General features: G+C 48.8%; 25 protein-coding genes, 1 long non-coding RNA gene and 6 other non-coding genes across 54 annotated transcripts; 19 read left to right on the top strand and 13 right to left on the bottom strand.

Annotated features, from left to right (window-relative positions):
• The first annotated feature begins 1,244 nt into the window (after window positions 1-1,244).
• Window positions 1,245-36,663, top strand: CASKIN2 (CASK interacting protein 2). 4 transcript variants are annotated; one of them, XM_042802392.1, is made up of 21 exons: window positions 1,245-1,428; window positions 3,715-4,427; window positions 23,466-23,517; window positions 25,510-25,607; window positions 25,731-25,876; window positions 26,014-26,109; window positions 26,998-27,128; window positions 27,335-27,443; window positions 27,569-27,677; window positions 27,986-28,071; window positions 28,153-28,270; window positions 28,517-28,699; window positions 29,138-29,259; window positions 29,722-29,803; window positions 29,924-30,018; window positions 30,239-30,349; window positions 30,468-30,569; window positions 30,812-30,950; window positions 31,292-33,454; window positions 33,576-33,894; window positions 34,120-36,663. In XM_042802392.1, exons 2-21 carry the CDS (start codon window positions 4,334-4,336, stop codon window positions 34,214-34,216), a joined length of 4,452 nt encoding a protein of 1,483 aa, XP_042658326.1. In that variant the 5' UTR covers window positions 1,245-1,428; window positions 3,715-4,333; the 3' UTR covers window positions 34,217-36,663. The 4 variants fall into 4 exon arrangements, with proteins under 4 accessions (XP_042658326.1, XP_042658324.1, XP_042658327.1 ...); XM_042802390.1 differs by having other exon boundaries at window positions 27,977-28,071; XM_042802393.1 differs by lacking the exon at window positions 28,517-28,699 and having other exon boundaries at window positions 27,977-28,071.
• A 3,308-nt stretch (window positions 36,664-39,971) lies between these two features.
• On the bottom strand, window positions 39,972-89,831 carry TMEM94 (transmembrane protein 94). Of its 4 annotated transcripts, XM_033002336.2 has the most exons (32): window positions 89,706-89,831; window positions 81,418-81,544; window positions 69,255-69,374; window positions 68,443-68,570; window positions 67,703-67,839; window positions 66,828-67,024; window positions 65,912-66,063; window positions 65,185-65,287; window positions 64,785-64,871; window positions 64,147-64,263; window positions 60,329-60,385; window positions 58,378-58,482; window positions 57,601-57,765; window positions 57,148-57,357; window positions 56,661-56,976; window positions 55,734-55,907; window positions 52,383-52,485; window positions 50,979-51,196; window positions 49,573-49,754; window positions 49,259-49,397; window positions 48,513-48,628; window positions 47,551-47,650; window positions 45,977-46,085; window positions 45,244-45,433; window positions 44,625-44,702; window positions 44,161-44,246; window positions 43,511-43,592; window positions 43,034-43,188; window positions 42,617-42,711; window positions 41,368-41,461; window positions 40,944-41,114; window positions 39,972-40,099 (listed from the first exon to the last, which is right to left on the bottom strand). In XM_033002336.2, exons 2-32 carry the CDS (start codon window positions 81,439-81,441, stop codon window positions 40,027-40,029), a joined length of 4,083 nt encoding a protein of 1,360 aa, XP_032858227.2. In that variant the 5' UTR covers window positions 81,442-81,544; window positions 89,706-89,831; the 3' UTR covers window positions 39,972-40,026. The 4 variants fall into 4 exon arrangements, with proteins under 4 accessions (XP_032858227.2, XP_032858225.2, XP_032858226.2 ...); XM_033002334.2 differs by lacking the exons at window positions 81,418-81,544; window positions 89,706-89,831 and adding an exon at window positions 76,238-76,397; XM_033002335.2 differs by lacking the exons at window positions 81,418-81,544; window positions 89,706-89,831 and adding an exon at window positions 76,238-76,397 and having other exon boundaries at window positions 49,573-49,751.
• Window positions 89,832-90,101: 270 nt separating this feature from the next.
• Window positions 90,102-151,937, top strand: GRB2 (growth factor receptor bound protein 2). Of its 2 annotated transcripts, none has more exons than XM_042802412.1 (6): window positions 90,102-90,367; window positions 104,156-104,370; window positions 139,888-139,985; window positions 145,689-145,811; window positions 148,321-148,489; window positions 149,624-151,937. In XM_042802412.1, the coding sequence occupies exons 2-6, from the start codon at window positions 104,293-104,295 to the stop codon at window positions 149,807-149,809; spliced, it is 654 nt and encodes a 217-aa protein (XP_042658346.1). In that variant the 5' UTR covers window positions 90,102-90,367; window positions 104,156-104,292; the 3' UTR covers window positions 149,810-151,937. The 2 variants fall into 2 exon arrangements, with proteins under 2 accessions (XP_042658346.1, XP_042658347.1); XM_042802413.1 differs by lacking the exon at window positions 90,102-90,367 and adding an exon at window positions 98,893-99,020.
• A 968-nt stretch (window positions 151,938-152,905) lies between these two features.
• On the top strand, window positions 152,906-162,779 carry SLC25A19 (solute carrier family 25 member 19). 2 transcript variants are annotated; one of them, XM_042802408.1, is made up of 7 exons: window positions 152,906-152,936; window positions 153,549-153,696; window positions 154,209-154,364; window positions 155,097-155,267; window positions 156,231-156,414; window positions 157,559-157,689; window positions 158,922-162,779. In XM_042802408.1, exons 2-7 carry the CDS (start codon window positions 153,571-153,573, stop codon window positions 159,120-159,122), a joined length of 969 nt encoding a protein of 322 aa, XP_042658342.1. In that variant the 5' UTR covers window positions 152,906-152,936; window positions 153,549-153,570; the 3' UTR covers window positions 159,123-162,779. The 2 variants fall into 2 exon arrangements, with proteins under 2 accessions (XP_042658342.1, XP_032858252.2); XM_033002361.2 differs by lacking the exon at window positions 152,906-152,936 and adding an exon at window positions 153,226-153,316.
• A 684-nt stretch (window positions 162,780-163,463) lies between these two features.
• On the top strand, window positions 163,464-170,561 carry MIF4GD (MIF4G domain containing). Of its 3 annotated transcripts, none has more exons than XM_033002365.2 (6): window positions 163,464-163,625; window positions 166,065-166,201; window positions 166,980-167,089; window positions 167,379-167,534; window positions 168,279-168,371; window positions 169,575-170,561. In XM_033002365.2, exons 2-6 carry the CDS (start codon window positions 166,120-166,122, stop codon window positions 169,800-169,802), a joined length of 669 nt encoding a protein of 222 aa, XP_032858256.1. In that variant the 5' UTR covers window positions 163,464-163,625; window positions 166,065-166,119; the 3' UTR covers window positions 169,803-170,561. The 3 variants fall into 3 exon arrangements, with proteins under 3 accessions (XP_032858256.1, XP_032858255.1, XP_032858257.1); XM_033002364.2 differs by lacking the exon at window positions 163,464-163,625 and adding an exon at window positions 163,674-163,969; XM_033002366.2 differs by lacking the exon at window positions 163,464-163,625 and adding an exon at window positions 164,508-164,966.
• Window positions 170,562-170,742: 181 nt separating this feature from the next.
• Window positions 170,743-174,362, bottom strand: MRPS7 (mitochondrial ribosomal protein S7). Of its 2 annotated transcripts, none has more exons than XM_033002363.2 (5): window positions 174,281-174,362; window positions 173,491-173,682; window positions 173,115-173,178; window positions 172,081-172,248; window positions 170,743-171,523 (listed from the first exon to the last, which is right to left on the bottom strand). In XM_033002363.2, exons 1-5 carry the CDS (start codon window positions 174,334-174,336, stop codon window positions 171,302-171,304), a joined length of 702 nt encoding a protein of 233 aa, XP_032858254.2. In that variant the 5' UTR covers window positions 174,337-174,362; the 3' UTR covers window positions 170,743-171,301. The 2 variants fall into 2 exon arrangements, with proteins under 2 accessions (XP_032858254.2, XP_042658344.1); XM_042802410.1 differs by lacking the exon at window positions 174,281-174,362 and adding an exon at window positions 174,090-174,195.
• A 72-nt stretch (window positions 174,363-174,434) lies between these two features.
• On the top strand, window positions 174,435-195,367 carry GGA3 (golgi associated, gamma adaptin ear containing, ARF binding protein 3). Of its 2 annotated transcripts, XM_042802399.1 has the most exons (18): window positions 174,459-174,510; window positions 176,708-176,838; window positions 180,083-180,167; window positions 180,909-180,984; window positions 181,493-181,591; window positions 182,400-182,523; window positions 183,477-183,580; window positions 184,123-184,203; window positions 185,398-185,535; window positions 186,548-186,629; window positions 187,127-187,243; window positions 188,194-188,457; window positions 189,103-189,170; window positions 189,582-189,904; window positions 190,425-190,690; window positions 190,876-191,045; window positions 191,765-191,875; window positions 192,997-195,367. In XM_042802399.1, exons 2-18 carry the CDS (start codon window positions 176,829-176,831, stop codon window positions 193,105-193,107), a joined length of 2,229 nt encoding a protein of 742 aa, XP_042658333.1. In that variant the 5' UTR covers window positions 174,459-174,510; window positions 176,708-176,828; the 3' UTR covers window positions 193,108-195,367. The 2 variants fall into 2 exon arrangements, with proteins under 2 accessions (XP_042658334.1, XP_042658333.1); XM_042802400.1 differs by lacking the exon at window positions 176,708-176,838 and having other exon boundaries at window positions 174,435-174,510.
• A 369-nt stretch (window positions 195,368-195,736) lies between these two features.
• Window positions 195,737-208,055, bottom strand: NUP85 (nucleoporin 85). Of its 2 annotated transcripts, XM_042802396.1 has the most exons (19): window positions 207,928-208,054; window positions 207,760-207,853; window positions 207,525-207,687; window positions 207,172-207,242; window positions 206,601-206,644; window positions 205,782-205,851; window positions 204,756-204,877; window positions 204,251-204,385; window positions 203,547-203,669; window positions 203,041-203,172; window positions 202,538-202,644; window positions 202,153-202,236; window positions 201,463-201,528; window positions 200,825-200,976; window positions 200,601-200,718; window positions 199,143-199,243; window positions 197,245-197,396; window positions 196,520-196,606; window positions 195,737-195,926 (listed from the first exon to the last, which is right to left on the bottom strand). In XM_042802396.1, the coding sequence occupies exons 1-19, from the start codon at window positions 207,958-207,960 to the stop codon at window positions 195,825-195,827; spliced, it is 1,956 nt and encodes a 651-aa protein (XP_042658330.1). In that variant the 5' UTR covers window positions 207,961-208,054; the 3' UTR covers window positions 195,737-195,824. The 2 variants fall into 2 exon arrangements, with proteins under 2 accessions (XP_042658330.1, XP_042658329.1); XM_042802395.1 differs by having other exon boundaries at window positions 207,525-207,853; window positions 207,928-208,055.
• Window positions 208,056-208,146: 91 nt separating this feature from the next.
• LOC116964049 lies at window positions 208,147-211,647 on the top strand. Its single transcript, XR_004408521.2, has 2 exons — window positions 208,147-209,907; window positions 211,361-211,647. It is a non-coding gene; the product is annotated as an uncharacterized LOC116964049 (long non-coding RNA).
• A 2,088-nt stretch (window positions 211,648-213,735) lies between these two features.
• On the top strand, window positions 213,736-221,244 carry SUMO2 (small ubiquitin like modifier 2). Its single transcript, XM_042802417.1, has 4 exons — window positions 213,736-213,961; window positions 215,710-215,841; window positions 218,958-219,029; window positions 220,569-221,244. The coding sequence occupies exons 1-4, from the start codon at window positions 213,941-213,943 to the stop codon at window positions 220,629-220,631; spliced, it is 288 nt and encodes a 95-aa protein (XP_042658351.1). The 5' UTR covers window positions 213,736-213,940; the 3' UTR covers window positions 220,632-221,244.
• A 26-nt stretch (window positions 221,245-221,270) lies between these two features.
• JPT1 (Jupiter microtubule associated homolog 1) lies at window positions 221,271-240,057 on the top strand. 2 transcript variants are annotated; one of them, XM_042802415.1, is made up of 5 exons: window positions 221,271-221,341; window positions 231,983-232,125; window positions 232,738-232,835; window positions 234,795-234,822; window positions 239,090-240,057. In XM_042802415.1, the coding sequence occupies exons 2-5, from the start codon at window positions 232,065-232,067 to the stop codon at window positions 239,236-239,238; spliced, it is 336 nt and encodes a 111-aa protein (XP_042658349.1). In that variant the 5' UTR covers window positions 221,271-221,341; window positions 231,983-232,064; the 3' UTR covers window positions 239,239-240,057. The 2 variants fall into 2 exon arrangements, with proteins under 2 accessions (XP_042658349.1, XP_032858261.1); XM_033002370.2 differs by lacking the exon at window positions 221,271-221,341 and adding an exon at window positions 228,638-228,850.
• Window positions 240,058-240,812: 755 nt separating this feature from the next.
• Window positions 240,813-247,574, top strand: NT5C (5', 3'-nucleotidase, cytosolic). The gene is made up of 5 exons (XM_042802416.1): window positions 240,813-241,283; window positions 245,901-246,001; window positions 246,079-246,139; window positions 246,935-247,049; window positions 247,141-247,574. The coding sequence occupies exons 1-5, from the start codon at window positions 241,101-241,103 to the stop codon at window positions 247,281-247,283; spliced, it is 603 nt and encodes a 200-aa protein (XP_042658350.1). The 5' UTR covers window positions 240,813-241,100; the 3' UTR covers window positions 247,284-247,574.
• A 352-nt stretch (window positions 247,575-247,926) lies between these two features.
• ARMC7 (armadillo repeat containing 7) lies at window positions 247,927-250,433 on the bottom strand. The gene is made up of 3 exons (XM_033002367.2): window positions 250,121-250,433; window positions 249,888-250,031; window positions 247,927-248,960 (listed from the first exon to the last, which is right to left on the bottom strand). Exons 1-3 carry the CDS (start codon window positions 250,185-250,187, stop codon window positions 248,623-248,625), a joined length of 549 nt encoding a protein of 182 aa, XP_032858258.1. The 5' UTR covers window positions 250,188-250,433; the 3' UTR covers window positions 247,927-248,622.
• Window positions 250,434-254,384: 3,951 nt separating this feature from the next.
• Window positions 254,385-265,405, bottom strand: SLC16A5 (solute carrier family 16 member 5). Its single transcript, XM_033002355.2, has 5 exons — window positions 265,319-265,405; window positions 264,145-264,445; window positions 260,063-260,206; window positions 258,216-259,082; window positions 254,385-256,556 (listed from the first exon to the last, which is right to left on the bottom strand). The coding sequence occupies exons 2-5, from the start codon at window positions 264,362-264,364 to the stop codon at window positions 256,315-256,317; spliced, it is 1,473 nt and encodes a 490-aa protein (XP_032858246.1). The 5' UTR covers window positions 264,365-264,445; window positions 265,319-265,405; the 3' UTR covers window positions 254,385-256,314.
• Window positions 265,406-273,683: 8,278 nt separating this feature from the next.
• Window positions 273,684-284,129, bottom strand: KCTD2 (potassium channel tetramerization domain containing 2). Its single transcript, XM_042802409.1, has 6 exons — window positions 283,768-284,129; window positions 282,307-282,415; window positions 281,580-281,671; window positions 280,775-280,870; window positions 277,708-277,833; window positions 273,684-277,119 (listed from the first exon to the last, which is right to left on the bottom strand). The coding sequence occupies exons 1-6, from the start codon at window positions 284,059-284,061 to the stop codon at window positions 277,090-277,092; spliced, it is 747 nt and encodes a 248-aa protein (XP_042658343.1). The 5' UTR covers window positions 284,062-284,129; the 3' UTR covers window positions 273,684-277,089.
• A 43-nt stretch (window positions 284,130-284,172) lies between these two features.
• Window positions 284,173-287,170, top strand: ATP5PD (ATP synthase peripheral stalk subunit d). Of its 2 annotated transcripts, none has more exons than XM_033002368.2 (6): window positions 284,173-284,247; window positions 284,579-284,709; window positions 285,449-285,545; window positions 286,402-286,473; window positions 286,770-286,832; window positions 286,967-287,170. In XM_033002368.2, exons 2-6 carry the CDS (start codon window positions 284,588-284,590, stop codon window positions 287,096-287,098), a joined length of 486 nt encoding a protein of 161 aa, XP_032858259.1. In that variant the 5' UTR covers window positions 284,173-284,247; window positions 284,579-284,587; the 3' UTR covers window positions 287,099-287,170. The 2 variants fall into 2 exon arrangements, with proteins under 2 accessions (XP_032858259.1, XP_032858260.1); XM_033002369.2 differs by having other exon boundaries at window positions 284,201-284,247; window positions 284,546-284,709.
• Window positions 287,171-287,914: 744 nt separating this feature from the next.
• On the bottom strand, window positions 287,915-292,187 carry LOC116964048 (5-hydroxytryptamine receptor 3A-like). The gene is made up of 8 exons (XM_033002362.2): window positions 292,088-292,187; window positions 291,730-291,890; window positions 291,202-291,246; window positions 291,015-291,124; window positions 289,292-289,452; window positions 288,929-289,139; window positions 288,581-288,700; window positions 287,915-288,413 (listed from the first exon to the last, which is right to left on the bottom strand). Exons 5-8 carry the CDS (start codon window positions 289,436-289,438, stop codon window positions 288,169-288,171), a joined length of 723 nt encoding a protein of 240 aa, XP_032858253.1. The 5' UTR covers window positions 289,439-289,452; window positions 291,015-291,124; window positions 291,202-291,246; window positions 291,730-291,890; window positions 292,088-292,187; the 3' UTR covers window positions 287,915-288,168.
• Window positions 292,188-293,727: 1,540 nt separating this feature from the next.
• Window positions 293,728-293,800, top strand: TRNAR-UCG. Its single transcript has one exon. It is a non-coding gene; the product is annotated as a tRNA-Arg (tRNA).
• A 238-nt stretch (window positions 293,801-294,038) lies between these two features.
• TRNAR-CCU lies at window positions 294,039-294,111 on the top strand. Its single transcript has one exon. It is a non-coding gene; the product is annotated as a tRNA-Arg (tRNA).
• A 3,675-nt stretch (window positions 294,112-297,786) lies between these two features.
• TRNAR-UCG lies at window positions 297,787-297,859 on the top strand. Its single transcript has one exon. It is a non-coding gene; the product is annotated as a tRNA-Arg (tRNA).
• Window positions 297,860-298,306: 447 nt separating this feature from the next.
• On the bottom strand, window positions 298,307-298,379 carry TRNAR-CCU. The gene has a single exon. It is a non-coding gene; the product is annotated as a tRNA-Arg (tRNA).
• Window positions 298,380-298,884: 505 nt separating this feature from the next.
• On the top strand, window positions 298,885-298,957 carry TRNAR-CCU. Its single transcript has one exon. It is a non-coding gene; the product is annotated as a tRNA-Arg (tRNA).
• Window positions 298,958-299,787: 830 nt separating this feature from the next.
• TRNAR-UCU lies at window positions 299,788-299,860 on the bottom strand. The gene has a single exon. It is a non-coding gene; the product is annotated as a tRNA-Arg (tRNA).
• A 638-nt stretch (window positions 299,861-300,498) lies between these two features.
• MRPL58 (mitochondrial ribosomal protein L58) lies at window positions 300,499-303,562 on the bottom strand. The gene is made up of 6 exons (XM_042802414.1): window positions 303,355-303,562; window positions 302,901-302,937; window positions 302,011-302,070; window positions 301,283-301,365; window positions 301,011-301,180; window positions 300,499-300,707 (listed from the first exon to the last, which is right to left on the bottom strand). The coding sequence occupies exons 1-6, from the start codon at window positions 303,514-303,516 to the stop codon at window positions 300,623-300,625; spliced, it is 597 nt and encodes a 198-aa protein (XP_042658348.1). The 5' UTR covers window positions 303,517-303,562; the 3' UTR covers window positions 300,499-300,622.
• Window positions 303,563-306,911: 3,349 nt separating this feature from the next.
• On the bottom strand, window positions 306,912-327,327 carry CDR2L (cerebellar degeneration related protein 2 like). Its single transcript, XM_033002357.2, has 5 exons — window positions 326,801-327,327; window positions 314,126-314,238; window positions 312,667-312,815; window positions 311,544-311,708; window positions 306,912-309,705 (listed from the first exon to the last, which is right to left on the bottom strand). The coding sequence occupies exons 1-5, from the start codon at window positions 326,877-326,879 to the stop codon at window positions 308,820-308,822; spliced, it is 1,392 nt and encodes a 463-aa protein (XP_032858248.1). The 5' UTR covers window positions 326,880-327,327; the 3' UTR covers window positions 306,912-308,819.
• A 2,830-nt stretch (window positions 327,328-330,157) lies between these two features.
• Window positions 330,158-362,089, top strand: HID1 (HID1 domain containing). 2 transcript variants are annotated; one of them, XM_042802397.1, is made up of 20 exons: window positions 330,158-330,419; window positions 339,012-339,161; window positions 341,450-341,620; window positions 344,356-344,469; window positions 347,281-347,387; window positions 347,966-348,082; window positions 348,835-349,057; window positions 349,465-349,521; window positions 349,618-349,758; window positions 350,166-350,256; window positions 350,932-351,083; window positions 352,383-352,461; window positions 353,094-353,258; window positions 354,436-354,663; window positions 355,151-355,284; window positions 357,071-357,118; window positions 358,385-358,465; window positions 358,852-358,943; window positions 359,276-359,434; window positions 359,903-362,089. In XM_042802397.1, the coding sequence occupies exons 1-20, from the start codon at window positions 330,354-330,356 to the stop codon at window positions 359,964-359,966; spliced, it is 2,439 nt and encodes an 812-aa protein (XP_042658331.1). In that variant the 5' UTR covers window positions 330,158-330,353; the 3' UTR covers window positions 359,967-362,089. The 2 variants fall into 2 exon arrangements, with proteins under 2 accessions (XP_042658331.1, XP_042658332.1); XM_042802398.1 differs by lacking the exon at window positions 357,071-357,118 and having other exon boundaries at window positions 330,159-330,419.
• Window positions 362,090-364,883: 2,794 nt separating this feature from the next.
• Window positions 364,884-370,574, bottom strand: OTOP3 (otopetrin 3). Its single transcript, XM_009975326.3, has 6 exons — window positions 370,184-370,574; window positions 368,946-369,082; window positions 368,142-368,200; window positions 367,364-367,482; window positions 365,794-366,725; window positions 364,884-365,054 (listed from the first exon to the last, which is right to left on the bottom strand). Exons 1-6 carry the CDS (start codon window positions 370,572-370,574, stop codon window positions 364,884-364,886), a joined length of 1,809 nt encoding a protein of 602 aa, XP_009973628.3.
• A 6,558-nt stretch (window positions 370,575-377,132) lies between these two features.
• Window positions 377,133-404,913, bottom strand: OTOP2 (otopetrin 2). 2 transcript variants are annotated; one of them, XM_033002347.2, is made up of 8 exons: window positions 404,709-404,913; window positions 384,284-384,471; window positions 383,237-383,789; window positions 382,616-382,752; window positions 381,910-381,968; window positions 381,108-381,241; window positions 379,761-380,650; window positions 377,133-378,638 (listed from the first exon to the last, which is right to left on the bottom strand). In XM_033002347.2, exons 3-8 carry the CDS (start codon window positions 383,640-383,642, stop codon window positions 378,468-378,470), a joined length of 1,797 nt encoding a protein of 598 aa, XP_032858238.2. In that variant the 5' UTR covers window positions 383,643-383,789; window positions 384,284-384,471; window positions 404,709-404,913; the 3' UTR covers window positions 377,133-378,467. The 2 variants fall into 2 exon arrangements, with proteins under 2 accessions (XP_032858238.2, XP_032858237.2); XM_033002346.2 differs by having other exon boundaries at window positions 383,237-383,672.
• USH1G (USH1 protein network component sans) lies at window positions 386,498-397,792 on the top strand. Of its 2 annotated transcripts, XM_033002356.2 has the most exons (4): window positions 386,499-386,594; window positions 387,004-387,820; window positions 395,413-396,654; window positions 397,374-397,792. In XM_033002356.2, the coding sequence occupies exons 2-4, from the start codon at window positions 387,657-387,659 to the stop codon at window positions 397,375-397,377; spliced, it is 1,410 nt and encodes a 469-aa protein (XP_032858247.1). In that variant the 5' UTR covers window positions 386,499-386,594; window positions 387,004-387,656; the 3' UTR covers window positions 397,378-397,792. The 2 variants fall into 2 exon arrangements, with proteins under 2 accessions (XP_009973630.1, XP_032858247.1); XM_009975328.3 differs by lacking the exon at window positions 397,374-397,792 and having other exon boundaries at window positions 386,498-386,594; window positions 395,413-396,658.
• Window positions 404,914-415,604: 10,691 nt separating the features above from the next.
• On the top strand, window positions 415,605-421,418 carry FADS6 (fatty acid desaturase 6). 2 transcript variants are annotated; one of them, XM_033002359.2, is made up of 7 exons: window positions 415,605-415,740; window positions 415,977-416,299; window positions 417,049-417,215; window positions 417,713-417,893; window positions 418,776-418,963; window positions 419,549-419,728; window positions 420,724-421,418. In XM_033002359.2, exons 2-7 carry the CDS (start codon window positions 415,981-415,983, stop codon window positions 420,871-420,873), a joined length of 1,185 nt encoding a protein of 394 aa, XP_032858250.1. In that variant the 5' UTR covers window positions 415,605-415,740; window positions 415,977-415,980; the 3' UTR covers window positions 420,874-421,418. The 2 variants fall into 2 exon arrangements, with proteins under 2 accessions (XP_032858250.1, XP_032858249.1); XM_033002358.2 differs by having other exon boundaries at window positions 415,606-415,740; window positions 415,974-416,299.
• A 2,597-nt stretch (window positions 421,419-424,015) lies between these two features.
• Window positions 424,016-434,938, top strand: FDXR (ferredoxin reductase). Of its 4 annotated transcripts, XR_006166269.1 has the most exons (13): window positions 424,016-424,113; window positions 424,922-425,019; window positions 426,135-426,230; window positions 427,479-427,601; window positions 428,170-428,283; window positions 428,805-428,906; window positions 430,253-430,360; window positions 430,586-430,670; window positions 431,299-431,498; window positions 431,805-431,976; window positions 432,449-432,622; window positions 433,104-433,283; window positions 433,935-434,938. XR_006166269.1 is itself a non-coding variant. In XM_042802406.1 (12 exons), the coding sequence occupies exons 1-12, from the start codon at window positions 424,068-424,070 to the stop codon at window positions 433,465-433,467; spliced, it is 1,449 nt and encodes a 482-aa protein (XP_042658340.1). In that variant the 5' UTR covers window positions 424,016-424,067; the 3' UTR covers window positions 433,468-434,938. The 4 variants fall into 4 exon arrangements, 3 of the variants coding, with proteins under 3 accessions (XP_042658340.1, XP_042658341.1, XP_032858242.1); XM_042802406.1 differs by lacking the exon at window positions 433,104-433,283 and having other exon boundaries at window positions 433,337-434,938; XM_042802407.1 differs by lacking the exon at window positions 433,935-434,938 and having other exon boundaries at window positions 433,104-433,451.
• A 6,771-nt stretch (window positions 434,939-441,709) lies between these two features.
• Window positions 441,710-457,097, top strand: GRIN2C (glutamate ionotropic receptor NMDA type subunit 2C). The gene is made up of 13 exons (XM_042802394.1): window positions 441,710-442,228; window positions 446,325-446,748; window positions 448,426-449,024; window positions 449,551-449,665; window positions 450,259-450,470; window positions 450,597-450,765; window positions 451,132-451,285; window positions 452,586-452,711; window positions 452,801-453,030; window positions 453,259-453,419; window positions 453,985-454,172; window positions 454,735-454,967; window positions 455,366-457,097. The coding sequence occupies exons 2-13, from the start codon at window positions 446,341-446,343 to the stop codon at window positions 456,770-456,772; spliced, it is 4,002 nt and encodes a 1,333-aa protein (XP_042658328.1). The 5' UTR covers window positions 441,710-442,228; window positions 446,325-446,340; the 3' UTR covers window positions 456,773-457,097.
• The last annotated feature ends 2,693 nt before the right edge of the window (window positions 457,098-459,790 follow it).

The following is a 459,790-nucleotide window of genomic DNA, read 5'->3' as shown; positions in this document are numbered from 1 at the left end:
CCCTGCCTGGAACAGGATGTACAGTTTGTACAAAGTAGTGCCTGGGCTCCTCTTTTGCAACGCGGGTTTAGTCTGTGCTCAGGGAGCTGCGAAGCTTAATTAAGATCCTTAAAAGGACAAAAGGTACTACATAAATTCAGGGGATTATTATAAATGTCACTGCGCTTTACAAGCTCTGGAAAAACTAGCAGGAAGAATAACAAGACATTTAACTTCACAGCCCTTCCTAGCAGGGCTTCTTACAGCTTCATGCTTCAACATCGCAGCTGTAAAATGTTGACATTTATAATTAGATGTGCATAATAATCTCTTTATTCCTGAACTGAAAAGACAGGGTGTGTCTTGAAACGTCAGTTCCTCCTCCTTGCTGAGGATCCCTCTTATTGGGATTGCTCACGAAACCATCATTTGGCAAAATGTCTCGGGGCCTGGTTTGAAGAGGTACTGGATTTTTACAACTCCCCCCAGGAGCTGTGGGCTGGGCACTTAGTGAATAAAATCAAAGCCTCTGTGTGTTTTAATCTGATTAGTTGATGATAATCCAGGGGTATCATGCAGCAAAAGCTGTCCAGCTTTACTAGGCAAACTCTTGTTTTAAGAGAAGTGTGCTGGGGGGAGCACTTGGCTCTTTGTGTTTCTGTTGAGGACTGACAGAAATGGGTGGTTTTTGGTGGTTTTACTGCTTTGTGAGAGTAGGATTAATCTGGGCTTTGGACACCTGGGGATCGGTGGATTTTGGTCCCGTGGGTGCCATCATCAGCTTTGTGCAGCCCCTCTGCCAGGGTGGTCGGTGGTGGGAGGGGGCAAAGGGCTGACCCGGGTTGGAATGGGGCTGAAGGTGGGGGATCGCCCCCTCCCCCCCCCCCCCCCGGGGTTGGTCCTGGACCACCGGCTTGAAGATGGGGGGGCCGGTCCCGGGCCGAGGAGGGGGCGGGGGGGATCGCCCCCCCCCCGGGGCTGGCCGCGTACCATGCCCGTCCCGCTCCCCCCGGAGCCGGTCCCGGCCCGCTTCGGCTTTCCAGCCGCGCCCCGTTCAAATCGAACCGCTTGCCCGGGAGCCCCAGGGGCATCCCCCGGGGCGGGAGCGGTGCCGGTGCGGCGGGCTGCCGCGGCCCTGCCCCTTACCCAAATCTGCCGGCGCATCACGGTGAGTGACAGCAGCCCCGGCCCTGCCCAGCCCGCACAACCCGCCGGGCTTTTCCAATCAGGCCGGGCCGGGGAGGGATTTCCTGCCGGGACGGGGCCAGCCCGAGCGGGACTTTGCCGAGCGCCGCGCCGCCCTGCGAGCCGGGCAGCCGGGACCGCGCCGCCGGTGCCGGTTCTGCTCCGCTCCGCGCGGCTCGGCTCGGCTCGGCTCTGCCCTCCTCGGTGTGGCCGGGTCCGGAGCGGAGCCGCACGGTCCTGTCCGGTTCGCCCCAGCGCGGCCAGGTGAGTGGGGCGGGGGGGGCGGGGGGGCGCCCGGCTCGGGCCGCTCGCAAAACTAGCGGAGCGACTCGTTTCGGGGGGGGGGTGGAAAAACAACCAACCAAACAAAAACAACAAACAAACAACAAAACATCCCCCCCCCACCAAGGAGGGAGCAGCCCAGCCCGGGGGTCTCGGGGAGAGGGGCGCGGAGGCGCCACCCGTGCCCTCCCCTCGCTGCCTGCCCGCCCGCCCCCCCACGCGGCGGGCAGCGTGGGGCTTCCCGGGGGAGGCGAGCTTCCCTGCCCGCCCCCCCCCGGGACCCGGTCTGGGTGCCTACTGCTCTTTCGCATCTTTCCTTCTCCACTTACGTAATTAGTTTGTTTTTGTTTTTGTTTTTATCTTTCTCTTTTCCCTCCTTTTTTTTTTTTTTTTCCCCGGCGCTGCCGTTGGCTGCGGGAATGTTTGGGATACTTTGGTTCTCCAGGTGGATTCCTGGGCTGGAGGCTTGGCTCTGCTCGAGGGTGGGAGGGATGTTTGCTGTTGCTTTTCCAGCTTTTTGCACTTCTCGACTTTTACCTTCTCTGCTGCTCCTCTCTCGAGAGGTTGAAGAGGTGGAGATTGGTATTTGGAGCTCTCTGTACCTCTGAGTTACTCGCTGAGCCTCACATGCTCTGGAAGAGATAGGGCAGCAGCACGGGGCTGTTTTCTAAGTGAGGCCGTGCAGATTTTTTAAAAATAAACGAGTAAATAGTCTCAGCACCATCACACTCACTTTTTGTGAGCACTTTTGAAGAGCAGCAGAGAGTTGGATGCAGTGGACAGGGTTAAATGAAATAGTTTTGAAGACCAGTGTAAGGCAGGAGGTTTCAGGAGGGGATTTGCTTGTGGCAAGGGGTTAGTCTGAATCAAGCGGCTGGAACTTTGCTGTAACATAGATAAGCTGGTGCAGGCACCCCAGGATGCAGGGAGGTGACAAGTGACATCGGTGCCTGGTAGCGAGCCCCCACGCAGCCCTGGTGTTGAGAGGCTCATCAGGGGGATGAACTGTGAGCCTCAGGGGAGCGATGATGGGGGGAGACGCCCCCCTCCTCCCAACCTGGTGTGGGAATCTCAGCATCCCCTTGTTGCAGAAGCTGAGCCAGCACTGGAGCATCGCCTCCCCGGCTGCCCTGAACGCCGCTGCACCCTGGGGGGGGCTGGAGCCCTGGGGGGGTCTGTGCTCGTGGGGCAGCGGCAGCTTCCAGCTTTGCCATGGGTGTGCTGAGCAGTGCTGTGCCATGGGGCACCCCTTCTGTTTTTGCTCCCCACCCCCCCAACCCAGGCAGGATGCCTCTTCCCGCTGTTGCTTTCTGTGGTTTCCATCCCCAAAACAGTGACCTCGATCTCTCGGAGGAAGCGACACCCGCTGTTACATAAACGGCTGAGGGTGAGCGCTCTGTGAAGGGAGATGGCATGCCTGAGCCATGGCTGGGGGAACCGGGGCAGGTTCCCATCCGGCACAGATCAGCACAGGGGGAGTTGCGGGGTGATCTGGCGATGGCCTTGGAGCTGGCACGGCGTGTGCTCCCTGCCCTCCTGCGCTCACGCTCCTCCCCAGGCGTCAGAGCAGCCTGCCAGATGCACGGCCCTGAACCAGGAGGGATTTTCTTGCCACCCAGTTTGGGCAGCCCGAGCATGGTGGGAGAGCATGGGCTGGGAGGTGTGGACCACTGCCGTGGGACCCTGTGGCCTCTCCAGGGTACCCCAGCTGGCCAGGACGTGGGCTTGATCTTCTTCTGAATGTGGTTGTGCTGCTGAATTACACCCAGCTCTTTACTCGGGCCAGAGAACGCTCATGTACTGGTTAAAGAGTGTCTTGGGTCCAGGGCACTGCGCTTCACGGGTAATTTGGAGTGTGAGGGGAAGAATGCCAGGCAGACTGACCCGCTCCCGTGGGCTACAGAGTATTTGGGCTAAACCTCCCCAGCTCTGTCCCTTGTGTGCTGCCACTGGGAAAGGAGAGGGGAGACACTGCGGTGCCCCGAGCCCCATGTGCTGCCTTTAGGGGAGGGGATGGTGGTGTGGTCCCAGGGGGGGACAGGGAAGGAGCTGTGCCACTGTTCCTCTCCTCGGCCACCCCCCGACAGCACCCTCGGGAGTTTTCCTCTGCAGGTTCTTCCCTTTCTGTTTAACACGGGGACGAGCCAAGTCCTGCCAGGACTAAATATAGTCAAAGTATTCGTTCTTCGGCGCGGATACAAAAGCTGTCGCGACGGAGCTGGGAGGTAAATGACTTTCGAGGGCTGACTCTGCTCTTCCCCTCCACAGGTCCCGAGCTGCCGTGCCGGGGCTCGGCCGTGCATGGGGCTCCCCAGCGTGGCTGCAGCGCCGTCGCTGAGAGGAATGCCAAAACGAAGGGGCTAATGAGCACCAGAGAGGGAGGATCTATAACTTCCAGATGGCGACGAGCCCATAATCCCTTTGGGAAGAATTAGGGACTCATCAGCGTAGCAGAGCCTGGCGAGGGGGGCGAAGCACGACACCTCCGGCTCTGGGAGTGCTGTGAGAGGCCGAGGACATCCCGATGGCAACTGCGCTGGCCGCCCTGCCCCGAGCCGCCTGGCTTTGTCTCACAGAGCCCTGGTGCTGCCAGGAGCCCGTCCCTGAGTGCTGAACTATTTCTCATTTTAATTGATCGCATGTTCTCCAACCAAACCCGTCCAGGTTGTGCTCCTCCCGACTCAGAAAGGGACTTCTGCCCTTAACAGAGAGATTTCTTCCTTCTGGTTTTTATGTCCCGTGAGATTGTAAAGCGTCTTTCTTGCTGGATTTCATCTCCCATCAAAGTGTGTTTTGAGGAATTACGGTCTTATTCCTATGGCTTTATAATCCACCGTGATCTGAGGGTCTCTGCCTTCCGTGCTGCTGCCGCTCCCACCTGTCTGCGATGGGGCGAGAGCAGGAGCTGATCCAGGCCGTGAAGAACGGGGACGTACCCGGCGTGCAGAAACTGGTGGCCAAGATCAAGGCATCCAAGAGCAGTGAGTACCTGGGCGCAGAGCTGCAGGCTCCCTCTGCCCAGCCGGGCACCACTGCCTGTCCTGGGGTGCGAGTCCTGGCAGCGGGCTCGGTGCCCCCCAAGCCAAGTGCTGGCTCTGAACCCCAGCACATGAGTTAAGCCGCGGCTGGAGGCGGGAGAGCGAGCTCAGCCCGTGCGTGCGGATGAATGACTGGCTGTAAGTGAGCCTCCCGGCAGGGCTGGGGTTGCCCTCGGGCTCGGGGCCAGGGGCCACTGAGCAGGGCTGGGCAAAGGGAAACGGCAGCGGCGGCAGGGGGAAGTGAAGCCGTTTGAGTGGGGGGGGACGCTGCTACAAAGGGTCTTTAGCGATTACCACTCGCTCCTGGCTGTATTTATCTTGCGAAAAATTATCATCCCAGCCAGTCGACTGGAACCAATCGTCAAGCCTTGAATTTCAGTCTGGTAATGTTTAACCCTTCAGCAGGGCTGTTTTCTTGCATGTGTTCTCGAAAAGGTCATCGGCAAGCATGACTCAGAGCAAACATCGGGCTCGTGGGGTTCCCCGAGGGCACAGGGGTCCTGCAGGCACTGCACGGCACCTGGAGGAGATGGGGAGGGTGGAAAGGTGGAGGAGCAGATCATGGCTGGTGCCACGGTGCCCTTGTAGAGAGCTGAGCTGAGCTCCTGGTCACTTCTTGTGACCTACCAAGAGAAGGAAACTGGGAAAAGTAAATAAAAGGGCTCTGGGTGCAGTGTGTGGTTGGGGGAAGGTGCACGGCGCCCGCCTGGGCTGCGGGAGCTTGCTATGGGCTGGAGGGTGTGGGGCCCTCTGCCAGGGCTGTTCATTGTGGGGGGATCTTGTGGATGTGTATGGGAAAGCTGGAGGGGGGAAAAATTGTCCTGGGGAGGGAGAGGGGAAACTTGGGCAGAAGAAGCTTTAAGGCTTCTCAGGAGCGGCTCAGGGCAGAGAGACTGGTGCTGAGAAATGTGAGGCTGAGGATTATAAACGTGAGAAGGGGATCAACTCCCCTGGGTCGGCTACTGGAAAGCTCTGATTGCGGCCAAAACTTTGTAAATCCAAACTGCTGGGCCTGCAGGAGGGCTGGGGGCTACCTCCTCCCCAGAACAGGGAGTGCCTGGTGCCCCCTTTCTGGGTGAAGGGACCGGGTGCCATTGCCTCTGCTTGCAGCTCAGGGACTGCGCCTGTACGGGGTCCCTGAACTGGAACGAGAGGTTTACCTGCGCAGGCGGGTTGAAGGACACCCCCAAGGCAATAAATAACGTCAGGACATGAGCGTCCTGCCGGCTGACACAGCCCCGTTCCCCTGAGCTGGTGTCCCATGGCTGGGCGGTGTGGGCAGGCTGGGCTGCCTGTGGCTCTCCTCCTCCTGCGCACCCAGAGGGGTGAACTTACACTTGTTTCCTCCAGTAACTCTCTCCCGGTTAAACCCCATCTGCATTTTCTCTCTGGCATCTTCCCCTCCCTCCAGCCGTGGGGCACCCACGTGAACATGTGTGTTTAACTCCCCCGCTGCAGTGGTGTCAGCAACTCCCTCTGTTTATTTTCATTTTATTTCTATAAAGAGGCGGGGTGTGTGTGTGTTAGGAAAAGCCCAGACCCCTTCAAGGCCACTGCTGCAAGCCCCTGGGGGGGCTCCTGTGCTGGACCTGCTGTGGGGGCTTGCCTGGTCCCAGGGGCTCATCCCCAGCATGGAGGGCATCGCCACTCCCCATCCCTTACAGTTCCCTCTCCCTCCTCTCGCTAACGCCATGTGAGCCGAGCATTTGCTGCCTTTGCTGCTCATTAAAGCGCCTTTTCCATGTGACAGGCTGAGATGCTGATGTTTTTTTTTTTATTTTTGTTGTTTTTAATTTTTTTTTTAAAAATCTCTCTAAGAGTCCTTCTACTGTCTCAGTGGATTGGGAGTTTGGTCGCTGTGATCAGCCCTCTGGGGCTTCCTGTACCTAAAAAAGTCATTGCACGTAAGCAAAAATCAAGCGCCAGTCCCGGCAGCGGGAACTTCAGGGACACGTTGTTTAATATTCACTGTGCACAGCCCTCCTCCCCGCGCAAGCGCTGCCGTACAAGTGGGTCACAGCACCTATTATTATAAGGCGGTGGGACGGGCAGGGAGAAAGTTTTGGGAGCAGGAGCGGGGAGGGGAAGGGCAGGCGAGGGCGGGCGTCCTGCCTGCGGGAAGGGGACGTTGGGACGATGCCGTGGTCACTCCTGCAGCCAGGGAGAGGGTCTCCTCTGGGAGAGCCGGGCTGCTCCTGCCGAGCCGGCCACACTTTGCTGAGGTTCCCCGGCACAGCAATAGAAATGTCCCGCTTTTTAATTTCCTTCCCCCCCTCCCCTCCCCTCCGTGTCGGAGTGCTGCAGAGTTTAATTGAAATTGTTAAACGACCCGTCACGGCTTTGGCCTTTCTCCCTGGCGATCAATCACATCCCCGGGCTGGCTGCGTTCGCCAACAATGCGCCAGTTGGCTGGGGCGGCCGCTGCGGTATCGAGGGGCTGGGGCTCCCCGGGGGAGGTGAGAGGCAGAGCACCCCCGGCTGGGGCTCTTGTCCCTGGGGAGGGGTGACGGCTCCTGGAGCTGGATGGTGCCCAGCAAGGTTTGGGTGTCCCCATCCCTGGACATGCAGGGCTAAGGGGCAGGAGATGGGGGGATGCTGGGGTGACACTGGGGGGGGGGTGTGTGATGCCCCTGTGATAGCCAGAGGCTGGAGTAGCCGTGGAGGGTGGCGGGAGCTGGCCTCACTGTTTGTCTTCCTCAAGGGAGTGGTGAAGGTTTTTGTTTAAACGTGCGTGAAGTGCAAAGAAAGGGCGGCAGCTGAGCAAACTGGTGTTAAACTCTCAAGGGCAGGGAGCGAAGCCCTGCTGGGGTTCAGCTGCTGCCTCACAGGGGTTCAGCTGGCTTCGGCCAACCAATTGCCCCATTTCACCAGCTACGTTGGGGCTTTCCAGACCTTGGATATATCAAGGACAGGGGTGGGCACTTGGGATTCTGCTGTGTCTGAGCTGTGACCTAGCAAGTTGTTAAACTCTATCAAAGCTTGCAGGGGATCTTGGCTTTATCCTCACGCTTGGGTTGGTGCCCCTCATTGGTGCATCCTGGCAGCACAGAGCAGAGCAAGGTTTTCCCAAGAGTGGTGCTGACCCTCGGATGCCACTGTTGCCTGTCCAGCTGGACAGGAGAGGGACAATATTCCTCCACGTTCTGCAAGAGTGCAGCAGGCAGATGTGGGATAACTCCCTCCCTCCCCCTTAAATTTCCTCCTAATCCCTAGTAGCTATATCAGCTTAAACCCTGAAGCGAGAGGTTTAATACCTCTCCTGTGATTTGTTAGCCTTTGCCGCTGGCGCTCTGTGTCCCCGTCCTCTGCAGAAACACCCGCCCTCCTTTCGTGTTCTGCCAGGCTTTTCCCTTCTCTCAGCAGCAGCGAGTCCGTAAGTGTTGGAGGAAAAAGTTGCTCCTTTTTGCAGCTTGGGGGTTATTTTGCAATAATGTTGGATGCACCTTTGTACCAGCCAGCAAGCCCAGCGTGCCATCCCCCCTTACCAAGGAGGACTGTTCTCTTCGCTGCTGCTCACAGGGGATGTTTGTCTCAAGCCCTGGTTGCTCTGGCTGCTCTACATGGTCTGGCTGTGGGGAGGAGCCAGGTCCAGCCTTGGGCAGGATCCTTATCATTTCGGGCTCTGTTACAGCCAATGGTTTTCCCTGCTGGCAGTGGCACAAGGATGTCTGGGCACTCTGCACTCTTCGGTCCTACCCCCGGCAGTGCAGGCAGCTGGACCTGGCTCTGCCACCGAGCCCAAGTTTGGCCCTGGCCACATCCCTTGAAGCCCAAGTTTTGAGGATGAGTTCCCAAGTGTCCTTGGCCATGTCATCCCCTCCTCTCCCCGCGTGCTGTAGGTCTGACGGGCTGGACCGGCTCCGCAGCCGCACGCCGGCTTGGAAAGGCCGTGGGCACGCCTGCGGAGAGACGCCGAGAAACTCTGCCGAAACGGGCAAAACTCCCTCTTCCGCCAAGACCGAGCCAGGAGTGGGGTGAGGCACCGTGCCCAGGGGAGCCTGGCTGGTGGTGGCCCCATGCCGGGGACCCCACCACCCTGCAGCCTGCCAAAACCTGCTTTTGAACCAGCCCACGGTGGGTGGGTGGGTGGGTGGGAGGGGAAGAACAGAAGCTTCAAAGGCTCCGACGAGCTCAGCGGCTGTGGGGATGGATGGTGGCAGGGCTGCAGCTGTGCAGCACAGGGGGGTCCATCCTTCCTTCCTCCTCCTGCAGCTCCTGGCCTCCCTGGGATGAAGGTCTTCTCTGGTAGCCTGGTGTTTGCTTGGTGGGTTTTCCCATCCGCGTCCTAGTTGTCCCAGCTCATGGTGGGGTTTAGCCCCTTTTTTCTGCCTCTCTCCCCGGGAAGGAGAAGCCCTACCCAGGCAGCAGTGGTGAAAGGAGTGAACTGGCGGTTGCTTTTCAAAGCTGATCTCTAACTGGTGTTGTGTTTGGAAAGGGGCCCAGCTGCCACCGGTGTGCCCGGAGCTGGGGAAAGCGTCACCATGCTGAGCGCGGGGGATAAGGCACGAGCAAACAGCGTCTCACAGGGTGAAGGAGGCATGGGCTCCTTGGGGCACCCAGCCCCGTGCCCCTCTGCACCCCATCTCCACGTGTTCATAGGTCCACATCTTCCCCTGTCCCAGGTCTCTTATTTCCATCCCCAGCCTTTGAAAACCCCTTGGCAGTGGCTCCTTGCTGTCACGCTGGGCCACTTGCAGCTGCCTTTTCCCTGCCTGGGTAAAAGAGTGGGGGGAAAAAGGGCTGATTTGGGGGAAGGGGATGAGTGTGGGGTCTGTTGGGGCTGCTCTGGGCCACGCTGCCTTCCCTTGGGGATGGCCGGGCAGCACTGGGGTATCCCAGGGACTTGCTGGTCTCTCGGGGGGATGCAGAGATCCCTCAGGGCTGTGGATGGAGCCAGGCTGGCAGCCATCCCCGGTGTCACAGGCAGGAGGGGGATTTCCATCCTTTGGGCACTTCCCGGTGACTCAGCCCGGACTGGGGGGAGGCTCAGCTCCCCACTTCCCAAGAGCTGCGGAGGCCGTTTGGGCTGTCTGACCCAGAAACACGGGACGATTTGGATGACGACAGCTCGAAGGCAGCCACGGGACGGTGTGTGCCCGGCTGCCAGCGGCACACGGGCACCGTAATGGGGACGATGCTCCCCAGGGCAGGAGGGGGACGCGACAAGGACACTGTCGGCACAGATGTCCCGTCTGCTGGCTGGGGCTGGGAACGTGCTGGGGGCACGGGGCTGGTTACAGGCAGGAGGGAGCTGGTGGATAAAGACTTTCCAGGTGGCAGCGACCCGTGCAAAAAGGGTCCCCACGGGTTTGGGAACGCTGTGTGCGTTGCCGGCACTCCCCGGCTTTCTACTATGTGGGAGAGGAGCTGCTTTTAGGTGAAAACATCATCGTGCTCTTCCTCCTCCTCCTTTCCCCACGGGGCTGCTGGGTCCAAATATCTTGGCTGCGACCTAGAAAGGGGGGTTGCAGCATTGTTCCTGTTTAGGACAAGTGGGTCCCTGTGGGCCACGACAGCGTCACCAGCATCGCTCCTACCACCTCTTCTTCGGGATTCTGGTGCTGCAGGAAGGTTTTCCTGTGAAGGGGGTGAGTGAATTATCGGATCTCAGTGGCTATCAACAACACCCCCCGTGGAAGATGGTTTCCAGCCAGCTGGGAGCGCGCTGCTGCGCGCTCCCGGCCGGCTGGAAACCATCTTCCACGCAGCATCGTCCCGGCAAGAGTTAAAAGAGGGGCTGGATGCTGTGCGTGTGTGTGTGCATGCACGCGCCCTGCTTTGTTTTTAAAAGCGCCTCGGCTGGCCTGGCCCCCCGCCAGACCCGGGGCCCGCCGCTGGCAAAAACTCCGGCAAAGGAGTATGAAAGGGGCAGAAACTAAATAACAATAAACCACCTTTTTTTCTGGCTGCTCTAACAAGCGAGGGGGGTGGGGAGGAGCTGCGAACACTCTGGCTCCCCCAAATCTCATCCTGGCTTCCCCCAAAAAATTGTGCCCGGGATGAAAAGGGAGGGACTCGCTTGAATCTTGGGGCTGCAACATCGCCCGGGCCTTGCCGAGGTGTCCTGGTGAGTCACAGACCTGTCTGGAGATGCCCAAACTGCTTGGAAATGGCTCTGTCAGGATAATCTTTACTCTCCCGGGGAAGGGCTGGACATCCTCACCCATCCCTCGCTCCTGCGGGATGCCCGGGGCCACGGCAGCCTGTGCCTGGGGGGGGGTAGGTATGCAGGCACCCCAAGCTGTTGGCAATCCCCGGGGAGAAAGGCCGGAGCTGCAACTGAGCAACAGCTCCGATGGCGAGATAAGGGAGCAGGGGAAGACCTGCGCGCGCAGCAGGTATGCAGCTCCCGCAGCATCCCAGGCCTGGTGCAACACGTCCGGCTGCGCTTCCGCCAAGCCCTGCCAGCACCGGCGAGCCGCTCCCGCGGTGGGCCCCAGCCAAGGCTGTGCAGAGAGCGCAGCCCCCGGCGCTGCCGCCGTGCCCGGACCCCCGCCCCGGCCTCCCCCACCTGCCATCCCGGGAGCCGGAGCTTGTATCGACCGACACCGGTGGGCGACTGTGCCGTGAGGGGTGAAAACTCCCCGGGTTTCGTAACGCCGGCCGCGGGCACGGCAGGTTGTGTAAGGTGCCCTGTCTGCTTGAGAAGGGAGTTGGTGAGCATGGCGGGGGTGTTGGGCGCCTGGCGCAGAGGTGCTGCCAGCAGCAGGGCTGGCTCAGGGTCTCCCCCTCGCTTTGCAGATGCCTTTTGCCCCCTTGGAGCATCAGTCCCAGGGTCTGGCTGGCTCCTGGCCCTTGTTCCTCACACCTCAAGCAGCTCGTCTTAGGGCATCATCTTGTTTCTTTGCCAGGATGGGCATGGATAAGCCTGAAGGGGGGTTTGTGGCTGGACCCAAATTGGGTGCAAAGAGGAATAAGGAGGTGTGGATCAGGACCCACATGGACCTTCCCATGGGTGTTCTCTCTCCCTGGACACTCATCTCACAACCTGTGTGACCCCTCGGGGATCTCCTTGGATGTGTCCCCGCCATGGTGAGGCCACGTGAGCACCGCTTGCCTTGTCAGCCTCCAAAAAAGGGCCAGAGTCCTCCCCGACAGCTAATCATTGCCGATGAGGGTACATGGTGAGCCTGGCTGGCACAGCCACGGCAGTGGGGTTTGCTCTGGGCTGCAGCCCAGGCTGCTCTGGTTGGCCTGATGCACCTTGGGTTTGGTTTTGTTGGGCTGACGCAGGTGGGAAGGGGTGCGTGAACCCTCTTGGCTTCCCTGAACAAGTACCCACTAATCCTGCTGGGTTACAAAGGACGGATAATGTTCTTCCTTGCAGGGGAAGAGGCTCCGGCACAGACAGAGGAGCTGCCTCTGACCCTGCTCTGTGTCTCCAAACCCCGAGGGCTGCTCAAGCCTTGGGGGAGCCCTCAGCTTCCTCCTGGGCAGTGCTGGGGCACAGGCAGCTCCCTGTCTCGGAGCATCTGTCCCACTGGTTATATTTAGCAGCACGTGCTGGGCTGCATATGGACGTCCTGGAGCTGCTTGTCCATTCCCTCCACCCCAAACCTGGTGTGGCCATGGGAGGGTCCAGCTCTGAGCCCCCAAAGTCATGGTGCTGCTCTGTCCCGCTGCAGCGCTCTCTGAACGCCTGTAGGCTTTGCGGACCTGAATTCACACCTGGTGTCAGTGTCACCTGTGAGTATTGTCCTGGATAAACATCTCCTCCCAGGAGCAGTGCAGGTGGGTGCCTCTGCTCAGCCCCCCCAGGGACAACCTGAGCACTGGGATGAGGACCAGTGTGTGGCCACCAGCCCCCTGAGCCCCCACACGTGGCCGGCTGTGTGATGGCAAAGCCAGCACCTCCTTGGCTGGGAAGGGACATGCAACTTCCAGGGCTGGTTTGCTCTCCCAGTGCTTTCCCAGCAGGGTTGGTGTGGCTCAGAAAGCCGTTTGCCAGTGGGGCCTGGGGATGAGGAAACCTGCTGTGAATTTCCTGGCCAGGGTGGGAGAACGTGGGGTGCTGCAGGAGGGGTGACACTGTGCAAGAAAGGGTGCCTTTTCCTATGAACAGGAGCCGAAGGAGTTTGGAGGACCCTTTTTCCCCACTGTTCACCCCCTTCTTTCTCCCCACCACCACCCCGGGATGCTGCAAGGCGTCAGGCGGGGGTTTCTGCGCTCAGCTCCCACGTCCTGCCTCCGCCGCCAACTCGGGCTTGCCGGGGCCGTTCCCGACACGCACCCGCCGTGCTGGAAAGGCGTAAACAGATCGGGTTGCCGGCAGGGGTCCAGGGAGCGGGCAGGCCTTGGCTTGCATCCCACCACCGCTCAGTCGGGCTGGGGTGTGGGGAGCACCGAGGCAGGGGGACGCGATGCAGGGGACCAACCTGATGGTGGGGTCCCCACAAGTGGCAGGGTCCCTGTGGGAAACTGGCCACAGGCTTGGTTTGGTGAGAGGTTGAGGATGCTGCCCCTGCCTCAGTTTACCTCTGGTGCTAAGGTGGGCCTGCTCTTTAGGGGTTTGGAGGTGTTGATGTGCTGCCCCCAAGCCCATCTGTGTGGGAAGCTGCCAACTGGAATGCAGCTGAGGACTGGGGGTCCTCAGATCCAACCCCTCCTTATCCATGGCCGTTGTATTGGGATGCCTTTGGCCTTGCTGTAAATCAGCCCTTGTCCCTCTCATGGTATGTGGGGGGACAGGGCTGTGCCGTGTCGCCCTTGTCCCCAGCTGGTCCCCGAGCAACTGCTGGCTGGCTCCGGCGTCTGGGTTGGGTGATGGGAGGAACCCGCTGCCCTCCCTGCCGGCCCCAGAGCAGCTGGGACGAGGGGAGGGGGGCAGGAACGTGGTGCCTGGAATAACTCAGCGGCCACCAAGGCCCACATGGGGATGGCGAGATGGGTGCGGGGTCCTGGTGCAGGTTCCTGCTTCCACCGTGGGGACAGGGAGATGCCTCTCCTGGGACGTACAGTGTCACTGGCTGCTCAGTGCGTTTATCAGCGATCGCTGCTTCTAGCTGGGGACAGGCAGGGTGGTGTGGGGCACCGTGGTGATATAGCTGTCGTGTCCCTCTCCTGTCCCCTGCAGATGGGATCCCGCTGCAGGCCGGGGTCCTGGGGGAATCCTTCGTTGCCGCAGCTGGGCACAAACATCCCGCTCCAGCCAAGGCAGGAGAAAAGCGCCACCGGCCAGATGCTCAGCTGGATTTTGGCGACGGCTTCTCCCACTTCACGGCATTGCCCAGCAAGCTGGAAACCTGGGCGGGCAGCCGGCGGGTCTGACCTGGCTGGCAGAGAGCCCTCGCACTGGGCACAGGCAAAGCCTCGCCGCCCTCCCCAGCCTTGGCAGGGAACCGAGAGTGCAGCGGCAGGGTCGTGTCGCTCGGGCTGCTTGTCCCAGGCTGGAGGGAGCACGGCCTGTGCCTGCTGGGGACGGCGCCGTCCCTCTCCCCGCCGGCAGCAGCCGGGCAGTTCCCGCTTGCTTTGGTAGGTGACCTTGTGCAGGGGATGGGAGCGTCAAGGAGAGGTGGGTGCCCGCTGCGCCCTCGCCATCACCCCAGAGGGAATTTGGAAAGGGATCCCTCCCATCCCTCGTGGTGTGGGAGCATCGAGAAGCTGCTGCTGGGTGAGATCCTCTTGCTTTTCCCCGATGCAAATGTCACAAATGGCTGCGGTGCCACAGCATCTGCGGGAGCAGTGGCCCATCCAACATCCTTTGGGACCAGTGGGAGCTGGAAGCCACATTTCAGCTCTGTCCAGGAGAGAAGGAAACTGTTTGCTCAAGCTGCTTGGATCCCAGTTGCAGTTCCTGTGGAGCCGGATAGCCCATGCGCTGTTTGCTGGAAGATGGCTGTAGGAAGCCAAGAGCCTCTCGTTTCAGTTTGGCAATAGAGGGTAGAGGCAGCAGCACCTCCAGAAGTGGAAGTCCTTGGTTCAGAGGGAGGAAAACCCAGTCCCCAGGCAGCGTCTGCCCTGTCCCCGCACAGATCAGGCTGTGTGCATCCCAGGGGACCCCGCCGGCACGGCTCTGAGCGGGGCTGGCAGCAGCACCAGCTCGCAGGGTCAGAGTTGAGGAAAGGCATCCGCAAGGTATTTTTAACTGCCTGTGACTCCAAACCCTGGCTGTGCAGCCACTGGCAGCGGTCTGAGGTTAGTCCTCGGCTGCCGATGGTTGATTTCCCACGGGCTGGTGGTGGGGGCAAGGCGGGGGCTTTGGGGAAAATTCAGTTCCTGGTCACTGGGGCCTCGGGAAGGAGTGACGGCACTTGAACCGTCGACCTTCTGCGTGACCTCGAGCGAACGACTTCACCTCCCGCTGCCTCCCCTCCCATCCTGTGTGTGTCTTGCCTAGATTAGAGCATCCAGGGTGGGGACACCCGCCCTGGCCGCCCCAGCAGCGCCTGCTCGGGGCACGCAGCAACTTCCCTGGGGCCAGAGGGGGAGGATGTCGCAGGATTTCCAGCCACCGCATCGTCGTGTGCTTCAAGTACCGGCTCCACCGGCTGGAGCAGCTCCCAGGTGCCGGCTGCCACGTGCGGGTACCAGGCTGGCGGTGACAGGGACAGCGCTGGAGGGCCATGGCAGCCCCGGACCCCAGCCTCCACCTTCGCCGCCACCCCCGGGAGCTGCGTGATTTGCTGCAGCCCTCCGACAAGCTGCAGAGGAGGGCTGAATCCTCGTTTCGCTTCCTTGAGCTCGTGGGGTTTTGCTGGCCACTCTTGGCTGCTCTAGTTTTTATCTGGGACTCATTGTTAGAACCATAAAATAAATAGCTACGTGCTCCTCTTGAGCGTCAAAACCCTCCAGGTGTAGGTGGGTTGCTGCGTCCCTGCCCGCCCTCCCTAATTAACTGTTGCTCAGCAAATCCAGACTTACTGACCTGCCCTAATCTTCCCATGCAAGGCAAGCCCTTCAGCTGCTGGCTCCTGCCGCTCACCTCTCGTGTCCCAAGCCTCTCCTGTCCCCCATGAGCCCGTATCATGTTCACAGCCCTGGCCACGCGATGGAAGATGGTACCCCGGGAAGCGGCATCGCCCTGTGCAGGGCTGCCGAGATTGCTTTCCTCACCAGCAGCTCCCTCCGTGCTCACACTCATGCTGCTCTCACCGTCCCCCCGCATCCTGCTTCCCCTCTTTCTTCCTCCCATTGACTGTCTGCCGGTTGGATTATTTTTCCCCAGATGCTGCAGTCTGCAATTTTCCCAGGTTGAATCTGCCTGGGTTTGTTCTCCTAATCTCTCTAAGTCTCTTTTGTGTTATTTCTGCCCTCATCAATCTGTTGAGCATCCTCCGCAGATTATATTAATGCACTATTTGCTTGGTATCGCATTAATGAGAGCGCTAAGGGTGTCTGTGGGTGCAGCCCCTTTGCCTGGGTACCTGGGGGGCACCAGAACCCTGCAGCCCCTTCCTCGGCTCCCAAGAGCACCAGTTGGGACCAGCATGGAACCAGCTGAACGGGAGCCGAGATGCGTTGTTACTACTGGACCAGATGCTCTGCTGGTCCCTAGCCCCTGCAGCCCACGGGTGGCTCTTGGCCCCACGGCGTGCCCGGTGATGCCCTGCGGGTGCAGGCAGAGCTCACCACGCTTGGCCGCCGGCCCCCGCCGCTATCGCCCCATCTCTTCCCGCTCGGGAGGCGTCCTGTCCTTTCGGAAGGATGGGGGAAATGGAAAAGGCTCCACCTCTTCCCTGGGCAAATACAGCTCCTCTGAGTTCATATCCTGGAGAGCGGAATAGCCAGGTCCCAGCAGGGACGGTGACTTCACCTCCCGGTAACGCGTTTCCCTGGCCAGCTGGGAAAGGAGCCCTTGTATCTCTGAAGGAGCCGCCTGGCTTCCCCCACCCAAAGCCTTTCCCAGCTGTTTCCATTCTGGCTGGGGCTGGGGGATGCGATTTTGGCTCTGTGGGGTGTTAACATTCCCCCTTGCTGGTGGAGCCAGGCTGGGCTGCATTGCTTTGGGGAGGGCAGCCGGTGTGAACCCCCACATTATTGTGGGGAAGGGGAGCTAGCACTGTTCATTCCACCACACAGCTGAGATCCTTCTGGGGGCCTTAAAACTCAAAGCAGGAGCACATGTTTGGCTTTTGCAAGGGGTGAATCCAGCCCCAAAGGACTCCTGTGATGCTCTTTGCCCCCTCCATCCCCGCTGCGACCATCAAACCTTGGGGGTGAGAGCTGCACCTTCTTCCCAGCTGTGTGGACGGGGACAGGGTTTCCGACTCTGCTTTTCCTTTCATTGTTCTGGGAGCCTTTGCATTGAACAGGCTGCCTGTTTTTTCCTGCTTTGCTTGTGGGGGGGAAGCAGCAGGGGGAAATTGGGGTTCTAACCAGGGGTCCCGGTGCGGCTGGGCTGGGGGTGAGCAATCAATGTCTGTGCTGTGCAGGGATGCTGCCCCTGCTTCCTCCTGCTGACAACCTATTTTAAAAAACTTAATTGTTGGGTTTTCCCTGGGAAAAAGGCTCCCAGACTTTCCCAAAGAAGTGAAAAGGCTCCCAGTTGACTCCATGGTTCTGCTGCCATGTCCCCAAACCCTCCCCTTTGCTTGTCGTGGGTCCCCAGCCCAGGGAGGAAGGCAAATTTCTTGGACCTCCCAAACTCCTCTGTCTTTGCCATCACCTGCCTTCGCCATCATCCACCGTCATATCTGAACATGTTGTAGGACAGGAGAGCTTAGAGAAGGAGAAAGCACAGATGAGGGAGGCAGAGCTGCCAGAGGAGGCTCAGACATGCCATCGGCAGAGACAACTTGGTGTCAGGGACAACTTGGGCTCTGCGTAGGTGTAAGCCCTACGCTTTGGGGCTCAAGCCAGAGGTAAATGGTGGAGGCTGTTGTTAGAGACAAGCAGTCTGTGTTTGGTGTGGGGATGCTCACAGCGCAGGAGTGCTGTGTCCAGCCCTTAGGATGCTGTGAGGAATCACTGGGAGGTCAGCTCTGGGCAGGTTGCTGCGTTTGCTGGGGTCATTCCAGGGGCACCCGGGCTGCCGAAACCAGGAGCAGGGCTCGGGTGCGACATCCATCGCGCAGCCTGTGCAGCGTCAAAGCGGGCAGGGCCCTGGCCAAGTCTGATGTGTCTCGCACCCGGGTTTGGTAGGCTTCTCAAGGGCTGAAGACACCAATCATTCTCAAGGAGTTGCCAGATGCTGGGGTAGGGAAAGATAAGGGGCTCCCTGCCATGTCACGTTCTCTCATTGCTGTCGTTTGCCTTGTGTTGATGGGAATCCGCCTTCCTGATTGCAGCCACCCCATCCCATCCCTGCCAGTTAACCCGGTGGCTTTGCCCCGGTTGGACCCACCCCACGGTGCCTGGCTTGGTGGAGGACCTGTTTGTCGGTGTTGGCAGGGGGCCCGTTCACAACCATGCTGCGAAGCCTCAAACCCTGGCACACGCCATTTGCGGGCAGGAAAGCACCCGTGGCACTTGGACGCAGGGATGGGTGCTTAGCTGGATATCTCAGGCAGCAGCACCCTGGCAGCCAAATTCACCCACCATAACCACGGGGGAAGTAGAGGGGTTCCTCTCTGCCCGGGGAGCGGGGCCCAGTGCTGGGCTCGGTGTTTGGGGTGCGGGCCGGTGGCTACGGCAGGCAGCCAGGGTCAGGAGCCCTTGGCTCTCACCCAGCCTCCATCCCAAGCTTGCTGGGCAACTTTGGTTGAGTTTCTTAATGTGTCTGCGGCCAAGCTCTTTCCCTATCGAAGCGGGCAAATTTCTTCTGAACCTATTGGGAAACTGCACCTGAAGCAGCCGGTTTGCCGGGAGGAGCTGGGTGCTGGTGGCCACAGCGGACGTGCCTGTGGACAGAGGAGCGACAGGGAAGGGTGATTCCTGCGGAAGAGGGATGGACGTCACCTCTGTGGGTCTCAATTTTGGGCGAGGCACTGAGTGTCTCCTGAGGCCTGGCAGGAGCCCACCGTATGCCGAGGCCACTTCAGGCCGTCAGCGCAGGTCAAGGCTGGGCAGGGCAGGTTGGGGGAAGCTGCCACCACCATCAGAGATGGCTGGTGCTCTGCAGGATCGCAGCTGATTAGCTCCTCCAGCTGGTTTATTGGCTTAGTGGTGACAGTCCCCAGGTGGATTTTATTTTCCCAAGAGGGTATGTGCATGTATTCGGTGTGTCCGGAGCACACTGTCCTTCTCCCACTGCCCGGGGCAGCAGGATGCTGTACCTGCAGTGCCCAGACAGAGCATCGCTGCGTGCAGGGTACTCATGGCTGGCAGTGCAGGGATGCTCAGGGATGCTCGTGGTGCAGGGACGCTCGGGCTGGATGGTGAGGGATGCTCGTGGCTGGCAGTACAGGGATGCTCATAATACAGGGATGCTCAGACCTGCAGCAGGGGGAGGCTCATGGCACAGGGATACTTGCAGCCAACGGTGTGAGGATGCGATTTCCCAGGGCAAGGGGAAGGGACGAGTGTCTAACGCAGGGCCAGCAGAAGGGTGTGTTTTTTAAGGCATCTCTGGCAAGGAGGTGGGTCTCTAGTTATAGGTCTGTCTGTTCTGCACAGAGACAAAGGCTTGCAGTGGAGAAGCTCTGCTGTGGCCACACTGCGTGGACAAAATTGAGAGGGCTTATAGCAAAATCAGTTTTCTGGAGCCTACTCCATGTGACAGCCAGGGCAGAGTCTCCAAGGGGCACCTCGAGGGGGACACAGGATATTTGGGCATTTCCTTCCCCGGCCAAACCCAGGCAAGCATGTGTCGCTCCTTTCCGGTGAGTGGTTCAGCATTTCGGAGGGATTGTGTCCATCTCCGAGACCTTGGGGTGAAGGCCAGGGGTGTCCCCGCAGAGATGAGGTCTCTGGTGAAGGGCACGGGGTGACGCTGGGTGCCCGGCGTGCTGGCACAGGGGGTACCAGCCGGGCCGGGCGAGGGCACGCCTGGCTCCACACAGCCGGCGCCAGGCGAGTGCCCGGGGAGGGTAAATATGGGTTTGTGCTGGGACGGCTGCCAGCGGTGCAGGTGAGGCGCCCGCCTTGGCCAGCTGCTCTCCGGGTACCCCCCTGCACCCCACGGGGAGCTCAGCCCAGTCTGGCATCCCCCTCCTTGGGGGTGCAGCCCAGCCCCACGGGGAAACCAAAGCACGGGGTACAGCACACCCGAGGGGGCTGCTTGGTTGGGGGAGCTGGTTGGAAACACACCACCAGCGCTTCCCCCTGGCCGGGGCCGGAGCCAGAGCGAGCCGTGGACAAGGGTCTCAGCTGTGGACGAGGGTCTCAGCCCCATCTGGCGAGCAGGCGGCTGCGCTGCCTTTGCCGGCGTCCGGCGGAGCGCGCGGGCCCTACATTTGTAAGCAATTTGCCGGAGCACTCCGGAGGTGCTTCCCGCCTGCCGTTTGGCAGCCAGACGCCGCACAGAAGCTCACTGGTTCCCTCGAGGCCTCGCTCAGCCCCGGCCCCACGCTGCCGAGCTTCATCCTGCCCAGGCAGGCGCCGGCGAACACGCCGGAGAGAGGCGGGGGCAGAGTGGGGTGGGAGCCCCGGCGGGACCCCTTGGAGGGGTTGTGTTGGGGTGCGGGAGAACCCATGGCAGGAGTTTAACCCTCAGGGTGCACCAAGCTGGGTTTTCCCGTAGAAATATCCCCTTCGGGGCTTTTTGCATTTTTTTTTTTTTCTGGGTTCATCTTCCCAGGATGTGAGTGCACGCCCGGCAGGGAGCAGGGGGTGCAGATCAAGCCCACGGGTGCTCCCACCCTGGTGCAAACCCAAAGAAGGTGACGATGCAGCTGGGAAGGGTCCAGCCACCCCCATCCCAGTGCCGCGGCTGGATCAACCCCGACCCCGCAGCCCTTTTCCAGCCAAGCTCCGTGGTCTGCTGGCCAGAGCCACACCTCCGAACCAGCCGGTCTGGGAGGGCTGTGGGATTTGGAACAGCTTGGCCTGGCCTCTGCCGAGCCCCAGAATGTCTGGGTGGGAAAGGCCAGGGAGCCTGGAGCTACCAGGGCACCGACAGGGAGAGAGGGGGCTGAAAAAATAGGAAGAAAATTGGTGTCAAAAGGAGCTTAAACGAGGAAGAGGGGTGCAGGGAAGCATCCTGTCACCTGCCTTCCTGTCACTGTGTCCCCCAGGAGCATGACAGGGGTTGGTGGCACCCCCTTGGCAGCCCTCATGCTGCTCCACTGCTTCACCCCATCCCGACGCTGGCTCCCCGCTGAGGCAGAGTTGCCTTTGGGGTTGCTTTGCTGGCCCCGTGTGCCATACGGTGCAGAGGTTTGCAAGCAAGACAGCGCTGGCGAAGGGGTCCCAGCTGCCTGGCTGGGCTCTGCTCTCCCCTCCATCCCTCTGCTCTTCTTCTCTTTGCTCATGCCTTTGTGCCTACGGTGCCAGGGTGCCTGTCCCCTTTCCTACCCACACTTCACCTTCCAGCCTGGCTGTAGACCCTCCAGCTCTCTAAACAGCAATTTACCCAGCTACAAACCAGGGATGAACTCTTTTCCCTTCCTGCCGGAGGTGGATATGAATGAGGTGCTGCTCCCAACTCCACTTTTTGGGACCTGCTGCTTTCCCAGCCACCCACACCACATCTGTATGGTCCTGCCCGGCATCGTGACCTCGCTGGGCTGCCGGAGCAGGGAACTAATTTGAGGAATGTTGCCTGAGGAGAGGAGCAAAGACTCAGGCATTTTGCTGTGTGGATCCTGGCAGCTGCCTCCTGGAGCCGGGGAGCGAGCAGGGACCCCACTGTGTCCTGGGGCACCCACCACATCCCAGCCCTGCTTACTTGACCCCACCAGCCAGCCCAGTCCTCTTGTAGGAGGGGGTCATGGATGGGATTTTGGGGTGAGCTCTCCCTCTTCAAATAATGGCCATCACTTAACTCCAGGACCAGCCCCCAGGGGCTGTGGGATGTTTCTGCCTCTTTCGGATGTGCTCGTGTTCTGGGCGTCTCCATCCAGCCCTTCTCTTCCCAGCATCACCTCCCTGGCTCCGCTCTGCTGCCTGGCATGCAGGGTTCAGGCTCCTGCCCTGGGTAAGGACGACTCCTCCTCCTCCCCAACCTTTCTCAGCAACAAAACCCCATAGAAATTTTCAGCTGCAGCTGATGGGAGCAAATCTGCATTGGCCTTTGGTTCCCACTGCACAGAGCATCATTTAGAAACACCTATTTATAAACCCCGATTAAAAGGCAGGGGGGCTGGGAATTGCTTGGGGAGCAGGGGGTGATGCCTTCATGGGCATTGACTGTGGCTTAGTGGAACCCTTTATTTATTATTAATTTTATCCCGATTGAGGCCTTTGGAAATCCCCCAGCAGCAAATGCTTTCCAGCCCTTCCTGCTCCCTGCTTGTAGAATCTGTCCCAAGACTTTTGGAGGGGCAGGGTGAGACCTTTGCCCACCACAGCCAACCCCTTTGCTGGCTCTGCCGTACGCCCCAAGTGCAATCCTGACTCCCTGGAAGTGGCACCGTGGGGCTCAGTGGATATGGTCGCTCCGTGACTTGGATCAGAAGTGGCCAGTTTACAAGTGAAATATTTTTTCCCGGCTGGTGGGGCTGAGGGAAGGAACTTATACTTGATGGAGACCCCAGATCCTGGGCTCTCAGGCAATATGGTGCTGGGAGGGAAAAGTGGGAGCTCAGCGGGGCGATGGTTTTGGGAGCCGGTTCCTTTGGGAAGGGCTTTCGGGTTGGTGGAGCCACTTGCTGCCACTCTGAAGACGAACAACCCCTGGAAGAGGTAATTAGGGTGATCCCATCTTGATCCCCTCAGCTGTGGCAACGAGTCACGAGTCCTTCACCAGCAGCCACTGCAAGCCCATTTTGCGTTAATTAGGCTGTTTACAAAACACTGTAAATTGCAGTAATGAACCCACCATTCCTTGGTTTCCTTTAATTATCCATTTGCATGATGAATGAGCTGGCCCCCCTCTTCAGCCCTCCAGTGGAGGGGCCATGAAGCAGAGAATGGCTTTGTATGGGACTGGCCATGCAAGGTGGGCAGAGACCTTGGGAGAGGAGGAAAAGAGAAGGGAATTGAGGAGGAGGAGGAGGGAGGAGGAGGAGAAGAGGGAGCTGCAGCCCTGGAAATCTGCCTGTCTGAGAGGGAGGGGGCTCCTTCCCCAGGACCCCACCACATTTCAGTGGGGTTTGAGCAGCTGTTTCACCCTTGGCTTGGAGCCCAACTCTTGGACTTTGATTTTCCATAGGAAACGGCACAGAAATCTTTCAAAGCATTTAATCCTCCCCGGCTCAATGATGAGGCTGTTTGGAAAGGCAGAGGAGGAGCGGCGGCATTTCTTGCCCCCCGCATACCTTCCCCTTTCTTTCCCTTTTGACTTGGCGGACGAATTCCAGAGATGTTAATCCGTTCTCAACCCCTTGGTGAAGAATAAAACGTCCTCTCTGTGTGGGAGGAAGGAATTCATTCGAATTAATTGCGGGAAGGAGCGGGCAGCCGGGGGCGCGCGTGAGGCTGTGCCGAGGGTGGGGTGAGCATCCTCCACTGCTCAGTGGTCCCCGAAGGGGAGGGAGGGACACATGGGGGGACGGGGATATCTGAGGTGGCACAATCCTTGCATTCATGGCCAGAGGCTTCAGCCTCTGCCCCGGCTGTAAAAATGCCAACCATGTGGTCTGTGGGCCAGGGCTCAGCAGCAGTGGTGAGCAGAGGGAGTGAGTGGGGGGCAAAACAGCCCTGCTCAGCGGTTTTGGGGTGTTGCTGCCTATAAAGGGGAGGGAAGCACTGTCCCGCCAAGTTGGGGTGACAGGAGCAGTGGGGTCTGACCCATCCCGGGGGCGCACAGAGATGGGGCAGGAGGGACGAAGGGAGGAAAGGGTCTGAGCTCGAGCTGGGTCAGCCCGTTGAGGGTTTGTGGAGGTGAACATGGAGTGAGAGGAGAGGAAAGGAGAGGAGAGGCCGCCGGGATGGGCCAGGCACTGTTCTGCGCGCTGGGAGGTCGGTGTGGCTGCGGGACTTGGTTCATGCGGGGTCCCGGGGGCTGTGCGGGGCCGTGCGGGCTCTGCCTCCTGCCCTGACCTTGGCCTCTTCTCTCTGCAGAGCTCCTGGGATCTGCCAAGCGCCTGAACGTGAACTACCAGGATGCGGACGGGTGAGTGCTCCCCTGGCAGGGTGCTGGGTGCTGCTGCTGCCAGCCTGGGTGGGCTTGCTCTCCGCAATATCCAGTCGGTTCTGCAGCTCTGGGTATCACAAAGCTTTCTAGGGCAGGTGCTGAGCCCCAAAGAACACAACAGCATCCCGAAGTCAGGGCAAGCCCTGCCGAGGCAGAGCCAACGCCTGCCTGCATCTGAGCTGAGGGCTGCGCTCAATCCATCCTCCAAAATCCTTCATAAAGCTCTTCTGCATCCCCCTCCGTAGGGCTGGGGGTGAAAAGGGATCGCAGCGTGTCCAGCCGGTGCCCCATGTCCCGAGTGCTGGTTGAAGGATGGAGGAGCACCGGGCTGGCCCTCGCACCTGCATGTGCTTGTGCCTGTGTTTAATATCACGAGAGCAAAATCTCCTTCATTTGGGGGGAATTTAGAGAAAGAAAAGATGAGGTTGCCAAGTGACCACAGCATATTTGTGTAGCTCATCACTTCCAAAATCCAAGCACTTAATAAGCTGGGTACTGAGAGTTAAAGAAACCACAGAGGCCCATAAAATAAATAAGCACGTTATTCTTATTGAATTAACTCTGACCTATGAGTTATTAGCATTGTTTTATGTACTGTTGTTGTACCTAATTTCTACATGTTTTCTTTTTGAGGACTCTGTAGGAGGAGGTGTCCGTGATGAGTCCTAACAGGCCAGCGGGGGGTTGAAAATGTGCAGGATGGCTCTGTCTTAAAATAATAATGTGCAGATGGAGCTTAATAGAAAAAAAATGTAATAATAGAGCAGTGATCTGATTCTGATAAGGCACAGGGCTTGTGCTCGGGCAGCTCCAGGAGGGCTGCTGATGGGAACGAGGGTAAAGGGTTCGTTCCCCATCAGAAGGCTGTGTGCAGGGTGTTAACAGTGCAGGGGGTGTGTTGGGTTTTGCTGGGGTGCAGGAAGGGGCCAGCGGGGAGGTGAGACCTGCGAGTGGGGACAGCAGTGTGCAGCCTCCGGGGGAGCCGTGCCCCTGGCCATGTCCTCAGCGTCACCCTGCTCACGACTTGGAGACGAGGAGGGTTTGTGCAGCCACCTCCAGGGCAGAGCTGGCCCCGCAGAGATCCCCACAGGGTTGGCACAGGGCGGATTTTGGTACCCCCTGCATTCTTGCTTCGAGGAAGAGGTTTTGGCGGGGGCTCAGGAACACGGTGGCTGCATTGAAGGAGGGAACAGCCCTCTCTGCTGGGGTTAGTGTCCCTCCTGCAACACGCAGAGGCTCTGCACAGGGTTTTGGGGGTGCTCCAGGATTGACTGCAGACTGGGAGGAGAGCCACACTGGCTGAGCTGCATCCCCAGCACGGGACTGGGATGCTGCTGAGCCTGTTGGAGACCTGGGCCAGCGCTGTCCGGAGCCCCCCACGCCCCTTGGAGCAGCACACGGGCTAATCCCCAGCGGCACAGGGACCTCTTGCTTGGCCGTGGCCCTTCACGTGACAGCACGGGGGGAGCGCCGGGCAGACAGGCCGCTTTCACAGCCCCGAGACACAGGGTTCTTTCATTACCCGCGGCCTCCCACACTGTGCCGTGGGCTCCCAGCATCCCTGCTGGCATGGGGAGGGGGTGGCTGGCAGAGGGGCCAGGAGTAGCCGCTGGGCCAGTGCTTTTGCTGTGAGCAGCGTGGCTTCGGGCTGCCTGGCTGCACTGTGGAGAGGGGAGATGCATCTCTCCCCAACCTGCCTGCTTGCCCCCTGCACAGGGCAGGGGGGGTGAGGGACCCATCTCGCAACGAGGGTCTCTGCATCCCTCACTGAGCCCTGGGGCGTGGACAGCATGGAGGGATTTATCTCTTCTTTGCTATGGGGAAACTGAGGCACTGGGAGCGGGGAATCGAAAGGGACATAGCCGTGAACAGCCGGTCACCAGCCCGGCCCTCGTGTCCCTGTGCAGGCGGGGGCTGTAGGGACAGCACGGCAGGGACCGGGGCCAGGCTGAGCCCTGCCTTGTGTTGCAGATTCTCAGCGCTGCACCACGCAGCCCTGGGCGGCAGCCTGGACCTCATCTCGCTGCTGCTGGAGGCACAGGCCACCGTTGACATCAAGGACAGCAACGGTAAGGGGTGATCCCCCCCCCTGCCCCGGGCACGGCCCCGTGCCTCCAGCATCTGGCTCAGCTCTCCGAGTGAAGCCGGGGGCCACATCCAGCCCTGCTGAGCCCCGTTCCCCCCCCTCCCAGGGATGCGCCCCTTGCACTACGCGGCCTGGCAGGGGCGTGTGGAGCCGGTGCGGGTGCTGCTGCGTGCTGCTGCCTCCGTCAACATGGCCTCGCTGGACGGGCAGATCCCGCTGCACCTCTCGGCGCAGTACGGCCACTACGAGGTGGTAAGTGAGAGCCCCGTTCCACCCACACGCCCGCCCCGGGTCTCTGTGGGGGGCGAACCCCATCGTGCCGGGAGGGAGGGAAGCAGGCAGGCGTGCGGGATGATGCTGAGCCCTGGTACCACGTTGTTCCCCCGCAGTCGGAGATGCTGCTCCAGCACCAGTCCAACCCCTGCCTCATCAACAAGGCGAAGAAAACCCCCCTGGATCTGGCCTGCGAGTTCGGGCGGCTGAAGGTGAGCGCTGTGGGGCTCTGTCCTGCTCCGGGCACTTCTCAGGGACGGCTCTGGAGCCATCTGGCTCTTCCAGGAGCAAAGTGCTGGGGCCGGCTGTGACTGCTCCCCCACTGCCACAAGCCTCGGAGCCCGGCAGGCAGCACACACCTCCTCCCGCCGCCGGGCAAGGCCAGATCCTGAACCTGGGTGCTGCAGGTTTCGCTCCTGACCTCACAGCGGGGCAGCGTCAGGCTGGGAGAGGAGCCAGGAGTCCTCGCTCCCGGTTCCCCCCCCCAGTCTCCCTGCTGCCGACCCCAGCTTTGCTCCTGTTTAAGCACAGATAGACCGAGTTTGCTAATCCCTGCAAGCCCTGAGTGCTGGCCCTGCTCGGCTGCTGGATGTCCCCAACGTGGCTCATGGGGACAGGGCCACCCTGTGCTCTGGGAGACCCCAGCCCAGCCAGCATCACACCGCTGGGCTGGGCTGGAGTCCGGCCAGCCAGACCATCCCGTGCCCCACTGGGGAGGGGACCGGGGGTTATTTCCATTTTTGGAGTATCTATAATGTCTGCAGCTATAAACAGGGCAGTAAAAATAACTCCTCTGTGCCTCTGGGCTGCCCTGAGATGCCGAGAGTCGCTCTGGGCTTGAAGAGACTGGAGATTTTTAGGGCTTGGTCTGAAAAACTTGATTATGGGAAGATTATTTCTGGCTGTTGTGACCTTTTACGGCCCCTCGCGACAGTGTGGCCGTGCCAAGCACCAGCCAGCTCCAGCCAAGCCCTGGGGCTGCAGATGGAGGGGAGCGGTGGGATGGGGAGCAGAGGGCCGGCCCCGAGGGCGAGCCTCTTGCTGGGAGGGTGCAGGTGGGAGTACCAGCACCCCACTGCTCACCCCTGTGCCCCATGCAGGTGGCCCAGTTGCTGCTGAACAGCCATCTGTGCGTTGCCCTCCTGGAGGGACAGTCCAAGGATGCCACCGACCCCAACTACACCACCCCACTGCACCTGGCAGCCAAGAACGGGCACAAGGAGATTATCAGGTAACGTCCTGCCAGCCTGGGGCCCTGCCCTGTCCCAGAAAAACCCATCACGGCTTCAGTCCCGCTTCCTTCCGAGCCCACCTCCCTGCTGCTGGCTTCGGTCCCTTGTCCCCAAAGCCTCAGCAGTGCAAGGGGTTGTCCCCTGCTGACGGCCCGGCTCTGGTGTCCCTGTCCTGATGTTCATGCCTCTCCCTCCTTCCTACCAGGCAGCTGCTGAAGGCCGGGATCGAGATCAACAAGCAGACGAAGACGGGCACAGCCCTGCACGAGGCTGCGCTCTACGGCAAAACGGAGGTGGTGCGGCTGCTGCTGGAGGTGAGCGCAGGGGGGACAAGCCCCTGGGGATCAGCCATCACCCCCTTTCCCTCGGCCCCTCCGTCTCCCCGTGGGTCCGGCGGTAGGTGCGGGGTCTGGCCGTGACCGCGTCCCCTCCCGGGCAGGGCGGCGTCGATGTGAACATCAGGAACACCTACAACCAGACGGCGCTGGACATCGTGAACCAGTTCACCACCTCTCACGCCAGCAAGGACATCAAGCAGCTGCTGAGAGGTGAGGTGGGGCCAGCACACAGCCGGGCGCTGCCTGGCACTGAGAGGGGCTTCTTCCCCCTGGGACCTGCCTGGGGCTCCCAGTGCTCCTCCCGAACAGCCTCCCAGCATCAGCATCCCAGTCCCATCATACGTGCTCCCATCCTCTGTGTGGGCAATGCCCAGGGACTTCCTGCAGTATTAATGTTTTTTCTTCTCCCCTCTCCTCACTCTTGTTTTCTCCCTCTGCCTTCCCTGAACCGCTCTCTTTCCTCCCTGCACTCTGGCACCTTCTTTCTTCCCTCTGTCCCTTGCCTTCAGAGGCATCAGGAATCCTGAAGGTCCGAGCTTTGAAGGATTTTTGGAACCTCCACGACCCGACTGCTCTCAACGTCCGGGCAGGAGACGTCATCACGGTGAGGCTGCTCCCTGCTCCCTGTCCTTCTGCCCCGTCACAGCCCCAGGTACCAACCCCGTCCCTCTCGTCCCTGCGGCAGGTGCTGGAGCAGCATCCAGACGGGCGATGGAAGGGGCACATCCACGACACCCAGAAAGGCACCGATCGGGTCGGGTATTTCCCCCCTTCCATTGCTGAAGTCATCAGCAAGCGAACAGGTCAGCGGGCATGCTGGGGACAGTCCCCTGTGTGAAACCATCCCGGCCTCCCCAGCACCTCCTGTAGGACAGGCCCCTGCAGCCCTGGCTAGCTAGGGGGGGGGGAAGAGAAGAACTCGGGTGGGTGCAAGGGGTTGTGCCATCAGTGGGGTGGTAATTTGGGGGTTGGGGCTCAGATGTTCCCCCCCTCCCCGGTGCCGCCTCCCGCACGAGCTCTGACCACGCGTGTTTTGTCTTTGAATGCAGGCATGGTTGTCCCCCGCGTGGCACCCGCGCACCAGCGCCAGGGTCCCCCCGGGGCCCTCCCGGCCCCCCCCGGCGGGCTGCAGCACCTCCCTGACGAGTGTCCTCACCAGGCAGCCCCGAGCGTCCCAGCGGCCTATGGCCACCTCACCCTAACCCGGACGGCCCCGGGCCCTGACAGCTCAGGTCAGGGGTGCAGCTGGGGAGGGAGAGGGGCTGGGGGCCTTCCTTTGTTCCCAGCCCTGCCCGTGCAGGGGGGTACGGGGGGAGACTCTCCTTCCACCTCCCAGTGGGGAAGCAACCAGACGAGAGGGAGCAGGCGCAGGGAAAGGGAGTTTAGGGGAGCCCATAGAGCAGCCCCTTCCCTCCCCGTGTCCTCGGCCAGGCTGCCTCCCTCTGTCCCCTTCGTGCGTCCCTTGCCAGCCCAGGTCACCCTGTCTGTGTTGTGCGTGCCGGGAGGCGGGAGGGACCGGAGCATCATCTGTGGCTGGAGGGATCTTGTGGGAAGCTGTTTTTTACTGGCATCTCTGGGTCGGCACACGGGTCCCTGCCGAGGACCTCTGTGCCCTGTGTCAGCCCTGATCCCGGGGCGCTGCTGATGTCCTCCCCGCCTGCCCCGAGCAGCAGGAGACAGGAACAGCGTGGGCAGCGAGGGCAGCATCGGGAGCATCCGCAGCGCCGGCAGCGGCCAGAGCACCGAGGGCACCAACGGGCAGAGCACCAGCATCCTCATCGAGAACGCCAGGGTAGGTGCCAGCTCCCGCTCCCCCCGTGCTGCTCCCCCAGGCCTGCCCCGGGCTGGAGATGGAGCCTCAGCACCTTCCCTGTCAACCCTGCACCTCCTAGTGAAGGAGGAGCCGCAGGGGCTGAGCATCCTCCACCAAACACCTACTTACTGCCAGAATTCAGCAGGGAGGTGCTCCTGGGGGGCTCCAGTTGTCCCCTATAGCACAGCTGGCCTTTTTGGGTGGAGCTGGAGGCTGTGGTTGGTACCACATAGCGTCTCCATCGTGTCCTGCGTCATCTGAGAGGAGAAAAAGGGCAGTGGGCCAAATCCTGCCCAGACCTCTTGCTAGGGGCCAGCCCTTCACTGGGTGAAGCTGTGCCCAGCAGCCCAGCACAGGGACCCCCAATCCGCTCCTGGGGGTGTGATGGGGCTTGTCTCTGCAGTTGGGGGGGTCTCTCCTCTACTCACTCCTCTCCCCCAGCCGCTGCCCTCCGCCGGTGACGATCTCCAGCAACACCTTTTGGGATCGGAGCCACGCAACGGGCAGTTGACCTCCACGGCAGGTGAGGGACGTCCCGACGTCCCAACTCCATGGGGCCTTGGGGACACCTCTCCCCCTGGCCCTGGGGGCTGCTCACTGCTCAAGTGCCCCCATGACAGTTCTCCTCTGTCCTCTCTGCCAGGGCCACCAAGCCACCAGGCCCCAGGCAGCTGCCCCCCTGGAGACAGGGTCTTCTCCCACCAGTTCTTGCGGCCTGAGCAGCTCCTCGAGGGGAAGGTAACTGGGGCAACTGGGAACGTGGTGTGCTGGGCGAGAGGGCCGTGTTTAGGGCTCTCAGCCCGGCTCTTGCTGCACTGGGGATACAGGGGACTGAGTCTTGAGGACACTGGGGACAGGTGGGCCCAAGGAGATCCTGTCATCTTGCCTGGAACAGCCAGGTCCTTCCAGCCCCCGTAGCCACTGTCACAGGCTGGTCTTTGCCCCGTCCTCTCCCCAGGACGCAGAAGCCATTTACAACTGGCTGAGTGAGTTCCAGCTGGAGTCGTACACCTCCAACTTCCTCAACGCCGGCTACGACGTCCCCACCATCAGCCGTATGACCCCGGAGGTGAGGCAGGTCCTTCCCCCACCCTGGCCAGCATCCCCTTGAGTTGCTGGCAGCGGGTACCCGCTGCCCCCCGCTCCCTGTCCCACTGCTGACTACAGCCCCGTTCTGCTCACGTTAGGATCTCACAGCCATCGGCGTGACCAAGCCGGGCCACAGGAAAAAGATCTCCACCGAGATCGGGCAGCTCAGCATCGCCGAGTGGCTGCCCAACTACATCCCGGTGAGTCCCTGACACTGGGGGCTTTGGTCCAGCACCCTCTTTTCCCCAGGTTTTTTCTCAGGGTTGTCTTACCCCAGGACAGGACAGGAGCGGGGTCTGCAAGTAAATATATGCTGTAATGGCCTGCATTAATGCAGTTAGAGAGAGCCCAAAAATACAGTCTCCTGGCCAGGGGCAGGGCGGGGATGGATGAAGGTGCTGTCGTGCCTCGGTGCTCACGGCAGCGTCTCTGCTCTTCGCAGGCTGACCTGATGGACTGGCTCAGTGCCATCGGGTTGCCCCAGTACCACAAAAAGCTGGTGAACAACGGCTACGACTCCATCACCATCGTGACAGACCTGACGTGGGAGGATCTGCAAGAGATAGGCATCAACAAGCTGGGTGAGTCCCTGCAGCCGTGCTGGGGTGACCCAGGGCAGCCAAGTTTCCCACCCAGGTCCCCACGCCCCGTTCTCCCTCAGGCTGGGAGGTGCAGGCATGTCCTGAGCACCTGGAAAGGGCAGTTCGTGGCTGTCCCTAAGGGCTCCCTTTGGCAGGCTGGAGCTGCGCTGAGCCGGGTGGATGCCGGCCATAGTTTTCCTCCTCCCACAGGCAGGGTTTGGATAACCCGGAGGCCTTTGCCCCGGTTGGTGATGTGACCGTGACTCTTCTTGGCCAGGAAACAAAGGCCTTGGGGGCCGGAGCTGACCTAACACCCCTTTCCTGTTGTAACCTTCCTGCAGGCCACCAGAAGAAGATCATGTTGGCTGTCAAGAAGCTCAGAGACCTCCGCAAAAGCCTCAACCAAGCAGAAGCAACTCTGGCAAGACGCAAAGTCCCCGGTGCCCTGGACATCGTCACCATCGAGTCATTGGAGAACGGGGAGTGCCAGTCCCCACACACCCCCAAAATGATGACCTTCCAAGACAGCGAGCTCAGCTACGAGCTCCAGACGGCCATGTCCAACAGCTGCCACGAGACACTTGGCATCAAGAGCAGCCAGGGGATGTCGCGAAGCCAGGAGAGCATCGGGGTGCGGTCCCGGGGCTCGGGGCACTCGCAGGACAACGTGCTGTCCCGGCACCTCTCCAGCCCCTCGCAGGAGAGCCTGGGCAGCGGGGAGAGCAGCAGCAGCAGCGGGCAGTCCTGCGCGCCGCCCCGCAGCAAGGAGAGCCCGGCCAGCCTGCCGGGACGGCCCAGTCCCGAGCCCTACGGGAAGCTCGTCTCCCCCGAGGGGCTGAACGGCTGTGCCAATGGTGGTGGGGGCAGCCCTCTCAAGGAGAGGAACCTGCCCGAAGGCACGGATCAGTACGCCCGGCCAGTGGCTCAGAAAGGTGCTGGGACGCCGGCGGTCACCCCCTGTACTCCACCCCAGACCCCCAGCAAGGCGACGGCCCCGTACGTCTTCATGTACCCGCACGTCTCCTTGAAATCTCCGACGGTCCCTTCTCTCCTGGGAGCAGAGCAGCCCAAGACCCTGGCGCACCCGTACCCCTCCATCTCCTCCGGGCAGAAGAGCAGCCTGCAGACGTCGGCCCAAAAAACCTTCTCCTACCTGCACAGCCAGTGTGGCCCTGCGGAGCCGCCTGCCATGCCACCCGCAGCTGGGGCGGCCCCGGGCGCCTGGCCGGCCGGGGAGCAACACAACGGGGGCGAAGGCTTCAAGTACAAGAAGCGTTCACACAGCCTGAACCGCTACGCACTGTCAGACGGGGAGCACGAGGAGGAGGAGGGGGCACCCACCAGCACCCTGAGCTCCTACGCCACGCTGACGCGGCGGCCTGGCCGCAGCCAGATGCCGCGGGCCTGTCTGCAGGCGGATGCCAAGGTGACCCGCAGCCAGTCCTTCGCCATCCGGGCCAAGCGCAAGGGCCCTCCGCCGCCGCCTCCCAAGCGCCTCAGCTCTGTCTCCAGCACCCTCACAGCTGAGGCAGATGGCGAGCAGCCCCCCGAGCCCGAGCGGCAGCCCGCAGCCCCCCAGGACATGGCCAACGCGGGTGCCAGCTCCGGTGACGCCAGGACAGTGAAGAGCCTGGCGGCCGCGCTGGAGGGGACACCGGGGGCGAGTCCGCCCAAGCCCCTCCTGGCCCCGAAGCCGTCGCTCGTAGCTCAGGACTGTCACCCCGGGGCAGATGTGGATAATGAGTCCTACAACGGCGGTGACACCAGCAGCACCGCGCTTCCTGATGCCGGCAGGGACCCCTTTGAGAGCAGCAAGCCACGGAGACGGACATTTAGCGAGCCCAGTGCTCCCATGACAGAGGTGGCTGCGCAGGGCGGGCGGGAGGATGCCTGCTCGGACACAGAGGAGGAGGCCAAGCCGGGGGTCTCCTCCTCATCCTCCCAGAACAGCTCCAGCGAGTGCATCCCCTTTGCAGAGGAAGGCAACTTAACCATCAAACAGCGGCCAAAACCCACCGGGCACCCCAAGGCCGACGCAGCCGTGCTGGAGGCAGAGCCCAGTTCCCAACCGGCAGAGCCCCCCTGCTCTGCTGGGAAGGAGCCGGCGCTGCCCGCTGCTGCCAAGGAGCCGCCTGTGCTGGAGTTCAACCTCACCGAGTCGGACACGGTGAAGCGCCGGCCCCGCTTCAGGGAGCGGGAGCCGCTGCAGGCGGTGCTGAAGGCCTTCAGCACGGCGGGGCAGGATGAGGCAGCGGCCAGCCCAGCGCCCCAGTATGCCCAGGCCCAGGCAGTGAGCATCACGGGGCCCGCCGTGCCGGCACCGGCACCACGGGCTGGGATGGCCGGGGATGCCTTTGACGACGACAGCGTGGAGTTCAGGATTGCCGAGATAGAGAAAAGCATCTTGTCGCTGGAGAAGGGGATCAAGAAGACACCGAGCCCCACCAAAGCCCCCAGCCCCACGGAGCTGCTCGGCACCAGCGTGGTGAGGACGCCCATTCCAGGTACGTGGGGTTGTGGGGGTGTCTCCAGGGTGGTGGAGGGGCCTGAGGCTCCCTCCTGGGTTGGTATGGGCGGCGAGGAGGACGTGTGCCACTGCGTGCCATGAGTCCCCTTCCTTTGCAGATGTCCCTGCCAAGCACACCTCTGTGGCATCCACCAAGCTGGTCTTCTCCGGGCCCAAGACCATCTACCAGCAGGTCCTGCAGCCCTCGCGCCACACCGTTGCTTCCTGGGCGGCCGCCGAGGCGGTGCCAGATGTGATCGGGCCCCTGGCCGGTCCCGGCTCACTGACACTGGAGGCGGGCGGCAAGGTGTCGGCGAAGCCTTTGGCAACAGCCCCGGGGGCTGCCCTGGCCCAGCAGCGGCTGGAACAGACCAACTCCAGCCTGGCCGCCGCGCTGCAGGCGGCCGAGAAGAAGATGACGGTGAAGGAGACGGAGAGGTGAGGCAGCACTGGGGGCAAGGGAGACGCTGGGGCTGGGCCCCTCGAGATGGAATTGGGGAGTCCCCAGTGAGGGCAGGAGAAGGGCTGGGCAGGGACACGTGCCTTATGTCACACCAGATCACCCGTGCTCGAGTCTGGCTGCGTGCTGAGCTCCAGCGGGGTTGGGTCCAGCACCTGAAGCCTTCGGGCGGTATGTTGACCGTCTCTCTCTTTCCTCCCCAGCCGCCCCGGGGCCGTGCACTCCGCCAAGAACATCCTGGAAGACATCAGCAACATGTTCGACGACCTGGCCGACCAGCTGGACGCGATGCTGGACTGAGCCGTGCTCCCTCCGGCTGCTCCGCCGGTGCCCCTCGTGATGGGGGGAGGGCGGGTCCGGCACTGCGCGGTGCCCCCAGGTCTCCCCTCCCCGCGCTTTGCACTGCGGCTGGGAACGCAGCTGCCCCTCCTCGCTCGGCCCTGGCTCCGTGTCACACGTGCCGGCGCGGCCGCGGGCTGCTTTCCGAGGGGGTCAGACATTTCCCACCAGACTGGCGGCAGGAGGAGAGCCCAGAGGGGCTGCACACGCGGTCCTGGAGGCCACGGAGGAGCCCTCGCTCCCTTGCACAGAGCCGAGGAGCCTCCACAAGGGACCTTTCTCTTTCCCCACTGCATTGCTGAGTCCTGCCTCTCATTATTGATCCCCTGCCAACAATGTGTCAAAGGAGAGACCTCCCCGGGCAGCCGCCACCGAGCTGGCTATTTACTGAGCCGATCCCAGCCCCGGCAAGGCCTGACAGCAGCTAAAAGAAGACAGGGCTTGTCGCAGTTTGGCAGCCTGTGGAGCGAGAGGGAACCTTTCTGCTTTATTTGTTGCTTTTCCAAACGCGTCAGCATCAGGCAGCGTGTAATCCAAGTGGACTGAAATCCTTCCGGTAGGACCCACAAACCCCCCGAGATGGGGCTGGCACAGCCTGCGAAGCAGCGGATGCTCCGCCACGGCCCTGCCAGACATGGAGGTCTACCTGCCCCCTCCCCGGAGGGATGAGGATGGTGATGGCAGCGCCGAAGGCCTGTGCGTTTGTGCCAGTCCGACTGGATTGTGCTGCTAAATGGACGCTGCCCTCTGCCAACACCGTGCCTGTGCAAACCCCACCCTGGTGCTTCCAGGGTGAAGCAGCAGCATGGTTAATGCTTTTTCCTTTTTTTTTTTTTTTTTTTTTTTAACTCTATCCCTTTTTGGGGGAGAAAACGGTCCCTTTTCCCACTCCCCCCTCCCTGCAGGGAGCTGCTGGCACAAACTCTGCTGCGAGCGTTGTTGAACAGTAGCAGCCTTTGGGACTCTGCGAGATGCCTCCTCGCAGCGCTGGAACCCAGCGGGAGCGGTGACCCCGCCTGCTCTGGGTGAGTTCAGCTCGGCAGCAGCCACCGTGCCCCCGGGCTGGATGCGGCCGCAGCCCCGCGGCTGCAGCCGGGGAACAGCGGCGGTGGCCCCGTCGCATCCAAGCGGTAGGAACGGCTGCGTAGCTTGAAGACAGATTTCTCTAGCAGGATCTGTTTGGTAGTGCATGTCTAAATATGTCCAAAAGCCCCAAACTTGGCTTGCACTCGGCATGCCAAGCAAATGAAAGCATCAAAGCACCAGAAGGGAACCTAAGATTGTACTAACGTGCCATTTGCTACAAAAATTCCAAACAAAGGGAAAAAAGAATTCCACATCTCCCCACTTTTAAAAAAACACCAACACGAAACCAAACTGGAAAGGGAGAAGGTGGCTGAAGAGGTAGGTGCTTCCGAATCTTTTTGGGTGTTTGTGACTGAACTGGATTGTTTGCAGCCCCTCGTCCCCCTGCATGGGAAGGGGAGCAGCCCTGTGAGCAGAGCCCACCTGGACCTTCGCGAGGGTCTCTGCTCACGAGCAGCATTGTGCCACGGGCCAGGCAGGTGGGGGGTGCCAGCCTGGCTTCCAGGCTGAGGAACAAAGATGAAAAAGCCCTGGGAAAAAAAAAAAAAAAAATCCTCATGGTGTTGGCGGGGACTTGAGGTCAGTTTGAGGCGGTTAAGACACTTCTCTCCTGGCGAATTGGTTGCTCTGATTTATGTATCACATTGCGTGTATTTAAATGACCATGTCTGACAGGCAAGTGCTACGTCACAGACCCGATTGTTTTTAAATAGCTACAACCAGTGGCACTTTATCAAAAGGTTTGCAGAAACCTTTTAAAACTGATTTTTACTCTCACAAGTCAACCTGGGACAAGCCCAGTTATTTTTTTTCCAATGTTGATAAACTGTAAATGTTTTTTTGGTTTTTTTTTTTTTTTTTTAAAGGCCAATGTATATATTTTAAATGTGATTTATTATATATATTTACTAACCAGAACTGCAAGTCTTGTACTCTGGGGTCAGGGATAAGAGGACACTGGGGTGGAGCTGTCGCTGTCTGAGCCACCTGAGGGCAGCACCACGCTGCTCTCATTGTCAATAAGGGAATTAAACATTTGATTTTGCAGAAGAATGCCTATTTTTTAAGCTCTAGATCTCTATTTTGAAGCTACTGTATGGTGTGTAAGTTATGTACACTGCAACTGGGACTAACTGATCCCAGCTGCACCTGCTCCGTGCAGCAAGACAGTGAGGGGAAAAAAATAGCCCATGTAATCACCAGACTGACAACAGATTTTAAACCATCTGCTCTGTTTGTGTTAATCATGTGTTTTGTTTTCCACTAACATCCATTAAGACTAAATTCTATTAAACAGTGGGGCATATTTTACCCTTTTGATAGTTTTGCCTAGTTGTGTCTTTCGTGACAACTATCGCACAAGCTTGTCTCCTACTCCGAAGCTGAGGATCAGCTTTATCCTGCCCCTCGAGTGCTTAAGATCTGGGCTCCTCAGATAATCTCCCCTGGCGAGAGTCCCGCTGTCACCTCCAGCGAGGTTAATGTTCAGTTTGGGTCGTACCACCCTGGCAGTAACGTGGCGAGAGTGCTGGGGACCAACACTTACCTTCCAGCGCCCCGCTGCCCACTAGCCCTGCCTGCCAGGCAAAGAATCTCCGTCCTCCTGGGTGATGGGAGCGCGGCCGCAGTGACACCAGGTCCTGCTTTGCTCAGCAGCAGCAGCCCAGGCTTCCAGCTCGCCCCGGGGCTTCAACCCGCGCCGCCAGCCAGGACCGGAGCAGCGCCTGAACAACCCCGTGTGCCGTGCCTGGGACCCAGACCACCACCAGGTAAGCGGACTGTGACTCCGTAGGAAGAGGCATTCAGAGCTGGACAGATTTGCCCAAAGCTGAGCAGAATGTGGGGAAGAAATTTCAGGATCAGGTCCCAGGAGCACCAAGCTCTCGGGCTGTGCCCCTACAACAGGTGAACCAGGTGGCTCAGGCCCTACGGCGGGAGCAGCCGAACACGCCTCCACCCCCTCACTTTGCTGGGTGCAAACTCCCTCCCACTCCGTGTGTGTGGACAATCATTTATTGCCGTTCATACACTGGATGCGTGTGGGTCTGGGTTTGTTTCCTTTTTTTTTTTTTTATACAATTTACAAGTTTTAATACAAATCAAATATTTTTACATACATCCCAAAAATTTAATATAAAATATACACCATTTAAAAACATCTTGATGTAGGAAATTTCTTTCTGAAGCCGTGCGCCCTGACCCTCGGACACCTCAGTGGCCGAGGGAAGGGTGGTATTGGCAGGACCATCCAAAAGGCTCCATTCACACGCCTCGGCTCCCTCCAAGTCTAGCAGGGGAAGGAGGGTGCAGGAAAATAAACATTTGTGATTACCCAGAGAAGGAAACCTTGGAGGTGCCTCCTCTAAAGGAAGGTGGGGCCAGCAGGAAGCCCCAGTGTCTGCTGCCTTTTATCACCTACAACAGTTAGTGGGACAGGGCAAGAGCTAATGTCTGGGGCGGGGGAGAGGTTGCTCTGCAGGAATAGCAGTAAGCAGCTCCGTGCTGCCTCTGACTCCAGCTCAGCTCAGCCACAGAGGAGGCCACATCCCACCTCTAGCCGACCCTGGCATCAGAAAGAAAAGCTGATTTCTCACGTGCCAGGGCTAACAGGTCTGGAGCTGGCAGTTAGTGAATTAAGTGAGACTGAGAAAGATGCAGCTTGTTCTCCCTGAGCCAGGCAGCAATGCAGGCCCGAGAGGAGTGAAGGCAAAGCTCAGCCTAGCTGGCAGTGGTGAGCAGACCCGCTCTGCAAGCAGGAGTGGCCTGGTACTGCTGCTCTGCAGGAGAGCAGCCCTGTGTTTCCCCAGTGAGCTGCTGGCTCCCTGTCCCATGCGACCCTGCCAGCAGCACGGAATCTAAACGTGCGCTCTGTAGCTGTAGGAACAGGGTCCAGGCCTCTGAACACCCCAGCTGCCCCCTCCAGCATCCTCCATCTGTCCCCAGAGCTCAGAGGCTGGCTGGACCCCTGCTTTGCTGTCTTACAAGACCCACAGCAGGGAGAAGGGTATTGCTTAGACACACAGTGCATGCTCTCTGGTTATGCTGAAATGTAAGGAAGACAAAGTGGAGCAGCAGGGCAGAGCTTGGGGGTTCCCAGCCAGCTCCCTGCCCGCCAGGGAAGGACCAGCAACCATTTGTTAGTCTTGGGTACCAAAGGGGAAGTAACAGCTGTCTACTGTAGTGTTAATATTGGGAGAAATCAGTGCCAGGATTTACCAGCTTTAGCCAGTTTTTAGAGCTAGGAAGGGACTCAACATCTCCATGAGCTGCCACTATTCCAGTAGCCAAGCCTGGGTGCTGCTGTGTGGCCCTCAACTGTCCAGCCCACAACAGAACCAGTGCTCCCAGTACAGCTGGGGTCTATTCAGAGCTCAAGAGCACGTGTGCTGCACTGGGGCAAATCATGGTTTGCAGCTGCCCTCAGGGGAAGGTTTCCCCCAGTCAAATGAAGAAGAGACCTCCAGAAAAACAGGGAACAGATGTGAGGGCAGCAGCATGGTGGGGAAGAGACTTCCAAACACGACCAAAGAAAGACACGATGAGGGTGGTTTCTCTGTTCCTTGGAGACCAAGTACCAGATGCAGCACAGTCCCAGGACTGGAAAGGAACCGTGCACGAGCTCTGCGTTAGTCACAATTGCAAGATACAGATATTCTGCCTGGAAGGACATCCCCTTCCCTCCACAGCAGGATAGGCAGGTCTCAGGTTTTATCTCTAGCTAGGGCTCTCTCAAGCAGGTATTTCACTGAAGCAGAAAGGCAATTCCAATCACAAAACTGAGGACAGTTATAAACCTCTCCGGGAGTTGTTAAAGCAGGTAAGAGCTGGTTCAACAGGGCTGGAGGAAGCTGAGCCCTGCTGACTCCCTGCGGGCAGGCAGAGCTGCCCTCCTGACTCCCTCTGCACCAGATCACTAGGGTCAAATGCAGACAGCTTTTCTTAAAGCCTTATCTCATCCCTCTTCTCTCAAAGCACTTAACAGCCAGCATATGACTACAGCAATAACGCTAGAGGGCAGGCCTGGCACAGCCTGGCCATCGCCGGGGCTTTCTCAGCACCCTGCCAGAGACCCTTCCCCCTGTCCCCTCGGGAATGTGAGTTCCAGTCCTCACCTGGCACCCAGCACTCCTGGAGCTGTGAGAGAGATGGCTCCTTTGCCCCAGGACCCAGGGACAGGGAGGTGGGTGAGGGCAGGCACAGGCATGCACATACACGCATCACCCAGGAGAGCACGTACAGATGGAAAAACAAAATGGTTTTCAATAGAGATCTCTTGCTTCAGTAGCCCTATGTCTCACGTGCTGGCCCCAGGTTCTCCTGCCAGGTCCAGGAAACCCATCTGCTCACATCAAGGGAAGGAGTCACTTCATTTCAGCGTCACCATGATATTAACAAAAACCTCTAGTAATAAATAAATAAAGGAAGAGCAGCCTGAGCAGCCACCTGAGCTTGCAGGTGCCTTTGAGGGTACTCTAGCAGGCTGGGGAGAGGCTGCACACCTGCTGGGGGATCCTGATAGCAGTGCCCTGCCCGGGGCCCCCTGGAAGGTGCTGATGTAGTTTTGCAAGGAGGCTGCCTGGTTTGCATGTGTGAGGGAAAACTCCCCGAGCCTTTGGTGCAGCCACTCTCTCAGTGCAGGATGCGGCTGTGTGGCCCTGGCTCCAGGGAACTTGAGCTGGGAGTGCTTAAAATGGCGAATTCATCCCCAGCTTTGTTTCAAACTGCAACTTCTGCCTCTTTTGGTAACGGACCCGGACCCTGGAGAAGGCAGAAGGAAGAAGAGAGTCAGTATGTGGAGGGGTGAAAAGCAAGCAAGGCTGCCCCACTGCAATTCCAGAGCTGCACAGCTCCAAGAAGCAGAGAAGCCCCTGGCCTGGGCCCTGTTCTAGCCTGGGTGGGGAATCGAATCCAGAGAGGAACCCATGGTCCCAGTCCTACCCCCTCCAGCCAAGCCTCATCTCCAGGGCCACGAGACAGCAAGGAGAGGTCCAGAAATCCTTCCCAGGAACAGAGCAGCGGCTCTGTCCCCATCAGGGTCCTCTGTATTCCCCGCTGCTTTTCCTCACCAACCCATTTCCTGAATCAGTGCTCATTAGCGTTAACTCCCAGCTCCGGCTGCTCCCTGTGCTAGGAAGAACAGCCAGTCACTTTGCCTGCTACTAATTCTTGGCTTCAGTTGCTTCCCGTGAAAATGAGTCCCACAGTCCAGGCACTGTGTGAAGACGTATTTCCTCTGCTGTGATTCAATGCCTCTCTGTCCTCATGGGATGAGATGGAGAGAACAGCCCTCTCCAATTCCACACTGGTATTTCATAGACTTTGGCTGTCTCCCTCTCATTGGTTTGAGATAAGGAAATTTTGGTCTCCCTTCCTGCTCCCAATCACTGCCACTGCCCTTTCCTGACCCTCTTTCCTCCCCTGCGCTTCCTCCCTGAGAGGTGGAACATGGCTTGCACACAATAGCCAGGTGATTTACACAATGCAATCATCTTTTCCTTTTTATTCCCCACCCTGTTCCCTGTGCATCATTTTTCTGCAGCTCAAGGCCAGGCTGGAGCAAGGCACCAGCCCTTTTTCCCCATTTTCCCTACTACCCCCATACCTGATTTCATGCAGCTTGACAATCTCATTGATGATAACTACAAGGACCAAGGAAAGGAAACCCAGGAGCCATGAGACCGGGGAGATGGAAACATGGTTAAAGGTCAATGAAGAACTGAGGTTTTCCCAGAGTTTCAGGTCCAGCACAGTCTGTGCCACTTGCCCCAGCAATCTAAGATCATAAACAGAGACAACAAATCTCAGCAGAGCTCATAAGCTTCCCAGGATCTGCAGATCAGGGTTCAGGCCTAGATGTAACACTCCTGGGTTCACAACAGAGACCCTTTACCAACTGAGCAGTGGAGAACAATTGCCAGGTACTATAATTCTCCTTTATAGGAAAACTGGTGCAGGAGCAGGTCTAGAGCCCTCCTTCCCTGCCTCCAGCATTCTGGAGTGCTTCACTGGGGACTAGGGATACTCACACAACAGCCACAGTGAGCGTCCACCACCGGTTGGAGAGGGGGCTCTTCTTCCACAATGGCTTGGTGCGATGGACGTGGGTGATGGATATGAACACTATGGGGACAGATGGAAGACGGGGTTATTTAGCATCACACACAGATACAACACTTTACAGTGTATATCAACAGCTATTACTCCAAAGGATATGGGGTTTGTGTCCCTGAAACCAACCTTTCATTCAAAGTCCTTTCAGAACGGGGTCCCCACAGTAATTCCAAGTCCTCAAATATGCAGGGCAGGGGGGAGCGCAGTAGCAGTACTGCACAGGATTACTCACTGTGGGGATGCCAAGGTTGGTTCACAGCCTGGCATGCTAAAACAGATCAGGCAAAGGACCAGAAATAGGGAGTGGAAGGTGAGCGGGGTTGCCCTTGTATTTGGGTCACCGCAGGCCTGCACCAATGGAAAGCTTCAGCTCAGAGAAAGAAAGATATTTAGCCAGAGACCCTGAGCTGTCTGCACAGGACAGAGCATTTACTCAGCTTTTGCTTGGGCTCTTCAAAACAGAATTTCTCACCTGACAGACAGAGCATTCCTGCCCAGCCTCAGTGGTCTGAAGGACATAAAACAGTAATGCACACTACCTGTCTTCAGAGTGGGCCTGCCTCTCAGATCAGGAAGTATTTCTGTTGGCCTGGACACCCTGTACATCTCAGCATTCAATGCTCTGCCTGGCACCAAGGCACAGCCCACACGACATGGTGGAAAGACAGCAGAGACCCAGCAGAGAGCAGCTGGACCTACTCTGCCAAGCAATCACATGCAGGTGATGAGTGTCAGCCAGGAGAGAGCTCTCCACCCCTCCAGAGGGTTTAAAAAGGCTTCCAGCTCTCAGGGAGTCATAGCTGCACCAGTGCTGTTTGGGGAAAGTAAGTGGTGTGCTTCACAGAATGGCAGCAGGCACATAAGGACTTCTGAGGACGGGGACAGTTTTGGAGAGCTGCAGGATGCTGTTCTTCTGGTAAGACTGGAAAGGAATCGGCACTTCACCAGGCTGGTAGGAAGCAGAATCAGCTCTGAAGGTGCTGCCTTTAATCAGTTAGGTCAATGTTTAGTAAGACAAGGGGCTTTATGCCTGTGCTGAGAGCCCACTGCAGTGTCTGCTTCTACCAGGGAGTTTGTGTTCTGGTACAGAGGGTAAAAAAAGAGGTAAAGGGTGCAGGTTTTCCCTCAGGGTGGGGAATTGGGGGTCTGGGAACAGGAACTTACCTGTGTGTAAAACAATCAGGCCAGCTGTGAGCTTCTGGGCTACAAGAAGGGCATTGGAAAATGTTCCAAACCAGTCAGGAGCACCATCAGTATTGCTAGTAAAGGAGATGACACAGGAAAAAGTCAACAGTGGGGACTTACTGCCTGACCTGTTCCCACCAGGGCCATGTCCTCCTCTGACAGCTGGGAGAACTAAGTGTGAGCTTGGAGCCAGGCTGTCCTAGTACCAGGAGGCAACAGTGAGCAAAGATGCAATTGTCAAGGCTGTGGGGAGAGCACCCAGCCCTCTGCATAGCTATTACAGCTGATCATGCAAGAGTCTGAAGCTTGTTAGAGGGGAATCAGTTCTACCTGGGAAGGGGAAGAGCAACAGGCCCTGCAGGGTGAGGGTAGGGTATGCCAGGCTCAGTTCCTCACCTGTGCAGCATGATGGAGGAGCAGGCTGTGAGATTGAGGCTGGTAGTGTTCACCTCTTTGCAGGACTCATGCAGCGTGAACCCGAAGCAGATGAGACAGGAGCAGATGGTCAGGCTGAATTTCAGCAGGAAGCAGAACAGGAAGTAGTGCTGAGTCTGTGAATAAGGGAGAGGCAGGAGGATGACATGGGCATGTCACTGGCCCAACTTCCCCCTGCATGAACCAGCAGGGAATCAGTGGCTGCAGAAGACAAGCTGTAGTACAGATGAGATGCTGCACTGTGGATCTGCCCTGGAGGCATGCTAGCACTAAGGGATTCCCTTTCTGTCCATGCCAGGCTTTTGGATAGCATGGCTCATGCCATGGATCAATTTATGAAGCAAGCTGGGAAGGCACAGGGCCTCAGCTATGGACCAACACTGGGATAAAGTAGAAGAGAAAAATGTGTGAACAATTTTAGTCTGATGTGCCACCTACCTTCTTAGGAATGGAAGTCAAGTTTTTTCCTGTTGCCATGGACATGATGGAGCTGTGGGGAGGCTTGCCCAGGAGTGAGATGCTGGAGAAAGGTAAGTTAGTCTCTCAGTAGCAAGTTCGGGCACCAGAACTATTACTTTTTCATCTGTGTCTAACATTTGAATGCAAATAACTTTCTTGGACTGCTTGGAGCATTGTCACTTATCTGGCCACTGCCTTAAGCGTATGCTGTAAAAGGTGTCACTCATGGCAGGTACAGACAGGGAGAGAGGTGACCTCCAAATATGTGATGGGGAAGTGTACCCTACCCACCCGTGGTAACCTGGCCTTGTCAAAACACCCTAGGCTCTCCGTCACACTCCAGGCACTGCAACAGTATCAGGATTAAAGATGATTTTCAGCTGGAGGTTCAAGGTACAAGATAATAGCAACTATTCAACAGCTGGCAGGGCTAACACAGCAGCACACAAATGCTTCTATCAGTGTTTCTAAGCAGCTTGACAAAGCAGGTGCTTGGAAGAATCCTTGCTGCCTTCTTAGCATGCTGTGGGTGATGTTAGCTCTCAACATGGACACTACGAGGCTGGGGGACTGGTCTGTGCATCCTGTGGGTGGGAGGCAGGAGATTCTACCCTGTCTGAGAGACTCACCTGAGCAGTGGGTAGCAGAAACAGGAGAGCCACACGATGTCTGTGGTGCTGAGGATGGGGGGCAGCTGCACCAGACAGGAGAGGAACTAGACAGGAACAATCCAGAGTGAAGAGCATGAGCAGTGTTCGACTGTCTTGTTAACTAAGATGCCACTGTCCTCCCCCAAAACACTGGGATGAGCTGGTAACTAGGCTGCCACTGCACAGTCCCGCCACGTGTTCCAGGCTGCTGAGGCAGGTGCTGCAGGGGACGCTTTCCTCCAGGGGAAAAAGGGTTTGAAGGGAAAGCCCTGTAGAAGTGTCAGGGAGAAGGGGCAACGCAGGCTGAGATCAGAGTTTCCATCTGTAAACCTGACTGAAGGCTGCCTTCCTCTCACAAGGCTGCCCCACTGCAGTCACCCATATCCACGCTAGCACTCCTGTCCTCTGAGCTAAATGCTGTCCCTGGCCAGGCCAGGACTCACCTGAATGACAACCAAGGTCAGCTGGCACTGCAGCAGGAAGAGGAAACACTTGCGGATCCCATACGTTGCATGCCTGGCCTGGAAGGAAGCACAAGCCCTCAGCCCTTGCTGCGATGGGAGCAGTTATCAGCCAAGAGCAATTATTGGCAGGCAGGGGCAAAACATGTGGCCTGCAGGGGAAGTGGGAGGGGAGAGGATCTGGACACACTGTAAGCAAAAGGGGAAGGTCTCTGGCCTAGATGTAGAAATTGCAAAGGAAGGGCAGAATTTAGCCAAGGGCTAAGTTTGCTTAAACCTCCTGGCTTTTCTGGGGTAACACTTCTCCTTAGCACTGCACTGTTGCCTGGCTAGGGATCTCTGCTAGTTTATACTTTATCCAGTTGAACGATATCTGTGTTCTGTTGCCACAAGGCACCGTTCCCAAACCATCCCCTTACACCTTGGATAGGTAGGGCTGGGCAGGAAGAGTATCTCTGTTGTGCTTCCTGAACAAAGGACAGGAGACATGAGCAAAGCTAATGCTGGCAGCTTACTGTGGACAACTCAACAAGAATGCTCACAAGAGCTTCTAGCTTTGCTCTTTGTGAGCTGTAGGCAGAGAGGGATATGCCTGGCTTACCTGTTCTATAAGCCTGATGATGCTGGTACTCTCTTCTTGGCGGAAGGACATGGAGCAAGGCAGACTGTTGAGCTGCCCTGAGAGCTGCAGTGGGGTGAGCTCATCAGAGACATGAGTCATGGTGGTGCTGGTGGCATAGCCAAAAGTCTCCCAGGAGCAGCGAGATGGGTAGAGAGGGTCCAGTGCTATACTGCAAGGAGAACACCGAAGCATTAGTAAGAGTCCTCATCCCAGAGGAGAAACTGTTTCACTGCAGTCCCGCTTGTAAAGTTGTGCTGTGCAATGTCACCTCTATCTACCTCACTTGTAGAGAAGTCCTGAGCTGTGACATGAATTTAGGATGAATCGTTCTAGACTGTCAGTTATTCCCAGAGAAACAATGAGTATATTTTGTTCATTGGTTTGTGGCTCAAGGTCAACAAATTGGCTGATCCAGAGGCGCACTTCCACTTTTTAACCCAATGAGAAGCGTCTATAATGCCAGTTGGTGCACGATAGTTCAGCATGAAAGAGTAGCATCTTCCTTTCAGAGATGGAGAGAAATATCTCTAGGTGTCAAGGGATATAGGTAAGTCATCCCATCCATTACCACCCTTATGGAGACAAATGCAGCTAGTAATGGGCAGAACAACTGTGAGCATCCTCCTGCACCAGCCACAGGTCTGGTGAGACCATGGCTGGGCTCTTGCTATGCTTAAGGCAAAGGCAGCTGGAGGAGTCTATCTTGGCCCACCTGATATCGCTTTGCAGGAAGAGGCAGCTATTCCGCAGGTTGGCAGAGCTTCCCAGACAGCAAGTCACCTCCCCGTACTCCTGCATGATTTTGATCATCTCACACATGGCTGCAGAGGGACAGAAGGAGAAAGACAGTGCATTAATCTCATTATGCACACAAAGATGCAGTACTTCACATACCCTTTCCAGTGTGGACAACAAGCTGTCAGATCTTTTAAAATTGCCCCAACTGCTATTCATCAGTCATGTATATAGTGCATCCAAAGTCAAAGTACACAATTAGACACCTAATTAATTGCAGTTTAAGTGTCTTGTAAACCTGCCTCCTGCAGGAACTGAGCTATGATTCACAGAATTGTAACCTAGAGATTTGCACCTCCAGCACATCTCTTTCAGACAAGAGCTGTAGGTATAGCCTAGGTATATAATACAGATGGCTTCAGCATCAAATGGCCTTGCTATAAAACAGCAGAAATTAGATAAACCTAAATACAAACCTAAAATTAATACACAGTTTTAAATTCTGCTCAGCAGCACATCACTACTGTTTCAAGTCTAAAGGAACAGAGGGAATGTAACAAACCACTCCAAAAGCAGTGCCACACTTAGCCATACTGTTCCTGTACTCCCACCACTACATCTAAACATCTAACCTTCATTAATCTTATCAACACTGTCCTGAGGCCTCTAAATCAAAGCTGCTGTTTGATCAGATTTTTCTTCTGTAGCTCTATGCACAGTGCTTTGTGTGTATATGAATTTTCTAGAATGCTCCAGGAAAAAAAAAAAAAAAAAAAAAAAACCAAAAAAAACACCCTCTGCAGATTCCTGTGTAAACAAGTTACCTAAGTGACTGGTGCACCCAGATCTGTAGCACCGCAAGGGCTTAGATCAAGTGGGGAACTGCCACCTCTCTTGGAAATAAAGAGGAAATCTACTGGACATTGACTGCTTGGGCAGACTGGGCTGTAACTTATTCTCACTGGCACTCTGTGAACTGTGCCCAGAGGTACCTAAAATGCCAAATCATAACGCTTAGCACTTTTACTGTAGACTAGACAGATATTAGCCAGCTGAGCACTCGGCTCCTTTCTTAGATAAAATAGTATATCTCAAAAGAAAGAAATTTTGTCCTTTCTGGTCTCTGCAATCAAAAACTCTGCAAAGCAGCCGAAGGTGTTAACAGCAACAGCTAGAACAAAATTCTTCTGGGAAGTGATTTATGACTTACATAAGGCAGAGAGAGTTTTGAGCAGAGATCAAAGTCTCCCAGCACACCGATAATGCTTATTTAATGAAAGGCAGTAGCATTTTGGATGTTTGCTTTTGTGTCTCTTCTAAATGCAAATTGAAAGGAGTGGTTCTTAGCCCAATTCTGTAGCTAGGGAACAGTTGCATTAAAATGAAGTTAGCGCCTGGCTTCCCACAGGTAGCAGCAGAGGATCATTAATATCAAAATGCCCTTTTAGATTTCTGGACTGTATCCCCTTCACCCATGTCCACACCCAGGTGGGCCAGAGCAAGTAGATGGGGAAGGTATTCATGGGCAGACCTAGGCTCTGTGCCACTTACTCTCTGGGGTGCAGTCTGTGAAGAGGGGCACCAGCAAAGGCACATTGTCTATGTTCTGCAGGTGAGGTCTCACCTGGTGGATCCCCCGTGGGAGTTTGGCCTGAAAAAGAGAATGAAGAGACTAAGCAGGGGAGCACGTGTGTGGGAGAGGCATTTCAGAGGAAACTGCTGAAATTAGAATTAGGATTCCCAGAATTATGCAACTTCAAGATCAGATACAAATTCCCAGAATTATGCAACTTCAAGATCAGACACAAATCGATGTCCCTGCAAACAGTCCCAAGCCACTGTAAAAAGTTTCCTGCTGAAGTTCTACACTGACAGCCAGGCTGTCTGTGCTTGCCCTCAGGGTTTGTAAGATCAGCATGATAAACCTGTGCTCAAGGATTTCTAAGGACTTTTCACCTGTGTGGAGAATCTAGTCAGAGACTAAGTGCTGTCTCCCAGCAACCAGATCTATTTTAATTGCAGCCACATCAACACAGCAAGGGAACAGTTCTTGCTTTCTAAAACCAGGCCTAGTAGATTTTCTTACTTATTTTTTAAATCTGCATCTATCTCATAGGCCTGTAACCTCTGAGAATGTCTGAGTTCTTTATGAGGCAGGAGGAGAGATAGAATTTCTTCTGTTTGCATGGAATGTGGGGATGTTCCCACTCCCTGCCCCACACATGGGAAGGGGACCCAGATGGACTGAGATGTAGCTTTCAAGGCTACCCCATGTGTGGTCATCTCCATTCCTAAACTCCAAAGAAAGGCCTGTTCAGCAAAAGGGATTAACTGAGAGAATCCCAAACTTCCCAGGCTCTAGACACCAAGTTGGAAGAGGGTGGGGGAAATCAGGAGTCCCAATGCAAACCAGTCAGTCAATCTGCTTAAAAAAGGAATTCCCTCTGGGAGTGAAGAGGTGATACTGCTGACCATGACAACAGCACAAGGTGTGTAGGAAAAGGGGGCCTCACCCTGTTGCAGTCCTCCAGGAAGCTGGGGATGTCGCTGTCTGTTGGCTGAAAGCTGATGAGATCCGAGTGCCCTTCCTCCTCCATCAGCAGAAGTCCCTCCACATCATCTCGAGAAACTGGAGCAGAGAGAAGCAGCAAAACAATAAGCACAAATCTGCCTCTGCCACCCCTGTGCCACCCACATGGTATATTCACGTGGTGCTGCAGAAGCCAGGAAACGTGAGGCCTGATTTTCTAGGTTAGCAACACTTAGATCCCACTCAGTCATCTAAAATGCAGTATTTTTAGATGACTAATCTGCTCAGAGGTATATATGTGAGCCTAGTCTCTGCCCTTTTGAGGCACGATGGTTTAGCTGTTCTGCTCTCCTTTAAGGGGAAGAAGAGAGTAAAGAAATCCCACCTGAAGTAAGAAAAAAGAGTAATGCACAGGCAAGAGACTCTCAGTGGCTTGACCAGGGGCCCCAGCAAGAACCAAAAGCACTAATGAGCAGTTGTAAAATCATAGCAGCTGGTGCACAGAAGGATGTTTGTTTCCAACAACTGTGGTGCTGACTGGGTACAAAGGCTATAAATGTAAGGTGCTCTCACTCACACACACACACACACCTCAGGCCCATCCAGTTTTGTGCTCAAAGCTCTGAAGGATCAGGTATCTGGTGAGGACACAGGAACCTATGAATGGGTTTAAAAGAACCATCCAGGAAACAAGTGGCATTCAAAGTGGCTTAGGCGCAGTTCTCTCACCCTGATGTAGGTCATCGTGCAGAGAGCCAGCATGGCTGGGGCTAGAGGGAGGGATCTCTGAGCCAGGCACATCACCATTAGGCGTTAGAGATATGTGGCAATTCCAGCCCGTCTCTAGACCCATCTTCTCAGCAAACACCTGTAGGTGAGCAGATGAAAGATTTCAGTGTAGCTGCCCAGGCTGGAGTATTGTATACCAATGCCATCAGGTAGTGGAATCAGATTAACCTTATATTGCATTGGAGCTAAACTCTCCAGTCAGTCAGACAACCAGGGGACGTGCAAGTTCAGGGGGTTTTGCAAAGACAGCTTACCTTGCTTTTGAGCTCATCTTCCAGGGAGAAGTAGACAAAACGAATGCAGGCATTGACCAATCCATCAATGAGGCGGACAATGTCAAGACGGGCCTGATACTGAGACGAGACCATTCCCATGAAGATCTGTCCACTCAGAGCCTGGATACAGTCTTCCTTCTCCATCACTTCCCCAATCCCTTCTTCAGGCATGCAAACAACACGCAATCACATTGAGACACAAGGGGCCACGCATGCATCGGGCAAAGTACACATGGTGGGAGAGGCCACCAAGATAACATCCAAGGACACAGCACCCAGATACACAGAAACATGCAGGTACACACGCACACATATAAAGGAGGAAAGATGAAGAGATATTCATTTGTCCCAGCATACCCAGTCACAGAAGCGGTTTCAGGACATCCCCACATATGCGACCAAGAATACAAGCGTGAAACAGTGAGCATGGAAAGGAAAAAAGACAAAATAGAAGACAAGGATCAGTCACAAGAAACTGAGGCAGAAAGGTACAGGATGTATGCTGCATAATGTTCACATGTGCATTTTAAACACGCCATACTGTGCTTAAACAACACAGCAAGTCTAGCTGAGGCATAGTGGCATCGGAGGAGGGGCTGATGCAAAGGAACTGGATCATGTTCCCTCCAGTGACATTGCAGATACTCCCAAAGAGCCTGAAAAGGCTCTCTGACAGGGTTCCTTCATCATCACCAGATCAGCCTGTGGTGAATGGGAGCTGGATGCAGCATGAGGAACAAAATAATAAAGCACTTGACACAGTTGCAAAGCTTGCCATGGGTGGGACTGAAAGCTGTTTTGAAAACACTGGCACAACTGCCTCCCAGCTGTTGGAAACCCCATTATTCACATTTTACAGAATGGGAGACCAAAGCAAAAAGTGATTAAGACTGCTTTTCCAAAAGAGCCTCTTGAACTTATGTAATAGTATGTGCTTATTTCTCAGTTTACATTGCTGTTCTGGAGATGTACAATTCATCTAGTGGGAATCAGTTCCTTCAGTACAGCAACAAAATCCATCAAGGGAGAATAGTTGCATACCACCATACATTTAATTCTTTTGAAAAACTCAACATATGTGATTTCCATAAAGTTAGACAAATAGCAAATACCCAGAAGTCTTGACTCTCGGTTGCCTGATTTAAGAAACAGACTTCCCACTAGTAAAAGAATTTCTCCACAAGCTTCAATAGCTTAACTAGAAACATACCTACCAGCTGCTACATCATTACTTCCTCTGGAAATGCATTTACTTCAGAAACCCTTAGTTCTCAAGTTCCATCTGCTACTCTGAATAATAACGTTCTTACAGCTCTAGACTGATCAGAAAGCAAGCACCTGGCCCAGCAACAGACTTTATTATAGACAGCAGAGAAGACATATACCATCTGAGCTCCAGCTATTCCTCCGACTGTTCTGTTTGATGGGGGTTGTCCCAGGAAGATCACAGCATGTGAAGATTGCGCTCTGCCCAGGGACTTGCACCAGTTCTATGCACTTGCCATTGAGCTGGGAGGACAAGGCACAATGCATTGGCTTGTACGCAAAGGCAGAACAGTACCCTGAGAGGCAGGCTCGCTGGTAGAAATCTAACACCTTCTTCCTATGTAGAAGAGACAAAAAATAGACAAAGTTAACAGAAATGTGCTGCATTTCTGGCAACGTACACTGTAGTTTAATGTAGAAATCACCAGCTGGGTATCTGGAAAAATGTATTCTATGAGGAGCGGTCACATACTCTGAAAAAGCCTTTCCTTACTGTTTCTGCATTTTCTTATCTACTGGCACTACAGGGCAACAAAAACACCTTTTCCAACAGGAGCAGTGGTGAACATTTCTGTTTGCTCACCAGATTGATGAGTATGAACACAGTACTCTTTGAATGCACTTATTAATATAATATGCCCTATATGGCTACCAGATGACTCCAAATAAGTTCACTGCATGACAGCAGAAGCTTAATCCGTCAGAGAGAATTTATCTGCAGGGAGATAAACACCAAGGAAGGAACTACAACTCTGGCAGCAGTATCTATGGCAGAGATAGTTACAGTAGTTTTCTCCTATCCACTTGCAGGGTTTGGGTCCCAGGAGCTGTATGTGAAGTCTCCATTTAGTCAATATTCTGTCACTGGAATAGTGTAAAGTTCCTTCTCTATGCTGAACTCACAAAGGTAACAAATTAGACTATACATGGGATTTTTCAATGGCTTCTAGGATGATAAGTATTCCAAAAAGGACCAGTGGGGGTTTTCTTACACCTGATGATAAGCAGGCTTAGAAGAACAATGTGCTGCTAGTCAGTGAAACTAAACATTACTGGTCTGCTCTGATAGCAGGAACAGAGATTTAGCCTGTAGATGAAAACGCAACACTGTCAGGTAGTGCAGCAGGACTAAAAGGGTGTGATGCATTGTGGTGGACTGATTTGAAGCGGTCAACAGCAGGTAGAATTGATCACTTTGCATTTCATGTAAGACAAAAAAAAAAATTCTCTGCCACCAGCATACGATCTGATTATAATTTCCAGTCCTACTACATAGTAGAGTCAGATTCCACTTATAAGGGGCTAATATGTTAACAAATACAGGAAGAAGTAGCTTAGTCTTACATTCCACAATCATGTAACAATTAATTATAAGCAGAGATGACTCATGTTCATAACCTACTTGAAGCTTCTATTAAATAGCTTAACAAGCATCAGTAAAGGGAATTTTAACAAAGAGTAACCAGGTTCCTGCAGCAATTTAACTGCAGCTCCTCAATGCACCAAATGACAAAGCTGCTCACCTGTCAGAGCCAGAAAGGGGGTAGATATCGGTACCATCCCAAAAGTCTGTGCAGGCCTCGAGGATGATGTCAGCTGTCCCATGAGAAAACATCTGCTCAGTGCCTGAAATGTAGGAGAACAATGAGTCAGCATCAAACATACAGGCTCCCAGGAAAGGGATATCATATCAACTGTTCCCTTATTTGTTAAAAGCAAGTGTTCCCACAATCTGCCTTGATGTACTCCGGATATCCCCTTTCCTCTGTTGAAAGTCTTCAGTCTCCATCGAGAAATTATTCAAGACTGGATGATATGTATTCAGCTGCTATTTGTCGAACTGTGAGTTCAAACAAGGCTGTAATAAAATGTGAGCCACATAGTCAGTTCCTATTCTCCCCTTACACTGTGTAACAATCCTGCTTCTACAAAAGGTGGGATAATATCTTGTTCCTGTATCCAACAGAGCAGAAGAAAAAGATATTTCTGTGTGCCTCTTCTCATGAGAGTACAAGCACCAGTGATGAGCCTGGGGGGATCAAAGTCTGCCTGCACTGGAAAGTGCATTCAATTTTAGGCCAGGTGTGGATTTAGAGGGTAAGAGTTATTCTTGAATATCTTCCATTCAAGTAACAGAAGATAATTTAACAGTGTGACCCATTAGATAGCAGCCTGTTTCACAAAAGGTCCTGAAAATGTGTTAAATCAGGATGGGTCAAAAGTTCAACATAACAGACTCTAAAAAAGTAACTCATGTTGTGATCAGGGAAGAATTGAAAATCAATGGACACCACAGCCTGTCCTGTTTTTTTCTTCCACTACTTTACTCTTTAATACAGACTTAAAATCTTTTATTCCCTTTTGTAGACATAGGCATTATAAAGTGTGTGATATCACTTGTCTGATGCAGGTCTCAGGCACAGGACACAAGTTAAAGGATGCAGGGCTGCCTCCCCCTCCATGCTTCCTGCTTCCTTTCATTTGCACCAAGAGATTAACATTGCACACACGTAGACCTCTCTGTCTAGGTTCCCTCCTCCAGCTGCTCTGTGACTTTGCCCCCAACAGCTTCAAAGCTGATCTAATGAAAAAAACATTACTGCCAAGAAAAATGAGCCCAAAGGCTTCTTGCAGGCATTGTTGCTAACTGCAAATGCTACACTAGCTGGTGAAATCAAGAGCCAAGAATATCCATATGCACAAACCAAGCAGGGACCTTCAGGAACATCAGAGGATTTTCCAAAACATAGCAGCTCTCTGCTTTCTGCTATAAATAGTCATCACACGCCAAGTTTATCAGCATAACAAACCTCCAAGACGAATAGAAGCTGTGTGTGAAAGAGGGAGCCTGTCTCAGGAACACAAAGGAGTACTTGTGCAGAACTCTGGTTAATTTTATTGTATAAACACCTAATCCTTCCCACCTTGCTCCTCCAGTCGGATAGTCCTGGCTAGGAAACAGGGAGCAAGAGATGTTTATTGATTCATGCAAAACCATGTCCTGGACACGGAGCAAGAGCCTGCAGATGACCACACGCACAGACGTACCTATGTTTATGCCTGACAAAACTGCAATTCATTTCCCATTCAGTATCATCAGCATCCTACAGGACAATCTTTCCAAGGGGTAAATGACAGTGACAGCACACACTATAAACTGGAAGGAGTTCATTCAGCTGTCATTGCCAGTAAAGTGAGGTCAGCCTCTTCCCTTCCTAAATCATGAACTTGGAAGGCCAGGATTTCCCTGGCACAAGGGAGAAAACTGATGAATAGGACAGGGAGTATGACTAGCCATTCATGACTGCTGGAACTCATTAGGAAGAACCAAGCTGCTACAGCCAAGCCAGTGAGACAGAGAAAAAGGAATCAAAGAGTGCAGCTATAGCAAAGGAAGACAGAGGTGGTACCAAGTCATTTTACTCTGCTGAAGATGTCGGTGAGCCTCTCATTTCCATGTGGTTACTATGGATTTGGGATGAACACTGCCAGATGGTGAGACACATATTTCAACGGAATAGCAAGAGAACATACAGATAAGCTACCTCCTATTTCTGCGACAGCTGTGGAATTTATTATGTATCTCCCTTTGACTTCAGCACGTCATGGAAGTGGGTGGATTCAAAGATTTATGCACAAATAATGTATCGAGAGAGATTAGTTATGATCACCTGGTCTGACTCATCTGCATAAACAGAGACAATTTACCTCAATTAACCCAATATTATCTGCATAATCCATTATTTCTGATTGTATGCATTTAAGAAAGTTTCAAGGGACAAGACTATCAAGTGAGAGGTGTTCCAATAGTTAACTAACCCCTGCTGGCAAAATTCCTTAGAATTTTCTCTAGACAGCATAATCCAGATCACACATGTATTCGTCTGAGCTCCGGGTTTTTAAACTAAACCATTTAAAAATGAGGATAAGGAGTTGAAATGAGGCAATGTTAACGGTTTTTCCCTACACTAAGAATCTCAGTATCAGAAAAATTCTTGCTCTCAAAGGCAAGATAGCAGCAACCAGGGCAAATGAAAAAGCTCCTCCCCAGATTAAGGTACAGATTTAAGAAGAATTGGGCAAGAGAATACAGTTTACCTAGTAAATCTCTGGTCATCATAATAATCATATTTCAGATTCAATATTGAACATATGTCAACTCCAGAGAGCCAAGTTCAGCCAATTTAAGGTATTATGAAGAGGCTAAGAGCTCTGACAGGCAAGCCATTAAATCTTGCTAAGGTGCTTTAAGACCTCACAGTGCCCAGCTATATGTCCTTTCCATCCCAGCTCATTCCTATTAGAATAGGAAGGAGTAGGCATGGAGAAGTCAGCATGGCTTCAGGTGTTGTATTCATGGTCACCATGAGTTTGCACTGGATTTCTGTGCTTTCTTATCAGTATGCAATATAGAAATAGAGTGTGCAATATACTAGACAACTCACAAAGATAATGATTTATGATTTGGGTTATCAGAAGAATGAGCATCCCTAGCTAAAACCCTGAGTAGTATTCAATCCAGTGCAGTATCAGTTTCACTACCATAATGAAGTCTATTCAAAACGCAATAAAACTCCCACCTTGCTCTGCACTGCCATTTGGCCCCAGAAAATAGGTTTACTATGTGTTATCTAAGATCATTTAAAAAAATGATTTATGATCCTGGAGTGAGCCAGAGCTGGGAAGAACCCCTCCCTCAGTATGCCACAGCACTGATCACTAAGGTTTGTTGAGCATATCTACACTGGCCGTGGGCAGAGCAATGCTATCACCCCACAGGAACTCCAGACTATTCCAGTCTGATGTTTTCTCAGGTCTCTGCAGAAAAGGTCCTCCTGTACCAAGCAGATGCTCAAAGAAACAGGCAGCCTTACTGGTAGTGGTGTCCTTCACAAAAAGGTTAATCATGTGGCTCAGGGGTGGTCTTCTCTTGGTGATCGATGAAAGCTTCCCCAGGATTGTTTCTTTAACCATCTCATCGCTTGGCAAGCGGTACAAGGCCAAATAGTTCTCCTGCTTGAAAAGATCTTTAGCACCTGGAGTGAAACCTGAAATGTAAACACAAGGAAGTGAAAAATTAGGCTCTAACCAAAGCAAAAGAAAGGGACTCTCTCCTGCTTTTGTCCCACTCGCTTTGCCTGCGCTCATTCTGACATGTCCCCAGCAACAGGTAGGTGCTCACTTTGCATCTATACCAAGATAGCTCAAGATCTATGATCTATGATGAAAAACATTCAGAAGAACTAGATGTTATTAGTAATTACAGCTTTCATGCTTCTGGTTCATTAAAGAGAGGAACTGTGACACTGAAGGACAGACACAGAAGTGGGTTCAAGAGCTTCCAGGTTTTAACCCTAGTGTTACCTCTAACCTCTTATCTCCCCTATGCCTTGGTTTTCCCATCTATAAAATGAGCTGAGGTACCTCACATCTCAAATCATATATTCCAACTCCTGTTAAAGCATTACTGTAAAGACAGGGCAGTTATCTATCCATTAGCAGGTATTCTTTGTCTCCTGATGAGATTGGCAGACTCAAGCCAGAGAATACCAAGCTTAGCCAGGGCTGGCTGGAAATATCCTTGATGACATTTGTTCCTTTGATAGTGTCTACAATGTCAGAACTTGCCAAAAGCAATCTCTTTAATAGACTCTTTTGGCAACTGAACAACAGTGTCAGCTCTGTAATTCCACCTTCTCAGCAACCAGGCCTGGGGAAGTATTTCTCTTGTGCTCTCTAAGGATTAAGTGTCTATTGACAGCTCTGATTTCTCTGTGTCCGCTCATCCAATTTCTCCTTACCTATTAGCCTGGCAAGCTCACAGAGGCCCCAGGGCACATGGACAGGCAGCACAGCATTGTGAGTTTCCTGGAGGGCAATGTTGCAGAGGTGGTCAGAGAAGCGGCACAGACGCTCTGTCACACTGGCATTGCAGAGATTGAGCAGCACATTCAGGCCCAGAGGTTTGAGGGAATTCAAGTGCATATGCCAGTTGGAGTCATCAAACTGGATGCAGGAGGGGTTCTGCTGGTCTTGGGACAGGCTAAGCATCTCAAGGTGGTAGTCACACACAAAGTCTTCAGCCTCACAAGCCAACACCTCACTGTCACCAACAACCTGGTCCAACAGACAGGAAAATTCTAGTTGGTTACAATGATTACAGCTTCAGCCTAGAATCCTGCAGGGAATTCCCAATTAAATTCCCTAACGGGGGGGACTCTACAGGCTTAAATCTGTCATATAGCTCCAAAAAAAAGATTACTTGCATGCCCCTTCAGGATGTCTTACCTGATTATGTTCCTCCTCTCCACCCTCCGTGTCCTTGCTAAAACTCACATTGGACCCAGAGGGATGCTTGCTTCTGCTGTTTGGCTTTCGGTGGGCATGGGCATCAGGAGCCTTTGGAGGGTCACTAGACCAGTTGCTCCTCTCTTGCTCATTGGTTATGTGGACTGTGTCTGCCAGGGGGCCAGAGAGCAAAGCATCTCTTTCATGGGGCTGCAAGAGACCAACAAAATGAACAGTGGTGATTCAGTGGTTGAACGTGAGCCACTACTGATTCACCTGGTGCTGTAGGACTTGTGTAGAAGAGAATCTTATCCTCACTGCTTCTTTATCTTTTAAGTAAAGAATTACAGCACAGGACTTCTCTACAAGCAAAGGGCCCCCTCTATAATACCACGTTGTGCCTGTCAGTCAAACTATAATTAAAGCCAACATACTACATTACATATCACTCACCTCGTCTTCCATCTCAGGATGGCAGAAGGACCGTGTAGAGAGCTCATCAGTCAGATCTTCATGGCTATCATGAGGTGGTTCTACCTTTCCACTGAAGAACAGAACAGTCTCTGGGCTGGGGTTTGGCCAGGAAAGAATCCCCTGCTTGTCTACACAGCAGAGCACCTAGAACGTCCCACAACACCCCCAAGAAAGCAAAATCTCAGCGAAAACATGTCTCAGTGTTCATGCATAGTTGTAAATATTGCAAGTTTAATAAACACATGGGAGGACAGACAAGTATCTCCGACAACCTTCTGTCTTAAGAAACTGCACCTAATAACCCTCTAAGAAATCCAAGAATTCATCACTCTAGCAGGATTAATGGGTTGTTTAACACCAATTGTATCTCAGGATATTGCAAAACTAGGCAGGAAGACCACGGGAAGGAAGCAACTACTCAACCTGTTTCACCAGCTAGTACTTTAGCAGGACCTGAACCAGCTGGTTCTTGAACAGGAGTCAAAAGGGTTATGGGACCAGAACCAGAGCTGGAAATACAGACATCCTGTTAGATGCCACAGAGTATCTCTAACCATTGTTTTAGCCTGTAAATGTGCTGCTTGGACAAGACAAGACAGTTAGAAACTCTTCCACAAAGACAGGTGCTTGAAGGGTTTCTAATTCCAGCACAGTGAACTGATTACTAACAGTCTATGCTCAGGGAAGGATGACATGAACAATGCAAATGAAGCATCTACATAGGGCTCCTCCTTCTGACAACCCAGCAACACTCACAGTGACAGATCCCAGACTATGGAGCAAGCTGGAAGTGAAGCTCAGAGTTGGGGATTTGCCTTTTAAAACACAGAGGAAGTGGCTCCAGATACAGCGTATCATTTCCTGCCGAGGGAAGCAGAGGACATCAGCCAATTAAAAACTTATGCAGTGAAAGATCAGGGGAGAGAAGGAAAATAGGGAGTATGACATTACCTGCTTTCAGGTTCAACACAGTGATACACTGTAAGATAAACACCAGTCTCCATGGGAACCTGTTAACTGATACAGTGCTGATGTTCTCAAGGGAAGGGCATTTCTTTGCCCTTCCAGAGGATGCTAACAGACAGTCTGATTGTTGAATCAAGAATTAACTGAATCTACCTTTGTCTATCCAAAAACACAGGAAAGAATTCTGAAGGGATTTCATTTGGGGTGAATCCGTTGTTAACTCTTAGTATTTCTTCCTAAACTAACTCTCATCCCCTTGCATTACAGAGTTTGAGACCTTACACTTACACTCACCAAGCTGTAAATCGGGTAAATGAAGTCACTGTGGTGAGGTGACTTGACCAAGGCTGCTTACTGAGGCAGTGACAATGTTGGAAATAAAGCCAAGGTGTCCTGACCACTCCACCATTACAAATTAATTGTAATCAACATGGTAATAAACTGAAAGGGGATATTTTGCAAAATTAAAATGTCAAGTTGGCATCCTTCATCTTCCACATGAAAATGTTTCAGAGGGAGTCTAGACGGCAGCATACCAACCCAAGCACCAGAGCTGTGTTTTTCTCTGTGCACTCCTAAAGCCAACAAAACCAAGTTTGCATTGCAGTGTTATTTTACTGCTTTTTAGCTGTTGTTCTGGAATGCTGTCACTGCAGAGTACTTCCCCTAAAGCTCCTTAGATCAAGTTCCTTAGGGTTAGTAAAGCCATAAGCTCAAATGCAAAACAAGCATGAGCTATCACCAGGAAGAAAAAAAAGCTCTTATTTAAACCAGTTTCTCACAAGCAAAAACGTTACATAGGTACAAAAGGAAAGAAGCAGATCTCTTCAACAAGGAAGGTCAGCTCAAATCATTTAACACCTGAAAAACATCTCAGCTAAATGATGAACTGGCACAGAAAAAACAACAAAATATTCAGCAAAGGAAGCGTCTGTGTGTGTGTGTGTTCATGTGCATTCCTCTGTGTGGCTAGGAATGAGGAGATATGAATTGATTCTTATAGTATCTAGCGATTTTTAATCACTCCTGGAGTCCATCTGCCTCCTTATGGGAAGGGGAATCTTAATGACAGATTAGACAGAAAAGTGTCTTTCCTCTACCCACCAGTTTAATCTGGATGATGCAATTTATGGAGTGGCCAGATGCAGTTGCTCCCTCAGAAAAAGGTCTTCTGAATGTTTATTTCCCCAGCTTTGGAATCACTAGTAATGTGCTTAAGCTTGTTAAGGAGCACATGAAACAGGATCAGAGTTTTTAAAAGCCTGAACATCAAAAGGTCCCCTCTACACGTTTGTTCTTAGTGCTGACCACCATCCCCTCTGTTCTTTAGTTTTGGCTTGAAGAAGGAAGTTTTTCTGGTACAATAAGAATGTTTCCCTTCTTTCTGGCACACACCATAAAAAGTTTATTTTACTCCTGGAACGGAAGGGCTTGAAAGAGGTACTTTCTTCAGGACAGAAAAAGTTGATTTCAAATCATTTGCAATATTCAGAAAAGCACAACTGGACACAGTATCAAAGTCACCTCAATGTCTGGTCAGCAGAGCAGCATTTACGTGGGAAGGTGTAGGGAAAGACATGCAACCTCCATGCATAGCAAATTAAAGCAGCAAATGAGTGACAGTGGACAACTGAGACAAGTAAAAAGGGTCTAGGAACAAGCAGGAGATCAGAGAAGAAGGGAAAGGATATCATGAAGTTCTGCAATGAAGATGGAAGAAAACAATTCATAATAATAGTACCTGAGAAGATACCATCTCTGTGTAGCTGCTGAGAGTGTCCTCTGAAAACTTAGCAAGCTGCAGCAAGAGAAGAGACCAGTTACTATAATCGTGCTCAGAAATGTGTCATGAGGAACATCCTTCCCTAAATCCTGTGCCTTCAGAGAGAAGAAAGCAGCAGTCCTGCTCTGTGGGAATCGCTATACAAAGGCAGACCAATAATTCATCCAAACAATTAAGCTTTAATGGACTATGTCTTTATCTACTTGCAAAGCACAGTCGAAGCGCTTGGTGCTGTACATCACGGAAGAACACACAGTCATTACCTAAATGTCTACAGAGAAAATAATAGCAATTAGACCCAGAGGAGGCTCCTTCTGGATGGTTATTTTTAGACAGAAAGAGCCAGGATTGACTGATCTGGTTTTAAGCAATATGGGGCAGTTAAAAGAAGGGAACTAGAAGAGCGGTTGTACAAGCAGGTGCCTGGAACACAGTGAACACAGAGGAATGAGGTGATATGAATGGGATGTGGATAGGAAATGAAAAGAAATTATAGCAGGACACTACCATGGGGCTCTTGGAATTACACCGAGAAATTTACTAACTCAAAGTTTGTGCATCCAGCACAAGAGAATTCCACAGTAGATGTAATTTTGAAAAACAGTTTAAATTTAAGCATATTCATAAGCATAAGTGAATATGGAAATTACATTTGTATGTAAATAAAATGACACCCCAAATAAGAATGCATATATCTGGCACTTTAGAAAGGATCAGCTAGAAAAAAAAAGCTGAAAAAAAAAAAAATTGTCAGAAATAATTTAAACTGAGAACTATGAAGGATAATTAGGAACTGTTTAACAATATTTTATTAATATTTTAAAGAGCAACAATCCATAGTAAAAGTAAAAAAGTCCAGTTTTGAGTGGAAGTGAAAATAGAAGCAAAAATTAACATAAAAATAAGAAAAAGTATACCAATAGCCAACTAAAACCACTGCTTGTTGAAGACAGTGAAATTGTAAATGATATTGCAGGCAAGGCCGATGCGTTAAATAAATATTGCTATTCCTTATTCAGTGATATAATCATACCATATGATAACTATGAAATATTTTCCATTCTAACACTAGCTACTGAAAGTAAATATGTTTAAATTAGCAGGTCTGGACAACTTTCTGACTGTTACTGCTGATTTGGAAGAAATGCTGAATGGAAGAAAGCTAATATGGTGCCAACGCCTAAAAAAGGTAAGGAGAACAAATCAAGTTACCACAGGACCCCAGACAGACTTTGATTTCAGGCAGAATAACAGAGTTACTAATATGAGACTCCGGTAAAAGAAAATAAGTGGAATAATAAAACCAGTGCCAAACATCACAAGTATATGAGCAATAAATCTCATCATACTATTGTGATATCTTTTTTGACAAAATTACAAATTTGACTGATAAAAGTAATGCTTTTGACGTAAACTGCTTGGTACTTTGACTTGATACAAAATGCTTTACTGGTTTTCTAACAAAAACTAGAGTAATACTGGAGGAATAGGGCCCATATTAAGTATATTAGATATAGTGTATTTCAAAATGGAACAGAAACTGAGGAATTATTTGCAATAGAATGTTACTAGCTCAAGCAGGGGCAAATTCTGGATATTTTGTTAGTAGCCTGAAAGAAAACTTAAAAAACATTAGTGATAGAGACTGTAAACTATGGAAAGTTTGGGGCAAGGTCCAATAATAAAGAGAACAGACCAGTTACAGAACAATATGAATTGCTTGGTAAATAAGCAAAAACATGCATACCAACAGGCACAAAACCAAGGCTGCATACCTAGGAGCAAAAATGAAGGTTGGACTTATAGGATGAGGACTCTATATTAGAAAGCAGTAACTGTAAATTATCAGCTAAACAAAGCCTGGCCATTCAAAGCAGTGGCTGAGAGATCTAATATGATCCTTTGCTGCACTAACAGGGGAACATAGAGTAGGAAGTCCAAATTATTCTGAAATCTAACATAAGCACAACTGTTACTGGAATATTTTGTGGGTTTTGGAGATGAATAATTCTACAGTGATCGTGAAGCACTGGAGAAAGCAAAGAGGAAAGCCGAGAGAAAGATCAAAGGGTTGGAAAATATGCTTATAGTGACTCAAGGTGCTTAAACTGTTTGCTTAACCAAAGAGACAGTAAAAGTGAATGTGAGTAGCTACAACAGACCAGAAATTTGACTGACGTGCTCTTAAATCTAGGAGACAAAAGATGTAAATGTTCCAAGGGCTGGAAATCAGATACTACAAAAATTCCCACTAACATAGAATGCCCATTTTTAGCAGTAAAGGTAAATAATTACTGAAACAACCTATCAAAGGCAGTACAAATGTTTTCAAACCAACATCAAATTCCTTTCTAAAAGGAACACTGATGTACTCCAACAATAGTAATGCAACTTGAGGCAGGGGCTCATTTGTGGGGGGCAATAGTCTGTGTCCTGCAGGATGTCTGACTAGCCAGTCATGAGAGACACCTATGGCTTTGAAAAACTGGGAATCAGACAGCTTGAACATGATGGGAGGGGGCAGAAGGTGGAGAAGAGCATCACACAGGCCAAGTGATTGGAGAGGAAGAGGGTCTTACCTGCTACATTTTGAACAGAGTAGAGAGAAGGAAGGAGTGAAATAGAGAGGCCAAAAGAAGGCTGCCCTAGTCAAAGAGGAGAAAGATCAAGGCACATCACAACAGTTGTTCTGCAGCAGCAAAGATGGAGGATCATGTCTGAGATGTCACAAAAAGAGCGGCTGGACAGAGTGAGTTGCCTGGACAAGAAGAAGGAGAAGACAGGAAAGAACACAAGGAAGGTGCAAGTATGAGTGACAGGGAAAATGGGTATGTTGAGAATGACAAAGCAGGGAAGCCAAGGAGCTCTGGCTTTTCCCAGCAAAATAGCAAGGTGTAAAGGGAAAAAGGGAGGTTCCAAAGACAGAAACCAAGTGATGCTGAGAATGAGTGGGAAAGGTAAAGTGGAGGAAACATTGAAAAGACATGGTAAAGGTGCAAAAGCCACTGAGGGAGGTAATATGTATCCCCCCCTCCCAGGACACAGGCAGCTTAGTGTCATGTACAACCTATAGACAAAATAAGAGAAAACACAGACCCAGGGCCACAGAGGCCAAGGAAGGACAAGAAGGAGAAACTCTGTCCAAGTGCAGGCATAACAGAATTCAGTACATAAGACAAACGTAGCACAGTGCATCTCACCAACACTGCCACCAGGAGAGAACAAGAGACACCCATCAGCGCACCCAGTTCAGGATCACACACCCATCAGGCTACCAAACTCCACTCCCCAGACCAGCACAACCACCAGAAACTCCTCTTACTCCCTGATCCACTGCCAAGGCCATGCCTGCAAGCGAAGCCTCAGAGCCTCAGCCCACATGTTAAAACTGGAGGTTGCAGAGGATCTCATGTATCCCATTCCTTCTCAGTGGCTAAACATTCTCTACTTATAGTCACCACAGGGTATTTATTTCCATGTTGGCCCCTCTGAAAGCTTATATTTAACTAATATAAAGCACATGCCTTGAAGAGATTTATGGAATCACTGGAAGTTCCTATCACCTTGGGATATCTGTAGACAGGTTGAAAAAATCAAAACATCTGTTCAAGCAGCCACACTGTGCTCCAGGGAGAGGGCATAGCTAGGACAACCAAAGATCCAAAGCTTTTACAGTTATGTAGACACATCTGCTGAATTCACTGTGCTCACTTCACAGAGTCCTTCTCATCTCTTGCCCTTTTCTCTGCAATGGTTTGATGTGGAAAGATACCTACCAGTGAGGTGGATGAGGCCTTGCTCATCTGAGCCAAAACTCTGGCTTCTCCAAAGGCTGTAGCAAGAACCCACAGGACAGGAAAGAGCAATGGAAGGATGGGTAGGACACCATTCACCTGAAAAAAAGTTGTAATCACCAGCAAGCACGGAGACAACAAGAAGTCAGACCTCTCACATGACATCTTTTCCACCACAGTGAGAGGATGGGTAAAAGGCAGTGGCAGGAAGACAGACGACTGCTTGCACTGGAAGCAGTGCAATACAAGGAGAAGCACAGGAGGGGAGACACACACACCCTTAGGAGTTTGTAATGAAGGAGGCTGTGAATAAATCACACCAACTTGCAGCTGGTTTTTCTGCTGGATTTGACATAAACCTTACAAGTTTAAAGGCAAAGGATACTATATACATATATATATACGCACATGGATACATGGCAAGTGAGAGAGAGCAAACAACGTACAGGGCATTCTAGGAGGAATGGCCAGGGCAGAGCTGTTGTCCTGCTCCACTGAGAGCTCCTGGATCCAGCACGCACATGGGCACGCATAGGATGAAGCAAGTCGCTTCAGGGAGGGAACTGGTCTCAGTGATGCTCTGGGGAGGAGGTGGAGTGGAGCTCAAAACTCTCCTTTACCTGTAGCTGAAGAAGAGTGTACTGCCAAGAAGCAATCCCAGGGGCTTTGAAAATGAAGCGCACAGCATTGGTGATCAGGAAGCCAGCCTGCAATCCAAACAGAAAGGACATTGTCAGCTAACTACTAATACTTGTAAGGAAGGAGTTTTCACAGCCTCGTAATATTCTCAGCCCTGGGAAAATCTGGAAGATACAGTTGGTCTGCTGCTGCTGTTCTTCCCTCCACTGTCACAGCTAAATGGCTCAGCATCTTTGCTTCTCTGAACTACCCAAGGTACACACAGAGTCAGCTGCATGAGTTAGGGCCTGGCCACAGTTTCCTGTTAACAGCTGCAAATTCTTCACCTTTATTGACAAAACATGGCTATATTCAACAACAAAGGCTTGAAATGAGACCTACCAGTACAATAGGGACAGCATATTTCAGCATCACTGACTGTACGGTGAATCTCTCATTATCCAGGGCTGTCACAGGACGTGACAAAGCCATTTCCAGACACCACCTAAAAAATGGAAACCAGCTTGAGATTTCAGCAACCAAGATCCTAACCTTGCACTTTCCTCAGATACAAACCTCCTAGCAGACCTGATCAGAACACAGTGTTCACCCTGTGCTATGAGGGCTGACCTTCAAAAGAGAAGCCAAGTTCTACAATAACAGTGTTGTACTTGCCACGGTAAATTTACAGTGCTGTTGAGCAAACTTCCCAGGTCTCCTCACCCACTTAACGGGAAGGCTCCATCGCCCCAACATGTACTGAAACTCTAACAGGACATTCAGATCTCTGTATCTCCAGTTGACCAAAGGGTGTCACATTGCTGGTTATATCAAATGCATGAAATTTGCAATCTCCCTGCATTATTCAAATTTAGTTGGAAAGTAATGAGCTGAACAGTAATACTTAGTATATACGTGGTTTTATATATTAGCCTAACCTACCAGTTAAGGAGGACTATTGAAGGCAGACAGTAAGAGACTTACAGAATTCCCAAGTAATAAAGAAAACACAGCACAGAATATTTGAAAATTCCTGTCCTGGACTGTTAAGCCTCATTCTTTGCCAATACAAGGCAGCAACAAGGACACAGACAAACTGTGCAAGCACTGTGCACTGTATTTAACTCACCTGACATTATCAATTATTGGGGTCTTCAAGACACGGAAGAGACGATACAGCTGAGGGTTCTGAGGTCCCTTCTTCACTTCTCCCCTTGGGGAGGGCGGAGGTGAGAAAGGTGGAAACAAATCTCCTGGCTCCAGAACTATGTGCTCATCATCCTAGAAAAGAAGCCAGAGAGCCCAAAGGCTGCACAGCTGGGGCCTCAGTGGAATCCTGCTGTGAGGGACTGGAGGTTTAATCCAGCAGGATTCCTCCCACTGCAAATTATTTGTCACAGTTCCCGCTCTCAGCTCTCAAAAATTCATTAGCTTCAAACCTGAAGCAAAATGAAATCCTTGTGTTCAAGCACATCTGGTTACTTCATGAAAACTGGCATTTGGAGTGAACGTTACGATAAAAACCAACAAAGGTGAATTTCAAGCTTTGAACTTTTTCCAATCTTCTTCAAGCAGAAAAATCTTTGCATAGCTCCTGTAATTGATTTGTTAATCTATTACTACCCCAGGTATTTTATATTATCTTCTTTTATAATGAATTGGTAGTAAGAAGGTCAAAGCAAACAAACTTTATTTCTCCACATATCAGGATAAAGTAGGGGGTTTGTATATCATATCATCCTACTGGATAGATTCACTCCATCTATATTTAGCAGCACATTACAATTTCCCCTTGACCTGGAAGAGATGGAAATATGGTGCTTTGGTATCACATTAGTGTCTCCTGTCCACTGGGTTTGGGAGTTCATAAGAGAAGTTGCAGTCTAATGAGGCACTGTCCTTGAGCGAACTGGAATTTCAAGCTACTTTCAAGGTCAGAAGAAATCAAACACTCCAGTTATCTGTACACTGGGAACTAGAGTATTAGCAAGAAAATCCTGGGCAATACATTGTTACAGGCCAAGGAAATAAGACAAGCAAGTTACCTTAATCCCTCTCAGAGAAGCAAATGACTCCTGGCCTGGCCTCAAAGCAATGACATCTCCTTCTACTAACAGGCTCACAGGCAGGTTGACAAGATGACCATCTCTGTAGGCCCAATGAAGGGACCAGGATGGGGCATAAGGCATGTGAAGGTCAGGGTACATGGAGTCTGGCCATTTCACCTCTTTGCCAAGTGTATCTGAAAGCACAAAGTGTGAAAGAATTAAGTGATAACAATTCTGGAGGGGCCAATATACATCAATGTACACCCTGTAGTGGCTATAGGTCCTCCAGTGCTAAGCTCAGTCCATTCCCATGATCTTTTATCTTCTCTCTCTTTCTTCTTGATGGCTTTTTCCCTCTCTCTCCACACAATATTAACAACTAAACATAGTCATTTTATAACCTTAAATACATACTTGTACAGTGGAAAAACTAAAGGCTGTCCTTAAAACTGCTGCACAGAAATAAACTGCCTCCTCAGGTTCAAAAGCCCTTGCTGAGACGATGCTCATGCACGGAAATTTATTTCCTTCTGTTCTATGTTGTGGTACAACCCCACATATTTTTCCCTCATCATCTGCTGCAAGGCAGATATTTTTGTAAGATACTGAGGATTCAAATCACTCCAAAGCACAGACATAACAGACGCCTACCTGATAACACACAGATTGGAAGCACGTGGCCACATGACAGCTCAAAATAACTATTCTACAGGACAGGCATGAGTAGGACACAATTCTCACAGCCTGCTTCTGTGTAACACAGGGGAAGGCTTAGTATGATCAATTAGTAACATTAAGTGATCAGGTTTGAAGAAAAATCCAATGGGAGGAAAACACAAATTCAAATGAGAGACAGATAAATGAGACCTCACCATTTATCTTATCAATGATTGTCTGAAGTCTCCTCTCCACCTCTCTGCACTTCAGCCTCTCTTGACGCCCAATCATGAAGAGATCCAAGAGGAGAAGGAGGAAGAGTGCCAGTGCATTAACTATCTCAGCACCTTGGCTTTGCACAGCAAAACAGAAGAAAGCAGAAAGCAGATGAGGTTTGAGTAAATGAGCAGAATACACTGCCAGCCACCCACAGAGATAAATGCACACCTGCTCAGTTGTTTATTCCTACATCCCACAGACTTATGGCTAAAAAAGAAAAGCAGGAGAGCTATGAACACACTTCTTTAGAATAATGCCACCAGAGAAGTCTGAAAGGACCTGTGTCAACTAAAAAATGCCCTTACAAATACTGTCAATGTGTGTTATGGTACATGTGACAGCACAGTCACTTCTCCTATGAGCCACTAATTTCTTCAGTTTCAAAATCCTTCCTAACTATGGTAACGCCTTGGGATTTTTCAAGATCTGCAAGTGCTGTAGAAAAAAAATCTCAATCTCTCCAAAGGACACTCTATGGGTCTTTTAGAAGTAGAATTAAGTTGGCTGAAGTTTTGTGAAAGGAACTGATAGGGATAGAATTACCAGTGTGAGTATGCGCATGTATAGATGTCTAGACAGACTGAGGGACAGCTCTCTCATGTCAGCCACAAACAGTGTCAAGACGATATAAAACTACCACCTCACTTCAGTTAGCCAGCATAGGATGTTTGCTTACCTCCCCTGTGGCTGGCTCCCATAGCAGCACAGCAGCAACAGCACTGCCAGAAGCATCAGGGATGCACCAGGCCAGTGGAAACAGGAGCAACGGTTACCATGGTAGAGAAAACTGTTCCTCCACACCTCCTACGAAAGGAGAGCAGCAGACAGTCAGCATTCATGAAATACAGAGAGAGACGTTTGAAAAAGCAGAGTGAGAAAGGGTGAGGGCAGCAGCTGACATTCCAGGGTGAACTCAGCTTTGTAAAACCCCTGAAAATGATACAGAGCATCCCAGATCAATTATGTGAATGCTACAGCAGTAACGGTTACTCAGCTGGCAAGTCTGGGTGGACACTCTCTGCTTTACTCTTGCTTGGAAGAATGAAAAGGCTTCTGTGCCAGTCTGCCCCATTGTCACTAACAAAGTGAGGAACACTTTTAAGCACTGTGCATAAACACTAGCACTTTGTACTGCACACACACACCAGATAAACATGGTGGACAAGGGGAAACTGTTACGCATCACAGCTCTTCCCACCTGATACCAAACCCAACAGACACACAGCCAGTCGTGGCTCTTGAAGCACTTTGATCCTTCACAGGTGAAGCTAAGCTCCCACAGAGCTCCAGCATCCAGGAGAGAAGTGCTGAGAGAAACATACCCCTAGGTAGATTCCTTGCTATGTTCCCAAGGACTTTAGCCGTTCTACACCAAGACACTCTGCAGCAGCAGCCTGGGAGGAAATGCAGCCAATTTCTGTTTAATCTTCAGCTTTACTTTGAGACGGGGAGACTGAGTGCCCAGCCTTCTGCTGTCTGGTGCCTCACCTTCCATGAAGTCACTTTTTTCCGTTCCTTCTGATGCCCCTCCAGAAGTGCTGACAACTGGTCTCTCAGGATCGTGAGGGCTTTCTTTGTGGTAAGGCCCAAACTTGAGGTCATCTCATCCTAAGGTGCCAGAAAAACAAACTGTTTATTGCTTTACTGTTTTCTTTTTAGGCTTTTTACTAGTGGCTGACTGAGCACCCTACTGTAAATGCCCTGCATTCATCACCACTAGTCTGATTCTCCATTTTCCTGAAATCATCTTCCCTCCTGTGAACTTTAGACTGCTGGCTGGAGTTAGAGCACTTAGATAATATCAGGTAAACAAACCCGTCCTGACTGTGCTGGATAAATACTTTATCAAAGCACAATAGCAAGTCATTTCTGCGAAACAAGATTCTAATCAGCAGAGGCTGAGGACAATACAAAGGGAGGCTGCTCAGCTCTGAGGTTACACAGGCTTGAACCGGTATCAGCTTGTGGAGACAAGAGAACACAGGCAGTTATGGTAGAAATTTAATGATACAGGATGGATTTTGCTAACAGTAGTAGAATACCTGCAATTCTAAATAAGAGCAGTCCCATTTCCACAACCGCTCATGATGAATTTTTCGTTATGAATCCTGCCCCTGTGGCTACTTTGACACAGAAGGCCCAGATTTAAGTGCTAGGCCATGGATCAGTTCCGGAGGAGACATGACTGCAGCATCAACTCCTCCTTTTACAAGAGAAAGAACTAGAGTTTTAAGTGCTGAACTGTACAAACATACAAGGGAGGTATTTGGACTTGAAGGAAGCACACAAAGTCCAGAACATTGCTCCCTCACTGGTCAGCAAAGAGGCAGCAGCCTGAAAAGATGCAACCCAAGAGCATGTCATCTGGAAAACACTGCCATAAGATGCCATAAGATGCTGATAACAAGAAATTGGGGTAAATGCTTGCATTTCTGGGGCAAGAACACAAGCACTTTCTTTACAATCCCAGAGAAGCTGTGCGGTCCTGTGGGTACCAGATCACTGAAAGTGAATCCACAAGGAAAAGCGGGCAGGTGTCCATGAGAGGGCTACAGCAGACATCATGGAATTGGTCAGTAAAAGTTCTCATTTGCATTTCATGTTTAAATACAAACACCCTGAGGGTGCACACCACATAGGATATCCTGCGCATTGGAAATGCTCAGGTGTATCATGCTGTTTACAGAGTATAGAACTACTGAACACAAAGCAGGAAGGAAGCTTCCCCCTCCGGTCCCCACCAGTGTGACACTGCCCAGCAAATACAGCTCAGGCAGGAGCTGCAACTTTTCCTGCTACTGCAGCCACCAGCTTTCCCCAGCCCTGCCAAATACACCATGGCCTCAAACTGCAGCAGCTCTGCTCTTCTGGAGCTGCATGCGCGTACCCAGCTCTGCAAGTGTAGCTCAGCTGTGATCTGCACTTTTCTTCCTGTTCCTTAACTGAGTGGTTTTGTGATGAACATTTACAGGAAACTAATCTCGGACTTCAGACATATTTGCATCAACGGTCCAATCCAAAACTGTAACATAAGCATCAACAAATAGCAGATAGACGGTCTTTAAACTTCCATCTACCACACACACACACACACTCCCCACCTATCATGGACAATTTGAAACAGCAAATTCTGGCCAGGCAGAGCCTAGCAATGCTGCTTTAGCTGCACTTTTACAGAACTAAAAATAATCCTGCTGTGGTTTTCATTCTGTGTCAGTTTTAGGAATAGAGGAAGCAGTTCTGTGTTGTTCTTGGAAGCAGCCCAGGTAACATCAGCACAGGACTAAACATAGGAGTCTCTCAAAGACTCCCAGAGGAGAAGATGGCAGGCAGCGTAGCTGGCAACAGATGCGCCGCTGCACCACGGGAGTGCTGCAAACAGGAGTGCCTGAGAGCAACACGGAGCAAGTGACAATAAGGTTCCTCTCTCTCTGCTGTATGCTGGCTGTTTGGGGCATAGCAAAGCACCCACAAAACCACTAATCCTCTCCAACACTGGGAAAGCAGACAGATAAATAAAAGACACAAAATGAAAGGCAGCAATATTAAGAGGGACTTTGAAAAGCAAAGTCTGCTTGGACACTGAGTTGATTCGAATGGCTACATCAGGAGCTACAGAGGAAATGAGAGGGAAGCTGCACTTAATGCCAACATCTAGTGCAGTCACACACTGTCTGGGAAGAGAAACTGCCACATCACAGCAGGCAGCCAGCAGAAAAAGGCACCAAATCCAGAGGTAATCAAAAAGGCTCCTGAAATACTTGCACACCTGCTCCAGTCTTTATGCAGCAGTTACTGTTTTGCTGTAGTATCAGTCAAGGTAAGGGCAGCCACAAAGGAAGGTGGCTGTAGGGTGAGAAAGGACAAGTACAGAGTGTGGCAGGGCTGGGGAAGAAGGATGGCAGGCAGGGAAGGGACTGTTAAAACACCTGTCCTGACACTTGGAGTATTTGGCAAAGCAGGCAGAGCCAGCTTGGGAAACACTGTAATAATGTGAGTGAGAGGCTGCCTGCGGTGACTCAGATAAGCCACTGCTGGTGAGCATCAAGAGAAAGCGCTGGGAACCAAGGAATGAAAGGGACGGGGGAGAAGAGCCACCCTGAGCTCCTGGCAAGGGGCAGCTCTAGATTTTCGAAACAAGAGCTACCCTGCTATGTCATCAACTGCTAATGAGGCATTTTTCAAATGCCCTGAAGTAAACCTTTGTATATGGCAAACCTAGGCGCTCTTAAACTGTCCCAGAGGGATCTTTCCAGCCTTTCATCAGCTGCAAGTGCTCTTCCTGCTACAAAAGAGGAGGTGAGCACCCCAGGGTGAAGAAGCCATTCACAGGAGGTGTCAGTTCATTAACAAAAACCTCAACATTCACATCTTTGCTTTGAAAAGTTGCATTCAAAGAGTAATCTGCTAATTTTCAGGTCAAAACAAAAACAGTGAGACATCTTCCCATCCAGCTGCCTTAGCATAGGATTTCCAGTGAAGAACCAAAAAAAAAAAAAAAAAAAGAAAAAGACAGTAAATTCCATGTTACAGTGAAAGCAAACCCCTGATGGGTATCAGGAGGCATTTTAAAAAGCTCTACTTTCCTTCTGCCCATGCCTAAAGAGAAAAAGTCCTGAGGAGAAAATAAGCAGTTGCTTCCTCCTTTGCCCCGGGGAGGCTGCAGAGCACAGGAGTCTCTAAGTGCACTTACAGCTCCTCTGGAGCTGACCCCTGCCCTGGCTCTCCCAGCCTTACTCCTAGAGGCACGAACGAAGCCAGGTAAACACAGGATGATTGCAGCCCTGTGCCTTGTGGATGATAGCGCAGCTCTAAAGAGTTGTAATCTGCAGCATGGCTGTTAAGGAAAAACACACAGTGCAGATTTTTTTGTGCATGTGATTTTGTTTTCTAGAGGGAATGAATGTGCTGAAGTGTGGAGTGGACAGGAAGATGAAAAGATGTGTGAATTTCTCCATGTTAGGTAAATATCCTACATGTTAAATTACTGCTTAGCTTGCCTGCAAACATTAGGGAAAGAGAACCTGATCTAGAGCTAGCAAATGCACACGTTTAGGAGGTGGTTTGCCTCTTCAAGGAGACAATAGGAGATAGGGAGCCACAGAATCTGTAGACTTTTCTTTTGCCTTCTCTCAGTTGACTCTCCAGAGTTTGACAGGGGATATTAGTTGGCAAATACCCCATTATCCAGGAGCTTGTTTAAATCTGTAGCCTTGCCTGGCTCACAGCAAAAAGGTTTCCTTTGCCTTCCTCGTGTGTTGTAGGAGCATTTTCAGACTGATAGGCAGGGAAAGAGTGGTTATCTTCCAATTCTTCCTCCCACAATGTGAAGTTGTTCCTGAGCGTCACCACCCACTCATGCCTGCTTCCCACAGCTCACCTTCATCCTCACACAAAATCACCGTTAGTTCCTGATCTCTCTTCCTAAAATTCCCATCCCATTCTTTTACACATAGAATGATTCAAGAATATCTTAAAAGTATCCGCTATTCTCACACTCTCTGCTATCTGATGAAAGACAGAGGTCTTGCTCTGTCTTTCAAGAGGAACAAATGAGCAGAGGTCAGAATGTATACATGTGAGAAATGGACACAAAATATTAGTATAATTAAGTCCTCATATTTTCATACAGCCATTACAGAGCCATAGTAACAGATTTGTTTGTTGTACCAGTAAATGTTGATATAATATGTGGTGTTGTATCGCATGTGCCAAAGATTTTTTAAAATAATACTGCAGCACAAATATATTCTTTGCTTTACTAGCAAAGTGGGTTGAATCATCCTCTGTCCTCTGTGGATTCATTCTCTTGCAGAATAAGGGTTTCTCACCAAGACTGTTGTACACTTGAATGTAACTGCCTTTACAAAGATTGTTTAAACAAATAAGGGAATAGAAAACAGAAGACTTGCTAGAAGCTTCAACTTTCATAGACTGCAGATCCATCCCTCTGATTCAGAGTGGTATGGAAACACCCTACAAGGCAGCTGTCAGATTGTTTCCCTCTTTCCAGGCTGCACACACTAGGCCCCTTTTTTTAACACTTCTACTCAGTTGCTTTTCAGATTTAAACAGTTGGAGGCGGGAAACCGGGCAGCAGAACATTCTTCCTTTTTCTGAGAGCTATTTTGTATTCCTTAGCAGAAAAAGAAGGCAGTTTTTAATTTAACAATGACATTTTGCAGGCTATTAATCTACTTCAGGGATTACACCTCCTGAAATGTAAGCATTATTTACAGTTTCAAAAACACATGAGAAGGAGTAGCTCCATCCAATATATTTGCATTTAGTACTGTAAGTCAGATTCTTGCTTAGGATAAGTCACAATGTGACACAGTGGGTTTTTTTGCATCTCATCAGAGAGGATGGCAAACATGAGACATGCAACAGCATGCAATTTCTTCGGGCAACATTTCTTACAGCAAGCTAATGCTAGACAGGGATTTATTCTTGTTCTAAAGCAAATCATACATCAGTATGCTACAGCTCTGTCCAACTACAGCTGCTGAGTTAGTGCTCAGACTGCCTGAAATGGCAGATCTGTGCTGCGGAATGATACAGATGTAGCCAGCAAAGCCAGTGTACAGCCAATCTGGGCAAAAGTTTCCCCTTACTACCTACATCCTTGGTCCCTATTTGCTTTTTGTATTTCTTAGTACTCACCTGGTTACTTTTGAAAAGAGGTCTGATCCCTGACTCCTAGCAAGACTGCTTCTCTAGTGACTCAGGCTACATGAAGCCTCCACCCTGACACATTCCTCCTCCACAGGATGATCTTTTGATTAAGACTCTGGACTAACTCTCAGGACAGCTGGATTCTGTTCTTTCTTCTGCCACAGATTTCTGCATGACAGTGTGAAAATCTCTATAATGGGACTATCAACTCCCTACCAATGTAGTCATGAAGATTTTAATATTCACCAGCTCACCTGAACACTACCAGAAAGCACAGAAAAAAGAAATATGTGTTGATACCTGCACAATTCAGGAAGTTCCATCAAGCAGGTCATGGCTCTGTGGGGACCAGTGCCTTTAGAACTGGACATGCCGGGACAGGTACCAGAAGGCACAATAAACACAGCTATTAAACTTGGTTTAAATGCCACCTGACACGAGCTTGGCAGACACAGCTTAGCTGTTGGTGGTCTCTAATCAAGTGAAACAAGCAGTCTTCAGCACAGCAGTGCCCAAATTAATGGGCAGAGCAATAGTCAACAACTGTCTTCTTCCTCCATCTGCAACAACACTGTGAAAGGCAGCCCCAGACCTCCCCCTGCCCCTGGACAAAAGAGCCCCCACAGTTTGGTGACTGCGTGTCTGCGGGGACTCGTGTGGATGTTGGCTTGAGGCTCCCCACAGCTCATCACTAACAGGGCCTGCAGACTTACACTGCAAAGAGACACAGCTGCAGAAGCACAGATCTCTCAGAAATCTGGCCAAAGCAATGCTAATCAGCCATCTGAATCACCACCGCATTTTGGTGTGAACAGAGTCCATTTTAATCCAGACAACAACATTCACATTTTATGCCCTCCGTAAAGCACAGAGTAAGAAGCCAACAGGCACAATCAACCTTTCTACACGGGTAATGCAAAGCTCAGCGCTTTGCTTCTCCCTCAGCTGGTAGCACCTCAACAGCAGAGAAACAGTTGACCACTCCCCAGGTAACAGCTCAGTTTTGAATTGTACACTCCTCGATCTGTCTCTTTGGTCCTGTTTGCAGCAGCGAATCCCCAACCATAGTTACCTGCCCCACCAGGCTTCTGGCAGGATGAGGCAGTGTTTATGCAGTGCTTTGAAGCTCACCTGTACTATGCAATATGCTTTAATTACTGTAATTTATCCAGTTACATTATTTCTCCAAATTCAGAGAGCAGTTAGGGGGTCTGTATTTATGTTGGCTTCAACACATTGCATACTGTTTTATGCCAATGCAGAGCTTACTCCAGAGGATGCTAATCCCCTCCCAGAGGCCAGCAATACTCAGAAATCCACAGAACTTCACGATATCTTCCATTCCCCCATTAGCTTCCTTCCCATCCCCATTTCTTTAGCAGAAGACTTTGGGGACTGGAACTACAATACAGCCTAGCAGGTACACTGTGAGATATATTTTAAAGGGATAAGGTGGTTCACCAACTACAGGTCAAACCCCATAGAAGAAACAAACAAATTTAAGTCATGAGACAGAGAGGCAGCAAAGCAGGAGTCAGCAGCTAAAATTATGTTTGGCCCCTCCTGTTGGTTCTAGGGTTAAATCTGCAGTTTAGAACACAGGTTCTTTCCCCATCACCTCCAACACCAAGCCATTCCCTAACTAAAATCATCATTCACTGCTTCATGTCCTGCCATAACCTTTTCCCCCAAAACCTCAAAGCTCTTCACACACCATCGCATCAGGCAGGATGCAGGCTGGGGAGGGAGACAGGGAAAGCCATTTTGAATTTAAATCTTAAGGGAGAGAAACTTACTTTGTGGCATTTGCCTTGGCGGGGGATCCAGAGATCAGCCTGCTTGAAGAGCATCTGGGCTAAATTCCTGTGCCACTTCCCCAGCAACTTGCACTGCTGCTGCCCTCCGAAAATGAGAGAGCAAAGAGGGAGAGAGAGCAAGACTGTGCAGAGCCCAGCGCTGCAGAGAATGAGACAGAAGCAGCAGAGTGAAGCACCAGTCTGCTGATTAATTCAGCCTGTTTCCAGTCACGCTGCAGATCCAGCAAGGAGGCGGTGGATGGGGGTGGGGGGGTGAGGGAGAGAAAGGGGCAAAAAAAAGGCCAAGAGAGAAAAAAGTTTGCCCAGGATAGCACCAGATGTCTGTGAGAATGGTTCATTCATCAGATGGAGCCGACACAGACAGAATCTCTGGGTTCCCTGCCTGTAGAGATGCATATGCATGCACAGTAAGGGTTGATGCTGACAGACAGGGGTCTGTGGAAAAGCAGATGGCAAATTAGACAGGACAAAGTGCTATAAAATATACTACAGGGGAAGGAACACCTGAGCAGGCAAGGAAAAAGACTAGGTTGAGACAGAGAGACCCAGGAATACTAACTCTGCTACATAAATCTAGGAGAGTCTTCCAGTATTTAAACAGTCTTCTTGTATTTAAACAAGCTGAGATGGTTACAAGCCCAGTCTGAAGTATTCCATCCCTCTTCTCTCATCAATAGAAAAAGCAGCAAAAGCCTCTCTCAGCATCCAGTATTCACACATCCTGAGCCACACAATCTAAACCAAAAGGTGCACGTAAATTCTTCGTAGCCATGCGCCATGCCTGGGGCTCCCCATTTACTGACACATGGGCAGTGGCACAGAGAAGGCAAAGGATTAGTGTAGACAGGGAAGGGCTGAGTAGAACAACAGGTAATGGTATAAAAGACCTTTGGAGGTAAAGGAGGAATGAGCCTTTTCTCTCATTATCTTTTACAGGAATGCTTCCTTCTCACTGTTGGAGGGAAGCATCTTTATGAGCATTTTTTTATACAGCTCCTACTTCAGTGCTGTCCTAATTCTGTCTGGGCCTTCCCAGTTCTGCAGAGCAATCACTAAACCAATTACTTGCATTCCACACAGAAAGGGGTAAAGAACTGGCCCAGCCAAGAACCATATCAACAGCTTTCCAAGGATGACAGCTGGCCGGTACTGAATGGAACAGACAGGCACTGCAAAAGCTTCCAGTCTCAGCAGATCATGTAGCTTTGAAGACCATGTACAGCTGTCAGGATTCGCCCAACCTCCCTGGCCAAGCTCTTCACTGCCTTTCCTTCCCTGAGATTCAAATGCCTAAATAGGCACAGCTCATATTCTGTGTTTAAAGCCAGAAGTGCAGAGATTAAGAGGTCTCAATATTTACAAATAAAACCAAGGCAGGGTCTAGTTATCACCTCTGTGTTGGCACTGAGTTATGCATCAGTACATAATCTCACAAAGCTCTTAAAGCCAAAGTTGAAGGGAAGCAGACACTGCATTTAATGTAACTTCAGGAGAAAGCAAGGGGAGAAAGAGGCAAGACATCCTTCATCCTTCTGTAGGGCACTTTGTTTCCTAGACAACAATTTTAAACCGCAGAGAGGAACAAAATGTCCTAATGGCACAATTTTTCCTTCCTTCCTCTTTTCCTGCTAAGAAACTCCTCACCTACTCACTTCAACACAAAAAAGTAAGGAGAAAAAATAAAGGATCAACAACATCGGGTAAGAATGGACAAACCCTCACACAACATACATATAACACCTCCCTCTTATCATAGTGCTTGCTGATCTATTTCCCATGGCTCTGCACCTTCTGGAGACTCAAATGAATGTGAATAAAGCAAATTGTCAGTGACAGTACAATACCAGGAATAACCCTTGTGCTTCAGACAGTTAAGAGGTCCCAACATAACTTTCTTCCAGCTCAAACACTCCAGCTTTGGTCATAAACACAAATGGAAATGGATCAAATTGCCTCTTCTTGTTTAGCCCACTGTTGAGAGACCTTGCTCTAAAGTGTTTTGTGTAGGGCAGTAATTTGTACTATGTAGCTTCCTTCTGATACCAGCTGGTATCATCAATTGCATCTGGACATGCATTTGTGCATTAAATAACAGAATGAAAGAGCAGAAACTGTAAAATTCAGATCTGAAGATAAAACTGTGGCTTGAAATAAAAGGCTGAGTATAAAAGCAGGGACTGAGACCCATATGAAAACTGCAGCATAGATGAGAGATGCCTGTGGAAAACAGATCAGTTTGTGAAAAAGCCCTTGGAAGAAGAGCTGAGATTTTACAGAAGAAGAAGGAATAAAAACAGGGATACAGTTACTGGCAAAGGGAGAAGAAGCAAAAGACATGGGCTACTTTTCAGTCCAAAGGTAGGACTTAAGCTCTTGCTAGGTGTCCTGGAACAAGATAGCTCAGGACCAACGGTGCTATAGCTGGAGCAATGTGGAGTACAGCACAGGCTCCCTGAACACGTTTCCAGGCTCTGGCCAGGAGGCACGGTGCTGTAACGAGGCTGCAGCAATCACACTGGGATAATACAGCTCAGTTGTTATTGGTAACTGGGAATGGATGATGTCAATAATTTTTAATAGTTGTGTTGCTGCAAATACAGCCTACATCTAAAGTAACTCGAACTCATGAGCGTCACACTGTCCTATGGTGATCAGTGCTGCTGTCTGTTTTCGTATATGCTGAGTGGGTCTTGTGGCAGAGATTCTGGCACCTTTCACAAGTATTAAATTCACTTCAGAAATACACAGAAAATTAAAAAGTCAGGAGAAGAGAGGAAAGAACAAGATATCAGCAATTTAATTTAAGAAGGTTTTGGCACTGCTCCTAAAATACTCTCTGCCTTTTGCTGAAGTGACTGGCTTCTGGCAAAAATGGGAAGACAGCCTACATTACACCTGACAGACTCTGATCCTCAGCCATTTCTGACAGCAGAACTGTATTAGCTGACTGGAGCCAAAGGAAAAGTCTCTCATCTTCTGAGTGACATATGTCTGTGCTGCAGCAGTGCTCTGAGCACGTCGTCTGTTCCAGGAGTGCTAACTCTTCATCACACACATATATTAGAGCAAAGAGATTGCTTTCAACTAGATTTGGGACTGATGTTTTCACTTGGGTCCATTTTATTTTTAGCATTTTAAAATAAACCTAGCGCATCAAATTTACTACTGAGGTTACATAGCAGGTTAATTTGTTCCCATATCAGCATATATGTGTCCAAGTTCTTCACTTTGGAAAGGAAGATGGACTCCACCTAACGGGGATGAAACAAGGATCTGCAGTGTTGAAAAAAAAGAAAAAAAAAAAAAAGCAAACTCCTTAACACCAAATAATATACAGCTAACAAGAATAAAACCATGTTCTTTCCTCTGAATCCAAAGTAAGTTGTAAAATGCAGTTGTATGTATCAATGTAGTTTTTTTAATTCCTATTGAAAATAATGTGATCATCTCGCCTTGGAAAAAACTCCAGTAAGTCAGGAAAGGAGACTAGGACTTCAGAACACCATGATTGTCCCTGTAATCTCCTTGTGCAGGACACTTTCCTAATAGGCCTTTTAACAATCTATTACAATATTCTCCATGCTGCTGCCTGTCCAGCAATTTGACACGCTCTTCCAGTGTTGTACAATGAAGAATGTCATACGAGAAAGAGATGAACCAAAGATAGTGACCTACAGTGAAATTGTCCCTGCTGTGCTCTGCCACAGCCTCAGCAATGCCCGTGTTGGTGCTCTCAGATCCTAAACAGAACACACTCCTGTACAGAATGGTAATTGCGTCATCTCTTAAAATGATCAATACCAGATTAGCCCATGATGTCATTAATAAGAGAATAAATAGATAATTATCTTCATTGGAATGCTACCTCCATAGTAATACATCAATTTGAGATAAAACAACATAGTTCTAACACATCCTTTGAGCATACCAGCAAGGGCTTCAGGCATTAGTAAGCCCAGGCCTCCCTGTTCTAGCACACTACAGGGCAGAAAACCCAGCAAATAAGAAGACTAGCAGGCAAGTGCAAGAGCTGATGTGAAAAACTGAGTACCTTTTAAGTCACTTACACTGCTGTAGTAATCTGTTAGAGCAGATCTGAATCTAGGTGATTATCTAACAGGTACTTTCCCACTAGTGAAAAAGAACAGTTCTTGATGCTGGAAGCACTGTAAATAAAACAGCAAGAAAGGGATGCACACAGAGTAACAGAGAGAGAGCAAACATGATCTGGCAGACAAAGTATGCAGTGTGCTGGAGAGACGGACACCAAAAAGGAAAGCCAAGAATGTTCTCTTACCAGAGCCAGCTGAGAACTTGGCGTGTATAATGTTCTCCACTGGTCTCAAACTACCTGTCCCATTTCTGACTGGGATCCAGAATAAGAACCAGTTCATTTTTTTGAGTGAAAAATACATTTAATACTCAAGTGGTTGCTGAAGTATGGCTATAACGTAAGTGATCATCAGATTATTCACTAAAGTGATCAAAATCATTTTACCTTTGGGAAGTAGTAACATGTGCCAGGTTTACAGTCTCCTGTCAGCCACAGCAGATATGTCTTTTTAGCTTCTATAGCTGCTATTCATGAAGATCTCTCTCTCTCCTTTTTCCTTTGAAGCTCAAAGCATGGCAAGATAGCAAAAGACAGATTGCTCCTCCATACAGTATCTAGACTTATCCGGCACTTTCTAAAACAGATCTAGAAATACCATCCTGCAGCACTCCCTAGAAAGACATGAAATTGCCCTAGAAATACATACTTATCATCAGGAAAATTGGGCTCAGATTATTTCATTCCCTTAGTTTATTTAAAAAATCTTCTCAGTGAATTCAGCCTCTCAAATGAAGCCAAGCTAATTGTCCAGGGGACCGAAGCCCTACCTTAACCTCAAGAAAGACACAGCATATGTTATAGCATATACTTCACCTATGTTGTTCCACCATGGTGCCTCAGTCCCAACCTGCAAAGGATTCACCTACTGATACACATATGTACATCCCTAGCAATGTGAAGGTGACAGAACTCTCAAATTTGATACTAACCATGGATTATACCATCACATAATAACACCAAATGGTGAGTCTTGACCCAAAATAATGAAAGACAATTAAAAGGACTCAACATTTAAGGTGGACATCACCCTTATCAGGAAGCCTACCTGACACTTCTCCTTGAGGTCCATGGCTATGCAGTTCTGTAAGCATGTCCAGCAAAAGGGGATTGCTCTTCAGGGGAGAATGTCTCCTAGGCAGAGACGAGCTTGGCTACACTTATCACATCACCATCTGTGGAAACAAGAAGGAGAAGCAGTCAATCTCCCCATATCACTCCCTTTAGGACAAGAAAGTGATGATATTCACAAAATTTAAATTACAGGATTGGTCTTTAAAAGAAGAACTGGGGAGCTGAAAGTGCTTCTAATAGTCCATCAACCCTCCCCCTCCCTCAGAACTGATCCCATTAGCTTAAGTCCCCCCAAAAACTGGCAGCAGATGAATTAAGTTCCCTGCAGCTCAGAGTAAGAGTAATCATTGCAGCCCTGACACACTTTTGGGCAAGCCTCCAAAAAAAGCTGACAAAGCACTGGATTCCACCAGGTGTTAGAGCATGCTGTCACCCAGAGCTATTTGTCTTGCTATTCTTATCTACCAGGAGCTTTGTCCAGCTAATCTCTAACAGAGCCTGCAGTAATGATTCTTCCATTTGTTGAACAACACATCCAATCTTTGACAAAGCTACGCTGCTGGGCTGAACATGTATCTGACCACCATTAAGTAGGCCAGAAGTTATAAAAACAATTCCAGATTACCAGGGAACTAGGCCTTTTTTTTTTTCTTTTTATCAAAACTGGGACTCTAATAGAATTGAGGTAAGAAGCAGCTCTGGAACTCACACCCTTCTTCTAGCCCATCTCCCCCTTGATCTCCCATGGTACAAATTCATTCTCCTTCCACATATGCAAAATGTCTTTTCTGGTCAAAACAGAGGATCTGTGTACATTGCTCCAGAGGATTCTCTTATATATAAACACAACAAGATATTATAAGATTATGCTATGATTGGTTTTGGGAAAGTCTTTTTGTTGGTTGGTAACTCCTGAATCTATTTTTTAATATCACACACAAATTCACGGCTTGGATGTATACTTCTCATAAATCCAAACAAACAATGAAGCAGCTAGATCTGCAAATCAAGCCAAACCACCTACACATTTCCTAGATACAACAGCACTGGCTTCTGCCAGCTGGGATTACTACCCTGATCTATACCATACTGCCTTCTTCAAAGAAGGATTCTGGAGATCCCATCCTTCTGGCAGTCACCTACAGCTCTACTCTCCATGATGCTCTATCATTCCAAGGAAAACAAAAGGTATCCAAAGCTTACTCAGGAAGCCACTGCTGCCCCATGCGGAAGAGTTAGATGTTTTTCCTCTCATGTGGACAACTGCACCTGCACTCCAGGAAGCAGCATTCAGTATTCAGACTGCTGGTTTTCAAAGGACTGCTTGCAGTACAGCATCCAGCACCTGCAAGTGCCATTTTTTGGCTGCCGGCTGGCTGGCATGAGCCACAAGTCTGGACTCTGCCCTACTTTTCTGTTCTGTGACCCTTGTCAATGTGCACACACCAAGGGAATGAAGCTATTTTCAGTCACTTCATATCCCTGCCAGGCCAATTAGCAATTGCAAAGAGAGGATCAGACAAAGTTACTGGAGCAAAGCTGACAAAGAGGGCTGGGAGTGGGAAGGAGGAAAACGTACTTTTGTATGCTTGCACACAGCAGCTTAGAGCCTCAGTATCTTGCTTTTAACTCGCAAGTGACTTCAATATAAGGGAAGGCAAGAGGAGATGATTTTAAGGAGAAAATGGTCACTAACAATAAAAGGGCTAAGAAATAAATTCATGATTCTTCTTTTTACTCCTCTCCAACAGAAGATTTATTAGTAGATCTACTGAAGGATTTATGCACTGTGCTCTCACTCATTCAAACAAAAGTTAAGTGCCTGAATTTCTCTCTGGAGGTAGACTTCAGAAGCATAATTATCCGTGACACAGCTGGGTAACTGGGAAGCCAAAGTCACAAAAGCAGAACAAGAGAAAACATCCTGGACTGTTTGTGCTAATCCCATGGAGCCCCTCTCATTAGCAGCGGTGGGTGGCTCTGGCTGGAGGGCAGGGGGCCGTGTGGGGAGGCAGCTGGGCAGGAGGCAGGATTTGCTGCACTGCCGTGGGTGACATTCTGTTTTAGGCAGCAAACTGAAATGTGATACTGAATGCAAAACACACCATTCCTTAAAGTTCAAGGCACATCATCCTCATGCTTAGGAACACCACCCTGAAGTCCTTGAGTGCTAGGAAGCAGGATACACAACAAGCGTATTACAAATATTAAATACTGGTTGGAAAGAGTGAATACTCCCCATCTAGAGAAATTCAAAAGCTATTATATTGAACAATGTAACAACAGCTTGCAAAAGTAATCAGTGGTGCAAGAAGTGCTGCTTCATCATCCTACATGCTCAAGGCTTCTCCAAAATTTGAAAAACTGCCCTGCAACCCACAAGCAGTTCAGTTCCTCTCATGTCCCCAGTTTAAGGGGCCAACAATGGTCAGATTGTGAACATTTCAAACAGAGAAAGCAAAGAAAGCAATTATTTCCTGTGCCAATCTGGATATACAAAACAGGCAGAATGTTTCATTTTTCAAAGTGGACCTACACTTTAACAAGAATTTTCATTTAGAACCAAGAATTCCAAACACAGATAATTCTAGATAGGTTAGAATATCTTAGTATTAGGAAAACTGAAGTCAAAAGCAAAGACAGGCTACAATGATAAACCATCTTCCTTCTGTTTCTGCAACAGGATTGGCACTGGAGCCATGTAAAACGTGATTTGCGTGCTTTCTTTCAAGTGCATAATTTATGAAAATAACAAGCCTGCAAGCATATTTGCAAGAATTATGTCATACTAACTAAAAACCTCATATGCATTACAGAGGTCTTGCAAACACTCAAAAAGCAGCTTCACACAATGAAGCTGAAGCAGTTCATGAATTCTGTAGGCAACATGCTGATGCACAGAGATATTCATTCATCTACTCCATGACCCACATGGTCCTTGTGTGCTGCCCTCCCAGACTCATCTCTTTCAGGGACTCCTGTAGTTCCCACCACCAGACATGTCCCTCCATCACCCTTACCCAACAGCAGGGTCTCACCACAATCTGGACCCATGCTAGGAGTTTTGTGCAGTACTATTACTTCCACATTAGAGTATCTGCTTTCCTCTGTCCTCCCTCTTCTTACCTCTCTTCTGCCTGCCCAGGCAATTAGTCACTCATAACACTGACATGTGAAACTGCCAGACAGCAGGACAGAAATGAAGTGGGACTGCTTTGCTGGAACATGTTTCTGGGCATCAAGTATTCTGCCACAGACAATCAGAGATGCCTGAAGCTGTGGTTGCTCTAATCTGACACCAGAGGCTCAAACTGCAGCCAGTTTACCCCTTTCACTTTACCAGCACACTCCATACTCCTCAGGTTTCTCATGCCTAGGGCAGTTCATTAAACTTGGAAATGGCTGGATGTGGCATTCAAGTGTCATCACGCTGCATTCAGCCTGAGAAATACTTCCAAATTGTTAGGTAGAGTGAAACCCAACATAGCGTCCACTAAATAACTCAATCCAATGCATATATCACTAACAGCAAGCTAACTCTCTGGAAATCCCGTATGCTGAACTTGGCCAATAGTTAGCCCATAGCTATGTGGAGAGGTTTGCAATGCATGTTAGAATATCTTCATAAGAATGAATAAGTTCAGTATTCATGTGTATCTGATACCCAAACCTTTTCAGATCTGAAAAATACATTCTCGTCACCCCAAAACTCACTTCTGTTTGGAAGTGCCCTGAGCAAATAGTAAGTCTCCTAGCTTCATCTGAGTATCAACAAGTGTTTGAAACATCCTTCTGAACAGCAAAAGCAGAGTTTTACAAGGGTCCATTCAAACTTTTTGTTTACCTAATCATCTTTCAAATAACACTAGGTAATAAACCTAGGTGCTATCAGATCCTCCTGTGAAATGCAAGGATTTCAAAGCACAACTTAACCAAACCTCACACCAGTATGAGGTATCAGTGTTGAAATTTGTTAAGAAACTATACAGCATGATAATTACTTAGAGAACGTATAAAATAACTAGCAAACAGAAAGATCAGAAAACTATACAACCTATAGACACTTGGAAAGAAAAACGTGTTTCAGAAACTGCAAGTCTTTAGGGAGAAAAATAAATCAACCTAATACTGTTTTCCCTGAAGTGTTCAATCACTGATGTTTTCATGTTATTTACTGAAAATTCCTGACATAGATTAGTCTATGAAAAATGATGGAGAGTCTGAACATTTCTTGCTGCCAAAAGTGAATTCCTCAAGAACTGATCTGTCACTGAGAATAGAAACACGGGGGAACAGATAATAACCAAAAAAGCAGCTGCCTTGGAGAAAAATGGCTTAGATTAGAGCTGATTGTTTTGATATCAGCAAAACCATACGGTCTTCCTACTCATGAGTAACTGATGTCTGCCTGATAATTTGCAACATGGGCACATTTGCTGATACATGTGCTTTCAAAGGTGCATCAAGTGATACTGTCAATTGCTTTAAAACCCCTTGAGAGCACAGCATAATTACAGCAAGGGAGCTGGCAGCCACACTTCTTGGCTTCAGTATCTGCTTGTGAAAAAACTTGTCAAAATTTGGGCCAGCTAAACATTCTCTGCCTCAGTAACCCTAGATTATAGATAGGGATATGCATATCTGCTTCAGTGAAAGACTGTGAAATAAATGTATTTGTACCTGTGAAGTAAGTGAGATCTTCTGAATAAGTGTGGTATACGTGCTAAGTATTATCAACTTGGCAGTGGTCAAATATCTCATTCGTGCACGGTTGTGAAGAATCAGGAGTTGATTTCTTTGCTTCCCTCACTAAATGACAGGAATTAGAGTGAGATCTATTTTACCTTGAATCAGGAATAGGATTGAACTTGAAATTAACTTAAATTTTGTCTTCCAGCTGACAAGTGTGCCTTTTGGAGGTAAAATTAGTTCCTGTTTAAATCTCACTTGCTGAGAGTTTTCCAGTAAAAAATAGCTCTGTCTCTTCTTCTTTCTTCAGCACTGGACTTGCACATTAGATTTGTTTTAAAGAACAGCAGTGGCTTAAAACAAAAACTGAGCAACAAGGAGGGAGAAGGGCAGTAGGAAGTAGTTTTGGCATGCTTGTAAGAGTCAGACTATTGGTTTACTTGCAAGATAAAAATTGGTAAAACAAGATGCTACACTATCGAAAACACATTTATTTTTGTTTTAATTTTGTTCTGTTGAGAAGTAATTGATGGATACGATCAAAAGAATCATCAAACTAGTTTAGTCTACCTTACTGTTTCCACAAGGGCTGATACTGTTTCAAATTAAGGTATAGTAAATCTGAAATATCTTTGCTGTGTTCATTTTTTCTCTACTTGGTTAAAAAAAAAACAGAGTGTTTGCGAATTAAAGGGTTGCTTTATCTTTTCTGCTTCAGGTACTCTAAGCCTGCCACAGAAAGACACAGCATGTGTACAGTCTGGATCAAAGTGAAAAATGCACCAAAAGGCACAACTCTGAAAGTTGTAAGGGCCCCTCCAGCTTCTGCAGAGCGATGAGACATCATCTGCTTTGTGGCACGATGCCTTGAATGACAACTAAAATATTTTACAGCAAAGGTATGGAAGAATTCACTGCTAAAGTGACAGCTGTCATTCATCATCATGATAATAGTTATTACAGAAACCAGGACTGTATAACTAATTCCAATTAAAAAAAAAATAACTCTGAAATGCTAAAAAAAAAAAAAAAACACAAAAAGGCAGCAGCACAAAATAAAATGAAAAAGCCTGTGCTATATTTATAGGACCTTCTAGCAAATCAATTTTTGCTGACGTACACTGACTCACAGATAAAAGCATAGCTTTTTCTCTTAATTCCAGTTTATAAATAAGGGTGTTATATGCACAGCTTATAGTAAATCTAGGCAAAAACCAGTGTTTGCCATTTGGAGATACTTAATAAATACCATGCTGATAGGAAGGTGTTTTCTGGGCATTCCCCAAAGCAGGCCCAGCACCTGAAGGCCATTAACAAGATCAAGTTCACATTCATTCAAAGCAAAGCACAGCCCTTATCTAGAAGACAGTGATCAGTTCAGTAGATGGTGTATTCTGCTATTCTCACAACAAGCTCAATGAAAGTTTTATGATGAACATTTGTATGATGAACTGTGTCTAGAAATAGGGCAGTGAGCTGACTCACGCTACTGTGAAAGGAAAACAGAGGAGCTCTCTGCAGCTCCTTAAGAACTTCTCTCCACTATTCATTCAAGAGCATTCTGGACAAAGATCCAAAGTGCCCTATTTAGTGTACAAATGGTCCCACTCATAATCACAGATATTAACTCAAGCAACCCAAAGTAAATCCTGCTCCCTGCAGGAGCTGCCCGAGCCCTGGCAGGACTCTTTTTGGCCAACCCTACAGGACCTTTTTTTTGGACAATCCCCTGTGGCCCCTGGCCAGTCCCACCCAGCCACAGGGGTATATAAACCCTCACAACCTGCACCTGCTTCAGGACTGTCTTTCTGCGTGGAGTAGTTTGGTGTCTGGAGTACTTGCTGTGGCTTCTAGCTTGGTTAGGACTTTAACAGAAGCAAGGGTGGCCTCAAAGATACAGAAACTTAGAGCTGTAATATGAAGATCAGAGGAAGGAGGTTTGTTTTCTTGGTTCCACTTGCAGTAGTAATAGTGATTTGTTTTGTGACCTAGGCTCAAAGCACTAATATCTTAATTCTCTCATCAGATAAAAAATGTTGGCAACATGTTTATTTAAAAGGTCATGGTTAAGAATATTATGTAATGTGCTTTAATGTGCTTGAGTAAAAGACAACAAAGAAATATAAAGCACTATTCTGAAGAAAAAAAGATACCTTGCATAAAACTGGCATAACATTTATATTCATGCCTGTATTAAGCAGGCTTCTTAAAAAGTAAATCTAGTTTGCTTGCTATGTTATTCAAATTTTGCTATATTTGAGCAAGCCCTGTAGTTTAATGCAGTATAGCAGCTGTTAAGTAACAGTGTGTTTATATAGAAGTTTGCATTTCTAAGGAACCTACAGTGTTTCATAGAGATCATGCACTACTATACCATTGTATCACATGGTGTATAAGCTCTTTGTTCAAATAGGAACTTTATTCTACAATTGCTGGGGGAAATAATAAGATTTTATACAACCATGCCATAATGGCTTCCTCTTCTCAGAAAGTGTGAAAATATGCACTACTTGGTAGCTGCTTCAGGGAGATGGACTGGTGCTTATGCTCATCTGCTGCTATCTTAGTCACTTTTAAGACTGATAAGACTAATTCAAAGGAACTCTTCTGTGGCACAAGCTGTCCTGTGAAAACTCAGGGAGTCGTAACTAAAACACTATCTGCTCCTGCCTGTGGGTCTCCCCTTCCCCTCTAGCTATCTTTTGGGTAGATAGTATAATCTAAAACAAACTTCTCATGCTTTATGTAATGGATTTTTAACTGGGATTTTTAGGCCTCTTCTTATCAATAATGGCCTGTGTTATCCTGATAGGAGAAAGCTCCCGAACTATGAACAAACAGCAGTAATGTAATCCAAGAACTACGTGGATCACAGCTTTTGGAAATAAAACAAGTGGACATCTGAGGCAAAATTAAGTGTGCTATCAACTGCTGATCCAAGACTGCAACGAGGTAGGGGCAGGAGTGAAGCAAAATGAAACAACTGCCTGAGTCGAAGCTGCTATCTAGGCGTGTAAGGGATCTAGGCAAACTAGTGAAGGCGTTTTGGTCAGAATTCGGGACATCCCCAAGACCCTTAAGCAGCGTACAAAACCACAGCTGCCGGAGCACCCCGCTTTGGTCTGCGCTGCTGGGGGCTCGGCCCGGGCCCCCCGCCTCGCTCGGGGCTGAGGGCAGGGTGGCGAGGCCGGTGACCGGCGGGGGATGCTGCGAGGCGGAGTCTGTCCCTCAGCGGTGGGAGATGTCCCGCCGAGTCGCTAACACGTGTGAGAGCGCCTTTTCTGGGTCTTATTTTAATGATTTCCTGTCCCTCATACGCCACCAAGTAACGCTCCGGCCAAGTGCCAAGGGAGGGTGTGTGAGGGGAATGGCGCTGCGCGGCAGCTTCGGCCCGAAGGACGGAGGGCAGCGCGGCGGGATCGCCGCCGGTTCTGCCTCGGGCCTCCCCCGCTATGGCGGGCAGCCTCCAGCCGAGGTGGGGACCCCGCTGAGGGAGCGGCCGGGCCCCCCCGGCCCCGCTCCCCGACGGGACGGAGCCCGGCCGCGCCCCGCCGCCGCTCAGCCCGTACTCACCAGCCGCGCCGGGCAATCTCGGCGGCGGAGCCGCTCGCCCGCCGGGCCTCCCTCCGCGCCGCCGGGGCCGCCATCAGAGTCACTGGCAAGCGGGACGCCACGGCGGTGGGGACCCGCGGTGGCGCTTCGGGGCGGCCTCAAGAAGCCGGTGTCTGGTTGGTGAGATCCCGCACGACCGCCCGTATGCCGCGCGGTGATTGGCTCGGCCAGGGTGGCGCGCGAAGCCGAGCATCCGCCCTGGCGGCAGGTCGGGGCTAGCCCTGAGGGGAGCCTGAGCGGGCTGCGCTGAGAGGGGCGGTCGGCAGGGCGGCCATCCCCCTGGCCCCGCGGCTGCAGTCGGAGGTACGGTGCCGAGGGGCGGTGGAAGCGGCTCGGGCGTGAAGGGCACGTCCGCGTGGATGGAGAGAGCCCGCGAGCGGCCGGTCGCCCTGAGGCTCCAGCCCCTTGGCAAAGGCAGGCCGTGGTGGGTGCCCCAGCCAAGGAGGGGTGTCCCTTTGGCAGGGCTGTGCCTCTGCGAGAGGAGGGTGACACCTGCAGCTCTCCCTCTGAAAAGCCGTCTTTCCCGTAGAGTAACCAACTGAGCGGGAGTCTCCAAGGAGCGCGCTGGCTGCCAGATGCACAGGAAGCCGTGGCGGGAAGGAGCACACAAACGTACCGAGCCGGTAATCTAACGGGAAATCTAAACCAACGCAGAATCTGGAAAGGAAATCAGAGGTGTGAGGCAGAGATGGCCCGCTTGTGTGCCTCTGTATAGAGATTTGCGTTTTGTTTTCTGAATTCATAGTGGACTGTCTAAATTGAAAAGATGCATATCCCTTAGTTTTAAGCCCTTTCCTGTGTCTGTAATTCATTGCAGAGCTGCTGTTATCCCTGGCTATGATGCGACAGTTCCCACCTGAGATTTTTCTTTACAAAACTGATGCTCATTAGTGTGCTGAATTACAGATGCCAAAGCCTGGTGCAGTTGTTTGCAATTTTATGGCAATAAATTGTACGAAGAGCTTAATTAAGCTCTGCAATGTTTTCCCTGCAGATGCAGTTTTGGATGAGAATGTAGTATTCTGGGAGTATACTTGATACTCCTTTGAGACAGTCTACTTTCACAGTGCCTGGATACATACAGAGTGCATGATTCTACAAGTGTAATTTCAACTCTTTTTAAGTGCAATTTAAATTTTAGTGAAGAGAACGAAGGCCACAAAACTCTTGATTTTCCTGAGCTTGTTGTTACCTAGAACAATTCCCTAGAGTCAGTTAAAAAAACCCCCACAACTCTAACACCCTTGAGTGACACTGTAAGTGGTTTTGGTATCTCAGAAGGAAATAAAATGGCAGATCTGGGGAATTTTACTGTGTAATTTAGAGACAGTACAAGGAAGGGGAAAAGGATAAATGTGTTACTGGAATTGTAATCACGTAAGATCATGAGTTGTGCTTAGTGCTACATAAGCATCTTGTTAATTTCTCTTTAGATTTTTCCCACCCCCCAATAAAATCTACTTAATTAGAAGGTTTTAAATAAAAGGTCAGAGTAAAGGTACATCTTGAGCAGAGATCCGGAGTCTGGATTATTTTGCCTCTGACACTGATTCCCTGTGGGTCTTGAACAAGCCACTAATAAAACCTGTTTTCACTCACAAATATGCTGCGTATAGAATTTCTGTCAATGAAACATGCAGTTACAGGGGCTGATAGAGTGGACCTTAAAACTATTTGTGCCTTTATTTCCTCCTTGGTAAATCTGATCTAACTGTTCACCCTGGAGTGATTTAAGGACCGAGTGCTTGTAGAGCATGTTGAGATTAAGTGAAAAACATTATCAAAATGCATTATTACAAGGCTGGTTGGAAGAGTAGAAACACCCTTGAATTGGACAATGTTGCTATAGATTCAGAAACAGGACAGGTATCCAGAGAGCACTTTTCCCATGTATTCTAGTACTAGATGACAAAGGGAAAACTCAAGGCAAAGGCTGTGAAGTACTCAAGAGGCACTAAACTGGTATGATTTTTGGATCTAAGAACTTTGGCATAATGACATGTTCTACAAGGAAGTGCTCTGTCTTATGTTAAGTCACCATCCTCTCTGTTTTTTAATATTGCAGAATTGTGAATGAATGGTCTAAAGGTAAACAAGATAATGTTACTTCTGGATGTTTATAGTAATATAATATTCTGGTATGGAAAACTCTGATCAGTCAATTTTGCCTGCAAATTAAGATCACTTCCCATACTTGTTTCAAAATACCTATTAAAACTATTCCTTGGGTGCTTTTTTCCACCTCCTTGTACTTCTTGGATTTGCTTCACTGTGTAAAGGCCTCCTATATCATCTTGGTAGGAAGTGAGTTTACAGAAATGAAGCAGCTACTGCAAACCTATGTGTATAGTCTGAAAATGCTTAATTTCATGCTCACCATGTCTTCAGCGCAGGGATATACTGTCTCCTCTTGGGACCACAACATATGGGCAGAGGCATGGCTCATGGCTCAGTTTGCAGTATGCTTCCGCCTCTGAATGGCTTGCAGTGCCTGACAGATCCAAGGGAACTATTTGACCTCCCTGCATGTGCCTTTCAGTCAGTCCTCATCAGTGTGCTGCTGCGGGTAGAGCAGACATGAAAATTTGAGTAGGACCACTTTAAATCAGGTATTGTATGCAAAAAAATATTTTTTTGCCTTTTTTATTATTAGTTAAGCTCTCTGGCAAGATGTTCAAGTTGCATTTTAATCATTATTTGATGAGTAGCATATCTGAACAGTGGTGGAAAATAATTTAAAAATCAATTAAATTGGTGAGAAAATTTTGTATTGTTTAGAAAAGGCAATTGCTGTATGTTTGATTCCCCCACCCCTTTGCACATTTCATGACAGATACTAAGAATTGACCATATTTCTAGTATGTGTGTAGTGATAGGAGGAATTAAAAGGGGAAGATTGATACAATAGCTGTCTGAGTCTTAAAAATTAAAAGCAGTAGTTGAGTTGACCAACACCCCTACCAAAGCTGTAGGGAAGGTAGTATTTCATTTTAGCTGAATGATATTACTTCCCAGCTCCTGTGTATTGTTTAATAAATAAGGGAGATGATCATAATTCAATGTCTAATTATAAAAAATGAGATGATATATTCCTCAAAAGAGAGAGATTCTGCCTTTTAGTAAAAAACAGCATCTGCTTTGTTTTTCTCCAAACTGAAAGGTAATTGAACTGACAATCCCAAGCTGTCCTGAAAATGACAGATGACTGAATTGGGAGTAGGAAGAAAGCAGAAGCCCTTTTGTACTGAAGAAAGGGGAGATGGCACACTATAGTTGGATCTGGCTCCCTTTTACAGATTCCTTTCAGAGCTTAAGCAGCTCTGGGTGACCCTAGCCAACTCATTTTATTGTTTAATTTCTTAATGTCAGCAATGGCTATTACAGTTCCCAGGTAGAACAGCGTTCCCTACGTTGTCATTTTTATTGCAATCTTGTCCTTTCTTCTCTGTGTGACCATAGAAACACATGTGGTGTGGAAGAGAATCTGCTTTTATTGCATTCTTCCAAGCTCACTCAGCTCTACTGTAAGACTCATGGGTGGTTTTGTTTTGGACCTTTTTTCTTCTAGTGTTGAGGCTAAGCTAACTTTTCTTGTCTTCTGGTCTATAAAAGTCAGAACAGTCCCTGTTTGTCTCATGTGGTGATTAAGCTGCTTTACAAGTGCTCTTGAGATCTGTAATAACTAAAATTGTGAAGCTGTTTCAGCAGATCAGCTGTTCTGTCTGGGTCACAAGCACCAACACTTATTTACTGCACTTGGACAGATTCACAGAAACAGACAGTTGTGATAACATTTCAATACGTATGTGAGAGCCAGAGCAGAGCATTAGGAGGGTTTCTGAACAGGGAGAACTGGCTGATGGTTACAGCAAGACTCAGAAGTCAAGAACTATGGATTCTGTTCCTAATGCTGTTGAACGTTGCGGTGTTAGTTTATGGTATGGCTTTGGGCAAGCCCTCTATGTATCTGTTTCCCTGTTTGCAGAATATGGAAATTTATATTGTGTATATGTGTATACATCTATTATCCCTTTGATATTGTTGCCTTTATCACTAAGGCAAAGCTGCAAACTAAAGTGAAACAAGTCAAAATATAGCAAAGGAGTTACCCAATCCATTCACTATCTTGGTCTCTAAAGAATAGACACAGAAAACACATTTGGACAGGGTTTTTTTCCTCAGCTTTGCTGTCTGATTAGCAGTCACACAATGTTCCAGATACAGGCATGTGGGGAGATCCTATACCAGAAACCTAGATCTTGAATTAAGGTTTCAGAGAAACTCTACTAATACCAGTTAAGTCTTGTAGACTCCATCAATGGGCCAAGCTCGTTTGGTGACCATTTTAATACTTAATTATGAATGAAGGGGATTTGTTGCCTTTTCTGTCTGTCAGTAGTATCTGCAGGTCTGTTGCACATGACTTGACTTTAAGACTAGCACCTAGATGCTACATTTTCTCAATGTGTTTAGCATCTTCCTTAAGCAGGTCATATTAATTGCTCTTCTGTTGCATCAGGCATGTCTGATGAAGCCACTTCTCCAAGACAGACTCAAATATCTAGTAAATGGAATAGTTTTGGACTTTATGGCTAATGCCCCTGGCTTGATTATTACACGGAGGCCAACATGGGTTGATGTGAGAAACCAAAGGCAGGAAGGTAATGTTCATGCAACAAACATCAACAGCCCCATTCCCAGCATTCCCTCCTTGCTGTGCCTACATTCCTGGCATTCTCCTATTTGCCGCACCCACTTTATTTCTGCGCATCTCAGACAGAGGTATATAGTTAAGTCAGTTCCTTTACAGCTGTCAGAACAGTCATAGCATTAAATGTTCAGCCTGCAAGAAAATTGATCAGGGCTATCTTGAGTTATCTACTTCTATTCTACATTCCCCATAGCAGATTGTCTGAATTGTTCTCTATAGGAGGAAGCTTTCTGTCTTGGTTCATACATCAGGTTGCTTATGTACAACTCAGATGACACATACAGTGTTACGCTATGTGAACTGCAGCAACATAATGCAGAATCACAATGTGAAATTTTGAGCAGTCAGGGATTTAAAAAAAAAAATCACTACAATTATTTGAAATCAGGAAATGCATCAGAGGAAGAAGGGTGCATATTAGCAATGTATTTTATTATAATTATTGTGCCATATGTCATTAAAAAAACCTCATTGCCACAGACACAAAGTTTCTTAAACTGGAAACTGTGTATTGTAGTTCATGGTGATTGCAGATCCTCATGTCTGAGGAGAATAGGCTTAGGAACAATTGTAAAGACTGCAGAAAGGATGAAGTGAGACATATTGGAGAGCTCTAGCAGAAAAGCTCCCTCTGGTTCAGCAGACACAGAGGCTGAAGCACATGGAACACAGGGTTAAGCCACATTGTTTTAAAGCAATTGCTTACGTTTCAGAAGTTTGTCAAGAAGGTGATCTGCCTGTGAAACACCAGTGCTGGTGAAGCAAGGACTTACTCAAGGCCAGAGGTTCCTTCTGTTAGAGCTGGGACGTGATGTCAGATTTCAGCAACCACCAACCAGTTCCTACTCATGCGCAAGGGAATTACACCCACCCGGTTTTATTTTTGATACTGACAGTATCTCAAGTAATCGGATGTTAGATTTTTCCTCTTCATTAACTAGAAGCCTTAAAGAATTTGGCTTCATGCAACTTTGTATCAAGTTAACATCTACAAATCAAGGAACCACAAATTAAGGATCACTTTTGTTCTCCACTCAAGCTTGGATTTTTCTTGTGGCAGCTTCTGTCCCACCTGAGAGATATGATAATTTTCTGGGTGCTTTGTGTCTTCATTATCAACAGAAAGATTCTGCTGTAGTTAAATTTGCTCACAGTGTACGCAGAACACAGAGACCACACTAGCTCATTCTTTCATTACTGTGTCAGTTCACAAGCTTTTAACTTGTGTTTGCCAATAGAGAAAACAGATATGAATCAAAGCTAGAGCAAATATTTTCTGACTATGAACCCTCTCTAAGTTCAATAGCTCTCCCAATAGTTCCTAGCTGCTCTTTTGTTTGAGGCAGAGGCCCCTGGGCTCCAATTTAAGCTCTTATGCTTAGTTTTCAAAACCACCTTTGAAGTTGCATGTGTTGATGCTCTCAGCAAGTGGGAGCAAGAGGTCACTTTATTGCCTTGAATGAAAAGAAACAGTCTAGAATATCTCCTGGCTAGCATTTAGCTTCTTGCATCAGCCCTACAAGGAAGTACATTTACTGCATACAGTAGCACTAAGATTGTGACAAAAATTAGGAACATGTACATAGCATCTCTTAATACATGCCAGAGTTGCTCAGCTGGGGAAGCAATACATTAGGACAACATACACTCAGTTCATGCATTTGCTGTGACAACACTAGAAAAGGTTAATCTTTAGATGACATATGGTGGGAGTTCTGAGTCCTAATAATATAAAATTTTCCACAATAATTAAATTCCATTGCAAGGACACAGACACTAATGGAGCGTAGTTTAAAGACCATGTCAAGATAAAGCACATATTATCACTATGGTTTGCCTTCAGTAACATTTGCACTAACATAATTGCTGTTACTAATGTTAAACATCATGTCATCAGTAACTATCATCTTGAGTCAGTAACATGGTATTAAGATGAATATTCCAAGCAGCAATCTTAAACTGAGTGGCTGCTTACACAAAAATACAGTTTTTAACAAATATTTCTCTGATCTATTGATAGCAAAACCCATACATTTATTTCCCCAGACTGCTCTGAAGTTTAAAAAGGTATCCAAAAGAAATGTCAAACACCAAGATTTTCTTCCCCTTAGTACTTCTTAAAATACTCAGAGCTAATCTTAGATTATATTTTATCACCATGAACTGTCATAGAAAATTCAAGCTATTCCTAGACTACAAGAAACATTTGAAATTGATCCTCTAGCAAAACAATGCCTCTGTTGCCTTTTTCACCCTTGCTTACCTACACCAGGATCACAGCTTTTGCTGTGGTGAAGCTGCACTGTATTTGCACAGTAAGTTGTATATTTTTCTAAAGCATTAACTTGTTTGCAAGCTGGAGGAACATTCTACATTAATTGGTTTGCAAGCAATTATATCTCAGCAACTGCTTTATCAGGAATATCCTTCTATAACACTTTGATCTCTGCTATTTCTAAAATTTGTTGCTTGTTTGACTTTCTAGGACTGCCCTTTTAAAGTCGGGCAGCTGCAGCCTCTTAAAGTAGCTATCATTCAACTGGCAGCTGTTAGCCATATCTGGCTTTTCAAGTCCAGCTAAAAGTAGCTGCTATAACTTTTCTGAGATGTTATTTAACTTATAGAAGGCTTACTAAGAACTTCTAAATCCTCATTTTGAGGTCATACATGAAACCAGAGATTCTGTAAACCTGTTCTGGGAACAAGTACTGGGGACTTGAGGGATCTTGGAATCTAGCTCCAATTTCATAAATCCTTGTCATCCTAGATAAATCACTTCTGCATCCTCAGAAAGAATGTCTGAAACATTTGTAACATCTTCAACTCCTATAGCTCCTTTTCTCCACCCTTTCCAATTTTTGAATGAAGTATTGGGAGAATTCATACCTTCCAACACCCAAATCTGGTAATAAGATAAAACCCCCTAGGTACAGTGCTATTAGGATGAAAAAATAATCTTGCTGAGGGTTTAAACCAGAAATTTCATCTAAAAATAACCTCTCTGGAATCTTTATCAAGCTGCTTAAGCATTTAGAATGAGAATGCAAACATTGCCTGCTGACAGAACATGGTTTGTAAGCCAAATTGTATTGAGGTAGCAATATATAGTCTGATGTTATTCTGATCTTGGTATGGATGAAACCATGAAACCCCCCTGGTAGAGTACAGCCAGGGAGATCAACCAGTGTGGTGGTTTACTTAAAAGTGGGTTTAATTGGCGGCTAAAAATACACATCTGTTATAAAACAAAATATCAATTATCTATGCCTAAATTAGATGTAGTCTTGAACCGAGACCTTGATCCAGAATAATCCTGAATTTACATGAGCTCAGATGTGAACTCTGCAGCTTAGGTCTCAATGTGGTGGTACATGCTGTGCTTAGACCCCACATTCCAAATCTCAGCATCTTTTTGGGGGTGCGGGAGTGGGGAGCAACCTAGACAACCAAAAAAAAAGACAAAAAAGTAACCCCCTATAGTTGGCTCATCCTTTCAGAGGAGTGGGAGTAGAGTTGTAGGAAGCCTCTAGTTCAGAAACCAGCTTTCCTCTCCAGAGCCAAAGGAAAGCATTTTTATTCAGTGGCTTTATCAAGGAATGGAGGCCTGATGTTTACCTGAGCAACTGTTTCACTGTATGTTGTAATTAGTCTTTTCAAGCTAAAAGAATGTTAGGAGGGTCATATATTTAAACCCCGGAATTAGTCGCCTGCGCAATCTGAATTGTGCCCTCCGTGCATACTTTAATTGCAATGTGTGATCACACTGTTGTCTGTTTTTCCTACAGCACGGGTGCCTTAGTGCTCGGCAGGGACGGGAGCTGCCACGTAACGGCTCTGCCAGGTGTAGCCTCTGCTGTCCAAGCTGGGGGAGCAGTTCTGCGCCCCGCTGCTTGCACAAGCTCGGCTTTAACGCCGAGTTTTCCCTGGGAGTTACAGGTAGCTTCTAAATTAATTTCTCTTTCCTAGCTCCGCGGTGTGGTAGACTGCCCTGTCTCTCAGACAAGCGGAGCCGCAGATAAATCAGGCAAATACTTTGCACAAACCCTGAGCCGTTTCACCTCCGGAAACCTGTACTCAGGGCCTCCTCTCCCGGGGATTAATACACTCAGATAGTGCGCGGCCCGTACCGCTCCGATCCTCGGGAGGGCTCTGTACCTCGACTGCTGCCTTTCCACGCAAATCCCGCGGCGTGGCCGGCCGTGTGCCGAGCTGCGCGGCAACCGCGGGCACAGCAGCTCCAGCCCCGGCCCGCGCACCGAGCGCTCCCCGCTGCGCATGCGCAGTGCCCGCCCGCCGCTCCGGGAGGCGCCCGCACAGGCGCGGCTCCCGCACTGGGCGGGGCGCGATGGTGAAGGGCGGCTGACAGGGCCGCTCTCGCGAGAATTGCTGCGGGAACGGCGGCAGCGGAGCAGGAGGCGGCGGGCGGGGGGGGGGGGGGCGGCGGCAGCGGGACGGGGCCGTAGCGGCAGCCGAGGCGGCGCTGGAGGGGCGGCCGGGCCGCGTGGGGCCGGGCGGGCGGCGAGGACCCTCGGTCGGGGCGGCGCCGCGCCCCGCAGCGCTGCGCGGTGAGTCAAGGGGGTGTGTGTGGAGGGCGGGCGGCGGGCCGCCGACCCCCCTCCCGCCCCGGTGCGGCGCGGGGAAGGCCCTTCCTGGCGGGTTCCCCGCTCCGCTGCCCACCGCGGGCCTCGCCGGGGCGGGGGGAGAAGGGGGACGGACACACGCTGAGCCCCGGCGGCGGCGGGCGTCCCCCGGTGCCGCGGCCTGGGCCCCCCGGGGGGGTGGGGGGGTGGGGTGGTGTTCCGCCTCTCCCCGCCGTGGAGCCGCCTCCGCGCTGCCCCTGCGCCCCGCGGCCGTGGGGCTGCGCCCCGCTGGGCCCCAACCTTCGTGGGGCGCTGGGCGCGTCCCGGGGGTGCGGGCTGTGCGGCGCGGGGCTGGCCGCGCCGCGGGTGGGGGTTGGAGTAAGCTCCTGGGCTGTAGAGGCTTTATCTGCCGGGCGGGACGCCCTCGCTCTCCGCACTTGCGGCCCCCGGACGGGTTTCAGTCTTGGGACACGTTCCGCTTTGCCGTCGTCTGTGAACTGGTGGCTGGTGGTAGTTCTTGGGGCTTATTTTTCATATTCCCCAGAAGAGTTCCGTAACTTCAGGCCGCTTCCAAAGGTTAAAAGGTTGTGAATACCCTGTAGGCAGGTTAACATCCATACCTTTCTTTCTCCGAAGACCTTTTGAGTCATGCTTCAAACTTGAGTTTCTGTGACAGAGACAGACATTTTTCTCTTAGCCTCTTCTTTCTCTTCTGAACTTCCTGCTTGAGATTCAGTGTTGGTTTTGTGGGATAAAGTTGAACTTGCCAATATAGTTTCAAATCATTTATAGAAGACAAGGATGCAGTCTTGTTAACTCCTACATCTGTCTCGGACTTCTATGTTTCTCTTTAGGTTATAAAACATTCTGTAGTGCAGTTAATAACCAGGAGAGTAATTCATAGATAAATGTAGTGTTTAGGGAAGTTCATTCCTTGTCTTAAAAATTATTAAATGCCTGTGGTCAAGGGCCAAAATTTGAACGGTTGTAGATTGTTAATCTTCTTCAGACACAGTGTTGTTTACAATCCATTTCTGTGCAAACTTTGGATATTGAGAATTTGTGCCAAAAAAAGACCTTTCGGTTATTATCATCTTTTACAATGACTAAGTCATGTAGTGTTTTAAGTATTTCATAATACTAGGCAAGCTTGTAACATTTAAAGCTCCTTTATACAGTTTAAAAGAAGGGGAAAAAAAAAAAGCGGCAATGAATAAATTTTGGCAGAGGTGAAGTTTTCTATTACCTGATAAAGTGATTTGATCTGATAAGTATTATCAGTGCTTTGTGCTGTAGCTTATTTTTGTAAGTGTTCTCTGACAAGATGTGCCTAAGGAAGTTGAAACATACTAAGCTGGTAGATTTTGAGTGTCATTTATGACACTGAATGTTCTGGTTTTTATATGTTGATAATTTAATTTATATTTTTCCTCACTCATTTATTATGTTACACTTCCTTATTTGGCTATTTTGAATTAGTGCTCTGCCCTTATGATTCTTTCTTTCTATTCTTTTGTCTAGAGCCTGGCACTTAACATTTCTGCATGTCTTCCAGATGATGTATCCACACATTTTGTCTTCCACCACCCTCAGTAATGTTTTGTCCTATAACAGCTGATGAAGCTTAGGATCCGGTTCTTTGTGAAATCTTCCAGTGAATGTATCTTCTTTCTTCCCTTGCTTTGGGTGTTCTAAGCTGTCTGTTCTATTCCTGCCCATATCACTTTCCAGAAGAACAGTAAAACAGTGGAAAGAGAACAGTGAGAAAGCTCTCACTTGCTAGAAAAAATGCTGTTTGTAAGAGCAGTATGAAAAACCTACCTTTGCCTGTGTGGTTTTTGAAATAATCTGTTGAAAAGAATGTGAGAATTGTTTCCTAGTGGCTACAACAGGGAGAGTTGTATTTATAATTACTTATATTCCATCCTGAGCTGTAGCACTGTATTGGTAGTAAGAATTCAGTGTTAGCTGCATGTGCTGCCTTTTCTTCCTCTCCCCATCCCAGATTTTTTAAGAGCAAGAAAAGTATCTTGCCCCAAATCACCAGAAGGCATGGAAAAACTGATATTCTGAGAAATCTTAGTCATTTCTCTAGTAAGATCATCTGATAAATCTTATAGTGTGTATTCATTGTATTAATATTTTGATTGCTATTCATTCATACCTATCTTATTTCATGTGAAGTCTGTGGAGCTGTGGTACACTATAGTATTTACGTGTCCTGTTTCAGTGCTGTCTGCCTAAAGTGAATACCTACAGCTGTGCTCTCAGTGGGCAGAGACCTAACATGAGCTGCTTCTCCAATAGGCTTATTTTTTCCATTGTTGTGCAGTTGGTTTGTTTGTATTTTAATAATTATGTGGCTGACTGTCTATAAGAACTTATTTAATAAGATTAGTGAACAGCAAATGATTTCTAAATGACTTAAGGGAATTGATGTTCTAAGTTTACCTTTTCTAACATTTGCTGTGTATCTTGATTTAATATTTCGAAAGCTTTTGCCTAATTTACATGTAACTTTCGTGCCTACACTTTTGCCTAAAGTCATAATGGTTGTGCTCTACACTGCAACTGTTGTTAGTATTGTTACCTAGAAACATCACTGCTTTATATGCTGACAATATATATGATGGTGGTAGTAATATGAATGCATGTTTAAAGAAAATTGCGTGATGAATCTCTTTCATCTTGAATTGTGCTGGAAAATTTCCCAGCATTGTACTATTGCTAAGCTCAGGGAAATGCCAGTATAGTTCTTGGAAATGCTGCATCAGTTTCTCTAAGAAAGTTGTGTATTAACTCCTTCAGTTAAAAAAAAAAAAAATTCTTAGATGCTAGTGCAGTAGTAGGTAGCAGTACTTGTGTACCCCAAGTAAAGGAACACTTATCAACTGGCAGTAATTTCTTTCTTTAAATGTGTCTTGAGCCTGTAATGTATTGTTAAAGTTGTGGAACTTGCTGTTACATTATTAGGTTTGGAACTTCGTGTTTTCAAGCAGTGTTCCCTTAGCTGATGGTGTTTGCATGCCCATATAATGGTATGCATCTTCAAATGTAGCTTTGTGCTGTTTGAAACATCCAAAGGTTGCTGCCAGTATTATTTTTCATTTAAGAAGCCATAGAAATTGATGATGTTTACCATGAACTGTACAGGACATGTAGACTGAATGCTTGAACAAATGTTCGCATTTTCCAGTGCTTCATATGCAGCCATTCATGTTGCTTCTTAATATTCCTACAATAGCAGAAAAATATAAATACCATCAGTTAAAAAAAAAAAGATGCCAGTTTAGAAAGATGAGGAGATGGTGAACTGAACACGATGGAGTCTGGCAAGGGGAAAATGTTCCCAGCGAAGGGAAGTTATTGTTGCTGTTTGCATGAGTATGTTAATACAGTGTGGAAGACTGACATCAGACAGATACTTTTTCGTCAGCGTTAAAACTAAAGTGTTTTACAATCATCAAAATAGCTAAGATGATACATCTTTTGATTTAAATTACGTGTGTTGGTCAAAGCTTGGATCCAGTATATTTATTTCCAATAGCTGCAGTATCACAGGCAGATTGTTCAGTTGCAAGCTTCATGGCTGTTGACAGCTTTGTCAGTCTTACTGACATTTCAGTAGTGCTGTGTAGGAGTACCAAAGAAAACCCCGAGCCCTCTCCATGTGGGGACTTAGCTAAGCTGGTCTTTTTTTGACCAGGGTGAATCCCGTAAATACCTCTTCTCATCCTGCCAGTTTCCTGTGATGGAAATCTCATTTCTGGTGTTTGCCTTGAGCTTCGTTATTCTTTATGGGGAGCTGAAGGTTGGGCAAACATGGGACTCATGGAATATAAGCATGTTAATTGCTGAACTGCATTTATGTAAGGCAAGTTTTTCTCTGAAATGAGAAAATACTATTGCCATCTGCTGCCTTTGCGTATAGCAGGGCTCTTTCTGGGCCATAACCACAGAGACTGAATTAGCAGGTGCGTGGGTTCACTGGTGTTTGTCAGATCTCTTCTCTCTTGAATTGTCATTGACAAGTACAAGCTCTCTGCTGGTTCTTCAGAGCAGTATTCAGGATGATTTTTAACTTGCAGACTATCTTACTTGATTTTTTCCTGATCCTTTACCTTCTCTGCTATCAGATATAGCTGGAGTTAGATTAAATCCTTCCTATTCTAACCCGAGATCAAGATCTAAGCCTTTTCAGTGGTTTCAGTGGGTCTATATATGCCTTGCCATGTTTGATGTAATTTCTTCTCTGGGCCCATAAGAGATACGCGAACTGGCTGATTTTTCGTGCTGTGCTTATGAAGCTTTTTTGTAACATGTTCTGTTGCTCGGGACGCTGGAATTTCAGGACATTTGCTTTTACGTTAGAGTGGGCCCAAACTTTTGTCTCTGTAATATTATTTGAGGACACTTTGATAGGCTTTTCAATTCCAAGAAAGTCCTGTTATAGAGGATCCACGGAAGTATTCTCTGCTTTGTCTAACTCGCTGTCTTTACATTGATATGAGCTGTATGAATGAAAAAAAACCCCCAAATTATTGGTGTAAGCTGCACGTCTCCCACCGGGAGTGACCGGTCTGGAGAGGAGCGCGTCGCCCTGCCACCGCCGCCTGTCTCCGTGGTGGGCTGGAGCTGGTGGGGTTCAGTTCTGTGCGCCCTGAGCGGTGCCGAGCCCCGGCTCTGCTCCTCCCGCCTGTCCCGTCCCGTCCCGTCCCGCTGTGCGGAGACCCGCGGGGAGCGGGCGGCTTCCCGGGAGAGGCGGTGCCGCTGCCAGGCGGGCGAGCGCAGGACCTGCCCTCCCGGGGCCGGGCGCGGTGGAGCGGCGCCGGCGGCGGGTGCTGCCCGCCCGGCTCCCGCCGCCCCGGGGCGAAGGGCAGCTCCTCCCGGCGGGCCGGTACCGGCCGCGGTGCCGCCTCCCGCCCCCCCCCCCCCCTCGGGGCGGCCATTGGCCGCGGGACGTGTCACTCGGGCGAGCCGGGCCTGGGCGAGCGGCGGCGGGAGGAAGCGGCGGCCGCGCCGCGCCGGGCGGAGGGAGCGGCTCTGGGCGCGGCCCCGGCCATCGATCCGTGCCACTTCCCCTAATGGCCCGTCTCTTCCTCCTCCTCCCCCTCCCCTAGGGCGGATCGTCCCCCGGCCTCCCTGTATGTGAGAGACGGGGCCGGCGCCTCGGACGGAGCCGGGCCGCGGGAGGAGCGGAGGCTTCGGGGAGCGCTTCCTTCCCACCGCCCGCACCGCCGTGCGCGGCAGCCCCAGCATGGAAGCCATCGCCAAGTACGACTTCAAAGCCACCGCGGATGACGAGCTGAGCTTCAAACGGGGGGATATCCTTAAGGTAAGTGGAGGGTAAGGGCCCCGGAGTTCCCCCTTTCGCCCTGGGCTTTTCGGCTTCTCTTGTGAGGCTCTTCCTGTCCGACAGACCTGACCCTCCTTTGCGTCCCCAGCAAACGCCATCTCCTTTGGACAGGGTACCTCAAGATTTCCTCAATCCCAGTCTGACTTCTTTAAGAGTGGGAAAGTGTTGACCATGCATCCCGAAGTCTCATATTTCTCTCTTCCAAGAATGGAATATTTGAAAACTTGGTTGTAAACACGGTAGCAAATAAGCAGAAGTGCAAGATAATCTGTACACTGAATTCACTTCTGCAAGAGGAAACCCCTTAAAGTAAACAAGATCAGTTTGGTATTCCTTTCCTTTGGCTCCTGCCAAGGATTCCACTATCAAAGAACAGTGATTAGATTATTTCTCAGCAGATAATCTTTTAGCATCAGGCTGACAAATATTGGTGCTGAGTTTTGTCTTCGGTCCTGATGAACTTGAGTGATAATCTTGTGGCTGAATATTTAATGGATCTGTGCAGATATAAGTGTATGCTGGAGTGCATTAGAGGAATTCTGGTCTGTAGTTCTTTCATTATATCAAGGGCTTTTTAGGCTTCATCTTGGCTATATTAAAAAAATTTGAAAAATATTTGAATTTCTAAAACTTTATTTAAAAAGCTGGACACAAAGAGCAAGTCCAAAATTTTATTTTGGGGGGAAGTAAAATATATAAATCCATAGTGATTTGTCCTCAGTGAGGCATACCTCTGAGCTTTGTCGCTTCCAAGTAATAAAAACCATATTGCAGAATGTTTTAATGGAGTTTCATTCAGGGCCAGTATTTCTCCATAAACGTGTAAGATGGGCTTTAACTTCCTAGTGTGATGTATTTAGTATTAAAGTATTTTAAGCTGCTTCTTTCTAAAATGCTTTGAGTAGAAACTGGTTTGAGAGGTGCCTATCCTGTAGATGTAAGGCTGTAACTTTGTGTATGCTGACAAATCAAGTCCTGCAGACCTCAATGGGATTACTCATCTGCTCAAAATTTTTGCCAGTGAAGGGCTTGATTTTAACAACTCTTTCAAGAGAAGTTGAAAAAAACAACCTCTACATGTAAATTTAATATGCATCTTTTAGAATTGGTATTTCAATAACATAACTGTATCTTTGTTAAAAGTTCAGTAATAGTGTGGCCATCAACAGATAAAGGTTGCAAAAATGTATCCTGCTTTGAGATTGTTAATTTTTTAAAAATAATTGCATCTGTATATATCCTATACATCCCTGGCCCATAATTGGCCTAAAAATGCCTGTTAAACTCCTACACTTCAATTCCAGTGTTTATGTAAAAATACCAGAATAATCCCTTTAGCTGTGTTTAAACACTTGGGACTGTCAGAATTTTAGAAGTCTTCTGTGATAATCTCGCATTTATTTTTCTTAACCAGAGCTGTATTCTTCTATTTTGGGTTATTGCTAGCTACCCTCGGCTTTTATAGTGTATTTGAAGTAGAGCACAGCTGAAGTCAGTTTGTAAAAAATGCTGAACAGGAAGGAAAAAATCAGTATAATGAAGTAGATTTTATTTTAACGTGTATTCTTAATTATTTTCATCTAGTTTAGTATAGAAGCTTGCTGAAGTACATGAGAAAAGGTCTTGTAAAATTTGCATTAATTTAAAGATATTTTCTTCTCTAAGAATGAAAGGAGAAATTACTTTTTTAAGTCTTCTAAAAATTTAGTCTGTGCTAAAACTTACAGCTGCGTACCGTGGCTGATAGTAAGATGTTCTTGCGTTCTAGCTACTTGATGTCATCCCACAGATACAGATTTTGCCACAATAATAGAAACATGGTGGTATGTATGCTGTTACACTACATTAATCCTTGTATTTTTCCTAGAATTCAGAGAGGGATTTTCCTACTCTACACAAAACCTAGGCTGAACACTTCCTCAAAGTGTTGATGAACACTTTTTCAAACTGTATTTTCTTTCAGCTCATATTCTGAAAATGCTTACAAATTTTACATATTTACTTCATAGACGAGCAAACTGAGTCATAGAGATGGTAAACTGTTCAAGGTCATCACTAAAGTTAGTGAAAACTCCAAGAGTTTCAGGAATCCTTGTTCAGCACATAGTTCTATGCAGCATGGTGAGGTTCACTGTCTAAAGCTGGCAAATTTCAGACAAATAAGCCAAAACCAGGTAGAATTGCTACAGTTCACTTTTCAAACTGACAAACTTGGTGGCTCTTTGTCATTTTGAAAATCTGGTTCACTTCAAATGTGTTTCAGGTTGTGGAAATTAATTTCTGCCAGACGTGCCAGATCTGTTTTGTTAGTACTTTGCTCATGACTGAGAAATCTCAGGGTATCCCATTCATGTGCCTCATGTAATCTGTTTTATTAATAAAGTCAATCCTGCTGCCCTCGAATGAACTGGGAAGAGAAAGACACTTGTAACATGTTGAATACACCTGCACACTTTGCTCTTTAGACATTCCTTGCCGAGGCACACACGTAGCGACACTTAGCGAAGACTTTAAATCTAGCTATTAGACACCTCGAGAAAGTTGAGTTTGATGTCATATATGATGATGGCAAAGGATTGTTTTATAGTGAAATGTTATGTCTTGGCCACACTAAGGAAAGAACAAAATCTCTAACACTGCATTTCCCACTCCTTGAAAGTTCATGTTTCTCTTTGTGGGAAGAAAAGGCAAAGATGCAAACTGTCTGATTCCCTCTGATTTCAGCAGATAACTTGCCTATGATGTCATGGTGCCATTACTGCTGCATACCCACATATTAGTGACTTGATTGAATAGCATTTGAACTGTAGCCATTAAGCTGGTTGTTAGTAATCTTGTGGCTGGTTTCCAAAAGTGAGTGAAGATAGTTGACCTTTGGCTTGCAGTTGTAAAACAGCTGAGTGAAGAGGAAAAGAGCTTGGCCTTTCTTTTGTGGGCACTATATGGTAAAAGTTGCTTCTATGATTTTTGTAACCCTGACAGTACACTTGGATCCCTTACCCTTTGTCTAGTGGTTCTGCAGCAGTGTGTGGTATTGCCATTCAGGAGATGCAATCTGACACCTTTCTTGAAACTTTAAATATGCTAAATACTACGTGCTGGGCCTTTTCCAGAGAAAGGAAAGGTTGCTGCTTCCTTCTGTGTCTTCTGCTTACGGTACAGTGCTGCAGCTCTTAAGATCACCATTCTTTTCATGTACTGATGGTTGCTTCACAAAAACTCGTTGGTGACTGGCATCCTATTGGGAGTGTGAAGATAGCACGTCCTGTTATTTTAAAAAGTAAAAAAAGGAAACTGAGGGATTCCTGCTTGAAATTTTGTTTTACTGTTTTTGACTTTGAATAGTTGGCAGTTGCCATGATGCTTTTTCAGTCTCTTCCACTTTCACTTGCTGTATTTACTGAAATAGGGAGTAGTTAACTTCAGTCTCTATTTGTTGCTCAGGTTTTATGTCTCCAAAAACTATTGTATTTCTAGCAGCTTCTGGTTTTGTTGGCCTTTGTGCTAACTGGCAAATATCCAGACCTGAAGCGTACTAATACTTGCTGGTGGTTTGGCAGGAGCCAAGGGAGAGGAGGAGAGAAGAAAAATCATTATTTTTCTCATCTCATCGTCATTTCTTTTCTCTATTCCTCCTACACCTAATCTGAAGTGTACAATTAATACCATGGTGCTCTGATAACTGTTTCTGCATGGTTAATACAGAAGCAGTAAGCACATTCATTAATATCTTGAACATTAGAATTGTGGGTTTTTTTAAAAACTACAGACCACTGCTTCATTTCCTCTTTCTCCTTCTTCTGTCATAGGGTTGGGGCATAGCTGGAAAGTGATCTTCTAAGTTCCTGTTCCCAGTATTTGTCAGCGTAATTGATTCAGGGGCACTTACAGATTTTTTTTTAATGAGTAAAATTATTCAGGTGGTGTTTTAAATAGAGGGCCATCATCTTTAATTTTGTGGTTTTCACTGTTGTGTGACACGCAAACCAGCTTCCCTATATGCTAAATGAAGGAATTCCTCAATAGGATTTTGATCATTTGACAATTTTGTTCAGCAAAGTCAATAATTTTTTTTCTCCTACTCTGATCATACACTTGACAGTCACTTCAAGTTCTGTTCATGTGACTGTTTGTCACCAGACTTATTTTCTTTCAGTCAGCCTTTAAGACCATTGAGTGTTTGCAAACAGTTGATGCTGAGATGGCATTTTCAGTTCCTGCACGAAAACCATTTTTCTGTATCTGGATACAGCGAAACAATTTTGAAGAGAGAGAGGAGTATGATAAACGAGGGGAGCATAAATGAGTCTCCCTTTTTTTCCTCATCCCATGTCTTTTGACCTCACCTGCATCAGCTATTACATCATGGTGTCTGTGCTAGAGAACAGAAATTCATGGCTTGCTGAAGAGTAGTGCAAAGACTTTTCCTATGTTTTGGGTGAAATTGTCTTCACTCTCATCCTTCCTCTCCCATCCTTACAAACCTCCTTCATCTTTCCCCATTTCTTGTAAGGAGACTCAGTGTGGTCTTGATTTTAATATGAGAAACAGTTTTCTGAATTAATGATTGAAGAAAATTGCAAGCACTGCATGCTTTATAGTGAAATAGGTCAAATATTAGAACAGGTCGCCCAGAGAAGTTGTGGAATCCCCATCCATGGAGATATTCAGACAAGTCCCTGAGTGCTCTAATCTAATTAGACTTGTTTTGAGCAGGAGGGTAGATTGGGTGACTTCCAGAGACTCTTCTAACCTATGTTATTCTGTGACTTAACAGTGAGTGGCAGCTCTGTTGTATGTGATGGTTGATTTGTAAAGGTGCCCTTATGTCATATTCCTTGGCTGGCAGCCTTGAACGAAGATGATATTTGTCATCAATATGTGATCAATATTGCAGTCTGAGAAGACAAAACTGTCAGAAAATTAGAGAGACTCATAAAGACAAGTTCAGTTACCTTAAATGTAGTTGATTTGGCATCCTGACAGTCAGAGATCTGTGTTAAAAAAAGATGTTGCTGTAAGAGGTTGCATTCTTCTGGTCTACCCAACTACTCAATGTCTGTGTTTTTAGTGCAAACTTCTCAAATCTTGTTCCTCTTATATAACCTGAAGGTGGGATGTGTTTTATTAGCCAACTTCTTTAGGCATCGGGGGGAAGGGTTGTGGGAAGGAACTACTTCACCACCACAAGGTGTGTGTGCTCAAAACAGAAAGCGCTCATGTTCTCTATTTGTAAAAGAGCTTGGACCTTTTTAGAACAAGACTGCATTGCTGAAGTGCCTCTGTGAAGAAGACATAAATATGGAGTATTCCAGACTGAAGGTGTAAAGCAGTCTTTGCAAGCAAGGAGTAAACACATTCCTCCTTAAAAATGGAATGGCATCTTTGTTTTATTTAGTAGCTATTTGTGATGATTATTTAAACTTGTCACGGAAAGCAGAGAAAAATTAGTTCTTGTGAGCTGTGTGCTACCTGAACCCTACTGAAGTTTTGAATGTCAAATAAGACACTGATTAAAGCTAGCAGTCAGCTCAGCTAGTTTTATTATATTGACTTAATGTGTATTGCATTTTATTATAACTAAGGGAAATTATGCTAATTTGAAGCTCCAGCTGCCTTTTCCCAATTTAATGGTAGTGCTATTCTTACAGCTTCTCTGCAAGGTCCAGTTTTTGATATGACTTGTGTGACAGACTTCTGAAAAGTGTTAGCATAGACATATTAGCCAATCAAATTTTGGCTTGCTAAATTATTTATCTGCTTTGTTCAACATGTGTGTCAAAGTGCAACCAGTGTGACATGTTTTTGTTTATATTTACTGGTAACACAAAAATGTCATGTCTCCCCTTTGGTTTAGTGACATTTCTCTCGTAACTATATGATAAGCAAATGTCTGAGAATTTCAGATCAATAAAATCTGTTATTCCAAGGGGTAGCACAGGTGTTAATGGACTAACTTTTATTTATTTATTTAAATTAGAATGGTAAAAGCTTGATCACAGTTTGGGGGGGAAGAAAAGAGGGATTATGACTTCTAGTGGCATGTATAAAGGATTGAGTATGTCATAAATGTAATATTCATAGTTTTCCAGTTTCTGTGCAGAGCCCTGCTAATTGAAGAAGGAGGAGGGATCCTGTTTGTAGTGAAATTCAGAATTTTCTGATTTCTCACTATAACCAGTAAGGATCCCACTAAGCAAGGGGAGACAGGGAATCCAATTTGTGTACAGCTCAGCCTAACATAAAGAGTGAACTATATGACCCCTTGATAAAATCCCTTGTGCTTTAAAGTTGCCAGTGGCTATGTACCAGAAATAAATAACTAAAGCCTAAACCTCGGGGAAAAAGTGCTCTGGGCAAAACTAATTCTGTTTCTTTGAAAATGAAAGTAAATTAAGCATTAGTCCCCCAACAACACTGGAGCCAAAAATCTTATAATCTCACATTGAGCAAAAGGGAATGTAATTTACCAAACCTGATGAATTTTACAATATAAATCCAAACCGGAAGAACTACAAAGGATAGCTTCAGGACATTTTCACGATTGCTGTGGGACTGAACTGTTGTATTAGTTTAAGGGAGTTATACCAATGATGCCAGATTTCCATACCTAACTTGCTGGTTACCTCTGAATTAAAACATTTGCTAAATTGTTAATAATTTCACTTATTTAGGTCTTGAAAGGCTTGAAAAATTAAAGCTAGTTGTAGAACCATAACAACAAACAACTTTAAAAAAAAAAAAAAAAAACAAAACACAAACAGAAACCCCTATTGCCCCCCAAAAAGCACATTTAAAGCCGTTCGTGTAATGGGCATCAGCAGAGGATTTGACAACATACACAAACTAGTTGAGATGAGTTTTGTTTGAGCTCTTCCTGCATGACTGTGTATATAGCATCATACTTCTTTTGGTCTATGGTGTTGAATTGCAGAATGTCCTTTCCAGGTTTGACAGCAGAGTGTTGTTAAAGCAATAAGCCGAACTGAGCCGAGTCTGTTGCACACCTCTGCACAGAGGATTACGGGTATGTCTGCACTGCATAGTCAAGAGATGGAACTGTATCTTCTCTAGTTAGGTCCAAGCTAACTTTCAAGTAGCTGGAGTAGTGATAATCACATTACGGGATTCCACACGGTTTACAAAACTTACACAGGACTCTGGATGAATACTTAGCCTGTGCTTAGTTCTGTGTTACAGGGTGTGTGATGCATTAATGTCTGAGCTAGCTACTCTGGAGGTCTCCATTAATCATGTGTAGCAAAGGATAAGCCTATCTCCCTTCTTCCCCCCCTGCCCGCACTTCATCCTTTCTGTGCTGGTGGGATAGGTGCTAGCCAGAGAGATGAAGTTGTGATGTATGAATGTTTAGATAGAAAAGTGACCAAGGAAATGCATTTGTTCTTCCTCTGATGCCTAACCTTATGGGTTTAGAAATGGAGTTTTTGTGTAGTAATCCATTTCACTGGGGCAGTAGTGAAAAGGAGCACTAGGTCTCAATGTTTTGTCATTTTTTACTTGCTTTATTTAGCATTTTGTTAGGAAAACTGCCTTTGATCTCTGTAATTTCCAGTTTTCTCTGAAAATTCTGTTAAATTCAAAATGCAAATGAGTGACTGGTATGCATTCTGCATTTCTGTGCAGATCAGCAAACTGATACTGCAGTAGTTTGTTACACAAGTTCTTATCTGCAGCTTTACCCCACAGCAGTTCTTACTCTTATTTAATTTGCTGGCCCTGCAGTGGCAGTTAATGTTATCTCCCAAGTTGGGCAAACACCAGTGACTAGAATATACACAAGGATGTGAAAATGTGTCTTTTATATGCTTTGGTCCTTGGGAGAGAAAATAGGGTAGGAGAATGCATTCTGTAATTATTTTGGGGTTTTCTGCATTACCCTACAGTGTGGGGAACATTGTAGAAAGTTGTTCCTTTCCCTCAAATAGCTGTATCTTTTTAGATAGAACAGCAGCACTGTCGATCTCAATCTGTCAAGCTTCAAGCTGCACTTTGTTTGTCATGTTCTAGGCTCATGCCCTGTTGCTGAGTATTTAAAGCATTGCTCATGAGTGGCACATGCCTTCAACTTTGAATTCATCTTGTAACACCTCATAAGAGTAGGTGTTCAAACGGATTAGAAAAACGGTTGTGAAGCAGACTGTCTGCGGTGGAGCCTGAACTTGTTCCCATGTCTTATATGCATGATTGGTGCCACCATCTGACAACTTGAGTGAGAATTGGTTTAGCAAACTTAAGAATGTGTTTTTTTCCGGTGACATGTGCTAAACACATGGGATTGTACAGCTGAGCTCTAATAGAGCAAAAAGTGAACTGACAGTCTCCAAAACTGCTCATGATAATTATATTTCGGATATTTATTATATTCCTGAAACCCAGATGCTACTCTACAATACTTCATGATTAGTTACTAGATGCATCTGAAATTTGCATTTTAAATGGTTGTGTTCATAATTTTCCTCAGCCTGTATTTCTCTCTTTTATTAAAGAATAGTGTTTTACTGTAGATACTGAATAAAAGCCCATTTTAAAAATGTCTTAAATGTCTTGAAGAACTGAAGAGGCTTTTTTTCCCCTTAAGGAATGATTGCTCACTTGAGTTTCTGTACCTGATCTTGGATCCTTTTGTGTCCAATTGTTTGAGATTGTGAAAACAAATAGTCCTGTTATTGAAGATGCATCAATTCAGTTGGCTTTTGGTCCCATGGGGGCAGGTCAGGATGGTGACTGGAATAAGGCAAAAGTTAGGACAACTATTTTTGTCCAGGAAGTAGGTTGTCAACCTCTGTAATGTAATTAGTTTATAATTGTGATGTTCAAACATTACTGACCTTTATAAATAAAATATAGAAAGAGAATATTTAACAGAGTAGATTTATTCTGTTTGTACCTGCTGAATTTAGCTTCTTTGCATGCATTCATGCCAGCATGCAGGCTTTGTCGTGATCTGCATGTTGGCTGCACTGCAGCTGGACCTCATGCAGTGAGCAGAAAGCGTTTTTTTTGTTTTTTTTTTTTAGTTCATCTGAACTGTAATTATACTGTTAGTCTCTAAAACCTCTTATTTAAATAATTTGTCTCTGGAATTCATGCTTTCTGCATTGAGCCAGCCTCCTTCTTGCTCTAACTTGTACTAAAACTCTACAGGTTTACATGTCGAGGTAAAAAAAAAAAAAAAAAAAAAAAAGTGCTGCTATTATGCAAAATTGTTTCCCTTGGGAGGAAAGGGGGAATTCTTCATGAGTTATGTATGAGCCAGCAGGTTCCACTAATCATAGCAGCTCTGCTAGTGTAGAAGACTTGTGGTCTAAGCTAGTCAGCCCTCTGCTTTGTGAGAAATTGGCACAAAATTTTAAACTCTTGCAACTCTTGCTGGGCTTGAGTAGGTTTTTCCATGATAAATCCTTATATGCAGTCAAATTTTGAGTATTCTTTTGTTACCTACACTTCTTTAGCATAAATATGAAAATTATATTTTAACTATTTGATCTGGCTTTTACTTGCTGCTGTTAACAGTAGCTTATGGACTGCTTGGAAAGAGTTATGCTTAGATTCCAGGTGTAAGGAAATTTATTTCAGAATATTAAGAAGGATTTTAAGCTGCAGAAGTGTGCATCTTTCACTAGTTCCTCTGGAAGATCTGCCACTTTTACTTACGAGGTATTTCCCCGAGCTCCTGTGTAGTTCAGGTCTTTTGCTCTAATCTTTACTACTACTGGGGGTGTAACTAACCAGGGAAAACTCTCAAATTCTTTAGAGTGGGGGAGGAAGGCAAACAAGTGCTCAGAGTGTCTCCTACAGTTGCAGAGGAAGGCAAAAAAAAATGCAAGGAGGAAAATGAGGAAGTGGCAGCTGTAATAGAGACAAGTACAATGAAAACTTTTAAAGGTGAAATTTGGCATTTAATATGTTGGGGTTTTCAACCTTGCCTTCAAACAGTACCTGAATTCTGATGAGATGAACACCAGCTTGACAGACGTGTCTTATGGGGGTGATATCAGGAAAACCTGTTGTATATTCCACAGCTAAATTTTATGTTTCTGTAATGTTTTACGTGTCCTTGAAGAATACTTTGTCAAGACATATCCTTAGCCCTGGAAGTGATAAAGCATGGGCTGGCAATTCAGGCTCTCTTCTGACTACTGGAATGGAGAAAGCAGAATTTGCTTCTGCTTCCTCCTTGCCCTCCCTTCTGTACTTATTTCTTAAAATGTATTTGGCACTGATGCCTCTGCCCTACCTCTATTGAAACTATAGTTTGTCAAAAACTAGTGTGTGGATTTGTCTGTTTTGACTGCTTGTACCAGGCTGCTTAAAATTTCTTCCAGCATCAAGCTGTCTTGACACTGCCTTACTCCTTAGTAGGAAGTGATACATTCCTCAGTTTTTTTCCTGAAAATTTCTTTTTAGGTTAAGTGTATAACTTGCACTCTGCCAGGATGGATAGATGAAGACTGACTCTACCTGGGAAGACACAGATTGAAACGAACAACTTTTTTACAGGGTCACAAAAAATAGAGATAACTGAAGTGGTTATAGCTGACCCAGCTTTCCTGGCTTACATTCCTTCCTTTACAGCTTGTTATGTCTGGAAATCTTGCAAGCTGTTACCTTCACTCAGTTTATTTAGGTAATGTAAAACGAAGAGCATAGGTAAAAAGAGGCTTCCGATGTTTATAGAAACTTTCTTGAGCTTTATTTTCCTTGAAAAGCTTGTGTTTCATTACACCTGTCTCTGGATTACAAACATGTGCATAATGTTGCAGGAAGATTAGAGACACTGTTGATGCTATTTGCATATTGAGTAATAAATTCCATGTAAATTCTTGTTTGTTGAGAGCAAAAAAAATTTTTAACTTTAAAAAAAGCTGAAGTTATTAAACATAAGGCAATATTTTGGTAAAAGAGCCACTCTACAGTCTAATCACCTACTGAAATCTACCCATGGCTGATTTACGAGTTGCAGGTTAGCATTCTAGCATTCTGTGGAAGTGTCTGAGCTACCCTATGAGGGTATAGTTCTTGACCCTTTTGGGCTCCCTAGTTTAAAGTCCTCACAAAGCAAATACCATTATGTCATTTTCTTACCTTGCTTTCAATCTAACTGGATTTATCTGGTTTTGTTCAGGATTGTAGTCCAAGATAAGTCTGGCCATGCTTAATCAAGCTCTTGTATAACCACCTGTCTTTCCTCAGTCATCGTCCCCAAAACTCCTAATTTAGTAATTGAGGGGGCATCATCCAAATGAGTGGAGCTGGCTCTTATGTCCTAGTGCAGGGAACAAGTAACACTGCTGAGGTGTGCTTGGGTTTGGCAAGGTTTTCCAGCACTGTCATAGACAGATTTGAGCTGATCTTTTACACGGCCCTCCTACTGTGTTGCCAGCTACCTGTATTAGCTTTCTTCTACACACAGTTCATTGCCACAGATAACATTAAGTTTATTACACTTTTATAATGGATTATGCTTTAGACTTTCTTCTATGGAAGTAAATCCTGCCCTTCATAATTGTCGTGGTTTAACCCCAGCCAGCAACTAAGCACCACACAGCCACTTGCTCACTCCTCCCCCTTACCAGTGGGATGGGGAGGAGAGTCAGGAAAAAACAAACAAACAAACAAAAACTCATGGGTTGAGATAAGAACAGTTTAGCAATTGAAACAAAATAAAATGCAATAGTAGTAATATTAATGAAAAGGAAGATAACAAAAAGAGACATAAAACCCAAGAAAAACAAGCGATGCACAATGCAATTGCTCACCACCTACTGACCAGTCAGTCCCCAAGCAGCAATCCTGACTCCTGGCCACCTCCCCCCAGTTTATGTGCTGAGCATGATGTTATATGGTATGGACTCCTTGAATGCTGGCTGTAGTGGGTGAGACATTTAGCACTGGACATCATCTTTGTCCTTGTATAAGGTCTCGGCTTTCTATAGTCAAGCTTTAGTGACTCTCTCAGCTGGAGGCTGTATCTGGACTATTGTGTTTTAGCAGCCGCTGATGGCCATGCCTTCTGTGCATCTCTCTAAACCCATTTTCAGTCCATCTGTACATTGTAGCATTAAATTCTCATAATGTAAACATGTACTGCATGGGAAAAAGTTACTCCCTTTGGTTTGAAACATGTTACCAGAGAATTTTACTGACTTGGGGTTTTTTTCCTCTTCCATCCCTGTCCCTTTGCAAGAGATGGTAGGAAAATATCTCCCCCTGTACTTCTCATGGGGACAATAGATTTAAAATGTCCTCTTGTCTTTGTTGCTTTCCTTCTGAGAAGGAAGTTGGAGGAGTCTGTCCTATACTGCAAAAAACATTCCATAGGCTGATTTATCCTTGTTCCTTTCTCAACTTTTTTAGTCCATTTTAGTATTTTTTGAGATGGGTTGAGTGTAGGTACTCGAGAGCATTCAGAGGCTGACACAGAACAGATTTACAGTGTCAAAATATTTGTTTTGGTTCCTTCTTAATAGAATATTAGGTAATGCTTCTCATTTGTTTTCAGATTACTACCCCTATGATTTCAGGATGTTTGCTGAGGAGTAATAGTTTGTTTAAAACCTGTAGCTTCAGATAGTTGCAGTTCTTTGGGGGTTTTGGTTATGTTTTTCCTCATGCATATTATTTTGCATATTGTATTTAATATGACATCACTTGATCTGTTAGTATTAAGAGTTACCTGTGCAACTCATCAATTTTTGGATTTGAGTACGCTTAATAACTGTCTTGGCGGACTTTGCCACTCGTGAAGCTGCTGAAGAATGCATCTCTGTGGACATCTCCCTCAACTGTGGACACTGACCCTTTGATTTCTGTGTAAACCTTTTATTAAGCCACTGGGCAGGGGGGAGGTTTCCTGTGTTGTTAATGAGTATGTTAGTGGACATGAGTAGCTGAAAACATGAGTTGTTTTTTTTTTTTTTTTAAATGAAGCAACCCATATAAAACCTAGAACAGCATGAGTCTTGGCCTTGCAATTTATTCTAGTTTATCTCAATTAGTGATTCACCTGTCTTCTATATGGAGTTACATTTTTGTTTTCTCTTGCCACTGATTAAATGGAGGTCTGAGGTGAAGACTGCTTTTTGCTTTTATAGCTTTGCCAGAAGAGTCCAGCTTCCAAACAGCTGTTTGGAAGTCAATTTAATTAGTTAGCTGTATTTCCAGGGAGGTTTTATGGCTGCATACTAGCAATATTGCTGCAAACCAGCTGGGACCAACTGGCATCTGTCATGGTGCAAGACGTGTATTTAATATCTTTAGATAAGGCCTAGTTTGTGAGTATGTTAGTGAGATGGCTTCCATGTATTGAGGTCTTCCCAGAACTTCACTTTTGGGAAAGTTTTTGAGTGTATCCACACTAAGGCATGGTCTAAAAATCCTATTTTGATGTGTAGGAATGACTGACCCCTTGTCAGGGCCCTGGGGGAAGCTTTTTATGGTCAAAGCATTGATCTTCTGATTGGAATCTCCCAGTAAGGGAGAGTTTTAGTGCCTTAGCTTTTGCTGAGACTTACAATGGAGATATTGTGCTACTATAATGTACTTGGGAGCTTCAAATTAGTCTGTGTTCAAATGATATACCCTAGGGTGTCAGTGACCTGCATTATGATATCCCTTCCAGGTTATTGCAATGGAGCCATAACGAGTTCTATTCTTGTTTTAATTTGTTCTTGACCTGGAACAGTTCTTCTAATTTGAGACACTAATTAGAAGATGGTTTTAGTTATCTCTGATCTTTTCCATAAAGAATTTGGTGCCTCAGCTGTCTTGACTTTAGGATTCTGGAGCAAGTTACTGCTTTTGGCATTTAGTGTCTGCATTTCTGAATTATTCATGTAAAGACACTCTGATTTTCTTTTTTGCCCATAAGCCAAGAAAGCAGCAGTAGACTTTTCTCGTAGAGATTGCTGGTGTTTCTAATTGTATGTCACATTAAGGGGGGAAAAAAAAAAAAAAAAAAGCATGTATCAGTACTTATTTATCACTTTTATATTTCTCTGTTCCTCTGAAATGTAGATAGTGCATCTTTTTAAATGAAAAAAAATATTCCTATGTTAGTATACTGTTTTTCTTCCTAACCCCAAATAACTCTGTATGAGTGTTTCTTTTCCCGATCCATGTGACAGTGAGCTACAATGACTATTGTAGGCTCAGTCTCTTAAATATACAAAGTTCTCCTACTCTAACTTGGTGTGAGCAAATTCCATTTAAATATTTTATTTTCCTTTTATGGAGAGAATTGGACATGAACTAATGCTATTTTATTAGCTCTGAAGTGAAAGAGGAACTTTGTAACAGAAGGGGAATTTTCTTAAAGCATCGCTTTGATGTGCAGATGTTGCTTCTTTTCCCCTCTCCCCCACAATTTCAGAAATTTACTTTCAGTAAGCCCCCACAACTGTGGTTTTGGACTTTTTCTGAGGTAGAATGCAAGTTAAACTTGCTTTGGAGTTCTTGGGCCTTGCACGTTGCCAGTTTGTCAGAGCAGGAACACTGTACTGACAGTGGAATGTTGCAGGCCATCAGGCATCAGTGTCCTTACTGTATGATGGGCATCTCTTCTCTTTCTTTTGAAGAAAGAAGGTTTTTTTCTTCTCATAAGAGTAGGTTTTTGGTATCTCCACTTTTTGCCATTCATAATGATTTCTGGCATTTCACATGGGCTTCTTTTGCGGTTAGAAGTAGGCCATTTAGTTCTGATAGCTTTCCTTGTTTTAAAGGAATGATCCTTATTCTTCAACATCTAATTCCTTGTTAATGGTTCAGACATACTCATCTCCATCTCCTCATTCAGTCATTAGTTCTCAAAGCATGTTCTTTTTTCAGTCTATCAGAGACTGCATATTTTTACAGGCTCTGGTGGGGTGTGTGTTTTTCTTTTCTTTTTGAAAGACTAATCTTTCCTGTTTTGCCAGAAATTGTTGGGCTTTTTATAGTTAAATTGAGGCCATTGTAGTTCTGAATTTTGTTACTCCAGCGTCATTGTGGGTGTTTCATTTTGTATACTGGTTCTCCAGAAATTGAACCATAATCTAATGATGCGTTCGGAGAAAAAAGAAAGAAAAATGGATTAGTGTTGGAGTAAAGCAACACTTTTAACTACGGCCTGTTGCGACCTAAAAATAAGCTAAACTGAAATGTCATTACAATTTTTCTGGGATATAATAGTTCATTATTCCATAGCAGACTGAAAACAATTATACATTTCTTCTTAAAGTTATCATGAATTAAAGATCAACATGAGATGTTAGTACAGCAACCCTGCTCTGTGTTTTTATAGAATTTGGTGCCTTTACCCCATTGAGGTTTACATATGCGAAAGGCATGCGTTGCTCTGAAAGCACTGAAGAAGCTTTGTGCAGAAAAGGCTGGCATTTTTCCTTGTTGTGTAAAAGCAGAGATTGATTGTGGGTAAGTGTATTGCCCAAGTCTTCCTAATAAAATGACTGAGGATACAATGTTAAGAATATTGACTTAAAAGTTGTATACCTCATTATAGAGGAACTAAGGAAACCTGGAAAAGAAATGAAGGGTTTGTATCTCAAACAAGTTGTTCAGGGCACCGTGTAGATATAAAAAGGTAACTGAGCGTAACCAGTTGGTGCAGTTTGTTTTTACTGGCTTTTAAAATTGTTAGAAACATTTCTGAAAACAACTTGTGAAGCAGAGTTTTGATTGAATATATTTTCACAAAGGTTATTCAGCTGCAAAATCCAATGAAATACTTTTTTTTTTTTTTTTTCTGGATATTTCTTTTGATCTAATGTATTTGCCTTGATTGTTTTTCTGGAACTTTAGTTTGCTTCCTGCATGCCCAGAAGTTTGAATTTGGAGTTTATCTGACATCTTTGGCTGACAAGGATCTTTCAGTACATCTGTTATTTGAAATCTTTTTTACTTAGCAGAACCTGAGCAGGTCTGAATGACCAAAGTTGCTGGGCAAAAGCTCTGTTGTATCTCATAACAACCTCCAGTGGTGGCTTGAACAGTCTGTAAGAAAGGACTGTCTGAACTCACTTTGAACTTTGGGTCATTAGTGCAGCACCAGCATAATCCTGGCGTACCTTCTTTTTTTAAAAAAAAAAAAAAAAAAACAAAAAACCAAAAAAAAAAAAAAAACCAACAGGTTGTTTGGGTTTTGTTTGGTGTTTTTTGGTTTTGTTTTTTAAAGTGTGGCTGATGACTTGCTGGGAGCTGTGCCTGTCTGTTGAAACGTGGATGCAAGAAAATGACAATGTGCCATCTCAGGCCTTTAAAAGCAAGTCCCCTAAAAATCTTTTTCCATTAAAGGGCCTCTTTTTCCTTCATTCAGTGTTATGTGGGCAGGAAAATCACTGGTGCTAATGTAATGTTGTGCAGTAAAGCTGCATCTCGTTTCTTCTTGTTTGGTTCTGTGTTCTGAGATTGGAGACATTCTGTGAAAATTTTTTAAGTGGGTATAATGTTCTAGAGCCGATTGTGCAAATTGCATTCAGTTTTCTTAGTTTGATACATATGCTTATACTCTCAAAGGTTTGCAAGATCTCTTGGTGTGCTTTGCATTATGCAAATGTGACAGTAATGAGTCAGACGATACTCAGCATTCTGATCAGAAACCATTTGCAAGTGTCTTCCTCTTGCATGTGTGTCCCACTAGAGAGGAAGTCTGAGCAGCTTTTCGGTTACTGGAAAATAAGAGTTCCCATCTCTCTTAAATATTCTCAACTCTCTGAAGATCAGCGACACTGAGTACCTGTGCATTTCCTCTCCAATTTGAGATGTTTCTAGACATAAGTCAATAAAAACAGATTAAATAAACTGTATTAATAAATATGCTAATTAAAAACATCGCTCTGCAGCTGACAAATATCTTCTAATGAATATGGCTGCAGTTCCTTAGTGTTAAATTCATATTTTAGATGCCTTAAGTGGTGGGGGTTTTGTATATTGTGCAAAACTGAGGCAAAATGTTAATTGTATGCACTGAAATTGCCTTGATTTGTGCAGGGAAATACAAGCTTCATTAATTTATTTTAGTCAATGTTGATTTATCACTGAATTTATAGTCTAGTTATGGAAGGGTCTTGTTTTAAGAAAGGGTTTGTTTACATGCAGATGGATTAAGATTCTGATAGGGAACAAAAAATCATCCCTGCCAGGAGACTAAAGTTACACTATTGTTGGTTTTGCTGTTCTTTTTATGTGGATGGAATTGTCTGACCAGCCCTGCAGAACTGATGTGATCACTCCTCTTCTAGCCTTTGTCAGTGAACCATCCCAAAATGAAATGGATAAGTGGTTTTTGCAGATCTGCATATTTTGCCCATGAAGGAGAGTTAAATTTAACATTGTAAAGGCACAGATAAGAGGTGAGGCAAGTTATGCATATGTACAAACAGGGCTGAGGCAATATAGAAAGAGCTTTGTGTGGATACCAAAAGAATTATTAATTGTGGCTGTGTCTATACAATACATTGCAAAATCATGAGGGCTGTGAGAGTGTGAACAGGCTTTTTGTGGGCTGAATTAAGACATGTTGTAAAATTATTTGCTAAGAGCATATGCATGCAAACTGCTAATGTGCTCTAAGAGTTACGAGAATAATTAGTCTGAACTAACAGGTGAACCTGCTTGGTAAGAGATTGGATCTTGTGGTGTGTTTTTGTTTTGTTTTGTTTTCTCAGGTCTCTGCATACCTAGTTTACAATACTGCTAAACTTCACATCGAACCTCAAAGGTCTCATGTTGCAGGCTTTGATTTAGAGACCCCGAGGCTTTTGCTGACCTACAGGGTACAACTTTTTTTCTGCAAAAAGTTAGGAGCTTTTAGCTGCTTGAAAAACAATTTTCCATTTATCTTGTAGCCAACAGTCTGTTTTTAATTCCTTGGATGATTTGTTGCTTACCTCTGTTTTCCTTAACAGTATTATTTAATCTCAATGCATTTTCCTTATCCTATTTAGTGCTAAAATATAGCATGCTTTTCTTTCTTTTCTCCGAGTTTCCATATTGCTGATTCTTGACCAGGTTCCACTGAGGTAGCTGGATAGTGGCCACCATAATCATTCTCAGCTATCTTGTATATCTGAGGCTATTTCATGCTTCCCCTGTTCCCTCCTGCCTATGTTCATATCCTGCAGAATTAGAGTTAAGAGGTCATTCCATGCTGCATCTCTTTAATATACTGTTCTAAACCAAGATTAGAATTGTCCCTTCCTGTGACTGCTTTCTGTCAAACTGGTTGCAGATGCAAATTGCTATCTTAACAGTGTTTATCCACCTTACAGTAAAAATCAATAAGCAGTCTCTAATTGTGTAGTTTTGAGATCTTTGTTTTTCAAATGATTGGCTCTTTGCTCACTGTGTTTCGACTTAAAGCAGCTGGAAGTGGTATTGGCTAGAGTCTCAGTAAATGAGTCTCTTAGTCTTTAATATTCTGCAACATGTTAAAATGGCATTGATGTATTACTTTTTCTTACTGTTTATGTAGTATGGATTTGGAGACGCCTAATTCTCCCTTCCAATATGTCATATTAGAATTGGTTAAATAGGTACAAATCTAGCAAAATATTGACTTACAGCTATGGTGAACCTTGAAAAGCTGCCTATTTTAGGAAATTGGCCTCCTGTTATCTCTGATTTCATGCTTTTTCCATCTGTCTCAAAATGAAGAGATTAGGGTTGATCCTAGCTATGTGTGTGAGGCAGATTATGGTAATCTTATTATTCTGATCTCATTACACTTAGTCTCTAGATTTGAAAATGTCCTGGCTTTAACCCTTTCTTGAACAGTTACAAAAAATTTACTGAAAAGGTAGTTGAGATGTGTTCTGCAAACTTTGGATGAAATGTTTATATCAACCTAAAATAATCGAGCTCTCAAAGACTTTCCTAGTTAGAGTAATACATTTAGTTGCTGTTGATTTGGGATTTTTTTTTTTGTCTAAAGAGACTATCTAAAATTATGAGTAAATCAACTCACTTGAGTTACAAAGGATGAAATTCAACCAATATATACGACAACAAATAAGTAATGGTTATTAAGAATTCTATTTTCAGTTTAATACTTTGGGGAATCTAAAATAAGAGCACCTTTTGGAGATCCTTAGTTAATGATAAGTCAGAATTACGTTTTTTCTAGCTTTCCTAAAAAGAAATTAGCCTTTTCAGAGTTTTATCCTGGTGTTTGACACACAAAAATATAAAATGTAATGGAGTGTCTCCTAATCTCATTACAAGTACACAGAAGTTAATGCAAGATGCTGAAAAATATGTAGCTGTGTATTTTAAGTGAAGAAGAGACAACTCGGAGCACTGAATTCCCTAGCTTTTCTGTATCTACAGAACAACTCCACTAGTGTTACTGGGAAGTCAACTTTGATTGCAAAGGGTTAACTTTCTAGTCTTTGATGGAGAAAGGGACTCTTTTCTGCACTGGACTAAGAAGTTTTACTGAGAACACTAATGCAAATGTTGTCAGATGGACTTTGAGGATTACAACAGGTCTTTGTCTTAAACTTGTAGAGGAAGCTATGTCCTTTCTGCACAGTTTCAGGCACCAATTACGAAATGTTATTGCTTCTTCAGGCCTGTAAATTAAAAGCAAGCAAAATGACAGATGTTGATTGTGGGAGTTAAAAAGCGAGTATGATTCTCTGTCTTTAAGAGATTTGTATTTTATTGTAACTCTTGTTTGAACAGGACTGTTCTACTGCTCATCTTTGAACATCAAGCATATTTGCCAGTTTCCATCCTGAAGTTGCATTTGGAAGACAGGGAAGAAGATTGGAAAGGAATAGGCAAAGATGTGTTAATGCATCAAACAGAGCTGAGATAGGACACAAGTTGCTTCTCCCTCTGTGTTTGTCCTGTTGTTTTTATAGGTCATCTAAATTGGACCTTTTTTAGTATGATACATATTGTTACACCTGGTTTTGCTTAGAGAGAAGCATTCAATGCAGGAATATCACTTAGTTGCTGCCCCAACTGCCTAGAGTACATTGAGTGTATGACTCTTAATTAGGCTTCATTGTTTTGTAGTACAATTACCACTTGCGCTTTTTCTCTAGTTGCTAATTCCTGTGCTCTGCTGATATAAAATTCACATGAATGAGCAAGTTGGGAAAAATGAAGCCCTTGTAAATTATGAGGTTTTTTCTTTGCCCTGTTCAGTCTTCACTAACTTCCCAAACATTTGGGCCAGCACAGGGTGGGGATGGAGAGTGCAGAGGTGAGAATGAATGGCTGGAGGGAAGAAGGTATTGGAAAAAGCTTAATTTAGCTCTGTCACAAACTTCACTTGTGGAATCACTGCCTTGGGGACATGTCTTTGCTTTTCAAACAGCATGTTCTCTTGTGTATGTGTCACTCCTACTTGTGGTAGCGTAGACATTTGTAGGGTTGTACTGTGAACTGGTCAGGGAAGAGAGCCAGCAGTGGAGAGGGGTTTGTTGTTTTTTGGGTTTTGTTCTGGTTTGGTTTGGTTTTTTTTAGCTAAGGTTATCTTTGATTTGGTTTAAAGTAGTTGTGCTGGCTGCACTGGGTCGGGGTGGACCAGTTTTGGCATGGGAGTTGGATCAGCATACTCTAAGATGGCATTGCTGCTAAATGCTTGTTCTGCTGTCAAACTGCAGTCTTCATTCCTGCCCTCGGGTTGTACGTTTGGCTGAGTCTCATGATGGCAGAGCAACGTTCTCTTGGCAATTAGAGAGCAGCCCTTTCTTTTTGTAATTTGAATTATTTTTCTTGCTGTTCTCAAGAACTCCTTAAAAATTTGCCTTACCAAAAATGCTGCTTCTATTGTGCATTCACACTGGGTGGTGATGGTTGTTTTGCTTTGAGTGCTGCGTTGCTGGCAATGTTTTAATATATTTTTAGATAACAGTGAAGTATTTGTTTTTCAAATGAGAGGTAGGAAATTGCAAAGAATAAAGAATTGCATGAGCTGGCTTAGTGATAGCATGCCTGTTCCATTTGGTGTAGTGGAGGAGGAAGGGGGAATAGATGGTGATGTAAGGGCTGTTACTGTGACACTCCCCCAGTAATAACTTCTGTGAGGAGCTGTAAAGGGTGGAAGGAAAAATAAAGATGTTGATGATTTGGTGACTTTGACACTTGATATGAGTCACATATTCTCTGTTGTAAGAGGATGATAATTTAAATGAGCACAGTGAGCCCTTACTGTAGCAAATGCAAATCTTTTCTTTTTCCTCCCATGAACTTAATTTTTGACAAAGCAGGGTATAGATAACAGTCAGTCTAAGGGTTGTCTCTATAAACAAGGAACTGTAAGACTTCTGTATAAAATTCTAGCAGACAGAGTTGTGGAGGCTCTTCATTGATGAGGCAAATCTTTAATTTGTGGTACCTGTTGGTTTAAGGCAACTGTGGTAAGCCTTGCATCTGAAAGATTCACATAGCCTTGAGATTGGAGGCTGATTTTTTTCATAACATAGTAGAAAAGCAGAGGGGTTTTCTGCAGTATTTTAAGTTCTATTTTCTGGTCTAATTATCACTAGTTAGTCTTTTCCACTTTGCTGATGTGTGAACTCTGCCTAATAAAGATCTGTGTTTTCTGTCCCACAAGCATTCATATAATTTTGTTCTCTGTGAGTATGCCTGGTAAATGTTATGGCCAAAGCTAAATTATACTTTCCCGAAGGTGTAGATGCAACCACTATTGCCCATCCTGACGACAATAGAAAATAGGCTTCTTTGAATGGACTGATAACTGTTTGTGGAGGGATTCTCAGATCCTGCCCAGAGCACTGATGTTGCTTTGCAGTGATTGCTCATAAAATCCTGTGCAGGCTTTTAAAAAGTAATTTTAATTTTTCATCTCAAAATGAGATTTCAACACCATTTACTTCACGTTCAGTAGGGTGAGGATTTAAATGCATAGGTGGGGAGTTATAGATGCATTTTGAAGCTGGTGAAAATGCAGTTCAAATAGATGGTGATAATACTATTCTTAGATCACTCAAGCTGTAAACCTTTTTTGGTGCTAACAGGAAATGGCAGACTTCAGCTTCATTGGCCAAAGTGTTCAGCATTTGCAGCTGGGGTCTGAACTGAATAGTGATGACATTCAAGGTAGTGGAACCTGGGCTTTACCCTCTTCTGTACTTTCAAATGCAAATTGCAGAGTATGCTCTAGGGACTGGCAAAAAAAGTACATGTGCGTCTTAGATGTGCAAGAAATTAGTAAGTATTGAATGTTCATAGTAAATACTGATTGTTCAATTGCTGCAGAAAGAATATTGCAGTTAACACTCGCTTGACATCCTATGTCTAAAAGGTTTGAGTTTTGTGCACTGGTATTATTGTGTAATTTTTAAATATATAGTCATAAAGCCCTGTTCTTTCCCATGTGTGCAGCTTCACAATGTGTAGTTGGATGGAAGGGGGAGCGACTTTTGCTATGCATGTCAGTGATGTAACCCGTAAAGAATTAAACTTGTCAGAATGACCAACAGCTGTCGTTGAAAGTATGGAGCAGAAAAAGAGACTTGATTGGCCCACCAGTATTTCCTTTAAGTGTCCCCGAACTTGATAGCTGTTTCATGCATGAAGTCTGTGTTTTTTCTGTCTATGCTGCAGAAATCTTCCGATGTCTCTTGCCAGGATCAGTATGAGGCTTAGCTTAACCTGGCTGGCTGACCCAAAGGTAACTTTTCTTTCCATCTTGTCCATTAAAATTCCCAGCTTCAATTTGTATACAGCTTGAAGAAAAGCTGTCTTAACACTTGCTCAAATAAGCCTGTCATCAGAAGACACAGATACCTCTGTAAGCCTCAGCTGAGTCCCCCATTCCTGCTTCTCCATTTCCCTTCCTCCCACTTACAGAACATTGAGTCTTGGGTTTTTGCTGGCCCTTTGCAGGGCTACCCACATGCTCCTTCATGAACTCTTGTCCACTTCTTCTCATAGCCTGCTCTGTTTAACTCTGCCTAGATAAATCCTTAAGCAAGTGGAACTATTAATCCTTGCATATGTAAGTTTTGGTGTTGGTTGTTGCAAAAATTGTAGACCAGGCCTTTTTTATGTCTTCTGAAACTGCAATGAAGGGTGTTTCCTCTATGGCAGTGCCTGCTCCAAGCAGTCCTGCCTTGTTCCTTACCTTCCCATCTCCTCAGTCACTTGTTTCAGTTCCAGAGTTGGACCCTGCACTTAGAGGTACAAGTATCTGTGTAGCTAACCAGTCAACTGAGACAGGTGAAAAATACACCATCTCGCTAAACTGTTTTGCAGTCGGATGAGTTCCCTGATCTGTTGAACCACACAAGTGCCTGTTAGCACTGCAGGGAGTGCGTGGGGGAGGCTGCAGCCACACAGCAGCCACTGCATAAACCAACTCAAACAGTACTGCTGCCAAACATCTAGCCACTATAAACTGATAGTGTAGCCTCTGAGTTTGTAGCTGGGTAGGAATTCATCTTCAGAAGTATGAATTAACTAGTAAGATTGCTAATTCTGAGGTCAAGATGTGTACAATATCAGTATTAACGATTTCATTGTTGACTGTTTTGAGAGATGACTGCAAACATCCTCATTCCTGACTGCAGGTTTAAGTCATCTGGATTTTGGTTTATAGATCTGTGTTGAATAAGTGTTCTACCTTCCAAGGCATAACTCACCAACTGTGTTTTTTTGAGGACCATCAACAAGAGACTTGAAGCATACAAAAGTTCAGTAACATCAGAATACCTCAAGTGTTGCATAGCTTTTCAAATATCTATATTTTTTTAAAAAATATGGCATATCAGGTGTAAAGGACTGAGGAAACTTTGTTCTACAGATAATAAGTTGTCAGATGTTATTCCTGATATCTTTCTGGCAAAGAGCTGAGTAAGTCTGTTTCACATTCTGTAAAATTTACAATGCTATAAAATATTAAGCAATCAATATTAAATGCAAGTATCTGTACTAGTAGAATCCTAAAGCCCTTAAATTTCAAAACCAGACGAAGCAAAGTTAAGGTTTTTATTGCTCTGTTAACTTGTCTGCACTGTAAAATGAATGTATAATAAATACTGTAATAAAACAGTTTAAACAAAACCATGCATTTAAAGAAAAAAAGAATTTGAAGATTAGCTGTCTTGTAAATATATGCCAATTGCACTGAAAGCTTTTTTTCTTCCGTAATTTTGCTAATAGTCAGCAGGAATGTGCCTCTTGTCTTTTATTTGGAAGCATGTTGGACCTTTTGCTTGTGGAATTGCAATAGCTTTTTTGCTGGAAAAAACAGCGCAGATGCAGATCAAGTTAATTTAGTTCTTTTAAGAGCAAAAAATTAAACTCTGTATTTTGAACACTTTGGAAATTTTTCTTTAAGGCCTTTATGGGTTGTATCTTTTCTTAGTGTGCTTTAAAATGTAGCAGATAGTGTATCTAATTTTATTTCCCACTGAAATGTAGTTGGGTTTTGGTAGTGGTTTCAGGCAATCTTTACATTTATTTTTTTTTCTGGCTTGCTTTGTAGCAGGCAGTTAATGTTGGTATCTGTCTTGCTTCTCACCAAATAGTCTGCTTGTCAGTGTAAGCCATGTGCATTTTTTTAACTTTTTTCAGGATTTCAAAGTACATCAAGACTGAAGTTCTCATAATGTGTTTAGACATGTTGTTAGTCACTTAAACTTGCCAGTGCATCTTGGGGTATCACACCTAGTCCACTGGCATTGGCAGCTTGTTTTATAAGCAACCAGGGAGACCTCATTTAGGTGAAACTTAATGTAGGAGGGATTGCGAAGATACTTAGAAAACCACAATCAAACTTAGGTAGTGGTGGTTCACTGTTACACTTGAAGGCTCTGAGTGTCTTTCCATATTATAATCTTGGGCATGGTAATATTGCATTAATGAACTGGATGATGTAATAAAGCATACTTATAATATTTGTGGTGATTATTAGTTGAGTTGGGCTTATGCATGCTGAAGGTGCAATTTAAAACTATCTTGATGGCTTGAAGAAATGTTACGTAAAACCAGGAAAATGTTCAACAAGGGTTAATGTACTGTCATACATCTAGGCAGAAATAACCAACTGCACCAATACAGGTTGGGGAATAACTAGCTAGGTATCAGTTCCTCTGAAAATACCCCAGACATTACAGTGGAAGACTGGTCCCGCTCTTAGGCAAAACTCGTAATGAGATGAATAGACAGGGCTGTAGTACCTATACAACATGCAAAGAAATTCTTCCACTTGGCACGTGTAAGGCCTTGGCTGTGGAGCACTATGGTTTGAAGTCCACAAGACTACTATAAAGTTGCTCTCTAGTCACATACCCAAAATTTCTGATCAAAGATTAATTCCAGGTTGTTCCGCTAGTAATCATCTTTCTTCCTGCCCAGCTTTTCCAGCATTGGGGTAGTGTTGCCCTATGTGGTGTGGTATTTTTTCAGGATTCCAAGTGAACTGGGCAATACTCACCTCCAGTGGCTGCAGTCACCTTCTTTGAAGGTTTGCATTGCACAGTTGTTTGTAAGCCAGTCTGCCTTCCTTAACTCATCCTTTTAGTCTTTAACCTGCTATTACTTACGGACACCATAGCAACTCTGTTGTGTACAAGCATTAGAATGGTTGCAATAGAGAACCTATTACATGGAGCAGTTGCTCGATGTCACTCCACAAATAACTGTTCCCATCTGGTTAAAAATGATATGTAAGTTCCTTGAGTTTGTGTGCTAGGAAAAGCAGTAATTAAAAATGCAGGTACCGGAGTAGAGTGTGGACTTGGTGTGTTCTTGGGCAGTGAAGTATAGCAGAGATAATGGTACACATTCTACTTGAAATAGACAGTGGTGCTTTCTTAATTTCAGCATTTCTTATTGTTCGTTCTTGATAGAGGAGTTTGTGGATTTTATGCCCATAGAAGTTTGCAGTACCAAGCATGAGATGATTAAGGGCTGCTTGGTACTGTTGCGATATCCTGTTCTTCAATGAAATGCAAGCCTTTCCTTGTCCTTCACTGAATGTTTTAGTCATGTTGACTGAAGTAGAGTGTTTAAAGGCAACATGTGGGACACCTAGCAAGGAATTCTGCCTTCTGGTCCTAGAAGAATTGCAAAGGAATTGTCCCTGTCTCTGAGAAACAGATGTATCCCCTTCCTCAGAGATGGTGAGAAATATGTTCTCCAGCAGTGCATTTTAGTAAGAGAGGTTAGGACAAAATAGGGCACATGCCAATAGAAATAGGAACTATATGGTATTCAGGTAAAATTGTTATGCAAAGTAGATTAAGAATGGATTTCACAAGCTATGAATTTAGTCTGATTTATGGACTGTCATGCATGTGTATTTCCCCAGGGTATTTTTCACATTTACTGTATGTGACCAGCTTCATTTGTATTGTAAAGCTCTAAAAGAGCAACCACAGCTGGAATGACAAGCATGTGTTATGATTGCTTGTTCTTCATTACCTTTTTCAGTTTTTCTGTTTGATACACACCATCAAGTAATGGTTTACAACAGAGCTGGCATGATGAGAGAAGTTGTGTGAGAAATGTATGATTTTGATATGCTTGCAAACTGCCAGAAGACCGCTGCTGATACTTCTGTGGTGTTTTGCTGTTAAGCTTGAAAGCAACTCTGAAACATTCTTACTGGAATGCTTGATAGCTTTTTTATTATTACTTTCTCATAGAGTGACTTTTGACCTTCATCCCTCAGAGCTTGTGCCAAGAGCTGTTACAGAAGCCTTACAATTTCATTAAAAGCCTGAAAAGTTGTAGTTGGGTATACTTGGATAAATAGTCTAGAGCATAAGAGATATATGTTATGCTTAATGTCCGTGTTGCTAAACTTGAAGGGATAGCTAGAAACAGCCCCTCTTTTAAGAGGGTCTGGAATTTATAGCATTTGCATTAGCAGGACATATAGAAATAGAAACCAGGTGATGTTACTCTGACCACTAGGTAGACATAGTTCTTTCAGAATTTTTCTTCTCAAAATGAGGGATTTATTTAGATGCTTAAGGCAAGGCATACTTTGTTCTTTATGTACAGATGTGCATATATGCATTTGGGTTGTTTTGAGACGTGGTTTTGGATTTTGCACCTTTCCCAAATAGAGCAGGTTTTTACTCAGAATTCAAGGCTGTTTTCTTTCCTCAGTAAAAAATAGGGGAGGATGATATAGAACTCTCTAGGCTTCAGAGCTTGACCTGTGCTTCAGTTTGTGTGCTTCATTGACGGCTCTTCCTTTGGGACCCTGCTTAAACCTAAATTAAACAGTACTAATCTGTTTACTTTTTATTTAAAAATTCAATGAGGAATGACGGTCGTTTGCAGGCAAATGATCATCCTCACTGGTACTGGAGTAAACTAATCCACACTGCACAACAGAAAACTGACAAAATGCTGTGCTTTTCAATGCTTCCAAATTCGATGTGGATTGGGTTTGAGATTAAGGAAGGATGTTTTGTCTTCTGTTTCCGTGATAACATCCTGAGCACTACAGCTAGTTATAAAAGGCGGCTGGTCCTGGTCTTTAGTCACTGTAAACTAACCCTTGGTCTGTTAGAGAAAAACAACACTCCCCTTCCTCTTTTTAAAAAACTGTTCTTCTGAATTTCGTAGCATTCTGCTCTCTACATGTGCAAGCCGAATTGCGGAGTTTAGGCTGTGATAACAATCTTTTCCCCTTTTTTGCACTCCATTTTAATCAAGCACTGAAATGAGGCAGTGCATTCACTGCAACATCCAAATGTTGAACAGTGGTCCTTTCGTTATGAAGTTTGTCAAAATTAGCGTTCACTTAAGCACCACAGAAGTTGCTGAACATAAAAGGAATTTCACTTCTGAGAGTCCCTGCTGTTACTGAAACACTTGGGAGTCTTTTAGATAAGAAGCCTAATTAGAACACTAGCTGTAGCTACTTCTAGCTCTGTAAAGCTATTTTTGTTTGGGTTGCAAAATCACCAATACTGATTTTTACTGCAGACTACCATTCTTTCTATAATGGAGATTTTTCATTAACCTTCTTGAAAATATGCCTTTTGTGGTATCACTGTCTTAGCCTTTATAGAAGTGGTAATACTGGGAGGACTAATTTAAAGAGAATTCTATAATCACTGAGGCTGACATCTACGTTGCTTGTGAAGGACAGCAAGGAAGAACTGGTGAATTTGTTACCATTTTACCTCTGTGTTTGTGTTAGTGGAAACTTCCTACAGAGAAGGAAACTTCATTGAAGGTGAGACCTGTGGCAAAGTTCCTTGAGCTTTATTGACTCTTTCCAGGATCTCCGTTAGGCAATTTGGAGGTCTCTACAATATACTTTTAAATACTGGGGGTTTTTTCTCCTATCTTTGTGCCATATAAACCTAAAAAACATGAGCCATAGGGAGAGAGAGTTGTCTAGATTGTTCTTTTACTTCTTTCTATTTCTTACTATCTTAAATAAATAAGTCTTCATAATTGAAGGCTTTTGCCAGAGGAGAAGTAGTAGTATGAGACTTGGGAGGCCTGAGCGGCAGGGTAAGTTAGTCTGTGCTGAGTTCTGTCCTTGTGGCTAGATTTGACTGTACTTCAGCTAACTTAGTTGCCTCAAGTGTTCCTGTGTTACACAAAATTAAAGTGGTTTTGAAGTGAAAGCTTGAATGCTAATTCCTAGCTACATTCCTCTCTTTGGACTTGACTGTTACAACATCCTTTGTTATGCCAGCCAGTGCTACTATGGATTTCTTGACCACTATCGCTCTCTCTGGAGTTTTGCATGGTGAAATATTGCATGGAATTGTAATTCCACTTGCCTTTATCTCATGTGGTTAAAAGTAATATCCTCTCCCTTAATCTTACCCAGCTACTTCTCCTCATCAGCCCTTTTTGAAGGTTGGGCGAATACTGTATTTACCTACAAATGTTTACATGGATCGAGCCTCCAGTGTTGAGTAGATTTGTGCAATGGATTTGGAGGGCAATATTACTTACAGTTTGGAAAGAGAGTCTTACATACTAGAATGTCTGTATACTGTCACTTTCATTGTCATTTTTGGTTTGCTGTCTTTCAGCACTCTCTTGTATTTTACTTTGGACAAGATTGTCAGATTCCTTCAAGACAAGTTGAAAGAACTTAGTTTCTTTAAGAAGAAGATATGTCTAAAGACAGCAGTATATAACCCAGACACTAGCCTTTTGATTTGCATAGCTTCAAAATTTGTTCTCCTTAATTCCTGCTTTCAGCTGCTTGGCCTGCTGAAAATGCTGTCAATGTGAAAAGTCAGTGTGTGTGTCGTGTTGAAGTAACAGTCGTCACTTCAGATAAGGCTTCTGACAAAAGCACTGCTTGAGAAGTAGTGAAGAAGGGCCCTTGTACTTTTATATTTGTTGCAGCGGAAAGACTTTTTGATTTTTTTTTTTTTTTTTGAGTTTGTATTTTGTATTCTTTTTGTGCCTTTGAAAAGATAAGGGTGGAAGAAGTGTTTCTATAGTGATAATGAAAATTGGGGTGAGGGTGAGAATGAAAACCTGTATCCATAACACATTATTGCATTATAGTACAGTCTACATGCATTATTTAGGTATTATATTCTAATACTTGGTAGTTCAGTGCAGTTTAAGAAACAATCTTTCTCTGGCTGTTTTCAGTAACACTTGATCAGTGGTTGTTAAGCGTTTTCACAGCTTTTTATATCCACCTAGAGCAAGTTCTGACAATCTTAAAGCATGTCTAAACATGGTGCTTTAGGTTTTGATCTGAAAAATGTGGATATTTTGCATTTCCTATGTGTGATTATGACAAACTGAATTTAAGGAAAAGCCTAAAATATTATAACAGTTGTGTTCTTGAGCGAGTCACCGTAATTGTCTAATGTATCTTTTTGTATTGAACGGTTGAAGTTAAAATTAACTATACTGTGTGTCATGATGAGTAAACCAAGAAGAGAAGAATTCTGATTTGGCTTAACCTGAATTACAACACCATTTTGACCAGCAGATTACCCTAGGTTTCTTTAAGGTGCCATTTCCTCCATGCAGCCACCTTGTTGATTGCGTTAGGCAGCCAGAACAAGGGAGATTCATTTGTTTAGGGGATTTTATGTAATAGGAGGATGAGGCAAGGAGCTCCAGGTTACCAGGCAGTGACTTGGTTTGTCTTCTACAAAACCCTGAAGAGATGAATTTGAATATCTTGTGGTGCCATTTGCAGTGAGTTTGTGGGGAAGAAAAATGCTACACAATGGACTGTGTTGAACTTGCTCTGCTGAATTCAGATGTAGCTTCCCTTAAAGCAGCGGGTGCTTGCTGGTTTTGTAGCTAGTTCATACCTTTCTTCTTGGAGCAGAAAAGGAGCCATTTTTCTCTGAAATGAAAAGGTGTGTTAAGCACCTCTGCCGAGGGTGAGAACTGTCCTTCCAACCACCATTCCACCCTGGGATGAAGAATTTCCAGGCTTAAAAATTCCATTGCGGCATTGCTGCCTTTGAATCATTTGTTCGTTTTTAAAATTTTAATTCCTGCCCTAGGTTAAGTGTTGTGAGCACTTTCCTTGGATTCCTGAGATTTTGGGAGTGTTTTTAATATACTGCATTGTTTTCTTAGTAGCAGTGTCAATGCAACTTTGTTGAGGACCACACTGGTAGCTAACAGGTTGTACTTGAGCAGTTGTGTTGCCTTCTGTTTCAGTCAGCACAGCAAGAATCCTGAAATCTTAACATTCAAGGAAAAGAAGAGGTTCAGCCAAAACTCAGAGCTCTCTCTGAACAAGTTTTTTGGGTTTTGTCTCTCCAAAACCCAAGCATTCTGATGAATTTGGCTAAATTCGGAAGCCATACGTTTGAGGCCTTATGTTTAGTTTCATGTTTGCATATGGGAGTCATCTTGAGAGTTGAGATGCCAGATCTGCTTGTTATGTTCCAGTTTAATGCCTACATGTTCCTGAAAGTTGTTTGGTTTTGAGAGGATAAAGACTGGTGTGCAACAATTCACAAGGGTGGAAAAGCTGTGCTTGGAAATATTCTCCAGGCATGGAATTGAAAATGTCTGGGGATGCTTGCTTTGTGTGAACTGTTCTAGCTAAAACTTGGGAACTGCCTTGTTGTTCTGCTCTTCAGCAGTGCCTCTTCTCCATTTCCATGGGAACAGATGGGCTTTTGTTGATAAGAGATCTATTATCAAACTAGGAAACTGAGGGCAGCAGTTGAGCCACTATTACTGTAAAACAGGGCTGACTGCAGACTGAAGACATCACATGGCAGTATGTGTTCAAATGTAGTGGCTAAAAATACCCTTCCTTCTTCCTCCTCTCAGTCACAGATGCCCCAGTGTGAAAGGAAGAGTCACTCTGGCATAGACTTGATTAGATCTATGGCAGACAAGGGGATGGGCTGCAAAGGAATGCTTTATGTTTTGACCTATGCAAAGAGTAGCAGTTTTTAACAGTTGTTGAGCTAAATAAGTGTTTGTGCCTTTTAGATTTATTTTCTTTTTTTCAGACAGTGAATCTTTAAGTTTCATTTTGTTGCTTAATTTATCTGTATTTATTTGTACTTGGGGAAATTTCCAAAGCAAATTCTAGTGATATGTGCGGTACTTAGACTAAATTTTATAGCTTTGGTAAGTGAGCAAATCTTACCACAGTTTCTTTAAGAATCTGTTTTTCTTGGAGTCATAGTACTGGTTTTTATGTATCCAGATGATAAATTTTAATTATTATCTGGAAATCACTTGGAGGCCAGTTGTAGGTAAGAGATTGATTTACTGGATACGTTCCTTAAAATGTTTTGCTGCAAAATGCTTTAATTACTTAAAGTCAGTTCTTTAATTTCAGTGGGTTTCCAATTCAAAAGAAAGAGAGCAATGTCAGATGTAAATGTCTAAGCAAGGCACACCAGTGCAGAGAGTTCTTATGTGTGTTCCTGACTTACATTTTTCAGCTGTATTTCACTAGCAGATGCTAGTGGCGTAAGTTTTTTTGAAAGCTGAAATGTACATGACTCTATTCTGCAGTTGTCATAATAATAGCTACATAATTTCATAGCAGCCACCGGAATTCCAGCCTTGTGCATGTGACTCCAAAGTTGTTCTGGATTTATGGTTCTTCAGTATAAGTCATTTTGCCTGACTCAGCACTGGGAGCAGCTCCAGCAGTGTCTGTTTGAGACATTGTCAGAAAAAAATATTTTGTAGATATCTGTGTTGTGGAGGTGACTCCTCTTGAAGTGATACGTGAACATGGAGCTCTGTGAAGAAAACTACGTTCTATTGCCTCTGGAAGAGTGCATGCTGAAAGACCCAGGAAGGGGAAACCAGGGGTGTTTACAGGGCGACGGTGTGTGTATAAGCTCTCTGGTATATACGATAGGGCATGGATAGTTTGGCTGTCTTCCAGGGTGTGAATGGAGCTGTGACAGCTAGTTAAAATGATCCTAGAAAGGGCAGCCGGCTATGGAGATACCCTAGTCTGGGTGTGAAGCAGGAAAAAGTCCTTGGAGCAGACAAAGCCACTAAAGGGGGGCAGCTGTGGAGGATTCATTATTACGGCAGAAGTCCCCTGAACAGGTTGTTCATGCGTGTGTGTAGGCAGTTCACCTTACTATGCCTTTTATCCATTTTTTTTTTTTTTTTCTGGTCACAAAGCTTAATGTGTGCCTCAGCAATACTCCCTCACTGGCATTTGGCTGCAGGCCAATCATTAATGAGTACCCCCAGCCCTATGTGATTTGGCTTTTCCAAATCTATTAGCATAGCTTCAGAGCAAGATAAAACTAATTAAAATAATTTACTTTTGGGTATTAGAATTTCTGATAATTTTTAACACCTACTGCCAAAATCACAACAATGTGGTAATGTCCTTCACATGAAGCTACAATTTACCCAGTTTTTTTATTCTTGGAAAAAGGACAGACTGCCATATCACTTAACCGTTCTCTGATAGTATTGAAATGAGTTTGTAGTACACAATGTTATCAAAGGTTTGATCTGGGCTATCTTTGATAAAGGAATACACATTATTGCATAAGATTTGGCTTATTAGAAATCACATCAAAATGTATCACGTTTGTCTTTTGTATTGTAAATTACTCTAGTGATAGCAGGTGAGGTATATAACAACCACATTTCCTGATCATTCAAGCTGTTTGCCAAAAATCTTTGCATGACTGAGTTGTAGACCTGGGCTTCAGTCTGTGCCTTCTGTCTGTCCCTAGTCTCTATGCAATTCACTTTTTTAGATATCTTTTTTTAATCTCTATCTTCCCTGCTCAGTGTCCCAGACCTGCCTGCTGGTGTCACCTACCTGTGTGTCATATTCTGGAGTTGAATCCATGTCTGCACAGAACACTGTCTCACAGTCAGTACAGTGGTTGTGAGAGATGTGCACCATTTCTTGCTTAAAGGCAATTCAGCAGACATCAGCTGATCTGTGTCAGCTCTCCATGTGCAAACTTTTACCTCAGAACCTGTAACAGAGCCACACTTGAACTGCTCGTGACCCATGGTCAGATTATCCTTGCTAAATGACTGAACTGTAATGCATGCTAAAACAGTGCTTGTAAATAAAGAAATAAATGGAAGCCCACCGTAGTAACTGCACAAAAGATAGCTTGACTATTTTCATCCATATAGAAGTACTTAGGATCTTTTAAATATTAAAGTAATTCCAACGGAAAATATCCTGAAATGGGCCATAAAGGTGCATATCTTTGCTCACTGAAAGTTCGGTAGATGGGGCCCTGCTACTGTGCCAGTTCTGCAGTGGAAGTGCTGGCACCTGGGGGCTGTACATCCCACCATCAGCCTCTTCGGTTGGGAGTTCAGGAACTGCCAGGTAACTATTACCCACTGTAATTCACTGAGGAGATTCGGATTCTGTTCTCTTTTTCTCGGATTTCATTTCAGTAGGTGTTGAGGTTTTTCTCTTTTATATGTAGCAGTCAGCAGTGAGGCAGATTAGGGCGTTGACGTGACATATTTTTGAAAGGCAGCAAACATTATCTTTAGAGTTTAATTTTCTGAAGCACTCCCATCAGCTATTAGAAATTTAAGGCCTGTACTTGAAAACTATTGATTACTTTTTTATTTAGTTCTTCTCATCACCCTTCCAAAAAAAAAACTTTGTGAGATAGCAAAAAAAAAAAAAAAAAATTTGGAGATGACAATAATTGCTTATGAAGATTTTGGGTTTTGGTGGATATCTTCACCGTAACTACATGTGTATATAGTATGTGATTTTTGGATCTGCATTCATGTTGCCTTTCTCTTTGCATTTCCTGATCTGCCCACATTCAGGCAATGTTAATCATGTGATACTTTTATGATGACTACTTGAGTCTTTAAGTGTATTTTTTTTTTTTTTAAAAAAAACTTAGATCCAGCCTTTTGATGACCATTGTCACAAAGTTAAACCTCAGAAAGCTGAGAAGGAATGAAAGTGCTCAGGAAAAAGTGTTGTTTTGGTGCTTAATTCTAAAGATGGTGGCAGGTTCTGTGCAATGTTTACTTCCAACGTCAAATAAAGTCTTTTTGACAAGAGGTAGTTTGAAACTATAGCGTGGCTTTATTTACAGAACATAAAACTACTTTGAGAGACTACTTTCAGTCAGCTTACCAGGCTTGCCTATTGCACTGCTTCAGTTGACAGAAATTCAATGAAAAATAAAGCACCAAAGTTTTTATAACAAATATTCTTTATCATATGATTGATATATCAAAGTATGCTTTGAATTATCAATTTGTGCTTTTTAAAGCTACCTATTCATGTGGCTCATCTCCTGTGACTCCTGATTTTTTTCATTGATGTTAGAATAAAGTTATACTAAGAAAGGTATCCTTTAAAAAAAAAAATGGAAGAAATTTGTATCTAGCTTTGCTGTTTGTATGTGTTTAACTTGCTTTATTAACAAACAGGCAAGTTACTGCTTCTGCTGTTCAATTTAACCTGGTTTTAACTTGTATCAGCAAAATATCTGAAGCTGACAGTTGTATCTGCAGCTAGGCCTGTGCTAATGTTGTCATGGGAGAGATTTTTTTGTAAAATTCTCTATAATGTAGATGTTGCCTAGAATCTTTAGCATATCCAGTGTGTAACCAGTGCAAATGCAGAACAGCTGGGTGAAATCACATTTATACTGTAAGCATCAGTTTTGTGAGCTGAATTCAGGAAAAAGTGATCATTAGAAGTGATAAAGAATCAGAATTTTTTGGCTTGGAGATTTTGGACAGAATTTTTTGGTGATGACAGCCAACTTAATCTTTGGCAGAAATCTCAGCTATGTTGTTAAAAGTACCTGTGGACTTACATTGACTTTCTTACTAAAGCTTGGGGGTTTAGCACTAAAATCCTTGGGCTGTTTTAAATTACTCATCCAGCTTTTTGTTCACCGGAGTTCTGAATGTTCATGAGATGCAGTGGAGCAGGATGACTAGCACCGTCTTTATAGGTTCGTCTTAGAAGAGCAGTCTTGGAAACAAGAATGAGAAGAATAAGCTAGTACCTTCATCAGTTTTGCTGTATCTTGAAACGTGGTAAGCTTATTTTTTGTTTGCTTCCCTCAGGTTTTGAATGAAGAATGCGATCAGAATTGGTACAAGGCAGAACTCAATGGAAAAGACGGCTTCATTCCCAAGAACTACATAGAAATGAAACCACATCCGTAAGTAGAGCTTTGGTGATAGGCCCCCTTGATCTTGCTCTTGTGCATCCTCTCAAACTGAGGGAAGGTTTTCTGCTGAACACCATGCAAAGTGTACCAGATCTACCAAACTGTATGGATAAATAAAGGATGGCTATTGAGTTCTATCTCTGCCTGTAGTGTTTCCCGTATCGCATTTCACATCTAGCTATATAGCAGGGTATTTTGGGAAGCTTTTCTGGTGGTTGCTCTGATGTTTTGCTGTAAGGTCAGACAGACTGATCTTGGGGGGTAACAGGCATATACCAGCAGAAAACTCTTTAGTAGAGAGTTGTTGCCACCATTGCCCCAGAAAAAAAAGTGAGTGTGTTCTTGTGATGATTCTCTATTTTACTTAGCATAGCAGGTATGAGTAAAAATTGTGGCGTTCACAGCTCACCAGAAAAATGTTTAAGGATATTGGGATCTGAACTCATACTATGTCTGTGTCACATCCTAAGCATAGTATCACAGAATTGTTTAGGTCAGACAGGACCTCTAACAGTCATCTGGTCCAACGCCTTCCTCGCAAAACAGGCCAACCTTAAAGGATGTGTACTGTTATACAGGTATAGTTGCATTGATTTACAGCTCCAGAGAACTGTATTTGAGTAATTTGAACATTTCCTCTTAAATATAAAGAATCTAGCATATGAGTGTTTCATTACTGGGTATTTTCTTTGTGTCAGTTCATGTATTTCTGCTGTCTTCTGCTAAACACTGGTTCTGCCAACCTTTGAGATCCTTTAACATCCAAACAAGAAAACAGCAAGCTCTGGGTAACAGAGAAGAGGTTCAGGAAGGAGCTGCAAAACCTGTAATCAGGGCTTTTACAAGGAGTGTTTCAGTTGCTCACAAAAACTGATGATTGATTTGTTAATTGTTGGCTGTAATTATATCATGAAGATATTGCAGTTAAATCCAATCAAGAATTATTTTTCTAAGGGCTCTTTTGAAATAGCAGAAGGAAGCTTCTGAGTGACTGTGCGTCAAGGAGAAGAGGTGTACGGCCAAGTGGGAAGTGAAGCAAGGATACACAAGAAAATTCTGAAATTGTTTAAAGCCTTGTCTGCTGCAGTAATATGTCTAGTTTACCCTGATTGTGCTAGTCTACTGGGGATCACAAGTGTACATTGCAATTTCTCTCTCATTGGTTTGAATCATCATAAATCTTCTTATAAGTTCTGCAGGCATTCGAGTTATACTGCAGTGATGTCTTCTGTAATCATGATGATCAGTTTGTTCTGTAATCATCCATGGTGTTTTGTTTTGGAGGGATAGAGCTGTCAGTTTTTCATTTTTTGCTATCAAAAGGAAGAACAATACTGAGCCTACAAGTGGGTGAATTTGGTAGTGGTTTTAAAGCATAGTTAATCTGACCTTTTCTGAAGATGTTTAAACTGCTGATGGCAGCTGGATGGAGTTAGCTCCATGTGTCAGCAATGCTGGGAGTCGTAACTGGTGCATTAACAACCCTGGGAAATTATGCAGAAGTTTTTATAGTATAATGTTTGTTTAGCTGTAATGCAAAGCTCTCTGAGTAGTCATACAGGTCATACAAAAAGTAAATTGCAGGCAGCTGACCAGCTGTGAGAAAGAGAATGTTCCTTTTCTCACACTAGTAGCAAATCATGTTGTAGGAAGGCAGCAGGAGAGCTTTTCAAGAGGATTTGGAAAGAAAGCAACTGAAAACGGCTTTAGATCCTGTCCTAGGATCTGAGACTTAAATCCTCCAGCCCCACAGCTAGTCTTAAATGCAGTGTTTCTTCTTGCTTGTATTTTGCAAATATTACAGTCTGCTTTGTAACTACTAGCAAATGAAGCTGAAAGGAAAATGTGGTGCCTCTCGGTCACCAGCTGAGTCACCTAGGTTCTGAAGGGTTAATCTGAATTGCCACATCAATTAACAAAGCAAAGATGTAAGTAGACATAGGTATGATACTCAGAGAAGAGCTACAGGAAACTCTGGGCAGGGAGGCTTCCTGTGAAGGCACAACAGTGCAGTTCAGTGGCAGGACTACCTTTCTCTCTTTAAGGGGGCAGGGGAAAGAATTTGCCATTTATGAAACGTGGTCTGTGTGTATCTCAAGTATTTGTATTCATAATCAGCTTTTCTTTAAGTTGTTGCTGAAGTCTCACTTTGCAATATTGTAACTTACATGGAGGAAATCTGCCAAGCTAGATGGTTATGCTAAGGAAAGCCAGAAGAATTGCCAAACAGCTGATTGAAATGAGCCTGAAGGTGATGTGAACTTTGTGTTGGACCAGTCGGTGCATCTCCCTCTAGCTGTGCAGCAGCAGCCGTAACGCCTGGGTCTGGTTTTGCAGTGCTGAGTGGATGAGTAGTTTCACCTACGTTACAAAGGTAGTTGGAGACAAGTGATCAAGTTTAGCCCTTCAGCAGGGAAACTGTGGGGATATTGTGGTTGGTTTCTTTGGCCTAATTCTCTATGTGTGATTTTTGACATCCTGTGATCTTTGTTACTTTTTCAGTCATTCTGTAGCAAAGATTCATAAGTGCACAACACTTCTAATGCTTTACAAGTGTGTTCTTTAGGCAGTAGCCCTTCAAAATAACTTTGTTTCTTTCATCTGTGGGATTTTCTTTTAATATTTTTTTTTATATTCCGAATTCAAGCTTCTTTTACTCTGGATGGCTAAAGTGGTAGTTTCATAAAACTGCAAGGGAATTCAAGAATTGTGAAAGATTTTTAGTCCTTCTATTTAAAGTGCCTTAGAAACAGCTGGCTGAAAACTTCAAGAATTTGATACTGTTACTTTGGAAGTGTTACTTCCTTTTATCAAATTGTACACTTCTACTTTGTGATAATTCAGTAAAATTTAGGGGAAAAGTAGAGTATGCTTCTGAGGCTTCATGAAGGATTATAGATACTCTGAGCTCTTTCAGGCTTTCCTTCTGTTTCACAGAGATTGGTGAGGTGTGTTGGTTTTTTTTTTAACATGAGGTTTCATTTCCAAGTCACATGCAAGTAATTGAGAATTATTTGAGAACTACATAGAATTTAAACACTTTGTAAACAAGAACTATGGCAAGATATCTAAAATCATAATATAAAGCTTGCTTTATGTAGTATTTAGCAGAGGCAAAATTCAAGACTTCCTTATCTTTCTGACAATTGTGCCAAAAGCCCAGGAAATAAAATACTAGCTTTGAATTCTGAAGGAGTTTCACATAATTGTTTCTCTGTGTTGTTTTTTGAAGGCAGCAGAGTGAAGTGAGAAACAGGTAGACAGACACCCCTTCTGCTGTCTCTGCCACCACCTCGGGTAGCAAGAAGCAGCACAGATGCTAAAGCACCAAGAAAGTACTAAATGGCATGAAGTTCTTTATCACTAGAAATAGGATGGTTGTGGGAGAAAGCTTTTCCATTCCAGGGGATAAAAAGTACACAACAAGACTTGGAAGCAAGTAAAACATGTATACATGTATAGATGATCATGGAAACAGAGTTTGTAAACAAGATGGATCATTTTCAGTGCCAAAATGCTTTTCATAATGGTGCTGCATAGCTAAAGGAATAAAAGAAGTGAATACTCCTTGTACAAGGGGGATGTCCTGACGTTGTTTTATTTGATGTGTTGCATATTAGTAGAAATACATCTGTGGACTTACCAGCCTTGATACAATATAGGGATGTGGTTTTGTGTAGCCTCCTATGGTAGATACTGAAGACAGCCAGTGAGAGGAACAAGGGCTGCCAGTAGCTAACAAGACTGGTAATCAAGTAATTGGTCTTCCTCTTAGAGGGAGATGTGGTGACTTTGTGACTTCATGAAAGCTTCAACTTCTCTTAAGAATGACTGTTTCAAGGAGGATTCTGACTTTTTGTTGCACCAAAACCTTCATTATAGAAAGTAATATTTGTGAGTGGAGCTCTTGTTATTAAATGCTCTCCTCTAAGGTCAATCATCTGCGTGGTTACAGTCTGTGGTAAGTGCTTCTATCCTGTGTGATCTCCTACCCAGAACTGAAAGCTGTACTTCTTGGTTGTGAAGATGGTTCTGCTTTTCCCACACCATGTGACCTACCGCTCAGGCCTGGTTTGCCTTTAATCTTGGGTTAGTCTGGAAATGCAAATGTGAATGTGGGTAAGAATCCTGTGACCAGGGGCTGTTGGTCAGTGCTGATGATCTGGTTGCCTGAGGTGGGTTCACCATTGGTGTCACAGAGGTGGTCAGCCTGTGGCTTTGACTTCTGCGCAGCTGTCAAGAATTTCAGATGTGGCTTCCATGGTGAAGCTGTTTCGTGTGACTGCTTATGTGAAAGCTGATAGATTGTCCTGACTACAGGAGGAAGCAAGAAAATAGGCTACTGAAACAAATATTACCAGCATCTTTCTTGGAACCGAATTGCATGCCTAGCTCAGCACTCCTCTGCAATGAATCAGAGAGAACCTGTGAGGACTTTTTTCACTCGGTCTGTATGTGACTCCACTCCTGGCACCCGCCTTAGCTTTCTGACAAATGGATATCTGTCTTTGACCACAGTGCTTTGGTAGGGGTCAGAAGGATTGGGCTATGGGCTGCAAAAACTACCAGCTGCTGAATAAAGTTACTCATTCTCTCCGCTGAAATAGTTGTGTCTTACCAACTGATCTAAAAGAGACTAGAAATTTGGTTTTGAATGAAAATGCACTTTACATTTGTGCAGGATGGGTCAATCCATAGACAGGATCTTGTTTCTACAGCTGTGATATTTCTGAAGATAAGCCTGTGAGTGAACTCCCAGTGTTCCCCTTGCATTTTGCAAATACTACATTTTTTAAAAAAAGATTTCTACCTGCTAAAATTGTGATGTTTCTGTGCTTAATCCTTAAATTTTCTATATTGCTTGCTCTGCAAATCACAGCTAAGGCATGGATGGCTTTTCTTTAGGAGGCATAAGTAATAAAGGAGACTGTGTAATTACTCCCCACTGATTATCTTTGGGTACTAATAGTGAAAGAAATGCTGCTCTATCATAGGGAAGTTCAATAGTGGCCAGCCACAGTGCAGGACTTCTTTGTTGTCTCTGAGTTGATGGCATCATACAGTTTGGACAATTAAAACTTTGCATGTAGAGACATGAGATACTGTTCCTTAGTGATAGAGGAAGGGGACTTGAGTTTCTTGCTCAAGCACTAGGCATTTAATCTGTTTGACTTTAGGTTATGAGACCTGATTACTAAGATATCGGTGTAGACCACAGTAGACATTTTAACTTTGTCCAAGGTTGTAGCTGGTTCCCGGGGTAGTCGTCTTAGTCTCACAAAGCTGGGCTTTGCGGTGAAGCGATTGCATACATTAGGTTGTGATGTTTTATATGCTAAACTGCAGATACAGTAGAGAGCAAAACAATGTGAATAATACATTAAATTTTGAGCAGATGGGTTTCCACCTCTGAAAATAAACCCTGTAATTTGAGGATTTCACTCTTACCACAGTTGGGTGAAATAGGCCTATTGCAAGCACCTGCTTATCAAGTTACGGCTGCTTCATTGCCAGGATGAAGCAGTGTGAAAAGCTTTGTGGTTCAGTAGCCTGTACTGGAGCGGCACTGGGGTGCTGTGTGGTTATTTCTGTTAGGAATCATTTAATCTCTGTGTAAATATCTACGTCTGGCTCTTCCACGAAAGGATTACAATTCTTAACTTTCCCTATTGTTTTATTTTCCTCACCACACAGGTGGTTTTTTGGAAAGATTCCTCGAGCAAAGGCTGAAGAGATGTTAGGCAAACAGAGACACGATGGTGCCTTCCTCATCAGGGAGAGTGAGAGCGCTCCTGGGGACTTCTCCCTCTCAGTCAAGTAAGTAATGCCCAGAAGCAATTGTGTGTGGTAATCAGTGCATCTACTGCTCATTTAGACTGGTGAGTAAAGGGCAGGTGATTGTCAACACTGAGGAGCAGGAATAATCTTCCAGATGTCCTATAACATTCCTCTTCCAGTGATACTTATTCCCTCTCTAATAGAACAAATATATATGCTCTAGTTTGTAATGAGCCTACAGGGCCAACCTGGTGGCATGTTGCTGTCTGCCTGGTGTAGTCCCAGGCACTATTCGTTGGTTTGTTTGTGGATCCTATTCCTCCTCCGTACAGCCACAAAGTGCCCAGTGTGTACGTGTTTTCTCTCATCCTCCTTCATTCCTCTTTTGCACTGCAAGTTACTACATTGTCTTCCCTCTGTGTAGTACATTTCCAGATGTGTTTTTCATGTCTGCTTGGCACATACTTTGGGAGTATTCATGTTGTCTAGCACTGCAACATGGAGCTGTGAAAACAGAGGCATCTTCAATCTCTCATAAGTACATTCCACGTTGGTAGAGAAACTTAGTCTAATAACAATGAAGTGGGGAGGAGCAGTTCTCATCCTTGAGTAACCTTACTAGAAGTACTGGCTGTTAACCAGCAGGAGTTCCTGCTAGTTAGCCATGGCCCACATCATACCAGGCTACTGCCCATTTGAATTCACTGTAAAATAGAAGTATTAGAAACTTAAAAGGGTATGTGAAGTAATTGGACGTGGGTTAGGCATGGGAGGAATTCTGTCCTCAGCAGTTGTTTTTGCCCTTTTTTTTTTAATTATTTTCTATAATCTTCCCCTTTTCTACCAGAAATTAACAAGATTTTCTTTAGAATCCTAACGATAATTTTTGGTTATTCATGCACAATTCCTAGTGTGCTCTGTTTTCTATGACTATCAGTGATCTGTCTCAGCAGGATTTTTTTTATTTCTCATAATTTTTGATCTGTAACCAAATTTGTCCTGTACAGCAGCACTGAGTCATGCCAACAAACTGGATTAAATCCACTGGTTTTAGAGATGTTTATATTTGTGTCTTGGATACAATCATCTGAGCTGGAATACTAGATATGAATGGAAGCTTCATTCCAGAAAGTGCATTCCTTTAAGAAACATAGTTAGCTCTGCCTGCCTTTTAGCTTAGTGTTGCCATCTGGTGGTAATTTCTCAGTTGATTTTTATTTCCCTTGTTTGTTTAATTTAGAAAAGTCTTTTTCCTAAGCAGTGATATGCAGGATTTGAAATGGTGAGATGCTCTCAGGTTGAGGAAGGGGGAGCAGAGGCAGTACCCATGAGTTGTTTCATGTTAGCTTTGTAGACAAAATAGTGTCTACTTTTTCAGCCAATGTATAGAGGCTGTGCATGCCAAGTGGGGAACAGTTGTCTTCTGTTTTCAGTGTTTTAGACTGAAGTAAAAATGCCAATGTGCCATTCATCTGGAAAATCCCAGTGGACCTCTTCGGAGTTTCTCTTTATTCAGAATAAAATTGATGGAAAAGTAGCTTCAACTGAATGCCACCGTTTGTCAGAAATAATTAACACAGAATGGAAGTTGCTGCATTACATGTGCGGCATCACCTTTCGAGCATTGGGGCGGGGGGTGTGTTGTTTTGTTTTAGGGACTAGAGAGATCCTTTTGTTTTGCAAGACAGTTCTTTGAATATATCCAGACTTGTTGCCAAAAGAGGCAATTCTAGCTTCCCGGTGTCAGTGTTTTCCCAGCAATTTGCCTATAATGGGACTGGTGTTTACATGTTGCATTATCACACACACACAGTGGTGCTGTGTAAAGGAGGGACTGAGACTGTGAGAAGTGCAGGACCATAGCAAGAGTAGCATAAACCTAAACTGGCTCAAATCAGTTGTGAAATTGCTGTGTGTGAAACTGAAGCACTTGTACTGTTTGACTTTGAAATCTTGTATTTGGGCATGTGAAGTGGAAGGCACCGTAGTGCAGCTACTTTAATGTGACTTTGTATTGGTACTGCAAAGTCCATGGCATGTGTCCTAGGTATTCTGTGCACTGGTATGAAGCTACACCTCAGGTAGCTTCATACATTCATAAAGAATTACATGCAGTGGACACCAGCTATGTGGCAATGTAGTCTAAAATAAAACGCTGAAATATTGCATGTCATCCAAGATGGTGTTGTGACACATCCTTTACGAAAAGACCTCAAACTTCTGCAAATTCACAGTGGTTTGAAAAGCTGGGTTTAGACTGAAGTCCCCTTATTAAAAAAGCACACGTGAAGTTCACAGAATTTTTTTTGAAAATAAATTCAGTATTTGGATTCTATCTTTCTGATCACTGATTTCTGTGAAATACAATTGACAAGTGGTTTTTTGGACCTCTTTTTTACAGCAACCAGTTGGTATCTATACTGTCAGTTTTCACTGTGCCCTGAAGGACCTTTCTGTTCCAAACTCTATGCTGATGATCCCAAAAGAGGAGTATTCAGCAACTAATAATGTGCATTCTTTTTCTGTGTTCTTCATGCTTTCCGCACAGGTTTGGAAATGATGTTCAGCACTTCAAGGTGCTTAGAGATGGGGCTGGCAAGTATTTCCTCTGGGTGGTGAAGTTCAATTCTTTGAACGAGCTGGTAGATTATCACAGATCCACATCTGTCTCCAGGAACCAGCAAATATTTCTCCGGGACATTGAACAGGTGCCACAGGTAAGAGAAGTGTCCTCCTAGAGTGCACTATTCAGAGATTTTCTTAATGTTTATGGATACTGTTGCAGGAAGGTCACCTGATTCCTGTGAATTAAAAATGTGTTTACTCCTGGTTTAGGACATAGCAAGAAAGGATAGTTCTATTTATACAGTTTATAGCCAGAACTGTACCCCTCAGTAGCTAGTGAAGCTTTGCTGCTGGTCTTTACTGAAGAGGTGGTCACAGGTGCATCTCTAGCCTTCTGATTTGGATCTAGCCAGTGTTAAGAGAATACAAAAACCACTGCTATGTGCCAGCAGTGCAGCTTGTGTATATCTAGCTCTTTGGTTTGTTCCATTTTCCAGGGCAATCAGAACGTTATGTTGCGTGTAACTGGATCCTTTGTCAATTTTGGATAAATCATTTTGCTTCCATGTGCTGTATTGTAGTTCTAGCTTGAAGATAAGGTGTGGAATTCGTGCTGCTCTCCAGGTGCTGCTGGCACCCTTTGCCACAGTTTGTCTGAAATAACATCTGGCTGTACACTGTCGAGTCAGTGATAAGCAGAGGATGAGAAAACAACTGGCTGAAAATGACAAGCATGAGGATACCTTCCTAGCCTTAAATCCATTTTACACAAACCATTAGCTTTTCCATGAGAATGGAAGTATTTGCTGACCAGGCAAAATGCTCTGTGACAGAATTTCTTGATATTGGAGGGATTTAAGGAAAATGTGTTAAATGCCAACATCCAGTTTTTAGGGGAAGTATCACAGTGTTAGATTAGTAATATTCATGCTGTGAGTTTGTGAAAACAGGATGAATAAGCAAAAAAACTTTTGTATTGAGATAGAGTACAAATTTACAGTAGGTCATGAAGACTGGAAAATACTAAGGAAACATCTGAGTCATCTGCTGTCTTTATTTTCAGCTCTTTCACAGAAGCTTGACTTTTTTCTAAGGTCTTCTATAGACTATGCTTTCCTATTTTAGCATCTTGTTACAGATGTTGGAAGCTGGCTTGCAGGGAAATGAAACAGCCCGAATGATTAACAATAAACTCCAGTGTAAGTTAAGCTCCTGCCTGAGGGAGCAGGTGTCTTGAGTACTGTGGATGATTCTCACTTTGTTTATCTTTTTCTTTCCCCTTTCAGCAACCAACATACGTTCAGGCCCTGTTTGATTTTGATCCCCAGGAGGAAGGAGAGCTGGGCTTCCGTCGTGGAGAATTTATCCAAGTCCTTGACAATTCTGACCCCAACTGGTGGAAGGGAGCCTGCCACGGACAGACGGGCATGTTTCCACGCAACTATGTGACCCCAGTGAACCGGAACATCTAGAGATAAATATTAGAGATTATTTAAAGAAACCAGAGAAACAATAAATACACATACAGAGCCTAACTGCAGCCAGTGAACTAAAATCACACGGCGATAAAACCTGAGTCACCTTTCACCGTGAGGTGATCCTCCTTCACTCAGTACGGAACTTCAGGGGCGGGGAGGGGGGAAGAGTTCAACTTACACACCAAAACTTATCTTTAAAAATAAAAAAAAAAAGAGAGAGAGAGAAAAAAAAAAAAAAAAAGAAAAAGAAAATAAAATTTCCTCAGCTGCTCCTGGGTTACCCCCTTTTATTCACTCTTTTTGTTTCCCCCTCCTCCTCTGTCCATCAGTGCATGAAGTTTTAATGCCATATAAAGTCCTAGCCATGCAGTTAAAGGAAAAGGGAGAAACTCTGCTGGTATTTTCTCTCTCTGCAAACGGTCTTCATTTGACATGAAGGGACATGAGAGAAGAACCAAATCCACAGTCCTGCCTTTAAAAACAAAACAAAAATCATCAGTCTCTGCTTTTGCCTTCAACATTCAGCTCTTCTTGCCTGGGAAAGATGAGGTGTTAATCTAATTTTTGTTGTCTCTTCTCCTTTGGCACTTTCTTCTGAAGCTCAGCAGCTTCCAAGCAGGGGAAGGGAGAAGAGTTATGTGGCTTTTTGTTCTGTTGTGTTTGTTTTTGTTTTTTTTTCTTTTGAGTCACAGAGCTGCTTTGAAAAACTCCAACGTACAACTGAAGTATGTTAATGCTGTGCTGACAGCTTTTATTTTTTCTTAAAGGTGTACGGTTGAGCACATTCTGTAACTTTTTCCATAGTGCCTTTCCCTTACTTTCTTTTTTATTTTTTTTTAAGTTAAAAGGACAGTCCAGAGCTTTTCAGAGGGTTTTTTTCTGCCTATGTGTAAATAAATACTTTTGGGGGAAGGATGTGTAAAGGAGGGGGTGGTTTTATCAATGGACATTTGAGAAAAATCTATGAACAGAGATGGAGCTTTAATCTTAAGATTTGTCTTACTGTTCAACTTCCCTTATACCAAGGAAAATTAAAATCAAGACATGCAAGTGGCAGCTTAGGCTGCTCAGAAGTGGGGAGCTGCAAAAGAAGTAAGAGAAAGGGGGAAGTTATGACCAGGGAAAATGAGGAAGAATATTTGGAGGGGGGAGGGTTAAGGGGGGAATTTGAGAAATAATAGCCCTGAGATATCCTATAAAATGTACATTCCTTTGGTGGAAAACTTTATAATGCAGAGAAACCTCAAGAAATAGTGCTTGAAAAAACTTTATGCTATTAGTGAATGTTTCTATGTGATGCATGTAATCAGCCTGTCTCTTTGGCCTGGATAGGGAATATTTGCAGTCGTGTTGCTCTTGAAAAGTGGGGTCGGCATCACTGTTCTCCAGTTTCTCCTCCCTCCTCAGGTCAGTGTTACTGTTGAAGTAGATTCCCCCCACCCCGCTCCCCATTCACAGCAGGCTGTGTGATGACTGTAATCCCCACCCCGCACCATAATGGCATTTATTGTGGCCATGTGCTTCTCCACCAGAGCAGTGCAACATTAAATTGGACAGAAAGGAAAGCAATCAAGCTGCACCGCTCTCTGTGCCAATATTCAGTTGCATTATTTTTCCTTTTGATGGCCATTTGTCTGGATCTCTTCACCCCACCAACGAATCCAAAAAATGCAGCAGAGATCTCCTCCTGCCCTGCCTAAGCATGGGCAATCTTTTGTTGGAGGGTGCCTTTTTTTGTACTAAGTGTTACAAATGTTTTACTCCTGAGATGGACTCTGCCTTACACTTTAATTTTCCAGCAGATGAAAGAGAGAGCTATCCTGTAGAGTATTACTTTCTCTCCCTCTCCTTGCTAGCGGTCACTCACTTTCTTCCTTCTTTGTAAAGTGATTGGAAAAGGAATCTATGGCATTCTACACCTGGACCATTTGATTGTTTCCTTATTTTGGAATTGGTGTATATCATGCAGCCTTGCAGACATATGTCTTGTGTGTGTATATATATTAAAAAAAAAAATCAGTGTTTAAATAAAAAAGGCCTATGTACTTAATCCTTTAACTCTGCAGCAGCATTTGGTAGATAGTAATTAACTGTGAATAATAAATATACATTGAATTCTTCACTTGAGCATCTGTCTATTATTTCAGTTAACTGACCAAAATATGACTGACTGAGCTGATTTATAGGATATTAGATCGCTGTGGGAGGGAAAAGCTCCCGTAAGGTGTGCTCTGGCCTGAAGTGCTCAGACTCTTCAAGAGGGAGCCGTGTCACTCGGCATGTGTGCCATTATGAATAGTGAGGCGGGGGGAAAGGAATGATCATGTCGCTTCTGGGATCGAAGGCTGTGTATCAGCTGAATGGGAGGGTGGCACTTCAGTATTTCTTCCCTTTTTTCTAAGCTTTTTACTGAACTGCTCCAGTGCCCCAATGGTATGGACTGTAATGTCAAAAGGAGCCAGTCAGGGAGAACCCTACACCCGTTATTTCTGGAGCATTTTGCTGAAGGACAGGGGGGGAAAAAGGGGGTATGACTTGTGTAAGCGCAGCAGGCGGGAGCTTTTGCTCTGCTTGGTGAGTGCCTTGCGGTTCGTTCTCACGGAAGAGACGGAACTGCTCAGTTGTGCTAACAGGGTGTGCGGGCGGCTCTGCAAGTTACCAGTCAGGAACTGCCGATCTCTTGGCTCTGCAGCTTCTCCCCGGCCTTTGCTTATGTTCAGAAAGTGCTTCTGAGTTTTGTGGTCGATGTTAATATACGATAGGAAAAGGCTCACATGAGGGTTTGGGGGTTTTGACAGTTGCTCTTAGGTATTATACTCAGCTACGGATGTAGTCAAGGAGTTTGTGGTTGCTCATAAATGCCTGGATGTTCCTATGATTAGTTCTTTATTTTTTGTTTGTGCCAGTAAAGTCAATATAGAAACAGTTTGCAAAGTGGTTCAGAGCTCTTGGCTTTTTTGTAATGGTGTAACAAAGTGTTGCTCAAAACTGTGTGCTATTGGATCTCTACTGAAAAGTTTAGAAAAACTTCCTTTCCTTGTGTTTTACAGAGGGAAGAAAAATGTCTGTTGCTACTGTGATTATAAAATGTCAAGGCTAAGGCCAGCGTGGAAGAACTGCTGTAAGCAAGTGATTTCTTTATGGGTGTTTTCCTTTTCCACTTACTGGCTTTGGCGTGTGGGTCGGCAGAGCTGGTGCTGGACTGCGGAAAAGGCCTAAACCCCCGCACCCTTGACTGTCGGCCGCCCGGGCGCCGCTGGTGCGGGCGCCGTTTTTAACATCCCAACGTGCTCTGGGCCGCGCCCGCCATTTCGGAAACCGCGCTCCGCACCCCCGGGCGGGGCCCGCGGGACTACATTTCCCAGCGCCCCCCGCGGCGCGCAGGCGCAGTGCGGCGCGGAGACGCCGGCGGGCGGGTGAGAGCGTCCCGGCGGGGCCTGCGCCGCGAGCGGACCGCAGCCGGCGGCCACGCCCGCCGTTTGGCTCCATACCCGAGCTCCGGTGCCTGCCGCGGGGCGGGGGGGAGGCTGTTGGGGGAGGGGGGGTGTCTGTGTGGCGCTTGGAGTGAGGGAGGGGTTTGGGGTAAGAGGAGGGGCTGTGGGCCTTTGGGGTGAGGGCGGCTCTGGAGGGGGTGCCTGTGAGATAAGGCGGGTGAGGCTCTGGAGGCTCGGTGTGGGAAGGAGCCTCTAGGCTCAGCGGGAGGGCTCACTGGGGCCCCTGTCCCCCTGCCCAGGCTGCGGGGACACCAGGCAGGCATGGTCGGCTATGACCCTGAGGCCAAGTGCGTCTCCTCGGTGGAAGCAGCTGCAGCAGGATCAGCATCTGGCTTTGTCACTCGGGTCCTTATCAGTCCCTTGGATGTCATCAAGATCCGCTTTCAGGTACCTTCCTCGTGGCATGCTCAGGGACGGAGGGTGAAGGAAGCAGTTACAGAGCAGGGCTGATCTTGTCCTGGATGGATAGGTCACTTGTGCAACCAGAAAGCACTACATCTGCCCCTCAGCCCTCACCTGCACTGCATACAGGTTATGCAAGGCAGTAGGGCTATCTTGTGTCGGCTGCTTCTGTTTATATAACTTAACTTGTGTGTTTGAATGGGATCTTGTGTCTTTCATAGTTTATTCTCTTTCTCTGTTTTTCTGAATGATCTCCACTGTCTTAACAGAATTTCATCATCATCCCTACTGATTACCATTGTGTTGCATGTGTGTTTTTATTCTTTTAGAGCTCTATGTAAATAACATCCCTGTCTGTTCTAGATGTGATTCTGTGGGAAGGCAGAATGTCACCTCTTGACATTGGCTGGTTGACAGGGTTGTGAATTCCTGAATTGGACACTTGAACCTTGTTGACATGTGACATGGAATTGAAAATATTTTCTGTTTTCCTCCAGCTTCAGATCGAGCAGCTCTCCCCCAGAAACCCAGGGGCTAAGTATCATGGCATCTTGCAAGCTGTACAGCGCATCTTCCAGGAAGAGGGGTTGGTAGCCTTCTGGAAGGGCCATGTTCCTGCTCAGTTCCTTTCAGTTGGCTATGGAGCTGTTCAGGTAAGCTGACCAGACATCACCTGGACATAGCATACATACATACAACTCTGCTTTGCTCCTCTTCAGACTAGCTGCATGGGCAGATGCAAAAAGGTCCAGGTTTAAACTGTACTGAGCTCCAGTCTCAAAGGTGTGTAGTTGTATAATGCTGATGTATAATTCCTAAGGTAATATTCCTGATCTTGCTGAACGACCTGCCTGGGCAGCCTGGAGCACAGCTAGAGCAAACTGAGTTCTGTCCATATCTGGTGTCACAGACAAACCCAGTTTTTTCTTGGCTTAGCTGTTTATGTTCCACTTCTGTGTAGTTTTTTGCTTTTGTTCACACTGTTGACTAACAGCTTGTTAGGAAATCAGTGAAGCTGATGATGGTGTTTTACACAGCATTGTTATGTTTAATTTGTAAATACTATCAACATACTTAATGAGAGGTGGGTGGAAGATTAATGGACACATTATCTTTAATACAGCAGATACTCTTTAGGACATATAAAGCATTAAAATGAGTTTTTCACAATTTGAAATGCAAGGATTCCCTGGCCTGCTTAGTGATTTTTAGGAGGTATTCTTTGAGCACACGCTCCAACAGATTGGGAGGACTTTTGAAGGACAGAGGGAGAAGGTGGTTACAAGCACTGGGTGGAGCTCTTGTGGTAAAATGAGAGAGGAGTGGGAGATCGATGTCAGTGATAAGGATTGACTCCTTGACCTGTGTATGTTTGTTTCTTTAAGTTCATGGCATTTGAAAGCTTGACAAAACTGGTGCACAACGTCACCTCCTACGATGCCCGTGATTCCTTTGTGCACTTTGTGTGTGGTGGACTGGCTGCTTGTACAGCCACTGTTGCAGTTCAACCTGTTGACACGCTACGCACCCGCTTTGCGGCGCAGGGTGAGCCTAAGGTATGATTGAGGATTCAGTGTTTGGAATTATCACCTGTAGCAGTAGCAATATTTCATGTGTATGACTACAGGAGGTTTGGAAAGTATGTAGCAGTTTGTAGGTTAGCATAAAGGAGCAGGTGCTGTTATTGGGCAATGTTTGCACTGTTGCCAAGTTATCCTCTGTGCTGTTGACACAGCTTCCTTAATTATGTTTTGCTGCTCGTGATTGTGTTTGACTCCTGACGTGATCCAGAAAGGAGAAACTGTTCTTAACAGGATAACTCAATTTTCATTTTGCCTGTTGGCCATTTATAGAATGCAATCCCAGTCTGTCAAACATTGCGTGTTTGAAATTTTCCACTTTCACAGAGTCGTGTTTAGATAATGATGGGGGTGATACTTGAGGCCAGGCACCTTTCACCTGTGTTTCATCTTATTTGTGCAAGAATTGGTCTCCATGCTGACTAGGTCTGTAATAGCTAGACCCATATGGGTTTGTATAAGAGCCATTTCTGGGTTTTGACTTAACCTGTAGTAAAATCACAATATATATTCCATGAATTCTGTTGCAGGAGCAAGCAGAGCAGTTAAGAGAAAAATAAGTGTCTGTGATGGAGGTGGTCTCAGGCCACAGCCCTCAACTCTGTGCCTTGTTTCTTTCCCTCAGAAGTACAGCTTGGATGTGGGATACAGTGTCAGTCTTTCAGTGCAGAGCTAACAATCATTCATTCAGTTAGTCCCTTGTGGCTCAGAGGTAGGTTTAGGTTGTCAGCTTATTTATAAGAGGCGCAAGGGCTTAGCTGAGAATACCACAGGAAGATGTGCAAAATCACTTTGTTCCTTGCTTTGTGCTGAAAATCAGTCCATTGTATTTTAGGCAGTGGGAAATGCCTATCCTTGTTACTGGGAAATAACCTGACCTTTGGTTTGCTGTTTTTAAGCCTGTCTCACTAGAGGTTCACCCCCTTCTTTATTGCCTAGATCTATCGCAACCTTCGCCATGCAGTGGTGATGATGTACCAGACAGAAGGGCCTCGCACTTTCTATAGAGGTTTGACCCCCACAATTATTGCTATCTTTCCATATGCTGGTCTCCAGTTCTCCTTCTACAACATCCTGCAGCAGTTTTCTGAATGGGTGATTCCAGCTGAAGGAAAGAAAGGAGGTAGGTACTTGGGACAGTGATGTCTGTGGTCTGAAGAGAAAGAGAGGATGAATGCTAGTTTGGGAGAATGACATAAGCTCAGTTTTCTGTCCTATCACCCTTTTTGATACAAAGTCTGAAAAGTATCTCAATTTCTCTTCTCTTATTCTTACCTCTGCACAGATGTTGCAAAAATAAGTACAGGAAGTTTATAAACAGCTCATGTTATGGAATAACCATGGTGGGAAAGTGAAGTGTCACAGGCTGGGGTACTCTTTCTTGAGCTGTGTCACATTAGTGATACTGTGGGAAGACAGTGCTGATGTGATCTTTCTCTGTTTCATTAGTGCTACGGGAACAGGACTCTTGGATTTCCTCAGGAAATCTGCCTGCAGATTGTAGCACAGCTGTTACAGAAGAGGATTAATTTAGCCTGATTTAAAACTTCCAAGCTCCTAATTTGATATTTTTACATTGAATTCTAGCTCTCTTATAAGAGAATCTGTCACCTTGACAGTTCTAGATACTAGTGCCTCCCTTAGAGAGTGTATGCAGCATCAGCGTGTTGTTGTTCCTTAATGGAATTTCTTCAGCGGAGGAAATAGACTTTTCCATATCATGTCTGCATATTTATTTTTAGATGGCAGAGGCTGATGGTGGTTTTGTGCTGGGAACTCATGTTTGTCAGGAAATAATCTAATATCACAAAACCCATTTCCCTCAAGCCTCTGAAATCATCAGGCAGTGCCAATTTGTGACTTATTCCAATCCAGAATAAGCCAGTTTGAGGAATCAGGAGTGCAAGATTTCCAGAGACTGGGCCTTTACTGGGGACATAAAAACTTTTCCATCCACTAGTGGTAGGTTCTTTGGTGACTAGGAGTTTTTTTGTGCAATGCCACTTGGCAGAGCAAAAATATAAATCAGTGTCATGAACCAAGATGAGCTGTTACACTCTGGCTCCAATGGATACTGCAAGCCTGATGTAGAAAATACAGATTCTGTGGCCCAAACTATGCAGAAGAGGTGATGTAACTTTAAAGGGCCTTTTCAGCCTTACTTCTTGTGAAAAGTGATTTTTAACTTACCTATCATGAACTTTAATCAGAACTCCTTGATAATCTTTTTTCCCTCTGCACTATCCTCTCCCCTTTCTGCTTCTCAGGCAACGTTAAAAACCTTGTTTGTGGCAGCTGCGCTGGAATCATCAGCAAAACCCTTACTTACCCTTTTGACCTGTTCAAAAAACGACTGCAAGTGTGTGGCTTTGAGCATGCCCGGGCAGCTTTTGGGCAGGTGAGAAATGTTGGAATTGACAGATTTTCCTGAGTAGGGATTTGCATCAATACAATTCAGAGCCGGTCCATTGCATCAGAATGCAGTGATGATTCACCAGTGGTACCTGTTGTGTCATATTTGGGTTGGTGGTTCCCAGGGAGCTTCTGGGAGCTGAGCATTGGTTTTGCTTGATGATGGGAATAGCTGCATGAATATCCTGGGTTAATTTTATGACATTGTCCAACATACCTCTGCTCTGCCTTCTCATCCATCTCCATCAAGTTGGCTGTCTTGGAGCTGGGGATGAGTTAGGCCAGCAAAGGAGTTTTGATTTATTTTGCTTTTCTAGTTGCATCTTGGTATTTCTGATTCAGGACCAAATTACTAGCAAAGGGTAACACTGACTTTATGCTGGGATCTCCTGGCTGTCAGGATCCTTTTCTGCAATTAATATTTTGATACAAGGAATGGGCACCAACTGTTCAGCAGGTGTCTTATGTACCAGAACATCCTGAAATTCAGAGCAAATTAAATACTTCCAGTGTTCTCTAGCACCATCTTTACCACCTTGAAATAAGCTGTAAAGCAAATACAGATCTTTCAAGGAACTATCTTTTTTTTTTATGTGAAATGTGGAAATTTTTCCTTCAAATTCCTTGGATCTGAGAAGCAAATCAGTCTGTACCTCAAGAAACTGGGGTAGGAATTTGAAGTTTTAACCCATTGCATTGAATGCTTTTCCTCTTCCAGTGAGGTACAGAATTTGTTCTTAGCATTGATGTGTCACAAGATGTTAACCCTTCACAGTGACACAATGACTTGCAGATGGTTCATTTAGGGACTTCTAAGTGCTCTAGCTGTGTTTTCTTTCTGTCAGAAAACTGAAAAGTTGTCCCTCCTTAGAAAGTGAAGGGGATGGAAAACAGTAGCAGCACAATCTGAAATAATTACTTCACAAGCTTGTACCACAAATAATATATGCTGTTGTAGCATAAAGATTTTATGGCCATTTAGTTAGAATGATCTGCATAAGCCACTGCTGATGCAAAAAATGTACTTTTCTTCTACCCTAGTCTCTACAAACTGGCTGTCTCAAACTTTCGGTTAGTTATAATAATAGCCAGAAAGGCATCTCCAGGCTGCACATCTGGATTATGTTTCTGTGGTATAGTTTGGGGATCTCTATGTTCTTTTCCAGGTAAGTTGTCCAGGAGTTTTCTTGTTTAACCTTTTTGACATTTCTCTCCCAGGTACAGATCTATAGGGGTCTCCTGGACTGCATAAGGCAGATCATGCGAGAGGAGGGCCCAGGTGGATTCTTTAAGGGCCTCTCGCCCAGCCTGCTGAAGGCTGCTGTCTCTACTGGCCTTGTCTTCTTTTGGTATGAGCTGTTCTGCAGCCTGCTGTGTGCCCTCAAAACCACCGACAGCACTACGAGGAAGGAAGGCTGAAGGGGGCATATATGCGGCTACCTGTTGTCTCCTGAAGGAGGGTGAACTGATGGCTCTGCTCTGTCATGAGCATGTTGGAAATGTCAGAGCTCCACCAGCCTGTAGGAAATCACCTCCCGGGACCAAGCAGAAGGAGAAGGCGACTGCAGTTCTGCTGAAGATACTGAACTGCTTTGCTGGAAGCTGTTCAGCTGAGCACTTTTTTTCTCTGTCTCCTCTAATATCAGCACACATTTAGTGGGGAGAGGGGGGAACCAAGCAGACAACTACCTAGCAAAGACTGTGCTCTGGAAAGGCACCTGATAAAGCAGGTGAATTCCTTGCCCTGGATCACAGGGAGGAATCCTGGCTTAGTTTAACCAATCTAACATCACTCCCTATCACTGCATCCGCACAGCTTTGTTTTCTTGCTCTGTGACCTGCTGTTTGCACCATAGTCTTTTCTCTGTGTTGCACAGGTAGCTCTATCCTGCTGCTGTGAAGTCAGTTAAAAACTCTTTAATGTGCACAGACCTTTGATTTTCCTTTTCTTTGCTGCCAGCTGCTGCTTCTTGATTACCACCTGCTGGCTGTGCGTTTTCAGCCGCCTTAAACACAGAAACTTCTAGTGAATCATGCTGACCCAAACTTTCTTTAACTCTGGAGAGTTTGATTGTATCCTGAGTGCCTGTTTCTCCTCATCTTGCCATACATCTCTCAGGGTTTTGCACTGCCTCAGTCATGGTTTTTACAAGTAGACCTGCAGGTTAAGAACCCCACTCTAAGGGGATTCAACGCACAAGCCCAATTCTTACTTCAGGGTTCTTTGCTTCAGTGCCCTGAGTAACAAATGTTGTATAGAGTTTTAGAAATATTTAGTCTAAGATGGAATAATGAAGGAAAAGTCCTGTGGAAACTAGTAAATGTATTTTATTTTTTTTAAAACCACCTTTGAATGTTTCTAGCAAGTATTTCTGTAGTGGCCTCAAAACATTTCTGAACCTCAGTCCTATAGTGGTGCTAACAGATGAAAATGTTTTGACAAGATCAGTGGAAGTGAGAGGTCTGAACATGAAATTGGAATTGGTTGGCTTAGCATGGAGTTTGACAAGAAAAGGATGATTGAATTGGAGCTGGAGAAGTGTTTTTCTGGAGTTTCAAAGGTTTTGTGGGTGGTTGAAAAAAAAACCCCAAACCCAATTCCGATTTACATAACAGGGAAAAATAGAAGAATTACTTTCTTCCACCTCTTTTATTCTGTTTTTGAAAGCTGAGCAGGGTGTGGCTGGATGAGTGTGTGAAAGGCAGACTTCTGAGGAAGAGCCACTGAGATAAAAAAGTCATCTGGCAAGTGGTGGATAGGGCAGAGCACTACATTTATTTAGAGGATGGTTTGATGGTAGTTTTCTTAATGCAGAGCTTTTTGTGGCTCTTTTGTGATATTCAGGGTGCTAATCCCAAATGGTCTGGCCAGATTCCAGTGTGACCAATTCCATTCTGTTGACGTAACTTCTTCTGGCAATTTTGAGCATATCAGCATTGCTCACTTATCCTGAACTATTGTGAGAGGCTGTTTTTAAAGAGCAGCTGTTTCACTGGTGGCTGAGGTATGTAAAGAGATTCCTTGGAAGCCCAGGCCAAATAACTTTGTGTCTGCTGTGGTTTGAGATCTTGGTGTGCAAAGTGGCTGTTTCACTGCAGATGACGGAGAGCTACGTAAGATTAAATTCACTGAATGGTGTCAGACAGGAGGCTGATATGTGAACCTCAAAGAGGGAGTGTTAGCTGCATGTACGCTAAAAATGGGCACTTTTGCTTAGAGGAGAAAATGGAAAGAATGTGAAGTAAAGTTTCTCGAAGTGTCTCAATTCTATTGGCATTTTCCTGTGTTAGGCTCTTCTGAGATTTCCCCATAATCTTCTTAACAATACTTTGCCTTTATTTGTTCATCTGTTGTTCTTGGAAAGGCATCATAACAGTAATGAACTTAGCCTCATGACATCCTTCTGAGGGAGAGAAATACCTCATTTCAAAACAGACACAGATAGGTTGGGATTGTTACTGTCCTTTGGCTGCTGGTAGAGAGGAATGCTGTCATGGTTAGCAGGGACAGGACTGGCCACAGCAGGAAGTTTTCTGTGCTGACCTAGGCTTCCATAGGAAATCAGGACCCATCCATCCTGTCTAAACATTACAAAACTCCTGTTTTCCACTTCATGTCAAAGAGCTGCTGTTAAACTGCACAAAACAGGGAGAAACTGGTTAGGAACTCGGCAGTGGGATTTGCAACCTCTGAAATAGGGGGTGAGATGCTTTGGTTGTCACAGGGGTTATGAATAAAGAACTGAAAACTCTGGTCTGATAAGCTGATGTTCCTTGAGTGTGCTGTGGAGCTTGAGGTGAAGCAGGCACACAGCTGTAGGGGCATGCAACTTGGCTGCTCCACAGCAAGGGCAGCAGTGGAGAGTATAGAGCTGCTTTTCTTCTCTGGGATAGTTTTCTTCCGTAGCTACTCTCTGTTAAATGAGCTTGCCTCTGTCCAACAGGTGGCACAGTCGGAGTTCAAGTTGGGCCAGTCTGGGCCAGGCTGTGGATGACCCTCCCTGGTCAGAAGGCTTTAGGCATGCAGCCTGGTTTATGTATCGCTCTGGGCTGTTAGTTGTGAATGTTACAGGCCCATAGAGGCACCTGGTCTTCTAGTGAGTGAAAGAGAAAGAAATAACAACCGCAACTATACAATATGAGAAGTTGCATCTAACAGTCTTCATCACTCACTTCTGGTCAGCAGCATCTGTCTCATAAATTTCCAGCATGGACTTGGCTAACTGGGAGTCACTGCTGGGGAAAGGACTGTAATGGGAATATTGTTTTCCCTTTGGGAATGAGAGTGGTTTAGTGCAAAGCATTAGGAGGACAGGTCTTATTTCTGATGCTGCTCTGGCAAAACACATGCTGTTTGAAGCTCAATTTCCTAGAATTAGAGGAGTGAGAGATGGGAGAGATCTGTAGTCACCTTGTTTTCCCACATGCTGGGACAGATTTGCTCTCAGAAACTCTGTGCACCGGTTCAGTTTCAAGTGACTCAACGCAGTGAGTGACTCGCTGTGAGACTGCGCCAGAGTTTGCCCTTTGGGATGGCTGGGACTTCACTCTGATGTAATCCTATCAGCGGGGATTTGCGTTGCCTGAAATTCACCTCACAACTTGCTCAGCAATTGCATCTGTTTTCTTCTAGTGCCTTTTACCATCAGAATGTCCAAAAGCACTTTAGCAGGCAAAGCATTCAAGTCAGGCTGCACTGAGGTTGTTAGGGGATCCACCAGCCCTCTTAGCTGGCCTGGCACGGGAGAGCATCCACGCACAAGTTCTGGGATGAACACACTGTTCCTGCAGCACTGGCTGACTCGCCGAGGTTCTAGGACAGTCCTGTTCTCAGGATGTTCATCCAGAGCGGCACCGCATCATTTTTGGAAATAAATTAATCTTTTACAGTTGGACTTGGAACAGATTGTATTTAATTTGTGTTAAGTTTCTCTTGTGATGTAGAACTGCAATTCTCTGCAGCATTTTGCTCTGTTGCCTGAGTGGATCTTTTGCAGCTGCTGTTGTCTGAAAGCATCTGTGCACGACGTGTGCCTACCTTTGAGAAAAGGTACATTAAATATTTTGTTACGCTCATGTCTGGCTGCAGTTTTTTGTTTGTTTGTTTTTTTTTTACTGCTTTCCCCCCAGTGCTGATGCTCGGCCGGACCTCGTGGGGCAGCAGCAACCCTCCTGCTGCCCAGAGGGGAGGATGTTTGGTGCTCAGTGTGGGCCAGCAGGAGCCATCTGGTTTTCCCATCCCATCGCTGGCTCCCGGGTGCTCCTCACCGGGAGGCAGAACCGTCCCATCCCCTCTGGGCTATGGGGTGATGCTTTGGGTAGGGCTGTTGAGAACCCCACCGAGGGGATTTGTTCGGCCCAGACCCGCCGCTGTGCCCGAGAGGGGCTGTCGGAGCCGTGGGGGCTGGTCCCGAGCCGTGCACCCGTGGGGGATGTGTTCAGGCTTGTTTTGTATTTAGCCAGGCCCCACAGCGCTGCAGAAAATGTTCCCAAACTGCTCATTCTGCGTTTCCTGAGGCTGTCCTCTGGTTTCAGCAGCCTGGCTGCTCTGCTGTCCTCTAAACGCTGCGAAGGCTTCACCCCCAGAGGGGTCTTCCCCTGTGAAATGGTTGGGAGTTTAGAGAAAAGTATGCTATACTATACTCGGCTCTTCTTGTAGTGAGTTGGCTTAGTGCATCTCCCCTTTCCTGATTTAATTTTTTTTCCTGTTGTGGGTTTGTTGTGTTTTTGTTTTTTTGGTTTTGTTTTTTTTTTTTTTTTTTTTTTTTTTTTTATGCCACTCCGTTGCAGCCTGCCCTGCCCTGGAGGGGAGGGCGGATTAAACGCGGTTTTCACCCGGAGACCGGCAGCGCGGTGCAGCTTTCACCGGGAGAGCCCGACCGGTGCTCGGCGGGGGAGCCCCGAGGGGACCGGGACCGAGGGGTAAGTGCTGCCTTCAGCCCGGCGGCGGGAGGGACCGGGGAGCCGCCCGTGGCTGGGGGGGACCGGGGGGCAGCCGGCCGTCCCTGGGGGGGGGGTTCCCGGGGGAGCAGGCGGCCGTGCCCGGGGTTGCAGGCGGGAGCACCGGGGATGAGCCCCGCGGGCCGCCGTGGCCCGGCGGTCGCAGGCGGTGGCGCTGCCGCTGCTCTCCCGGCCCGGCCCGGCCCGGCCCTCCCCCGGCTCGGGCGAGGAAATGACCTAAGAGGAAACCGGGGCCGGGGCGGCGGGCCCCGGGACGCTCCGGCGATGCCCCGGCGACCAGAGGACCCAACGGGGGCGGCCGGCAGGTCGGTGGGGCTGCGCCCGGCTCCCCCTGCCCTTGCCCGGGGGCCGCGGGTGGGCTGCTTTCCCCCGGGATCTGCTGCTCACTCCGTCCCGGGGGCCCTTGGGTTTGTGCCGCCGGCGGAGAGGTTTCCCGGCGGGGCTGGGGTGAGGGGAGGCAGCAGCGGGGGGAGCCCAGGTACTCCGGGCAGGAGGCGTCTTGGCGCTGGGTGGGTTCCACCTGCAGCTCGGCACGGGTGGGACGGGTGTCCCGGGTGGCTGGTAGTGCCTCTCGGGTGGCCCCGGGGCAGATGCTCAGGGGTGGCAGAGGAGACCCGCTGCTCTTCTCCCTCTCCTTGTGATGACCCGGGCACATCCAGCCCGTCCCACCAGGTATGACCCAGCAGATTGAGGGTGCTAATCCCAACCACGTCAGTCCCCAGGACAGCTCGTCTAGCGGGGACCACTTGCAGTGGAGGAATCGGTACCCACAAATGACTGTGCCCAGTGTCACCCACTGCCACCAGCCCTTCAAGCAGGGTGGTCCTGGCAGCAGGATCTCTAGTGCAGATGAGGCCTGGCTGGTTTTACACTCGGGCAGTCCGGTTTGCTCTGGGCAGGGTTATTTGGCACAGCAGTTCAAAGCAGCCGTGCCCGTCCCTGGGGAGCCGTGGGGATGGATGCTCCGGGAGAGGTGCTGGGTGGTGGCAGCAGAGACGCTGCCAGACGGGCTTGGGCACTTCTTGCTTCGCTGCATGCAGTGCTGAGCTCTCGCCAGGTTCCCTCTGTGCGGCGATACTGCCGGTGGGATACAGGGCTGCTGGCGAGCTCAGGCCGCTCCGCTGGCAGTGCAGGATGTCCTGAGTGCTGGTACAGAGGGAGAGAGACGGTGCAGAAGGAGGAGAGGTCAGATGGGAAGGCGTTTGCTAACCAAGACGTGGCACGGAGGGCACCCAAGCTGCTTGTGAATCCATCTGGGAAAGAAACCTCTGTGTAGGTCCCAGGGCAGGTAACCCTGCGCAGGTGAGAGCTTCGGCTGTGAGAGCTGAGTGAGCAGGTTGTCACCCCCATGGGGCAAGGTCTGCCCTGGGCCTTGTGGGGCGGGCAGAGGCAGGCCTCTACCCACCAGTGAGATCTGCTCTCTGCTCTGAGTTATTACATATTACATGTTGTACCATGTCTTCGTGGCCCGTGATGTGTCCGAGGGGTCGGGCTGCCTACAAATACGTGTCCCGTGCCTCTAAAGGGCGATGGGCTCTTCGGCTTTGATCCCAGCAGGGACCTGTTTGCAGAGAGAGGTGAGTAACGGCCCAGGAATTTCGACAAGCTGGCAAAATTCATTTGGCCGATTGCCTTCTCGTGTTTGTGCTGCGGGTCTGGCCAGCTGGCATTTTGCATCCAGCAGATCATCTCGTGCGTGTGTCAAAGCAAGCCCTTCCTCTCTGTGCCGTGCGTACCCTCTTGCTGTCTTCACTGTATCATGAAGCAGAGGAAAATTAATCTAGAGACTATTTAGGAGCACCATTGGTACTGCAGAGAGCTGTGCTTGACTGCAGGGCGATGAAATGGGGAGCTGTTGCTGTTGGGGATTTGGCTGCAGAGCTTGTTGTGTCTCGTTGGGAGTTGAGGGAGTCTGACTCCAGCACAGGAGAAGTGCTCTGCTCACTCTGGCGAGTGTGCGTTGGATGCTTAGGTGCTGGGTTTGATTCTTTCCAGGCTTTTGTGTGAAACCAGCTGAATTGGTGTTTCAAAGGCACAAGGGAGTGGCTGCTCCTCCTTCTGAGGTGAAATAGGTAGATTTTGAGGCTGCCTTGATGTGCTGTCCACTTTGAACCTGCAGATCAACAGACTGCAACACATTTTTCATATCAGAAAAATGTAAAGGCTCTGAAGATGAGTTCTTATCATAGGCTGGTAGGACACAAGGCTTAAAAAGATGTGGGAGTGAGGCTTTGCTCAGATCTAGGGCTGGAGTTGGGTGGCCTAATAACAGAGGAGTTTCCTTGGGGTGGAGCACTGTCAGGGTAACAGCCTGTGCTCCAGCACTAGATGGGATTTGCCAAACGGCTGGGTGAAGGTCTGCCTCTCTGTCCAACTAAGTTGTGTGTGCTCTTTCCCTAGGGACTGTCACTAGCCCATCAGTTGCCCTGACTCTTGTCCTTGGAGGAAGCCAGTCATGGGGGAAACTGGCAAAGAAGAGTATAAAATACAGTCGTTCGACACTGAGACTCAGAAGTTGCTGAAAACAGCCCTCAAAGGTCAGCAGGCTTTTTACTAGCTCCTCTGCCACGTGCAGCTTGGCTGGCAGATGAGGCTGGATGCTTGGACCCCTTTAAGGAACACCGATTGCTAAGCATAGAAAAGCTGTTTCCTAAACTCTGTTCATCCTTGACTGGGTCCTGCTGGTGAATCTTCTCTGATAAGGTCTTTGCTCCCTGATTGTTGTTGCCAGCTCTCACCTTCTCCCTCGTGTTTAGTGGTGCAGCTGTTCAAACTCAGCTCCTGGTTCTTATTGTTGAGGTTTTCTCTGATTTTGGAGTACTCTCCTCTCGTGCTCTAACCTAGCATCTCTCCTCAGACCTGGCCTCTCACCCCTCTCCAGTGCCTAGTTCCTGCCCTCTGCCCCTACCCGCTGCGGGGCCATCTCATCCTTCCGACGTCTCCTGCTCACCAGTCACATCTCTGTTCCAAGCCCAGAGGGAGTTTGCACATCTGGCTCCCGCTGATGCAACTTGGAAGCAGTGCTGGGATTTGAGATTCAGTTCAACTTCTTGCTTCCCGTATTATCTACTCTTCCTCCATTGCTTTCCTATCGTGATGGCTGTGTCTCCAGCCTGGGAGGACCGCACACCATTGGAGATGGTATCTCCAAAGTGGCTATTGTGCAAGAGGGGCTGTGACTCTTGATGTGCGAGTGAGCACATTTATAATATGGTTGTATCAGCCCCTGCGCCAACCTCAGTTGCTTTCCAGGTATCCCAAAGCAAACAGGACACAAAGGGTGCTGGGTCCTGACAGTGTTTCTCTTCCCTGCAGACCCCAGCAACGTGGACCTGGAGAAAGTGGCCAATATCATAGTGGACCAGTCCCTCAAAGACTGTGTGTTCAGCAAGGAGGCAGGGCGCATCTGCTACACCATCATCCAGGTGAGAGCTCCTCGTGTCCAGACAGTGAAACACTTAAGCTCTGTGGGTTGCCACTTGGCTGGGCCGGGAGAGGCTTCATCCCAGCCCTGCGCTCTGACCCCTCAGCCAACTTCCCTCTCCTGCTGCTTGCCCTGTGCAGTGACAGCACCCAGACAAGCAGCTGGCAAGTTGCAGCTTTCCTGCCTCTCTGGGCAACCACAGGAGGGTATCTGTGTGGTCCTACATCACCCAAGTAGCATCCTCTCACACCCGCATTTCATCACTCCATCCTGCTTTTGTGGGCTCGTAGGCAGAAAGCAAACAAGTCGGCCAGAGCATCTTCCGGAGGAGCCTGCTGAACCGGCTGCAGCAGGAGTACAAGGACAGGGAGGAGCTGCGCACCCGCTCACTCCAGGCATGGATCTGCTACGTCACCTTCATCTGCAACATCTTTGACTACCTGAGGGTAAGGAGCTGGAGCAGGAGCACCCAGCTGCTGCTGCCTAGGGGTGCCAGAAGGGCCTGGGCATCCAACGATGCCAAGGCAGGGGTGTTGGATGGGTGTCGTACAGAGCCCCAGGGCCGTGGCTCAGAAGTGGGGGCCAGAGCCAGTTCTCAGCATAAGGATGCTGCCAGGGCTAATGCTACCTACAGGTGAGCAAACAGGCTTGGAGAGGGGGAGCCATCTCTGGGAACAGTTGCAGAGTCTGAGCTTCCTCATTTTGTACCTGGTGTTAGAAATCCTCTGATTTGCCTGCTCCCAAATGTCCCAGATCGGATTAGTTTAGTTGCTACAGGGTCCTGGTGGGGCATCCATGGGTGCTTACATAATTTCTAGCTTACATACTGACAGAGTTGTTTGCAAGCCTTTGCTGCAGCGTGTGTACTTGGATGCCTGCTTGGAGTAGATGTAAAAATGATGCAAGTAGAGCTGCAGGCAGGAAAAATGCTGTTGCAACAAATGTGTTTCCCATGACTACCTGCTTATGTTTAAAAATATGTGGTTTTACATCACTTGTTCAGCCTTTCTGGCTCCTGGAGACTTGAACGTCTGGTCTGTCATGTAAATCCCACCAATACAGCATTTGGCAGCACAACTAAATTCTGTTCCCTTCTCCTTTGAAGACCAGCAAGGGAACGACTATTTAAAATAGCTGCAGATTCCTCCCTTTCTGGCCCCAAGCTGATGATGGCTCCTGCCTCCTTACAGGTGAACAACATGCCCATGATGGCTCTGGTGAACCCCGTTTATGACTGTCTGTTCCGGCTGGCACAGCCCGACAGCCTGCGGAAGGAGGAAGAGGTGAGCACAGGGAAGAGGGCTGCTACTGCGCCTGTTGTCCTGCCAAGGACCAGCAAAAATCAGAGCCCAGAGGGATGCAGAGGGTGCTGGTGCCAAGGAGGGAGGGCTGCCTCCCTGGCACGTGCTGGAAGGAGACCTGCCAGGCAGGAGGGTTTGCAGCCCAGAAGGAAGCAGGATGGAGGTGCTGGTTGTGACTCCCTTCATCCTCCCTTGCGGCAGCTTTTCTCCCTGTTGCCCAAACGTTGTCACTGGAGATGCAGCAGCCCAGCTGTCCCTTGAAGCAGGGACTGTCCGGTGTTACGCAGGTTCACCTCCCATCATGTGAGAAAAATGCAGACAATGACTCTCTCCCATTTTCACAGAAACCAGCTGTTTTTCCAGCAGCCCTGGTTGGTGGATATCTGGAAAAGGAGCTGTCACACCGACCTGCCGAGGCACCACAGCCGCGGGAGGTGACGGCAGAGTGACTGCAGGTGTGCAGAGCAGCTCTGTGTCCCCGCAGGTCCCGGGGCGTGCTGTGCAATGCTTGGTGTAGCTGCTGCTCACCTGCCTGGGCCCGCAGCTTTGATGCTGCGCCAGACCCCAGCGGGTTGGAGGAGGCTCTGCTGGAGCTGGAGCTTCGCACACATCTGGGTGTGCGGCAACTTGCATGGGGCATGGCAGAGTCACCCCTCAGGCGAGGGGTTCCTGTAAGGTGTAGGGGCCCTTGGATGGGCCCTTTGGGTTTATCTTAGCACAACCTTTCCACCCCTGCAGCCCATCGACTTTCCCGTCTTTTCCAAAGACTCAGTTAGTGCCTCTGTTTCCTGCAAATCACCGGACTTTTTAAAAGCTTTAGTACATGTTCCAACCACTTCCCCCTCTTCTTGGAGACACCTCCTTGCTCTGGCCTCAGCGTCAGCCTTGCCATCATCTCTTGGACATCCTGCAGGAAATAACTTTTTTCCACCTGTTGCAGGTGCATTTCTCTGGCATTTTTTTCTGAGAAACAAGGGAGTTTAGGATGCGCTTTTGCCAGAAGAGACATTCGGCCTCTCCTGCCTCCTGTCACAGTGGCTCGGGGGATGCAGAACTGTCACCTGTTGGAAATCCAGAAGGACCAGGATGAGTTGGTCCATGAGTGACTGATGGGGACCTCTGCAGAGATGTGCCCAAGCTCTCCATTCCTTTGTACTCAGCCATCTATTTCTCTTCCTTCTGAAGGTGGACTGCTTGGTCCTACAGCTCCATCGCATCGGCGAGCAGCTGGAGAAGATGAATTCCCAGCGGATGGATGAGCTCTTTTCCCTCCTCCGAGATGGATTCCTTCTGCAGGAGGGGCTCAGCTCCCTGTCCCAGCTCCTGCTGCTGGAGATCATCGAGTTTCGGGCTGCCGACTGGAAGATGACGGACGCTGCCCAGAAATACTATTACAGCGAAGTGATGGATTAACCTCTCTACAGCAGAGGTGGAGAGATGTCCCCGGCACTTTCACCAGCAAGCTTCATGCCAAGTTTGAATTTCTTTTCACGTTAATGTTTTGCTAGCACTTCCTGTAAATAGGATTTATACTGGCTAGAGCCTCTGGGCATGTAACTGTCAGGCTGCAACTGGCATTGGCCTGACTTTGAAGGTTTGTAGAGGTGGGAAGGGCAGGGCATATTTAACTCAGCAAGTTCTCCCACTGATTTTGTCTAATATTGGGCTGCTGCCAGCAATGGGCAATGAAGTCTTCTAGCTCAAACCAGCATTTTATATAGGCGTTAAGGAAAGCACAGTTTAGGCTGAGAACATTTTGGTTCACCTGAGAGCCAGCAAAGCTGCGGGAGGCGGAGAGGGAATGTTTCACACCTCAGGTTATACCTGGTTCTCTGGGACAAGTCGCAGAAAACACTGTGGCCTCGCAAACAGCTCAACAAAGTGCTCTTTTTCGGAGACTCCTTCTAGCACGCTGGCTGCACCTGCACGCACACAGCCTCCCCCTCGGGTCACAAGCCACCAATACTTGCTCCAAGGCAGCCTGCAGCAGGACAGGTCCCTGAGCACATGTAGCTAAGAACAGGTTTTTGTAAGTTTTATACAATAACTGTCTTGTTTTTTCAGAATTTAGGGAGTTTTAATTATGGTATGTTTCTTACAACAATGGGAGAGGAAGAAAGGAAACAAAATAGTATATTGAAGGATTTTTTTCTAATAAAAGTTTTCCACCAACAGGTGCCCTGCTTTCTCTCTATGCAGCTGCTGAGCTATGAACAATACTTAAAGGTTGCTCCTGACTGAAGCCTTAAGGCTATGATACTCATTTTCTCCTCCGGTGTAGCGTCAGTGTGGCTTTACACAACCAGGGCAGTTGGAACGTGCAGTGTGAGATTTGAGCAACAGAGACAAAAGGTTGGAATTGAGAAACCTTCCCCATAAAACTGGTTTTATTTTTTGTTAGCATTCCCATCAAATCTGTGCAGACAATGTTGCTGATGATCAGAACCAAAAATCGAAAAGGGCCTTTTATTGCCTTTTGTACCAATCCCGCTCAGGCTGGTTATAATGTGGAAAAAAATGCAGCTCTGCTCTTAGCTGTGCAGCCAAAACCATTGCTGATTACAGGAGCAGAGATTTACAAGTCCCCAGGAAACAGGTAAGTGGGAGATTATTTTGTACAGCGTTGCTCTGAGAAAAGCGTCTAAGGCTTGTCTTCACAGGAAAGTGATTATGAAATAACTAGAGTATCCGTGCAGGGGTCGGTAACTCTTTCAGATTCCCCCATCCAAGCAAGCACAAAGGAAATGAACCTTGTGGGGATCAGGTGAGCTTTCCCTGGCTTAGTTCAGAAGCCATCTGGAAGGGATCTTCCACCTTTCCCTCTTGTCCCCAGCTCCTCCCAGGCGGGCAGCCCTGGAGCTCTGCTCCCCAGGCTGTGGGGCTGGTGGCACCGTGGCCGGTGCACAGCGTCCCTACCACCAGCGGAAATGGGCGTAAGCCCGGTTGGCCTCTGCCATCTTGTGCAGCACGTGCTTCTTCTTGATGATGGGCCCTTCGTTGTTGAAGGCCTGGAGCAGCTCCTGGGAGAGCTTCTCAGGCATCAGCGTTCGACGGTTCTTGTTCTCCCTGCACTCTGTGATTAACCACTTCATGGCCAGGAACCGCTTCCGATTGTCCTTCAGAGGGACCGGGACCTGGGAAAGGTTTAAACCATAACAGGTATCAAACTGTGAGGGTGCAATAACCTGCTCTTCCCCAACAGTCATACAGGTGCTGAGGTCATGCAGGTCTCAAGTGTTGCAGAGCCCATACTTAGAGACAGGATCTGCTCATGTTTTAAATACTTCATTGTATCTAGTTGACCTTTTCTGCTATGCTGACCTGCCCCAGGGCTTTAGGAACTCTACCCAGGCAACACAATGCAGCACAGAGGATGGGACTGGTAGTCCCCGGACTGGCAATTCTTTTGCTGCCCATCATTGATCTCTGTCTCCTTGAACAAAATTTGCGGTGTATTCCCCCTCTTAACTGGTCAGAAAAGCAGAGACTGCTGCTGATAGGGGAATTACCATGCTTACAGGCTGGGGTCTTGATCTTGGACAGAGTTTCTAGGTGCTGTTTTAATCCAGATTGCAAAGTCACTCTCTTTCTAAGGAGAGGAAACCTTAAACTGAAGGGGTGGAAACCAGTTCATCTGCTTCCCTAGCTAATTCTCTCCCGACCAAATGTGCTCCCAGGCCCCCGTTTTCACCTGGTAGGTTTTCCCTCCTTTTGTGATGCTGCTGAGCCCAATGATGGGCTGGCAGTTTTTCAGAGCCTGGTGGAAAATGACATAAGGGTTGCATTCAATGGTCTCCTTCTCGTTTTCTGGAGCTTTGTGGTACTTCTCCAGCTGCTTCCTCTTAATGGCCTCTAGAGTCTTGGGACAAAGATAAGAAAGGAGACATGCCAGACAGATCATCCCACTCCATGACTTTTACAAGTACCCCATTTTCACTTGAGCAGCTGGCTTTCTAGCCCTATAGGCAACAGGCAAGTTGAGATTCTCTAACTCAAGTTTTACTTCATCCTCCTCCAGCTCTTCAGTCTCTTTATCAGGCAGGAGGCTGAGGACCACAAACCTGGGTCAGAAGCCAGGGAAGGGCAGGGACAAAGTGGAGACAGGAATACAAGTTTGTGTGCGCTAAGCATCTTCCCCTCCAAAGCCTGGACTCAAGAGCCCAGAGCCTGTGTGTTTTTGTCACAAGGAATCAGCAGTTACTTAGGGAACATTTGGGCAATGTGTGTCCCTGTTTCAAGGGCTTTCAAGGGTGGAAAACACCAGATAAGATGACTGGCTAATAGCAGTTACTGTAGGTAAGAGCAGGGGTCAGAGCTGTGTCATATAGGTGACACATTTGTGGGACTTCATTGGCAAGTTTCACAGAAGATAAGGCATGAAAGAGAGCTGGAAGGAAGATCTTTTGAGAAAATTATGCTTTTAAGGACATTCTCCAAGATTATGCAGTACATAAGGTCTAAGAGATACTGACGAGTGGAAACAGAACGTTATCCACTAAGCTATCACCACCTGGTCTGTGAGCTGAGCGAGGTTGGGGCTTGTACAAAATGTGAATCTTATCAGATAAATAATGGTGAGAATAATGTGTGTGTGCAGAGGGAAATGCATTAGGATCGCAGAGATGACCTGAGTTCTGCTAATTCCTAATTCCAGTGGGCTTGACATCCCAGCCTTCCATTTTATATTGTTTTAACATAATAGTGAGAAGAAACTTGATTTCTCACCTGAGACATGAGGCTTCTGGCCAGCACTTTATTTCCATTCTTCATCATCATATTGGTGAATTTACTGTAAACACAAAGCCAAATGCAATCTGATTTAAATTCTGATTTTATCACCCACACAAATAAGCCCCCCGCTTTTGTGTTGTTCCCATGGTTAAGTCTGGGTGCTGCTAGATCTGCTGTAATTATCTCTAATCACTGTCAGTCAATGGACTGGCTTTGTGGGAAAAGATTAACCCAAATAAAAGGATTGTGCTGCAACAGAAGGCAATGTGCAGCGCAGCAAGTAAAGGCTGAGGAGGACAGCACAGCTCCCAACCATTTTGGCTCCATGGGACCTAGCTGTAACGGAGGAGGAGATGATGCTTTCTCTGACCTGATCATGGGGTCGCTGAACACAGAGGTGGAGAGACTGGGAGGAGCAGCTTTTATGGGTTGAACAGCCTTAAGCTCCGCTTTTTCCCGTTCCTCCTCAGACAGCTCCTCCCAAGGTTTCTGATAGAACTCTTTGTTCACTTCTGGCTCTAAGAAACTGGGGTTGTAGCGACTCCATCTCACCTGCATCAGCCTGCAAGAACAAGAAGAGGAGGGCTGTAAACTGACATGCATGCTGTCGTGATGGGGACGTGGACAGATGCGAACATGTCTCAGAAGGACATTTGAGACTTGAGGGGCTTTGCCGCCTTCCTCCCCGTCACTGCTTCTCTACTGCAGCAGAGCCAGAGGCACAAGTTTTGCTGCAGAACTATCAGGCAATCCCCTCGCCAAAGAGACGGGCCAGACTGGGAGCGCTGGGCCGGACTGGGGGGGCTGAGCTCGCCTCCCTGCCTGCACCCACGGACGAGCCTTCCCCGGGCCGAGCGGCCCACAGGCCTCACCCCGCACCGTGAGGTCCCAGGTTGTGGGTGGCTTGAATAAATACTATTTTGTTCCCGTGGGAGGGGGGCGAGTACCTTAAACTGGGATTTTACTAACTTTTCGCAGCAGGAGGCGGCTTTTTAGTGTGTTTTGGTGAGCGGCACGGGGTGTGGGGGGGTACCGAGACATCTTATGCCCCTCCGCCACAGGGGATCAGCACACGCCCCCGCAGCGGACCCCACGCGTAGGGGCCGGGTTCCCCGACCCCCGCAGACAGCCCGGCCGCCCGCTCCCCCGGCCCCGCTTACCGGGGCAGCCAGGCCCGCAGCCGCCGGCTCAGCACCGCCGCACTGGGCGCCGCCATCTTCCCGCCGCGCTCGGGGCGGGGCCAGGGGCGGGGAGCGCGCGGGAGGGGGGGGCGGTCCTCGTCTTGGCTCCGCCCCCCCCCCGGCTCGGCTCTCGCGCGGCCGAGGCGGGGCCTCGGACCGGGCCGGCAACATGGCGGAGGCTGAGGGGGAGAGCCTGGAGTCGTGGCTGAGTGAGTACCCTCCGGCTGCCCGCCGCTCCGCTCCCCTCGGCCCCTCAGCTTCCCCGGCCGGGGTCCCTCGGCCTCCCAGCCATCCTACCCCCTCCTCCGACCTGCCCCCCCTCCAGCCCTTCTCATCGCCTCAACCGCCGCCCTCCTCCCGCCCTTCCCCTCAGCGAGGCGGCGGCCCCGGGCCGTGAGGCTGTGAGCGCCCTGGGGACGGTCCCTCCAGGAGCAGAGACCTGCCCCTGCGCGGGGATGCGCCCTCCCAGCGGGGGAAAGGGCTGAGGCCTCCCCGCTTCCCGGCGGTCACAGCCACCGACCCGCCCGCTCCGGCCTCCCGCGCCCTCGGCGCGGCAGCATCCGTGAAGGAGAGGGGCAGGACTGTGGTTGTTGGGGCACAGCAGCGGTTTGGGTCCGTAAATCGATTTGCTTGTTGGGAGGTGTGAGGAACGGGCGGGTTTGTAGCTCACCTTGTTCAGCACCTGCAAGGCTGTTGCTTTTTTTTTTTTTTTTTTTTTTTGTCATAAAAGCTCATGGTATGTGTCCATCCCTACTGTCCCTTCTTCCCCAGCTCGGATTTTGGTTAGTCAAGTATAGAGCCTTAGTGCTGTTTGCGAGGTTGAGAACTGTAGGGATTCCCCAAATAAATTGTATTCATGTGTTATACAACCATGATTTTCAAGCAGACAAATTCTGCTTTTATGTTTATTTGTGGTTTCAGGGTAGGAGTTATGGATGTCCATTCCATACAGACTGGATTATTTAAAAATCCTATGTCAAGATAAGGTATTCTTTACCACAGAATCTTAAATGTTAGAGACAAGGGGAAAAACAGACCTATGGGTTGCTCATCCACAGCTCAGTGCTGAGTATCTCCTCGTTGTGTGTCTGTCCGTGCCGCCAGTGAGTCGGCTGGCTTGTGGGCTGTTGGCTGTACAGAACCTAGCGCTGTGGGATCCCAACCCAGTGCAGGTGGATCAGGAGGTGATTCTTGAATGAATCAGTCTTAAGTGTAATTGTTTTTCATATATTCGATGGACAGGGTCTCCTGCTGCCATCTCTGGGAGGCTATCCTGCACACCACTGGCTTGTTGCCCCAGTTTTTCCTTTTTTTAATAGCTGTTTGATTACAGCAGTGAGTGAAGTGCCTAAGTAGTCAGGCACTAGGCAAACAGCAGAAGCTGGTCATTATCCTAAATACCTTAGAGTATAAAACCTGTTACCCTTTTGGAGTTATTCCTTCGTAAGCAAGACTAAATAATTCATGTTCTTTCTTGGTATTTTTATATAAAATTCAAATGCATACATGGTATCATCATCTTTTATAAGAGTTACTGGCTAAATGATGTTTTCAGCTTGCTCTTCTCATTTTAGATCACTCCCTTCTGTCCCCTTACCATTTTTGCTCCTCCTCTGAACTCCCACAGTTTGTCAATATATTTTATTGTAGCCAGTGAGACACATGAAGAAACACCCACATCCCTTCCTTTTAATCCTTCTTGGAGGAGAACTGACTCACCAAGTTCAGTTTGCGTGTGAAAATATCTCTAGTAGGAAGGATATTTTAGGTTGTATTAGCCTGTAAAGCTTCCTGACTGTGTGTTTTGTGGATTGTTTTTTAATTGTGGAAGTTAGGAGAGAAGTTATCTCCCCTTGGCCAAGCAGTAGGATATTCTGCACCAGAGAACATATGCTAAGGGGTAGTGTTGCAAAGGCCTTACTCACTGTAAGAAATATTGCAGTGAGCTTGATTGCAGAGGTGTACACATTTTTCAAGGCTTGATTTATCAATGCTCTCTCATTTAAGAGGATGCATTTATGCCAGGTCACTGCTACAGTGATTTGTGCTGTTGTGATGGTATCGCTCCTCCCATTGTAGGGGAGCATGGAGCATTTAGTGTACGTAAATCACTGGAGGAGTTGTGCAGACCAGGAAGGCAGAGTGCAAAGGCTGGTGCATCTGAGTGATTTCCTGAGACCTCCTGAGGTTTTTTTCCTTGTAACAGTCACAAAGCTGTGCTGTGTCTAATGCTAACCTTGAGGGCGTGCACCTGCTGTGCCCTTACTAAAGGGAAAGGCCACAATTGCTCAGCAGCACAGCCTACTTCCCAGTCACAGAAAGATGCAAAATATCTTATTGTCAATGATTATTTTTTGTTGTACCAGTGCTATAAAGCCTTCCACGCTGCCCTGTCTCTGTCATCAGGTGAAGTCATAGATCCATGAAGTAACATCATCCTCGTGTCCTAATACTGCAGCAAGATCTGCACTTCAGCCAGGGATGATCTAGCATCTTCGTGTTTCCTGCCTCGTTTTAGGCAGCTGGGATGAGAGAAGGTGATCCTTTCTATTCTCTCCTTGCCAGCAGGCTCTTCTGCACTTAGCTGCACTTGAAACAGTTAGAAAATAATGTCAGTTGTACAAACACAGCTGGACCCTTTGACTTTAGCGCTGCCTTTTCTGCTGCAAAAGGAAGCTTGTTGTATCACACTCATATCAGGCTTAGGCAAAGTCTAGCTATGTGATAGATGCAGGTGGGTAAAATATTATGCTTTGTCTTCATTTCTTTTTCCCTTGTATTATCATGGGTCATCATTCTCTTTCTCCTTTCAGGGATACAAACAGAATCCAACTGTTACACTTGACATGCTTGGGCTGGGGATTCCCAATTCACATGCTAAGCCTGACCTGGGGGAACCCTTTGTTGGGATGGCTTTTGTCTCATTTCAGTAGAGAAGTTAACCCAGGAAAATATGAGCATTCATTACCAATCAGTTAATGGCCTGTGGTTCTCTGCATTCCAATGTGGCTTCTCTATAGAGAAAATAAGCACCTTTGTTTCATATCTAATGATGCATCTGAAGGTTGACTTATTAGCATTTAACATTTTGGGGTCTAGCAGAGCAGCCCTGAATGGCTCTGGCGCTTAGGTCAGATAATGAAGCAACTGTCTGTGTCCAAAGCACAGCTGTGGTGTCGGAAAGCTAAGGCAGAGATGGTGGTAGGACTGGGGTGGTGCTGAGACTTCTGTTCCCAAGTTGCCAATTCAGATTCACTTGGTTGCCAATGTGAAGTGGGACTTGGTGGAGAAGTGTCTCTGAAAGCAGACTTTGTAACTGGTACCAAATGGGCCTTTGCTGGCAGTTTCAACAGAGAAGGCAAGGATTTGGTATTCCAGAGCACCAAACTCTCCTTCCTGGAGTGGATCCTGCCATTTAAGGGTTGAAGCATATTTACAAGGCAGTGCAGAGGAGCTCCATACCCACATTTTAAGCGTTCTACATAAAAATAGAGGACTTTAAGTTATGCCTTAGTAGATATGCAGTTTCATGGAGGGATGTCCTAAAAGGGTTAAGCAAGGTAATTTAGCTCACCTGGGATGCAGTGTTCATGTGGTGGTACCAAGATTGGTAGTGAGTATCCATAGACACTGTTGTGTCATGCAAACACATCGATCTTCAGAGTCAGGGCAGGACTTCTGATCAAGTTTATTAGCTTCTATGAACTAGTGTTTCACAGGGAGAGTTTATGCATTTTAGAAATAGGGAGATTCTTCATGTGGAACATAACTTCCCTTCAGTAATGCTCTCTCTCCTTCTGAGACTTTACTATCTTTATGTGAGAGCTTCTGGTGCAAAAACTCAGATGAGTCTGAACCCAATCTGAGTGTGTGAAATAATCCAGTGTCATTCCAAGCAATCTTTGGAGATGTTTGGAGCAGCTTTAAAATTAGCACTTGGAACATGGAAATATCGGTTACATTTTCCTGTTTGTACCACATCTTTTTCCTGATTTCAGGATGTGCAGCCAACAAAGAGTTCATTTGGTTGAGTGTCCTTACTTGTTTGTGGTCTTCCTGTATTTATTAAATAAATTCCATTAACGTCAGAAAGAACTGTATTTTTTTCACCTAAGCCTGCAGAGCAGCAGAGGTCCTTTGGAGCACCAAACCATGCACAGTGCCATTTGACTTGCATGAAAAGACGTTAGATTGTTGTAAGTCCGTGGTTTCATGATGCTTCCAGGGTGTTGTGAGTATGGTAATACGGTTTAAGTGCCACATACATTTTGAACGGGTGTTGGCTCTGCAGCAGCTGTGTTTTAAACTAAGCCTCCCTTGAATCTCTTGAGTTCAAAAAATAGCTTACTAGCGTAGCTGGTACAACAAGTTGTGATCCTACAGTCAGACCTCCCTGGCTGCTGCCTTTTGCTTATCTAGGCTCCCATGAAGGTCAGCAATGGGCACAGAGATTTACCTCTGCAGAATATTTTACAGATGCAATCCATGGAAAATTTACAAAAATGCTTTCTTTACAACTGTCCTGTGAGGAGGAAAATACAAGTGAAGCTTGTAGGACTGGCACAGTAGGAGGACTAAGGTGAAAGTGAGGTTTTGGAGTAGATGTTTGACAGCTGTTTTTATCTGCCTGCGTAAAGGTAAAATGATATGTTTTAATGATGATAAAAAATGACAATTTGTAATGTAGCATATGTTTACTATGTTATGCTTCCCTCTATGATGCAAGTACAGGGATATGTGCTGGTTTTTTACCTGTCCTTCATCCCCTGCTCCATACTACCTGTCTAAGCAATTTTTTTTTCTATATCCCTTTCCATTGTATTAAGAGTTTGAGGAAGTCTTCTTAAATGCCAGCCCTTAGGTATGTTGCTACAGTGTGTTGTTTCTTCCCTTACAAGAAAGAAAAATCATCATGTCTGGTTATCATGGCTTGAAAATTAGGTTAAAGCAGGAATCTTGTCTACTGTAAATTCAGTGCTCCATCAGAGTTAAGTAGAATACATGGAGAAGATGCATTCATAACAAGAAAGAAGGATGCTGATAGCCTCACTATTCTGCAGTCAGTACAATAAGCGAGGCCCTGGTACCCGAGGGAGGATCCTTCAGGAGCCTGAAATAGCCCAGTCAGTAGAACATCAGTCTCTCAATTTGAGCATATAGGATTTGAATTCCTGATCAGTACAGGCTGTGGTGTTTATTACTTGCAGGAACAACTTGATGTATAATAATAAATTTCAGTTCATAATTCCCAGGAGAAATGCTAAGGCATCGAACAAATCAACTGGCACTCTAAAAACAAGTGTTAATGCTAAATGACTTGTATTAAACATCTGATGTTCCAGCCTTTACTTCTACAAAACTCCCAGGGAATACAAAAATAATTTCCTATGTAGAAAGTGTGAGGGCTTAGCCTTTAAAGAGTTTAATGTTACAGCCAAATGGAAAGAGATAGCATTTCAGGCAGAGGGGAACTGTGTGAGCTCAAATATTTTATCTTGTACTCTTAATTTAGAGTATGGAAATAGCATGTTTCTACGTACTTGAGATTTGGCACCTGTTTTTTTGGAAAGCAGTGATTCTTGCTGGATATTTGGATGTCTCAACTTGGACACACCCTTCTCCCTGAACAGACATACCATGTGTGAACTTCTTTCTCTTTTTTTTTTTTTTTTTTTTTAATAGTTGGCAGCAGATGTCAAATGCTTTTCTCTAGGAAATGTATGACCTTTTATACTGTTTCTTTTGCTTGATTAGTAATACATTCTCTTTCCCTTACCAAAGATAAAGCCACTAACCCATCTAACAGGCAAGAAGACTGGGAATACATCATTGGATTCTGTGACCAGATCAACAAAGAACTTGAAGGGTAGGTGTCCCAAACCTCTCTAGACTTAATAAATTAACATTCACAGTTTAAAATATATCATTTGATCATTAAACTTTCATGTTTTCTTTTATATACACTGATACTACAAGGAAGATCTGTCTACAAAAGAAAGGAGATGCTGCAGAGTGTGGTTTCTCTTTTGTGAAAGGTGGCATGGCTTATACACAGTCTAAGCACTAGGAAAAAGGGAATTCTGAATCTGCCTCTAATGTCAGCTTCTGCAGCTGCAGGGTTCTCATCTAGCCAAACCCAGTCTGTTTGCCAGTCTGTAAAATGGGGTTATAACTCTTAGTGCCTGATGGGGCTTCAAGTCTTTAAAATCTTCACAAGGCTTAACTGAGGAAACCTCCTGGGTCACAGCATTCCTGTGAGCTAAGGAAGAAGTGTTTTCTTTTGGAAAAAGGAAACTAATGCAAGAGAAATGAAGTGATTTCTGGGGCTGGGGACTGTACATGGAGTTGTTTGGCCCCTCCCAAGCAGGAATCTGGAATTGCTGGCTCAGACTACCAGCCTTTTGTATGTGCAAACACCCAGGATTATGAAGATGCCCTGAACGTTTCTTATTAGCCTTTGTGCACTGATGGAAAGATAAAAAGCACTAAATGGCATTTCCCTTTAATTATGTGGAAGGCATCTTGTTTAAATAGAATTTGTGAAAGTCTGAAAATCCTTCAATGTGTTCACCTGCTTTGTTTGTAATGGGGGTTTGCTCTGTTTCAGGCCACAGATAGCTGTGAGACTTCTGGCTCATAAAATCCAGTCGCCACAGGAATGGGAGGCAGTCCAAGCTTTGACAGTAGGTAGTCTTTACCCCTCCTCTTAAATGCAGTTATATATCATTTGACATCATCTGTGCAGAGTGGAACTGTGTGTCAGTGGGGTTAGCCAGGGCTAGTTCTGGGGCTGAATGCCCTGATTCCCCTTTGCTGGGGGGTAGTGGACCGTGAGAGGGAGCAGTTACGTAACTGAAGCATCCAGATTTCTGACTGCTCTATTGCTAATGAGCAATAACTCTGGTTTAGTTTCAGCTGATTTAGTTCATCTTCAGGTAAGATTTGTGTTCACTGTTACGAGACCTAATGGTGAAATGACTTAGACCCATATATACATGGCTGAGAGTGGGAGACCAGCCTGTCTTAATTTGTCACCCCTAAAGATGGGAGGTTCATGCCTGTATTGCAGAGCAGGAAGAGGTGTCTCACTGACATGGGTCTTTCAGTTCCCCTGTATGCAGAACACAACTACACTGTTATTGAAGAGTTTTCATGTTCATTTCAGCCCCTGTTTTTGTTACTTGAATGCAGGTGCTAGAAGCTTGTATGAAGAATTGTGGGAGAAGATTTCATAATGAAGTAGGAAAGTTTCGCTTTTTAAATGAGTTAATAAAAGTTGTGTCTCCAAAGGTTAGTCCCTGAGCCTTATGGCTGTATTTACTTTTTGTTTGGCCTCTAAGCTACAGGCAACATCCAAAATGTTTACAGTGCTCTGTTTGGCTCATTGCATTTATCAGCCTATATTAAAGAGCATTTGTTAGCTGAGTTTTGGGGTGGTTTTTTATGCTCTGCTTATTATTTTTCTCAGTAAGTTGTGCTTATTTACCATCAGAGTATAGTCTCTGTACTGTTCTAATCCTTCATATAACTTAAGGGCTTCTAAAGCTTGGGCTGTGTTTTTTTTTTTTTTTTTTAAACAAACAAAACTCTAGCATTAATGGAAGAGAGGTGTGATGCAGAGGTTAAAGCCACTTGGCAACACACTACAGAGTTCTAGTCTTCACTCTGCTGCCGACTTGCTGTGTAAAGAGTGCCTGGCTAAGTCCCTCAACATTCATCATCAGTTTAAGGTGGCAAAAAATAGAGGCACCTCATGGCATGATTGCAGCAGCAAAGTATTCCCAGATTCTTTCCCATAAGACAGGGGAGGGGGTGGTTATCTGTATTGCTGTAATTTTTAAATAGCAAAATCCTGAAACCAGCAGAACAGCTGCTTTTTTCTTTTGCTGAAGATAATCACAAAGCTTCTCTTCACTGTTATTTCAAACATACTAGAGCAGCATTTTTGCCTCTTGGTAAGTTGTATCTGAGATCATCTTGGAACTTGGATTATATACCTCTTAATGTATATCACTGAACTTCCATTTTCTGGGTTTGGGCTTTATTTTTAAAAATAAATGAACTATGTGGAGAGTTTACACCTTTTTGCCATTTTTAGTACCTGGGAGACCGAGTCTCAGAGAAGGTGAAAACCAAAGTCATTGAATTGCTGTATAGCTGGACAGTGGCATTGCCAGAAGAATCCAAAATCAAGGATGCCTATTACATGCTGAAGCGACAAGGTAGGAAGTCAGCTGCTCATTCATGCATTCTCTCCTGCCCGTGCTTTAAGCAGACTTGTCACAAAATATACATCTTCCAATTACATGGGGTCAAGGCAAGCTCTGAGGGGAGATAGAACCAGGTAGAAATTCCTTGAAAAGCTTCTTATTATATTCAGATGCCTTGGGCTGGGTTGGGTTGGCTTTTTTAGCTAGATAAGTTAAATGCCTTGCAAATGCTTTTGTTTTGATTTGCAGAGCCTTTTGTGAGTTTTTCTGGAACTAGTTATTAAATGATTTGAACAAGTCTAAAGTGAAATAAGAACCTCCATGTAGCCTTTTGTGTTCTTTTAACTAGATCGCCTTACAATTGTACCTTTAGTTCAACTGATACAAATTTCTTGTGTAGGCATAGTGAAAAATCTCAGCTGAGAAGCATGTGGCTTCAACATAAGAAAAATTGGTTCCAGAAAAGCTCTTGAGGTAGAGCACAAACCTATGGATTTAACACTGCAACACGCAGGGAGCTTAGCTCTTTCCCCACTCATGGTTAGGACTCTGCTCATCACCCCATTTTGCACTGCTGTCTGCTTCCCTGCTCAGCTCAGTCATGCCCTTGAGTTTGCACAAAGCTGGGTTGTCTGGGGCTTCACTTAGTGGTTCAACAGCTAAAGTGAAAGGGGGAAAGACAAATAGTGGAGCGGTATTGATTATACTGAGCTATTAGAGGAGCAGTATGGACATGGCAACACATTTGCTGGGCTTTTAGCCTTTATCTAAGAAAACTTTTTTTGTTTTTCCAGCTAGCATGCTCAGTGATTTTTTGATCCTATATTGTTCATTACAACAGTGTGCTAGTATCAGTGGACAGATCGGCTGTGTGTTCACTTTGATGGCAGCCTGTGAATATCTGGGTGCACTGCCTGGTGTGACCAGCGTGTACAAACCCATGTGGGTTCCCTTTCTGCTTTCAGGGATCGTTATGTTTGATCCTGTGATTCCTGCAGACAGAACCCTGATTCCTTCTCCACCGCCTCGTCCCAAAAACCCTGTGTTTGATGATGAGGAGAAATCCAAGGTACAGTGAAGACTTTTATCATAATCACTAATGAAAAATGATTACTCAATGCACATTTAGAATAAGGAAGTAAAGTATACTAATTTGACTTTTATTTTTGGGGTGGTGATGTGTACTTTCACAGAACTCATTGCTTGGTTCACCTACCTAACCTGAAGTTCCAATTAAGGCCTTGTATTTTATATATTTTATAACATATACTTTAACCAGGGTTAAAGTTCCATCCTCCTGTAGTACTAGAAGGCAGAGAACAGTTTACACACAGGACCAAAAATCATGTATGGGAAGAATAATAATCTAGTGTCAGAAGTCTCTGAGATTTCACAGTATATGTCCTGTGTAGAAGCAAGGATGCAGTAACTCACATAAAATAATAAACCATAAATGGCTCCTGCTGAAGTCACTGTAACTATGAAAGCAGTGTAAGCTTTGTAATACTTGGCTGTATCTCTTTTCCCCTGAATTGTTCACTTAGATTCCTTTCGCTGTTTCCCTTTGCCAAAGGGTCTTTGTTTCCTGAATATCCTCTTCTCAACTTACAGCTTCTAGCCAAACTGCTGAAAAGCAAAAACCCAGATGATTTACAAGAGGCCAACAAGCTTATAAAATCCATGGTAAAAGAGGTAAGAAATTCATGTAGGATTGGTCCTGGTGAGCAGTCTGATTTCCAGGTTTTAAGCAATTTGATTTCAAAATGATGGAGAGCTTTAGGATCACATGAGTGGCAGAACCTGAGGTTTTCAGGCTGAGGATCATTGTTATAGTACATTTCTTAGTTAAGTTGTGGGGACTGAATGAGCCTGACCATCAGCGACATCCAGCCTCTTATGATTTTTTTAAAACCACTAACAGTGCCAATTCGCATCTGGTCCCCGTAGTTAACAACATAAAAGGGGGGCCATCTGATGACCTGGTCGGGCTCTGTGTGATATGACTGTGTTGTAATTTTGACTCTAGCCCGCAACTGGGAGGTGTTTGTATTGCAGAAATGTCTACAGTTGGTGTCTTTGGTGGAGGACAGGGCAAGAAGGGGCAAGGATTGAATGCCCCTTGTTGTAATTAACTACGTCCTCATCACTCAGGGTGGTATTTCGTGTCAGGGTTTGGTGGGAGTACCACAGTACCACCCCTCAATACTGAGGACTGAGTCATTGGACTGGGTCTTCTCACAAGCAGGCTTCATGGAAACACCTTCCTGTTTGTAGAGCTGTGATGCATCCACCCATGTCAGTCATTAGAAACTCTGGAGTCCAGGAAATGACTCACTGATTCTGAGATTAAAAAAAAAAAAAAGGGGGATAGCTTCTAGACTGAAAAGGGTGTATAGGTTACTGAAATGTTTCCATTCAATCTTCTCATGTCCCCAGGGCAGACTGTCCTATCGTTAGTTAGAATCTCAAATCAGACAAGGGTAGGCATTTTCTACCAGAGGGTGCTTGTTGTTCCTAGTAAATATTTTGCTTCAAACACATCTTTTCTGTGAAATGGCATCAAGTGACCAAAAAAGAAAAATCTTTTGAAAAGGTTGGAAAGGAACTTTTGGGAACTTTTCTATTTTTAGTGGTATAATTATACATTAAAGTCTATTTAATGAGACTTTTTGGAAATACATGTTTTTCTATCATTTTGGAATGGTGGTGAAAAGACAATAAAATAAGCAAAACTTCATATGATTGGTGTTTTGGTTTGTTTTGTTTCCCTAGCTTAACCTTAAATAGACATTACTTGACATGATATACAGGTAATACCTGCTGTTGTGATACCATGGACTTTCACGAGGAAACTCACTTTTTATGTCTGTGTTTTACATCCTGAAGGATGAGGCTCGGATTCAAAAAGTGACAAAACGCATGCACACGCTGGAGGAAGTAAATAACAATGTGAAGCTGCTGAATGAGATGTTGGTTCATTACAGCAAAGAGGACTCATCAGAGGCTGATAGGGAGCTCATGAAGGTGGGTCTGAGCTGCTCCTTCTTCCCAGAAATCCTGCAGTCAGTCCTTTCTTAAAGACTTGAGTTTTGCAGAGAATTACAAACAGTGCAGTAGAATGGGGAGCAATGGCAAGAAACAAGAACAGTTGTTGGAAAAAACAGGAAAGAAAATAACCATGTTTTTAACGCCTTTCACCCAAGGACTCGGGCAGTAGCTTGGTTTTGCACATGCTTGAAGTGAGGTACAGCTGTTCTCCTGAGATGCAGCATGGCAGAATCAAGAAGCTGCAGGTTGTATTTCTTGTTCCTATTAGGATGCACTGTTTGCAGATCACAACTGTCTCTTACAACAATGAGAATGGATAAACTAAAGTGTGAATGGGACAGAAAACTCTTCAAAGGAAGAGTTTTAGCTAGTGCTATAAGGTTGGGAGAACATCAAGAAGGTAAAAATCAAAACAGGCACTAGGGATGGTTGGATAGACCCAGAGCCTTGAAGAGTTGCACCTTATCTAATTTAAAAAGTTAAAACTACTAACTTCTAACAAGCTCCTGAAACAATTTCAAGAAGCTTAAGAAAATGGTTTGTTTCTGTGAAACATTTCCTTCTTGCCACATTTCTTCTGTGTGGTTGCATACTCTGAGTAGTGGTTGCAGCACAGTTGAAGCACAATTGTTGAAGCACAATTCTGCTCTTCCTCGGGCTTTTAGCAATCGTTGTAATACAAGGACCAAAGGTCTCATTTGGACTAGAGCTTGGCCATAAGTGCTGATATGAGAGAGGACTGAGAGATGTGTTGAAAATGCAGGTTGTGTTTAGATTCCCAGGCTAACGTGATGCGTCACAGCTCTGTTAATAGGGTGGGGACAGGGGATCTTGGTTGTTCAGCCACATTGGCATGTTCAGCACAGGGAGACTGGTTTCTCTATTCCGGGCTTCCCAGTGCGTGCCTGGGGAGTCATTCTGTGCTGACTGGTGTTGCTGACAGTGGCTTCTGGCTGATGAAACCCTTTGTCCTAATCTGTCTTCCTAGGAGCTCTATGAAAGGTGTGAAACTAAAAGACGGACGTTATTCAAGCTGGCCAGTGAAACAGAGGATAATGACAGCAGTTTGGGTAAACTACGTTAGACTTCTCCTTTTTTAATTGCTTTTGTGACCTGTGACTGTGCAAGGGTTCAGCAAGGGAACGGCTGCTGTAAAGATGCCTCTTCACTGTGGATGCACTTTGCTTTGAGCAAGCAGAAAAAAGACAAGATCCTTGCCTCTTTATGCTTATCATTTAAATTCAGGCAAGGACTTGACAGTAGAGTTGGTGATTAGGGAGGCTGGGGGTGATAGTGGGGAACATCTGCTGCTTTGGAAGGGAAAGGGAATTGCTGTGGGAAACAAAACCTTGGTCTAATTTTTTCATTGTTACTGTAATATGCATGGACCTAGAAACATCAGGGTATTGCTTAGAGAAGCATAGCAGAGACAGAGTAATGGAGCTCATAGCCAGATAATTATGTTTTTTCTTGTTGATTATTTATTTGATAACTCAGTACTCTCAGCATGTAGTGGGAGCAAAGTGACTAAAGTCTTGGAGATTTTTTTTGTCCCTTTTGCATGTAGGGGATATTCTGCAGGCCAGTGACAATTTATCCCGTGTGATAAATTCCTATAAAAAAATAATAGAGGGGCAAGTGATCAATGGTGAAGTGGATCTCCCTGTGATGTCTGTAGCAGAAGGTGAGTTCCCGGGAAGCCAACTGTTTAATTTTTGAATCCTGCAATTCTAAGTCTTTTGGACAGGATTTCCTATTAATTGTGGTAAAGTAGGCTATCAGTTGTTCTTGTGGCCAACATTTTGTGAATGTGAGGGGGACAAGACAGCTCCTAAGCAGTGGATACACAATTCTGAACATGAGCAACAGTGTTGCAGCTTTGCATTTTCCATTACTCCTTCCATATTATTGAAACCTTTGATAATGTCAGTAGCACACCTGCACCTGAACAGTTTGTGTGGCTGGAAGTTCTCTTACATTTTCCTCTCCACGTTTGTCCTATTTCTTAATGGTGACATGTAAGAAAAAGACAATTTTATCAAAAGGACAAAAGCAGGAGAGTGGGAACTGGGCCAGAGGTCCTGTTCCTGGCTTTGCCAGAAATTCCATTTGTGAATTTAGGCCAGTTGCCCACTTTACACTTCAGCTTCACCATTGAAAGCTCTGGACGTACATGTGGCAGAATTACCATCTGGGAGTCACTTAAACATTTCTGCATGGAATGTGTGATGCTGCCTGACAGCACCTTCCTGGGACAAGACTGTCCGAAATAAGAAGATCCAGACTGTGTAGATTTTCCTCAGCTTTCTAGCTCTCTGATAGCCTTTGTTTACTGTAATTCTGTAGGATCTCCCAAAGCTTCACCTGAGCTCAAAAGATTTTGAAAAGAATATGAATTATGGTACAAGAAGCACTGGGGAAGGAGCAGTGATTGGAGCAGGTGTAGCTTTTCATATAGAAATTTCCTAAGTCTCTGGGCTGATTTAAGTAGCTTGTGGAAAGCATGTGGGCCATAAGCCATGATTAAATGAAGATCTGTGTTATCTAAACCATCTCTGATAATTTCTTCTGTACACTGGGTTTGCTCTGAGCCTTTTGCCTTCTTTCCTAGTAGTGCTCTTCTGTCTACTGCAGGGAGTAACTCCACAAGTAATCTCAACACCCTCATTGACCTTGCTGGATTGGACATCACCAGCACCCCGCCACCTCCAATGCCACCCACCACCCTGACGCCAGCCCCCACAGCAGCCCCAGCAGAAATCCCCATTCTCCCACCTCCTCCCCAGACGTTCGCGCACTCGCGGAGCAGTTCCTCTAGCCAAGTGGAAGCCGCACCCGCTCAGCAGAGCAGCACGGCCAACTCTCTCTCCTTGCTGGATGAGGAGCTTCTGTGCTTAGGTAAGATGCTGAGGAGCCCAGAAGAGGGCTGCTCAATCCACGCCTAACAAAGACTGCTTTCTTCCTTCAGTGTGAGTGTGAGGGCTGGCCGTGCATGTGGCATGCCTAACAGGAGCATGAGATGTCTTTAGTTTCTAGAGAAGTCCAGGGGACACTGTTGCATCGTCCTGAATAGAAGGCCCAATCGCTGAGTCAATATTAAAATCTGATCTTCTCAGAGTAGGCTGCAAGTGCAATAACAGTTGAGTGTAATTGCAGTCTGATCTCCGTGGGTGCTTGGACATGCAGGCTGCAGTTTGGTACAGATTTCACCTCTGACTTTGTGGCTGTGCTAAAGAGCAAGGTTCCTTAGAGGGGTTGTGTATAGGAGCCTGCAGAATGCCTGCCTGTGGAGCCCAGATACAAACAGCAGAAGGCATGGCAAATCAGAAAGGGTTAGAAGAGCTGTGCACAGGGGTAACTGTCAGCTGCTGGTGCTGTCAGTCTCTTTTCCTCATCATAGACTTGCAGCCCATTTCAGTCTTTCGTCAGGTTCTTGGGCTCTGGCAGAGCTGAATCAAGTAGCTTGTTGGTACTGAAACAACTGCCGAGGGATGACACCTAACTCATTTGCTCCTCCAGTCACCTACTTGTTTTTCCTTTCAGGCCTGAATGACCCAGCCCCTACAGCAGTGAAGGAGACGTCAGAAAACAACCAGTGGAACATGTTTGAGGTACAAAGGAGTGTCTCAGAGGAAGGGGAGGGAGGGAGGGAGGGACTGGCATTGTGAGAGGCCTTGGGACACGCTCTGTCACCTTGGAGAAATGTGAGATCTCACGGACAGGCAGAGGGGCAGCTGTTCCTGAGGGGAAGTCTGGCTTAGCCCTAAAATCTGGGATAGTTGCTTCTTAACAGAGTAGATATCCCTGAACCTGGCTATCTCAGTTTCCCATCTGTCCCCCATGATGTTAGCACTTCCTTTGCTTAAATTACAGATCAGATGTAGTCCTGACATAGGCCACAGACTTTGCTGCTTGCCACCCAGCACCTGTTTTTGCGGTAAATCTATCTCCCTCTGTAACAGTGCCATCTCTACAACAAGGGGTAGCAGTGAGTTAGAGTATCTACTTGTCCTCTCTTTCAGAATGACCAGCTGGACCTGGATTTCTTTAATCCGAAGATGGTGACTGTTGCTTGCAACCCTGCAGGGAACCCTCTTCTCCATCACACATCACAGACCACGTGTGGGACGTCAGCGACGTTGCCCTCTGCTTTCACAGCCTCTCAGACTGCTCCCAGCATCCCAGCACCAAACTCAGCACCATTTGTATTCTCTGCTGGACCAGCTGCCCCTGCAGGGCCTCCTAAGACTATTCCAGCTGCTCCTGGGTACTTCAGCTCATCTGTGGGGAGCAATATGTCACATAAGATGGATGCATTGGGACAACTCCTTGAAGAAGCCAAAGGGTAACCAAAAGTCTTGGACGTTGCTTTCTCTGCAGTTAGAAAGCCAGGCTTTCTGCAATATCACTTTCAGATACAGACTTTCAGCTCTCTGGTTTGATAGAAATGTGTGATTGGGATTTTTCTTCTCAAGAGGGTTTCAATTTACAGGCTAATACAAGGGTCCTACCTCCGTGAGGGAAAGGCAGCACTATTAAAGCAGCTGTGCTGTTGCCTGGTACAAATGCACAGTGTAAAGTTGAACAGGCTGCTGAGGTACAGAGGTCTTTGTCCACCTTAGCCTTACCCACCTTTGCCGAGGCAGGACTCTGCTTTCTTCTTGACTTAGAGAAGTGATGCCTAACCCTATCACCACCAGTTTCCTTGTAGCTCTCCTTACATGAGACCATACAGAGTCGAGGGCTCCAGTCTGGCTCCGGGCCACTGCTTTGTCCTCGTGATTTGCTGTTACCTCTGGGTTTGTGGTGAAATGCCTGCTTCACTTTCAGCTCAATTCCCAATGTTTTTTCTGTGTCTCTCGCAGGACTGCCACCCAAGGGATGACGACACCCTCAGTGTTCCCTGGGGTTACTTTGCCAACCACTGTCACCTCTGCGCCATTAATAGCACCCGCAGGGCTGCCGGCCACTGCCCCTGGAGCCCCTCCAGTCCCTTTCCCAAGCAGCTCCGTTGCTGGCTCAGGAAGTCCTCTCTTCCAGCCAGCATCATTCCAGCAGCAAGGCAGTCCCGTGAAAGCACCTGAAATTTCTTTGGCTAATGTCCATGTTCCCTTGGAATCCATTAAACCTAGTAAGTATCTCGGGGTTTTCACCTTTCTCTGAATGTTTTTTAAAAGCAAAGCTTCTTGACAAATCTTACGAAGTAGAGAGAAAGGATGAGATGTCCCAGCCGAAGCGTCAGATAGCCGAACGCTGCTACAGATCGTTTTCTGCAGCATAAATCTGCATTCCTCCCCCCTTCTCTCCCTGCGGTAGGCAGTGCCCTCCCGGTGACAGCCTACGACAAGAACGGCTTCCGGATCCTCTTGCACTTTGCCAGGGAGTGCCCTCCGGGGAGGTCGGATGTGCTAGTCGTGGTGGTCTCGATGCTGAACACGGCACCGCTTCCCGTGAGGAACATCGTGCTGCAGGCGGCTGTGCCGAAGGTAGGGGGGTGTGGCTCAGCCCCACGGCGACGGGAGGCAGCGTGATCGGGAAGGCCTGGCTATGAACTTGGGGACTTGGGACAGCCTGGTTCTACTCTTCTGTAGGCCGTGCTCTGCCTGTTTCCAAAACATAAAGCTGGTTGTCAGAGGCAGAAAACATTGAGTAGGGTAAGTCAAGAACTGCAGGTAGTTAGTGTTCTGCTTTTCTTTCTATCTAAGATCAGTGCAGCTGTCTCTGTTCACAAAGGTGGCTCAGATAGCACAGCGACAGGACTGTTGCATGGACACGGCAACCCTTGAGGTCTTCAGAATCAGTCTTTCTAGCAGACATCCTGAATCTGACAATATGTTCCATTCTAGTCTTACTGCACTTAGATAATTTTGGATGGCCAATTTTGCATCTTGAAAACTGGCCCAATCTCAGCTGTGATCTGCCTACTGTTGTGAAGGTGTTTGCATCAGAACATCTGACATAAGAGCGCTCAGATAGGAAGATGCTGTTGGTGTTCACCTGACTTTTACTCTGGGCTGACTTGTCAGTCTACCTGTTCTGTCATGTTGCACAAGCTGGGCTGGCTCTTGGTTCCTCATCCTCACATGTGGGTTGATTCTTTTCAGTTTGGATGTGTGCTGTTATCTCCCCAGCCTGTGCATGCATCTTTCATTGTCCCCAAGGTAGGAGGTAATCCCTGAGGTTCCACTTTCTTTTTCCTTTGCAGTCCATGAAAGTGAAGTTACAACCACCCTCTGGCACAGAGCTGTCTCCATTCAATCCCGTCCAGCCGCCTGCTGCCATCACCCAAGTCATGCTTCTGGCAAATCCTGCGAAGGTGAGAGGGGTGGTGGGGTTTATCCTGTCCTTGTCAGACAAATTTGATGTAAGCTGAATTCTGCAGGGGGGGGTTGGACCAAACATTTGAGCAGATAAAATCGTTCGTTCCTAACTTGCCCTCCAGAAGTGGTTACTGCATAACATTCATGTTTCAGTTCAGGGCTAGAGGAAGGCTCTTCCCCAACTGACTTTGTCAGCAAGGAAAGGTATGAGAAGGACCGGTACAGTTCTCCGAGCAAAAGGGCAACAGTCATATAAGACTCAGCTTTAAAGGGCAGCGGTCAAAGCTGTGTCAGGAGTTTTTCTGACTCCCTTGTGCACTGGAAGCACCTGGCTTTGGTGATAATTTGATGTCAAATTAGCTGGTGCTGTAGAAATACTTTTGCTGTTAAGGCTATAACCTGACAGACCTGAACCAATAGACAAAGGTCAGACCATGTCTGTTTCATTATTCTTTGAGGATGTACCTGCGACCAGTGAGACAACATGGTTAACTCTTTTCTGCTGAACGTGCTGGGAGCACCTGAGCAGCTGTCTGCCTTTACTGTAGCAACTCATTTAAGTAGCCTGCTCCATAAAGCTCAAAGCTTTCCAATTATTTGACAAATCTAGATGTTACTACTTGAGAATTACAGCAAAAGGGTCCTTAACGTATCAGCTGAAAGCTTTGAGATTCAAAAGGAGAAATGTCAGAGGGTTTGGTGGATTGTTGAAAAGCTTTGTAGGTACATGGAGATCCCGTCATGGAAGGACTGGTTCCATCTCCTGCTGACTGTTTTACTAGGAATTTTGCAGAGCAGGAACTGTTTTATCTTCTTCCACATGATGAGGAATTTAATTTTGAAAATGTTGAACTATTCCAGCAGCATTCTTCAGGCTCATTGGTGCAAACTATTATCACAGGCCATTCATGCTTTTCTCCTACTAAGCTTTTGTGGTATGAAAACTGTGAGGTAAATAACTTGGGTTTGCTAAAAAGCTGAACCTACTCTGTGAACTTAACCTTGGCCCCTTTCCCGCTGCTGTGTGCAACTCTGTAGAGCTGTAACAGTGAAATGTTTTGTTCGGGAGCAACCAGGACTGTTCTCATGTTGCTCTTGGGTTTTGTCTTTCCTGCAGGAGAAGGTGAGGCTGAGATACAGACTGACCTTCACACTGGGAGACCAGCCCAGCACAGAAGTTGGTGAAGTGGATCAGTTCCCCCCGGTAGAGCAGTGGGGGAGTCTATGACCCTAGGACACTGCCAGAGACTCTGACAGGACCAGGAAAGGATCCCACAGGCCTGGAATGAATGTGACGTGGGGAGGGACACACATGTTATCCACTGGTGATGTTCAGCTTTGTTTACATGTCCTGACCACTCTGCTTGTAGCTTTAGTCCAGAATGTTTTGCCCCACATTGAAGGGGTCCTGGAACATTTATGCCAAGCGTGAACTGAGTGGCAGCCAGTAACAGACAGAGCTGGCTGCTTTTATCTTGACCTCTGGGTGAATCTGGTTCTATCTTCCACTCTATTAAACTTGAAGTTATTGTATTTTGAGGGGAGACCTGTCAGCAGAAGGGGATTTAGTTGGCTTGTTCCTGTACAGCTGTCCAGAGATACCTGCAGGCTGGTGGGGTGATGATGCCACCATGAGCTTCCTCAGTGCAGAGCCCTTACACGTGCCCTCCCTCGGACTTTTTACCTCCTCAGTGCCAGACCGGACCCGCGAAGCATGGTGAGCAATAATGCTGGCTCCGTGAGGGACTGCTTATTTTTTACACTGAAATGGCACTTAGCTCCCTTCCTCTCCCGCCGCTGCTTCGTTCCCAACAGCTGCTGTAAGGAGACCCTTGCTCTGTGTTGTGGACACTGCTGCATCTTTAGTTGTTATATTTATTTTACACTGCCGGCTGTCTCCCCGTTGTATCCCTCTGGGGCAGCTGGAGCTGAGGTTTGTATGCAAATAGTCACACTGGTTACTTTTCTGCCTTCGTTGCATTCCGCAGTGTGGGGAGAAGAGGAAAGGTGTAGTGAGGAGGTAAAGGGGGCTGGAAAGGAGCGGTCAATGTTGGTGGAGGACAGCGCCTGGAGTGCAGAAATGTCTTTACAATCACTAATCAGGTACAGTGACTGAATCCAGGGATAAGGAGAGATGCTTCTCGTGTCCCTTCATGCAGGCAGTATTATTATTGTAGTCGAATACTGTGTTTTATTCAGATGAGTACAATGACATACAAGATGTAAATAATAGAGCTCTAGGATATCTCAATAGGAACAAGCAGACAGTGAAAGGAAAGAAGGCTCCGCTGGGCTGTGACGATGCATGTGCTGGGTTTAATGCCCTGTTTTATTTGTTCCCTGTACAAAGTGGCGAAGTGCAATTGTCTCCAAGGGGAAAGCAGTTTTGCTGGACATCTGTGTTCTGTGCTAACAGGGGCCAGAACTGACACCTCCAGCTACAGTCTCACAGAAACTGGGTTTAGATCACTTGAACTTGATTCTAACAGTCCCTTCCTTCTCCCTCTTGATTTCCAATCTCAAGCAGTGCCTCAGCTAGCTTTGAGACACACTGTTTTAAATTAACCGTTTTTTCTAACATCCCTTGACAGAAGCACAGATAGGGTGGGTCTTTGGACACTAAGCTCAGCAATTCTAGCAGTGCTGGCAAGCAACAGCTACCCCCAAGCTGTGAGTGGGAGCTGTCAGCTAAAACACTGAGAAAAACAGTGCACAGGAGGAGACCCCTGCCTGCTGTAGGAAAAATTAATGGTGGCTATAAACCCCATTACTGCACACGCAGCTTGGAGTTAGTTGTAGTTGACTTTTCTTTACTGATACAAAGTAAAAAGCACTAGAGGTGAAAAACTCAGCTGATTGGAAGGCCTGATGTCCTAATCAGAGGGGGCTGGAGGCAGTTGTAGAAGCCCCTGAAAGTGGCATCAGAGCTTGGCTGAGGAACTTGCTGTAACCTCTTTGTCTGAAGGTCATGAGGACCCAGCCTTGTCAGCTCCGTGATGTGGCAGGCAGGCGAGCGGGATGGGCACGCTGTGTGGATCCTTAGAGCAGTTTTAAATGGGTGGACTAGGATAGGGGACAAGGAGAGAATTCTTTCTGCCTCAGACATGTTCTTGCCAGCACTTTAGACACAGTAGGCATGGGGGCAGTGCTTAGGTCACGGTGGCGTGTCCTGAGGAAGCAGGTTCCACTGCCTCAGATGCCTACACGTGAATCTCACTGTGACTCGGAAGGCAGGAGAGCACAAGTGCTTTCTGCAGAGCAGCTTTGTTCTCAGTGTTAACGGCAGCGCGCTGCCTGCGCTGTACAGCCAAATGGAAAGATGCTGTAGTCTCGCTGCGTGGAAGTGTGTTGTTAAAAGCTTTGGAAATTAAACTATGAATGTTCCTTGTCTGTAGGGTGAGGTTCCTGCTTCATACCGAACAGCCGTAACTGTATATACATCTCAAATGCATTTGTTCTGCTGCATGGTAAATAAATTGTTTTCCCTACTTTGCTCTGTGGATAGCCCTTACTAATGACTGCTTATGGAGTTCAGTGCTGTTTCTAGAAATCCAAAAACTCAGCCCATCATCTCAAGACCATCCAAACTAAGCAAAAACTGAGAAGTTGCTGTTTTCTAAAACCCCCCATGGTTTACAAGGTGGGCTTAACTTCAGTTCTGGGTGTTAGAAGTAAAGCAACTGCCAAAGCCAAGGTCATGCTGCCCCTGGTGATGAGGTTCACTTTGCCAGGAGAGGGTTGCCAGGCCAAGCTGGAACAAGGAACCTTAACATTTTCATGCAGCAACTTCTTGCAAGTTACGCTTACATGTTTTAAAGTTATGTTTATGGAAGACAAGAACAAATAACCAAGCAATATGCAAAACAAGACATTTATTCTTAGAAAAGCAGTCAGGTTTATGTACAGTGAACCACAGAGGAAGAGTAAGGTCACATACTGCTGTCTTCAGGATCCTTCCAATGTGCCTTCTTTGACGATGACTCGTGCAAGATTTCGTGCAAGAGCAAGTCTCAGCATTTCCACTTTCGTAATCTCAACGTCATCATCCTAAAAGCGAGCAGAGTTTGGGTTAGATGGCTACACACCATTAGTTAGATGATGATGGGTTCTCTGCGTTTTGGGAAGGATGCAGGTCATTGAAAGGAAGAGTTAGGTGTATATTTACCTGTTACAGGGACCTCCTGAGAAGAGCAAAAGCTACATTTCCTACTCTTTAGATCAGCACTGCCAAAGCCTTTTCTTTCTCTGGCAGCTGCAGAGGTTTGCATGTGCAGCACATGGCTCCCTGTTCTGTGCCTGGAACGCTTCCTGGCTGGAGCTGTTAGATGGCAGCATCTCAGCTTTTCATTGCCCATGTAATTTTCAATTATTTCTCTTGGAAAAGCATCACAGTCCAGTCCAAATCAGCAGAACAGTGAGGAGCAGAAGTACTCCTGTACTGGTTTTGCATGTACTTAGCTACCTGTCAGTGAGGCCTCATTTGGTTGGCCTTTAAAAATAACACCATATCCAACCTTGGTAACTCAGCCTCTCCCTCTTTTCTGCCCCCACCCAGGCACATAAAGGCGGAGTTCGCTTTCCCCAGCCCTCCCCACCACCCCACCCATTCATTATCCCCTTGTCCTCAAAACAGGAGCTACCTGGAACTGCTGCTTAGCTGACTTCCCTGCTGTCAGGTCTTCCAGGCATCGCATCAATTCGTAAGTCTGCTCTGCTGAAAATATGACCTGGGGAAATAAAGGTACTTAGTGAAAATGATCAAGTTCAAGGACATCACAAAGTCTGGTGATTCAGCTGAGAGGAGGAGAAACCTTTCACGCTCCCACAGATCCATCCTGACCCTTTAAATCACAGGATCAGAGGATAAGGGGGGCTGGAGGTGACTTTGGGAGGTCTCTAGTGCCACCTCCTGTGCAAAGCGGGGTCAGCCATGAGGTGAGAGCAGGTGCTCTGGGTTTATCCAGCCATGGGTCTGTAATTGCCAACCAGTCATTTTCCTAATGGATCTTAAAGAAAAATTGGGCTTAGAAGGAAGCACACTAGAGAAATCTTCCAGCCAAGCACCAGAAGGAAGTGGAGGCAGTGTGTATTTCAATCATCAACATATATGTATTTCTGTTCTCTAAAAGCAGGGAACCAAGGCAAGAGTCGATTATCCCACCCTGGATACCCCGTGTGCTCCCGCTGACGGGACACTCGGATACCTGCGCAGGTCTGGAACTGCCACAAGCAGTTCTTTGGCACTGGAAGTGCAAGCGCGAGCCTGGGGGCAGGAAGGGGGTCTCCGCTTTGAGATACCGTGTCGTGTCGGGAAGAAAAGAAAGGGTGTGGGGGGCTCTTTGTCATGTGTGACCAGCGTGCTCACCTCTTTCTGCTCCAGCAGGGGAAGGGCGTCTGTCAGCAGGGTCATCCAGAAGGAGCAAGGAGCAATGTGAGCCGTCATCAACATCAGGAGCAACTTGGCAGCTTCAGGGAACCGCTTCTCCCCGTACAGCCGGTGGAATTCTCGGTACTTGCCTACACACGGGTGTTGGTGAAGGGTGAAAGGTGTCAGTGTGCGTCAGACTGGCTCAGGCCTGGGCTACTGGATGTTGGGAGGTCCCTTTGCTCCCGTGAAGCCTGTGGCAGAACCAGCCCCACCTGAAATGAGTCTCCAAAGCAGCTGAGTCTGGGGGAAGGGGAATCTTGGGCATGAAGAAACGTTAAAATAGAGGCTGGCTGAAGAGGCAGCCAAAAACCTGTTACTGCTCTTGGTAGGGTTTACTGTTGCATCTAGCGTGCTTGCTAAGCAATAGTGTCTGGTGCTGAGTGTTTGCAGGGTGAGCACGAGGGGCTTAGCGAGCCTGGTGGAGTCTGCAAAAACCAGGAACGGGACGGGGCGGGCGGGGGGTGAATGTTCTTTTTGATACATAGAATATCAGGAGGTCTGAAAGGCCTCACTGTCTTCCTGACTGCTTAAATGGAAACTGAGATCTTTGTTCATGTGGAAAGTTCTGCTTTTGCTAAGAATTAGTTGGATCAACATCCAGCACGTGAGAACTGGCTGAGGATGAGAGTTTTATTCTGCAGCTTTGTATCCACTAAACTGTCAAAATACTGGAAATTATGATTCCCATTCAGATTCAAGTTTGACAAATGCTTGAGCTCAAGCCAGAGACATGTGAAAGTTGTCCAGCAAAGGCACACCTGATGTTTCTAAAACCTCCAAAGGAAAAACAAGCAGAAATATAAAAAGCAGAAAGGGAGGTAATTTCTCCACTAACACAGTTTATAAACACAGTTACACAATTAAAGTACAACCCTTTGGGGCTAATGCCAGGGTCACTGGGTGACCCTGGGCATAGGGAGATATGAGGGATTACCAGTTTGGTAAATCACAGTTAGCTTCTAGGCTTAATCTAGGTTAAGGTTTAAGTGAAGGAAATACAATTCCAGTTTTACAAGCCTGGACCAAGTGGGAACAGATCAAATTCAGGATCACCCTCACTGTAATGCTGGTGTCAGCCAGAGGGGAGTCAGTCCAATTGCCAACAGCTATTCCAAATTCCTATTAGATTTTGGCTCCCATAGTTGGGCTTGCTAATGGCCACAGCTCCAGAGAAAGGTGCGTTTTAGCTGAATTTCCTGTCTTGGTCCATTAATCAAAAAGGCTGAAGAGCAGCTGCAGCCAGATGGACAGGTTACCACAGCCCATGCTTGTGCCAGCCAGAGGGAAGCTGTGGTATGTAAAGGAAACAAGCTGGAGGCCCTCAGCTGTTACCTGGCACAACTGCCATAGCAAAGGGGTAGGAGAGAGCTTTTGTTTGAGTGAGCTTGAAATTGGCACACTGAACCAACAAAAGCTGTTGAGATTCTGGAGAACTTCATGAAGGTAGTAAAATTATCACATTGCCAAAGTAACTGCAACCAGTGGTTTACTCTTCTACGGAAGCCCCCTAAGTCTTCCAGACTGCATTTGTTAATATTTCAAAGTCCCTGTAGGTAGTGATACAGTCTGGGAAAAGACAAAGAAAGCAGAAGCATACAAATGTCAGAGTTGAAGACTATCCTGCTGAAAGCAATGCAGAACAGATGCCCACTGCAAGTGCAATTGGAAATGCAGTCTCCCAGTAGCAAGCAGGCTACATCCCAAATCACCTTCAGTCATCTGCTTTCCCCTCATCACCAATGGCCAAATGGAGGAAGAGACAAATCCAAATAATTCTGTGGAGTCAACTATGTTCTACATAACAGACCAGAATAAAAACTGTAGACACTTCTCACCAAGAAACGTTAGCCGGTCACTAAGCAGCATGGACGGTCCCAAATTATCAATGAGGTCCAAGTCAGAGAAGCACCCCCTTTCACAATAGTCTTTAAGGAACCTAGGGAGAAAGTAAAACACAATAAAAGCTTAGAGGGGAGAACATCATCCACATTCATTTTGCATCTCCTAATCCCTTCCCAGAAAACTTTACTATACAACTGTGTTCCATCTTAATCCACCTCCTGTGAGGGATTCAGAGACATCAGAACATTTCCTGGGAGTGGCCAATGAACTGGTGTAATGTGTGTTTAACAGACACCTGATTTGTTCTTCTAGATGTTGTGGTTGTCGAGATCTATTCTTTAAAAGGAGTAAGTGGAGGAAGGAGCACAGGAAGCTGAGGCTGGTGGATGCATAAATAACACTCCCAGATCATAACAAAAGCTCTATTTTTCTGCTGTGTGAAAAAGTTGATAAGCAGTAGGAACAAAAAAACAATTCTAAAAGCTTTTCATCTGTTTGGTCACAGCCTTCATTATGCTGCTTTTATCCACGCTGCTTCCTGTGATGGTTTTCTTTCACCTTCTGTTGAAAGAAATATAATGATTCCCACTCCCTCAAAGAACAAATGAAAAAAACCTCAGCAACCTCTTACTACTCACTTTTTTTAACTGCTGAAGGCGGAGTACTGCCTGGCCATCTACCCAGAGTGTAATTTCAATATTATACTCTTAACTGTGCAAAGAGATTGGTACCTACCCATTTCCAATTGGCAAAAAAATACATGACACAGATTGCTAGAGATTAAAAAGCATAAAGAGAGTTGCCTTATCTTTTGTCTAGGCCCAAGCTAAGTGTTAGCATCCTCTTCAATTTTATAACAACTTTCCCTCCCCTGCAAGGTCAGATACTGTGACAAGCTTATGCAAAACCAGGGATGTGATATAACTTTACTCTTTGTTACACGTTACGTGCTTGAGATTTTTTGCAGAAATAGTGGCTTAAGTGGCTCTCACTGATTTATTTGGAGACTGCATGGTGAACTAGACTGGTTAAAAATAACCTGAATAAAGCACAGAAGGGGATAATCTGATTTCACTCAGATCAGTTCCCTGGTTCGCTCTACAGCCCCTTGAACAAGGGGCAAGTGAAAGGGCAGTGCCTACGAGATACTGCTGAAATAAATGTTTATCAAAGCAAGATCTAGGAGGGTTGAACCGTTAGATAAAGCCAATCTGTTTCACCTCGAGATTTCATGAAGTAAAACGGTGTAGAAAAGTAACAGCTAGGGTGCTGCAGATGAGAGTACCCGGGGATGAGACCTTCTGGTGCAGAAGCAGGTACCTGGTCTGAGGGAAAGACAATCCCCAGGTGCCGGCAGCAGAACCTCTTCTGGTCCCTGGCAGCACGGCTGCCTCCTCCCCTTCCTACCACCCCACGGCAGCCCTCCTCTGAAGCTGCCGATTCAGACTCACCGGTCGGATATCAGCGTAGCGAAAGCCGCGTCCTTCGCTCTGATGCTCCACGACAGGGCAGACCCCAAGCGATTATTCCGCAGAGCCTTCATGGCCATGATTTTACAGATGCTACGAACTTCAGAGAAAACATAGGAGAAGAGGGAAAGAGTTAGTTTCAGTAGTTTCGCTTGTATCACAATGTAGTTTCGCTTGTAAAACAATGAGATTTAAAAATCAATCACCTTGCTCATGCATCTGTCTCTGCTCACAGATCCTCAGCACTTTGAGGGCCTTCTGTTCTGTGTTAAGGGGTACCCGCTCAATATGAAGCTCCAAATATACCCTGCCGTATTCTGGACAGTGGTCAAAGTAATCTACCCCCAGCTGCCACAGGCTGAGAGGGGAAAAAAAAAAAAAATCATCAAGCATTCCGGTCATATAAATTTTAAATAGGTGCAACTGTAAAGCCACAAGGAGAATCTGAGTCTGCATTAATAACAGTTGGCTCTGATTTAACTTAGTTTTAAGAACTAAAACGGCTTTTACTTTCTACCAAATACCAGCTGCCTATTATACAACTTTAGGTTACCTGCATCTCACGAGTGCTTTGGTGCAAGTTGCTCTGTACCAAAAAAGCCACCGTGGCAGGAGTAGTTCTACCCTGGTCAATATGTTTGACGGGTTCCAATAGACAGCTTTTGTCTCTCAGTCAGGAAAGGAAACGTGCTAGTGTTGTACGATCCCTTACGGACACCTTTGCCGAAATCCTAACGGTGGCTTCTCTAAGTTTTGCCTTTTTACTTCATTAACATGTAGTTATTTGTTTTGGCTGCTTTGACGTTAGTCTATCCTCTGAGTTAAAAAAAAAAAAAGTTGCTACCTGTGATGGGAGAAGAGTCCTGAGGCATACTCTAGCAGAAGGAATTCACGCATATTTGAACCAAAGCTGGGAAGGGGAAGGAGAAAAGAACCAGGCATTATTATTTGCACCTCATTGGAAAGATCTGCTGACTTTATTTCAGAAGTGCTTTTAATTTATGCAACGTGTTTTCTCATGGGCTATCTTAATAAGCTTTGTACCTCAGGCCTAAGCATGTAGGTCAGCTTTCTCCTTGGGGAGACCTGCCAAATATTTACAGCACTTAGTGAATATAACCGAGAAAATGCTTTAAGATTCTAAAACTTCAAGGGAATTCAGATAGCAAAATTCAATTGCTCAAATTTATTCAGAACATAAGTACAGAAATTCTTTTTAAATTAGTCTCTCACCATTTCCAATTGTCACAAATATCTGGGCCCTTGACTGTATTTCAGATAAAATTATACTTAAAAAAAAAAAATCCTGATGCTGTACTGGGGCACTGCTGGACAGCACATCAAATTCATCAGGCCAGTAACTGCTTCTGCTTCTCAGAGCATCCGGGCTGCCTGTAACTTGAGGCACATGCAGCACCTTTATTCTCCATCTTGTGTAAATGCCCAAAATGCTCCTTTTCAACCAAAATCTACATACTGGTTCAGTCATCCTTGCTTTGGGGTGTCTGAATTATCAATGTAAATGAATACTTACTAGAGATTGTGAGACTGGAGGAGTTTACAGTGATCCAATAGGTCAGTCAGATGCGCCACAAACCACCAGTTGCTCAGGGCAATGCTGTATTTGAAGTAAGCAAAAGAAAGAAAAAAATAAGCCTCCCACTCCCAAGGAATGTGTCAGGCTTCCCACAGCCACTTCTCACCGATACAGAAGCTATATTACAGTCTAATGTCTGGTTGGAATGTCCCAGACCTAATGGAATACTTTTAGTTCCTGCCTGTTTCACATATTTTCGCTAAATTATTTGAAAGGATGATCAGGTGGGCTGTACCCATATCCTCTACCCCAAATACTACTGGAGTGCATGCACACAGAGGCAACACTGGAGAAGAGTAAATCAAAAACCTGGAAACTCGACCTGCATTCCTTGATCACTTGATGCATCTCAAACTCAAAGGCTGCCATTAAAATCGTGTCTAGAGGCTCAGGGCTGCTTTCTCCACCCAGGAACAGGTCCATACTGGACTGGAATAAGATTACAAGACGTGATAAATGCAGAAGTTGTGAGATGGTAAAAGGAAGACATTTGTTTGGTTGTAGAAACCTCCTTTAGATTATTTTATGGGAAAGAGTATGTCAGAGACTGAACACATTTAACCAAAAAGATTTTGCCTTCTTTTAGCATAAGGGAACTGGGAAAACAATTTGCAGGAACAAGACTGGTACCACAAGACACTGAGGAGAGTTGGTCTTCAACAGTTATTTGTCCACTGTATCAGTCTCCCAGTGCACCTACAAATTCTAAGAAATGTCTCAGTTACATAGTTGCTGTAAGATGTCAACCCTCCCAAACTTTTTCTTTAAATGCAGTAACCCTTGTGTGCATGCAACGGTGAATATAAAAATAATTCTATTTCATGCCTGTGCATAAAACCGCAGTTCCACTGGCTTCACAGTTGGATGGGAATACAGGAGTCGGGTAACCAGAAAGTGGTACCAAGTTGTCATGAGTTCCTTCTTCTCCAGTATGGCATCCTCATCTCCCAGCAGGATCTAGTGGGAAAAAAACATAGAAGTAATTCTACAAATTCAGCAATGTATATAGCTGCATCGTAACTCTTCAGAGGCATCGCTCCCATTTTGCAAAGCTGAGGATTTAATCAAAATTAAATAACAAAAGACAGAGATCCTTCTCAGAGCCCAGTTTTATCATCAGCCTTATGGCTTGGACATGAAGAGAAAACAATCCGCCCAGGCTTTGAAAGGCTGTTGCAAAACAAAGAACACAGTACAGAAGACTGGCTGAAATCTGAAGTAATGAACAGATCATCCAGATTAAAGTTACTTATGGCTACACAGGGCTCCTGAAATACACAAGGATGGATCCAGTACCCGTCCACTTTCCTTCCTTCCCAGCAAAAACACACCTTGCAGATGGATTCCATGTGGGAATTGGAAGCAAAAGTTCCATCCTGCAGATACCGCTGACATTCTTCATGCCAGTGCTGCCATTTTAACTCCATCTCGGTGAGTGTCTGAGTGTTGCCAAGCTGCACAGAGGATAAGATATATAAAATAAACACTGAGTCAAATCGTAACAGGCCCTCTGCCTGAACTCACAGTCATTTGGTCTAAAAAGCTAGACACAGGGCTGCCATCAATTTTTTCCTTGCTCTATAGCTGCATTTGAAGTGTCTGTCTTTAGCCATCTCAATAAGGCAAAGGACCTTAGGAGGGTTCCATGAAAGATTACTGTGATGCAGCTGCAGTTTTTCCTCCACAAGGAGAACACTGCAACAGAGGGGACACTGCTGGCAAAGTCTTCAAAAAATACCCTGTACAAGAGACTAGTTCTCAACAGGAACTGTTTCAGACAGCTGGATAATGTATCCTGCTACAAAAATTATCCTTCTGTGTTGGTTTGTCACCTAACAGGTTTTTGCCTGTATGGTTGGGTCTTCTGGGCAATCCAAGAACAGAAATATTATTGCTGTGAAAGATTAAGAGTGAGTTTTAATGGTCAACAAATTGTGATGTTAGGAGCCACAGCAGAGATGAAATAGACTGGACTGTCATCCTTCTTATTCTTTTCCCAACGTAACTGCAGGAAAAAAATCCACTTTGTACATACACTGGGCACAGGCATCTTCTTCATCAAGTCATCCAAGATCTTGTACATGTTCACCGATGTGGGATTGGCACTGGCTTCCTTGGAGAGCAAGTGCCGTGCTTCATCCATTCGGCCTTGCAGCACAAAGACATCCACCTGCAAAAACCACCTGTGAGCACCTCACTGTGAGGCTGCAAAATACCCAGGAGCAGTACCAGAGGGGAATTTTAACTTGTGATTTAGGCAAGTTAAGTGGAGTTAAAATGCTTAAACTGTAGGCCCTGCTAATTCAAGTACACAGTGTAAGTCTTGACCTCTACAGAGCATGAAAGCAAAAGGATCAGGATGGGAATGAGGGGCAGGATGATCTTCAGAATAGCTTCTTCTTACAACTTATACAGGCAGACAGCAGTGTGCTAGGTATCAGTTTCTGAGATGTAGTCTAGTGTCGAGTAGGGAGGAGGAAGGCAAAACACATAGGCATGAATTCTCTTTGTTTAAGAATCTTCTAAGGGACTATACTCGCCACGTTCCAGAAGAGCTCGTGTTTCGATGGATTTTCACTGCTCAGAACTTCACGGACCATGTTGTCCACATCACAGACATGAAGTCGAACCCAGTCAAGGAGCCGAAGCAGAAGGGGACCAGCTTTATGCAGAGAAGATTTCATTCTGTTAGTTCCCAAACTGCTATTTTACACGCTTCTAACCTTCATGGTTTGACAATCATTAGATGAGGTTTACTGATTGGCTTTCTATTTGCCACACTCAAATTACAAAGGAATGGAGTTCGTTAGGTAGCCAGGCTGTGGGAGCACCAGGCTGCTGACAGATTTCTGTGTGGCAAATTTTAGACAGAACAGCAGTAGAGTCTGGCAGAAAACCCTAACAAATTACATGAGGAAATAAAAGGCAAGTGATTCAGATCATAAATCTTGCAGTGCCAAAAGACACAGAGAATGTTTCTGTTTAATTTAGCATCAACTCGTTATTATTAACTGAATATCAGGAATAAATCTGTAGATTAAGTAATCTACAACTTGTGAATCTCTCTTCTAAATTCTGGGACTGTGCAAGTAGCATATTTATTTGCATAATCCAATTTTCTTATAAAAGTATTTACTAATATAAAATGCTGGTGCAAAACTGACTTTAAAAATGGCATCCTAAAGATAAAGGAGTTGCATCAAAGAATGTGTAAATGTTAGTTGGCATCAACATATTTAATGCTTAAAGATGTGCTTATGTTTAAAAGTCAAATAAATTGGCAACTTTTGATATCCCTCTTCGCCACTACCTTTCTGTTAAAAAGACAATTTAAATTGTAGTGATCTACACAAGGGGGAAAAGTAGAAGGCAAATCTAATAGCTTGACATAATTAAATATGAAGAAGGCAATTTACTGAGGCAGAAGTAGTATTAAAAGGCTTGTTGACACTTGTCATATCTCTAAAACATATTCAAATATGATACAATAGACACGATACACATATTAAACAAGTATGTAAATAAAAAGTCCTTCAGTCTTAACATCAGAATAGTTCACTGCTCACCTGCAGCTGCTTCAACAAACAGAATCTCACACAGGTTCCAGATCAGCTCCATTGCAGAGAGAATAGAAACCTGAAAAAAGCAGGGCCATGCTTCAGATTTAGTAAGTATTCCAGTTAAGAGCGTTTTTTTTTTTTAATCACACAAAGGCATCTGCTGTCCATAGCAATCAGCTGAGCTTGGTTCTTACAGACAAGAGAAATGTCGCACTGACATTTCAGAGATACAAATTAAGACAGAAACAGGCTGCAACTTCTCTACACACATTCAGCTTAGAAAATATTGAAGCTGTTTGTATACTAAAACAACACGATAATTTGTCATCACTGGGCAATACTAAATAGTACAGAAGGTGCTCTTTTCAGTCTTTTAGCACTCCTAAGATTTAACAACACAAATGGTAAACGAAGAAGGAAAGGCCAATGACACAGCATCAGTGCATCTAATAGGACAAAACTACTGCGAGCAACCTGCTCTTCCCATAACGTTCTTCTAGTGTCTGACAGTTCACAGTGAGCACCCAGAGCTTGCTACGAGGCTCAGATGCAGCTGGCTTTAGGATGACAAGAAAACATCGCACCTATAACACTGAATATATGTTTAATAAATGGCAGTGAATCCAGATGTTGGGCTTCTTTTCATTGTTTGAGAAATACAGGAGCTAGCTATTTATTTCCATTTATTCTTGGTCACGAAACGCATCCAATATACTAAGCCAGAGTTAAATCTAAAATGCCTTACAGCCACAGTGTCAGCCTTGATGAATTTACTAGCCCATGATTCACGTTCAGTTGTGACTACATGACACGACTGCGGATTACCTGAGTGCTATACTGGCTGTGCAGGGCAGGGTCCCGGGTTGAAACTAAGGGAAGAATAAGGAAAATCAAAGAGCAACATATTTACCTTTCACAGCCCTTTCTGGGCTCATAAATAAAGACAACAATACCTGATCTCTCATCAAGCAGAGACCTAAATAAGTACACACATGGCAAAGCTAACTTTTATATAAAACTTCATAACTTTTTTTTATAAATCCTGTGCAAATCTAGGTATGACTACAGAGCAGGGATAGAAGGGAAGAGTAAAATCTCCCATTCTTTGGGGGCAGCAAGCTGTTAATTTGGACTCAGGTTCACACAAAACCGCAACCTGAGATATGAAAAGACTGCAAGTTCCCAGAAAATCAGTTAAAACACAATAGAGGGGAAAAAAGAAATCTCTGACCAGATTCACAAACCAAGTTGGAAATCTCCCAGATGGGAATCTTAATTATTACTGAAATTATGCATGCTATTTTATGGCAGTTGCAATGACTTATAACTAAAATGATACTTTTATATGCACAAATAGCATTTCCTTTTATTGCAGTAAGAGAACAAACAAACTTACTAGCTGCCTGGTGCATGTCCTCCATACAGGCTCTTATCACCGAACGGTAGTTTTTACTCACTTGAACCAATCTGCCAAACACAAAAAGGCTTTGGTTAGAGAAACCTGTTTGAGTTTTAGTCTCGTGCCTATTGTCCACTAAAGCCTTGCAGGTTTCTCTGCAGCAGAAGGCACTCCCGGTTGTTGGAGGGACCAGGGCTTTGTTTTGTAAAAACCACTGCAAACCAGGCATTTTTTTCTGCACTAAGCAGCCTGGTCAGTGGCATTTGCCCCACGGCGGGCACGGACGAGCGCTTGCCCGGCCGGAGAAGCCGCAGCGCCGGCGGGTGTTCCGCGCCCCCCACCCCACTCACTGCGCTTTCCTCGACTTCCCCGCCAGCTCCTCCTCGCTGCGCTGGAGGCCGATGAAGATCCCGTGCGACTCGTTGAAGAGTTTCCGCAAGGTCTGGATGTAGATGTCCTGATCCTTGCGGACCACGAAAACGCGGGAGGGGCTCGGCCCTCCCTCCCCGGTGCCTGTAACACACCCGGTCAGCTCCCCGGGCGGCGGCGCCCGGCGCGGCCCGGCCCCGGGGGCGGGGGTCTCACCTCTGCGGCCGAAGAGGGTCTCGCACACCAGCACCTCGGCGGGGCCCCAGGCGAAGCACAGCTGCCTGGCGGACGGGTCCGCGCCCGGCACCACCTGTGAGGGGACGGCGGCCCGTCAGAGGCGCCCGCGCCCGCCCCGCGCCCGCCCGGCCCGGCCCGGCCCCTCACCATCAGCGGCGGCTCCGCGTCCGGCTCCTCCATGGCGGCGGCCGCGCTCCCCTCCCGCCTCCCGCCTCCCGCCCGCAGGCCCCGCCGCGGCTGCCCTCGCCGCTGCCTGCGCCGCCGCCCGCCCAGCCGCGGAGCCCCGCCGCCGCTTCCCCGCCGCGCTGCCGGTTCGAGCGGAGACGCCGGCCGGTGGAAGGCGAGCGGTGGGGCCGCGCCCGTTCCAGGCAGGCGCCGGGCTGCTCGCCCCGGAAGCGCCGCTGGCTCCAAAGGGCCCCGCCGCCGCCGGCGCTCGGAGGGGCCGGGCCCCGCTCCGCTCCCGGGGGGAGCCGCCGGGCCGGGCCTCCGGAGCCCCGTCAGGCCGTCTGGGAGCGGCGGGTGCCCGGGGGCTGCCCCGCCGAACCTCGCCCCCGGCTCGCAGGGCCGGCGGCGGGAAGGAGGCCGCCCCGTCTCCATCGGCTTCGTTTTTCTGGTCCCGGCGGTTTGAGCGCTGCGTGGATGCGGCGCTGGCTCCGGGGGCGCGGTGATTCAGTTGGTCGGTCAACACTGTCATCGCGCTCACTTCGTTGACTTGATTGCCGTGTAATACCAGGTTCCCTTATTTCTTTACACGCTTCAAACGCTTGCGGAGAGATGAGCCTCCAGGTTGTTGAAGGTGACATACTCTGGAGTAGAGTTGCTGGAGCTCTCGGCAAGCTCATTGATAAAGCCGAATAATCAAATTATGTGCTTTATGACTTCCCTGGGTTGCCTGCAGGTTGGAGAAGGACTCGTAACGAAGCATTAGATCGATCACAGCAGGTTGGGGAGATGTGCTGGCAGGTGTCAGGAAGAACTCTTCTCTGCCTTACTTAACTCAGGATCAGGAGATTTTTTTCCTTCCTCTGCCTGGCAGGGGCCAGGGTGGAAGTTAAGACCCCTGGAGACTGGGCAGAGTTTACCCGCTGGAGACTGCCCCATCAGCTTTCTGTGAACTGAACTCTGGGAGGTCACGTACCAATGGAATTGGAACTTCAGTATCTGTTAATAACTTGGTGTGATAAAGCACTAACCACACGCAGCTCCTTTCCTTCCATTCTGCTCTCCTTCCCATCTCTGCATACTCCTCACTTTTGCCTGTTCCTCTCAATAAAAAACTCGTTCAATGATCCACTTTTTAAGAAAAATACTAGCAATGCTGTCTTGCAGAACTCACAGCTGGAAGAAGCCAGTCCCTCCAGGCTGCTGCTTTTCAGAAAAGCTCACTAAAAATTAATTTTTCAAGGCGGCTTAAATTATTCGCTGTCCTCCTATAACAAATGCTGCAACACTCCACTGCTAAATTGCCTTTTAACTTTATTGGCTACTGCATCCATCATTTCCAATAAAAATAAAGCTAGCAGTTATCTTTGGTAAGAGCATGTTGTGACACCGATTGTGCTGAGAAAAGGGAGTGGTGTCTATTCAGGTCAGTTGGGAGGAATGGCTTGTTGCAGGGTAGAAGAACTTAAAATAAATCTTCTGAAACCTGCTTGAGAAACTAAGACTCATCAGTTTTAAGAAATTTCATCCTTATATAACATATAACACTTGTCTCTGTGGACCACTCTATAGGGAACCACAGCCCTACCCACAGGGAGAGGCAGCCAAAAGGCAGGTAACCAGCCTTTACCAACTACATTGCAAGGTCTGACAACCCCAGAGAGTGCCCATCAGTCTCACTTATCTTATTTTCTCTTAATCAGCATGAAGAGAGGAGTGTTGATTACTGAAGTGGTGGGTCTAGGATTAGAACCATGTCCTCTTCTGCTTCAGGATCCATCCTGTGTAAAGAGACACTAAAAGCTGGTCCAGGAACTCTGTGATCCTCTCCTGCAGTCTCTTGGCACCTACAGTCCACTTTGCTCACTCACTGAAAGTGTAAGTGGCTGTTTGTATCTGCAGCATCTGATGCTCTTGAACCAATAAGGAAGGTGGCTGGTTCCTGGGGAAGTCATTTTGGGAAAGGTGAGTTTTAGTATGAAATCTTGACATTTCTTAGTCCTCCTCTGAACACTGGCTGGAGGTCTGTGCATATCTAGGAGGGAGACCTTCCTGCATGTCTTGCAAAAAGGTTTCTGTGCCTGTCCAGTCCATGTAATTCATCAGAATTGGGAACCACCATGTCAGCATGGACCTTTATATTGCTCAAAAAGGCTTTGGAGTACAGGCACAGGGTCCAGGGAGGAAGGAAAATGCAAAGAGAAACTGTGTTACTGTTTTCCTGTCAGGGAAAAAAAAAAAAAAAAAAAAAAAAGGCAAAAAAATCGAGGCCTGATGAGGAGGGGAGTTCCTAAGTTGTGAAATAAGAGGCTTGGAAGCTATTTTGTGACTTGGAGAACGAAGGGGAATGATCAGCATCATGAACAGGAAAGGCACAGAACAGGCAGTGCCCCAGGCAAAAGGTATTTTCTATTCCTGGTGCTAAACTAGTATTAATGAAGAGCAAAGCCTGAATAAACCACTCAGACCTTCAGGGTCCAGACTGAGAAGGCTGCTTTAGCCCTATGCGCTTGCTTACACCTTCAAGTAACTGTTTTCTTTCTATTCTTGCATTGAACTAATTGCAAATACACAGTTTTGAAGGGGCTGGAGTTGCTTTTGTAGGCTTATGCTTGCCAGTGTGCACAGACCTGCTTGTAGCTGTCTTAATGTCTTAAAAACCTTATTTAAAATCTCAGTTTGAAAGTCAATGTATATTGGACACCCATATTCCCTACCCTCTTCAGAAAAGGGTGGAAAATTAAGCCAAAGAGCTCTGCAAGACCTAGACATATCATATTTCTTCCTTATAAAATGGCTGTACAAGAATGAAACAAGGCATGGAAATACTTTAGGAAGCAACATGTGGAATTTTTTTCCCAGAGATGGAATTTCTCTGGAATTCTCACTGTGATGCTTCCCCATTCACTTCCCTCTAACTCTGTCCACTGAAGAGGAGGAGCTCAGAGAGACAAAAAGCTTTGCCTTTGCCCCCCTCTGCTGCAGCCTGGACCCTGAAGGACTGGGTCCTTTGTAGTTCCCAGTGTGGCTTCTCCCCTGCTGCTCGCTCTGAGTGCTGCTGTCTAGCTAGTTATCTGCAGGTTTTAGCACTCTGTTTATTGTTAGTTCCACCAAATCTCCTGTATAATGTGAGTTTCCTCTGTTGCTATACAAGAAGAAAAGCTATATAAATTTGAGGTTTGTAGAAACCTGCTCTGTGATTGGCGATCTGTGTAATTGGTGGTGAGACCAATGGTAGTAGAGCTGAAAGTTTTCAGCTTTTTTGAGCAGTATGTTAGCTAAATCCCATATGCTCTTATAAAATCTAGCTTATTTTCCTGTCTCCTTTTAAGCACGTTTGTTCTAATTGTGATGCTGACCTTAATGTATGTATCACTTAATGCCATTCCTGCATTGAGTTCCTTCATTGCACTCTCAGGCCTTGACCAGTTTCATCCCACCTCCCAAAGAAATCTTCCTCCTGGACCTGCAGCACAGAGATCTTCAAAGAGGGAGGAAAAAGAAAGGAAAGAGCAAAATAAAACAGGACCATCAAGCAACATCAGTCTTGTGACACCCTTCCTCACAGCAGTCGCTTCTGTGATGTTGCATCATTTCTAAAAATAGAACTCAAGGTCCTTTGGGAAATGGCACTTGTATTTGTTCTGAAAAGTACGCTGTGTGTTTTGAGTCTTATTTTAAAAAGCCATGAACCAAGTAGAAGAATGGAGTGGGCTTTAAGATGCTTTATTTCCCTGTTCTCACATCTAGTCCTGCTTCTTAGTGGTGATAATGGACTTCAGAAGGTCCAAACAGCATTGTTCATTGCTCTTCAGAGCTAAAATAAAAGATGAAGGGAGATCGCAGGAAAGCAATACACCGTGAGACTGTGTGAGGGAGATTTGTACAGAAGCATGTTGTTTTCTCTAGCCACAGGTGCTTCTTGCCTCCTGGTAGCTTAAAGAAATAGAAAAATAATAGCACAAGTAATTAAATTCAGGGAAAACAGGCAGGACAGACTGATTGGAACAGTCTTTTGATGAAAAATCAAGGAAAATGACACAGGTAGGAGTGGAAAGTACAGTTCAAAGGAGTATGAGTTGCAGTAACAATTTAAAACAGCATCTCAGTTGCCTTCCTGGGTCAGACTGAGCTCTTCCGGTGCCTGGTATATTTCCAGAACTGACTCATAAAGACTCTTCAGAAGGAGTAAGATACTAAAACTAAAAGGTTTTATAAAATTTTAAATTAAATTTGATCTTTGAGAGTACTGAAGCAAAGGGCAAATTTTACAATATATGGGAGCCTAGTCAGCAAGGAGATGGTAAAAGATTTCACCTCCTGTAGCTGGCTGCATGGGCCATCTTCACTGCCTCAGGTAGGGTTGTGGCTGTGTTATTTTCTCAACTGTGGACTCAGATAAAGGTTTGGCTTCAGCTTCCTATCCTCAGCAGCTGTAAGTCTTCTTCAACTTCCATACAATTGCAATAAAACAAAAAAATCCCTGTGTTCGCACTCAGAAGGGAGGTACTGGAATGTGAAGTAACATGACAAAAAGCAGAAGAGGGGGATCAGAATTGACAGTGAAAGGCAAGTCCGCAGTCTGTGCTTTGCTCTTAAATTAAACTTTTCTTCATCTGGTCTTTCACTACTTGAGTAGCTTAATCTGGACAAATCCCATTTTATAATGTCTCCAAAATGATGCAGGAGGTGGATTATACGCTGGCCTAGGTTTTGTCATGCCAGGAACAGAGGGTGTGTGTGACCACACGGCCACCTCTGTGTAACAATCTGGAGCATGGTCACCGCATGGAGTGGCGCTGGTGTGGACTGATGCCTACCTGGTAAATTCACTCCTGAAGGATTTACAAGGGTAATTTTTGTGGCGTTCCTTTTCCACTTATGTGCTATAGAGGAACAGTTGACAAATTACGGTGGTAGGTGTAATGCTGATGTGAAAAAGCTCAGAAACTGTTTTGTTGGAATCTGTGAAATCCCTGGGGTTATTGAGAATTTCCTCTTCTGCTCCATTGGAATGGACTTGGAGAAACCACATCGTTAGCAGTATATCCTCTAATTTATGTATTAATTTTTGAGGTGCTGCATCATGTCCTTAGCTTGTTGAAGAACATACGTAAGTAAACCTTGACTGTAATTGTTTTAATTAGATTCAAGATGCATTTTTTCAGACGCAGCAGAGAAGCTGAGGGTCTCGGTTCCCTCTGTAGAAACTACACGTGTTTCAGGGCAAACTCGTGGCTCACCTTCCTTGGGCCGGGGACTTCAGAAGCGCGGCAGATGGCTGTCAAACCTGGCAGCCTGTATCAGTGTCATCCGTAAAACATTGAGGGCAAGTAGAGGGGAAGAAATGCGCCAGGTTTGAGGAGGCCCAAGGGGACGAGACAGAGGGGTCACCCGTGGGGGAGCGTCAAGGCAAGGCGCCGGTTAGGAGCGAGGGCGGCCAGCAGCGGCCCAGGGTGCGATGCTGGAGGAAAGGGGGGTGCCCAGCGCAAGTCGAGGCGGCGGGGCGCCGCGTCCCGGCGGCCATTTTGAAGAGGACAATACCCGCCGCACGGCAGAGGCCCGCTGCGCCCGGCGGGGCGGGGCGGGGCGCGCGCACGCAGCGCGGGCAGCTGCCGAGGGCGCGCGCACGCTCCGCCTCCCCGCCGCCGCGTTATGTAACGGCCCGGGGCGCGCGCGCGCCCTCCCTTCCCACCCCCGCCCCCCGCCGCTTGTCCCCGCCCCCCCTCTCCCCTCCCCCCGCCCGCCGGGGCCCAATGGGCGGCGAGGCCGCGCCGCGGGGGGGGCGGGGGAGAGCCCGGCGGACGGGGCGGGCGCGCGCACGCACGGGGGCAAGGCGCGGCCCCGCGGCAGTGCGTGCGCGCTCCCTTCCCCCCCCCGCCTTCCCCTCTCTCTCTCTCTCTCTCTCTCCCTCCTCTCTCTCTCCTCCGCCGCGCTCGGCCGCTTCTTCCCCCCCTTTGTGAGGCGCTCGGAGTGGCCCGGACATCGCTGACTCGCCATGGCCGACGAGAAGCCCAAGGTGAGGCAGGCGCCCTCCCGCCCTCTTCGCTTCCCTCCCTCGCCCCCCCCCCGCCGCCTCGCTTCACCCCTCAGGCGGCGGCGGGAGGCCGGGGCCCGGCCGGGAGCCCGGCCCCGGTCCGGCCAGCCAACGGCCTTGGCTCCGCCGCGCCGGCTTTGCGCGCCATTTTCCTGCGCACCCAGGCCGCGGCCGCTTTCCCGCCCTGCCGGGGGAGGGGGGCCGGGGCCGCAGCCTCCCGGGGCGGGCGGAGGATCCCCGGGGAGGGCGGCGGGGAAAGGGGGGGGCCGAGGGGGGCGAATCCGGGCTCCCTTCCCGCCCTCCTCAGGGAGAGAGGCAGGTCCGGAGGCGGTTGCTGCTGCTGCCTTCCTCCTCCTTCTCCTCCTCCTCTTTGCGGGGCCGGATCTGGCCTCCCCTGCACGGCTGGCGCTGGCTCGGGCGCAGCATCCCCGCTCGCAATCAGCTTTTCGCTGGGGCACTTGCCAGCCCCTTCCCGTGCGGTGCCGCTGGCAGGAGCACGCCGGGGCCTTTCTGCCGCGGGCGGGGCGGGCGCCCATCGCTCCCGGCCCCTTTTGTGCTGCCTCTCGCCCCAGCTCCCCTGGCCGCGGGAGGGGCCGCCCGGGGGGGCTCCTGCGGGCGGAGGGGAGCTTCGGGGAAAAAAAAAAAAAAAAACCCCAAAAAAAACAAAACACAAAAAATAAACAAGCAAACAAAAAAAAACACAGGGAAAAAAGAACCCCACAAACTAGCGAATGCCGCGCTGCCACCCTTCTCTTTTTTTTTTTTCTTTTTAAATTTTTTTTTTTTTTAATTTCCAAACACCACCCCACCCCCCCATTTTTAAACTGAATTTGAAGGCGCCAGAAGATAATAAACGGGGGCGGGCCGGTGTGCCGGGGCCTGGAGCGCGGCGGGCGGGGGAGCTGACACATGGCAGGGACCCGCACCCTGGCCGTGGCCATCCGACACCCTCGCCGCTTCCCTGGCCTCGGGTCGCTTCTCCTAAAGAAAACAAAGATGAAAACGCTGCTGGGCACCTCTGGAGAGGGCGCTGCCTAAGAGCTGGGTAGCATTGACTCTTCTCTTTGCCTCTGCTCTGATACTCTGCATCGTAACAGGAGCAATGGAGTTGAAAGTTGGTTTCTCTGCAGTTTCTGTATGTGGCTTCTAATGGAAGCGAGAGGATCTGGCTGCTTATTTAGGAGGGTTTTTTGAAGGAGAAAGCTTAGTTCTCAGGTTTTGTCACCTTTTCGGATACAGGCCTTTAAAGTGTCTTGAAGTTTTCTTCAGAAGTACCTCAACTGATATGAAAGAGTTTGAGATATACCAAGAAAGAGACTTGCTGGTGGTTGAGCTCATAGTTATAACGTAAATAACTATTTCTTTGATTTGGAACAGTAGCCTTGCATATTATTTTGCTTTTGATAGAAATAACTTTTTAATTTGTTGTAAAACAACTGGCCTAGTAAGTCTTCACTGCTACTTTGCATGTTAACCAATCTCAAGAATGACAACTAATACTAGTAAGGTTTAGGTGTTTTTTTGTGCGTGACTTTTTTTATTTGAAAAGCAAAAAGTACTGACTGACCTTTATTTCCTAATTCGAAGTTTCAAGTGGGTAAACAACTACAATATCTTCATTTCCTCCTTTTTAATGACCTGTTGCGCTTTGATAAAATGTTAACTTCTTGTTTCATACCTTTTGAAAAAGTGTTGTGTTTTTTGTTTTTTTTTTTTTCTTTCCTCAACAGGAAGGAGTGAAGACTGAAAACAATGACCACATTAATCTGAAGGTGGCAGGACAAGATGGGTCTGTGGTGCAGTTTAAGATTAAGAGGCATACACCACTTAGTAAACTAATGAAAGCCTATTGTGAACGACAGGTATGGTTCTTGTATGATCATCAGGAGAACCAGTCTCTGGGGGAGAGGTGATCTCCATAGAGATAGATGAAGGCAGTAAAGTCTTAAAACTGTGTAAATGTGCAAAATGATAAAGATTTAACAGAAACTAATTGTGTTGTGGAAAGTCTCTTGTTTTTAGGATCTGTTATAGATTGGCCTAAGGGGGTTGTGACAGGAAATGGGTAAAATGAAGATCCGTTGTTATCTTTGTGAAATCTGCATTATAGGTGTAGACTGTTGGGAGGCAACTTACTCTACTGCTCAGAAATATCAGTATGGAAAGGGTGGGTTAGGAACCTGTGGTATGAATTTAGGATAGAGAGTTGAGTGATAATCAGAGGTATTTTTATAATTTGGAGTAACTATTTGGTCTGGTCATAGACTTGTGATTTATTGTATTGCTGTATTAAGATGAGAACATCAGTGAGTATTTTAGGGATTAAAAGCATCTAATATCTAGCTTGAGAAGGAACTTGTACATTTAATGTTGAGCTTTGTTTTTTTTTCTTGTGGCCTAGTAGTCGAATCAATCCTCTGAGGACAAAAAAATGTATTTTGCTAGCGTAGTAGCAACTGCACCCAGCCTGTTAGGTTGCAGGCAGCTATTGCAAGTTTTAAAAACACCTGTGTAAGAATAGTGCTATTTAACACTTTCTTCTGAAGCTTTTGATTATGAAAATTTTGTCTCTGCTGTCCATGATTTTTTTTTTAATGAGTGTCTGCCTTTAAAAAGTTCCATCTCTACAAAAATGTTTATAACTGGGAAGGTTGTTTTTTCAACACAGATATGCAGTGATACTATCAAATACAATAAAATCAGTATAAAATATTGAGGTAATTATTTCACCACCAGGAGAAACAAAACACCAGTTCACATAGAGTGGTAAAACCTCTTTGGTTTACCCTTGGCTACAATAGGATAGTGAGACAAATAAAGACAAGGAAAATCAGTTCTTACGGAAAACATGAATATGTTCTTGTATGGGTATTCTGGGGATAAATTAGTGAATGTCTGAGGCTGTGAGCTCATTTTCCCTACCTCTGTCATACAAATTAATGTTATAGTATATAAATCATTGTGTATTGCTTTTTCCAAACACAAAGTGCAGTTATATCTGTCTTTTGGGGAGTTGGAGGGTTGGTTAATTGTTTGTCAAGTCCTGGGAAATATGATTTTAGAAGTACCATTTCTACTTCAGTTACTTGGATACGAACGGAAGTAAGATTCTAAAACTTTTCACCTAAATTTCTAATCTGGTTTAAAAAACCAAAAACCCCCAGGTGTCAGTGGGAGTGAAACAAAATCTTTAGAATGGGAGGCATTTTTTCTGATTTCAGTTTTAAGCTAGTAGGTGTCCAAAGGATATTTCTGTGGAGATGGACTTGTCTTGAAATTTTGTTTCTTAGGTGCTTACTTCTCAAACTTTGTGTAAAAGCATTTGTTCTGTGTATCTCTAAAAGTTAGGTTTTGTTTGTGTTCCTAACTAGGAATACCCGACCTTAAAATCTTTAAGCTGTGGACTTTAGATTTAAATTTGGAGAGGTGGAAGCTGTGTATAGTAGAGAATTTAGAAACTTTTAAGAATGAAAATCACGTATTGCATATAGTAGACCTAAAATGGAAGTAATTTAACTTTGAATTATATGTTTAGAAGATGAAAGCTATTTGCAGTGGCTTTAAGTGGGAAAAAATCATCCATGGAATATACCTAGTTGTTGTGGATACTAATCTCACCAAGGTTCAGTTTTTCAGAATGTTTTCAGCTCATAAAGTTGTCAGGAACCTGCAAAAAAACAACACTTTTTGAATAGAAATTATATATTTTAAGAAACACAATGTTGGAGAAAACGGTTCAAACCAAATGTTGCTGTGCAAAAATGTGTTGCTGCCATGACACTTAGCCACATGGTTTTCTTAAAGAAGATGATGTTCTGAGTGAACACTGCAGAATCTTAGTCACACTAGAGAAGGCATTTTGCTGTGAACTATAAAGTCTTACCAAGAAGTTTACTCATTCTTTATTAAAATATTTTTCCTGACAAATCAACTTCTCAAAAATAATTACTACACTAAGTTTTCTTTTGTGTGTTACATTTGCTCTTGCAAGGCTAAATGAAGGCTTCTTTTCTAATTCAGAGATGCCAGAGCAGCACCATGGATTACATTGGATTTACTTCAAAACCAACTAGACTTCTTGTATTTTTAGATACTCTGTAGAGAGTGGATAGAACTGGGAAAGAAGTAGACACCAAGGTTCTTCATTCTGGTCGTATCCTCAAACTTCATTAATCTTCTGCAGAATGTATTGTGCTGTAGAATACCTTTGAAAACTAACTTGTGAATTTGAAGCTTATGTTAGTAGAAAGGATTGCTGCTATTTAGTTATCTTTTTCAATCTGTTAGCTCAAGTGAGAATGACTAGTATTCTGAGGATGGAAGAGGATCAGCAAAATTACTATTGTGTTGTAGAAATGCTAGTTCAAAATACTATTCAGTAGTGTCTGGAAGTAGAAGGTTCCTTTCGTTTTTTCTTGAAAGTTCCGTCTGTGCATGGAAAAACTTTGATCCATTGATTTCTTGTTAATAGGTACTCAAGGTCAAAAAGTTACCACTGCCTACTCTTTGCTGCTGCAGACTAATAGATGGTGGTTGCATTTCTGGAAACAATACTTTAGAATACCTTTGCTTTTGGGGAAGATTAAAAAGGAGTGCTGAATATTACTGTTTGGCATTTGTTACCCAAAGTGCTGCATCTAATTTTCAAGTGAAATATTGTTAAAAGCACTATAAAAATCCTGGCCTTTGGGGTGAGACTTGTGTACTAGAAATTGCTTTATTTTAAATTACAGTCAGTGGGGGCACTGTTGCTTCTCTTAGTTATTGGACACAATGCAATTTTTAATACAAAACAGATTGCAAGGATTTGTAGTGAAATGCCTTAAAGTCAGTGCATGAGGGAGTACGAAAACTGTATCACGCATTATGAATGGTGGTTTTTAATGACCACACTGCAATTCCAGTGACAAGTTTGTGAGAAAACTAGTGAGTACTTTTACACCAGACTTATTTCCCTTTGTTACTTCTCTTTGTCCAGGGGTTGTCAATGAGGCAAATCAGATTCCGGTTCGATGGGCAGCCAATTAATGAAACAGACACACCTGCACAGGTAAACAGCAGAAGCAAGAGCTGTATTTGAAATTTGCTTCAGGAGTTGATGCTTCTGTTTCACATAAAATACATGTGTAACTATGTATATTAGTGATAGAACTTGATCTTCTTTTACCATTATTTTGGCATGACTAGTTCAAAACTATTGGAAATGGAATCTAAGACTTTAGTGTTTTGAATAATAAGTCTGTATCACTCTTGTAATAAAATAAGAAAATGAAGTACAGTGTACAGATGGTGAAACTGTCACTTTATTGAGTCACGGTTCTGAGATAGGAATTGGTAAGTTAAGAACTGAGTTTTTCCTGAAGTGGTGGCTTTATTTTTTTTACAAAAGCTTGCCAGGATGTTATCAGAGATCCTGTTTTCAAACCTGCATTTGTAATAAGAAAGTAATTTTATGTTATTTGTAATTTGAAGCTCTTTTTCAGCAGCATAAAAGTAATGAATAATGTGAAGTTTGGGTTGTCTGTAAGTGGTTAAAATGAACACCATTCCAAGAACAGAATAGTTCACTGTGACTTCAGTATTTTTCTGGACTGCTCCACGTAGCTGTATTCAATCAGCCTTTCCAAGTGATACAGTTTTATATGCTTTTCAGAACCACTTGTTACGAAATAAGAGACTCCTGGTTTTAGATGTATAGTACATCTGTATTCCAAGCAGTAGCTCCAAAGAATGTGCCTCTTACGGCCACAATCTATGCAACTTTTTAACCTGGAATACTGATAATTGAGGCAAGAGGGTGCATTTTTCTCCAACCGTGTTATGCTGAAGCTAAGGATCAGTCTATTTATAGCTGCAGTAAATGCCATAGACCGGTTTGATTTCCTGGAGCAGAAATTGCGACTGTTTAGAAATACAACTTATATTAGGTATAGCAACTCCTTCAATCTTGGTACAGATTTTGTCAGTGGGTAGCATAAACATCCTAGGAATATCAACTGTAAAAATTATGGTGAAAAATTAATGCAGTATTGCTGTTCTTCACTGGCAGTTTGTTACATGGGTGACCATGTAAAGTGTCTTTAATTTTTTTTTGTGCTTGCTGGTGCTTGGTTTTACTGCCTGGTTGTGCTAGGGGCCTTAATTATAGTCTACTTTCTTTAATGCTGTAGCTGAAACCATTTGCATATCTGAACAGCAGCAGCAAGGTAGAATTGTGACCGTGTTCTGAGGTAGACTGAGGAAGTAAATAGGAGAAAGAAGATGCAATGGCAAAATAGGCAACAGAAGTAAAATATTATGAATGCCAATCTTTTCCATAGGAGTCGTACAATGCACCCTGAAGTTACATACTAGAATTCATTCTAGGACAACAGTTATCAAATGGCATTTTTTTTCCCATGTAATTTCTTTGCTTTTGCATTACAGTGAGATAGGTTAAATGTACAAAGTCATGATGATGGAGGGGAGCGGGGATGGTCTGGTTAAGTGTCGTAAAATGTAAACATGAAGATAGGAAATGTAAGTACAACCCAGCCTTTAGTAGATATCTGAGAAGAGTTGAAAGCCTTTTTTCTCTTTTCTGCTATAGTTGGAAATGGAGGATGAAGATACAATTGATGTGTTCCAGCAGCAAACAGGAGGAGTTTACTAAAAAAACAAAACAAACAAACACACAAAAAAAGAACCTGCTACTTTCCTCTCCAGAACTGTGCTCCCACAGGCGACACATTCACAATTAGAAAAATGAGACTTGGTTCAGCCACATCCTGACTACTGCAGTATAGTTTTCTCTCTTCTCTCTCTGATTTTTTTTTTCCTATTCCTTCTCTTGTACATAAAGTAACTGGTGTATGTGCACAGACATAATGCATATTTTTTTTAACTAAATGGCCAATGGTATGTTTTGATCAACATTTAATGGAGATGGGGTGGGAAAACAAACTGGTTCTGTGAAAATGCCCCTTTCTCCATTAGTGGCATGCTCCGTCTACTTTTATCTTTATATTCCAGTAAGTTATTTTGCTCTCACTGTTAAAAAAACAAAAACCTTGCATACCTTGTTTGATTGGATAATTTCAATGTTTTTCTTTTATCATTGTAAAACCAAGGACAATTTTATAACTTTTTTGTACGTAGCTGTTACATGTAGAGCAATTTCTGTCTAAGTAGGGGTAAATTACTCTTAAAAAAAAAAAAAAATCCTAGATAGTTTTCCCTTCAAGTAAAGCGTCTTGTTGTTTAAATAAACTTCTTGTTTAAAATAACCAGTTTTCTTTATTTTTCTGTGGAGTAATAGTACTCAGCACTTGTATTTCTTTCTCTGCAGCACTTCATGCTTCTCAATTCTCAGCTTTCTATGTGGTAAGTAAGCATAATCCCCCTTTTACAATCAGAAGACTGTTAGAAATTAAAGGCTTCCTTGAGGCATCTCAGTCAGGCAGTAGTTGAACTGGAAATATAAGTCAGTTTTGTCTTTAGATTTTTTTGTGTGTGTGTGTGTGTGTGTGTGTGATCTGCTTAGCCAAAAATGTTTGATTAGGCAAACTGCAAAATACTGGACTACTTAACGCTTTTGAGTTGAGCTCTTTTTGTCAGTCTTTAATAGAAACATCAATATTGTTGTTATAGTAGCTTATTTAAAACTGTATTTCAGTGCTTGTTGATGTAAACATTAAGTTAAAAAGAGCAAATAATTTCATTAACAATTCAGTTTACAATAATATCAAATGGGAGATGCTTGGAAATGTAAAGCAAAAATAAACAACTGAGTTCTGGTTTTGGGTGTATTTAGCTATGGTGGTGTAGATTCTCAGGTTTGCTTTGGCATTGTGGTGTTACTGCTTGAAAGGGGAAGAGGCTTGAAGTACTAAAGGGAGCTAGTGACAATAAATTTTTTCATGAGTCTTTTCCACAAGGCTGTTTGTTCCTGAGTTTTCTCATGGGGAAGTTTACAGGTTGCGGTGAAATCCGTGGACGTTCATGAAAGATTATATACCTGTCTATTCAGCAGCCCCAAAGTATTCTCTGATATCCTAGGAATGTTCTGATATTCTGCAGTGTTTGCAGTGAGTTAATGCTCTTTTAGCAGAGCTCGCTTTTCGGTGGTAGTTTTTGTAATAGTTAATTAAATAAGTGATTATTAAATGCTAGGCCTGTGCTTGCTAGATCTGAGATTCTTTAACTTTGTGGCAGAATGATGGGTCTGTGCAATTAGCTGATGGACAATGATCTATTTGACTTCTGTCACAATTTTAGCATGTTTGATACTACATTAATTACATCTAATGGGGATGTAAGAAAAATATCTGCTTTTGCAGTTGCTTTTGACTATGTAGCTGAATAATGTACTCTACTGTATGCCATTGTTTTAATTCTAGGAAATTCTACTGCTAAGCAGATCATTTCTTATTCTGGTATGTTATCTTGTAGATTTCTGTGGTATATTGCAAGATTGGAATTCCCTCTTGTGAACAAATGTTTTCATATCCAAACCCACAAAGGCCTGGAAAAATTTTTTTGGGGAAAAAAAAAAAGGGATGATGGGAATATATTACAACACCTTTCATAGGCTAGACATGGAATACATTGCGCTCTGGCTTTAGAATCTCTGGCTTTCAACCTGGCTAGACTTTTGATAACAGTGTATAAGATTCTTTCAACTTGATGTCATGCCAAGACTTTTCCCAGGAGAAAGCTGTCTTTATCTTGTTTGGCCAAAAAAAGTGTTTAGACTTGCTTTGGTTTCTGAAGAAAGGGTGAGGTTCTCTTTAAATACAGGGTTTCTTCAGCCCAACTTAGGACTGTGAAGTTCAAAACTCCCTGTTGTATCTTGCCTACTATTTTTTTTTTCCTGAGGCAGTGTAAGTCAAGTGACAGGTACTGAACAGCATGCTTTCAAAACCAGTGTCTTAATTTTCTGAATTAGTAGAGTGGTACTTCATCTGTCATGAACTTACGTGCAGGATTCTTGTAATGTAATGTTCCATTAATAAAATGAGACCACTTAACTTGAATTTTGATTAGCTTACCAAAATTCCCCTGTGCAAAAATGAAAACCATAGGCTTTTTTTACCTTTGAGTTGCTGTGACAGCTTTGGAAAAACACCTTAATTCAGCATAAATTGAAGTTTCCTCTAGTATTTACCAGCAGGCTATTAAAAAAAATGGAGAGGCATTGATCACCTAAACTTCATTTCTAACGTCTTTCTGCTATTCACCTGAACTTGCTTTTCATATTTCTGAAATAATTTCTCTGACAGTGCTGAATGATATTTATGTAAGATGGTGACTGCAATCAAACTGATAAAATGGTCTTTTGTGAGAGGTGTTTCCTTGATAAAAATCAAGAAACACTCAGGCATCTTAGGTGGCTTAGTTCCTTAAAAGCCTCAAACATTTAATTTCCATTAATCTAGCAAATTAAGTGGACCGTCACATTCTGTTGCATAGCATTTGTGTACACAGCAGTGTAGAAATACTAACCTGTTTTCTAAAAAAATAGTTTTTAAAAACTCTTCCTGCATGGTCTTGCAAATACTCTCCTTATGACAGAACTTGTTGCTTGTTGGTACTGCTCCTCTGCCACTTACAGAATTTATCTGTTGATTCCTGTTTTCTGGGAACTAAGTGGTTTTGCTGTGACTTCATCTTTGCTAAGAAAGCTACTGCTCGGGGTGATGATTCAGAAGTGGTATGAAGTACAGGCATATAAACAATTTGGATCAGTTATTTGGAATTCACTTAGCTGTTTGGCATGGCTTGATTTGTAACAGTTCTCGTGTTCACACTGGTAGCCTAATGGACTACTAGAAGTCCACGTGTCGGAGGATGAAGGATGACTGGGCAAAGAGGTCTTGTCAAGCTAGTTGGGAGGTAAGTTTTTCATGTTTATTAAACAGCTGGGATCCTTCATGATCCTGGACAGGTTATATTATTACCCATGATTTTCAAATAATGTATTCTAAAGTGATTGCCATGCAATTTAGGTAATACTCTTTTCATGGTTTGTAAATTAAAAAGAACGGAGTAAGTCATAACTGGATACAATACTCTAGGAAGTTCTTGTGGATGATAAGACCTTGCCTTTGGAGTACGCTAAGTCTTTAGTCCCTCAAACAGTTTCAGTTTCGATTGTGGAATGGACGTGACCAATTATTCAAAAAGATGTAACCAAAACTGTTTGTTTCAGGCATCTAAAGTAAGGCATTTTTATTCATGTGCAGGGGTGGATAATGACAGATTGAAAGCACAGCTGATTTTGGTGGCACCCTTAGTTAACAACCAAGGCACTGATTTTCAGGTATCTGCACAATGGGGGATAAGACCCATTTAATTGGGCTCTTGTGAGGATCAATATTACATGGCCTGAGATGCTGGTTCAGAAGGAGTTCTGAGAGTGCAAGGCTGTTCTGAAATGGAATATGCTAAACTGCCAAGAGTGTAAGGTAATACTCCAAGTGGTAATCTGAGAGATTCTTTTACTGACATATGGAGGTGTTCTCAACAGAACAAAAATTCCTGAAGTAGTACTAAGATAACTACAGTATCAAAATAGGTGCAGCATCTCTGCAAAGGTTATGGTCAAAGCAAGATTATTTTCTTGCGAGAACATTGGTTTCTAGTACCTTCACTTCATTACTTCCAAGTCAGACAATGTAATGTAAGTGGTGCAGTTTTGTGTGTTGGATACCGGTTCTATTGTGACCGTTACTGCAACATTAATGAAAAGGTATAATGTGACTGGCTCAAAGAAAGAATACTTTCTATGCTTTGGCCAGTTGGAAAGAATTGAATTTCTAAGGAATAGGAATTTGTTTTCAAAGCTAAAAATGAAAAACTAGATGCTTCCATCATCATCTATTAAATTGAAAGTGAACAATAAATTGAATAATTTTTATTAGGAGTTTTAGAATGTGACCTTGGTACACTTGCATCAGCCGGTGTGATGGAGTGTTGAGTACTAAAAGAAAATCTAAGAACATTTAAATTTCTTGGATTATTCTTAATTATATTACCACTGTAATTAATACATTTCACTGTCTGGATTATTGAGGTTTGTTCATTGTGGCTATTAACTAGTTGCCAAGCTGAATGTGTTCTGATAGCAAATATTTAATCCTCTCACTTATCTTGCTTTTTTGTACTTGGTGTCAGAATGAATTGGTAGAACAGCACTTCTTCCTGGTGGTTACAATGTAGGAGTGTGAGGGTATACAGGAAATGGAAGACTAGATTTTAATCCCCATTTTTTTAGTTTTTGGTTGGCCTTCGAGATGCTTAATTACAGAGGTTTCCTGGTTTCTTCACTAGTAGCATGGGACTAATAGTCCTACTCTAACATGGAGATGCTGGGAGGCCCAGCTGGTGTTTATTAAATGGTTTGAGTCCCTTAGGGGAAAACTCTTCCTTTCAATCCCGGAAGAATTTCCATTTATGCAGGTGGGACGAGGTAGGGCTGGTGGTGCTATGAAGGAAGTGACTTGCTGTCAACAGAGATCCTAGAAGTAATGAGTGTCAGTGGGTGCTGTAGAAAGACAAGTCTGTGAGTTGGTGAGGAGCTGCAGGGGGAATGGGGACTATGGGAAGAGCCGTAGCTGTTAACAATCCTGATACCAGGATGACTTTGGAGTGCTGGGGAAAGGCTAAGGTTGTGGAAGCCCAAAGAAATAGTAAATAGATTGTTTCTCCTTGGGAAAGGAATATTCTCCAGGGGAACATGGAAACAAGGAATACCCCTTTGTGATGAATTTTTTGCTGGTTTTGGTGACTTAGATTCCCCCCCCTTTCAACATCCAGTCTGTAGATGTTATTAAAGCGTATCTGATGCCCTGCAAGGGCTCTTGAAGGATCACTTGATTAAGAAAACATCATGGTTTAAGCAAACTCGGACAAGACAAAAGTGGAATGAAAGGAGCTCTTTGAGGACTCTCTCAGGACTCAGACTTTCCTTTCCAGTGATGCTTGTCTTTTTTTCTACTAAGGAACAATGCTTTGGAGTACACTGCCAGACTTGGTAATGCTGGATGCCCAGACAAGAACAACAGCATGAATTGGCCGCTCTGTTTATGTTGTTCAGAACTACATCTCTGCAGCTTTGAGAGGAGTCTGGACATTGTGATTCAAACTTTCTTTCCAAACAGTAACTTACTGTTACGAACTTTACCTGAAGATGTAGAGAAGCACCAGAGCAACTTTCACAACTCTTGCAAATTACAGCATCTGCTCAGTAGGACAAACTTGAATCTGTAGGGTTCCAGGCTTCCACTGAACTTCTACTATGCATCGCTTCAGATGTGAAACTCTGACAGCTGCGAATCCAGCTGTAACAAGGATTATTTATTAGGTGATGCTTACTTTTCACCTTCAGCTCTGAATTAATTGGGGGAAGAAGACAAGACTGAGTCAAAACCTCTTTTTTGTATGATGTGCTTGGAATAAAGTGCTTTTTGCAACTGTGCCACAAGTAGCAGAGACTGGCAAGAGGAAGAAACCTTTGGTCACAGGACAGTTAGTTGACTGAGCTGAGGCTTTTCTCAAACGAGTGGTATCTCTCCTTGCCTAACCCTTGCATTTCCTGGAGTCTTGTTGAGACTTCCAGATGCTTTTTGCATTCATTGCTGCTTGAATTTCAACAGCAGGTGGAATTGTTTGGTGTCTGAGGTTTTCAAACAGCTGCTGAGACTTGTTCTGGTCAAATGTCATCATCCTGGGAAGGATCCTAAGCCCAGTTTCTGTAGCCATCTTCGTAAACCTTCATCTTGTTACGGGTAAATAATCAGCAAAGCAGTTTTTATTTAAAGACTATTATGCAGTCAGGACCATCTGAGAAATCAGTGGGGTCCCTTGGAAATACTGGAGGTTTAGAATTTTAAAGCTGCATGTTAAAACTAGCTCTGTCTGAGGGAACAGGTTTTTCTTCATATTGACTTTAAAAAATAGCTCTATATGTCTCAGGGGTACAAATTTAAGAGTCAAATCATGTGGGTTTGCATAAAAAGTGTTTAGATGACAAAATACTTTTGAAAGCTCCCAAGAGAGCAGATGCTTACCTGTATGCAAGTAGATATCATTTGACTTCTTAATGCCCAAGCCTAAGGGATAATAGAATTAAAATTACTGTGTCATGTTACTTAAAATTTCCCCTTTAATCTACCTCTAGAAAGATGTGATGTGACAGAATTCCCTGGGGATCTAAATAGTGGTTGGGGCTTTTTTTTTTTTTTTAAACAAGGATTTTCTTTGTGGATCCTAGATTAGAAAAAATAAAATACTGCGGTCCTGTTTGTGTAGTTTTAGCAGTTTAGCTCTTTCCTGAATTGTATTAATACTACGGCTCGTGATAATTCAGACACTTGACACGTCATGTTGTCCAAAGTAGCACAAAGCTTGCATTTTCCATACCAAAAAGATATTTTCTAGAGAAAAGTGTTTTGGGAGTATTAAGGGCTGTTATTAGTGCAAACTGTAAGGGATAGACCAGGTAGAGGTTTTCTTCCCCCTTCTCCCTGCTTTAACATTTGCAGTGGGAGGTCCTGATGAATTAATTTTGGGGTAAAAGTTGCAGTGATCAAGGAAGAATCTGTGTGTCTGAAAGTTGCAGAGGGAGTTCAGGGAGCACCCAGTCACCAAATCAAAGGTGGACTTGACAGATTTGTCTGTTGACCTCATCTGGTAATTTAAATAATGTGCTATATTGGTTTTGGGCTAACACTTGGTGGAAGATAGATGGCACAAAAGCGTACAGCCTCATGCTTTTAAGACAGAGGTGAGCAGTGTTGCTGGGCTTTGTACTCCACCTGCTATAGATGTTCTGGGACTTGCCTAATTTTAATGGAATAATCCACTGCTTCTTCAAAATCATCTGATGCTTCAGATTATTTTATTGTACCATGTGTTCTGCTCCGAGGTGACAGCATTCCGTGCTGCTTGTGCTGCAGCAGACCTGCACGTGTCTGCAGGCTGGTGGATGTTTCTCCATCCTCACTGGAGCCGAACGCCTACTGCAGTGGCCAACTGTGGACACCTCCCACACCTTGATGGACTCTATACAGTTCACCTGTTCATCCATATACTTTGGAGTTGTGCCGTGACGTGCTCTGAGGCGACTTAAAGGCTGGCACGGGCCAGGCTGCCTCCTGGCGTGGTGAGAAGTGTGAGGGAGCAGGGCCTGAGTGGGGACGACCAAATGGAGCACCAGGGATGGGCGTTGATTGCGTGATGGTGCACGAGGTGATGCCCTTAAAGGTGGCTTTGGGGGCAGGTGGGGGGTGAAGGGGCGTTCGCCGAGGGAGGGTGATGGGTGGGGTGGCGGGGCCTCCCCCCCACCCCCCGACCAGGCCTGGGCTCTCCGCCCGAGGGATTCGCCACCGAGACTTTTGTCTCACCTCGTGTGGCTAAGCCAATCGCGGCTCAACTGGGAATGAGCGACAGGCCTCCCGCCAATCATCAACAAAGGGCGCCGCCGCCCAGGCACAACCAATCACTGCAAAGCCGACGTATTGCTTCACCAATGAGCTTTTACGGATGAGGCAAGGCGCTTCAGAATAGACGGTGAGGCGGGCCGAAGAGCAGAGTGGCAGGGCGCGGTCAAATAGGAGACCGGGATTGGGTTTGAACCGCCCAATAAGGGGGCCGCCGGGGGGCGGGCCTTAAAGTGGGTATAAAAGGTGCGGGCGGCGGCTGCAGTTGTCACCGGCATCAGCAGGGCGAGGCAGGAGGGGGAGCGTGCTCCGTTACCGGGACCGTCACTCCACACCGGCATCTCGGCGGAGCCTTTGCCTTTTCTCCTTCGTCCTTCTTGTCCGTCCCTGCCGCCATGACCACCACGACCACCTTTTCGGGCATGGACCCTAGTGGCAGGAACAGCTCCAGGTCCGGCGGGGGCTCGCGGGCCGTTGGGGCCGTGAGGGCGGCTGGGCTGAGGGCGTTAGCGGCGGGGCCGTCCCTCCACCTCGCCTCGGGGCCTGGGAGCCTGGCCGGGCGCGGCGGTGGGTGCCGGCGGGGCGGACAGTGACGGTGCTGGGGCAGGGAAGGGGGGAGCGGTGGGCGCCCGCCCGGTGTGAGTTCGGCGTGTGCGGGTCGGCTGGAGGCGGCCGCACCCACCCGGGGGCAGCGGGCTGTGGCGGCTCGGCGAGTCGGCTGCGCTGCCGGGAGGTGGTGGTGAAGGGCTGGGGAGGGGGGTGGGGGGGAAAGGCCGTGGCCGTGCTCTGCCGCAGCTGCCCGCGGCGGGGGGGGGTGGGTGGGTTGGTGGGGTGGGTGTGTGTGAGGGGGGAGCTGCAGGGGTGGGAGCTGGCGAGACCCACCCCGGGCTGCTCGGGTGTGCGTGTGCGTCCCTGCCTCTTCCTAACAAAGAAGGGAGGCGACTCCCTGTCTCGTTGCGCGGCCACGCAGCCACATCGCGGGGGCGGGGAGGGGGGGGGGGGAGGACACTGCACCCCTGCTCCCTTCCTCAGCCCGCCGCCTTCCTCTCCCTGCGGCTGCCGGCACCGTCCTTACCCCTCGGGCTGGCGGAGCAGCCCCGGAGGCTGCCGCGATCTGGGTGGGGCCGAGCGAGCTCCATTGTCTGCGCTCCCCGGCCTCCCCACCTGCCCGCTTCGGCGGGAGCCCCCGGGTCGGCCGGTGTCGCGACCTGCCCGCAGCTCGTTCCCCGCTCGGCGACCCGCCGGCACTTCGCCCTGGCCGGGGTGACCGTTTTGTGGCTGCTTGACCGTCGGCTTGCAGCGAGCATGCATGGGGGCGGGAGTACCCCCCTTCCCCCGGCTCCGACCCTGCGGCAGGGCCTCGGCCGGGCTCCCCGGGGCGGGGGGGGGGGGGGGCAAAGGGGGGCTGGGGAGCTGCGGCTGGGAAGGGGCGGGGAGGAAGCCGTAGCCTGTCTCGAAACAAAGAAAACTTGGCAGGTACGTCTGGAAGAGATGCACGGCACTTTGTCGCATTTCTGCAGGAGTAACAGCTGGATTGGAGAGGATTGTATCGTTTCTTTCAAGCCATCGTGTCGTCGTTTTTTGTTTTTTGTTTTTTTTTTCTGTAAGGTTTTGACCTGACAGCATATGCTTCCTGTTTGCTTTTAGCTTTTTTGAGGTGCATTTTAAATAAAAGCAAAAAAAAAAGAAAAAAACCCTTTACAAAAGCACTTCCTGAATGGACCTGTGGATGAATTTTCAGTATGTATCACTGGGTATCAGGTGCAATTTTAAGAGCAGTTCACTGCTTTCAGTGTTTAGTGTGACTTTGATGAAGCATTTTATAACATCTGGAGGCTGTGAGAGGCTTCTAATAAAATCTTTCAACCTTTAACTGAGGTTGGCAAGAAGGGATTATTCCTTTTTAACAGTTTGAATGATGGCTTTTTTCCTTCAGTTGCCTCTTCTGTTAATTTCATTAAGACTGTCAGTGGAAACTTGTGCTGCTGAGTACTGGTTTCACTGCTCTGGTAAAATAAAAGTGATCTAAGATGTGGGAACAAGCCCTCCTTTGAACAGACTGTTTTTCAGATTAGTAAGTGCAACATGTAACTAAGGAAATAAACCTACATGGGGACGTTTCGTCTGGAAAAAAAAAGATAAGGGAGTGATTCAAGACCTTTATACCATATCTCTTAATTCAAAAAGGAGACAAAGCAAGTTATAAAAATGTTTTTGGATTCTTAAAACATACTAAATAATCCCCTGGGAACCTCCCATTAGCAGCTGAGCATTAGTAATTAGAACTTTGGAGAAACATTTGTAGGGAAAAGTAGTTTGCTAGCTAAGTAACACTAAATATCTATGCTGCAGAGCTTTGTGAATTTTTCTTGCCATTGTGGTGTTTGAGCTCTGAAGGCCAGAGAAGTGTTTTTGTGTTGCATCTGGTATGCAATAGGCACGGAGTCTCAAAAGATCTGAATGTTCAGACATGTTCTTTGTGTTGAGTTTCCTGGGTTTGGGGTATTAACAAACTGTACTGTTGTCTGTTGTGAACTTCTAACTTCAATTTATTATTTGTGAAGAGAAAGTGTGCACCATCCCTGGCTTGTTCTGGTCTTTTATTTCAGAGCACTGGGTACTGGATGTCTTGAAAGCCCAGTCTGTTGGTGTACTTATACGTCTCCAGGTGTTGTGACAGTTCTTACATGGCCTTATACAGTTTTATTCTCCTGGTTTTTGTCTGGCTTCTCCAGCTAACACATCAGCCTTGATCTCATGTTTAATAAAATAAGATCTGAAGGAATTTACATTTAAAGATTTATTTTGCTGCTGTTGTTGATTTCTGCATGTTGGAAAGCAGACAGACAACAATGCAGCTCATGAAGTACCAAACAGGCTTCTTCTGTGCCTGTATTTAGGTTATATATCTGGAGCTTTGTACACGTGTCGCTCCTAATCATAGTCTAACTTAAAACTGTTTAATTGCACCTTCTAAGTGCAGTCCAGTAGCATGATGCAGTTTTGAGGGGTTTTCTGATGAAAGAAGTCTAGACAAAGGCTGCAGCGCCCAGTCATCAGTGATGCAACCAATACGTTGGCTCATATGCCAGAGTTCAGTCTTTACTGTGCTGCCAGTTTGAAGATTGTTAGGCTTCACAGGGTTCTCAAGCTGAAATTTGATATATCCACAGTCGTCTTTTTGGTTTTTAATTGTCTCAGACTGAAGACTGGTAGCAGCAGCTCTTGTTGACATTGAATAAAACAAGGCCACAAGTAGAGTGCAGGAGTATTTCTTTTTGTAAGTGTCACTAAAGAGAAGAGTAGTGGAAATACAGTGCCTGGATTGAATGTTGGCAGGCAGTTTACCTTTATGGTTCAAATTACGCACTGAAGATATGACAGCCTATGTCAGTTGTTAAAAGCCAATGCATAACATGGTCATCATACGTAGTTTCTGTTGGGACAGAATTTAGCCTGTATTGACTGCCCATTACAAGAGCCAACAATGATCTCTTGGCTTATTAGTCTTGTTTTATATGTTGGAGTGCAGTTTAGTAACAGTAATGGTACGTGCAAGGTTGTAAAATGACTTTCTCTCCAGAGTGCTGCGTCCTCCTGGTGGTGGGTCCAACTTTTCCTTGGGCTTTGATGAACCAAAAGAACAACCTGTGCGGAGGAACAAAATGGCATCCAGCATCTTTGGAACTCCTGAAGAAAACCCACCTTCCTGGGCTAAATCATCAGGTAATAACATAGTACTTTGTTTCCAGATCTGCTGACATGGGTTAATTCATTTTTTGTATCTGCCTGAAGCTGCCAGTGGCTCAGTGTGGAAACCAGAGTTTTCTTCCTGCTTGGTAGTTCAGGGCTATAAAGGATGTCTACTTGCATGGGATTTTTTATTTCTCATTTTGAATTGCTTCCAGGGAGTGTTTTTAATGAAAGTCTTGAGCATAGACATTGCAAGCTGAGAACTGTGTTTTGGATGCAATTTCTCCCAAGTTAATCAAGTCATAGTAAGGTGAACTTTAGTATTTCCAGTAGCACTGATTGGCCTTGATTATTCAGAGGAAGTTTAGCTTCATGCAGCTGGGATTAAGCTTCCATTTCTGCATAGCACTGCCAGCATGGATGGCCTTGAGACCCTAGTTTCCATTGTTGAAATGACACCCTCAGCTGCATGAGATGCTGTTGTTATCTAAAGGATCAGGACTTCTTAGAACAGTAAAGCTTTAATTTAAAGAAAACAAAACAAAGCAAACATCCCACTCCCCCACCCTGAAACCCCTGACTTTAGGATCTGCTTTCCCAGTAAATTTATCTTGCAACCTGATTAGAATCAATCTCTAATTGTAGGGACTAAGCCAGGTGAAATCAGAGAAGACAGTGAATCATCTGGACCACAAAGAAGAAACGCAACTGATGCAAACTGTGGAGACTTTGTAGATCCCAAGGTCGGTACATTAGCTATGAAGAGCCTGATAACGGGACAATTCACGCTCTGTGTGCGATTGCTTTATCACTGATGTTCACACGGTTGGAAGCATTGTAGGATTTGAAGCTTTATTCTCAAATCTGTTCTTTCCTGAAGGTTCTCTTTTCCATGTGATAGTCTTACAGTACGTTGGTGAAGGACTGGGTTTTTCTAAAAGGAACACTTTCTAGAGCTCTTAACTCTTCTTATTGATGAGACAGAAATGGAGTGAAATCTAGCTTCAGCCATGTGTGTAATTGTGTATTTTAACAGATTTTACAAACAATAGTTAACCTACAACAAACACTGTGGATCTGACAAAGGACTTGGTTTCACATCCTATGTCAGTAACATGAATGCTTGTTTTATTTCTGTTACTGTCTTTAATACCATCAGGTGTGTTGCGTTCTATATAAACTGTCTACTTGGTAGCAGTATAGAACATGATTTGTAGTGTTAACATGGGATTTGCTAGATGTATGATTTCATTTAATGGAAAAAAATAGGATGAAGAGTAGTAATTCCTCTGAATTTAGAAAACAGATACCTATGGTAGACTGCACTTGCATAAACAAATTCTAGAGGAAAAAAAAGAAAAGAAACCTTGTTCTTTAAAGCTCTCCAGCTTTAGGTTTTCTGAAAAGAACTGGGTAGGTAAATTGTTGATCTCAAATGTTGTGGCAGATACCTTTCGCCTCCTGGGTTATAAACAGCAAGTTTTATTTTGATAATTGGCATCTATCATCACAACCCATTTTTTGTAATTAATAGGCACTCTGAGCCACACAATTGTTCTTTATTGCAGAGAATGTCTTGTTCCAATTTAGCAAGTATGAGATTAAATTTATAACGCTGCCACAGAAGACAAAAACTATTTAATTCTATTTTCTATGTAATTGTTAATGTTGTTTACCATTGCTGTGGTTCTCAGCTATACAAACAGATTCTTCCAGTGTAAAATACTTTAATTTTATAGAGTAGTTACAGCTACAAACAGCAGGATCTGGAGCCAGTGTACTGTAGCCCAGTCTGAGATTTAAGGCGATACATTTGTGTGAGTTTCGGTGCATTTATATCCTGATGACTGCAGTTTCACTATGTAATTAACAATGTTAAATCTGTGGAAGTTGATGAAACCTCATGCCATTGAGGAGCCTTGGCTGCTGCTGGAAGACTTTCTGTATCTTTGTGTCAAGTTGCAGACTGTGAACAGATTCAGTATGAAAAGAAGTTTAGCTGTTTATATAGTGAAGAAAACTTTATCAGTAACATTACAAAAAACCCTGATCTGTAGTTCACAAATGAAATTAAATATCCTGTATGGAACAAATGCTCTTGGCCTTGCTAACAGATAAAAGCTTGGTGTTGTAAAGAGTTGCTTAGTAGAAAGGAGGGGGCACTGAACAATTGATAATTGCTTACAGTATAACTTTCTTGTCATTGCTGCTTGGCAGTTACAATGTTCTGGTTACTGTCAGTGCTGCCTAATGTAGGATGCTGCGTATAATAACATGTTCTTGTCCACCCGCATCCTTCACAGTGTTGGAATAAAAGGTGTTCTGTGTGTTACAGGTCATCAGGATTGCTTCAGCAGTATCTGTCTGTTTAAACTTTGAGAAGTATGTTAGGTAAATAAATAGCTGATGAAATTGTATTAGTCATTCCATAACAACTGGTGCTTGCAAACCCATAATATTAATCTGCAGATTAAATATATATGCAGAACCCACCATGCCACTCTGATGTCTGTCCCTAAGACCCCATTGCTGGCCTAAAAGTGCTTCACTGGGTCTGTCATTCAGAAAGTGTTGCTAGATAGAGCAGTGTGCCCAACCACTCTGGTCATAACGTGGAGTATTGAGTTCCCTCTCGATGAAAGGGGAAAATACATTGTGAAGTCTGAGGTATGTGAGATATAATGTGTTTCTCTCTCTTCTAGGGAGGAGATGTTGGTGGTGAAACTTCTGGTGAGTAACTCCATCGGACTCTTCTAGTAAAAGCCTTTTGCAGTTAAGTGCTTTTGAAATAGAAGAGGATATAGGATATATAGATGGTTATGTATTAGAAGAGAGAAAGCTTGTGGTTGTCCCTTGAATCCATCGAATCAATAAGGTGACCTGACTACTTCAGTGGAAGTGTGGAAGTGGAACAAAATGGCAGAGTGCCTGTTAGTCATCAGGTTAAAAATGAGAACAGTCCTGTGCATTTTATTTTGCCAGCAGCAGTTGGTGTCAAGATTTGTTTTAAGTACTAGAAGGGAAGGTGGATACCATTTTGCAAAGATTTGTTCGATGATTGAAAGACTATACTGCTGTTATAGTAGTTTATAATGAAATAGTACATTCAATTTATTTTAGTTTGGCAATTTACTTCTTTTCTGTTGTCTTCTCATGCAGTAAACACTACATTCACAGAAATAATCAAAACCAGCTATTGCATCTGAAAGTGTCTGCATTAACTAGCTTTTAAGTTCCTGTTGCTTTTTAAATGCTGATTTTTGCCAAGGAAGTTCATATGCATACTGCAAACTTCATGTAAACAGAGGCATTTCCCCTAGCAGCATGCATGTTAGCCTTGAAGTGTTTCGTCTAGCTCTGAGGCTGGAAATCTCTCCTTTGTAAGATTCACCTTAAGAATAGCTTACTTCCTGATGAGAGGAATGTGTATGTTGACTGCTGCTTTCCAAGTGCTGCTTTCAACACCTGAGAGCTGTGAGAAATCACTAAAGCCATTAGCAGTTCCATGTCCTGAAAAGACTTCTGCTGGGAGTGTGAGAGTTTCCAGAATGTTTTTAACTACCTCCAAGTGGTATCTGTGCCCAAAATAAGTCCTGCTTTTTTAGCAGTCTGCTTCTAGTCAAACTATACAGGCTTCTTTATTTCTTTCTCATGTCTGTCTGATCTTAATTAGCACTGTAGGCATTTAGAGTTTATGCCTCAAGTAGGAGGATGTGGTTTGATAATAGAAATAAACTGATCTGAGGGCTCTGCTGCTTTTCCTGGTATTTGTTTAAACCAGCTCACCATGGGGTCAGATGAGAGCCTACAAGCAGTGGTGAGGCAAGAAGAGATGGGATGGGAGGAAGCAGAAATAGGGCTGCCTGGGTTAGCAACAGCTGACTGAAATATTGAGTACAAAGTGATATTCTTGACTCTTAGATAAAGTTCCCATAGTTCTCATTTATACAGGTGTCGTATTTGTTGACTTTGGTTTGTTTCTGGTAGGTGACAGTGAAGGAAGTTCTTTCAAGTACCAAGTAAACGTATGCTGGGAAGTGGTTTAAAAAAAAAAAAAAGTGTTACTAGAAAGTAACTGGGGTTGTTTACTGTTGTGGCCATGACTAAAAATTAAATTTTTGAAGATGGTCAAGATGAAATAAAAATTACAGATAAAGGTTTGAATGTTAAACTTCCACTTATGGTACTTAGGAAGGAGGATAAAGTTAATGCTTTCTGGAAAAGGTGTCTGTGGCAGATACCTGAGAATTTTGATGGATTGTTAAATTAATTTCTACCATTGATAGCTTTGGGTATCATAGCTTCATGGAGCACAGAGTCTTTCTGAGCTAGCTGTGTCACTCTACCACTTGTTATTCCTGCTGTGGGAGATGGCAGACATGAGCTGGTGAACATCCCACCTGGCGCATGTGTGATTTTGTACTCTGTTGTAGATCTGTTTCTGGGCTTTGCAAGGGGCTGAATGAATACATCTCCAAGTAAAAACTGTCTGCTTACAAGTTCACAGCATAACTAGATTCTTAATAGGTTTCCATCGTTTAAAAATGTTTATTCTTTTGAATGTGGAAATTATGTTCTGTATGTAACTGATTATAAAACCCCAAGGAGCTGTCAGGGTATGCATCTTTATTAATCACTCCTGTCTAGGGGAAGAAAACTTGTTCCTTTTGCAGCAGTGTTCTTGCTGCCTGTTCGGAAGCTGTAGTTCCTTTCTGTGGATCAAAGTTTCCAATGGTTTGCAGTATACTCAGTAGAAAGCTGTTTCAGAGATTATACCCCTTCTGATAAGGAAAGAACTTTAACATTTGATCTGATCTTGTTGCATTTAACACTTCAGTTATTAGGTTGGCAAACTTACCTATACCTTGATTATATGGGAAGTACTAATGTGTATATCAGGTGGCTACTGGAGCCTCCAAATGCTACAGAAACTTCCCCCGAAGTCTCTGTGATAGTAATGGATGTTTTGTGGTTCAGTTAGCACTGTGTACTTAATGGATGTGACTAGATAAGGAAAACTAGACAGTACTCAATTGACTGTCACCAATGACTGACTTTACATGATACACAGGAAGGTGGAGTCTGGCATTTGGTGGACAGATCATCATCATGAGTACTGCACAGTACTGGACTGCTGACAGCACAGACAATGGAGCATTCAGGGCTGCATGAACAGTGGCATGGCCACGGCTGTTCTCGGCTTGCTGAGTAAGCAGGCAGTGGTATGCATGAGCTACAGAAGCTTCAAGCTTAAAACTTTGTATTAACTGTTTTGTTTAGACGTGCCCATGGGTTAATGAATACAGTAGAGAATCTATATTGTAGATTATTTCTGACTGCATGGAGACTATACTAAGTTGTTGGGAGTTTTTTGAGAGTATTATGAGCATGGGTACAGGCAGTTCAGTGGACACGAGTTTTTTTTCAGTGTTTCTGATAAAATTCTTCATCAAAGATTATTTAAAAAAAAATAAACTGAGTTGCCACAGGATTGGAGGAAAGCTACTCCTGTGAATAGGAAGGTAGCTAAAGAATAGGAGGCAAAGGGTAGGGCTTGGTGATTGCTTTTCAGGTTGGAAAAATGAGACATGGGAAGTGATGCTGGGGCTAGTTTTATTCAGTGCCTTCATCCATGACCTAGAAAAGGTAATGAACAGTGAAGATTCCAATTTTGTTGGTGGTATTAACTCTTTCAAGTAGTCAAATTGTGCTGATGGTGAGAAAAATCTTGCTGTCAGAAGGACCTGACTAGATAAGGTTAGGCAGGTAAAAAGGTGGCAGGATAATCTTTGTATAAGTAAGTATAAAGTAATGCATCTGGGACTGACAAGTTCTCTGAAATTTTTTTAGTCAACAGCAAAATATTGAGTTTCATCAGGGAGAGAATGGGAAACAAGACATCATTTTGCCTCTGTAAACAATGATATACCCAGATCTTGAATTGTGTATACAGTGCTTGAAATGTAAAGGCCGTAGGGTTGTAGTGGAGGTAAACAAAGGGCAGAGGAAGGTAATAGGAGAGGTAAGGGGTAGCTGCCTTATGAGGAGAGACTAAAATGGCTGTGCCTCTTCAGTTTGAAGAGAAGGCTGGAGAGGAACTAGTGATCCTTAGATGAAACTAAGGGCTCTGTTAAAAACAAGTGAAGTACATCTTCACAGAGCTGGCAGTGAAGCTCCACTCCCCTCACCCCCCAAGTGTCGGGGGCTACTTGGTGCTGATTTGGGCCTTTGTCTCATAACTGATTGGGTCAGTCTAAAAATGCAAGATGCTAATGTACTTGCTGTGCTCGTTCATTAATTGTCAGTGAAGCAGATATATTAGTTGTTTGCTACAGTATCTAAAGTGCTTCCTGTGAAGAATGCCTTCTGTGTCCTGTCTTCACTTGTGGTTGTTCAGAAGTATTTAAAATAGATTAAACTATCATGTGCTTCCCGGGGAATGTATGATCGGCTCCTACCCATGCATGGCTATTCCCTAGTCTGTTCTCTGTGAAGCCTCAGAAGTGTCTGTCAAATCCTCTTCCCTCTAGTCATGAAATTGGGAATGTAGTTTCAATCTGAGCTCTTGCTTACATGTACTGGTGCTTCTGTGACTTGGTTTCCAGCACCTGCTCAGACTTGAGTTACAGTTGTCATAGTCATATGCTGACTAATAAGTACCAGACTTCAGCTGCTTGTCATTAAAAAAAAAAACCAAAAAAACAAAAAAACAAAAAAAAACACCAAAAAACCAAAACAATAAAATATTGCTGGGGTTCCCTAATAGCAGCTGAGTGATTGTGGCTCTTGAATGCCTGAAACTGAACTGTGAGGCATCGGAGTTCATCTGAAAAACACTTTAGAAGGCTGAAGTCCATCCTGCCAGCAGGTTACAGCAGCACTGAGTGTGTCTGTAAGCCTGGAGAAAACTTAGAGGAGCTGGTCTTCTGTCTAAGCCAGTGAAACATCTGGCTTTCATCATCCACATCAAACGCTTTAAAAGCTTCTTTTCTTCTAGAACACACTGAGGCTGATGTAGAAGCTGCCCCAGGTCAGAGTGAAGAAAAATCCCTGCCTGCTGCACCTGTTCCTAGCCCAGTAGCACCAGCACCTGCACCGTCCAGGAGAAATCCACCCGGTGGCAAGTCCAGCCTAGTCCTCGGTTAAACCTTTCCCTTCCTGACTGTTTTGAACTCGTGTCTGTTTCTTTCCCCCATGCTTGTGAACTGCACAACTTGAGCCTGACTGTACATCTCGAATTTCTTTCATTAAAAAAGAAGCACTTTATGTACTCCATCTTTTTTTGAGATCAAGATTGTTTTTTTCCACTTCTGTCCTGTGTTTCCCCCAGATCTACTGGAAGTGACATGAGTGTTTTCTAGTGATAGACTTGAGGGAAAGCTTTATGAAGTATAGTAATGTAATTCAAAGGAGAGTAGATTGGTTCTAAGTGTGCTTAGAGGGTTTTTGTACTGAGATTTTTTTTTTAGAACCCCTTAGCTTTACAAGGGTCTAGAATCCTGGTTAAACAGGCCAGCAAACAATCAGCAAGAGCAGTCCCTTCCTCCACATGTGGGATTTGGGGATCTAAAAGGCTTCATTGACTGCATGTGGTAAATGCCTTGAGCCCTGCTGTGCCATATAAATCATAAAGTGGTTAGTGTACACCATGCTGCCTTTAAAAAAAAATTTTAAAATCTTGATACTGGACTACTATGAAGCAGGGTATGTGCCAAATAGGGCTGATGACTAGAGCCACCGGGCCTAATGTTAGGAGGGGATTTATTCAGACTTTATTCAGTAAAGGTGGAGTGGATCGTATAAATAAATAAAAATTACAGGGCATTTTTTTTACAACTGACTCAATGCTGTGCATGATCATGCTGGTGCTTGACCATGAGGTGAAAATCTCATCCTTTAAAGTGTGTGTTGTAATTTCACAAAGCTGGACTGTTGCTTAAAAGTAAATAATATAGAAATTTTGAAGCAGTGTTTCCTGTGTGGGTTTTATTTCATGGCTTTGGTTTTGCTTTGTTCTCAGTTGTCCTTCTCTCAGCCTACCTGTCCTACTCTAATAGAGGTGGAATGCAGCAGAGGAGGTGAGTTCTTCTATTTTGGCTTGAGGACACCATCATGAGCCATCTTCCTCTGAAGAAAGTGTCTGACTTACCTCTTTGTTTTTATCTTTGAGATCAGAAAAGAATGGAATATGGCTTGATATATATAATCTGCTTTATCCAAAGTACTTTTTTCTCTCAAGAAAATAGAGGAAATTAAAGTTTCTTCTCCTTGCCAAAAAAAATTAAAAATGAGACCTTAACAAGGGAGGGGTGGAAGGGAGACCAAGCCATGAAGTTCTCTGCTGTGCTGGAGGGGATCTGCTGCACGATAAGCCACAGCAGTGGATTTGCACAGAACTGGTGTGTCTGCTGGAGAGAGTGTGCCTTTTTCACCCTCCTCCTGGAAGAACCAGTGCCTAAAAATACCCTGGCATTCCACACTAGGTTTGGAGAAGCCCTAGCCTTAGGTGCTGAATCTGTAAAACTGGATTTGGTCTGCCATGCTCCTCCTCTCCTCCGTCTGGGGGTGGTGTTCCTTACAACTGATGTTAAAACTGGTGTGGCTACCTATTTTCTGGCCTAGGAGGAGGAAAACAATCGACTTATTTCCTTTTCAAGCCCCACAACCCGTGGAACTTGTTAATGCTGCTTTAGGCATGCTGAGACTTTGGCCGAGCGAAGCCGCTTTTCCACCCGCCTTCTCTCTGGCTGCGTGGGAGTGGGGCGGTCGCAGCCGCGCTCCGGGGCCGAGGGGCGCGAAGAGCCTCTCGCTCGTGTGTGTCCCCCCCCCCCCGCCTCACCCTCAGCGAGCCAGCCCCCTTCCACCGCCGAGCCCACCCGTGTTCCCGAGGGGCTCCCCTCCCCGCCCACGCTCATCCATATTCATGCCGTGGGAGGAAGGGGGGGCGGGGGGAGGGGGGTCCCGCCCCGCTCTCGCGTGTCTCGGTGAGCCCGCGGGCGGCGGCGGGGATGGGCGGCGCGGCCGGGCCGCTGCGGGTGCTGGTGGACATGGACGGCGTCCTGGCCGATTTCGAGGGCGCGGTGCTGCGGGACTTCCGCGGCCGGTTCCCCGGGGAGCCGCGGGTGGAGCTGGCGGCGCGGAGGGGCTTCTCGGTGCGGGAGCAGTACCGGTGCCTGCGGGAGGACCTGGGGGTGAGCGCGGCGGCGGGGAGGGCTGGGGAAGGAGCCGGGGGGGGGGGGGGGGGGGGGGGGGGGGGGTTGCACCGTGTTTAGTACGCTTCCCCCCCCCCACCTGCCTTGTACCCTGCAGGGAAGGGAAACCCCTTGCTACCCACCCGAATATGCAGAGCAGAGGGGAGGGTTGATTTCTTATTAAGAAGGTGCTACAAAGGGTTGTTTCACGCTAGCAGCCTTAATTTGTGTAGTAATAATTAATGATTTCTTCCAGGAGAATTGCCAGCCCTTTACAAAGAGGTGCGGGAATTGGGAATGAGTGATTCTGTTGTAAAAATAACTGGATGAAACTATTTGCTGAACCATCTTCAGCTTGTTCTTTACCTGCTTGTGAACCACTCTTCTTGCTATGCGGCAGTGGTAATAACTTACCTAAAGTGTTCTGAGTGCTCTGCAAGTGTCCATATAGCTCCATAGCAGGACAAGAAATGTAGCTATTGTATATGGTGTTTCTACAGCTAATAACCCCTGGTATCTATATCATTCCCTCTGCATGCTCTGACAAGCAGAGTGCACGGTAGGTAAGCAATCTGAAAGAGTACGTAAAAAACTTGCAGTGCACCCCACATCTGTGCAAATTGATGCGATTTTTGATGTTTTCTAATGACTGAATATCAGACATTTGCAAGGCAAAATTAAAAAATGACTGTGGATTAACACTTCCTTCTGGTTACCACAGAACAGTCAGCGACTCTAAGAAAACGGAATGGATGCTGGTCCAGGCGGTGCCGTACACTTTCCCTGAGAAGTTCTAATTTTAAGATCCTGTACTGAGCTTGTAGGTTCTTTCACTGCTAAGAAATGACAGCTCACATTTGTTTCCCACCTGTTCCTAGTGAGGTGCAGGCTCCTGCACCAGTGTGATGGACAGGAGCACCGAGTCCAGGCAGAGCTTCCACAGGCTCCAAACTGACCCAGCTCTAATCAGTCGATGGCTATTGATGACCAAAGCTTCCTGGGAGTAGCAACTTGTATATATAGAGAGGAGGCATGATTTGTTTAAATTTTTTTATAAACAAACATGATTTATTGTTTGAGTACTCCTTAAGTGAATCCCATTTTGGTATGCTGCGACAAAAAAAAATTGCAGGTAATTTAAGGGGTCTTGTCTTTTTATTTGTTCTTATGTGGAAGGTCTACAACCTGATCTGTCCTGAAAGTTGTGTTCTGTTCTATTTCTGGTATTTCCATTCCTTAATTTGGTTTGTGCTCATCCTGTTCCTTCCCAGACCTTAGGTGTGTCAATGAAATAACCAGATAACTGGTTTGAATCCTATGCAGATCAGCAGTACCAGAAAGCTCTTACCTTACTGTTTGTTAGTAGCCTGGCTTCCTACAGAAATTAGGTTTATGTAGTTGTGTGTCTTGTCTTCCTCTTCAGTAACCTAGATTTCTGGGCTGTTTTAGGTACATTTGGCAGATCAAAGTTTTAAAGATTTTGAGGTTCCTACAGGTTTTATGTAAATACCACAGCTGGTTAAAAATTGAGACCTCATTCTTCCACAGCATCGCAGGACATCTGGGATGCAGGGGAAGGTCCCTCCTCACCCCCAGCTGCAGGAAAAGCTGCAGCAGGAACCGGCGGCCCCGACGCCGAGAGCGGCTTGTCCGTCCTGTGCCAGCGGCGCACGGGGTCTGCGGAGAGAAACCCGATCTGCAGTTTGTCAGCTGTTGAAAGGGGGGGATCAGCCTGACACCGAGCTCTTTGTGTCAGGTGTCTGCTCTGTCTATCCATGAACGGCCAGTGTGTTAAGATCCTATCGTGATGGGGGCGTGGGAAGTACTGTGATAATGATTTCTGCATTGCCCGCTTACTAAGTGTCGGTGCTTTGTTAGTGCTCAGCAGCTGCCACTTGAAACTTGAACCATTACTTTTTCTTTCCTTTTTGATCATAAGTTGATCATTAATTTCACACTGTAAATCCACTTAACTTACAAAGTATTTTGCTCAAGACTTTCTTTACTGTAGTTGCCTATCTGGTCTCCTCTGTGTGTAGCAATTTCGTTGATGGGGATTTATCTCCCAAGCATGTTTAGGATATGTTACCTGGCCCCAGACAGTTCCAGAAAACAATTAACCATCTCCAGCAGTGGCAAAAATTTCTATAATTATGGTTAAGTATTGCAAATGGGAAAGCTTAGGGGCAGATGTAATTCTTCCAGTTTTGTATCCAAGTTGTTTTCTTGCTAATGGGAGTTAAAAGGAAACATTCAGCAATGGTGGCATGAGAATGAGGAAAGAAAATTGGTCTATTTTCTTTTTCTAGTTGCTTTTTTTGTGGGAAAGAAATGGCTTTTGGTTCTAAGAGTCATCAAATCAAACTTCTTTATCCAGCAAAGTCAAGCTTTTTTGTGATACGGTGGAAACTTGCCAGTTTCTTGTGTCTTGCTGTAGGATAAAAGTGCTTTCAGACACAAGCCCTGATTCTGTAATTGAATCTCCTTGGGAAGAGCTCCAGGGAATTGTTGCTGAGATCAGTGAGACTTTGCATGGAAAGAGAGATCTGGGCAGATCTGATTGCCACATCTTCATCTAGACTCCTTAACCTCTTCTGATTTGCATGTGAAATCAGGCAGTGCTTCCAAGTTCCTGGCTGTTGATTTATGTGTATTTGTAAATTATGATAGCTGAGTAAGCACCATGATCTGGAAGACTAATGCTGACTCCCTCTCATTGCTGCTTAATTGAAATGTTTTTCGTGTTGACGGAGATACAGAGAGCAAGGAGACCATCAGCTGGACTATAAAGCAATCTTGCACAATTTCTAAGCAAAGGCTGCCAGCCTGCCTTCAAAGAATACTTACTGAGAACTAAGTTTCCAAATTGTTCGGTGGCATGGGAATGTGTGACTTCGATGCTTGCAGAAAAATGCTAGCTCAGCACCTCTGAGGCTCACTGTATGACCCCAGGGAAGGTAAGATTCATGTGTCTTAGGGTAGAAGAGATCCTGGAAGCTTAACCTCTCTGAGAATGAAACTTAGGCCCGGAAGAGGACTCAACCCTTAACGCTGCTGGGATGGCAGCTGCTGCGGGTGCTTTGTCATGATGGATGGGTTGTGTGATAAGGGGAGCTGTCAGCTGTGACCTGCACTGAAACACTCTGATTTAACACAGGCCACTGAACAGTCACCAGGTAGGAATTTTTAAAATTAACTAACCAGAGGTGGATGCAAACCAGTGAACTTCCTAATAATAAAAGGTGCAAGAATGTCTTATCAGTAAATTAAAAAAAAAAAAAAGACTGGAAAGACAGTCCTACCTAGAGGCACAGGAATTTCCCTGGAAATGCTACTTTTCCTTATAGAGATTAAAGATGCCACTGTACTGTAACATACTAAATTCCTTTTACCTTTTTGCACCATTTTTTGGCTACTTTAGCCTGGGAAAACGTTGCTCCTCCAGTAATCTTGTTTCTTTCCTACGTACACTTACTTAAAAATCATTCTAACGTTAGAGAGAACCTCCTTTCCCACTTGTTTATCATTAATATCTTCTCTGATTCATGTGGCATCCCACATGCGTGTATCAAAGGTGGATTTACCACTGAGAGCAGGTGCAGAGGGAAAAGGGATAGAGCTGTGATCCCCTTAATCGCTGTGCTCAGTCCACTGCTGAGGCGGTGTGCTCTGCGTCAGATGAGGGAGCAGTAAGTGGGACCCACACGTATCACCCCTGAACCCAGCCCACTGGGGCTCGCAGGGGTGCGCAGGTCAGTTCACAAAGCCAAAGGTTCTTGTGGCAGCAAAGGGATCCGCCTTTGAATTTCCTGCTGCAGTCTCACGCTCTTTTGAGTAGACTTTGCACAGACACGTAACCACAGAGGAGCAACTGTCCATGCTGAAGTCAAGATCTGCTCCTTTAACAACTGTTATTTTAGCATGTGATTGAAAATCATAGAAAAGAGCAAAGAAATATAGCTTTCCTAGCATCCTCTTCCCTCTTGCTGAGATATTTCTGGTCTAAAAGGATTAACACCAAATGTGTGGGTATGCTGACCTGGTCCCTCTAGCTGAGGATGGTAATTAGTGTGATCACCACATTGCCCTTTTTGTTCTGAAGGAAAAGAGGGCTACTAGATAATACATGTGTCTGCCCACTCATCCCTGGTAAATTCCTGAGCCATAAGCAAATATCACTCAGATGTGACAGAAGAGCAGATACCTCAAGATTCTTGTTCCTTTGGTTTTTATAAGAGTTAGTAGAGGGAGTCTTGCTGGGAAGGGGGGAGGTGTGAGCTCTCCCTCTACCAGACCTCAGCAAGTCGAGCTGTAGATCAGTTTGTGATGCTACTCATGGAGCAGCTTGTAGAAATAAAGCCAGATCAGGATCAGCTCTGCCTCCTCACTCCAAACAAGCCACCAGAGAGTAACTCCTCATTCTTGTATGCCTGAGCTGGATTTTTCCTGGAACCCTGAAGGTGAGAAACTTTGTAATCCACTCTTGGTGTGAAGCATCATCTCACTCTAAAGTGGTGGTCCTATGACGGCTGTTAGACACGAGGTCACCGGACAACTGCTGTGCACAGAGCTCGGATAAAAGCACAGGCATTGCTAATGTCCTCTTGTCTTTTGCAGGCTAAGGTAGCCAGCGTCTATGAATCACCTGGCTTCTTTCTAGGGTTGGATCCAATTCCAGGAGCCCTTGAAGCCATGCAGGAGATGATCCACATGCAGGAGTAAGGACACTTTGCAGCCCTTTTCTATTCTCTTACACACTTTCCCCTGTCTGCTAATGAAGGCTGTTTCTTTCCAGCACCGAAGTCTTTATTTGCACAAGTCCTCTCCGGAAATACGAGCACTGCATCGTGGAAAAGGTGGGAGAGAATTTATTTTACTGGTTTTAACGCTGCTTTTGCAAGGCCTTGCTATTTCATACCACCCAAGTCGGAGTCAGTCATTTATAAAGACAGTAGCCAGCATGGGCTGCCAGGCTTCCCTGCGATTCCTCTGTCAGAAGGCAGCTGCCCAGGCACAGAGCCACAGTGCAGGACGGGGAATCTCAGGGTGCCACACGATGCCAGCCTTACTGCGGGGCACGTGAGCCCTGTGCTCTTGGAGCCAGCATGTGACACTGCTGCTCCAGCTGTGACAGCGGGTGACAGCGAAGGAGCTGATGTAGCATGGCCCGTAGGGATGGGTTATTCCCAGGGGATTCCACACTGGAGAGTCCTCAACTGACAAAACCTTATTTTTTCTAGATTCAGAGCCCGAGATACCCAGCTATCCCAAAAGAGGCCAATGCTGAGTTAAGAGCAGGGTATAGTGTTGGAAGTAGTCCTGCTGGCCACTGGCACAAGAACGGAGTGGGGCACCTTAATCACTGGAATGACTTAGATGGGCACAATCCACGTGCTCTGGGCGAGCAGCCAGTGCTGCTTGCAAACTCGACAACGATTAGGCGCGGCAAACGCAGCGCTGACTGAAGGCTGTTAAAAGTACAGGTTAAATCAGTGTCCTGGGCCAGAGCCAGTCTCTGTGGTGGAGGTTTGCAGACACAGATGCGGGCTTACAGGGGAGAGGATTGCTGTACTAGGGCTGATCTGACGTGAGCAATGTGCAAACTGAAAGTATGGCAGCATTTTCTCCTATCTTGCCTCTTGCCTCTGCAGTATAAGTGGGTAGAAAAACATTTGGGACCCGAGTTTGTGGAGCGGATTATTCTGACCCGAGATAAAACCATCGTATCTGCTGACTTGCTGTTTGATGACAAGGATACCATTAGAGGTTTGAAAAGAGTTTGCATCGCTTGCTGTTAGCTGGGGAGGAAACCCCTCCCCAGCTGACTCCAGCTTTTCCCCCCTCCTGCCCTCCTCAGGTGCAGAGCTGAACCCCAGCTGGGAGCACGTCCTGTTTACCTGCTGCCACAACAGGCACGTCCAGCTGCAGGCACCGCGCAGGCGGCTGCTCTCCTGGGCAGATGACTGGAAGGCCGTCTTGGAAAGCAAACGCAGGCAGTAATGCAAACAGGTGCTCTGCTCCTCCCAGTGCCGGGGGGAACAACCAGCTCATCCCGCTGGTGGGGAGACCCGTTCCCAGGAGGCAGCGAGCACCGTCACCCGGGCAGGGGCGCTACGGGGGGGTCAGTGACAGTAAAAAATGAGCTGCCCTTGTGAGGCATGCTGCAGAGCTGACTCCCTCTCCAGGTTTCTGGAAGATTGCTCTGCGTTCAGTTTGTTAATCTCTGTAGAGTTTTGGATGTTTGCTCTTGGTGAAGAGAAACTATGAAATACAAGCATTTGTGGGTTGGTTGTTGTTTTGTTTTGTTTTTTTTCTTGTGTGCGTGTTCTTTTAACCTCACTCCCATTTGTTTCAGGATGATTCGGGGCAGAGTGGAAAAAAAAAAAAAAAGAGGTATAAGTAAAGCTCTGAAACTTGAGCAGACATAGCGTGGGTATCTGTCAGGGAGCACTGCACTCAACAGCCAAACCCAAATTTTACGTATTTAGCCACTCTGGCTTTTGGCTTGACTTTTGCATCGTTGGCTGATGATAAAAGGAGACCAGGCTAGCTTCAATTTCTGGCCCATGTGAATGAGTAAGAGTGGGCGAAGGCTGGGCTGCAAGTTCTGTTGAGAAGTATTTATGAGCTTATACAAAACCTGTTTACACAGTGTTTATGTTTTATTAAGAGAAGGTTTTACAAGACTGCTGTTCTCAGTACCCAGATTGCCATGAGCCCTTTTTTTAATCTTCCCCTCTCTTATCAGTGGTAATGAAAGAACAGCTTTCCCCTTTCTGGTGTATAGGATAGCTACAGTCTGCCCTGTATAGTGATTTACTAGCTGGGTGCCTATGCCATGATGGCATATTTAGTACCAATGGGATACGGTAAGATTGCAAACTGCCAGGGCAGGGAAACATCCTCCTTCTGCAGGAGGAATAAAGTGTATTTGACATTTTAAAGTCATTTGAGTTGACACTGAAGAGGAGAGTGGCAGCAAAACCAACCAGGAACTGGAGGGGATATAAGCTGCCCAATAACCCAAGGAGAAAACCCCCCAATTGCTGGGAAGGGATATTTGTGCAAACTGGGTGCTGGGCTGCACCTGGCAACCTGCTCTCCAACAGCCATGACCTGTTTTATTGTAAATATTTGCCTGCAGTTTTATCTGTGTGCTTGGTCTGACTGATACGGTAGCGCTGTACCACCCCCTTTATTAGCTAAAATCCAGTGCTGGTATGACAAATTTATCTCTTTAATGTTGTCCTTGACACACTCTTGACCCGCTGAGCAGAAAGCAAAGGCCTGGGAAAACAGAGGGAGGTCTTCTCAACAGCTCAGCACTGTTCTGACAGCTTCAGTCCTTGGGGAGAGGAATCCCCACTGCTGTGTGTTTGCTTAGACTCCTGGCCTCTTCCACTTGCAGCGGTGTGCAGTAATCCTCCAGGAAGACGGTTGCCAGATTGCTTAGCCTTCTGCTGGCTGAGAGGGAGAAGCGAAGCATGCACTCCACCACTGGCAGAGCCGTGGTCTGCTGGCGCGACTGCGGCGTTGTCAGGTACATCAGCGTCGTGACCGCCGACATGACTGTCTCCTCATTGGGGCTGGAGAGGCAGTTGATTATGGGCTCTACCCCATTTGCCTCCAATATGTAGTCTTTGTTAGTTTTATCCAGGCACAGGTTACAAAGACCACCTGAAACAGGAAAAGGAAATGTCTGACACACACAAGACAAACTCTTCACACCATCATTTTTTTCATACCAAGATTCAAATTCACTGCTGATCCCTTTTTTCTAATACAGAAATAAGCATCCAGATTTTCTGTGAGATTTGGTTGGAAAATTCTTAATAGCTTCCCGGGCAATGTTTTCTTAATTCTTTCCAGAGATTTTTCACCAGAACATTTTTCCTCCTGTATGTCATTAGAGGGCACTGTTACTGCTGGACATAACCAATTCCACAGAATGAAGAATTCCAGTTATCACTTAACTCTAACAGAGGCTATAAGCCAGCGGTTTATTGGAGGTGTTTTAGAAAAACAGAGAACAGAGCTACCAGTACTAGCCAAGAGGCACAGAATATCTGAACTTGAAACTTTAAGATGCAGTCATATCCTGGTGTAGCTCTACCACAAACCTTAAAAATCGAACATTTAGTATCATCTCATGGAATCATTCAAAATCTGGCCTCTTAGCTTATGTTCAGACCATGACGAAGCACCAAAAGGTCTTCAGAGGTCTTACTCAAAGATTTCAAGTATTCCAGAAGACTGGTCTTCAATAGAATAATAAAGTTGGACTTGTACGTGACACATGGCAAAATTTATGTATTAATGACTGCTTCTCTCTAAGAGAGATTTTATTAAAAAGTTATTCAGCTAGTGTTTACTTGCAGCCTGGGTTAAAAAAAAAAAAAAAATCCTTTCCAGAAAGCATCTTTTTTAAGCACAGCAGCTCTATTAGGATGAAGGGGATACCATCCTCCTACCTCTCTCCCCATTCCACTCGTTCTCCAGTAAAGGAGGCTTTACCAGCACAACTCTCTGCCCCTCAGGGCAGGGGGATTTGCCACCAAACCAAAGCGCCAGCCCCTGACGAGGGTGTTCAGGTGCAGTCCTTACCAATCGCAAACTCCACCAGGGCCTCACTGTCTTCGGTGAGCATGTCAAGGAACAGATCCAGGACCTGAAGTTGCCGGAGGTACTCGTAGTTTTTGGGATCGTAGGCAAAGTTGGCCAGGTTCGCCAGTACCTGCTCCTTGGCCTCTGCAACGGAGAAGCGTCAGGTGTGTGAGGAAACACACTCAACACGAAGGGCGTTAGCAAACAGCGGTGCGGGGTGGGGGGGGGGTTACCTGGGCTGTCCGTCACCTGGAATTCGGTGACGAGGGCCTGCAGGTACTCCAGCCGCCCCAGCTCCATCCCGGGCCCAGCAGCGCTGCGATGCCCCAAGCTCAGTGACCAAGCGCCCGGCGCTCGGCTCTCCCCTCCCCCGGGAAGCCGGCGGCAGGCCGGAGCTGGCTCACGGCGAGGCTGTTCCGCGGCCGCTTCCCGCCGGGTGGAGACGGGCCGGCAGCCACAGCGACACGCTGAGGGGACCGGCCGCCTCCATCTTGCAGGCGTGGCGCGGCGGCCGCCATCTTGTGGGCGTGGCGGAGGGCCGTTGGTCTCTTCAGGGGGCGGTGATGGCGGTGGCTCCTCCGCCTCCTCTCCCCCCTCGGCGGCCGGCGGCTGCGGGGCCCCCGGGCTCGGTTGTTCGTGAGGCGGTTTCAGCCTGAAGGGCGGTCGGCTGCCGAGCGCGGGGCGGCGGGTGAGGGGTGTTTCCTTCCCCGTGGACCGCGCGGCCTTGTTCCAGATCGCTGCAAATAAATATGTGTCGAGGTGTTTGTATTGCAGTGTACGGCAAGACTTTGATATGTAAACACTTTGCTCTGGAAAGGAGCTAATCTTTCCTCACTCACTTGTTACTTAAAAAATTTTCACTTGTATATATTTTTTTCCAGCTCGATTTCAATGCTGCTGTCCTTCCAGGTTCTCCAGTTAACTGGAGTGGTGCTCCCTGCTGACTGGCTTCCCAGCCCCGGGGCTCAGCACCCGGATGAACCAGCTCTGGACCCAGCTGCTCGCTGGGCCTCGGCATCTCTCCAGGTTTGGTGGTAGTTCACCATGGTAAAATACAAGATGTGCAGATAGTAAAACTGATGGTTGCAGAAGGGTGCAGAGACAGCTGGGGCAGTAGGGAGAGATGCTGGAAGGAATAAAGCTTTAGTTCCAGTTTTAATCATAGAATCGCAGAATCATTTGGGTTGGAAGGCTGCTTAAAGATCGTCTAGTACCAAACCCCTGCCACGGGCAGGGACACCTTCCACCAGACCAGGTTGCTCAAAGCCCCGTCCAACTTGGCCTTGAACCTTCCAGGTAGAAAAATTAAGTGAAGCCAAGGAGGAAAACAGCAACAGGTAATGCTGCCCTGGTTGTACAATACTCTGGTATAAGGACAAAGCAGAGCAATTACATGATTCTGAACTAGCCCTGTTCCAATGAAACCGCTGTGATTATAAGTGCCTCAAGTGGATTCAATTGTCGTTCATGTCATGTAAACATAAGGTAAAGGTACATAAACATCATAAACTGGTGCGGTGGAGTCTGCAGAAATTTGTGTTGCTTTTATTGAAACAAGTGCATGGAGGTTCTGTAGATAAGGTAGGAAACAGGCTGTGAGCAGATGCTGTCTTTTGTATTATCTCAAATGCAATTGATTTTTCATATAAAGCAAATTGAACGTTGATTGATTGGCCGAATACATGGCTTCAGCGACAAGCATGTTGGGCTGATAATCTCTCCTACCACGCAGCTGGGTGTAGTAAAATATCTGCCCATGATCATATTAAATAGAAGGATGAGCAAAGAAGCTAAACTGCAGTAATGTGAAATCTTTTAACGTTGCAGTGGTGTGGGAAGACGGAGAACATGAAAGTGAAGGTATTTATTTCTACCTGGTAGAAAAGTTTAAGCCAGGTCTGTGCTAGCAACTTCAACTCTTACCATAATTATCAGCTGAAGTCGGTGTGCATATATGTATATTTATATATATATGTATATTTGTTTGTATATCTCTGTATATGTGTATATATGCGAAAATGTTCAGCAAAGGTGCTACAGACTACTTCTATATTAGAATGTTTCGCTAGTGTATTAACAAATCTCTTTTAATGTATGCCTTTGTAAGTGGTAAGTGTTGACATACTTTAAAGCCACATCTGTCATTACATAGAAAGTGAATTACTAATGTGAGAAAGCCAAAGAGAAAACAAACACAAAGGAGCTAGTCAATACAAAGGGAAGTCACTAAGGATACTGGGACTGACTAATAAGGGGTGAAAAACAATATTTAGAGGGGAAAATGCAATGACTTTTGTTTGCAAGTACTACATTTGTGGTCAGCCAGTATAGTTTTGCATGCACAGAAGCAGCAAGAACTTAGTCTTCTGGAGTGGTTTCACAGCCAGTGGTGTTCAGAAAAGGCTCGTGTATGTGCTGGCCGAGTTTCAGGTGGTGCATCTCCAGGTCACACTATTCAGTGAGTGGGAAGAAGCAACCAGGAAGAGAGGAACCTCTACTTGTCTTCCTGGGAACTGCGAGCTATGCTTCTTCTAGCCTTTGTCTTGCATTGAGTTTAGTCAAAGCTGGTTAATAGATGTGAGAAACATTTTACATTTTATTTGCTGTGTTGGAGCTGCCTCCTGGAGGAGAGTCTGATAACATCCCCCGGTTTTGTTGCAGACCGTGTTAGTACTGATTGTATGACCTGCTTTGTTACAAGCTACACTTGTTGTGTCTGTGCCGATTTACTGCGGGGAGTTTGTCATCATCATCCAGACAGATGACTTGGCAGTAGGCAGAGTTGGCTGTTTACTCACACAATATTGGCTATATTGTTTAATCATCTGAATGCTCCAAGCATAGTTAGCACAAAATAGGCTAGTATAGCTGGGGTATTCACTGCTCCAGGGTCTAGTCTAGTGACATTGATAGAATTCCAAAGTTAGAATTCAGTGAATTTTCATTTCTAGTAGCTATGTTTCTTTTCTTGCAGTTACTAGACAGGTCTGCGAACATCATGCCAAACTCTTAAGTGATTTTGCATTTCTGAGGTGTTTTACAGTGTGTAAGTTTACTGTGACCTTTCTTTGGGTTTTTATTAAACTTTTCCAATGATTTCATTGGCAGAGTATCTAAGGTTTTTAAGGATCACAGTCTTGCACTATTTCAATGTGAACTTCCTGGTGAATGTTTCATTGCAGTTTGGAAAGGGTGCTTGTTGCAAAAATGCTTACCTTGCAAAGTTAATGATACTTTAAATGATAAAGGGAGCATGAAGGGATAAGAGGGGACTAGAGGAGCAAGGGACATTTATTTCTGTTCAGTTTTTGTTGCTCTGCTGGTTCTCAGAGGTTTATAACGTGGCTGAGGTATTAGTGTTTGTCCATAATTAAAGCCAGGGTTATTTTACTGTCTGTAGGTGTTAAAAAAACTGCTTCAGGGGGATTGTGGTTGCCTTGTGTAATGGGACGACCTTTAAACTAATGAAAGGAACTTTTATTGCTTTATTTTTCTTCTGGGCCTCAAGATTTTTAAGGGCTGAGTATTACTGCTCTTGTACAATAGCTCTGAGGGGAAATATTTATTATACTGTAGCATGCTCAGTATGCATGGTCCCTTCAATTACACTTTACAAAGCTCCTGCTCAAAGCACATTGGAGTTCAGGTTGAAAAGAGTGGTAGGAGAGGAGGGGAATAGTGTTCTCTATTATGGGAGCTCAGGTATCTTATTTGCCAGTGGAAACACAGCCTAAAATGTTACCTGTTCTCCCTCCAAGATTTGTTTCCAACCTGTGGGTTATGAATTAGTGCTAAAGGGTCTGTGGAAAGTAACCAGGAGAGACAACCCTGTTTTCTGGCAGCTTAAATTCTGTAAGGCTGTTGGAAAGGTTTTAGTCAAGTTGAGAAATGTTACAGTTACGGATTTGTGAATTGTTTTTCTTCCCAGAAATATCTCTCTGCCACTGCAAATAAGTCCCAGTGACCCTGGTGTTGAGTCTGCAAGTATCAAAAAGCAGTTCTATAATGCGTTCTCCTACCTTTCCATCCTAAATTATCTTGTACTGTTGTGCATAGCTAAGAAACAGTCAAAACTGATTTCTTTGCCATGGTGTAGGAGGATCTGGGAGTGTGAGCTTCATTTGCTGAATACCTTTTTTTTTTTTTTTTTCCCCTCCTTTGTATCTTGCAAGCATGCATTAGACTATATGTTTCCTAGCTTATGAGCCAGCTAGGGTTAAAGCATTGCAGGTAGAGCAGTTGGCTCCACCCAGGAGATGGATTCTATTGCTCCTTCATCTAACCTTTGTTTTCCTGTGATAAATTTTGATGGGTTGTAGTTTACACCATATCTTGCCTGTTTTTGCCCAGGACATTTGTAGCAGTGGGAGGATTTGGGACAATATGACCCCTTATTTCTGGAAGAAAGGAAATGTAGAAAGGTGAACAGAATTTAAAATTTAAGAATTACACACAGGAAAAATGGCGATCTATTCAGCTGCTTAGCTGTTTTATTTGCAATAGCTAGAAGAGGTTTGGGACTTGATCACTTTTCATTGTTCTTTTTTTGAGAGGGAGAAAGCCCCATCCTTCTCCCAGGAATGTACAGCAGTCATTGTTTCAGTAATCTGAGAAACACCAGTCCCTGTTTACTTTGTAATTATGAACCATGTAAGCATTACACAAGTTAATAAACACGTGTGACAAGAGATTAGATATGTATGTCTCCTACTAGTCATTTTATTTAAGTATATGCTTAATCAGGAAATGCAAAGCCTACTGGTTCAGTAGTCCTAGAGCAGTACTGAAGAAGATGCTGAGCTGTGGGAACAGGAACCTTTCTGAAGGGCTGATATCTCTTCCGCTGTAAAAGTCAGCTGTGAAGCCATTACAGTCTCTGAAGACCTTGAAGTCAGTTTTCCAGTGGTTTCACCCAGTGTGGGTTTTTATGGTTGGTTTGTTTATTTTGTTTGGGGGAGTCCACAGCTCTAATGAAAACTGTGGTTTTGTTGCTAGGAATTTGATATAACAGTTCTCAAGATAAGCACTGCAGTTGAGTTGAAAGCTGTTACTTCTTTCATTTCACTCCCATTTTATGCTTCCATCTTTCTGATGGTTCTAATGTGTTGAGTAACCTTCATCTGCAGTGCTTTGTGAGCTATTATCTGTTTCTGTCAGATCTGGGATGATGCAGAATGTAAACAGTTTGCAACTCGAGCTGTGGCTGAGGGAGGCTAGAGGCTAGTGCAGCTATCATCTTAGTATTTACAAGTGTAACTGCCAGGAGTGTAGCAAGAAAAGGCACTTACAGTCAAGTCTGTGTGGATATGAATGTCAGTAACGCTGACTTTTCTCCACAGATTTCGTTGTAAATTACACTTGTGCTTATAGGAAATCTAAGTTATGCTTGTGCAAACTTCTCTATAATGAGTGTGCTGGTGTAATTAAATCTGAGAGTCTGAGTAAAGTGCTAAATTCATTTACACAAGGGGGAACTACAGTGGCTTTGAATTTGGCCCTATATAAGGATGCATACACTTACTCTTAGGTCTAGTAACACCTTCACTGCCCCCCCTCACCCCGTCCCTACACTCTCCCTGCAAAAATGAATCTTGATAAATGCTGTAAAGTGTATTTACACAAGCCATGAATCCTGTTTTATGATATATTAAGGAGCACTTGAGATATCACTAGTTATACAAAGCAAACACTCTTAAGGTTTGGGTTTTTTCTTTTTGATGCTCTGGAGTTGAATCTTGGAGGCTTTGAAAATGTCCTTGGCATGAAGAACTCACGTATGTACCTTTTAGGAGAAAATATTTGATCTTACTAGAGACTTGGCTGAGTTCTGCAACCCATGCAGCAGCCTCCATATAATATTTAGAGATGTGGAAAATAATAACATGCTTCCTGTGAGAAGTGTTTGTCTTTCCACCCCCAGCATGGGAAGCTACCAGGAAACTTCATCTAAGCCTGCACCAAAATTGCATGTTCAGACGAGGCAATAACACTTCTTTGTGAAAGAACTACCACTGTGCATAGCCACTAATACGTATTGTTCAGTGCTACCAACTGAAATGTGCATGTGAAATTCCAGTGACTTCTTAAAGGCACTGACTTAAACCAATTGAACTGACACAGCTTTTGTCCCTCAGCACTGGTTACCATGGCCGTTATCCCATGGTTTGCTTTAGCAGTGCACGGTTCTCTTTGTCCTTCGGCTCTTTGGCTGGCGCTGGGTCCTGGGCTCAGCCTGCCATCTGGATCGCTCGCTTGGAGCCTGACACAGCCCCACAGAGTGGAAGTGCAGGGCAGAAGGATGACAACAGTTGTGGAAAGTGGACATTGGTTTTCTCATCTGCCATCAGTGCTGGGCCTCGTGTAGCTTTGTAAAAGCCACCTCGTTGTTTGTGTTCCTCTTTTTTTGTTGTTGTTTTTTAAGTTCTTTTCATATGCTTGTGATGTACATGACTGCTGGAGGGGGTTGACTTTCAGACTGTGGTTCAGTTGGCATTTCATTGTATTGATATCTGGAGGGATTATTCAAAGGTACTTTTGAAGCCTCTTTCAATTTGCTTTTTTTTTCCAGAGCACAGAAGCTGAGCCCCATGAATAATGCAGCTGATATCAGGAAGAAACTGGAATTGTAGAAGACGTAGTGGAAATCACTAGTTATGTCTACCAGGAGACCTGAAAGAGAAGCCATAGCTTAGTCAAAGAGAAGATGCATACTAAAGGCAACTGGGTGACTTTTACATAAATGTTAAACCTAAATCATTCCGCAAACTGCCATATACAAAAGATAAGCATTCACAGATGTGTTAAGTTCTCTTCTCTAGATGCTAGGAGTTAGTTTTTTATAGTCACCACTCAGGTGATGTTTCTGCTTCTGTAGCAAGTATTTCTCGATATGCAGAGAAATCAGGAAAGAAAGGAAATTGTAACTTTTTCTCAACCTGATGATTCATTTTGCTTATGCAGCAGGGGCCCCCTGTGCTACTGCCACTCACTGGATTTTTGGAATGAGTGACCCTGTTACATCCTAGGTCAGAAAATAGAACAAATCAATAGAGAAATGTCTCAAAAATTGACATGTTAGGGTCTCTAAATGGAAAACTTGTCTCTAATAGTGTGTAATCAGGGTGAAGAAAATTCACAGCACAGCAGGCATTATGACTAACGTTAAGTGCTCTCAATATAAAACATTTAGAAGCATGATATATCAAATGAGTAATTTAACACTAATGTTAGAGATGGAAAGGCGATATTCAGGTTAAATACATGATGCCTTCTATAGGCTGTTTATTTAATGGGGATACTGGAATAATATATGTTTGTATTCAGTAAAGATCGGTGCTGTTTCTTTTCATACTGTACTTTTCTTTAGCATGTTTTAGGACTACAAATAGAAACAGCACTGCTTTTACTGTACTTTGTTTTGCCCATCTGCCACCACTATCAGACATGTCCAAGAAAAGACCTTTCTTGCACTTTGAGAAAAGTGACTGACACCCTATGGTGTGCTAGGGAATACCATGAAATATGGTGTATGTTATTATCCTATTCTTAGAACAGACATTATTTTCCTGCTGAATAGCACACAGGTCATTGTCTGAAGAAGAGAACTAAAGCCTGAATTGAGGATTCATGCTTAGGTTCACATTTCTTGTTTGTTAGTCTTTTGAATTTGCTGCTGTACTGCAGGAGCATGTGTGTCTTGGACAGGTCACTTAGCGGCATTTGGAGTGAACTGTGGAATCTGTGAATAATTTATTGGATTGGGGTCATAACTACCTCCTTTCTTGTCTCCAGAGAAAATTAATACACTCTATAACTTGGAAAGAAGAGTGAACAGAAGCTTTTACTATAAGGCTTTTGAATAATGTAGGACTGGTAATAATTCTGATTGCAGTTAATTTGTTTAATGGAACGTTCACAGTTCCTTGAGACTTCATGGATAAAACAATGCAAACTGGCAGAGCTGTGAAAGAGTTCATAGGCAGCCAGATCCTACCACAGCAATTCCTCTTCATGTCTTGCCACTCACTGGAAAAAAGCTCTCATCCCTCCCATAACCTAGCAAAGCTGCCTACCAGGTGGGTAACTTTTTCACTGTCTGCTGTTGCTGCAGTGACACTTGGGCAGCTGCAGAAATGACCCTCCTTCAGCTGTGAGAAGGGGCTGATCATTCCTTTGTGACTCTCCCTTTTATATTACTCCCTTTGCATAACTCACCTGCCTGCATTGGTCTGTAAACTCCCTTATTTCTCTTCTTTATGCTCCCAAATACTTGTCACCAGTGTCTAAACAACCAGTTTTTCCCCAGCCTGCTTTAATAGCTTCTCTCACCTGTGAGAGGCGGTCCGATGAGGAGAGTGATGCTTTCCAGGATGGTGAAGAGCCCTAGAGCACTTGAGAATCTGTCCATCTCCACCACATCCATCAGCACCTGGAAGGTGAGTGCACCAATGCCACTCATGGCTATACTGAGGATGACGCAGTAGATGATGAGCACGCTGAACTCAGCTGAAATGACACAAATGAAATTGCTCAGCCCGCAGAGGAGCACAGCCAGGCTGAACAGGTAGATGCGTCTCCCCGTGAAGACTCTGTGTCCCGAGAGCAGCCCTGTCAAAGGGCGTATGAAGATGTTAATGAACCCAATAACGGAGATGAGGAGGGCTGCCCGGCGTTCCTCCACCCCGTTCTGGATGGCATAAGGCACAAGGTAGACATGGGGTAATGCAAACCCCATCATCATCCAGGTCACTCCAATAGTGTAAATCTGGTAACCTTTGTTTTGACAGAAAATGTCGAAAGCCAGGTACTTCTGCAGCATCTGGAAGCATGCAGTCCTTCTGGTTTGCTGCTTGAGCTCGGGGTGGGGTGAAGATGCTCCGTTGGACAGCTGTGCCTCTTCTGCTCTTCTCCCTGGCTCCTCTTCAGGCTTGGATGACTGTAGTGGTGATGCTGATGCAAGCTGAACTGGTCTCATAATGGCTCCACAAACACAACAGTTCAGTAGTATTCCTCCAAAGATAAGAAAAGTGTTTCTCCAGCCCATCTCATCCAGCAGGTATTGAGAAAGCAGCGGCCACAGCGTGAAACCGAGAGAGACGCCAGTGGATGCCATGGCATTGGCCAGCGTTCGCCACCGTACAAAGTAGTAGCCCAGCGCAGTCACTCCTGCCTGGAAGCTGAAACACGATCCCAGACCTAAAGGTAAGAATAAAAGAGAAAATGGCAGTGCATGATCCATCTGCGTTGTCTTAAAGGGTGAAAAGAGCCCCAGTCCAGGCTGTACCCACAGATGACTTCATCTGCCACTGAAGCATTTCCTCACCTGCCTGGTGATTAAAGCTCAGAAACCTCACACAAGGGATGAAGAAGAATGTTGTGCATAAATTAAACTACTTACGTTCTTGGGTATGCTAAATATACTGATCTAAGCTGACATTCATCTGGGGTGCACTGACATTCCTAAAACCATTATGGAACTGTTCATTAAAAACTTGGGTTTTATACCACATGCAACAAACAGTTCTGCTTTCCTGACACTTCCATCAGAGCTCAGGGAATTACTTATTTTACTTTCTATGCAGTAGACACAGTTTAGCTTGCAAGATCCAATAGGATTGGTCCCAAAGTAACCTGGATGAAGAAATTAATTTCTCTGTGTTAAAAAAAGCCAAGAGTTTAACATCAGTCACACAGGAGAAATATTTGGAAAAGAAAAGTTCCCATCTGTTACTTCTGTTCAAAACCAACACATTCTTTTGTTAGAAAAAGATCTCTTCACATTTCTCCAGATTGGGAGTGGTGAAATACAAGCCAAGGGAACTTGGGAAGGACATTGTCTCAACAAATTATGTTCCAAAATTGAAAAAAAACACCCTTCCTTCTTTAAAGAAAAAGACTGAGAAGCTACTAAAAAGAACAGACATCTTTGCTCTCCATTTTGCCCTCTGGAGACCTGCAGCTTTTTCCAGTGAGCTTGGCTGGATGAGGTGTGTGTTAAAGGGGTGTGAAGGGCAAGTCTAGCTGCTATGTGATTCCTGCTGCACTGTGGGGCTTTTGATTTATCCTATATCACAGATGGATTGAAAATGTGAGCACTTAGTCGGTACCTCTCACCATTTCCCGTCTCCCAAGTCAAGCACAGCAGCTGGGTTTTCTTGCCGTTCTTTGGTACGTACCAGTAATGAGTCCAGCTGTTAAGTAAAGCTGGCTGATGGACTTGCAGAAGGAGCTGCACACCATGCCCACTCCGCTGAGCAGGCCTCCCAGCATCACCGCAAACCGGCAGCTAAATCGCTTCACCAGGATGCTGCACAGAGGCCCTGTAAGAAAAGAGGCAAAAGGGAAGAAGTTAGGGAGGAAAAAAATATTTTGTACTTGCTGGACTGCTGCAGTTACCACATGATTTAGTGTAGAGACTCTGAGGGTTGTCCCAGTGGCATAATGTAGTAGGGGAGCCAGGAAAAGAAAATATATTCCCTGATCGTCCCAAGTGCATGGTCAACTTGTTAGCTGAGGGGGAGGCTCCTGTGATCTGCTTGGATATTGGCCATTGAGCAGGATTTCTAAGCTTCCTTCTGATGGATTTTAGTTAAAACTCTTGGAAATGGAATGGAAGAAGCACCTTCAAGTGTAATTCTGTTCTCACATGATATAAATTCTGGGAATAATTTGAAAAAGGAGAGGACTTGGATTTCTGTTCCTCCAAGTAAGAGATGCTAAGCAGGGTAATATTTCTGTTTGCTATTTCCACTCTCATTTCACTGTGTTTTTCAAATGTTCTGCCACAAAATCTCCTAAATTGGCCTTGGTGTCCCGCTCCCAAGGTGAAACTCCTTGCAAGAGAAGGCAGATTGACACTGAACTAGATCAAGAATGGGAGAAAAATAGACATCATTGAGGAGGATTATTTGAAAATGACTGGAGAGGTATATTTGTGTCTGCATGGGAATCAATCTAAGCTTCAGGCAGTAGCATCCAAGCTGCAGCTTGTGGAGTCTTGCAGCTGTCCTGCAAGTCATCTTCCTCAGGAAAATAATAAGATGTTATTGTCAGCACAGCTCTTTGCACATGCCTGTCCTGGCATACCTGGGCAGGGGTGGGTAGGTTTAACTGTGTCCACCTCCAAGAGGACACAAGCCTCGGAGCAGACTGAGCACACCCGGATCCCACTCCCACCCCTCTGGCACAAAAACTGTAGAGGTGGGAGTGAGACCCGGGTGGTTTTGATGGGCCAGAGCCCGGCTCTGCCCTTTGTGGGCAGAAATCTGCATTTTATGGTGTACCTACATTGCTGGCAGGCTTTACTAGGATGGTGTGACATTATTTAATCAGAAAAAGCAATGAACAAATAGGCATGGAGGTGTGTGTTTAAGGTCAGTTAATTCTTTACATTTCATAGACTTTTGGTGAATTCCATGAGATTGTGGTAAACTACCAGTTTGTTGATGTTATTTAGCATCCTTCATTCTGGGGTAAGAAAAGATAAGTTCAGACCTGCAGACCATCAGGAGGAAGCATACTTCTCTCTGCATGAAGAGAATCTGAAGGTAGAGATTCTTTTCTGTTCCTTTAAGGATCCTCAATGTTTTCCAGGTTTTAGTATTTTTTTTCCCTTTTCTGAACACTTAAGGTTATACAAGCAAATGCAAAATGACTGTGAGCTTCAGAATTAGGAGTCCATCAGTGTAGGGAAAATAACCTGTGGCATATTTGTGACCTAAATCAACATCTGGTTTGAAATAAAATCCACGTAGTCAAGCAAACAGTGGAACATTATTAAAATTAGGAGTGCAGCTATCTGTATTTTGGTCTGCTTGGGAGATTTTCACCTCAGACTTCAAATGGCCTTTGAAAAAGTGTTCAGCAGACTGGTGACTGGATTATTTTTCCTCCTGCTGAAGACATTAAGGATGGTGCTGCTGTTCAACCAACCCGAGTAGCCAGAAGTCATAAATTGAGCACTCTAATGAGATTTGCTCTAAAAATAATTACGTTTTTTCATTATTTGTTCCTGTTAACTTGCTTTCTAGGTTTCAAACATTATTTCTTGCTTGCTTGGGGCTTTTGTGCTTTCCTGTGCAAAAATAATACCAACAGACGTGCTGCATTTGTACAAATGCGAGTCCAGAGAGTTACGTGTGCATGAATACCTGGAAGCAGGAACCTGTAAGGGTCTGAACTCTCCTTTCAGAGCCAGCCATAGGATCCTGAGGTGTCTCAAATGACTCTTATAACAAAATAATCATTAATTGCTTTTACCTGGGAACGTAGCATGGGTAATGAGATACGTTTGGCTTACTAAGTTGTGAGCTATTGTTTTCACTGTGCCCTTCCCTGTTCCCTTCCATAGTTCTGCTGAGCTGAGGTTAGCTCTCCTGAATGGGACCTTCTCGCTGCACTGACCACTCTGAATTAAAAATAATAAAGGAGAAGAAAAGAGAGAAGCAGCTTTAAGAGACACTGGTGTCATGGCAGAAAGCAATTTTGGAAAAGGTTTAAGTGCCAAGATGGTGGATGTAGCCAGAGAACCTGAATCAGAGCCTGGCCCACCGCAGAGGAGGTCAGAAGTTGCAGCAGAAGCCATGCATGCTTGGCTTAGAGGGAGTCTTTTATCTCTGCTTTTTTGTTGTTCTTCCTGGTTTATGGTTGTGTTACTCCTGTGTTATGCTATTGGGAGACAAGAACAAGCACTCCTCTGCTGTAACAGCTTTGCCTATGTCCTGACAAATTCTGTTAGTGAATATAATTAACGTGAGGCTATTCTTTCCCTGTCTAATTTATAACTTTTGGATCTTTTTATTGTCTGTCTTTATATTACCTTTTACTGTGGTTCTGGCCTCCTACAGAACAATTACTTCATTAAAGAAGGTAGGATAGTTGATCTTTTCTTGCCAATATTGCCAGACTTGTCCTTCCTGGACATGTTGGGACTAAGCTGCTTCTGAGACTGTTTCTCAGAGCCAGCAGGTCCCATTTAGCTCCTTCCCACTAATCACAGTAGGACCACAGGGGATGGTAGGCAGCATAGGGAATGCCCACCAGTTTCCAAATTCCAGGCCCCAAGGACACTGCTCTATATCTGCTGACCTTCGGTGATAATTCCTCCCCTTGTTGCCTCCCCTGAGTTCTCTTTCCATCTGCACCTTGCAATTCTGGACCCAACTGCTTCTGCGAAGGTGCAAACTCTCTCTCCCATGTCAGGTGGCTGTCAGCCAAGTCCTGCACGGGAGATTCTGAACCTGCCACAGCCTTCACATTAGCATGACTCAGGGCTCTGCTTTTTTTTTTTTTTTTTTTTTTTTTTAACCTTCATACTGTAGTGTCACCTTTCACCAGTATTGGAAGGGGGCAGGTATGACCTCAGGGGCAGCTCAGATACGTGGGTGTCACTGGATATTTTGCTTCTTTTGCCAAGGTGGGGTTTGGGTACTCTGTTTATCACATAAGCATGGGAGTTGCACACGGAGGGGTTCAGCAGCGACACAGACCATTCATTGGGAAGTACTCAAGCTGCTGGGGATTTGGTTTTCTCTTCTATCCATCTGTGTGGGGGATCTGGGGACCCCGTCCTATGCAGCTCCCTCATTTTTGAAGGGGAAAAAACAGTGATTCCCTCCACTGGCTGCAAAGCTCAACCCTCCTTCTGTCCCCCTTCACCTGAAGGGTGCTGCCTGACCCATATTCTGCATTAATCCAGCTATGCTCATGTCCACCCTGATGCCTGCTTGAGTGTGCAACTCCATGCCACCACCCAAGGAGTTGCTTTGAACACTCTACCTCAGCTAGCAGCCTGGAGCAGCTTTGCTTTTGGCATCTTTTCAGCCACGAAGAACACAGTTGTCATGTGGCACGTGGAAAGAGATGTGCTCTTGTGAACAGAAGATGAATTAAGAAAGCGCCCAAGCTCCAGCACTACCTGCCGTCTTATTCAAAGAGCTGCTATGGGAAATAATTAAGTTGTTGCTGGTCTGGAGAAGCTGGGCTGAAAAAGGGATTTGCCTCTTTTGCCCAGGGGCCTTGGTTGTCTCTTAGAATGGCAAAGGGAGTTTGGTGTCTGTGGACACTGAGCTTTGGACTGTGTGACCAGAGTGGTCGGGAGATGCTGCGCACTGCCAACCAGATGGTCTGCTCAGACCTCCCAGTCCCTTCCACCATCCGCCTTAATGAAATGTTAAAAGTGCCTTTGCTGCAGCCCCTCACCAGCAGCACAAACCGCAGGAGGTGGGGGGGGGGGCCGTTCCCTGCAGCCGTTACTTACCGCCTCCGTGCAGCACAGCCACCATGATGGACGGGAACCACGACGTCTCGCTATTGCTGGCCTGGAACTCACGCTGGAGGTCCGTGAAGAAGACACCGATGCAGGCGGGGAAGCCCAGCGTCAGCCCCTGCAGCAGCACCGCGGCGAGCAGGACCATCCATGCCCATCCCTGGTCCTGGGGCTTGGCAGCTTTGCGTGCTGCTACTCCTCCGTGGGACATGATGGCTTCTTTTTCCTCCTAAGCCAGGCTGCTGGGGAAGGGAGTGCAGCTACCATGCAACCCTCAGCCCAGCAAGTGGACCTACAGAGAAGAGCTGATGATATTCCCAAGGCTCAGAGGCACCGGTGCGTCCCACACCTTTTGCAGCTGACACTCTAGACTTCTTGCTCTGCATTTCTTCTAGCACCTCCCTTCCTTCTCGCTACAGGATCCTGGCAACAGATTGCTTGAGAAACAGCTGCCTTCCTCTTTTATATTTCACAAGACTATGACCACAGCCAGGTACAGAACAGGACCACACCTCCTCTGAGGTATGAATTGGCCTTACCTAGTTCCCGCCCTTATTTTCCCTTTCACCTGCTTTCATCATATGGAGTCCCCTTGCTGGCAATTGCTAAGGTCACTTAGTCCTCATGCTGAGAAGAGAAAAAAACCTCTGCAAATGCCAAGAAAAATAGAAACATATAAAGCTTGCATGTCGCAGCAGAGCTCAGTGTGAAACTTTAAAGAAAGATGCACCTACCTTCAAAGTGCTAGTGGTGAAAAAACATTTTTAAAGCCATTAATTAATTATGATCCAGTAATCTCAGATAGGCATTTGCTTTATCTCTGTTTAGATCTAGAGCTTCTTCTGAGAAATCCCAGTTTTGATTTCTTTGAGACTGGCAGCACAAAACATATAGCAATAACATTCCCCATCCTCTCCACATGAATAAACACACATAAAAAAAAAATCTTTGGCAGCTGAATGAGCTCAAAAAAAGTACCCCATAAGGTCACTGCACAGTGCAGTATTTATTTAGCACTCAAATAGTGCTAAAACTGAAACCAATAGTCCCTAAAACAATACCTACGTTTGAGTTTTGTGTGCAGCTTTAAAAATGAATAATAGTTTGATCTTACTCATTATTTCAAATTTGCCATGGCTGCACGCTCAGAAAGTTAGTTTCATACCTCAGGCTGAGACCAAAATTGGTCAAACGAAGGGTAGCGAGCGCGTGGCTGCGTGCGCGGCGCGGGCGGCTCATCCCCCGTGTGTGCAGCCAGGTCAGCTCATGGCCCACGGTTAGATGCTTCTGCTTCAGTAGCAACTAAAAGCTTTGATGAAGTCTTTTGCAATATTAACCTAGGCATCAATTCTGTAAACAGGGCTCTTATGCTGGCTGGCTGACCGCCAAAAAAATAAAAGAGGCTGGGAGCGGAGGGGGCCCGTGGGAAGGGGCTCTGAGATGCAAATCACGGTGGTGGTGCTCAGCACACTTTAATCCTTTGTCCACTTTAGCTGGGTGCAGATAATGCAACTAATTCAAGTGCTTGTCTCTCTGGTGTGAATTAGCTGGATGACAGCCTAAAACCTCTCCCCGGCAACAGCAAACCTGCAAAAAAAGGCAGAAGCACAGCTCCTCTCTGTTCCCAGCTGCCCTGTCCAACTCTTGAGTTTGTCCAGGAGAAGATTTCTGGCTCCTCTCACATCTCCCTCAGTGCCTGCTCTCTGGAAAGGACTCTCAATGAGGCTGCAGACCCCATGGCTTCCATCCACCCTCCACCCCTGGCTGCAGGACACCTTTGCCCCTGGGCAGCCCGACCTGCACAGTCACTGCAAAGGACCCTGGAGATGTTTTGCCAAGCACCACATGGCCTCCTTGCTGTCGTCTGCCTGCATAAAGGTAAAGGAACGAGTTTGTTCCAGTGCTGGCTTAGCTGGCTGTGCCACACTGTACAACAGCAGCACCAAAAAAACTTGGTTTAACTCTCCCCAGGGTAACCAGATAGGATGGATGGTGCAAACGTAGAGGGCTAGTACATGTTTTTGTGCCCCTATGGTCTTGATGTTCTTGGGCAACCTGCTCCTGGTGTTGAGCAATGGATGTGAGAGGCCAGGGACATCTGTGAAACACAAGCAGATTCTCACACGCACGTGATCATCTTGTGCTAATAGAGTCGGGAATAGGATTGAAGTTCACAGCAATAGCCACACCTGGGTGCCTACTGCAAACAGTGTGCTTTTGTTGGGAGCAGATGAACCAGTGCAAAGGTGCTTCCCTCTACCAGCCTGTGCAATGCCTGGGGACAGACGGGTACCCTGGGTAGGACAAGGGGGAGCACAGTGCTGGTTTCAGTCCTTCTTTCCAGCCACTCTCTGCCAGTCACTGTCTGCCCTGATGAGCTAATTCTCTCTCATTCAGGTCTGAATGTTTCTGCTTCTTCTAGTGACTCCCGACCAGTATTCAAGCCTTCTTGGATTTCCCTAGCTGTGATGGAGCAGCCCTAGCAGTTGTTGTTTATGTCAGCAGACCAGGAGCACTCACACAGTGATTCTCACTGCTTCTTCCATGCCTCAGTTTCCCTCAGCTGTGATGAGGGACAAGCAGCTACTGGGATGAGAGCACCCAGCAGGGCTGCTGGCTGCTCCCTGCAAGGGCAGGCAGCCCTTCATGCTGAGAAACACAAGGGCCCGGGGCATTTATGTACTGCCTCAGAAGAGGTTTATATTTAGCCTGCAGATGATGATGATGATATCTATATGATGTTCTCAGTAAGAACTTGCATCTGGGGGGTACCTCTGTACTGAGTACTCTGTACTCTGGGCCCACTTCTCCCCTGCAGCCCTTCAGGAAGGAGACCCAGCAGCAGGGCCCAGCGGAGAAGTTGGGAATGTGGCTGGGGGGGAGGCAGAACCGCTGCCCCCAGCGATGGGGCCTGGAGGAGTGTTCAGAGATGGGACGATGTCTGTGGCTGGGGATGGAAATGGGGGGGGTTTCTTGTTCATGGTACATTAGGTCTCTGCATCCTGCTTGCAGCACAAAGGTGCATGCTTGCATCCTGCTTGCAGCAGCATCCTCCTGCTGCCCCAGCTCAGCCCCAGTGTGTGCTGGATATGTATTCTATGAATGTGGAAAATAAGCTGCATGCACAGAAGTGAGATGTTTACTGTAAACTGAGCAGGGTGGTAAACTGTTTTTTGGGTCACTCGGTGTCTGCTGGGAGTAGAAGAGCCAAGTACTTCTCTTCTTAGATACCTCTATAAGTGAATTCTAAGTACCTTTTCATCCTGAAATCTTGGCTTGCTTTACAATCCTCTCCCACATAGGTTGTATTATATCATGGCTGACTTTTCAAGGTCACCCAGTAAACTGACAGCAGAGAATCCAGATCTAGCTCTGATGAAAGTGCTGGCCCAAGTGGTGCAGCCTGGCCCAGCGCTACGGGCTTGTGTCTGTGGGATGTCATTTGTCAGCAGTCCCTTGCAGCCCGTAAGGGACAGGCTGTGCCTGGGGCATGGTGGAGGTGGCTGCAAGTCCCCTGCTCTGTGCGTGTCCTTACCGGCACGTTACGGCTCTGTAAGCAGGTCCCATGCTCAGGAGCCTCAGCAGCAGTTTTGGGTCAGATCGTGTGCCTGGAAACAAAAGTGCAAATGCCTCAGAGCTTGCAAATTGCTTTTGAGAAAGACTAGTTTAATTTGTTCCAGAGATCCAGATTAGCAGATTGTCTTGCAGAGGAAGTGGAGAGTTTGTTTGGTTTTGGGTTTTGTAATTTTTTTAAAAGCAAGGGAAGCTAAGTGACATTTTAGCTGTGGGATAGCAGAGCAGTTCAGGGCAGGGAGCTATTCCTGCCCCAGGTTCACTCCCAAATTAAACGCCTGCTTTGATTCTTCCCATGAACCCAAATGGACCCAGCAGAAACTGAGCTCTCAGAGCACCTGAAAACAGATTTCTGGCCTGAGACTGAGGCAGGGACAGGATCCGAACAACCCTGGCAAAACCCCTACAGACCAGCTCTGCTGGTGCTGAGAAAATGGATCTATGCCAAGGATGGGGGAAGTGCTGGTTTATCATGAGTTTCTCAAGCAGTTCCCATAGGATCACTCCCACATCCTCCCCCTGCAAAGGACATCAGGGTCCTGCCTGCACTAATAGGTCTTAATTAGCCACACCAGCCTCATCCGGGGCCTTCTCTCACACCTCTTCCACCCCATTTGTTCCCCAGCTGAGTTTAAGCCTGGCTCCTTGCTTAGTTTAGCTTTTGATCTGTCTTGCCACTGTTTTCTGCTCTCCTGGGCTGACTTTGGGTCTGCCTGTCTGCTTTGTGCTCATTAGTCACCAATAATGTAGATGTAACACCAGGTGAGAAATCCCACTTTTGGGACTGGGTTTAGAGACCATTAGCCCGTACCAGGGTTAACACTGTGTGGTGTGGAGATGGGAAATGGGGGATGAGGAGGCAGCTGGCACCGGAACATGCCCTGACAGCTCCCATCAGTTTACAGGAATCCAGCAAGATGTGGCTTGTCCCTGCCCTTCACCCTGGTGGCAAATCTCCAGCCGGTAGGTGATTGCAAATGGTTTGCATGCAAGCTGGCCCTTGCCCTCCTGACTGCTGCCGTGCCCCCCGGTCACTGCCGGTGACCTTCCCAGAGCCTGTGCTTTGTGCAGTGGGTGGGGAGGTAGGTGCCAAGAAGGGCAGCTCTCCCCAAGGCAATGGGGATGGCTCCGGAGATGAGTCTGAGAAAGATGTACTCGTGTAAATTCACACTGGAGGTGGCTTTGGAAGTGGCTGTGGCTCACGCTGTGTGACACCCTGAGCTGCCACGTTGCCTTGTGCTGCCCTGGGAGCCGGGCAGAGATGGGGACTGGTGCTGGCACAGGGCTACCCAAATGGATGGAGACTTTGCTAGGAGCCTGGCTGAGGTTATTGAGGACATCTGGAAGATGCTGGTGGTTTTCTTCCATCAATTTCCTGCATTCGGGAAGGTGAGGAGGGTGGTGTGTTCCCTGAAAAGTTTTGAAGAAATGGAATCACTTTATGATTAGCTGCATGAAAACTCTAGCCAGGGGGCTAAACAGGGACAGGGCAATGGGTTGTGTTGCAGCTGTGGGTGAGAGTCTAACCCTGCTGCAGCCCATCTCTCCCATGGATTGACATCTAGGGACCCTGCGCAGTGACAAGGCTGTTTCTCTCCAGCAGATCTTGCCTATTGAGCTCTTAATTGTCATTTACCTTGGCTTTTATTAATGAGGAATAGGGGACTTAGCGGGGGAAGGATCAAGACAAGTGTTTCCCTGCTGGATCCTTGGAGGAGGTTGTGGTGGGTTGAAGGTATGCAGCCAGAACTTGTGGAGTGTGGTTTTTAGGAAGCTATCAGGTTTTGGGGCTCTAGCTAGCCAAGAGAAGCAGCTTTGTCTGTGCTGCTCTCAGTAGGTGTGCTGCCATCCCAACCATATCCTGCTCTTCTCCAAGGTCAGTGCTCCAAGGAAGGTGCAGGTGATTCCTAGAAGTCACAACAGGGCAGAAAAGGAGATCCAACAACTTGGTGTCAACATCTAGGCTTTTCTTGTCCGCACTCAGACGGATCATCGTGCTCAGCATGGTGGTTCCTGGAAAAAGGAAAGACAGGAGCTCTTCATCTCACTGGGAAATGCAAATGGTGATATTGGACATGTGGGGAAAACAGCAAAACATGGCCTTTGTTTTATGGGAAAAGCTCTTTTGGTTTAACAAATACAACCATCCCCTTCTTACTTTTTACATGTTTCTCTGCATTCAAATTTTAGATGAAAACACACTGAAATACTAGGATGATGATGACCGTTCATTAGGTATTTCCTAGCCCTTTAGTGACTAATCTGCCTGCTTTTATGAGACATCTTGAACTCAGCGCCTGGGTTAAGGGCTTGGCTCTTTGCTTGGTTGCCCAAACAGTTTTCCTCATTTTTAGCCACTGTCATTTGAATTCATCAAGATCACTGGTGCGTGTTTTCCTGGACTTTGCTGAAGGACCTGCTGCCCAGACTGCCCTGAGCTAAATCACAGGTAGAAGGTGCTCACCCTTGCCACGGATTTTCTTTGTGACACAGGGACCAGCTGAGCTATCAGGTCATGGAGGGTCTGTTTGAGACCTTTGAAACTTGAGGACTCCTCACACTTCAGGCTGATGAGGGACTTGCATCAGACTCCCATCTGCTGAAGTCTGGGAAACTTCTACAAGTGATGGAGGCCTCCAGTAAGAAATATTGCCTGAAGGTCAAATATTGATGCCTTTGCGCATCTATTACACCATCATCTGAAGGCAATTGCTAGGGGATTGTGGCTCCTTCTTTACTGTAGTTTGGAGAAACCAACATGTTTCTCCAGCCCTGTAAAGGGGGGAGAGTACACGGGGGGTTATTTGCCCATATGAAAGTTGGGTTAAACCTTCAGTGACTCTCAAAACCAGATGTAGGTGGAAGGACATGGCTAGGGTCCTTGTTTTCCAAACAAGTTAGTAAGCTGGGTTGAAAATATCTGCAGGCTTTCAGCCTGCAAATAGATCTGGCTTGATTACTTTGTTCCGGGTGAAGGTGGGTGGGTAAGTGACGAACTGAACTTCATCTTTATGTGAGAGCCTGAGGCAGAGCAGAAGAGCATACGTGTTGTGCAAGATGAATTTACGGCTGCAGCCAGACCTCTGCACTGGCAGGTTTCACCCTCCCAGATGTGTGTGGAGAGGGAAAACGCAGCAGCAGTTTCCACTGCTTTTTTCTGGAGCCCCAGGCCAATCAGTCGGATGCTGATAGGTGCCTTGACGCTGCTAAAACCCTTTCCTATCTCTAATGTCAGTTTGGGTTTCCTCTTTGTCCACAGACATGAGTGAGCAGGCCAGAAAAACAAATTAATTTTGCTCCAGGCAAAACTGGCAGGGGCAAGCGGAGCTGCCGGCTGGGGTGACTAATGCGAGTTTTGTGGTGTTGTGGTGAGGCGAGCCCCAGGGAGCCAGGTGGCCCCCAGACACAGAGTTAGGAGCCAGGGTGGGCTCAGCCCTGGCAGGAGCCTGAGCCTTCCAGAGGAGGGATGTGGGATTGCTCCTTTAATGCACTTTCCACTTCAGAAAAGGCTGATAAAAGGATTTTAAAGTCCCTCTGCCACAGCTCAGATGTGTGTACTACTTATTGACTTTATTCTGTGGCTATTGGAAAATCTCAGCGATGTTTTGTTACTCATCTTCCTCCCAAGCACATGGCAAAGCCACCTGGGGAATTCATTTCACCCAGTTGCCTCTGCGGGGTAGGAGGGACCAAATCCTGCCATGGACAGGTACTGAGCTAGTTGGCTGTTTTTGTGCTGCCATCCACCTCCCGACTTGATGGTGGCACAGCCCCAGGGACCGAGCCCCTCATCCACAGGAGCTGCTTGTCCCTGGGGAGGAGCCTTCACCAAGCATCCCACATCTTCTCGGGGCAGCGGGGTTTGGAGGCAGCTTGGGGTACTCTGACAAACCCAGCCAAGATCCAGGGCCTTAGTGCTCCGCTGAGGCCAGTTCTGTTGAAAACTGTCCCCCTCTTTCCCTCTGCTGCTGCTGCAACAGATCTAGAGCAGCCTGGGCTTTGGCCTGGCCTCTGGCAACAGCAGGACCTGCTTATTAAGGGATGGTGCATAAGGATCATTTTTATTCTGGGTAAAGTAACACACGCAGCACTGCTGCTTATCCCACACAACCTCTTGCCACTTGGTAATGATGGGGCATTGTCTGTGTTTTCTGCAGCAAGAAGTAAAGAAAATATTTTAAAAAGGAGTTAAGTGGGTTGCACTGCCTTGGGTGGGAAAGTGAGGGGTGGTACAAAGGTCTGGCTGCTCCAGCTTGCGGTTTCTGGAAAAAATGCTGACACTTGTGTCTTCTGCATGGTGGGACTGCATTGGGTTAGGGGAACTGCCTTACTGGCAGACCCGGGGCTGGTTAAAGGTCCTGCACAAAGGCTTTTCCAGCATATGTGGCCTCAGAAGACAGTCCTAAAGTGGGAGAGCAGGGAGGTTATAGCTGCAGGCCTGAAATGCCAGCTGTAATTTGAATTTCTGCAGACAAGTCCTACCTTGTCAATGTGATTGACTATGCATGTGGCGTCAGCAGTGCCAGCCCTGCAGCTTCCGTCTCTGCCCAAGATGCTGCTGGCACTTGAGCATGGCTTTGCTTTGGGCAAGCTCACTGGCAGCCCAGACCTGCTGTCAGGTCTGGCACGGAGATATGGGGATGGGTCAAGGACGTTTGAAAAGTACCATCTTAAATCAGCCCATTCTACGTGGCGACTGGGCTCAGCCATGGTTTCTGCCAGTGAGTTCCTGCTGTGTGGCCCCATAGGGGGAGAGTCTCCTTTTACTGCACTGGTGTTAAATGCTGGTCTGGGGACATGTTAACCCCCTCCCTGCTCAGTTGTTTTGAGGCTGCTGTCATGCTGGGGATGGAGGGAGCCAGCGTGCCTGCTGGGCAGCCTTCAGAGCGGCCACAGTGGTCAGCAACCACTTGTAGTCAAAAGTAAGACTTAATTAATCCAAATTTTCCCAATCTTCGCTTATGTCTTTGCTCCTCCTCCTTTTCCCCCTGTGTTGGGACTGAATTGTCAGCATTATCCAACTTTCAGCATCACCAAAGCTTGACTATCTAGTTTGCCTCTTTGCCTCCCTGCTGTTTGCTCATCTGTTGGAACCTCTGTGTTTCAAGCATTTGAGTTGCAGTGCTCCGCAAACAGGAAAGAACCTCAATCTCAGCTAATCCACCAGTCTTGCTAAAGACACAAATGCAGGGCAGGCTGGCAGCTTTCGGGGTGGAGGTAATAGAGCAACTATTTAAACCATCCTCTGGGGTTTCTGGGCTAATGCCACATGCCCGGGGCGATCTCCCATCCAGAGCCAGTTGCAGGCCCAGAGTGCAAGGGGAAGCTAGCTATCAGAAACTGCAGTTACTTTTCTCGTGTTCATTCCCTTTTTGTCTTGGTGATGGCAAGAACCTTGTATATTTGGTCTTGTGTGGAACGTGGCGAGCCGTTTGCAATCTTCTGCAGATGTTCAGTGGGGGCCTTTGTGGCAGAGGAAGGGGCAAAGCTGTCTGAAACAGTCAGACCTTTCTGCCATGTGTGCTGGTCCAGTCGAGTAGGGGTTTAGCAAATTAAAGTTGACAAAAAATCCTTTTCCTTTCTTAGCGACTCACATTTAATGCTTGAATTAATGTCCTACTTGATTGCTGTTGTCAGTGGAAACAGTAAACGTAGAAGTTTAGATTCTTTTGTATAATGGAAAATCAGAAACATGCTTCAGTTTGCCTTTTTTCTGAAAGTAACCTAGGACTCCAAAATCTTAATTATATTCTCCTGTTGGCAAATTATTGTTATAAATGAATTGGAGCCAGAAGCAGGTACCCAATTTGCATGTTTCTTTCCCTGTAACACAGTATTTGTGTGGTAAGGTGGCAAATAGATGCAGAGAAAGCAGCAGGCTGCAGACCATTTGTTCAAACTTTTCAAACCCATTTCAGAATCTTTATTGAAAAAAAAATTAATCACAGCATCTCAACTGTTATTGAAACACATTTAATAAACAAAGAGAAACAGTAGCAAAGGGCACTGACACGTGACAAACTGTACAAAACCTCCGGGTTTGCAGGCAAATGCGAGGGGAGGAGCCCACGGCCCAGCTGCAGGACTGGGGAGCTGCTCCGTCCCATCGCCCTGCAGCGAACCATGCCCCCTTTGCCTCAGCCCACTCAGTCACCCCTGAGAAAAATCGATTTTTTTAAAAATGTGCAGAAACAAAGACACTTTAAGAGGTTATTTCCAGTCTTGCCATAATGGAACAATTTAGGCCACTGGGAAAGGTTAAAAAAAACAAAGTGTCATATTCTCCATTCCTAGGATTAATGCTTTAATGTGCACCTTCCCAAGAGGCACACTCTTGGATATCCAGTAGATCTACTGCTGCTTGCCTACCCTACTTACAACCTGCTACCTTTTTCAGAGTGAATGGGACAAATTTCATCCTAATTCAGCACTAGTTTTGATATGGTTGTGACTGAGTGAAAGGCAATGGAAGGAAAAGCCCTGTCTTGAGCACAGAACGGATGCAACTGGTGCGTAATGCTGAGACCAGCCTTGGTCTCAGGGTAAAGGTGACCTAGTAGTTGGGAAAGGAGAAATCCTCCACTGGGAATGTACCTGCCCTGGATGGACTTCATGCCTCGTCCTAAATATCACCCAAGAACTGGAGTGTCCAGTACCAATGATTGGTTTTCTACCATAAACTTGTTCTACTGAACTTACAGACCCTGCAATTGAATCCGAAGTCTTCAACCCCCTGGCATGTCCTTGCTGCAGAAAGCACTGTGGAGGGGAAAAAACAAGATGCAACTTTGATAGTCTTTCCTGTGCATGTGAGTTAAACAGCTGTTCCATTCAACTGGTAATGGTAATTTTTAGGCTCTCTGTGGCTCAGAGGGGAGAGTAATGGCATCACTCTTGCATCAGGCAATCCTCTGGTGGGCTTTACTACATATGGCATTTTTGGTGATACAAAAAAGCAAGGAGGTATCATTTTTATCTACTTGACCTATACTGGACAGAAAAATCTCCCTTTGCAACTAGTGTTGCTTTGAGCTCCATGGTTTGAACAGCAAGATGCTCAGCTGGCATCGATGTGACAGGCAGCTCAACCAGTTCCTGTTGCCTTTAGCTTCATATTTCTTGACCAGTTCTCAGAAACTCCCTCCTCTGAGGAAGGGAAAGAAGACAGATGAGAGTGTTGAAGGGCTTTTTAGGCTGCTAACTTGCATACATGTGCTTCTTCTAAGCTGTGAGCACAGATGGACAATGACTGAGGCTACAAGATACTGACAGAGGAGAGATATCTATACACATCACAGTGTTATTTAGGCTCAGCCAAGGCATACAGTCTAATCACACCAATACCATCTCACCACATTATAAACAGGGAAGGTGGAGGGAAGGAAGGGGGGAGCTGGGTTCTTCAACACGATGGTAAGCCAGCGGTGTTTCAGCAGCCTGTAACTGACACAACACGAATTCAAAGACATTTGGCACAGTCTGTTGGTGCCAGGATTAAACTAGCACAGATAATTAACCAGTCTGTCTTGAGAATGAGGCAAAGCCTCCACCAGAGGAGGTACGTTGGCAAAGCAAGATGGGAGAGGACAGGCAAGAGTACGTACAGGACTGAAAAGAGGCAGAGAGTGCAGTGGTGTCACTCAGTGTCTTTGCTGCACGTCTTGTTCGCTGAACTGGTTGTTGGACTGTTGGTAATGCTGCTGCAAGGCCATGTCAGCAACAAGGGATACGATGGGAAACCTGCCTAATTCTATCTCAAAACTTTAAGGAGACCACAGGTAGCTGAAGTCCTCCAGAAAGGAGCTCAGCTCCACAGTCCAGGTGAGGAATTTTCTGATACCTTATTGAGAGACATCTGCTCTGAGTTTGTCAATGCCTGTGAATTCCAGCATCTCTGAAGCTTTGCGTTTAATGTCAGTTTGGGGCTTGACTCAAAAAGACCCAAGAGCCTGGACACTCGGGCTACAAAGAACAAAGCCAGGATGAAAGGGGAAAAACATGCAGCAAATTCCTAAGAAATCCCATTTACCAGACTAGGAGGGACATGCCCTTGGTTAGGGATGGCACAGATTAACAGAGGGGAACCAGTGACTGCAGTTTGGCTAAGATTAGAATTCAAGAGAGGCACAAACGAACATTTTGCACATCCATCCAAGGCATTCCAAGAAAAAAAAAAAAGTCACAGAAGTAAACACATCACTTTGGACAAGAAACATTACAACAGTTTGGCAACTTTTCACCAAACCCCCCCACCCCAACTCTGTGATGCCCCTCTGTAATTTGAGGTGATCTCTTAAAGGTGGGGACATGAGGGGGCTGCAGATAAATCACTGCATGTAAATAGGGGATCTCCTCCGCAAAGGATCTCATGGGTTAAAACAAACCTACCTGCTTGCTACAGTACAAAAGAAATTCTGCCCGAAGTCCTCCCTTGGCAAGAAGGAAGGAGACAGAGAGCCCACGCTGCTGGAGACAAACAAGGCAAAGCTGAACTTGGCAGCAACAGGTCCCTAACCTTGTGACTTTGCACCAGGCTAAGATATGGCCGTGGCAGGGTACTGGAGGGGAAGATGTCACTGCTCCTCTTCAGTAGAGAAGTGTAAAGGACAGAACTATCAGTATCACTATTCTGGGTGAACACAGGTCTCTGTGTTTATGCATGCGAAGTAACGGGCTTTGGAAAATGCCAGGAGCCCATATGTAATAGTGTTAACAGCAAGACCCACGTTAGATGTACACACAACTCCCCTTCCCTTAATATCTAAACTCAGCTCTTAGGAACTGAACAAGGAACAAATATAAAGCAAAAAATGGAAAAGTCTGCGTTGTTTTTTTCGTAGTGGTTGTTTTGTTCCTCCTTTTAAAGCCCTGCTGTTCTGATCTGGGGGGTCTGGCTGATCAGGAGGGGGAGCATTGCAAGGTCCCTGCACTTTTTTGGTGGCAGACCTGGGTGCAAGAAATGGCACAGCTCAAATATGGATCTTCCCACCTAGGCCAGCCTGTGGAAAGTGGGACGGATTACACAAGGGCCTGTGGACCTGAGCAACCTTCACAAAGGCTCCGACTGGGAATCCAGCCCAGCCATTGTTGGAAAAATTCAATACAGCGCTGGCCAAGAAAATAAAACAAATACTTGTGGAAAGGACTATCCAACTGGAAGAGTCTTTTCCTTCCTTGGTTTCCAGGGTAAGAGGGAAGCCTTTGGTTATGACCAGAATTATTCGCCATTGGCAGGACAGGCTCGGCTTTGCTTTGCATTAGCTTGGTTACTGTACAAGGGCAAGGTTGCACTGCGGAGAGATGCTCTGCCCAGCTAGACTGCCCTTTTGACATCTGGGAGTTTTAACGGAGTGGACACTTGAATTACATCCGGGATCCTCGCTCTTGAAGAATCTGAAAAAGAAGAGAGTTTCTATCAGTAGCTTGGGCAAGTTTAGATACAAAAGTTCATGTTCAGAGTCCTTGTTTTTTGCAGAGAAACAAAAGATGGACTAATGTGAGAGTAGCTTGCTGGCTTTTATGCTACCGTAACAAATGACAGGCTGGTTAAAGCTGACTGAGCCCCTTCTTTATAAATCCTGCTTAGCTGCCAGCCAGGAGTTAAAGATGTTGCCTTTTGTGGCTATCCTGGGGAAAAAAAAGAATGGATTGAAAGAGGCAAAAAAAGCTTGCCTCTCCCTGCAACATTCTTCAACCACAAAATGAGACAGATCTCACAGGTCCTTGCTATGCTGTCCTCCTTTTTCAAGTCTATCTCTTTCCTCTAACTTTTTTGTCTTAATTTGAAACGTACAAAGAGCCCTAGCTCTTGTCCTACAGTAAAATATGAAATCTTCCAAGAGGGGAAGATCATGCATGCAAGAGGAAATAGGAAAGCTGGTACCTGGAACTGCTTCGGCAAATTATGGATCTGCTAGGGTAAGGAGAGCTTTTTCTTTGCGTAGGGGAATTCAAGTCAGTACATCTGAGCAGATGCCTTACCTTTGCCTTCTCGCTTGGCTCCTTGACAATGCCATTGGTAGAATTGTTGAGCTCCCTGGACACAACACAGAGGAATTCTGCCTGGTCTTCATTTCCGTAGTTGTAGGAAGATCCAATGCTGATCAGCTGTGCAACAGAAGACAGCAAAGGTAACTACCAGCAAGCCTTGGCTTTTGCTTTCTTCCTGCACTTGCTGTGTGAGGTACAACTGTCCAGTGAGAGCTGTTCTGGACCTGGCGCGGCTCCCCGCAGCCCCTGTCCCAGGCTCGCCGCTGTGCACGGAAGGCAGGGACAGAGCCGAGCTCCAGAGCACCTCCACTGGCACCCGGAGCCCCGGGAAGACATTCCAGCCTGAAACCGTAATGCTCGACACAACCCAACACTTCCCAATTGCTGAGGGCAGAAAAACGAAATACAGTCAGATTTTGCAATATCAAGCTAATTCAGATGTGGGTCAGGGAATGCAGATGTCCTGGGCCAGACCATGTTGAACTCAGCTCTCAACTTGCCTTGTGACTTTTTATGTGTAAAAACTGGAAAGGTAATTCTTTTACCACAGACAGATGTTAGATCAGCTAGGGAACATGTGGCAAACTGGCACCATTCTTTACATAGCTGTTGTCAAGATGGAGTTTGGTATCTCTATAAATGGGATTATATTCTATTCCTGTTGTGATGAGGGGTCTGGACTCGATCCAAGAAATCCCATCTGTCTCATTTATCATTATTACATTAAAAAGACATCCTGGAGTGCAGAGCTAATTTGTCATTTACAACTCAGTTCTGCTTTCCAGATAATAAATCCAAGTAATCTGTGGAAAGCAACGTGAATCTTATCAACTGTGTATATCTAGGAAACTTTAATATGCAGTGTGCACCCTAACTTTCATGTCCTAATGGATTTTAGAAGAGACAGCTCTGTATTTATATATAAGACAGATGCAGTCAGCAGCCTTCCCAGACAGATGACTATCTGTATGGTTACACTGCACCTGCAGGACGACTTGGGGGGCTGTTGCACTGACTGACCTCCGGTCCTGTTTTAAATAGCTTTTGATGTTTGTGCTGAGGGCAAAAGATAGACAGAGGATCAAAAAAAAAAAAAAAATTTTTTTTTTTTGCTTTTGCTTTCCTGCTCCCTGTCCTGACTGTTTAAGCTCTTGGATATTTCAGTACCACACACCACTATTTAGTCAACAAACACAAAGTATCTTTATCAAAAGACAGCAATTTTCTAGACTACTGAACTGTTTGACAGGAGAATGGATTTCTGTTTAAAATAGCAAATTTCTATTTCATCCTGAATTTAAGCAGGACTGAATGGTACCAGGCAGAGAACCTGAAAAGCCACATGCTCCTCTGAGAACCCAAACCTGACAGACAATAAGGCTGCAACAGCTTTTACCACTTCTGGCTTTCTTGCAGGTTTCTGAACCTGTCTTTTTGATGCTACGAAGCGACTGGATCCAAAGAGCCCACGAAGGGAACGTCTGCTCTGTTCAGTCACTGGCACCCAGGCTAAGATTTAGCACTAGGCTCTCTTTGTCCCCATGTGCAGATCTGTTACTGCCTTTCCTAACACGTCTCAGGGTGCCAAGTGGTGTGTTCCGGGGGAGGACAGAAGCCACATCTAGGAAAAGACCTTGGCAATAGGCTGCAGCTCCAGCGTGGCTCCCAGCAGGGCCAGCTTCAGCCTGGGACATACCCTGTGCTGCACCACCACCACGCTCCTGCTCTGTGACCCAGCCTGGACCATCTCACAGCTGGAGAGGCCGTACTGCTGCCTGGGCTCTAGCCCCGGCCAAAGCACTGTGTGTCTGTCTGTCTGTCCTGTTTCAGCTTGCAGCTCTGGGGAGTGTTTGAGCTGAACGCGAGTCCCGGGGAGGACAGGAGCAGCTCCTGATGCTGGGAGCGTGCTGGTGTGGGACGTGCAGGAAATTTTCCTGGTGCCTGTGGTGTACAGGAAGGAAGCTGTTTGGGATCTCAGTGGTTTGCACAAAGGTTGTGGATGGCAGAGGGAGGGAGGGAGGGAACTGGAAGGGAGCACCCCAGCATTTGCTTGTAACTAGTGTCTTGACCCTATCGTTATAGATTAGAAAAGCAAAACTAGGAAAGATGTAAAGGTACAGATTGCCAGGTAGGGCACTGCCTACAGCCTTTTGGGTTTGGGGGTGTATACATGCATGTGTGAAAGGCAAATTCTGTTCAGTAAATTTCTGGACCGCAAAACCTGCGTGTTGGAGAACTGCATTTCCATAAAGAAGCTAGTGGCACTTGGTCACAAGATTTCACTAGCAGCTCACAGGGGCAAGAGTTTTTGGCTGCCTCTCTGCTATGCAACAGGAATTTTCAGGCGTTATGGAACAGATATATATGAACAAGTGACGCAAAGTGCTTGCCTCTCTTTCTGTCAGCATATTTCCCACAACATCCACTTGTACCGAAGCTGGACTAATTGGGAAGACAGCAGAGCTGTATTTCACAGAGCCTATTCTGCAGTTTCTTAATATAGCATTAACATGCAGGCCAGCTGGTTTCCAATTCTCCATCCCCTTAAATAAAAGGACTGTATTTGATTCCAGAAACCAAATCTGGAACTAATGCCATATGCAGCTTCAGTGACACCTAGCCCCGAAACTGGCTGCATTACAAAGGCATCTGCAGGAAGCATATTTCTCATGTCACTCAGCGCCTCTTTAGCAAACGCAGGAGTCATGACTTTGAGCTTCCAGAAAAGTCGTGCTGTGTTTTTTCATAGCTCTATTAATTTTCCTGGATAAAACCGCTGTTCTGGGGCTTGCTATATGTGATGAAATGCAGGGGAATGGAAGAATTGCTCTGAGATTTTACAAGGATACAAGAAGTCCTGAAAGAAAATGAAATCTCTCTTGGCACTTTGAGTGAACTCTGCCCTTCTCTGTCAGCTATTTTACATAAGTGGACTGCTGCTCAGTTCAGACTGCTTATTCAGAAGAGAAGAGCAGTGTCAAGTGTAATTCAACTGCAAACTCTGCTTATTCCACATGCAGCTGTCAAAGAGATTATGCCGTTCTTTGGTTAATGGTACCTGTTCGAATTTCCACCCGTCGGACATAGTGGACACCATCTGTGTGAGCTCTTCCTCTTGGCACTGCAGGACTCTGTACACATGTTTCACAGGTCCCTAAAGCATGGAGAATAAAAATAAGCGTGATATTAGTAATTGTTATACTACTATCGAGCTAGAAAATTAATAATCCTCTCCTGCTCTGTCATCATGTTATTTGAGGAAGTTTGAACCCCACAGGCTTTCTGAGGTTTCATCCTTCTGACCATCCACCCGATTCTAGAACACGTACATACGGCTGGCACGCTTCTCTTAAAAGCCATCTAGGCATCTAAGGGCCAGTGAAAGCAAAACTTCTTTGGCTTTCAAAGCCATTTACTGCTTTTTAAAAGCATTTATCTTCTGAAATTGAATCTACTGGGTGTGTTAATATCAGCTGAGCAGCAATGGGAAAAATTGCCACAGAAAGACAGATATAAAGGGAAGAAAATGGTTTAGAGAAGGAACAGTTTGAACTATTCTTTACTGACCAAAGCGGTATGTTTTGCTTTATAACTACCCATCTTTGTTCCTGGCCCCTCTTGTTTAACTGTTCGTTGCCTTTCCCTGCCATGCTAACAAGATGACTCAGTGGTCTGTGCTTATAAAACCATACTGGATACTTTCCTAGCATTGCCCTGGGTCTACCTAAAAGCACTTATTCCCCCTGTGAAAGATGACTACTAAACCAAAGAACTGCTACTAGAAGTGCCTACGGCCACACTTGTCCTTCTACTGTGCGACAGAAAATGACTGACTTCATAATACAAATATTCCTGTGCATTACTTGAGAGGTTCTGTTCTCGTTATCCCGTATCCGCTCCTTCACCAGCCGCACAAGAGATGCAATATTGTAAAACTCAGCTTCTTCCAGTACCCCTAAGAAAGGAACCAAAAGTAGAGACAAATTCTGTTACTTTGCACATGGCGGAATGAAGATGACTCTGCTACAAGGATGTGACACCTGCTCCTGACTCCAAATCTAGCACAGATGTGAGAAAATCCCCAAATGCTGAATAGACCGTGCCACCGATCTCGCGCTCCCAAGCTGGAAGCAAATGACCAATTAACTGTCACCTCTTTTTGTGATTTAGAGGAACTTTAAGAAAGATTATTCCCCTTTCCCTGGGATTATCAGAAACCTCATGGTACAATCTCTGTTCTGTTTGCACAGCCCCAAAGCTGCCTGCTTGTCGAGAACTGCTGTCTGTGAGGGAGAGGAGATGTGCTAGCAGATCTTTTGCTCTGCTAACGGAAGCCTCTGAGCTAAGCAGAACTGTGAAGGGTCGCGTTATCAGCTGCAGGCTTCTGCTTTCACGAAGATACAGAATCTAATGATTTAATCCCTGTTAACGAGCATCCTTCTGAGAAACTAACAGCACTACTGGGAAACGCGGCTTGCTCACACATCGCCACGGCAGGAACCCCACACACTCAGGCAAGTCTCTGACGAGGGCTCTTGGATACTGCTATCCAACAGCGTTTGCAGTTCTTCCCCTGTATTTTTCTCTTACCTTCTTCTGCAAGCTCCTTGTTTATGATGAGCTTCCCATGTCGGAGGTAGTTCAGTATTGGACCAAAATACGTGGGGTCTCTATCGATGAGATACGCCCCTGTCTCATCCTGTTGAGTGTGTACAGGAGTGAAGCGGGGATGGTTAAGTGGTACCGGAAAAAAAAAATCATTTCAGTTGAAAACAATAAATTGAAGTTTCTCTTTGAGAACTTGGATTCATTTGCCTGTGAAAGGTGTACTGCACATTTAAACCAACATTTTTTTTTTTCAATTTCTGAACTCAGCTACAAATGTTGCAGCTCAATAATGCTGGCAAACGCTTTGAATTAGATGAACGGTTTATATACCCAGAAAGAAAAGCAGGGGTCAGCGGTTTTTCTTCACTGCAATAATAAAAAACGTAAGTAGCAGTTGTGTTCTGTCTAGATTTGTTTTTCAGACTAGTTTAACTAGCAAACTCTGTGGGAAAATTGCATCTCCAGTTCTGGCTAACAGCGTATGATGGTTTAAGTAGCTCTTTTTCTCTCCTTCCTACTACTGAAAATGCACATTGCAAAGCCCCAGCCATGTCTCTAGCAATACAATAACTATTGCCATCAAATAAACAACAATTCACAACCAAAAGCATTTCTTGAGCCAGCTCTGAAGTTTCATATCACTCCCCTAAATCACTTTAAAGCAACATTTCTCCTGCCAATCAATCTGCTCTCAGGCAATAAAAAGCTGTGAAAAAAACATTCTGAAATGTCATCTCCTCTATTCTCTGATGCCTGTGACTGCTATTTTGATCACAACCAGGAATCATCTTTTGATTAAACTCTGAACAGAGTGGCAAGAGACCTGAGCAATTCTCAGTCTGACCTACCCACAAAATTTTTACAAAATCTTGTGCAGCGGATCCTATAGAAAAAACTGCAATTGCAAGAACAACTGTTTGCAAAACCCTTGCGATCAACTGCAATCCCCTCAAAACTACCCACCCACGTAAGGAACGCGCACTGTGATCTTCTATGAGAGCAAAGCGAAATGTATTTTTGAAAATAGTAATACGTGCTCAGGGTGAGAAACCATCAAAATTCCTGTTTCTTGGAAAGCTTCTTTCCAGCTCCCTCTCCGCGATAACCAGCGAGAGGAGCTGGTTTGCTCCGCGGGGTCAGTCCCGTCACCGCGGAGGGCATCGGTGCCGGGGTGTCACCGCCGCGGGGGCTGGCTCCGCGCCCCGTTTTTGGGGGCTCTGCCAACTCCCCGGCCGCGTGAGGGGACACGGGGGAGAAGGGGACGGTGTGACACGTGCCCCGGGGACCGCGGGGGTGCTGCGGGGCCGGGGCGGGGGGTGCTGTGCCGGCCCCGGGGGGGCACCGGCAGCCGGGGCTGTCACCCATCCCGCGCGGCGGGGCCGGGGGGGTGCTGGCCCTGGGGGCACCGGGCGGGGAAGGGGCCGGTCCCCGCCGCGGCCTCACCTTGTCGGAGCCGAGCTCGGGCCCGTCCTGGCAGCAGAGGCGGCACAAGAAAGACTTGGGCTCCCGGCACAGCGTCTGCCGGGTGCTCACGAAGTACGTGCCGCCCACGTTCAGGCGCACCCACTTCGAGGAGGCGGCGGCGGCGGCGGCGGCGCCGGGCGGGGACAGCGCCGCGCCGGGACCCGCCGCCGCTCCGGCCCCGCGGGGGCTGGGCGGCCCCGGGGCCCCCCCCGGGCCCGGACTGGGCGTGCGGCCCCGCGGCGGCCCCTCCGCTGCCGCCGCCAGCTCGGCCATGGCGGTGCCGCTCAGCGACCCGGCGCCGCCATCCCCGCCCCGCCCCGCCGCCGCTTCCGGGGCAGCCGCGGCCGTCACCGGCAGGGACCGGGGGTGACGCTGTTCCGGCGGGGCTGCGCTCTGATTGGGGGGGGGGGCGGGAATTCCGGCACTGCCCGCGGCTGCGTCCGGTGGCGGTCGGTGAAGGTGAGAGCGGGGACGCGGCGGGGCGGGGGGGGGGGGGGTGCGGGGGGGTGGGAACCGGGCCGAGGGTCGCTCGGGGCTGGGGGTGGGGGGTGCGTGGCTGCTCGGAGTTGGGGGGGCGGAACCAGGCCGGGGGGTGCGGGGTTGCTCGGGGCTGCGGGAGGGAACAGGCCGGGGTGGATTTGGGTGCTCCGCCCTCGGTACCGGGGTTCCCGGGCCGCAGTCGTTCTCCCCCCAGCCCCGCCGTCGCTGGGCCCTGCCTACCCCCGTGTCCCCGTGTGTGTGTGTCCCCCCCGCTCAGCATAACCCACCCGTGTCACCTCTCCCGGCGCAGCCCGGGAGCATGGCGGGCCGCAGAGCTGCCATCAAGGCCATTGACTGGGCCGCCTTCGCCGAGAGGGTCCCCCCCAACCAGAGAGCAATGTTCAACGCCCTGAAGACCCGCAGCGACGTGCTTTCGGCCCGGTGAGTGTCCGCCCGGCTCCTGCCCCGATAGCCCCCTCCCCTGCCACCAAAAATCTCCACCACTCACTCAGCCCAGGACACCGTGGGGCGGTTCAGGTCCTCCGCTGAACCCCTCAGCCTTCGGGGTGCCGGGTCGAGCTGGTGTCGGTAACCGTGGTCTCACACAAGTGACCTGGCAGGCATTAAAACAGGTCACCTTCGAGGCAACTGGTGGGTTTTTTTGGCAAATCGTCTTCACTTAATCCTCCCCCGAGTAAAATGATAGCTGCAATGCAAAAAGGCAGTTCTGTGAAAGCAGCTTGATTTGGTGTGATCAGAACAGTTTGCAAGGTTTGTTAGTCTGTTAAATACTGTACAATTCATGAGTCTTCCCAAATCCCTCAGTAGCCGCTGCTTGATAAAAATGTTGGCTGTTGCAGCTAATATTGCTGATTGCCTCTAGCTCAGTATTGTGAAAACCGCCTCATCTTTTCTTACAGGCCTGCACCCAAAGACGCTATATAGTAGTTTGAAGTGGGGCAGGACTGAGCTCTTCTTAGTCTGCAGAAACAAGTCTGCTTCAAGGGCAGAGGGATTTGCAGAAATGGTTCATCGTTGCTTGTTAGTGACAGGCCTGAAAATATTTAAACTGAACTTAGCAGGTTTTGTTGACGTTCTGGAAAGTAACTGTGGCAGAGAGAAATGATAGCACAAGGTTACTTCTAGCACTGGTCATGACTGCTGTCCTCCGTCCCTTTAGGATGGCCGCCCTGCCAGAGAAACCCCCGACCATCGACTGGGCTCACTACAAGGCTGTTGTTGCTAAAGCCGGCATGGTGGATGAGTTTCAGAAGAAGGTCAGTCCCTCTGTCAGCTGGGTATTGCTTTTTGGAGGTTTAAATGAGGAATGTCTTTAATATTAAGGGGAAAACACCAGAATCGGCAGAGGAGGTTGGTTTTAGCTAGCAGATGCCCAGCTTTGCATCCTGCAGATCGGTGTCACTAACCTGGAGGGGTCACTCCAGTGCTGCCTTTCAGGAGGAAACCTGTGGCACTGTACGGTGAGAAAGCTGGCGAAAGAAAACTTGATAAATTACTTTGCCTGCAGGAGTGTATTTGGGTAGTGCCTCTCCTGAAGCCAAGGTTTGAAGTATTTCTCTAACTCACTTCATGGAAGAAGGTGGCGAGTGTGGCTCAGCACTCTGTGGAACGTGTAAGGCTCGTGGATGCCTGCAGGGGTTGCCATCCTCTTTATAAGCAGGAATTGAAAAGTGTGAGCGAGGCTTCTGCTGAAGGACACGTGGTGTCACTGGCACTATGAAAATTGGCCTCCCAGGACTGGGAGGGACCCCCTGACCTCAGATGGATCTGGGAACTTTATCTTGGGGGAAATAAGCCTGTGATACGATGAGCCTTTGATACTAGACTTTCTTGCTTCCTTACAGTGCTGTGATGAATGTGCGTAGTATTACGTGTCCTGGTGGTGGTGTGCAGTACAGGATAGATTGCTTTAAGCTCACAGGTGAGCAGTGCTACTTGCGAAGAACACAGTCAAGCTGCAGTGATCAGTTTTAGAAAGGTCATTGACTTACACGGTTGTGAGCATATCCTGGGAAGAAAGGAAGGAATGTTTCCCTCCTGCTAGGGAAAATGACCTTGGTTTGAAAGATTCTTTCAATCAAACTATAAAAATTTTTCTCTTTTGTTTTACAGTTCACTGCACTAAAGGTTCCTGAGCCAGTGGATACCCAAACTGCCAAAATTGATGCCCAAGAGCAGGAGGCTGTAAGTGTTTAAACTGTTCCCTAATGCTGGGGTTGTCTCTGTGGGAGGGAAGGGATGTTCTGTATGTGCATCTGCCCAGGGCAGCCTGAGCTAGAGCATGTCTCTTGGCTTTTGGCTAACCAAAAGGATCTCTGCACATGGGAGTGTGTGACTATTTGGGATTTGATCAAGATTCTGTTGGCTAATCTAACGTAATGATAAATTTTAATGCCAACTTAAAGCACGGGGTTGCAGGTTCACTCTAGGTCGCTGTCTTTATCATAACCATACTCATCATGTCCTCTGCTTTCCTGCAGGCAAAGAGCGCTGCTGAATATGTGCAGGCTTCCAAGGCTCGTATTGCTCAGTATGAGCAACAAGTAAGTCTGGACTTTGCTTAGTGAATATTCTCTTTAACCCAACCTGGCACACACCTTATTCTTACTTGTGTGTGCTTTGCTCTTTCTTGCTGACAAGTGATGTGTAACGTGTTTGTCTCTGCTCCCACTTCAAGCTTCAGAAGCTCAGAAACATGATTCCCTTTGAACTGATGACATTTGAAGACTTGAATGAAGCCTTCCCTGAAACCAAACTGGACAAGGAGAAATACCCGTTCTGGCCCCACAAACCGATTGCTGATCTGTAAATTTGTCTGGAAGCAGTTTGTCTAACGACTGTCAGACTCTATGATCTTTTAAATAAAGTGCTTTCCCTCCTGTCTGTGGCTTAGATCTTAGACACGAAGTTGCAAGGTTTTGAGAAACGTGGAACAATACACTAACTTGCAAACAGCCCACTTTTCCTGGATTTTGTCTTTTCTACCTGTGAGCTTGTTTTTATAGCAAGAACCAAGATCCCAGCTAGACCTGTTGATTAAACTGAGTCCTATGGCATCTTCAGTATTGCAAATAAACCGTCTGTTCATCTGTGTAACCACGTGCTGCAGGGAATGTAGCTCTTCTGCCATTGCAGGCAAATGGTTGCTTAGAAGTTGAACCTTTTATCGTGACGGAGTGTATTTAGTAGTGATCTGCAATTCTGTGGGAGGTACGTCTCAGTAGTTCTACAGGTAGAGGTCTAGGGCTGTTGCCTGGGCTGGTTGTGATGGTTTAGGTGCAGCCAATTGCAAAAGGAGTTGAAGGAGTGTAGATGTGTTGAGATACATTTTTAAAAAATAGTTATTTTAAAATTTTCTTAAAACATCCCAAGTATCACCCCTTTAATACTGGTGATCCTATTATTCTCTGTCCTGAGTTTCTGAATTACGAGGATCTAACTGAAACAATAGTACAAATGCTTCAGACTTGCATTGTTTTATTTAGTTATCTGAGGTGCAATTCTTAAACGCCTCTCCCCAAAATAGAAACATCTCCATAAGAGAAGAAGGGCATTAGCTCCCTTTTCTGTTGGTCATGTTTCTGGTAAGAATTACAGATGGATAGAATGAAGGTGTTATCCCCAGATGTCACAATTGTTTTATTCAAATAACTTGCTAGCCCACGGAATACTTCAGGAACATCGGTAGGTCTACTGAACTCGAGTACAAAGCACTAAGCATGCAGATCTCATGCCCTGTGGGTTTGGGGTTTTATTTTTTTATTTAGACAACTGACACAGCTGTAAATTTATGAATCGAGCAGGAAAAAAAATTACGGTGGATGGGTTAGATGCAATACAACAGAGAACAACTAAACCAGCACTGTGCAGAGGTGGTCTCTAGCTGCTCCATTTTATAGAAATAAGAGCAAAAAAAAACACAGACAGGAAGAAGTGACTGTAGAGAAGTACCTTCTCCAGAACTGGCAGGAATGGGTCCAGCTCCTGCGGTTGCCAGTGGGGCTTGGCTGGCTGCCCTTTTTCCTGGGCCTTCTTGGGGAGGTTCAGCAGTTGAGAGCCTTCCTTGGCGAGGCGTTTCATGATCTGGTTGTTGGTGGCTCTCCTCGCCAGCTTGGCGTGCACATCTACAAAGAGCAAATAGCACGGGTCAGCACTGGGGGCTCGGTGAGTGACTGCCATGGCTGATACTGCCTCGGGCACTGGTTGCCCTGAGGAAACCTGCCCTCGACTAAATGAACCTGCAGTAAAATGCACCAAACCTGCTTGTTTAAGAGGTTATGGGTTGTTTTACCTTGCTGGAAGCTTCTGAGAACCTTGTCCAAGCGTAGAGATTTGTGCTGCTGGTGCAATAGGAAGAAGGTGTCCAACACAGCCATGATCATGAGCAGGAAGGTGCCTAAGAAGAATACCACTGCAGAGCAATATGAAAACAAAGAAAGCCCATGATAATTGGCATCATTTTATCAAATGTAACCCTGTCTGCATTCAGTTGCCTGGTGGGGAAAGGGGGAAAGTTCTAACTCCAGCAAGCTGATAAAGCTTAGCTGTTAATTAATGTGTCCATAAACACCCAAAGACCTTCCTTAGGGTTGGTACCTGTGTAAAAATCGGGTAGTTTTTATTCAATAAAGTTGGGTACCTATTATGGGTGGTTTGTTGGAGGAAGTTGGGAGGATGTTATTGAGAATCACAGCTAACATGGAGCTTCCAAGGATGATGGCAATCTGGAAACTGATTTTCTCCTCAAGAGAGCTGGGTCCAAACAATACAGCCATATCCAGCAGATACAGGGCACACGTTGGGAGGATCAGGTTCAAAATATACAGAGTGGGTCGTCTCTCCATGGAAATCTGTTGAACAAAATTTAGGTGACCAGGAGATAATTTACTGTGTTAAGTGAATACTTGCTCCCTAATGTAGGAAATGATCTTGCATACTTTTTTTTTTTTTTTTTTTTGTGTGTGGCAAATCAGTGCAATATAATATGAAAGTACTGCTGTACCATGTAGGTGACCACGGGAAATTCTTCATTATCCAGCTTTTCTACATATTCAATAATGCTCAGGTTGGTGAACTTCCATTCTCCATCAGTTAGGAAGTAACTCTGGCTGTCTTTCATCATCTCTGCTGGTGTCCGTCTCATCTTCATGACGAGTTCTGTTACTGCTTGGTCAGGAGGCAGAGGGGGAGAGAAGTTGCAGAATTTAGGTATTTATTAGAGGTCAGTTACTTCCTCTCCCTTTCCCTCCCAACAAAGGGTGTGTGCAGATGCAGAAAGGCAATGTTTCTTGCCGTGCTGGGGTTTCTTAGCCCATCAGGGAGAAATTAAAAAGGACTCTGTTGAAGAGACTTGGCAGGACCTCAGGGAGTGTGGATCAGAGGGGAAATCTCTGGTGAATTAGGACACTTGTCCTTTGTAGATTGGAGCAGGAGGGTTTTGTGCCACCTCTGCTTATTTTTCAACCCTTCCCTTTGGGATGGACTCTGGCTGCAGTTTGGATGCCTGAAATTGTCCTTAATTTCCTCTTGTTTTCATGGCTTTCAGATACATTTAAAGATCAGTCCTGCAAAATTGTGTGTGAACAAGTAGTCTTGTTGCAGGAAGCCTTCTAGTCTCTTGGTTTGTAGAGACCAGTCCTAGGGGGAGACTTGCCACAGAACATCCAGATGTTTCTAGAGATGTTTCTGGGAAACGTGCCAAAACAGAATGATGGTGTTTTAGCTCATTTTCCTTGGTATTATGTGATCTCAACCCTGTTAACCCAGCGTGAGAGTGTGGTGCTGCTAAGGGAACCCAGGAGTTAGCCAGGGTCCATCTCATCTATTCCTCCTTCTGCAAATTTAGTCCAGCTGTGGTAAAACTCAGCTTGCTGCTGTACCTGGGTAGAGAAATGAAGCTATGCTTATGTTGCATGTCTGGGTGTCAAAGGGAAACTTGAGGATCATCAAGCTGCACGTTAAGGTAACCTGGAAGGTCTGGGTGGAGTTGAAGCTGCCGTTGTGCATGACGACCATATAATCCAAGTTTGAGTTTTGTCCATTCACTCTGGAGGAGACAGAAGTGGAGAGCGACTGAGGTCCAAGACTCTGCAGTGCTCCTCAGCCACACAAAATCCTGGTCTCTAGCACCCTTGGGGGGGGGGGGGGGGGGGGCTCCACGCCGTCACCCAGCCACAGGACGTAGCAGTAAGGAGAGGAAACCTGGGGCTTGAAGAAGGGCTGGTAAATGCCCCTGGACTAAGGATTGTAGTAGCTCTGCACCTCCTAAGGATAGTCCCTGCTCTCTCCCCTCTGCTCCCCGTGCTCGCCCGGGGCAGGGGCTGGCTTCTGGCTCTGCCATGCTGCAGAGCTGCCTCCCTCTCCTTGCCCCACACCGAAGAGGTAGCGGCAGTGCCCACCTTTCTGGCAGACCCACAGTCCTCTGTCCTGTATTTTATGACAAACTGCTGAGGGTCATTTCATTCCACCACATTGCTGGTCTCTGCAGCTTCCTCAGCTTTAACTACAGCCCAGATGGGATGTTTCTGGAGATGTTACAGAGCCACGAAGTGCTTTGTATAAACTGTGGTCGCCATTAATCTAAATTACAAGGTTCTTGGTTACAGACAGCTCACGTGAACAACTTTTAACCATATGAGTTTATCCCATTTCCTACAATAATACCAACAGTTTGAATCCATTGTATTTCTCTTAAGTCAGGGGATAAAAATGAAAGTGGAACCTACCGTTCTAAAATGAAGATGGGGGGAGACCAATACGTATCTGTTGGCAGAACAATTTTGGAAATGTTACAGAAATCCAGCGGGTTCCATGTTGCAAAAGTGTTTTTCCACTCCTGGGGGAAGAAGTTGCAGGAGATAAATGAGTGCTGGGCTGGGCATCACAGGAAAGAAATGTTCTTGAGGGACCTACCAGGTTCAACACGAAGTAAAAAGTGACTGTCTGGAGCTTTTCGACCTGGAGACACAGAAGAGAAGATATTTAGCTGATTTTTAAATATATATCCAATGCAGAGCCCAGAAGCTCTCCCCTGTTGCTCTTGCAGTGGACAGCACAGATTGCAGAAACTCGGCTCAGGAGGAGAGCTCAAGGATCTTAGTCCTATGGCTGAAGAGTGGGAACATATGGTCCAATGGTTAAAACAAAACAAAACAAAACAAAAATTGTTAACATTTACATGCTAGTGCCCTGTAAATGCATTGCTCCATTCAGGCACTTGACAGGGTTGTTTTGAACCTGTCTCTGAACTTTTTCCTGGAAGTAGATGGGAGAAAATACTCCAGATCTTCCAAAAATGCTTTCAAACAGCAGAAAGCTGAAGAAGTGGAAGGGGCTGATTCTCATCCCCACGGTCTTCTGTCTGACAGAAGACTCAGACCCCAATCTAGCAATCACCCAGTTTTCTGTTATAAACACTCAACAGCAGTTTTGGGTCCTTACCACAGAGAGAATAGCCACCAGCATAAAATCCATCTTCACTTCCACAGGCTCCTTTGAGTCTGCCTTGGGCAGTATGTGTGCATGCAGCTTGCTGTGAGAGGAAATGTTCAGGTACTCAACAACATCATAGTAGGTGCAGACGTACCTTGGAGCAGCCCCTGCTACAAAAAAAAAAAAAAAAAATTCCACATGAATCAGAAAAGGATCAGACAAGATCTCAACCTATGAGAGAGAGATGTACCAAAAGAGAAAGGGTATGGAGCTGTTAATATGAAAAATATCATTAACACAGATGAATCCCTTCTCATGTACATGAGAATAGAATTCCTCAAAGCTTTTCCATCCCTCTTGAGCTTACCTGTCCCAAGAGAAAAGGTGAGGATAGCTATAAAAGCTCCCTGCATTGTCTCCTGCTTCCAAATAGGGAGGCAAATGGTACCGTGTGTCTTATGAACGGTTCCAGGACGCGTCATTTGTTATGTAGAAGTTGATTTGATATTTATTAATGAGACTGATATTTTGTAAACAGAAGCTAGACGTTTTATGTATTTATTTGCATTGGGAGGAAGAATTTGCTAATGGTTCGATGCACTCAGCTGGCTCTTGGGAGCAGCCTTTAGTTGTGGTAAAGGAAAAATAAGGTCATTAAAAAAAAAATTCCAACAATTCGAGGGAGAGGTCAAAGAAAGGGCCCATCTCCACAAAGAAAAGGCAAGGAGCCAGAGCCACTCAGAAGCAAATCTTGTCTCATTTACAAGTCTGAGAGTCTGCTGCAACCCCACTGAAATGGAATAGGAATTAGTGCTGGTGTGGCATGAGGGGTGCTGGGGAGGCAGAGGGGAGGCTGTTCTCCTCTGAGCCCGGTCCTGCTCCATAGCAGTACCTCCTCATTTCCCAAAGCACTGAGCCTTTCACTCACCCACTGATTTTCTGTTTCTACCTCCTCGCTGATCTCCTGTGCTCTTGAGGTTCTTCTCCAAGACCTCATGGTTAAGATGAAAGGGTCAGAGACTTTTTTATTTACATCTCCGTCTGTCTTTCCCTCAGCTGCCGTCCTCTCTGTCACTGCCTAATTTTTCTGCTGTGATTCCAGCGATATCTCCAGGTGCTTGAAGTGATGGTTCCACTGTGGGGGAGCGGCTCCAATTCTTGTGTGCTTGGAAAGTCCCATCCCGCTGGGACATCACAGGTGGCACCTTATTACTGTGGCCTCTGGTTGTGTCTGAGATAGGAGGTGGGAAGCGTGTGGGCCACAAGACAGAGTTTGAACCAGACATATGGGACACGGGGAGAAGTAAGGGTGACCTCTCAGCTGGTGCTTGAGCGCTGTGTTGGTTGCAGGAGCTTATGCTGGCGGGTGACAGTGTCACTAGAGGTGGGACAACATTGAGCCCCCAGAATGGTGCTCGAGGTGACTTGGCCTCCAGGAAACCCTTACGCCTGCCAGCAGCTGGTGGCATTGCGAGCACACGGGAGCTGCGAATCTGTCCTGTTGCTCTTCAAACTTTTGGTACCCACCGTGTCCTGCTGCGGCAAGGTCCCCCGGCTCTGCACAGCCCACCAGCAGGCAGCTCGCCGTGGGAGGGCAGAGGAGGGGTGGAAGCCGGTCCCGCGTGGCCCTCGTGAGGCTGGCTGAGGCGGTGGGCTGGCTCGGATGCTTAGTGAGAGACCCCGCACGGCGCAGCACCCACCCTGCTCCTGCCCCTCCGCGGCAAAGCCCCCCAGGTCCTGGCCGCGGGACCGACCCCCGGCTCCAGCGCAGCGATGGCAGCCGCCAAGTCCCACGCTCGCTTCCCCCACGGCCTGCCTGCGGCAACAGGCAGCCCTTCCCCGGCGTCCCACGTCTTCTGGGCGTCTCAGCGTGGCCCCGGCACCCGGGGGCTCCGGTGGGACCGGGGGGACCGGGGCGGGGGGGGGGGGGGGGGGGGGGGGGGGGGGGGGGGGGCGGAGGGATGCTGCGGCTTGGCAGCAGCACCGGGGGGCGCTTACGCCACCGGCGACCGCGTGGCCTAATGGATAAGGCGTCTGACTTCGGATCAGAAGATTGAGGGTTCGAGTCCCTTCGTGGTCGGACCTTTTCCCCCTCCCCACACTTTTACACCTGCTCCAGCTTTTCTCCCTTCGCGCCTCTTCCCCTGTGGGGGGGGGGTGGGGGGTGTGCGGGGGAGCAAACCCGCGTTTGGCGCCGTGTCCTGCCCCCCCGCGCCCCGCTGCTCCGCTCCCGCTTCCCCCGGCGCCCCCGGGGCGGGGAGGGGGGAGCAGGGGGGGGCAGGGCCGTTCCCGCGGGCCGGGGCGCGCGCCCTGCGCCAGCCCCAGTGGCCTAATGGATAAGGCACTGGCCTCCTAAGCCAGGGATTGTGGGTTCGAGTCCCATCTGGGGTGGGCCTGCCCCCCATTCCACCATTTTGCCGATGCCAACCCCTATTCTGTGCGTTTTCTCCCCATTCTGGTGCCGCAGCGCTGCCGGGCCTGCTGGTGCTGCTGCCCGGGGGGTTCTGGTTTTGGCTGCTCGGTGGGAAGATGTTCCCCATCCCCGGTGGCAGAGGTCAGTTAAGGAGGTAAATGCTCTGGGAGAACCAAGAAGTGCGAACAAACCCCGTGCTGCTGAACGCGTGTGTCTGAGCGCAGCCGCGGGGGACAGAGCTTGTAGAGAGGAAGCCTGAAGAGGGGAGGTTGGGATGGTCCACGATGTGTTTTGGGGCAGCAAGAGCCTCACGGAATCTTGAGGCTTGCTCAGTGTGCCCACAACCGCCGTCCAGGATGTTGTTGGGACGATGTGGTTGTGTGCTCCTGGCCAGCGGTCCCAAATTAGATCTCACGAGAAAGGGAAGCAATGATGTTTTAGGTAGATTAAGGCCAATCACATCCAAATATGGATTAATGAATCTTTATTAAGGTAAGAGAGCAAATGCAGCGCTGGGGTGGCCGAGGAGTCGCAGCTCCGTCCAGGCTCACCAAATTGTTTAAGTTTCAAACCCCCTTTTATCCACCCAGCTGCCGGTTTCAACACCTTCGGCACGCCTCCTGGCTTCTTCTACAATCTTCTTTCTTCAGTCCTGTGGTCACATACACCTTGTCCTTCAAGTCTGGGCCAATTTGCAGCTCCTTTGTCTTTTATGGCTCAGTGGTTTCAGTTCCTCTCTTGTCTCAAGGACAAGGGATACCAGGGATGGCCCATTCTGTTCTTTCTCAATCCATTGCAAAGGAGTTACCGCCCTGTGATATGGATCATCTGGTGAGCATCCCAAGAGGGGGGGCTGTTGGGTTGGTGTTTCCTCAGATCAATTCCCCCCTTTTCCCAGCAGTAAAGTCTTTTACTTTTCTTAAAATTTTGATCATTGTACTAATAATAGCTTTAGCCTAAGAAGTAAATTTTTAATTACTTTTAGCGAAAGCAAAATTCTTCTATTACTTATCACAACAAGGAGCAGCTACAAACTGCCCCAGGCTTCGGTGCAAAGGCAGATGCTTTATCTGGCCAGTTGTGCAGTCCCACATGCTGAGTGCTCAGGTGAGGTGGTTACTGAGGGAATCACAACCAGCTTTTGCCTTGGGGCCTGTTGATGAAAGGATGATTTCTGGAGGGTGTTAAGGAAAGGATGGTTCTGGCTGGGGCACGGGTATCTTTCAGGCTGTCCTAGAAGGTGCAAAAGCAGAGCAGTTAAAGATGTTTATTTAGACTTATCTGGGCAGGGGTCTGTGTTGGGTCAGGGCAGAGCAGGGAATTTCAGCTGCATTTTTACCCGCTTTAGCTGCTCCCTGTTTCATCATCTGAGCCCCAGCAAAAAGCTGTTTGATGCTGGAGGATGACAACCCTGCAAGTGTCATGCAAACCTCTTCCTGGAGCAGAACAAGCTCTAGTGAGAAAAAACGTTCACTCCTCTGCCAGAAACTGCATTTCTGCAAGGGGCTGGTCATTGGGGTCACACAGTTTGGCTGTGCTGCCCTGGAACCAGAGTCCTCCACGTAAGTGCCTTTGGGATAATGCCCTCTCAGGTTTGTTGCATTAAAAAGCTGCTTGGTGGGTCTTTTCCTATGGAGCTAATGGATTTTAAAAGGCAGCTGTGGTCAGGGTGGTATCACACTAGTGGAGCCTAAAGTGAAGTTTCTTTCTAAGTAATTTTTGTCTCTTAGGTGTGGGAGGAAATGGCTCCGCTGTCCGGAAAGCAGCAAACCTGTGGCAGTCCCTGGTGCTGGACCACCCACAGCGCCAGGCAGCCGAGCTGCAGGTCCCTGGGCCACTCAGAAAACCCTGCCTGCTTTGGGAGCTGGGGAAAGGGGCTGAAGGGGTGTCTCCAGGCTGGTGTTACCTGGGACCAGTTGACTCCCACCTCTTTGGGTGACCAGCTTCAGAGCCATGCTTGAAAGCATGGCCAGAGAACACTTTTTACATCCTTCTTATAAGTTTGGGTGGCATTAGGTGGCTCTTGGGGGTGTTTGATCATTTAGCTTCCTACGGGCAGTGTTTTCTTTGCTTTTCCTGGAGATGCTGTACCCGCACTCCCGCTGGGGTGTGCTGGTGGCAGCATCGTGCGTGGTCAGAGGGATTTCCAGCAGCAATGGCCTCACTCGGGTGGCACCAAGTTTTGTTCCTGCTGTTTCTCTCCTCTCCCCCCTCTGGAGTGCTAAGCCTCAGGCAGCAAAAGGCTGAACCTGTGCTTCCCATGCATGGGAGCATCTTTGTTGTCCAGTGTATGAGGACCAGGGTGCAGAGAGGGAAGAAAACAGCCCCAGGGGAAATGATGCAGTGAAACATGGCTTTCTCAGGGCTGCAAATTCCCTGGTGCTGGGCAAGAGCCAGCAACTGCTGCCAACGAGGAGCTTCTTGCAGCCCTGCCTGCACCCTGGGGTGAGACCCCAGGGCCAAGGGACACTCAGCCACGGGGGGCTCAGCCCCCTGCTCTGCAGTCAGGCACCAGACCCACTTGACCACGCTCTCCCCACCACACATTTGGCTTTGTGCTGCCTGCCCTTGCGCCCCCATTGCACTGGCCTTTCCCCATCTGACACCGCTGGGATTTGCGCCCTACACCCCCCCTGTGCCTTGGAGAGCCCTCGGGGGGCACTGGGTGTGGATGGAGCTGGGGCAGCTGCTCTGTGCTCTGGTCTGGCTGCTGCCCCCCGCCGTACTGGGGAGCTTTGCACACCCCAGAGCACAAGTGCTGTTCTAGCGCAGCCCTTTCTCCCCAGCATGTCTCTGCTCAGCTTCTGTTCGAAGGACACATTGGAAAAGACACACTGATTGAAGGTGAGCTGAACGTACCCCAGGAACCAGCATGTCCTCAAAACCTCCCATGACCACAGAAATGGTAAAAATGTCTTCCCGCCCTGCAATTGTTTTTGGGAAACTTTTTTTTTTTAGGATTAGATGAGAAACGCAGGTTTTGGGGAGAAGCCAAGCTGAACTGGGAAGAGAACACAGGAGGCGTTATTGATAATGAACAGGAGCTTAATGAGGCCCATGGTGTTTCTCCTTGCATCCTCCTTCTTTCCCAGTAGCACCTGGCCCTGGGGGTCAAACGTTCCTTCCCTCCTGCTTAAGGCTCACACAGAGCCTGGAATGAGTCTTGTCTTTGCCTTTCTGTGGGGATGTGGCAGGGAAGGCCTGGACTCGCGTACCCCCGGCAGCTGGAGGGTGAGGGTGACCCCAGCTGCCCTGTGTTGGGGCCCGTGCCTCCGGGGTGGTGCCTGCTCTTTGCATTTCGGGTCGCATTTGCGTTGTGAGTTGCTGCCGTCCTCAGCGGCGTGGCTTGAGCAGCGGGCAGGGAAGCTGGTGGCAGGAGGGGAACGGCGCTGCTCCAGCCCGCAGGATTCCCGCACTGCACAGGCTCCATCTGCACCTACGGAGGTAAACTGAGGCTTGGGGGGGGTTATGATGACCTACTGGCACACAGGGTCCCGTGGGAGGAGGGACCCCCCCCCCGCTCACCCCCATTGCCAGCCTTGGGCGAGGAGGAGCAGCCGCAGTCCCAGGAGGGACAGGAGTGGGGGTGGTGGGGAGGGGGGTGGTGGGGACCCCCCCGGTGTGTGTCACTGTCCCCGGTGCAGTTTTTGGGGGACCACGTGGCCTAATGGATAAGGCGTCTGACTTCGGATCAGAAGATTGAGGGTTCGAGTCCCTTCGTGGTTGTTTTTAAAGCCACGGAAGAGCCTCGAGGTGTTTAATTTCGGGGGGGGGCCGCGCGCGGTACCGCGTGGGGTGAGACCGTCCCCGGGGGAGCCGTGGGGCAAAACCCCTGCTGGGGACAGCGCTAGGGCGGGAGCTGCCCCGCGGGTCCCTGGGCGTGGGATTCGTGCCCACGAGCCTCTGCCCCACGGTGGGGCAGCAGCCCACGGCGCCCTGTCCTGGGGAGTGGAGGTGAACCGGAGCCGCGGCAGGGGCTGAGCCCCAGGTGGAGCCAGTTCGCGGGTGGGGTGGGATAAAAGAGCAGGGACGGCTCGGGAGGGGTCTTTTCGCGGCTGCGAGGCGCCCGGTGAGCTATTGCGGGGCGAGGCACGGGGTTGTGTGTGGAAGGGGGGGGTCCCCCACGTCACCCCTCCGCTGCAGGGAGCCGAGGTGGGGAAAAAAGGCCGCTGTCACCCCAGGTGGGACTCGAACCCACAGTCCCTGGCTTAGGAGGCCAGTGCCTTATCCATTAGGCCACTGGGGCCGGGCAAAAGCCTCTCCCCCTCCCCTGCCCCGCACCCCCAAACCCCCCCCACCCCCCCCGCGCTTTTTCCGCGGGGTGCGGAGCAAACGGCGCCGTCGCTTTATTGCACCGAAAAACGGCGGTGGGTACCGGCATCTCCTGCCCCGCCGGCGGGGTGAGGCCGTGCGGGGGGAGCTGCGCCCTCCGCGGGGGGTTCCAGCCCCTCCTCTTCTCCCACCCCCCCCCCCCCCCCCCCCCCCCCCCCCCCCCCCCCCCCCCCCCCCCCCCCATCGCCCAGCATTTCTGTGCGCGGAACTGGGGCGGTTTTACTGGGCGATGGAGGGAGGAGACGTGCGCGGCTTGGGCGGGGACGGTTCTGCCTTGCTCTGGGGGACGTTCAAGTCCCGGGGGGGTCCTCCCAGGGCTGCGCGGGACCCCCCTCCCCCCCCCTCCCGCGCGCCCGGGCCACACTCCCCTCTGGCCATCAGAGAGTTAAGTTACGGCACCAAAAACGTGTCCGTGTGGCGCCCCAGTGGCCTAATGGATAAGGCACTGGCCTCCTAAGCCAGGGATTGTGGGTTCGAGTCCCATCTGGGGTGATTCTTTTCCCGCCCCCCCCCGCATCCATGCCGGTTCCCGGGGTGCCGCGGCTGGGGGGGCCGCTGCTGTTGGGGGCAATTCACCCCCTTTCAGGGCCCCCCCGGCCCACGCATCTCCACAGGGGACAGTGCGGTTTCTTGCTTTATAAACAGCCACGATCTTGCAATATGCTTTTAACCCCTGAAATGCTCAGCTCCTCCAAACCCTGGGGTAGGGTGCTGGCTCCAAGGCTTTAAGCAAAATTTTGCAAATCCGTAAAATCTGAGGGGGGGATACCTGAGCAGCAGGTGATATGTGGGGGTGAGGTCTCCTGGTCCTGGGAAGTTTCAGCCGAGGTGGTTGCTGTCGCAATTGATGCTCGTGTGGAGTTTGTCAGAAATACATCTGAAGCAGCAACACCCCCCTTGCTCATAAAGGCCGGGAGCTTGCAGACACCCGCTGCCCGTGAGAGGGGGACTTGGCAGCCACCCCCCTCCCATGCAGAAAAGCTTTAGGAAGGAGAAAGATTATCTCTGCTCCCCCTCCTAGACAAGGCATGTGGAGGTGAGGGCAGCCAGGTTGGGGTAGGGGTCAGGATGCATCACTGTGCTCCTGCCCCCCTACAGGCAAGCTGGTTTTGGGGAGGATGTGGGATTTGAGCTGATTTTTGCAGATGCAAGTGTTGATTTGGGCCATGTATGGTGTGAGCTCCTCTTCCAAAGAAGGCCGGGGCAGTGGCAGGAGCAGAGCCCTGCACACCCCGCTGCGCTCCAATTAAAGTCGGGGGACCAGCAAAGAGCCCTCTCATCAATTCTTTTGAGTTTTTGCTTAAAACAGAACCAGCTTTCCTCACCCCAGGTGGGACTCGAACCCACAATCCCTGACTTAGAAGGCCAGTGCCTTATCCATTAGGCCACTGGGGCCATGGGAAAAGATAAAAAACGGGGTTATTTCAGTATCTTTGAGACACACACACCCACACCCCCCCCCAGTGAATCAATCTGAGGGTGGTGAAATGCCCCACGTTACACCACAGAACTTCAGCCTGTTTACACAGGGTCCACTAGTGAGCGGCTCCTGAAGCCCGTAAGCCTCAGCCGGAGGTTTTTTGGCATTTCACCTCAAGCGCCAGAAGCCTCCAGTACTTAGAGTGTGGTTTTAGCGCTAATGGAGAGCAACTGCCTCCTGCCAAAATCCTGCCACGGCTTTAGGTTAATTTAACAAAATGACATGCACTTCTTGTGGTTAGGAAACAAATCAACTAAAATGGAAGTGCAGTGCTTGAAACAGTGAATACTCTATTTGCTACTTAGATATGTAGACTGCTTTTACTCTTTCCTTTTTTTTTCCACAAAAACCTACTGCTGTTTTTGTGTTCAGCAGCAGAGGGTGCTCTCACAGAGCAGAGGGCTGGATGAAGGACACAAAGAATTAAAAAAACCCAAAGCCTAAAGATTCAGATTTTTGTCAGCTACTTTTGTCAAACATGAACAGTAATTTTTCTGCAAAATGATTGACAGGCTGTCACAGCGTATCATTAGGTTCAAAAGCAGATGTTAAATATTTTTATGTATACTTTTAGATGATTTTTATTCAATACAGCTCATTAGTTTAGCATCATTTACAGCTGTCAATGCCATTTCTTTAAAAAGAGAGTATGCCAAGGGCTTTGATCTCTGCTGTTCTCAGTCAAAGTCTGCCTTCCTGCTCTGTTTTATATTTGAGTGTATCTTTTTCTGTCGTAGTCGTTCACGGTTCATTTTTTCTACCCTAAAACAAAATGAAAAGATACTTTAGTGTACAAAGAAAACATTTAAATATTCAACTGTGCTCACAGTTACAATGTAGATTTGGTGAGCCAACAAATATCCACAGATAGAAATAACAGCCCCTGTTCTTGGGACACTACCCAGGAAAGCAGTTAAAATCTAAGAGACCAGTGATTTTTAATTTTTTTTTTTTAAAGGAAATCCAAATGAGTATGAAGAAAATCGTTTAAAGATGCTACAAACTAAATCATGTAACATGATAATCTGAATCCATCTCAAATAAAGGCCATTTCAATAAAGATACCTCTCTATGAGTTTCTGTGTCGTCTCCTTAGACACCACCTTGGGCACCTCGGTAGCCTCTGTGACCATGGTTCTGATTTTTTCTAAACAAATTGCCAGATTCCTCATTTGGTAGCGACTCTCTTCAGATTTTACAATCAGCTCACCAGCTCGGTTTATCTTATTCCTGTGCTAAAGAGGGGAAAATGTGATCACTGAAACCTTGGTAGACCTGTCATGTTCTGTCTGAGCGCATGACACTTAAACCATGGCTGGAAGTGGGAGGGTAGTTACCATTGATGCCAATTTTTGTCTCACAGCTTCTGGAATCCAGTCTGCTGACTCCAGGTGGAACCGAACTTCTGCCTTGGTATTCACTGGAAGAAAAGTGGGATTTTTTTCAATGTAATGGCATGCCTTCCTATGTTTTATAAGATAATAATTCAGTCTGTTCACTGGTGGCTTTGAACACAGGATGATTCCAGTATTAATTTCCTGAAAGATCACAATTTTTTTCTTGCTTCATTTTATATACCATTCTACAAGACAAATTTTTATGGAGACTCTGTCATGGTATTTGTCTTTCTAGATGCTACAAGGTTTATTGCTATTGTCAGTCACTAACTGTCTTATTTTTAATGGCATTGGCAGAGCAGGAAGTATTTTTAGTTTATTTGGATTAAGCTGAGAATCTATTGCACTGTGCAGTTTCAGAATCCAGTTGGCTTTGTATGTTTGATCAATGAAAACAGATCAGACAGAGGTGGTGTTTCATGCAGCATGTGTAGCAACAATGATCCCAGTAAATGTTTCTAGGAGAATCAAATATATCACCCCTGGTCTCGAGCACTATGAAGACTAAGAAGTTTTGTTAAAAATGTGAAGTAATGATAGTGAAAAATTAGCATCGGACAGCACAAACATGCTCTTTAATTTCAAGTTCTCAGTATTCTACCACAAAGTATAGAGAAACAACTGAAGACTATTATTTTCCCTTCAGAGTGGGAAAACCTCTTCCTCACCTTTATTAACGTGCTGCCCACCAGGGCCGCTGCTCCGGCAGTAGGACACGGTCAGGCGATCTGGAAGAGAAGAGACACGTCCCCAGCTGGTTTTGCAGTAGGCAGCAGGGAACGGGGACGATCCAGGCTGCAGCACTGTCCTGGTTTCAGCTGGGACAGAGCTAATTTTTCTTCTTAGTAGCTCGAATAGTGCTGTGTTTTGGATTCAGTATGGGATTTGGTATGAGAAGAATGTTGATAATCTGCTGATGGTTTTGGTTGTTGTTAAGAAATCACGGACTTTTCAGCTTCCCACGTCCTGCTCGTGTGCAGGTGTACAAGAAGCTGGGAGGGAGCACAGTCAGAGCAACGGACCCATACTGGACAGTGGAATATTCCATATCATATAATGTCATGCTCAGCATATAGACAGCCAGGAAGTACTCTCTCCTACTCCAGGACTGTGGTTTCAGGATTTTTATCTTCCCTGGGATCACTAGCTGGGAACGGGCTGGGCATCAGTTAGCAGGTGGTGAGCAACCGCATTGCGCATCACTTGTTTGTATATTCTATTGTTACTATCATTATTATCTTACTTTATTTCAATTATTAAACTCTTTCTATCTCAACCTACAAGCCTCCTCACCTTACCCCTCCAATTCTCTCCCCCACCCCCTGGCTGCAGGGTGAGTGAGCGGCTGTGTGGTGTTTGGCTGCCGGCCAGGTTTAAACCATGACAAGCACGCAGGCCTGAAGGACGCCTGTGACGCGATGGTGCTTTTACTCTGAGTTTAGCTCTGTGCATCGAGCACGGACTCCGTAGTCCGGAGCCTAACCCACCTCCGGGCACTTAACCCAGGAGAGGCCCAGCCGAGCACCTCGGCCCAGGTCTGTTTTGGGGGAAGACTCACCCAGGGGGATGTCGAGGGTAGCCGGCTGTGTCTGCTCCTGGAAAACACGGCGGGGTGCCTGTGTTAGGCGCCGGGGCGAGGCCGGGGGGGGCACAGTCTCCCCACTGGCACTTCGCGCCGGGCCCCACTTGTCCTGGGGCAGGCGGGCTGCTTGGCCCCGCCCCTTCTGCTAAGCCCCGCCCACCCACAGCCCCGCCCCTTCGTTAAGCCACGCCCAGCCCCCCCGCTCTATTGTCAAGCCCCTCCTACCCGAGAGAGCACGCCCCTTCCGCTAAGCCCCGCCCGCCCACCGCAACCAAGCCAATGCACTAAGCCCCGCCCGCCCGCGATGGGCACTGCCCCTTGGCATAAACCCCGCCCCCCCACTCTATGTCACTCAGGCGCTAAGGCCCGCCCCTCTCTCGTCTTCCTTCCCCCCCCGCCCCCTCCCCCCGTCCCGTCCCGCTCCACTCACCGGGGCGCTGGCGGCCGCGCCGCCGTCCTGCCGCGGCGGGTACAGCTTGTCCAGGCTGTAGGCGCTCCGGTACTCGGTCCCAGCGGCGGTTCGCCGCGAGAACGGGGCGGCGAGAAGCCCCAGCCGCGGCCGGCACAGGCCCCGCAGCGTGTGCGCCGCCATCTTGCCTCTCGCGGTGCGCCACCGCCACGGCGTCCCCACGGAAACGGCGGCCGCGCGCCGCGTTCCGGGGCGGGGCCTGCGGGGACAGAGTGGGCTATAATATGGGCTATATGGGATGTATGGGGTCTGTGGGGTGTGCATGTGGTGGTGTATGGTGTGTCTAAGGTCTGTGAGGTCTGGGGCGGGCAGGTGGAGGGGGGAAGTGGGGTCTGGGAGGTGTGGGGGGGCAGATGGGGCGTGTGGGGCTCCGTGTGGGGGATACAGGAGGTCTGGGTGGCATATGGGGTCTGTGGGGTTTTGAGTGAGAGATGTAGGAGGTCTTGGGGTGTTATGTGGTTTGTGGGGGTCCTTGAGGGGGGGTTTAGGAGGTCTGGAGGGCTCTATGGGGTCTTGTGTGGGATGTAGGTGGTCTGGGGGGGTGTCTATGAGCTCCATGGGGTGCTGAGTGGGGTGTGTGGGGCATCTGGGGAATATATGGGCTCTGTGGGGGCTGAAGCAGGCCCTGCGGTGTGGTGTGGTGGCATGGCTGGGGACAAGGATGTGAGGTGGCTTGGTGTGACTGGGGGGGCTCTGGGGCAGGTACCTGGGGCTGGTTTGGGCAGGTTGCTTCCAGCTCCTCGTGGGGGCAGCAGTGGGGGGCAGCACACTCCCACCTGCACCCCACACCTCTGCAAGCTGAGTGGTGGGTGGGCGTAACACTGAAGATACATCCAGCATTTTTTTATGTACTGTCTCGTTTTTGCGCCTGGGATGTTTCAGATTTTTCTCTGCTCAAGAGTGCTAAAAAGTTATATATACATGTATAAATATAGTTGGGTTTTTTTGAATGCTGATACAGCAGCACAAATGTGTTTCCAGGTCTGTAGGAGAGACACCGAGGTGGTTGGGGGATGCAGGGGAGTGAAGCACTCGTGGAAATCCTTCAGCTCTTGCTCTCGTTGGAACTGTCAGCTTGGCTTGACAAGAAGGCTGTGTGTTTGGGAGGAGCAGGGGTTGCTATTTCTGGCAGTAGGAAAATGCAAAGGCAGGGATGGGGCTGTCATTTGCTCTGGTATTTTGACAGGAGCTGGCAATCTTTTTGTTTAAAACTGTGGTGAAGTTAAAATGGGTGTTTTGAAGTTGATATAAAGACTGTGTGATTGAGGATCTGAGCTGGGTCCCACCTAGATAATCAGTGCAAAATCAGGAAACTCAGTCTGCGGGAAAAGAGCAAGTCCTGAGTGTTGGTGGTTGGTCTGCCCTGACTGTGGCCAAGCAGTGCTTAGGGGCCAGGGAGGGCTCCATGCTTTATTTTAATTGAATCTCTGTGTCCTGGGGTTCTGCTCTGCTTCCCCTGTCCAAACTCCGCTGAAAATGGAATGCTTTAAGGAAAAAAAACAGAACTGTCAGAGAAAAACTGTGCCATCTGGTGACCTTAATTTCTAACAGGGAACAGGTAAACGTTTGTGATTTGTAGCCAGAGGGATGGGTGAAATATCCAAATCAGGATGACTCATTTTACCAACTGTTGTCAAACAAGTATGAGTTGTTATTGTGCTGGCAACACACACCAAGAACAGTGTCGTTGTGCGGTGCGCAGGGGGCTTGGGAAGGAGCTTGAAGGTCACACGGTTGAAGCCAGACCCATCTAAAAGGACATTTCTGTGGTTTTGCTTCATTCCCACACTGCATTGGTGGATACAGATGTCCAAAGAGCCCTGGTAAACGACAGAATGATCACCACTTGGATGGCTGGAAACAGCTCTCCCTGGCAGGCAGGGCTTGGGATGACACTTCGGCATGACCCAAGGAGAGCCAAGCTTTTGTCATTTAAGCTGGAGAAATGAACTGCCTCGGTACTGATGCTGGCTTGGAAAGCAAGCTCACCCCCTTTGGTGATGGTGGTTACTGGTGAGCAAGAGCTGTAAGGAGCCATCCCTGAAACCTGATGCAAAAGCTGATGTGTCCAAGGGGCTGGTTGCTCCTTGTGTGAGCGAGGTCACAAGCTGTTAATGTGGGAGCAAGTCAGGACTTTGAGGGACTTTCCAGAAGGTCTCAGCCCTTGTAAGAGAGGGAAGGTTGCTGAATCAGCAGATCTCCTTCCCCATGAGAGTTTGAGCTGTGTAAAACCCTTGAATTTATGCTTCAAGTGGTCTATCCCTATTTGTAATGATGGGTGCTTTTCTGAAGGGTTATTGAAACTGGTGGTAAAGTAAAAAGCCAGGCTAGATTTAACGGAAATGCACTTGTCTAAATGTCATCTTTCAAATTCAGCATAAAGCTAAATTCTTGATAAGCTGTGCCCTTATTGATCTTACTGATGTGAGCTGAATAGGGTCACTGGTTTTGACAAATTCTGAAATTAATAACTATTTCCTATTATATCGTACTTTTTCTCATCCATTTTAATTGCATGCAGCATTTTTCTTTCTGTTTTGAATCGTGGGGGTGTGCTACTAAATAGCTGCTGCTCTGTATTAGACCAGTTTCTGTGGTGAGCAGTGTGGTTGCTTAATATTCTCTTCTTGCCTTCTAATGGATTTGTGTAGTTTTCCTTGCTGTTTTCAAAGCAATTTGAGAAGTTTAGATGGAAGGTGGGATAAAAGGCCAGAAGATGATGATTTTTCCTCCCTTGATTGCTGAAGGCCTCACTTAGGAAAAAATCAAGTGACTCTGACTCACACAGTCATCAGGACATATATATATGGCCACTAATATTTCTGGATGCATAAAAAAAATGCCCTCAGCACTTTGCTGAACAATCTGCTGATATACGGCAGCTGTTCCTTTGTTCAGCCAAATGCTAATATCATGTTACTTACATCAGTCATTTTTGGATGTGTGGTTTTCAAGAAAGACCTAAACAAAAATAGCATCTGAATAGCAAGCTTAGAAATTGTGTGGCTCTACAGAGACTTCAGATCTGACAAAAGAGGGGTTTTATAGTGTGGCAAATGTTAGTAGTCCAAGTGCATAAATTGTATGTTATATAAATAATGCAGCAATATAGTTCGGCATATTCTCTCTGCTTTTTGCAAAGGAGCCTGAAGCATTCTCTTGACCCAAATTGTACATGAAAATCAAAGAAATAACTCTTCTGCTGTTCTTAAAAGTAAAAAGAGCTGTAAATAAAGTTTTGGCTTTGAGAATACTAGTGTTTCTTTTTATTCAAGAAGAGAATAAAGCATTTGAAAATATATTTAATCTGCTGTACACTTAACTGTGATGCTGATTCACATGGGATTGTTTAAAACAGAAAGTGAAGGCAATCCTCTTCCCACACCTCTGCAACAACCGGATGACTGCAGGGTAAACATTGGCTGACTTAAACCAACATTGCTTCAGCTATTCCCTGCTACAAATGTTGAATTAACAGGGTGGTGAATGCTCTGAGAAAATCAACAATGCTGCTTTTGTTGCTGTTTGTTTTCATTTATTTTATTTTATTAGACAACTGCTTTCCATTATAAATAAATAAGGCATGAAGGTTCTCCATACTGTTACAGAGCTGGTAGCCACAGCCGTGCGTATGGCTCCTAATGGTTCTCGAGTTTGGGGCCATAGGGCACCTGAAAATGCAGAGTGTGGAAGAGCGGAGCAGTTGGTGGTGCGTGGTGTGAGGAGACCTCTGGAGTGGGTATGGTTTGGGCATTGCACTCCTGCCAACTTACCTCTGTGCTACTCAACAAAAGAGTGTATTTTGGGGGGGTATTTTTCTATTAATTCCATGATGAGTGAGAGAAACGTAGCTCCTTGTAATGTTGAGGCCCTAGACTTGGAGGATAGTTACATTTTAACAGTCTTCCCCCTTCCAATCAACATTCTCATTTATTTATCTCAATGTTGCAAAAATCTCAACAATTTGCCCAAGATTTTGGGATGTAAGCTGGTGAAAATAGAATCCAAACCTGGCCTGGTTTGTTTCCAGACAGGTACAGAATAGGTAGCTTACACTGAACTCCTTGATTTTTGTGGCTCAATGCTCAGGGTGTTGCCTAAGCTGTAATGGAATTCTGCTTCTCTGCCTAAAACACGTGTTTGACCATATGAGGTCAACATCTAGTTCATGAAAAATGGAAACTGGTGATTCCTGAGACTGCAGTGGCCTTTTGGCTGTGTTTGCATGTCTGTGGAAGCAAAAGTGAGGAGATTTCAGTGCTGGAAAGTGAACTCGAACATGAGAGGTGACGACCTTTGGAGACAGTGTCTCAGCCAAGAAAGATTATTTTCAGCAGAAAACTGAAATCTGTCCTCTCGACTGGGGAGATGTTCAGAGCAAAAGTGTGGGGCAATGTGTGGTCGGCACTGCTGCCAGGGCCAGAGCTCCTGACGCCGTAAGATGCTTTATCCTTCTGCTTGCATGCAAGTCACTGGTAGTCAGTTTTGCAAGCCCATGCAAGCTGTATTTGAGGAATTTGCTACAATGGGGCAATGACAACCTCTTGAAGAGCACAGCACAGAGGGCTGGTACCCAGACCATGAGATGAAAGCATGTCTCTGATACTGTAATAGCACTTCTTGTCTAGCTTATGAGAAAGCCCTGGTCATCAAGTTCTTACCAGGCACAGTGCTTCACCTGGGCTGAAATACTGGGGCAGATTTAAAGTGAGGAAATCCCACAGGCCTGCGAAGTCTGGAGAGTATGGACTGAAATACTGAGTGACGCTGATGAAGACAGAACAATCAGTTTTATGTTTCTCTTCAAGTTTTTCCAGTTGCAATGAGCTTGCATTGTAAAGAGCTGAAAAACCTGACTGATAAGAGAATGGCTTAAATAGCAAGAACATACTGCCCTTTGGGGAAGGGGAAGGCATAGACAGAAGTCTCTTGGGTACAAGCGTAGGTTCTTAGCCATAAAACCAAAGTGGAGGGCTGGGCTGGTGTGCTGGAGCAGCCCCAGAAGTTCTGATGGCTTTTTGTTTTACTTGGAAACACTGTGCTCCAGCTGTGGCAGGATGCTAGAGGACATCCAGGCTTTCGCTTGCAGATAATCGGGCTGTAAGACAAGCTGAAAAGGGTGAAGGAGGTGATCGGTTTTCTTTTTTTGTGGTGTGGTTTACGTTGCTGTTGTGATGTCTGGCAGCGGCAGCAACTCATGCAGAGATCCGTCATATGGTTTCTGAAATCCTCTAACTACAATGTACAGTTGTCCCAACGAGTTGTCCAGAGCCCAAGCTTAAAAAAGTGAGTTGAGTCTCTGTGACATTTTCTTGCTTGTAGACCTCTCGAACCTTCAAAGCAGTGGGGCCACGTGGCATTTCCTGGGGCTGAAGAGAAGACTTGGCTGTTGCGATTGCACGTGGGAGTTTGCAGAGAGGCAGGACTCATTTGCTGCTCTTGTTTTTCACCTTTGTGGCATTGATGTCTGCTTTTGTTTTCTGGATGCGGGAGAAGATCTCCTTAAAAAGAGCCTTGTACTCGGGCTGGCTCTGCTCCAGCCGCTTGTCCACCGCCTCCACGTGTTTGCTGATGGTCTTCTCCATGGTTTTCCGCTCTTCCAACTCGTGTCCCTCTCCCCGGAAGTCTCTGAAGGAGCTGTCACGAGAGATGGGCCGGGACGTTTGGACCCCTGTATGGCGCACACTGTCCTTGTGCTGCCGGCATTTGCTCAGGAGCTCTTCGTACTTCTCCAGCAAGGCGTGATACTGCTCGTCCACTTCCCTCAGGATGGACATGCCCCGTTTGCGCACGTTGTTAGCGTGCAGTGTGTAATTGCCCTCGTGCCGACTCACGGCATCCTTGGTCACGATGGCATTGAGGGCTGTGTCACTGCAGCTTTTGCGGACAGGGTGGTTTGGGGAAGGTGTCATTGATGGCCCGTGGCTTTTTCCTCCCTCCTCCTCAGAGAGGTCAATGTAGTCTGCTTCTGGGGCATTATTCAGTGGCTCAAGGAGGGCCTCGGACAAGTTGTCCTCTCTGCTGAGCAAATACTTCTTGACTTGTTTCATCTGTTGTAGCTCTAGGAGCTCTGCTTCCAGTTCCTTGATGCGCAGTTTGCAGTTCTCCATCTCGCACACTCGCTGCTCGAGGTCTGAGTACTCCTGAATAACGGAGGTGTACTCTCGCTCGACCCTCTCCTTCCGCTGCTTCTCCTGGTTGACTTGGGACCTCAGGGAGTTCACCATGGCTTGGAGACGCTCATTCTCCCTCTCCAGTGGCTTCTGGTTAAACTCTGTGGAAGAGCTGTGGACCTGGAACGCATCCTCATACCTGAAAGAGAGGAAAGACCCTTGAGAGAGTCTGACCAAGTGACAGTCCATGAGGGACTCATTGTGTCTTATTGTCATGTAAGTAATTCCACTGATGCCCAGAGAGGAGGTAACCTGAGCTCATGGAGTGAAATATGCCTCCTCCCATGTGCCAGGAGACCACAAGGAATGGTTTGGACTCTTCTGGACACAGAGACCAGTCTCTGTCCCAGAGAACCTGCAGTCTCCTTTGATAGCAGTGATGAAAGATGGGAGGGACGTGAAACCCTAAAAGGTAAAAGACTCGTCTGGTTAATGGACAAGCCACCAATGTTGCCGTGAAGCAAGGAGCTCAAGTGCTACCAGTCTGAGCTGGAAGTAGAAGGCTTTGAGTTTTTCCTGCTGGAGTTTATCAGCTCCTCACTGTGTTGTGTAGTTCACCAACTACTCACTGCATCTGCCAGCAACCCCAAACCCCACCCAGCCGAAAACCAGAAGCACAGGCTCTGCTGTCCCATGTCTGGAAGGTGCCTCAGAGAGTGTGAGAAGACTTATACAGGAAGGGACACAGGCAGAGACTTTTGACAGAGTTGCCCCTTCTTCATGGCCAGGGAAGAGATAACAAGCACTACCCCCTTCCTTCCTTCATGTTGCTGTTGGGAAATCAGATTTTTTTGCTCTTCAATGAAGTGCCCATGGCATCCTATCTGGTTAGAACAGATTGGAAAAGAGCAAGCACTGTGCCTTCCCCTGGGAGGCATGACTGGTGGCGGGGGTTATTGAACAGATTTCCAAGTTACCGAAGGGCAGCCTGACCTTCAGAGCCAACTGCAGAGCTGCAAGCCAAACTGAGGTCCCAAGGCACTGGGGGGAGAGTGGGATTGGGGAACTGGGGGAAAAGAACCACAGAGATACTAAGTGGATTTTGCTGGGGGTAAGGTTATGGCCTCATAAACAGCCCTGTTACTGCTGCAGTAAAAGTGTCTTTTTGTTCATATCCTCTGGCAGAGGATGCTTTCAGTAGCAAAGTTTATTGATTGCTTATCTATTTAAAGAAGCCTCTATTAGGGACAAAGCTGAGCAAGAAACGCCCTCATGAGGTCAGTGAATTAACACAGTGGCTGAGTTTTTAGGAGGGTTGAGCATGCAATAGTGCTGAAGGTGTTTGTGCAGCACTTGGCAGTGCGTGGTATATCTTGTGTGGCTGGTGCTCCTGGTGGGTACTGGAGTCATACAGGACAAAATGTGCCATCTCAACTGGTTTCAGTGAGCCAGAGATGCTGGTATTGTGCTCGGAGGCAGCTGCAAAGGGAAAACGGGATGTGCTGGTTTGAAAAGGGAAGCTGTGTAGGCAGCTCGAGGTAAGGGTCCTTTTACATGACATGTTACTGGGTGGGCTGTACTGGGAGAGGCTGGTTTGAGCTATCTAGAGGTCAAGCAATTCATCCTGCCTGGTGTGCGTTCCTGCACAGCTCCCTGCCAACATGCCAGGAGGCTCCCAGCCCCTCCAGGCAATGCCTGTTCCTTGCAGCTTGGCCCAGTGCAGCTGCGTGCGGCAACCAGACCCTCCTGAGAAGCTATTCTTGCCGTCTGAAAAAGAACTCATGTGGCCCCATTTGAGGCATCGTTGATGCTGGGATCATGAAGGCTCTGCTCTGCCAATGCCACCTGCTTCGGCAGGTAGGAGAGAGGGAGGTCCTCTCTTCACCTCCAGCACTGAGTTTCAGACTGTGATGCAGAGCCTAGATCTCTATGGGGGTGTATTGCACCCCCATAGGGGCTAATCCACTGCATCCCTGTTCACAAGCAGAGGAGGTGGGGGAGAAGGTTGGAGGGGTTGCTGAAGTCGAGGTTCAGTACCTGGGGCTGGAGCACAGCTCCTTAAGGCAGGGGAAAGTGTGGATGGTTCGGCGTCGCTCCCTCTTCTCCCGCCGAATGCGGAGCTGCTCCAAGCTCCGCATTTCCTCCACCTGCTTCTGCAGCTCCTCCACTTGGTTCTGCAGCCCCTCGATCGTTTCCGTCAAGCTGCAGAGAGAGAAGGGAGCACGGGTGAAGAGTCAGGCACTACAGGTCCTTGAAAGGTGTTTTTTTCCCTACAGAGAAAGCCAGTCTATGGAAGGTGCTTCCAGTTTCTAGCATGTGCCCCGGGAGCATGACAGCACTTGCTTTTCATGGCAGTGGTTTCTCTTTCGCTGTGTGGTCACTCTTGAATGGAGGTGTTTGTAGAAAGGGGGGGGGATTGAAGCAGTGGCAAGGGATCATGCTAATTTGAGGTGCTCTGTCCTCAAGTCAGTTGGCTAAAACAGTCACCACTGGGACATAAGCACTATCCTGTGCATAATATCTCTGCACTAAAAGCAAGCAGGCGAGCTATCTACTCTCTTCATTTTGTTTATCTTGTAGAGATAAACGCAGAGAGACAGGGCAGAGATTTAATTTTATTCTGGCTGTGAATGCAGTTTGTAAAACTCTGCTCTGAAACTCCCTCTGCACAGTCATTTGCAAAAAATGCTGCATTGCAAGGACATGGCTTAGTCTGTTGTTTCTAGGGATGACCTTGATCATGGTCTTGTTTTAGGAAAGAAATATTATTGATAAACTGGTGTTTCAGCATGGACTAGCCAGGGTTTCATTAAATGCTGGATCTGTGCCTAGTGTTTCTGCTGAGCTGTGTGCTGGGGACCTCCCTGATTGTTTTGTGCCTCTTCTTCAAGGCAAGACACTAGAGGAGAGGCTGCCATGCCTCTCCTGGCAGCTTCAGACATTCCTTTATCCAGCCCTCATCCCAGGGGTGTCTGTGCTCCGGCTGACCTCTGCCAACCAGCATCAGTGCAATGAGCTTGTGTTGTAAGTGACTGCAAAACCTGACTGATAAGAGAACAGCTTAAATAGCAAGGGCACGCTGCGCTTTGGGGCAGGGGAAAGGTGAGATGAAGGTCTCTTGGGTACAGCATCGCTGCAGTGGGAGGAGGGGTAGCCGTACCACTGTATCTTCTGTTGGGATGTCTTGCTTTCCAGCACGAGCTTCTGGTTAGCTAGCTCCAGGTCCCGTGCTGTCAGGTCCAGCTGCTCATAGACTTTCGCATGCTGTTCATTCATCTGCCGCAACATCTCTAGTTGCTTGGTCAGGTACTGCAAGAAAAAGTGAAACAGAAATGCTCCACATCCAAAATCCAGGTTATTTCACACGCAGAAATTCCTATAGCCTTTGCTTCCTCTGGTAATGTGTTTTTTGGCTGATTCATGCTCTGCCTGGTTGAAGCCTCTTCCACAGTTGAAATATTCATACCCACTTCCCACCATAAATAGTTTTGTGTCTAAAATACAGTTGAACTTTTCCTGCCCTCTGTGAAGGGCAATAACCTCAATCTCTCTATATTCAGTTGCTTTTTATTCCCAGTACCCAAAGAAAGTTGATATCCCTGGGACTGTGACCCTTCAACAAAGTTGACTGAAATTGGCGAGTTGGTTATTGGATAGTCTGACAGATCGATTGCAGAAGCTGCATTTCCTTGGGAATTCAGGCTGAAAATCTGAGTCTGTGAAATTGGAGGAGACCTGTGGTTTCTGTGTGTTTGCAGACCCTTTTCTGCGGGTCTGTCATTGCAAGATTTTATCCTGCAAAGACTGGGAGAGGGACATCTACCTGAGAGCTCACCCTCAGCTGGGACCAGATCCCAAATCCTGCAGTGTACATGCTTCTGAAGGGCTGCTGGGGGGGGATGGCTAAATCCATCCTCCAGTTTTCCTTGGACATCAGCTGTCAGATCCTTGCAGCCATCATGTGCTGCTCTTGTGAGCTCACAGCCCTTCTCTGCTCTGCGTCCTTTTAAATCGGGGAGTTTCCAATCATTTTCAGTTCATAGATCCCTAGTAGTTTTCCAGTGGATGAAAACCCTCCCGGCACAGCAGGTTTAAGCCTCTAAACTCAGTTCTGTGTGCTCTCAGAAATACTATCCTGACCCCAAAGGATGCTTGAAACATTGGTTTAGTTTGCAGCTCTTGGAGAAAGAGCTATTTTATGCCTCTAACAAAGGGGTCTGTGTTATGGGGATGCCGAGGGGCCAGCTGGGAACAAACGTGATTATAAATAACTGGAATCAAGGGAAAGCTGCAGCAGAGCAAAGAAATAAGTGTGAAGGCTGGTGGATGGGCAGGGAAAGGCCAAACATGACCCAGACGCAAACTGTTGCCAAAATCTGGCATGCACATCTGGGCAGGAGGTGGGGATGGGAGAAGAGGGAAAATTCCAGTCAGTGGGTAAAGGGGATTCTCCCCAGGGCTGGGCTGGGCTTTAACTCCCATCTCCATGGCGCATCCCTTCTTTCTACTGGCATCTGAGCCGTTGGCATTAGTGGAAGCGCCCCTTCCCCACCATCGCCCTTAGGTGACAGCAGTGGTTGAAGAGCTCCTGTCCCCACCCTTGGCCCGATTGTTCCTACCTCGATTTCCTGCACTTGTTCCTCGTTGGTGGCATACATCTGCTGCAAGGAGTCCTCCAGCTCTTTGTTGCGCTCCAGCAGTGTTTTCCCCAGCTCCGCGGCCAAATGCAAGTCTGAAAAGCAGATGGGACAAAGCTTCTGCAGTTCCCATGGCTCCGCGGGTGGATGCGGTGGGGTCCCTGAATGCCACCGCACCAAACACAGCGGCACATTTTACATGGCACTGGTTTTATTGGCAGGTTTTGATACGGATGCGTGCTTATGGGACATACAGGATCTGGCCTCTTTCGTCTTGCTGGGCTGCAGGAGCAAGGGGAGGCTGAGCTCGGGACATCTGCAGCTCCTCCAAGCAATGAGATTTGGTGCCTGGCTGGTTCCATAACCCTTCTGCACCATGCTACACACTGCAGAGCCAGGATCAGGCCCCAGGCTTGGCTGTGGCAGGTGCTCAGCACCTCCGTACCCTATCACTGAGACCTGCGGGGCTGAGAGGGGCTCAGCATCCATCAGAATGAGAGCAAGGGTTGGTAAAGCCCCGCAGGGCCTTAGGGATACTCCGTAAATTATATTATTATCTCTAATGAAGGGAGTGCCTTGCCTTCCCCGTCAGCCTCCATCCATCACCCCTAATAGACTGACATGAGTAATAAAACCACACGTGGCCCGAGGGGGCTGGAAGCACCTCCTGCATCTGCCGCCTGGGCAACACTGTCAGCTGGGTCTGAGGTTCTTGCCTTGGGGCAGCTCCAGGGTGAGGACAAACCGCTTGGTGTTCACTCTCTGCCCTTAGGAAGCTACTGAAATGGTTGGACTTTAGAAGAAATGCAGGGAAAACCAGATATTGACAGTGTAGTCAGCTTAAAATACTGGGTTTGCTGACTCCTGGGTAAAGAAAAATCCCTGGGACTCTGTGAGTCCTGTATTGGCCAAAGCTTGAGCATCTCGGGTGATGCTGTCTGTGGGCCTGGGATGGCTCAGCTGGCTCTGATAACATCCCTTTACTTTCTCAGAAATTGATTGTCTTAAAGCCTGACCTCCTACAATCATGTGGGTTTCTATTTTTCCTGGTGCTTTTAGAGGTGAGTTTCTAGCTCTTGTGGTGGCAGAGTGAAAATCTGACCTTAAACCTTCAAAAAGGTAAGGAAACAGGTCCTGATGTGTGTTATTACTCTTTCTCTCTCTGGTATGGTTATCATGCAGTTTTAAATAATTAAGGAGTGGCAATCCTGCAGTGTGTGAGGGGACATGTGTCTTCTGCCCTGTAGTTTTCTCAGCCCCTTGTAATACTCCTCACTAGTCTGCATCTAATGCTATGTTTTGCAAAGGCTCTGTCAGGGCTGAGAGCAGCTGTAATTTCTTCCAGTGGTTAATTTGGCCATGCAGTTGATTGGGAAAGGGGATACTCGGTCACTAAGACAAGAAGAAAGGGAACCAGGATGCCTAGGATGTATTCTGAGCCGGGGAAAATCACTGATCTCTGACACTTCAAACAACACATCACAAAACGAGGCTCATGCTGACCTCTCAGACACAAGTGCTCACCGGGAGGAGTGCTACTAGTGCCGTCAGTGCTTGGGATGGAGCTTTCCTGATGGATAACGGCACACTATGAGAAGTGCTGATATGTTACTAGTTTGGGTGATGGCCGGGTTTCTTTCTGTGCGGCTCCAGCGGTGTTGGAGGGCTGGCTCCCCTGATGTGGTCCTGCCAACAGCTGCTCAGTGTGTCCTCAAATCTCCCCTTCACCGTGGGAATGTGCTCTCCAGCTGTGGCCTGCATTGCAGGATGTTATCCTAGGCTGTGACCTTTTTTATTATAATCCTCATCATTGCACAGTGACCTGGTCTGAGGGCTGCCATCAGAGCTATTGGTGCAATCAAGATATGGGCGCATTTCCCCATGGACAGGTCTGCTTCACCTGTGGTTTTTTTTTTTCCAAGCACCAAATTTCCCGTTTCCAAAGTGCCCATGGGAGACTGAGTGTTTGCTACACCAGCTGTGGACAGGGAAACAGACAGATGCCAGCAGAGATGGAGGACAATTTGTGCCTTTAAGCTGCTTGGGGCTGTATTTAATGGCATAGCCACCTTGCCAGAGCCAGGGCCGTTGCTGGAGACTGGCACCTTGCAAATCACATCCCTTGCAGCAAGCAGGGCCCCGGCACAGAGCCGCATAGCGAGAGGGCTCTGTGCTGCACTCCGGGTAATGAGTCAAGTGTGTCCCCGTCCCTGCGGATTACACCAGTGCTCTCCCACCATATGGCATCCAATTTAATCAGCTGGGGTTGAGTTAAGTGGATTAGGCAGTGCAAGATCCTGCATTGTAATTTAAAGGGCTCTGTCAGCAATAATTTAATGGGGGAAATGGGCAGTGTTTGGGGACGAGTGGGAAAGAGGAAAGAAAGGGGCTGAGCTCCGAGGAGGAAATTGATTCTTCGTTTCCATTTTGAGCAGAAGGGCCTGGGAGACTCTGGGCTTGAAGGACATGGGGGAATTGATTCTTTTAGTGTCTTTTAACTGCCTCAGCTCTTGTCACACACACGCTCACTCACGCTCTGCCTGCCAGCCAGCCAAAGCATCCTTGGTAATCCTGTCTCATCCACCCTCCTTGTGCCTGAGGCCTCTTCCTCACCTGTTGGTCTCCCCCCAGCTGTGGGACCATGGGGAGGGAGGGGGATGCTGCGTGGAAGTGTTTTAATGTCGTCTTTAGATCAGATCCCTCTTGATCTTTGCACTAATTGTGCCTCTGCACAGGCTGGGAGAGCACACAGCTCCTCTCCTTGGAGAACCTGGAAACCTGAGGCTGAATGTGAAATTTCAGTAAGTTGTTTGTGGGGGAAAAGAACTGTTTAGGAACTTGGGGATTCTCTGCATTTTTTGTGTTCCTCTTTGCTTCTCCACTGTCAGATCAGCCAGCCAGTGCTGTACGATTTGCCCTAATTTAGCAGATATGCTGATGCCTCCCTTTCCCATCGCTTCTTGATGCAGAAAGAGAAATAGAGTGGTGGGGAGAGGCTGTGCTGCATGTCCACTCCATGTGCCTGATCCTTCTGCAGCCTGCCTGTGCTGAAGGCACTGCTATGAAATGGCCAACATTCAACTTAAAAAACGTGGGCCTTGGTGTTGCCCAAATCCTATTTTGGGAGAGGGCTGCGGGTGCAAACCATCCTGGGAAGCACCAGCTTGATGCCCTTTGGCTCTCAGTACTGCAAACACTGACATGACCCTTCTAATTAACACCAGACAAGGAGACACGCCTCGTCCCCAAACAAAGAGCTGTGCCTACGGAGCAAAGCAGAGGGAGGGACAGGGGCTGCATTTCCCTGCAAGCTTCCACAGGAAAAACGCCTGAGAAAGGAGGGAGGGGAAGAGGAGAGAGACCATATGGTGGGAAGGGAGCAGGAGTTGAATCCGAGCAGTGCTTGGTACAGGGGAGCATGGCTGGGCAGTACAAGGAGGCAGCAGCCCTGGAGCTGCAGAGATCAGCAGCAGCAGCCCAGTGGTAATTCTGCTAGCTCTGTGTCACTGAGGAAACTTGGAAAAAAAAAAAAAAATCCTGGTCCAAAAGGAGTAGCAAGTTGCCTTTGACTGAAAGAGGCTGAGGAACAAACTGCAGGGTGCTCCCCTGCTGCAGCATCCTGTGGCAGTGCTGGTGCAGGCAGATGTGTGCTGCGTGGGGCTGCTGCCCAGCTGAACGCTTCCCGGCTGCCCCAGCCATCACAGCGGCTTGCAATGAGGCTCAAAGAGGATTTGGAGCCATTTCTGCCTTCCCAGTGCTGGCCTGTATCTGTTTGGGCAGAGAAATTTCTGCCCCAGAGTGCTCTCTGAAGGTTTTTTTTTTCCCCCCCAGCATCTCCTGGTTGTGGTTTTGGGGGAGCGTAAGCCTGGTGCTGGGCAGGGGAGGTTTCAGCTGCTCTCCATACAACGGTGATCCAGTTAGCTATTCAGATGGTCCTTGTAAATACTGCTTTCTGGAGAAAGCCACAATCTGGAGCGGCTGCTTTGAGCTTTCCCCCGTCGTCACCCCTTGCATCAAGGGATTCATGTGTTTAGGCTGTGAGAGAACGTGCCCGCTGCTCCGAGCGCAGGCGAGGGGTGCTGTGCTTTGCTCATCACCTTTAAATCACCCAACCCTCTCCCCATCCTGTGAGACAGGCAGCCTTGCAAGGGGTGATAGAAGTCCTTTGGCTTCTGGTGCCCAAAAGCCAGGGTTTATGGCACATGCATTTGCAGGTCCTTTTCAGCTAAGAATCTATGAAGGCATTCCTTCTGGTCCCTTCCTAAATGTGGGGCTGTAGAAAGGGCTGTTCCTCTCCCACTACTGCAAATGTGAATTCACCTGCTAAAGAGCAGGGAGGAGCCGCGAGCAGAGCTCTGGTGTGGAGGTCTCTGGAGGAAGTTCAGGGTGCTTGTTAGCTGATGGATGGGGTAGGTTGAGAATTAAGAACTGATGTTTAATGTTGTTGACGTTTAATTTAATTGCGTTTGCTGTCTGCTCCATTACACATGGGTACTTAGAGTCAAGGGTAGGTGCAATTATTCCTTTCAAAATCTAAATAAATGATGCTATGCTGGTTTACCCCAGGGTAGGGTGTACTTGCTTCTCATTTATTTTTCTTAGTTGCAAGGCATTGTGGTGTCTGGGTATATTACAGTGAAGATCAGCTTTTGTATATCACTTACTGCTGCTCCATGACAGGTGATGGAGGCAATCTGTGTACTTAGCCCTTATAAGCCTTTGCAATGAAACATGCAGGGGTGCAGAGAAGCAAGTGCCATATGACATCATCTCACAAACAACCTGAAAAAGCCTTTTCAACATGCACATTCCACAGATGATAGTGCTTCCCATGGCCAGCCAGGGCTTTCAGAGAGCCACCAGTTTTACTGCTGAAGTGTGGATTCTCCATCCTTTTTACACTGGCACAATCGAGACATTGCTACCCAATTCAGCTTTTCACTTGATGGTCTGTGTATTTTTTGTGGGGACCTACCATTTTGATGCAATGGGGTGTACCAGAAAGGCAGGGTTTGCTTTCCAGAGCAGCCCAATGCAGCAAGGGGGAAGATGCCTGTGGCAGGGCTGGGTGAGAGCCGGCGAAGGGGGTGTGTGAAGCCCCTGGCAGCACAGCCACCTCCTCCCTCTTCCTCTCCTCTTTTCAAACTGTGGCTCTACCTGGGCTGAGCTGATGTTGGTCACACAGGCATTTCTGTTAGCCTAATGAGATTTGCTAAGTTTCCTGCTTGGTTCTTTCTTAACTTTCTTTCCTTTGTGTAATCTGTTACATACCCCTGGGCTGCCTTTGGCTTCGCAAGCATCCCTGGTAGGTGGGGAGCTCAGGTGGTGCAGAGAGAGGTGGTTTGTGAGGCAAGCACAGTACAATGAGCGTGGCTCCCTCCATGCTGTCTTTAGTCCCCTGAGCAAAAGTGGCAGCACCAAGGAGTGCAAAACCCTGGCAGGGGGCTCAGGGATGACTGTCTGTGCTGTGCTGCAGGGAAGCCCTCCAGCCTTCTCTGCCCCTGCCGCTCCCTTTCTTGCATTCTGTATCTTTCAGTCCTATTTAGTATTTCCTTTTTGTCAGCTCTTCTTTATTTTTTATTCCTCTCAGATGCTCATCAAGCTTTTTTGATTTAATTGATACTTCCCTTTTCTTTCTGACCTATTATCATTCTGTGCCCCAAAGCCTCCCCTATATGTTAAAGTTTGAGACCTAGGATGGTTACCTCTGCTTATAAGCCGTATGTGTCTGTACAAACATGTACACAGCAGACCCATCCCTGTGCCCACAGCAATCGATGTGCATTTTGCCAAGTTGTTAAAGCATGATAACACGGGGTATGTTATTAGACTATGGTTGGGGCCCTTCTGCGTCTTTCCCTGCTGTTCTCTTATCTAAACAGCCTTGATGTCTGTGTTTGCCTTGTAGGCTAAAATGGTTTCAAAGAACTTGGTGACTGGTGGCTCAGAGACTCTGATAGTGCACCTGGATCGGAAAGTGTCCTAAATAAATACATACAAGTGGTGTTGGGGAGGAGAAGTGAGGAAAGAGAAGGGAGAAAGGCAGCCAATGCTCTCCTGTGTGCACCCCTCCTCTGGGCGACAAGGCTCCAACTCATTAATTATGTTAGGATGCAGAGAGCCATGAATAGAGGCTTTAACTCTTTTAAAGCTAAAGACACAGACGTGCGGATTGCTGCCATGTGGCAATCTCATCTCCCCGCTGTGTTTGTGGAGGCAGGATGTTGTTACTGACCCAGGATGGACAAGGAGGATGAGCGCCAGGGAGACTTTACATGTTGTCTTGCTGCTGTTGCACCACAGTACTGTGCACATGCAGAGCCCCAAGCAAAGGCAACCTGAGAAGGACGGGTCAGCGTGCTTATGTGGTGGGGAACAGCACCCACAGCAGTGGGCTGCCACTGCCATGTCAGCTCTCCAGCCCCTCTCCTGCTCACACAACGTATCATCCACCTGAGCCATGGCCAGCCGACTCGGCCGCCCTTGATGCCCTCTTGCTGGGAGGAGGCAGGTGGGACCACTGGTCCCAAGTGGTTTGGTCTCTCAGGGAACAACCAAGTTCCAGCACAACTGCCACTTGCAGCTGCAGCAGCCCCCAAGACCACTGCCAGCACCACAGCTGCTGGTTACTCCTGTCTGCTACTTCTCTGTCAGAGACATGTAGGTACATAGAAGATCCTTCTTTCACAGCCATATATTACAGATAAAGGCAGAAAACAGCCTGATCCTCTGCAGCAACACCAAAAACCTGCCCACATCTTCTCTAGCAGCCCTTCTGCTTGGCTTTAAAGTAAAGTGTATCATCTTGCAAGCTGCTGTCCCACTACTGCTCCCTTCCCATCCACTGCTGGGAAATGCTTTGAAGTCCTGTTCTTCCAGGTACTAAGCTCACACACAGCCCAGCTGCCTTGTGCCCGGCTATTGACACTGACCGGAGATGCTGCCCATGTGGGAAGAGGTCCTGACCTCAGGTGAGAGATTGGTGCCATTTGTGGAGCTACGCAGGAAGAACACAGTGCTGTAGCCTTCCAGTCTGAGTTTGCAAGGAAAGGGAGTGATGAAATACTTGATGTACTCTCAAGATGGTGTAATTTATGTCCATCGCTAGTCCTGAGCAGGATGTAGGGCAATGCCTCTTTCAGGAGCCCAGCACCAAAACCAGTGTCTCTGAAGCAGCTCTGCTGCAAGGACTGATGCTGCTCCTTGCTCTGCCTCCTTCTGCAGAGACCAGTTCTTAGCCATGACCTCCCAGTCCAGTGCACCTTCCCAGGACTCTACACTTGCGAGCCAGGAAAACTTGGAGGGCGGCATGATAATGTCTTAGCTCCAACTGCCATTGCTGCAGCTGCATAATTGGAAGAGGTCAGCATGGATCTGGAAACTACACAGTCAAAGGACTGAATTCTTCAGGGAGGAGACAAGTTAACTGAGCAGTGCCAGGACAGCTGCACTGCACAAGGGATAAACTAGAGTGACTTCCCAGAAGGCTGCAGAGGAACAGGCTGTTTAAACGATTAAAAGAACTGTCATCTTTTAGAGAGAAGGTTTACAACTGTTTGTTAAACATGCATGGCAAAAAACAAAGAATAAACTCTAACATAAAATCACTTTGAAGTTCCCAGCTGTGCAAAGATTGGCAGTTATGTAACATCTGGTCTTATTCCTCCAGGGTATTTTGTATTGGAGATATTTTCCTAAATTCTTGTCCCACATATGTGTTTTTGAGCAGGTTAAGTAGAAGATTTGGAAGCCCTAATGATGCGTTTGGTGTGAGCACACAGATGTACTAGCTGGGCGAGGTGGGAATATGCCACTGTGCTGCTCTGGGAAAGGCCTTTTAGCGGAGGAAATCAAGTGTGTGCAGGAGCAAGCTGTGTGTTAGCCTGGTGCTGGCACTGCTTTTAGCGGGAGCAGGATAGGACACTGGTGCTGTCCCAGCTCTAAGTGGTTCCTGAGTGTCACACTGGGTCCGTGGATCTGCCCTGTCGCCAGCTAGCACTGGCTGGTACAGGAGGAAAGAAAGAGGATTGGAAAATGCTGGGGTGGGGGGACAGCTTCTGCGTGCAGGGTCGTAGTGGCTGGTGCCTTGGCTCCCAGTCCCTTGGGCTCAGGGCTGCTGTGGGGGGAATGCCCTTCAGGACTCAGACCATAAATCCTTCACACACAGCCTTGCGAAGGAGAAATGCCACTGTCAGCTGATTGTTTCGGGATGGGAGATATGGAAAACTGATTTTTATTTTATTTTTTTTCTTTTTTCCCTTTGCCTCTTGTTCTTTCCTTTCCAGCAGTTACTCTAATTCTGCTCCCTCCAGCAGTTGGAAGTATGTGCCTGGGGTTCAGTGGATGTAGGAAGGAATTTCTGCAAGAGATGAGGAGAGAAATCCTGGAATCTGGAATCTGCTGTATGGGATTCTCTTATGCCCTGTTTTCTTGCTGCCTTCACATCACAGGGGAATTTTTGTTCTAGGAAAATACATATATATATATTTTTTTTTTCTCCCCAGATTTGGAGGCTCTCATCCCTTCCTCAGACTAACCCAACTGTCATTTCATTTCCTTGTCTCCTGTGACTTTTCTAGTCCTTCTTGTCATTCACAAGCAGTTCAGCAATTAGTCACCAAAAACTTTCCACTTCCATAAGCTACCTGCTGTACTGCACTGCTAAATAAGTAAGTGTCTCAGCTACTACAGGGAAAACTCCATCCTCCTGGCTTGCTGCTGGGGAGGAAGGACAGTGAGTTAACTGCTGTCCTCCTGGAGGACAGGCAAGCTGCGTGGGTTGTCCCCTGAGCTGGACTGCCAGGACAACTGCATCACGAGGGACAGAATTTGGGGTATTGCCTGTTCCCCAGTGCAGTGAATCCTTTGGGCAAAATGATAGTGAATTGCAGCTCTATGGACACCCCACATAGGCTGGGTGATGCAGAAGCCAGGCAGGTATGGGTGCTAGCACTGCTCCCCTGGGTTCACCCCAATGTCAGGAGCCGATCACCGGAGCGCTGGTGACCCCTGTGTCTTTACACGGATGAGTTGAGAGTGGTGCAAGCTCAGCACCTTGTGTCATTTTCCTTCTTAGTATGCAAGCAATCAGACGCTTGGCAGGAGGAAGAGGAATTAAAATAAGATCCTTAAATCTGGAGACCTTTAGAGGTTACAGCTATAAAGTCCTAAGCCTGCATTGCAGATGGTTTGGCCCAAAAGTTTCTATGGCTGTCCAGGAGGAGAGGACCATCAGTCTCACAGTGGCAATGAGATGATGTGCTGGTTCTTATACTACCTCTGGTCCTGCTGGCTAACTCAGAGCCGTGCAAGGATGTCTTATTCACATGGGAGGAATCACCTCAGCACTTAGGCTGTATTTAGGCTCCAGAGACCGCAAGGGTGGCTTTGAGAGCCCTCCTCTTGGGCGGCACTCTGTGCTCTTTGGCTTAGATCTGAATGCTGGCAAGGGAATAGGAAGGTTGGGAAGATCAGGGAATGCAGTGGGGTTACTGTGAGGCGGACTCATCTTGGGAGATTGCTGTGGGGAAGAGGAAGGCTGAGAGTGGCTGGTAGATATAGCTGCTGGGTCTGGTCTCCACTCTGTTTGGATCCAGATGCAATTGAGTTGGCATGAAGCCGTTCTGAACACAAATGCTTCTGATGAACAGGAGAGGTGTCCCCACTTATCCCCAGCTCAGACTCTAATTTTAGCTCACTCATTCTCTCGGGGTCTGGCTGCACGTATACTCTGTACACAGGGTATGATGCAACTGTAGCCACACCATCAGTTCTCAATGGCTGGAAAAATGTTCACCACCACTGTATTCTGGTTTTAACGCTTAGAGGCACAAGTTCCCCAGCTCATGGAAGGTGAGGCTATGGCTGAACCAAAGCAGCATTAACATCAATTTATGCTTAGAAAGCATGGCAATATGCAAAGCCGTGCTACCAAGCAACTGGAACTCCATTTTTACCACGTTCTTCAAATCAGAAAGCCTTCTGATTTGAAGAGGGAACATTGCAAGAATGAAACACCTCAGAGGACACCACTACTGTTTCCACATCACTGCTAAGTATCCTGGCTGGGATTTGAGTCTCTGCTTCTGTGCTAAGGTGTCTTGGTGCAAAGCCTTGAACCACATGGCTTACAGCATGCTAGGAAACAGGTAAAGGAATCTCAAAGGCACCAGCTTCATTTGAACAAGGCTGGAAGGGCCTTGAGGCTGGGAACCAGATCTTGCTGCCTCTAAGGCAAGTGGTGGGTGCTGTCAGTCACTGTGGGCACTTCAGGGGCAAAGAAGAGTGATTTCAGTTTATTTTCTTGAAAAAAATAGTTACTTCACAAAGCAAATCTCTGTGGAGGATGGGGAACAAAGTAACAGGTGCTCAGAGTGGAGCTGGGGGCATGATTTCCTCTGTGGTGCTAAAATGGTTAATTAACATAATCATCATGGAGCTCCTGGTTAAGCCATCTGTTGCTTAGCAAACTGTTTTGGATGTAAATGTAATAAATATTTGATGATGCCGTAAAATGATGATAAAGGCCCAGCAACCAACTGGTCCACAGAAGAACCTTCTCTGCTCTCCTAGCTTACGTTGTTTCTTGTTTCTCCCACCCCTCGCTCCTAAGAAACAGTCCTGAGGCTTATGCTTTTGTCCTCGGCCTTCCTGGCGCTGCTGCCAGGCGTGGGTTTCTGTGCGACCCTGGGCTGTTGGCATGCTGATCCTCTTAGTAATGCCGGCCTGCGACCGCCTCCTAATCGTGCTATGCTGGATGTCTTGCACTGTACTTCCACCTCCCATTTCCAAACCAACAGCTTCATGGCTGGGCTGTCACCAAAGACCTCTAGATCGGCTACGGTGTAATGCAAAGGCACAGTGTATGTGGACAAAGTCTAGCACTGTCCTTCGTGATGCTTTGTGCATCATGCAAATTAATTATGGTTTTAATTACCCTGTAGGACCTTTCTGGTTGGCTGATTTTCGTTAAAGCCTTCTCCATCTCTCCTTCTGAGTTTGTGCAAGCCTGTGCAGCCCCATTCATACAGGAGGCTGAAAACCCCACAGCTGGGCTTTGTTTTGGGTCTGTGTTTTCTTCCAGTCCTGTATGTGCTCAAAGGTGGAGTCTATCCCCAGCACCAAGCCACCATCTGGAGGCAGTTATTCTGCATTTATGCTGCCAGGACAGAGCAAGTAACCTGGTCTGCAGTGGGAAGGTGGTTTTATTGTTGTCAGCCAGTTATACGGTGCCAGTGCTGACTCATGAACCTGACACCAGGGACAGCGTTAGGCTAAAAATCAATCCGTCCCCCGTTGTTCAACACTCCCTATATTCATCTGTAGTTCTGCTGTTCCTCAGCCTGTATGCTGCCCTTGGACCAGTGCCCAGGCCCCTTGTGAGCCATGGGAAGACGTCACCCAGAAATGTGAATTTCTGAACATTCAAAGGCTACACTGTTTATTCAGCCAATAGCTGCATCTCCGTGCTCTGCCCTGGCTTAATTTGAGCGTTGTGTTTCAAAGAACAGGGCCCAGTATCCCAGTACTGATACTTCCTGTTAACTGAGAAATTGGGATTAAAACCCAACTGCAACAATCCCTGGGGGTCTGGTTATTATTCCTTGCTGGGCCTCTGCCCTGCAGCTGAAGTTGTGTAAACTTTAAATTATGACATAGTGTACTGGAGCGATGGTGGGCAGAGGCACTGCAGCTGGACTGCACGTCCCTGCTGACAGTCAGCTGGCTAAAGCAAATATGTAACTGTACTGTAGCTATAGTGCAACACGTCGGAGGGGCACAGTATATAGGTAGGAATTATTTTTCCCTATGTATTGACAAATCAGTTCAGTTCATTCCTGGACCATTGAAACAGGACTTTTTCCAGTTATTTACTTATTGAGTGTTGACTCAAAATACTAAGCAAAATAACATTTTTTAAAAAAAAAGAAGCCCCAAATACACACAGCCAACTGTCCAGCCTTAGGATAAACATTACATAGAGCTAGCACAAACATTGAAGCAGTTACTTCAAAACAAACTACACAAGTGAATGTTTCTCCTCTAACGAGGCTATTTTTGCTGTTTGAAACTTGGCCTTGATTTCTTTTTTTTTTTTTTTTCCCAATTTCTCCTGCTTTTATGGCTGATTGAAACAATCTCCAGAAGTAATTAGGTAATTTAGAAGCTGAAGATCCCTTTGGATTTGGCCTTGGACAGCAAAAGCTTTTGAGAGATACTTTCAGCATCACATTATTTCCAATGTATTAATTTCTAACTACTGTACCTGCTAACTCTACCTGTAACTGCTCTGAGATGAAAGCAATGTCATAACTACTCATGTTTGATTCCGCCTGCAGCAAGTTTTCTGGTGATCCAGCTTCTCTGTGGATGTAACACACCAAATATTTTACAGCCCTGGTGCTCAGGGCGGACCTGGACTCCCTGCCTCTATCTGTTGGGTTTAAACTTTCCATGGCCAGGACAGTGGTTTGGAGCGGCGGAGCTGAGATTTCCATGGAGGTGCCGCTGCAGGACAAGACACTGGCTTTGCCAAGCAAATACGAGTCTTGAGAGAAGGTATCCCACCCCCCTGCACCCGGGGTGTACCCCCTTTTCCGCCCTCGCATCCCCCCGGCCTGCCATCGCTGGCAGCTTGTGGGGCGTCCCCATCCTTACCCTGCTCCAGGTCTTGCTGATCGTACCAGGGCTCCTCTTCCTCGCTCTGAAACTCCTCCATCCTGTCGGCGCTCAGCATTTAGCACCGGCGGCCCGGGGAGACGCGCAGCATCCGCCAACGGGGAACCCCGCCGCCGCCGAAAATGCGGAGCGGGATGCGGGGATGCGGGGATGCGGGGATGCGGGGATGCGGGGATGCGGGGATGCGGCCTCGGTGCCCCGGCCGGGGCGGGAGGGGGTGGCTCGACGTGGCACCCGGTGCCTCGTCGCTGCCCCGGCTCTGCCTGCCCGGGGGGGCGGCTTCCTCCTGCCCCCAGGGCCGGGGGAGGCTCCGGGGCGGGGGGGATGGAGCGGGGACGTGGCGGCCGGGGTTGGGGGCACGGCTTGCACAGGGCTGGGGATGCACAAAGGAAGGAAGAGGCCCGGCGCAGCCAGGCAGATCCTCTCTCCGCAGCTCGGTGGAGACCTCTAGCATGGAAATGCTGCAAGGAAACCGGGCGAGAGGGAAGGGGGAGGCGAGGCGAGACCGGCCTTCTCCTCCTTTTTCTCCTCCTCCTCCTCCTCTCCGCCCAGCCCTGCCGCGGGCAGCGGGGCGGGCGTGGGGCTGCAGGGAGCGGGGTTTGGGGTTGGTGAGGTGAGGGTGACCCGGGCTGAAAGGAGAAGGGAGCTGCCCCGCGGTCCCCCCCGCTGTGATGCCTCCGGCTGGGTCCCTGCACCCCCGGGGAGGGCAACCAGGAGCAGGGCTTGCTCCAGTGCTGGTCGGGGTGTCCTGGTTTTGCCATGGGCTGCTCTCGGTGTCTTTCAGCAAGTCTCTGGACCCCTCAGTGGGCATGCCAGTTCTTTTTCCTTCTGCCTTGGTGGGTTTGGATGGGCTGGTCTTCAAGGTGCAGGTGTTTCTAAGCTCTCTAGCTGGGGCTGTGAAAGGGGAAACCCCAACCAAACAGCTCCATAACATCACTTTAGTGTTGTGCCTTCTGCCTCTATGTTCTCCCTGTTTTGAACCCTGATGAGTGCTTCTGATGAAGGCTTCTCTCTTATTTTTGAGACAAACTCTTACATATTTCTGAAGGGTGTAAGGACATTAAAATTGAGGGAGACGAGGATTTGTAGAGTTCTGAGGAGGAAATGTGTTTGTTACATCCAAGTGAGTTCAGTAAAGGCTTGGGATTTTGGTACTTGCTTTTCAGTTTAAGGGAATAAGGGCTAGAGAAGGTGGCTTTTCTCCTACTTGCTAGTGTGGAGTTTGGTCTGAGGGGTTTATTTGTGCTTGGCAGCCCTGCTGTCCATCAGAGACTCTAAGGTCCCAATTAACTCATGTGACAGTGGGTTTAGATGACTTTTTTTTTTTTTTTCCTTTCTCTGTGATGGAGTTCCCTGGTTTTATACTTGATTGCATTACCTTGCAGTGGTGCCTACTGAAAAGGCAATATAAGATGTTTGCGCAAGAGCAGCAGACTGTGCATACAGAAAAGATGGGATCTGTGTCAGAAAACTCTGTCCAATCCAGCAGTGACAGGCAGCTGAGAGCTCCTGGTTGATTAAAGTGATGGCTAGTACTCAGCTCTCATGTACAGCAGCAGAGGAGATAAAGGACGAAATAAGAGAGAAATTGTAGGCAATTCCTCTCCCCTTCTCTCCTCACAAATCTCCCTATTATATCTACATACTCCCAAAGTTCATTGACTGCCTGGAAAATCTTTTGCCTTAATGCAATTGCAGACCAGAATCAAGGAGTCTCTTTTAACCTGACTTTTATAACTCAGCAATGTTAATCAAACACTTCTGGTATGTCTGAGAGAAAGCCATCTCGGACTGGTTCCTAGATCTTTTTCTAAGCAATTTTAATGTAGATCTGGGAAATAAATCTTAATTTTCTCATGCCTGTCGGTGCTGAAGAGGCATTTGGGCAATGTCTTTAATAACAGGCTTTAACTTTTGGTCAGCTCAGAAGTGGTCAGGCTGTTGGACTAGGTGATTGTTGCAGGTTTCTTCCAAGTGAGCTGTTCTGTTAATTGTGAAAAATAATTGCCTGTGAAAAGTATTCAGATCCTAACAAATACATTATTTTCATTTATCCGTATAGTGTAGCCATACCTGAGTGAGTGAGTGCTTGGATGAAAGGCTCTAGGCTGTTTGGCAGCAAAATCCAGGTGACGTGATTTTGTGAAAATATTTTTTTTTCCTGTAGGTTTTACAAGAACATCTTAGATCTGACCTGTCACTCGATATAATCAAACATTGGTGATTTCTGTACAGGTTATATGCCAACAAATGAGAATTCCCACAGTCTGCCCCAGCTGGGGAGTCAGCATATTGCTTTCCTTTGCAAAACGATTAAATTACTTCATTTCCTCTGAAGAAAGGAGGTTTGCAGAGCTGAGCATGTGAAATGTAACTCAGTGACGCCAAAGAGACCCGCTTGCAGTTTGTAGAGCTGCTCAGTGCAGAAAACAGTGACAATAGCTTCAAAGGTAATACTGAAGCACCTCAAACAGCTGCTTTGAGGTGTTCAGTGAGGGCCAGATCTTGAATTCCCAGTCCTCAGGGCTATAAAACATCCTTGCCTTGCAGGTGGGTAGAATTTCATGAGGATTAATTGGCCAGCACCTGCAACGAGCTTTTTATAAGGTGTTTGCCCAGGGTGCTTGTTATAAGCCTGCTTGCTCCTGGCTTCTTTCAACCCAGGACGAGGGAGAGGCTGGAGCCGGCTGTTCCCTTGGAATCCCGCTGCCCATCCCGACCGTCCAGGCTCGGGGCCAGGCTGCTGAGAGCAGCCGGGCTCTCCGGTGTTGGAGAGACAGAGCTGTCATGGGGCTTGTGCCTGAGAGCAGCTGAGCAAAGGGGCTTCAGGGCACAAGGGCTGCAGGCAGAGGGGAGGGAGAAGGGGGCAAAAAAGGGGGAGAAGGCAAAGGTCGGGGAAGAAGGGAAGGGGGCAAGATGGGGGGAGAAGGTAAACGTTGGGGAGGAAGAGAAGGGGGATATTGGGGGAGAAGGGGGCAAGATGAGAGGAGAAGGTAAAGGTTGGGGAAGAAGAGGGCTATCGGGGAAAGTGAAGGGCTGAGAAGGGGGAGGAAGCTGAGGCCAGAGGGGACAGTGAGGAAGGACTGGAGGAAGACAGTGAAATGAGGAAAGCTGTGCTCTGCCACGGGCACTGACCGAGAGGGGAGATAAGGGAGGGTTACAGGGGGAGCACAGCCATGGGGAGCGATGTGTGGGTGGGAAGGGGCGGCAGATGGAGATGCGAAAGGAGGGGAGGTTGAGGCAACGGGAGGAGGAGGAAGGTGCCGGCGGGGCGGGATGGAGGGCTGGCGGCGGGGCCGGGGAGGAGGAGCCGCGGCCGTGGGTGGAGGAAGGGATGCGGGAGGAGGGGTGGGAGAGCCGGGACCTGCGAGGCCGGGTTTGACAGGAGGGAGGCAGGCAGGGAGAGCCGCCGGCGCGGGGAAGGGGGATGGCGGCAGCGGCGGCCCGAGGAGGGGAGGTGGCATCGGCGGTGTGAGGGACGGCTCTGCCCGCTGCGGCCGGAGGCCGCCGCTCCGCCGAGCCGGGCCGCATCATGGGCAGCGCCGACTCCAAGCTCAACTTCAGGAAGGCGGTGATCCAGCTCACCACCAAGACCCAGGTGAGGGCCGCCATGTCGGGAGATGGGGTGGGGGGGGGCGCCATGTCGGGAGATGGGGGGGGGGGGGAGGGGGCGCCATGTCGGGCAGCAGGTGAGGTGAGGGGGGGGCGCCATGTCGGGCAGTGGGTGAGGTGGGGGGGGGGGGCGCCATGTCGGGCAGTGGGTGAGGTGGGGGGGGGCGCCATGTCGGGCAGTGGGTGAGGTGAGGGGGGAGCGCCATGCCGGGCAGTGGGTGAGGTGAGGGGGGGGCCGCCATGCCGGGCAGTGGGTGAGGTGAGGGGGGGGCCGCCATGTCGGGCAGTGGGTGAGGTGAGGGGGGGCCGCCATGTCGGGCAGCGGGTGAGGTGAGGGGGGGGCCGCCATGTCGGGCAGCGGGTGAGGTGAGGGGGGGGCGCCATGTCGGGCAGCGGGTGAGGTGAGGGGGGGGCGCCATGTTGGGCAGTGGGTGAGGTGAGGGGGGCCCGCCATGTCGGGAGCCCTCCGCTTGCCTTGAAGCGCGGTGTCCCCCGGCTGTGAGGGGCGGGTTGACAAGCCCCTCTCCCCGGCCCTCCCCGGAGACAGCCCCGGGGCTGAGGGGAGGGGGCGGACGGGTTGCTGCCCCCGCAGCCAGACCCTGGTGAAGGGGGCTGGCGCGGGTGCCCTGTGCGTGAGCCCAGGGCTGCTCGCTGCTGGGGCCCCGGGGGGGCTCGGGGAGGAGGTGACAACGCTGCCGGGGGCTTTCCGATGGCTGGCTCTGCTCCGGGCTGTGGCGATGAGGCCTTCCCTTGAGGCTGGGGAGCCGATGGAGGGGTCTGGGCAAGCTGGTGCCATCCGCCGAGTCGCTGGTCTGTGGAGGGGCACAAGTAATGCCGTAAGGCCGTTTTCTGCCTCGGGGCACTGGCCTGATCCTAGGGACAGCATCGGGTCTGGCAGGGCTGTGCCTGTGTCCCGGCACTCACCACCTCTGACATCTTGTGCTTTGCTAAACAGCGTCCTGTGGTAGGAGATGCTGCTGTCATAAGGGGTGTCCAGAGCTCCTAATGTGTTCAGTGGCAGGTTTACATCACCACAAGGTTTGCGGATACCCCCTTTTCTGTATCTTATTTCCCCTGAATAATTGGTGTGGAACCTTGCCCTGTTTTTGGGTAAGTCAATTGAAAGGGCTGCTGGCCAGCTGTGCTGTTGGGAGAGCTTTTTGTAGTAGCAGCTTCCATCTGTGACCTGTGAAATAATGATTCATTTCTCCAGGCTGTAGAGGAGAAGGAATTAAATGAAAGGAAGTCAGGACTCTGTATAGGGAGGGTGGTTGCCTAGAGGTCTGACAGATGTTGCACATGTCCTGGGAGCTAGCTTAGTTCTTAAGTTGAGAGCCCAGTAGTGGCAGCACACTGGCGGAAAATCAGTAGGCTGTCCTTCTGTCTAAGAAGCAGAGGGATTTTGTTGTGTTGAGAAATCGCATCTGAGGTTATTCTGAGTTACAATGGAGAATTGCTGTTACAATCCACCTTTGGCAGTGAGGGAGTGACAGCTGCTAAAAAAACTTGGGGGTGGTGGCAGAAAGATATTTAATGATGGGGAATGAATTCAGAAGAAAAGGGTGTGGATGCAAAGGGGTAAAGGGTAATATGAGAAAATCCATGAAAATTCAAGAGTTGAAGACTAGGACTGGGGAATGAATCACAGATAGTAAGTGTGGAAGAGCCTTTGAGAAACCATGTTTATACTTGCTAAAGCAACATCACTTCTATCTGCATTGCACAGGAGTGGCTTTTGTGAACATGTTCTTAAAAACCTCCAATTGTGTATATTCTACAACATCCCTAGGCAAACAGAGGAGTGGATGAATTAATGTTTTAAGGGATTCTTCCAGAGTATCTTCTGGATGCCAAATGGTTCAGAGTGCTTTCAGCTTTGGACTGACCTTCCTCCACTGGGAAACATGCTTATAAAGTGAGATTGGGGGGGTGAGGGAGATCAAGCCTATAGGGATCTTCTGAATCTGCTGTTCACAAAGAAAATCCTGTATGAGGCAATCTTTCACATCGCCAGCCAAGAAGAGTGTGCCCCTCCCCTGGTTTATTGACGTGTGTAATGAAAGAAGGTTCACTGGGGCCCTGAATAAAGGAAGGAGAAAAAGCTTCATTCTTGGTTGTATTAATTTCACATCTTTGTGGCCTAGGTGAGACTAACTGCCATGTGGAAAAAGGGTGGGGTGTTGGCACTCCTGTATTTACATACTGTAGAAGGGCACTGGTGTTTGCTTGTGCAGCATGCGTGACTGGACTCTCCTTGAGCCTTCCAAGCTCCTACCAGCAGCAAGTTCCATGTAACTTCCTAGTCTGTGAGACCCTGGGTACAAAACTGGGCTGCAATGATGGACAGAGTCAAATCCTTCAAAGTTATTAGCTCAAAATATGCTTTGCTTCCTCAGTGGCATGTTTTCTTTTTTTCAGCATTCTCCTCTGACATTAGGTAGCTGGACAAATAGATTTTCATCAAATCATCGGTAACATGAAACTGTGAGCTTAGTAATGCACTATGTGGTGTTTCCTAAGGCTCAGATGGAAGGAAGTGGTTGAGCAGAAAGCACTGCTCATGCACTGGTGGAGGATCAGAGTTGGCACTGACATTAAATTTTTCTTAAAAATAAATTCTTATAATCTCCAGGCTTTCGTTAATTAAAAAATAGGAGTGTTCCTGTATGAATATTAAAAAAAAAACAAAAAAAAATCTGTCGGGAACATAACACTTGAATGCATGTGGAGCACAGAACTTGAAAGTTAAACCAAGTCTGGACACAAATGTAATTGACTTAATTGATTTTGTAATTGCCAGAGAGAAACTCTGAAAGTGTAAGGGTATTAAAAAAGAAAAACCACTTCAGAACAATTTTAGTGATTAAAAAAGGGCAGTAGTACCAGAAAGGAGGAATTAGTTTATGCTACAGATATGTATTTATAATCACACATGGCAAAATGGGCTTTGGGATTTTTAAATGGTACACATATATTGGATTACACTGCACAACTTTAAATTGATAGGGTCCACCCTTTTAATAATAAACCAGGTGTGCTTTGTCATAGAGAATGTGTGAGTCCTCCCAAATTGCCCATAAAAATGCTGTCTACTTAACAGGTGAAGGGAAACATAGATTGTGAGTATGAAAACCAGTCAGTGGCAGAACAGGGACCTGAAGCTGGGAGTCTTAACTGCTGGGGAAACACACTTTCTTTTCTCAGCCATTTGGCAGTTAAATGGTTCCTGCAAGCAACAGACTGAAAGATAAGAAATTTTGATCTTGTGAACCAGCTTGTTAGATTTTAATGCTAACTATGCCTCTAATTTAAAGAGACAGGAAGGATCAAATAGGAGGGACAAACTCCAGGCCTTTCTTTGTCCCTGATGTGGAAATGCAGTAGTACAACAGGCTATTAATTTGAGCCTGATAAAAGTTCATCTTGTACTTAGAGAGGTTGGTTTCTGGTAGCCTGTTTCTGATAGTATTCAGGCTTGACTTGAGTGTCTTGAGTATCTCAGGTTGATCAAAAGCAAAATTGTTGTCTTAAAAGCAAAGCTGTAGCTAGCAGTTCACACAGCTGACTTCTGTCTTAGGCTTTCCCTGCCAGACTTCTACAAATCCTGTTTTCCCATGTCCTTTGCAGCACTGTCTCTGCTGTGGGAGCAGAGAACTGGCAGCAGACTTGTGTGGAGTCTCTCTTTGATTCTGCACTGTGCACTGCAAAGATCCTATAGAAAAATTTCCTATTGCTCTGAAATCTGTGTGGAGCTGCTGTCCTTGGCAGCAGGGGTGAAATCTTGCTAGTTATTAACATTTTGAGTAAGTCTGTTCTCAGACTTTCTTTTTGCACAGTGGTTCACAAACAGGTAGTACAAAGGTGTGTGAATTGCCTCAATCTAATCCACTGGCCCTGCAGGGTTGCCTGATCTAGAGCTCAGTCAAGCGCAACATGAATGGCTCTCCGGTAGTTACAGTCCACAGTTTTGCCTTATTTGGGGTGGAAAGGAGCACGCTGCTGTTACATACTATCTGAACTTGCATAGTACTGGCTAGAAACCCTGGTCAGGGATCAAGGATGTGGCTTGATGTCCATTCACAGGAAAAGGAGAGTCCCTGCCCCAAATGGCTCACTACCTTGGCTGGTGGGATGCTCAGCTGACATATTGACAAGAAGCAAAAAGAATACAGTGAGTGATACTAGTGAGTGCTTGCTCCCTTGATTCTCTGCTGATGGTTTGCAGCAGCCTTAGATCTGGTTTAAGGACAGTTCTCTTTAGGGTCCTACTGGAGGAATGGTTGGGAACAGGCACTTGATGTAAAGGTGTAAGTGTGAGAGCTCTTGTTTGGAAGGAGGGTGCCTGAGTTTGTGAGGGATTGTATTTGAAAGAGAAAGCAGAGGTGGTGCTCGCGTCACGCTGGGAACAGTAACGAATGGGGGGAGGCTGTGCCTTGGGACCTTTTCCTGTTTATAGGACATGGTCAGCTCCACTCTCTTTTCCTCTTTCCTGTGACGTACCTTGTTTGCCTGGGGATTGCCTGTTTAGGGCTGTGATTTTTTTTTTTTTTTTTTTTTTGTTTGGTTCAGTAACTGGCAAGATGCTTGCAAACTGAGCATCTTCCTTTTCTGACTCCTACAGCATGTGTGTGGTGTGCTTTAAAGAACCTGAAACTCAACATTTATAACTATTGGGAAATAAAGACTGGAGGTGTCCAGTAGGACTGGTTCCACCTTTGTGTGGCCAGCATGCAGGTGGGAGGTCTTTACACCTTGCCTAGGTGAACTGAAGGTGAAAGTCTCCCTCCTTGCTTACTCTGAGATGTCGCATTACCTCGGCTCTGCCCACTGCGTTCTCAGCGGCCATGCTGTGTTACAGTCATCACATCCCTTTGGTGTGGAGAGCTTGGTTCAGGCAGCAGTGTCGGTTAGCTCTCTAACTTCAGCAGCCTCTGTGATGGGGTGCGTGGGGCATCAGGAGCTTCTTTGCTCTCTAGATATGCAAGTTGTGTTTCCAGATTAGAGTGAAGCTGCTGATCCATCAATTCTTTCTGGCAATGATGAAGTTCTCATTCTCATTGCACCACTAGTGTGGAACTGGTTGTCTGCACCATGCTGGTGGAGCATCAGGCTCTTTCTTATCTGTGCTGCAGCTCCCTCCCCAAAAGAGGACAGGTCTGTGCTGATCTGGAGGATCTGAAGTGGCCCCAGCTCACAGCATTTCTGGTGAGAATTCAGCTTCTTATGAACTATTCTGGTTAAAGCACTGTCAAGGCTAGCTGCAGTGCTGTAGGATTTGTTACTGCAGCATGTGGAGTACCAATGCTTGTAACTAAATCTTGACATTTCCAAATGAAGATATCCATGACTGGGGAGCAAAATTGTTCTAGGTTTCTGTATTCCCTTCTCTGTGAGCTAGATAGAGGCTGTTGAGTGAGCTCAGCATGAGGAAATGGATATCTAGATCCCCAGAGGTGCTGTGTGCAGAATACAATCAGCTTAAAAGCATCCAGTAATGTTCTGTGAAAGAGATTAACATTATGTGGATCAAGTACCTTCATGATGCCAGACTGTTAATTAAAACGGGGCTGTGGGGATGTGAGTGACTCAGTACTGAATCCATGTCCCAGGATTGTACATGGGATACCATCTGTTGATGAGAAGCTGATTTGCTGCAGCTATTAAAAATTAAAGAAATGGTATTTTAGCATAATCTGCTTGCCAAGATGGCAGCCGTGACATTAATGTGGCTGCAGCATCCAGTGTTGCAGCTTGGGTTATTGCTGCTATGCTTCTCTACCTCCATGTAATTTTGGTTGGAGACAGTGTTCTTCAGTCTGTTTTAGCTGTTGTGTTACCATCTGTAAAATAGCAGCTGTGCTCAACCTTTGAGGAAGCCTTGGGCTAGTGGGAGGTAAAGGGATCAGTGTCTGCTGGAGGGAAATGGTTTTCTGCTTCCCCTCTAGATGAGAGTGAAGCCATTATTTATGCATGATCTCCAATTAGCAGCAATTGCTGCTCACTGTTGTTGGTGGGAGTGGCTGTGGCAGACAGCCAGTAGGTACATGTGGCAATTATACATGGGGCTGTGGTACGTGGTTTGAAAAGGGTTGCAGGAAGTGTAGAACGCTTTGTGCATTACATAGACTGGATTCCAATTACTTGACTCTTTTTGAGGAGTATAATTAGAGATGAGCTTTGCAAAATAGTTTTGCTTCCATTTAAGCATTTTATGCCCAGGTTACAGAGAGCACAGCTCCTTCACACACTCAGGAAGCTGAAATTCAGGCTGTAAACACTTGGCTGTTCCTACAGATCCCCTCTGAGGAGCTGTGATCTTGAACCTTTTGGAAAGAAGTTACTCTTCCCTTGGCAAGATGTTTGGTGGGAACTTGCTTTGGTAGCCAGGTGATAAAATGAAGAGGGTTTCAGTGCTAGAGCAGAGTTTAAGATGATACCTAAACACATGTGGGTTTTTTTTCTGGTTTTGTTTTTAAAGTCTGGAGAGTTGTTTGGACTGATACATTGCATGGCTGGAAGGACCAGGACAAACAATAGGCAGCCTCTATGGCACTGGAGGGTTAAGGTAGAGAGCTGCAGGGCAGTAACCTGCTATACCAGTTTGGGGGTGGCCTGCCTGCCCCTTTCACTTTTTGGCCTTCGGGTGGTAGTGACACATCACCTGCTCGAACTCTGTGGCTGTTAATTCAGGAGGTGGTAGCAAAGGGGGAAATGCAGCACTTCTCTGTGTCAGAGCTGTGAGTGAGCTGTTCTCCCTGGAGTCCCGTCTTAGCTGCATTTAGAAACAGCATAGAGCTGGGCAAGTTTTCTTGCCTGCTACGGCAGAGCTGGGAGTGGGCAGGAATTGTTTTAAGTTAAACACACGTTCGTTCATATTTTTGCCATCTGACATGGTAGACCCGCCCATGGTGCTGCTTATCACAGTCAGTGAGAGCTGCTGTTTCCTTTAGAGCCAGTGCATGTCCCAGGCAGGAGGCTCCTGCTCGCCCCAAGCTGAGGGCTGGTGTTGCTCAGGCAGATGGCTCTTCTGACCTGCCGAGTGTGCCACCACACCTCAGCATGGCTGGGGAGACTCCTCTGGAAAAGCTTCCATTTTCCTCTTCTGACTGAAATTGTGGATCCAACTCTTACATGCCTATTTATGCCAAGCAGTGTGAATTTATCCCACCTCTGTTGTAGCTGGACCCTTGGGCTGGATGAGCGCTCCTAGCCTTGTTTGGATGATGCCTGTCTCTTGGCAAATATTAGCATTTGGATGGGAAGAGCTGTGCTCAGTTTTAGGCTGGCTGAAAAGTTAAGTCTCTCCTGATTATTGAGAGCTCCCAGGCTTTGGATGCCTGAGATGTTGTGTAATTGAGATACCTTCTTGTTCAGCAAACAGTGCTGGCATTTTCACCTTTTGGGGAGTGGCAGGTCATTGCTACGCTTCCGCAGGGTTGGAGGAATCAGCGGCCCTGTGTGTCTGAGCCTCTGCTTTCCCTTGAAGAGCCAGTGCTGCTCTCTGTTTCTACAAAGCCATAAAGGGCAAAGCCAAGGTTCAGACTGCTTTGTTAAGCTGCATATAATTTACCACACAGGTTGTTGTCGTTGTTGCTTTGATTTCTAAGTGCCATGCTCTCAGGAAGAAGCTGGGGGAATGACACTGGGACTCTGCAGCCAGCTGTACAGAACTGTCTTTCCAGCTGCAGTCTGGCAAACAGACCATCCTCGTGACCAGCATCCCTAGCACCCAGGTTTCAGGGTGGGCCTGAGGAGAATCCTGGTTCTCTCACTGTAGAAAGGGGACAACAGTGCTGGTAAGAGGAGGCTGTCTGCACCTGCAGAGCCAGAAAAGGTAATGGGAAGAGGTGTGTTCCCAGGCATTTGGGCAGGATGGGCTTCTCAGACCACAGGTCTGAAATGGATTGATTCCATTGGTATATCAGTCTCCTTCTTTCATCTTCCTCTTTGAATTGCACACTCAGTGCTTTTTAAGAACAAAGCATTGGTAGTGACCAGCTGCACGGAATCCAGTTCCCTATAAATATTTGATTCAAAAAGATCAATTCCTTTGCATCTGAAAGTGCTTTGAGGTGGGTATGTCAGTTCTGTGGGTCTATTCGTGCCCTAATGTGAGATGTCCCTGATTGCTTCCTTGAGACTTTGGTTACAATAGAAGTAACTCTAGTGCATGCTCAGGGCATCATTGGCTTGCTCTGAAGGTGACAGAGCTCATGAGAGCATCCTGGTGCATGTGTGTTTGTAAAGAGCTTGCAATACACGTGCTAGGTTGCAGACAAGCAGGAGGCCTCATGTATGTTGTGATTCCATGAAAGACTTGGGGGGTGCCAGTCTGATGTAGTTGGTCACATAGATGTGTTGCTGCTCATCCCCTTGCTTGAGGGAATGCTCTGTTTGAGAGATCAAATTTGCCACAGCCCTGGTAATAAAGAGGTGGAAGTACAAAAACCAGTGTCATGGTATGTTTTATTGAACCTCTTCTGTGCCTGGTCCCATCCCCAAGCCAGGCATAACCACTGATGTTTGGATCTCATAGAATGGTAGTTCTGTACCTGTAGCCATGTTTGTCTCTCCACAGCCTGTGGAGGCAACGGATGACGCCTTTTGGGACCAGTTCTGGGCAGACACAGCCACTTCAGTGCAGGATGTCTTTGCCCTTGTACCAGCTGCAGAGATCCGAGCAGTGAGAGAAGAATCACCTTCAAACTTGGCGACTCTGTGTTATAAGGTAAGGTTGGTGCTATGCTAGTAGCGGGGTGCCCCTGCATAAACAGCCCTGTGGCTCCCAAGAGGAGACAGGTACCACATTATTTCCCTGTACTATGTGATGTGCTTACTTATCCCTGTCTCCTCCTGATGGTAACTCTCAGCCCTTCCTCTCTTGGTTTAGCACAGACCACAGCTGCTATTTGCTCACTTTAGAGCCTTTTTCCTCTTGTCCCTTTCCTGTGTTTCACTCTGCCCTCTTGGGTCTTGCCTGCTGTATAAACTGCTTCCTGCTTAGGGGACTTTATACCAAGGCTGCATATTTGTGGCGAGGCTGGTACATCCAATTACTTGTCTGTATCTAATTGCTCCTCACCATGAATCGGTCTGGCTTCAAGCTGATAGATCCCAGAGGGGTGTGGAGATTGTCACTGTACAAGTGCCTGGATGAAGTTTGAGGGAGATCTTAAGACTTTTTTTTGCTTTTGCTGTGACATCAGAACATCCTTGATGCTGCTTCTGGTGTTGCCACGTCCTCGTGTGGAGCACAAGGGACACTGACTCACGTTTCCTACCCTGCCAGGTTTGGCAAGTTGTCAAGCTGGTGAGCAACAGCCTGACACTTACTCTGCCTGGGAAAGTGCAGGTGTTAGTAATGTTCCTGATTTGAGCCATGCAACGAATAGCCTTGAATTTGTAGTATTGAAAACATTTGGAATGACATTTTCCCAGTTCTGAGTGGTTGTTGCCATCCTGTTTTTCTTTCCTGCTCTACAAAATGTGAATGAGACCTACTGAATCATACTGAAGTACCTCTGACTGGGAATTGTGCCTCAGACAGATGCCTGTAGTGGATACTTGAGAGAGCACAGAAATGAGGAAAAATTGAATGGTTCTTTCCTAGTGCTGTCTCCTGGCTTCTGGCACTCATCAGCTTGGGAATCGAGAAGGGCTGAGGAGACCTATACTGACTACATAACCCGTTTGTGTCTGTTTTCCCCCAAAATCAAGACTAAAATATGGGCTGTTCTCCCTACTAGAAGCAGATGTGTTGGGAGACCAGGTGACTGCAGGGCTGTTTATCCAGGAGCCCTAGAGCTTGGGATATTGGGGTCAGAGGAGCCTACAGACTCCTGCAGTGCTTTTGCCAGACTGAGGGCCCTGACCTGTGCCTGGTGCACTGTACCACTGGACTTAGCAATGCTGCATGTTCGTGGAGAGCACAACAGCATGGCTGAAATGTCATCTGGAAATATGGCTGGAGACTCAGACTGCACAGGGTCATAAATGTGCCTGAAAACATAGTTAAGCTCAGTCAGAGTAGTGTGTGGACAGACTGAGACTACACAAACAGCATTTAAATACCCATTAAGGCAGTGACGCAGGCTAGCAGAGTCAGTGACCCAGACAGTCTGCTATGAAAATAAGCAGGGACGCATGACCTCGTGAATTAAAAAGCAGCAAGGTGAATCCTTGGTAAATGTTTTGGCTTTCATTCCCCCTTGGTTTCCCCTTGGGATCAGGGAGTAAGAGCAAGTGAGTGCAGCTGCTGGGGGAAGGAGCTGCCCTTTTCTGTCTGTGGGTAAAACCCTTTGCTGCTGTCTCCTGGGGCTGCAGTTGCTGCCTGGCGAGACCCACATCCTATTCTGAAAAACCCAGTGGGACTATCTCCATTGGCAGTTTCAGCAGTGATTGGATGGACTGCAGAGACTCAGCCCAGAAGCTCTTTCCAGAGCAGCAGTCCTATTCACAGGGTCACTTAAGTCTCACAGAGCAGCTTAGCTCCCGCCTCCTGAGTCAGGGGAGGTCCCTGCTGTAATCGCAACAGCACATACAGATCTGTCAGACTTCATGTGTTTCTGGGCAATCTTCCCCTGCCAGCACCTCACACCATGCAGCACAGTGCTGCTGCATTGGTTCTGCCTGCATCTTGTGTCCCTGATGTGGCTGATTAATATGACCTGCTCTTTGCTGCGTGAGGTGTCATGGAGCAGTGCTGGAAGGAGCCTTCTGGTGCTGTGGCTGTCTGCTTCACATGGCATGACATGTGTGCTGCATGGATTAGCTCTGGCATGTGAGGTCTCTTGCAGCAGCACAGTAGAAATTCCAGAAGGTCTATTTAAGATCATTAACACTATTTCTGCAGTGTTGCAAACAGCAACAGCGCTTGTAGTATTACATTGTGAGAAAATGGGCTCCAAGACCTGCTTATAACTCTGTATGAGGGTGTCACCAGCAGGATAGACCCAGCCAACTCTTGCTAACTTGTGTCCAGGCTGATGCTACCTGCCATGGTTTTGTTTCCTTCAGGCTGTGGAGAAGCTGGTGCAGGGAGCAGAGAGCGGCTGCCACACAGAGAAGGAGAGGCAAATCGTCTTGAACTGCTGCCGGCTCCTCACCCGTATCCTGCCTTACATCTTCGAGGACCCCGATTGGAGAGGTTTCTTCTGGTCAACTGTCCCCGGGGCTGGCCGAGGAGGGGTCTGTCTCTTGGCACTTATTCTTCTTTCTAGAGGGTGAAGGTGAAGCTGCAGCGAGGAGACCCTATATACTTTTGGGGTCAACTTTACTTCAGTTATTTATGTTTGGTCAGAAATTAGGTGGCACCTTCTAAGTTGTTTTCCTTCCTTTGATTCTTTCTGCTCTTCCTCTCACTCTCAGCTGCTTTGTTTAGCACAAGTTGCTGCATCATCTGAATATTTCACTTGGGTCTGTAGCTATAGGAGAGCACTGGTATGTCGGGGAAGGCTTCTCTAGTATAACTGAAGGTGTCAACCAAAATGAACAAGAGGCTGGTACTGAAGACTGACTTTCTTAAACCAAAATGACCTTCTTCCATTAATGAAAGTTGAGTCAAACTGAAAAAGAGTATAATTTCCATTGATTTTACAATGTCACGTTTAGAGCAAACAGTGCCAGAGAAGCTTTCAGCACCACGACTCGATCCTTTGCTTACGAGCTGAGGGCTAGAGTTGTAACCAGGGGCCTAGCCTGATAAATGAAGCCCACAACTGAGCAAGTGTGGTAAAATAATTAGGGTTAAAGAATTATGTGCTGTTTCTGGCTCTGTCAGTGATGTGTATAACCTCAAGGGTGTCTCTGAACCTCCCTACATTTCTCTGTCTGGTGAGCAGGTACAACAGTCCTCTTCTGTGTCTCTCAAAGGAACAGGGTGAAAGTGTTTTAGGATCTCCCACAAATAGAAATAATGTTGAAAATACAGTTGAGTTAGGCCAGGAATACATATTTGCCTGCTTATTCCTTTGGCAGCTGCACATAAAGAGCACTCTCCTATGAGTTTCTGAATCTGCAGGTCAGTGTGGCAGTGCTGAAGTCTGTGGTTTCCCCTGAACATTAAGTGTACTGCAGTCTTTTTGGCAACATTATAAAGGATCAGCGGTGATTGGTATAGTACAAACCTTGCACCTTTCACTGTCTCTGCCTGTCACCTCTAATCTGTTTTGCCTGAGGCACTTCAAGGGGAAGTTCTGGGTCGTGGAAATGGAGGTCTTTGCTAACTCTGCTGTATTATGTGATCTGTGTGATTGGGAGGCTGGTGGTTGTCCACCCTTTCATCTCTGCAGGGGCCCGGGAATTCTGGAGAGGCTTAACAATGGAGGAGCTTGTTTTGGGAAGGAACATGTGGGGTGCCTGGTACTCTGATCCATCCAAGCTGCTGTAATAACTGTTTTTCCACCCTGTTCAGCACCTGGAAGAGTTTCTCAGCCTTAGAGTGGTGGAGTCACCCCAAGGCGATCTAGCCCCTTTCATGTGTGCTGGCTTAGGGAGCCCTTCCACTGTGTCGTGCTCTTGAATGTTGGCAGAGCTGTTGTGGTTCAGTGTGCTCCATCATTTAACTATGTGCAGGAGCAGCTGTAAGGCTGTCAGGGGATAACAAATAAAGCCCTGAGATGTTAGGGAAGCTGAGACCACATCTAACCTAGGGGCAACATCTTTGCTGTCTGAAGGCTGGTTTCTCCCTGGGAACTGAAGGGGAAAGATGATGATGTGCCTGGACCACCAGATAGTAAATATCTCTGCGATTATCCTTTGCCCACTTCATGATGTGGTGATGGATGGCAGAGCTCCTGGAACATGGGTGTCTTCCCCTTGTAAGAGAGTCTGTATTGTGTACAGATCTATTGGTTTATTGTGTGTTACCCATTTTGGATGTGGTGGTACCCAGAGCCTGCAGGGAGTCTTTCTGGCAGCTGAGGCAATACTAGCAAAGATGATTCTTGGAAAAGAAATCCTCTTGTACTCTAATGCTCATCGTTTCATCTCTGACTGTGAGCTTACGTAAAAGCATCTTTGCTGTGCTGGCTCCATCCATCCTCTCTGGGCCTCTCCTTACATCCGGGACCTGTTTGACAGTAGTCTTCCAGCTGTCACCAAGACAGACGTCAGAGCCACACAGGCTATTATCTCTGTTAGCTGCCTGCTGTGATTTAAGAGCCTTGTGTTCTGCGCAGGCTGACAGAGGCCTGGCTGAGATAGATAAGCTCCTGCAATTCCTGCTCTCTACCTTTTCCTCCAGCACCAGTGTGTGGTGAGGAAGGCCTCCCATCCAGGATGCTCTTTGACAGGCAGGGTCTGGCAAGGTTTCCCGTGGCAACAGCTGCGGAGGAGTAGCCATGCATGATTTGGGTGATTGCTTTGAATGTTGGAGACAGCAAAATTCCCTCTGCTGTCGTGCTTGCTCTGCCACTGCAGGCTGAGGTGGCCCCTTGCATGGTGCACGCAGCCTCTCCAGTTCTGGGCAGCCCACACAGGACTTCGAGAGCTTTTACACCTTAGTGCTGCTGGCTGGCTGCCTCTATTGCTGTCTCTGTGCACCATCCAAATCACGCTCCTTCATGACTGTAAAACCCTCTTCTCTGTAAATGGTTCCCTTTCCTTTTGTCTTCAGTAAGTCAAGCATCTCCATGTGTCAAGGTCCAGTGCTATTCTTCTGTTTCCCCAACATCTCTAGGTCTTTGTCCGCTGGGTTTGGTGTCATTAGACTGCTTGCTCCTGTTCAGTCATCGCCTTCCAGGGAGGAATTTTTCCTACACTGAATGGGTTTTGTGTGTTTTTCCCTCTTGTTCCTTTGTAACTTTTTGCCTCCCTGTGTGTTCTTGGGGAGTGTATCTTCACTTGCTGTGTTTCACCAGTGTTACTGTGTGTTCTTTGTTAACCCCAGGCTGACAGTACTCTTCCATGTTTCTTGCTTTTAGGGAGATGAAGATGATGAAAATGCCCGGCCACTGGCCGAGTCGTTGCTCCTTGCTGTTGCAGATCTGCTCTTCTGTCCTGATTTCACTGTGCAGAGCCACCGGAGAATCACGGTGGTAAGTTGAATCATGAGATCATCTGCGTAGAGGTAGTTCAGCTGCATAGTGGAGGGTACCCTGGAAAACCCCAGCAGCTTCCTGCAAACCTGTAGGCAGGGGGATATGGAGTCATCAAGCTTGAGCCCACAGTGACTAATATTGATCAATATTTTGGGTTCACTGTGTAGTGTTTGTGCCTTCTGAGGCAGCTGGATGAGTCTCAGCTGGAGTGGCTGGCACTTACCCCTGCACTACAGCTTGCCCCTCGGGAAAATGTCATTGTGCTGGCAAACAACTGCTCTTCTGTTGTTGCCAGCGGAGCAGAGACCTTTAGCACCTTGTTCCTTTCACTGGCAATTTGGTGCAGTCTGGGGCAGGAAGCAGCTGTTTGCCTGATCGGAGGTGCTGTGATCTGAATTAGTAGGTGGTCTCTGTGTGTCTTTCCACCTCCTCTCCCTCTTTGTATCATTGCAGCAAAGACAAATGTGTTCTGATCCTTATGGTGATTGTCTTCAGAGGAGTTCCCTGAAGCAGGGATCATCTGCCAGGTGTGCTAAGGACAGATTCTGGTGCATCTCCCTCCCTCTCTCTTTCTCTCTTCCCCTCTGCCCCCCAATGACTATATGGTGTTTCTTGTAGGTCCAGTCTGTAAACAAAAGTGGGCAGCTCTCCTTTTTGATATAGCTATGAAGTAAATTAAAAGTTAACGTGCTAAACCACTGTGTATTTGACGGCTGCAAAGCTCCCTGACAAACCTGAGTTTGCTCACTTGAAGTTTCTGGGTCCTAGAAGCAGGGTGAAAATCTGTCACCTGGGGTTGAAGGGGGTGAGGCTGGATCAGAGCCACGTGGGTATGTGCTAAGCGTAAGTGGGAGTGCAGTGGAAAGAGGTGGACTTGTCTTGTGCTTGGGATGGATTGCACAAGTTGGGGTGGCAACATTTTCTCCTGGGAGGTCCCCCTGCCACTGCACTGTGATTTCTCCCTTGGCAGCAGCCAGCCTGGCTTTCCAGGGCTCTGGGCAAGTTGAATTAGATGATGGGATTGTGAATGTTTTATGTTCCTTGCTGTTAGCTGCCTGTCTGCTCCTGCAGCCTCTGCAGTCTCTGCCTAGCTATCTTACATCTCTGGATCTGGTCTCACTTGTGCTCTTGCACCTCACTGCAGGTTAAGAGCAGAGATGGGTGCAACCACCTCATGCTCCTGCCAGAACAGTATATGGCACCAGAGGTACAGATTGTGGTGGATGTTGCTGAAGCAGAACTGAGTAAAGAGGAAGAGTAACAGCTGGGAGGGAATGGACGAAGGAGTCCCAGGAATGACCCATACTCTTTTGCTGTTTGCCTTCCAATTGAAGTCTGTCCTGGAATTATGGCTAGAAATTGGGGATCCCTCTGTCATGCACAATGCTTGCATCTCTGTTTTTTTGTCACTTACTTGCAAAGGCTGAACTCTTTGAAGACATCAGTACCTGCCATTTTAGGCCTGGGGAACTGCTGTAATGATGGCTAATAATGTGCTGTCTCCTCCCAGTGTTCCTGCTTAGTCACACATGATAGAAGCAGGTTTGTGAAAGTAATTGCACTTCTTTCCATGAAGCCTGTGCCTGGCAGGAGATTTGATTATGGAGGGGAGTCTTGGGCACTCCAGTCTCAGCAAGAATTGTTCTGAGGAACTCGATCAGAAACCTGACAGCAGGTGAGCTCTGGCCAAGGAAGTGAGAAGGCAGGCAGGAAAAGCGTGGACTGTGGAGGAAGCTGCAGTTGCCTCTGTGCCAGCAGTAGCTGCTGTCAGCATGCTTATTTTGTGGGAGTTGTGGTTGGGGTGGTAAGTGCATCTTGGTTGCCCTCAAGCCCTGCTGTCCTGAGATCAGTGCTTTTGTGGGAGGGAGGAAGAGTTGGAGGTTATGCAATGGGTACTCAGAGCAATTAGAAACAGTCCTCTGATCTGCTTTCCCCAAGTGCAAGGAGGAAAAAAGGCAGGTGGTAGAATTTGCTTAATTAAACTCCAGAAAAGAGACAGCCAAAGTGTGCCAAGTGGACTTGATGCAAACATCTGAGTCTTTGTTCCTGGTCATTCCTAGAGGGTCAGCAGGCCATTTTCAATGGCTGCTTGTGTCTGCAGAGCTGCTTCAACCCTGACCTGGCTGACCATGACAAAGAAGGGCAAACTGCTGTGGTTTATCTCCTCAGGTTGCAAAGCAAGAGTTTGGGAGTCATGCCAGTGGCTGTCAAAAGACTGGGAGGGCTCTGACTGGGAGAAATAGCATGTTTGCAGTTGCCTTCTTCCTTTACCCTCTGAAAAGCAAGTCACAGCCATATCCACTTTTATTATTGATGAGGGTTAATTTACTGATTCTCCTGCCTTTGGGATACAGCTATTGGGACATATCATGTTGAGTTTACTCGCATATTAGTGACTCATGAGATACGGTCAAGGTGTTGAGCAGGACTGAACCCATGTGGTGCTCTTGATCTACAAAGGAAAAGCCCTGACCTGAGATGCAGAGGAGAGGAGGTGGTGATGCATCAGATTGTAAGAATAGGAGGTATTTCAGCATTGGGTGGCCCGTCCCAGTTGTGGTGGCTAGCATTGCACCTTAGCCTGCTAGAGGAAGGGCCTTGTTCTGCATGGTGCTCAGTACTTGTTGAAGATGAGGTCCTCGGTCAAGGATGTGCCTTGGGCGGGGTTGGTATCTACAGTCTGAATGTTTGGATGCTTCTCTGCTGGTTTCTTTGCTAAAGAGAGTGGCTGAATTGCCTTGAATACCACTAGCTCTGTCAAATCTTGCTCTTGCCTTCTGTGGTCCAACCTCTTATTTCTCCCCACAGGACACAGCAGAAGATATCCACTCCATCGACAGCTGTGAGTACATCTGGGAGGCAGGAGTGGGCTTTGCTCATTCTCCACAGCCTAACTACATCCATGACTTGAATAGGTAAGAGGGTCTGCAAAGGCAGAGTAGAGAGAAACTGGGCTCAGAAGAGTGGGATGTAGGGGAGATGGGATCTCCTTGGGTATTTGTGATTCCCAAGAGGCTTTCTCCTTGCTCCTTTGAGCTAACAGGACTGACAACCCAAGGAGGGGGAAAAAAAAAGCAACAAAAAAACACCACAAAAAAAAAAAACAACAAAAAAAACCAAAACAAAAAACAAACAAACAAAAAAAACAAACACAAAAACCAAACAAACAGCTGACCTTTTGAATAGCTTTTTGTAATATGATATGGGAGTCAGAGTGTCTGCAGCAGGAACTGGCAAAACATTGCTGCTCTGAAAGTGTCTAGGAGCTCTGTACTGTATTTCTTTTTCATAAGGCAGCAATTCTGCTGAGCTTTGTGCCAGTGACAGCAGTATTGCTTATGAAATGAAACGGGCTTAGCTCTCTGTGGGGAGGACGTTCTGGATGGGACTGAGCCTTCCTTCCTTATGTGTTATTGTGGTAAGTGGTTGTGATTCCTGTGCCCAGTCCCTGCTCCTGAATGGCTCCAGGCCTTGGCTTCTTCCCTTCTTTCAGGACAGAGCTGCTTAAGCTGCTGCTGACATGTTTCTCTGAGGCCATGTATCTGCCTCCCTCCTCGGACAGCAGCAATGCCAACCCCTGGGTGCAGTTCTTCTGCTCTACAGAGAACAGGTAAGGGTGAAGTGTAGGGGATGAGGTGCCAGGGGGAGAAAGAAATGTCTTCAAATCTCTTCCATGCAGTGTGTTCATAATGGATGGACCACAGAACTTGCGATCTCCAGTGTCTGGGGGCTGTGGTCCTTTTTCTTTGTCCCTGTCGTACATCTCATTAACATCTCTGCTTAGTGAGAATTGTTCCTCAGCAGCAAAAGGAGAGACAGCATGGTGCTCGCTGGAGTTTGATGCAGGACTGATTCCTGCCGTGTGGGAAATGGCAGATCCTGTTTCCTGCTGTAGACCCTGTTCCCTCCTGGGGATGGTGGTGTGGCACTGCAGTGGGTGGTTTGTGGTGTCAGTGGCGGATGAATGCTGCCCTCTAGTGACGTTGTCTCGCTGGGACTTTCAGCTCCTCAGGTGACAGTTGCTCATCTTGGGGAGCATAATTTAGGCTGAAGGCAGACAGTTTTGTCTTTCCAGAGTCTAGAGAGCTCTGAGATCCTGTCCCCTTTCTCACACTGCTGCACAGGATTCCTCTGGGAGGCCACACAGCCTTTTTCACCTCTTTTGGCTGTACTCCAGGAGACCATTTGGGAGCTGGAGTGTCAGCTCTTGTCTCTGGGCTTGCTCAGTCATGGGCCACTGTTAGGGAAGATGCTAGTGTTTTGTCATGACCCCAAACTCTTGGGGAGAGATTCCTGTCCCTCCCCAAGGCAGCACCTTTTGCTGCCTGCTTATGCCTTCTGAGAATGTTTTTTCCTGCCCAGACATGCGCTCCCACTCTTCACCTCACTCCTGAACGTCGTCTGTGCCTACGACCCGGTGGGTTACGGGATTCCTTACAATCACCTGCTTTTCTCTGACTACCGTGAGCCCCTGGTGGAGGAGGCAGCCCAGGTGCTGATTGTCACTTTGGACTATGACAGCTCTACTAGTTCAAGTCCCAGTGTGGATGGCACGACCACTGGCACGGCCATGGATGATGTGGATGTGAGTGACACTGGGATATCTATTTACTGCTCTCCTGAACTCCCTGTGGTCCTCATACACCAGCTTGCATTGAATGTTGACCTGTAGGGCCCAGCACCACTCCTCTCCTTGCAGTCTGCTATCTCTGGTCCAGTCCTGCTTCTTTCCTGTAGTTCACTAAACAGCTGTGCTCTGCATGACCAAACCACTAGGTTTTGGTCAATGACTCAATTCAGGAACATGTAAGTGAAAAGTCCTTGACTTTACTGTTCCCTGAGGTGCTCTGTCTCCTGGCATTTAAAACTGGATCATTCAGAGAGGAAAAGTGAAATGAGAGACATTAGCCCCCAGAGCCAGTCATTAGACTTTGACTCCCTGAGTAAACCTGGTTGTCAGTAAGAATTTCATTAATTGTCTTTTGAATGCAGCCTCCGGGACCAGACAATCTGTTTGTGAATTACCTCTCAAGAATACACCGAGAGGAGGTAATGTGCTCCTGTCCTGAACTATTTCCTGTCTGATTTCATGCTGACTGCATTAGCCCTGGGCCCACTACAGCCTCTTTCCTCGTCTGTCGGCAGGATTTCCAGTTCATCCTGAAAGGAGTGGCCCGCTTGTTATCAAACCCGCTGGTCCAGACCTACCTGCCAAACTCTGCCAAGAAGATCCAATTCCATCAGGAACTCCTCGTCCTCTTCTGGAAACTCTGTGACTTCAACAAGGTGTGGATCTGTCTCTTGCTGAGCTTTGTCCCACCTTTGCCTATTGCCCAGAGCCTGGTGTGGCTCTGGCTGGACCGAGCCCTGGGGAAGGGTTGTGGGCAAGTAGTTAGGAGTGACTCTGGTGCTCTGGTCAGCGGTGCTCCTCCCTCCTGCATGGGCTGGGGGAGTCTGGCTGTAGGAACAGCTTGTGAGGAAGGCTGCAGCTCCTCAAGGTGTTTGAAGAAATTGCTGGAGCAGGTATTATAATATCTACGAAAAACACTGGAGTTGAAGAGCTGGTGCATATACAAGCCTTTCTAATGTTCTCAAGAGACTAATTAGCTTGAGGCTACCTGTCCCGAGTCCTGTAGTTGGTGCAAAAAACCAAATATCCTTGTGATTGTCTGAAATCCTCCCCTTTCTTACAGAAATTCCTTTTCTTTGTGCTGAAGAGCAGTGATGTTCTGGACATCCTTGTCCCAATCTTGTATTTTCTCAATGATGCCAGAGCAGACCAGTGTAAGTTGGTTATTTTCAATATTTGGGATGATCTGTGCTTGACAGTTGAGCTAGAATGTTTTTAAGATGCTTCCTCCCTGCTACTTAGATGTGATAGCATCTCAGATGTGTGTTCCTAGCCTTCTACAGGCATGGAGTGGTTCAGTTAGCTGGGCTTTAACGTTTGTAACAGACTAGAAGCAGGAGGTGATCTATACCACAACACAGAGAAGGGAGATCATTAGCATGTGTTAACTTGTTTTGAGTCCTTATGTCAAAAACTGTCCCTGATCCCATGAAGAAGGAGAAATGAGCAATCTGCTCTTGCCTTTGGTGTAAATCAGGTATAACTCCATCACTGGGTAGTGGAAAGAAGTTGTTGGGTCTTTCCTACTATGGTGAGGGGCTTACATCAAGAACATAATGAAGAAAGGCATGATCTATCTGAGACTTAACATAGATGTGCTTGGGAAGGACACTGGTACTGGCAGTGGAGGGACCTCTGTGTGGGATGTCCCTTATCAGATTGATCTGGTCTGTGCAGTTTTTCTTTCAGTCCCATAGTGTTTCTCCTCTCTCCTTACTGCCTTTCTGTCTTCAGGAGTCCACTGACCTCACTGTGATGTGTGGGGTTTTTGTTTGGTGTTTTTGTTTGTTTTTTTGTTTTTTTGTTTTTTTTTTTTTTTTTGCTTGCAGCACGAGTGGGCTTGATGCACATTGGGGTCTTTATCCTCCTGCTTCTCAGTGGGGAGCGTAACTTTGGAGTTCGACTGAACAAGCCGTATTCTGTACGAGTGCCTATGGACATCCCTGTCTTCACAGGGACACATGCAGATCTGCTCATCATAGTAAGTATAGCTCCAACACTTCTTTTCTGTCCCTTGTAACTCTTATTTCATACCTCCACAAATAATTGTCTTCCGTCCTTCAGTATATTCATCCTTCATAGATTGCCAGCCTGCTGAGTAGCTAGCAAGTGTGTGGGATGTATCCAAGCACTGGTGGGATCTTTGCACACTGTTATCCCGAGGTGATGTGTCTGGCAGGGTGCATATGCATCAGATGCAATTCCATCTGTATGAGATGATCCCAAAAACTGGGATCCCAGATGGTGCTGGATTGGTGTCTAAAGGACTCTGGGCCTGTCATGAGTGGGGTGGGTGCATGGCCTCTACCAGACTTGACTGCAGGTGGCGAAGGCAGGAGATCTGACTGCATTGCTTGCTCTGTCCCAAGAATCCAGAGTTGTGTGGAGCACATCGGCCAGAATGGGAACAACAGTGATACCAGGCTCAACCCTGCAGCTTTGGGTTGCTGCAAGGTTTCATTCATCTTTCAGTCTGTAGTGCCGGGGGTCACAATACTGCCTACAAACAGCTGTGTGTTTACAGTACCAGCCTCAGGTTACCCTCCTGCCATGTTAGTGCTTGTTTGCCAAAGAAGAATCTCTTAGCAGCTTCTGATAAACCTGCAAAAGGAGACTTTTATTAGAAGGAGTGGGAAGAAATGTGCCCACTGGTACTGTTCTTGACACTGTGTTTTGCTATTACATTCTATTAATTTTAGATCATCTCTATATTTTCATTATGCTGCAGGGTGTCTCTACAGGCATGCCAACTAGAGGTGGGAAGGCCAGGATTGGCAATGTCTGAACTGGTTGCAAGGCAGTTGAATCTTTCCATGTCTGAGGGTATAGTTAAGAAAAGTGGGACAAACATTTGAGTTAAAAGTTTGCACTAAAATCAAATGTGAGATGATTAGTTCTGTGGCATTTCAAGCAGCTATCATCAGGGTTCAGAGTCAAAATCCATTGCGGATGGAGATGTTTCTTACTTCCTGGTGGCTTATTTTTGTTTCAGGCTGCCTGTTCATTTTGGAACAGTTCACAGTCAGTTTCTGTTTGCAGTGTTGTAGAGCCCTAATCACATCCCGAAAGTATTCCTTGTAAATGAAAGCTTGTGCTCCTGGAGCGCAAGTCTGCAGTGAGAGCAGCCTTCCCCACCTGTGTAATTGTGGAGTGTGCTTGGCCCAGCCTAGCAAGGAATGGTGTCAGGAAGCGATTAGTGTGGGGGTGGCACTGGTTTTGGTTGAGAGGATGCTTTCAGTAAGGTGTACTACCTTGCTCAAGAGCTTCTTCCTTACGATAGGTCTTTCACAAGATCATAACCAGCGGGCATCAGCGGCTGCAGCCTCTCTTTGACTGCCTGCTCACCATTGTTGTGAACGGTAAGCACTGTGTGGTGTGAAACCACAACCCACAGAGGGGACAGCTCTGGCTGCTCTCACTCCCCTCTCCCTGCTCTCCTACCTGTGCCCCCTAACACTGACCGGTGTTAGTGGCTGCTGCTGGAGACTGATCCTTTCTAGTTGGTGCTGGCAGTGCCAGCTGCACATCAGACCTGCCTGCAGGGTTATTGTGTGGGCTCGGCCTGATGGTGCCAAGGGTGGGACAGCAGAGTCCCTGGAGCCCCTCTGGGGTGGCCAGAAAGCCCAGTGAGGCTGGTTGGCAGTGCTAACCCTTTCCAGCAGGGAGTGCCACCTCCCCATGGTGGCAGTGGCTTCCCTTGTGCTTAGTGACCAGGTGGCTCCAGTTGTGTAAGCTTTTCAGGAGGCACGCCAGAGATGATGTTACTAATGTAAAACTACACAAGACCCTCTAAAAGCAGAACTGCTTGCTTTTACTAGGCAGTATCTCTGTTTCACTTATATTTGGGAATGTTTCTGTGGAGCCTTGTTGGGCTCAGCTGCTCCATGAGGCTTTCCCAGAAGTGTAGGGTGGGAAGGTGGTAAAAGCAACATTTATGTGAATACATATAACTTGGTTCTTTCTTCAGTTTTCATTTGTTTGCCTTCCACAGTGTCTCCATACCTAAAGTCTCTCTCAATGGTGGCTGCTAACAAGTTATTGCATCTCCTGGAAGCTTTTTCCACCACCTGGTTCCTGTTCTCTGCTGTCCAAAATCACCATCTTGTTTTCTTCTTGCTGGAAGTTTTCAACAACATTATCCAGTACCAGTTTGATGGTAAGAGACTGGCTGCTGTATTTAGTGGGTTTGCACTAGTTTACTCCCAAGAGAACATCAGATGAAAGTTCAGAGAAAATCCAAACAGATGAGAGAAGGGGAGAAACGTAGAAACCAGCTACATGGAGACTTGCCTAGGATTGAGAAGTTGGGTTAGTAGGTAATCACTGTTGGGTCCTGACCCAGACAGATTGGGTTAGAGTTAAATGAGATGGCAGCTAATTATCAGCATAACCTCAGCCTCCTGCAGAGCAGAAAATGAGATGGGAAGAAGGGAAAGCGCATGTGTAATGCTTAAGTTGTGACTGGCTGGATGCTGCTGTGGAACTGCTCATGTTGCTCAGAAATGTAAGTGAGGGGACAAACCAACTTCCATCTCCTTAAGTGTTTAGAAGTGCCTCTTGGTTCTGTTCTGACAGGTCACTGGAGCTGAAGACCAAACAGCCCCATCCAAACAAAGTTCTGGCTCTTGCTCCCTTTCCAGGAAAATGCCTTGTGCTTTCCCTCTTAAAAGCATGACAGTCTTTTACCTCAAGGAAATAATAGAATGAGGTCCCTTAGCCTGCTCAAAATTTGATGTTTTGCTTTAAAACTGCAAATAAAGAGTGACCATTCTGCTTCCCAAATGGAAATCTTGCAAGTGGTGTTTGCCAGATACTAAAGCAGCCTCTGTGGCTGTGATGTGTGTTTTATTTTAGGGGATGGTTTAATTCTGTTCTCTGCCACCTTGCAGACATTAAGAATTTTGGCCATTTTGCTTTGCTATTTCAAGTGCATTTCTCCTCAGATGGAATACCCCTGATTTATTTTGTGAACTCTTGAAGATGGAGAAATGTTGAATCTTGGCTAACAATCTTTTCTTCCAAAATAGGTTCTAATATGTGGTTTAAACTGTCCTTTTTCTTCTCAGTTTGAATGTCAGTTTCTAAGCTATTTCTTGTCAGCCTTCCAGCCTAGGAAGGATTTAATTGAATTTTCTGTACTGCTTTGTAATGGATAAGAGGATTTCAAGCCCTGCTCCTTCTTTCTTGTACCATTGCCTTTGGGGGGTGGAAGCATGGTTCTCTGAGTTTGTGGGGTCTCCACAACCATGCTTTGTGTACCCTGTGAGCTGTGCTGTATTGGCAGAGCTTGCTGAGTCTTACTTCTCTGCTCATTTTGTTGCTGTGATTCCCAGGGAACTCAAATTTGGTCTATGCTGTTATCCGCAAGCGGAATGTGTTTCACCAGCTGGCCAACTTACCCACGGACTCCCAGTCCATCCAGAAAGGTCTGCAGCGCAAGAAGAAAACTCCTGAGCCGATTTCTCGCACCAACTCCCAGGACGGGGTCTCCATGGAAGGGTCACGTCCTGCTGCCCCTGCTGAACCAGGGACACTGAAGACTAGTTTGGTGGCTACTCCAGGTCAGCTTTAGTTTACCTTTGTAACAGGAAAGAGGTTTGTTTTCTCTGTGAGATACGGTGTGGACTCACCCTTTCACTGGGCGTGGGAGAGATTAAGAGTTTATATCTGTGAATGACTTACTGCCTTTCAGTCTGAGTTTCAGATCAGTTTGCCCAAGCTGATCACAAACACGTCAAAGTAAACTGTCTTGAGTTTCTCTCCTCTCAGACTTAGTGTCCACCTGGACGTTTGTCCTAATCTTGTCATTTTGCTGTGGTTTAACTATATCCGTGTGAACCTGTGTTCCTCTCACATCAGGGGACATCTTCTAGAGACAAACTCCTTTGGAGTGGTGAAACCAAGGCTAGATCTTGCTTTTCCTGTGGGGAGAGTTTCAGATCTCAGCAGATGTATAGGGTGTCTGTGCATGGTAGGACAGGGAATAACCCCTGCTTTTAAGCATATTTAATTTACTTGTATTTCTGAGATTTTTCTCTTTGAACACAGGAATTGACAAGCTCACGGAGAAGTCACAGGTGTCAGAGGATGGGACCATGCGTTCACTGGAGCCAGACTCTTCACAGTCTCCACCAGAGGGTAACCCCCCCTCAGCTGTGAGCGATGGGGAGCCCTGGAGTGGGGTAAGGCCAGACATTCTGGTGTGTAGGGAAGGTTTAGGCTGTGAAATGATCTAAAATGGGGGACTTAGGAGAGGTCTGGTTGGCCCACTGAAGAAGGGCATCATATTAGAGGCAATATGCACATGCACACTGTGCTGGAAAACACTGTGGTTCAGAAGTACTGTTGCATCACCTTGGGTGTTTCACGTTTGTGCTAGTGACACAAGAGCTAGGACACTAGAGGAGTGAGCTTTCTCCACCTTGAAAGCAACTGATAGAGCAGCAAGTGCGTAATTGCAAAGGGATGTATTCCTGATCCAGAGGCTTTCAACTCAGGTTCTCACGGCTGCTTCTTTTTACTCTCCCTTTTCTCTGGAATGGATAGAGCTCTACCAGAATCTTCTGGCTAGCTGGTGTTGTGAACAATGTGTTCCCTTGAGGGCTTGGCTGAGATACTGCCCTGAGTGGTGGCTGCTTGGCCGTGTAGATGAGACAGAAGCTTTGAGGTCTGTGAATCAAGGCTGCACTGGTTTCCTAGGCTGGTGGCAATGTCAGCCTTCTGGCGTTTGCTAGTTTTCCCTATCAAGAGCTATAAACCAGCTACCTTCTAATTTCAGTGGAGCAGTAGTCTCTTATTACTCTCTGTTAACTCCTCAGTCTGTGTCCTTTCCTGTCCAGTATCAAAAACCTCTGGGCTGCCTTGTAGGAAGTGTGTTACAAGGGCTGTCCTGAATGTCCTCTCTTCCTTCAGCAAGGCCATGTTTATACACCTGGTGCTGCCTCACGTTCTGTCTGAGCATTCGCTGTCCACTGAGCTGTTTCACTGAAGAGAGAACCTTACATCCATTTGCACAGGGAGACATGGCTGCCCCATGGTGAAAGGCATAACTTTCCCAGCTTTTCCTCTCTCTGTTTTCTCTGGAATGGCCAAATTGACACACCAGCTCTCACCAGGTGTGGAGCAAACTGGGCAGGAGGTGATGAGTTGGGATGGTGCAGTTTATCATGGGCTGCTATGAACTGAGGTGGTGCTACAAGAATCTTTCAGTCAGTTGCTCTCAGCATTCTCTTGGCTGAGACAGTACTGCAGAATTGGGGTCCAAATGGAGGGAGTTTGCAAAGGCATCGCGATCTAGCGGAGCAGGCTGAAGACCTCCAATATCATACCCTTATCCTCTCCGCTTGTTCTCCTTGTGTGTGTGCTCATGTTGGCCTTTGGCAACTGCCCATCTGAAACCATTAGCTGCTCTGCCTGGCTGCAGCAATTCCATTTGCATGTCTGAATGTTTGTGGGGTGGGGGCCAAAAAGCAGATGGGAGGTGAAGGGCAGTAAAGCAAGGGGTGTGGGATATGCTGTGAGGAGAATCATTGCTGCTGTGGTGTGGTGTTTCAGGTAGCACACACCCATCTCCAGGGACTGTGGTGTGTCAGACTATCTGAACATTTTCTTCTTTCTGTGCTCCAGCCTGGTTCCAACCTGCTGAGTTAAGATAAATTAATAAGAGATACTGGGTACATCTTAGGATACCCACCCTTATGACTGATTTAATTTCCTTCCTTTATCTGTTGCAATGTTCTCCCTTTATCAGTCATAATCATTTCAAAAGTGTCTCGTGAAATGTTCAACAGCCTTCATATGTCAGTGTAATTCCATCTTACCTTTCCTAAATGTGTCAGCTGGCTGCTGCCATTTGGATGGCAGCTGTGAGGGGGCAAGGGTTGTGGGAGTGAGGAGGAAAGAGGAAGAGGGTGGGATCATCTGAAGGAAATCAGCATTCATTTGTGTTTTTATGAATTCTATTTTTAGAAGCTTGATGAGGACACGACACTGAATCTGAACAGGCTGAACGATAAGGTTGTAGCTACAAACATTGCAAAATAGTATTGCTGTTTAGGTTTTGAATAAACTGGAATGAACAGAATTTCAAAATATCCCAGGACCAGTTTTGCTTACCCTTCCTGGCCTTCCCTTGTACCAGATGAAGGCCCATGGTCAGCAAGATGTCTTAAGCACGCAACTAATTATGTAGTCATTAAGTGAGATCTTGGCTGAGAATTTGCAGAAGAAAGGTTTTCTTCTTTCAGCAGCCCATGAAACATAATTATGGGTCATTACAGCTCTGTGTCCAGCAGCTGGCTTGAGCTGTTCCCCAGTCAGAAAAGGACTGGTACAGCACTGTTGGCTTCCAGTGGATTGCAGCACAGCTCTGCCCCAAGCTTACTGTTTCTGGTTGCAAAGGTGACGTGTGAATGAGTCTGTGCATGTGGAGATGCAGGATGCCTGTTGGAAGGAAGTGCTGTTCCCATTTGTTTAATAGAAAAGTCAGCTCTAGGCTGTAGTAATGAATGGTCAGGGTGCATTGCAAAAGGAAAAAGCCTCTCCATCTTTACCTCATGGGGAGTTTGATAGCAATTTTTAAAGGATTATTTGTTTTCTTTCCACCACAAATATGGAAAGCCAGGGTGTTAGTAATGTCTTCTGTATACGAGAAATGAAAATGGTGATGGTGAGAAGAATAAGAGAGAATTGGGTCTTGGACTTTTGACCAGAGCTTTCCAGAAAGTGACTGGTGATGGTGTTTGTGTTTGAGGGTGTGAGTGTGTTGTTCCTTAAGGGGCAGAGGTTGTTAGGTAGGAGTTGCTGAGAGCCCACCCTTGGCTAAAACACTCTTTAAGATGTTCCACAATGGACACCAAAAATCGCAATCAGTAGACAGAGGTCTGAAAAGCTGTGGCCTTTAGTTGTTTAGTCTTTGTGCTAAAAGAAAGCAGCATACTTGAACAGTCTTTTGTCAGTCCTGTTTTACTCTCCCACTGTGGATTGTTCCAACAATGTGTCAGCAGTGATAGCTGGAGCTGTGACCTTGCCACAGGGTCCTACAACTTAACCTCATCAAATATTGCCACTCACTGGGTTGAAGCATATGGGTTTTGGTGAATTGAAGGTCTGGTGGGTTTCATCTGTTCTAGGGACAGGCTGAGCTGTCTTTCTCATCAGTGCTCTGGAAGAACTGGGGGGGAAATCAGCAGAAAATGGGTTCTATTTCTTGTTTTTAAGTGTGATTTGCTTTTGTTTGTTTCTTTGTGTTTTGTTTTTTAAAAAAATATTATTTATTGATAGGAGGCATCACATCCCCAACGGGATCGAAGGCGTCTCTCTAGTGCATCCTCCAGTGGACAGTGGACCCCAACTCCTGACTGGGTAAGGGAATCCGGACAGAGGAAACAAATAATGAGGAAAAGAGTTGTGACAGAAATGCCACACACCCACCCCCTTCCCCCACCAACAGAGACTCCCCCAGAGGAGCATTTCCTCACAGGGAATGTCTTTGACAAAGTTCCAGAAATTTGCTACTATCTGCAAATAAGTATTTTGTTTTACTTGTTTTAAACCAATGACTTGCTAGTTTCATTGTGTGGCTCATAATTTTAGAGCTCCAGGATTTATTGTATTGCTGTTGTGCACTCAGTTCATCCACCATCTTTGTGATTTTTGTAAACCTCATTTGTTGTAGATAGAGTGGAGATAACTGTAGAAAAACTACTAATGCGTTGTGCTGATTTCCCTGTGGGCTTTCCTACTTCCAGGTGATGTCTTGGAAGTCAAAGCTTCCCCTGCAGACAATCATGCGGCTCTTACAGGTGCTGGTCCCTCAGGTGGAGAAGATCTGCATTGACAAGTAAGTACAATTTTCTTGGAGAGGGCTATGCAGTGTGTACAGAGCAATGTGCGGCTGGCAGTTTGAATTTGGAGGGCCTCTAGGAGAAACCTTGTAAAGTATAATTGAAAGCATCATGGTCTTAGCAGTGAAGATGTTATTTTGCTTGCCAAGCTTCTTGTTTGTCAGATCCCTTCTCAGCTCTTTTTTTTTTTTTTAACAGCAGAGTGAGTGTGTTTTTGGTGGCCACAGCTGCTGGCTCTGTGCTTGTTTAGAGTGATACTTTGTGCTGCAGCAGTTCTGGGGGTGTCTGTGGGACATGCTAAGGATGTTCCTGATCTGTGTCTCTGCAGGGGTCTCACTGATGAATCAGAGATCCTCAAATTCTTGCAGCATGGCACACTGGTGGGGCTGCTACCTGTACCTCACCCCATCCTCATTCGCAAGTACCAGGCTAATTCGGGCACTGCCATGTGGTTCCGGACCTACATGTGGGGAGTTATTTATTTGAGGTAAACCAGCAGGGTGCAGTCTAACTTGGTCTTTTTCCAGATTTTGGGGGGGTGCCTGGAGAGAGAATTGCATGCACTTGGTTAGTTCTGGGTTGTCTCATTTACAGGATAGAAAGATGATGTTCCCTTGGAAGAGACTAGGGTGAATCAGCTCATCTAAAACTTTGAGTGGGTGACATGAAGGGGGGTTGTTCTGGGAGTACTGCTTGTTTGGGACCTGGCAACAGCAGGGAACAGAAAAGCTGCCTGGAGAGGGGATGGTGCAGGGATTTCATGCAAAACTCTGGCTTTGTGGGATGTTGTAGATACTGTCATCCCTTTCATGTGCATTGTCTCTCAAGTAGTGATTTCCTCTTTTGCAAAGTTGAAGGCATTCTGTGTAGCCAGTTCCTTTAATTTTGACAGTGACATTTGAATTCCATGTACCTGGCCACAGAAAGTAAAGTGGCTCTCTTCTTTCTCTCTCAGGAATGTGGATCCCCCTATCTGGTATGACACAGACGTGAAGCTGTTTGAAATTCAACGGGTCTAAGAGAGCACTTACCTCTACCAAGAGAAATACACTGGATCTAAGGACTGCTGTGTGCTGCTTCATCACAGCTATTCCTGCATTTCACATCCAGCTGAGAGACCAAAAGGACAATCACTTCATTTACCTCCCTGTCATTTAAAGCTTTAATTGGGACCTGCTTTGACATCCCTCCCCTCAGCTCACTTCTCTTCCCTCACCCTTCACCCTGAACCTTGAGTGAAAGATGTCTAAGGGATTGTCTATTGTTGTGGTTGCACTAGAAATCAGACCGTTCTTAGCTCTTCTGTTACTCTTTTGCTCCTGGATGTGGTTTGGAAACCAATCTGACCCTGTCCTTGCCCTGGTCAGAGTCAGCTCTTAATTGAAAAAGACTAGCTGTAAATTGGGTGCAAGGGAGAAGCTGCTATTCCTGCAGGAGATGGGGTTTGGAAACTGCAGTTGCTTTCCCGTGGCTCCATAAAGTTTCCGGGGCATCCCTTCTGGCTGCAGGTGTCTCCCTGGTGTCCCAGTTGCGTATTGGTAGGGAAGTCTTTCCCATCCACATGAAAGGAGAAGTTGCTGAAGGAAAACCTTGTGTCTCAGTTCTGAATCTCTCTACTCCTTTCCTGGAAAGCTGCTTAATAATTTTTGTAGTAGCTAGTGCTTTGGTGTGGCATGAGAAGTTTTTCTTGGCTTCCAGGCCTGGCAGCCTGTCCTTCATGGTGGGCTGTTGCAATGGAGTGTGTGTCACTTTGGAAATCTCCACTTAATCCCATGAGCACACAGGGAGGAAGGGACTGGCTCAGTGAGAGCAAGGAAAAGAGATGTGACTGTTAAACTCTGTCTTCTCCCCTTGACTGAAAGGACAGTGTCATCTGGGTTTGAAAGGAACCATATCCTTCCATCATCGCTTGGCAGGCTGATGCAATGCAGGGAGTGGAAGGGTCTTTTGCACACTACTGTCTAAGGCAGGGGATCGAGGGAGGCACTCAGGGAAGTTGAAGGAGGAATTTGGAAGTTGTAGGAGGAAAAGCATCTCCATGTCAGTAGGGAGTGGAGACTGCTGAGGCAAAGTTCAATTCTTCAGGGCATTTTGCTAGTGACCAGGTCATCAGATCTTGAATGTATTAGGTCCCAAGCATGCAGAGTGTGGGAAGCCAGAATTAGAATTTGTGGGAGACCCACTGTTGCTGGCTTGCTTCAGCAGCATGGGGTTGCACATTGGTAGGTGAAGGCATCCTGGGGTTTGAGTCAGATATTGTGTTCTGCTGGGAGGGGCTGCTGTCTTAGAGCTGTGTGGTCTTTAGACAAGGAAATGTGAGGGGTCCTGTTATGAATGGAGACCCTTCCCTCTCCATCTAAGCTTAGTCCTTGGTGTTCTGGTATTCAGGCTTGTGGGAGGATCACTGGCCATGAGCTGTTTCTCACAGCCTAGAACCAGTGAGATCATTCCATGGAAACTGGTCTTGTATGTTAAAGTAAGGGGACAGGTATGGCACACACTTCTGTGTCTTGTAACGCTCGCCTAAGTTTTTAAGCTAGAGTGATAGCAACGTGACCATCCTCTCCTAGAGAGAGTGCTGCTCTAGTGTACTGCTGGCTTGTATTTGGGTGGCTTCCTCCTTTGGGCACTCAAAGTGGACTGGAGTCCCAGGCCAGTAGAAAGTGGAAATAAAACCTGAATGGTTTTCTGAAGGATAGGAGATATATGAAACAGAGAGAGGTTCTTCCCCCACCTGCTTCCCATCTCCAGCTCAGTTTGCCATCTAGCACTACTCCCATCCAGACCCTATCTCTTTTCAGATGTAAACAGGGTGAGGTCTCTGTTTTACTTGGAATCTCTCTCGTATATAAGAATGTGATTTGGTGGGGCCAGCCTCTGATTGTATGGCACTTGTACCTCACAGCTGGAATGGGGCATGCTGTGTCCCACATGCTTGCCTCTTCCCTCCCATGGATCTGCTGGTTCTCATGATCTCTTCTGTCCTCTCTTTTCTGCTTTGTTTCTTTGTGAGTTCTTCTGGAAACCTTTTTGTTTGTTTCTTGGTGTTTGGAGTCTGATCCTTGTTCCGTGGAAATCAACTTGCACTGTAAACTATTTGCTTACTTACAGAAAGAAAGATAAAGATTATCTGAAACATGCAGTTGGTTGCTTATTTTTTTTCCCAGACACAGGTTTATAATCTTGTTTGTCTTATGCTGGGGTGATTTGTGCTACTAGGACACAGCGTGCTGGCTTCCTCCACAGTGTGTGGATTTTTTTTTTTTATAATCAGAAATTAAGAATGGACTCTGGAAAATTAACCTGAACTGTATGTTTTTTTGCCATTTCTGTATTTATGGCATGAGACATCATCAAAGGTATCTGCCTCAAAGGATACAGAAAAGGAACTAGGTCAAACAGGATCAAGTCTCCTGGCTTTGTGGACCGTGTACTAAAACTTTTGTGCAGTTGAGACCAGTGAAACAGGCACTCTGGCCCTGGGAGAGCTCGAAGTCATTCACGGATGGCAGATGACAGAAGATGATGGAGCAGATGGCAGATGGGCCACTGACATGTCATGGCTGTGTTGGATTCAGGAGTCACAGCTAGCTCACTTCTCACTACGCTTTCAGATTACTGTGCCCAGCCCTGCTGTCAGTCTAGTGAAGGAGCTGAAGGCAGTTTTAATTGCATACAAACTGTGTGTTTATGGTTTTACCCCTCCTGGAGGTGGACACAAATGGGTCTAGAGATAAAACCCTCCTAAATGAAAAGGCTGAAACCTTGGATCCTACATTACTCTTTGGCCTGCAAGAGTGCTTTTACTGTTGACTGTGGGATTTCTTACCTTCGCCTGCAGTGTTAGAACTGGGTGTTGCTAGGAAAGGATGTAGAAGTCCTCGAGCACTTACCTGATCTGTAGTGGCTGTGGGCTTGGTTCCCATTCCTGTTAATCATGAATTCAGGTGGTCCATCTGTTTACCAGCAAGAAATCACAAGCTGATTTCTCTTTCAATCCATACTTCTACATAATACTTATGGGACTTAGTATTTATATCTCAGTGAGAGACCTCCAAAGTCACGTGCTCAGTGGAGGCTCAGTAGTTTAAACAGTGTTTTATCGATTACACTGCAGATAAAATCCAGGTCATGGGTTTGTCCATGAAGTCCATCATTGCTCATCTCCAGGCTGTCGATAACTAGGAAGAAGATTGGAGATCACCTTCATCATTTGAAAAGGCCAGACCATTGCCTGTATCTCCTGTACGAACTGTGACGTGAGAATAATAATTAACTTTATTGGAACCTAATTTATCCAGCTGTTATTTCTCATGACATATTTCTGTTGACACAGGCCTAAGTAAAAACACTTACTGGGCAAAGTTCATGCTCGTGCAATCATGCTCACTTACAGTTTCACAGAAAGGTTCTGTCATTGCCTGAATCCTAAGGGGAGTGGGATGTGTTAGTTAGGAGTTACTAGCTCTTATCATTGTTACTGTCTTGGGAGAGTTTGCTTTCCTACAGGATCACAACCCGCAGCCATAAATAGGCTCTGATTCTAAACCCACGCTGCTTCTGGGATTGATTTATATGGGTACAGAAGCAATAGTGTAGATACCTTTTGTATCATGCTATTTTGCCTTGGCTAAGAGTCATGAGAGATTTTGATTGATTGTAAAACAAGGCCTGCCCTTAAATATCATATAACCTCTGAATGCAAAAGTGGTGTAAGTCACTGTCAGTTGACTTCTAGTCTGGTCTTTGAGTGTAGAGCAGATCCAGAGATTTCACAAGATAAGCATGAAAATTCAATTTATTTCCATTCATCAGGCTCTGTATTTGGGACCCATACTTGCAAGCCCCCTCGCTCTCCCACGTGCTTTCAAAGCAAGCATCTCCTATGGGACAAGTACTAACGGGTCTTTGATCACACACCACGCTGTGCAACCGTGTCCCCTTACACACGGTGTGCCTTGTGAAATGTTTGTGGATGTGCAAAGCAGCAGCGAGGATCAAAGTGTTGGGTTAGAGCAGGATTCACAGTAGATTTGGCATTAGCTCTTTCTTGAACTAGCTGTGTGTGCAAGGGTGGGACCTTTGCTAGTACACACTGGTGATAACATCATGCACAAGTGGTGTCAAGTAAGGATCAGCCATAGTACTTCTCTAGTGCTTCTCGCTTGAGGCTCTGTGGGTGTTTGTAAGGAGAAATAGTGTTTATTCTCAGTAAGGTTATTGCTTCTATTTTTGATAATGGGAAAAGATGCACTGAACTGGTGCAGGTCTGAAGGCCTGTCCTGCTCTTCAGTGCTGAGAGCCACAAAAGCTTGGCACTCGATGGGGCTGGATCCTATTGGCACCAGAAACAAACAGAAATAATCCCTGTTCTGACCGTTAAAGCGGCTACCAGCATCTTTTTGAAAATTGCACGTAAAGCGTACGTTTGGTTCGTTTCTGAACGGCTGTGGCTGTATGTGCTTCTAGTGGGGCTGGTACTGGTGGGTGTCTTCTGTGCTGCAGGATGGTGGGTTGGTGAGCAGTGGTGGGGCTGGTGGTCCTTGACTGTGGATTTCTGAAGGTCTGTGGAGTGTGGGTCAACCTTTGTTGCTTTTGTTGAAGGCTGCTCTTGCGTTCTTTTATCTGGAAGATTTCAGTAGGAGCTGGTAAAGTCCCACTTGCTGCCATGGGACATCCACTGGCAGACTACTGAAAAGCACCGGCATGCACGCTTCCTTAGAGCAGTAAGACAGCTTGCTTATGGGCTTTGAGTCTGCGGAGAGAAAACGGTAATATAAACCAATCTCCTTTTCTTCTGAAACTCAGATGTCGTGCAAAGCAGAATCTGGAGGGGAAAAAGCTTAAAAGCTTCCATGTACATATCTGCTGCTTACTGCATCTTTGTTCAGCATCGTTGTTTCACCCCTGGCTCTGGGGTGGGCAGTCAGCTTGGTTCAGGCTGTGATGTAGACCTCCAGCAGCCCCCCGACGGAGTGCATTCTGTAGAACACGCCCAGCGGGAGGCCAAAGTTCACGATCACAAACCAGGTAGAGTAGCCGTAAAATGACTTTTCCAATCCATTCTCGAAGACAGGGTGAGCCCCAAATGTGGGCATGACCCACAGCTAAAGAGGTGTAAGGAAGAGAGAGCAGAAGTCAGAGGATGACAAACTGTCTCCTACCTGCACTCTAAACTCAGCACTGGCTCAAGTGGTTGTAGGAATATTTCAAGACTATCAGAGGAGTCTCCCTGCCAGCAAAGAGGAAGAAAATCCCCTAGTTATGCTGCGGACTCTTTGCCAGAAGTCAAACCCTGTCAAATTCCTGGAAACCTGATGATAGCCTCATTCTGCCCCAGCCAGCTTCATCCTGCTACAGAATTTCACTGTTTTCTTGGCCAATTTGTTTTCACTGGATTAAGGCTGCTGTGAAGATCCATGTTAATTTAAGATCCCAGAGCACGGTGTAATTTATTGGGTGGGTTTCAATCCTAGAGACTCATGTTTACAAAGATTCACTGCTGGTGCCTCATGTTTCTCCATCTGTCTCGTGAAACACCCTTGATGAGTTTGATAACTTGCAGAGGCTAAAATTTTGGCATGTAAGGTTTTGTTAGCTGTCTCCTTCCTGCACCCAGGATAACTAGCCATATTTGACTCTTACATTAAGAGAGACCTCATAATCATGAGTGGGGTATTAATAACAAAACCAGTCATGACTTGCCTCACCAGTAGATTGAAACTTGGTGGACAAAGTTTTCTTGTCTGGAATAGCAGCCCAAGAGAATGACAAGGGGAGCGCATCTGTGTCACGGGTCATCAAGGTTCAGCAAAGCTGTGATGTAGCAGAGAGAGCAATACTTACTATGATGTTGCACAAAACCAAGAAGAACGAGATCTCCCTTAATGCTTTTCTCTTCCAACTCAGGTGAGAGTAGCTATGGATATAGGACAGAGAAGCTTTCCGGATCTCCTGCCCCAGCTCCAGCATGCTCACTCGTCTCTGGTTGTAGGCTTCATAATTCTGCTCTTCTTTCATTTCTTCTTCTCTGCCAGGAGCTATCTGTGTGTGCTCCTGTTTGCTGCTTGTCGTGGTTTCCTCTTCATCAGGTAGCTCTGAAGCTGCTGCATGCTGCTCGGCATGTTCTGTGTGTCTGGCCTCAGCTGCTGCTACAAAGGGCTGCCGGTGAAGCCCATCAATGATGAAGACATTTTGGGTGATGTTCTGAAAGATGAGGAGGACAGAATAGGACAGGATGAGACTGTTCAACAGGTCCCTGGGGTCAGTGGCCACAAGGGCAACAATGGAGAAGTAGGACATGCCGATTTGGCCGAGGGCTGCCCCCATCAGCAGGATCACATCCAGGCTGCGGGTTGGGTTCTTCAGCGTGTCCAGCTCCCGTTTTTCCAAGGCGTGGATGATTGTCCCAATCACTGCGCCCACGCTCATCAGGGGCAGGAGCACAATGTAGTAGGAATAATACATCACGAAGACCTCGCGGCTGGGGGCTGAGCCGGTGGCCTGGATCTGGTACATCATGAAGACGCAGATCCCGATGATCACAGCAGCGGCGCCCAGCAGTGGCCCAAAGACCACCCCCTGGAGCTTGAACTTGGGCTTGATGTGAGGGACATGGTGGTGGCTGATGCGTCTCCCCACGTTTTTCCACATGACGTACAGCACGGAGCAGCAGACAAGGCAGTACTCAGTGTTGAAGGGGTAGAGCAGGATGTAGCCCTTCTGGAAGACTTTGCAGATGGTTGTGTTTGGGCATATGCACGACGTAGTCTCGTTGCCTGGAGCATGAGAAGAGGAAGACAACAATTAAGAGGGAGATGGCCTGGATTTCATGGCTATCTTTGGGAGTTTCTTGTGTGCAGGCACAACGTCTCTCTCTATCTCAGAAACAGTGATCAGTAGGAAGTTAAGTGATTACCACTCAGTCCTCGAGGCTGTGAGGATTCAAAACAACAGGGTTTAGCAAATGACTTCTCCCAAATACATAGAGCTTCTTCTGGTCAACACTGTAAGTGGTGGATGAAACACCCCTTCTTCCACAGTGAAGCCTCTATCTCTACCCTTGGAATATTAGTTTCCTCTTTTTCCCCATATCAGAGAGAAAATCACAGCACAGGAATTCTGGCAATCTTTTGTTTGCAGCTGACAGGTAAGTGTGAGAAAAAAATGCTAATTAACGGTGGACTCTTCATTTCCTAGCCCTCAGTCCCAGGGCTTTATAGCAGACCTCCCACCTCCAGGTGAAGATGTTGTCCCCTTACAGCCCATCTCCTTGAGACAACCTCCAAAAATAGGGACGTTGCAGCGTTTGGGGGAACTGGTTGTGATACCTGAATCACTGAAATCACGAACTGTTGTCTCCCTAGAAATCATCGAAGTCAGCCTAACACAGAGGGATGTGAAAAAGGAGCCTTGCCTGCAAATCGCTGCTCCACCTCACGCAGCTGAGACTCAATCTCCATGTGAATGGTGTCGTTGGTCACAGCCAAGAGCCAGAGGAGGAGGTTAGTGGCTATGGTCAGCATCAGCCCACACCTGGAGGAGAGAAAGGCACTTCTACAGTGTGTTGCCTGTGGAGATTGTTGATGACCCGTGTCCCCACCTGCCATGTGGTGCTGCCCTCATGCTTCTTGCTTACCTGTGCACAGATGTGTGCAAACACAGTGCATTTGTGCCTGTTCTACGTATGGGTGTTGGTGGGTGACTTTGCACCCACAAATATGACCGAGTACGTTCCCATTTGGCCACTTGCAAAAGAGCAGGGCTGGCAATGCCAGGCATGCTGGTGAAACTGGCCCAGGTCTGGGTGCAGTTAAGGGAGGGAAGGCTGAGACATCTCCCAGTGATAGGAATGGGGAGTCCACCCCACCTCATCCCCCAGTCCATGAACTGGACCCTGAGACGTGCAACTGGAAGGTATTTGAGGTTAGAAGGAAGGTTTTTGCGGTTAGGTGGAAGCAATGAGCTTTGCAGCAGTTTGAGGCACAAGTGAAAGCCGAAGGGAGCTGGTGAGCCCAGGTCAGTGGAAGGAGGATGGATCTGATCAAGTCATAGCTTGGTTCTTGTGTGGTGCAGAATATAGAATCTGTAAGATCAGATGAAGACATTTCTAGCAGGAATAACAGAGATCATAAGCAGATAGAATGGAAGAGTTTCTTTAGAGTAGATGGCAGTTTTTTTCCCCCTCTTTGTACCTGGTGAAGTTGTGCTGGACTTGAATGCAGTCCTTAGAGTGATGCCACAGAAAAAAAGCCTGCAAATTCATAATAATAATGACGTGAGCAGAGTGAAGCTGGCAGCCGGCCACACACGTGGTGGAAAGGGACAGGCAGGCAAGAAGGCACGTGTCCGAGTGGGAGCAAATCTTCCTCTGTGCAAGTGGTACAGGGGCATGTGTGCACCTGCATCTCGGTGTTGAGGCATGTGCTGGCATCCTTAGGTGACTGCCTGCACCTCACACAGATCTAGATCTGCTTTTTTCTGTCTTGTATATATCTGGGTATTTGCTACTGAGATGGGAACTAGTTTACGTTTTAAATATGGCTATGGGTCTGGAAAGATGATGATTGGTATCGGAATAACAAGTTGCAAATGGTGTGAGATATTTTTGTGAGCAAAGGGTTTTGTTGGGGGGATGCATTCGTAAACAGAGAGAGAGGCTGCGTCTCAGACTGGTGCAAAGACACGCCTGGCAAAAGCCGACGTTTCCTCTCCTCTCCCCCTACTTTGACGTTTCAAACCAAACTCCTCTGGATCCTACAGTATGTCAGGTATTGCTGGAGTGATTTCTTTCTAAATCTTACTACTTTCTCAGTCTGGCACATGAGGAGTGTGGGTGGTATTTGAAATGGCACGTGATACTTTAATGCCTTTAATGCTCATGAGGGTGCCTCGTGTGGACCCACTTTCCCAAGTCTCCCCACTTCCCCCCTCCCCTTGGACTCCTGGGAACGGGACAGAGAGAACAAGCGAGCTTCCAGAAGGGTAACATGCAGTACCTGGGTGCAAATAAAAAGGATTTCAATGCTGGGGAACACAATTTCCACCCTGGATTTGCACTGGATGAGAATCGCGTTGTAGCCGATCTGAAACACGTTCAGGAGAATGCTGAAACTGCCGAACAGCAGCACTGACCCTGGAAAACAGCAAAAGCACCAGTAAATAAAGATATGTCCGTGGAGCATCTGAGCCCAGCTGGGGACTGGAGCCCGCGTGCCTCTTGGATTTGGGTGGAGGTGGAGGCCATCCCATCTGGAATTCTCATGATTTTGAGAGAAGGTGTCAAAGGGAAGCCTCATTCCTGAATCTGGTTGTGTGCTTTGGCTGGTTTAAGATGCTGAGACAATGCAAGGTATTTTCTTGTGCTTGGATACAAGGTGGGAACTGGGGTTTTGGCCTTTTCTGTGCAAACTAGAGTGACAGAGGTAAACTAATGGCAGGTGATGGTTTCTGCCTTGTGTAAAAAACTTGAGATGAACGCAGGTGTGATGATGCTTTTGACAGCACCAGTCTGCAGAAGTTAGGACCCTTTAATTGATTCTCCCTTTTGCCTTGGATGAAAGCCTCTCTGCAGCTTTGGGTACTACTCAAGTACTTTGCAGCTTTCTTCCCTTTAATTCTCTATGCTTAGTTAACAAGATTATGCACTAATTAGAAATTCCATAATAGACCAGAGGCAGGGCTGCTTGGAGAAGTGTCATTTCACAAAGTGGGGCAACTACTGATGGGAAATCTCCCAGGAAATCACTGGGCTGTGACTCACTGGCCAGAAATTTTCCACTGGAAACAGGACTGCTGTGACGTTAAACAAGGGTGATAGTGGCATGGGGCTGCTGATGTGCTTGGTGGGTAAACGTGGTGGTTCTCCCCTCACTTTGCAAAGTCTTCATGCCTAAAGCCTTTCCTACATCTCTCCCACCGTGCTCAGTTGCTGGGCTGCGGCTGGGAGATGCCTGGGTTGTGTTTTGGGAAGGGACCACAGCACGAAGTTGGACTGGAGGCTGAAGGGAAGCCTCCAGACTTTCCTGCTGCTCTGGTTCCTCTGTGGCCTCCACTATGCCCATGTCTTCCCCCAGCCTCACACCACGAGCTGACAGGGCACTGGGAGATTCCCAGTGCCCTAACTACATCTCCTGTGGCTTCTAGCTCGTTTAGTAATAGGGGAAGAATTTCTTTATCTTAAAAGCACGAGGAAGAAGGGGAAAGGCACGAGGTGATAAATAAAACCAGAACTTACCTCTGATCCAGATGGGCCCAGCGTGGGAATCCCGGTGCAGCACTGCGTGTGGCTGCCGACTGGTGCCCAACAGGTAGTAGATAATCCAGCACAGGCACAAGACCTTGAGGATGGAGAGCAGGATCCAGACGTCTGCCAGTGTGATGGCCACGTGGTTGAAGATCATACTGCTGATGAAGGCACTGCCCAGAAACACCACGTTCATGGCCAGCAGCCCTGAGAAGAGCTGCCCAGCTTTCTGAGCTTGCCTGTCCCCCTGCTGCACTGAAGAGCAGTGACGGTACAGCCAGAATTTCTCATAGTGGATGGTGGAGGTGTCTGGTGGGGCTGACGCTGACCTGCTCTTGCAGTGGTGGCAGGGCTTTTGCCTTGAGACTTTGTTGCCCGACATGGCTCATCTGCCTGGGGGGTCACCTGCTGCGTTGAACAAAGGGGAGGTTTAAAGTAAGAAGGATGGTGGGGGACATGCTGAGATGAGAGGTTGTGTGTTCTGCTGTAAAAGCCACTTGTGTGGTGACCTCCCATCCTTGCTTTGCAGCTTCCCCTTCCCTCTCCAGAAGCTGGATGAGGGGGAAAAGAGATTGGTGTTTAGCCCAGGTTAGGCATTAAAAAATTCCTGGCAGACAGTCATTGCAGGGCACTGGGGAAAGGCCCTTCTGCCAAAAACTGTCCAGAACACCTGTGTTAAAATGAGTATTTTATATCTCTGCCCTGCCCCACCAGTACTTGGAGCTCTTGGGACCCAGAGGTGCCCAAACAGTTCCCATCCTCACCTTTCACACCTCTGTGTCCAGCCCAGGATTCGGGTTTCCTCCTTTCTCTGTTGCAGTAAGGATTAGGTGGAAATATGGAGCACACTCAGACCTGCTCTAAAATTCGGAGCTGTTTGATTTCAGCTGATGGATCCAACCTCTTCCTTGTGTTTTTGTGCCGTGAGAGTTACACCACACTCCTCATATGGTCACACAAATTATGGCAGAGCTGGAGAGAATAAAAAGAGAGTCTATAAGTTTTGATCTAGGCTGCTGGGAAAAGATCCAACCTCCCACCCAGGCAGGCTGAGATTGGGACAAAGTTAATACCTGGTTTTCTTTATTTTTCTACTTGTAACACAGAGGAAAAAGCACAGAGCCGTGAGTGCACTGACACAGAGGAGTTTGAGGGATTGGTCCAGATAGACATCCAGAGCCTGGGAGCTTTTTCTACCCAGCTTTTGGAAAAATCTCAGTAGGACCATATTGCCCATGAGAGAGAAATCTCCTTGCTCGTATACAGCAATCAGGCAAGATCAGCCTCTATAGATTCAATATATGGAAAGGTGCTTTTACTCCAGGGAGTGACTGGCTGTGGTGAGGGCTGGCTGGCATGAAAACAGACCCCTGAGATGTGTTTGAGAGTGGGAGGAATTATATGTAGTTGTGGTTGAGGTTTCAGGGCAGTTATTGTCTGAGAAGGTGTGAAAGTTTCAGTGCTTCCCTCTTCCTCTATATGTGCACTAAGGTGCTCTGTGTCCCTTTGGTCTCTGGGGATTCAGTGCACTTCTGTTAGAGGAGGTTGATCCTAAACTCTCCCCCATTTGGCTCCAAAACTCTCCTAACTTAGCAGTGCAGAAGCAAATGCCCTTCCCTCTCCTAAGGCCATAACTCCTCTGCTTCAGGGTCAGGGGAGAGGCCATAAAATCAGACGGATCAGATGGAAACCCGTGCAGGCTGCATCAGGAGGTACCCAAGTGCCCAGACAAGGCTGCACACCGCGGCTGCTGCCGTGGACCCAACCCCTTGACCCTGTAGCTGTGAGCTGCTGAGAACAGCCGAGCCCCTGCCCTTACCTCCCGCTGCCTGCTGAGTGAGAGCAGCTGCCGGCGTTAAAACCACTCGCTGGAGTGCCACCAGGATGCAGGTGAGTCTTTCCGACGGACCAAGTTGCAGGCAGAAGCCGTCAGGACTGCTCCCTGCTGAATGCGGCCTCTGCTCCCAGCCCATTGATTTATTTTTTTTTTCCACCTTGTTTACTTTGGGTCTATTATTGTCATTACATTAATTACTCAGTGAGAAGCTCTCGGCTCTGCCATGGGCAGCCAATGGGGATCAGCTCCTTTATACACCTGCTGGGTTGCCCCATGTCAATGGCCTCGGCACAGGATGTGCCAACTGGTAAAACCACAAGCTGTGGTGACTAATTTGTGCCATGGCTCAGGTGAGTATAGAGCTAATCTCCTGGCACAGGCTTGTGCTGGGAGTGCTTAGCCACACTGCTTTGGCTAAAATCCACTTGAGTTCCCCACTCCCTTGTTTTAAGGTAGATACTAAGATTTTTTTTTTTCTCGTTTGCCATTACTTTGTGCCTTTATCCAAGACACTGATACCCAAACTGACCCAAAAAACTCACAGTCCAGCCTACGTGCAGGGATGACACCAACATAATGCATTTCTGGCAGAAGAGTTGCTTCTTTTGAGGGTGATAGCTGTGACCTATTAATGCTGACTTCAGAGCTAGACCCTTGTGTGCAAACCCCGCAGGCTCAGCCATGTGAGGTCAGGGATGCTTTCGGTCCAAGCTGTGCTGTCCCTGCTCCCTATCCTCTTGCAGGGCAAGCTGATTTCTGTCTTGTGACTCTGTGGTGAGCTGATCCTCCTGGTTCTGTGGCTGGCAAGGGGGATTTGGCATTCCTGGCTGAGGTGGTGACCCTAGAGGGTCCATCCTAGAGGATGAACCTCTCTGTGGAAGGGGAAAAGTTGTTAGTGTGTCCCAGGATGAACCCTCAAGCTCTGGAGTTCTTGCAGCTGGCAAACACATGAATTGGGCATTCAGAGCCATGAAACACTCCCCAAGAATCTAATTAGGGGTAGAAGTGGGTGGGGAAGCAGAGGTTATCATGTGTGGGGTGTGACGAAAGGGATGGAAAACAAGAGTGAAAGGGGCCCATTGCTGCGAGAGCACCCAGTGTGTGCTGCTGCCACTGTTGCACTTAATGTCTGCCAGCAAAACGGTCATGTTTAATGTCTGACCAAGCACTTGCACTGCTGTGATGGAGCCTAGATGCTGTGATCTGAGCACATTTTCATGGATACCCATGATTAGATTTGTTCTGCCTTCCCCCGTAGCGTCAGCGTCTTCAACCTGCTTGGATGACCATGTCCTTGCTCCTTGCCTTGATGCTCTGGGATCCCCTGAGTGCAATCAGGCTCTCCTTTGGTTGCCTGGATCTCCTCTGGACCCCATTCTAGAGCTTAGCAGGGAACTGGAATCTCCCAAGAGCTATTTGGTGGCCTCTTTGTTGAACAAAGACAACGGTTTATGTGCAAGACATTAACAAACTTACCTGTTTTTCAGTGCTGTGGTCCCAAACTGGGGTGACTGTGCAAAACTGGGAAATGGAGGCCAGGAGTCTGAATATCCTGGGGAAAAGCAGTTTGGGTGAAACAGGAGGCTTTTCCTTTAAAGAGGACTCCAACATTTTATTACAGGCTCTGCCGTGCCCCAGTGGTTTTGCCAATGGGACTGTGCATCTGGGCTGCAAAGATGAAACATCCTGACTAGCCGCCTTCTGGCTTTGGAGCTGAGGTTGAACCCAGAGGTATTGTAAAGCCCTGGGAGACTGGTTAATCCTCCTAATTTGGCCTTTATATTGAAGACAAGCAGCTGTTTAACTTGAATCTATTGACACAAGTTTAACCAAGTCATTAAGTAAGCAAGCATGCAGGAGAGGGGCAGGAAGGGAGAGGATGGGTTGAACTGACTGGATCGATCACATAAATCACTGCCCTGCTCTGCCCTGGAGAAGCTGCCTTTACTCAGAGGCTGAGAAAAAGCTGCTAAACATTAGGAGTGATGTTTGCCCCTCTGCTATCAGCCATGTGCTTATTAATGGCCTTATCTGTGCACTTAGCAGGAATAATACTCAGTGGGCCAAGCGGATCTGTAAACAGGACGCGGGGAGGAAGGAGGTTTGTGCCCAGCCGCTGTGTTTGCCCAAAGGCCGACTGAGGAATGCCGTGTGCCCCACGACTCCCCGGCCAGCCCACACCCTTCCTTCTCCTCCACTGATAACCGCACCGGTGACGTCTCCCGTGGGGCTGGGGAGCGAGCACCTTTTGGGGTGACTGCAAAGAGCAGCCTCATCCACCACGGGTGCGAGGGATCCACGCTGCACCACCCCAGCCCCATCCCTCACTGTGGGAGCAGATGGGCTCCGTGGGTTTCTGCTGGCTCCACTTGTGAAGCTTGAGTCTGTGTTTTCCCTGCTGGTCCTCGGTGCAGGTCACTGATCTCCTGCTGGCGTTGAGTTGCTCCTTGCTGGTAAGGACCACTGCCTTGGTCCCTGGGATGTGCCTCCTCCACCACCACCTCCTGCCCTGGCTCCCAGCACACCCCGGAGCAGGTCCTGCTCATGGGCTGCACCTTGTGCTGCAGACCCATGCCTCATCTCCAGCCTTGTGACCTCAGTGCATACACTTCCCAGCTGCTGCACTGACAGATAATAATTAACTTGGATTCCTCCCCTGTCTCTGACACACCTCAGAGCAAATCACACAGATAAAAGGCTTTTTTTTTTTTTTTTTTTTTTTTTTTTTCCTCTCTAATGAAACAAAACTCGCCCTCAAATAACAGATGATTAAGAAGCAGAGGAGGGGATGCGAAACCCTGGCAGCGGTGGAGTGATGACTCAGTTCTGGCCTTGGCTATGGCCTTCCTTTCTTTTCTCTGAGAAATGATTTCTGATCTCCTGTTTTTCATCTCTTCCCCTTTTCGCTGCTCTCCCTGGTTGGCTCTGGCACCACGTGCCTCAGGCCAGGATTTGAATCAGGACCTTTTTTGGCACTCACACAGTGGCTCATAGTCCTGAGGCTGGATCTACAGGGCTGGTGCTCCTTGAGCATGACCAGAACTGGGCTCTTAACCCTGCCATCCCTTGAGGAGTGATTTTTGTTGGTGGGGTTCAGTGCTCCCACCAAACCCTTGCAGCACAGCAGGTGCTCATATCCCTGGGAGGCCAAGGTGGCTTTTATACCAGAGACTGGAAGCCCCTGGCAAGACGTGAGAGCCTCAGGACAGCCCTTTGCTTTCCTGTAGTTCTTCATTTGCAGCGGCTACAGTTTCAACAGTCACCCTGAGGCACACTGTTGTCCCTATTTCCCATCCCCTAATGCGGATCTGATCTCTGCTCCATAACTGATGCAATGGCAGCAGTCAGCAGGATGCTGCCGGTGGCCTCGGGGCCCATCCTCGTCCTCTGCTCTGACACAGAGCTTTCTGTTCACCCAGCTCCCGTGCCTCAGTTTCTCTCCTTCCAGGTATGGAAGATGGAGCTAACAGTGGTGCTTTTCTGCAGGGATCTGTCATGAGGATGTGTACAATGGACCAAGTGGGACCCCTTCATGTTTATCAGGTACTCTGCATTTGGGGTGTTGTCCCCCTCCATAAAACTTTCCATCAAGGAGAGACGTCCCCCCCTTTAACTGGGCTGTGAGGAGCTGTGTCCCGGGTCCATAGTGAAGGGGGTAGTGATGGAGCAGCCAACGTCAGTCAGCTGCATCGCCTGGCAGTGCGGAGTCCCGAGGAAGGGCACGGATCCACGCAGCTAGGATGTGGCAGCGCCTGCTCCAGGGGTGCACCCGGGTTTGGGTGACACGTCTGGGATGCTGGCTGCGTTTAGGAGGAGTTGCCCAGGGACATTTGGCTGATTCTTCATCAGTCTTGGAAAACATCCTTTTGCATGTTAAAGAGCCATGAGCTGATACCTTCTATTGGACAATCCTTGAGCACACAGCAGGGCCCATGTTTACAGTGGGGTTTTCTTAGGGTTTGGGGTTTTGATTTTTTATTTTTGGACTTGTGGGTGCTCGCTTTCCCTGTCCCCCTTTCTTGGGTATATAGATAGGGTTCACTGATGGTTATTTCCCCATCTGCTGCCTCTCCCAAGGTGCATATATGTGGTTGGAGGGCAGAAGAAGAACGCAGCCCTCAGCTGGAAACCCCTTCTGTCCCTGCACTTGCAGCCTGGTAATACCTCAGGTTAGTGAGGGGTCCTTGTGGAGCTTGTTCTCTCCCCATAGAGTTTTGGTTTATCCTGATAATAGGATTGCTTGTAGATAGATGTTGTGGTTCCTGTTGACCCACCACCCTGGAGCAGTTGATTTGGGACTATTGCCTCTATCTGTGCTACTTGGCCTGCTGTGGGGTTCTCTTTACAACCATCCTGAGTTTATTTAGCCCCAGAAGTGCCTCTACAGCTACTGTCCAGGACAAAAAGAGCAGTTCAAACTCTGCCCTGCCCGGCTCAGTGTGCCCAGCCTGGGAAAACTAGGACCAGGCACTAGCCAGAGCACATAGGAGAAAAACCTGGTGTGCCCTCCAGGAACAGTGAGTGATTAAAAATATTTTCTGTGCCTGTCAAAGCTCAGCAGCTTGTGCTAAAACAATGTGTAGGAATGTACGTAAGACTGACGTCTGTGCACCATTTACGTCTCTTTTCTGACTTAATCTGTGGCTCCTCCAGTTGAAATTAATAAGGCTTTTGTTTTATGAAAGGTAGAGTTTCTGGGGAGAGATTGTATCTTTACCAAATCAATGGGGAAAGGAAAGATTGACCCACCGCAGAGATGCTGGATCAGTGCAGTCCTCTTGGGGCAGGGGAAATCAGGGTTTACCCCATCTTCTAACAACCTCAGAGAAAGGCTGCTGGCAGGTAGGCTGGTGACAGACCAGCCAGAGTCACTGGTCCCTTCTGGTTTGGTGATCTAGGTTTGGAGGAGAAAGGTGGTTTGAAATGCGTGAGCCTGGGCTGGCAGTCTGGGTTGTCAGGTGGAAAATTGCATTACTCCATTTTAAGTATCGTGATTTCTGTTTATTTTTTTTTCCCTTTGGCAGATGCACACACGTCTGTAGGAAAAGGCTTGATGATTTCTGCCACCTCTGCAGTGTTCTTTATTGGGATGATAAACCCTGATAGAACAATAAGCCCTTTATTGGAACAGTAAACCCTGATGCCTCAGTGTACAGACAAAGCTTAGCTGTGTTGTTTTGGCATGCACCCTCCCGACCTGGCGGCGTGGGTTTTCTGAGGCTCTGCTTGGGCTCTGGGTACAGAACCGGGGCCCATTTCTACCTCCTGCAGCCCAGGAGTCCTGCTCTGAAAGCCCCCTCAATCATACAGTGGTTCATGGAGAGCTGCAGGAACCCAGAAATCCGTGTCAGAGCCCCACTGCTATGTGCGCCGGGGCTGTGCTCACAGCTTCAAAACACACAGAGTGCAGCACAAGCATCCCTTCAGGGCATGGGAGGTCAAATTGTCTGTGGCATTGGATTGATTTCTGTGTCATAGGGCACAGGAGGCCCCTTCAGGAGTTCAGTGTTACAGTGAAAATCAATAAATAACTTCACGTACAAAAACGTTCATATATTAAAAAAAAATCATTATCTATTTAAAAAAAAGAAAAAGGAAAAGAAATCTCTTGATCATTCCCCAGACTGTATTGCCCATGTGATCTTTATGTTTCTTGAGCCCTGATTCAGGAAAACTGGGCAAAAAAGTGTGCTTAGAGCAATTGCAGATCAGGGCCAGCCCAGGACCACATCACATGCACAGCTCTCCTGTAGAGACAACCTGCCCCTCGGGAAGAGGAAGCTGCAGTGATGCCTCTCAGGAGAGGAAAGAAAACAACAGGGGCTGATACAGGGAAGGGTCAAGAGGGCCAATATAAACGGGCAATAGAGAGAGGAAAGATTAAAATGTTTCCCAAAGCCTTCGGTGGTCACTGGTTTGCTTTTCACATCTCTGCAGGGGAGTGATTTCTGACTGGCCGTACCTGAAGTTGAAGTGGTTTCCCTTTCTTTGCCTTCCACACCTGTGTTAGCCCCTCGTACCCAGGGGGTTTCTGTGTGCAGGCAGGCATTGACTGTCCAAGGGTGCTGAGCACCCACTGGAGAGTACATCAGTGGCATGGAGTGAACAGGATTTTAGGAAGGAAGGTGAGTCTCTGCATGAACCAAGGGTAATTACCGTGATCCTACTCTGGACACCTTCCTTTTTTTATCTTTTTTCTTTTAAACTTTAAGAACTTCAGACACACACAGGCACATCCACACACAAGTAGCAAAAATAAAATCTGGACTATGTTTGGATGATCTTCACTGATAGTTCATAAATGCCCCAACACTGCAAGGGGACATGATTCAAGGGGTGCTGGGGACCCCTTGGGACATCTGGGCAGTCTCCCAGCCCAGGGGTAGGAAGAAGGTGGATTGGTTGAGGAGGATCTCATCTTCCTTGCAAGAGAGTTCTTTAGGACATGATGTAGACCTCCAGCAAACTGGCCACTGCATGCATTCGGTAGAAGATCCCAAAGGGCAGGCAAATGTCCACAATGGCCGGCCACATGGAATCGCCATAGAAGTTCAGTTCTGTGTCATTGTCAAACTGGGGCCGAGCACCAAACGCTGGCATGATCCAGAGCTGTTTGAGGAAACAGGAGAATAACATTGCAGTGAGAAAGAGGTGTGGCACAGCAGGAACCTGCAATCACAGCTACCAAGAGATGGGAGAAAGAGCGACCTTCCGAGAGCGGGACCTGCGCCAGGAGTCTGTGTTTACATTAAGATAAAATATGGTCTAGTGTTGTACCCTAATCCCAGTTTTGAATCATGCTCAGAGACAGGCTTGAATCAAGTGCTGAAGCACTCACTGGAGGAAGAACTTAACTATGTTGTGTCTTAGCATGAACCTGGCCTGTTCAAACTCTTTGGATGGAGCAAGCCTGGGTAAGGCTGAGCTGGCAGCAGCTCGGTCTCCCCAGGCTTGGTTGTGTAAGTCTTGCTCAGAAGCCCAGCCAGCACGCGTATCTGGTTGCATGAGAGTTGTCAGCTCATTCTCTGTGAGCTTACGTGTAAAATCAGTTTGAGGACACGATGTGACTGACTAGCTGGGGACTTGGAGGTTCTCTAGAGACAACATGTGCTTCACTTATTTGGAGGTGCAGCTGTAATCCTCCATTTCTTTTGCAGAAAACTGCAGTCCTCTGGCTGCTCATGAAAATGGGAACCCCAACTGAAGTTATCAGTGACCAGTTTCTCCTCACAGCAACCAGGATCAGTGTTTGGGCTCCTAGGCCATGGGTTTTGAGGAGAGACGTGCTGCCATTTTCAAGAAAAAACAGACTTCACCCCAGGTATTTTTCACTTAACGTCTTTTCTTTGGGGGTGTAAACAAAAGTTTTAATGTATTTTATTACCTTTAATAAGCTATTCTACATATCTGCTAATACCCAATAAAAATACGGAAACTGATTCTTCTCTTGTACCCACCAATGTTATTGTCTGATATTCTGGTGATAAGTTACAGGTCTATTGGTGTAGCCTAAAATGTCTTAACTCCAGGGCAATTGCTCTTGCTTTTAAGTGGCAAGGGAACCCCAGCTCTCCGCACACACAAATAGAAGTAAGTGTGCTCTCTGTATAGCAGAGGCACAGAAAAGACTGTTTTTGCATGGGCCACATCCTTTCCTTCACAGACACTTCTCTCTCGTGCTTGCTTCCCTCTCCCCCACCCTGACAAACTCTTCTTTCTGCAGGTACTCACTATGATATTGCTCAGCAGGAGGAACATGGAGATCTCCCTTAAGAACTTCCTCCTCCAGTTCATCCTCTTGGGGGCGGTGAGGGACCGCACGAGGTCAGAAGGATGGATGGCTTCAGTGCCAGAGGCAGTGCTAGGGGCCAAGGTGCTGCCACTGTCGGGCACACGGAGGGACACTGCATTGATGTTGACAAAGGTGAGTCCATAAAGATCCTTCTGGCGAGAATCGTGCTTGTGGTCTTCCTTGGGGGGTTGCCGATGAAGGCCTTCAATAATGAAGATGTTCTGGAAGGTGTGCTGAGCAATCATTAGGAGGGCGTAGGTGAGGTTGAGTGCGCTGATAGCGTCCCTTGGTGTGCTGGCTACAATGGCCACAATGGAGTAGTAAGAAATAGCATACTGCCCCAAGGCTGCACCCATCAGCAGGGCCACGTCCAGGGTCCTGGTTGGGTTCTTGTGCCGATCCATGTCTCTCTTGTCAAACCGGTAAATGACAGAGCCACCAATGCAGACAAGAGACATCAGGCCCAGACAAACAATGTTGAAGATGTAGTACATGGCGAGTGCTTGGTTCTTCTTGCTGGATTCAGTGCTGGAATTTACCTGCACCTCATAAAGAATAAGGACTCCCAAACCACTCACCAGAATGATGAGGCCCAACACGATGCCTACAAAGAAGGTCCTTCGGAAGAGCCTGAACTTCAGGCGGTGAATGTGGTGGGAGTGGTGGTCTATGAAGCGTCCAACGTTCTTCCACATGACATAGACCATGGCAGAGGCAAAGAGACTGTACTCAATGTTAAAGGGGTATAGCCAAAAGTAGCCGTTCTTGAAGATCTGGCAGATTTGGCTGTTGCAATTGCATTCTTCAGCTGAGCTACTTCTCATTCCCGCTGAAACAACATAAAAGCACATAGGTGCAGTGGTATTAAAACAAGGAGCCAGCACTTGTTCACAGCCCTGAAGAACAGGATACTTAAGGTCAGTGAAAAACAAGACCAAGGACAGAAGAATATGTGACCATTTTGAAAACAAGGACACTTCAACCTGAGCTTTCTGATGCTCATTTCTTCAGCATTCTGAAGAAGTTAGGTGGCAGGCTAAACCTCTCTTTTTCCTTCCCTCTTCATTCCCATCCCATTAGCATGGGGCCTTCCAGCTTTCAGATTCCTCTGTGATATAGGTTAAGAAATGAACATTAAGACCTGGCTTTTAACATACCAGCTCTGTTAAGGGAACCTTCAGCTCTAGATAAGCCTTCTGGAAAGGGATAAAGCCTCGCTTGCAAAACAATTTCTACCTCTTGGGCTCTCTCCCTGGGCCAGATGGCTTCACAGATGGGCAGATTACCTTTCAGGAGCCATCTGAAGATTTCCTCTGTCACGTTCTTCTTCAACTTTGAATGTGCTTTGTGAACGGATTCATCTGTCACTGCTGACATCCACACCGCTAAGTTTGTAGTCAGTGTTAGCATCAAGCCGCACCTGCAGAAGAAGGAGAAGGGTTCATGAGATTAATGCAATGGCTCTAGGGCATGTTGCTCCCATCCATGTTATAGATGTGCACATGCTCAGAGAGACTGTGGGAGCTGCCTGAAGTGGTGCGAGGACTCTAGTGGTTGAGGCTAGAAATCCCGATCCTTGCTTTGCTGCTCTCACTCTCTTCCTTTTTTTTGTCCATGCTCACAAGAATTAGCAAGGCCTGGTTCCTCTTGTTGGTTTTGGAAGAGCTTCTCAATAGTGAATAGATTAATAGGTCTGGATTGGTCTCCAGTAGATCCAGTCTTGCAAAAGTGGACAAGATCTTGTTTTAGCCTGAGGCTTGCCCACTGCATTGTTGTCTTCCCCAGGGAAGAAAAAGTTAGCTACGAATAATTTTATTTAATGATAATTATTAGTTTAATAGTAGTCTGCTTTCAGTAATGAATGTATTCTTGAATGTATCTCCCACCCTGCTAGATCCACAGGTCATGAACCTCAACTGCTTGAGCTGGGATCTACAGCTAGCTGGAGACTGAGCAGGTATAGTTTTGGCCAGCATTAAGGGAGATGGGATTATCCTCTTGTGACATTTTAGCTGTGTGAGAGTGCAACAGGTTTGCAGTGGCCCAAGTCTTCTGGGCCAGTGGGATTCAAAGAGCAGCCATGCTCACCTGGTAACGTTCAGGTGTACGTGGACACAGTCTTTGGCAGAAATCCACAGGAAGTACGTCTGGCAGAGGCAAGAAAAAAAGTTGTTATTTCCAACAAAGCCAGAAAGCAAATCACATCATTCTGAAGTAGGGATCTCCCTGCTCAGTAGAGAGCAAGATGGAGCCTCTTTTGCTTGGGTCCATCTGGGCCCAGCCTATTAGCCCATAATTCTGGGCATTTGATGGATGTGGTCTGCTCTTTCTTTGCTCTTCCTGCCCTGTCCCACTGCCATTGTTGTGCCCACAGCCAGCCCCTGTTCCTGTCTAAATTGTCCCTGTCTGACCACTTCCCTACTTGGTATTGTCCCAGAGCAAGTGGGCCTCTGTGTAGGACTTCAGACTGCAAGGCAGTCCCTGCCCTGACTGTCCTCCTCCCTCTCTGTTCTTCATGGGAAAGGAGACCTGGCTACTCAGAGTTTATGACAAGCCATCCTGGTATAAGCCAAAATGTCACAGGATGGGAACAAGTTTAAATCAATGTCATAAAGTGAGTTGCCACAGCTGGAAGTTGTCATGGTTGGAGGGAGAAGATGTGGGCTGGGTGGGGGCTGACTTAAGGCAGTTGCATTCGCTGCAGGGTGAGTTGAACTATGTTCATGACATCAGAGCTCTTTCTGCTGGTGGCTGTCTCTCTACCCTTCCCTGAGACAGAGCACAACCATCTCACCTGGATGACCACGAATATTGCTTGCACAATGGGGTAGATTATTTTGATTGCAGATAGGCAGCTGTAGAAGCTCGAGTAATATCCTATTTTGAACACATCCATGACAAGGCTGAAAATGGCAAATAGGACCAGGCCTCCTGTTGAGAAACCAAAATATCTGTGGTTGGACAAATGTATGCACATATGGGCTAAAACAGATAGACGAGAGTAAGAAGAGGCATTATTGCCATGGAGAGGCTTTGTTCCTACCTCTGTTTTTCCCCTCCCAGCACCCAAATTATCTTGGCACCAACAGAACCATACAATAATTTTGGCTGGAAGGGATTTTCAATCAACCCTATACTCTGACTGGGGCTAACAGCTCTTGCAAAAGCAATATCAAGGCTGGGAGAGAACCTGGTGTAAAGTGCCAAGAGCCTTTGCAGGTAAAGGGAGACTTGTCAGTGAAACCAGTGGAGGGACTAGGAGCTAACCTGAAGCAGTGCATGGTTCCATGCCCCAGCACAGGAGGAGGAGACGGTGCCCCAGATGGTTGCTTTTTCCTTTCTAATAACCGATGCCTCCATGAACTGTCCACCCTGCATCTCCCCTCCAGCCCTACCCCACCCCGAGAGCTCCTACCTCTCAACCAGATGGGCCCAGCGTGGGAATCTTTGCAGAGGATGGCATCTGGGCACCGGGAGGTGCCGGCGAGGTAGAAGATGATCCATATGATGACTATCAGCATCATGACAGTCAGCAGGAAGAAGACATCGTAATCATGCACGGCAATCTTCTCAAAAGCCCCGCTGCTCACCAGCGTGCAGGCCAGCAGGGCTAAGTGCACAGCCAGCAGGATGGAGAACATGCGGCCACCCTTTTTCCACACTTCCTTGGAGGCAGGAGTGGAGGGCGGCTGATGAGGCTGGTGGCTGAAAGATGCTATCTGGCTCGAAGCCAGGCTGGCTTTGTCATCCTTGTGTCCACAGCCCATGCTGGAGTTGGGGCGTCCGATCTCGCTGTCCTTCCACACGGGCGCTTCGGTCATGGTTCAGCTAATGCTTTAGCTGAGGGTTAACTGTTGGGAGGAGAGCCCCATGAATGAGAGGCGTCACTTCATTTTGAATAGTCCAGGGCTGGACGAAAGCAGAACATGTGATGAGGAGGAGAGGACGTATCAGAGGAACAGGGAAGGCTGAGAGAGGGAGCGCAAAAGGAGGGATGAGCTCATTTTCAACCTTTCTCTTCCTGGTTCCCTGAAGGCTGAATTCTTGCTTAAAATACTTTTGCTTGGGGGGATCCCAGGTCAGTTTAACAAAGCATGCCTAATTTGCCACACAGTGTTTAAGTGTTTATTGATGCAAGATATTGGAAAGGCACCAGAAAAACACTTACAGGATCAAATATCCTGGGGCAAATGGCCAATGTGGTTTGATTTCTAAATGTCAGCCACTAAACATGTCATACTTCCTGGCTGAGGAACAGGCCACCAAAAGGTAAGAAAGCCCTGGGAGTCTTTGAAACACCACATTATGGTTTATACCAGTTCCTGAAAGAAGAATGTGAGCTATCTCTTCTGTCATTCCCTCTAAAGCCCCTTGCCTGTGCCAAGCTTGGGACTTCATTGATTGTCAGTGAAAAGCCTGAAACAAGGCAAATTAACCATTCAGACAAAGCCATTCCACCAACCTGTTTTGCTGCCTGGGATCCAAATCTCTGCTCTTGCTAGGCTGAGAAATTTCCCCGTTGCTGCAGCTTGGTCAGCCGAAGAATTTATACCTTTTGGGATGTCTCTGTGATTTATACCATGTCTGGAGCTGACAGCAGTGCTTCATGGGCTTCTCAGAGAAACTCATGTGATCCATTTTGTGCAATAGCTGATTTTGGGGAAGCAGAAGAGAAATGAGGAGATAAGGGTTATTTACCTGGGGAGGGCATGAAGTAACAACACTGCCAAGCATGGCACGGACCGCTCGGTTGCAGGGTCATGGTCACCATAGATAGAGCAAAGCCACCCCATCTCCCTACCCACCTGAGATTTCTTCTCTTGAGAGAAGACAGTTTAGGTGGTGAACTTATCTTTGCTGATGATTTTGGGCTTGGCTTTCTGCTTAACTGAGCACAAAAAATATTGTGCCTCACCCTGTACTATTTCTATCCCTAGGCATGCTCTACACCTGGAATATTTTTAAGGAAAAGGAAGAAATTTGCGTTTGTATCTATTCAGTGCCAAGGGCAGCTCAATCTTTTTTCCACCCGTGGTGGCAACAATGACGGAAGTTTAGCACTACTACAGGAGGGCAGGATTTGGGAACTGGAATCTGTTCCCCTTTGTTGACGCACTGCCTTTGAATTTCCGGGTGGGATCACCTTTCTCTGGCCCTCAGGAGCTTAACTTCTCTCCTTTCAAGGAGAAAGAAGTCACATTACAAACCACAGTGCAGATGGGATTCAAGCATTTGCCAGGTGAGGGGAGACCTTTAGCTCAAGATCTCTTTTACTCCAGCTGTTATATTTCAGTGGGGGAACTGGGGAGACTCAGGGCAGTTCTGAGTGGATGGGGACAAGTTTTATTCCTTCATGAGGATTCTGCTTTTGGAGATGTCCCTTCTGCTTGCCTCCTCTGGGGCAAGCACAGAGATGGGGCTCTTTGCTGTGCGTTTGCTCAGCCCCATTCCTGTCGGCTCACCACCGTGCTCCTTTTTGCAGCACTACGGGGACAGCATCAAACTGGACTATGCTGGATGGTGAAGAAGAGAGCTCAGAATCTGCTGTACAGCCCAGGGAGACCTTCATGCGTCTTTCCCATGCTGCCACCAGCCGGCTGCCACAAGCAGTACTGGGTCTGCCCTGACTTGCCTCTGCTGATCCTTAGGGGTTCCTTTTTGCGGCGAGTTGTTGATCTTTTCTCAGTTTGTAGCCTTTCCCAGGGGAAGTCCAGACCTCCCTGTGGTGAATCTGAGCTGGTAATGGTGATGTTTTGCAGAGACCAGAGGCTCAGAGTCCTCTTGGGATAAACGCACCGATTTATCCAACCATCTTTTGTCTTTAACAACCAGCAACAGAGGAAAGAATGTTTACTGCCTTGGGCAATGCTCCCAGTCCCCCCTGGCAGCCACCGTAGAGCATAACAAGCTTAATTAGTAACAACAGAAGAATCATTAAATAACCTCGGTAATGAATTGCATGTTACTATGCTGCTTTTCACCTGGAAGGATCACAGTGGCAAATACCTCGAGGTCTACTACATCCCATCAGGACTCACCCAAGTGGGTAAGTACCAATCTGCTGATGTAAGCAAACCATGCGGGGAGCCGACCCTCTCTCCGGTGCGCTCACAGGTGTCCCCGGGCAGCTGGGATGGTGACTCCGTGTCGGTCACCCAGGGGTTAATCACTGCAGCTTGTGTGGGTGCACCAGGGACTGCTTTAGGGCCACCCTGCTGTCTTGGGGCATTTTTTTGCTTACAAAACCAAGCTGCATTTCTCTCTGGTTTTCCACCTCGCTGCTTATTACCTTCTAACCCTCCCTGCTGCTGCCTTTCAGTCTTTCTCCATTTTTGCATCCTTTTCCCCTTTCTCACCTATCTGCTGGGTCTGCCCTCTCCAAATCCTGAGCGCTGTCTCAGGGCATGGTGGCAGACGCAGGGTCCAGCCGTGGAAATCTCCATCCCCAGAGCCAGGGTACGCAAAAGGCACAAGAGAGGAGCAGGAAATTCCTCCTCCATGACAACATGTCCCAGGGGATACGATTCACCGCTGGGCGCAATGTGCTGCGACTTCTGCGTGCTTTGGCCAACATCCAGGCTTGGCTCCGTCTCTCCTGACGGCAGAGGGTGCCCAGAGCCTGGGAATCCTGTGCTGGAGGCATTGCCTGGGGTCATCCAGCTCCCACCAGCGCTCATACCACCCAGAAATTCTGTGTCAGCGTAAAAGACACTGGAGGCCAGACACTGCCTCTCATGCACATCATAGAAGTACTGAGCTACAGACAGGAGCAGGTTTGATTTGGGGGGCTTTTTTGGTCTCCAAAGAGGGGAGAGGAAGTGAGGAAGGGCATTTTTCCAGCCTGTATGAGTGACTTCAGGTTACTGTGGATTTCTGTTGTGGAGTTTGTTGTGCAATTCCTTGGAAAGCAGAGTCCTGTGGGCATAGACAGGATAGTTGGGGGGGCAGGAATGGTGACTGAGTCTGCTGTTGTCTTCCTAGTGACACTAGGAAGAGAGATATATATCTCTCCCTATGTACATGTATGTGTGTGTGTACATATATATCTCTCCCTATGTACATATATGTGTGTGTGTATATATGTATCTCTCCCTATATACATGTGTATATATATATATGTATATGCAGATGTGTGTGTGTACATATATATATATATATATTTTATTTTTTTTTTTAAACCAGGAAAAACTGAGTTGAGAACCCCTCCCATGTTGCTTTGAAATCAGAGGCAGTTCCCAAACTGCTCTCAGCCATCCCTGCACGGAGCGGGAGCATCCATCCCGGTCCCAGCTGCTGCCCTGCTCTGACAGAGCTGCGAGTGGAGGCAGCGGGGGCTCTCACTCTGTCAGCCCACGCTTCCTCCTGTGGCTGCTGCTGACCCTCACTCGAGATGGGGTAGCTACGGCAAGGGGCATTCAGTGGGATTGGGCAGGATACGACCCGTGAGCCTTTCTAGCAGCCTGCTCTGCTTAGGGGACACGCAGCCCCAGCGAGTTGTCACTGCATGACCCTGTGCCCACAGCACTCGGCTGAGCCTGGCACAGTGATGTTGTTTAATTGGAGCTTTTAATGTGCCGTGGAGCTGGTGCGTGAAAGGTTTGTTGTGAGGAGCCGTCAGGGCCGGAGGATGCTTAGGACCCAGGGGAAGCGCTGGAGAGCCGGGCTGGCTGAGCTTGGAGGAGCTCCTGCCTCCCCGGCCAGGACTTCTCAGGTGTCCTGGTAGCGCTGTGCGAGGTGAGCTGGGCCCTCCTGGCAGCTCCCCCTTCCCCACGTCCATGCCCATCCTCTGAGCCCCCCTGGGCATCCATGCGTTTGCCCGGGGACCGCTCCGCACCATGAATGACCAGTACCACCGAGCAGCCCGGGACGGCTACCTGGACCTCCTGAAGGAAGCCACCAAGAAGGACCTGAACTCGCCGGACGAGGATGGCATGACCCCGACCCTATGGGCTGCCTACCACGGCAACCTGGACGCCCTGCGCCTCATTGTCAGCAGAGGGTGAGTGCTGGTGAATGCACGGTGCTCCCGGGGGACAGAGTAGCTGGGACCCCGTCTTTCCCCCTTCCCTGCTCGCAGGTCAGCGTGGATGCAGGTGCCCCACAAAATGATGGCTTCTGTCCATAACAACACTGCTCCTGTCCTCCCCTCTGTTATTTTTCTCTCCCTCTGGTGCTTTGAGTCCAATCCAATGCTCCTGATAACGGTTGTGTGTTTTCCCAGTTCCTCTGAGCCTGTAACTGCTCCTGCCCCAAGCCCCTCTTGCAGCTCCCTGGGGGGACTGGGTCCCCCTTGCAAGTGCTTTGCAGTCCTGAGTCAAGTCCTGTAAAGACAGATAGAGCTGAAATGCAAAGTGCATTGGGTCGCTGCCACAAAAAAAAAGCCTTTTTAGATGAGAGGACAGAGAGAATAACTGTTCCTTCTGTCCCAAGAAATGCTCACATAGAGAGATGTGCGTGGTGCCCACTGGCAGTAGGTGACACTTGTCTGTTTTACCCAAAGCGAGGGTTCAATACGTGTCCCCTGGGCAGCCTGTCATGCACCCGCAGCTCAGGAAATTCAGGAGCGGGTTCCCCAAGAGCAGATTTCTTTCAGCCTGGTCTCCCCCATGGGGGCTGCTTGGTGCTGTTGTGTTTCTCGGTACCCCACCCTGGGTTGCCAGATCTGAGGGTCTCTGGCTCCGTAAGCGTGGATGTGGTGGAGAGAAGGGAGTGGGACTGAGGGGACTTGTCAGACTGGAAGGGTTTACACCTTGGTGTTGGGGAACTGCACAAGAAGGTCTGTGCTAAGGTAAGATCTGCCATACCTAATTCCTTCCTGAGCAGTGCTTGGCTCTCCTGTTCTTACCAACCTCCCAAGGGAGTATATACCAGCACTTCCTTCCCCTCCAGTAGCTTTTCTGAGCACCTCATCTAAAGGCATCCAAGTTGGAAGAGCCTCTGATTTGTGTTGAGAGATTGGTGGTGGTGCTGATTTTGATTTATTCCTTTTTAATTTGGAGGAATAGTGCTGAGGAGGTCAGCAGCCCAGATGTACATCACGCCTCCTTGGAATGGCTTTGCTTCTCCATGTTGAGTTGGGGCTCAGTGGGGCTGTCAGCTCCCAAGCAGGGATTTTCTGTGTCCACCCTGGGCTGCATTTGCAGCTCTTGTATCTGATCAGCCACATCTCCACTGTGCCTGTTCCTGGGCTCTCAGCACTTCCTGATACTCTGGTCTGCTTGTGTGAAACCTTCAGCCAGCTCCCCTGGCCCTGGCCCTCTGTACTTACAGGCAGAGCTCCCCCCAAACATTTCTGACCTTCCATTGTAAAGCATTTTCTTTTCAGATCCTGGGGTCAGGAAGGATGTGTACAGAGTCACTTTGAGAAGCCTTCGAGTGTCTGATGCAATAGGAGTGTGGTCAGGAAAAGATGATTTCAGAGTCCAGAGGAGAGAGAGCAAGACATTGCTCTAGAGTGGTGCATCCTGAGATGCTCCTGGGCTGAGAGCCCTGTGATGATTTCCTGGGTGGGGGCTGTGTGACTTACTGTGTACCTCCCAGGAGAGACTGTGCCCAGCAGAAACCTGCTCTGAGCTCCTGCTGGGAGGAGAATCGCCACCCAGGTCCAGAGAGATAAGGGCAGAAGCTCTAAGGATGAGACTCTCAAGTTAGAAATGGTTCCAAAGACTCTTCGACGGCCAAAAAGTCAGTCTGAAATGCCTCTCTGGAGGTGCGTTCATCCATGGCACGGGCCTCTCAGACTGCCTATATCTCTTTGTATCATTATTTCTCCTTATATTGCCTGCCTCTGTCCCAGGACACCCTGCAGCACCACTGCCTGCCCTGCCAACCCACGCATCCAAGCCAGCAGTTTCTGCCTCTCCACAAATCCCAAGGGCTGCTTTTCCATGGAGGGGCTCCTTTTATAAATCCACATTGAATTAAAAGGTCCTTGTGGGCTCAGTCATGTCCAAGTGCAGCTTGGCTGCTGTTTAATTAACAGCCTAATATACATTTGTTCCTGACAGGCAAAATAGCCTGGCAAAAGCCCAGTGGCCTTTACATGATGGATAGTGGAGCAAAGTGTGTGTCTGTGGGGCTGCAGGATGCATTTACATCTGTGCATTCATCTCTGTGTGTCAGGTCCTCTCCCAGGACCACACAGAGATCAGCGAAGCCTCCTCACCCACCCGGCCGCTCAGCGAGGTGCGGAGGCAGGCACGCCTCTGCTCCCCGGGGCCGGCTTTGGGTCTGCGAGAGGTAGGAAAGCCCCAGCCTGGGGACAGGGGTGCCAGAGAGGGGAAGTCATGCAGGACCCAGGAGAGCCTGTGGGCAGACCCTGTCATTTTCTGCTAGTGCTTAAAACGATATGCAACGGTATTTAAGTCTTTTTCAGAGATTAAACTTAATTCTGTGTTGGATATGTTACTATTACACCTGCAGTATAACAATTGAGAGACAAGACGGAGGACCCCCGAGTATCCCAAAATGTCAGGGCATTTCTCTGTGGCCTCTGCTGTAAAAATATTCGCAGGAGAGTGTGAGGCCACAGCATGGAGTAGGGCCTGGGAGAGCGGAGGGTTCAGGGCTGGAGTGGGAGGCAGCTTCAGGTTCTGAGGGGGCTGGTTAGCCTCTGAGTGGGGTGCGGCGGGATGCTGAGGCACAAGGGGGGATGAGGGAGTCTTGGGGCAGCAAGAAACACCGAATCCTCCTTGCCAGCACTGGGCAGTGATACCAGTGCCCAGACAAGCTGGGAGATTGAGTGCCAGGGCCAGGCTGTTATGAAATGTCCGAGTGAGACCAGCCAGAGGCAGCCTGAGACAGCAGGGCTGTGGGAGGGGGGCTGCTGGGGGCAAAAATCACAGCTCCGATTGTTGTGCCCTGGTGCAGGCCGGGCTGATGGACACTTGGATTATCTAGGCTCTGTCATCAGTGAAAGAGCTTTATTCATACGCCTGTGTGTTCAGCGGATTGTGGTGTAGGGCTGAAATGGGGAGGGGGAAAGAAAGTATAATAAATCCATTGGTGGATCCTTGAGGGAAGTTCATCATCTCAACCCACACAGAAGGGGTAATGAAGCGGGCTTATTGCCCTGTCCATAACAGCTGGTGATGTGTCTGTGCCTCTGTGCCACCTTCGCATGGGGATGGAGAGAGGGTTTGGGATGGAGGGATCAGCAATGGCTCATCCTTCTTGTTTGCAACACAAAAGGCCTTTTTTTTTCCTCCTGACTAGGCTCCAGTGAGGGAAGCAAACCCAATTAACGTGATGGCTGGGAAAAGGCAGGCAAAGTGGCATTTAGTATTGCAGCTTTTCAGAGGCAGTAATTCTTCAGCATGGTACATTATGAACTGCTGTGGCAGTGGTGGGCATCAGTCCAGCTCCAGTTAACATGGGCCTGGGGGCCTTGGCTGGGAACAGCCAGGACTTTCTTGCCTTGGAGTGGACCACAGGAGAGATGAGGACGTGTCTTTCTGCTAGACAGGGCTGCAGTCAGCTTTGTCACCCAGCGTTTCTTTTCAGAGATGTGCCTCAGTTTCCCTTCTTACAAAAATGGGGGTCACAGATGCTTTGGGTGTTATATGGCTGAGGGTTGTGAGCGGCGCAGCAGTGGGTTGGAGGGGATGAGACGGCTCCTGACATCATCCCAGCCGCTCGAGGGAGTCACACCGCCCTGGCCGGGGCAGGGTTGCAGCGGAGGTTGCAGCAAGGCACGTGAAGGTGATGTGCATCCTCTGCACGCCACAGGGCTGGTGGCCGCGTGGGTGCCAGGAGCAGCGTGGCCGTGTTGGTGGGGACCTTCCCCTGGGTGATGACCTGCTGGGAAGGTGAAGGAGCAGGGTGGAGCGCTGTCACAGCTTCGTCGCTTCCGGCGCCTGAGCTGGCTGCTCGGAGTCAGCACGAGATCTGGGCATGGTGGAGTGTGCGCCAGTAGACGTGCCCCTAGGCACTACCACAGTACAGCCAGCGCTAATAATCACCACTAACAGTAACTGCTGGCCTCACGTTTGCTAGTGCAAGAGTCAGAGAGCCCTGAGACGAACCTCACCTACAGCTTTTGCGCTGGATTTTTGGGGATCTGAACCTGGAGAAAAGCTGAACCAACCTACCACCACCTGGACAAATATTGGGATACAGGACCCAAGGCTCTGCTCTGGGTCCAAAATCTCATCTTTTCTGCTCATTTCTAGGCTTTGCTTGGGTCGTTGCCCTGACTGGCTATGCTGAAGTTGGTGGGGTTTCTTCATCAAGCCATAAATTATTTTTTTCCCTTTCCTGTATCAAAAAATGTTTTATGGAAGCCAGAGATGCTCTGCACCCTGCTGGCCCCTGGTCTGAGGGCCCGATCCAATGAGCCAGCCCATTGCTATCAGAGGAACTTCACACGTGCAGCCAGGGAAGGACGTATGTAAGTGCTGCTGGATTCCCCGGCTAATTGAGATCCTATGGGAGAATTGGAGGGTAAAACCGGCAGGAAGGGAGTGAGTGTGCGTGTCACAGTGCAAACACAATGACTCAGGAGATGCATACATCCACCTAAGGGGCTCAATTAACAGTGTTTTTAATAATGATTATTACAGGAGTTGACTCAGCACTCGAAAACGCTTTGAAGTTGAGAAGTGCTGCACTTCACACCTGTTATTAAAATATGTTCCCACTTAGTGGACCCTGCAGTCAGCATCTCTGTGTGTGCAGTGCCCTGGAGGTGAAGTTTTGCTGGGACAGACACCTGCCAGAGGGAGGGCCTCATGTTTATTATCTGTGCTGGATCAAACACCTCTACTTTGCAAGATGCTGTTGTTCTTTCCTTCTGATGCATTTTTAGTGCCTGCGGCAGACATTTATAGGGCAAAGGGACCTAGACATCTAATTTTGCTCTAATGCTTTTGTTTCTAGACAGTGGAAATGTCCAGGGAAAGCTGGTTTTTATGTTCTTTGCCCTCACTTACTCTCTGAGATAGTAAAAATCATGAGGAAAATAGACCTTCAACTATGAACCCACCAAGGCCTCCCTGGCTTTGCTCTTTGCCGGCTGAACCAGACAGGCAGGAGAACGGGCTCTGAGATGTACTTTATGGATTGAGCATCCATACACTTGGCTTGGGGAGTAAGATCATTTCTAGCGTGTCCACTGCTAAGTCACTGTCCACATCTTGAGTCCACATACATGTTGGGATGCTCATGGTGTCCTGGCTCATCTGTCCACTCATGTTGGGCACACATGTGCCCATTCAGAGCACATGTAAACAGATGAACAACGCTTCACGCGCTGGAGTCCCACCGCCAGTGCTGGCAGTTCCAGTTTCACTGGCTCTTTAATCCAGCTCCATCAATAATTTACTCCTCTCTTGCAATTCATCAAATATTTATCCTCCCCATGAATTTCCCAGCCTGGACATGTCACTACGAGGGTAGAGGCAAGGGCTGGGGAGTTACTGCTCCTGGAAACTCCGCATTGCTGCAGTACCAGCAGCTTCCTCCTCTCCTTCTACTGGCTTTGTGCCTCCTCAACCCTGTGATCCCTTGCCCTTCTCCCTAGCACCCATCTTTGAAGCCTTTCTCTGATTTATGAGAGATGCCAAAGGCTCTGGGTACTAAAGTCCTGCAGGGTGTGTGGGTCTCTTTGGCCCTTACACAGTTTTGAACCTTTTGACCAACTTGCTGAATTTGCCAGCAGGCTCAAAGTTATACTCACTAAGTTTCTACAAATTTTGTGAAAACACGTGCATGGCGGAACTACTGCTGATGCTCCCACCAGGGGAAAGCTGAGCACACCTCATAGCAGCTCTCGGGGAGTACAGCCAGGGAGCTCGCACTCTGGGTCCAAATAATCTCCAGCTTCACTTCTGGACACTGCCTTTATTGCTTCTGCCTTTTGTAGAATCATTTCCCTTTGCTGAGATCTTGGCAAAGCCTGAGGATTGCAAACTAATCATTACACCATCTGGGTGGCTCTGCTCTGGCTCCACTGTTCCCTGAACAACGATGTCCAGAGCGGGCAGCCACGAGCCTGCCTGCAGTAGGGGAGGGTGAATGTGCTGGACAAGGCTGTTACTGGGTCCTGTGTGTGATGCAGATGCAAAGTAGCAAGAGGAAGAAGTTCCTCAGCTCCTGTGATCTCCATGCTCTTTCTCTGAAGTAGTTTTCAGACTCTTTCAAGTGAGACGAGCTGTAACACAGAGCACGTGGGGTTTGAGAGAGGGTTCTGGTCTCTGCTGCTTCCAGCTCTTGTCAACACAAGTCCTAAAGCATCAAGGAGTAAAGTAAAGCAGGCTGAAGGTCTCAAGTGCACATTTTCCTTCCAGACTCTTGGTGTCACCAGGTCTTGGAGCTGAGATCTTTGTGGTGGAGGGACAGCGCTTGGTTCCTCTAGAGTTCATTGAAAGGGTGGTGCAGAAATGGGCAGGAGCTGTGCTGAGCCAGAGCTCTGCCAGAGCCCTGCTGCCCACGGGGAGTTGCTCTTGAGGGTGGTGGAGCTGCACAGTCTTAATAAAAGGCTTTGTCTTATCCATGTGCACGAAGGGAGAGCGCCTTGTTGACAGATACTGCTGCTGGCTGCATATCATTAGCACACGCGCTCGGGCGAAGGCTGGTGCCAGAAGGGGTGTGAACTATCTCTTGTTTCAGCAGGTCACAAATACAGAGCAATGTCAGCAGGACAGACTTCCCTTGAATCCTAGGTTAGTGTCTGTCCTGTCAGGGGAGGCAGGAGAATTGGGCAAGTGGTTGTGTCCCATCAGCAGCTTGCTGGGGTAGGGGCCGGCACGGTGTTAGAAGAGATGCTAATGGCATTAGTCGAGCATCCAGCTCTTGAGGAGTGCAGAAACCTAATCTCCACTTTCTCTGAAACTGGATTCTCAGGATGTGCTAATACCAATGTGCTTCAAGCCATGCAATCGAGACCAAGCGTGGTGCAGCAAAAACCCTCACAAAACTCCAACCCCAAGGCCAATGCTAGCAACTTTGTTCTTATTCTCTACTGACAACACATCCTCTTGTGCCCCAAATTTCCCCAGGCACCAAGGAACAGGAGGGTGGGAAGGTGCAGCAGCCGGTGGGTTTCAGAACCGTTGCTGAGGATGGCTGTTTCATGGTGGTGCTACCATCATGGTGGGACCCCATGGTGTCCCCTACAGGATGTGGTGTATAGAGAGGTATTTTGGGATGTCTCTCCACAGAATCTGAATAAAGCCAAGATCTGAAGATAGAATCTGACTAGAATTTAATGAGACGTTTGAGACTTGAAATTTTATAATTAGCTCAAGGTTTGAGTTGGAAACAGCCCCATATCTCAGTTCTAGGCTATTCAGAATTTGGCTTGCCTCCCTCCAAAAGTTGATTTGATGCAGGAATATATATCTCCTGAGAGCTAAATTCAAGTCATGTCAGTTACCACAGACTTGTGTGTCAGGCATGTGATTCCATGTCAGCAGTACCCCCCTCAAGAATACCCCCTTAAAATTAAGCTGTGGGGGCCAAGAGGCATGTAGCTTCATATTTCGATGAGGCAACAGTTCATGGAGCTGATTTGCCCCTGCACAACAGGGAATATCTCAGTCGAGTCTGTCAGCCATGCCTGCGTGCTAACTGGTTGATTTTCTTGCTGTCTAGGGGCGATCCAGACAAATGTGACATCTGGGGGAACACCCCCCTCCACCTGGCAGCAGCCAACGGCCACCTGAACTGCCTTTCCTTCCTCATCTCTTTTGGGGCCAACATCTGGTGCCTGGACAATGACTATCACACCCCACTGGACATGGCAGCCATGAAGGGGCACATGGAGTGTGTGCGATACCTGGACTCTATTGCTGCCAAGCAGGGCAGCCTCAACCCTAAGCTGGTGAGCAAACTGAAGGACAAGGCCTTTCGGGATGCGGAGCGGAGGATTAAGGACTGTGTGAAGCTGCAGAAGAAGCACCACGAAAGGATGGAGAAACGGTACAGAAAGGAGATGTCAGATAATTCGGATACCATGAGCTTCTCCAGCTATTCGAGTAGCACCTTAAGCAAGAAATTCCAACACATGTCTATGGTGACCTCCCTGCCATACTCACAAGCCACCATCCATGGCACAGCCAAGGGAAAGACGAAAATCCAAAAGAAGCTAGAGAAGAAGAAGCAGGTGGATGGGACATTCAAGATCTATGAGGATGGGAGGAAAAGCGTGAGGTCTCTATCCGGTCTTCAGCTGGGGAATGACGTCATGTTTGTGAAGCAGGGCACATACGCCAGCCCCAAGGAATGGACTCGACGCAATATCAGAGACATGTTCCTCACGGATGAAGACACTGTCTCCCGTGCCATAAGTGACCCGGGTTTGCACATGGACTCGGCCCACTCGGAAGTCAGCACCGACTCTGGCCACGACTCCTTGTTCAACCGCCCCGGGCTGGGTACCATGGTGTTCCGGCGCAACTACGTCAGCGGCGGGCTTTTTGGGATCGGCCGGGAGGACCCCGGTGTGCTGGGTGAAGACAATGCAGACGGGATAGGTGTCAAACTGCGGAGCCGCCTGCAGCGCTCGCCAAGTCTCAACGATAGCATTGGCAGTGCCAACAGCCTGCAGGAGAGGAACATGGAGGAGCTGCCCTGGGATGAGGTGGAGCTGGGATTAGATGATGATGATGAACCAGACACCAGCCCCTTGGAGACTTTTCTGGCTTCCCTGCACATGTTTGAGTTCATCTCCATCTTGAAGAAGGAAAAGATTGACTTGGAGGCCCTCATGCTATGTTCAGACAAAGACCTGAAGAGCATCAATATCCCATTGGGTCCCAGGAAAAAGATTGTGGATGCTGTCCAGAAGAGACGACAAACTCTGGAGAAGCCAGATGTCATTGTAGACACTGAACTGTAAGTAGGAGATGGGGCCTCTGAGCGATTAAACCCTTCAGCAGGTGGAGATGTGGATAATGTAAGGTCTTGTTTTCAGTCCTCTTGGAAGATAGGAGTCCAGGTAACTTCAGTGCTTCTGTGTGTGGGCAAATTCCTGCTTGTGTGGAAATGATGAGAGTTTGGAGAGGTGGCAATAGTGTTACTTCATTACTCAACAGTCTTAATGTGGCTGGGCAGGACGTGAAGCCCTTGTTTTGTTTCATAACCTGTATGAATGCAGACTGCTCTGTGGTCTGATTCTTCTGAGTCCCTGTAGCTGGGATTTTCAACCATGCTCAGGCTTGTCTTGACCCTTCACCTTTTGAAGGTGTTAAGAAATCAACCACAATTCCCAGTAGGAGCAGGCTGACGGCAGTGCCCAGTGGCATTGGTGATCCTTCCCCAAATGCCTGAGATCTTACTCAGACCTTTGGAGATTGCATATCTTGGTTGGAGTTGTTGCTGTTTTATGGTGTTTCCAGGGTTCAGTTGATCTGGTTTGGAGGACCATGTGCCTGCTGCAGAGGTGAAGAGAAGGCTTTAGTGTGGGTCTCCCCACTGATACCCCAATCCACTGTGTTGTTTGGGCTTCCCAGGCTTCGAATATCTGTGTGCTTCTTGATGGTTTTACAGGTTTTCAGTACAGCTCAGTCTTGGATCCTCAGGGTGCTGATAGATTTTTCTCTTTCCCTTTGCAGATAGCGACATCATCATTTTATTTTGTGGTATTTTTTTTAATGATCGAGAAAAAAATCCAGTTCTAAGTTGCCAGAAAACACAAGCCAGAGACTCCCTTCCTGGGGCAGCTGAAAGCTACAGCCATCCCCACCAGTCCCTCTGGGCTGCCCTCCTGCTCCCTTGCTCTGCTCCCTGTCTGTGCGATGCTCCCAGGCGGTACCTGGTACGAAGGGACGACTGCTGAGATCGGACCAGGCAGCTCCAACCTGCCAACCGTGAAGGGATGATGGTTGCCTGCTCACTGGAGGAAGAAGTGTGCTGCACAGCTGGCTAGGACACTGTGCTGTCACAGGCTGAGAGACCGCACGTAGCCATGAATGGAAGGAGATACGTGATAGTATTTTCAAAGGGATCCAGAATAAACCATTACAATCCATTCTTTCTTGAGCAAGTCCTTGATTTGGGGTTTGGGCTGGCAGAGCAGAAGGCTGGGGAGTCCTGGTCTCTCTCCTGGTTCTCGGTTGCATTGTTTCATGCTGTGTTTTTGGAAGGGAATTTTGATTACTGTGGGTTGGGGCTGTTCAGCTTGAGACGTGCCAGCCCTGACTTTCCATGAGTCCAGTCTGTGCTGCCTTGAGGGCAACAATCCAAAATGAATATGGTGGTTTGAACATGTCGGTAGTTGCCTTCCAGTGGTCACATGGCTGTCCCACGGAGGCAACCTTTCTGTCCCATCTCTCCAGGGCACTGAGCTGCGTCAGCAGTTTCTGTGCAAAGAACCTTGATTTTCACCTCCAGGAGCTTCCCAGGACCAAGGGCAGCACCAGGCTGCAGCCCAGAGCCTCTTCCAAGCATCCCTGATGCATCAGTGCTCAAAATGCAGCTCTGAACCATAGCAGTAAGTGTTCTCCACAGACCTATCACATCTCTCGCTGATCAGTGCACTCTTTCTGAGCCCTCAGCTGCCAGGTCTACTGCACCATTTTACACACATGATCTACGTATGGCTCCTGGGTGGCAGGAGTGTTTCTGGGGTGCAGCAGTGGGATGGGGACATGGGCAGTGACAGATTCCAGTGGCAGAGAGTCAACAGCCCCTTGCCGTGGGGTGCTGGCAATGTGCCTGCTCAGGCTGTGATGCAAACTACCAGATCAGAGAAATGCCGCGCGTTGTTACTGGGACTGCTTATCCAGCCTTATCTCAAGGATGCAAATGATAAGGAATGACCTGAGCCACGTGTATGTGCTCACCTTGGGGCTGGCTGGGATCTGGACCGCTCTTTGTCCCTTCGTTGCTGGGGAGGCTGTGGTTTTGGTGTTTGGAGGATGGGGATTTGTTTGGTGAGAAGCTGTGCTGCTTGCTGCCTATGCATGCACTCTGTGTGTGTGTGTGTGTGTGTGTGTGTGTGTGTATGGGAGGAAAAATACTCTTTGTAAGGTGTCTCTCTGTCCTGTTGCCCCCCTAAGTGGCTGAAGCCCCACCAGGAGAGGTGTGGGGTCCCAGCCTCGTGCCACTGCACACAGAGATGCTCTGGCAGCAGCTAAACACCACCGCTGCACTGAAGGTCCAAGATATTTCTGCACAGATGCAAACAGAGAAGTTTTTCTAAGTGATATTTTTAGAGCTAGAAGTGCTTTTATATTTGAAATTACAAGTTCTGCATAACTCTTGGCTTGATTTCTAGGCAAAAGGGTGAGTGATCAGATGTGCTGAGTCAGCGAGTTGTCTGTGAAGGCGGCATGGTGCCGGGGCCCCAGCACTGTTTTCTTTGGTCCCTCTCCAAAGCCCGGGGCTGCTGTCCCAGCAGGGAGAGCGGTGGCTCAGCTCATTAATGTCACAGCTCCCTCTGCCGGGACCAAGTCTGGGAGAGCAGGATGGGACCCACTGGGGCTGCGAGGCAGCAGGGATGCGGCGCAGCAGAAGGACGGCCACCAAGCCCTGCTGCGAGCGGGACCTGCAACCTAAGGCCAATGTTCAGGTGAGGTTACGGTGGCTGAATTCACCCCTCTCATCATGCACACGTGTGACTGCACCCAAGTCCTCCGTCCTTGCTCCAGACAAGCGGCAGAGTGCCAGCTGCCCGCCATGAACTGGCTCCAATTCCCCTGGGAATGAATAGCATCTTTGGGTTTGTGCCGGACACGGGAGGGGAGTGTTTTCCCCTGTCTTGCATCACTGTCACTCTGGTGCAATGGGGACCAGTTTATCCCAGCAGATGACAGGGAAAAGTGGACTTACTGGCTTGGCACCTGCCAGAGCCTTCCACAGGCTGGGCACTGGGATGTAGTGGGTATTTGGGGACTACCAGGCAGCTGGGGTTTGCACACTCCCTAACTTTGCCTTTTTTCTTAGGAGCACCCAAGCAGTTGCTGATGTTGGGCTGATGCTGACAGACATCCCTTCTCCCAGCTTGTCTTTCCTCCAAAGAGATGGTGAAAAGGTTTGGGGATGTGACAGTAACCAAGTGCCATGGGACAAGTCTCTGCACAGCTAAGACCAAGCCCAGAAATGCCGCTCAGGATGGGTGAGCCCCAAGACCAACATGGTCACCTCCATGACCACAGGGAAAGACCAAAACTGAGCTGTGGCACCAACACGGTGTTACAGAACCCAGGAGATGGACTGAGGCCCACGGTTGCCCCAGGTGGGGTGAGGAGGACGGTCTGTGGGCACAGGGGTGGCTGTCAGAGGCAGCAGCAGCCCCAGAGCAAGCACCCACTCTTTGGGCTTGTGCATGTTGCTTGGCTTTGGGTTTGCTCCTTGGCTTCCAACCAGGTTGTCTCCTGAAAAGTGTGGGGGATACAGCCCTTGCAGGACAGTGTTCAAACTCCCCAGCCTGGGAGACATCCCCTGGTTTCCAACTCCCCCCAGATGACCGGGTTGCTGCATCCCACTGGGCTCATGATGGAGCCAGGCTCCGCTTGCCCCAGGCACGGGGAAGGGACGTGTCTGTCCCCGGGTCCTCAGCACAGACGGGCCCTGTCACTTCTCTGCCCATCAGCAACCCGGCCTCCGCGGGGGAACCTCACCGTTGCTAATCGCATCTGCTCCATGGCCGAGAACAACAAGCTCCTTTCGGAGAGGGCCCTTGTGAAAGCAGGGTGGAGGCTGGGGCTGGCACACCCTGGAGAACACCCTTAAATACCCTCCCAAACAGAAACCGAGCCAGGCGGCAGGTTTCCCTGACCCAATGCTGCCAACAAGCAATCATCGGCCCTTGTACCTGCCCGCGGTGCCCGGGAGGTCGGACGCGGTGCAGGTCCTGTGGGCACCGGGGCATCATCTCCCGGGCAGGGAACCTGCGATCCTGGGGACAGTCACACCTCAACGCCCCAAGCCATGAACGCCAAACCACCCTGTGCCTGTGTTAAATTGGGCTTCCCAGCAAAACCAGTCCCCTGGGTTTAGCTTGAACATGCATTTTCTTGTCCCTGATGGTGCAGGAGGTGGCATGTAGGGAGTGGAGTGAGGCCAAGGGGCTGTGCCAGATGTCTGGCTGTAGCGTTGACACCCCCAGCTCCTTGCCTGGGGAAGCATCGCTCACAAAAGTGATGCTGATTCATGAGGGGGATGTGTTGGCACTTGTCACTCAGGTGCTTTTGTCTCCCCTTGCTTAGGAGCTGTCTGGGCCCCCAGACCATGGTCTGGAGGAGGGAGAAGGCAGGGGAGGTTTTCGGGGGTGACGGAGGGTGTGCAGTGGCGGTGCTGGAGATGTGGATTTGCAGGTGCTGAGTGAGCATTGCAGCATCTCTGCTCGGCTGCTGGGTTCTGTGGCTGTCCCAGGGGGGCACACGGCGGCTTCCCCCAGGCTGCCAGCAGCACTGGGGTTACTGGCTGCTCCCCTTGGACAGCACACATGCTCAGCCATGCCACACAGGGCTGGCATGGGAACCGAGAAAGGACATTGCCCATGGGACACCAGGTAGGTCCTACGGGTACGGAGGCCCACGGGGAGGCATCTCTCTTGGGCAGGAGCACCTAGTCCTCAGTCCTGCCTGATGCTCCTCTCCTCCATCCTCCCCCGGAGCTGGTGATGGCCATGGTGCCCGCACCAGAGGGTGACACCGGGGTCCGGGACCTGCCAGGCCAGCGCAGGCCATTGCATGCCACTTCCTTAAGTATTTCCTGCCCATCCCGCTGGGGATTCACTTCCTGGCCGAGCAGCTGAGTAATGTGCAGTGGCAGGAATGGAGGGGAGCGGGAAGGGGCTCCATGCAGAGCACCCACGGCACACCCCGGCTTTGCCATGCCATGCACAGTGCCCCCCCCCCACTCCCCCAGCAGCCGAGTGGAGGGCTGGATGCAGTGTCGATACAGACTAGGTTGGATACAGCACCTCACAGGGAATTTACAACGGCTTTTGGGACCCTCCATGGCTGTTCTCAAAACCAAAGTGCCCCAAAGGCAGAAATGTGGACACGGCTCGGCGTGTCCTCCCTGAGAGAGCTGCCAAGTGGGCAGAAATGGAGTAAAGCGGAAGAAATGGAGTGTCATTTTCTTTTAATGTTGGCTTTAGGTATTAACAGGGTGAATTATTTTCTAAATTTGCTTCATGCAGTTCATAAGTGTTAGCAAAATATCAGGCAATGCTGTGGATTCCGCCACCAAGTGTCTCAGGGCCAGAGTGAGCTCCCTGGTACCCATCATCCTGGTCCCCATCACACCAGCTCGGTCTCAGCTGGGGTGGCCGGAGGAGCACGGGGATGCACCCTCAGATGGCACTGAGCATCTCTGGGGGGCAGAGCAAGGTGTGGGACATCACCAGTGCCCCAGGTCTGTCTGCCTTTGGTGGTCTGCCCGCAGCGCCTGGTGCAGGCAGGCTGTTCACTCAAGTTGCAGGGTAGGGAGATGCTCCCTCCTGGGTGTTAAGCTAAAATCCTTGACTGCCACTGAATGAGGGTCAAGAGCAGGGCAGCACCTCCCTCGGGGCTCAGTGCAGGGCCAGAGCGCAGGTTTGCTCTGTAATTGTGGGGTTGTGGCTGCAATAACCTCTTCCAGCTTCAGCAGGCATATGGAGCTGTTTCTGCAGAAGCATGCAAGAAGGAGTTGCCCCTGCTGTGAGATCTCCCCAGAACCCCTTGCCACTTGGGCTGGGTGGGATAGGGGAGCTAAGGGGGAGCTATAGGGTTGCACAGAGCTGGAAAAGCCAGATATCTTCTCCCAGGCTTCTTCCACAGCAGCACAGAGAGAGGGAGGGATTTAAGGGCTGGGGACTTCAAGCTGGGGGGACGTTTGGTTGGGGTGAGGATGTGGCTGTGGCCAGGTACGTGGCACTGGTCTGGATTCATCCTGCTGAGGGTGCTGCTGGGTGTAAGTGTCCTTCCAGCACAGGAACTGCCTGATCTTTGTCCCCAACTGCTGAACATCCCTGGTCCCCCTTGACCCCTGGGCTCCTGGCTCACTCGGTGAGGACAGGGTCATGCCCAGCCCTGCTGGTGGGGATGCCAAAGCTGTGGGCAACTGTGGTTTAAGAGGGCTTGACTCCAACCCCAGTGATGGAGCCGGCTCTGTGCCGCTCCACGTGCCAGGGTGAGGGCACCAAGCAGCCCTGCACAGCCCCCAGCAACGGGGCATCTCCTGTGTGAACTGGGGAACAGCTCAGCAGGGGGACATGGGGGTCCCCGAGGTGACGGCGGGTGGGAAGGGGGTGGGAAACCCTATAGACAGTACTGACACTGGCTCCTCGGTAGCTCTGCTGGCTGAGACCCCCGCGGTCAGCTGGGGTCAACACCGGCGCTGCAGGATTAGTGCCCTGGAGGGCCCGTACGTCCTGCTCCTGATGCTTCAGTGGGAGGAAAGCGGGCAGCAAAGGCACCCGGGGGGCTGTGTGACCCCCAGCTGGCGTGGGGTCGGCCAGCACCCGTGGGTGCATGTGCTGCAGCACTGCCACCCCCACGGCACTGCCTGCCCCACGGGAACAGGGACCCCCAATCGCGGCAGAGCCCCATGATGCCAGCCTGGGCCCTGGACCAGCTCCGAGAGCAAGCGGTGATCCTGGTTTTCTTCACCACCTCCCAACCTCTTGCTTTTTCGGAGGGACAGGGACAATCTTCCCACTGCTCCTGTTCCCTGATCTTTGTCTGAGCTTTAAGCTTTTAGGATGCGCTTCAACAACAACTATATTTTCCTGCTACAGGACACCAAGCTTCAACTCAACAGCGCTCTCCAAAGCTGGCAGAACCACCCAGCGCCGAAGGGCCTGGTGGGATCAGGATCAGCCGCCACTGAAGGATACACCCAGGTGAAGGCTGGACCACCCAACTCCCCACTCCTGCACTAGAAGCAGCAAATGCAGGGCTGCAAGGGGTGATCCAGCCCAGAAACCACCTAAACCCAGGAAGGAAGTCCCACAAAAGCATTTAAGCCCTGGTGAGGATGGATTTCTTTGGGGTCCCCTCCCTGGCTGTGACGAGGCACAGCCTGCCAATCCCCGGCGGGAGGTTGCAGAAGGGCCGAGCACAACGCTGCCCTCACCCAAGGATGGGTTCTGCCCTCGTGGGAGGCATCGGGGACGGATCCAGTTGCTACAACATCCCTTTGTTCCCGACCCATTATCTCACTGCTGGGAAGCAACAGAGCTTGGCTGGCGCGGCCGTGTCACAGCAAAACCTGGCGCTGGCAACGGGGACCCTTACCCCTCCCCGGCACGCTGCCCCCGGGCTCTCCAGCTGCATTTTGGAAACGTGCCCATGGCTGGGATCGCCAACCTCCGTGTTTCCCCATCCCTGGTGTGTAGTGCCACCAGCCGTGGGCAGTGCTGGTGAGAAGCGCAGAGGAGCGCACGGGACCACCGGTGAGACAGCGAAAGGCCCGAGCAGGGCAGCGGAACGATCCTGGCAGCTGGCCCAGATGCTGCCTTTTACCTCGGCTGTGATAAACCCCCCAGCTTGGCCCTTCTCCACATCCACAAACAACCCCTGAGCTTAGCACAGGCTGCTCGGCTGCTGTGCCAGCACCCGGGGGCTGCTGCAAGCCACGGCACTGGAGTCAGCTGGGGCTGCAGCCCCCAAACCCCTCTAGATCCCCAGCACAGCAGAGGTCCCACGCAAACACCCGTTATTTCAGCCACCCCAGCCCCACTGGTGTTTCGGAGCACACCTCCCAGGGAAGGGGGGCTCCCATGAAGCCAGGGAAGGCTGAGCAGCTTGGCTATCCACCTAGGGAGGGACAGGGAGATGCACAGGGTGACCATGACCTCATCCGAGCTGCTACCTCCGGAGCCGAGAGCCCAGCCCTTGGCCCCACTCAATAACCGAGCTAACGAGAGCCGCTGTCAACAAGTCTGCAGCTCCCCAGCCCGCGCGGGGAAGGACGCCGGCTCGAGGAACCCAGGAGGAGAAACCTGTTTCACTGACCTTGCTCCATCACCGCCTTCCTGGCTGCGCCGTGGGCGAGTTTGGGGCTGCGGCGAGGGGCGAGCGGCTCGGCTGCCCCTCAGGGCCACAACAAGGGGGAGCAGGAGCGGGGCCGGGGCCACATCGCCGGTGGGTTGAGGTGCTGGGGGATGCGTCAGGTGAGAGAGTGAGACCCTGCTCGGTCGATGCTGTGTCTTGGCGTGGCTCCTCGCCTGCCTGCGGAGCCTCGCTCCACCCCTCATCAGCTAATAAAGCCTCTGCCGCGCCAGTCCCTCCTTTGCCACTGACTCACGGGCTGACCTAGCCCAATCCCCTAACTGCCCCACACCTCCATTTTCTGACCTACAAAGCAGGGTTCATCCCCACTGCTCTCCCGCTTCCTTACATAAGAGCACCGAGCGCCAAAGCAAACCCTGCGGCGCTTTGCAACCTGCAAGTGATGCCTGAGGGGCAACAGCGGGTGCTCCACAGCAGTGTATGGGCTTGGCCACCCATGCCCAGGGGCGTGTGGACCCCTGCTGTGAGTTTTGTGGGTGCTGCACAGCCCCTGAGGGCACTGACAGGCACCCGTGAACCAGCCACTGGTCGCACCCACAGACGACATCTCCCCAAGGGTTTTTGCTCATGTTTTGGGGGCTGGGAAGGAGAAGTGAGCCGTGTGTGCTGTTCTTGGCATGGCATCCCACCCGCTCTGATGCCAGGGAATGCCTTCGCCCCGCTGCCCTGGTGTCTTGGCACACCTCCAGCACCCTGAAACCCGGCCGGTTGGGTTTGGAAAGCAGGCCAGGGATGGCTCGGGAGGTGGAGGCTTTCTGGGTGCCTGCCGGGCTCTGCTGGGCTCATCTCCACACCGGCCAGGGAGCAGCCCTGGCCACATCCTGCCCTCTCTCCCCTGGGAGAATCATAAAAGTATCTTTTTTTTTTTTTGGTTGCTTTCAAAGACCACAACAAAGGTTATTCCATGTGAAGGAGTACTGTGCCCCAAAGGGTCCCGAGGTGGAGGATGAGCATCCTTGGGTTTCAGCAGAGACCAGGTGGCAGCAGCCACCAGCATCCCCGTGGGAAGGCTACTGGGCAGAGGGGCCCATGGGGCACCCAGTAGGTGCAGGGATCCCCAGGGAGTAGGACCCCGGAGCTTTGGGCCCCGTGAATGGCTGTGACGCCGGGCTGGTGAAGGCAAGGAGGGAAGCAGGAGCTGGCTCGGCCGTGGCCCAGCAGTGTCTGACGTAAGAGGTTATACAAGCCTGCGCGGGCAGGGTGCCGGCAGCAGCGTCGGCGTGTCTGTGACCAGAGCTCTGCTCTCACTCTGGAATAACACCTGCAGGAATGGGGACAGCCCGACCCCTTCCCCGTGCTGGGTATTCCTCACAAGAATCCTGAGTGGCAGTGGCACCCTGGCATGGTATCCACCGAGGGATGTACAGGCTTCTTGGAGGAGCACGGTAGGGCAGGGCAGCACCCGCAGAGGGGCAAAAGCCAACTGCAGAGAAGTGAAGATGGTGTGATGGTGTCCCCATGCCCAAGAGATGTGTCTAGGGGTGGTTGAGGTGGAGGGAAGAAGGGTCCTTGGCCAGTGGCTTGGGGGTTGTGGCAGGAGCAGGGCATGGGGATCACTTTCTTGGAGTGGTGGGAGGGGGCACAGAAAAGCAAGGGGGAGCCTGGACAGAGCTGGGATGTGGTGCTGAGCTGGGTCAACCCTGTTTGAAGGAGCAGGGAGAGACTCCCTCACCCTCCCCAGGAGGCATTTTGGAGGTGTCGAGAGAGGCCCCTAGGTGCCAGCGGAGCAGCACGCCTCCTTGCCCGCTGGCACCGGGTGATAGATCAATCCCCGGCATTCGAGGCAGCCGGCCGAAGGCGTTACTCACCCGGCCCGGGGCTGTGCTCAGCTCCGCTGGGCAGGAATGCCACGTGCTCAACCCGCCTTTCCCCGGGGAGGACCAGTCCTGCGGCTGGGGACGGTGTCCCCAAGCTGAGGCTGGTTCGACCCTGTGTGAGGTGGAGGGGCTGGGTGCTGCGGGTGCCTCCTGGGTGGCTTTCTGTGCTGGGGGGGGGGGATGAGAAGGTCCCCAGCCCTCCCCAGGCATCTCATGGACACCAGGGGCTAGAGGAGGTGACACGGGATGGCTGCCTTCCTCTCTGAAGGGGACCATAAACTCCCTTTCTCACCACCCCAAGGGTAGATGGTGCCAAGAGCTGTCCCAGACTGACAGCAGGATAAGGCCGTGTTGTGACTGAAGGCTTAAAAAAAAAAGCAACTTTTTACACTGATTCTTCTCCAAAATTAGTGGATATGTAAGGAAGGAGGAGGGAGCTAGCAGCACTTGTCATCTCTCCTCAGATGTCCTCCTCACCTCAGCTCCCCACCAGCCCTGCCACCAGCAGAGCCTTCCCAAAGGACTGAGGGCAACGTGCCTGACACTTCAGTGGGGCAGCAGATGGGCACGGGAATCCACTTGCAGTATCACTGTGGACTTGTCTTCTGGAAAGGTAATTTTGTTGACTAAAGGACTTTTCCCTATGGGAAAGGAAGACCTTCTGTTTGGAGAAAATGGAAGTCACGGGGCTGTTTTTTGACATGGTTAACAGTGGCTTTTCTCCCAGTCTGGAGCAGATGAAGTGAAATCCTCGGTCCCAAGTAGTCCATGGGCTGGGGAAAGTCATCAGTCCATGTGCAGGCTGAAACTGGGGTGCTCTATGGGGACTTTCCATCGGCTCCAAGAAGGATAGTTTCAGCCCTTTTTCCAACAAAACGTGAGTCTTAGTCACACCTCTCCCGGTTTTCCGGGGCCATCACCTATGCCATCATGCCAGAAGGCAACATCCTGCTCGGGAAGTGGGTTTGTGCTGGGGTTATTCCCAGAACCGCCTCCAGCCTCGCTCAGTAAATCCCGCTATCAGCTCCCTGCCTGGCTCCGGCTGGCTGCGCCCAGCCAGGGACACGGCCGTGGGACGGCTCCTGTGTTTGTCAGCGGATCCGGCCGCCCACCTGCTCTCTGGGCTGATGGGTGCTGGGGTGGTGCTGGTGGTACCTCGTGAGCCCTCTGTGCACCTCGGGGGAGCCCTCTGGGCTGTGCCAAGTGCCCAGTGACACTCATCCTGCTGCCGGGAGCTCCGTGGGAGGTCAGTCTTATCTTAACTTGTGCTCAGCTTGGCTCATTGTTGATTGTTCTTTTCCCATTCAGGAACAAAGGCAAAAAACAAACTCTACTTTTTCTGCAGAATTGCTGAGTCTGTTTCCGTTTAGTCTCCATCCCACTGCCCTGGGTGCAGCTCTCTTGGGGCAGCAAGGACCCTCCAGAGGGGCAGTCCTGAGCCCTGGCCGTCAGATGGGCCAAAAGAGCCTTTGCAGGATGAAGGGATGGTTTCAGGGCTGAGCTCTTGTTATCTTTGCACCCAGGCTCATCCCTGCAGCTCCTCTCACCCTGTGCCCTCCAGCCCAGCAACTCCCAAAATTGGAGGACTGGAAACCCTGTGAACTTGGTGAGGATGCTCAGGATGGCTCGGAGGCTCCCAGGTTCCCTGGGCTGGCAGCAGCAGCCAGCTCTACCTGCCGTGACAGCTCCTACCACCCACAGTTTAGCCCTAACCTGGTTTCTATTCTAAGCCCTATTTTTTTTTTTTTTCCATGAGCCTCCTCCCTCTTTCGCTTTGCCCCACTTTGCCCTCCTGCTGGCGAGCTCCAGCTGCTGCTGACCCCGATCCCAGTGGGGCCTCACTGAAATTGGTAATAAAATGCACCATCGAGGTTGCTTGGGTCAGGGTGGCTCCTGCTTCCCCAGGCTGGGATTAAGGAGTAGCACCTTGGATTTGCTTGCAACAGCTCATGGTAGGAGGGGGAAAAGCTGGACAAATGGGGCTGGGGAGACTTTTCTTTTGTGGTAAAACTAGTTGCAGGATTAGCAGCTTTCTTGGTGCTTGTATTTTCTTCTAAGGCTGCAAAATGCCAGTTTGCAGGCATTAGGGATGGAGGATGGCTCATTTTCCTAGTGCTGCTGGCAGGGCTGGGGATGCAGCTGTGTGCCAGCCAGAGCTGACCTGCAACCTCCTCCAGTCTCCTCCAGATATTCCCTTGGTGGACTCGGATCCAGAGCACCACTGCTCCAAAGGTATCATTAGAAGAGTCCCTGTTTTTCCAAGCTAACTGGTTTTATGGGTCCGGCCGTGCTGATGAAATAGCTGCCAGGTGGTGTGTGAGTTATCCCTCTGGCTGGCAGGGTGCATCTGGGCGCTCGTCTTGAAGAAGAAATAAAAACTGTCCTCAGTGCAGTGGCACCCATGGGAGGCAAGATTGGCAGGGCTCCAGTGGGCTGTCCATGCCCACTGGGAAGGATGGGCTCTTCCCCGGGGAAAGTGAGCTTGGGATAGTTCAGTCCCAGAAAGTCAGTCCCCCTTTCCCAGGGCTGGGGGCTGCCCCATGTGTAATGGGCAGGGTGGACACGTGGGGTACTGGCTGGATGCATCCCCAAACCTGGCTGGATGCATCCCCAAGCCTGCCTGTTTCTGGTGGAGCTGGGACAGCAGACCCTCTCCCCAGCCCCTTGGCTCAACCATCCCCTCCCCACAACTGCTGAAAGCAGGGAAATAGGTTATGGTTGTGTGGGACCTGGAGAGACGGGGGTGCGTTCTTGGAGTCTGGCTGGATTTGGGCAGCCATTTGGCTCCCGACCAAATTTCCAGCCCGAAGGAGTGACGCAGCGCGTTGGCTTCCCACCCCGGCTGGGTGGCTCACTCCCTTCCAGGCACTGCCTCCCGGGCACGCCGGGTTACATCACGGCCCCGGCTGCCCTCGCCTCCCCGCCGGCCAGAGCGGCGTGGGATCGGGCACCTACCCAGGGACTGTGGCACCCAACTGCTGTTTGCACCCAGGGTGGCACCAACCCACCATGCCAGGGCAGAGCTGATGCTGGGACAGAGCAGGGTCCCATGCCTGGCAGAGGGCAGTGCCCATCCTGGGTGCAGGGGCAGCATCATGCAGCCCTTCCTTTTGTCAATCAAGTCGTTCACAGGCTTCTTAATGAGCAGGGAGCTTTCTGTCTTGCAGGGATTCCTGGTTTCTGTGAACTCACCATCTCCTGATCCCACAAAGAACAGCAACAGAGTTGAGACACAAGTACTGGTCTGCACCCGCCTTAGCTTTGGTTTCTTAAACTGGGCTAACACAACGGCCCTGCCAGAGCATGACCAAATATTCCTGGGGGAGAAGGTGAGAGGGTTTTGGCTCCAAACCCTACTCTCCCCCCCAGCCCCTTTCTCTTCTGACCTGTGAAGCTAGTGCTGGGAGCTGGCAGGGAGACCTGGCCCCCAAAAAACAGCTGTGGATAGCAGCGCTGAGCCACCCCAGCAAACGGCCCTTGCTCCACCACGGATCAGCCCGAGGTGGCAGGTGCCGGGTAGTGCCATCCCCAGAACAACCTCGCTGAGGTCCTCAGCCTCCCTCCGCATGCCGAGAAGGTTGGAAATGTCCCTCTTTCCTAGAGAGGGCAGAGGATGGAGCCTGGAGTTACCCTGCCTGCACAGAGCGGTAAAAGTTTCGTGTGGGCGGCTGCCTGGGAGCCGCCAGGTCGGGTGTCTGCCTGCGGGGACACGTGCGTGGCCAGCCCCCGTGGCTCTGGCCTGGGGACCAGGAGGGCACCTGGGACCTGGGGGGGGCTGGGGTTGGGCAGTGCTGTGGTTAAGCATATTTAATTTTTGAAGACTGGAGGTGTAGCATTGTGCCCAGGAGCATCTTTCCAATCTCTGGCTGATGTCCGGTGCTGGAGCGATGGCTGGTTCCCTCCTCAGGACCCATCGTTGCCGGAACGGGATCCCCCAGCCCTCTGGGGTTGCAAAAGAGCTGCCAGGTCTGTGGGCGAGAGGGCTCGGCCACCCCTTGGTGGCACCGCCGGCAGCAGGCTCGGCATTTAGGAAGCAGAGCGGGATGGAGCCCACGGCATCTCCACCGTGCGCCCGTGTTAGGTAACACCTGGCCAGGCGGTGACGCCAGGGACCAAGGGGTGGGGGCAAGCAGTTTCGGTCGGGGCAAGAGCAGAGGCACCCAAACCAGTGATTACCTTCACCCTGAGCTGCTAAGTGGAGGAAGTCTGTGATTAGTTGACACCTCCAGCCAGGCTTTGGAAATTAAGCCGTGCTGGAGCAGGGGGTGGATGACAACTGCTTTATTCACTGCTGATATAGAAAACTGAAAACAAGATCTGGGTACGGTATCAGGATATTCTGGTGGTGTTGGCCAAAAGGGATGGTGGTGGATATGCAGCAGGTCCCCTGAGGCATTTGGGGTGCTCATGGATGAGGATGGGTTTTGGCGCTGTGACTTTGAGTCCTGGGCAGGGTTCCAAAGGCTCAGGGCCAGGCTTGGTGCTGGGTTTGGTTTTCACGTGCAATTGGCTTTGAATAAATCTCCCACACCAGCCACTACTGTGGATCTCACCTGGCCCTGCAGCCTTGGGAAGGCGAGGACTTCCACCCGGGGCTTGTCCCTCAGCTTTGGAGTTCTTGTGTTTGCAGATGGCTACTGAAAAGGGGAGAGGGAAGGCGGTTATGTTCCCCTCCATGGCGTAGTGATACCAGGCATGTGTCTGACCCCACGCAAGGAAGAGCCTCCCACTCTGCACAGGCAGTCCTGTGGGTCTGTCCCTGCTCTGCAAGTGGGGGATGCTGGTGGTCCACCCCTGCAACACAGCAGCATGCTAGCCTGGCCAGGACCTGGAGGACCACTGTCCCATCCTGGGAGCCAGGAGAACTTGGGTCCTGCCATGCCGTGTGGCCCCTAAAGCCTGCAGCACCAAGAAGCTAAGCTGGCGTTTCTGTACCTGGATGCTGCTGTGAGGTAAATCCCAGCTCTTCTCACCCTGGTGTGAACATCGTTGAGGTTTAACAGAACAATTCCCCATGTGCGACCCCCCAGCAGCCACCTGAGGGTCAAACAGGGATGAGAAAAACGTGGCAGCAGTGTAAAGAGTGATGTGAATGACACTGGGGGTGTGGGGCTTGGACCCCTTTTCTAGCTGGGCAATGACCTTTGGGGGGCTCTGCCATTCAGCTGCATCCCTCCCCAGGTGCTGGGGCAGCGCGAGGTGACATTGGACCGACACAGAGCCTGGATAAGACCATCGACCTCCATCCACGGTGCCTTCCCGGCAGCCCGTGCACGACCTGGGACAGGGCAGCACAGCTTTGTCTGCCCCGTCTCGCCGCCATCCGGTCTGTGCCACGCCGGCTGGCACAAACAGATCGGCCAGATTAGCCAGCGCTGGGATCCAGTTTCTTCCCGGAGCTGCCAAGCACGAGCGGGAAGTTTTCCATTGCCCAAAGTGGCTGTTTGTGCCCTGCAAACAGCGAGACATCCCAGGGGGGTATTTATTTAAGGTTAAAGCATGGCCTTGCCACGTCCCTGAAGGGCTGGGAGCACGTGGGCTACCGAAGGGCACCAGACAGATCCGGTATCTCGCTGTCCCTGCCAGCCCTGTCCCAGCCTGGCACCGACAGAGCTCGGAGAGAGGCTGTGGCTGCACCCAAGGTCCTGGTCCCTGCGAGGGGACTTTGCACCCTGTGGGCTGGGGCTCGGTGGCTGTGTCACCCCCAGCACCCACTGAGAGCTGCTCACCCCAGCACACGGATCAGGATGGGTCTCACCTTTGGGGATCCCACCAGCCCAGGGCTGAGCATCCCACGCTTTTGGCAAAATGACAGCGAGAGCAGCTGCTGCACGGAGCTGCAACTCCCTCTGGTGCCTGCCCTGAGGCTCCCGAGCTTGTCCTTTGCTCTTTCCTCATCCCACAGCCCCAGGGATGGAGGGTTTGGGGTGGCCCAGCTGGCCGTGGGGCAGCCCTGGTGTGGGTGGGTGTGTGGGGACCAGAGTGGAGCTCCCGGCTTGGCAGCATCCATGGGATCTGCTTGGCTGTGGAGCCTGGGCTCTGCCAAGCACCCTTGTGCCAGGGCCTGAATTTGGGGAGCCTGGGCTGGTTTCGGGGGTGATGGAGACAGGGTTTTGCCTGCAGATGGAGCTCCTTGCTCAGCTGTCAGGCTCAGGGAGAGGTTTGAGGGAAAGTGTTAAACCCCACAAGTTTCTTCTTGAGGCCACAGTGTCTCTGCCAGACCCCAAAAGGAAAAGAAGACAGTGTTTAAGCTCTCCCTGCTGGGAAGGGGATGGTGGTAATTAACCCCTCATTAAGTTAATTACCCAAATGTGCTTGGCCTGAAAAGGGGAGGAGGAGGGGTGAGGGGAGGGGGAAGCAGGAACCCCACCCAAACCCAGGTATTAAAAAGGTGAATCTTTGCAACTCTAGCTATGCCAGGGGAAAGGGGGATGGTGGTTTTGGGGTGTCTGGCTGAAGCAGCCAGGGTGGCAGAGGAGGAGGGTGCACAGGGTGGGTGGCTGGAGGGATGGAGGGGCTGCCAAGGAGGTTCTGCCCCCCACCACAGCCCTGGTGTGCAAGTACTGAAACTTTTGCAAACAGCTCCTGGATTTGGGGCTGGAAATGCCCCCTTTGGGGGCTGCAGTGGGCTCTGCCCACAGGCTGAGGGAACCCTGGAGGGATCAGCAAGGGCTGCTTGCAGCTGCTGAGTCCTGCCAGCCTGACACGTGTGCCCTTGTGCCATGCTAAAATGGCCCGTTGTCCCCTCATCTGGGAGCAGTGACATGAGATGACAGATCCTTGGGACTCCCTGGGGGCTGGCAGCTGCCTGCAGAGGCAGTGGGGGTCTGCTCATGGGACCCCCATGCTGCCTGGGATGAGGGACGGCTGCAGGGTCGGCAGCTGCCAGCAAGAACTTGCTGCTCCAGAGATTACTCTGATCCCGTGCAGCTGCCCTGCTGCATGCCAAAGGATTTCTGAGTCTTTAATGTGTTTTTCCTGCTACATTGGAGGTGTTTGAGTCCGCGGTGCGAGGGCCAAGTCAGCGTTTACCTTCATTCCTAAAATCTTAGTGGGGCCAGCGGGATTGAATGGCTTGGCCTGTGTGTGGTGGAAAATCAGATGCAAATGGGGGCTTAAAAGTTTATTTTGAAAATAGAGCTCTGCAAGGCAGCAAGGAAGCAGATTTAGGGCTACAACCCCAAATCTGCTGGCCTGCCTTACAGCTTTGCAGCCTCTCCTTATGGCTGCTGCTTTCCTGTGAGCATCGTGACTCCCACCTTTACTGCAGCTCGAAGGAAGACGCTCTTAGGGGTTTGACACTTTTCCCCCAGAAGCCAAAGCTCAGCCTCTCCCACATGGTTTTCAATCCACTGTTTCTTTTCCCAGGTCTCTGGTCCCAGTGGTGGCACAGGACTGAGAGGTGCCACACATGACTCTGTCCATGCACACTGGCACGCTGGCTGTCGTGGGATCCTGATGGCTCATATTGGTCTTGGATGTGGGGCTGATCCCTACCTCCTCCTCCTCGGCCACCACCTCATAACCAGTTCTGCCCCGTTCTGAACTTGTGCGATGGCAGTCCCACCACTGCTCACCTTTGGCCCCACTGAACGGCAGCCTGGTACCCCTTGGAGCAGGGCTTTGCCACCGTGCTGCCACCGTCCCTCGCAGTGACATCCTGGGAGATGAAAGTAACGAAGTCGTCACTCAGAAGTGGACCCAGCGGCCCCACCTGATGCACCCTTTGGGTCTGACACCCACCTCCTCCCAGCCCAGCAGCACCCATGGGTGCTCTCCCAGCCACAGGCTTCCCCCACTAACGAGCTGGTGATGAAAACCACGCTGTGTGTCAGAATTAATCACTGACCTGGCTGGCTGCAGCCAGCCCTGCAGCTTGCTGGGCTTCGGACGTTGCTGTAATTCATTAGTACTCTTGGTTCTGGAAATGATCTTTCATAATAGAAGCTCTTACAATCAAAATGAAACCTCGGCACGTCTCTAATGCCCCCTCGGCTCTGCCTCTTTTGCAGAAGGTGTGATTTTTTGAATTGTTATTATTTTTTTTCCAGTGTATGGTGACAATCCCCTGGGGCTTGGTGCAACTTTGGTGTGAGGTTTCCTTCCCTGCAAGTTGCTGCAGTGATGTGCTGTTACTGGAAGCACTGAGCCTGTCCCAGTTTGGGGTTGGGGTACTCCAACAGTAGGTATAACAAATGAGCCTTGTCTATGGATTTGCTAGACGTCAGTGTTTGTCAAGGTTTTGGTGGATCCGGTGGCCTGATTTGGTTTCTGGTTAAAAGAAATAACAAAGTAAGAAGAAATCTAGCACCCCTAGATTCTAGCAAGAAGCAATGTATCTTTAGCCTTCCTCCGTAAAAACATGGGGCTCAGTCTGTGCACGGGCATCCCAAAGCTTTTGGGGTGCCTGTGCTGTGGCTGAGTGATTAATCAGGAGGCAGCAATGGAAAAGAGAAGAAATTCTTAGTAAATTCCTGAAAACAGCCCAGAAGAAAAGAGGGACCCTGTGGGAGCCGGGGTCGGGTGCCATGGCTGCTAGGCACAGATTTGGGGTGGCCTGGTCCCTGATGGGTACCCCTGGGCTCAGCATCTCCCCCCCCCCAGCACGGAGGAGGATGCCGAGTGGCTCCGCAGCAGCAGTTTGGACACACAGGCAGCTGCGCAGCCGTGCACTGCCCCCTCCTTCCCGCAGCCTGCTCCTTGCTGTGAAAAAGGGCTGTTTTTCTCCCCAAAACGGCTCCCTTGTGGGACAGGCAACATTTCCTCCTGCTTCCCGGCAGAAGTGAAACCCTATCCCCATCCTCAGTGCTATGCTTGGGTTTCTTGGGGCTATTTCTGGCACTTGGCTCCTGTGTCTCCAGCATTTCCACCGCTTTTCTCCATCTTTTTTTCCACTCCTTCCTTCCTCTGCTGCCCTCACCTCCTCGTGCCCTCAGCCGAGTGTCCTCCCCATGTCCCCACCGCGATGGCTGCTGCCCGAAAAGGGCCGCCAAGGCGGATTATTGCCATTGCTAATCTGCATTCTCCCTCCTCCCCGTCCTCCCCTGCTCCTCCCTTCTCCAAATCGCTGCTGCACGGCACCGGTGTGCGGTGCCGCACGGGCTGGCCGGCTGCCCCGAAACGGCCAACGCCGGGAGAGCCACCGTGCCCGGCCTGGCGTGAGTAGGGGGCTGTGGTGGCTGGGTGGTGGCCGGGGTGTCCCCGGCGTGGGAGGCTGGGTGGCTCCCTGCCTGTCTCCCCCGGCTGCGTCCTCCTCGGGTTGTTTATTTTTTTCCATCCCTGCCCTTCCCGTGTCCTTCGGTGGCAGCGGGAGCCGGGAAGCCCGTTTGAGGTGGGTCGGGGTGCTGTGGGTGCTCCTCTGTGGGTTTTACCCTGCGTGGCCTCTGCTCAGCAGGGAGATGCCGCTGGAGGACGGGGACCCGGTGAGGCAGAGGGGACAGCGGGTCAGTGAAGCTGGAGACCCCCCGCTCCGAGGCGCAGCGGTGCCCGATGGCAGCAGGATGGAGGTGATGGCAGAGGACTGGGAGCCGGGGCCGGCGCTGGGTGAGAGCGATGTGACATCCAGGGGGGGCCCGCAGCGAGCGGGGCGGCACGAGGAAGCCCTGATGGCCGAGCTCTCGGAGCTGGTGCAGAAGGTGGTGAAGAGCAGCAGCTGGTGGGAACGGCACGGTGTGGATGTCAGCATCCTCGTCTGCAGCTTCCTCCTGCTCCCAGCAGGTAACTCAGCTCAGCCCCCCCAGACTGCAGCCAGGGGGGTCCTGGGGGGGTCCCACTGCCTCCTCATAGTTTTTGCACTGCTGGTACAATTTTGTGCTAGAAGCCCATTAAGCCTGTAACAAAGCTGCAATAACCGTTTCACTCCATGCCATGGGGCACTCTGACCCCACTGGAAACCCACAATGGGTGATGGTGGCACCCGGGGTACAGCCTGGGGTGAGGGGACGGTGCCTGGGCAGCTGGGCACAGGGCAGGACAGGGAGCAGTGTGCCCTGCTGTGGGACAGGGAAACCCTGGCAGTTTTAGTGACAGTGGCCCTGTCCGTGGCGAGTGCGGTGGGATGGGGTTGAGCATGGGGCTCTGGCAGCATGACCAGAAAGCTGCAGCTGGTGTCTTCTCTTGTTTTTGAACTCCTGGGGGGTACTGAAATCCTGGCATGATCATATTTGTCACCAGTGGGATTCCAGCCAGAGCTGCGGGATGGGAGCTGGCACCAGCAGCACCCGTTGCCATCGTGGCTAGAAGTGGCCAAACCTTCAGCACGACGGTGAGCATGGCTGGTCCAGCCGTGCAGAGCAGTGTGGAGGGAAGCTTTCTGGCTCAGGCAGTTTAAATACCTGTAACTATGTCTGAAAAACAAGTTTAGGGCAGTGGCTGGTGTGTTTGGGTGTAGCAACACCTCTGGCCTGGCTACAAGTAGAGGGAGGAGAGGAGGAGCATGAGCTCCTGCCCAGCTGGTTTCTCCACAGGGTTCCTGTGCCTGCGGTCAGCCCAGGCCATCCCTTTCCTGGCGGGTGTCCTCACCCTTGGCGTGGTGCATCACACCTTGACGGTGAAAGGCAGCCACCTGGCCAGTCACAACGCCTTGACAGAGTCCAAGTCCTGGGGCAAAGTGTGGGCCATCTTCTTCATCGAGGTGAGTGGGACCGGGGCAGGGACAGGGTGGCAGCGTCCCCAAAAGCCCCATCAGCACCTTGCCAGCACCCCAAGCCCTTCAGGAACAGCCACTGGAGAACAAGATGGATCCAAACCCTTCCTGATCCATGTGCGGGAGGGTTAAATGAAAAGTGATGCTACACCAGGGAGTACCAGGAGCATCCCTACTTGTGAGGCTTTTCCTGGAGTTGGAGGGTTGGGGAGCTGAGCCCCCAGCTGGGGACAGCCCCTGTAGTGTGCTGGACTGTGAGGCTTCATGTCAGTCCCCTTGGCTGCAGAGCAGGATAATGTGTTGTGAGGAATGGTGGGAATGGTTTCTAGTGCTTAAGTTTTAAGAAGTCCATTTCCAGACTGGTTTGGAGCCTGTGGGGTGCAGCGTATCTCCCCTGGGTAATTCTCCTGCCAGTCCAAGCCACGTGGTGCCCGACCCTGGTGCCGAGGCTGTAGGCATCACCTCTCTTTTCTCTTCCCTCCCAGCTCTGCTCAGCTTTTACAGCTGAGCAAGCCACTTACAATCATGTGAAGATCCACCATGGCTACACCAACGTCATCGGCTTGGGGGACTCCAGCACCTGGAAGCTTCCTTTCCTGAACCGCTACGTCTATATGTTCATTGCGCCTCTTGCGGTGCCCATCATAACCCCTCTGGTTGCACTTGGTATGTGTCCCAACCGACTTGGGATGGGGTGCTGGGCATGGTGAGCTTGCTACTGTCCAGGTGTCACCCCTCTGAAGGGTCCTGCTTCATTTGGAGGCATCACATTGACTACACTGGCCTATGGTGGGACACAGCGTTGCCGTGAAGGCAGACGATGCTGCATCTGCTCTGGGGAAGGCATCTGCTGCATCTCTCTTTTGTGCTGGTGCTCAGAAATGCTTCACGTTTTCTTATATTGGGTCAAATGTTGGAAGTTCTGGCAAAAGCCATCAGGAACCTGAAGTGCCCTAAATTTGCTCGCCTTTGACTCAGACCCTTGGCCACGGCAGGGTTCAGCATTACATGTAGGTCTCTGAGCAGTCAAAGCATCATAGTGGTTTTGCTGACTGTGTGCAAGGTGGAGGTGTGGGGGTCTATGGGGACAGGGACACAACGAGCTTGGGCAGATGAGGGAGTGTCTTGGGGGAAATAATGGTACCAGGAAACAATCAGGGAGAAGAGCCTAGAAAATAGTAAGAGACTGAGAAAGTTCAGCCTTGTCAGGCTGAACACACACCTCTGGGCAGTGCCAAAAATGCAGACAATGACTTGGCAAGTTGTAAAAAATGAAGATGGAGGCAAATCCCTGTATGATGATGCACAGTCAGAGCCTCTGTCCCACTGCCCTGGTGGGGCTCCAGGCCCCAGCTCCAAAAGCCAGCAGGTCAGCAGGGCTGGGGGGGTTTGGGCCTACCTAGAGGATGGGGAAAGGGAGATGAAGAACAGGATGGGTTACAGTGGGCTGTAGGTTTATTGGCATTTTGGGCATCCTGGCTGCTGGAGCAGCAGTGGTGGGGAAGCATCAGCACCTTGCCCATGTGTTGCCTCTTCTTCCTCATGCAGATTTGTTGAGGAACGTAGAGTGGAAAACAGCTCTCCGGACCCTCTGCTTCATGTTTCTGGGTCTTTACTGCCATTACTGGCTGCTGCTCCACGTCTCGGGCTTCCAGTCACCATGGTCTGCCCTGCTCTGCATGCTGCTCACCCGCTCCCTCCTGGCCCATCCCTACATCCACGTCAACATATTCCAGGTAGAGACCTGAAGCTCCAAGATGTCCCAATGGTGCTGGAGACAGGCCAGTCATCACCCAGCACTGGTGACACAGCCCTGACACTGCTGGCTGGGGCTTGTGTCAGCTTAAGGCGAGCAGCCTCAGTTGTCACATCCCTCATGCCAATGTCATCATGGTGAGGATCATGCTGGTGGTGCTGGGGTGGAAAGAGGTGGCCTGGGGAGAATGTCAGGGCAGATGGGTGTGAAAGGCTGAAGGGTGATGTCCTCTGCGGTGGCTTGCAGGACTGGGGGGTTGGTGTGCTTGAAGGTGTAGGTGAAACTGGTCCTGGGACAGCGAAAGGCTGGTGGCTCAAAGTGGGGGTGCATTGAAGAGACAGAGCCCAGGTTCTCCTCAGTGGTTCCATGGACAGGCAAGCACAGGAAGGGGTGACTTTAGGGACAAACCCAGTTTTGGTGGGGGTTGGCAGCCAAACCCCAAAGTGTGACTCAGCCTGGTTGGCATCTTTCGTGCCCTCGCAGGGCCAGAGCCGTGGTTGGCTCTGCCAGGAAGGGGCCGGGGGGTGGTGGGTGCCACGGGGTCCCCACTCTGCCTCTCCCACAGCACATCGGCCTCCCCATGTTCGCGGCTGATCGGAAACCCAAGCGGATTCACCTCATGAGCCTGGGTGTCCTCAACCTGCCCCGCAACGCCCTACTCGACTGGTCCTTTGGCCACTCGCTCATCAGCTGCCATGTGGAGCATCACCTCTTCCCCAGCCTCTCCGACAACATGTGCCTCAAGGTGAGACGGCCCTGCAGAGTAGATGAGCGTGTTGGGAAGTGACATGGGGATGAGACCACCCATCTCCCACCACCTCTTCTCCTGCCACCGGACCTCTTTGCACTACTCTCCCCATGCTAGAGACCTCTTGCTGCTTTGCAACAGCCCCTAACCCACCTCCCTGTAACCCCACTCCTGTTTCTTCTGGGTTTCCACTCCCTGTTCCTTCCTCTGGTCCCAATTCCAGTCTGCATCAGCCTCTTGGGATCCTCCCAACTCTTCCCTTGGGAAAACATCTCCAGCACTGCGCAACCTGGCTTATGGTTCAGCTGGCATCCAGGCAAATCCCCTGTAATTTTGGTCATGCCCTTACTCGTTGCTCTGAGGTATGGGGTGTGTTCAAAATGTGGGCTCTGGGTGCTGTCTCTGCTTGAGGGGATCCCAAGGCAGGTCCATGCGCTGCCCTTCAGCATGGGTTCTCCACTCATTCAATGCTGTGCACTTATTTTCAGTCTCAACATTAAGTAATAGTAATAGAGGGAGCAGGAACACCAGTGGGTTTGGGGTTGTGGCCTTTGCTCGAGCTCATGGGGCCAGTAGGACCTGCCTCCCTCAAAGGCGTGTTACAGGGAAGGGGTAATTAAGCTGATGGCAGCTTCCCAGACCTGTCACTCAGCCAGCTGTGTGGGCACGTGGGGATAACTATGGGTGCAAGTGAGGAGCATGCGTGGCTGTCCCTCATTAAAACTTCATGAGGGCATCTCTCCTAATCCTGAGCCATGCAAAGGTGTTTTGCTAGGGTAAACTCCTTATGTTGCCACAATCAGAAACCACCTTCCTCTTAATTTTCATGGTAAAGATGTTATAACTGGTGCTGCTGTCTTCAGCCCCATTTTGGGCATGTGAGACAGGTTTTCTGGGCATCTTGTGGGGACCTCAGCGATGTCTCAGGCTGGGAATCTTGTACAGGTGCCGGGGCATCCTGCACAGAGCTGACTTCACCTTTGCCTTTGCAGATCAAACCAGTCGTCTCCCAGTACCTGAAGCAGAAGAAATTGCCATACAATGAAGACACCTACGTCTCCAGGCTCCGGCTCTTCCTGCAGCGATACGAGGAGCTGATGGTCCATGCTCCCCCCATAACGGAACTAGTCGGCATCCAGTGAGGATGGGGCCCCAGGACATGGGGGGCTGTTTCCCACGAGGCACATCAGGGATGGTTTTAGCAGGATCAGGGCTACACAGACAAATGCTTCCATAAAGCCATCGTGTAGGAAACATCTCTCCCCAATGTCTTGCTTTTGGCTAGATAACGATGCACGGAGCCATTGCAGGAGGAGAGCTGGGTGGTGCAACGCCAGGGACAGAAAAAGCAGGGGGTCTCCCCCAGTTATTCACAGCCAGGGCTTAGTTTTATCCACTCCGCTTTCATGCTTGGGGAGAGAAAACCCCGGTTTGCTGGCTGGGGCCTCCCTGCAGCAGGACCTGGGGGATGCAGCTGGGAATGTGACACCGTGTCCGGAGCTTCTGGAGTTGGTTTCTGGCTGAGAGCCACCAAGATCTGCAGGAAGGGGCTGCAAATGTGTGGTCGGGGGCTCAGGGAAAGGGTGGACGGTGCGGAGGGGGTTGTGTCACTGCTGCCTGCGCTTTGCCTGACTTCGGGGTAAATCAGTCCCTTCTAGGAACAATGATTTGGCAAATTCAGCCTTAACACGTTGAAGTGCAGCTTCGTTATTACTGGGTTTTATTGCTGGAGCAAGCCATACCAGTATCCCACATTGCCCAAGGCAGGGCTGTGGGAAAGACCCTCGCCCCATGTGGGGTATCTGTACTGGGGTGCCAGAGGTGACCCCAGACCTCATCATTACTATTGTAAGGATTTAGTGGGAGAATCACCAGCCGAAGACAGTCTGGTCTCCACTGAGCTGCTGTCAGTGAGAGGGATGCTCAAGTGGCCGGTTCCAACTCCCTCTGGGATGATGTCCTTGGTTTTTCCTGGGGTGCTCTGCTGTTCCAAACATGCCAGACCAATGACAAATTCCAACCCAATGTCCCAGTGGGGAGCTGGCAGCAGAAAAAACAACTGGCCCAACTGGGACAAACACAGAAGCCGGTGTTGACCCTGGATTTGTGAGGCTTTGCTCTGAGCCTGGGGTTTTGCTTCCCAATTTGTGCTGTCCCCTCACAAGGGTTGGACCATCCCCCCCATCCCCACAACTGCGATTTATAAGGCTCCACAGTGCAAAGGTGTCCCAAGGCACAGGGATGCTCTGCTCTGGTCCCGGCCCATGGCAAGGTGAGGGTGGCAGTGGGCAGTCTGTGGTGTTTTCCCTCCTGTGGGCATCATGTACCCTGTTTTCCTTCACCAAACGTGGGGACATCCTCAGACACCCACTGGAGAAATGTCTCTGTGGCTGCTGTGACATGGGGCTGGAGCCAGGATGGCCACAGTGTGTCCCTGTGTAGCAGATCCAGACTTGGGGTGGGGGAAGTTGGCCCTGGATCCATCCAGTGTGACCTCTTTGACAACAGAAACAGGGAATTACTGATTTATCCTGGACTGGGGCCTGGGGGATGCTGATGCCCTGGGCTGGTGGCATCGCCGTGTCACCTCTAACTGGCCCCATGCAGGTTTATCAACCCAGGACATTGTGAAACATCCAAAGGGCAAATTCTTGCCCTTTGATTGTGGGTTAGGCCAGATCTATAGGTGGGGAGGGAAGCTGTGGGGTGGGGGGGTGGCTGGACCAAATGGCCTGAGTGCTCATGGGGGGGTCACCCGGGACCAGAGGGTGGCAGAGACCCTCCCCAGAGCTGCCCTCCTGCCCCTGTGATTAATTTCTTAATTGAGCATAAAAACTAAATTATGCTAAATGTGCCAAACCAACAGTGCTCCCAGCTCCAGCGAGGAGGGGGTGAGCACTCATTAGCAGTGCTTTTGGTTCAGATAGGGTTATCTGAGCCTCACGTGTCTCTGCTTATGGGCACAGAGTGCTCTTTCTCCTCCCCTGTTGCAAAGAGATCAGTCCCAAAATGTTTGTAAGCATTGTTGGGAGCAACAGCCCTTTTCAAAGCTGTTTTTCATGGATATTGTTTATCACAGTGCCATCTAAAGGCAGGTGTTTGCAGGTCCTTCAGGCAGCAGGAGGTGACTTGTGATTTAGAAAATAGGTGGATTATTCTCTGTCAGAAGTGACAGACACAGCAGAGGTTAATGGGGAAAAGAGAGATTTCTGCCTTGTGCTCTGAAGCCCCCAAATTTCCACCTCAAATTTAAATGCCCCATATTTAAACTCAGCGCTTTTTGTGGATGATATCGATGCTGGTATTTGGAACTGTGCCTCCAGCCTCTCCTCTCTGGGCAATGAGTTGGTCGTTGCTGTGCTGAGCCAAGGCTGGGGCTAAGAGCACAGGCACAGACATTAAAGCCATCAGAAATCCTGGTCTTCACTGCAAACACCCTGAAGGAGCGGGTGCAGACGGAGGCATATGGCCAGCTGCCGTTCTCAGCATGCTTTTGCAGAAAGCCATGAACTAATTTTCAAGACCATGTGAGAAAGCGTGTGGGTTTTATGACCCTTATTAAAATCAGCTTTTAGCTGTAAACTCCTCTAGGTCTTAATTGCATTTAAAAAGCCCTGTTAGTGCTCGTCTGCATGCTTTGGCATCTGTACAACCCTTAAACATCTCCTGGGCCCACTGAGATGATTTTTCTGCCTGGTATGTTGTGTAGGGGCTGAAGCAAGATGGGGTGCTCTTGCACGGAGGGTGTGAGTAGTTGCATTTGAAATGAGCCAAGTGATGGGGATTAAGGAGAAAATAAAGCAGGGACCGTGTGGGAGGCTGGGGATGGGGCTCTGGCAGCAGCGTTTATCCACTGCCTCTGGCAGTTTTATCCTTTACTAAGGGGATGCTGTGGATTTCTCCTTGCCAGGGGTGGGCGGCTACACAGGGAGATGGTTAAAATCAGTCTGAGCTTCGGTTTACACCGGAAGACCTCAGCAGTAAGTCATTCTTGGCAATAAAGGGGCGCCCGCAATGAGCAGCCGCAGGGAGGATGCTGATGCGGGGAGCCCCAGGCAGGGTACCGCGGAGGTCTCGCCATAGAGAGCGGTGGCGCGGGCGGCCGCGACGCAGCCTCTCCTTCCGTACTTCTCTATGGTGCCGCTCGTTTCCGGATGGCCGTGACAGCAACCGCGTGCCGCTATTGGCTGCCGGCGAGGGGGCGTGGGCACGCGGCTCGGTGGGGGGCGGAGTTATGCAAAGCATCTCACTTTCCAGCCTCGCGATTGGTCGGCGGGGAGGAGGGGCGGGGCGACGGCGGGCGGCGGCGGCGGCGGCGGCGGCGGCGGCAGCCGGGATGGGACCGGGCGTCGCGTGCTGGAGGGGCGGTGGCGTCCCGCGCGGTGAGGGGCGGGGCCTGGCGGCGTCACGGGGCAACCGGCGCCGGGGAACCGCGGGAACCGGGGCTGGGGGGAGTGGAACCGGCGCCAGGACAGTGGGAATCGGCGCCGGGGGAACCGGGGCTGAGGGGGGAGAACGGGGGAACGGGAACCGGCGCCGGGGGAGGGAATGGGAACCGGGACCGCGGGAACCGGGGCTGGCGGCGGGGAACAGGGACCAGGAGACCCGGCGCTTGGGTATCCGGGGCTGGGGGTGGAACGGGAAACAGCACCGGTCGAACCATGGCTGGGGAGGGTGGAACCGGGGCCGGGGGATCCGGATCTGGGGAGCGGGGAACGGGAACCGGGGCTGGTGTGGGTGAACCGGCGCCGGGGGAATGGGGAAACTGGGACCGGGAGAACCGGGGCCGGGGGAACCGGGGCTGCGGACACCATGCCTGCCAGGCCCACGCTCCAGCCCCGGTGGAGCGAGGGGCAGGAGTGCAGGGACACCCCCCCCCGCCCCGTACGGTGCTTTCTGGTGCTGCTCCCGGGGCCAGGGAGCCCCTGCGGCACCCCCGGCTCGGCTCGGCCGTTATCACCAAGGCCGTGGGCTGGGCCGAGCGCGGGGGCCTCCGGCCTTGACCTCGAAACGCTTCGCGCCCCAAACCTCTTGTGCCGGGTACATAAAGCCCGGGCTTCCCCCGCCGGGCTGCGGCCATGGCCGGCACGGCGGGACGAGCCCCTGGGGGTGGGTGCTGGGTTCGGGGGAAGGCCCCGCGGCCGGGCCTGGGGGGTGGCACCTCATCCTCTCTGTCCTTCGCACCTCCAGGTTTCAGGCGGTGGCTGGCCTCGGCTGCCCCCGCTCCCCGCGTCTGCGTGGTGGGCAGCGGGCCCGCCGGGTTTTACACGGCTCAGCACATCCTCAAGGTACCGGGGTGGGATCTGCCCGCTGAGGGAGGCATCTCCGCGCTGCCTGGCTCTCAGCGGCTTGGGGGGTGGTTTTGGGGGGGCTCCTGACCCTGCCCCAGCCAGGGTCTGTGTTGTTTGGGGGGGCTGCTTGGGGCAGCCCAGACCCCACAGAGTCCTCCAGGCTCCCTTTACCTGGGGTGGGCACTGCAGCCCCCGTCCCCGGGGCTGGACCCAGACCTGGCCGGGTCGCTGCTAGTTCAGCCCAAGTGATTTTTCTAGAATCAAAGAAACAGCAGAGATCTGCCTCTCTCGGAGCTGTTGTCACCCAACAGGGATGACATTAGCGGTGTGTTAAAGGGAATGTGCAGCTCTCCTGCTTCCCCCAGTTGAAATCAGGCACACGGTTAATCCTTTACCCAGTGTCTGTAAATGTTAGTGCTTTGGGCAGTCAGGTCTCTGTCAGGAAATGAGACGCGAGCACAGAACTGAGCTGCTGGCACCGACCAGAGATGCAGCAGCTTAACCCCGTCATTAGACTGTGCTGTGCTATCTCCAGTACGTGTTTGGAAAATAGCTGTTACTAAGCCTCAGGGACAAATTTCAGGGCTGCTTAATCTCCGGGAAGAGGCTGACTCAAAATACAAGATAACAAAAGCCTTGCAGTGAAACATCTGTCTGAAGCTCCAGCTCTGAGGGGACTCAGCTCAGGGGGATCTCAGGGCATGGGCATCTCTCCTGGGAGCTGGCAGATGGCCTGGCATGTCCCCCAGCACCCGGGGTGCGGGGCTGGGTGCTTCCCAGCCAGTGTGGAGGCTCTTTTGGTAGCCTGATGGGTACTGCAGAAGAGAAGCTGTGGGGGGGGGTAGGAGGATGGAGAACCCCCCCGAGATGTGCTTGGTGGTGGTTGGGGTCACACTCTCTACTACACCTTGCGATCTGAGCTGGCGGTAACAGGTACAGCATCATCCTGTGCGTGGAAGAGGCTGCTTTTGGCTATGGGATCTTGGTGCAACCCTCCCTCCTGCCCCATATTTCCTTCAGCAGCAGGCGAGCGTCGCGTGTCCCTCCTGAGCTGCTGGGCTCATGTGGCCTTTGTGTCCTTGTCCCTTAACCATGACTTCCTTCTCCTGCAGCACCACGGCGGGGCCCAGGTGGACATCTATGAGAAGCTGCCCGTTCCCTTTGGGCTCGTCCGTTTTGGGGTGGCCCCGGACCACCCTGAAGTGAAGGTTGGTGCCAGCTTCTTCCCTTTGTCCACAAAGATGATGATGGTGGTGGGTGCAGGCAAGGCAGTCACCATCCTTCCTGGTGCCTCAGGGCTTGCTGTGGTGTGGAGCATCTCCTCCTTGTCCGTGCTGAGACCCAGCAAGGCCATGGCTGGGTGATATGGGGTGTCTGGTATTAGGGCTCTGGACAGCGGGTCAAAACCATGGGTTTGTGGTGGGACGTGCTGCTGCTGGTGCTGGTCAGCCTGGCCTAGAGCGAAACCAGGGAGCGCGGATGGGTTTCTTTGGATCAGGAAACTTTGTGCTGGCGGGATCCTGCCCGCTTGCTGCAGTTGCTGTTTGCTCTGTTCATACCTGCTCTGGGTGCCTGGGAACGCACAGATCTGCTATTAGGGGTGATGGAGTTGGGCTGTAGATGCACATCTGGGCAAGGAGAAGTTAAACCGGGGAGCTCTTTGACATCACCCATTTTCCTTTTCCTCGCAGTGGGTGTGAGTGGTACCCAGGGGTATCGGCTGTGTCTGAGCTGGGGTAGAGGTGGCTGAAGCGGTAGGACACAGGAGATCCTGACACAGTGATATCTTGTGATGGTTTCCTCTAATCCCTGGAGAGCATCAGACCAAAATACCTGAATGCCTTTGAGCTGAGGGAGGAGGAATGGACATAACTGATGTGGGTTTGGGACAGCGCTTGCAGTAAGGCGGTATCCATCCTGTTACCAGGCTGAGCCCATCTGGAGCTGCAGGGGAAGAAGTGGTTGCTTTGCTGTGTGAAGTGGTTGTTTTTGCTGTGTTGCTCAGAAAGGAAGGCTCTGGGCACCATCCTGCCCTGCATCCTCTCTTGATGAAGTGGGTTTTAGGAAGGGTTGAGATGAGAGGCTGACAGAGGTGGGGGTCTGGCAGGCAGCACCCTTGATGGAAGGGGTTGTTTGGTGGGACTCCCTTGGAAGCCTCATCTTTGGGAAGCATTTTTTTCCTACAGAAGGGTCCTGTCCTCCCCAGGCGCGTGCAAAAGATGGATTTTCCTTTCCACAAAGGGTGGTGGAAAGAGTGCCGAGTCACAGCTGTGCTTATCTCTCTGTGAATTATCTACGGCTCTTGTTAGATAAAAGTCTCAGAATAACTGACTGGGAGAGGGGGAGAAGCATCTCAAGGCTGGGGGTGACGGGGACGAGGACCTCCTGTCAGCAGCAGGCCTTGGCCCCAGCGGGGGCTCGGACATAACTCCCCGGCGTTTGTTTGATCTTGGCAGAACGTGATCAACGCCTTCACGCAGACGGCGCGCTCGGAGCGCTGCGCCTATTACGGAAACGTCACCGTGGGGAGGGACGTCACGGTGGCAGAGCTGCGGCAGGCTTACCACGCCGTGGTGCTGGTGGGTACCGCGCCTCAGAGCCAGCGCTGCCTTAGCTCCCCAGGAGTCGCGGGGAAGGTCTGCAGGGTTATTCTCCACTGGGATCTCGGGAAGAGGGCTTGGGTGAGGCATTTCTGGGTGCCTTATTATCGTGGTAAACTCTCTCAGCCTCGAGACAGCTCAGATGCTACGAGGCTTGTCCAAAGCCTTGCAAGGAGCGTGTGCTAGAGCATGGCATCAAATGTAGGTCTCTAAAACCCCACTTCAAGGGGCAGTGGTTGAGGAACCTCTTCCTTGTGATGGCCAATACCTGTTTCAGCCTGACAAGAATTTGCCCCTCCTGTTCAGTCTTCAGCTTGTCGTGCTCTGCCTTGGCCCAAGGAGGTCAAGTTAGGCTCTGGAGCCCAGGCAGGATGGGTGGATGAAGCCCCTGTGCTCAGGCTTTGTTTGGCCCCTCCACTGAGGATCCCAGCCCTTGGGAAGGGTTGGCAGCCGTGCAGCGTCCCTGGCAGCAGCTGAAAGGGGGAGATTTGTCTTTTGGTATCAAACCCTGCACACAGTGACATCTCTGACTCTGCTCCCTCCTCAGAGTTACGGCGCTGAAGATAACCGGGTCCTGGGGATCCCAGGGGAGAACCTCTCTGGCGTTTATTCGGCCCGAGCATTCGTAGGCTGGTACAATGGGCTGCCCGAGAACCGGGATGTGAGTACAGTGGTGTGGTTCCCTGCCCTTCCTCCCCGTCCTGCATCCAAATGCAGGCATTCAGCTCCAGATTAAATCCTGAAAGGCCCACAATTGGAAAAGATTAGCAGGCACCATGTTAAATCCTTCTTAGATGGTAGAAATGTGAACAATTTGCACATCAGTGAGAGCGGATTAGCTGGCTCTGTAGGTTGACAGCATGTTTTGGCCAGGCCGGATGGGAACCTGGGGGGGTGATGCTGTGCTTTGGCCTGAGGAGGTTTTTTGGGCAAAATAGCTCCTGCTCCCAGAGATGCCATAGCAAGAAGAAGGGGAGAGGGATCAGGTTGGGTGCCTGGAGTGGCTGTGTTGCTGTGTCTGCTTGGGGAGGAGGCTGGTGTAGAGTTTCCCTGTCTGCACTACCTCTTCTGGGGGAAAAGAGGGGTGGAAGGGAAATTTGAGTGATGGAAGCATGCCCAAGAGGGTGGACATCATGGAAGTCAGGTGGATTTGCCCATGGATGGGTCTTTTTTTCCCTGCAGCTGAAGCCTGACCTGAGCTGCGAGACGGCGCTGATTCTGGGTCACGGGAATGTGGCGCTGGATATTGCCCGGGTCCTCCTGTCCCCGCTGTGTCTTCTCAGGGTGAGTCACAGGGGTACTTCACACCGCAGAGGCAGTCTGGGGCCCAGATTCACTCCCTGCTGGGTGGGTGCTGGTTCCCACCCATCTCGGCCAAGCCTCAGACTCTCCTGTCTTAGGGGTCTTTCCCCAGGGAAGGCTGTTGTCTCTCGGGTGCACCCTATGGATTCACAGTCCATAGGGAGTGATCAAGGGCTGCAGCTGTGCCTTAGGTAACACTGCAGAGCTCTCTGGATTGCTGCTGCCCGCTGGGCTGCTGGTACCTAAAAAGTTGGCAGTTGAGCTTCATCCCTTTCTTATGAGAAGCAAAGGAGGAGCTACTTGCCCTTTTCCACCACCAAACTAGAAGCTTCTTCCATTGGGATTTATTTTGATTACTGTGGCTGAGGGCAGCAGCCTGATTTCTGCTGGTAGCACTGGGCACACTGGTGGCTGGTCCGAGATGGTGGACCTCTCCTCCTGCTGCTGTGCTCCCCCATAAACAGCTGGGAACTGGTGTATGCCAGCTGCTCTGTACAGCTGCTGGCCCAGATGGTAGAAAAGGCTCTCCCTCCTGAAGAAATGCTGTGAGGTTTGTTACAGATGTGCAACAATTTCCTGTATTAATATCTAAATTAAATTAAAAAACCCCAAACAAAACAAGAAACAACTTGGAGTCACTGACAACCAGTGGCTAAAGCCAGCTGGGAGACAATGCTGTGAAGGACATGGCACTGGAAATGAGTGTCAGAGGGTGCACGCAGTTTCCAGTTAAGAATATTGGTCTGGAATGGTTTATCCTGATTGTTTGGTGTCCCTCCCACTGTGGCTTCCCTGGAAAAGATCTTGCAGTCTAGATACATGCACACAATTGAAACAGAGCGTGGGGTTGCTGCAAGATGCCAACCATCAGTTGAGCCCTGTTGATGTTTGTGTTTGTTTGGAGCTGCCTGGGGCGGGCAGGCAGTGATTTGAGCGGTGGTTTGCAGTGGGTTTCACCCGAATGCCTGTATATCCTGAGTTGGGAAGTCACCCAACAGCATCTGCAGGCACCCCAAAGTTGAGGTCGTTGAAGGCTTTGCTCCATTAACCCCCAGGTTAACGTGCTTGGGTGGGTCCCCTGAGGCAATCTCAGGGGTGCTGGCTCGTTACTTCTAGTGCATTATGGCCTCAGAAAGTACATTCGGTGATGAGGGACCAGCTGTGCAAATAGCTCTGTGCAAAGGGAGATGGCTTGTTTTCCATCCTCGCCCAGGCTCTCTGCATGCACAGCCTGCTTTTCTGATGATTTTTCACCTTCAGAGGCTGTACCTTCCCCCCAGCTCCCTCCAGATCTGCCCTCATCCCACTCTCCTGTCTCTGTCTTGCAGAAGACAGACATCACTGACGGCTCCCTGGCAGCTCTCGCCTGCAGCAAGGTGAAGCGTGTCTGGCTGGTTGGGAGGAGGGGACCTCTCCAAGTTGCTTTCACTATCAAGGTAAGGCTGGGGGTGCTGGAGGGCAGCTCTGTTTCTCAGTGCTGAGCCCCAGCCTGCCTGTCCCTGGTGGGGAGAGGTGGTCTAGGAATGGGTGGGGAACCCAGGCGCCCTCCTTCCTGCACCCATTTGCTGGCTCCTAGCCTGGACTTCTGGGGGAAGAGGGCACGGGGCTGTTGGACAACCTCTCTGCCCTGGAGGTAACATCTTCCTGCCTGCAATTCCCAGGAGCTGCGGGAGATGATAAATCTGCCTGGTGCCAGACCTGTCCTGGACCCTGCTGACTTCACAGGCCTCGAAAGTGCTGTTAAAGGTGAGGGAAATGCACCACGCTCCTCCAGACGGGGACTCGCCTTGACAGGTGAGCATCCAGGATTGATCTGGAGACGCTCAGAATGCGCATCAGAGAAACCCTGTGCCTAACGCATGGCATGTGAAAGCCAGGTGACAGTGATGTGGCTTGTCCCCAGAGTGCTAGGAGGCCACAAAGACAAGGGAACAGACTGTTTCTCTGTTTGCTGCTTGGGAATGATGCTTACTCGCTGAGTGATGAGGGCAGGAGATTCGGGAGGGCTGGGGGAACCTTGCAGGAGAGATCCCAAGGCTGTTGATTTAAGAGCTTCCTGCAGAGCTAGATGGAAAACACCGAGTTCAAGGGTGTCCAGAGACTTGCTTTTATCCACAGGCTGCTGCCTCTGAGCACCAGCAAGACAGCAAAATCGCAGGCTTTGATTTGTGTGTCCCACTGGCCTTGAGCCTCTGGAGCTCTCCTGGTCACTTTGACTTGTAGTTTGTCATCTCAAAGGCGTTGGACTCCCATTGGCATGACAAACTCTGAATGGACCCTCACTGAAACTGCCTTGAGGTGACCTCGGCTCTGTGCCATGTCCCGAGGGGCTTTTGCTGAGGTTTCTGTCCTGAAGCGCTCTCTTTCTTCCTAGATGCCCCCAGGCCCAGGAAGCGACTGACTGAGCTGATGATCAAAACAGCCCTAGAGAAGCCTGGGGAGGAGAAGATGGAGGCGCAGGCAGCAGCCCCCAGGGAGTGGGGGCTGAAATTCCAGCGCAGCCCCCAGGAGGTGCTGCCCACCGCTGACGGGAGGCGGGCGAGGGGCGTCCGCCTGGCCCTGACCCGCCTGGAGGTATGGGCTTGGGGGGGGCTGGTGTGGCCCTATCAGGAAATCTCTCCAAAGACAAAGCTTGGGACTCTCTCCAAAGGCAGCTTTGTCTTCCCCGGCTGCTTGGAGTGGCCGCTGGCCGGCTCTTGGGGAAGCTGGTACCACTGACAAGAGCCTTTCCCCTTCTAAAGGGAGCTCTCTCTCTCCGTGCTGAACTGCTGCCTTTAGCAAACACCCCGGGGTCAGGGATGCCAAACGGGACCAGAGGAGGCTGCTGCTCTGCATCTGGTGACTCTCTGGTGGTCTGCAGCCTCTTCCTCCCTCTCTCAGGGCTCAGGTGACTCCGCCAAAGCCATCCCCACTGGAGACGTGGAGGAGCTGGAGTGCGGGCTGGTGCTCAGCAGCATTGGCTACCGGAGCCTGCCCCTGGACCCAGTGGTACCCTTCGACACCCAGCGCGGCATTATCCCCAACAGCTCGGGCAGAGTGGAGGGTGTCTCAGGTCTCTATCTGCAGGGATAGATGTGGGATGCGTGTCGAGCAAAGCTGGTGGGTTGGTTGTTTTGGAGTGGGAAGCTGTTCACCAAGGGCACTGATACAAGGCAGTCACATGTGTCAGTTGGAGAATGGAAACTGAGGAAATGAGCCACCTCTGTCAGGCAAGACCTGGCTTGTCCCCAGCTCATGTGAGGGGTGTCTGGTTTTGCAGCCAACAGCCCTGAAGGTTATGTGGTGGTTTTACTGGGCCTTGGAGTCTATTACTGAAGCGATGTGGCTGCTTAGTGCTGGTCTGCAGGTACCCAGATTCCTGTGACAGCACCGCCAAAGGGCCACACTCTTTTCCCACTGCAGGGGTGGATTTTTCCACTGCCTGCACCCTGATGTGACACCCAGGGACAGGGCAAGGACTTGCGGCCAGGAGGGTCCACAGCCACGTGCTGGACTGAACCTGGCTGCTCCGTGTGCCCATGCAGGTCTGTACTGCAGCGGGTGGGTGAAGAGAGGACCCACGGGCGTGATCATCACCACCATGAACGACAGCTTTGACACTGCCCAGTCTGTGCTGGAGGATCTCCAGATGGGTGTGCTGGACGTGTCCATCCCCAGAGAAGGCTTTGGGGCTGTGGAGAGCATCCTGCGCAGCCGAGGTCAGTGTTGGGGGGGGTAAGCTGCTGTAGCAGCCAGCGTGAAGGTATGATGCAGCCAAACTCCCCCTGGATCTGGGTATCCTGGGGCAGCAAGTCTGGCGAGGCACTTTTGGGAGCAAAGTCTGAACCAGGAAAATGCATTGTGCTCCTGTTCCGTTGCTCCAAAGCCCAGGGAGAACAGGACTTGAATTCCCTCAAACTCAGTGTCACTGCTAAGGTTAACAACCACTTTCTAGGAAGGGCCATTAAAAGCAGCACAAACCTTGGGTAAAATGTTGCTGTCAGCTGCCTAGACAGTGAGCTATTGCTCTTGAGTGGTTTTCCTATTAATCCTTCCAGGCAAGTTAGGGGAAAGATTAAAATGCCCAAGAGAGTAATTTGCTGTTGCTGTGTTTAAAGGCATTCAATTAAAGCGTGTGTGTGTTTTGCCTCTTAACTGTCTGAGGCTTAACGGTGAACTGGAAGTGTTTTGTCCCCTAAGGTGGTGCCGTGCTCGCCGTTGTTACGGCTCACAAAGGTCTGACGGATCCAAGTTGACTGGAACCTGCCATCCCTCTCCTCGTGGTGTTAGAAATTATTATTCCTTTGTGAGGCTGAAGTCTGACGCCGCGCTGGAAAAGGGCAGGGTTCGCTGGCACATCAGATCCCTGCTAACAGGGAGGTGAGGCTGAACTTGTTTTTACTTGGTTAAGTTCTCTCTCACCGTCACCCCAGGGGTCCGTCCTGTTTCCTTCTCGGACTGGGAGAAGATAGATGCTGCTGAAGTGGCAAGAGGCAAAGCTGCTGGCAAACCCCGGGAGAAGATAGTGGATCCTCAGGAGATGCTGCAGCTGATTGGTCACTAAAGCAGCAGCATTGGGAACGTGGTGCTGGTCCAGCTGGCCGTGCCAGCGGGTTACAGATGGGGTCTGGGAGCACGGGGTTTGTGCCTGGGGCTAGTGGCTGCTCTGGGGAGGTGTGTGACACTTGAGCCTCTCTAGTAATGATGAACTCTGCGTTCCCAAAGTGAATGTCTCAAAACATCAGGCTGCTGGCTGGCCCTGCATCTCTGCAGCCAGCTGCCACTCCTGGGGGAGTTGCTCGTCATTCGTGTCCTTCGAGCACTAATGAACTGGCCGGTGCAGGTGAGGGGAGATGTGCAGCTGGCAGGATCCCCGGCCGGGCACTGTCCCCATGGCAAGCCGCACAGAGAAACCTCCTGGTGTCTTGCTGCCTCCCCCCTTTAAGCCTCAAGCCAAATGGCTTCGTTGCCTTGTCATTCGTGCCCAAGCAGGCTTCTTTTAATCACTGTTTTTTAAATAAATCCTTCCAGGAAAGCCAAATTGGACCTGCTGCTTGAGTCTGGCTTCTTTGTCTGTGACTGACTTAATCTCGGAGCAGCCAGCCGAGCACCGCGTCTCCTCTCCTGCGACGTGTCCCAAGGCAATGCAGCTCCTCGTGCAGGGAGGGACTGTTTGCTCTCCGCTTGGTGTGAGCTCTAAACAGACAGACAAGGGCATTAACTTGCCTTCTGCCTCCCACAGTTAAACCCCGTCAGAGCCTGGGTCCAGGCTTGTGGCGTGGATTAGGATAACAAGCGTGTAATTGCCTTGTTCTGGATCACGAGGGATCCTGTGTTCGTTGGTACCTGCCAGCTCTGACTGGTGCAAGCAATGCCTTGAGCCCTTTCACTTCATTCAGTGGTGGGTTGTTTTGTTGGGTTTTGTTTTTTTTTTTTTGGCCTGTGTGTTTTGAAGCTTATTAAATGCTTCTCTTAGCTCAAATTGACTCTGGTGATGGTGTCAGGTTTTAGGTCGGATTACAAACCATGAGACATAATCTCTTTATCTGTGGAGCAGGGGCCGTGGCAGCATGGCCCCCTCCCCTGGCCGTCCTGCCACCCACCCTGTTCCTGACCCCCTGCACTCCCCACGGGAGCGCTGCAGGATTGCAACTGCTCCTCTCTGACCTGTGGAAACAGTGACAAAGGCAATTGGTGGTGGCTGCGTGTCAGAAACAAATCGGGCTCAGTGGTGGAGGCAGAGGGTAAACTGAGCCAGGGCAGCCGGCGGGGGTTTGTCTCAGGTCCACGCTCAACCTCCATCTCTGCTGAGCCCTCTCTTGTGGTCAAGGACTTGCCCACCGGGCACTGTACTCCCACCCCAACTCTGGTCCAACCTGAGGGAAGGGAGATCTCCAGCTTCTCTGTTTTTTCCTTTTTTTTTTTTCCCCTCCTTCTTTTTCTATTTAAATCTCATTTGCAAGCTCATTAAGAAACTCAGGAAATGTGATACTGGGAACTCGTACACAAACGAGCAATAAAGCTTTTGTCGAGCAGCTGCTTGTGTGATGTGGCTCTCGTTACGTCTCGCGGCTGATGCAGTCCTAATGCTGAACTCTTGAGCTGGAGATTACATCAGCTCAGGGTTTGGAGGTGAATAAGCGCTTTGGAAAGCAGGGTGTGGGGCCGAGGGGGGTGTGCACAGGGCAGGAGGCAGCCGTTTTGGTGGATAACCCAGCCAGAAACGTGACGGAAGGGGTGGTTGTGGCTGCATCAAATCTGCAGGTATCAGGAAGAGATGAGCTGCCTCTTCCTCAGGGTTTTCTTCCCCATGGCTTTGAATGTCGATGTCAGGGTGCTTTTGTAGCCGTCACACAGGCCACTGTGCTTGTGCTGAGCACAGCAAATGGCTGTTCCCAAACTGGAGATGCTTCAGGGTAGTTTTGGGGCTGCGATTAAGGGGTTTGTCTTTCTGTGCTGAGCCCAGTGTCCTTCCTCAACCCAGAACTTGGCCAAGGCCCTGAGGTTAATGTTGGGCTGGAGGAAAGCCGTGGGATGGTCAAGGTCAGCAAAGGGCAGGGATGGAGGACTGAGCGTCCTGGGCGGAGGAAGGATTGTTACAATTACATAAATCCATATTCAATACCTCCAGTTCCTTCTTCCTCTGCTGCCTGTGTCCCCAAGCCCCAGCTGGGTGTCCTGCTGCCTCCTGCCTCCCCATCGCTACCGGTGCTCTTCATCCTTCTCTCCGGGGACCGGGATGTGTCCAGCTTCACTTGTGAAGGTCCTTATCCCCTGTCCCTGTGTCATTAGGTGGTGCTGGGAGCAAAGAAGGGCTGAGTGGGGATGGAGGGGTGACCTGGCACCCCCGAGGCTGGTGGGGGTGTGACCCAGCTCTCTCGGTGCCTGCAAAGCCCCAGCAGCCAGGCGGGGCTCTGAGCAGGGTGAGGGCCCTCGCAAGCTCCCGTTCACATTTGGGTTCTGCTTTTAGGTATGATTAACCTTGTGTTTGCTCCAGGCATGGCCCCACTCTGGTAGTCCCGAGGGTGGCTGCCCCCCTCACCCTCCACTCTCCCGAGCAGCCAGAGTTGCAGCTCCAAAGCCATTTTCCACAGTAAGTAAGGATCCGGGAAGGCGATGCTGTGAGTGACACCCATCTGCTGTTGGAAGGAGGCCTGAAAAGCTGAAAGTTGTCACTGCCAGCTCTTAATGTGGACTTCCCTGCTCCGATGAGTTATGGCTCAGCTTAGCTTTAATGAGACCGCACAAAGCTGGTGGAGATCAGCATCTGGTGAGGGACAGCCTCGAGACCGGCTGGGCAAAGCTGCGCCGTCCCCTTCCCGCAGGTCCCTGCACCACGCTCTCCTTGCTGTCCTGTGCTGCTCCGCAGGGCAGCCGGGCTGGGGACGGAGCAGAGCGAACTCGTCACGGTGTGTGGGGGGGGTGGCACAGTAAGTGCTGTTTGGGTGGGTCTTTGCAACCTCCCACTGCTGCTTTGCGGTGCTGTGCCTCAGTTTCCCTGGGTTGCAGAGCTGCGCAGGCTAGCTCTTCTCTGCCCTGGGGCTCCTGCTTTGCATGGGCTGCCGGGCAGCTTGGAGTAATCCAGGGAAAAAGCAGGTCTGGGACACCCCGGAAGCTCCTGTTGATGCTGCATTTTACAATTACACCTGGGAAACAAGTGCAGAGGCTCTTGCTGGCTTTGCTAATAGGCTGCTTGCTGAACTTGGCCTTTTCAAACGAGTATTTAGAGCCTGTGAAGCGGGGTGCTCTGAAATAAGGGAAAAACCAGCTTGAGTCAGGTCTCTGGCCCGGCAGTAAAGACCTCTGCTGCCATTTAAAAGCCAGCTCATGCGACCAGAAAAATGGTGGAAAAAAAGCTTTTCCATAGCACGGCTAATGTATAATTTCCCAGCTCCATCCCCGGAGTTAGCGCGGCCGCAGAGGCGGTGTCCGGCTTTACGCCGTCCCCTCACCGCATGAATCACCGAATTGCGGCATCCGGGAGCCCGGGCGAGTCCGTCTGCGCCGGGGCTTCGCCGGGAACAGATGGCTCCGGAGAGTGCTGACTTCAGCGCTTTGGCTGAGCGCAGGCATCGGCCCCTGCGTGTACCTTCCCCTCGCTCGCTCGCTTCTCCTGCCTCGTGTGTTCTTCTCTCCAGATCCAGCCCCAGCCCCGGGCAGGGATGGCAAACACGTTGGGGTTGGGGTACCAACCTCTGGGGTCACTGGAGTGGGGTACCAGTCCCACTGCGCCCAGGGAACCACTTCCCTCCTGGCACAACATCACCCCTTCTCCGAAAGGACCCCGAGCGCATCCCTGGCTCCAGACCTACCCGAGGCTCATGGTTTCCAATCCCAGCCTTAGACACCCAACCCTCCCGGGGCTCTGGGCTCCCCGAACTCTTGCTGGTGTTTGGAGGGCTGTGCTGGGGCAGGCAGCGGCTGCAGGGTGGCTGTGCTTGGGGTGTTCTCCCTCTGCTTGGGGTGAATTGCTTTGGAAATCGTAGCTGTGTGAGCCCATCTCCCGACGCCGGGAGGGGAGCAGAGGTGAAAGAGATGTAAGCTCCCAGCAGCTGCTTTGAGGAGCTATTTAGGGATACGACAGCGGCAAATAAAGTTGTTGGAGGGAGAGGGCTGGTTACGCCCCAGAAAGAAGCTATTTCCTCCGTTCTTGAGAAATTTCCATTTCCAACCTGCTGGCTTTGGCTGCCTCATCCCCAACCTCTGGGGCAGCCCTGCAGGCACACACCACCCCGGGGAGGAGGAATTATCCCTGCAGGGATGAAACCATCCCTATTTATTTTAACTCCCTTAATTACTGTGAGGGTAGGACGCGGCGGCAGCAGAGCGGAGCTGTGCCGGATCCTTGCCGTGCGTGTACCGTGCACAGCACCAGCCCCGTGGCTGCTCTCCCACCTTTTTCCTTGCTCTGCTTTCTGCCTTGCTTGTTTTTTGTGGCTGCTGGGCTCCATGATACCCACCAGCTCTGTGTGGTTATTTAGACACCGAAGCCTTGAATACCTTTATGGGATGGAGCAGATGGGGGAGGTGGGGATGGTGCCTGGCAAGTGGCTCCAGGAGCCTTCACAGGAAGGCAGGACGGGAGAAAGGTGACCTTCATCCGTGTTTGCTTCCTAAGTGACATGCAGAGGGACAGGGCGAGGTGGGTGCCCAGGAGAAGGAGCGGCTGGGCTCAAACCTTCTTGATTTTTGGCCAAACTTCTGGGGAAGCGGGGTTGGCAGCTGGTTTGGGTTGAGTGCAAGATCAGGTTGGGTGCGGGACCGGCATGGGTGCAGGATCGGCATGGATGCAGGTCCAGGGCTAAATCTCAGGTGTCACAAGTGTCACCTGCCAGACTCAGCTCTGGCAAAGGGACCTGTGGGCACGGGGCTGTGTTTTCCCTGTCTGATGGTGAGTGCTGTTAGTGGGATGCAGGCACCCGTGGGGACAGTCCAAGCGGGCTGTGTCACCCAGCTGCCACCCTGCCCTTCCAGGGACAGCTCTGGCTTTGTGTTGGCAGTGCACAGACCCGGGTCCTCTTCTTCCCAAAGTCCTGGTTTAGGATGCACTCAGGTTAAAAACCTATGGCCGAGTTTCTCCTACAAATAGGAAGCAGACAGTAGGGACTTGCCCTCCAGAACTGGAAATACTAAAGACACTGACTGGAGCTGTGCAATGCTGCCTTGGCTGTGGGTGCACCTCCGGGGTGGATGCTGTGGGCAAGGGCTTGGGTGCAGGTTTATGCTGGGAATTGATGGGCTCCCATTGACCCTGCAGGGCTGGGGAGGGATGCAGAACAGACGGGGCTGGGGTAGGGTGTGCTGTGCAGAGCTTTACCCCAGCTTGGGATGCGGCAGGCTGGCAGGGTTGCGATGGGATGCAAGGAGCCTGCGTTGGAGCCCAAGGTGCTTTCTGACCTCAGTGTTGGCCTGGATGGATTAGTGCGAAGCTGGACTAACATCAGCCTCCCGACACAGTCCTCCCACATCCCCCCCTCACTCCCCCAGCCCGGCTGCCAGCGGGCTCCTCTCTGCAGGAGGTGGCTGCACGCCGGGAGCTGTCAGAGCACGGTGCTTTGCATTTATCAACCTGCTTTCAGAGCCTCCTGCAAGAAAAGACGCTGGGGAAAGGTAATGGGGTGATGGAGAAGTGGGCTGAGCTCCCTCGTGTCGGGGCTGTGTTGTGGGTGAGGGACCTGATGAGATGCTGAGGGTACCAACCCCTGCAGTGTGAAGGAGGAGGATGAAGGAGGGGGAAGGAAGCTTCATGTTTGTGTTATCATCACCCAGCCCAGAAAGCCAGGCAAAGAGGGCACAGCATCCCCGGACAGGGTGGTACCCAGGGGCTGGGGAAGTCAGAGGTTTCCAACCAGGAGGAAAAGTCCAGCTGCACCTCCTGGGGTTGTGGGCTTCATCTCGGGGTGCTGTGGGTGCTTCTGTTTCAACCCAGACCTTTGTAGCCATCAGGGCACTTTTTTTTAATGTAAAAAGGACCTTTGTTGTTTAAATGCACAAATAAGGTGCGCTGCTGATTGCAGAACAGTTCTCATAAGCTGCATCGTGGTTTGGTGGTCCAGACCCAGCAGTGGGTTGGATTCTGGGAATTGCTGCATTTTCCCCTTGAAAAATGTTGTGAGTTTTGTTTTTTAAGACACTGAAGGACTTTGCCAGGAAAACTGAAAGCCTGGAGGTGAGCTCTCAAAGCAGACGCTTGCTCTGCAGCCTGATCTGCCGCTGGCCAGGGCTCTACCTGGGTTTGGCTCCCAAAGAGACATGGCTGGGGGGGGGTCCAGCTTGTGTGTCACCACCAGTCCTTGCCCTCTGCCATTTGTCCCCACTGCAGACACCCTCCAGCTGTGCCCAGCTGTGCTGCAGACCTGGGTTTGTCTGTTTGTCCCATGTGTGGGGTTTGGGCAGTGATGGGAGTTAAATGTCCCATGGGATGGAGATGCTGGAGGGTCATGGGTGCAATGGGGAAGCCGGGTATTGCACCAGGAGGGGTGGGGGTGTTGCTGTTGCCACTCCTCGTTCCACCTGCATGCTGGCAGCTCTGCTGGGAAACATTTTCCCCCTGAAACATCACTGGGGGCTGAAATTGGTGTGAGCCAAGACCCTATGAGGGATCCAACCTGGGGAGCAGCCAGACCTGGGAGGGGTAAACGAGGCCCCTGAGCTGCCAGCGGGGCACTAAGGGCATGGGAGCCGCTCAGGGTGTCCATGCCAGCCCCAAGGGACCAGGTCCCCAGAAAGCTGGTCCCCCGGGCCCAGTTACACCCAACCATGAAGGCGACAGAAGGAGCTAAATGTTAAACCCAAGAGCCACCCTTTTGTTATGCTGGGAAAAGGATTTGAGGCAGGGAGGACCTGTTGCTAACCCTTAAATCTCCTCTCCTCGGGCAAGAGAGAGGCAGTGCTGCCCCAACCAGGCAGCGGTGGGCAGCTGGGGCTGCCTGAGGCCAGGGGAGCAGGATGTGGCCCGCAGGTAGCCAAGAGAGGGGTACAAGGTCCCGTGTCCCCCATCGCTCCAAGCCCTTGCACCACAGCAGCCTCAGAGATTTGGCTGAGCTCTCCTGCAGAGAGACCGGGTGCTGCTTTTACAGGGATTAAAATGAAGCCTAAAATGCATTTTTTTTTTCCCCTTTCCTGTTTTTTGGCATCTCTTGCAACCCACGGTGCCCCAAGGACACCCAGAGCACCCAGGCAGTGGGTAGCCGGGCTGCCTTGGGGACGGGGAGGGTGTGGGGAGGCCCTGCACCAGGCAGCTCATGGCTATCTGCAGGCAGCAGGTTTTTAGGCAGGTTGAAACCTCTCTGGAAAAGGCCTTTCCAGGCCCCAGCAGCCACAGGGACGCTGTTGCAGGTGGCTGCAGTGCCGGGTTGGGTGGCAGCCACCTGACAGCCCTAAATAACTTGCTTTTGGGTGGCCATGTCCCCAAGCTGGGCACCTGCACCTGGGGAAGGCAGGAGGGCAGCGCCTGGGCACGGGCGCTGCTGGCACCCTGCTCCAGCAGAGAGGGGCAGATGCTCTCGGGGTGATGCCCCGTGTTTTGGTGGCTCTGAGCCGGGGCACGGGGAGGTTTTGGAGCAGCTGCCCCCCGTGGCAGAGCCTGAATTGGGCTCTAGCCCCTGCCAGGCCCTGCTGGGAGCCATGGTCCCTCTGCCCACAGCCCAGCTGGTGCAGAGCACGGGCTGGTTTGGGCGCACCCAGCCAGGGGCAAGGGGACCCCAGCAGGGCCTGACTCCCCTCTTCCTTTGCTGGATGTCCCCCCTCTCCCCCCCTAAGTCTGGCTTGCTCTAAACGAGTGCTGCTGGATCAGCTGATGCTTTAATACTGGCCCTGGTGACAGCTGGAGGATGCTGCTGCCTGCGGGGGCTTTGCTCTGTGTCTCCCCCCCCTCCCTGTAACCGATGGGGACCCTGGGGCTGCCCTGCACCGGCTGGGGGGCACCAGGGGTGGGCAGCTGGCTAGTCCCCCCCGAATCTGTCAGCAAAGGGCTAGGAGATATTTGGAGGTGGGGATGAGCCCAACTGCGGAGGTTTGCGCCCCTCCAGCTCTTCTGGGGCTGGGGGGTGGGCAGTGCTCGGGAGGGCGAGGGGGTTGTTGGAAGGTCTGTGTCAATTTTTGGTAGGCTTTTCCCTCCTGGGGAAGGAGGAGGGTGGCAAAGGAGGTGTGGGGGGGTCTTGCTCCCTGCCCTCCCCAGCGCTGGGGCCGGCCCCGGGTGCAAGGGGAGGCGGGCAGGTTTGGGCAGGGAAGGGCTGCCCATCACCCCCCCCCCAACCTACACACACACACATCCCCCCTCCCCCGGGGGCTGGCGGCCAGCCCCAAAGTTGCGGCGAGGCGGGAGGACACACGTCCTGTCCTTCCACCGCCCCCCCCGTGCCTCCCCCCGTTGCCTCCAGCCCCGCAGCCCTCCCCGGCGCCGCCGGCTCCTCCCGGTCGTCCCGCCCGGGCAGCCCCTCCGGTTCCGCTCCCGGGGCGGCGGAGCGGGGGGGGGGGGGGGGGGGGGGCGGCGATGGCTGCCGGGGCCCGGCGGCCACCGAGACACCTGCTGCCACCGGGCCCCCCCCCGTGCACACCCGCTCCGCTCCCGCTCCCTCCTTCCCCCGCTCCCGTCCCTGCCTCCAGCCGCCGCTGCAGAGCCGCCGCCGCCGCCTCCAAGGACGAGCCGGGACCGACGGCGGCCGCTGGACCCCCCCGCCAGCCGCGGCGGGGACCGAGCCCGTCCCCGGGGGCTGCCCCGGAGGAGGAGGAGGAGGAGAAGGTTGGGAAGCGCCGAGCCCCCGGTGGGACGCGCAGCCCCGCCGGAGCCGCGGGGCATGTAGGCACCGAGCAGCGGCGGTCCCGTAAGTACCGGGCGGGCTGGGGGCAACCGGGCCCCCGACGGGCTCTGCCGCTGCCCCGGCACCGCCGCCAGTAACTTTTAGGGATGGGTTGTTTGGTTTTTTTTTTTTTTTTTTTTTGGGGTGGGGGGCTGCCCTGACATTTCCCTTTGCCCCAGCATCCCCCGCATCCCCATCCCTGTGAGCTCCCACTCCCAGTCCAGGGCAAGGGATGGGAATGAGCCTTCATGCTCATCCTGGGCGCTGTGCAGGGGGATTTTTTTTTTGGGGGGGGGTGGGGGGGGGTGGGAGGCAGGAAAAAGAGAGGAGACCTCCCTGAGTGCCACCAGCCCTGTGTCTGTATCACTCCCCCCCCCCACCTTGCGTAACCCAGTGCCAGGCAGGACACTTGGCGTTTATTTTTGGTTAATCCATATTCGACCTTTTTAAGCTGCGTTTTGGTGCGTGCGTGTGTGGGGCCATCACCCCAGCCCGCAGCCCCCGGCCCACAACTGTTGCTGTCGGAGGTGCGGGCGAGGAAGAGGAAGGTGCTGAGGAAGAGGAAGGTGATGCTGGGTGGTGGCAGATGAAGGTTGAAAGGAGACAGTGCTTGCCGGGGACTCACAGCGCTTCTCCCTCCCAAGTCATCCCCCCTGCGTGGGGGGAGGTTTTGCTGCTTTCCCTCCTTTTAGGGGACTCCATTGGGGTCTCCTTGCTCCGCAGGGGTGTCCCTCACCCGGGCAATGACAAGCCCTCGCACAACCTGATGCCCTCCCCGGTGTCGCCCGTCCTCCCTGCACAGCTCCTGCCAGGTTTGGGTTCGCTCTGTCCTTTCCATCCCCTCTCCAGGCACAGGCTGCGCCTTCCCTGTGGGTTTGGTCTCAGAGGTTTTATTTCGGGATAAGATTTCTCTTTCTTGAGTGATATTTTGTATTTAGGGATTTTTATTTCTCCCTTTCCTGAGGTCAAAATATCTGCATGAGCTCTCCCCCTCTCAGAGCAGGAAAGGGAGGGATGGAGGGAGGGCAAAAAGGAGGTTTAAAATTAGGAGCAAACTTTCCCTGTTGTATTTAAATGACGTTGTAGGGGCTTGAGTGGTACCTTTAGCAGATTTCTGTAAGTGTTTGGTTGTATTAGATGAAACTGTGCCCAGCAAAGGGGTTAACCTGCTCAAAACTGCCCCAAAGCAACAAAAGCCAAGTTCTGTGGGTGTCCTCTGGTCCCCAGGGGGGGCAGCTGGGAGGTGGCACTGCCCTGCCTGGGCTCCCGGCCGGGGCCACCTTCCTCCTGCTCCAGCCCAGTCACCAGCCCTTTGCCCGGCTGGAAAACCTCCCTTTTGGGAAAGCCTTTTCCCAAAGGAGCATTCCGTGGCGCTTGCTACAAAAGGTTGAAAGATGCGGGGTTTTTTGAAGTCCGTGGGGGCTTTGCTGTGTTGTGCTGAGCCCAAGAGCAGCCCCATCTCTGACAGTAGCGCAGGGATGGGCTCAGTTCCTCCTCTGCCTCCACCACTTTCCTGCAAATTGTCTTCCCCACCCTCACCCCTCCCAAACCCCGACATTTTCCTGCACCCTTCTAGCTCGTTTCTGGAAAAAAACGAGCTTGAAGCGCACGGAGTCAGCTGGGCTGGAGGAGCTGGCTGCTCTTTGCATCCCGAATCCGGCCATTTTGGAGCAGCCTTGGCTCCGACCCACGCACGGAGCCCCTGCCAGCCCCGGGCTCGCCGGCCCTAAACCCCTTCATCCTCCTCTGCAGCCGCCACGGGCTGCAGCGAGCAGCTCGGCTCTGGCCAGCAGCACCGGATTCCTGGGAAGGATGGAAATCCATTCCCCTGGTTGTCTCAGCAATGGCTGAGCGACGTGGTGTGCCCATGCCCACCTCCCCTTTGCCATGGCCGTTGCACTCCGGCTCCGAGGGATGGGGATGCTTTCCACCCATGGCTTGGTCCAGTGGGAAACCAGCTTGCTCAAACTTGCCCCCCAGTTGCAGCCGGGGCACCCTTTCAGCGTCAGTGCTTGTCATCACGGGAGAGGTTTGCTGGGCTGTGCTTGGATTACTCGGTGCTAGAAGAAGCTCCCCAGCACTGGGAAGAGCTGGGTTGAGGAAGAGGAGGATAAGGGCCTCAGACAGGTGAGATGCCAAGGCTGGCACGAGCAAATCTGATCAGTCACCATGAGGGCCCAGGGTATATTTAAACGTCCTTGAGGAGGGCTCAGATGGGCAGAGCTGCTGGGAGAGTGGTTCTGTTTGTTTTGGGTGGCGTGTTGTTCCCCTTCCTCTCTGCTCGGGTAGCTGATGCCGGATCCCCAATGAATTATTTATCGCGGGACTAAAAATACTCGGGAATTCGCAGTGAGGAGCGGGTGGCGCGGGCCGCCCCGCCGCTGGGTTGGCCATGCCGGAGGGGTGGAAGCTGCCAGCATGGCATGACTCACCTGCCGCCCTCTCTGGCCAAAGGGTCCCGGCTGCGGCCATCGGTGTGGCGTCGTGGCTCCTGCAGCTCGGCCAGCTGCGGTGTGGGGTGGGGGGGGGGATGCAGTCAGGCAGGGCGAACCCCCCCGGGTGATGGTGGTTGCTGGGGGTGGATGATCCCCTGCCAAAACCCATCTGGATGAGAGAGATGCTGCCCTGTGAGCATCGGTGCCCGGCCGGGTGCCCGAGCCCTCTCGGTACCCACGGGGTGCAGGAGGGGCACGCGGGGCTCGTGTCCCCTGTCTTTTCAGAGGGGACACTCCTGGTGCTCAAATCCGCACCGTGCAGCTCTTGCACGGTGCCCAGCCGGGCAGTCGTTGGGTTTATTTCCTGCGTTTTCAGTCCAACGCGCCAGCAGCGCTTTTGCAGTCTGCCGAGGGGTTGTCTATCACTGCGGCACGGAGGGGTGTTGGGGTGTGGGTCCCCCAAGCAGCCCAGACCCCAAAACAATCCAGGACTCGTCAAGGGGCTCCTTCGGTTGTGCCGAGGACGTGTTAAGCAACAGCAGCTTTTAATTGCAAGTGACATTTCCGAGCACCAGCTGGCATTTTGCTGCATGGAGCGACACTGGCTCGTGGCTGGTGCCACCACAGAGGGCTGCTTGTCCCCCTTCCCTCTGCCCAGCGTGGCACTGGGACGATGGCCCTGGGGACAATGGGGCTCGGAGGGGCTCAGAAGCCCCTGGCTGGGGGTCTTGCTGCAGGTTGTTTTTTCCAGAGGGCTCCGAGGAAGGGGTGAGCTCCAGCACAGGGGTGCATCGCCGTGAATAGGGACGTGTGCCTCCGCCCCCCGGCCCTGGGGACTGTCACCCCTCCTGCTGCACAGTCAGTGGGGAATAGGGGACCTGACAGGGGGGATGTGCCCAAACACCCCCCCTCCAGTGCCCAGCTTTGGGGTGCAGCTGTCAGAGATGCAGTGTGGTGGGTGTCGCAGCCAGGCGGGCAATGCCGGCGGGGGACACGCACCGGGGGGTAAAGGCAAGAAGGGGGGAAAGCTGAAGGGTGGTGTCTAGAGGGGAAGCTTGGAGATAAGGCCAGGAGATCACATTGGCTGGGATTTGGGAAGTGGCAGTGAGGGGACTGGGGCAGGGTGGTGGGGACAGGCAGGGGACCAGCTGCTCCCGTGACGGTGTGGTTTGCAAAATCCCAACATGAGGGTTGCAGAGCTGAACCCTCCGTCAAGGGCAAAGCCTTTAAATATTGAAAGTGATTGTCAGCTGTGGAGAGAGGCACCAGGGAGCTGCCAGATCCTCCTGTCACCTCTCACTGCTGTCCCCATCCCTGGCCGAAGAAGCGATAAGGACCATTGTAGCAGTGATGGCTTTTGGCGAGGGGAAAGGGTTAGGAGGGCAATGGGACTGGGAGAGGATGGTGGTGGTGGGATGGGGTGGCAGTGAGAAGGGGGAATTGGCTGGGAAGGGTTTGTGGTTGGTGGGACTGGGGACAAGGGACACAGCGCTGCAGTGTGCGGTGGGTACAACCCTGTGGTCATCCCTCGACCACATCCAGCCTCCAGAGGATGAGGTTCTCCCTCTCTCCCTGGGGTCAACCAGCCCTGGTGCTGCCCCGGGGCGGTGGGAAGGGCTGGGCCAAGCAGGGCCGGGGGTCCTGGCAGGCGACTGGATGTGAGGGGCTGTGTCCTGTCCTGGCAGGGACGCGGCGGTGGACATGGGCAGAGCGCCGGCGCACGCTCTGCTACTGTCGATGGTGCTGGGCTGCTCGGCTGCCTTCACGGACCTCCTGCTGCCGGGCCCTGAGGAGCCGGTGGTCAACGTGGCCGTGGTGTTTGGGGGCACATCCTACCCCCTGCACATCCGCTCCCGCCTGAGCCCCCAGAGCTTCCTGGACATGCCCCTGGAGATCCAGCCCATCACCGTCATCGTCAACAACACCAACCCCAGCACCCTCCTCACCCAGATCTGCAACATCCTGGCCAGCCACAAGATCCACGGCATCGTCTTCGAGGACAACGTCGGCACGGAGGCCGTGGCCCAGATCCTTGACTTCATCTCCTCCCAGACCCAGGTCCCCGTCATCAGCATCAGTGGAGGGTCTGCCGTGGTCCTGACCCCGAAGGTGAGACGTTCGCCAGTGGTTATTTCCAGGGGAGAGGGGAGAAATGAGGGATTATTGGAGAGGAGTAGATATGGGATGTGAAACGCTGGAGGGCAGAGGAGCTGCTGGGCTGCAGCATGGGGGCTCGCAGGCAGGAACAGGCAGCGTGGCCGACCGGGGTGGTGGGACATGGAGAGGCTTTCAAGGAGAGACCCTGTTGATGGGATGTGGGAGAGGACTGTGGAAGGACCTTCCCTGGTGTCCTGCTTCCCATCCCCTCCAGGCTGTCCCCACCACGGGGTGCTGGGGTCGTGCCACCGGGGCTGCCAGGGCAGCGTCAGGGTTGGCACCTCCCCATCCTCCTCCCTCCCCACCCCGCCGGGGCCGGAGCCAGCCCTGAAATGGTCGGGCAGGCAGCACGGAGGAGCCTCGCTCGGCTGTGGCAGCGATCTCAGGTGCACCATGGGCCAAATCAGGATTTTTGGCTTCTCTGCTCCTCGCTGGCGTCAGACGCCGTCACTGTCACTGTCACCTGCCTGCCGGGAAGCACGGGCGGCAGGGAGAGCTGGAGCCGGGCTGGAGGGTGCTGGGCGGGTGGCGCTGGGCTGCGGCGAGGCTCCTGCTGAGCAGATTTGGGTTACCTCCTCCTGGCTGATCATCTCACCCTGCCCAGCCTGGGCATCGGGGGGGTCCCAGCGCTGACACCCCACGGCAGCCACCGCCGGGCTGGAAACCCTGCCGCTCCTCGGGGCACTGCTTTCACGCTCTGCTTGCCCAGAGGTTTTGGGGTCTAAACTCCCTGGACAGCACCTCGGCAGCCCTGCCTGCACCAACTGGTGCTCCCAGTCCAGCCCGAGCTGCTGCTCGCTGTGGGTGCGTGGTGGTGGGCGCAGTGGGCTCAGGTGGGTGTAATAGACTTGGGTGAGTGCAGTAGGCTCAGGTGGAGCCCCAAGCAACTAAAAAATATCCATGGCTTTGCTGTGGCCTGGGCGTTTTTCTGCAGCTTTCCCCCAGGGTTGGGCATTTCAGGAGCAGTGGAGGGCCCTGTCTGAAGGCTCGACCTCCTCCTCTTCCTCCCATGGGTCTGAGGTCCCCAGCAGCTCCCGCTCCCTCTCTGGGACTCTCCAGGGCTCACCCCTCCGGCTGGACCACCAGCCTCATTGGAAAAACTACTTCTCTGAAAGTGGAAGGGGTCTGGGTGGCAACCCTGCTGCCTGCACACGACCTTCTGCAAATGCCATTCACTGAATCATTTAAGACAGAATCAGATCAATTAAGGTTTGCTAATGAGAGGCCAGATGGCTGGGGAGGTGGGGCGGGAGGGAAGGAGCTGTACAGGCTCCAGCAGCAGGTAGTGAGTCGGAGCTGGGATGGGATTTACGCTCCTGGCAGAGCCCTTGCTGCCCTCCCTCCTGGTTTAAGGAGAAATTGTTGGTCTCCTTTGGAGGATGGATGAATTTTTGGTCAACAAGCTGAGAAATAGAGGGGAGGCCGCAGGGCTTGACCCTTTGCATGGGATGAGGTTCCTTGGAGACCACCGGTGGGTCAGTACCATTTTGGGGGTGTTCAGCCCATGGACCACGCCAGTTCATGGTTCCCTTGAACCCTTCATGATGGCAAATTCAGGGTGGCTTGCATGGGTACAACAGACCTGCACCATGGTGCTGGAGCAGCCCCTGACCCCTTCTCCTCCCACAGGAGCCCGGCTCGGCTTTTCTGCAGTTGGGTGTCTCCATCGAGCAGCAAATCCAGGTGCTCTTCAAGGTGTTGGAGGAATACGACTGGGGCTCCTTCGCTGTCATCACCAGCCTCTACCCGGGCTACAACATTTTCCTGGACGTCATCCGCTCCTTCACGGACGCCAGCTACTTTGGCTGGGAGCTGCAGGAGGTGCTCACCTTTGAGATGAGCCAGGAGCGGAGCAGCTCCAGGACGCAGCGGCTCTTGCGGCAGATCGATGCCCAGGTCCTCATCGTTTACTGCTCACGAGAGGAGGCCGAGTACCTCTTTGCCATGGCGGAGCAAGCCGGCCTCGTGGGGCCGGGCTATGTCTGGATCGTGCCCAGCCTGGCGGTGGGCAACATGGAGGTGCCACCCTCCTCCTTCCCCGTTGGCCTCATCAGCGTGGTGACGGAGAGCTGGAAGCTGAGCCTGCGGCAGAAGGTGCGGGATGGGGTGGCCATCATTGCCATGGGGGCGGCCAGCTTCTTCCGGGCCCACGGCTACCTCCCGGAGGTGGGACGGGACTGCCAGGCCCCCCCCCCCGGAGCCACCACCACCAACACCAGCTTCTACCGGTGAGGCTTAGGGAACCACTGGGATGAGTGTGAAATAGGGAATGGGGAAATAGAGAGGGAAGGGGCAGGGGGGCAGGAGGATGAAGGTGGTGGGCAGAGGGGATGATGCTCGCTGTGGGCTACAGCTGGTGGTCCGTGCCTCTTGGTTGGGTTTCTCCTGGAACATCTCTCCAGAGATGCCCTTGCCTTTTCCTGAGCTTCTCTGCAAGCTGGGATCCATGGGGGTCTCGATGGGGGTTCACAGCTCTGCTTTGCAGTACAGACATGGCACCCCAGGCCTGATGTGTCAGTCTGTGCATCCTCAGCCCTGCAGCGGTCCATCCTTGGTGCCTCCTTGCTGGCAGGGCTTGCTCCAGCTCCCAGCTGCCCCTTGTGTAGGGGATAAACCTGGTGCCCAGTTCTCAGCCCCACGTCTCTCTGTGAGACTTGTGGAAGCCTGGCTGGAGGAGGAGGAGGAGGAGGAAGAGGAGGGTTGTACTGGGCTGGGCTGCACAGCCCAGGGCTGATGGGCTCTGTGTCCCACCAGGCACCTCCTCAACGTGACGTGGGAGCACAGGGACTTCTCCTTCAATGAAGGTGGCTACCTGATCCGGCCCACCATGGTGGTGATCTCACTCAACCAGCATCGGCTCTGGGAGATGGTAGGAGCCCCAGACCCCCCAGGATGGGCACACTGAGGGTGGGTGGCTGGGCAGGGTGAGCCTGGGGACACGCACAGACTGGGGTCCCACCCTGGGGCAAGTTGTTCCATGCAAAACACATGGCTGGTATCAAAAGTACCCATGGTGGCATGGTGGATCTTTGCGGCAGTGCCGGGCAGCAAAGCTCTGCCAAGAGCTGGAGTTTTTTTCCCTGCAATTTGGCTAAAAAGTTCCCAAAGAGGCAAAAATGCAGCTGCCCAACTCTGGAGAACAGCAGCCAAATACCTAGCCCTGAAACAAGCTGCACAGGGTTTTGGTTTTTTTTCTGTTTTAAAAGTATTTTGGGTGAAGTTTGACCAGGTTTGTGCTCACCCAAGCCTGGTGCTTGGAGCTGAGGAGGAAACACCTTGCCCTGGTGGAAGGTGGGTGTGTGGGGAAAGGGATGCTGAGATGGGTCTCACCAGAGCTGAGCTCCAGCCTAACGATGCTCCAGGAGAAACGAGCCCCAGAGATGTGGGGAAGATGGACATGGGACATTGTGTGACGCCCAGAGCCCCTCACCAGGGTGACAGTGCGCTCTCCTTTGGGGACAGGTGGGCAAGTGGGAGAAAGGCATCATTCACATGAAGTACCCGGTATGGCCCCGCTACGGCTCCTTCCTGCAGCCCGTGGCCGATAACCGCCACCTGACAGTGGCCACACTGGAGGAGAGACCCTTCGTCATCGTGGAGAACACGGACCCCAGCACCGGGGTCTGTGTGCGCAACACCGTGCCCTGCCGCAAGCAGACCAACTCCTCCCAGAGGTGAGCAACGAGGATGGAGCTCGGCAATTTTGGCCACCTCTCCCCGGGCACGTGGTGTCCGGGAGGCACTGAGGTGCTCAGTGCATCTTTGGTTGGCCCAACCCATTTTTCCCGGTGTGGTTTCAGTGGCGATAACCTCGCAGATCCCTACACCAAGCTGTGCTGCAAGGGCTTCTGCATCGACATCCTGAAGAAGCTGGCCAAGGTGGTGAAGTTCTCCTACGACCTCTACTTAGTGACCAACGGCAAACACGGCAAGATCGTCCGTGGGGTCTGGAACGGCATGATTGGTGAGGTAGGGGTGGGCATGGCTCGGACCCTACCTTCAGCCATCCCTGGGGGCACCTCTCGCTCAGGCCGTGCTGGAGACAGGGTCAGGATGTCTGTGGTGGAATTCTGGGCAGGGGACAGCTTGGCATGAGCTTATGGGCAAGGCATCGTGGAGGAGAACAGGGAGGGAGTCAGCTGAACAGTTTTGACCCCGCGGCTGGCTGTGTTTGAGCCACTGGTCATTTAAGAAGCTAAAATTAAAAAAAAAAAAAAAAAAAAAAGACAAAAGTTAAGGCTGGAAATGCTGGAGATAAGGAAATGCCTGGGGAAGGTAGCCTGGGTCCCTCTGCCTTTTCTCTGCCCATCCTGAGACTGTCTGCCCCTTCCCCAGGTGTACTACAAGCGCGCAGACATGGCCATCGGCTCCCTCACCATCAACGAGGAGCGCTCCGAGATCGTGGACTTCTCCGTGCCCTTCGTGGAGACGGGCATCAGCGTCATGGTGGCCAGGAGCAACGGCACCGTCTCCCCCTCTGCCTTCCTGGGTGAGCCGTGTGTCCCTCCGCCTGCCTTGTCTGTCTGTCCGCAGGTTCATCCCACGCTTCCGGCAAACGCAAGTTAGAAATGTTGTTCGGTTTTAATAACTTTTAAGAAAAAAAAAGCCTAAGTCATAAGGGAAGGAGACTGCGCTGCTGGCTTTGGGGCTTTTTCCTCCCGTCGCCTGAATAATCCTTTTATTATGGAGACAGAAGCTGGGATTGGTGGTTTCCTCCTCTTCGTTACTTGTGTGGAGGAGGGAGGACAGGGACGTGGGGGGAGACAAGCTGTGGATTTGCCAGCTCTGAGCTCTGGTTTGGGGACCCCTTCTCTGCCACCGGCACCAGAGCCTGTGATTAAGCCAGGCACAGGGACGCGCCAGTGCTAAAAGTTTTATTTAATGAGTTTTTAAGAAAGCAAAACTGCAGCCTGGGAAGGGGAGGAGACTGGCCAAAGTCATCACGAAATTCAGCCTCAGCGCTCAGGAAGGGCTTGAGGCTCTCGGCAAGGGCACAGCAGCAGCGTCGCGGCTCGGCTGGAGCTGGGTTCCCGGGCGGGGAGGGTGCGGGTGGGTGCCAGGGGTGCCACGGGGTGTGGGACACCTCCAGCCTGGGCACATCTTCCCCTTCCTATCCCCCCCATACCATGGAGCCTGACACCCTCACCCCCCTCCCAAGCGGGGGTCACCTTCACTGGCCCCACCCCGTGGCCCCCGCACCTCCCGCCTCCCGCGCTAATGAGCCGCATCCCCATCAGGGGAGGCCTCTCCTCCCTGACAGCGAAGGACGTGCTGACAAATGGACCTTGGCGGCCGCACGTTGAGGGCTCAGATGTATTCCCACCGCTCCCGTCACCCCATCCCAGCTCATCCTGAGCAGGTGGGGGGGTCGCTGCCCACCCCCAGCTCCCGGGGGGGCTCTCCCAGAGGCTGAGGGGGGCTGAGGGGCTGGTCCTATCCCCAGCGCAGGCACAATCCCCTGGCCAGAGCCATCATGGGGGACAACTCGTGATCCCATGGGAAACCCTCTTGCCAATGACCCTGGAGATGGGCAGCATCTCATTAGCATCTCCCCGCTGATGAAAGTCTGATTTTGTTTAGGCAGGGAAGCATCCCATCTTGCAGCATGCCCCTTCCCTCCTGATTCCTTGTGGATCTGCTCGGCTGTGGTGCTGCCAGCCCCTGTCTCCTCTCTGTGGAGATGGAATATTCAGGAGGATGAGCCCTGCCCATCGGGGAGGGCTCCTGGGGGTCCCCAGTGGGACTGTGGGGTGTCCCAGGAGGCTGACGGAGTCCCATTTGTGTTGCAGAGCCTTACAGCCCGGCCGTGTGGGTCATGATGTTCGTGATGTGCCTCACCGTGGTGGCCGTCACCGTCTTTGTGTTTGAGTATTTCAGCCCCGTTGGCTACAACCAGAACCTCACCAGTGGCAAGAGTGAGTTGGGGGAGGCAGGAGCTGGGCGGGGGGCGGGACACATCCCTGGTTGGGCTGATGACTGTCCCCTCCGTCCCCTGTCCCCGCAGGGCCAGGAGGTCCCTCCTTCACCATCGGCAAGTCAGTGTGGCTGCTGTGGGCTCTGGTCTTCAACAACTCGGTGCCCATCGAGAACCCCAAGGGCACCACCAGCAAGATCATGGTGCTCATCTGGGCCTTCTTCGCCGTCATCTTCCTCGCCAGCTACACCGCCAACCTGGCCGCCTTCATGATCCAGGAGCAGTACATCGACACCGTGTCGGGGCTGAGTGACAGGAAGGTGGGGCTGATGATTGGGCTGGGATCCCTAAAAAATAACAAGTTTTTTTTGGGTGGGGTGTACTCGGGTGGGCTGCATGTTAATGCCAGCTGGCTGGACACGGGTGGGTGGATGGAGGGCTGGCTGTGGGGAGGGAGGACATGCTGGGGACACGCTGGGGACATGGCAGGAGACATGGCAGGGGCAGGGACGCCACGTGATGCCGCTCCCCGGGGCTCCCCGTTGCAGTTTCAGAAGCCGCAGGAGCAGTACCCCCCGTTCCGCTTCGGCACCGTCCCCAATGGCAGCACCGAGAGGAACATCCGCAGCAACTACCCCGACATGCACACCCACATGGTGAAGTACAACCAGCGCTCCGTGGAGGACGCCCTCACCAGCCTCAAAATGGGGTACGGCTCCCCCAAATGGGGTACAGCTCCCGGAGCTGGGGTACAACTCCTCCAAATGGGATGCAGGACCCCCCCCCAATGAACTATGGCTCCCCGGGATGGGGTACAGTGCCTCCCAGATGGGGTAGGGCTTCCTCAACTGGGGTGCAACCCTCCCTCTGAAGTGAGATATGGGGTCCCTAGGTTGGGTACAAGTCTCCCGGATGGGGTATGGCCCTGTGCAGGTTCCCTGCATGAGGCATGGCCCCCCTCAAACAGGGTGCAACCTCCTGCAGATGGGGTACAGCTTCATACGGCTCCCCCCAAGAGGGATGCAGCCCCCCCTGCAGTGAGGTATGGCTCCCTCAGATGGGATACAGCCCTCCCCCCCCCCGATTTGGTACTTCCCCCCAAAGCGGGGTTATAGCTCTCCAAGATGGCACAGAGACCCCCAAAGAGGACACAACCCCCTCCAGACAAGCTACAGCCATCTGAAAGGGGTAGAGCTCCCCTAAAAGAGGTAGAGCCCCCCTGAAAAGGGCTGGCAGCCCCCCCCCCCTCACCCTCCCTCCCGTTGGTGGGACAGGAAGCTGGACGCCTTCATCTACGATGCGGCGGTGCTCAACTACATGGCAGGCAAGGACGAGGGCTGCAAGCTGGTGACCATCGGCAGTGGGAAGGTGTTTGCCACCACGGGCTACGGCATCGCCCTGCAGAAGGACTCGCGTTGGAAGCGGGCCATCGACCTGGCCCTGCTCCAGTTCCTGGGAGATGGTGGGTGCCCAGGCGAGCTTCTCATTAGTCCCGTCCCCATCTTCTCCCCACCCCTGCCCTGCAAATTAACCCAGGGACCTGGGCTTGGTCCCCAAGCCCTGTGCAGCTTCCACGGCTCCTTGCAGGATGCCACCAAGGGGCTTCTCCACCAGGTTCTTTCAGGGGACATTAAATCCAGCAACATCTCTGCAGCTGGGGGTGGGGGGGGGGTGTGTGCCATTCCCTCTGGGGTTCCTCCTTTTCCTTCAGGCTGTAAAATCCTGGAGATGGCCATGCACAAAATTTGAGGGTCAGGAGGAAAAGCCTGAGAAGTGGACAGTGAGCATGGCTGGCTGGCATGTGGGAGATGGCCCTGGAGAAGGACAAGGGACCGGTGGGATTCTCAGGCCAAGGGCAGCAGCAAGGATTAGGCAGAAACAACTCCGTGGGCTTCATGCTTTCTCCTCCTCCAGCCATGGTGGGGTGGGGATGGGCAGGGGCTGTGCTTGGGGGGATGAAGCCTTGGGGAGGGGGCATTTTCACCTCCCACCACCCTCCCACCACTGTGCACATCTGGCCCCAGGTGAGACCCAGAAGCTGGAGACCGTTTGGCTGTCGGGGATCTGCCAGAATGAGAAGAACGAGGTGATGAGCAGCAAGTTGGACATCGACAACATGGCCGGGGTTTTCTACATGCTGCTGGTGGCCATGGGGCTGAGCTTGCTGGTCTTTGCCTGGGAGCACCTCGTCTACTGGAAGCTGCGTCACTCTGTCCCCAAGTCCCACAAGCTGGACTTCCTCCTGGCCATCAGCAGGGTGAGTGATGCTGCTGGGGGCTCTCGAGGGGCCCAAATGTCCTCCCTCTGTGTCGTGGGGATGGGCTCGGCTTGGTGGGCATTGTCCCTTCGACCCACATGGGAGGGACTGAAGGTCTGTGCTGATGCAAGCTCTTGGTTGGGGAGAAAAGCCAGGTTTTGGGGAAAGGGCTCAGCCCTGGGAATGACCCTGCATCCATATGAGCATCCCTGGGGAAAGAGGTGACAAAGGATGGTGTCACCCACCCCTCCAGCACTGAGGATGGGGAGGGGACATCGGTCCTGTCAAGACATCTCAGCCTCAGCAACATCATCTCAGCTCGGCAGGGTGGGTTCATGGGTGCAGGTCCCCAGTGACCCTGCTGACGGTGGGGGTCCCCCCCCCCCTTCTCTCCACAGGGCATCTACAGCTGCTTCAGTGGGGTGCAGACCCTGGCGAGCCCCGGGCGGGCGCCCACCCCCGATGTCACCGCCAGCTCGGCCCAGGCCAACGTGCTGAAGATGCTACAGGCGGCCAAGGAGATGGTGTCCACGGCCAGCGTGGGTGGCTCGCTGGAGCAGGCCACCCGCACCATCGAGGACTGGAGCAGCCGCAGCGAACGCCTCCAGACCACCTTCTCCCTGAGGACACCCCAGCTCGTGGTGCAGAACAGCACCGGTGCCCACCGAGCCCCCTTCTCTGGCCCGGCCCCCCCTGAGAGGCTGGGGAGAGCCTGCGCTCCCAAGGGTGCTCCCCTGGGGCTACCACTGCCCCAGCCCATCCCCGTGGACTCCCGGCTGCCCGGCGAGGAGAAGTGGAGAGGAGCGAATGAGCACGTCCCCCGCCTCCTCCACCCTCTGAAGTTTCGGGGTGGCTGTGCGGGGGATGAAGCCCTCCCAGGTTTCCCCCACCTCCTGGTGAAGACCTCCTCGGGGGGGGATTTTGGGGAGCAGGTGCTGGTGGGGAACCATGTCGGGGCTCCCCTCCCACCCTCTACGTCTCCCAGGGACCTCCCGCCACCGGACATCTACAGGGAGCACAAGCGGCCGGGGGGGCGGGGGGACTGGCTGCAAAACACCCCCCTGCTCCAGGGGAACGGGGTACATGGGGGCTCGGGGACGCTGCCTCGCCTGCTCTCGGCAGCGGAGAAGAGGCGGGAGGTGGGCAACTCTATCCTGCCTCCATCCTGCCCTCGCGGAGCCTTCCCCAGAGCCACCAGGACTTGCAGAGCCAGAGGCGAGCCGGCCTGGCCGGAGGCCACGGTGACGGAGCGGGAGAAGCCAAACCAGCGGGCAAGCTCGGCCAGGGCGCTCGGGGAGTGGGGTGAGAAGCGACGTCCCGGGGGGCTGCGGCACTGCGGTGCTGCCCGCCCCCCTGCCCGCCCCGACGTCCCCGACCTCTTCCCCGAAGTTGAGACCGGCTACGGCTGCGGCCCCCGCTGCCCCCAGGCCACCGGCCGGCTGGCACCACGCTCGCCCGTGGCCAGGCTGCCGTCCTACCGGGAGGCTTGCCGGCAACACCTCCGTGCCACCGCCACCGTGCCGGCGTGCGCGCCGTACGCCTGCATGAACTCCTACACCAACCTGCCCCTCCACCTCCCGCGGGGGTCCCTGCCACCTCGTGAGCACCCCGGGGTGGCGGGGGGCTGCGGCCGGGGGGCCGGGCGCTGGGACAGCGGTTGCAGAGACTGCGGGAGGCGCGGGGAGCTGGCCTTGCTGCGGGTGGTGGGGACAGAGAGGAGGGACCCGCCGGTGGCCCGCGAGGTGACGAGTCCCTGTGCCAGCGGGTCCTGGCGGCGGGTCTCCAGCCTGGAGTCGGAGGTGTGACGGGGGCGGACTGGGGGGTGTCCGCACCCTCCTGCCTGCCCTTCACCCGGGTGTCCCCACGGGTTGGCCGGCGGCTCCCGGCCGGGCTCCAGCCTCCTGGGGTCCTGCACCGCCGGCAGCTGGATGTTCCAAGCGGCTCGGCGGGTCCTGTGTGCTTTAGGGGGGGGTCAGAGGAGCCTGGCGGGTGCTGGTTTGGGCTCTCCCCACAGGCAGAGCTGGCACTGGGGATGTCAAACTCATTGCCGCTGTGTTGCCGTCATGTTTTGGTTTCATTCAAGGGACTCAAAACACCATGTCCAGGTCATTAAAGAGACATTTTCAACCATCTGGGGACCCTTCTTCCATCCTCCGGTGACGAGCCCGGGGCTGCCCTTGGTTTTACACCCTGTCAGGCGGGTGCTCGTGGTCCTGTGCACCCCCCTCCCTGCTCACAGCCCTTTCCTGCTGAGCCCTGGCACAGGCTCGTCCCACCGGCTGCAGTCAAGCAAAGGAAATGGCAACTCATTAAACTGCTCTGAGGGATAATTACTGAGGAGCCATCAGCCTGTGCCGAGGCTGGAGCCAAACACTGAAGCCGGGGTTACTGCACCCTGCTCGGGTTTTGGGGTGCTGGGCGCGGGTGGCCATGAGCTCGGGTCGGTGAGGGATGCTCCCACAGCTGCAAACCAGCAGCCCGGCAGGGATCTGTGATGCGGCACAGCAGCCCTGGGAAGGTGTGCCGTGGGGGAATGAGAAAGGGTAAAAAAAATTCCTCCCACCTTCCCAGGGCTGATGGAGCCATAAATCAGGCGCGATAGATGAGCTGGGGTGAATGCGACTCTCGCTGTACATGTCTAGCAGAGCCTTTTCCCTGCCGGGCTGGCAGGGGTGCGGGCAGGGGGGGCCGTGATTCACCGGCAGCACCAGGCAGGGGAGAGGGGTTTTGGGAAGCGGGAGCTGAGGCCACCGGGGCCTGGGGCAGCAGCTTTGCTGGATAGCACCAGCCCCATCCCGGGGTAGCACCGGCACTAGGCAAAGCTGGATGCCAACCCTCAGCCCCTCTTCCCAGGTTTGGCATCATCTGCCTGGATGAACATCCCCCCGCTGCTCCAAGAAGCTCCACTTTTTTTTTTTTTTTTTTTCCTATTTAAAAGCAGCCGTTGGGGTTGCTGGCAGCCACTGAGCAGCCGGGGCTGGTAACAACGAGGGACGATGGCAGGGGCTGCTCTGGGACACCAGCAAAGCTCTGGGGCCGTCAGGAAGGGCCCGACCACATGTGGTCCAGGGTTGAAAGCATTGGCACTGTCTGTCCATCCATCTGTCCATCAATCCATCTACCCCCTCTGTCTGGGGTTAAATCCAGACAGCTCCCCTCATCCCCCAGCCTGGCTGCCATCACACGCCCATGCCGGCGCTTTAATTCCCTTTACTTATTTATCATTGCAATTGTCTCTTAATTGCTTTGGCAGCCCCGCCAAAGCCTTGTGGCAAGGGAGGGAGGTGCTGGTATATAAATAAAAGTCATAAATAAGTAAAGCTGGTTGAAGGCAAGGGGAGCCTTGCTGGGCTGCCCCAGGCGATGGCACCCACATGCCCAGGGCAGCTCTCCCCAGCTGGGTGCTCCAGACACCCCCGGGGGTGACAGGCTGGGCCCCAGGAGGCTCCAATGCGTCCCCAGGAGCTTTCCCCCAAATTGACTTTCTGGCCCAGGGAAGCCAGTACACACAGCTGCACCTTTGGGGTTAGGGGGGACCAGGCCTGAGCTGGGGTTGGGGCTGTAAGAACAAAAGGGATCAGAAAAGGGGGCAAAAAAAAAACCCAAACCAATCCCCAACCGACATTTTAAATTAATTAGTGATGTCCCTGGTGACTCAGCAGAGGCCAAATGGATTTGCTTCATGGTTTTTTGAAGGGCTTTGCTGCGGCGGGCTGAGGGCAGCAAGGGACAGGGGACGTGGGGGTTCCGTGGATGCCCCCCGGGAGGTGGCCCTGGGGACAGGTGTCAGCACCTGGTGTGAGGCTGAGGCCATCCTGGCCCCCCCATGTGGGTGCCCAGCCCCCAGGTCCTCACCATGGTGGTGGCATTTGCAGATCATCTTTATATGCTAATTGGGATGGAAGAGCACTGGTTTTCTCCCATTTCCAGTGCCGGCTGCTAACCTGGGTGCTGGTGGGAGAAGAGCTGCTGCAGCACCCCCTCACCCTGGGGTGCAGCAGGGACAGCTCTGCAGGGAAGCAGCAGCCTGGAAGCACCCTCTGACTGGGCTTTCCAAAGCAGGGGCTGGGTACTTTGAGTGCTTAACTGCCGCTGAGGGATATTATTTCTTTTCGGTGAAATTGTCTAATCCATCACTTTTTAATTCAGCCAGCTCTGGCACCCCTGCCGCCCTGGGACACCGCGGGCTGCCATTTATGTGCAAAGAGAAATACGGCCGGCTCGCTGCTGGCCAGCTGCCTCCTGGGCTCGGCCCCGCTGCGGGGGGCAGGCAGGGCCCCCCCCCGGACGATGGCCTCCCCCGGCACCCACCCCTGCCTCTGCCAGCACCACGGCTGGTATTATTTTCACTGCTCCCGTTGCTCAGCATCACGAGACCCATCCTGCCGAGGAACGGGGGAACGAGGCAGCCCAGTGCGGGTCGGACACAGGGAAGAGATTTCCGATGTCAAGGATGTGGCGGTGCTGCTGTGGGGGGAGTGTGGCTCGGGTCAGCGCCGGGGGAGCTGGTTAAATCACAAAGCAGAAGAGGTCCGGGGCCAGCCTGGTGTTGCCATGCCTACGCCCAAGGATGCTGGAGGAAGCAGCACCTGCAGCCACCTCCCAGCTCCTGCCTCCCTCCCAGCACAAAACCTTCCCGGGGCCCCGGCCGCCCCCTGCACCCGCACAACAGGGTCAGGGCCCGTCTGCCCAAACCCCTGCGGGGGAAAGGCCCGTGAGCACCTTCTCCCAAGCCTTTAAACAGCTAAACCCCCCCACTCCAAGCAACACGCTGCTCTCGGGTGACGTGCAAGCTTTGTCTAAACCTTCCTCTCAGCCTCAAA

This window comes from Tyto alba, unplaced genomic scaffold, assembly GCF_018691265.1.
Source record: "Tyto alba isolate M040663 unplaced genomic scaffold, T.alba_DEE_v4.0 Super-Scaffold_39, whole genome shotgun sequence".
Lineage (NCBI taxonomy): Eukaryota > Metazoa > Chordata > Aves > Strigiformes > Tytonidae > Tyto > Tyto alba.
Note: the sequence above shows the minus strand (reverse complement) of the source record. Positions and strands in the feature narration are given on the sequence as shown.

What these genes read in the sequence shown, in the direction of transcription:
- CASKIN2 (XM_042802390.1), top strand. Translation starts at nt 4,334, where the DNA reads ATGGGGCGAGAGCAGGAGCTGATCCAGGCCGTGAAGAACGGGGACGTA. An exon ending in AGTCATCAGCAAGCGAACAG is followed by an intron (nt 28,271 to 28,516) that starts GTCAGCGGGCAT and finishes CTTTGAATGCAG; the next exon opens with GCATGGTTGTCCCCCGCGTG. An exon ending in GGCTGCCCAACTACATCCCG is followed by an intron (nt 30,570 to 30,811) that starts GTGAGTCCCTGA and finishes TGCTCTTCGCAG; the next exon opens with GCTGACCTGATGGACTGGCT.
- TMEM94 (XM_033002334.2), bottom strand. Translation starts at nt 76,291, where the DNA reads ATGCTCTTCAAGCAGGCTGATCTCTGGATCCCCCGCCAAGGCAAATGC. An exon ending in AAAAAGTGACTTCATGGAAG is followed by an intron (nt 68,571 to 69,254) that starts GTGAGGCACCAG and finishes CTCCTTTCGTAG; the next exon opens with GAGGTGTGGAGGAACAGTTT. An exon ending in GAATAGCTGGAGCTCAGATG is followed by an intron (nt 49,755 to 50,978) that starts GTATATGTCTTC and finishes GCATGCCTGAAG; the next exon opens with AAGGGATTGGGGAAGTGATG.
- GRB2 (XM_042802412.1), top strand. Translation starts at nt 104,293, where the DNA reads ATGGAAGCCATCGCCAAGTACGACTTCAAAGCCACCGCGGATGACGAG. An exon ending in AACGGGGGGATATCCTTAAG is followed by an intron (nt 104,371 to 139,887) that starts GTAAGTGGAGGG and finishes TGCTTCCCTCAG; the next exon opens with GTTTTGAATGAAGAATGCGA. An exon ending in ATAGAAATGAAACCACATCC is followed by an intron (nt 139,986 to 145,688) that starts GTAAGTAGAGCT and finishes CTCACCACACAG; the next exon opens with GTGGTTTTTTGGAAAGATTC.
- SLC25A19 (XM_042802408.1), top strand. Translation starts at nt 153,571, where the DNA reads ATGGTCGGCTATGACCCTGAGGCCAAGTGCGTCTCCTCGGTGGAAGCA. An exon ending in TCATCAAGATCCGCTTTCAG is followed by an intron (nt 153,697 to 154,208) that starts GTACCTTCCTCG and finishes GTTTTCCTCCAG; the next exon opens with CTTCAGATCGAGCAGCTCTC. An exon ending in CCCGGGCAGCTTTTGGGCAG is followed by an intron (nt 157,690 to 158,921) that starts GTGAGAAATGTT and finishes TTTCTCTCCCAG; the next exon opens with GTACAGATCTATAGGGGTCT.
- MIF4GD (XM_033002365.2), top strand. Translation starts at nt 166,120, where the DNA reads ATGGGGGAAACTGGCAAAGAAGAGTATAAAATACAGTCGTTCGACACT. An exon ending in TCTGCTACACCATCATCCAG is followed by an intron (nt 167,090 to 167,378) that starts GTGAGAGCTCCT and finishes GTGGGCTCGTAG; the next exon opens with GCAGAAAGCAAACAAGTCGG. An exon ending in GCCTGCGGAAGGAGGAAGAG is followed by an intron (nt 168,372 to 169,574) that starts GTGAGCACAGGG and finishes TTCCTTCTGAAG; the next exon opens with GTGGACTGCTTGGTCCTACA.
- MRPS7 (XM_033002363.2), bottom strand. Translation starts at nt 174,336, where the DNA reads ATGGCGGCGCCCAGTGCGGCGGTGCTGAGCCGGCGGCTGCGGGCCTGG. An exon ending in CTGCGGGCCTGGCTGCCCCG is followed by an intron (nt 173,683 to 174,280) that starts GTAAGCGGGGCC and finishes TTGTTCTTGCAG; the next exon opens with GCTGATGCAGGTGAGATGGA. An exon ending in TTCAGCGACCCCATGATCAG is followed by an intron (nt 173,179 to 173,490) that starts GTCAGAGAAAGC and finishes TTGTGTTTACAG; the next exon opens with TAAATTCACCAATATGATGA.
- GGA3 (XM_042802400.1), top strand. Translation starts at nt 174,471, where the DNA reads ATGGCGGAGGCTGAGGGGGAGAGCCTGGAGTCGTGGCTGA. An exon ending in GAGCCTGGAGTCGTGGCTGA is followed by an intron (nt 174,511 to 180,082) that starts GTGAGTACCCTC and finishes CCCTTACCAAAG; the next exon opens with ATAAAGCCACTAACCCATCT. An exon ending in TAAAAGTTGTGTCTCCAAAG is followed by an intron (nt 181,592 to 182,399) that starts GTTAGTCCCTGA and finishes TGCCATTTTTAG; the next exon opens with TACCTGGGAGACCGAGTCTC.
- NUP85 (XM_042802395.1), bottom strand. Translation starts at nt 207,960, where the DNA reads ATGGAGGAGCCGGACGCGGAGCCGCCGCTGATG. An exon ending in AGAAGATGCCTGTGCCCAGT is followed by an intron (nt 203,670 to 204,250) that starts GTATGTACAAAG and finishes TCCTCTGTGCAG; the next exon opens with CTTGGCAACACTCAGACACT. An exon ending in AACTGCGGTTTTATGCACAG is followed by an intron (nt 202,645 to 203,040) that starts GCATGAAATAGA and finishes ATCTTATTCCAG; the next exon opens with TCCAGTATGGACCTGTTCCT.
- SUMO2 (XM_042802417.1), top strand. Translation starts at nt 213,941, where the DNA reads ATGGCCGACGAGAAGCCCAAG. An exon ending in TGGCCGACGAGAAGCCCAAG is followed by an intron (nt 213,962 to 215,709) that starts GTGAGGCAGGCG and finishes TTTCCTCAACAG; the next exon opens with GAAGGAGTGAAGACTGAAAA. An exon ending in AAGCCTATTGTGAACGACAG is followed by an intron (nt 215,842 to 218,957) that starts GTATGGTTCTTG and finishes CTCTTTGTCCAG; the next exon opens with GGGTTGTCAATGAGGCAAAT.
- JPT1 (XM_033002370.2), top strand. Translation starts at nt 228,795, where the DNA reads ATGACCACCACGACCACCTTTTCGGGCATGGACCCTAGTGGCAGGAAC. An exon ending in AGTGGCAGGAACAGCTCCAG is followed by an intron (nt 228,851 to 231,982) that starts GTCCGGCGGGGG and finishes CTTTCTCTCCAG; the next exon opens with AGTGCTGCGTCCTCCTGGTG. An exon ending in TGTTGGTGGTGAAACTTCTG is followed by an intron (nt 234,823 to 239,089) that starts GTGAGTAACTCC and finishes CTTTTCTTCTAG; the next exon opens with AACACACTGAGGCTGATGTA.
- NT5C (XM_042802416.1), top strand. Translation starts at nt 241,101, where the DNA reads ATGGGCGGCGCGGCCGGGCCGCTGCGGGTGCTGGTGGACATGGACGGC. An exon ending in GCCTGCGGGAGGACCTGGGG is followed by an intron (nt 241,284 to 245,900) that starts GTGAGCGCGGCG and finishes TGTCTTTTGCAG; the next exon opens with GCTAAGGTAGCCAGCGTCTA. An exon ending in TGACAAGGATACCATTAGAG is followed by an intron (nt 247,050 to 247,140) that starts GTTTGAAAAGAG and finishes TGCCCTCCTCAG; the next exon opens with GTGCAGAGCTGAACCCCAGC.
- ARMC7 (XM_033002367.2), bottom strand. Translation starts at nt 250,187, where the DNA reads ATGGAGCTGGGGCGGCTGGAGTACCTGCAGGCCCTCGTCACCGAATTC. An exon ending in CCAGGTGACGGACAGCCCAG is followed by an intron (nt 250,032 to 250,120) that starts GTAACCCCCCCC and finishes TCTCCGTTGCAG; the next exon opens with AGGCCAAGGAGCAGGTACTG. An exon ending in CCTGGTGGAGTTTGCGATTG is followed by an intron (nt 248,961 to 249,887) that starts GTAAGGACTGCA and finishes TTCCTGTTTCAG; the next exon opens with GTGGTCTTTGTAACCTGTGC.
- SLC16A5 (XM_033002355.2), bottom strand. Translation starts at nt 264,364, where the DNA reads ATGTCCCACGGAGGAGTAGCAGCACGCAAAGCTGCCAAGCCCCAGGAC. An exon ending in AACAGCTGGACTCATTACTG is followed by an intron (nt 259,083 to 260,062) that starts GTACGTACCAAA and finishes TCTTACCTTTAG; the next exon opens with GTCTGGGATCGTGTTTCAGC. An exon ending in CATCGGACCGCCTCTCACAG is followed by an intron (nt 256,557 to 258,215) that starts GTGAGAGAAGCT and finishes CTTCTCTTTCAG; the next exon opens with GTCTCCTGGTAGACATAACT.
- KCTD2 (XM_042802409.1), bottom strand. Translation starts at nt 284,061, where the DNA reads ATGGCCGAGCTGGCGGCGGCAGCGGAGGGGCCGCCGCGGGGCCGCACG. An exon ending in ACGAGAACAGAACCTCTCAA is followed by an intron (nt 280,871 to 281,579) that starts GTAATGCACAGG and finishes TCCATGCTTTAG; the next exon opens with GGACCTGTGAAACATGTGTA. An exon ending in AGCCAAGCGAGAAGGCAAAG is followed by an intron (nt 277,120 to 277,707) that starts GTAAGGCATCTG and finishes CTTCTTTTTCAG; the next exon opens with ATTCTTCAAGAGCGAGGATC.
- ATP5PD (XM_033002368.2), top strand. Translation starts at nt 284,588, where the DNA reads ATGGCGGGCCGCAGAGCTGCCATCAAGGCCATTGACTGGGCCGCCTTC. An exon ending in AGCGACGTGCTTTCGGCCCG is followed by an intron (nt 284,710 to 285,448) that starts GTGAGTGTCCGC and finishes CCGTCCCTTTAG; the next exon opens with GATGGCCGCCCTGCCAGAGA. An exon ending in TTGCTCAGTATGAGCAACAA is followed by an intron (nt 286,833 to 286,966) that starts GTAAGTCTGGAC and finishes TCCCACTTCAAG; the next exon opens with CTTCAGAAGCTCAGAAACAT.
- LOC116964048 (XM_033002362.2), bottom strand. Translation starts at nt 289,438, where the DNA reads ATGAAGATGAGACGGACACCAGCAGAGATGATGAAAGACAGCCAGAGT. An exon ending in TTCCCGTGGTCACCTACATG is followed by an intron (nt 289,140 to 289,291) that starts GTACAGCAGTAC and finishes TTTGTTCAACAG; the next exon opens with ATTTCCATGGAGAGACGACC. An exon ending in CAACAAACCACCCATAATAG is followed by an intron (nt 288,701 to 288,928) that starts GTACCCAACTTT and finishes ATTGCTCTGCAG; the next exon opens with TGGTATTCTTCTTAGGCACC.
- MRPL58 (XM_042802414.1), bottom strand. Translation starts at nt 303,516, where the DNA reads ATGGCGGCGCACACGCTGCGGGGCCTGTGCCGGCCGCGGCTGGGGCTT. An exon ending in GACAAAAATTGGCATCAATG is followed by an intron (nt 301,181 to 301,282) that starts GTAACTACCCTC and finishes TCCCCTCTTTAG; the next exon opens with CACAGGAATAAGATAAACCG. An exon ending in ACACAGAAACTCATAGAGAG is followed by an intron (nt 300,708 to 301,010) that starts GTATCTTTATTG and finishes ATTTTGTTTTAG; the next exon opens with GGTAGAAAAAATGAACCGTG.
- CDR2L (XM_033002357.2), bottom strand. Translation starts at nt 326,879, where the DNA reads ATGCTGAGCGCCGACAGGATGGAGGAGTTTCAGAGCGAGGAAGAGGAG. An exon ending in TCAGCAAGACCTGGAGCAGG is followed by an intron (nt 314,239 to 326,800) that starts GTAAGGATGGGG and finishes TCTGCTTTTCAG; the next exon opens with ACTTGCATTTGGCCGCGGAG. An exon ending in GAGCTGTGCTCCAGCCCCAG is followed by an intron (nt 309,706 to 311,543) that starts GTACTGAACCTC and finishes CCTCTCTTTCAG; the next exon opens with GTATGAGGATGCGTTCCAGG.
- HID1 (XM_042802397.1), top strand. Translation starts at nt 330,354, where the DNA reads ATGGGCAGCGCCGACTCCAAGCTCAACTTCAGGAAGGCGGTGATCCAG. An exon ending in AACTCTGTGACTTCAACAAG is followed by an intron (nt 349,759 to 350,165) that starts GTGTGGATCTGT and finishes CCTTTCTTACAG; the next exon opens with AAATTCCTTTTCTTTGTGCT. An exon ending in ATGCAGATCTGCTCATCATA is followed by an intron (nt 351,084 to 352,382) that starts GTAAGTATAGCT and finishes TCCTTACGATAG; the next exon opens with GTCTTTCACAAGATCATAAC.
- OTOP3 (XM_009975326.3), bottom strand. Translation starts at nt 370,574, where the DNA reads ATGTCGGGCAACAAAGTCTCAAGGCAAAAGCCCTGCCACCACTGCAAG. An exon ending in TCCTTTTTATTTGCACCCAG is followed by an intron (nt 368,201 to 368,945) that starts GTACTGCATGTT and finishes ATGAATTTGCAG; the next exon opens with GCTTTTTTTCTGTGGCATCA. An exon ending in GGTGGAGCAGCGATTTGCAG is followed by an intron (nt 366,726 to 367,363) that starts GCAAGGCTCCTT and finishes CTCATGCTCCAG; the next exon opens with GCAACGAGACTACGTCGTGC.
- OTOP2 (XM_033002347.2), bottom strand. Translation starts at nt 383,642, where the DNA reads ATGACCGAAGCGCCCGTGTGGAAGGACAGCGAGATCGGACGCCCCAAC. An exon ending in TGGGCCCATCTGGTTGAGAG is followed by an intron (nt 382,753 to 383,236) that starts GTAGGAGCTCTC and finishes GTTTCTCAACAG; the next exon opens with GAGGCCTGGTCCTATTTGCC. An exon ending in TCCTGCTGAGCAATATCATA is followed by an intron (nt 378,639 to 379,760) that starts GTGAGTACCTGC and finishes TTCCTCAAACAG; the next exon opens with CTCTGGATCATGCCAGCGTT.
- USH1G (XM_033002356.2), top strand. Translation starts at nt 387,657, where the DNA reads ATGAATGACCAGTACCACCGAGCAGCCCGGGACGGCTACCTGGACCTC. An exon ending in CGCCTCATTGTCAGCAGAGG is followed by an intron (nt 387,821 to 395,412) that starts GTGAGTGCTGGT and finishes CTTGCTGTCTAG; the next exon opens with GGGCGATCCAGACAAATGTG.
- FADS6 (XM_033002359.2), top strand. Translation starts at nt 415,981, where the DNA reads ATGCCGCTGGAGGACGGGGACCCGGTGAGGCAGAGGGGACAGCGGGTC. An exon ending in GGGCCATCTTCTTCATCGAG is followed by an intron (nt 417,216 to 417,712) that starts GTGAGTGGGACC and finishes CTTCCCTCCCAG; the next exon opens with CTCTGCTCAGCTTTTACAGC. An exon ending in CCGACAACATGTGCCTCAAG is followed by an intron (nt 419,729 to 420,723) that starts GTGAGACGGCCC and finishes TTGCCTTTGCAG; the next exon opens with ATCAAACCAGTCGTCTCCCA.
- FDXR (XM_042802406.1), top strand. Translation starts at nt 424,068, where the DNA reads ATGGGACCGGGCGTCGCGTGCTGGAGGGGCGGTGGCGTCCCGCGCG. An exon ending in CAGAGTGGAGGGTGTCTCAG is followed by an intron (nt 431,977 to 432,448) that starts GTCTCTATCTGC and finishes GTGCCCATGCAG; the next exon opens with GTCTGTACTGCAGCGGGTGG. An exon ending in GAGCATCCTGCGCAGCCGAG is followed by an intron (nt 432,623 to 433,336) that starts GTCAGTGTTGGG and finishes CCGTCACCCCAG; the next exon opens with GGGTCCGTCCTGTTTCCTTC.
- GRIN2C (XM_042802394.1), top strand. Translation starts at nt 446,341, where the DNA reads ATGGGCAGAGCGCCGGCGCACGCTCTGCTACTGTCGATGGTGCTGGGC. An exon ending in CAGACCAACTCCTCCCAGAG is followed by an intron (nt 450,471 to 450,596) that starts GTGAGCAACGAG and finishes GTGTGGTTTCAG; the next exon opens with TGGCGATAACCTCGCAGATC. An exon ending in TCCTCCTGGCCATCAGCAGG is followed by an intron (nt 454,968 to 455,365) that starts GTGAGTGATGCT and finishes TTCTCTCCACAG; the next exon opens with GGCATCTACAGCTGCTTCAG.